This window comes from Drosophila sulfurigaster, chromosome X (genome assembly GCF_023558435.1).
Source record: "Drosophila sulfurigaster albostrigata strain 15112-1811.04 chromosome X, ASM2355843v2, whole genome shotgun sequence".
Lineage (NCBI taxonomy): Eukaryota > Metazoa > Arthropoda > Insecta > Diptera > Drosophilidae > Drosophila > Drosophila sulfurigaster.
In genome coordinates this window covers 2,498,553-3,035,904 of record NC_084885.1, presented here as the reverse complement: position 1 = coordinate 3,035,904, position 537,352 = coordinate 2,498,553, and the positions used below count along the sequence as shown (strand labels likewise).

Sequence of the window (537,352 nt, the reverse complement as noted above, 5' to 3'; positions counted from 1 at the left end):
TAGAGTCGATATGTATGCGATAGTAAGAATGGCTATTAGAGTCGCGTATTTATCAATATGTATAAAATAGTAAGGATAGCTGATATGTGAAATATTGTCGATGAAAGCTGTGTATTTATCGATATGTATGTGATAGTAAGGATAGAAAAGTTTGTAAGTCGTGTATTTATCGATATGTATGCAAGGGTAGGGATAGCTATTAGAGTCCTGTGTATATCTTTATGTGTGCAATATTAAGGATATAAAATATATAATATGTATACTATGTATCAGTAAAAGTCCTGTATTTATTGATAAGTATGCAATAGTAAAGATAGTTAAAATTTGATATTCTATCGATTAAAGCCTTGTATTTTTCGATTTGTTTTCAATAGTAAATATAGCAAAAACATGTAAAAGTCGTGAGCTTATCGATGAGCAAGCAATATAAATAAATAATGAAAAGTAATATTACAGTGCTATACAATAGATATGCATGCAATAGTAAGGTTAGTTATTTTTGCTAAACTTCATCCATAAAGTTTTGTTATGCCTGCAAAACTTTGGTAATATGTGCTAAAGAGTAATGTGTTTAACTGACTTACACTATTAAAGCATTTACCTTAACATTCAATTAACCTTATTCAATGAAATAAAATAATTACTGCAGACAAAACAGCCTAGACGATTCTGACATATTTAAATCGGCATCCTCGTTATATATTGCGTGCAGTTGCGTTTTATTGAACCACATTCACAGAAGACATATAAAGACACCTTTTCCCGATTATTTTTGTCATGTTCAGATGATAATGATTTCTATAACCTTCCGATCTAAATGATTCCAGTTATGTATTGTTTTAGATGTTTTCTCATTGAAGATAGCGTACCTTTTTGATACTAATTTTATAATTTTAATGTTTTGTTTTTAGAAATCGTTTTTCTCTGTTCCTTTAAGCAATAAGTAAGTAAATTGTATAATTCATATTAAATTAACATAAATAGGATTTTTCCAATAAGCCTTGCTTTTTAGACATGTACATATAATGAATGAATCGATTAATTATCTAAATTCCCTTATATGTATCGAAGTGTTATCGAAGGAAGTTGCTCAATGTATTCGCTGATTGCACAATGCACCCCATGGTTGGTGGCAAGCATTTTTTGGTTGCTTTGGGGGCTTCAGATTGCGGTCCAGCTACAGTACGAGTGCATTGCGTGCTGCGTGTGAACTTGATGGATGCACTGCCTTCGCCTTCGCCTTCGCCTTCACCTTCGCCTTCACCTTCGCCTTCACCTTCTGCTGCATCGCCTCTTCTTTGCCATGTTGCACTGTTGCACTGCTGCAGACGCTGGGGGCACTTTGCTGGAATTAAAATGCAAACACATTCTTCGCACTCGCATTCACCAAAGAACAAAAAAAAAAACAACCAAGAAAAAAATGCAGAATTTTTCATCTGTTTCTTCTTGGATATTTTTGGAGGAGGAAAGAAATTTCAACTAACTGTCAATTCAATAAAAAATGTGACAGTTTCGCTTTATTTTTCACAGTACAGGGAAAAATACCTGCCTAATTTTAAATTTAATCAAAATAAATCGCAAAAAATGCTTAAATTATGTACTATTTGTTTTAGTTTAGCAGATTGTTAATCAAAATGAAAAAAAAACTATTATAAAATGAGTATAAAGAAGGTGGAATAATTGAGAGTAAGTAAGTTTTTAAACAAAATATAAATTTGGTTTTTTGATGAAAAACTTTATCGGGTTATTGAATTGTTGAGAGAGTTTTTTTTATCGGAATTTAGTTTACCGTTTTCATTGTTTTTATGCTCGTTACGCATAGAGTAGATGGGTTGACAATATATTTTGTCCTCTATGGTATATTTTGAATGTTATATCGATATACAAAATATAACCTTCCACATTTTCAGTATTCAGTATTTTTTCGGTATATAAATGTTAAAAATTATATGCAAATTTTGAATGTTATATCAATATACCAAATATAGCCTTCGGTATTTTTTCATTTTATATTTTTTGTATATTTTAAGAAAAATACCGCACTGTTTTAACTTTTATTAAAAAAATGATCAGATATCTCACAGCTTTCTAACTCGTTTTTTTAAAAATATTTTTCTCGTTTTACTTAAAATTTTTAATATGAGAGAAAAATTCCATGTTGATGACGTTTTTGCAGAAAGCTAAATAAAAGATTTGTTATTCTGTTTTGGGTTGGGATTAAAAACACTGCTTGCGATAAAAATATATAGTAAATTTTATTGATAGGCTCGGAGAATAGTTTCTTCAGCGCCATTTAATCGTAGGCCTGCCTCCACGCTTCAAAGTGACTAATTCGATGCAAGAAAAAAAAACCTTATATTAATATTAAATATAGTTCTGTTGACGATGTTTTTGCTATGTGCCGAGCAAGGATTCAATGCTGAAAGAGGAATTGTAGTGTCCTTTGTGCTGTGACGGAGGCTTGGAAATTTCAGCGGGTGATTCCAGCGGCTCCACTTTTATCACAGCATCCTCAATCTCATTCCCATTCCCGTTGCCATCGCAGCTATCTTCGTGACAGCTTCTTTGGTTTGTCTGCGGCGTCAATGTGGCAAACGTGGAGCTAAGCGAGTGCGAGTTGTCCAAGCTGTCGCTGCACTCGCCCACTACATCGATGGGCAACTCATCGTCGTCTCTGCACCCAGCACTCAGCTGATCCACATCCTTGTGCGTCGCCAGATAGTCAGCCTGAAGCTGCGTCATGTCCACCTCGATGCCCTTCAGACGCAGTTTGCGTGCCTGCCGATCGATGGCTTTGGCAATGCGTTTGCTGCGCTGTGCCCTGTGCTCGAGAGAGGATTACGATTAGCTTAGTAACAGCTTGAGGTTCGCTCACTTACTGCTCCCGGGCTCGCAGTTCGGGCAGCGGAATCGGTGCTCCGCTGCAGCTCTGCGGCTGAGCGTTGTGCGCCGGCCGGCCAGGACCCTTTTTTGTGTGCTCCTTCTTGCGCCACTTGGCCCGACGATTTTGGAACCAGACCTGCGAGCGAATCGATTATGATATGCAAAACATATTATATTTATTTCATTTAATTTGAAGGTAACTAAAACTAAGTAAAAGGAATTCGGTTTTTGTAGTTGTAAAGTGTGAAATATTAAAATTTAAAACAAAAAAATATATTAAAATGTTGCTAAGATGAGTCGAATAAACGGTAATTTAAATTTACATAGATAATTATATAATAGATCGCACCTTATAATAGAAAATTGTGAAACGATAAAGATATAATCTTTTTAGTTAAGTTAGTATAGTTAATGATATTTTTTCTTATCCAAGTATTAGCTCGAAGTCAATAGCGAAATCATTCCTCGTTAAATTCGATGTTTAATTTCGATACTAGCCAATTGAACCCGAATTAATATTGTATTATAAGGTTGCTTCTAAACTGCAATTATCTCTATCATTACACCATTGACAAATTCAAATAAAAATTAAAATAAAAAAGTATGTTTATTGTATTCAAAAGTTTATTTTCTTGTGTGCGCAAAATAGAGAAGCAACCAAATCTAATATGAACGGCATATTCCAAATGGAATATATCCATCGATTATCCCAATTGGGTTTTACAAGCATACAATCACCAAAAAAAAACACAGGTCATGACAAAATTCGTAAATTTCTTTCTGGACAATGAGTTTGAGTGCGAGCGAGTGCGCGATAGTCTATTGCCAAAGCTAGCATTCGTTGATCCTTTCTGTCACACACACTCATTCACATATTGCAGTAAGATGTTCCATCTGCATTTGCAAAAAGAAAGAGCAAATCTCAACAACAACTATGTTTGTGAGTGCAAGCGAGTGAGCGATAGTCGATTGCCAAAGCAAACGCTCGCTGATCGTTTCTAACACGCACATGCATTTGCATTTGCATATGTATTGAAGTGCAAGAAAATAGCAAATCTCAACCAAAACTTGCCTGTTGGTGACAGTAGGGGAGTGAATGCGATAGAGCTATATTCTTACTAATCGCACACTTAACGGTGTAAGTGTTTGCATATTTGTGTATGTATTGTGTGTGAGCTCTTAAGTGTTGTTTTTTGTTGCGTAGGTTTAATTAATCGACATTTAACCATAATTAGATAGATAAACACTTGTAGATAGAATTCTGTAAAATGAACTTATGGAACTCTTTTCAATTTATTGCAAAGGAATTAATTTAGGTGAAAGAATTTTATTTATATTTAGATTCTTATAAGCAAAAGCTATAAATGCGAATGAATAATCATATCTTTTGATAAAATACAAAATGCCAATGTTTGAATATCCAATTGATAGATTGTAAAGTAATTTAATTGATTCATGCATGATGCTTTCTTATCTTTTTAAACATTAATTTGTAATTATATATATAGAAACTGAAATGAATAAATTATTAAAGCAAAGAAATAAAATTTGTTCGTAAATTTCTGTTAAGAGCGCTGAGTATCTATCTGAGTTTATCTATCTGTATTTCGTTTGCTCTCATTCAATTTGCATGCGGCTGTGCTGTGATTCGTTTGGCTGGAGCTGAAGCCAAGGTTGATTGGGCAACTTGAGCTCAGCTCATCATGAGCTGAATAATAATCGTAATTATAATATCGTTATCGGCAGTTAAATATGATTGACGGACGTGGCGCTCTTGTTATTGTTATTGTTATTGCTGTTCCAAGTGGAGTGGGAGGATTATTCATTCGTATGAGTATGAGTATTCGAACTCGTATTCGATATGCACTCGTTGTTATTCATGGGGTTAGACTGGAGAGACGCGCACCGTAAACAAAATGGCGTCTCTAATTGAGGGCCAGTTTGTTGAGCGACTCAAGCGCAACGCAACGCAACGCAACACAACACAACGCATTTCGCGTGGGCGTCACTGTGACACTGTACAACACTGTAAACGTGTCTGTGTGTGTGTGAGTGTGTGAGTATGTCGGTGTGTCACTTCAATTTGAAGTCATTTGCATGCATTGTGCATTTTTTAATGTACAGCAAATTGTTTTTGAGTAGCTGCATGCGATGTTCGTTTGCAATGCCTGCGCTTTGACTCCTCCTCCCTCCCTCTCCCCCTCTACCTTTACCCTTTACCTTTACCTCCCCCCCTCCACCACTCCACCACTCCACCCATCACAGACAGCTGTCTCTCTGTCTGTTTCTGTCTCAGCAGTGTGCTGCATTCACCTCAGCTCGGTCTGGTTTTTGCATTGACAAATTGATATGTCATGTCAAGAAACAATTTCAGGCAAAAGCGTAGACGAATTGTCCCAGAGAGTTGCCAGTTGCCAAACTTGCAGCACACAACACACAGCACAAACACAACAAAACACAGCACAGCAGAGCACAGTAAAAACCGACGACGATAATCACACGCCTGACATGCAAGTCAATGGCCAATGGCAGCGCCATCGTCGGTGTTGTTGTTGTTGGGCACAAAGGGGTTAAGTCAAGTCTTTTGGATGCAATTGAAATCATTACAACAACAAGCGACACGAAATGCAATTGGAAATGAAATAAAATGAATTATAATGAATAAAAATAGTCAGGTAATTGGTTTTATTGAGTAATTGAGTTGCAGTTGCCGTCAAATTGTTTTACAATGTATCGCACGCAAATGCTGCAGTCCGCACATTAGTACGGCGATATCAATAACGATAACGATGACGATGACGACGACGACGATGACGACGCTTACAGCTGCAACTGCAACTGCAACTGCAGATTCGGTTATGAATAGCTCAATTGCTTAAATGGATTGATTAGTGTTCCAATTACAATTGCGTGCGGTTAATTTACTATCGACACATATATCGATCACACAATTGATCGATAACGGTTTATGAAGATAGAACATTCTGCAACTGCAGAATTGGTTTCAGGTAAATCAATTGCTCAACTGAATGCATGTTGTTAATCAACTATCGATATATCTATCGAATATAAAATTGATCGATAACGGTTCATGTAAATAGAATATAAGCTAAAATATGTTCTAGCTGCAGATTGGCTTTCAAGTAAAACAATTGCTTATATGGATCGATTAGTATTACAATTTTGAATGCCTGTCGCTAATTTACAATCGATATACATATCTATCGAAATATGAAATTGATCGAGACCGTTTTATAGCGATTGTAAACTAGCTTAAATATAGTGCAAAGAATATCGATGGACAACTTTTTTATTTAAATAATTAATTACGCTCTAAAAATAAGCTATATTGCGAACTATCGATAGTACGCGTTGGACGATAAATGATTATATGAAATGAATAAGCTGCATTGCAATTTATTCTTTAATTATTTCGAGTACTTTACATGCAATATATTCCAATATCAACTTAACCAAAACAATTGTACTGTGTCATTTTGTTATCGATAGTGATTGGGAGGTAACAACGCGATTCGTAAGGTGAGTTGGTAGCGCAATGTGCTAATCAATAATCGATAGGAGTGTTGAGTGGTTGGTTATACTCGTATATCAATATCAAGCGCACATTTCGCATGTCACTTAACATGTTTTGCAATTAATTGCATACTATCGATAACAATCGATAATTGTGTCGGCTAATGAACTTACCGCAATGCGCCCCTCCTTCAGCTCCAGTCGCATGGCCAGCGCCTCGCGCATAAACACATCCGGATAGTGGCTGCCAAGAAACGCTCGCTCCAGCTCCTCCAGCTGCCAGGTGTTGAAATTGGTGCGTCTGCGTCGATGCTTTGCAGCGGCAGCTGAGGCAGTTGAGGCAGCGCCGCTCTCGCTGGCCGTTGTGCCATCATCGTCGTGGGCGGAGGCTTCGACGTCGGGTGAGGAGACTGCAAAAAGTCGATAAGTCGTTGGCATTAGTTGGGCTCCACTGTAGCCAACAAGCGAGCATAATTAACTGTGTGCTAGTGTGTGTGTGTGTGTGTGTGTGTGTGTGTGATATGGGATCTGTTGTCTGCCTGTCTGCCTGTCTATGCCTTTTGGTTTCGTTTACGCTCGCCTCGCATTATAATTGCAAACAATTAAAGTCTATTTATGTAAATTTCCAAGATATGCAAACGGCAGGCAGGCAGGCAGGAACACAGGAGCCCAGGAGCACAACCAGACCAGACCAGACCGTGCCACGCCCAACATTCAGTTGCATAGTTGCAGAGAGTCCTCAAAGCCCCGTCGAGTCGGTGCCCTTGTTGTTGTTGTTGCCTGCCTTCGCTTACGCTGCCGTCGTTTGTCTTTCTAATTTATAGCAGCGCAAATTGGTTTTCACAATTAGGAAGTGGTGGGTGTTGCCTGGGCCTGGTGCCTCGGATATGTTTAAAACGCCGCTGCGGAAGTAAATTACATTGTAACGCAGCCCCAATTCCAAGTTGCGCCTTGCGCCTAATCCCTCGCCTCGCCTCTCCCCCTTTTCTCCGTCACTCTCCGTGTTTAGTTGCAGTTTTAAGTGAAATTTAATTGCAGAATTTGCTGGCTAACCAATTAGAAGTGGCGCGGCCATGGGGCAAGCATTTAACAAGCCCTTAGTCGCAGTCACTAAACACTAAAACCACCGCACGAAGTGAAAGAGAGTGAGAGAGAGAGAGAGAGCAACAGGGAAAGAAAGAAAGAATCATTCAGTGAGGATTTTTATTTGATTTGCACGCAGCTTCACGTAATGATGACAATGATGCGGCAGACCCCAAAAGAAATATCTGTGTATACCTCTGGTACACACTCCTCTTCCCCCACCACCGTTGGATTGGGTGCTACGTGATTTTCATATGTTCAAATGCACACAGATTTCAACAATTTATAAACACATCTGCTACCAAATCGAAGGAGTGTCTCGAGGCCCGCTTCAACCCTCACTTGCCGGCAGGACCAAGAGCCATTCAGACCTTGGCAGACACTTCATACTAGAGTTCATGTTGAACAACAACAGCAACAACTACTATATAACAAAAGGGGGCAGATCCTTGGCAGGTCTCAGCATGTCCATTTGAGTTGAGTTCAGTTGAGTCGAGTCGAGTCGAGTTGAGTCGAGTCTCGGCTCAGCGGCCTCATCATCACACTTGAAAGAGTAAATAAAATATAATTCCTCAAGGGTGTTATAAATAAAATTATCTGAATTATGGTTTTTGTTGACTTTCTGACTTGTTGTTTCCCCCTTTCTATCCCGCTCTCTCTCTCTCTATCTTTTTTTGCTCTTTGGGTTGTGGCAAGTTGTTGTGGCATAGTTTTGCTGCCGCTGCTGGGGATTTTTGTGCCCCTAATTTGCTACAAGGCGACGCACGAAAGCGCCTTCATATGTTAACTGAAATCGATATACACAATGTGTGTTTGCGGGCGGCGAGGCGTGGCAGCAACAACAACAACAGCAACAACGAAAATCCAACGAAACAAAAAGGAGGCTGGCACTAAATCAGATAATAGCCAGCCATTTGATAAGCACATAAAGAGCACAAGAGGCCACCGATATAATATTATGACAGCTTATGAGGAAACCAGCGAAAGATTCAACGAAACCAAACGCTAATCCGACATGAGAATCTTGAAGAAATAATTATAAAAAATTGATTATAAAGACGTTGATTTCGAATTGATAATTACGGAGGGAGCCTCAGCCTGAGCCTGATAATATTATAAGGAAACCAAAATATCCAGCAAACATTTTGGAAATAAATTAATCTGGCAATTGTGCGAATTGTTATTGGCCCTAATCTCCATAAATAAAATGTTTCAACTGAAAATTGAAATCATGTTTATATTAGTTGTTTGTAAGTTTTTATTTTTATTATTTATTATTATAAATATTATAACTACTATTATTATTATTATTATTATTATTATTATTATTATTATTATTATTATTATTATTATTATTATTATTATTATTATTATTATTATTATTATTATTATTATTATTATTATTATTATTTTTTTTTTTTTTTTCGATATCTCATATTGTACATTATTAATTGGATTCTTCTATCTTCTATATATTTCAATATTTTCTTTGATTTCTAATACTTTCTTAAAGTATTTGGAGTATTGGAATATTCATCTGGGTATGTTTTCAGATTCAACTTCCCTTTTTGAAACATTTTTAACAATTTCAATAATTACATACTCATTTATTCATGTAGTTGTTTATCTATTCATTTAATTATTTTTTTCTACATCAACTCTCAGAGTTTTCCCCCTTCTCTAGACCTGTGTCGTTCCCTGTGTTCTGTGTTTAGGCTAATTAAAAACGGTAGCCCAATTTTAATTAGGCCAGGCAAATGCTGCACAGACATGTTTTGGCCCAAGGGGGTGAGGTGGACGGGTAGCGGGGTTCGCTGCTTGGCTGGGCAAAATTTGCATATAAACAGTATAAATTGTTATTATTGTTGGCTGCTTCGGCTCGAGACTCCGAGACCCTGTGGACAGTGTCTAATCTACGGGCTGCTGCATTGGGTCAACATCCACATTCACATCCACATTCACATTCACATCCTCAGCGTCAGCCTCAGTTTCAAACTCAGCCTCAACCTTCATTCTCAACCTCATCCTCATCCTCATTCGCGTCTAACGCCTATTGCCCCTTAGTTTTGCCTAATTTCAAAGGTCGTTAAGCAAACAAACTCAAGTGGAACAAAATGCAGCGAGACTGAGAGAAAGAGAGAGATACCCAGACCCAGACCCAGAGAAAGGTAGAGAACAGAGAATCTAAGGCTGGAATTGGGCTGCTTTTGGGCCCGCCGGGAAAAGGCTCGTGACCATAACGATGAGCGGACCAAAACTACCCGCCCGAAGCATTTGAATGCGAATCAAATCTGCAGCATCCCAAGATCACACAGCATCGGAGCATCGTCCCAACGGTGGCCCACCCAACAAAAATAGCCCAAAAAATCACCATAAAAATCTATAAAAAAAATTAACTGGCAAACTGAAAAAAAAAAGAAATGTAGGTTAAAAGTACGAAAGTAACCAAAAAAATGAGGAGTATAAACGTTGAGCTCATTAGCATTTATAGGCCACACAAATGCCAGACGGTGACGATGATGACGATGATGAGGATGACGATGGCTGGGTTGGTTGTTAAAGTCTGAGTCTGAGTCAGAGTCAGAGTCAGAGTCGTGGCACCTTTTGAGGTTCATTAGAAACTTGTCACATGATTTGATTTGCCTCGTTTTCGTTTTTTTTTTTGTGTGTTTTGTGTTGACCCAAAATACACCAAAAAAATTGCGTCGAGTCAGCAAAATAAAAAAAAAAAAAAAAATCAAGTCAAATACGTATAAAAAATCAACGTCAGCTATTAGGGTTTAGGGCTGCTAATTATATGTGACTTTCAATCACAACCCCCAGAATGCACCCAAAAACAGAAAAAAAAACAGAGGAACTAAAAAACAAGGCGTTAAGTCTGACACGCGCCCTTTGATGCAGCGACTGCTGCTCCTTTTTTTTTCTTCTTGTTTTGCCGAGTTAGTTTTTCTTTTTTCCCTGTTTGTTTTTTTGTTTTTGTTTTTTATTTTGAACCCCTTTCCCTCGACACTTTTCATTGCCTGTCAAAGTCGTTTAGCTGCTTGTTTCTGTTGGTGTTGTTGCTGCTGTCTCGACGATTTGATGAATTGTTGTCCGACTGAGTGTCCAATTGCGTCCTGTGACTTTGTTGGAGTGTGTTAAATCGTTAGTGAACCGCACGCTAAACGTTCTCGAACCTCATGAGAATCATTGTAGAAACGTGGGAATTTCTCTGGGTAGTTCTTTGATCTGATCGAAAAAGAATAGGAGCTACAATTTACTCTTTGTTAACTCTAAGCTTTCTTTCTTCTTTCAAATCTATATAATAAGTGCACAAAATATTTAATATATTTATCTCGAGAATCGAGAATTCCTTTTCAGTCACTTGTAATTTCTAAAATTATAATTTTTGCACTATTCATAAATGCTTTTCTTAAACAATTACTGTTTATAGATTTGAAGACGCGAATCTGAAGAACTCTCAAATTTGTGCAAAGATTTTTTTTTAAAGAAACGATAAAATATTTTTAAGTTCCTTGAACTGATTCATAATTGATTGATTGTAGCTAAAACTAATGCTATCTAACTCTAATTCTCATTCTTTTAAAATCATACTTTCTTCTTATAGATCTAAGTCAATGGCTATTAATATTATTAAATTGTTATTAAAATTTTTCTTAATATCAATGAATTTCATTTTAGTCACTTATAACATTTATATTTGTGTGCTTTTCTGATCGAATACTTTTCAAAAGAGAGTTGAAAACCCAAAGCCGACATTTTTGTTATTTTTTAAAGAAATGCTAATTCTCATTATCCTATAAACAGCATTCATTAATCTTTTAGATCCATGTAAATGAGCTCTGGATTGCTGTCAGTGTAAACTTAAGAATTTCTAGATAGCTCCTTGAACATTGGAGCTACTACTAACACTGGAAATAGAGTTAAAGTATAGTATAGGATTTTAGCTTGTTTTTTTTAAATAATTAGTTTATTATATTATTCTTTAAATCACCGAATTACTTCTCAGTTTTCTTTCTTTTGCTTTTCCGAAACGTTCTTGTTAATCGAATTCGTTTTGATTTTGGTGATTCTCAAAAAGTTTCTCTGCCCTGTTTTGCTTGTTATACTCATTCTTCGGTGAAATTTGCCAGCAGCTTTTTAGTTTTACTTATTCCGCTTTAGGCGATATTCGTAAACGTTTTGTGCTCACATTAGTGCACTGGTATTAGTATGCAACACTAAAGCGTAAACGAAGCTGTAATTAAACCAAGACTAGCTTGTAATTTGCCAAGTTAAACAAGCATTGCAAGTGCTTATGAGGGGTGTTGCAATCCACTCGAAAAGACAAACGATTGCGTTGCGCTGCGTTCCGTTGCGCCTAAGCCAAGGGCCTCCGCATCACCATCAGCAGGAAGAAGGGTCTAAGAGGCCGCTCAATGGGCTACAAATGTGTGGCACTTAAATTAATGAATTTCTTTGCACTTTGCACGACGGTAATTGGAGAGGCCGACCGAATTGAGTGACTGACCTGAGACTGACTGACTATACGTCTATACATATCTACAGACATACATATGTATGTGTATGTTATGTATCTGGGTAATGGGCATAAAACCGCATTCAGGGCACTCTTCAATCTGCCGATCTGACGACGATCTGTCGATCTGGCGTCGAGTTGAGGTTGAGTTTGCCAATTGAACGCTGCTGTCTGCTGCCAACTTTGCACATGAATTTATATGAGTTGTTTGCATTAAAATGAATTGATCGACACGACGAGCAACGGCTGCAATAGCCCCCCTCTGTCCCTCTCCTTTTCTGGAGAGTGAAGCTGATCGGGTGCCGGGTCATTGCTCATCTGCAACGCCAGGCACGTCAACGCAGCAAATTACTTGCCGCTGTTGCGATGCAAAATTGAAAATATTCAAGTGGTTAACTTGGCAACATGTTGCCCGTTTGTTCCTTGTCCGTTGTTACCAACGGCAGCAGTTCTTTTCTCTCTCTCTCTCTCTCTCTCGCTCGCTGCTCTCGTGCTGCATGTTATGATTAAATTTTGATAGCCAACAACAATCAAGTCAGGGAAAATCAATAATTTTTACGCATCTTGTTACGTTGTGCTGGCCACAACAGAACAAGCCCGAGCCAGGCCTTAGGAGCTGGAGTCCAGCTTCAGAGTCCAGAGTCAGAGCCAGAGTCAGAGTCTGTGGAATCTTTCTTTCTTTTTTTGTCTGGTCTCTTTGGCCCATGACGAAAAGCTCTCAAACGCGATCGTTGCCTGCGATCGACATCGACATCGACTTCGACGGCGACGTCGAGTTGCCAAAGCGGCGCATAAATGTTTTGTTGTTTTAATGAAGACGTCCGACTGCAGCCCGAAGAACTTGCGAAGAAGACATCAAGGCGTTGCATGCCAGCAAAAATGTTTCTTTCCTCTTTGCCTTTTTTTTTTGCCTTCTTATTTTTTTCTTTGCGCTCTCGCTCTCTGCGCTTTGTTTCGTTTTGCGAACGAGGGGCGCGTCAGCGTCAGCGTCAGCGTCTACGTCGTCTGCACGCCATGACGATATCGCTCTCTTGCTCACTCTCCTTCTGTGGCGTTGCAGCCTTTGCGGCTGCATTACGAATAGGGTCTAATTATTGTGGCAAGCCCCTGAGCTATAATTTGCCTGATTGATTTACATAACGATCGAAAATGATCAAGACATTAATTTCTTATTAACGTCGTTCGTCCGTTCGTTCGTTCGCTCGCTCGCTCGCTCGCTTGTTCAATCGTTCGCCTCGTTCGCCTCGTTCGCCTCGTTCGTTCGTTTTGCTGCTCGGCTCCACTCGAGCCCCATTCGGCCTACCACCAGTTGCAGTTCGTATGCCAATTCCAACATTGTTGCTCTCTCTCGCCTGAAGCTGTGCGCTGCTGTGGAATTTGTTGCGCCTGTGCGCAATGCGCATCTTGCCCGAGACTGTGGGGCGTAACTCTGTAGCAACATTTGCTTACTGCGCGCACTGTGCACTTTAGAAACGTCAAGTTTCGAACTGAACTGGACAGAGCTGAGCTGAGCTGAGCTGCCTGCCATCTTGTTGGCCCTTTACTTTTCAATTTCTTCATTTTACTGCCCATTTGACTTTTGGGTGCATCAGTGCTGGCCAATTTAAGCGATAGAGGGCGCCACATACAAATGCACTAGGCAAATTAACAGTGACAATTGTTATCCCGTTCTCTCGCTCTCTCACTCTTTGCTCCCTTAAAAGCTTTGTTGCTGGGCCGCGGCAGTTTTTTGTTGTTTTGGGCAATTTGACTTGCTTTCGTTTGCGCCGTGTTTTTGCGTCTTTGTCTTTGTCTGCTCTCTTCGCTGATCGTTTTGTTCGTTTCGGACATAATTAATGTTAGTTTTAGCGCTGCTTGAAAATGTTATTTCCCTTGATTATAGCAGGGCACATCGGACAACGGCTGCCGTAGCGGCTGTTGTTGCTGTTGTTGTTGCTGTTTACTGCCGCTGATTGTTGGGTCTTGGTGTTTGGCCAGTTGCTCCCTTGCCATGGCCTGCCTTGCCTGGTTTGCTGTAGGCAGTCATGGGGAAACATTTTATGACGATTACTGTAATTCGTTGCCGCAAACAATAATTACTTTCCATTACGAAAATGGCGGGCATATTATCACCTGAATATCACACACACACACATACACACACACACACACATAGATGGCGACAGCGCAGCAACAACGAACACAGGTGTTAAGCGTATGTGCCGATTGTGTGCAGTCAACGTCTCTGCGCTTGCGCCTGCGCCGTCAGCAGCGGCGTCAGCAGCGAGCAGCGAGCAGCGTCGTCGCCGACAATCGCAATTCGCCACGGCAAATGAAACGTTTCGCTGCGGTTGCGAGTCAAAGTCGTTGTGGCGTTGTCTAAAATTTTCGGTAATAAAATATGACAACTCAATCAAGGCCCATAAAAGCCAAGGTATACGGCAACAACAGCAACAGCAACAACAACAACAACAACGACTGATGATCTGGGCGGGTCTCGGCTCTTGGGTCTTGGGCAAAAGCTCAGTAATTTGCAGAGGATGCAAAGACGATCAAAATTTACGATCATTTTGTTTTCAAAATCAATTTAGAAAGGAAGCGCGGCAAAGATCAGCAAGCGCACGACAGATGCTCAACACCAGAGAGGCGAAAGAGGAAAGACGCTAGTGAGAGAGAGAGAGAGAGAGACAGAGCGAGAGCGAGAGCTTTAAGCTTTGGCTGTGAAGCAGACAGAGTCTTCAAATTGAGTTCTTAACTCTTGACTGCGTTTCGTGTTCGCTTCGCTTTGCTTTGCTTTGCCTTTGCTTCGCTTTGTCTCCTTTCACTGCACAAAACAGATCGCACGATCAGTTCTGCATTTCAGGTTCGAGGTTGCGCAGATCGAGTTCGAGTGAGAGATAGAGAGAGAGGGAGCGATAGCGATGGCGAACGAGGGTTAAGCGAGTATATGGAACTTTTGCTTTTCGGCAGTTATTAGCCTGGAAAAACACGAGTCTTGCACATTTGAGAGCTTGTAATTTACTTAATTTGATTACGAACGACGTCCTCCTCGACGTGGGCGTGTCCCAAGTCCAACTCCAACTTCAAATCTCTCTCTCACCTCTCCACTTCTTCTCCTCAACCCCTCAAATGAATCTCAGCTTCAATCGGTTTTGCGCATTTTGTGAAACAGCTGCAGGTGCAATGCAAAGTTGAGCTTAGGCAAATATGCAATTTTAGTGGGTGGATGCTATTTGATTGGATCCAAGTTCGATAGGACTTCGATATATGAATCTACCACTGAGAATGCAGTTTAAGGAAGCTACGAATTTTTTAATCTTTTCTGTTTTTTAGCCATAGACAATTTGATATTATTATTGTAAATAGTAAGTAATTTTAATTTTATTAGCTATCATTACAAGCTCGCAAATTAAAATTTTTCGATATAAGAAATAAGTATTAAAGATTTGGTTTTATGATGTCATATGGGTAATTCTCTGGTAAATGTCGCGTGCGAAAAACATAAACTAAAACAATTTTAAAAATAAGTGAAGTTTATTCCTAAAGCCTTGGATTAGCACTATTTTTAGAGCTAAGATTGATTTTAGAAACTTGTTCTGTTTTACGATAAAATATATAAATTTGTTAATTTTTTGGTTTTGCGTACGAATTTGTTAATTTTTGCAATTATCAGAACAGAAAACAAAACAGAAAAAAAATTTAAAACCATTCCATTAATGTATTAATCTAGAGCTATAAAAATTACCTTTTCTTATTTTTAAAATTTAATCAGATTATGTTTTTTTGGCCAAAGTAAAGATGGCCGCACGCGATATCCCTCAGAGAATCACCCATATACATAACATTATAAAAAAAGTAAATATTTAGATAACTGTATCGGAATAGCTTTATTTAAAACAAATAAAATAATAAAAGACATTTTTTTGTTAAGTTATTTTTTTCAAGTTTTATTCATACGAGCGAAAATATGCGCGCATAAATTTTTATTTTTCAGAAAATATTTTTCTATCAAATAAATAATAATAATAAAATAAAATAATAATGAAATATGTACATAATTCAGTTCACAAAATGGAATTCATGTTTTCGTTCGAAGCCTAAACATTTTCTATTTTATTTAGAAATTTAATTTCAATTATTCTAACTATATAAAATTATTTTCAATAACTTGAATTGTAACCTTGAATGTAACCTTAGTGAATTTTGGATTATTTTTGTTCTTTTTGACAACAATTGATTCGTTTCAGTTCCAATAAAATAGTAACTAGTTCACTGAACTATTTTGTGCAGAGCTGAGAATAAATTGTCTATCATTTCGGTGGATTGTTTTTGTAGCGCTTTTTTTTTATTTTACATTTTAGTGTTTCACACATACAAGCTACACGAAATTAATTGTGCAAACAAATTTAATTTATGAGCAGCGTGCGAAGCGCAGCAACGAAAGTCTATTAATATAAACAATAGTTTATTAATTGAAAGTTATGTCTGGCTGCGGCTTATGATTTATGCTTAACCCCAACAACAAAGCGGGCAAAGCGACTGAAAGAGGAATAATAACAGGAACAACAACAACAACAACAAGAGCAGAAACAACAACTACAACGACAACAAATTCAAAGCAAAAGCGCAAAAATAAAGCTCAGCATAAAAATTGATTTCTGCTGCTGCTTTAATGAATTCTCAGTCGCCGTTGTTGTTGTTGTAGTTGTTGTTGTTGCTGTTGTTATTGGCCCGAGCCAGAGCCAAAGACAGAGCAACAACAAGAACAACAAGAACAACAAGAACAACAACAACACAATCTCAATCAATTTCAAGTCGCACATCACATCAAAACAAATTACCAAGGAATTAATTTGCCATCAGAATCACGCAAGCGCAGAGACTGAAACTGAAACTCAGACGGAAGCGACGTCAACGTCGACAGCGACTGCGACGCGACTGAGGACTTCGGACTGAGGAGAGCAGAGAGCTCAACGCAGATGAGAGATGCCAGGACGTTGTTGTTGTTGTTGTTGCTGTTCTTGTTTTTGGTGCGATGGCGATTAATAGAGCGTCATGAAGGTCCCACAGGGGAACTGTGGGAGCGGGAGCGGGAGCGGAAGAGAGGGGTGGGGGGAGGGGAGGTAGGTGCCGTGATTAATACATGAGGATTTAATTAACTTGCCATGATGCGCGCGTGCGCTGTCTCGCTCACACTTGCACACACCACCGCCCACTTTGCTCTCCCGCTCATTGTCCACGTCGCTCTCTCTCACTCACTCTCTCTCTCTCTCTCTCTCTTCGCTTTGCGTCGCTTGAGTGCACAAACTATGGCGACGCGTCACAACGTCAACGTTGACTGCGACGCTGCTGTCACTCTGTTTTAGCTTTTGCCTGGACACAGCGCAACAGAGAGAGAGAGAGAGAGAGCGAGAGCGAGATAGAGAGAGTGAAGAAAAGAGCTGGCAACTTGTTGTAAATAGCAAATACCCTGTATTTTTAATTGATTAATAGTCTAGATATGGCTTGTTAGAATTTCTAAATTTATATTGTATACTCTTGATTGGCATTTTATAATGTTGCAAATACAAAGCTCAAGCGAGGGAGCAACGCAACTGTATCTGTGTGTGTGTGTGTGTGTGTGTGCGTTTAATTGAAACGTGTTTTTGTTGCTGTTGTTGTTGTGGCTGCTGTTGAACGCCTGCAGCGCGAAAATCGGTGGCATGTATAATTTTTATCACCTTTAATTAACTTTTCAATTAATAAAAAAAAACGTAGCAGTAGCAGCAATAACAACAACAACAACAACAACAGTAACTCAAGAGTCGCAGCTGCCGTTGTTGTTCTACTCGTTGTTGTTGTTGTTGTTGCTCGTGACGTTGCTGGCCAATAAAATGCCGACGGCATCTGAATTACCTTTTTCAGTGTTCGCGCAAATTTATGCGGAAGCAGGCAAAATTTCAAAGAGGGGGAGGACGGTGGCGGGGGCGGGGGGCTATGGCGCATAACAAAAGCCTTGCAGACAACAAGGCGCTAAATATGATAACGGGAATGAAGCGTTCATCAACTACCGTTAAATTACCGCCAAGTTCGAGGTTATGTAATTGAGCTGTAAACTTGTGTATTTCATATTGAGACACTTGAATTATTTATCATTCATTTGCCCTCGCTTCATTAATTACTGAAATTAAAAACTATTTAAATTCCTAATGAACCAATATTGTATGAGTAAAAATATTATCTGTCTCTCTCTCTCTCTCTCTCTTCTGTAAACATAAATTTTAAAACCAATAATTTGTATGACAAATAGTGAAGTAGTAACTTATATTTTATTATTATTTTTTAAAATAATTTAAAAGAAGTTGATAACTAAATTAATAATTTTGCCACAACAAATAGCATTATATCGAAGATTTGATCAACAAGTTATCGATAGTAAAGACAAAAATGAATTTAATAATACAAAAAATTGTTCATATGGAACTTTATGATACATTTTCATTATTTATTCGAGGATAAGAATTAAGTTCAGTCTGAATTTGCCACACAAACTGATTTTAAATCGAAATTTTGATCAACATGTTATCGATAGTAAATAAAAACTTAATTAAACAACAATTAAATTCATGCATATGGAATTTCCTAATCAGTTTTCATTATTTGAATCGAAATTGACAAACCTAAGATAAGGTATTTAACTTCCGTCCGGCTCAATAAATAGTATTTTATCGATAGTGATAATTTAATGATGTTATCGATAGTGAAAAGACTGATTAATAAACAATTATTTAATATTTCCTAATTAGCACTTCATCATAAATATATAAGCATATGAAGTTATCGATAAATAAGCTAACACAAATCGATAATGCAAAAAAATTCACAAAGTCTTCGATAGTAATGAAAATATTAGTGAAATATTAATGCAATAATGCAATAAATTTTCATTAGTCGCTAATTAAATTTAGCAGAAATAATTAAGCTTCGTCTGACACAATAAATAGTATTATATCGATAATGATAATTTGATTATGTTATCGATAATAAGAATAGCGATTAATTAAATATCATTAAATATAATACACAATGTGCAGTTTATCAAAAATATTGCACATATACAGTTATCGATAACTCAAGGAATACTAATCGATAATGCAAAAAAGAAATGTCAATTCAATTTGTGGTGCTCAAATTAGGAAAACATATTTACACTCGAAATGTAAATGTCAGAAATGTTTGAGAACAATTGATTAAAACCCGCAAGCAGCGAACGACACAACACAACACAACACAACACAACACAAAGAATGTGCCACAAAGAACAGAACAATATTCAATGGCAACGGAAACGGAAATGGGAGTGAGATTGAGAGAGTGAAAGAGTGAGACGGCAAGCAAAATGGCTACAAAGTCAGCTAAAAGTGTCATTACAACTCACAAAAATCCAACAAAAGTTCAGCCAAAAAACAAAGCTCAACAAAAGTTTCAGGGACGTCTGAGTTGCTGTTGTTGTTGTTGCTGCTGTTGTTGTTGTTGCTGTTGCTGTTGTTGCTGTTGTTGCTGGGGCATACGGCTCAATTCAATTTTATCGTTTCAATATTAACCCAAAACAACCCCACAATATTGCCTTCATTTAAGGTTTATTAGATACAACGACGACGAAGACGACGACGACGACGACGACGACGTGGAGAGAAGGGGAGGCGTGGCGGGGGAGCGATGTCGGGCGCAACGAGCGGAACGCCAAGCGTTGGATATAAGAAATATGTAGCAACAACAACGACAACAACAACAAAAGCAGCAAGCAAAAGCAAAAATTTTCCAATTTACAAACGTCGCCAAAAGCCAACGAGGCAAGCTTTTTGTTGTGCTTCTTCTTCTTGCTCAAGTGTGCAGGATGTGTGTGTGTGTGTGTATGTGTGTGTGTGTGTATGTGTGTGTGTGTGTGTGTGTGTGTGCATGTGTGTGTGGGTCGTGTAACAAGGATAAATGCCGCGCCGTGATTGTGTGCGTGTGTAAGGGCATAAACATTGATCCAACCGTAAAACTGGCTGACAATCGCGACCGCTTCACCGCCCCAGCCCCAGCCCCGCCACGCCCCCTTCCCCCCTTGGCTTGCCACCCCGCTTGTCTCGACTGCCGCCACAGGAAAGGAGAGAGACTCCAGCAGTCCAGGCGTGGCACTGAGCCAAACCGAAACGACGCCAAGCCAAGTGTATAAATTGTATTAGCCCCGAAGTGTCGTGCGGCATTTTGATGGGGCATGCGGCATGTGGCAAGCACCAAAAATGGGGAGGCACAGTCCGGGCACACATAGGCAATTGCTGTGGGGCGAGTGTGTGTGTGTTGTTGTTGTTTGTCCTGCTGCTTTGGTGGTTGCTGCGCATCGCACGCACAACGAACGCATGAAGAGGCCCAACATGGCCGCCACCTTGGACAGCGAGTGCAAGAGCGAGAGCGAGCTAGAGTGAAAGAGAGAGAGAGCGAGAGAGAGCGCAGAGGAGAGACCCGAACACTCACAACAAGTGTCATTTGCAGCAAATTGCAAACCGCAACAATTTCACAAAGGACACAACACACAGCAGACAACGACAACGACGACGACAACAACGAGAGCGAGAACAAGCAGCGAGTGAAGAGAGGGAGAGAAGATTGAGAGGGAAGATATAGAGAGGAGAGGTGGGGAGGGGGTGGCTCTGGTGGAGCAATCTGTTTCAATATAAACGCACATGAGGCATTTACGAGCGCCAACAAGCTCTCTGCTCTCGTGGGCGGATGGCTGCCTCGATAGCAAAAGGACATGCTTCGTTGCTTGCGTGTGTGTGTGTGTGTGTGTGTGTATGTGTGTGTGTGGGATGCCACTTAAATGCCTCATGATGTAGTTTTAGTTTAGATTTGATTTCTGCTGCGCATACCCTGCACTCATAAAATGTCCACGCAGGGAATGCTCGATTGAGTCAAAGCAAAAGCTGCAGCTTCGATAATAAACATAGTTGAATTCAAATGATCACAACTAGCGAGTAGCCAACTTACTCGTTACTTTAGCGATTACTTTATCCCTTTGTAGAGTATCTCTTTGCTTATCCATGGTTTAACTCGACTTGAATTTACCGAGTTTGGGGACTTCTGGTTGCGGCAAACATTCGACTATATTCGGGTATTCCCATTATGAGCGAGTTACAACTAAAATTGCATTTCCTTCAGGAATTGTGCTTGAAATTAATATTTTCATATTTACATTTTATGTTTCAATAGTCGCTTGTTTCTGCTTTTATTTACTTTTTGTATTTTGTATTACTTTTTGTGTGGATCTGATTGAATTCTTTACTTTTATTACACACAGTTTAGGTAGTTAATTCGTTACTCGCTACTCGTTATGAATTTTTTTTTTGTGCGCTCCTTGTTAATCGCAATTTTTAAGGCATTTCAATGGTGGTTCAATTATCATTAGTTACACTTTCTAATTCACTTTCACTCGTTACTCGTCGTCTTCCACTCGTTTTGACTTACTCGATAGATTTTTAGCTTTTCTGACAAGCTTCTTTTTGTTAGAATATTTATTGTTGGTCATTCGAAAATTGTTACTCGTTTCAATTCGATTTTTTATCTCGTTACTCGCTACTCGTTACAGGAAAATGACTGCATTCCATTCGTAATCAGTAACTCTTCCCCTTTCTCAGTATTGCTTATTACTTATTAATTGCCTTTTGTAAAAGTGTTTATAGGTGGTAATTCGTTACTCGCTACTCGTTACAGGAAAATTGCTGAATTACCCTCGTGATGACAAGCTCGTTACGTTTTTTTAGTATTGCTTTTTTAACGCCTATTTATTGCATTATGTAAAAGTGTTTATTACTCGTTAGTCGCTACTCTTTACACATAAATTGCAACTTTCCATTCGTTACTCGTTACATTTTGTAGCACATATTCTATACTTACTACAAAAGCGATTTAAAGAATTAATTGTTAATTCTTAATATTTCGTTACTTTTTCATTATAGATTATTTTATTCGTTTCTCGCTACACTTGCTTTCCACTCGTTGTTAGTCACTTACAAGCACTTTTATAGAGCACTCAGTATTCGCTTAACCTTAACACGTTGGCTATTTATATGGCTTTTTGCATTTTTTCCAGGGTTGTTTGCCCAGCAACAGAAAACAACAACGACAAGTAGTGAGTCCTGTATATCCTGTACTGTTGCTGTTACTGCGATTGTTGTTGTTGTGATGTTTGCTTGTTTTATTCACTGTTGCGCTTTACACACATCTTCGTCCCTTGGGTGTCATAATTCTTGACGAGCTCATCTTTTACTTAAGTTTTACATAATTTTCATGTCGTTGCCCGCTCTGAGGCTGATTCTGAAGCTGTGGGTGGCAAAGTGGGAGGGAGGGTGGTGGCAGAGAAGTAGGGGGATGGGGATGGGGATGGAGATGGAGATGGGGAGGTTTGCTTGTTCTGAGTTGAGGCGTATCACTTGGTAAATCCCATGGAGATAACATAAAATCGAAACGTGTGCGGTTCTACCAGCCACAACCAAAAGGACGACATAACGATTGGAGCTGCAAAAGCAAAAGCCGAAGCAGAAACAGACCAAGGACAGAGGGAGTTGGCTTTCGGAGAGAGAGAGAGGGGGGAAGGGCGGTTTTGTGGTAAAACGTTCAACTCTACGTGTCTGCGGCTTTTTGCTTGGCTTTTCCTTGGCTTCGACTTCACGTATCGAAGGAGCACAGGACTCTGAGGTTTGGGTGGAGAAACAGTTTTGTATTCAGTTCACTTTAAGTGCTCAGAAATCGACAATATCGAGCAGCCTCCTCTATAAGTTGTTGATTAATGTGTGCAGTCTATGTACATAAGCGGTAATATATTTCGTAAGTATCTTGCAGATACTTTTAAATACGCCAACGGAGAACATATTTCAACACATTGAAAGCAAAATCATATTGCTAGTTTTCACCAATCTTATGTTCGCTATCATACTACATATATCATTTATTTAGAGACGAGTTTTAATTTGTTGTTCTCTTTTAATTCAATTAACTTTTATCGCTTAAACATCTGTTACAATATATGAAAGCTTCTGTTGTGTTGTGAAGCAAATATTTTTACACAAGGAATAAAATATTTGAAATATAATTATTTGAGCTTGAATTTATATGTTGGAATAAAATATTTGAAATATAATTATTTGAGCTTGAATTTATATGTTTGAATAAAATATTTTTTAATGTTAAATTTAAAGAAATAATAGAATTTACTTATTATCTTTATATAGATTGATTGAAAATAAATAAAGAATATACAAAAAATATATATATTTAATGAAATATTTTGCTACGTCGTTGCGAACAATATTTTTTTATAAATATTATATTTAGTCCAAATAAAAATAAAATATTTAAGGTATTATACCAAAATGAATTTCGATAAATATTCTCCACATTTAATATAATCTAGCAAATTATTTAGGTTATTAATTAAAGCACTTGGAAATTGAATAAAGGAAAACGATAAAAATCTATTTAGACATCTCTTCATTACTTTTTTTTGTTGTATGCCAAAAGTCGTTTCTCTAATTAAGTTTTGAGGTTATGTTGACGTTAATATAGAAGAAGAAGAAGATGGAGCAGACGAAGAGCAAAAAAGACAATTTGCTTGGCATTAGAGCCAACAACAAGCACTTTTGCCTTCTCCCCTTAGATTAAAGTTTCCACTTCTGTGCACTCGCCAAGCAAATTATGGAAAACACCAAAAAGACAAAAAAAACAAATACCAAACTGACAACAAGGAAAGCACAAAAGACAACGAGTGGGAGTGGGGGAGAGAGAGAAATAGGGGCAGGAAAAATGGGTGAGAAATTCAGTGAATTCATTTGCAATCCTTCTGCTTAATGGCACTTCTAAACGGCTAATCTCAAATGGCCTGGCCAATTTAGCTGCCAACTTATTGGCCATTTGTTAAGTGGAGAGTGAAGTGGTCGCGCATAGCGCGAGGGGGTAACATTGGGGTGGCATGGGCGTGGCTGTTTAAGAAAAAATTACGCCTCAAAAGTGTAACTGCAAATGGGCAACAACAACGCGACGAGAAATAGAAACAAAAGCACAAAAAGCTTTGAGTGCCATCCTCACCTCACCTCACCCCTTCCCCCACCCCTCACCACCCCTCGCAGACTTCATCGCTTGTGCTGAAAGGCCGCCAAATATTTGGCTGCTGTTGTTGTTGTTTTTATTTTCGGCAAATTTCATTATCTAGAGCCGCCATCTTTGTGCTAAAAGGCACAACACACACACACACACACACATAGAGGCAGACAGACAGACACTATGAGAGCGGCTGATGTAGATAGCAAAGAGAGAGCGACTGACTAAGAGAGCGGGGCAGTAAGTAAAGCAGTCGTGAAAGAGCATAATAGAAGGGGGAGTGGGAGGGGGAGGCGGCGGCGGACTTATTTGGGGCTGTATTTTACCTAAGCCAAATCCGCCCCTTGAAGTGTTTATCCTTTTTTTTTGTCGTTGTTGCTGTTGTTGTTTTCGCTCAAGTGTTTTCAATTTAAGTTTAGCGAACAAAACGCCTTTTGATTTTTATTAGCCGCATTGCTTCACACGCCTCTTCTCTTCTTCTTCTTGTGGTGTGTGTGTGTGTGTGTGGGTGGGAGGGAGAGAGCAAATGGTGAATGGATTAGTCAAGTGGCCAAAGAGCGGGTGTGGGAGGGAGATGGGCGATTGCTGCTGCTTTGCCAAAAATAAAAGAATGGACACAAAAAAAATACCAAATTGCACTTGGCTAATGTCCAAGTGAATTTATGGGCCTCAGCCAGGGTTGTCGCCCTCGTAAATTATGCAAAATGATTTCAGCTCCACTTTGCAGCTGTTTCAATGTTGTTTTTAGCTTGTTTTCATCGGTTCTTCATGTGTTTTTTTTTTTTTTTTGTATTTGTTTTTTTGAGAGCTAAATGAGAGTCACTTAAATAATTATCATTTCCCGAGGCAAAACGCTCGTCAAAAGCTCATTTGGAGCGAATACGAAGACGAAGACGATCGACCAATTAGCCAACGAGACGAATGACGTCCAAGCTGATGTTTCACTCTCTGCTCAGCGGTTTATTAATTAGGGGAAAATCAGTGGAAATCGGACCAAACCAAGATCTCTTAACTCATCTCATCTCATCTCGCATTAGTCGTTGATGTTGATGGCTCCGCGTGCTTCCAGTCTTGTTTTTGGGCTACTCTGGTTACCCTAAAACCAAAGAGTTGCCTCACAACATCATCGAGTTGAACTGCATCAATTAAATGGGCATTTCATTAATTGCTTACATTTGTGAAGCTTTTCAAATTGCTGTGCAATCAAAGGCAGTAAAACGTTAAAGTGTGCTGAGAAATCAAATGGGAGAACAACAATTGGCAAATCTATTTTATTTGAATAGCTTTCATTTCAATTGTGAGTTAAGCAAAGCTTAAGTTTATTAAGAAAAGCCAAACCAATTGTAAGACAATATTTCTTTAAGTCACAGTCAGGTGAGAAACCTGTGAAACGTTTACGAATATCATGGACTGCTGAAAGTTCTTCTATTCCATTTAACACAGCCAGTGAAACGTTTAAGTTTACAAACTTCTTTTAGAGGATAGAGCAAAGAACAAGTCTTAAAAAAGAGTCTCTCAATAAGCCTTTTTTTGAAGCTAAGCAAAGCCAGGGAAACGTTTAAGTTTACTAAAGAATACAAAAAGTTGAGTATACCAATCAACTATTAAGTCCGACTGCGGAACATTGAAAATGTATATAATCAAATTCCATTTCAAAAGTTTTACTCCAGTGAAACGTTTAAGTTTAGTAATGAGAGCAAAATCAACTAATAAAGCAAAGTTGAATGTCTGTTAAACGTTTATGTATGTCAAACAACGCTTAGAGCTCTCTTAAATTGAATTTGCTCTCATGTGAGAGTTAAATTGTAAAATGAGGAGTTCTCTTAAATTAAATTCAGTTGAAATATGAAAGTGTATTTGATCGTCGCTGTGCCAAGTATCGGATTTCAGACCGCAGTAACGTTCTCAACGCATCAATCCAATTGAGTTAGGTGCCTTCCCCTGCTCCACTGCTCCTTTGCCTCCTCGCTGCCTACTCCACTTGGCGCAGAGTTCAGTTTACATCACTACACACAATTAATCTATGGTCTAGGTAGCGTCCATAGAATAGAAATGATGGCAATTACCAGACGCGCTCGCGGTCGGCCGAGGCTAATGAGCAGTAGGAGATCAGCTCAATTCATTCATCACTGATGATCACTGATGATGATCAGAGCAACAGCATGAGCAGTGAGAGGTGAGCAGCAAGTAACTTTGCAACAAGATGTGGAATAGTTATAAAATAGGGTTTCGTTGTTTTCTTTTGGGGCAAGGGGCAAGGGCAACTCTGGCTCGTCGAGTTTGAACTCGAAGCGAAGCGTTTTCGGGGCGTGCCAATGGCGTTCTTATTAATTTGCTCAATTGCCAAGCGAGAGAGAGAGAGAGAGAGAGAGAGAGAGAGAAGGGAAAGGCCAAAGTCAAAAGGAAAAACAAAACGAAATGAAAAGAAAAACTTAATTAAAATGTCGTAAACGAAAATTGTATGTTTGTTGTCGACTCTCGGCTTGTCGATTGCTGGTTTTGTTGTTGTGGTTGGGCACTGGCAGAGGCGGGGCAGAGACAGGGGCAGGGGAGGGGCAGAAGGCGATTAGCTCCCAAAATAATTAAGACATTTCACTTCGGACCTTCGGCCAAATGGAAAAATTGTTAATACAAATTGTTTGTTGCCCAATTTCGGTTGTAGCATGTTTTTCCTCATCCATTGTTGATGTTGCTGCTGCCGCTACTTGTTGTGTTGCCCCTTGTTGCCTCTTGTTTACCGCGCCGCACAACCGAAAACAATAAAAAATGACTAATGGCAGCTAATTTCCCGTCGTCAGTGGCAAGAATGGTGAAGGAGACGAAGGCGAAAACGAAGACCAAGACGAAGACGAGGGCGGAGAAGAAGTCACAGACCCAGAGTACAGTTCACTTTTCACAATTTGGGCCACTTGCTGCCCCGTTTACCCAACAGCAACAGCAACAAGAGCAACAATTTGTAGGCGGCTCGTTCGCTGCTGACTTTGCGGGGGCGTTGCCTAATGGCCGTCACATGAGCCGTACTGTGGGTTGCTCTTAGCTCTCTTCCTGTGCTTCAGTTCCTTTCACCTGCCAGATGTTAGATGTTGTTGCTGCTCTTATTCCAAATTACCACGCTCCACTCTTAATTAAGTGGCAAGATTTCGAAATTGATGCGCACTACAAATTCATAACAAAATATGCAAATGTAAATGCAAATGCAAAATAAAAAACAGCTGCTCCTCTCTTAGCAGCTGATCGCTCTCTTCAACTGCCCAAAATTCTGTTGCTTTGCACTTGTGCACACACAAATTTATGAGTACTTTAAATGCACAAGAAATATGCATATGAAAAATAAAAGAGAACACACATAATATAAAGTACATGCTCTTCACTTAGCACAACTTTCAGATCGCTCTCTTTAGCTGCCTAAAATTCATTTGCTTCGCAATTGTGTACAAATGCAAAGGGCATAAATTGATGCGAACTTCAAACGCACAAGAAATATGCATATGAAAAATAAAAGAGAACACACATAATACAACTTTCAGATCGCTCTCTTTAGCTGCCGAAATTCTTCTAATTTGCATTTGTGCACATGTAAATGCAAAGCGCATAAAGAGAGAGCAAGTGCGGGTGGATCACTCGCTCTTCAACTTTGTCACATTATTCTGTTCTCGCTCTCTCTCTATGCCACTCTTCATGTGTTTGTACTTTTCAATTGTCTGGCCACAAATACAACGCATAACATAGTTTTGCTAAATTTAATTACACATGTGCAAAAGCAACAACAAACACAACAGTTACAAACGCACCAAGAGAGAGGCAGCAATAGCAATAGCAATAGCAATAGCAACAACAACAACAACAACAAAAGCGATTGTCACAAATGGCCGCTGCAGGCGTAACAGCGACTGCGACATTGTTGTTGTTGATTAAAAATTGATCAAAAAACATAACAACACACAAATTATGCATGTCTGTGTGCGTGTCGCAGCGAATTGATTAAAAAGAGCAATGCGATTGAAATTTTATTGGTAAATTGAATAAAGTGCGCGCCAGGGCGCCAACAAAACTTGATTCGCTTTTTTGCTGCCGCCGCCACCGCTGCTGCTGCTGCTGCTGCTGCTGACGGCAGAGCAGAGCAGCAAAGCAGCGTTGGTTGTTTTTCGTTTTCGTTTTGGTTTTGTGTTTTTGCTTTTACTTTGGTGCTTTGCGTCGCCGGCGTCGACGGCGCTGCCAAAATGTTTGCTATAAATTAATGAGTCTGCATATTGCTCGTCTGCCTGCGTGCGCGTGAGTGCGAGTGAATAAGCATGCTTGCGATTGGTTTGTTGGGCAATTGACTTTTGCGAGAGCGAGATAATTCAATTAGCGACTGCATTTGCAACGCATGCAGAGTTCATGAATACGCATTTCATTTGCATTTACTAATGACTTATTTACTCGCACTTTAATTAATTAAGCAAAAAGCGAGTTCGCTTAAACTGTCAATTGATAAGAGTTGTAATTTGAATTGAGCTCTGTGCAATAAATGATTTTCGTCTTCTTCTTGCTTACCTCCGTTGACTTTGGTTTGTTCCAATTCTTCCACTTCCACTTCCAGTTCCTCGTCGTCTTGCTCTTCTTCCGCCTCTGCCTCTGCCTCCGCCACCAACTGCTGCTCTTTAACCTCCTGCTGCTCTCTGAAGCGCTGCAGCAGCGCCATGTGACGCAACATGTGGGCAGAGGCTGAGGCTGAGGCAGAGCGATAATTGGAGTTGGAGTTGCCAGCGGAGCTGTTGAGCGGATTTAACCCCAAAAATGGCGCCCAGCCTGCGGCAGCTGCATATAGATGCAGCGAGCCTGGCAACCCAGGCAACCCAGGCAACGTTGGTAACCCTGGCTGGCCCAACTGCTGTTGTGTGTGCGCCTGCGCAGCAGCCGCCAGCTGCTTGAGCAGTTGATCCATGTGAGGGCGGGCAGAGGGCGTATTGCATCACACAACAGAGAAACACAAAGAACACACACAAACAAACGAATGAGCGAACACACAGAACAAAAGAGAACAAAAAGGATATGCCAGACACTTGGGAGTCGCGACTGCAGCTTCAGCTTCAGCTTCAACTTCAGCTTGAGCTGAGAGACCCGTCGGATGGCGACCCACTGTGCGGCGGCCGCGGCGGCGACAAACAAATTGATTCGAATTAAAATGACGCTCAAAGCTCTGTGCGCTGATTTACGCGAGGTGCGAACGAGCGCGCAACACACACACACACACCGCACAATGATGAGAGAAAGAGTGAGAGAGTGAGAGTGAGAGCAGAGACAAAGCGACGATGCTTCAAAGTTGACGTCTAAATGAAAATGGCAAATGCGAGACCGCAGACGACGTTGACAACGACAAATGCTGCATGTGTGTGAGTGAGTGTGTGTGAGTGCGAGTATTTGCTTAATAATTGCACATAAAGCAACAACGAAAACTGTCACAGCTGCGCCAGTCTTTGCCTTGGTATTGGTTGCGTTTGTGTCCATGATCAAAAGTGAGATGGCTAGCGACACCTGCAAAGCGACAACAACAACAACAACAACAAAAGCAACTACAGCAATAAGAAAAAGCATTTTCAACACTTGCTTTTACTTCAAGTTGTTGTTGTTGTTGTTGTCGGTCGCATGCGCGACTGCAAGCAAAAATCATTAACGTTCAAATTTATGTGCGCCAAAGCGAGAAATAACAAAACGAATGCAGCGACAGCGACAGCGCTGCCAGCGACAACGACAACGACAGCGACGCAACGCTTCGCTGCTGCAATAAAAAGAAAAATGGTTTCACTTAACAAACACGCCAAGGCGCTGCTGCTGCTGTCTCCCCACTCTCTTTCTCACTCACTCGCGCGCACACTGCCCACACTCTCTTACGTGCTCACACAAGCACACACACACACACATAAGCACACATGCAGACGGGCACACGCAATGGCACATAATAATGGTATTTTTCTGGCTCAGTGCGCGCATGCCGAAGAAGAGAGCGCAAAGCAACAAGGCAAGGTGCGAGCAACATAGCAAGAGAGCGCCAGACCACGCATAGGCGCGACAGAGAGCGAGAGAGTGTGAGAGAGCGAGTGAGTTGTTAGCAGCGAGTCAGAGCGAGTGAGGCGCAACAGTCAACGACGACGACGTCGTGAAAATGAAATGAAAAACGCTAAAAAAATTGATTTAAAGTGAATTTGTGTGTGTTGCTGCCTCAGTATATATGTGTGTGTGTGTGTGTGTGTGTGTTTGCCATTGTGCCAGAGCAGCGCATGGCAGAGTGAGACAGCGCTATAGGCGAGCACAGGCGTGGCCAAGCGTCAAGCGAGAAAATACTGGGAAATTCTTCAAACCCACTGCTGCCGACGATGATGGCCAAGCAGCAGCAACAACGACATCGACGACGACGACAGCGACGTCGACTGCGCTGCCAGAAAACAACGCTGCCTTCGCCGCACACAGCCAACTGAAATTTTATTGATTGTTTTATGCGATTATAATGTAATAATGTCTTAAATATGCAGCGGCTGGGGCCAACACCCCCCACCAACTCCCCTCTCTACTCCACTCCCCAATGTGTTGCTTCTGCTGCTTTTGGTCCCAGCGCACTGCGCAGCTGCGACTTTTGCGTCTTTTAAATGAATTATGCACACTCACACACACAGAGAGAAGTGTGATAGGTGAGTAGGGGAAGGGGAAGGGGAGTGGAAAATTGCCGCCCTCGCTGCTGACCATTTGCTGGGCTGCAGCTGCTTTTGCGGCAGTCTTGTGATTGGCAAAAAAGAAAATACCATTCACATTTCATGCTGCACTCTTCACAATTTCCTTCTGTTCATCCTCTCTCTTTCTCTCTCTCTCGCTCGCTCTCTCTCCTTCGTTCTCCTGCTTCCACTTCCTTTCTCTTTCTGTGTTGCTGCTGCTTGTTGTTTTTATCGGCACGCAAAAATCTATAAACGGGCAGCGGCCGCCGCACTCAACTCAATTCAATTAATTTTCACTTGATTTTTCCACACACAAACAAATTTTCATTTAATTTGCTGCGGGGCGTTTTTCTTTGCCTTTTTCTCTTTCTCTGCTTCGTCTACTTTTCCTGCTTGGCGTCTTCCTTTATTTTTTTCGATGTTGTTGTTGTTGTTGCTGTTGTTTTGCTTATCGGACGCCATTTTCTTGCGCTTGATTTTCTATTAGGTTTCTCGCTTGTCTCCCCATTTCCTCATTTTCCTATTTCCCACTTCGCCCCCAAATTTGTGCACAAATCTCTTGTGACAGTTCTCTCTTTCTCTCTCTCTCTCTCTCTCTGTCTTTCTCTTTTGTTCGCATTCTCTCTCTCTTTCGCTAGCTGTCATTATATGTGATAAAATAATAGGTATTATCATTATTTTGTTTATTGTTATTCATTTATTTGGCTCTTATGATGAAATTTGCATTTGCATTTTCATTTCACTCTGCTCTCATTTCCCAATGTTTGTGTCAATGATAAGCGTAATTAAAAATAAATCAAAAATATATACATACATATATGAGCGAATATCTCCATAATTTCTCTTCATAATATTTATGAATACACAAAATCAATTCTGGAAATATTTCCAAAAACTATGCAGAAATCTTGCTAAAACATATTGATATGAAGACTTTAAGCAATGTGAACATTAATTCGATGTTAATATAAAATATGATATTGTCTTAAGGAAAACGAGCTAACTCTTTTATTTTGTTTATACTCTTTGTTCGTAAGAATTTAATTATTTATTGATGAAATCCATCACGTAAATTTGAAATAAATGCTGGAAACATTATTAAGTGAAATTATATTATTTTATGTATAAAATAATAATAATAATGAAATGAAGAATTTAAGCAAAATTACATTAATTTTGTGCTTATAAAAAATGTGATAAAACATTATATTATACTAAGGGAAAGGAACTATAAAAAGTATTCTCTTATTTGCAAAAATATATTATATTTCTTTTGTAAGAATTCAATATGTAAATTATGTTAATTAGCATTGAAATTGAAATTCTTCCAACAAACTTAATTTTATGTGAAAATCAATTAAAATATAATGAAGACGCTAACTTTGAGAATTCATTATTTCCGTATCACAAAATCAATGCTGGAAAAGTTCCAACAAACTTTGAAGAATTTTATGTAAAATTCAATTACAACACAAAATATACCTTAACATTGAAAGATCATTATTTTAGTGATTATAAAAAATGTGATATAAGGAACTATGAAAAATATTGTCAAAATTTCATTTACAAGAATTCAATGAATAAATTGTTTAGTATTGAAATTAACATTTAAATTTCACTTCACTGCATTGAAGTATTACATCATATGGCAAAGTTTAATATAGCATTAATGAATTTCAGATCGGGTTGATTAGTCTGCAGTAATTTGTATTGTCAGCTTGGAACATCGCCCCAAAGAGTGATAAACAAATGAATTACCATCGGAATGTGAACAATACTTGATAATAATGAACACGTAAGTTGAAGTTATATATATACTCAAATATATATATGTATCTATATATACAGATCCAGCAGATATATGGCTGAAGAGATAGGCGTAGTTAATGCGCTGGCGATTGAAGCTGGCGTCATTTGTGTTGTCCTTCAGTGGGTTCAGTTCATGTTTTCGTTTTCCATGTTTTCGTTTATCAAATTGCTGCAATCAGGAATCAATTATTATTAAAAGCGCATTAAAAACAATAAAAATCACATTAAAATAAAAGCGGACAAAACTAAATGAATGCACACAAGGGCGACGATGTGTGTGTAAATAAAAAAAAAAAACAATAACAACGAGTAAAGTTCTTAATCATTTTACATGCGAATCAAGTTGCGAGTTGCGCTCTTATCAACGATGGATCCATATCAAGCAGCCACCTACCTCCCTTCCCCCTCCCTCTCTGTCCAATTATGGCTGTGATTTTTATTACACTTTATTATTATTTACCTACTGTCGACTAATTTGTTTTTAATTTGTGCTGATAAAATTGATGAATAAATAAAACGCACGTCGAGCAAATAATGAAATTAATAAGTGACTCGTATCAATGCAGGGAGGGGAAGGGGAGACAACTAAAGCCTGGTAAATAAAACAACTAAACGATAAACATGCCACACAATAATAATTACAATAACAAATAACAAATAATGCCAGCCAAATAATGACATTGCTCGTCGTAGTTTTGTTTTGCTTTGCTTTGTTTGCTGCCTTTGCCCCTTGCGATTGATTTGTCACATCTGAATTATTCGAATTCGATTCGATTTGATTCGAATTGGAGCGCACTCTGATATGCCACTCCCCCCACCCCCCTCTCTCAGTTGATGGAGCTGCCATGGAGAGTGCGGAGTGGGAGAAGTAACAGAAGCCGCTTCGTAATGGGTTAGAACAATTGTTCCAGTCGGCTCTGACGACTCGCGAAAGACACTACCATTGAAGAACATTTTAATTATCGAGATAAATACAAAATAAATGAAATGAAATATAAATGAAAATAAAAATAAATTAGTATTATGAAAATATTATAAATTGATATAAAGAAGATACATTCATGAGCATAAATAAATATACATTTGCTTGTATTTATTTAAGCTCATTAATGTATCTTCTTTATATCAATTTATAATATTTATATTAATTAATGTATCTTCTTTATATCAATTTATAATATTTTCATAATATTATTATCATTTGGACAAAACTACGTAAATAAAATGTAAAGAAAAATGTATACACATGAAGGGATATTTATAAAGCAAAGAAAGCAAAAGAAAGCAGACAAATATGTCCATATTAAATGAATACAAATAAAAAGTAGAGAAGCGGCAGTTGAGTATGCTGGACTGTGAGATACCCGATCAACATACCGAAATGTTGATTTGGTACATCAATATACTATACATACATTAAAACTATAAGAATTAAATTATTTAGTATTTATATTTCACTTTGCCTTTGAAATAATATTATTCTATATATAACATAATAATTATAATGAAAGACTTCACTACGACAACATTCATTCTGTGTGTGTTTTTTTTTAATTATAATAGTATTTTAAGGAAAAGGAAATATAAGAAGTATTCTCTCATTTGCAATGTGATATTCTGTTACGTTTGTAAAAAAAAATATAGTATACTCTAGTAATATGCCAAAAAATACTGTAATATACCGTAGGCTATATTTTGTAGATCGATAGAGAAACATTGAAAATATATCATGAAGTACAAAATATACCAAAATTGTTATTTGGTATATCGATATACTTTTACATTTAATATACATCTCATAGAGCGACCGTTGAATATGCTCGGCTGTGAGATACCAGCTAATCATTTTTTATAGAGCAAATCGTAGCAGTATTAAAAAAATATACCTTCAAAAACATTACTACCGAAGGTTATATTTGGCAGATCGCTATCCCATCATTGAAAATATACCATAGAGTACAAAACATACTTATATACATAAATCATTGCATTAAAAATATACCATAAAGTATAAAATATACCAGATTGTTATCAAAACCAACTAAGACTGGACTTTTTCATATTCATTTTGTCTCGACTGTTGATGCTGTTCACAAATATATTTACTTAATGGGGCCCTTCTGCCTGTTAGATACATTTCCTGACAATACAAAGGTATTACACGCTTTTATATTTAAAATGAACTAAATTGATGCTATGCATAGTTTTATGTTATTATATTAAATCTAGTATTTAATACTACATTTAAAAGAGAAGAGAGTACTGTCTACTGCGGCCTTCGACTCGAAAAAAGTATTTGTACTTATTATACCTTAAATTTAGTTTTCATTATAAAATTGTACATATTCATATTCTATTATCATTTGAAGGGGTTTGTAAGTGGTGTGATGGCACCTGGGTACTAGTGCTGAAATGCCTCAAAAAACGGTATGAAATAAAACGATTGTAGGGTGCACATGAACTACTTCCAAATAATGAAATAATGCGTGTGTTTGCTATCATAGAAAAGTCTCTGCAATTGGCAGCGGTTGGGGAACATAATGACTTTATTAGCTAAGCACAACTCATAAATGTGACAGTGAGAGCAAATAGGAGATAGTTGTCAGGGGCGAGGAGTGGGAGAGAGAGGGAGAAGAAGGAAGGGGAAGAGGAAGAGGAAGAGGGGGGTTGCCAGACATTTGTCTGTGGCGAGATTTAGCTTTGGCGAAACCTCAAAAAAACAAAAAGGGAAGTCAGCTAGCGATCAGGTGTGTATGTGTGTATGTGTTAAGGTGTGTGTATGAAAAGGTATAAGTGTGTGTGCGCGTGCGGGGGGAGCAGTTCAGACAGCAGCGGAGGGGTTGGTTGATTTGTTGATTTGTTTTATGCGATAAGCACTTAAATTAAGTCTTAATTCCTAATGCCTCTTGTTGCACACGTGTCGCCTGCCACACAGTGTGGCAGGAGCGGAGGCAGCGGAAGAGGCAGAGACAGAGAGAGACAGAGAGAGAGAGAGAGAGAGAGAGAGAGAGAGAGAGATAGAGAGTGCTGGCGGTGTCGCCCTGTGAAATGGACATTTAATTATTTGCTGTGATTAAACACACACACATAAAGTGAGCAGTCGCTTCCCCCTCCTTCCGCCTTCATTCCGTTTGTGCCACACGACGTGTGTCAATTCTCTAGGAAGGGGGCAAGGGAATGGCAGGGAAGGGAGATTTGCGGGCACTGCCAGCTTCATATTCCAATTATTTATCTTATCAGCGTATCAAACAGTTTTGATTTTCCTGCAGTCCACACACACTTCCTCCTCCTCCTCCTCCTCCTTGTCCTCCTCATTCTTCCGCCCCTCGCATCCCTTTGCTTAGCTGACAATCCCTTGTTGCACTGGACTTTTGACAGTTGACAGTTGCATCAACGCAGCTCGAGCTCGAGCTGCGGTATCTTTGGCATCTTTTTGGCAGCAGCGGCTCTAATTTTGTATCTGTGAGATACATTTGTATCTAGCGCACTCTTCCTCATTGTATTATGAAAATATTTATCTTTCCCAGCTGGGAAATTTGAGCGCCCCACTCCTCTCTCCCTCTCTGTCTAGTGTGCAAAGTGTGCGCTCAAGTGGTGTGCGGTGTTGTGTGCGGTGTGCGCAACGCTTGTCAAATTAATGAGATTTCGAGTTTTGATTTCTGATCGATCGACTGCGATAAGAAATGCGACCACAAAATGGCTCTAAGTCGATGATTAAAGCACACACAAGGAAACTGGAAAATAGCCAAACTTCATAGACGAGCGAGCGAGGGAGAGAGATAGAGAGAGAGAGAGAAAGTAAGGGGGGGAAATGTAAAAAGGGAAATTAATCGGCTGAGGAATATGATCAGCTTTTGGTTTCGGCTTAAGATGATTTGCTCATTAACTTAATTGAGAGTTTAAGAGAGTTGAAATTTATTGCTGTATTTTGTATCTAGTCATTTATTTTAAATAATAAACTGAACAATAATACTACAAAATTCAACAGATGAACCTAAGTTAATGCTGAATTTTTAAGCATGTTGAATTTTGTTAAATTTACGCTTCGTGCTTTAAGCAACAGCATTTAAAATATTCCATAAAGAGCTAAAAAATGTTACTATTACATTCAAAATATGTATAATACATTTTACCTAATAAAAAATATATATATATACTTTTTATACCCGCTACCCATAGGGTAGAAGGGTATTATAACTTTGTGCCGGCAGGAAATGTATATAACAGGTAGAAGGAGGCATCTCCGACCCTATAAAGTATATATATTCTTGATCAGCGTCAACAGCCGAGACGATCTAGCCATGTCCATCTGTCCGTCTGTGTGTCTTGATTTATTGATTAAGAATACCATGGCAGCAGCCATTATTGCCCTATAAAATAAATTCTTACATAACTTATACGATTATCCGATCGCCACCAAACTCAAAATTCATAAGGACTGTCCAAAAATTGTGACTGTAGCTTTAAAATTGGCAATTTGCGATTGTAATTTATCATAAAAAAATATTTTTTTTATTATTCGCTATCTAGTAAATTTTTGCAATAAATATATTAAAATTATTATATAAGAAATAAATAATCCTACAATAATATACAAAACAAGCAAACTTCATATGAACTCAGTCTCCGGATAAACGATTTTCGTTGAAATTTTACCAGAACAATAAAAATTAATAATTAAAGAATTTAATTTTGTATGTAAACATAAAAAGGTATACATATGTAATTATGCATCGCTGACCTAGTTATCTGCAGGACTGTGATAATTAACCTGAGATCGAATATTATATTCAAGTATTTATATAAATACATAATAATTAACTATTCACTGCGTACATGGGAACTTGATGCATATCAATTAATATATATCATATCAATGAATTCTAAACGGAATTTTCTGTAAATAATTGCGACTAAATGAAACTACTAAGTGTTAACAATTGGATTCTGGTTCAATATCAAAACATCAGTCATCAGCCAGTGCAAATTTTATAGCTAATAGGAATGGTGATACAACTTTTATTTAAACTTGTTTTGTATACTGCTCCTCGATTTACTATTTAAATTTCACTTATCTTTACAAAATGTGTTAATCAAGTAGTCAGGCTGAAAGTCAAGTCAAACTTACATTTGTATTATATTTTAGTGTCTTTACTAAACTCATAAGCATAACATTCAGATTTCATTATGGACATCTTCGGAACACCCACCGAAATCAAGATTAGTGTTATGAAGGCGATCGCTGAACTACAGAACCCAGCTTCTGATATTTTTGTGTACGATAAGAAGATCTGCGATCATGTGGAGTACGACGAAACTGATAAAAAGTTACTTGTTAAGCAGACTCTATTTGATTTAACTTTTTTGGGAGTATTAGCGCGAACTGGATCGTCGTTTGCCTTGCGTCAAAATTTAATCGTACAAGTTCCATCGGAGGCAAGTGCAATTCCATGGATTGACCCTCGAAACCAAAATGAGGTAAGTGTAAAAGATTCGTCCATAAATCCACTACATTTACATCCATTTACAACTTAGAATCTTAAACGTGCCTTTGAACTGAAACAAAAGAAAAAAGTTTTGGGAAATGTGAACTCAAAGGTTAAATACACAAATCACAAAAAGAAACAAAATTTTGAAGATAAAGAGAAAATAGAAACAGAAATAGATTCGCTATTTGCCTTCTATTTTGAAGAATTTAAGAACATCAAAACTATAAATAATCCAGAGAGCTCTAAAGCAAGAACTCCTTCGAGACTTGGGTCGACAGGACTGGACGATGATAACATTATTTTACATGTCAGTGCACCTATCAATGATCAGACCTCTAAACCAATGGAGAATGTGGTAGAAAATGTGCAATCAAAGCGTAAAATTACAATGGCTAAAGAGATAGGTAATTTTAAAGCCATGAAAAAAAGTTATTCCTGTCCAGAACTCAATTTTTTGTTTGCTTTGAAAAATATAGGAGATAATCCAAATGTGTATGTATCAAAACGTGGATCGATACTCGCTCCATCGGGACCGATTGCAATACCATCGATCGACCGTCGAAACCAAAATAAGGTAAGTGTAAAAGATTCGTCCATAAATCCACAACATTTACATCCATTTACAACTTAGAATCTTAAACGTCGCCTTGAACTGAATCAATATTATGCAGCTAAAAAGAAAAGATATGCCGAAATTCCTGAAAACCCTGAAATAAATACAGGACCGGAGGATACAACCAAAATGTTGCCACCTAATGCTCTTCTTGAGGAGCAAGTTTTGGGAAATGTGAAATCAAAGGTCAAATACACAAATCACAAAAAGAAACGAAATTTTGAAGATAAAAAGAAAACATATTCCCCCGAAAAAATAGATTCGCTTTTTGCCTACTATTTTGAAAAATATAAGAACATCAAAACTATAAATAATCCAGAGAACTCTGAAGAAAGAACTCTTGAGTCGACAGGACTGGACGATGATAACATTATTTTACATGTCAGTGCACCTATCAATGATCAGACCTCTAAACCAATGGAGAATGTGGTAAAAAATGTGCAATCAAAGCGTAAAATTAGAATGGCTAAAGAGATAGGTAATTTTAAAGCCATGAAAAAAAGTTATTCCTGTCCAGAACTCAATTTTTTGTATATATAGGAGGTAATCCAAACGTGTATGTATCAAAAGGTGGATCGATATTAGGATCACTTGGACTGAAAAAAGCAAACAATATTATGTCAATAAATGCCCTTAAGGATCAAGAGTACTCCAGTCGTTGGAAATTTACAGATCCATTAGTTATTTAATAAATTTTCTTTATTGTTTACAGTTTTTATTTGGTTCAATGCTTGTTAATAAATTTTAATTTAAGTGAACTCTTCTATATTATAATTGAGTGTCGAGTAATTCGATATATTATTACTGATTTTTGTAACTCCAATTTAAGCATTGGATTTGTATTTTTATATAAGGAGCATAAAGATTTTACTTTTGATTTCTGCGATGCAAAGTCGAATGGGTGATGAAAAAACTGACAGAAAAGGCTGCAAATAAATTTTAAATATTACCAAATGATTTTATATGCAAGTTTAGTTAAACTCAGTTTAGCCCTTTTTAGGAATTCGACTTAATAAAAGAAATTTCTCTTCTATATACAATTAATACAATTTTGAAAATTTTTCTCAATCTTGAAAATTTATGTTTTATAGTTAACAAAAATAAATCATTTATAAAACTTAAAGTATGGAAATAATGTAATAAGAAAGTTGGAGAAATGGGGGAAGAATTCCTTAACTAAATCTTGATGATGTCGAGAATACCAATGAGAGAACATTGGATAACCCTTAGCAAAATGCTGACACTGTCCCAATTAGTAAAGAGACATTCTAATAACCCCTTTACAATATATATTGCTATATTTGCTACGAACAAATAAAGAAACTGCGAATCAAGACGATGTCGAATGATGCAGCTGCTGGCCCAGAAAATGGCCCCCAAAGGTAATTACCAGAATGAATCCACTTAAGCGACAACCAAGGAGACCTCAACTGAACCCCTTCGCGATGTCAACTCAGCTCGCCTTCGAAAAGAGTGGAGAAGGGAAGGGCAAGGGGAAGGGGAAGGGGGTGGCGGTGGTGGCAACTTGTAAATATGCAAATGCATATGTTAAATAGATGACCTTTTATTGTATTGTTTTTGGCGTAAGCAAGAGAGACAATCATAACAAAAGTGTAAAAGTTGCCACATAGTCCAAAGAAGCCCCCGCAAGGGCCTGTCGGGGGGAGTGGGGGGCAACTCAAATTGACTTCTAAAAGCAGCAAAATCAGCAAAAAATTTGCATTTCAATAAACGATTATCGTAACTTTGCGTACGGTTTTTGGTTACGGTTTACGGTTTACGCTTTTCGCTTTACGGCGCCTTTTCCCCTTTCCCCCCACTGTCTGGGGGTTGGGGGTGGCTTAGGGGTCGCCATTTTGTGCGAGTGTGTGGGTTAGGGGTCGCAAAAAGGTTGCCATAGGCAGAAAAATCGGTTAGGTTCGTTTGCTGACGAGGGTGCTCAAATATGCTGATGATGGTGGGCGAGGGGGAGCTCTAGATGACGGGGAAGGGGGTGAGTAGGGGGTGCCGTCGGTTTACGACAGTCAACGGGCAAATTGTCGTTGTAAAAGTCAAATGTGGAAAATTTATTTTATATTTTTAGCTTTTAAATTAAATAAAGTTTTTGTCGCCGTCGTTTTATTTGCATTGGCATTTTGTCACCTTTGAACCGCCGCACCGCACCGCACCGCATCGCATCGCACCTCTCCCCCTCGCCTAGATATAAACCTGCTCCCAATTTCCACTCACGTTCTAAGCCAAAGCTTTAACTTCTCCCCGCATCGCTTTGCGTTGTTCTCTTCCTATGTGTGTTTATTGTTTAGGCTTTTTACGCTTTGTTTCGGTTTTTGTGTGTTTCGACTTCTGAGCGGGGGTGTTTGCTTTGAGGGGATCGAGAAGGGGATGGAGAAGGGTAGGGGAAGGGGAGCCTTTCAGGATGGCATCACCACAAATCACAGCTCACGTACGACGCTTAAATATGGCGCTCGTTTCATGTCCGTGTCCGGCAAAGCACAAAAATAACAATAATAATAACAGCAGCAACACACACACACACACACACGCACACACACTTACTGAGTGCAACAAAGACAGCAACAATGACTGAGAAAGGGAGAGCAAGAGCAAGAGAAATGACCAGTGTAACCCATTCCGTCCAAGCTGTCCATTCTGCATGCAAACGCAATTTGATAACGAGCGAACGTATTAATATCATTGAGCTCCATTATTTCACTACCAGCTACCCCCACCTTTTCCCCTCTTTGCCTCTTTGCCAAGCATTCCCAGTGGCTTCGCCCCAAAAAAAATGATGCTCATTTTGCTGGCGCAACAAAACAACTCAGTAAACATGACAAGCGAGCAGCGATGAAGAACATTGGGAGGAAGAACGGTGAACGGGAGGGGGTGGTCGAGGGGAGAGGGTGGTGGAAAATTGCTGTCAGAATGCGCTTCTGTCGGCAATATTACGGACGGATGATATATCAGGGGGATATTGCCAATTTGTACTCAATAAAGTGGGCAGAGTACTGGCAGCAAAGCAAACAAATTCCAAAAATGTCGAATATAAAAGTTAACGCTGCAAGTAGTTAATGCTTTCATCACAAGTTCGGGATAATACCAAATTAATATACCAGAAAATACATACTACTATATACTTAATAAAAGTTAACGCTGCAAGTAGTAAATGCTTTCATCACAAGTTCGGGATTATACCAAATTAATATACCTGAAAAATACTAAAATACTACTATATTCTTTATAAAAGTTAACGCTGCAAGTAGTTAATGCTTTCATCACAAGTTCGGGATTATACCAAATTAATATACCTGAAAAATACTAAAATACTACTATATTCTTTATAAAAGTTAACGCTGCAAGTAGTTAATGCTTTCATCACAAGTTCGGGATAATACCAAATTAATATACCAGAAAATACATACTACTATATACTTAATAAAAGTTAACGCTGCAAGTAGTAAATGCTTTCTTCACAAGTTCGGGATTATACAAAATTAATATACCTGAAAAATACTAAAATACTACTATATACTTAATAAAAGTTAACGCTGCAAGTAGTTAATGCTTTCTTCCATGATACAAGTTATTTACAATAAAAGTAAACCATTCCAATATTATATAAAATAAACATAAACAAAAAATACTAAAATATATTGATAGTATATTAAAATACTACTATATTCGAAGTATTTTATGGTAGTACAAAATATGCCAGATTGCCAACAACAACAACTAAGCCCCGATAGCACCAGCACTTTTTATAGCCGCTACCCATAAGGTAGAAGGGTACTATAACTTTGTGCTGGTAGGAAATGTATGTACCAGGCATAAGGAGGCATCTTCGACTCAATAAAGTATATATATATATTCTTGATCAGCGTCAACAGCCGAGACGATCGAGCCATGTCCGTCTGTCCGTATGACCACCTAGATCTCAGAGACTATACGAGATAAAGCTTTTCGATAGCATTTGTTATGTTTGCACGCAGATCAAGTCCGTTTAACATTTTTGAAACGCCCGCTAATTGACAAAACAAACGTAATTTTAAAGCTAGCTCCGAACATTGGTATATACAATAATGAATATATTAATTGTGACTCCCGAAAATTTGGTGGCGATCAGATAAAAATTGTCAAAGTTATTAAAGAAATACTTTTGTATGGGCAAAAACGCCTACTCACTATGTAACATATGTTAGTTACTTGGTTGCTTTGGCTGACAATCTGGTATATTTTGCACTCTATAGTATATATTGAGTGTAGTACCATATCAATATACCAAATATACAATTTATTATAATTTTGGTATTTTTGTGGTATATTATTTTAGTATATTTAAAAAAAAACATAACGAAATATTTTGCTTTTATTCAAAATGGGTAGCGGGTATCTCACAGTCGAGTGTGCTCGACTAGCTCGATAGCTTTTTTACTTGTTTGCCATTTATTTTTTAAAATTTTAAATTTCGCTTGATATTCCATTTTTCGTTAGTATTTGCAAGTATTCAATTTTTTTTGTTAAATCGAAAACAAGTAAGAGTATTGTAGAGTACTTGGTACCCATCTTCAATAAAGGCAGACCAGTGCTAATACCGCACTAAAAATATTCCAAATATACCACAAAAATACTAAAATATACCGGAGGTCATATTTGGTATATCGATGAAGTACTGCAAAGATATTATACCCTTCTACTCTATGAGTAGCTGGCACAATAAAGAACATTGTTTTGGATGGTAACATATATGTATATAAAAGAATTTATTCGTTATGCCTTTTTGGCAAAAAATGAGTTTACAATACAAATTAAGGCTTATATTCCTTTGATTGGCTAAACATGAAATTCATCGTTGTGTGTATTTCAATAACCCTCATTGATAGAAATTTTCCGTTCCTATTCGAAGTTATATTAAATTTAAGCCGATGGATAGTTGAAGAAGGTTAGTATTTATTATTCCCATTTATTATTCATAATGATTTCTCGGATTTTTTCACTTTTGGCGATATGAAATGAAAATCCCAAAGGCCATACACCATCTTTTTCTATATATCAATTAAAATACTTTTATCTAATTCGAATATCGACAACACATAGAATATAAAACATTATACGAGTAGTACTAAACAAAACGATAAATTTTTAAATTTTTTGTTAATTGAATTTTTGTTTTGGCTCCATGGACCTTTTTTTTTATTTGGCTATTAAAAAACTTCCATTATTAGCAAACAACTTTTAGAATGATCAAATACTCTCCTGAGTATAGCTCCATGCATTCAACTTGTGTGCAGAAAAAATGAAGATAGGCATATTAATTGCATTCATATTGCGATGTGCGGAATCAATTCGACGAATCGCGACGCAATCGACAAAGTTGACAATGTGTCAGCTTCATTTAAGTTTCGGCATTTTTGCACCTCACTTTTTGTTTTTTTTTGCGAGTTGACAGTTGATGGGCGAGTATTTCGGTTATGCGGAATGCTTGAAGCTGCTCGCGAGATAACTTGCAACGTGCAACCAAAATGCGGCATGTCTTCCATGCAAAAACACGTCACAAATTTTCAAGTGCGAGGTGAGAGATGCGAGTTGGCAGTTTGGCGTTTGGCGTTTGCTTATCGGCGCGGCGCCCGTGTGCAACATACGAGTATTGCCACAATTCGTTGCTGCCTGCCCCGTGTTGCAATTGTGACGGATGGCCAATAAATTTGTACATTCATGCACTGGACATGTTCGTTGGGGGCTTCTACAGATAGGCCCCAAAACGGACTCGGATTGGGGGTTGGCAGTAGGGTGCGTTACATGTCGATTTCTTTATGTGAATGCTGCTTATTAAATAAATCACACAAAAAACAAGCTGAACGCTTACGAGTAACAAGCGAGCTGCAGCATACCGAATACTCTACACACTTATAGTACAAAGTTAAGTTTCATTTCAATGTATATCAGCTAAAGAATGTGTTTTATTGATTTTTATTTATTTCAAAATTCATTTAAATGTAACAATATAGCCTTAAGTTTATTTAGGTTCTTATTTTATAAATTTGTTTAGTATAGAAATTTAATAATTGTTTTTATGGTAGCAGTAAGTTCTAACTAATTTTTCAATTTTATACATTTATTATAAAATAAATACAAAATAGGAACATAATTGAATTTTTTTAATTTTCAAGATAATAACAATAACAATTTTCCATATTGAAACCTTAAATTTCTTCATTCAAAACTAGTATATTTGTATGTAGTATATCATATATAATATCTTTGGTATATAGTACATAAAGTATACTACTACTATAGAAATACAGAAATGTAAGGTTCCCCTCTCTGGAAAATTGTACATATATGGTGCATATATATAGTATATATTTTTATATACTATATATATATAGTATATAGTATGAAACATGCTACTAATCTATACCGAAAAATACACCTTCGACTATATTTGGTATATCGATATACTATTACATTTCAAATATTGTGCCTACAAAATAATCGACTTGAAACGTTGCTTAAACTGTGTGATATTTAAAGTGCTCTTCAAAAGAGTATAAAGTGGCAGCAGATATGCAGGGAGGAGCAGAGGCAGGGATAGGATCAGAGGCAGGGGCAATGGGTTACCATGGTGGCCACTTGTCACTGCCAGCGCATGGCGCAGCGCTCCATAAATTCATGTACCCAATTATCTCATTTGTCTACGCACAACGGAAATGTGAGCCAGTAACTGATAGGAAGAGAGCAGAGGAGGAGAGGGAATCGCATGGAATTCAGTCGATGCGACGATCTCTCGATGCTCTCGATCCTCACAGACAAATTCATTTGATTGCGTTTGGCATTTCAATTTCTCAGTTGGCAGTTGGCAGTCAGCAGCCAGCAGCAAGGTTAGAGTTCAACTCGATCCCCAGGGGGGAGTTGAGATGTCAGAGGAAGCAAAAGCAGAAGCAGAAGCAGCAGAGCCCAAGACAAGGCAACAACAGAAAGCAGCGCTTGTTTCCAGCTCCAGCTCCAGCTCCATTTTCATTTGGCTTTCGATTTCCATCTCTCCTCCCGCGCTGCTATCAGCATCGCGTTCTCTTATCAACGAAACTGCCAGCAAGGCATAAAATATACTCGACAAACGTTCAAGGAAATGGAGAAGGAGGAGGCGGAGGCGGAGGCAGAGTAAGGTCAGACAGTCAGCGAGTCGCGATAGAAATTCTCAGTTCTCTTTCGACGGCCGACAATAATAATTTGGCCATGACTAATTGGATTTATTGGAATCGAATTTATTATGTTATGCTTATTTAATATTAAATTTATGCGCTGTTTATTTTTTGTCTCTGCCATTCGATTCGATTCGATTCAATGGGAACTACGAGAGGCAGGATGGGGAAGGGGTGTGGCAAGTGTTTATAAGAGTCGTTGGTATAAACTATTAGCTAATCATTGTCAAGCAGTAGCAGCTGCAAAGTGTATTTTGTTGTCAGACAGTTCACAACTTGCAATTCAATGCAGAACTCATTCATCAAGCCACATTGATATACGATTTAATAATCATTTTTTTTAAAGGGGCAATTAAAATGGTCATCGAGCTGAGTGAACTGAAAAAAAAAAATATACTTATAACAATAAATAATACAATTATTTTGCATTATGCGAATACATTTCTTTCCATATACTCGTATGTATTTTTTCTTTATCAATTTCAATGAATACAATTTCACTTTTTTTGAGCGGTTTTTCAAATGAACTATTTTTTTTTTAAGTGGATGGCTTATGGTATTTTTGTAGAATTATAATAAGTATTTTAGTATCAAAAATTATACTATTATAATATATATACTAATGTAATTATAGCATCAGATAGCGATAGTGTCATGCGAACTTTTTCTCCATTGACAGAGTAAGCTGATGGTAATTATTTGGTCATCGATTCGTTTGACTGCCCAAGCTCTGCTCAAACTGTAAATATTTCAGGCTTTGAAAAGTTATAAAACATTGAGAAAATCAAATTATTTCGTGCTGTGTAAAAAATGAATTATTAATTTACTCTACTAGTTTATAGTTATATTAAATTTTTTGATTCAATAACTGAACTCTCAATGCAAAGAAGGCAATTTGTTCACAATTTCAATCGAAGCATTCCAAAAGAACAACTTCAAAGATCTATTTTAATATTTGTATGTATGTAAATTGCGAGAACTGTTAGAGAAACTTTATTAAATATAATCAAACTAAGGAACATAACTGTTGAGAAATTTATATCTAAGGAAAAATATTTTCAATTTCGGACTATTAAAATATTTACAAATTTTAGAACATTATAAGAAAAATTATTAGTTTTGTAAATTAATGTATATTTGAAAATCGCAGCTATAAAAAATTCTTCAAATTAAATATATAAATTTGGAATTTCGATTGTATAACTTCACTACATTATCACTCTGCGATTTGTTAATAAAAAACATTTATCTTCAAAGCTACTTTAAATATTTGTAAAATGTAGAACATTATAAGAAATATAATAATTTTGCATTTCCGTATAGTTTTGTAAAAAAAACTTTTTATGTCGGCTGCTTAAAATATTATAATTACTCAGTGACGTATAGCTCTTTAATTTTGTATATCTATATTCATCTATCAAAACTGTAATAACTCCTCCAAATTAAAGTCAATTGTTTGGCCCTTAAAGTAAATAACAATTTAAATGGCAATATTAAAGTGCTTAAGCAACCTATTTAGCTGCTTGCTTGCGATATCTGCATGTTGAATCGTTGAATCATGCCCCATGCGAATGATGATGATCTATTAGCGTATTCTGATATGATAAAGTTGCCTTTTACGCTCCCTAATATTGCCTGTGCTCCTTCCTCCATCCGGCTTCCTCCTCCTCGTCATTGACTGACAACTTCAGTCACGCCCCTGAAAAAGGAAAAGAGGCCTCAACTCCATTTGTGGCAAGTGTGGCAGTAGTGAAGGGAATGGGGATGGGGAAGGGGAAGGGAGGGTGTCAGCAGGCACCTGTCAGTGTTGGTCAGGCACATCCTTGGGCTCCATTTACAGTTACACTTACACTTACGCTTACACTTACACTTACACTTACAGTTGCAGGTTCTATTATTCGCGGCAAGTGCTGGCCGAAAAAGGAAATGGCAAATGGGAAAATGCTAAAATGGTGAAATGGGAAAATGCTAAAATGGGCCGTGGCAGCAACAGCAGCGTCTGAGGCGCCGCTAATGACCCTAATAAACAGTTTTGTGGGCGCTACGCATACTAATGAGCATCCGGACTGGAGGCAGTTACACATCCACATCCACAACACAACAGAGCACCGCAAGGAGCAACATCCAAAACAACAACAATGCAAAGTGCAGAACGTCAACACCTTGCACAGCTCTCGTTCTTCTAGTCTGTCTCTTTCTCCAGTGCTCTCTCTCTCTCTCTCTCTCTCTCCTATCTGTTTCTCTCGCGTTCTCTTGCCACCCGGCAGCATAATGAGCAATCCATCTGCACAACACCCGCACGTAGTTTAGTGAAATTTGTTGATTTACATGACTCAAACTACACCCACACACACACACACACACACACACACACACACACACACACACACACACACACATCGCACCCTCCACTTCCTCTTCCACCTCCTTCTCCTCCTCCCGGTGCTGCCTTCTCCTCTATCTATCTCCTCTGGCCATCCCTCCATCCCTTTGCTTATTGCCCGAGCATGTGTGAGTCGTCCTCGCAGCTTAATAAATTGTTTGCCATTAATAACAATAAAAATAGATAATCTCCGTATAACAAATTAATGATGTGCGCACCAAACGGACACAAATGCAAAAGACCCCAAGAGAGCGCGAGAGAGAGCGACACAATGACAGGAGCAATAGCAATAGAGAGCGAGCGAGAGAGAGATAGATATAGAGATAGCAATAGAGGGAGAAAATAGCACAGCAGAGTGCAAGCAAGATGCAGACAGCTTTAGAGTGGGAGGAAGTATGTTTTAGGAAATATGAAAACTTCAGCAGCTTATTACACACACCAACAAAACTCAGTTATCAATATAAAATATAGTATGTCGATTTATCCTTCAATGCAAGATTAAAAGATCTCTAAATTCTATAAACAACAAAATAAAAATCTTGGAATTTCGAACACAATTCAATCATAGTTAGTTTAGAATTTACGACTATATAAATTGGATTTTGTTTTTGGAAAACTAATATAATTAGTATATAATAATAATATAAGCATAAATATATGAAATAATTAAAACGATGAACATATCAATGATATAGAAAGAAAGATAATAATAATAATAATAATAATAATAATAATAATAATAATAATAATAATAATAATAATAATAATAATAATAATAATAATAATAATAATAATAATAATAATAATAATAATAATAATAATAATAATAATAATAATAATAATAATAATATATAATAATAATAATAATAATAATAATAATAATAATAATAATAATAATAAAAATAATAACAGCAAACAGCAAAAATGGCAAAGCGTTATCGAAATATCAAGAAAAAACACAAGAAATAATTACTTTCATAATAATAATAATTTCAATATTTCCAAATATTTTCAAACAAATCTTTTCACCAAAAACTCTAGAAATAATAATATGAAAGTTTTTTTTCTAAAATCTAATTAAAAAAATGTATAAATATTAAAAAAAAGAGTGTAAAAATTTACGGATTATCAAAATTAAGCAACAAAATGAATTGGCAATTAGCTTGAAGCAAGTGCAGATATTGAAATGTTGTTGACTAGTGTAGTTTTGGGCTGACAGAACATGTTGGTGGTTGCAGCGACGGCCGCGCGAAAGTCAAAAGTCGTCAGGCAAACGTCGAGGACAAGCAAGCGGCAGAGATAGCGGTAGAGACTGTGGCAGAGCGAGGTGGTATGTATGTATGTACATATGTATGTGGCAGCATGCAGCATGTACTTGTATGAACGTGCCACTTGCCACAGGAACAACTCCCCCGGGGGCCATGTAGTTGAGTACGGATTTGAAGTAAATTAAAAGTCACTCACACCCGGCAGGGGCAAGGCGCAAGGGGTCGAGGAGGGTTGTACTTCACCCCCCTGCTTCTCTGCCTCATCCTTCCCCCGGTGGCTGTCCGCATCGCTGTTGTCATCCTGCGTCCTGCGCTGCGTACGCACTTGAGTTCATTATTATGATATTTGGTGTCAGCGCCATCTCCCCGCAACCGTCCCCGCAACCGTCTCCGCCCCCTCCAACGTTCTCTGTGGCTGCTCTGCGGCTGCTTAGGGGCGTGGCAGCATGTGGGCTGAAACTCAATTATAACAATATGCTCAGATTTTCAAGTTGCCCAAGCTGCTTGGGCTTTCGGTTATGGGTTATTCAATTTGTTCGCGCTACCTGCACACACACAACACAACAACACAACAACACAACAACACCAAAAATAGCCGACGAGCCATAAAAATTGTGAGTCCATAAACTATGCTGACTACTCGTTTGGCCATAACTATGCAGCTAATAAGCAGCGGACGCATCGGACGCTAACAAAACTATAAAAATCCGACAAAATCAAAATCAAAATCAAATTCCAAAACTCAAAACAAAGAAAGTGGAGCAAAAGCAGCTGCAGCTCCATCTTCAGCTCCAATTCGAATTCGAATTCAAGCTCAGAGTTCGCTAAAGAAATGCCTGCTAATCATCGTACAATGAAATAAATTACAAACATTGTTCGGAACAGCGATCGCTGATCATGATGGGAGCCAGCTCCCATGCCCCATTCTCGAACCCGCTGTGAAAATTGAAAAGCGCTCGAAAGTAAATAGAAAACGCTCGACTCTGAAAAGGGAGGAAGAGAAAAAAAAAACACTGAGGCGCAAAGATTAACACTCCACACTCCAGCTTCATCTCCAGCTCCAGCTCCAGGGCCAGTTTGAAGCTTCAATTTCTCGCAGAGTGTGAATAAATTAAGGCATCAAGATCATAATACAAACGATCTTCCACGATAAACACTTTGATTAGCAATCTGTTGTGTGTCTACGATTCTTTCTCTGTGTTTGTGTCTGTGTGTGTGTGAGTGGCAACTCCCGCTGCGAAATTGAAATGGAAGCAGCAGCAAAACGAGCCAGCAACAACAGCAACAACAACAAAAGGAACCTCAACTCACAGCGATCTCAAGTCGAAGTCAAAGACGAAATCGAAGTCCGAGCTCGAGTCCAAGTCAAAGTTGGTTAAGAGAGCGGCAAACACCAAAATGCCCATAATTATGACAATCAGTTGTTATCGTTATTGTTGTTGTTGTTCTCGTTGTTGTTGGCCGTGTTGCTGTTGATGTTGCTGTTGCTGTTGCTATTGTTGTTGCCATGTTTATGATGAAGCGTTAATCCGCATTGTTGCTACGTTATTATTCAGTTGTTGGCTTAAGAATCTGTTACAGAAAACTTAAAAGCGTCGCTTTAATAACTTTATTGATTTCGATTAAGCGCTATAACGTAGGGTACAACATCGAGCATATCGATGTCGCATATCAACTTGAGACAGCACTTTACTATCCCCAATTCTACTACATTTTTTTACAAACTCTTGAAGAGTGGATTGTCAATGAAATCATGCAATTAATTTAAGTTCAAGTAATTTGTAAACATTTTTATAGATACAACATTTTTGCATCCGCTACTCGCTATGGCAAAAAAATACGGCTGTCGCTGTCGGGACTTATTTGCTGTGGTCGACCATTTGGTATATTTTGCACTATGTGGTATATTTTAGTATCTTGATAAGCAAAATATTATATATAGTCTGGTATATTTTTTTGCATTTTAATGCGTTGCTTTCATTCAAAAGACTTGATATACTTTGCACATTATGGTATATTTTAATATATTAATATACCAAAATTACAGTTTGGTATATTTTTTGTATGTTTTTTTCTTTTTGTATAATTTTTTGCTTATATTCAAAATGGATAAAGGTCCATCGAGCACACTCGACTTTCTAACTGAATTCTATAATTGTTTTTAGATTTATAATAGCGTATTAATAACAATTAATATAATCATTACAATGTTTTAATAAAGAAACTACCGAATTAATTTGAATTTTTTATAATTAATGTAAATCTTAATTTTTAAATGGTATTCATATTTAATGTAGGATTTTGGATTACTTTGTAAATTTCTAAAATTAAATTTAAAGATTTGTGAATTCGATCATTTCATTTTTAGATTTATAATTACAATTATAAGATTAATACATTAAATTTAAAGTTGAAAAAATATAAATATAGATAAACATTATTTTAATTTAAACTTATATCTTTGATATACTATGTCTATATTGCTATAGAAGTTTTTTTGTTTTGTGTGATTCAAAAATAAGTCAACAATGTTTAGTGTTAGTAAAATCTTCTATTCAGAACAAATGTTTTTTTTTTTTGCTATGAAACAGATTTGAGTGTCGTGTTTGCCGATTGTAGGGCACAGCCAATAAACAATAATTCATGAACAATAAGGCAAACAAAAATATATTTTGAGCTCTATAAAAAGTCATTTACAATGCCCAAACTCAGGCTCACACACACACACACACACACACACACACACACATACAAATACAGATACAGATACTGAAAGATGCAGATAGAGGAAGAGTTCGAGATACAGATACAAATACACGAGACGAAGACGAAGACGAAGCTGAAAAGGTGAATCCGTAAAATTATGAGCCAAAGCAGAGTCTGTTCTTTGTTGTTGCTGCTGTTGCTGTTGTTGCTGTATGGTCAAGAGACTTAAAGAGGCAATCGAAAAGGCAAGAGAAAAAAGAAGAAGGAAAATAATAATAATAATTTAATGAAAAACGTGTGAAGAATAGTTAAAAGCGACCAATTTGATTTGCATCGAAAAGTAATTGAGCCACAAAAGTTATGGACGCGCGACGGGGGCACACGACCACGAAGCGAATGGGCGAATGAAGAGCACAACAACTGTAAGTGAGGAGGATAGAGAGAGAGAGGGAGTGGAGAAGAAGTGGAGCGAGAGCGAGAGGCAAATGCGAGCCACAACAACAAAAAGGGGCAGCTGAAACTGAAGGCAGCTGAAAGCTGCTCGAGAAACCTACAAATACACGCACATTCGTTCCCTCTATCTCCCTTCCACTATGTGTCTTTCTCTCTCTCTCTCTCTCTCTCTCTCTGCGAGACGCAGAGAAAATCTTTCAAATCATGCACAATTATTAAAATACATAAACGTAATAATCATATCAACAGGGCAGCATCGACACAGCCACAAAAGGGGGGCAGCAAACACGCGGAATCATTAACAGCATGCAGCAGCGGCACAAACAATAACAACACCAACAGCAACAACAACAACAACAATGAGAGCACGAACAACAACAAAAGCAACAACAACAACAATAGCAGCGACAGCAACAAGCAAAGCGCGAACACTGAAAAATTAATAAGCAATAAAATTGCCATGAAATGAACTCCACAAATTCCCATGAAAGCGCTTGCCGCAGTCAACGTCAGCGTCGACGTCGCAGTCGCAGTCGCAGTCGCTGTCGACGTCACGCTGTGTAGCAGCAAAGGCAACAGCAACAACACCAACGACAACCAGTTAAACTAACCGGGCTTAAAGTTTAAACGGTTAATTGTGCCATACCGCAACCTGGGCCCAAAACTGTATGCAAATTCAATTGCCACTCTTTTGTGTGACGTTGTCGCTGTCGTTGTCGCTGTAGCTGTTGTGTTTGTTGCATGCCACATTCATTGAGTGGCACCTTTAGCCAAAGCCGCAAAGCGGCTTCGCTCAGCCTGCCGATCAGCTGCGATTTACGATTCAGACAGCACGCGCGCCTATTCTAAGCAGTTAAGCTCACAACTCTCGCTGGCATTGATCTCCTAACTACTCGCAATTTTCTCCTTTTTGGCGAAAAATATATACATATATATATAATTAGATTATAAAAATAGGAAAGATAAAAAAAAATAATATATGTTGGATAGCGGAAAGCATTATTATCGAGTCAATTAAGAGAAGTTCTCGTGCTGTTCTCCAATGAGTTTTTGTAAATTTCATAAATATATTCAAATATTTGTTAATCCAGATTCTTTGGATTCTTTACTTTAAAGATTATCTGACAAGACACCACAGAATCTGCCATCCAAAATCAATTCAAAAAATATAGCAATTATAATAAGCTAATATGTTCAATTCCTGTTTTTTTTTTTTTATGATATGGCAATAGTTTTAGTCTTCAATATAAATGTTGTAAATATATAATTAGTAAATGTTGATAATACATAGATTCTAATTTGCTTCACGATATAACAAGTGAGTATTAATTAAAAATCATTACCTAAGGCTGTATTTGGTATATCGATATACTTTTACATTTCAAATATACCAAAATATACATCCCAAAAATCGTGACTCTAGCTTCACAATTCGTGTATTTTTTCGATTCACAGGAAAGGGGCATTGCAAACATCTTCAACAAACTTAATTTGCGCACAATTACAATTACAATAGCTACCGCATGGGTAACCCATATAAAAAAAAGTTGCAGAATTTGCTGTAAATTTAATAGTTTTAAAGAATGTAGAATATGTTTCCAGTTTAGACTGATATAAATATTGATAGTTTGCAAGCGACTTAAAACTAAATCCATAAAATAATATTTTAAAAAACTACTTCAAATATATTGAAGGCAATATTTCGAATTTTGATGAAGTACTACGTTCGAAATATACTATAGAGGTCAAAATATACCAGATTTCAAACCAAACCAGCTAAGACCTGATTGCAGTAGACGTAATTTGCCATACAGAGTGATTTCTTAAATAACTTCTACCATTTTTTATCCAATCACAATAACGTTATAAAGGAATCATAATCTTGAAGCTTGAGTCGCGAATATAGTAAAGTAAGTATGTTACTATATTCGATCCTTGTAGTATTTCGGGAGCGGAAATAGGCGTCCAAATATTCGAAATAAACTTAATTTGCGTGCAAATATTACAATTGCTGTCAAATAACAATTATTGCTCTATCTCTGAGATTTAATTGTTCTTACGGACAGACGGACATGACGTGATCGTCTCGGCTGATAACGTCGATCAAGAATATATTCACTTTAGAGGGTCGGAGATGCCTCCTTATGCCTGGTACATACATTTCCTGCCAGAACAATGTTATAATACCCTTCTACCCTATGGGTAGCGGGTATAAAAATACAAAATAATGCTACAATAATCAATAGTAATATATCGAATTAATCGAAGCTCAATTATAATAAAGAAGAGTGCACTTAAATTAAAATTTATTAAAATGCATTGAAGCAAATAAAAACAGTCGAAAATGTATTAAATAACTAATGGATCTGTAAATTGCCAACGACTGAAGTACTCTTGATCCTTAAGGCCATTTATTGACAAAATATTGTTTGCTTTTTTCAGTCCAAGTGATCCTAAAATCGATCCACGTTTTGATACATACACGTTTGGATTATCTCTTATATTTTTCAAAGCAAACAAAAAATTGAGTTCTGGACAGGAATAACTTTTTTTCATGGCTTTAAAATTACCTATCTCTTTAGCCATTCTAATTTTACGCTTTGATTGCACATTTTCTACCACATTCTCCATTGGTTTAGAGGTCTGATCATTGATAGGTGCACTGACTTGTAAAATAATGTTATCAACGTCGAGTCCTGTCGACTCAAGAGTTCTTTCTTCAGAGTTCTCTGGATTATTTATAGTTTTGATGTTCTTATATTTTTCAAAATAGAATGCAAAAAGCGAATCTATTATTTCGGGGGAATATGTTTTCTTTTTATCTTCAAAATTTCGTTTCTTTTTGTGATTTGTGTATTTAACCTTTGAGTTCACATTTCCCAAAACTTGCTCCTCAAGAAGAGCATTAGGTGGCAACATTTTGGTTGTATCCTCCGGTCCTGTATTTATTTCAGGGTTTTCAGGAATTTCGGCATATCTTTTTTTTTTAGCTGCATAATATTGATTCAGTTCAAGGCGACGTTTAAGATTCTAAGTTGTAAATGGATGTAAATGTTGTGGATTTATGGACGAATCTTTTACACTTACCTTATTTTGGTTTCGACGGTCGATCGATGGTATTGCAATCGGTCCCGATGGAGCGAGTATCGATCCACGTTTTGATACATACACATTTGGATTATCTCCTATATTTTTCAAAGCAAACAAAAAATTGAGTTCTGGACAGGAATAACTTTTTTTCATGGCTTTAAAATTACCTATCTCTTTAGCCATTGTAATTTTACGCTTTGATTGCACATTTTCAAGAGTTCTTTCTTTAGAGTTCTCTGGATTATTTATAGTTTTGATGTTCTTATATTTTTCAAAATAGTAGGCAAAAAGCGAATCTATTATTTCGGGGGAATATGTTTTCTTTTTATCTTCAAAATTTCGTTTCTTTTTGTGATTTGTGTATTTAACCTTTGAGTTCACATTTCCTAAAACTTGCTCCTCAAGAAGAGCATTAGGTGGCAACATATCGGTTGTATCCTCCGGTCCTGTATTTATTTCAGGGGTTTCAGGAATTTCGTTGGCTTTCATGTTTTTGTAGATTTCAAAATATTTGGTAAAATACGAATCTATTTTTGCGGCATATTTTTTCTTTTTAGCTGCTGAACGTCGTTTCATTTCAGCGACACGTTTATGATTCTAAATTGTAAATGGATGTTAATGTATGGATGTAAATGTATGGCTGTAAATGTATGGAAGTATGGACGAATCTTTTACACTTACCTTATTTTGGTTTCGAGGGTCGATCCATGGTATTGCACTCGCTCCCGATGGAAATCGTAGATTTTGTCGCAAGGCAAATGACGATCCACATCGCACCAATACTTCCAAAAAAGTTAAATTATTTAGAGACTGACTAACAAGCCAATCCTTATCAGTTTCGTTGTACACCACATGATCGCAGATCTTTTTTTCGGACACAAAACCATCAGGTGCTGTGTTCTCTAGTTCAGCGATCGCCTTCATAACACCTACGTTGATCTCTGTGGGTATTCCGAAGTTGTCCATAATGAAATCTGAATGTGAATTTTTGAATGTGTGCTTATGAGTTTAGTGACGACACTAAAATATAATACAAATGTAACTTTGACTTGGCTTTCAGCTTGACTACTTGATTAATACATTTTGTAAAGAGAAGTGAAATTTTTAATAGTAAATCGAGGAGCAGTATAAAAACAAGTAAGAAAGTTATAGTCGAATGTGGTCGACTGTGAGATACCCACTATCCATTTTAAATAAAAGCAAAATAGTGCGGTATTATTCTTAAAATATATCAAACTAATGTACCGTAAAAGTACTAAAAGAAATGTACCAAAGGCCACATTTGGCTATATTTTTTTTTGTTAATTTGCGGGGGCGGCAGCGTGAGTTAAAAAAATTGTAAACTAACTTGATATCTGTGCAAACATAGCAAGTGCTATCGAAAAAAAACTTTTGTTTTATTTTGTATAGTCTCTGAGATCTAGGTACTCATACAGTCAGACGGACAGACAGACAGATGCACATGGCTAGATCGTCTCGGCTGTTGACGCTGATCAAGAATATATATATTTTATAGGGTCGAAGATGCCTCCCTATGCCTGGTACATACAATTCCTGCCGGCACAAATTTATAATAGCCTTCCCTATCGGAAGCGGGTATAAAAATATAACGATTCTATAAAAAAATAAATTAAAAATAGAATACAAATCTTAAAATAATATATCATATCGTACATATCATAATTTACATTGTAGTCTTTTTCGCTAAGATAATAATTTTCCAATATTCCAATATGTAAATATTTCAATTTACAATAAAATAAGTTAGTACAAAAAAGTAAGTCGAAAGGTCAATAAAGTAAATTCATTAAATTTTAAGTGAATTTAAACTTACCATATTTTTGTAACCACAACTCTGGATGTATAATAAATAAATAAATGGATCGAACAAATCTGAATGTTGCTGAAATAAATATAATACTATCAAAATATATAAATGGCCTGAACAGACAATCATTAAAATATCATCAAGTGCAGATAAATTTTTTTGTTTATGGTGTAAACTGCTTTAAAGAAGCACATTAAATTGTTAAGTGTATTTTTTCAGGGTTTCCGCTAAACAAAAAAGCTTTAAAAATAAAGAGCAATTATGTTGGAGATATTTTGAAGATTTCTATTTTGATTTCGTCCGCTTGATGTGTTCGTCAAATTGATGCCAAACACTTTTGATTTCCGTTTTTACAGCTGGCAATTGATTTGTTTATCCATATTTTTATGATCTATGCGAAATCGCATTCGCACACGATTTTTTTGAATAGCACGCATAAAAATCTCCAAATAAAGTCAGCCCATTAACGCGGCATTTGGACGAGAGTTCGCAAACCCATTCTCGAGGCCCTAAAGAGCAGCTCAAAAGAGACTCATTTATGCGTGATATTATTTTTTGATGCCATTTAAATTGTTGTTTATTGAACGCCACAAAAAATGTTGTTGGCCATTTTATTTGAACCAAATAAAAACAAACAAGTTGAGAGTATTTTGCTGTTTACATTTCGTTTTTATTTTTGTTGGACAATATTTTGCTTTATTTTTGTTTTTGTTTTTTTTCATAATTTGTTTTTGTTTTTTAAATACAATATATGTTCTTTGCATTCTATTTGTAATATTTTTTCCGTGTGTCGCATATTTATGCGTTATATGTTATATGTTTCTTCTTTATCGTCTCCGTCGCCGACAATTTCTTTCACAAGACCAAAAAAAAATAGCTTAAGTTTGTAATTTTTGTTATTCTGCTTCTGCTGTTTTTACTTTTTTGCTCTTTTTTTGCTAGTTTAAATTACATTTTTACACTCACTCACAAACACACACACACACACACTCGCACACTCAGTCATACGGCACAAAAAAAAACTTATATCGTATTTTTTATATTTATTATTATATTTATCGTAAGTTTTACCATTTCTTATAAGCATTGCTTTGCGTTTAAAAATTATACGTCTAAAAAAAAAACCAAAAAAAAAATCCATATAATAGGTGCTTAAAAATAGAAAAAAAAAATGCAAAACTACGGGCTAATTTTAGTCTCTCTTGGAACAATAAAAATTACAAAAAAAAATACACTGGAATAAATAAAATCACTTAGCTATAATTAAGCTCGGAGCCGATAAGAATAAAGAAAATACAAAAATGGGAAAAGGGAAAACAAATGCTTACAATAGATTGATTATATTTTGAGATAAGTACAGTTTAAGGAAAAGGAACCCGAACAAAATAAACACGAATTGAGCAAAAAACATTTAGGAACTCATAATTCAAATGACAAGGAAATAAGAGACGATCCGGATCCGGATCTAAGGAATTAAGCTGAGCTGATCAACTGGAGATGGGGGCTGCCTCACGTATTGTTGAACAGCAGCGACTCGATGCTGAACGGATTGCTGCGTCGCATGCTGATCGGCGAGGTCTGATGCACAAGGTTCGCAGCAGCTGCCACAGCGGCAGCCGTTGCCGTCGCTGCCACCGCGCTGTGATGCTGTGTGTTCTGCAGGTTGAGTTGATGGAACGCCTTGGCCGGAAAGAGCAGCGCCTTGGGTGATCCCGACTCGCCGCGCATTCCAACCGCCGCCGCCTCTCGCACATCATCCGCCTCACCGCCATCGCTTGGCTCGCCGCCGTGCATATAACCCCCGGGACCGCCGTTGCCCCCACCCACTCCGCCAGCCCCATTGCTGGCGCTGGTGTGGAGCGTCGAGGGTGGCACCGTCGAGCTGGGGCTGCCCAGACTGCCGCCGCCGCCAATGTAGCTGCCGGCTCTAGAGCTGTCGCCATCGCCATCGAGTCCGCCGCAGTGCTGGAGGCCATGATGACCACCTCCACCGCCGCCACCGGCGCCGAGGCGAGCGGGACTCACGGCATCGCTGTCGAGCTCGTCGTCGCTGTCGGTGCCGCCGACGACATCGATCTGTATGCCATCGTCCTCCAGGTCGGAGTCGGAGAACGTCCCATTCGCCTTGTGCTGTGATATGTACTCGGCCTTGAGGGCCTCCAGGTCAACGGTGATGCCCTTGGCCTGCAGCTTGCGCGCCTGCCGATCGATCGCCTTGGCCAGCTTCTTGCGTCGTCGCGCCCTGCAAAGGAGCCAAGAGCAAATGGAATATGCCAAGCACATGTTTAATACGAGTAGTGTGCCAATTAAAGGGGAAGCCTCTCTTTTCCTATACCTTGTTTTGAAACTTTGAACTATTTCAATGCTACCAACTTATTGAAAATGGAAGTGGAACTTATAGCTCTTTATTTTGTTTTGCAAATTATTCCTTAATCATTATCATATTATTATCATAATTTCAAATAAATAAAAAGGGTTTTTTTTTTCATTTTTTGAAATAATTGATTTTCACTCTCATTTCCAATATAAAATTTCGGAACTTGTCAATACATAAATATTTTTTTGTATTTTTGAAGTAATTCCGGAAAATAAGACAATCATATAATATTGTATTGTGAAATATGCTTTACAGCGATGTATATATAGGTGTAAGACTTTACAAATATTTCCAACAGACAATTAAAAAAAATAGCACCACTTTATTGCATTAAATTTAATACAATACTAATAATATATTGTATAAAATATAATGAAAATAAAATTAGACATATATCTTATGTAGGAAACTGTTTTATTTTATGATATAGTTTTTTAAAGAAAGAATTTGAAACGGAGCTTGCTGATTATTAATTATTTACTCCCATTTTGATACTAATACTTTCTTAGGTTCAACACTGTCAATAAATAAAAAAGAGCAACCAACTTGCTAATTTTCTTTATTTCCATTTATATACTAACATGAATTAAGTTTGTATAAAACCGAGCAGTCAATTTGTTAGATACAAATTCTTCCCTCCAATTTGAATACCAACATAAATTAACTTTGTCTAAATTCAAAACTGTTAAACATAAATAGTCTTCACTTTCATTTTAATATGATGCTCACAAAAAATAACTTTTTTAGAAATTCAAATGGCTGATTACTTATTGCCATTACTTATCTATTTGACCCACATAACAAAATCTATCGCGAGTGCTGCCAACTTATTTGTATCAATTGACAAATGTGAAGCTGTCAACTTACCGTTCCTTGGCTTTGAGCTCGTTGGGAGGAATCGGTTCGCCGCTGCACGTCTGCGGCTGGGCATTGTGAGCTGGCCGACCGGGACCCTTTTTGGTGTGCTCACGCTTCCGCACCTTGGCACGTCGATTCTGGAACCATACCTATCTGGAACAAAGCGTATAATCTCAGCAAAGGTGCCAAAAGAGGGGCGACAAGGAAAGTGCTAGCCAAAGGCAAATGATTGCAACTAAACTCACCGCAACTCGCGATTCCTTGAGATCGAGACGCATGGCAAGCGCCTCGCGCATGAAGATATCCGGATAATGGCTGGCGGAGAAGGCGCGCTCCAGCTCCTCCAGCTGCCACGAGTTGAAGTTGGTGCGCGAGCGACGTCGCTTGGCCGCGCTGCTGTCGTCGTCACCATCGCCGGGAAACCCTGAGAATGAAATCAAAAAATAGTTTTTTTTTTAATTAAAACAAATGAGGGTTAAGCAAAGGGAGCTAACTAACTACAACTAACAATCTCCCAAAGGACTCGAGATACGAACTGGAATTATACATACATATTATTATGCCTAATGACAAACGCTTTGTTAGCACACCAAAAGAGCCTTCATAATTAAGTGTTGGAGTGTAATTAAAATTAGGCAAAACAATGCACACACTCAGAACTCAGTGAGTGTTTGAAAACACTCGTGTAAAATACATTCGTGAAATGCATAAATATTCATAATCATATATTTCAATTACAACGCCCCCCCAACAGACGTGGCTAATGTTCGATGCCAACCCCCTGCCAGTTACCCCTCTGCCCACCCCTGTCTCTCCACTTCTCTACACACACTGCTCGCTTGGTTCAAGCCAAATCCAATGGCCATATCCTGGCCTGCAGTTTTGCCGACGGCCAACAATAAAAACCAAAACAATTTAATTACGTTTCGACTATTTTGTGTGTTGTGTTGTTGTTTGTTGGTTGTTGGGCAGGCAGGCTGGCTGACTGGCTGGCTGGCTGGGAGGGGGCGTGGCAGTTGCTCCGAAACGCATGCAAAAGCTTTGCAATTTATCAAATTAACTGCGATCGGGCCAAAGAGGAGAATCGCCGAGAAATGCCGACAAAAGGCCAAAAAAGGTGTTTTTGCGCTCGACTACGACTTCAACTCCGACTCCGACACAGTGCTGGCCATGCAAATAGAGTATCTTTGGGATAAATCATCTCAAGACAGAGAGTGAGAAGCGGAGGTAAGGTAAGGTAATAAATATTGATTAGCAGCTGTTAAATGCACGCACTATTCATACGAATGAGTGCATTCACTTGATGAATACCTTGGCCATGCATTTGCATATATGCGAACTCTAACTGTATTATAAATACCCGTAAATACATTCATTATGATATTCACTTTTGAGTCTGCCGTCGTCGCGCAAATGTGAATACGCTCTCTCATACATATTATTCATGCAACGATGAATACACCTCATGTGCATGCCGCATATTACCACTTTGTAAACACGAGTATCCTTTTCTATGCGGCACCTGAAGTTAAACCTGGCCCAAAAGTCCCGCCTCCTCTCATCCCTCCTCAGCTGAACTGGAGCACGCCCCTAATGAATGGTTAGTGCTGTTTGCTGTTAAGTGTATCTAATTATGCGGCAGGCGCTGTTTTGTTACGTTTCTTCCCGCTGCCGCCGCCGCCGCCGCCGCTGCTGCGAAAAGCGACAAAAAACTCGTTTGTTTTAAACGACGCGACGTCGCCTCAACGGTCAGTGAATGAGTGTGAGAGTGTGTGAGTGTTTTAATAACTCAATAACAACGTCAAATACACAAGAATAATAGAGACATTAAGAGCAAAGCGACAAACAAAACGCTTTGGCCAGAGACCGAAGCCAAAAGGGCAGCGCATTGTTGCCACATTTCAGTGCGTATGCTTGTGTGTGTGTGTGTGTGTGTGTGAGTGCGTTTCATAGGGCGTTCTTGCATGCACACAAAGTGCATTCAAATGACTTAATAATAACAGTCCACATTGAATGTGCGAGTATGAGTGCCAAAGCCACATAATTCATGCTATTCACTTGCCTTCCTTTTCACTCCCACTCTTGCTCTCTCTCTCTCTCTGTCGCACTCGCACAGTCGCTGCAAGGCGGTCTTTGGGATTTGTGATTTGTGCTGTGGCACAAAATGCAAACGATAATTGAAATTTATTATGATTATTGCGCCCACCGTGTGCCAAGTGCCATGTGCCATGTGCAGCAAGCAATGTGCAGCAAACGCTAGGTGGCAGCCCCCATCTGCAATTTGGCAACAGTGCAAAACGTTGCCCTAACCTCAAACGCAAGCCAAAGGCAAAAGCAAAGGCAAATCAAAGAAAAACGAGTTGTGTGCATGCCACAATCACATTCCGTGGCATGTTATGTTTCGTTTAGAGCGCGCGTCAGCTAAGCAATATAACAGTTATGGTTATTCTCCCTTTACCAAACGCCCCCAACCGCACCCTCTCTCTCTCTCTCTCTCTCTTACTTTCTTTCTCTCGCCACACTTAAGTCATAAAAATCGAGTCAAAGAAATGGCGAAAACAAGCGAGAACTCTTTTTGACCCGTCCAGGTTCAACTGAAATCCATGTTCTTGCCTCCTTTTATTACTATATTTTTTTTTTCTTCTTGTGTTTGTTGTGTTTTTTCGTAGGTGTGTTTTGCCAGTTGTGGGGGTGGCTCAGGAATTGGTTAGGGGGTTCACAAATTGCCTTTTTTATGGGGCTAAAAACTTAATTGCAGGCAATTGCGAATTGTGTAGAACGAAACTTGAATCATGTTAATCAAAGCACGCCAATTGATTCGGGTATTCACATGCATTCACTTAAATCAGTTGAATAACGCACGTCCAGATTAAATCATTTCATGTTGGAGTTGTTAGTTCATAGCCCATTCATGGTGTTTATTCACTTTACTGTGTCCATATATTCACTTTACACTCGATTTTGGCAGTTATATTCAATTGGCATTTACTTGATTGATTTAAATAGCTAGATTCTAGGCTTTAGGCTTTAACAACTCTATTTTATTACGCCTTACATTTTTTTTTAAGTTTTTTGCAGCATAAATATTTTAAACATTAAAAACAAAAATATAAATAAGAAGAATTTTTGTTCAATTTTAATGTTTAATTATTTTTAAATACGAACAAATGACGGCTAGTTGTTTCGTACATTTAGTTTTTGAAAACATGATTTGAATATATTATATTTTTTCACACTTTTAATATAATATGAACTCTATTGGATAATCCTTCAAATTCCTGTAGATATATGTATGTAGTTTGTAATTTAAAAGAACAACATTTTAAATAAGAATGAAGAAGAATGTAATATTTGAGTTTAAAGCTATTTTCGTAAACTTGAAATATTAATTTCAAACTATTAGTTGAAATATTTTCTTAGTTTTGTTCGAATTACAAATTTATATGTTGTTTATTTTTAAATCAATACAAAGTAAATATATATCATTTATCTTGTTAATTTTTGCATTATGTAAATTCACGTTTAATTAGCGTTATTCAATATATATGTATATATTTACATTTGGTTATCACTTTGTGTTAATCACTTTGCTAATTCAATTAGTGAAATCAATTTGAATCAGAGCTACAATATAGTATGTATACTATATTTTTGCTATTTTCTAGAACTACTTTTGCGTTCTTGTCAATCATGTAATATTAAGATTAGAATCATACATTTTAAAGTGAATTTTCTATGACTATTGCGCCATAATTAGAAATCTGCTCTTTTCCTGCTTGTTCCCTTTCATGCTTTATTCTTTTTCTTGTCCATCAACCTAAGCTGGAAAATTAAGCGATTCTATGATGATGTGGGTGTTGCGATTGCAATTTTTGGGGTCGTGGCAACCCTTTTGCTTGACACAAAATTTCATTATGAGACGGAAATGCTTAAAGAATTGAAATCAAATCTATTTGGCCAAAAAACGATTCATCATCATCTCATATCGGATCCGGGTTCTGGTTCTGGTTGGTGTTCGTGTTCGTGTTCGTGTGTCGGGACGTGTCACGACCTGCACGAACACGTATCGTATGTCAGTTGTCAGATGGACCTGCTCTTTACAAGGCGGAAGTGCTGTTCTGTGTTGTGTTCCTTTACCTCATTTCAAATTCATTACGAGAAACAAATAGAACAACACTCACACACACTCTCACTCACACACACACGAGCAAAGAGAAACAAAATGGCGGGCGGCAAGTAAAAATCGCATGATAAATGATTTCGATCGTTTTATGACAGTTTCTTCATTTCCGGCGTGAAATGAGCAAAAAAGCTAAAAGAAAACGGAGCATGGCCATGTGACTGATGGCGATGCCCCCGTTAGCCCTTCCCACTTCCCCTCCTCCCCTTTGCGAGTTCTACACCCCCGCACACCCCGCTTCGACGCTGCTTACAAGACTCTTTTTCGTTTCGTTTCTTTTTTTTTCTTTTTTTTCAGTCTCTGTGACGCGCCGCAAAATGATTAATGAGCATTGGCAACGACACAAGCGAGCACTGGCAACTTATGCTTTCTCCCCTCCTCCCCTCCTCACGCTCTTCTCTATGTACAGCTATGACGAGCCCAAAACACCCACCAGCGGCAGCCACGCCCACACGAGAAGTGGGCGCCTACATTTGGGGACTTACAGCAACTGCAACTTGCAACTTGCAACAGAGCGGCGACTATCTGCCATCGCGCGTTGGCTAATCAAATTGAATCAAATCAAATTAATAATTACTTTTTAAAATGGCGACGCAGGAAGTGGGCGCCCCCCCCCCCCCTCTCCACACTCTCCGTTTCCCTCTCTCACAGCTCTCTCCCTATGGAGCTGGCAATTAATTAAACGTTTCCCTCGTTGCAACTTCAACTTTCAGCGTTGTCTTTGGCTGCGACTGCGACTGCGGTTGCGGTTGCTGTTGCTTCTGCCGCGCGCCTTTTTAGCCACGCCCTGCACCAACGCCCCCAGTGCTGTGTGTCTGTGTGTGTGTGTGAGAGTGTTGCACACTCGAGTCGGGTATCAGCGCATTGGATATATGCATTATGGCCATAATTACACCAACTAGCCATCATTTGTTAATGCTAATTGGCCAATGAGTCGTCGTTGCCGTTGCAGGAACGTGAGCGTGAGCGGGAATGGGAATGGGAATGGAATCGAGTCTTGGCCAAGCATTATTGGCCCGCTTTAGCCGCAATCAAAAAGCGCAGCTAACACAATTGTCTCGAATGAGCTCATCAATTTACGGGGGCCCAATGATTGCGGGCCAACAAATGCCATGGGCCAAGAAAGTGCCAGCCAGAGAGACAGCAATGGCTAAAACTGATCCAATTGGAGCTGGGCAAATAGAGCGGCAATTATCGATAATAATAGTTATCGATTAATATGACGTCTACTTTAGCCAGAGTTTAATCAAATTTCCATAGAAAACGCCAACTAATGTCCCTGCATTTATCGACAAAAGGCAATAATACTATTTGTAGTAAACAATCGAGAGATGGAGAGAGAAAGTAGCAATTATCGATAGTAAGTATTAGATATTTGATTTGGAGAATTTGTTAACACGCCGCAAAGGCAATAAAGTATTTGATTTCAGAAATTTGTATACATAACTCAAAGGCATAATAAATGTATTTATAAATTTATTATGTGCATTTATGCTACTCATCTGTACTTTAATTTTCAATATTTTCGTGTGTTACTATCGATATCAACAGAAAAACGTTAGGTCTTTCTATGTGTAGTTATTTACTACAAGAAAATCAAACTGAAGTATGGATACTAAAATAAATCTCATTATAGAGCAATATGTTAATCACAATATGTGGATAATTTTTCGGTTAGTAAATTAACAAATTGAATTGTGATCGATAAGTGAAATTAATAGAACTTATCGAAAATACATGTGCCAAGGCGTAGCTGTACTTTTTGAAAAGTTTGTGGCACCAACAAATGAAGATTCAAATATACACTTTTATGATATCATATATGTATGTTATATCGATATAGTGAGGAACGTTTTATGGCTATAAAATATGTGGAAATCGCACACGCCATATAAGTAAGTGTTAAACAATAATTGCAACAATAACACCAACATATTTATTATATGGTGTACAATATAATGCAAAGCTGCTTCAAAGCGTTGGCTTAATCCACACAAATTCGAGTTAAGATTAAACACGAACGAGCAACGAATGTATAACAATAGAAATATTCGAGATTCTTTTCAATGGAAATGAGACGTGGCCTAATGATGATCATGAATTTATTAGTTATGACGACTACTGTCATTCAGCTAGAGGGTTTGAGGCTTGAGCCTGAGATTCATATTCACATATTTACGCATTCACATGCTTATCAAGTGAATAGCGAGCGAAGTTCGATTATGATGCGACCTTCGTTGAGCTCACAGCTCACAGCAGGCAACTGTTTAGGTTCCCGGAATGATACCCCGAAAAAGGGAGCGAGAGGGGAAGCAGCTACTTTGTATGCAAAAATCAATCGAACTTTACATAATAAACGATCGCTGATTAGCTAAATCAATAAATATGCTTTGTAGGTAGCAAAAGTCAAATGCGACTGGCAAAACTGACTGACAATCCGAAAGCATTTAGCACACGGCTAATTGAATGAATTAACATATTCACTCTATATACTCTCTCTCTGTCTCTCTTTCGTTCTCTGATTATAAGCTTCTAGTTCTCTAGCTGGCTGGCGCTTTTAAGACTGACCTCTATGCAGTCAAATGCATTGAATGATAGCTCATTAGGCATGTGAATCTGATGTGAATGATGATGATCATTCAATTCCAATTTGCACAGCCCAAAAATTAATACTGCCGATGACCAAACAAATTGATTTCTGGGTCTTTCCAATCTTTAAAATGGCTCAAATTTCAAAGCGATGCGAATAGCAGATTCACAAGTTTGACATTAATGAATATATGAATATATATCGAGATATTCATTTCAATGGTAGCTAAGTGAATGAAGGTGTTAACTAAGAGTTTAGCATTCATTTCAAATCTACATGGTTGGGAACCTTTTTTTTCTTTCTTAACATTTTAATCTGTGAACGATACAATTTCATGGAGCTCTCGAAATTATTGAATATCGCTGAATAGATAAATTATTAAGCAATTTGTATTTGATGAAGCCTTTAATAAATTTATTTCCTTGAAGTGTGACAATAGGCTATCGCATAAATAGTTGAAAGTATTTTCGATTTGAACGTAAAACTTAACGGGTTCTCATCCATTTGATTTGTTGCAATTGTTTTTAATTCATAGGTCGATTTTTATAAGTCATATAAACACAAACTTAAAGGCAATTGATTATATTTTAAACTGCTTCTTCCTGTATTTTCTTGCCATCCTTTCATTTCAAAATATTCCTTGAGTTATTAAGAAGATTATTAATTATAACTTTTTTATGAGTATCACAAGTTTCAATTATTGCAGTTAGCATTGCATTAAGAAAGCCTAATAAAAGCTACTCTTTAGCTTGCATAATACATAGTTTTAGCTTTATAACTATTGTTACTCAGTGTCTGAATAACAATGTGACGAAATATTTAAAAAAGTATAATTATGCTTTATTTCTACCTCTATAATCCATGTACTACGATATTTTTCTCTACCAGTTAAAGCAAAAATAAGTTTTCTTAGTAAGAAACTTACATTATTTTGAATTCATTTTTAAAGTCAACTCCAACTAAACTTTTCCATGTAGCGAATATCTAATATACATACAATTACAAGTATGCTTAATAAAGATCTCTTATCTTTTTCTACTTTTTTCTCCAACTATTTTTTTAGTGAATTAAGGCAAGTAAAAAATTGTATGCTCTAAATTGTAAAAAAATCGAACTATATTTTTTTCTGGGATGTGCTCTAGATAAAGATCTCTTATATTGACTATACTATATTTTTGGAGGCATTATTATTCCAAATATAAAATATATTATATATTACAAATGTAGATCTTCTGATATACTGTGCAAAAAATGCCTTCTTTCAAATATAAGTTATACTAATGAGTATAGAATTTACACTGAAATATAAAACCAACTTCTGAATCCCTTAACAATTGTGTTCTGCGTTCTTAAAATAAGAAGAACCAATTCTTAAAATTAAGAACACTGCCTAAAAATGCCAAATTTTCAAAACAGGACCAAAAACACCAGATTCAAGTTGCAAATTTTTGTAATCCATCGAAATTTCTATCAAGTTTTTTCTAGCTTTGAGTGTTTTCGTTCATTGCAGTCTAAGAGATGAGATCCTGGTCTCAAATTTTTCATGTTCTTGATGCAATTTTTACACGAAAATTCTTAGTATTAGGACAAAAATCTTGATTTTGGAAAAAAATTGTATTTCGATTATGTTTATCCAAATAGAAATATGCTTTATGAAAATTTATATAATGTATATTTATATATGTATATATATATATGTACATATATCTTACTATATTTTGATGTGAAAATATTCTTGCAATAACTCTTTTTAAATATGTATCACAGATCTGCATCTATATTTTTTTTTGTGACATTAAAATAGGAGTTGCTTGTTATAGATCTCTGGGATGAAAATATTCTTGCTATAAAAGTCCACCACTTTTATGGGGTATTATAAAATGTGAAGTATATGATACATATCCAACTATTACTTGAAGCCATTCTACTATAGAAGAACACCCTGTCATCGTTTCTTTTTAGTCATATGCCTCACACTTCGTTAGTTATATCTTCTAATCTTTAAATCTTCAAATCTGTTCCTAATGTGAAGTATATTATACATATCCAGCTATTACTTAAAGTCATTTAACTAACACAGAAGTACGTTTAATATAGAATATCTCCAACACCTTTTCATCATGTCTTTTTATTCGTATGTCTCACATTTCGTTAGTTATATCTTCTAATCTCCGAATCTGTCCCTCATTTAGAGCAATTGCTGACACTTACCGCCATCCTCGTTGGATCCCTCGCTCGGTGGTCCCGCCGGCGGCAAACTCTGTCGGTTGCCAATCATGAGGCGATGCTGTATGGTTGCCACGGTGCTGGCAACGGCAGCGACGGCCGTCGTCTGGGCGGCACTCACATTGCGCAGCGCCGCAGCGCTGAGGCCGGTGAGATTGGCGAAGGCATTGCTGACATTGACCGCCGCCATTTGAGTGGCGGCCGCAGCCGCTGCCGCTGTGGTGGGATGTCCGCCGGCCGTCGCCTCGAAGCGCGGTCTGCCGAGGAAGGGGCCATTGGGGCCAAAGACGCCGGGCACGCCGAACTGCAAAAAGGGTCCCCAAGGCGGGACACGAACGCCGCCGGGCGCCAATTGGGCGGCTGCCGCATACAGCTGAAGTGCAGCCGTCGGATGCAATCCCTCCGACGGCATGTTGTTGCCGCTGCTGCAGTTGCTGTTGCTATTGCTGTTGCTGTTGCTATTGCTAGCGGTCGCTGTGGCTGTGGCTGCCGCGGCTGCTGCTGCTGCTGCTGCGGCGGCGGCGGCTGCACTCAAACGTTGTTGTTGCTGCTGCAGTTGAGGCGGCGTGGCTGCCAAATGGCTATGCAGATGAGCGTGATTGTGATTGAGAGCGTGACTGTGAGCGTGATTATGATTGTGAGCGTGACTCTGACTGTGACTGTGACTCTGACTGTGACTGTGACTCGAACTGGAGCTGTGAGTTGTCCTTTGACGCTTGATGTCTGTCGTCGTCTCTTGAATCTCTTGAGTCTCCTGCTTGAAGCTGAAGTTGTTGATGCTGTTGATGCTGTTGTTGTTGTTGTTGAGATTGATGAGCTTCTTGCTCTCGCCAAGTGTGAGTGTTGCTGCGGTTGTTGATGTTGTGCTTGTTGTTGTCAGTGTTGTGGTAGTTTGTTGTTGTTGTTGCTGTTGTTGCTCCAGTACCATTATGGCCCACTGTGCTGCTGTTGTTGCTGCTCAGGCCATGGAACGCCTTAGAGTTCTCAATCATATACGATTTATATAAGTTATAAGTTATGTAGATGTTTGTTTATCGAGGATCACTTTATACACTCGCGCACTTTTGAACAGCACTCGACTGGTGGGGGGTTGGTTGGTTGGGTGGTGTTGATAGTGTTGGTGGTGGGGGGGCGTTGTTTGTTTCGGGGGCGGGGGCGTGACACACACGAATTTGCACACAGTGCCGCTTTTAGTTTTAACGTGCTCAAAAAAAATATTTGGATAGATATAAAGTTGTTGCTTTGCCGTCGGCCGGCAAAATGCACAATGCACAATGCACAATGCACAGTGGCAAAAAGAAAACACACACTGCACACACCACAAAATTGTACACTGCACAAAAAGCACAGAGCGCGAACTTCACTTTTCACGCTTTCTATGTAACTGTGTGTGTGTGTGTGTCTGTCTGTATATATGTATTTATGTATATATATGTGTGTGTGTGTGCGACAGGCAGCAACAGCAGACAGACGCAGACAACGCAAGCGCTCGCAATGAAAATTCAATTTGAACTGAGCGCCGATGACGACGCGCCAAGCGAGGAAACCAAAAGTCCCAATAAAACAAACCCAAACAGAACGGCAGCAAAAAGCAACAACAACGTAGACGAAAACGTAGCAACAGCGCAGCGACGTCAACGTCAACGTCGTCCAACCTGACTGCGCCCAACCAGAGAGCGAGAGCGCGCTCTCACCCCGCATAGCACAAGAAGAGAGCGAACGAACGAAGGAGCGAACAAGCGAGCGAGTGAGCGAGTGAGCGAGAACGAGAGACTGGCAAGCAAGCCAGACAGTTTGTTCGGCTTCGGTTCGGCTCATGGCTTGAACCACCGCACCAATACCAATGCGCAGCAACGACAGCGACGTCGCACAGATTGTTGCCATGTTGTTGCGGTCGCCCTGCGTGTGTATGTGTGTGTGTGTGTGTACGTGTGCGTGCGAGCGAGCTGGAAATTCATCAAAAAGCAACAACCACTTAATTTTTATATGCGCAGCGTCGCCTGTTTCAATTTTGATCAACTTGCTGCCGCCGCTGTCGACGTCGACGTCGTCCCAGGGTAATTCATTTAAAAGAAATGTGTTCGTCTCTCTGTCCACGTGTGTGTGTCTGTTTGTGTGTGTGTGCGAGTGTGGCCATTTTCAATATGGAGTCGCCTGGCCTGACTTGCCGCAGAAGAGCGAGCGAGACAAACAGCTAGCGTCTGGGCACTTTCATTGGCTGTCTGCAGCTTTATGAATACTGGGAATTTTGTGCAGCGACTTTTCGCTGAGGCGCCATTGCCAAAAACGACTTGAAGAGTTTTCAATTTTCTTTGCTGTGTATGTATGTTTGTGTGTGTGTGTGTGTGTGCAACTTTTCCAAGGGCGGAGTTATGCAGCATTTTTCAATTTGCGCCACATCAAATTATTATGCTCCACTCCTGCTGCTGCTGCTGCCAGCGCCGACGCAGCGTCAACGCGACGCGACGCAACGCAACGCAACGCAGCTGCTTCAGCTCTCAACGCATTTATCCATTCTGCCTCGCCCAATAACCATAAATGGCAATTTCGCCAGCGCCAAATAGAAAATGAAAATTCGTTAACAATTAATTAGCAAACGATTGAGCACTCTCCACTCTTCACTATCCCCCTCAAATCCCAATTCCCCTAACTCTCCACTCCACAGCTAGCGGGCGAGAAATGCCAGAGAAACGCGTTCGTTTTGTGAGCGTTTTTCTTCTATGTATGCTTGCGCGTTTCTTTGCGCTCTCTCAGTGTGTGCGTGTGTCTCAGTGTTTTTTATTTTCTGTTTTCAATTAAAATATCGACGCTGCAACCTGTGAGTGTGAGAGAGATGGCACTAGCTCAACAGCAGACACAACGGCGACCAATTTGCTTTTAATTTGTTAACATAAACGCCTCGTCCTGCTGCTGCTGCTGTTGCTGTTGCTGTTGCTGCTTCGACTCCAACTTCGGCAGCAGCTTCAAGTCATGTGTGTGTGTGTGTTGGTGTGTGTGGAATGCGCATGAATCATTCATTTTATTAGTGTTGTTTGCTGCGACGCCAACTGCAGCAGCAGCAGCAGCGGCAGCATCCAAAGCGCCACTCCACTTAACCCAATTGGCCCCCACTTCAGCTTCCCGCTCTCTCTCCCGCGCCCACCTCTAAGGCTCTCTCTTTCTCGTTCTCGCTCTCGCTCTCGCTGCGGTCAGTCAACCAGCCAGGCAAGCAAAGCTGACTAAAAGCTGAGCAATCAATGTCATTGTTGCGGAGGCGTCTATAAAGCATGTTTTTTCGTCATCCCCCTCCCCACAGGAATTGCCACACCCCCTCGGACCTCCACCTCCCACTCCACCATCAGTGCAGTTCCCTACCTCACCCCTCGTTGTGCAGTGTCAACTGTTTTGTTGGCAGCTTACTTAATTGCTCTGCTCTCTGCCATTTCCCTTCTTCTCCCACTCCCACTCCCTCTCCCTTAACCTCCCCCCTCTTCACCATCCCTCCCTTGGGGTCACATGTGCGTCGTTGTTGCTCGGTGTTAATTTTATTAATGACATACAGCGCCAGTGGCCGACAATCTACACAAACCTGCCACGGCCCCTCCCCCCTATCCCCCCTCTGGCAGCGAGCAAATGACGAGCGTTGTTAATAAAATTTTCATGCGTACGAAAACTTAATTAATTCTGCTTCAGTTTGTTGCAAAAAAGTTTTCCTTTTTTCCCCTCTTGTTTTTGTATTACGTTTTCCCTTTTGCTTTGCTTTGCCTCCAACAACAAAAATGGCCGTCAGTTGCGGAGCGGGAGTAGGAGGAGGTGGAGGAGGAGGAGGAGTAGGTGGGGAAAAGCTTGGCTTAGCAAAGCGGAAGTTTTACCTTGTCAACCCGGCACTCCACTCTCTCCTCCCCTGTTGAGATTTCCAGCGCCTTCAGCAAATCAAATGAATGAATTTTAATTATTTTTGTGGTAGCCCTCCCCCTCAGACCCGTACCTCATTGCTCGCCCCCACAAAGCTCATCCAACTGCATACCAAAAAGAGATAGAGAGAAAGAGAGAGAGAGAAGAAAGAGAAGAGGAGAAGCACACACACGGAAACAGCAGCTAGAGAGATGAAGAAAAGTTTTTGGTAAAGCGAAAAGTTTTTGGAGCAGGTAGCTTGAAAAGTTTTGCAGACAAGCCCGGAAACAGGAACACAAGCCCCCGAGAGAGAGAGAGACTTTCCTGCATGCCACAAAAGCGGAAATAATATGAAAAATAATCGCAAACAACAACAACAAACATAGGCAAGAGCAACAACACAAAATAGGAAAACAGCAAAAAGGAAAGCACAATTGGGAATCATATCATACTTGGACTATTGGATCAGATATACTGATAGATGAAAGCATAGAAGTTTATCACTATCACTACTAAAGTAAAAGAATAATAATAATAATAATAATAATAATAATAATAATAATAATAATAATAATAATAATAATAATAATAATAATAATAATAATAATAATAATAATAATAATAATAATAATAATAATAATAATAATAATAATAATAATAATAATAATAATAATAATAATAATAATAATAATAATAATATATTTTTATTTAATTTTTTCTAATTAGCTTCTTTATTTAAGTATCGAAATAATAATAATAACTTTAATTTTAAAAACCAATTTACTACAGCTATTGCAGTCATTAAAATTTAATTTGGATTCAAGTTTGTTAAATTAAGAAATGCTTCATAAATAATATAGAAATATTTTCAATAAAAAAAAATTTAGAAGCAACTATTGAAATTGGAAATTTCATTTTAATATTATTTATGATTAAGTGAATTATCACAACATTTGTAGTTTCCTTCGAATTGTGTATTATGTATAAACCAAATAAATATAGTTTGACAACATTTTTATTGAATATTCAATTCTAAGCTCAATGCACAAAAAATAAGTTATTAATTTTATTGATAATGCAATATAGAAAACCAATAAAATCGTTTAGTAAACATTCAAGCATTAACGATGTATTTTAGACATAAAGCGGCACATTGCACTCGAAGTATTTCAGCAATACAGGGAAATTTTCGTGAGATGAAATACTGGGTAATTCGACGGCTTAGCCTGAAATTATTATTTGATTGTCACTTCACGTGTGCCAAAGGAACGACAATTAAATATTTATGTTTTATTGAACATCAATGAAGGATTGACATATAAAATGAAATGTGAAGTAAATTCCAGTTTTAATAACTAAGAGGATATATGATATTTCATATATATACATATATTTGAAATATATTTATTTCAAATTTTTGATGTACGATTTTTCTCAAGCTTTGTTGAGAATCTATTATTTTTAATTTAAAGGATTGATATTAGAATTTAAGATTTAGGAACTAGGATGAAATGATAAATCATTTTTATATTATTTAGGTTTAAGATTGAATACATATTTTGGAACTCTCCTAATTAACGTGTTTTTTCTTAAAATTTAACAACTAAAATACAATATATAATACATTTCAGAATTATAGTATAAAATATAATTTGGATGATTGAACAACTAAAATGAAATATATAAGAAATTCTAGATTTACGTTTCAATATATAGTTTGGAACATATTAATAATCTGTATAATCTTGAATTTAAAAAAAATGATATTTGAATTTAAGATTTGGGAACTAAGATGAAATGTGGAATAAATTTGGGTTATTTTCGATTTAAAATTGAATATATATTTTTCCCAATTAACTCATATTTTATTTAAGATTCCAGACTTACAATTTAATATATTATTACTAAACTAAATATATAATAAATTTCAGATAAAAAATATATATATTTAAAAGGATTGATATTTAAATTAAAGATCGAACAACTAAATACATTTCAGATCTTAGATTTAAGGGTCAGTGATTTAATTTGGAATATATTTTGCTCTCCACAATTAGCTCATCTCTGCTATCTTCCCGCCTTTCTCCCCCTCACCACTTTCTCTCTGTCTCTTTGTGGGCGACAATTGTAACAGTTGGACTTTCAATTAAAGATTAGACCTAATCGCCGTGTTAATTGCTTGTCAACGGAGCAGGGAACAGATAAAGCATAACCATAACTATAATGTAACCGCACGCAGGCCATCAAAAGTCAACTGCCACGCCCACTTGACACACTTGGCATGCCACACATCAACATCAACAGATGCAGCGCAACATTTTCGCTCGCTGCTGCTTCTTCGCATTGTTATGATTATTATTGTTAGAGGCATTTATTCATTTTTATTTATCATATATATGTATGAATATATTCTTTTTTTTTTTTGGCCACACAGTGCAAAACAAAACACATGTGTTGCTAATTTGAAGCGGATTCTGTGGCACGCCCACTTTGCTTGCCTTTTACACAGCATCAAGGGGCAGCAAGTTGCAGCAATCAGTCGTAAAAAATCGTTTGTCGTTTGACTGCAAGCCAGGACAACCCTCGGCTCAACTCTGCCCCCTGCAACGTGCCCCGCGCCTCGTGCCACGTATTGTTGCTGTTGTTGCTGCTGTTGTTTGCGGTCTCATTGCTGCAGCCACAGCCACAGCCACAGCCAGAGCAAAGCCAAAGTCAAGTCACACGAAATTATGGCAATTACGTTAAGCAGCCATTTATTTTTATGAGCCCACGAATTATGAATAATTGCGCCTCATGCGGCAACAACAACAACAGCAACAACACACACAGTTAGTTGCCGCAACTAGAAAGTGTGATTTTTGGCCAACAAGGCGAAGCCAAAGGGCAGCGGGTAGCGGGTAGCGGGTAGCGAGCAGATGCGGGGGGAGTATGTATGATGTTGAATGGGGGAGGGGGGCAAAGCCAATGCCAATGCATGTCAACAATATCGTTAGCACACAAGTTCGAAAATCCATTTGACACTTGATTGTCACATAATGAACATGTCCGCTGTGCATTAATCAAGTGCACAACACCACAGATACCCTGTAAAGGCATTCAAGTCAAATAGTAGTCCATATTATGCCGGCTTATGCTGTGCAGGAAGGAGTATTCCAAAATCATTTTAAGCAGATAATCTAGCAAATGCTTCAAACTATTTATAAAGACTAACTAACCGAACTACACTGAAAACAAAATCAAATAGTGAGAAATGCTACATTTAAGAAATTTCTTAAAGTCTTGCCTAATTTTAATTAGTTATTTTCAATTATATACTTCTTTATTTAAAAATGCTGGTCTAATTATAAAAAATAAATTACAAAAATGTATACTTTTTCTTAAGAAAACAAATTGTATTGCTTTTTTATGAGCATACAAATAAATTTTTAAAATGGTAAATGCAAGGAAGTTGCAATTTTTTATGGAATATACTCTGCATCATTTGATGCAATAAGGCTTAAGAACTTAAAACTCAAGTTAAGACGAAAATTTATTTTCAATTATATTTTAAATTGTTTCATGGCACTTTGTTCAAAGTGTGTTGTGTAATGTGTAATTATAGCATACAATTCGCTGCAACTGCATAAATAATTTACAATATTATTTTACAAGTATAAATGACAGTAAAATATGCCTTTTAAAAATAATATTTAAAATCAATAACTGATATTTAGTTCATAATTCAGCTTTAAAATTATACAAAATGAGGCATTTTTAAGCTTAATTGTGTTTCTAACTAAATTGCATATTTTGATTTTCGGTAATATTTTTAAAAAGTAAAAGTAATTAAAGAAATATGGGTTGCTCTGAAGTTTATTCAGTTTTTATATTTGTTTATTCTTTCATGCATTTATCTTTCATTTGCTTATTTATTAGTTCTTTTCATCTTTCATTATTTTTTATGGGTGTTTTTATATATTCATTTTATGCATTCATTGTTTCATTTATTTATACCCTAACACTATAATATAAAGCATTAATATTATCTATGTTTTAATGTATTTATTTTTAATTCACTTTTATTTGATTTTTGTTTTTTCATTATTTGCTGTCACTACAATACAAATCGTTAAATTGACTAATTTTTAATTTACTTCCTCTTTCTCTTTATTTTCTTTCATTGTGCAATGTATATCCTTTATGTAATTACTAATTTATTGCTTAATTTACCTTTATTTGTTTCTAGAACTACAATGCAAACCTTTTTAATTATGATGTCAATTACTAACTTTTTATTTTACAATTTATAAAATGCAATATTTTTTCAAAATGTTCTATATTTTATTTATAATAATGAATCCTATAATATAATTGAATTTATTATTATTTATTAATATTCATGCTCACACTTGCCTCACTAATATACCTCTTAGAATTTTCCCCGCAAGTTGCGTCTCACATTACTTTTGTTAGGGAAATCGAAGGGGGAAGGAGAACGGGAATAGAACATAGAGGGATAGAAAATGGTCATGAACGAGATGTCAAACTGTTCAGACGCTCTGCTCTCATCATCAAAGCGACATCCTGTCCGATCCGAGGGTGTGAATGGATATTCGTCATTAGGCTCATAAAATTGCAATGATTCCGGCACAGAGAATCAAAAAAGTAAAGTATCTAAACCAAAATAGAAGAGAAAAACTTCAAAGAACAGGAATCTAAATACAGCTAGTGAATACACTACACCAAATGCTGTGAACGAAATGAATGAGTTTCGTGGTCAGGCTCGATTTGTTTGTTAGGGCAGAAAGCAAAGCATCGTAAGATGGTTTTCTGCTTGGGCGCAGACAACGATGACAACAATTGACATTCATTGGCCAGTTTGATGGTCCAGGCCAAACGACTTTGCCTCTCCCTTCCTCCCTCTCTGCCTCTCTCTCTCTCTATCTCTCTCTCTGCCTTGGCTAAAACTTTCGCGCCATTGTCTCAGTTCTCAGTTTCGCAGTCTCATTTTCATCGTTGTCTTCTCTCTGTCGCTGTCGCAGTCGCTGTCGCGATTGATTTTCTCTAACGCCGAATAACTTTGGGGGTATCCTTTGTGCTCGTCCTCGTCCTCAGCTTCATCCTTGACTGCGTCTCTATATAGCATCTATGGCTGAAATTTCTCGTACTCGCGACGCTGGCGGCAAATAAATTACATTGTAATTTGTGTGTCCCCATCGCTGTCGTTGCCGTTGTCGTTGTCGTTATTATTGCTGTTGTTGTCCTGGCTAGACCGCGTCCAACCCTCAAAATGGGGGGCGTCGACTACAACGACGACAACGACGACGATGAGGAGTCCTTGTAGCTGTTGCTGTTTGCTCTTCTGGCTTTAGTGTGGGCTCGTAATTTGATTTCGAGTGCCTTTTGCCCATCCGCCCATCCGCCCACCGTTTTGGCATTGCTCATTTTTAGCTTGGCGACGTGCCCAGCAGCCCTCTGGCTGCGAGTCCTGGCGAGTCCTTCCGACTCACCCATCACCACCCTGCACTCTGCTCTGCTCTGCTCTGCTGTGAGCTCATTTAAAGTTGATGGTGTGTGAAAAAAATGTGAACAGATTGTTATGTAATTGAGTTTTTAGGCAGCCGTTTTGAGGTCGCCTTTTGTGGCTGACTCGTTGGCTGCCTGCCCGATGTCCTTGCTGCTCTTTCCTCTTTCCTTCCTTGTCTTGGGTTGTGTTCTGTTCTGTTGTGTTGTTGTCGTATTTGTTACATTTATTTGTCGCTTGATTTGATTTCGTTTCCTGCACTCCCCGCCTCCCTTGGCACATCCTTCCTTCCTTCTCAGCCCCTTTGCGGTTTATTTGGCATCAGCACACTTGGCTCACAGCATTAGCTGCCCAATTTGTGGGTCGTATTTTAAGTTGTACAATGTACATGGTTAAGTGATTGTATATTAAGCATGCCTACAATCCTAACTGACTGATAAAACCCAATTAGGCTGCTGATAATTATAAACAGCCCAGCGAAAAACAAATCTATACTTGAAAGACGAATGCAAATCTTCATTTTAAGAGCTCTTCCATCTTAATAATAAATTCTTGAAACAAGAATTCTTACTTGAAAAATTCTTAAGACAAGATTTCATTCTTTCTCGTTTTAAGATAGAATAGTTCCCAACTAGTAGAGACTCATTGTGTAGGCGTGGTCGTTGATCAATAAAAATTTAACAAACGACAAAGCTATAGTTGAGTGTGCTCATCGGTGAAATACCCGTTACGCATTTTCCATGAAAGCAAAACATTGTGGCACTCTTGTTAAAATATACCAAACCTCTCGAAATTATCCTTATTATTCGATTTATATCGATATGCGGGGGCGAAAGTGGGAGTGGCAAAAATTTGAAACTAATTTCATCGGCGTGAAAACATAACAAGGGCTGTCGAAAAATTAAAATTTCGATCTCTTATAGTCTCTAAGATCTAGGTGTTCATAGTGACGGACGGACGGACAGACAGACAGATAGACGAATATGGCTACATCGTCTCGGCTGTAGATGATCGAGAATATATATGCTTTATAGGGTCGGAGATGCCTCCTTCTACCTGTTAGATACATTTGATGGGGACACAAAGATATAATACTCCTATACTCCTATGGGTAGCGGATATAAAAACAATACTTCATATTAACCAATCAAGAAATAATAACATTTCACCTTGATTTCCGATTTTGCTTTCTTGTTTGAATGTTGAAAATTTTGAATTCTTTAATTAGAAATTGATTCTTGAGTTTCAAGAACTTTGTCGAGTTCAAGTATATTTTCTGGTATATTTTGCACTCTAATGGTATACCGAGGATATCGAATATTGCTTTCAGTATATTTTAGAACTTTGTCAATGTATTAATATGGTATATTTTAGAAAAGAAACCCAAAATAGTGCAGTATTATTATTCTTAGGTGTTATTCTTGATTTTAGCATTGTTTTCTTTCAGTGTATATGCATGTATTGAATTAATATGTTAAACGCTGCAAATTCGATTAATTCCAAGCTTAGCTTTAATGAAGTGAATGCATAATCACAAGGCATATGCTTTATTTATACGATTAGCTGATTGAACATAAGTTTTTCAGCTGCTACAAATGTGTTTCCACACCCTGAGCTCATTAAGCGTCTGAAGAAGACATCTCTGAAGAAGCTCTCAAAGTTGCAGCACAACATGTGTCCATGTCCATCCATCCATCCATCCAACCATCTGAGATTGTGAAAGATAGCATTTGGTATTATGTTTAATAGACGCAGTTTAAGGCTGCTTTACATTCTCAATGTCGCGCCCACTTCCACTTCCCATGCAATGCATTAAGAAACTAAATTAAAAATCCAAATAATTAATCGCTGTTCGGCGTGTGCACATTTTATTAAGATCTCTCTCTTTCTCTCGCTCTCGCTCTCGCCATTATGATGGCTTAATTAACAAGGAAGCTAAGGAAGATGCAACGGCAATTAGTATAAAATAGTCAGAATGTGAAACGATAATCTTAATGTCGATATCAGTTGAGCTGAAAGTTAAATTGAAAGTCAAATAAAACTGTTTTGCAGTTCGATTATATCAATAAAAGATGCAACACTTAAATTTATTATTGTTATTGCTGTTTTTGTTGTTGTTGTTGTTATTATTTCTGTTGTTGTTGCATTCAGCATTTAACAATGCCAATATGAATATTCACATTGTGTTCAGCGTTTTCTTTTGTGTCGAATTTCGGAACCAGCCATAAAAAAAAACATAAATGAAAGAAAAGGAAAAAGAATGCAACGCTGCACGCAGAATTCGACATGGTTGTCTCGTCGATTGTCGGTTGTTGGTTGTCGGTTGCATGCAACGATCACGCATAACACCCCGAGATGTGGGACTCTCGTTTATGTGCGCAGGTTGCATGCCCCATCTACCAGAGAGCATTCCCTGCTGCCTTTGCCGTTCCCGTTCTTATTAGCTTGCATTTAAAACCCAGCAGGGTTTTCACACCTTTTGCGCCCCACTGCGTCTGTCTAGCTATCTCACTCTCGCACTCCAGCTCTCCGTCTCCGTCTCTCACTTGCAAAGTGCCGACAATGCGGCAAGAGGATCGGACTGTGGCTGCAACACAGCGCACGCGCGGCACAATCAAATTCAAATCACTTTGCATCTTTGAGATCTCAATAAAAATCTCGTTCTTGTTGCTGTTGCTGTTGCTTTTGCTGTTGGAGTTGGAGTTGCTGTGGTTTTGTTGTTGCCGTTGACTTTAATTGTTGCCGCAGGAGCATTGCTCAAATATTAATTGGTTTTGTCGGAGGATTTCTGGCTAAAGATGCTGACGCCTCTGCTGACGTCGCAGTCGCAGTCGCCGTCTCTGCTTCGGTTTCGGTTTCGGTTTCTGCCTCATGTCGGTTTGCCTTTTGAGTTTTCAGTTTTGAGTTTGTGTTGCGGCTGCAAAAATTAATTACGATATCATGATTTACAAAATTAGCCGCAAATGGCGCGGCCTTTTTTTCCTCTGTCTGTCTTTCAGTCCCTTGCTCTCCCTCTCTCTCTCTCTCTCTCTTTCTTTTCTTTGTGGCCAATTCGAGACAGAGGCGTCACATTGAGGGCATGGTCTTGCTTATGTTTTGCTACCCTTTAAACGTTAACCCACCGAATAGTTGATATCTTTAACTTCGACTCATATTTGCCAGTCATACTTAAGAGGCGTCAATTTCACACTACGAGTAGTCAACATGCATATTTAAAAGAATTGATGTTACTCTTAATCCTATTCGTGAACTTGTAAAAAACAAATAACATAATATAAAAACATTCAGCGAAAAAATCATTTTGAATTGTACGAATTCTGCACATGAATAAATACGTAAATAAACACAACAAGCAAAAAGTGCTAAAATGAAGAATAAAATCTTGAATCAAAATTATTTGATGTCCAAGTTGAAATAAGAAAGTTTAATCTTAAATCATGATGAAAATTCTTTAAAAAAATTCTAGATTGCTCATTCTTGAAATTGAAGATTTTAATATTGTTTTAAGAATAGAAAAATCTCAAAATTGATTCTTAAATTGAAATCAAACTTTCTAAAATTTTGATTGTTTAAATTTTATAGAAAGAGAAATTCTTAAATTTGAAAGCATATCGATCTCAAAATAAGATTTTTTAATTTTAATGATTGAAGAGCAAAATCTTAATTTAAGACTTTTTTTTAACCCAAGACTCTTGTTTCGAGATTTTTTTTTGTGATGGAAAAAGTTTTAAATCAAGATTTGCAATTTACTTTTCAATCTTGATTTTATTTGTATAACGTACATAACATATATAAGACAAATTCAATACGTTCTCATTATATAAGTTAGAGATTTGTCACGAATAATATAACTCAGGTATTATGTTACTGTTCTACTTGTTCAATTACATCATAAATCTTTAGATAAATTCATAATTCTTTAAATAAAAAATATACAATGAACGTTAAAAAACATTGCTCTACACAAATTCTGAGCAGCGGAAAATCACTTGGTCATCATTTGAATTAAGTTAATTCAGAGAAATACTGTTTAATTGCAGGCAATGAACGTAATTCAATAAAGACAAAAAAAAAACAAGCAACCAAAAATTGAAGGTAATGAAATTAAAATATAATTTCCATAATAATTTATTTTATTTTGACAATTTTGCGGGTAAACGGCGAAGACTTCTTTCAGGTAAATTGATAACGATAATATCAATCAATCAGAAAGCAAAGAGAAGTTCAAGGCCATTATAAATATGGTGGTAATTAGGTGAAATTGATTAAAAATGCTATATATACATATGTCTATTGTATTTCTGTGAGAGAATGAAAAATGTGTCTTTCAAAATGAGGATTTAATAGGTTCGGTAAAATGGGAATCACGAAACAATATGGCATATGTATGTCGAAATTTTTTATCAAGTTAGAAACCTACAGATATGTCTACTGTAAAGATATAACAAAATTCTAAAATAAAGAAACAAAGAAAGTACATTTTGTATGATCCATGTAAACAATGAGGTATGTAGTTATTTATATGAAATAGAAATTAACATCCTAAGAGTAATTAATTTATTCAATAATAATATGAATTCAAACTGGTAAGATAGCAACTATCGAGTGTGCTCGACTATGAGATACACGGTACCCATTTTGTATAAAAATAAAACAGTACGGTGTTATTCTTATAAATGTACCAAATAATATATAGCATAAATACATATTTGATATATCGATGAAGCACTACATTAGAAATATGTATATCATAGAGGTGAAGATATACGAGATTGTCAGCCAAATCAATTAAGACCCGTTGTGAGTAGGCGTAATTTAGTATTCATTAAATAACTTAAAAATAATGTAGTTATTATTGTTTGTATCAAAATTCAAGACTCCAGCCTCAAAATTATGTTTGTTAATTGATTTTCGTGGCAACAATTTTCAACAAACTTGATCAACGTGCAAGCATATCATCTACATCTGAGAGTCTCAAGGACGGACAGACTAATAGACGGGCATGACTATATCGGCTATTGTATGTTGACTCTGATCAACAATATATAATATACTCATTTTATTCATTTTGCCTGTTACATACATTTCCTGCAAGCACAATGTTATAATACCCATATGGCGGGTATAACAAATATCTAATCGTAGATAATCGTATTAGTAAACAGTATTGTCAGATATATTACTGTATACGCTGTCTAATTGTCGAAGATATTCCTACTGAATTCCAAAATTAGTGATCATGATTACTGATCAGTATGTGCACAAAGTCTACAGCTTTCATAGTTGCTTAGATCTAAGTGGCGATACTGGACACACGGACATCGATTCGGCTATTGATGTTTTAGTATATTTTAGTTTTTTATCAGAATATTCATTTAATATATTCGCGGAGTTATACCGCAATGTTTTGCTTTTATTGAAGGTGAGCAGCGATTGTAAATTTCTTACTTGTTTTAAAAGGCTGACGCCAACAAATTATTAGAACATTGAATCGTAAATAGGTATAAATGGTAAATATGTTACATCTAGCCTTTGAACTGTTAACGCGGCTGCGAAGAACTAACTCAAAAGTTTATTGTTACATAATAGGAGCAAAGATTTTATATCTCGCCAAGTTAATAAGTTAAACAATAAAATGTTTTTCCTCGCTATCTACAAGCTTGTGAAGCCAAGACTCGTGATTGAAAGCGTGTCTTGTGCATAATTCGGAAAGCACACAAATCGAGGGCAATCTAAGCAACAGCATCGCTGGCAAACGCTCAAGTTGTGAGCTTGTGCCAACTAACGCCCACAATTCAAAGCGTTTGCCAAATGATTGCGCTATTTTTATACCCGGTTCCCATGGGGAAGAAGAATATTATAATATTGTGCCTACACGAAATGTATGTAACATTCATCTCCATCTCTATAGAATATATATTCTTCAACATTCTAGATTTTGCATGACAGTCGGATCTTGGGTATACCAAATATAGGTTTTGGTATAATATAGTATTTTTCATGCATTTACTCGTACACTTCTTGTTTGCCTTAGACAATAACGTAATAGTAAGAGAATGTATAAATATATCGATGTACCAAATTCAGCGCTTGTTATAATTTAGTATTTATTTTGGTATTTTTATATTTTGTAGCAGGTATCTTACCTAGGAAAAGAACATAATAGTATATCTATGTACCAAATATATTCCTTGGTATAATTTAGTTTTTTTTTTATGGTATATTTCAATTACTTTTTGGCTTTGATAAAAAATGTGTAGCAGGTATCCCACAGTCGAGCACACTCTATGAATAGAACGTAATGGTATATCTATGTACCAAATACATATAATAATTGGTATAATTTATTTTTATTTTTTTTTTTTGACTTCGATAAAAAAAATGGGCAGCGGGTATCCCAGAGTCGAGCACACTCGACTGTAGCTTTCTCGCTTGTTTTGTTTTCAAAGGAGGGGACTCAAATCATTTGGCAGTCGGCCTACGCAAAGGACACGTTATTGCCATAGCAAACCAGTCGTCCGTCATTCCTGCTCTCAGTCAGTCAGTCAGTTAGTCAGCCTGGCAGTCTGGCAGTTAGTCAGTCTGGCAGCCACATTGATGGACGACACGTAGAAGTCATCAGTGGCGTTCATTAGGTTAGCGAGAGGAGGGGAAAGGAAAATCTCTGTGGCATGCCACAAATTGTGGCCTCATTCATTTTCATAAGCACTAAGCTGCATCGGGAAAGAGAAGAATTTGCTTCTCAGCTTCTCAGCCATTCGCTCAGCTCAGCTCAGCTCAGCTTCCCAGCCGGCAGAAGGGCAATTAATGCGCCCAGAGTGTCCCAGTGAGTAGTTAGTTCACCTGATCGGCCTTGGGCCGTTTCCGCGTGATGCTCCACATACGGCGGCAGTGGCAACTTATTCTTCTTGTGGCTGCAACTTCAAGTGCCGCCATGCAGCTGCCCCGAAAGATTTGTGCACACGCCCCCCCGTGCTGAAAATGGGGGGCCGCAGGCGTTGCCACTGTTACAATTTTGTCGCTTTTGCGCTTTGGTAATTAACATTGTTGCACGACGATGTTGTTGCACGTTGCACAGTTGCACGTTGCATTTGCTCCGCTTTTTGTTTTTGTTTTTTTCTTTTTTGTTTTTTTGTTGTCTTGCGTGCGCGCGCGCGTTTTTATTTCATTTTTGCATATGCCCTTTTTGCGTTTATTAATGTCATCAACGCCTCGAGACACGCCCCGCCCCTGTCCGTCCGTCCGTCCGTCCGTCCGTCCGTCCGTCCGTCCGCCTTTCCGTCCGTCTGACCGCCAGTTGACAACTCAATTGTTTGGGGCCGTCGTCATTAAAATGATTTCTGCAATCGCCTCGACAAAAACACAAAAACAAGTCACCTAACAGCAGCAGCCAAGGGCCAAAAGCAGCAGTAAAAAAATTGGAGCTAATTTGATTAATATGCAACGCACAGAGAGCTTAACCCATCGCCCTCCTCTCTCTCTCTCTCTCTCTCCCTCTCTATTGGTGGCTCCCTAATGATGGGAAGTGCGAATGCGTTTTGGCTCCCAAGCTACTTCTGTTGCCTTTGCTGTTGCTGTTGCTGTTGCGGACGCGGAACCCGCAATTCGCACGACGCGTAATTGCAATTGTAATTAGTGCAAGTGTTCAATGCGGCAACTCGAGCAATCACAAACGTTGCCCTCACCTCCTCTCTCCTCTCTCTTCCCTCTTCATCCTCCTTATTCTGCTGCTGTTGCACGCTGTGGTCTATATCCTGGGCTAGCTTATAGCTGCCACATCCTGTATCCTCAGCCACTTTTCACTCGCTCTCTGCCTCACTCTATAATCTGCAACAGCCTTTGCTCTACGCCCATATCCCATTCACTGCTCCACATCCTCGCAGCACCCAGCACCCAGCACCCAATACCCTACACTCTACTCTCCAGACAGCACACGCTTCACTACTCTACATTGCAATCGCACTCTTCCTGAGCTTGTCTTAACTCTTTGACCTTTTCTACACGATTTATAAATTAAAAATAATTAATTTGACATTTTTCAGCCTAGTGTTCATAGTTTTAGGAATTCGTTTTGTAACGTGATCTTATTTTAAGAACAACATTTTTAAGACGTATGTTCTTGATCTTAGAAACTTTATTCTTAAACTAATTCTTAAAACTATGAACATTGGTCTTAAAAATTGAAAAATTTCGAAAATAAGACCAAAACCACAAAGAAAACTGAAGTCCAGTGTGTTCGATTGTGAGATACCCGCTACCTATTTTGAATAAAAGCAAAACAGCGCAACATTATTCTTAAAATATAGCAAAAATATATTAGAAAAATAGTGAAAATATACATAATGATTTATTAGAATATGCCTAAAATATATCACAAAATACTAAAAATATAGCGGATGGTATATTTGGTATATTAGTATGGTACATCAGTCAATATATATATATCAATACATAGAGTACTAAAGTATACCAGATTGCCAGCCAGGGCAACTGAAATCCCTAGTAAGTAGACGTTTTTATCCATACAAAATAAATAAACTTCTAAAATTTGTATCTCATCGTAACCAAATTTTCAGGAATCATAAAGATAATAGTTATTTATTGTATTTAGAAAAAATTTCGATTCGAAATTTACGATTGTTATTCGTTTTTAATAATTTTGCAGGGGAAGTGAGTGTAGGAAAAATTTGAAACAAACTTGATCAGCGTGCAAGCATGTCGTCGAAAAATTAATATGTCTCTATCTCTTATAGTCTCTGAGATCTTGATGTTCATACTGACGGACGGACGGACAGACAGACAGAAGGACGTGGCTATATCGTCTTCACTGTTGACGCTATTCAAGAATATATGTATGTATATACTTTATAGTGTCAGATATGTCTCATTCTGCCTGTTATATTACCCTTCTTACCTACCTTAAGTCAAAATTGATGCTAAAATGCTAACTAAAGCTTCAGCGATTAGCACAGGGAATGGGAATTAAGAACAATAGATATGTAAGTGCCATACACTAATAGAATTATTACATTTCTGTATTATTCTACATAAATGAGCCTCGACTCTGCTCACGCTATACTCTCCAAGCTGCACTTAGAAGTCTTTACTACGTTTCGTATTTATAAGTAAACATTCTTTGGCACACAGACCTTTAGCTAACTTAAGAATTATTAAAAGAAACACTTAGACTCTCAGTTTTTGAATTACTAAATTAATCGCAATTAATCGATATGTTCTCTAAATGTTTGTCTGTTTTATCTCAACGTTAAGACTAAGCAAGGATTTTGCTCTCTTCACCCAGAGAGAATCTAACGCAATACCTTAACTCTGCATTGAGCCTAGCACCTAATTCGAAAGCTCTAAAATATGTGAGTAGACTGACCCATTCTCCATTCTCCAATCGCAGCAATCGCAGCAATCCCAGCCAGCATCCTTTCACCCTAGACCACATGCGATGCGTGTAAGCCTCAAACAAATCGAGTCTGCTCAAAATTTGCCTAATCCTGGCCACATGCACGGCATCGATTTCACGGCAAAACAACCGCAGGCAAAGCAGAGCAGAGCAGAGCAGAGTCTAGTGCTCCACAGGGACTTGGGAGCTGGTTGCCGGGTTGCTCGGTTACTCGGTTGCATGCAACCAGCTAAGCAGCCCACAAGCTGCTGCAGGTCACAAAGCGACGCGCGCGTCGAGGCTTTGCCACTTCGACACGGACAAATTTCACGCCTCCTTTTTGGCGAAATATGTTTGGGAAAACTGAGAACTGAATGGGAAATCGAAATGCGAAATGGTGGAAGCAACCACCAAACCGAACGAACTGGGCCCAGATTAGGATATGACAAATTTCACGCACCTTCGCAAAGGACTAAGGTGGACGTCGCCAGCGGCTTAGCTTTTGCTCTTGCTCTCTATCTCTCTGAGAGAACGTTGGCCAAAAAAATGTCGAAAAGCCGATAATGAAGTCAAGATTGCAATCGAGCAAAGCGGTTGGTGGTTGAACCAACAACCAACAACCAACAACAGCGGCAGCGGCAGGACGCACTTTAATCAATCGCAACCGATTTGTCGGCTTAACATGTACAACATGACGTAAATAGTGGCAATGTAGCAAAAGGGAATCTTTTTGAGAATGCGAATGGGAATGGCATTGGTTATGGCCTGTGGATGTGGATGTGGATGTGGGCTCGACAAGGACAAGGACACGGCACAAAGCCTTGCAGGGTGTCGGGCATTAAAGTGAGCAATCGACAAGGATTTGTCCCGTCTCTGGAGGCGGCCACAAAGCGCCCTCGTCGTCGAATGAGTAGCGCATTTGTGTTGTTGTGTTTGTGTTTGTGTTTGTGTTTTTGTTATGTTCGGCGGCTTCTTCGGGATTAGCGCCCAGTTTTGTCTGTCTAAAGTGGCCAACTAATAGTTGTTGCTCTTGCTGTTGTCGCGGACAGAGCGTGAGAAGCTGAGGCGGACTTAACAGAGCGTAAAATATAGAAAATAGATGGGAAAAAGCAGCTAGAGAGTTGGGAAATTTGAATAGCATATAGCGAAAGATTGAGAAATACTAAATGAGATGCGTAATAGATAAAAATTGAGTTGAGCAGCTTTTATTATGAAAAAAAAGAACGTAGAAATAATTTTGAGATACAACAGTAATTATTGAAAACTATTTCAAAAGTAGAGAACAATGTATTTTAAAGGTAAACAAATTAATTGTATTTTATTTATACTCGTAATTGATGGTAAATTCTAACACAAAATAAACTAATATATGGAAATAAAATGGAATTTAAATTACTGTAACACAGAAGAGAAATAAATGAAATATCTTAAAATATTTATAGATAAGTATACATTTTATGGAAAATACAATTTTAATTTTAATTTTAATTGAAAATAAAATATATAGAAAGAAAAAAAAACTTATTTAAATAATAAAAGTAATAAATAAATTGATTTTTTAGAATAATTAAAATAAAAATGAATTGTAACTTGACTTAATAATTATTAATTAAGTGGAAAGAATATTATACCGCAAATTAAATTAAATATTAATTTTTCTTTGAGAAAGCTACATAAAAATAAATAGATTGAAAGAAATGTTAATTTAATATTACTTAAACGGAAAAAGAAAAAATGTCATAAAAAATGATAAAAAATGTATTTAAATACAATTTGAAATTACTTAATTAATTGTACATAATTCCCCTCAATTGAATTCCAATGCAATGAATATATAAAAAAAAAAACAAATATATAGTTTAAATTTATAAACAAGTAAGAAAGCTACATACAGTCGAGTGTGCCCAACTATAAAATACTCGATACTCGTTTTCAATAAAACCACATTCTAAAAATGTACCAAATTAGTATATCGGAAAAACATTAATATACACTGAAAACTATATTTGGTATATTGATTTATATTACATTCAAAATATACCATAGAATATAAAATATACCAGAAATCAATACAAATTCTTGAGTTGAGCAGTTTCAAAGAAGATACTGAACATAGCAGATAGCTTTATAAAATAGATGCTTAATCTATGCTAAGCACAACAATTCCAAGCAATATAGCAAAAATATGATATGTGAAAATGAAATAAACATAAATATGGCAAGTCAAATGAATTTCAGTGAGACTGAGATGAAGATAACATGATAAAGATACTGTTATTAAAATATTAACAAATGAAATGGCTGCAGATAAATGCGAGACCAAGTCTGATATGAAGATAAATTCAAGAAAATATGAACTTGGTTGGGCTTATTAAGAGGCAAAGGATGGACACATGAAGATGGACATAAATGCAGATGAAGATATAATGGTTTAAATGCGACTATTATAACTAATCGGAAGTTAGGATCAATTGGCATCGAGAAGAGCAGAGCAGAGCAGAGGAGAGGAGAGGAGAAAGAGCCAACACAACACAACACAACTGACAACCCCTCTTCAATACGCCCCCCTCTCAGAGATGGACCCTTGACAATGGCTCAATTTTTATGCGATTTAGTTGTTGTGATAAGACATTCATCGTCATCGTCGTCGTCGTCGTCTCGTCTCGTGTCGTGTCGTGTCAAACGACACCCTGGACAAGTCGAAATCAAAATGCGAAATCAAATTCCATTGGCAACCCCGAAAGAGCTGAGCTGCTGGAAAGAGCTGGAAATAATTTGAAAATTACTTTTGTGCCAAAGAGGGCAACATTTTTATGAAGGTCGCGTGCGGTTTTTGCGTTCCTCCGATCGTTTGTCGCTGATAAGCCGAAAGAGTGTATAAATCATTCAAATCTCCATATTGTGTTAGTAGTAGAAAAGTCCTTCCTAACCCCCGTAATACGTAATACGCGACACCCTTGAGGGTCTGTCTGTATTTGTATTTGTTGTCTTTGTTCTTGTTCTTGTTCTCTATAAACTTGGGTTTTGCTTTATTGTTTGATAAGTATTTTGATAATATTTTGAGTGCTGTGCGAAAACAATGGGAGTGTATGGAGCGTTTAACACCCCGCTGCGGCTGCAGCCAAACAGGTTTCTCATTATTAAATTGAGATTTATGACAAGACTTGGCCACACTATCTACCCCTCTCTCTCTCACTCTCTCTCTCTCTCTCTCTCACGGGTTGTCCTCCCATTTTAGCCAGCTGGCATTTGGCAGGAAGGCACAGGAAGAGGCAAGAAGGTAAAGGACAGGTAATGAGCACCTTGGCGTGCCAAAATGACAACCTGCGCGCAAATTGGATTACTTCATTGCAACGCGGTCAGATAAGAGACGAGACGTGGCAGCCACAGCAGCAGCCACAGCCAAAGCCACAGCCAAAGCCACAGCAACGGACACAGCAACGGACACAGCAACAGACACAGCAGCAGCAACGTCGGCTAAGATCAAGCCAGCGGCCAAGTTAAAGTCCAACTTAAAGTCCAAGTCGAAAAGGATCTCTCTGCGAAATAAATAAATAAATACAATTTTGCAACCAGGCATTTGGCCGATTGATTTCTCCAGCACGAAAAATGGCAACTGGCAGCAGCAGGAGAAGAAAGGGAGAGAGGGGAGATGAGGAGCGAAGGAGCAGGCAACTCGCTTCGCAGCTCGCAAATTGCCGCATATTTGTTGAGTAATTACGCTTTAACTTGTAATAAAGAAGACAAACAATAAAACGAGGACCTGGCCATGGATCCCAAGCTAAGGATGGAGTTAAGCCATCGCAAAGCAGTGAATCCGAGGCAGAGAGGGGAGCAAGAGGGAAGAGGTGAGGGGCAGACATCTGGCGGCGCGTTCTCAATTGAAAAGCGTGAATAACAAACGTGAACGGGCCGCAAACGCGCAAATTGGCTAAGAAGAAGTCAGTCAGAAGACACGTCTCATCCCAGTGTTGAGCAACTAATTCGATTCGTTTATGCGTAAACGCATATTGTGATTAGACTGAAACTGAAACTGGAACTGAATCCGAAGAGTTTCGTTAATAAGCATTAATATTTGAATTCAAGATTGTTCTAAAGTTAGATACACATAACATGGTATAATCATATTGATATGTATGGTATATAGATGAAATACTCTACAAGTATGTATATAGATTAAGAATAATATGAATTTGAAAACAATGTCGCAATTTATAATTCGTTGTTTACAACATAGTTTAACTATAATGCGACAATATCTTTATCTACTTGCATATTTTTTTCATTACAGCTTCAAGTTTTATGTCAATCTCTAGGCTCTTTTAGATCATATATACATACTATATGCATATATCTATTTCTATATATATCTTCTTGATTCGAACTGATCCATACTTTTGTGTATTTTTTCCTCGATCATTTGCATTTGATCTGCATCGATCTTCGTCTCATGCTGTAGCTTCTTTCATACATTATCTTCCTGTCCTAACACACTTTCGAATTTCCTTCCTCAACCTTTTTTGTAGTTTATATACATTCAATTCTTCCTATTCTTTTCATCTTTTTGGTTTTGTTTACTATTATTGTTGACAACTTTTTCTTATTTTGTATTTTCTGTTTGTCTTTTTCTTTGCCCTCGCTCATCTCTTAAATATTTCATTACCTTCATCAACCAAAGCTTATAAAGATTTCTTTATTTTAACTTGAACTGACGATGATAATACTCGATTACATACTCGATTTATTTTCAGTTCATACCGTTTTTTATTTCTTATTTTACATTTTTTATTTATATTTTCTGTTATATTGTATTTTCAGCTATACTCGTTCAATCTTTTATTTATTTTTTTGTTAGTTCATAGTTTTTTTTAAAGGTTAGAGCTAATTTAATGTATAATAATAATAATCTTAAATAGTATAATATATTATTTATTTTCTCACATAATAATATTTTATTTTCTAGCAACTTTTTCTTCATCTTGTGTTTGCTTCTCATTTTTCTTAATCTCTATTTATTTTCCGATTTATGTTTTTCTTCATCCTTTTTGCCTGCTTTGCTGTAGCTTCTTTTCTCTGTCATCGATTGTTCGCAATAAGGTTGCACGCATGAACCTCATCAGTTTTGTCGACTCTCACAGCTTTGATTCATCAGTTGCTCTCTCGTTCGGTCGCTTTCTCTGTTGCTCTCGCGACTTGCGACTTGCGACTTGCGATTTGCGATTTGCTCTCTTCGCGGTTAAGCACAAAACAAATCTTTGCACTAAGCAGGCAGTGAAGCAAGCCAAAGAGGGAAACGTAGCAACGCTTAATTTGCTGTTGAGGATTGTGAGACGGAAACGGCAAAGGAGTCACTCAGTCCGGCAACGGGCAACGGGCAACGGACAATGGGAGATGAAAGATGGAAGGCTGAAGACTGAAGACTGAAGATGCAAGATGGGAGACCCAACTGGCCGAGAGTCAAAGTCGAACTCGAAGTCGAAACTTGAGAGCTGGCAGATTGGGAGACTGGTTGCTTGGTTGGTTACTTCGACTGGCAAACCATAAAATGCATTATTATGCTAAATGACTATAAAAATCACGTTTACAATCCATTTATGCCTGGGATAATAACCCATCTCTTTTGAGCAGCGGCAGCGGCAGCGGCGGCGGCGCAAGGAAGAAGCTGCTACGATGCATCGTAGCCATATACACTTTTGGGCCAGTTCTCAGTGCTCGATAGTTGTCCAAAGAGCGGAGAGCAGAGAAGCGCAGAGAAGAGAGAGTGAAACCCTGAAAGGCAGCATTTGTTTACGCCGCGAATAATTGAGTTATCTGATCCCTGCTAGCCACAAGACAGACACGAAACATGGCAACAGAACACAACTCAGAACAGAGCTCGGAATGAAAGAGACAGCCTCTAAATGGGGGCCCAGAGCAAACGAGACTCTAGCCCAACTCTAGCTGGGAGGAGGATGTTGCAATGCAATGCAATGCAATGCAATGCAATGCGACCGCGACTGCGACCGCGGCGGCGGCGGCAGCGTTGCATGCGGCATGCTGCATGTTGCATGTTTGGCAGCAGGTAGGTGTGGCCGGCCTACGTAGCAAATTGCTGGGGCGCATTAGAAGGCAACAACGCCCAGTTGAAGTCGCAAGTTGCCTGTCCAAGACTTTGGCTCGCTCCCAGTTGGTAATGACTTTATTTGGTTGCTGCGTTAATGGGGCCCTGCTTCGGTCGCTGTCGCTGTCGACGCTGACGCTGACGTCAACGCAGGCAGCGCAAATTGAAAGCGCATTTCAAAATTTTTCACACCTGAAAATTGTTTCGTTTCAAGATGTTTTTTTTTTTTGACAGACGCTCGCTCGCCACAGGGAAGGGAAGGGAAGGTAAGGGAAAGAGGAAGGGGAAGGGGAAGGGGGCGGGGTGAGCTGGGCAAGTGGCAAGTGCAGCGAATTTCATGCGGCCTGGAAACACTTTTCACGTAGCGCCGCTGACGTCGCTGCAGCCAAAGCCAAAAGGTGCCGACCGTCGGCTGCAATTAATCAAAATTTAATTTCAAAAAAGCGACGTCGACAGCGGCAGCGACGGCGACGGCGACGGCCACGGCGACTGCGAAGGCGACTGTTGACTGCACTTGAAGCAGCCGAAAAAATTGAAAAGGCTAAAGAGAAAACTGGCAAAAGAAAATGTAATTAATCACCAGGCGTTTGTTGTAGCTGCTCAAGTTGTTGTTGTTGTTGTGCAAGTTGTTGTTGTTATTCGCCGCTTCTTGTCTCGTTGTTGGGAACAAAATGAAAAGCCGCAGAAGCAACAAAAGCATCGAGACAAATAACGCCAGCCACATCATTGAAAAGGCGCTCCCCCTCCCAACTCCTAACTCCCCTCCCTTTTCCCCTTTCCCCTTTCCCACCTTCGCTTTTATCGAGTGAGTGGAAACCGTTAGCAGAGCATAATACTTTATTGACTTGATATGCGTTCGCTCGCATCGAAAGCCAAAATAATCATAATCACATAATTCAGAGCAGCAAACAAAGGCAATTAAATACGTACTTATGACTGCATCTGATTCGATTATTCCAATAATGATACTCTTCATAAAATATCCATTTCTATTATGCAGTTGTTTTTTCCTTCTCCTTTCTTCTCTTCTCTTCTCTTTTCTTTCTTTTGTTAAGTTCGTGATGCATTCCTCACTTATTATTATGCAAATTCTGTTGTTCTTCCGTTTGCTGCATGTTTGTTTCATTTCAGCTGAGAAATTTCACTTATTCTGAACAAAAACAAGAATATTATATTATTTCGATATTAATGTACGTATTACCATATTAACTTCTTTTTTCCCATATACGTGTATTTTGAACCTTCAGATGCATTTTTTATTATTGTTTTGTTGCTGCCATTTAAATTAAATATTATATACAATTTAATGATTTGTAGAAAAACTTTGTAAAATATATAGGATAATAAAAAATATGTTCACGTGGAGTACATTTAAAAAATAAGAAACCCCAAAAATACTCACTTTATTTTCAAAAAAGAAATAAAACAATCATCACTCCTAGATGGCGCTGTTGTCCGTTTTATGAAGTTGCAAGACACGCAACAATTACAACAGATGGCGCTGTCAACGCAACAGCAATTGCTAATCCAACGTATAAGATCAAACTCTTATACGCTGCCATTACGTGTAGAAGACGAATAAAACATAAGCGTAGCAACAATTTCGTTTAATTTTTATTATTAAAAATTTGTTATATTGCCTTTCCATTGCTCATTTGCTGTGACCATTCATTATTTTTTATTTTTTTTTTTAATTTTTCTGGTCATTTTGTTATTGTTTTTATTGTATTTTGTTTCTGTTTTTATAATTAATTTTGTATTTTGTTCTATTGCTTTATTCATTTCCATAGACAGGGAAACACACTATGCATCGCGTAGAATGTAACAAAATTGAAAGGGTTTCTCAAATTTGTTGCACAGTGTATTTTATTTTGCATTTGTTGTGTATTTCGCTGTTTTGTTTGTTTGTTGTTTGGCTTAAAAAGGAAACATGATTCGGTTTTTGCTTGTTGTTCACATTTGCATGTATGACAGACAGACATATATATATATTAATTATAAATTTATCAAAATAAATATTTACAACATTTTTGGGATAGTTCAATACAATACAAAATAAAATTAAAAACAAGTATGAAAAATAAAATGTGGGATACAAAAAAAAAAGTCGAAATGAGCCTAAAACATAAATAACAAATAAGTACAAAACAAATATGGTTTAACAATCGATCCGTAAATTAATTAATTCATAAAAATCAATGTACATATTGCGTTTGGCAAGCGAATTCTCGTCGTTTGCAACAGCCATCCACATTCCGCTCCTAATTCTTCAACTAATTAAATACATAATAATTATATTTCATATATAATTCATAAATACCATCAACATTTATGCTTTTGCTATCTGATCTTTCACATTGTTTTTACTTCTTTTCAATATCAATATGCATATTGCGCAAACACTTCGTTTCCTGTCGATTTCATTAACTTAACTTGTTTTTATAAGTTTTATGGGTTTTTTTGCTGCCAAGACTTTCCACTCTGAGCACGATTTTCTGTATTTATATTGAGAGCGATGTATCGATGAAGATTGTAATTACAACACAAAAATTCAATATCAATTTGTGTGAACAAGGAGCGACAAATATTTGTTGAGCAATTTCTGTTTGTTCTTGAGTATTTCTCATCATCATCATCATCTTCATGATCAGACCATAATTTGCAAAAGATTCATAAATTACATAAACTAACAGTATATGTGTAGATAGACAATTATGTTTCATGTTATGTGTTGCTTCGTTGTATCGTTGATTATTCCTTGAGCAAATTGAAAACTTTTAACAAACCGCTTAACATACAAAATTGAAGCATTTGCAAATTCAGAAAAACACTCTCTACAATCTTAAACTTATCTTATAATAATACATCCATCTCGTTCTTTTTCATGTTCTCCTTGTTTCTCTTTCTCTCTCTCTCTTCCTATCTGCACATTAGATTTTTGTTTTTTTTCGTATGTGGGGAAATCACAGCTAAAAGGCAAGCATTAAAGTTATACAATTCTAGAATTTCATCTCGCTCAAAATGTCGTGCACAAAGTGTAGAGCTGGCTGTGTGTTTGTTGTCATTTGTTATCTATTAGATTTCGTTATTAGTTATGCATAATTATATACATCTATTGTTTATTTGTGTTGTGTTGCTATTGTTTGTTGTTGGTTTTGTCGTTGTTTTTACTTGACTACGCATAATCCATATCAATTTATATAATATTTTCTTTTGTTTTTCGTTTTCGTTTACGTTTTTGTGTTTTGTTTTTTTTTTTTTTTTTTGCGTTTACTTTTCATTAATTAGTTAATATTTATAGTATAGCACCGAGTACAAAAAATTATCAATAAACAGAGTTTTGAATTTTGTTTTTTCTTTTTCTTTGTCGTGTTTGTTTTTGGTTTTTTTTTTTTCTTAACAACTCTTTGCTGCATTGCTTTGCATTCTTGTTCTTTCCGCGAACGTTTTAAATGCCATTGCTCTTGCTGTTTGCTGTATCATTTGTTTATCTGTTTTTGTTTGTTTTAAATTCTACTACTTATATAATGTAATAATTTCTGTTTGCTTTCGCTTATGTCGACGCAGCATACTGTTCCTGTTCGTGTCCCAAATTAATTATCATCCTCCATTCATTCACCGAATTTTACATGGATCCATCGCCAGAAATCTATCAAGAGATACGAGTATTAGTTTAAAGTAGTTTACGTGGATAAGCAGCTTGCCACTGCACACTCACCTGCGAGTGAGAACTATCGCTCTCCACCTGCTCGGAGTAGCAATGCTTATAGTTAAGATAGTCTAGAAGTCTTCTGGGTAATGGCAATGTCTGTATTAGATCTTTTCGTATAACCGCCTTTAGTATAACAAATCTGGAAGCAGAAAATATATATGAGTTTCAACATATTCTGAGCTGCACTTCACTTCATTCAACTCACCTGCACATATGCTGCAAGCTTTGTACATGCTTAAATCTAGATACGGGATTGGTTAATTGCACACGCATTGGTCCATGCTCTGGCCGACGATGCAGAAAGAATAAATATCTGCAAAAAGAGTTGTTCCCAATATCAATTCAATTCGATGCGAACCAAGAAGTTCAGCTTTTAATTCGTTTACCTGCCGCTACGCGAATGCTCGACGGCCTTCTCAATGAACTCGGTTATAGTTTGGGATTTGAACTTGGCATACGAACCAAACGAGAATGTGCCTGTGGAACGAAAGGAAGAGAAAGCAAGGTCAATAAGTTAGCCAGACACAAGACAAGACTGATCACTATCAAAGAAATCTTTACAAAGCTATGTCAGAAGAAGTTGAGCTACACATTTGGTAGCTATTCTCTTTCTCTTTGCACTCTTATCAAATTAGTTTCTCGATTTTGAATCTATTCTCAATAAAAAATACAGAAATACAGAATGTACGAATATTACGAATAGTCTAACGTATATTACTAACAAATTAGGTTCATAATTTCGGTTTAAGCATATACATGAAGACATACCGTTTTAGCCTAAAACTATCTCCTTAAATTCGGAAATTATTTATAGATCATAAAACCGCATCTACACGGGCAAAATTTGAAATATCGTTATTCTGTCATTATTGCTTTTTGTCCTCATTCATGGTTTTTCCAAGTCAGAGACCCAAAAATGTTTTTCGATGCGTTTGTAATAGATATCCGAGCTTTTTCATCTCTGTCGTTTGCAGTCAAAAATTGTGCAATTAGAAAATAATAATTTTGGCAAAAACGCAATCTAAACATATTGTTTTAATATTTGAAGAAGCTTGTTGATCGAAACAAAATTACTGTCATGTTGCGGAAAGTCTCTAGGACCCAAAACATGAAACCCACACCAAAAAAAAAGTTTTTGTTAGCTTCTTGTTGCTTTTATAAGGTCTAGGCTGTCCAAGATTTTTGTCCTATAAATCTCAATCCCAGCAAACGAGATAAGGAAAGCAAAAGAGATTAATTTGTTTTATAATTGGGCACTAGAGGGTTAAATCTGCGTAAATGCACTGCGTTGAACCGTGTGACAAAAAAATAACCCATTAAATATTGTAGAAGATATGGAAATTAATCGTATTTAGATATTAAAAGATGCCCTCTACACCACAAGAGAGAGTCCATTCAATACTAAATTTGAAGGGTTCCTCTAAAATTGGGAGTTCCGTGAAAGACAATAAATGTTGATAAGCTAGGTCTTAGGATTTTAAGGAATAAACGTCAGTTGTCGAACAGAATGCACCCGAGTCGTTGTGTCTATACAACTCAGTTAATTTGTCAATTATTTATGTTCACAACTTTTCATTCCGTAGACAGATGATTACGACTCACCCTGGTCCTGTTCGATGCGCACATGGCGCACGCAGTTGTTTAGCTTGAAGCTCAACGAGAATATGTAATGATCATCGGAGCTGTCGCGCACTATGAACGATCCATCCGGCTCATTGGAGAGCACCTTCTCGGCCGCCTCACTGGACAGTGGACCCCAGTACCAGCCATACTGAAAATGGGAGAAGTGAAGAGTTTAACAACGAGTAACGAGTAACGAGTGACAAATTATCGAATTGCAAACTTACGTCCTTGACCTTCTCAATACTGGAGGTAAACTGCAGCGCACGCGGCTCTTGGGCAACGTTGCTTTTCTTTGGATCCTCAGTCTCCGTTTCGGCGGCATCAATGGCATAAGCTGCAAATGTTATTGCAAAATATAGAATTAGTTTCCGATGCATGGATGGATATGGATTTGCATGCACTCACCCTTTTTTGGCAATGGCGGCAAGGCGCGCGATTGAAACTTTTTGCGCAGATCGGCATTCGTTTCGTTGCGCTGCTCTGCATCGACATCTGTGGCATTTGCCGCACAACCGGCGGGCGTTGACGACGACGTCGACGATGAGGCAGCTGCCAATGCTGCTGCTGACGCGGCAGCTGCTGTCACATTGGCTGCTGCAGTTGTCGCACTGCTCGCATTGCTGCGATTGCAATTGCGATTGTGATTGCTGCTGCGGCGAAAGCGAAAAATGCTGCAAAACTTTTGCTTCAGATTCAGCGAGAACTGCGATTTCTTCTCCGTGTGCAGCACGTGCTTGTTGTTCGTCTGCTGCTCGCTTGGGGCAAGCAGCTTGTCCGATGAGGTGGGCAATGCGGCTGCAGGCGTCTGTTGTTGTTGCTGCTGCTGCTGTTGTTGGGCGTAATTGTTGCTGCTGCTGCTGCTGTTGTTGATGTTATTGATGTTGTTGTTGTTGTTATTGTTGAGCTTATCATTGTCAATGTTGTGCTGTTTGTTCTGCTTGCTCAGATATTTGGCGCTGCTCTCGCCACTATTTGCCCCACCACCGACACCGCCACCTGCTCCGCTGGTTCGTGTGGTGCCGATGCTGCTGCGCGTGCGTGCCGTCGTTGTGGTCGTGTTTGTTGTGCTTGTCGCACTCGTCGACACGCTCCAGATCGTCTCGTTGCTCGACTTGACGCCCATCCCCTTTGTTGCCTTTGTTGTTGTCGCTCCTCCACCTCCACCTCCACCTCCTCCTCCGCCGACGCCACCGCCACTTGCAGCACCACTGCACCAAGAGGATTTGCCAGCATCCGAGTAGAGTGTGTGATAGAACTGCTTCACCTCGTCCAGCGTCATGTGCAGCGGTTCCGTCTCACTCTGCATCACAGGCGTACGATATTTGCCATGCTTGCCACCGCCACCGCCGCCTCCTCCTCCTCCTCCTCCACCGCCACCGCCACCGCAATCGTCGCTCGTCTCGGCCGCCGTCGTCGTGGTCGCCGCACCCGAAGCATAGCGTTGCTTGCGTTTATTGCGCTTGTTGCGTCTACTCGCTGCCTTGTGGTAAGCCGGCTGCTGTTTGCTTCCAACTCCATTCAACTCCAGTTGCTGCTGCTGCTGCTGCTGCTGTTCGAGCTTCTGCTTGTCGAGCAACTGCTGCTTCTCGAGCAGCTGCTGCTGCTGCTCAATCATGTCGACGGGAAAGGCATAGATATCCGAATCGATGGGCACATTATAGAAATCGGAGATCTCACGCGTGAATAGCGCATCGTGCGACATCGCTTGCGTTATAAAGATCGAATCATCCGGCTTATTGGCCGACGACACGTTCAGCGAATTGTGCGAACTGCTCAGGCGACTGTTGAGCGAGTTGCGCGAATTGGGACGCTGGCCATGATGATGCTGATGATGGTGATGATGGTGGTGGCCATAGTGCTGATGCGGATGGTGATTGTAGTGCGAATGATAGTGACAGTGGCTCGTGTGACCCAGCGGACTGTAAAGCAGCTGTCTCCGCTGCAAGCTGCTGTTGTTATCCGTTTGTTGTTGCTGCTGCTGCTGCTGCTGAGTCTGCGTCTGAGTCTGAGTCTGGGATTGCCGACTGCGCGCTCCGTAGTACAGATCGTAGTCGTGAATCTCCGAGAGACCAGCGCTGTTGAAACGCTGCTGTGCAGCCGCCGCCTTCGCACTGGCAATGCTATCCTGCTCCGTGGGTATGGCCTTAAAGTAGCGCGTGTGATCCTGATAGTAGGGACACAGCGTCTGCTTAATCTTAATGATCGAAACGGGCGGCGGCGGTGATGGCAACGATGGCGAACAACTGCTCTGCTCCGAGGCCTCGGCCTCCTCCTCCTCTTCCTCCTCATCCTCGTCATCGTCTTCGTCCTCATCGAGCAGATCAATGCTGTTGCCCAGCGAGCTGCTTATGATATTATTGGGCTCATCGTAAATGTTATCCGTATGGCTATTGAGTATCGAATCACTTGAGTACAGATGCTTATTGAGGGCATACGATTCCTTGAGCGTACGCTCAGCGCCGCACAGCAATTGTGTGGTTGCCGCATTGCTGCTGCCGCCGCCGCCTCCGCCGTGGTTGCTGCTGCTGTTGCCACCTGGCAACATTGTTGCTGCTGTTGTTGTTGCTGCTCCTGCTGCTGTCGCTGTGATTGTGCTGTGGTTGTGGTTGCTGTTGTAGTTGCTGTTGTGGTTGCTACTGCTGCCGCCGTTGTCTTGACAGCTGGGCTTGGCCAGCAACAGCATCAGCTCCTGGCTGTTGGCCGCCGCAGCAGCACCACTGACCATGGTCACATCATCCTTCAGATGCTCGAACGATGATTGCGACGATGTCCAACGGCGCAGGCTATTCACAATGTTCTTCGAGATGGAACGCACCAGCGTGGTCTGTGGCGAATCCTGGAATTCGGGCGGCGGATCAATGGGTGCCAAAGGACCCTTTTTCAGTGTGTTAAAGTTCTCGGCACTCATGCCGCCCTCCGAGCAATTGTCCAGTGAATCGAATTGCGACACCTCGCCATCGCTTTCCACCATCTAGAATAAGTTGGTGAATAATTAGTTAGTTAGAGGAATAAGGATCAACAAACAGAGTCGCTCACCTCGATTTCAAACTTGCACATGCCAATGCGATAGGAGTCGCCGCTGGAAATGGAACTGTTGGTGGTCAAAGGGACGCCGCTGTCATCGCTCAGCGATGCCGCCGCATTCAGTTCGATGCTGTTGGCGCTGACGAGTTCGTGGTCACGTGGCGTTGCAGCTGCAGCTCCCGTTGCTGCCCCCGTTGGTGGCATCATGCTGCTAAAGCTATCGCTGCTGCAAATGCCAACTGCAGTTGTGCTGCTTGAACCCGTTGAACCATTGCAGCAGAGTTGGATCGCATTTTGATTCCCATTCGAGTTGTTGCTGTTGCTGTTGCTGTTACTGTTGCTCTCCTTAAGCTTAATGGACGATTCCATGTTCTGTATCTAGATGTGTGTGTGTGTGTGTGTGTGTGTGTGCTGCAAATTGAAAACGTATCGCAAATTAATTGATGGATCACATGCACAAAACCGGTTTGCAAGCGAACCGGTTCAAATGGCAAAGTGTGTGTTATGAATGATAAGTTGATTAATTGATTGATTAATTGATGACACACATCGACATTGCAACGCAGTGTGTGCGGCACACATCACATGACCTTTGGGTGCGGCGAAGTTGCCACTACTGCTGCTGCTGCTGCTGTTGCAAAGACGATTGCAAGCGAATGCAACGAATTGAAGGTCAATGACAGTTGCGTGCGCCTCAATTTACCACCCCACCCTCCTCCTCCACCTCCTCATCCGCCCACACTCAGCACAAGAGCCCCAAAAACCGAACCACAACGAAGCGAACCGAACTGAACTGAAGTGAACCGTTTCGTTCAGCATTTTGCTTGTGCGCAGAAATTGCTTGGCGAATTTTTTAGTAGTAGATTTTGGGCGTAGATTTTTTGCTACATTTTTAACCAACAAAAAAAGGTAAAGCAAAGAATGCGCTGAAAATGCACACATATAAAACACACACACACACACACTTGCACGCACACTGTCATGCACCCACACACTCTCACCTGCATACACCCACACAGTTACACACAGTAGCGTATACCAACACAAGACCAAAACATTTGAGTGCGTAAAAAATGCTGCGCTGTTGTGTAGTACGCTAACTCACACATACACACGGGACAACACACACACGCACACACACACACTTATACACATGCAGCACCGCCCCAAAAGGAGTAGCCGGGAAATGCGACGCTGCTGCGCTGCTCGCTGCCACTGCCGACGTCGCAGTCATCATAGCTTTCGTAGTAAGTCGTGCGCCTGTAGTAATTTTTTTTTTGATGCCGCTGCCGCTATTTTAATGCGAATACGACGTCGACTGCGAATGCAATTCGCTTTATGTATGTATGTGTGTGGAAGCGAGAAGGCACGATAGTGATAACAAATATTCTTATTAGAATTTTTGTCACTTTGTATATACACAACTTGGGCACCCATATACTTGCATACACACACACACACTTACGAAGGGGGGCTTATGTGTATGTTGGAAGCGACGCAGCGGCCGCGGGATAGAGGCAGCGACAGTAGCTGACATGCACGTAACACCTTTGCTTAATTTAATTATTGCTCTCCTGGCTCTCGCGTACTCACTGCCAGACACTAATACACACGCACTCATGCACCACACATATATGTATGTACATTTTTACATTTCTACGTGTGTCGCACACTTTTACACACAAACACACACACATACGCACACTATCAAACACACAGTCGTACAGATAAAATGCATTAGCATTCATTACAATTCCACGGCGCATACAATTTTCATTGCACTTGCCTTGCTCTTCTGGCTTGTGGCTCTCTTTTGAGCCTCGGCTGGCTGACTGGTTGGTGTTTTCTCTCTCTCTCTCTCACACCCAACGCCTACAGATCGCACTTTTTGCTTAACACACGCACTTTGTTAATAACACACATATTGATTATTGCTTGCATTTGCACACATTGCAATTGTTTTTCGGCTGCTGCTTTCAATTTCAGCATTATATTTTATTTGTCCAAAAACTCCCGACGTCGTTTCAGCGTCGTTTCCAGCAGCGTGACCGCAAACTGAAAATTTTCTACTTGCTATTTAATACCACAAAATATACCATTCATATACCACTGCCCTAACTATTGAGCTGGCTACACTTTATATGCAGTCACAAAAGCTGAATTATTTTAAAAGCTTTTTTGATGCTTCTTTTGTAAAAACCATAAATAAAATAATTAGCAACAAGATTTTTAAATTAAAATAACAATCTCTGTGTACAATTACCTATTATTTTGCAAGGACTGTAAATAATAATTAACTTATAGCATTATAATATAAAGTAAAAAAGCTTTTAATTATAGATCGAGTAGATACCTCAATGTATTATTTTGTATAACCTATTCTATTTTATTATTGTATTAATTTATAAGCTAAAAATAGTACAAAATTAAATATAAAGTAATAGCAAAAATACCATTAATGGAGGCTCTAGTACCAGTGTTACCCCAATTGCTAGTGATCGATAACATTTGTTTTGAAGATGTAATTTTAAAAAGTTTATTCTGAACATTTCAATTTGTTTAATGCAAACACAATCAACTTATTTACTACAAGCCCATGGCTCCTATTTTCTTCTCTCATTTAAATGCAATCCTGATTCTGAGCGAGTGAGGAAAGGAATCCCAACGATTCAACATTCTAGGGCATCATACGCAAGGCACCATCCAGGCGAATAACTTCGCCATTGAGTAGCGGATTCTCGTAGATGGCCTGCACCAGCTGAGCATACTCGCTGGGCTCGCCCAGACGCTGTGGGAACGGTATCGACTTGGCCAGGAACGTGCGCACCTTCTCTGGCAACGCAGCCAACATGGGAGTGTTGAACAGACCCGGCGCAATCGTGCAAATGCGAATGCCCTGAGTGCTCAGATCCCGAGCAATGGGCAGCGTCATGCCCACCACAGCAGCCTTGGAGGCGGAGTAGGCAGCTTGGCCAATCTGTCCATCGAAAGCAGCAACGGAGGCGGTGTTAACGATGACACCACGTTGACCATCCTGATTGGGGGCATTGGCGCCCATCAGACCAGCGGACAGGCGAATCACATTGAATGTGCCCACGGTATTAATGTTGATCACACGCTGGAAATCCTCCAGTTTATGGGCGACATTCTTGTTGAAGTTAAATGTCTTGACAGCCGTTGCTGTGCCGGCACAATTCACCGTCAAATCGAGGCGACCAAACTTATCCTTGGCCGTCTGCAGCGCTGCACTCACATCCTGCTCAGAGGTGACGTCAACGGGCACAAAGACTACTTTGTCTCCCAGTTCCTTGGCCACTTCGTTGCCCTTGGATGAGGGAAGATCGGCGAGCACAACGCTGGCTCCTTGCTTCGCCAGACGCTCAGCTGTGGCACGGCCCAGGCCTGAGGCACCGCCAGTCACAAGAGAGACAACGTTCTGGGGGGTGAGAGAGAGGGGGAAGGTTGTGTAATAACAATAATTTTGCATGTACGGTACAAGGTACAAAGACAGAGAGAGAGACAAACAAGACACAGTTATTCTTAGCAGACATTCCAATTGGACTTTGTACCCCCAACGAATTGTCCACAATTATTATCAGCACTCGTAGTAAAAACAAACAATGCTTCAGCCAGTTCAATGTACTATGTACTTACTTTGATCATAATGCTGCTTGTGGGTTAAATCAAATAAAATGAAATGACTAAAAACAACTGATTGAACAACTGTGAACTGGAAGAAAGCTGCAAGAGACTGCACGAAAACACCGGTTGCTGTTTTTGCCGCTAGAGTGACGACTTGCTGTAACGCGGCTGGTCATACTGCTGGCGTCGAGGGCTACAGCACAGTAAATAATAAGCCGTTACGTTACGCAGCATTACGACGCCACGTAACTACTGCACGTCACATGTATTTTTATTTAAATCTGTCATAAGCCTACAATATAAGCCCTTCAGCAAAGCTGAGTATCATATGAAGTATATATTTTAGGTACTCTACTTAAAAAAATGATAGCTTCTTAATACCAAGTCAATTGGCAATAACTAATAAATAAATAGTAGTAGTTGTCGAAAAGTAAATTGATAAATCACTGTTACAATAACTTTAAGTGAGAATTACCGAGTTTTAAGTAAAATTCGTATATATGCCAGTGTTTTCATTTTATTAATATTTATTTTTAAGATAACGACCGCTCAAAGCAAATTATGACAGTAGCTGACTTTAGTATATTTTTACATATAAATCTAAAATTATGCATGCGGTCACACTGGCTGCAGTAAACAGCTGTGAATTGATCCTATTCGCAGTGTTATTTATCCGAAATTTTACCGTTGTTCATTAATATAGTTTTTGGTTCTATGAGACGCAAGAGGAAACGCTTTAAATTGGAAAAATGGAAAGAAAATTACAAGCTAACGCTAATGACGTGAAAAGAACATCAGATAAAGCCAGTGATGATGATAAAATTCAAAATCTTATAATCATCAATATGCGTCAACGTCAATGTAAGTGAAGTCGTTAAGAAAACAAACAATTCCATTAGTTAAACATCATGTTTTTAGCACGTCGCTTCGAAGCACCAGCTCAGGAACGTCTCGAGCGTCTGCAGTTGAAGCTCAAAAGTGGTCGCATCACTAAGGAGAAACATGTCCCCAAAAGACCCACAAGAAGCGCCACTAGCTCCGGATCCAGCAACCACATGGAACGCAATACTGGCAAGTCCAGTTCATCGCTGCGTAATTTATTGTTAAGCGAAAGTTTGCAATGCGCTGTTGCTACATCACCTTCCCCAAGCAGCAGCTCCAATTCTCGTCGCTCGTTGCCAACGAATCCATTTGCCAAGTCAACTGAGAGCAACAGAATCACCGAAAGCAGCGGCGGCATAAGAAGTGCATGGGCCAAGCCCAAGGCGCTGATTGATGCCAGCAATAGGCTGCACCACAATCGTCCTCTTATAAGCGGTAAATACCCGATTTAATAATCAAATACACGAAGGGAAAAATAAGATTACAAGTCCCTATAGCCATCGCAGTCTAACCATTTTCTTTTAAATTTGCACATATGTAGTTAAATTTTCTTTTTAGAAATTAAGATCTTAGTGCTGTGTTTTATACATTATTAGCGATAATATTAATTCTGAAAATGTTCTTGCAATCGGTTAAGAAACTAAAAAAGCTTTAGACTGCAGTTGCAGTGTATTATTTGTTAATGTATTCTTAACAGTCTTAGATATTCTGCTCATTTTTTGAATATTATCTTCACCATAATTTTTTTCGAGCACTCCGAATAATCACCTGGTAACAATTGTTTTTTTGTGTATTCTTATGCCACAGCCAACTGCCGTCTAGCTTTGCTACGATCATCGCTACAGGAGACGCAACGCAACGATAACGACAATAATAATAACAATGTGCTGCCAAATAACGCAATGACCGATGATGATGAACCCATGGAAATTGAATCCATGGATATAGATCCAGAGCCGGAGGAGGAGCAGTCAGCAGTCGTTGATGATAATTATGAGGTTAGATTTAACTAGCTTCCTCGATTTTACCACTTAACTAATCACTCTATTTTTGGCACTTTAGAAACCCAAACTGGATAATGCGGTTGCGGATGTTGTGGACAAGAAAGCTAGTGAAGAGCTGCCCAAGCGAATGGTTGATCACATGTACTACGTGCTGGACACTAATATACTTATGGAGAATCTATCGTTTGTCGACGATCTCAGTCATTTGGCGTTGGGCGATAGCAAAGGCAGCATGCTCTTTATACCGTATGTTGTCATTAAGGAGCTGGACAGGATCAAGGATAGACGTAGCGAGGATGACGCAAGCAAGCGTTCGGCTGCCAGAAAAGCTATACGTTATCTCAACGATAAGTTCGACAAAAGTCTAAGAATTCAGGGTATATAGCTCAGTTATACATATGTAGATATCAAGTAATCAAGTAACATCTTTATTATTTTGTCTTTCATCTAGGTCAATCTGCGGTGGAGGATGCAGAGCACCTGATTGAGGTTGATGGTGGAGATGATAGCGTTGTGAATTGCTGCGTCCAGCTAAGCGCTCAAGTGCCGAAGTTGACGCTGCTCACCAACGATGCCAATTTGCGACTCAAAGCAAAGACATCGTCAATCGCAGTTGCCTCGAGCTCAGATTTATTAAGTCGATATCACAAGGACTTTGGCGGCTTGCAGTCATAACAAATAATGTGCTATTGTTTGAGACTAAGACTGCATCTGTGATACGATGTTTTTTTCAGATGGAAGTTGAGAGTGAGACAGGCAGACAGAGAGAGAGAGAGAGTGTAGATACAGACAGAAAGAGAGAGATGGAGTGAATAAACCATTGCACCGCGGCCAATATGAAGTACAATCGCATCTGATCAAACAGCATACATACATAGAGTATATGTTATATAGAAATGTATTTTGAAAGACATCACTCTAAATTGTATATAAAAGTTTACTATTATCATAGTTACCCTCCCTTACCCAAATGTAAATACACACTTACATTTCCATAAAGATCAAGCAGTCAAATCGTAGGCTGAATTATAAGCTACGACGTTTATATTGTACATAATATAATACGATACATATTTGCATTTTGATAAGCCACCAAATGCCCAACTTTTCTAGGGTCCCAGAAGATTGTTAACATTGTTGCGGTGGCAAATTAATTGTAACAAAAATAAAGCAATATAAATATGTTATTAAGCGAATTACTGTATAGAAATGGAGGCTTATTTGTTGTCCAGATATTTAAGCAGTTTATTCTACAAGACGAATGGACATAGTTTTGTCTCTACGATTCAAGTAGAGTATTTGCAGTGCGTTGTGCTTGCTACGCTGTGAAATCTTTGTCATTTCTTTTGTATTTCCTATTGTTTAATTTTAATTAAGAGCAAACCGGAGACGCCGCATACTGCCAGCGACTTTGGCAGCCTTATCGAAGGGTAAATAACATTTTTGGGAAACGTTTTGGTGCCGCTTCCTCTGGCCAACTCTGGATGCAGTTCGTCGCCATTCAAAGCGCACTGAACGCTCGTGTGGTGCGGTGGTGTTTTCAATTCAAACGATAGTATAAAATAAAGTTAAGAGGAAAGCGAGTTTCTTTCTGGGTGACAGCGACAACTTTATTGCCTGGCACAATCGACTTAAGCTATATAAAAATTGTATGTATATGAACTAGTAGATGTATATATATGATTTATATATAGATAAGTATTAATATTATTATGTCTCTATATAGTATATATATGCCAAACTGGCGAGTTGAAGTTTTAAAGTGATTATTATGATTCTGCTGTTTTTTTCTGTTTCTGTTTTGTTTGTTTTATACACATTGCAATTGCAAACTGATATCGGTCCATTTATCGTTGTGACGCTCCCACTGCTGCAGCTGTTGCTGCCACAACAGTGCCGCCCGATGCAGCGCCATTAATTGACGCCAGCTCCAGGCCAAGCTCCTGTCCTACAACTTGCCATCGACGCCGGCGCCTCCAGCGCCCAAGAGCTGCATGCGCTCCAGCTGTTCGGCAAGCGAACGCTGCTCGTTGGTTAGCCGCAATATCTCCTGCTTCTCCTCGCTGGTGTGTCCCTTGCGCTTCGCACGGTACTGCAGCATCCGCTTGTAGCACTCGAGGATCTCTTGATCAATCGTGTCCAGCTTACGCTTCAGTTCAATGCGTTTGATCTCCTCGCTGGCAGCGGCACGCAAACGCTTCAACTCTTCGCTGTTGAATTGCGCCACTGTGCTTATTTCCGCCGTGACCCGTTTGATCTCCAGCATCACTTCGTCCACATCGTCGTGGGCAGCAGCGGCAGCGGCCAGCTCATTGGCATCCAACAGTCCGCTGTCGACGAGCTCCTTTTTCAGGCGCTGCTCAATGCCCACGCCATGCTTGAGCAGCGCCAGCGAACGGAAATTGCTCGAGCTGTGGGTGTTCTCATTGCTGCTGCTGTTGCTGCTGTGCTCACCAATGGCCGCCTGTTCGCTGGGCAGCGATTCATCCATCAGCGCTGAGACCAAACGTTGTGTCAACGGTCCCGTGATGCTCTCCTGCAGCATGCCATCGGCCTTCTTCAACATGCCTGCCGCATTCGCTGTCTTCTGACGTGCGCCGCCCGGTTGCAAGGATTTCATGTCCTCCTGCGCCCAAACGGTGGCGTAGTGCGGTCCCAGCGTGGGCACCGGCGGCACAAGGGGGCCGCGATACTGCTCGAGCAGATCGTCAATCAGACGGAGATCCTCGTTGGTCAGTGGCATGCAATATGGCTCAATCGATAGCCAAAACTTGTTCGGCATATCGTTTTTGGGCATGCTTACTTTCGGCAGTTGTTGCTGTTGCTGGTGTGCATGTTGCTGTTGTGCGTGTTGCTGCTGGGCGTGCTGTTGCTGTGGGTGCTGCTGCAGCGTGGTGGGCAGTGAAATGTAATCCATGCTGTCATCCGTGTGCACAGCCATCGGACTGTTCTTGTTCAGCTGCTTGGCAACGCCGCCTTGGAGTTGCTGCTGCTGCTTCAGTATCGTCATCGACGAATGCTTCTTGCGCACTCCAGTTGGTTCATCGCGCAACTTCCTTTTTGAGGAATTGCCCGCTCCATGCGCTGGACTGCCGATTCCGCTGCCCAGATTGCCAGCAGCGCCAGCGTTGCCCGCTCCAGCCAAGCCACCAACACCAGCGACATTGCCAGCTAGAATGCCATTGAGCAGGCCGTGATTAACAGGCGGCGAGCCGGGCGGCAACCGATCGAGCTTTCGACGATCCTGACGCTTCTCATCCTTGTCCAGGCTGTCGTATTCGGCTTTGAGCACACGCGCACGTAAGGCCACATTGGAGAGCATTAGCTCGAGTTCCAGCTGCACGGCGTCCAAGTCTTCGGCGGCTAAATAATCGTCGGCGGGATGCTGCAGCGCTGCTGCCAATGTGGGCAGCTGTTTAGCAACATCGCGACTGCGTATTAACGGTATTATGGCGCCACTTAGCATCGCCAGCACATCGTTGTCCGCTGTCGACGCTTGCTGTTGTTGCTGTTTGTTATTGTTATTGCTGCTGCCTGCAGCTCCTGTCGTGCTGCCTGCTCCGCCACCGGTGCCTGCGGCGCTGCTGCTGCCATTAGTGTTGCTGTTGTTTGTCAGCAGTTTACCAGCTGAGATGCCAAAGCCAGCGCCACCGCCACCACCAAAGTGGTTCATTTTAACATTCTTTAGATTTGTACTCATCTCCCAGCCAGTAGCAGCAACTACGCAGTTATGCGTCTTGCTGTTTTTCGCGTTTTTCTTTTTTTTTCTTTGTGTGTGCAAACAAATACACAATATATATTTGCAAGAAAAATGAACGAGCGTCGTTTGCTTTACTTGCGATTACCACGATAGCAGCGAGACCGCAAAATAGAGGTGACACTATCGATGTATCGATATTTTCACGCATTTATACATATGTAGATTGGGTAAATTGAAAAATTCATTTAATAGAGATAAGATAATAGTAAAACATATCCACATATTAATTACTTTTACGACATCTATTTTTTTTTTTTGTAAACTTTTCCGGAAAATACATCTATTTATAAGACTTCTTTTTTTTTATGCATTGCTTGCAAAATTGGCGACACTTAATTCGTGCCATCTTTAAATATGGTAATACGTAGTTATAACCTTTAACTCTATTTATCTGCTAGAAATGAGCATTTCAACAGGCATTTATTAACTTTGATTACAAAAACAAAAAGCATTTTTCAAAGTGAGCTCGTTTTTTTCTTAAAATACGCAGTTGGCAGCACTGTTTATATACCGAATGCTTATCGATAATTGTGCTTAGCGATAGCTGCGCCAGGGCACTGTTTTGTAATTAAATTAGCCCAAACAAAGAACGGATGCGCGCAGTAATTGTTTTCAAATTGTTGATACTGTTTCGTTATTATTTACCAGCTGTAAACATGAAATAAATATTAAATATTGACAGTACTGATAAGGCGATAAGAACAAAAACTTGCGATCGGTTTTAAGCGCGCATTTACCAATACTGTTCTCTCGATAAGTAGAGCGCAGTGTACAATGGTAGCCCTGGTATTTTGTTTCGTTTGCATTTTCGGTTCTTTGTTGTCCCGTGTGCGCGGCGATATATTCTGTGATAAAGCGTACTTAACCAATTCGTTAATGTTATCAATTTAGTAATGCTTGGGTGGTGGGCTAACCGCATACCTGTTAACGTGTGCGCGTAACACAATATTATAAACGTGCCACCAAACAAACGACAACAAACATCATCAACATAACAACACCAATAGAAAGAAAACAACACAAGAAGATAGCAGCGGACACAGACAACAAAAACAGAACAAGGAAGGAGGAGAGGAGCAGCGCTGCAGTCAGCTTTTGTATGTCGTCGATGAGAGCGAGAGAGAGGGAGATGTGTAATTTTATGTAATTGAAAAGCAATTTCAAATCAAGCAAGCAGCAGCGAGTCAGTTAAACTTTAATCTCGTGATGCCTTCAATTAATTGGGCTATCCAATCACAAGACGCAGTCGCAGTCGCAGTCGCAATCATTACAATCACAATCGCAATTGATTGACAGCAGCTTAACAACAAAAGCAACAGCAACACCAAGAATAAGAACTTATCTGTCGCCTTCTGCAGTTTTGCTGCTGCTTTCATTTCGCCAGAATTTTTACTCTGAGTCAGAAGAACAAACAGCAGCGACCAAAGGCGCGCTTTGCATTTCTTTGGCTCTTTGGCAGCTTTATTGATCAAATATTTAACATACATACATATGTATGTATGTATGTACATGTGAGTGTGTATTGGTATTTGTCGAAAGTGTTGTTTAGTTTGTTATTGTTACTGTTGCTGTGTTAGTTGTTGTCAGTTAGTTGCTTTATCAGCTGCTTATTTAAGCCCAGCAGACAAAATCACGACACACTGAGCGACGCAGAGCAATTGTGACTGCACTGATAAGAGCAACAACGCAGGCAACAAGTGTTTTACTGCTGCTACTGTTGCTGTCGCTGCTGCAGCAACGAAACACAGTCGATCAATTATTTATGTATGTTCAGTTTGAGTGGCAACAATCCATCAAACTGGCAGACGGACGGACGGACGGCTGAAAAGATGGATGACGAATAGAGACGGGCAGACAGACGATTAGTTGGAGGTATAGAGGTACGAAAAATATATGGATAGACGAAAGGACTGATCGAGAAAAGTACGGATAAATACGCGTTTAGACGGAAAGATAATTGACTAGACGGTTAAACAAGTGTACAGGCGGATTGAAGTACGTCAAAATAAACAGCCAGACGATTAGATGAACTGTAGAACGGACAGAAATGAAAAAAAAATATGAATATGAACGGACAGACAGACGGATTTGCAAAGGACGGACAAATGAAGGGATGAACGGAAGAACTGATGAAAAAGAAGGTTAACACAAAGAAGCACGGACGGATAGACAGTCGATATGGCGGAGTGGCAGATGGAATGAAGGATCAATGAATGACAGAAATACGAACAAACAGACAGACAGATGTCTAAGAGATGACAAACAAGTAAACAAACAGACAAGTGATTAGGGAGACAGACATACTATAGGGATGGTGGATGGATTATCGGACAGACTGATATACGAGTATGTACATACGATAAGCCTATAGCAATACAAGCAGTCAGACGGACGGACATTCGATTGAACAGGTTTAAGGTCTATATTTAGGCTCTATAATGCTGACGTTAATTGAATGAACGATTTCATTTGACATATTGACGCTGAATCAATTATCACCTGTGGGTGTCTGCTCTCTCCCTCGGGGTGTGTGTTTATGACTGTGTTGTATCTATGTTATATGTGCAAGGTCTATGCCTATTTATAGCGCATTTATATCCTGAGAACGGAAGTCAGGCAAGGGTAAAAAGCGACTCAAGAGTTTGTTGGCAAGTTAGTAATTGTAGCTGCTGTTGCTACTGCCACCGTCTTTGGAATTGTGTGTCGTGCGTCTTGGTAAATATTTGTGCAATTAATTGATTAAAAATGCCAATGGTTTTGTTTACACAGCGCACGACAACGACAACGAAAACGACGACAAAATTTTCCAATTTGCTTAGCTTATTATGCGAAACGCGCTAATGAAAATAAACAAAATTCAAAGTAAAGGCCAAGAAAAAAAAAAGAAACGAACAACAAAAAAAGAAACTCATTTCATGGCCTTCTTATCAGCGACGCGCCTACAAGTGTTGTAACTGCCCTCTCCACCCACAGCTTGTTTAGCGAGGGGATCGGTTCAGATCGGTGGTGGGTGGGAAATTAGCTAAAGCAGCCATGCATTAAATTGACCAAACTCAATTTACTCATTTGCGCACTTCCGATGTCGAATAATTCCAGTCAAAACACCTAAGAAGCGAGCCAGGGGCACAGCTATAACGACGACGACAACGACGGCGACGAGGAGGAGGAAGAGCACTTCGACTTCGACTTCGAATTCGACGATAGCAACGTCACGATGAAGTTCGCCGAGCATCTGTCGGCGCACATAACGCCCGAGTGGCGCAAGCAGTATATCAACTATGAGGTAAGACAGTTCCTGTCACTGTTGTAATCCCCCAAAACCTGAAGATCATATCAGTTCCCACACCTCCAAAGCAGATACATACATATGTATGTATGTTTGTCTGTATGTCTTTGAGATGCTAGCGATGACACTTGGTCACGATTTGAATTAATTCGTTGTGCTCGACTTTTTGTATTTTATTTGATCAATCAATTTAACCTAAAATCACATTACGACAAGTGCTATTTATAAATCGTTGTGAATATCGCACAGTAATACGATAAGCTTACAATCAATATTAGAGATGGGAGTTTGTCACGAAAATTATTGCAAATAATTGTGAATATTTCCTATCATAAACATTTGTCGTAAAAAGTTTAATTTTGCGACAGTAATAATATAAAATAACATCTTTGTTGCTATATTCAATTTTAGAAATAGGAGTTTCTCCCAAATTCTCCCGTATTGATCGTGTGAAGTTCAAAGATCAAAAATCTTACAAATTATATTTGATTTTTTATACACTCGATGTTCATTAGTTTCATTATTTTTGTGTATATTTTATTTGGTACACATTCAAAGAAAGACAGCTGGTCACGAGATTGACAATAAAACTGTTTGAATAGCGTGAAATTTGACAATATTCTTAAATTAAATAGGTCTGATTAGAAATATAATTAATGAGTAAATCGTGTTTTTTTCGGTTGACCTACAGATAAGAACTAATCACGTGCCTAGTTCAGACATTTATAATTGTCGTCTGAGTATTTTGTTGGACTTGCAGACTATAGCGACTATAGTATTTGCCTTGATATGCCGATCTTTCTGATAAAAGAAATCAATAGGCCACGCTAAAAATAAATCAAATAAACCAATTGAAATGATCCAAAGAATAGTTTTAAGACTTTGATCTTCACAATATGTATTTCGATATTAAATCTCTGACAAACTTTGTAGGAAATGAAAGCAATGCTCTATTTGGCCGTTGAGGAGGCACCTTCGGTGGACAGCGTGGAGGATGAGGTGCTAAAGCGACACTTTGCCAACTTTGATGAGAATTTCTTTCACTATTGCGACAAAGAGCTGAAGAAGATCAATACGTTCTACTCTGAAAAGTTGGCAGAGGCAACGCGTAAATTTGCCACGCTCAATGCAGAGCTCAAGTCGAGCATTGAGGAATCGGAGAGGACGGCGAAAAAGTCCAAGGGGCAAAAGCGGCATGCAGCGTTGCCCGATCGCAAAGCACGCGAATTGAAATTGGCCTTCAGTGAGTTCTACTTGAGTCTGATTCTCTTGCAGAACTATCAGAATCTGAATCATACGGGTTTTCGCAAAATACTCAAGAAACACGATAAGGTAAACAAAACACAATCGAATAATTTGTAATTGAAATTGCGTTTGAAAATGTTTTAATTAATGCCAATCATTATCAATGAATTTTGCTTTTTTAGTTGCTGCGAGTGGACAGCGGTGCAAAGTGGCGGCAAGAATATGTGGAGGCATCGCATTTCTTTATCAACAAAGATATTGACAACATTATCAATGAGACCGAAACGACGGTAACCGGTGAGCTGGAGGGCGGCGATCGACAGCGGGCAATGAAAAGATTGCGTGTCCCTCCGCTGGGTGAACAGCAGAGCCCGTGGACAACATTCAAAGTGGGCCTCTTCTCGGGCAGCTTTATTGTGCTCGGCATCGTTGTGGTGCTCTCGGCGATATTCCATGATATAAGCGGCGAGAATCTAAAGGTCGCATTTCGTTTATATCGCGGCCCATTGCTGATCATTGAGTTCATCTTTTTGATTGGCGTCAACATCTACGGCTGGCGTTCGTCGGGCGTCAATCATGTGCTAATCTTTGAACTGGACCCGCGGAATCATCTCTCCGAACAGCATCTCATGGAGCTGGCGGCCATTTTCGGTGTCGTGTGGACACTGAGCATGCTCAGCTTCCTCTACCACACCAGCCTTAGCATACCGCCGTTTATCAATCCGCTAACACTCACGCTGATTATGGTACTATTCCTGGCCAATCCGTTTCATGTGCTGCATCACGATGCACGTTTTTGGTTGATGCGCATCACCGGCCGTTGCTTGGCAGCGCCATTCTTTCATGTGGGCTTCGCGGATTTCTGGCTGGGCGATCAATTGAATTCGCTGGCCACCGCCATACTGGACTTTGAGTATCTCATCTGCTTTTATTTCACCAATGGCAATTGGTCACAGGCAACGGATGCATCAATCTGCATGGAAAAGGATTTCATAGTCCGACCCATTGTCAATTGTCTGCCAGCCTGGTTTCGTTTTGCGCAATGTCTGCGACGTTATCGTGACTCGCGAGAGGCTTTTCCCCATCTCGTCAACGCGGGCAAATATTCCACGACCTTTATGGTGGTCATCTTTGCCACACTCAAGAATTTCAACAGTCGTAAGTTGTGTGTCTCTCTTGCTCGCCATCGCAAAAGCATACTCATCTCTCTTTCTCTTTTGTGACGACCAAAGCCAATTATGCGAGCACTTTTGATAATCCCTATACTTGGTTGTGGATAATTGCATCTATTGTGTCGTCCTGCTACTCCTACACCTGGGACATCAAGATGGATTGGGGTCTCTTCGACAAGAATGCCGGCGAGAACACATTCCTACGCGAGGAGGTCGTCTACTCATCCACGGTGCGTGTTTGCCATCACAATATCAAATAATTTCCTTATAATTATCATTTTTGTTTCTTTGAGCAGGGCTTCTACTACTTTGCCATACTCGAAGATTTGGCATTGCGGTTCATTTGGGCCTTGTCCTTCTATCTGACCGAAATGAAGATTGTCAGCGGCGACATTATGACATCCATCACTGGCATCCTGGAAGTCTTTCGGTAAATTTATCATCATTCTCGTGTTCTCGTGTGGTCAAGGTCAAATTGTAATTGTAATTGCCTTTTTAGTCGGTTCGTTTGGAACTTCTTTCGGCTGGAGAACGAGCATCTCAACAATTGCGGCAAGTTCCGTGCCGTGCGCGATATTTCTATAGCGCCGCTCGACTCGTCCGATCAGACACTGATACTGCGCATGATGGATGAAACGGATGGCGTAATTAATCGCTATACGAAAACGAATCGACCCAAGCCCAAGAAGGTCAAGGATCCCGAGAAGCGCAGTCTGCTGCATACGCGTGGTTCGCTGCAGGATCTGAGCATTGATATCGATGGCAGCAAAAAGCTTTAAGACTCGCAACAAACTCCGAAACCGAATCCGAAACTGTAAACTGTAAAACCCTTAATCCATTCCTCAATTTGTTCTCTCAGCAAGCTTCCTAGCAAACAGATTTGGTTTATTATTATTATTTTTTTTGTCGAACGCGTTTAAAAATTAATTTTGTTCTTGTCACGATTATTAAGAATAATTGTAGGGTTTTTTTTCGCGTGTTTAGTTAATGTTTACAACTAGTTACTTAAGTACTTAAAAACACATTTTTTTTTGAAATGCCAGCCCCCGATTCCAGCAATAATTATAACTTAAGTTTTGAATACATACTAAATTAGCATTCCATTAGCGCATCTAACAAAAGGAATTGGACCGAAAGGAACCTCCCCTCTTTCCTCCCTAAGTCAAAATAATTCTTAGAGCGGCAGTATTACTTAGAAAGGCAAAAACCAAAACCCCATCCCATAGATAGAGACTTGAAAAGAGACCGAACGAAACATTGGCAATACCCTATAGCAAAAAACAACAAAATAATCACATTCCTCTTGATAGCTAAACATAATGAAACCTTAATTAAGCATTAGTCAATTAGGTGAATTGCCTTCTCTTTTATTTTTGTAAATGTTTGCAATTTTTGTACAACACTGTACTTAGCATATTATTATAGAGTTGTGCTGTTTAGTTCAATTTATTTATGTGTGTGTGTGAGTGCCTGATTCTCAGATATCGTAGAAGATTGACAGCACGTATTTCGTCGTTTCGTTTGTTTTTGAGCAATTTCAATGTAATCGAACAGACTTTGAACGTCTAACGTTAGCAATGTACCAAGTATAAAAAGTAGAAAGTTTAATGAGTAGCAAGATTGTAGAGAGCGGCCTTGTCTTGTCAACCCTTCACCCCACCCCAAATCCCTTACGATTTTTTTTGTTTGTTATACAATTTTGTACATAATACGATTCATACAATACTTATATACAAAAAATATATATGCGATATATACATCTATACTTGTAATCGATCAGAACTGAATCAAGGACTGTCACAGAACTCTAGGAACAACTCTATATATATACATATATATACGATATACCATATACCATATACGATATACAGATATGTAACTATATGCTTTATGAACAGAAGAACCGATCGATATGATTAACATAAATAACATAAATTATACACACCTATATACCATACATACATATATTACGATTAAATTGTCTTAGCGGCGTAGCCCCGACACAGAATTGAAACGAATTGTACGAAAATAAATATTAACTACCAAACATGCAACCTTTTTTTCGAGATGTTCTCTGAAGTCTAGGAGACATTCTCGAGCACCGCACAAACGAGCGCCGTGCCACGCATAATCCAGAATTCAGGATCGTTCTTGCTGCGCAACAGAATCGAGAGCACAAAGTTCGTCGAGTGTCCCGTGGTAGAGAGAACGCCCGAGCGTTGTTGCGTCTTATAGAGCGGCGCCTCGTAGCGTAAAATGGGACTGACCTCCAGGCAGGGCATGAAGCGGACGACAGGCATGCGTGTGTAGAGCTCACCGAACTTGGCGTCGCAGAGACCGCCTTTGGTGAGATCCCAGCGAGCAGCCTCCACAAAAATGCCATGCACATTAATCAGGGCATCGGTGCACTCCTCCAAATTGCCATAGAGACGTTGATCCTGCATGAAAAAATATTGCAATAGCAAGTGATGGACTGGAGGAGAAGGGAAATTTAACTACTTACACTGTGATTGGCATTGTGCAGCTCAAAGAAATCCTGTTGCGTTAGCTCCATTTCGATGACCTGGAAGTCGATTTTCAACGAGTCAATGGGCAGCACACGACGTCGCGCGTATGTTTGCAGCACGCCGGTGAGAAAGGATTGCGGAAAGAAGAAGCCACTGATCCAATACGATCGTGGTGCGCCATTCTCGGCCCAGTGTTGAATGAAATCGATGCGTCGTTGAAAGTCCACAATGTAGTTGGGCAGCGGCTTGATGGAGAGGAAACTGCGCTTCGCCCACATTGCAGGCACCAGATTGGCAAGGAGAGCGCGAAATACCATCTCTAGATCCTCCGACATAACAACGAGACCCTTGATGGCCTTGGCCAGATTGCCGAGACTGTCGTGAATGATGCCCAATGCAATGTTGAAGCGATCGATCTCCTGCACCAGCACAGTGGTCAACGAAGGCATCTGTCCCTTGCTGTCCAGCTGGCAAGCGAGATTAGATTACATTAATAACTAGGACTCAAGTTATACTCTTGCATTTAACTTACCACTGTGAGTGTGTCGTGGATGGGCTCTCGTTGGATTTTGTAGGTAAGCACCGATTGAATGCGCTCAATTATTTGCTGGCACAGCTCGTTCTCCATCGCCTGACCTTCGTCCGCCGAGGAACGCGGCTGGCCTAGCAGCAGTGTGCTAATAAAGAACTCAGTTTCCTTGGTCTGGAACACAATGTTTGCATTCTGATTCATGCCAAAGATTTCGGGATCCTCGAGCACTGGGAAACCTTGGACAAATGTCGCATACTCCTTAAGCGTGGCGCCCTGTGGATCACGATAGTACGAGTCCCCACGACAATATTTGTAATCCGGTTGAATGATCCGTTCCGACGAGAAGATCGTTAGGATTGTGCGCAGACAGCGCAGATCCCAATAGTCGGTGACTCGACCTCCCCAAGTGATCTCGCCATTGATATAGAGTATGGCCTCCCAGGGTATTGACTCCATCACCTGACGATTGATAAAGAAATCGAGTGTCTTCAGGCCGCACTCACGATCACTCTCATTGAACTCGTACGTAATGTTCCAGCCCAGTGGACCGAACTTGCGACGCTCCAGGAGGACGGCATGAAACATACAGAGGCCAAAGACAATCGCACGCCATTTGTTGGTCTGAATGTGCTCCTCGAAGAATTCGACTTTCAGGTCACTCAGCGCACCAATCACATTCGCCTTGATGCCCTTGGGCGGTTCGTTTGTGATCTTCACCGAATTCTGCAGCACGCTGATGGGAAATGATTGCGTAGGCATCGATGACAGATACAATCGGAACTCGGGATTCGCTTTGGTTATTCCCAGTGTCAAATTGCGCACAATTGTTTCGAGCACTCGCATCCAGGAGGTGGCCAAGTGACAGTTTTGCAAAAACACCCAGTGACCCATGCGCAGACTCTTGTCGATCAAGCTTTCGGCTAGCGGTCCCTGGCCCTGACCCAACGATATCGAGTAGTACTTGTCCGTGAACTTCATTTCGTTGGTGAACTTGAGGAAACCCGACATGGGATCGGATCCCGTGGATAGCACAAAGATCAGCGGCGTCACAGCCGAAGTGTCCAGATAGCTGAAGAGTTATTTTATTTTAATTTTCAATAAAATTGTTAGTGATAAAATGATTGTTACTGAAGATGCGATACAAAGAATTTAAATAAGAATTGAAAATAAAAAATCACTTTAACTTAAACTTAATAAATATTTGAATATTCTCAGAACCACATTTAAATATTATTATAAATACGAAATTTATGAAACAAAAACATAATTTAATTTGTTTTTAATAAATTATTAAATTACTAAATAAATTGAGAAATTATAAAAGCTCAAGAGAGAAAATAAATCATTATAAGTAAATAGTTGAACATAGGAAAATTTTCGATATGAAACAAAATATAAATTAAAATAATTAATTTAGAAGTTATTAAAACTGAATACAGACGAGTGTGTTGGACTGTGAGATACCCGCTACCTATTTTGAAGCAGTGCAGTGCGACATATTCTTAAAATATACCAAATTAATATACCACAAAAATATTTAAATATACCAAAGTATATTGATATAGCCTTTGCGGATAACAGGAGATGCCTCCTTGTGCCTGTGACAAACATTTCATGCAGAGGCAACTTTAAAGTACACTTCAACCCTGTGTTACGGGTATAAAAAAAGAAATGAAATAAATAATAATACAAATTATTATATTTATTGACAGCGGAATCTATTCCCCTTGACACTCCTGAATTATTAGTAAGTATTAGAACAAAGGGAAATTATTAATATGGTCATACACTTTGATACTATATGTTAGAAAATGCAAGAAATTTGAGTAAGGTGTTCATGGGCATGGTATGTATACTTAATATGAAGTATACGACACGTGCTTTTTTTGTAAGTCTTATAAATACATTGGTCGTATTATTAAAATAAAAAAATTAAAATAATTTAGAAATCTAAAGTTTAAAAAGAAAGACGACTAAGACTAATACGCTACTCTGCCCACAATAATAAAATGTTAATAGGAGGACTAACAGTAATTATATGTTATACATAGTTCTACTTACACTGTGCTCAGTTGTGTGCCACCAGCAGATGCCTCGGTGAAATACTTGCCCACAGTGGCATGCAGATAGCTGACCACATTGAGCAGGAAACGTGGCTTGCGGAAAGTGGCAATAAACATGAGTTTGTGGAAGATGCGCAATCGCTTGTCCCATTTGTCGGTGGGCTCCGCTTTCGTTCGGGCAAAGTCAAAGATCTCCTTGTTGTCTTGTAACTGAAGGAAGAAGGGCTTGTCCATTTCATTGGTGAAGCCCGCAAAGGTGTCCTTAAAATTGTCCTCCAAAAAGATGGCAGCATCCCATTCCATTTGGCTGAGCTTGAGATTCGTAGGCATCGCCTTTGCACGCACTGTGCCGACAGCGCCGCGGGTGAGAAAACCAAATTCTTCGGCTGAGACGCGTCCCTCCTGACGCTCCACCGACAGCGCCAGCAGAAAGCTAAAGATGAGTTTGTGATTCTCGAAGAGACCACGCGAAATATTATCGTAGATGGCCTTCAGTTCGTCCACCATTAGTGTGGAGATGCGCACCTCAACGGCCATGGCCGGATGATCGAGTCGCAGGACATTGCAAAAGACCTGTGTGAAATACTTGAGACTGTACTGATACATGGGATCAATCTCCGCGAGGCCGGCGACGACAAAGTAGAGAATTGCACCACGTGACGACAGAATTCGATAACGTTCTCGCGACGCTGTAATTATCTTCTCCGTCTCCTCGGTGTCAATCAGACGAGCGGCAATGATCAGAGAAGTTTCCTAGGCAGAGAAGAATTAAAAAGGGATGAACTTACTTTCAGTTGAACTCACCTTGGCATCATTTAACGTTTCAACGAGCTCCTCATCGTCCAGTATATTGCCCTCGGAGTTGAAGAGCAACTTCAGCACCTTATCCTCCAGCGACAGCAACTGCTGCTTGTCCGCGTTTATTTTGACAACCAGATCATTGCGTTGCGCCTCCATGGCGGGTAGCTCAATAGCAACAATATCGCTGCAAAAATAAAACAAAATCAATTAAGATTTCAATAAAAAACAGTTCGGTAATTTCGATTAAGTATACCAAAACAATATACCATAAAATGCTACATCGTTAGACTACATTCAAACCACCATATTATCAACCAATCAATTAAGTTGCGACAGAAACAGTTTTTTTTTCTTGAATAACTTCTAAGATCTACAACTGATCGCAAACACATATACAGAAATCTAAAAGACCTGTAGGTTTTATGATGTGTATCAAAAAGCGTGGGCGAAAATGTTCGTGACAGAAATCTAAATCAAACTTAATCCGTGGGCAGCAATAACTATTGTAAACTAAGTGTTCCAACTGTGAGATACCTATTTTTGATGAACGCGAAACAGTGCGGTATTGGTGTATTGATATAGTAGTATATGCAAAATATACCAACGTGCGCAAAATCTATCAGATTGTTAGCCGATTGCAACCGAATTTTCAGGCATCGCGCTTGTTATTACATTTTTATCGATTGCGGAGAAAGAAGCGGCCATGAACAAATTTTATGTGCAAACATATCAAGTGCTCTCGAAGAAGATTATATCTCTATCGCTTATAGTTTCTGAGATCTAGATGTTCATACGGACAGACGGACATATCTATGTATTATATATCGTTTTGGATGTTGAATCTGATTAAAAAATGTATACTTTATGGAGTCAGAAAAGGCTCTAAGTTATAATACCCTACTGTCAGCGGTTATAAACAATAAAAATTCGCATTGCTGTAGCAAGTTATCTACTGGAAGAGAAGAAACTTACGCCAACAGCTGATCCTCTAGGCCACTTTCGGTGACTAGGAAATTGACGAGTGTTACATTGATGCACACCTCGGGCAAATAATGCGGATTGGGTAACTTGGTTGTCATGTAGAGCTTAAAGTTATTATCATAATCGATGACCTGATCGCCCAACTTCAAATAGATGCGACCCTCCGATTTGTACGTCTCCCGCTGCAGAATGGGACGTAGCGAGGGATCGATGGTCTCATCTAGCTCTTCGAGCAATACGGGATAGCCCTGACGCACACTGTTCTCGAGGATACGCATCATCGATGAGTCTGTCATTTTGATCACTTGCAAATTGTTGGCCTTCTCCATGTTGCGTATCCAACGATTCGCCTGCTCCTGCGGATCGATCATGAGAGCCCAGCGCAGGGCGCGTGTGGCATAAATGCCATTCTCAATCGATATGTTATCCTTGGGCAGGCCATCGACATTCCATTGTCGCATCTCATACGCATCGCCCAGCACCTTGAGCAGATTGAACTCCTTGCTCGATGGTATGTTGTATTCGCGGCACTTGTCGACCCAATGCTGACTCATATCGCGACGATATTCATTGGAGAATGCGCCCAAGTAGGCGACACAGGCAGCTGCCACAAGGACATCGCCTGGCACACAGGCCAAGTCAGCGGTCAGCGATTTAACAGTATCGCGCCAACGAATCTGTTCATCGGCCAGCGCAGAAGTTAATCGACCAGCTCGATTGATGCGCCCATATGTGAGATCCACATTGTCCTGTATCACCTGGAATTCACGTTGCTTCTCCTCGAGGCTGTCGCGCAACGATTGAATTTTTGCCTCGACCGCAGCAAGTTCCTTTTGCTTTTGCCGCAGCACCTTCATCACATCCTTGAGCTCCGCCTCGGCGGCTTCCTTGCGCTTGATCTTTGGCTCTACAACTTTGTAGACCTTGGAAAATTTGTCCATGGCAATCACCCACATGCTCACTGATTTGGCTACCTTGGAGACTTTCTCGAATTTCTGCGAATTTTATAAGACGATAAAGTTTTTAGTATACGGGTGTTTTTGTGGGTATTTTAAATATCAAATAAGTAGAATTCATACAAAAGAAAAAACAATTTGTTATAAATTAAACGCATTTCTGAAACATATCGGAATTAACTCAATCTAAACAGTCGATTGATTATTCTTAAAATATATCATATAAACATATTAACGAAAAATACTAATATATACCGAAAGCTTTGTTTCGAAATTCGTTTATATATATATATATATATTTATATCGTTTCTAATAGTTTTCTTAAATCTAATGAGTTTGTATATTTACTTAATCAGCATTTAACAAATCTCAATTAATTGCTTTTAAATTCCTTTTTAGGAGAGACATTTTAATAATTATATTTAATGCATATAAACGATCTTCAGTGTATTTTAAACTTTATACTTACAGCTGGCACAAAGTCCTTGTGGTCAATGTATTTCTTGACCTTCTTAAGCACGTCTTCCTTCATGTGCTCCTTGTCGTATTCAAAGAGTCGCTTAATGAAATTGATGTCAGCCATAATGGCTTTGGCTGACGCCCATGTGGGTCTATAGATTATAATGATCAATCGTGATACTTTCATTAAATTCACTTATGGTTACTCACTTGGCACCCAGCAGAATGCAAACGGCCTCCATGCAGAACTGTACTAAAGCTGGCGGCGTGGTAAAGGATTTTAGCTCGTTGATATCTGCCTTGGTGAGACCTTTGAGCGCTTCCTCGGATTCGCGTAGTGCTGGCATTGCGATCTCGAGATCTTTGCTGGCATCTTCGGAGATGGCCTGAGCAATGGCTGCCTTCTCCTTGGCATTCGCCTCGTCCTCCATGACGCCTTGCTTGACAGCATCGGCCTGTTTCGTTTCCTTTGTCAGATTATCCACGAGCGCCTTCATCATGGCCGATTTTTCATCCAGCTGTGGCACCATTACCTCCAATTCTTTCTGCATGACTGCAATCTATAATGTGAGTTTAGCAAAAAATAGTGTCCAGTTTTCACATTAAATTTACAAATAAAATAGAAATTAATCAAAAAACGTAATTTTTATAGATAGATAGATATAGATATAAACGAAAACAATGTTGAACTAAAAACGGAATATCAAATTTGAATCTTAAGCAAAAATAAATAAATAAATAATTTACAATTATATGTGAACTAAATTATAATTAATACATTTTGTATGTTTGCAGATGCAACAAAATTAATTATAAATAATTAGAAGTAAAAACAAGTAATAAAAGCTACAGTTGAGTGTGATCGGCTGTGAAATACCCGCTACCTATTTTTAATAAAAGTAAAACAGTTAAAATATACAAAATATATGGTATATAAACATAAATATATAATGAAATATAATACTAATATACCAAAAAAAAAAGATATATTGATATACTATTGCATTCAAAAGATACCAACGGGTAAAAAAAAATATACCAGATTGTCAACAACAACTTAAACGGCTTATTAAGTTAATCTAAGCTAGTTAAGTTATTTCTTACCACTTCATTGGTCTCCAGCAGCTTATTTAGACCGCTGGCAATGCGCTTACGCTTGGCAATAATCTCCTGAGTCTTGACCTTCAACAGACTCTGATAGAGCTTCAGCAGCTCCAGATAACTGCTGGGCGTGGTATAGTAATGCCGCTTCATCTCCTTGTAGAAACGCACCGAGGCATCCTCAACAGTCTGAAATTTGCATATCAAGTTGTGCTGTTTAAGAAATTGAAGGAATTCATACCTTGTGCATAAAGACTGTGGTGCTGGCCAGCGAGACGCGTTCGTTCATGTTGGGGGCAATCTTCGTGAGCAGTCCAAGGGCAACGGAGTAAAGGGCCTCGGTGGGCCAGCTGGTGAACCAATCGATGGTGGTGCAATTGACCAGAGAGGGGAACATGCGACAACGCCGGCGGAAGGCATCGCCCACGGGACTCATCGACATGACTACGTGCAGATTGTTGCGCACACGATTGATGAAGAACTTATAGATATCATCGCGTTGACAACCCTGAGGAGAGCAGAATTTAATCTAATTTAACCATACTAAAGCAAAGCAAGTAAGCTTACCCCATCTTTTTTGCTGGCATTACAGGCATCGCGAGCGTCAAGAATAACCTTCTCGTACTCGTCGCCCTCGAAGAGATTGGGCACTTCGCCCGAGTTCAAAATATTGTTAATATCCTCGAGAAACTCCTCCTCCACAATCTGGCTGTCGATAAGCAGAAATGTCACTGGCTGGTTATCAATCTACACAAGAAAATAAAGGATTAGATATAGCCCGAACAAAGCAGAGTATTGTCTACTAACCCCGCCGATGCGATAGAGCACTCGCAAATCCTCGTGGAAGGCATTCAGATCGTAGTTGCGTCGCATTTCGATTTGCCAGCAATTGTACTCGTTGACATGGGACGCCAGTCGGGTCAGGGACTGTTTACCCATGCCGGCCACGCCCACTAGCAGACCATTGCCACGATCGCTGCGCAGGAGGCGGGCTAAACGTACCGTATGCTCCATGGCATCTTGGAATAAAATCAATTTCATTTGCTTGCCCACGGCCATCGAATTGTAATCGACAATGTAATCGTTGAGCACGCTTTCCAGCTTACTCTGATCCCTGATCTCGTCGTACACACGCTCGTTCTTCGGCTTGCCAAATATCATGAAGTCACCGAAGAGCACTTCGGGCTCGTCGGGCTGCACAACATCGCGATTGAAGTGATCGCGACATACATCGTTCATCAACGTCTTGAAGATCACCTTGTCCTCCGCATTGATGAGGCGATCGTGAAAGACGCGTGTTGTCTCGTGATAGAACAAACGCAATATCTGATTCTCCATGTTGTAGTACATGTTGTTGGCCTGCAATATGCCCTGAATGCACTTGGACAGATCGCGCAAATTGAATATGTAATGCGATCGATCCGGCGTGGGCAGCATTACCTTGGCCACACGCATATAGACATCGACACAGGCGTGCACCATGGGCTCGGAGAGCGATCGAATGGCCGAGGAGAATGTCTCTAGAAAGCCGAAGAGAATGCCGTTGAAGATCTGTGTGAGCGTCTCCTCATTGGGCTTGGGCAGCGAGAAGAGCGCAAAGTGGCGCACAAAGCGCGGCGTGAGTGGATTGCGACCACCTCCTGGAGGTGCACATGCGCAGCCCAGTACCACATCGAGGATGTCCTTCCAGAAGAGTTTCTCGCGATCATAGAAGCCCTTAAAGTCCAGGAATTGTCTACAAGTACGTTGCAAAGGGTCAAGTACAATATATTATGTATACGTCTGGTGTATCACAAACCTGAGCAGCTCGATTGCCGGTTGACTGCCGTATGTGTCCAATTTGGGCATGTTCACGTCATCAATGAATATGATGACGGTCTTGCCCACTGGGGCACCGAGTTGGGTCCGCTTGCGCTTCTCCAGCGGTCCCTCAATCATCTCCTGGGTGCGCAAGCTGCTCGTTTGGGCCGAAAAGTTCAGCACAATCGGAATTACTTTGCCTTCGGACAGACGTTTCATGCAGCTGACGGCGAGCACGGTTTTGCCCACGCCTGTTTCACCTGTGAACATGACCGGAAAATCGCGCTTGAAGAGCAAATCTGCTACATAACTGCAAGCAAGACAACAAAAATCAGAATGGGGTATATTTTTAATTTAAAATGTAATTAATTTAAATAATGCTACCATATTCTTAAAGTAGTCTCAGTTTAATATTTTTAAATTTAATTTCAGATAATTTTTAAACATTGACCTTTCAAATAGTAAGAATCAATGTTAAGATACTCGTTAAGTATTTCTAGATGCATTATGCATTATGTTAGCATCTTTTAAATAGTGAGAATTGAGAATGATCGAATGCGGAGAGAGTCGCAAAACGTTTTTTGTATCATTTAATTTAACTTAGCATATTGTCGAAAAAGGTAGAATGGAATTTGGGATATAATTAATTTATGTTTTATAAATTTAATTTTATGTTAGTTATTTTTAAACATTCAGTTCATTCAAAAAGATAGAATCGAATTTCTATAATATATTCGAGATAATCTTGGCATATTTTAAATAGTCTGATTCGAATGTGAGATAAATGATAAATTAAAGTGTTCAGTAATGGCATTTTTTTTTAAATAGTCAGTAATGATAACATTTAAATTATTATTATTTCAGTCAAGATTTTCATCTTTAAATTAGTATCGTTGGAACTTCAGAGAACTTGCAATATTAACAGTCGAATGTTATACTTTTAGCTGTTAATAACTGTACTACACACTAATGTAACGACACATTAAAAGTACTTCATGATATCGTAGTTACATCACCCTGTTGGAGCATTCCATTGACTTTTTCATTAATTTTATGATGAAATGAAAGTCTGATCTAAATTGTATCTTACCCATATTTAGTGGTATCCACGGTGGGCACCTGCATATCGTAGTAGGACACCTCGGAGCTATAGATAAACTTTGGCATAATTTCGTTCCAGTTGCCCCAATCGTTGGTATCCAGGTTCACGCGATAATTCCACATGGATCGCTCCGGCATGCTATACAAAAAATTAACACAAAATCAAATCAAAAGCTGAGAGTTTGCTGAATACTTTAAGCACTTACTCCATATTTGGATGCACGGCCATGGCTCGGCCCCAAAAGTCCTCAAAGGATAGTTTCTCCGCATCTCGCAAATTTGAGGCAAGTGCCCAGAGCACACACCATGTAAATATTTTGGTTAGCAAATTCTTGGCCTCCTCTTCAGGCAAGGTCGACCAGCGTGTCACCTCCAACTGTGATGAGATGAGAGCACAGCACAAACGCACCTTGGAGCCCAACACTTGATGTATTGTGTAGGAGGCACGTTTGCGTTCGATCTTCAATGCCTTCTCAAAGTAACCAATGAACAATTGATAGAGAAATTCAGCCAACTTTGGCGGCAATTTGTGTGACATGTCCAGCTCCCGCCACGTATCCACCAAAGGTATCCAGCCAAGGTCCCCGGGATCCACATAGACCATGCCGCAACGTGAGACGGTGGCCGGAGAGGCTTGCAGCAGATCCTGCACCTCGAAGAGCATGTGTATCCAGGCGGTTAGCTTGATGCGCTCCGAGTTGGCCAGACAAAGCATCTTGTTATCGTCGAGCACCGTGTTCAAGTTCTCAATCCACACGGCATCCACAGGACCATCGCACATAATCCACTGATGAATCTCATCTGACCAGAAACGGAAATATTTTCTTTTTAAGTTACCTGCTGATTGCCCCCCCGGAACTTACCCTCTACATTGACCGCAGTGCGCACTGCCAGACCGAGCAGTCCGTCCTGCCACTCCAGCGTCTTGGGGTCCACATAGCCGTACAGTTCATTCATATTGACTGCCTTTGGATTCATGGTCTGTATGACAACAGGACGGAAATTAGGATCCTGTACCTCGCTTTCAAAAAGATGCGCCAAGGCAAATTCTAACGCATGCAGAACGACCGACTTGCCACCGCCTGTGGGACCCACAGTCATGACACCCCAACGCACACACATTGTCTCGTAGAGCTGCAGACACTTGCGTATCGTTGTCGGCACCGGTTGAAGACTCTTTTGCCGCAGACCCAAGCGCAGACTTGCCTCCAGGTGGGGATGCTGCGAATCCGGCAGATCGACGCCCGGAAACAGATCGCTGAGTATACCGCGAAAGAGTATCGCATCGTCGGCCAAGAATTTTGGTATATTCGAGTCACGTAGTGCAGCAATCAGGGTGATATCCTCGCGTTGTTTGGGCGACGCACGCTTCAGGGCACCGGCCATGACCAGCACCGATTTGACGGCACGCATACCGAAATCATAATGATTCTGTTGGCTTAGCTGTTGACTGCACAACTGATACATTTGCACCATTTTGCGTGCCAAGATCTTGGGATCCTCGAAGCCCTCTGAGTAAAGAATCACCTCGGAGATGAGCGCATAATCGGGGACCATCATCGAGATGGGTCGAAACAGTGCCTTCAGATTGTCGGGCAGCTCGGTTCGACCTGCATATCCTGGATTCATTGTGATAAATACACAGCACGAATGGTTGATCTTAATTTCGCGACCCTCAAAGACAAACCTAAGAGAATATTTTCGATAAAAACAAACGTTCATTTGATTTAAATGCTTTCGCTCTCACCTCTTCACCTTCATCACCTTAGCTGTGCGTATGGTGATCAGTTGTTGGGCAATCACAGACAGCACCTCGATGTCAATGCGATTGAACTCATCGAAACAGCACCAGGCACCGCATTGTGCCAAACCCGAAAAGAAACGTCCCATCATCTTATAGTCGAGCCCATCTGAGCAATTAAACACAACACATTGTTTGGCCAACGCCTTAGCCAAATCCTTGGTGGTCTCTGTTTTGCCCGTCCCCGCAGGTCCAGCAGGTGCTCCACCCAAGTCCATCTGGAAGGCGCCCATCAGGCAGAGGTAACAGCGATCAGTCAGAGGCGTAAGCACCAGCACTCCACCAGCTCCCAGATATTCGTAGTAATACGGTATGTTGGCAGCGGCCATGCGGGAATAGACCGTCTCCGATTCGATGGCCCAATAGAAGCGCAGCATCTTTAGCCAGTTGAAGTCGGTGCTGAAATTAAAGCAGTATTTTAGTGCAAATTCAACATAGTTCGAAAGAGCTTTTAGATAAAAACTTAGCTGTGTCTAAGCTAAGCAAAACTTAATCCCTTAATCGAGAGAGGCCGTAGCCTGAAACAGAAATTTAGCTTTGCCTTGACAGATCTGCATATAAGGTTAGATAGAAAAATTATTATTATTTCTACTAAGCGAGGAAAAACAAGTAAGAAAGTTACAGTCGAGTGTGCTCGACTGTGAGATACCCGCTACCCATTTTGTAATAAAGGCAAAATATCTCGGTATTATTTTCAAAATATACCGAAAATACTAAAAATACCAGATGGTATTTTTGGTATATCGATATGGTACCGCATTCAAAATATACCATAGACAGCACAATATATCAGATTGTCAGCCAAAGCAACTAAGATCCCTAGTAAGTAGGCGTTTTTGCCCATATAAAAGTATTTCTTCAATAACTTCCACAATTTTTATCTGATCGCAACCACATTTTGCCAAAATTCGAAACTAGCTTTAAAATTACGCTTATTATTCGATTTTTTTGGATTTGCGGGGGCGGAAGTGGGCGTGGCAAAAATTTGAAACAAACTTGATCTGCGTGCAAACATAACAAATGCTGTCAAAAAAATTATAGCTCTATCTCTTATAGTCTCGGAGATCCAGTGCTTCATACGGACAGACGGACAGACGGACATGGCTAGATCGTCTCGGCTGTTGACGCTGATCAAGAATATATATACTTTATAGGGTCGGTGATGCCTCGTTCCACCTGTTACATACATTCCATGCCGGCACAAAGTTATAATACCCTTCTACCCTATGGGTAGCGGGTATAAAAACAGATATACGTTTTAGGCTGTTGCAGAAATTCACCATAGTTCAAGACAAATTTGAAGTGGAAGCCCAGTTTAACTTAGACAGAAATTCGTCTTAGTCGATGCGTGAATTCAGCTAAGCGAGGGTAAAAGCTTGTCTTAGGGTGTTGCATAAATTCGGTAAATCGGTGCTCAAAATAGATCGAGGATAAAAACTCAGTTTACCGTCAGCCTGAAACAAAACAAATTAGGTTTGACAGATCTGTGTATAAGCGAAAATATAACATCTCCCATTATTTCAGCTAAACGAGGATAACTTTCTGTCTTAGGCTGTTGCAGAAATTCACTAAAGCTTGAGAAAAATATGGAAATTTCGCTTAGATTGGACAGATCTTTGGCTAAGCTGTGGTAGAAATTTCCCTTAGCAAAGACAAAAGCTTGCGGATGCGGAAACTGAATTTATCCTAGTCAGAAAGTCATAAGCGAGGGTAAAAAAATTTAAATGCATAACCAAATTTCAAAGCCTTTTCGAGGTAGAAACTTAGCTTAGCCTAGACGGATCAGTGGTGGGGATACACCTTAGCCAAGACAAATGTCTTCTTGAGCCGATAGGGAAGTTCCTATATGAAGAATTTAGCTTGGGTACTTACGAGTTGTAGACACCCTTCTCGATGAGCATGTGCACCGAATCCTTAGCATGCACATCGATGGTAATCAGAGCACAAAGTATTTTTCTTAGCAGTGAGCTAATATTTTTTCGTGTTAGCGCCGCAAGTGCGCCCAAATCTTGCAGGCATTTCGCCTCGAACTTGGTCATCTTCTCGACAACGCCCATTTGGGTCTTCTCCTTGACGTCGAAGATGCGATGAATATCGGTTGCCCAATACACCTGCGATACGGTAATTACGACCTGATTGGGATGATCCTGGAACCATTCGTCACGTTCCTTGGCCGCATAGCATTGATAGCCAAAGCGCATGTATCGCTTGCAGGATACAAACATGGCATCCTCCACTTTGCTGAGCCATTCCTCGACTGCACCGCGTGCTTTGAGCCCTTTGCCAAATTGCAATTTTTCTCCCTCAGGCGATAGGAAGGCAATGATATCATTGGTAGGTATCATTTTGCCATCACCGCCCTCTTTCTGGCCAAACTCAAGGCGATAGATGGCATCGAAGCATTTGCGCAGATGCGGCTGCACAGCCTGAGGCACACGTGTTTGTGCCAATATCTCCAGCAACTCATCATTGGATAGAAAGTAGAATCTAGCAAAGAAGTTGTTGTTATCTATATATCACTAATGATGCAAGTTAGAAGAACTGTACCTGGGGAAAACCACACGCTTGACTTCCAAATAAGCTTCGAGGCCGCGTGATATCAAATCTAACAATCGGTTGTCTTCCTTGAGCATATCGTAGACCTCCACGCTGGACATGGTGGGCAAAGCCAGAGCGACTTTTTTCGCCTGTCGCACAATCTCTTTGAAGTTCTTGTCTACCTGATTGAACATCTTTGCCTCGTGGGGCAGCTGACGCTGTATGTCCGCCGAGGCAAAGATCGCCTCCAGATAGATCCAGGCGCCCTGGCAATCCATCCATGCCTCTTTTTAAACATATAAAGAATATATATTTCCATCGTATTTGTCGCAGTCAAACTTACCAAAGGTCTTGCCGAATTGATCTAGTGCCGCAATCCATTCATCTACGCGCGTCTTTATGGGTCCCACAAACTTGGATGCGGCTATGGTGTTGATATTGACATTAGCATCGTCCAGCACGGCCTGCAACTCTTCGGTGCCGGCCAGTATGAAGACGTCCTTCTGATCGTGATGCATTGCAATGGCCAGTTCGGTCTCCTTCCATATGGTTTCTATGCCCTTGAGCATATTTTCCAGCTGTGTTTCGCCTGTTGCCTGGGAGGATATTTGCATTAGAGCTTCCGCATTGCTCTCGTCATCGAAGGCATGCGACTCTTCGTAGGTGTTAATCCTTATGTCCTTCTCTTGGAAGAATTTTCTAGCCAACAACTCCTCAATCTCGCTCCAGTGACGCTGTCAAGCAAAGCAAAGTGTCACGAAGGAATTAGGGCTCGGAAATTCTGTAGCTTACCGCACGCAAATTCGGATTCCGTAAATATCCAAGAACGGGCAGTTTGTCTTTGAATTCCTCAGCAGATTTGTGCAGCACTGGCACAATATCATTGTCGGGCAAATATTTCTGGAACTGCAAGCAATTCTTTATGGTCCTGGCATTCAAATCGATCATATCGGCCACAACAAGCGTATTAAAGTCCGCGGCCAACCAGCTCGACAATGCTTCCTCCCAATCGATGAGGGTTTTGTAAAGATTCTGTCGCATGCGTATGTCGTAGAATCCCGAGGACATTTCGTCGTACATGGTCAGATCGATTCTAAACTCCTTTTGATAGCCAATCAGCTCGTCGGCTCTTTCACGGCATACATTCATGCGGTTCAAGAGCTCATCTAGCTTGTCATTCACTGCATTGCGATCGGAATTGCTCTAAAGGAAATGGAAAAGGCAAAAGCAGCTGATAGAGTGAACGAATCGAAGGATGCAGTACTCACCATCAGCAGCCAATTCTCGAGGGCTTCAACGGCTACTTCGTGTATATCCTCCTTGAGCCCCAGTATATCCTCCTGCATGGCCTCGTCCAACTGATTGACAAATTCTTGTCGCTTCTCCATAATCTCTGCGAGACTTTCCTTTGTGCGATTCAGATAATCCTCTGTATCCATGTAATCCTCTTTGCGTTCATCGTCGATGGGTATGTTAAAGTCCTTGATGATAAGCAACAGATCGTGCACATAGTCAACCGTTTTGAATAGCTCATCCAGTTCCTCGTGACAGTTATCCAGGAATCGTATGTGCTCAACCAACGGCAGTGTCGCTGTGGGCTCATAACCGATGCGTCCATAGAAATCCTGCGCGTCCTCATACAACTTGGTGGTCTCCTCCTCGGCCAGCTGTGGCAGATAGATGGCCAACACATTCTGCAGGCGCTGACACACCGGCGTAACTGCATCTTTAAAACCGCTCTGACCCAGCTTTAAAAGCCCAAGGAAAACGTGATCAAGAATGCCGTCCAAGGCGCGCAAATTGTTGCAGTAGCGATCGCAGTAGTTCCGCAAGGCAGTGAGGTCTAAGGGAGAATTAAGACAAAGATAAAGAATGGAAAGAAATAAGCAGAAGTTCAGAGAGAGAGAGAGAGATAGAGAGAAAGAGCGCGATATTTTGGCAATTAAATAGGGAAAGTAAGCTAGAAAATTCAAGTCTTTTTTTTTTCATAAATCCTTTTTTGTATATATATATAAGTTTCAATATTTTCTAGTATGTTATTTTTCCAGTTTTATATTAAAGAAAGTTATATTGTATTATATAATATTTATATATCAGAAATATGAAGATTAAGACACATCAACATGATTTAATTCTTTAATAAAAAAAATAAACCATTATCTACTGTATTGTAACATCTTACAATTGTCTTAATGCAATAATTTGGTTTATTTTGGGAATTTAGGGACTGGAACCATATTATTAATCTAATGTCTTGACTTACCTCTCTCGCTGCTGAGATCTTCGGGGTCTGTTGTCGCATCAATCTCGTAGTTCTCGCGAATGGCTCGAAAACGTGCCGTATACAAATGCGCCATCTCGTAGGCGCTATGCAGCAGGACAAAGATGTTCTTTCTGCAAGTGGAATCTAAATGAAATGTGTTCAAATAAAGTCACAACACACACACGTACCTATTGAAATTGAAGGAGGCATCCTGTTTCAGCAGAAAAGTCAAATCAGGTGCACTTTGATACAAGCACTCTTCTTGACGTCCCATGATCGAAGGTCTAACAATAGGTCAAAATTGAAATAAAGCATAGGAATGGAAATTCCAGTATATTTTTTGTCTTACTGAGTGAACTGCGTATACTCCGCATCTGTAGTAAAGGCTGGAATATCGAGCACAGTCTCCAGTATCAAGCCAGTGATGCGCTGAAAAATCAACTTGAGTACATCCTCCAGCGGCTCAACTTCAATGCGATCGGGCAGCAGACGCAAAGAGGCAAGGAAAAATGGTGACTGCGGTGCATTCGATGGGCGTGTCTTCTCTACTTTGGCATCCAAACGATCGTGACGGTTGATTTCCGCCTCTGTTGGTGCAACAATATGATGCTCGTTAAACGCATGATTGAGATCCTCGTAGCTCTGAATGGTGACGCGATAGAGCGCCTGGTAGAGCATCATGTCGCAGTAGCTCAAAAAGCTGGACAAGTAAGGAAAAGCCAAATGTATATAAGGAAATTGCATATGGATTGAAAAGAAAAAGAAAGGAAAGGAAGGGAAAGAAAATTAAAGGAAAGCAAAGCTAAACAACGAAAAGGTTGGGACGGGAAAGAACGGTACAAGAAACGACAAGAAGAGAAACGAAAGGAAAGCAAAGCAAAACAGGGTAAGGAAGGGACAGGAAGGAACAAGGCAAGAAACGACAGAGAAGGAAAGCAAAGTAGAAAAATCTTACTTAGTGAGCGTTTTGCAGAAGGCACGTTTGCGCGCACGATCCATAAAACTGTGCGCCTCCCGCATTTTCTTCACCGACGGATAGTAATTGATCTCATCATCGGGATAGAAGCCACGTGCCATAATAGCTTCCGTGCACGAACGATCTAAGGCGGGTTTAAAAGAAATTAGAATAACTTAATAATATCAAAGAATATAACTTACAGAGAGCTCTGCCCACATAGGAGCGGAATTCGTGAAAGACAAAATTGAGCTGCTCGTAAATGCGCATATGCAACTCAAGGAAATAAAACGGATGCCATTCCTCAATGTTTTCGATATTCACAAAGCTCAGACGTTCCAGGACAACGATATCGGAGCGCATACGCAATATCGCCTTGGCCAATTGCGGTATCGCAATGAAGAGATTGTTCTGCAGATGATTGCGAGCTGCATTCAATTTGCGCCACTTGATGGTCATCTCCCACACCTTGAAGCCCTTCCACAGCCGAAAGATGGAGAACGTTCGTATCTGTATGATGCTGAGGAACTGCTGGAATTCCTGTTGCCACTGATTGAGGGGTGTGAAAAAGTTCTCGGACACCCGCCAATAGGTAACGCCATGCCGTGTGACCGTGTAATATGGCTTATGAATATTCAGCTGGGCGAATTGAATTTCACGCAGACTGTAGGGTGTAAAGAATTCGCTGTCCTTGGGCAGCATATAGTCCAGATACACATAGCTATCGTCCTTCATGTTGCGCATACGATTGATAATCAGGTTCAAGTCCGGTATTAGCGATGCTCCAGTTTTGATCTGCAGCGTATTGTCGGCGCCCAGTTTATCGGGTCGTTCCTTAAATCCCGTTCGCACACTCTTCTTCGTGCTCGTCTTCCGGCTCGAACGACTCATCAAGGTGCTGCCCCCTTGAGCTGGTCTGTTGCTATCGCTGCCCCCATCCATGTTGGCCATCTCGTTCCCACTGTGCCGGTCCATGGACCCCTGACTGGTGGGCATCCTTAGGCTGTTGGGCTTCAGCTGTTGTGCTCCGCATACAACTTTGTCAATACCGGTCGAAATCTATCAAAATATATGGATAGGTGCTGAGTGAATCAATTTTGATGGACTTTGCTTGGCAACTGTTGATTTTATTTACTTCTCGATTTGCCAAGTAACCGTTACAAGCAAACCAGCTGGTGTCATAGCAGCCAACACAATTCGTCGAGAGCTTTTCAACTCCTCAGCTTTTGGGCTTTTCACAAAAGCTCCAATTAGAGTTAAAAAAATATAAAGTGCCATGAATGAAATTGATTTTGTTTCTTTATTTTTTATACATTCCTAAATTAAATTGAAAGAAGTAACACAAAATATATTTTTGTGCTACTACAAGAAAAATAATTAATATTTTTATTAAATTTAATTCATAATTGTAGTACCAAAATATAAAAATTTATATTGGTTAAATTCGAAAAGTTCGATTGGAAAAATTCGGTTATACCAAAAATAGTTATTTTCACCTTTGATAATTATTTTATTATTTTATCCTTTTTATTATTAAAATTTGATAATATTATAGTATTTTTAGAATAATTTAAATTGGAAGAGGTAACAGAATATGTATAATATTTTTATGCTAGTACAAGAAAAATAATTAAATTTTTTAATATTTATTAGTATTACAATATTTATTTAAAAATTCTAATTTTTTATTTTCTACTTGAATATTATACATAACAGTATTACAATATTTATTTAAAAATTCTAATTTTTTATTTTCTACTTGAATATTATACATATGTTATTTCAATTTATCATAATTTTTACTTAAACAAAAAATTGATAATTTTATATTGTATTTGAAAGAATTATTCATTTATTTTTAGATTGATTTACTGGTAATGCATTATTTTAAAAAATATACTATAAGTGTTAATTGTTATTTGTTTTTCATATGGGACTAAGACATTATATGACGATCTGGCTAATTTCTGTAAAAGTAAAAAGAATTTATTTAATTTCTCATAATTATTTGACAATTGTTAAAAATCATGTCGTACTAAAAAGCAATAGTTATATTTTTTATTCGTTTATTCTTTTATTGGTAAAAGTTCTCCATTCAACTCTTTGGCTGCTACTGCACATAGCTTTCAACTTGCGCTGCGCTGCAGCTTTTGCAGCAAGCTTTTCGCTTCAAATTTGTTGTGAATGGAATTGGAATTTCGAAATTGCGCTGCAGTCCGTTGCCGCGTTGCGTTGCCCCATTTATACAATACATAGAGTATGTAGTACTTCCCGTCCTTTTCGACACGCTGAAAGCTCGGCCGGCATTTTGGCACACTCTCGGTTGCTGCCATACTTCGCACACACTTGCAGCAGCGGCAACAGCTGGATTGTTGTGCTTTTCTAGCTCGAAAGCACACAGCACACAGAACAGCACAGTTGACCTTCAATTTGCGCTGTTGATTTTTTTATACCCTGGCACGCTGCGACGCGAGAGCTTTTTGGCGCCATAGGCATCGAAGCTTTCGAAGTCGAAAATGTACGACGACGACGAAAACGAAGAGAAGATGATGATGACGATGATGCTGCTAATCATGAAGCTGTAAATTCGCATTTGGATAAAAGTAAAAAAGCTCAAGGTGAAAGCATCATCATCAGCTGCGTCGTAGCGCTGCGACTGCGACATCAACAGCAACGTCGCGACAGCGACAGCGTCGTCGACGTCGACAGCGTTTGGCGACTGCGACTGCATTCGGATAACGAGTTCGGATGCCAATTTTGTCGGTTTCGGATTCGCTCAGCGTCCGTCGTGCGTTTGCCGAACCTGCAGCGCGGTCTCCAGCGTGTCCGCTGCGTCAGTGGCCAAATAGTCGTTGGGTATACGCCGCGATGTTCAGAGCCGCGAACGCGCAACGCAACGTAACGCAACGCAACGCCGCAACGCCAACGCAACGCAACGCCACGCAAAACACAGCAGCAGCAAATCGCAACCACAGCAACAGCAACAGCAACAGCAGCAGCAGCGAGCAGCATCGAGCAGCAGCCAGCTCTGAGCTGTCGAGCCGTTGAGCTTGAGCCGCAGTGCCGTCGAGCCTGAGCCTTAAAGCCTGTCGAGCCAATTGAGCCCATCAAGCCGTGCTCTCGCATCCGTTTTCTCTGCGTGTGTGTCTGTGTGTGTGTGTTTTATATTTTTTTTTCGTATGTTGTAGGTAGAGCTCACAGCAGCCAATCGCCGCCAAACACCGTCGCCGTTGCCGTCGCCGCGAGTCGCTCTTTTCCGCCTAACGCCGTCGCCATCGCCATCGCCATCGCGGTAGTCGTCGTCGTCGTCGTTGCCGTTGCTGCCCGTGGTCATTATCGTCGTGCAACAGAGCTTGCAACGCATGAGAAGCAAAGCTCATTTGCATAGCGCCTAACAGTTCATAAGAAAACTAACTAAAAGAGGAATCGAAAAAAAACCGAACCAAAAAAAAAAGAAAAATACAAAACAGAATCTTCTTTCTTTTCGATTTCCTCAATTTATGCGCATCTTTTTTTTCGGTGTATCTACAAAGATTTTAACTTTATGCTGCACTCAAGTCTATATCGCGCGCATCCTTAAACAATAGTTTTTTTTGTCATTTTTTGTTGAGAACGTCTGCTTGCTGTGCTCTATGAGGTAGGTGCCACAATCGAGTATTTATAAGCTATAATCTCGCCCCCAATATCATCTATTTTTTTTATTTGTGTATGTTTTTTTTTTTTTTTTTTGGCGGTCACACATTGGAATCACCGAAATCTGTTGTGTATTTCGATTTGCCTTTAATTAGTATTTAAAGAGCGATAAAACTTTTGTGACGTAAATCCAAAAATTCAAAAATTTTCAATGATTTTCGAAGGTGTCGTCGTCGTCGTCGCATCGTTAAAAGCTAATGTTTGTCATATTGAGGAACAATCTATATAGATTATGGACGTATAAAACATAGGCATAGTTCACAGTGTGTTTATGAGTGTTTCGATTTTATGACAATCAGATGTGAAATATTATAAAACAATTTTTTGTTTTTTTTTTGTTATTGTTTTTTTTTTATTTTCTGGTTTGGTCTATGAAGAAATTGCTGGCGTTTTGCGCAAAGCCATTTTGAAATGTCCTTGAAATTTGCTTATACTTACATGTGCGAACGTATGTGTGTGTGTGTGTGTATGTGAGTGTGTGTTTATGTTGGTGTTGGTGTTGGTGTGTGGCAAGCATCAGTCAAGTTCGCCATTTTGTTGCAGAGAGGCAATTATGAGACAAAAGGCAGGCGCAGATTTAATTTTAAATAATATATACGTATGTGTGTGATGCATTCGTATACATATGTATAATTTTTAAATTTTAAATTTGAGGTATGAGAACAAGGTCTTAAGATGCTGCAAGTAGTACATAGAGGAAGCAGAGGCAAGCAGAGACAAAAGTCAAGCTGAAGCTGAAGCTAAAGTCAAAGGCGTCTTTCCACCGCGGGGCTCCAGTTGAAATTTCACTTAAATTACGATACGAATTCTCAACCCGAGACAAAGAGAGGGAGAGCAATGCGAGAGATATTCGTTGAGTGTGCAAATTCGGCACAGTACTGATAACTGAGTATGGCTATAAGGAATGGGAGAAGGAAGAGGGGAAGGGGAGTACGCGGTGGTTGCTTTTGCTAGAATGTGCTGACAGTGTCAAGCCCGCAGGGCGAATTCAACTTACTTATATCAATATGCATGACAAGTTTAAAAGCCTTGTGAAGAACATTAAGCAAAAGAGCCAAGCTTCAGCAGGGGTAACTACAACAAGAAGAAGGGGAAGCAAAGAGAGCGATAGAGAAAGGAATAGCGAGAAATGTAGAAAAAGAGAGATGGAAGATGCTAAGCAAATGGAAAGTTCAACTACGACTGTTACTTAGGCAAAGGGCAAGCAAGTAAATTGGCTACACAAAAAAAAACGAAAATAAAATGAAAAACTATGCAAGAGAATGGTAAAAAGGATGCTCAAGGATCAGAACATGCTGTACATTTAATGCTTAACAAGGAACGAGACAAAACGAAATTGCAATAAAAAAGTAAAGAAAGTATGCACTCCAATCAAAGTCAATCTTAGCTAATGCAAATTAGCTGGCGTAATGCAAAAAATATTAAAAGAGTAAATAGTTTTAAATAACAGATGTGAATCGGGGAAATGGAAACAAAAGCCTCAGCTTTAGCTTCAGATTTAAATAAGAACAACAAACGGAAAACTGGCAAGAAAGTTGCAGCAAGAAGCAAAAAGTACAGCGAAAGTTTTAATGGCGAAAAGAGGGTAAACGAATATGGAAGAATAGGTAGAACAAATTGATAAGAAAAAGAGAATAGAAAAACAGAGAATTAAAGACCAAAAGTTATGCTAAATTGCTTAGAATGTGATTCGCAAGAGAAACAGAAGAACGAAGATATAAAAGTTTAGGAAACTTAGAAAGTTGGGAAGAACGAAGCTATACAAGTAAAGGATAGCGACAGAGAGATAGAGAAATAAAAAGAAGAAGGAAGCTTTAATAGTTAAGGATATCGAGGAAAAGGAAACAGAAGAACCAAGGTATAAAAGTTGAGGATAGCGAGAGAAACAGAAAGAGAAAGAAAAGAGATATCGAAGATATAAAAGTTGAGGATAGCGAGTGAAAAAGAAATTGAAAGAAACGGAAGAACGATGATATAAAAGGTAAGGATATCGAAAGAACGGAAAAAAATAAAAAATATATAAAAGATTGCGAGGAAAAGAAATAGAAAGAAACTGAAGAACGAAGCTATATAAGTTGAGGATAACGAGAGCGAGAGAGAGATAGAAAGCAAAGGAAAATTAAGCTATCAAATTTAAGAATGGCGAAAGAAAAGGAGTGAGAGAGACAGATTGTTCAAGAAGTGATGAGGAGTACCAAAAAGCAGCGTATGAAAATATTGAAAGAGAATTTAAAAAGCTTTTACAATCGGCACGACAACTCCGAGAAAAAAGGGGTTACATTTCTAAGCCAATTCGAAGCAATTTCGTATTCAGTTAAAAGGAATACAAAATTGAAAATGCGAACTTGAGAGGAACACAAAACAGCAACAAAGAAACCAAACCAAACGAAACGAAACGAAAAGGAGCTGGCGAATGCTTGAAAAGTTCTAATTAAAAAAGATACTTAAATTCAATTAAAAATGTGTACCTGAGGTGGGAGCCAGCAAGAAAGCGTCCTAGTCAAGGCCAGGAGGGGAGCTTGCTAAATGGGCAATTACTTACTTAGAATATCTATTTAAAAAAGAAATGTACATAGAACACAACTCTCACAAACATGTACAGCGAGAAGGAAGAGAGAGAGAGAGAGAGAGAGTGTGAGCGAATGTGTGAGATGAGAGAGTGTGAGAGAGGGAGAAATTATATCCGCGTGCACAATTTGCCTCATTTTGTTGCAAATTTATTGAAAAACCGATAAAACAAAAATTTCCGTTTTCCTTTTTTTCTACTCTCCGTTTGCCATTGCAGCATTTTGAAAACCACAAACGCGGCCCAGAGACAACTGAAAAAACGCTGATATCAAAGGCAAAGTCAAAGCCAAAGCCAAAGCCAGACGGAGCACAGTTTTTTGGGGTAAATGAGCTGGAAGAGCTGTCCGAGATAAGGATGAGGATGAGGACATTCACAGACAGGACAATCGCGATTAGCCAGCAAATGTAATTTGCAAATAAATAGTTGCAAATGATGATTAACGTCGCAGCAGCAGCAGCAGCAACAGCAACAACAACAAAAATCACATGATAATTGAGGAAAATATAATCGTAATCACCGCGAGTCTCGAATGCAATTCGATTACGTTTCCCAAATCAAATCGAATTCTAACGCAACAATTTCAAATTAAATATCGTGAACGCGAACGCGAACTCGCGCATGTCTTTGTATTGGTGTTCTCTGCGTGTGTGTGTGTGTGTGTGCCTTAAAGTGTGTGTGTGTGTGAATGAGTGAGCACCAATACATAGCCATAAGTATTTTTTTCAACATTTTTTTTACGTTGTTATTTGTGACGTGCAGCCAAAGAAATAATTGGAATAATCTGAATGCAAATGCAAATAATGCCGATGAAAATGATAATGAAGATGCTAATCTCGCCCACATCACAACAACAAGCAAAAGTCAAAGTGAAAACTAACTAATATCAAAGGAAAAGCACGACCCCTTCCCCTCAACAAAAAAGAAGAGAGCGCGCATCAAGATATATCGTGTATATAATATGATCTATAGATTCGCAATCGAAACTCTCTGTATACAATTTCCGTTTTCGTTCTTTATGCTATTCGAATCGAAACTTACTATATGCATACATATATAATTGATAACAGCTGGTAATACTTACCTAACACATACACACAAATAGCAATCTCTATATTATAGTAATATATTATTATATAACAAGCTACGAACGTCAACTACGTCACAACAATGCACTAAGGTGAGTACAAAGCTAACAAAGCTATTATTACTGGCTTTAATTTAGTTTAGAAATCGAACATTGTAACTTGAAATTAAATTTATTTCTTTTTCGCCATAAAATTGGCAAATTGCAGTTGTTATTTAAATGCGGCAATCATGAAGGTTAATTTAGTTTATAAATGCTTATCTCACTTAAGAAATCGAAAATCGTATCTTGAAATGAAAATCAAAACTCAATTAAGATTAAAGAACAGTTCAACAGTTATTATAGCTATTTTTATATTTCGTTTATTTTATATAAGTTAAGTAATAATATAAATTTATTAACTTAACTTTAGAGTAAAGTAAAGTACCGCTGACATCATGCACTGAAAAAAAAACCAGTTTCTAAAATCAAGAACATTCATCTTAAAAATGGTGTTACCTAAATAAGACCAATTTAAGATTAAATTCTTAAAGCTAAAAAAAAATAATCTCAAAAAAGACGTAATATACTAGATTTACATTACAGCATTTTCAAATCCATCGAAATTCTTATAAAGTATTTATATTTTGTTGTTCATAGCTCAGATAGCCAAGCTGAATACTGCGTTCAAAATAAACCAGAACGTAGTACTATACCGATATACTTTTTTAATATACCAAATATAGTCTTTGGTATATTATAAGTATTTGTCATATTTATATGTACATATATATATATATATATTATATATCACTTCGGTATATTTTACAAATGAATATCACGCTATATTGCATTTATTCAAAATGAGTATTATTAAATGAGTATTTCACAGTTGAACACACTCGACTGTAGATTTCTTAATTTTATCTTCTAATAAGATTTGTGGTCTTAAAAGTTTTTGATTTGGTTTTCTTATTAACAGGAACTAAGTTGTATATTAAATGTTCTTGAAATAAAGATATTGTTGCTGCAAAAAGGTTTCATGATTTTGTAGAGCACTAAAACACAAACTCTTCTTTTATTTTTATACAAAGTTCATAAATTGTTCTTATGTATATTATATAGTATATAAACTAGCCAGAGAGAAAGAAAGAGAGGGAGAGAGAGAGCTTAAAATACTGCGTGTTCTTCAGCGACGCCTAATATTCAATCGATCTATCGTTGGTTAACATAAAATACAGAAATAATTCTGTTGCATTACAGACGCTTACGATGTTGTACTCCATTTAATATTTGAAACTTTGATTAAGTATTTTTTAAAATATAAGAACATTTTTGGCGGCAACAAATATCTTTTTTTAACTTGAAGATGAAAATGCGAAATACTAAAACCAAAATCTTGATTTTAGAGCAATTGTTTTTTAGTGCGGGTCTCTGGCTAGATTGAAGTTATATAATAAGATTGAAGTTATATAATAATAATAATATAATGTGGAAGAAAGTGTACAGAATACGGATATTTCCCACTAAGAAATCGAACATCGTAACTAGAAATGAAGTCGAATTCTATTTATTCTTTCCTCTTCGATATAAGCTATTTAAATGTGGAAATTATATAGAATATGCTCATAATTGAGGCATCATCATCGTTGGCTAGTTTAATGTTGGGCTGCGGTACACCTTGTTGTATGCGTAATGTGTATAACATAATTAAGCATACGTCACGTGCTCGAAAGCGAAAAAGGAACGACAACAACAATGACAAAAAAATTCAATTTGCTTGCATTTTATGAGCCCAAAAGCAAATCATTGACAATAATAAAGAAGCAAAAGCCCCGGAGGCAATGTCGCTGCTTGGCCCATGGCCAACAAGAGGCGGATTGGATCTGTTTGGCGGTATCTGCTTGCCAGTTTGCCAGCTTGCTTTTCGGGGGCGGGGCGTGGAGGGCGTGCCTTAACGGGCGCGCACATTGTAGAAGCAACAGCCGCTCTGACTCCAGCTTCAGTCTCGAGCTCTCTCTCTCTCTGTCTTTGCTCTTCGCTCTTCGTTGCCGTCGTAAATGTGAATGATGTTGATGATGGGCGGACGGGGACCGCACAACAACGGACAGTGGCCAGCTAAAGTGCTCATAAACATTTTGTGTGTCCAGTTCACACACACACACACACACACACACACAGAGTGAGAGAGAGAGAGATACACTCACAGACAGAGACAGAAACTGGAATTCACATGTGAACAGTGGCTTTGCTTATGTTTTATGAAAGTCTCTTTGTGTGCAAATTTGTTGGGGCTACAAACATTGAAAGGAAAAAAAAAAGAAACCGACCTCCCCCCCCAAATCCATCCGTCGCAAAAGGAAGAAAACTGCAACAACATTTGGAAAATGTTTCCCTTTCTGTATTTTATTTTTCGGTTGTTTTGTTTTGGGGCTCGTTTCAAATTGTGCGAATTCTCTGAACAGTTGTGTCCTTTGCGCATTTCTTTTCTATTATTATATGTTATTTTGCTGCTGCCGCTCTCCTTGTTGTTGTTGTTATTGTTGTTGTCTTCGTTCGCCTTTATGCGCCTTCGCAAACTTCCTGTATTTAATTTGCCCCAACGCTCGTCGAGCTGTACGCTGCGCGCAGCTGGAGCCAGCCACCATCAGACAAGCTCCAGCTCCAGCTCCAGCTCCATTTACATCCTCAGATATAGCAACCAGCATCAACAGCCAGCAGCTAGCAGCCAGGCGAATCCAAAATACGACTCCAAAATCCCATTCCAATGCTATGTCAGTCTTGCCTTGCCTTGCCTTGCCTTAGCTGCTGCTGGCTCTACTCCTTCTCCCTTTACAGCTGCTGTTGCTTCCCTTTTCCCATTCCCATTCCCATTCAGCGACAAAGAGCAACAATAATAAGTTAGTAAAGTGTATTCAAGCGAGCACAACTCGACACGAAGATACGCTGGAAGGCAAGAAGAATAATAATCAAGAATCATTTTCTGCAGTTTGGGAATATTTATTTTGAGGCTCTCTAAATTTAAATTTACGGAAATGGTTTATTTGCCACTTAAGCAATATTTAATAATTTCAACACTTCTCACTTTCTTTTTAAAATTATGGTTTATCTAAATAGTAAGGCACATCTATTAAGATTTCTGTTTTGAACTCAATATCGTGTTATTTTGGAATAATCTTGAGATTTTATAGCACGTGTTTGCTTGAGATTAATGCTAATAATGTTAGACTATAGTTTTATGTGTAAAATACTATAATTTGTATTTATTTATTTATTTGCTCTACTATATTTCTATTTTGTATTCTATTCACTTGTTTTATTTATTTCATATTTTTTATTGTATTTTGATCATTTTCGTTTTTATTTGGTTTTAGTTCTTTTTTTATTTTCAATTGGTTTCCTTTTTTTTAAATATTATATTTATTTTCTTTCGATTTATTTCACATCATTTCATTTCAGTTCGTTTAATTTTAAATTATTTTAATTTCATGTTTTTGACTAATTTTTTTTTATAGTAATATTGAAATAATTTATTTCATTTCATTCCATTCTCTTTCATTTGATTTCATTTTATTTTATGTTGTTTTTATTTTATTTTGTTGTTTAGTTTTATTTTAATTTAGTTTATATAATTTTATATGTTTAATGTATTCTTTTTGATTACATTTTCTTGTATTTTATTTCATTTTGAAGTCTGTTGCAAGCGTGGCATATCCGTTCTTAGCAACATGTTTTTCTGTGGGGTATAACAAGCCCCGCTCGCACAGTTTTATGACCCGCTGGAGTCTTGCTGTCTCTCGGTCTTACGGTATTTCAGTGTTTCACTGTTTGGTTCTCATCGACATCGCCTGGCATCCTGCTGCCTGCTCCCTGCCTGCCTGCCTGCCTGGCTGCCAACTGCTTATTGTGTGTATGTGCCTGGAATTTTAGAGTAAGCATCCCAATGGCTGTGACTGTCAGTAGTAGTGTTCACGTCCCCACTCCAAGGCACTCCACTCCACTTCACTCCATTCTACTCCACTCCACTCCGTACACCCGCACACATGGAGAGGCAGCAGACGCACACACACACACACACACACACACACACACACACGCATATACACACACTTCTTCACAGAAGCGTTTCTACGCAGAGTTGCATGGAAGCTGCTTCGCATTGCTTAAACTCATCCTGTTCGAGTCATGTCGACAAGTGCCGACTGTTTCTTTTGCTAATAGCATTCGCGGTTGTTGCTGTTGTTGTTGTTGTTGTTATTACTGCTGCTGCTGCTGTTACTTCAGTTGTTGTTGTTGTTGTTGTTAGCTATGTCAATGGCAAAGACAACGACAAGTTGTTTGACTGTTGTGGCTTCAGTTGCTTACAGCGAAAAATATATGAACCAAACTCGGCTCGGCTCGTCTCACTCTCTCTCTCTCTCTCTCTCTCTCTTTCTCTTTCTGTGTGTGTTTGCTGTATGCTTTGTTAACTGGTTAAACAGTTAACCAGGTTAACAGCTAGCCAGTTGAGCATTTGACCCCAACTTGAAGTTCTCTGCATCTATTTCAATTTGGATTTTCGATATGGCTGCAAAAGAGTTGCAGAGTGGTTAAAATGCACTATTCAACTTGTTATTGTTGTCGCAGTCGTTGTTGTTGTCGTGGTTGTCCAAAAATAAAAAAACATTTTGGGAGCACTACGACATAATGACAGCCAATGCTGCCGTTTCTGTTGCCGCCGCCGCTTCTAAATTTATGTAAGTTTTATTTTTAATTTTATGGTTGTTGCTGCAGTTTCTGATGTTGCTGATGTTGCTGCCACGAAGTCACATCGCCAGCTGCATTCATTTCACTGCCTGCATTTTACACTATTTTCTATTTTTATTTGCATTCGAGTTTTTTATGTGCGAGAGTCGCGTTGTTTTTTGTCGTTTCGCATGCTTTCAATTTTCTTTTGCATACCCTGGCCCCATCAAATGGCACAAACTGGCTCTGATGAACCCATTGCAATCAATCTGCCAAGCTGGCGGAATAAATAAACTGGTGCGCATGACGTATACGCAATGTGCAGAGGGCATCCGCCAGTCGTGATGACTGCTGCTCTTGCTGCTGTGCACTTTTACTTGCTTTTGTGCATTTCGGTTAAAACAGCTAATTTATTTAACATAAAAACACAGAAAAAGGGGGAAGATACGAGTATATGCACAGATTTCGAGTGAAAGAGAAACAGAATCAGAAACAGAAACAGAAGCAGAAACAGAGGGTGAGAGATATAGGGCAAAGTAGGGTAAATAACATCAAAGATACATAACATGCATAAAAAAAGGTTGTCTAGGTGAGTCTAGTACATGTCTAGGGCATGTTAAGCAATGATCTTAGCATTTTCTATTTCAACTTAATTTTATTTCATTTACCGCATATTCAATTAAAATCAACGATTGACAAACTATCGATCTCAGATTGTATAAGATGCATTTGGCACTCAGACATGAGGTCGTTGATAAGGTTGAAGGTGAAACTCGAAGTAAACACGGCGATGTGGAAATAGATTATATACTATATGTTATATATTCACTAATTAATCAAGAATACATATTTGTACTAATTGCTGGCTAAACTTTAAAATCTAAAATGTTCCATTGCAAATTTCTATAAACACACACACACTTGCACACCTTTGCAAATTAAACAAACTTCTTCTGTTAGTTTGGCAACTGTTTTCTCTTCTTGCCATCGAGTATGTCTGCTACTGCACTCTACTATAAGTGATAACTAACAATAACTGCAGCTTGTCATATTTTGAACTGGAATTTCTTTCTGCTTAAAGTCTCTAGCGTCTCCTTGTAATCGATCAACGTCTTCTGCTATTATTTTAACATATGTACTAGCAACGTCTGTTAGTGATTACTATCCACTTATTCTATTATATGTACAAAATAATTCCATAGTAATTCAACGCCTTCTCTTAATGATGATTTACAACTACGTAGGATCAGAGTAAGGTTTTCTATTTTATAAAATCGAACCTAGCATTATTTTCTGTTATATGTACTTTGATGAGTAACTGCTTCGTTTGTAACTTAATCAGTAGCAAATTCTTCAGCTATACTCATATCGCTAAATAGCATCTGCTTCTGTCTTAAACTAGCATCGTCTTCCGTATAACATTACTCTGTCATACTTTAAACATATGTACATATGTATGTAAGCAACGTATGAGATTAACAGCAATTTTTTCTCTCTTATGTCTACTCCTATTGTAGCAATGTTTTCGAGCTTAGAACTTACAACAGCAGAAGTTAATAGCAATTTCATCTGTCTTATAATATCAAAACTAGCATCCTTTTCCGTTATATTTTTAGTAGTAATGCTTTGTTATACTATAAGTAGTAGCAACTTCTTCCGCTATACTCATATCGCTAAATAGCAACTGCATCTGCTTTACATCATCTCTAAACTCGCATTCTCTTTTATTTCACACTTCGAGCAACGTCTTCTGCTATACTTTTACTTGGGAAGCTTAACATACGCTGAACTAGCATCGTTTTCCGTTTAAGCAACTTCTTCCCTTATTCTTTAAACGGGACCACGAAGTGCAGCGCTATGTTATTGTGCGAGTGCAAGCGAGTGGGCGATAGTTGGTTGCCAAAGCAAGTGTTCGCTGATCGTGTCTATCGCATAGAGGCACTTGCTTATTTGTTAGAGTAGATGTTCCGATGTCTCAATGCGTTTGAATTTGTTGGGGTGGTTTGTGTACTTTTCTGTCGTTGTGTTGCCAAAGTGGGAGAGCGAGAAAGAATAAAATAAAATTGCAGTAAAACAACAACATGTATTTGAGAACAGAAGAAATTAAATTTAAACTTACTCAAATTGTGTGTGAATTTAATGCGCAATTCAATTAAAAGTCATAATTAAGTGCAATAGCAGATAACATTGAACTTTATTTTTATTGTGATATTCCATTGCAAATGACAAGTGTGGTAAATATGTTCAAAGTTTTTTTTTTGGCATTTCTCATCTGGGTATTGTAGCAGCAGCTGTTGGAAGTGGGCGTGGCAAAAATTTGAAACAAACTTGATCTGCGTGCAAACATAACAAATGCTGTCGAAAAAAAACTATAGCTCTATCTCTTATAGTCTCTGAGATCCTGTGTTTCATACGGACAGACGGACAGATCGTATCGCCTGTTGATACTGATCAATAATATACTTTACAGGGTCGGAGATGCCTCCTTCTACCTGTTACATACAAAGTTATTACACCCTTCTACCCTATGGGTAGCGTGTATGAAAAGGAAAAAAATAAAACGGTTAGTGTATTATTTTCGTATTGAGCAGCGAAGCATAAGCATAAATCATAATGAAGCAGGAAGGCAGAAATAACATATGAATTTATTTTATTTACTATTTATTTACCCACTGTGAAAATATGGAATGTGATTCAGCTGTTGATCAGAATCGCCAGCAAGCTGGACAATCTTTGTGAAGCTTTTCTGCTTCGCCATGTCAACTGAGCACATCCGACTACTTTAATTATAAGATCCTCCTAAACACATTCTTACACAACCACTTCGTAGATGATAATTATAGAAGAAGGCATCTCCAACTTCATAAACTATAGACATATATTATCGTCTGTCTGTCTGTCTATCAATCTGGTATGCTTTATACTCTATGGTAGCTTTCTTACTTTTTAGTAGCTTACTTTGTCAATCTTCACTTTAAAAGCTAAGACAAAAAATACTTTTATTTACAAATGTTTAAATTGTCAATGAATTCAATTAATTTGCGAATTCAAAAATAGACAATAAACATACACTAAACTTGAATGTACAAAGCTGTGTTAACTACTAACAAATCGACTAACAGTTCTTAATTTGTATTATGAATAATGGAATTACTAATTGGCATCTGTATTGTTGTAAATGCAATCATCAGAAATATGCTTGACGCTGCACTATTCAAATGCAATTAAATGATGTTGGAAGATTATTTACATTATTCACTTCGATGCTTGTTTTACTTTGAGCAGGGCAGATGTAAACACACAAATTGTTTTAGAGATTTCCAATTAAAATAGTTTTCAATTTATCATACCCAAATCATGTTTACTTAGTATTTATGCAATTTAATCAAAATAAGTGTTCAACGCTGTAGTTGGGGAATTTCTCACTATTCGATTCATTGGCTTTATGATCCGTTTTATTTGAATTTAAGGCGTATGACCGCAATTGTTGTCTTTTTGTGAATCATCAATATTACGCCCCCGCTGCGCAGCCGGCAGCTACCAGGTCGTATACTTTATGCTGAATTGTGCGGTTGTGTGTGGTTTTTAAACTGTGGCAACTCTGCATATTTAATAATTCGACGCTGCGGCAATGCGGCGATGCATAAAATGTCAGCAAGGCCCTACAAAAGCACACACACACACACACACACACTGAGGGGGAGTGTGTGTGGGGCGGAGGTTGTGATGTGCTTTAGTTTGGTGAAATCAAATTAACACACACCCACACACACACACGTCAGCATGTGTTTGTGTGCGCAAATGAAATGAAAATATTGCACTCTGCTTTCAGCATTCGAGTACGAGTATTTGCCAAGAGAATCAAACGAATGGGGCAAATGGAAAGAAGGAAGGCAGGGGAAAGTGACACTTTTTTTGTAATTCGTTTGCGGCTGCCATAGCAGCAGCATCAGTAGCAGCATGTTATCTCAAGCGGTGAGAGGATAAAACCATTAAGTATTATTTTTTTCATCATATTATTCGATTAATCCTATTAAAAGGCTTGCTCGCCAATTCCCAGCGAACAGATGCAATTTATATTGCTTTTACAAGTGCTGAACCTAGTTCGTTTTTTTAGATGCAAATTTCATTATACTTTGTCACTTGTGGCACGAGTTTTTTATTCTCAGTCAAATGACGATCATTTTATTTTATTGCTAGTGCGCTTAAATGCTTCAAATGCATACTAAATAAATACAGATTCAGCATAAATCGGAAATATTACTAAGGATAAACTTTATAAATAATATCATAGACTACTAAAAAAAGTTTATAAATAAACATAAAAATGTAGCCAAGTAACTGAAAGTTAATCAAAAAGCTGGTTCGCTTTTGTTTGCATTCATCGATTATGAAATATTAAATAAATACTGACTTGGCATAAATCAGAAAAAGTATAAAGAGTAAATAATTTCATAGACTAAAAAATTGTACAAATATATATCTAGAAATATAGTCAAGTATCTGACAATTGATGAAAAAAGATTTAAATACTAATTCAGCATAAATCAGAAATATTGTTAATGCTGAATTTTGGAAATATGAATTTTTAAGGTATATACATATATTTGGTATAAATGGTATATAAATATAAGTCAAAGAAGCCTATAAAATTTCGTTTCCATTCGTCCACATTTTTAATTACTAAATAAGTACTGATTCAGCATCAATCGAAAATATTTTAAATGGTAATTTGTGTAAATATAAATGGTATATATTAGGTATAAATCTAATATAAATATAAATCAAAGATGCCTGTAAAATTTCGTTTACTTTCGTAAATATTTGGAAGCACTATCGATCGAGTATATAATCAAATGTCAAGAACTGCATTAAGACACTGGGAGTTATGTAAACTTCACCTTAAACAGTGATAACTATATATAGAGAAACTGCTTGTGGGGTTTTCCCAGTACCACAGAAAACTACAACAAAATGTCGCTGACACAGTTGGCACTGAGTTGAATCGAACACATGTTCTTGTGTCTGAATGTCTATTTGATTCCACGGATCAGTGCGATTCACGAGTTTAGTTGCTCGACGCGTCGATGATATTCGAGGGCTCATTAATAAATATGCTCACGACCAAAAAAATGGGGTGTGGAATGAATGGCGAGTGGGCATATTAGCTAACTTAGGTGACATGGCATAATAATGAATTCGAATGAGTATAAGAACAAGTCGAAAATTGGCAACCGAAATCAAACAAATTGAAAATGGGCCGACGCCGATGCCGACGATGATGATCAAGCGTCTGACTTTGGTGTGTGTTGTATCGTATCGTATCTTATAGATACTATTTTATAGGCCCACGCGCATTAGATACACACTCGCACACACGCACACATATCGGACAAAAGACATGTTGATAAATCGTCAACGATATTTATAGGAGTTTAGTCGTCGTCGTCGCGCCCAAAATGCGAAGGACACACACATTCAAAAGTGCCTCGAGGGCCCTAACTCAACCAACAGCAGCAGCAGCAAAACAAACAGTAAACAAACAGCAACAACAACTGCAAACAAACAAACAACGACCATCGAACATTTCGCGAGATACATTTTATAGTAGGCGCGTGTCAATTGATAAACAGCAGCTCAAACGCTGACCTCTCTCTCTCTCTCCTCCCTCTCCCCTGCGAAACATCATAAAACTGTCGCAATAAATCGCGAAGCAACCAAAATAATTGTTGACAACTTTACCAACCAGACGAATGACCCAAACGAATGACTCAAACCCAGCTCAAATTGCCGAATGTACTCAAAAGTCCAAAATCTATTTTCATCTGTGACAACAAAAATAATGCATTAAGTGCGAACAATTTTTGCACTTGCCCTTTTTTCATTTCATCCACTAAAAAGCATTTCGACACTTTGAAATCTTCGGCTTTGATAATAATGCTTTACAAATCCCAAACGAAAAGAAAATAAAATGGTCAATGTATCGATTTCGTATTAAGCAGTAAAGCATAAACATAAATCATAATGAGGCAGGAAGGCAGAAATAATATATGAAATTATTTTATTTTCTATTTATTTATAGACAATGAAATTATGGAATGTGAAAGAAATGCAGATAAGAGCTTAATAGACATCATGTGAATCATAAACTATTTTACAAAGACATTTAAAAGAGTTGAGCTAAAATAATACAAGTAAGAAGGCTAGAGTCGAGTGAGTTCGACTGTGAGACACTCGCAACCCATTTGCAATGAAAGCAATACCGTGCGGTATTACTCTAAAAATATACCAAATTAATATACTGAAATATATAATATGGGTTATATTCGATACATCGATGTACATTCGAAATATACCACTGAGTCCGAAATATACCAGATTATCAAGAAAAGTAACTAAGGTGGCTTGCATATAAATAACAAATTATTCAAACTAAGATTTTTAAAAAAGGCAACAAGTAAGAAACAACTGTGATACACTCACAATCCATTTTTAATGAAAGCGATACATTGCGGTATTATTCTTAAAATATACCAAATTGATATACTGAAATAAGCTGTAAGCTATATTCGGTGTTTTAATTTACATTGAGTGCGCATTATACCAGATACCAGAAAAAATACCGAAATATATAATAATCTATATTTAGTATATTAATGTTCAGTATATTACATTAAAATTATATCATTGAGACCGAAATATACCAGATTGCCAGAGAAAAGTAACTAAGAAGGCAGCATTTGAATCACAAATTATTCAACTTAAACCTTTAACAAAGATAAACTAAAATAAAAGAAGCTACAGTCAAATAAAGGCAAAACAGAGTGGTATTATTCTTAAAATATACCAAATTTATAGACTGAAATGTCAAAATATACCGACGTTTATATTTCGTAAATATTACTATTACATTCAAATTATGCTATTGAGTCCGAAATATTCCAAATTGCCAAGCAAAGTAACAAATTAGGCATCATGTGAATCACAAACTATTTAAGTCAAATAAAAAAATACTGATCGGTTTTCTCATATTATATTTTCGTCACTTCGCGTATTAAACAATTTAATATGTTATATTGCGTAGCTATAATTTTCGATTCTGAGGGCGCATTTATTTTGTATTATATTTGTTATTTATAGAGTTCGAATGAGACGAGGTGGGTAACAAAAGCAACGCTACGAAAGCAGCGAGAGAAATGTTGGCGTCGTTTTAGTTGAATTAGAAAACGAGCAACAACAAGCAACAAAACAAATAAAATAAGCATTGAGTGCAAATTGCGAAAAATCGCATTTTTGTTGTTTTTTGGCTGGGTGCAATGTTTTAATTGGGGGAGTTTTAAGGTCAGATACACAGACACGCACAATCAATAAATCAATTGAAATTGGCACAAAAGAAAACGAAAAATGTTCGGCGCACACAGCAAAAAAAAAGAGAGGAGAGGAGAGGAGAGAAAACGTTGCGGAAGCGATTTGAAAGCGCGTCGATTATTCGTGCAACAACAGCAACAACACCGACAAAATTGCTGCTAATCAAAAGCTGCACGAATGTTGTAAACAGGGCCAACAGCAGCAACAGCAGCAGCAACATTAGCAACAACTATAACTAATCAAAAGTGAGCATTGTGGGTGGCATCACTAGTGAGTGGCGGGTGATCAAGCGAAGGGAAGGGAAGGGAAGGGAAGGTTTCTCTCTCTCACACACACACAAACACACACACCCAACTGGCAGCTGCAACAGTTGTTGGTGTTGTTGCCAGAATTCATTTTAAATTGAGAAAAATCGCAGCTACTGGCACGAAATCACGAAAAGTTTTAATTATTTTCTAACAGGCAAACACACGCAAAGTCTGAGAGAGAGAGAGTGAGAGAGAGAGTGAGTGAGAGCGAGTGAGTATAAGAGCAAGAGACAGTCTGTTGTTGTTGTTATTGTTGTTAGGGTTTGCTGAACTTTTCTAGGCACGCCATCGTGCCGAGTTAAGAATCGAGCCGCTTGTTCGACTTCATGCCACAGCGCTATGTGTGTGTGTGCTAGAAATTAAATACGTTAAATCGTTCAGCGAGTATCTATCTATCTCTCTCCCTTTGTACGTGTGTGGGTGTGTGTGTGTGTGTGAGCGCACATTGCGACGTCAATTTGTGGTCATTTCCTTTTCATCAGCTTGTGAAATTTTTCTGTTTTATTGCTCTTGCTCCTGCAACTCGAGCTGCGTACGTGCAGATGCTCAAATTACTCACACTCACACCTATGTGTGTACACACATACATACATACATACATACATACATATGCTTTGTGCCCTGGAATGTTTAGATTACAACAGCAGCAGCATCACACACAAACACACAGAGAAAGAGACATTCATGTCAGGCTGGCATAAATATGTTTTTTTTTTCGTTGCTCGCTTTTAAGAAGTTGCTTTGTACAAATATTTTCGGTAAGCAGCCGCAGCTGCCATTGCTGTTCCTTTTGCCACACACTCTCTCTCTCTCCTTCTCTCTCTTTCTGAGGTCAAGCCACGCCTCATTGCCCCACATTTCGTCAGCAGGAGCAGGTGCTCGCCATTTAACAGAATCTGCTGGAACACGTTAAATATACGCCCAGGTGAGGTTCGGCAGTTAAAGCACGCTTGTTCGCTCGTTCGCTCTGCAATCTCGTGCAGTCAAAGTATTTAAAGCGCGACCGCAACTTTCATTTCAATTAGTTTGCCAAACTTTGAGCTACCATTGTTCGATAGTTTCCACTCGAAAAGTATTAAGCAAATAACTCAAGAGCCAAGCCGAGAGCAGAGAGTATCAATGAACTGCCGAAACCAAGTCAATTGATAGTTGAACAATTCAAGCATCTTAAATTTGTAATAGTAAAAGCATTTTAATTGAATTTCTAGTCAAACTTTATTTTAACTTTTTTCCACCAGATTAAAGTGTTATTAGCAAGTTTTATGCATTTTATATGTATATAAAGTTGAATGTGGTTCAAGAGCTACAATGCAGACAATGATTTGGGTTTTCAAAATAAATAATATCTCAAATAAGTTCTTTAAACTAACTAACTAAAAAAATACCTACCAAAAACGTCCAAAGGATAACATGACGTTGAAATTCAAAAGAAGTACGCAAGATCTGAGGGTATAGCGTTAAATTGCCAGCTGTAATTTTAGTATTATAAGTTAATACAAAATTGATTATATTTAACTAATAGCTTTCGCATAATCTAAACAAGAATTTTCTTCTCTTCAACACTTGGGTTCAAGCAAGATCTTCTGAATCAGTAGTTGCAACGTCTTTAGATATACTCTTAGCGTTTACTAATGATTTTTTTCGCTTGCTTTCCTCCAATTGTAACAACGATGCAACAATGATCGCTTAATAGAAATTTTCTTCCATTTTATTGAATCCAAACTAGCATCTATTTCCGTTATACTTTTACCAGCAACTACTTCGCTATACCATAAGTAGTAGCAACTTCTTCCGCTATACTCATATCGCTAAATAGCAACTGTGTCTGCTCTACATCATCTCTGAACTCGCATTCTCTTTTGTTATACATTTACTTGCGAAGTCTTACGTACTCTCAACTAGCATCGTTTTCCGTTTAAGCAACTTCTTCCGCTATACTTTTAACGGGAACTCGAATTGCTCGGCAATGTTATTGTGCGAGTGCAAGCGAGTGCGCGATAGTTGGTTGCCAAAGCAAGTGTTCGCTGATCGTGTCTATCGCACAGAGGCACTTGCTTATTAGTTAGAGTAGATGTTCCGATGTCTCAATGCGTTTGAACTTGTTGGGGTGGTTTCTGAACTCTTTTTGATGTTGTTACCAAAGTGAGAGAGCGAGACTAAGAAAGATTGAATCTTTTCAATGCGATAGCATTAACATTGACTCACTCCTCATGCCAAAAGGAGACAACTTGTAAAGAGCATTCTCTTCCATGTAAAAAGAAGTTTGTGTTAGTGCTTTAAATGTATTTTTCATATAAATTTAGCTTAATTGACTAAATTAAATATTCAAAAGCTTTTCAGTCTCTTGCCATTTCTATTTATTTATTATTTATTAAAATAAAATGCTGTGCCTTGATTGTTAGTACTTCAGTTGCTTAATAAATACTCTGGAAAAAATGTATAAATAACTCGACAAATTTTTGGGTACACGTGTGAATTTATTTCATTAAATCGCTTGCGATTGTTTCCATCGCTTCCTTCCTGTGGGAAGTCGCCAATCAGTCAGCGAATTGTTGTTTTTGTCTACACACACACATATGTACATATATGTAGGTATATTTATATGTATGTACATATATAATACTGCACATGTGTACTATATGTTGTCGTACTTATCCGAACTTTTGCTCTTGCAGCTGCTCTGAGGAAGCTGCTCCTCTCTCCGTGCAACGAAATTTACAATCGCAGAGCAAATAATTCAAATGCAATGCATAAATTGTGGAATGCAATTAATAAACACACACACATGCACATGCACATGCACATATATTTCGAGCTCTGCTGTGTGCGGTCGCTTCCAAAATGAATGACAAACTTTTTGCAGCCGCTTAAACCTCGTGTGGGCGTGGTGGCTTCGCTTCCTCTCTCTCTGTGCTCCATTTGCATAAATATTGCCACCAGCACAGTGCACAGAGAGTCGTCGCAACAATCTGCCCCCGCCCCCGCCCTCGCCCTCGCCCTTCACCCTCTTACAACGGACGTCGCGACCCGCTTGGCTCCGCTTAGCTGCGTGTGCGGTCGCTAGGTGGCGCTGTAATCAACTGTGTCAAAATGCCAGCGTAGAAAGTCAAAAGTCGTCGGCGTCATCGTCGTCAAGAGGCAACTGCGACAGCAACAGCAACAGCAACAGCGACAGCGACAGCAGCAACAACAGCTTTGAAGGCAAGTCAAATTTGAGAACACACACACACACACTAATACAAACACAAACACATATATATATATATAAACATACACATACACATACGCACTGGCTTAGACGACACAAATTTGAAGGCAGGTGGCTGGCAGCATCCTAGGCGCAAAAGTGGAGGTTAAAAGCGAGGCAAAAGCTAAGAAGAACAACTAAAGAAAAAGCAAAACGAAAGCAAAGCTAAAATAAATGTGACTCAAACGAGTCTTGCCCGACTAGCTGCCACCCTGTAATACCCAAGAGAAGTTCACTAAGACTTAATTTGATAGCCTGCATTTATTATCAATGAGCAATAGATATATTTTATTTAAACATTTTTTCCGTATTCCTATTCTATTAGATAATATTTGATTTAAATTGTACTTTTTCTTATATGTTACTTAAATCATATTCATATTCCAATTTTAATTCAAACAACAAATGTGCCCAATATATATAAATACATATATGTAGATATATATTTTTTTTAATTTAATTTAAAATGTTACTGGTTAGTTTATAGCGGAGTTTTATTCAGAGAACATATTCTTTTATTCGCATTCTTTTATTTTTTTTTGTACAATCAAATTATATTTTAAACTTATTTATATTTAAATTTTAAACTCAAAAGTTAAATCAATATACATTTTTTAAATTGTAGTTTAGTCAGATTATTTCGTTGGAATCAAAATGACTTTTAATTTTTAATTTAATTAAATATGTTGCTTTTTTGTGTTCGATAGTTTATATCTGATATATGTTTAAAAAAAAATGTATATTTAAGTTACATATTTATATATGTTGAATTGAAATTTTAAATAAGATTAAGTCTCTGTCTCTTTGTCAGTGAATTTATAGTGTTGTCATATTATGATGCATATTTTTTTGTTTTATTTTTGTTGAATCCATGAAAAGTTTGTGACACTAAGCTACCCCACTGAGCAGCTGCTGCCTGCTCCAGAGTATTATATAAAGCGAAACGGAACGAAACGAAACGAAATGAAATGAAAAGCCAAAGCTGACAGCTTGACGAACGCTGACAGCTTTGGAAGCAGAGCAGAGAAGAGCAGAGCAGAGTCGAACAGAGGGTAGCTATACACACATGTGCTTCATAAGGATGTGTGTGTGTGTGTGTGTGTGTGTGTGTGTGTGAGTATGAGTGTCAGACTGGTGTTAAAGCGCTCCAAAAACAGTAGCAACAGCAGCAGCAAACGGCAGCAGTCGAAAGTGTTCGCCTTGTTTTGCTTGTTGTAATTGACACTTAAACTCGAAATTTGACGCAAATTGCAACAGCAACAACAAGGCAGACAACAATCACACATACCACATGTTGCCATACACACACACTCACGAATACATATGATGCCAAGAGCCAGCGGCAGCAACAACAACAACAATGCATTTCAAGTGTCGCTTGCGAGGCGGAAGTTCTCAAGCTGCAGCTGCCAAGTTGAAAGAGACTGAGAGACTGAGAGAGAGGGAGAGAGAGAGAGAGAGCGGACGATTGAGACAGAGATAGAAGGTGTACACGCACACTTAGCGCTGGGCGCATAATGAATTGTAATTTGAATAGACTTGACTGAGGGAAACCAGCCTCAAAAGTCGCTTGCTATTAACTTAAATTACGTTGCATACTTTTGTGCGCGTCGCATACGAATTTTATGCCAACGGCAATGGCAACGGCAACGGCAACGGCAACGGCAACGGCAACAAAAGCCGCGCATTAAATTCACCTGCTTTACCCCACACACAAACACACATGCAGACAATGCGAGGAGAAGGAAAAGGAGAAAGAGGAGCAGCAGCAGCAGCGGTGGCAAAAATTTATTGTTTGCGCCAGGCAACATTTTTAGTGCGGCAGCTGCCTTTGCCTTGATTAAAGTAAAAATTCACTCTGGCACACACTGTGTCACACACATACACACTGACACACACATAGATACAATGGCTAGAGTATATGCATAGTTATGTTTGTCATTTAACACATGTAATACTTGGCAATGGCTTTTGTTGTTGGTCGCCTGCTGTGAAAACGCGCGAATGTTTAATGCCAACAACAGCAAACAGCAAACAGCAGCCAGAGCCGCAGCCAGAGCGACTGGCAGCTGTGTAGCACAAGCACAACAACACAAGATGCTGATGCTGCTGCTGCTGCTGCTGGCTGTGTGGCATAGCATGGCATGGTATTATGCAAGTCTTGGATGCCGAGCTCAAGCTTAAGCTCAGAGCAAAAATCAGCTCTTGCAGCTTCGGCGTTTAAGTGGATGTAGCGTTACTTTTATGGCACTCTGTGCTCGTGTATGCTAATGCCACACGGTTTCTAATGTCTTTGCCCATTGTACAACTGTGCAACACACACTTACACTTACACTTACACTAACAGTTACAGTCAACACACTCGCATTCGCACTCACACACACACGTGTCTTCCGCCTCCTGGACTATAAATAACCGATAGCTGACAAGCGATCCGACAGCTGAGATAGTCGAGACTCTTGCCAGAAGTTATGAGCCGATAATTCTTTTCTTCTTTTTGTTTTGTGGTGGCCAATTGGAATATGCTAATTGCAATTAGTAAACGGAAAAGAATGTGCTTAAGCAGATTAAAGCTGAGCGATAGTAAACGAGTGAACGTTAAGGGAAATGATTAATAGTTGATGTGCACTTTTATAGTAAAATGTATAGCAGTTAAAACAGCTTAGATTTCATATGTTAAATTAGCTATCAGTTAGATACAAGATTAAATATATTGACGAAGAGATAAATGAATTTAAATAGTTGTAGCGAAACTCAAGGGAAAAAAAGCTACAGTCTAGTGTGCGAGAATAATTAAAAGCAAAATATTGCGGCATTACCTTGTTAATATACAGAAAAAATACTAACATACATATGTTGAATGCTATATATGGTATATTATTATACTATCGATATTCCATGGAGTACAAAATATACCAAATCTTAAACAATACCTTATTAATATATAATAAAAAAAATAAAATAACAATTTATACTGAAAGCTATATTTGGTATATTAACATACCACTATACTCAAAATATACCATCTCTTAAAATATACCTAATAAATATTCTTAAACACTCTAAACTATACTGAGGCTATATTTGGTATATCAATCAATGTAACTATGATGAGGCAGCCATATACATGCAATTATTTCATAAATAAATTTTATGATTTTTATGTGATTGACAAAAATATTTCCTTTTGCGTATTACATGCGTTTCATACTGGCATAAAGTTATAATACCACTCTACCCATACCACAATAATTACAGAAATTAAATTTAATGTAATATATCTTAAATGAAAAACGAAAGTTTAAATAATATTATACAACTTTGTGTCTTGTTGCCACAACTTACTTACCTTAGGTTCCTCATTTGAGGAAACATTTGAATATATCATTACATTTTCGCAACTAATTTGATTTCATTCATCAACTATAAGCTGCAAATACATATTGAAATGTATATAGTACTGTATACATATATCTTATTTTTCGGAATCTGTGCTGATTTCTTTATTATAATAACATCTGTCAAGCATGTAGTTCAAAGGTCTGTGATCACTATGTCAAACGATAAATTTATCGCTTTATATGCAGATGAGGCACATTTTGCTTACAACTCTATTGACAGGCTGCACACACATACACACATACACGCACACGCACACCCACGCAATCGTATCGTACATGTTAAATGTTCTGACTGGTAAATTAACATATTCAGAGCGAGTTATCCCTTAATGCGGCGTCCCTACTTTCAATTTCTTTCACTCAGCCGCCGCCGTCGCTGCCGCACGCTGCGTATACGCAATCTAATGTGTGCGCGTGTTTTGTGTTTGTGTGTGTATGGGTGTATGGGTGTATGGGTGTGTGCGTGTGTGAAGGTCACCGGCAACGTCAACGTTGGCGCCCAGCTGTCTGTGGCTCGACAAGCCTGCCCCACCTCCGTTGTCCGCCTCGACACGCTTCCCCCGCTCCCGGCTTACCCGCTTTTACAATTTGCCCGCGGCGCCTGTTTGTCTGCCGCTTGGGCTGTCGTTTGTTTTGTTAATGAGCGACTGGCATCACTGGCCCGTACCCAACCTAACATCCGCCTGCCCACATCTGTTCTCTGTTCTCTCGCTCTCGTTGCTATATATGAATAAATAATTAGAAAGTGTTTGTTCTTCTGGTTGAGCTAAGCAGCCGCAGCGGCCTCTCAGCAAAATCCCCAAATTGAATTCAATGCTAAACGCAACGCAAAACCGAAACCAAAAACCAAAAACGAAAACGAGAACGCTGCGCAAAATGTGAACAAACTGAAACAAAACACAACAAGATTTAGCATGTTTGCACGTTTCGCTCGACGCTGACACATTTAGCACTTAATTTTGAAATATTTTTCTTCATTTTCTCCTCGCCTCCCAATCTCTCTTTCTCTCTCTCTCTCTCTTTCCCTCTCGTTCGTTTTTCTGGGCCTGTGTGGTTTTATCTTCTGTTTGCTCTCGCTACTGCTGCTGCTGTTGTTGTCGTTGTTGCTGCTGTCAATGAGCATGCCCCGAACCGCATAACACAGTTGTGTGGTTGCCTGTTAAGAGCAGGTGGCAGATAGCAGATGCCAGGTGGCAGGCAACTCGCTGTGGGGCTGCGGTTGATTTGCGGCATATACATTTTTGTTTGTTGGCGAAGTGCAAGCTACGTTTCCGTTTCCGTTTTTGACACTTGCACACCCGCAAGCCGCAAACAAAATGAGCCAACAGCATTTTCAACACTGCCGCAGTCAGAAAGCAGCCAAATCGTCATTGCGATGATTGCAACAGCAGCCAATAATAACAAGTAAGAATGCTACATTCGAGTGTGATCGAATGTGAGATACCCGCCACCACTTTTTTAATAAGCTTTCAAATGTACTTAATAAATATACTAGAATCAGATATACACTAATATATATCGAAGTATATACCGAAAACAGACCAACATATAACGAAAATATATCGAAATACTATTACACTGAAAATATACCATAGAATATACAAGCATAACAGCACGGTATTATCCATAAAACATATTAAATTATTATACCGAAAATATACTGAAATATGCTGAAGTCTGTATTTCATATATACTCGTACTTTAAAAATGTAAAGTAGAGAACGTAATATACCAGATTTTTAACCAAAGAATTTTCCGAAAATATCGTGTTAAATTTGGTATTACTTTTATCCCTAACGTGTAATATACAAAAAAAAAAAAACTGAATCTAATACCTTAAAAATGTACCATGGATAACATAATATACCAAAAAATACTAAAATATACCAAAGGCAATACTTGGTATATCGATATATTATATTTAAAATATATATCAGACTGTCAACAAAAAAATGTTCCGAAAATACTATATCAAAAAATACCAACATTTATATTTGGTATTTCTCTTCTCCCTAACAGGTAATATACCGAAAGAAATTTGAAATATACTGTCTGTATTTGATATACGCTAATACCGTAAAAAATACTAAAATATACCAACCACAATATTTCGTATAACGATATAATATTATATTTAAAATATATAACAGATTGTCAACCAAAGATACTTAATAACATCGGATGGATGGACATGGCTATGCCGTTTCAGCTGTTGTCTCTGATTCAGAATATAATTTAAGAGATCGGAGATGCTCAATTGTGCTTCATAAAAAGCATGTAATAAAACATACTTTTGTTGCCCCCAACACACTTCTTCTACCTAACAGATAGCGAGTACAATAATAATTATAATATACGGAGCTAATTATGAATCAATCAAGCAAATATTTGAAGTTGCCAAGTAGAGTGCTTAATTTGCAAATATTATTAACAAATTATTGTCTGACCGCAAAATTGATTTATTGGCCAAAAAAAGGAAAAAAAGAAAAAAAAGATGTGCAGCTTTTCCAGCTGTGCAAATGACAATAGCTGCTTTTCAATTTTCCGGCTCATTCATACATAATGAGCTTACATGCTGGCATTTTCCGCTGCATGTGTGTGCGTGAGAGTCTGCGTTGTAAGCGTGTGTATATGTGTGTGTGTGTGTGTTTGGTATTCAGTATGAAAGTGAATATTATTGCTGCTTTTTGGCTAGTTGAAGTTAAATTGCGAGCTAATTCAGTTTTTGCCTAGCGTTGAATAAAAGGCTGCTGCCACGCCCATTAAATAGTTGTACATTTGACCTACACACACACACACATACATATACACTATTTGTGCCATTTTGAGCATTTGGACAGCTGGTCAGTTGGTTTGAAAAAAAAAAGTTGAAGCCGCTTAGCTGTCGGAGCATAAATTTTGTTAGCAGCTCGCCAGCAAAAATGCAAAATCGGAAAATATAAAAAAAAATCACAGAACAGAGAAAGAGTCTTATGTGTGTGTGTGTGTATGTGGATTTGCCTGTGTTGAACTCTGTCTAACATTTGCTTGGCTTTCATTTCATTTTGCATAAATTGTCGAGAGGGCTAAAATACGAGGACTCGGCCAACATTTTTGCCCATGTTGCCATATTTATTTTTATGCTTTAATTGAAAAGCTCAGCGAGGGTGTACTTTCTTTGTGTGTGTGTGCCGAGTGTGAGTGTGAGTGTGTGTGTGTGTGTGTGTGTGTGTGCCAATTGACACTCACTGTTGCAATCAACTTACTGACTTGGGCCCTCGCTCGCTGTTCTCTGTTCGCTCAGCCAACGTGGTCAAGTGCGGAGCAACTGTTGTAAACTTGTTCACAGATTTTTGAGTACTTTCGAATGAATAATTTTAACTGCTGACCCTCTCCCTCTCCCTCTGCCCTGCGTCAAAGGGCAGGCAGAGCTGTGCAAATAGTATTTTTGTATGATGTGGTAATAGCTATAATCGAAAGCTGTAAAATAAAGAGCGTTTCAATAACGATTCCGCTGCAAGTGAAAATGTGCTCGAGCTGCAGCCAATCAATCTTTATTAAAATTGCAGTATTTATAGTCTACAGGGATATCTGTAGTAACCGAGTAGAAATGCACACACTCACACACATACACACGCACATTGTACTGCAGAATTACGTCTCAATTATTCTGATTGGTTTGCGGTAATATTTATCGATCAGCTTTGCAAGCAACCATTCAAATGATGCTCTCTAAAATCAAGCAGTTTAATTAGACGCGAGGTTCGAAGACAAAGTTGGTGATTCATCCATTACAACTTCCTTAACCAAAGAATTCAACAATATTTGCTTGTCAAGACGCTGATTAAATAGACGCTGATTAAAGACAACTGTCTTATATTTGAGTAAACACATGCTTAAACATTCATAATGGTTCAAATCAAAATGTATACATCGGTCAAATATACTGAATAAGTTCGTTTGTTCTTTCTGATCAGCAAACTATATCGCAAGACTATCGCACTTATCCAAACTTTATATTTATATCCTAATTTAAATGTATTTCGCAACCTTTTAATAATTTCATCCTAGTAACACATCCAATTCCAATAGAACAACTAAATCAAAAAGACAACTATTAATGTTAACTTATTAAGTTCTTTTACTTTTCTGAATAGATCATTTTAGTTCGTTCATTTGCGATCCGACAATATCGCTCTAATCCTACCTTTATATTGACTTATTTATTTCCTCATCAAAGTGCAATTCGCACGCTTTTCAACTAACACAAACTGAGTGGCCTGATGCCCTTCAGAATGCTGGCCACATTATCCCTGAGTATGGGACTCATCGTGCGTTGCTTTTCCAAGCTCACAGGCTGAGCATGAGCCTGCGAGAGCTGATAGAGATCGGCATAGTATTCCATGCCTGCAATGCCCACCGCATTGAAGCTCGCCGAGACCTCGGTGCAGTCAATGATCGAGGTCTTCAGCGGCGTGACGAGCAGAGTGGAATAGTATGGCACTTTTTTGCCCTCGAGCAGCTCTCGAATCAGCAGGACAGCAGTGCGTGAACCCGCCAAGAGGTTCCACCGTGACCAGCTGAAATTATGCGAGAGGGCGAGCGTGGAAATGCAGGCATACGTATGCATCTCCATCACATAGTTCTTCTCGCACGATCCCTCCGTATAGCAGAAGGCATCCTCGTCTGGGAAAATGTCCACAGCTGAGAGAATGAGGGTCGCCTTCAGCTCCGACAGCGAAAGCGTCTTGCCAATCATTTCGGTAATGCCTTGAGTGCTGCCGCCCTGGAAATTGTTGACCGTGTAGCCCGCCTCTGTGATGGTCATGTCCAGGCTGATTAGCGACGCCGTGAAGCTAAAGAGTATTGTGCCGAGGCTAAGTAAAGGTAAAGTAAAGGTCGAGGAATGCATTACGTTTTCGTCATCCATAAGAGTGTGGATAGAGAGATACTTGCTTTTTCATGTCCGGTCGCAGATCCCAGGTTTGATATGGCATGTTGCTATATTTGTTCAGTGCAAAGCCAAAGATGCCTAAGCGGGGAATAAAACAGATAATCGATTAGGACTTGATTATTATATTTAAAAACGGAGTAATTGACTATAAAATGTATGGAGATTTGCTATAAAATTAGTTTAAAATAATGTTAATATAGTAAAATGCTTCGAATTGTGTATTGCTATACAGTTATGTATTGGACCTGGATTGGAAATGTTTAATTTGTCCCAAAAATGAGATATATTTAACAATTATTGAAGAACATGTTGAAAAAATAAACAAGTTTTCAACTGTTTAAAAAGAAAACCATTGTAAATCTTGACTAAAACTGCAATAATTCATTTCGATTTTACAGCAAACAAAATGATCGATTCGTTTAAAAGTTATTGAAATTCATGTGGTTACTTGGATTAGATTAATATAAGCTTTTCGAATTAGTTAAAGCAGGTTTGATTAGGGATTTTAAAATCTATGCAGCAAATATTTCTAATTGAAGTTCTTGTGTTCTTAAGGAATAGTTTGATTACAAATTGTAGAGCCAATTAGTTAATGATATGCAGCTTATAGATTCACTCACCCAATCTTCCTGTACGGAACTGTATTGACAACTTGTCCTCATTGAATTTAGTGTCATGGACATCGCGGGTGCTCCACTTGCCCTGCGTGATGGCTGCCGTGCTGCTCATCTTCTGCCTGCGCCTAAAAGGGAAATCGAGAGATAGATATAGCCATTGATATATATATATATAGATACATAGATATATATATAGAAATGTAAATATAGATATAGATATAGATATAGAGATAGATATAGATATAGATATAGATATAGATATAGATATAGATATAGATATAGATATAGATATAGATATAGATATAGATATAGATATAGATATAGATATAGATATAGATATAGATATAGATATAGATATAGATATAGATATAGATATAGATATAGATATAGATATAGATATAGATATAGATATAGATATAGATATAGATATAGATATAGATATAGATATAGATATAGATATAGATATAGATATAGATATAGATATAGATATAGATATAGATATAGATATAGATATAGATATAGATATAGATATAGATATAGATATAGATATAGATATAGATATAGATATAGATATAGATATAGATATAGATATAGATATAGATATAGATATAGATATAGATATAGATATAGATATAGATATAGATATAGATATAGATATAGATATAGATATAGATATAGATATAGATATAGATATAGATATAGATATAGATATAGATATAGATATAGATATAGATATAGATATAGATATAGATATAGATGATATAGATATAGATATAGATGGATATAGATACATATACATATAAATATAGAGATATATATATATATAGAAAGAACTATTTCGATTCGTACGCTTCACTGTCGCAGCTATCGTTGTTGCTGTTGCTGTTGTGACTGAGTCCCTGCTGCAGTGTGGCACCCGCCGAAGAATCATTGCCGGCGCCACCATCGAGCAGCTGCAGAATGCTGTCATCGTCGTCATCATCATCGTCATCGTCGCTGCTCTCTTGGCTGCCAGCTGACTTTGATGTCGACTCCGGCCCGATTGTCCAGGCAGCTGCGAGTCACGCACAAACGAGATGCCAGTGTAGTAGGCAAAGGCGGCAACCGCTGTCGCTGGCTGGAGCACCTCTTGGAGCTCCTGGCTCAGCGGACGCATGTCCTCGGGCAGCTCCTCGGTGACGTCGTGCTGCGAACCGCTGGGCGAGAGTTGCTCGGAGATTTGCTGCAGCAACTCCTCCTGTTGTTCGCGTGGCAATTGCAAATGCCACAGACGATCCATGTCCTCGATCAGCTGCGAGAACAAGTAGCACGAGCTCGACGTTATCGGCGGCGGACGCGCCTGGCTGCGAAACTTGAGCAGCTTGTCAAAGCAGAGCGGCGGAAAGAGTTCCGCGGGTTCATTGGTGTCCAGGAATTCATCGCCAATGCCACGCTGGGAATCACTTTGTGCCGCACTCGATGTGGCCATCGCAGCTGCTGCAACTGCGGCTGCTGTCACCTGAGCCACGTTGCCCAGTCGCACGTGCGCTTGGCGAGCGAGGAACATCACTTGACGCTGCGGTTGGCCGCTGCTCGATTGTGGTGTCGTCTGCTCGAGGCGCACACAAAAGCCTTGCGGCAGTCGCGGCACCACAAAATCCTTCACCAGCCCATAGAGATCCACATTGCTGGGTATCGCGCGCAGATCAAAGTCGCCAATCTCGTATAGCTTCTGGGCGCCGCCTTGTGCGCCAGCCAATTCGGACTTTTGGGAGCGCAGCTTGGCCGGACCGCGTGGCGAGCTCTTCAGCGGACTGGGCTGTGCGTTTGTCGAGAGCGGTGTGGCCTCTGTGGGCGTGGCAGTTGTCTCTGCCACAGCGCCACTTGCGGCTGCTGCATCGGTTGCTGCTGCTCCAACTGAAGCTGGTTTGACGCCATCCGCCAGCTGTGATTCAAGCGTCTCGGTATGCGTCTCCCAGCGACAGGCGATGGGTGGCTCAAACCAAATGACAGAGTCAGGCAATCTGCAATTAAATTCGAGAATGGACAATTAAGATTACATCGAATTACAAATCTTGCCAAAATTTCATTTGAATAGCCAGGCTTGATTTCATTTTCGACAACATTTAATCTAAACATCACTTGAAAGTCGAACTTCGTTAAACTTCGTTAGCAGATAAAGAAGTTCAAAAACAAGACTACGAACTTAAGAATCGATTAATTGATAGCTCGGGTTTGCTTACACTTTTCTTTCGCAGAGTAAAACTAAAAGAAATCTTGAGCTTGAGAGCTTTGTGTTCTTAAAGACATGCTCGACATAAAATTGTAATCTAATAAAGTTGTTTCAACAACATTTCATTCTTTATTCAACTCTTTGACATTAAAACAAAACTCGTTTTAAGATACAAAATTTAATTTTCCTGACACTTTTCTTACACAGAGTGAAAACCGAAGTTCGAAAAATTGAAATAAAAATCTTGAGCTTAAGAATTTTGCGATCTTAAAAACAAACGCCTGATATAAGATTTGAATCTATTTAAGTTGTTGAAACAAGATCTCAATCTTCATTCAATGTTTTGACATGAAAAGAAATTTTGTTGTCAGATACAGATTCTTGATTTGAATATATTATAAATTAAAGAGTGTTTGATTTAAGATTTTTCGTTGTGGGTTCGACATTTTTCGAATTTCAAGCAAAGAAACATTTATAATCATGGCGGAAATTTAATCTTGATTCGGAAATGTGTCTCCCACATTCAATTTTGGCATGTTTTCAATACGATTCAATATTTGTTATCTCTATTTAAAGAGCGTTGTTTTTTATTCTGCACTTATATCAACTTGTTCTATGATCCTTACAACAGTCTTTTCAAAACTCCGCTCCTAGCTTTCTCTATACTTACTGGAGAGTAACCAATGCCAGCTTGTCCAGCGCCGCCTCAATCATGCGCATCTCGGCCTCAATTTCCTCGGGCAGACGCCGCACACCGGGCAGCACTGGAGGCGGAGGATGATAGGTCTGATAGTATTCCTTGTGCATCAGACTGTTTGCAGCCGCAACTGCAATAAGAGTAGAGCGTCAATCAATGCTCAGTCAGAGTTCATTCATTCATGCTTGCTTGCCACACACTGGTGCGTATAAAGGAGCGTGCGTTGAGCTGTTTATCCTGCTGCGGCGTCTCGAGGAAATCAATGCAATAGACGCCGCCAATGATGCGATATTTGCGCAGATTCACATCCGTCTCCAGCATGCCATAGGCCTCGGGTCCGATGGCTCGACGCCGCGCCTTGTTCAGCTCATCCTCGTATTGAGCGTAGAGTTTGTCCACATCGTAGCTGCGCTCCTTGGGCGGCAGCGAGCTCGCCGAGTGCTGCTCCTGGGTGAGCTGCTCCAGCTCCGACAATGGTATCTCTCGTGCGCACTCGTCCAGCATCGATTGGAGTATCTCTTTGCGTTTGCGCCACTCCCGCTTCGTTTGTCGCAGAATCGCTGTGGAATAGCAGAACAGAACAAAAGCGACAGTTTAAGAATTTTGTTAATAGAGTGATAAACAAGTTTGAATTTAACAAGTGATACACAATACCAAAAATATACAGAACGCTAGGTTTGGTATTTTGGTATACTAATACACTTAAAATATACATATGTACCATAGAGTACAAAACACATCAATTGAAGAAACTTAATAGCATCGTCATTCGTAACTCATTTAAAGGTTAAGTATGCCAAAAAAAAAAACTGCGAAACTAAAATTAGCACCAATTTTTCAACCTTTTCGTGGTATTCACAAAACTAAAGGTTCTTGTAATACATATTTCGAAAACAATTGTTTTTATATATAATTTAGGTATTTTTTAATGTAACAAATTTAAATTACATAATCCTAATTTAACTTTGTTACATTAAAATAGGGTGGTTTTATAGTGAATTTATTTAGCAGAATAGATATTGACAGTTATGCTATTTCTAATTTCAAAATCTGAATCTAAAACAAGCTAAATATATTAAATAATTTTTCTACAAAACAAAAAGCAAAACTGTTTAATGACTTACTATTGTAAAATTAAATTAAATTAAACATTTTTATAGGTAGCTTTTGTTGTTAATCATATAACTAGCGGTAAGTTGTTTTCCTTTTTATTTTTAATTCAACAATTATTCCGTATTTATATTATGTTGAACTGTTTAATTTAGTGAACTCTTTTTAGCGAAAGAAGTTTTGAGAGTGCTATTATTTGAATGTGTGCAGCTTCATTTATTAATGTAATAGTATAAAAAAGTTGTTAAATCGGTTGAATAAATTTGTACTATGTATTTTCCAAACATAGAAACTACCTCTTCAAATGTTGAAATTAAAATGCAGAATAGAAACTTTGTAAAATGTTGAAATTTCCAAAAATCATTAAAGTGCACATACAAAGTTTTTAGTTTGCTTTTAACTTGATGCCAAAAATGTTGTTGATTTCATCGTTGTTGTTGTTGTTATAAATAAGATGGCTAAACAAGTTGAGCAGCTAAAGTACTACGATAAGTACGAGTGTGTAGCAAATGTTTTTGGTGATGGAAAACTTACTGGCATTTTCGGGCGTGCATGGCGCAGCTGGAAGCTGCTGCAATAGTCGCTGAAGTGGTCGTAATTGAGCCAAAGACCACGCAGTGCCGAGCTCTGCAGGCGCACAGTGGGTGGCAGTGAGATGTTCATCTCGATGGTGGGAAAATCGATCTCATTGTGGGCCGATTGTTCGCCAATGCGCGCCTTGGGATTAACAGCACTGTTGTTGAGTGTCCGTGTGTGTGTGTGTGTGTGGCATAAAGAAGGGAAAATTAGTTAAAGGCGATTAGGCGATTAATTGGGTTTCGTTGCGCACATTTGGGCATCCTTGGAGAAGGTCCAGATGAAGCTCTGAAACACATCGGAGCTGTATATGTGCTTCGAGACGCCAGGCCTATCGATTCTGCAAAGCGAATAGAAATTGTGATTGAGGAGAAGATTGAGAAGAGGGAGGCATACACGATGAACTTACTCCATGTCACGTTCAATGTGCGACATTGTCTTGTGGGTGAACTCGTCGAGATGCTGTTTGAGAAACACACGCATCTCAGTCTTCAACTTGGCCAAATCAATGGCAATGTGTGCCGAACGCTCTTTGGTGTACAGCAGCGACTCGTCCAGCTCGTTAAGTATCTGAGTGTAAGAATCGAAAGTTCAAGTTAAACGCCGACTCGCTTATTGGCCTCAATAATGGCCGTTAAGTTGAACGCATTACGTTATGCTGTTAATTCTTTGAGAGTGGAAAGTTAAAGTTTAATAAATGCTAGCTCGTTGAGTATCTATAAGATATACAATTTAAGCGCCAACTCACATAGCTGGAACTTATTGCGGCTAAAAAGTAGATTTACGCTAAAGGGAGCGAAAACATTTTGCTCTAATTCTTTCGCTGTGATTTTAGAAGAAAGTATTGAGACAAGAGAATTGTGGAATGTTTACGTATTTAGATGCTATAAGTGTGGAAAGTTAAACGCTAACTCCCTTAACGGCATCAAGAAAAAATGTAATAAGAAAGACATTAAGTGAAGCGACATTTTGCTGTAGCTTCCATTTTTGCTAATTAAGTATATGAGTGCAAAGTTAAAGTTAAAGTGGCCACTATAAGTGGTGTTGTTAAGCGAGATATGAATGGATTCAGGTGCAGGTTTCATTTTAGACGAAATTCAATCATCAATACTGTGTGGCCGTAAGGTGTAAGTGTGGCAGTTAGGTGTAAGTGTGAGCGTTAAGCATGATATGAGTGAATCTAAGCATCAGGGTATGTGCTTACACATAACGGCCATACAGAATGAAGAGTTGTATGGCCGTTATGTGTAAGCGTGGCCATTAAGCGAGAATGCACTTACGCCTAGAACTTCCTTAATGCGCTGTGCATAGACATCGCCCAGGTTGCCCTGCTGCTGACGCAGCGACGCACGCGTCAGATCCGAGACGTGGGCATCCTGGGTGAGGAGTGTCCGCTCATCGGTGCGCAGCAGCCAATTGCGTGCTTCGCTCTGGCGCCGGGCGATGTCCGCATGCCATTGATGAATGTATTTGCGCAAATCGCTGGCACTTGCCGCATTTGGCAGCCCATTGCATCGCATAAACTTATCCCAATCGCGCTCGTGCCGTTCTCCAGCCTTGATGGCCTCGATGGTGGTGTGAACGGCGTCAAAGAAACGCATGCTATCCTTGAGCTGGCCACGACGAAAGCGATTCTCGGTCACCTCCTGTTGCTGACGATGCTTGGCCTGCTCCATTTCCAGTTTCTTGCGCTGACGCGCCTCCTCGAGCTTCTTTAGTCTGTGAGGCAATAAAGTGAATATGGTGCATTTTAGTTTTATTCACATATTTTTTATTGATTCACATTCACATTCACATTCACACTCACTTCTCCTTCTCCATTTCGATGCGCAGCATCTCGGCCTGTTCGGCCTCGAGGCGTGCCTTCTCCTTTTTGGAGAGCTTCTTCTTGGGTGGCTGCAAGTGAATTGCATTATTTATTTAAATACGATTTAATGACGCGTTCTTTTTGCAAACACTAACCATGCTGGTCGCGACTGTACTTCCGTCTCTGTTTCCGTTTCCGCTACCGCTTCAGTTTCCGTTGTTGCCAATTTGCCAATTGCCAATTGCCGTTTGGCTGCAACTTTCTCTGCACTTTCCAGTTGGCCATCTGGCTAACCGGGCCGAGCCACCTGGCATTTATTGATCCAACGCAAAGCGCGCAGCTATGGCTACAACTTGTCGTTCTTTCTTGTTATTCTAGTTCTCATTGCTGCCGTTGTTGTTGTTGCTAAGCTTTGGACAGTCGCCTGGCTCCAACTTTAATCCCTTTGCTAACGGTCTCCTGGGCACCACAAAACATCAGTTTCAGCTACAGCCTCGACGGACGCAGCGGCATCAGCTTTTGGCTCTGGTTGCCTGGCTGGCAACCTCGACAACCTGGACAGGACAGGACAGGACAGGACAACACGCCATGGCAGTGGCGTCCCATAATTAAATATTCCATGGAAGCTTAGCGCCCACCAAAAATTTTTCACTTGCTTTCAACTCCCCAGGGTGCGCCCGGGCAGCAGCATGGATAGGATGACAACGGGGGGCACGCAGGCAGGCGGGCAGCTATAACTTGTGGTTAGTCTGCTGGTCACGAGGCGTCGTTGTATTTTGCACCTTCTGCCCTTGCGGCCAATGCTGCTTCGGGGATCAACGTGAAAGCTTTCATAGTTTTTTTCTCTGTTTTCCTACTTCCTTTCGCTCACTCGTGCTCTCAGTCTTGCTTGTGTTGTTGTTGTTGTTGTCGTAGTCCCACTGCGACACCTCGAAGGTGTCATAGCCCCTTGCCACGCCCATGCTCACGTGTACGCCTACTTCAAGACACGAAATTCGAATGTTAAAGTTGTTTGTAGTGATGACAAAATAATGTCACTAATCGATTATTCAAGTTAACGATGAGCTTGAGCCGTTCGATTATTAATCGTATAATCGATTAATCAAATGATTTGATGATCAATCAGCAATTTTTGTAATTTTTAAAGAAATTATTAATATTAATATCAATAATTTGTAAATATTTATTAGTTTTGTATTTATTCAGTGATGGATCAAAGACTATAACATGTTCTCATATTTTCTTATTTGCCTTGTTTTCAGTAGAACTTATCTATGAAAAATATCGCTTTGTTGTCTGTTTAGAGTGGGTTGCATCATAGAAATTTCCGTTAAGTGGAATCTTCCGCCACATCATTCAATGTGTGTAAGAGAGGGATAGCTAATGGAGCCGCATCATTGATCGGCAATGATTCTTCAAGTGTGGCCGTATTTTAGCTAATATTTTTGTGTATATATATCGAAAAAAGTGTAAATCAGCTGAGTTATATTAGCTTATACTTTTTATATATATTTTGTTATATAATCGATTAATCATTCAATTAATAGAAGCTCCTTCTTCACATCACTAAATGTGCAGCATCCTAACAATATTTAAATGGCAACAGTGATTTAATCAGGCTACGTCAGTCAATTGTTACCTGTCATTAATTTACACAACGATTAAAGCTAACAAGGCGATAATTACAGTGCACTGCAATTCAAATTATTAACAATTAAAGGCAAATTGCTATTGCTATTGCTATTGCTTTTAAAAAATGTATGAGAGGTGGACAATGTGGCAACTCCAAATTAAGTTGCCAGCTCTGGCGCAACGAGTTGTCAGCCGTATGTATGTATGTATGTTTGTAGGTATATCAAATATTTAGCATGTCTCTCAATTTGAATATGCTTTGGGACTACAGATGATGTGTCGCTGTGATAGAGTGCCTGTTAAAGTGTCTGTTATATTTGACAGAAGCATGAAAGCAAATGAATTTTGCCATTAATCATTCTGTTTAACTAATAAATTGTTTGTCACTTATGGAATTTGCAATCACAAAATGTATTTTTAATGCTTTTTCACGCGATTTCAAGGCATTTTCGTTGCGGCACAAAACTTTGTTCATCGCCCCAGAGCCACCACGAAAAAACGGAAACGGAGTAGCTACTAGCTACCTCAGAGGCGAGGCGAGTTTTGCTATTTTACGCCTAATTTAAACTTTTCTGTTTGCCATCATGTTGTTGTGCCGCCTGCTTCCCACACACACGCACACACACACACACACACACACTCAGAGTTTGTTGCTGTTGCCATTTTAGGTATAATACGATACGAGAAGGAGCACACAAGAAGTCGCTCGGTCGGGTGAATGTTACCTTGGCAGCGCACAAGGTGACAACGACGGTTAATTACCTGGCAATTTAAATAGCAGCTCAGATTCGCGGCAGATTCACACAGCACTCTTTATTTTCTATCTCTCTTTTGCTTTCGCTTTATCTCTGTGCGCCCTTGTTGCGCAGTAGCTGGGCTAATTGCCACACTCGGTGGCAAACCGTGGCAGCTAGAGCCGAGGCTTATCAATTTAATGTGCAACCAATGCGACCGATTGCAGCTGCAACTCGAGAGCACATGGCATTATGCTATCGCAACGTAATTGTAATTCACAATTACCATATTTAAGCGCTGCTCTCTCTCTTGCTCTCTAAATATTAAAGTCGTATGTAATTACAACAAATGTTAGTCCGTTTATCTGCTGTTTATTTTTGAATATAAAAAGGTTTCACATTTAGTATAACATGTGGAATTTCAATTGGATAAAAGTGAACAAAAATGTTAGAGACTACTTTTAAAGTGATTTTAAGCACAATGTAATTCGAGGTAATATTTTCGCTGTAGAAATTTATTTGCCGCGCAGCAGCAGAGCAGAGGAGCAGCGAAAGCGGGAATGGAAAATTGTAAAAAATGTTGGCGCATGTTAAAAAATTGCGCATTGTGTGTGCATTGTGCTATTAATTTGAACAGGAAAATTGCAGGGAAAATTTTATTTATTGCAGTCAGAGCTTGAACTGGGCTGCTGAGCTGCTCTTGCTGTTGGTGTTGCTGTTGCTGCTGGTTATGTGATAAATAAGTGTAAGTTAGGTCAGAGGATGAGGAGAAGGTGAAGGCGAAGGCGAAGGAGCAAAGGCGCTGCAGAGAGTGCGCATAATCCTCGCTGTAAGCTGACTGGCAGGCGGGCAACCTCGAATATATTTCGTGCACACACACACACACACACACGTTGCCATCTTGTACAAGCTGTAAGCAGGGATTGTTGTTGTCATGACAATAAATGATAAAGCCGCATGCGTAATTAGCTGCGTTTGGCACTCGAGAGCGTTTTGCTTGCTCTCTGCAAGCATTTTCATTAAATATTATTTCAATATTTTCTTATACATGTATGTATTTATTTTGTTCGCTTGTGTGTGCTTGCCACAAAGATGAGAGCTGACGAAGCGTAAGCTGCTTGAGCAAAGGGCAGCAGCAGCCGCTGCACAATAAAAATTTATCATACGCACCGTTGACGTTGACAGATCGTTGAGCTGAGGCAACGGCGACAGGCGACAAGCGACAAGTGAGAAGTGAGAAGCGAGAAGCGACAGGCAATAGGCGACGAGTGTGGAGCAACAAACGACAAAGGACCCAAGGACAAACGACAGCAGTTATAGCCATGAGGACAGCTGCGCTCCTTAACTCCGCTCTGAATGTGTGTGCTTTCTTTCTTCCACATGCCACTCTCTTACTGTTACTGTTACTGCCGCCCATCCACCGCTTATTCGCTTGAATGCGCCACGCTTGAGTGCACTTTGCAATATGACAAAAATTTGTGAATATGAATACTGTCCTCAATGGCTCCATGCAACTCAACGGAGCTCAGCTCCACTCAGCTCAACGCAACGCAACTGAGATGAGATAAGTCTCAGTCTCTGTTTTAGTCCCGGGCTTTAACCCATTGTGCGTTTTCTTAATGCTGCAACCAGCTTATTGAAAAGCACTACGATATGTCAAATATTTAGCAGCATATCAACAATTAATTCCTCAAATCATCTTGTTCACAATATGTCTGAAGTGCACTAAGTTTGATCAGCTGATGATAAGATAAGATGATCAGCTGTTATGTTTTTAACTGAAAGCCATGCCAATTGTCACATTTTGTTCGTCGCGATAAATTTTTTCATCTTTCCAATCTGTATATCGCACTGTCATTTTCAAAAATTTAAATACGATTTCCAAATTGAACACAGAAGACAAACTCTTTAAATGTAAAAACAACTCTATATACGAGTAAATTGCAAATTGTTGTAAAAAGCAAAACTATTTTAGTGTTACCAGCTTGCGTTTGGAATTGGTATTTTATCCATAGCAATATTAAAACGTTACGTTGCGAAAATTGCGAGTGAACAGTGTTAAACGTGCAATGAGTTGATATTGAGCGTTATGACAACTCTGGAAGAGCTGAGCACTGCGAGACTTCGGCTGATTTTGAAATTCGAAGTTCGAGTGTAGCGCCGAAAGACGAACACGAGCGCATTTGTATGTACATACATACATATGGAACGTGTTTCTGTTCTTGTCATTGTAGCATCATACAAAAATATGTATGTACATATATACATACACATTTGTATGTATATGCAGCGCCGAAAGACGAGCACGTGCGCATTTGTATATATGTATGTACATATATACATATAGGTGTGTTTCTGTCTTTGCCATTGTTGCAGCATCATACTAAAATATGAATATGTGCAAATATGTATATATGTATGTCCATATGTAAAAATCTAACGCTCCTATCAAATTAAACTATTCTTGCAGAAGTTGTTGCAGGCCGGTCGAAAAAAAGCTTCGAATTTTATTCAACGTTTGACTAGTTGCCTGTTGTATGTGTTTGTTGTATAAAGTGTATGTATGTGTATGTGTATAGTTATTAATGTGTGTGTGTGTATGTGTATAGTTATTAATGTGTGTGTGTGTGTATAATTTGTAATAAAATGTAGAATTGTATTGCTTTCTTCAATCTTCTTCCGGTGGTGAACGTTGTAGCTGCACGCTCAGCTCGTGGGGTTCAAGTAGTTGTCCCCGCTGGCCGACGAGCTTAACCTTCTTTTCCCCTGCCATCTGCAATGCAGCGAACAGAAATTGCGAAATATCACCAGGTGGCTGATTCTCCATCAGTTGAGCCATTGTCGCCTGTCCCTCAGCTTCTTCGCAGCCCTGCACGATTGTCTCATTTAAAGCATCCATGTTCATTGTTCGCTCCTGCACAGAGTTCATTCGGGCCGTCAATTCATGGATATCGTCCTCCTCGGAAATTCCTTTGCGAGGACAGGCTTCTGCGATGCCATATTCTTCATTGCTCGGCGATGCAGAGTCGCCCAGCTTAGAATCATCGAGATTATTCATTTTGAAAAAAAAAAGTTGAAAAAAAACTGAACAAGAGGAGCAAAGTAAACTTGTCACGTTGGCGTTCGACAATTAAAGAAGGAGATGACAATTAGAGATGGTCAAAGTTAATGTTACGTCATCTGCTAGAGATGAACTAGAGTACAGCATTAGTTTCTATTCATATAAAATAACTGAATACCCAATTTCAGTGCTGTAAAGTGCAAATTATCTTTGACTTTTTAGAATGCTCCTCTCCACGGAAATATTTAGCAAAGTAAAATATATTGAAACCATTTTAAATATGTACATATGCATTTTAAATCTCACTGTGAGTGAAGTTGTTCGCACATTTAATTGAGTTCATTGAGTTGTCCCGTTCTAACACATTATGCGCCTGCATAATTATGAATACATCTTGCTCGCTCTGTCGCACACCTGCTTCACTTGTCTAATTGGAGTGGATTCTAGCCCATTATTATTTCGAAGAAGGCATCTCCTTATACATACATATATACATATATGTATTCCTGATAGGCGCCAACAGCCGAGATGATGCAGCCCAGTCTGACTGCCTGACTATAAGAGATAGAGGATCTGACGGCTCTTGTTATTGTTGCTCGCAGATCAAGTTTTTTTTTGCCATTCGCACTTTTGCCCCACAAAGCGATGAAACAAACGAAGCGAAATTTAAAAGTTCCTGAGAATTTGGTTGCAATCAGATAAAAATTGAAAATATATTTAAGAATCATCTGTCGGAGCTTAGATACTTTGTTGTTGCTTCTATCATAAGTTAGACACGGTAGTGTGCAATCTGAAATGAATATCTGTACATATATACATACATATTCATATTTTTGTATGATGCTGCAACAATGGCAAGGACAGAAACACACGTACGTAGATATATACATACATACAAATGTATCTGATCTGCGAGTAACAATAACAAGAGCCGTCAGAACCTCTATCTCTTATAGTTTTATAGAGGCAGGCAGTCACACTGGGCTGCATCGAAAATATATATGTATATGTACATACATATGTATACGGAGATGCCTTCTAAATAATAATGGGATAGAATCTACAGAGAGCTTTCTCCAATTAGACAAGTGAAGCAGTTGTGCGACAGAGCGAGCAAGATGTAGGCATGGCATAATTAGGCATGGCGCATGTGTTAGAACGAGACAACTCGATGAACTCAATTAAATGTGCGAACAACTTCACTCACAGTGAGATTTAAAATACATATGTACATATTTAAAATGGTTTCAATATATTTTACTTTGCTAAATATTTCCGTGGAGAGAGCATTCTAAAAGTCAAAGATAATTTGCACTTTACAGCACTGAAATTGGGTATTCAGTTATTTTATATGAATAGAAACTAATGCTGTACTCTAGTTCATCTCTAGCAGATGACGTAACATTAACTTTGACCATCTCTAATTGTCATCTCCTTCTTTAATTGTCGAACGCCAACGTGACAAGTTTACTTTGCTCCTCTTGTTCAGTTTTTTTTCAACTTTTTTTTTTCAAAATGAATAATCTCGATGATTCTAAGCTGGGCGACTCTGCATCGCCGAGCAATGAAGAATATGGCATCGCAGAAGCCTGTCCTCGCAAAGGAATTTCCGAGGAGGACGATATCCATGAATTGACGGCCCGAATGAACTCTGTGCAGGAGCGAACAATGAACATGGATGCTTTAAATGAGACAATCGTGCAGGGCTGCGAAGAAGCTGAGGGACAGGCGACAATGGCTCAACTGATGGAGAATCAGCCACCTGGTGATATTTCGCAATTTCTGTTCGCTGCATTGCAGATGGCAGGGAAAAGAAGGTTAAGCTCGTCGGCCAGCGGGGACAACTACTTGAACCCCACGAGCTGAGCGTGCAGCTACAACGTCCACCACCGGAAGAAGATTGAAGAAAGCAATACAATTCTACATTTTATTACAAATTATACACACACACACACATTAATAACTATACACATACACATACATACACTTTATACAACAAACACATACAACAGGCAACTAGTCAAACGTTGAATAAAATTCGAAGCTTTTTTTTCGACCGGCCTGCAACAACTTCTGCAAGAATAGTTTAATTTGATAGGAGCGTTAGATTTTTACATATGTATGTACATATATACATACATATTTGTACATATTCATATTTTAGTATGATGCTGCAACAATGGCAAAGACAGAGACACACCTATATGTATGTATATATATATGTACATACATATATAGAAATGCGCACGTGCTCGTCTTTCGACGCTGCACATACATACATATATGTATGTATACACATACACTAAGCAGAAAAAGTCTGCGTACAAACTTAACGCGCAACTTTGATGTTAAATAAAAATAGTTGTATTGAAGATATTGACTTCATTTTTTTTTTAAATTAACAACATATCTTTTATGAAAAAATATAACCAGTCTTCATTTATTTCCATCAGCAACTTTTTTAATTAAAATCAAAAAACAAAAAATACATCTGTTTTCGAATCAGAAAAAGTCTGCGTACAAACTTAAATTAGTTTAAAAAAAAAAAGCCATTTATTGATAAAACATTACAAAAATTAGTATGAGGTAGGATAAATAGGAAGGTTTATTGTGCCAATCAAGCGTTTTGGCATTGATTAAACCAATTTTGGTGAATTCTGGTGGTATTTCGATCCACTCATCCAAAATGGCTCCCGAGGGAGGAAACCGTTCGTCAAACTGGACCAAAAAGGGAAATCTCAGCGGGAAATTGTCGAATTTGTTTTTAAAACGCATTCTATGATTAAAAAAGTCCAAAAAAATTGGAATCAAACCGGCACAGTTCAATCAAAGCCACATTCTGGTAGGCCTCCAAAGCTGACTGATCCTCAATGGCTCCATGCAACTCAACGGAGCTCAGCTCCACTCAGCTCAGCGCAACGCAACTGAGAGGAGATAAGTCTCAGTCTCTGTTTTAGTCCCGGGCTTTAACCCATTGTGTGTTTTCTTAATGCTGCAACCAGCTTATTGAAAAGCACTACGATATGTCAAATATTTAGCAGCATATCAACAATTAATTCCTCAAATCATCTTGTTCACAATATGTCTGAAGTGCACTAAGTTTGATCAGCTGATGATAAGATAAGATGATCAGCTGTTATGTTTTTAACTGAAAGTCATGCCAATTGTCACATTTTGTTCGTCGCGATAAATTTTTTCATCTTTCCAATCTGTATATCGCACTGTCATTTTCAAAAATTTAAATACGATTTCCAAATTGAACACAGAAGACAAACTCTTTAAATGTAAAAACAACTCTATATACGAGTAAATTGCAAATTGTTGTAAAAAGCAAAACTATTTTAGTGTTACCAGCTTGCGTTTGGAATTGGTATTTTATCCATAGCAATATTAAAACGTTACGTTGCGAAAATTGCGAGTGAACAGTGTTAAACGTGCAATGAGTTGATATTGAGCGTTATGACAACTCTGGAAGAGCTGAGCACTGCGAGACTTCGGCTGATTTTGAAATTCGAAGTTCGAGTGTAGCGCCGAAAGACGAACACGAGCGCATTTGTATGTACATACATACATATGGAACGTGTTTCTGTTCTTGTCATTGTAGCATCATACAAAAATATGTATGTGTATACATACATATATGTATGTATGTGCAGCGTCGAAAGACGAGCACGTGCGCATTTCTATATATGTATGTACATATATACATACATATAGGTGTGTCTCTGTCTTTGCCATTGTTGCAGCATCATACTAAAATATGAATATGTACAAATATGTATGTATATATGTACATACATATGTAAAAATCTAACGCTCCTATCAAATTAAACTATTCTTGCAGAAGTTGTTGCAGGCCGGTCGAAAAAAAGCTTCGAATTTTATTCAACGTTTGACTAGTTGCCTGTTGTATGTGTTTGTTGTATAAAGTGTATGTATGTGTATGTGTATAGTTATTAATGTGTGTGTGTGTGTATAATTTGTAATAAAATGTAGAATTGTATTGCTTTCTTCAATCTTCTTCCGGTGGTGAACGTTGTAGCTGCACGCTCAGCTCGTGGGGTTCAAGTAGTTGTCCCCGCTGGCCGACGAGCTTAACCTTCTTTTCCCCTGCCATCTGCAATGCAGCGAACAGAAATTGCGAAATATCACCAGGTGGCTGATTCTCCATCAGTTGAGCCATTGTCGCCTGTCCCTCAGCTTCTTCGCAGCCCTGCACGATTGTCTCATTTAAAGCATCCATGTTCATTGTTCGCTCCTGCACAGAGTTCATTCGGGCCGTCAATTCATGGATATCGTCCTCCTCGGAAATTCCTTTGCGAGGACAGGCTTCTGCGATGCCATATTCTTCATTGCTCGGCGATGCAGAGTCGCCCAGCTTAGAATCATCGAGATTATTCATTTTGAAAAAAAAAAAAAGTTGAAAAAAAACTGAACAAGAGGAGCAAAGTAAACTTGTCACGTTGGCGTTCGACAATTAAAGAAGGAGATGACAATTAGAGATGGTCAAAGTTAATGTTACGTCATCTGCTAGAGATGAACTAGAGTACAGCATTAGTTTCTATTCATATAAAATAACTGAATACCCAATTTCAGTGCTGTAAAGTGCAAATTATCTTTGACTTTTTTAGAATGCTCCTCTCCACGGAAATATTTAGCAAAGTAAAATATATTGAAACCATTTTAAATATGTACATATGCATTTTAAATCTCACTGTGAGTGAAGTTGTTCGCACATTTAATTGAGTTCATTGAGTTGTCCCGAAGTATATACCGAAAACAGACCAACATATAACGAAAATATATCGAAATACTATTACACTGAAAATATACCATAGAATATACAAGCATAACAGCACGGTATTATCCATAAAACATATTAAATTATTATACCGAAAATATACTGAAATATGCTGAAGTCTGTATTTCATATATACTCGTACTTTAAAAATGTAAAGTAGAGAACGTAATATACCAGATTTTTAACCAAAGAATTTTCCGAAAATATCGTGTTAAATTTGGTATTACTTTTATCCCTAACGTGTAATATACAAAAAAAAAAACTGAATCTAATACCTTAAAAATGTACCATGGATAACATAATATACCAAAAAATACTAAAATATACCAAAGGCAATACTTGGTATATCGATATATTATATTTAAAATATATATCAGACTGTCAACAAAAAATGTTCCGAAAATACTATATCAAAAATACCAACATTTATATTTGGTATTTCTCTTCTCCCTAACAGGTAATATACCGAAAGAAATTTGAAATATACTGTCTGTATTTGATATACGCTAATACCGTAAAAAATACTAAAATATACCAACCACAATATTTCGTATAACGATATAATATTATATTTAAAATATATAACAGATTGTCAACCAAAGATACTTAATAACATCGGATGGATGGACATGGCTATGCCGTTTCAGCTGTTGTCTCTGATTCAGAATATAATTTAAGAGATCGGAGATGCTCAATTGTGCTTCATAAAAAGCATGTAATAAAACATACTTTTGTTGCCCCCAACACACTTCTTCTACCTAACAGATAGCGAGTACAATAATAATTATAATATACGGAGCTAATTATGAATCAATCAAGCAAATATTTGAAGTTGCCAAGTAGAGTGCTTAATTTGCAAATATTATTAACAAATTATTGTCTGACCGCAAAATTGATTTATTGGCCAAAAAAAAGAAAAAAAGAAAAAAAAAGATGTGGAGCTTTTCCAGCTGTGCAATTGACAATAGCTGCTTTTCAATTTTCTGGCTCATTCATACATAATGAGCTTACATGCTGGCATTTTCCGCTGCATGTGTGTGCGTGAGAGTCTGCGTTGTAAGCGTGTGTGTGTGTGTGTGTGTGTGTGTGTGTGTGTGTTTGGTATTCAGTATGAAAGTGAATACTATTGCTGCTTTTTTGGCTAGTTGAAGTTAAATTGCGAGCTAATTCAGTTTTTGCCTAGCGTTGAATAAAAGGCTGCTGCCACGCCCATTAAATAGTTGTACTTGACCTACACACACACACACATACATATACACTATTTGTGCCATTTTGAGCATTTGGACAGCTGGTCAGTTGGTTTGAAAAAAAAAAGTTGAAGCCGCTTAGCTGTCGGAGCATAAATTTTGTTAGCAGCTCGCCAGCAAAAATGCAAAATCGGAAAATATAAAAAAAAAAATCACAGAACAGAGAAAGAGTCTTATGTGTGTGTGTGTGTGTGTGGATTTGCCTGTGTTGAACTCTGTCTAACATTTGCTTGGCTTTCATTTCATTTTGCATAAATTGTCGAGAGGGCTAAAATACGAGGACTCGGCCAACATTTTTGCCCATGTTGCCATATTTATTTTTATGCTTTAATTGAAAAGCTCAGCGAGGGTGTACTTTCTTTGTGTGTGTGTGCCGAGTGTGAGTGTGTGTGTGTGTGTGTGTGTGTGCCAATTGACACTCACTGTTGCAATCAACTTACTGACTTGGGCCCTCGCTCGCTGTTCTCTGTTCGCTCAGCCAACGTGGTCAAGTGCGGAGCAACTGTTGTAAACTTGTTCACAGATTTTTGAGTACTTTCGAATGAATAATTTTAACTGCTGACCCTCTCCCTCTCCCTCTGCCCTGCGTCAAAGGGCAGGCAGAGCTGTGCAAATAGTATTTTTGTATGATGTGGTAATAGCTATAATCGAAAGCTGTAAAATAAAGAGCGTTTCAATAACGATTCCGCTGCAAGTGAAAATGTGCTCGAGCTGCAGCCAATCAATCTTTATTAAAATTGCAGTATTTATAGTCTACAGGGATATCTGTAGTAACCGAGTAGAAATGCACACACTCACACACATACACACGCACATTGTACTGTAGAATTACGTCTCAATTATTCTGATTGGTTTGCGGTAATATTTATCGATCAGCTTTGCAAGCAACCATTCAAATGATGCTCTCTAAAATCAAGCAGTTTAATTAGACGCGAGGTTCGAAGACAAAGTTGGTGATTCATCCATTACAACTTCCTTAACCAAAGAATTCAACAATATTTGCTTGTCAAGACGCTGATTAAATAGACGCTGATTAAAGACAACTGTCTTATATTTGAGTAAACACATGCTTAAACATTCATAATGGTTCAAATCAAAATGTATACATCGGTCAAATATACTGAATAAGTTCGTTTGTTCTTTCTGATCAGCAAACTATATCGCAAGACTATCGCACTTATCCAAACTTTATATTTATATCCTAATTTAAATGTATTTCGCAACCTTTTAATAATTTCATCCTAGTAACACATCCAATTCCAATAGAACAACTAAATCAAAAAGACAACTATTAATGTTAACTTATTAAGTTCTTTTACTTTTCTGAATAGATCATTTTAGTTCGTTCATTTGCGATCCGACAATATCGCTCTAATCCTACCTTTATATTGACTTATTTATTTCCTCATCAAAGTGCAATTCGCACGCTTTTCAACTAACACAAACTGAGTGGCCTGATGCCCTTCAGAATGCTGGCCACATTATCCCTGAGTATGGGACTCATCGTGCGTTGCTTTTCCAAGCTCACAGGCTGAGAGATCGGCATAGTATTCCATGCCTGCAATGCCCACCGCATTGAAGCTCGCCGAGACCTCGGTGCAGTCAATGATCGAGGTCTTCAGCGGCGTGACGAGCAGAGTGGAATAGTATGGCACTTTTTTGCCCTCGAGCAGCTCTCGAATCAGCAGGACAGCAGTGCGTGAACCCGCCAAGAGGTTCCACCGTGACCAGCTGAAATTATGCGAGAGGGCGAGCGTGGAAATGCAGGCATACGTATGCATCTCCATCACATAGTTCTTCTCGCACGATCCCTCCGTATAGCAGAAGGCATCCTCGTCTGGGAAAATGTCCACAGCTGAGAGAATGAGGGTCGCCTTCAGCTCCGACAGCGAAAGCGTCTTGCCAATCATTTCGGTAATGCCTTGAGTGCTGCCGCCCTGGAAATTGTTGACCGTGTAGCCCGCCTCTGTGATGGTCATGTCCAGGCTGATTAGCGACGCCGTGAAGCTAAAGAGTATTGTGCCGAGGCTAAGTAAAGGTAAAGTAAAGGTCGAGGAATGCATTACGTTTTCGTCATCCATAAGAGTGTGGATAGAGAGATACTTGCTTTTTCATGTCCGGTCGCAGATCCCAGGTTTGATATGGCATGTTGCTATATTTGTTCAGTGCAAAGCCAAAGATGCCTAAGCGGGGAATAAAACAGATAATCGATTAGGACTTGATTATTATATTTAAAAAAACGGAGTAATTGACTATAAAATGTATGGAGATTTGCTATAAAATTAGTTTAAAATAATGTTAATATAGTAAAATGCTTCGAATTGTGTATTGCTATACAGTTATGTATTGGACCTGGATTGGAAATGTTTAATTTGTCCCAAAAATGAGATATATTTAACAATTATTGAAGAACATGTTGAAAAAATAAACAAGTTTTCAACTGTTTAAAAAGAAAACCATTGTAAATCTTGACTAAAACTGCAATAATTCATTTCGATTTTACAGCAAACAAAATGATCGATTCGTTTAAAAGTTATTGAAATTCATGTGGTTACTTGGATTAGATTAATATAAGCTTTTCGAATTAGTTAAAGCAGGTTTGATTAGGGATTTTAAAATCTATGCAGCAAATATTTCTAATTGAAGTTCTTGTGTTCTTAAGGAATAGTTTGATTACAAATTGTAGAGCCAATTAGTTAATGATATGCAGCTTATAGATTCACTCACCCAATCTTCCTGTACGGAACTGTATTGACAACTTGTCCTCATTGAATTTAGTGTCATGGACATCGCGGGTGCTCCACTTGCCCTGCGTGATGGCTGCCGTGCTGCTCATCTTCTGCCTGCGCCTAAAAGGGAAATCGAGAGATAGATATAGCCATTGATATATATATATATAGATACATAGATATATATATAGAAATGTAAATATAGATATAGATATAGATATAGATATATATATATATATATATATATATATATATATATATATATATATATATATAGATATAGATATAGATATAGATATAGATATAGATATAGATATAGATATAGATATAGATATAGATATAGATATAGATATAGATATAGATATAGATATAGATATAGATATAGATATAGATATAGATATAGATATAGATATAGATATAGATATAGATATAGATATAGATATAGATATAGATATAGATATAGATATAGATATAGATATAGATATAGATATAGATATAGATATAGATATAGATATAGATATAGATATAGATATAGATATAGATATAGATATAGATATAGATATAGATATAGATATAGATATAGATATAGATATAGATATAGATGGATATAGATACATATACATATAAATATAGAGATATATATATATATAGAAAGAACTATTTCGATTCGTACGCTTCACTGTCGCAGCTATCGTTGTTGCTGTTGCTGTTGTGACTGAGTCCCTGCTGCAGTGTGGCACCCGCCGAAGAATCATTGCCGGCGCCACCATCGAGCAGCTCCAGAATGCTGTCATCGTCGTCATCATCATCGTCATCGTCGCTGCTCTCTTGGCTGCCAGCTGACTTTGATGTCGACTCCGGCTCCGATTGTCCAGGCAGCTGCGAGTCACGCACAAACGAGATGCCAGTGTAGTAGGCAAAGGCGGCAACCGCTGTCGCTGGCTGGAGCACCTCTTGGAGCTCCTGGCTCAGCGGACGCATGTCCTCGGGCAGCTCCTCGGTGACGTCGTGCTGCGAACCGCTGGGCGAGAGTTGCTCGGAGATTTGCTGCAGCAACTCCTCCTGTTGTTCGCGTGGCAATTGCAAATGCCACAGACGATCCATGTCCTCGATCAGCTGCGAGAACAAGTAGCACGAGCTCGACGTTATCGGCGGCGGACGCGCCTGGCTGCGAAACTTGAGCAGCTTGTCAAAGCAGAGCGGCGGAAAGAGTTCCGCGGGTTCATTGGTGTCCAGGAATTCATCGCCAATGCCACGCTGGGAATCACTTTGTGCCGCACTCGATGTGGCCATCGCAGCTGCTGCAACTGCGGCTGCTGTCACCTGAGCCACGTTGCCCAGTCGCACGTGCGCTTGGCGAGCGAGGAACATCACATGACGCTGCGGTTGGCCGCTGCTCGATTGTGGTGTCGTCTGCTCGAGGCGCACACAAAAGCCTTGCGGCAGTCGCGGCACCACAAAATCCTTCACCAGCCCATAGAGATCCACATTGCTGGGTATCGCGCGCAGATCAAAGTCGCCAATCTCGTATAGCTTCTGGGCGCCGCCTTGTGCGCCAGCCAATTCGGACTTTTGGGAGCGCAGCTTGGCCGGACCGCGTGGCGAGCTCTTCAGCGGACTGGGCTGTGCGTTTGTCGAGAGCGGTGTGGCCTCTGTGGGCGTGGCAGTTGTCTCTGCCACAGCGCCACTTGCGGCTGCTGCATCGGTTGCTGCTGCTCCAACTGAAGCTGGTTTGACGCCATCCGCCAGCTGTGATTCAAGCGTCTCGGTATGCGTCTCCCAGCGACAGGCGATGGGTGGCTCAAACCAAATGACAGAGTCAGGCAATCTGCAATTAAATTCGAGAATGGACAATTAAGATTACATCGAATTACAATTACTTTTCTTTCGCAGAGTAAAACTAAAAGAAATCTTGAGCTTGAGAGCTTTGTGTTCTTAAAGACATGCTCGACATAAAATTGTAATCTAATAAAGTTGTTTCAACAACATTTCATTCTTTATTCAACTCTTTGACATTAAAACAAAACTCGTTTTAAGATACAAAATTTAATTTTCCTGACACTTTTCTTACACAGAGTGAAAACCGAAGTTCGAAAAATTGAAATAAAAATCTTGAGCTTAAGAATTTTGCGATCTTAAAAACAAACGCCTGATATAAGATTTGAATCTATTTAAGTTGTTGAAACAAGATCTCAATCTTCATTCAATGTTTTGACATGAAAAGAAATTTTGTTGTCAGATACAGATTCTTGATTTGAATATATTATAAATTAAAGAGTGTTTGATTTAAGATTTTTCGTTGTGGGTTCGACATTTTTCGAATTTCAAGCAAAGAAACATTTATAATCATGGCGGAAATTTAATCTTGATTCGGAAATGTGTCTCCCACATTCAATTTTGGCATGTTTTCAATACGATTCAATATTTGTTATCTCTATTTAAAGAGCGTTGTTTTTTATTCTGCACTTATGTCAACTTGTTCTATGATCCTTACAACAGTCTTTTCAAAACTCCGCTCCTAGCTTTCTCTATACTTACTGGAGAGTAACCAATGCCAGCTTGTCCAGCGCCGCCTCAATCATGCGCATCTCGGCCTCAATTTCCTCGGGCAGACGCCGCACACCGGGCAGCACTGGAGGCGGAGGATGATAGGTCTGATAGTATTCCTTGTGCATCAGACTGTTTGCAGCCGCAACTGCAATAAGAGTAGAGCGTCAATCAATGCTCAGTCAGAGTTCATTCATTCATGCTTGCTTGCCACACACTGGTGCGTATAAAGGAGCGTGCGTTGAGCTGTTTATCCTGCTGCGGCGTCTCGAGGAAATCAATGCAATAGACGCCGCCAATGATGCGATATTTGCGCAGATTCACATCCGTCTCCAGCATGCCATAGGCCTCGGGTCCGATGGCTCGACGCCGCGCCTTGTTCAGCTCATCCTCGTATTGAGCGTAGAGTTTGTCCACATCGTAGCTGCGCTCCTTGGGCGGCAGCGAGCTCGCCGAGTGCTGCTCCTGGGTGAGCTGCTCCAGCTCCGACAATGGTATCTCTCGTGCGCACTCGTCCAGCATCGATTGGAGTATCTCTTTGCGTTTGCGCCACTCCCGCTTCGTTTGTCGCAGAATCGCTGTGGAATAGCAGAACAGAACAAAAAAGACAGTTTAAGAATTTTGTTAATAGAGTGATAAACAAGTTTGAATTTAACAAGTGAGAAAGCTGAGTCATCCGCTATCTATTTCCAATAAAATCATATTCTACAACAATACCAAAAATATACCGAACGCTAGGTTTGGTATTTCGGTATACTAATACATTTAAAATATACATATGTACCATAGAGTACAAAACACATCAGATAGTCAATTGAAGAAACTTAATAGCATCGTCATTCGTAACTCATTTAAAGGTTAAGTATGCCAAAAAAAACTGCGAAACTAAAATTAGCACCAATTTTTCAACCTTTTCGTGGTAATCACAAAACTAAAGGTTCTTGTAATACATATTTCAAAAACAATTGTTTTTATATATAATTTAGGTATTTTTTAATGTAACAAATTTAAATTACATAATCCTAATTTTACTTTGTTACATTAAAATAGGGTGGTTTTATAGTGAATTTATTTAGCAGAAGAGATATTGACAGTTATGCTATTTCTAATTTCAAAATCTGAATCTAAAACAAGCTAAATATATTAAATAATTTTTCTACAAAACAAAAAGCAAAACTGTTTAATGACTTACTATTGTAAAATTAAATTAAATTAAACATTTTTATAGGTAGCTTTTGTTGTTAATCATATAACTAGCGGTAAGTTGTTTTCCTTTTTATTTTTAATTCAACAATTATTCCGTATTTATATTATGTTGAACTGTTTAATTTAGTGAACTCTTTTTAGCGAAAGAAGTTTTGAGAGTGCTATTATTTGAATGTGTGCAGCTTCATTTATTAATGTAATAGTATAAAAAAGTTGTTAAATCGGTTGAATAAATTTGTACTATGTATTTTCCAAACATAGAAACTACCTCTTCAAATGTTGAAATTAAAATGCAGAATAGAAACTTTGTAAAATGTTGAAATTTCCAAAAATCATTAAAGTGCACATACAAAGTTTTTAGTTTGCTTTTAACTTGATGCCAAAAATGTTGTTGATTTCATCGTTGTTGTTGTTGTTATAAATAAGATGGCTAAACAAGTTGAGCAGCTAAAGTACTACGATAAGTACGAGTGTGTAGCAAATGTTTTTGGTGATGGACAACTTACTGGCATTTTCGGAGCGTGCATGGCGCAGCTGGAAGCTGCTGCAATAGTCGCTGAAGTGGTCGTAATTGAGCCAAAGACCACGCAGTGCCGAGCTCTGCAGGCGCACAGTGGGTGGCAGTGAGATGTTCATCTCGATGGTGGGAAAATCGATCTCATTGTGGGCCGATTGTTCGCCAATGCGCGCCTTGGGATTAACAGCACTGTTGTTGAGTGTCCGTGTGTGTGTGTGTGTGTGGCATAAAGAAGGGAAAATTAGTTAAAGGCGATTAGGCGATTAATTGGGTTTCGTTGCGCACATTTGGGCATCCTTGGAGAAGGTCCAGATGAAGCTCTGAAACACATCGGAGCTGTATATGTGCTTCGAGACGCCAGGCCTATCGATTCTGCAAAGCGAATAGAAATTGTGATTGAGGAGAAGATTGAGAAGAGGGAGGCATACACGATGAACTTACTCCATGTCACGTTCAATGTGCGACATTGTCTTGTGGGTGAACTCGTCGAGATGCTGTTTGAGAAACACACGCATCTCAGTCTTCAACTTGGCCAAATCAATGGCAATGTGTGCCGAACGCTCTTTGGTGTACAGCAGCGACTCGTCCAGCTCGTTAAGTATCTGAGTGTAAGAATCGAAAGTTCAAGTTAAACGCCGACTCGCTTATTGGCCTCAATAATGGCCGTTAAGTTGAACGTATTACGTTATGCTGTTAATTCTTTGAGAGTGGAAAGTTAAAGTTTAATAAATGCTAGCTCGTTGAGTATCTATAAGATATACAATTTAAGCGCCAACTCACATAGCTGGAACTTATTGCGGCTAAAAAGTAGATTTACGCTAAAGGGAGCGAAAACATTTTGCTCTAATTCTTTCGCTGTGATTTTAGAAGAAAGTATTGAGACAAGAGAATTGTGGAATGTTTACGTATTTAGATGCTATAAGTGTGGAAAGTTAAACGCTAACTCCCTTAACGGCATCAAGAAAAAATGTAATAAGAAAGACATTAAGTGAAGCGACATTTTGCTGTAGCTTCCATTTTTGCTAATTAAGTATATGAGTGCAAAGTTAAAGTTAAAGTGGCCACTATAAGTGGTGTTGTTAAGCGAGATATGAATGGATTCAGGTGCAGGTTTCATTTTAGACGAAATTCAATCATCAATACTGTGTGGCCGTAAGGTGTAAGTGTGGCAGTTAGGTGTAAGTGTGAGCGTTAAGCATGATATGAGTGAATCTAAGCATCAGGGTATGTGCTTACACATAACGGCCATACAGAATGAAGAGTTGTATGGCCGTTATGTGTAAGCGTGGCCATTAAGCGAGAATGCACTTACGCCTAGAACTTCCTTAATGCGCTGTGCATAGACATCGCCCAGGTTGCCCTGCTGCTGACGCAGCGACGCACGCGTCAGATCCGAGACGTGGGCATCCTGGGTGAGGAGTGTCCGCTCATCGGTGCGCAGCAGCCAATTGCGTGCTTCGCTCTGGCGCCGGGCGATGTCCGCATGCCATTGATGAATGTATTTGCGCAAATCGCTGGCACTTGCCGCATTTGGCAGCCCATTGCATCGCATAAACTTATCCCAATCGCGCTCGTGCCGTTCTCCAGCCTTGATGGCCTCGATGGTGGTGTGAACGGCGTCAAAGAAACGCATGCTATCCTTGAGCTGGCCACGACGAAAGCGATTCTCGGTCACCTCCTGTTGCTGACGATGCTTGGCCTGCTCCATTTCCAGTTTCTTGCGCTGACGCGCCTCCTCGAGCTTCTTTAGTCTGTGAGGCAATAAAGTGAATATGGTGCATTTTAGTTTTATTCACATATTTTTTATTGATTCACATTCACATTCACATTCACATTCACACTCACTTCTCCTTCTCCATTTCGATGCGCAGCATCTCGGCCTGTTCGGCCTCGAGGCGTGCCTTCTCCTTTTTGGAGAGCTTCTTCTTGGGTGGCTGCAAGTGAATTGCATTATTTATTTAAATACGATTTAATGACGCGTTCTTTTTGCAAACACTAACCATGCTGGTCGCGACTGTACTTCCGTCTCTGTTTCCGTTTCCGCTACCGCTTCAGTTTCCGTTGTTGCCAATTTGCCAATTGCCAATTGCCGTTTGGCTGCAACTTTCTCTGCACTTTCCAGTTGGCCATCTGGCTAACCGGGCCGAGCCACCTGGCATTTATTGATCCAACGCAAAGCGCGCAGCTATGGCTACAACTTGTCGTTCTTTCTTGTTATTCTAGTTCTCATTGCTGCCGTTGTTGTTGTTGCTAAGCTTTGGACAGTCGCCTGGCTCCAACTTTAATCCCTTTGCTAACGGTCTCCTGGGCACCACAAAACATCAGTTTCAGCTACAGCCTCGACGGACGCAGCGGCATCAGCTTTTGGCTCTGGTTGCCTGGCTGGCAACCTCGACAACCTGGACAGGACAGGACAGGACAGGACAACACGCCATGGCAGTGGCGTCCCATAACTAAATATTCCATGGAAGCTTAGCGCCCACCAAAAATTTTTCACTTGCTTTCAACTCCCCAGGGTGCGCCCGGGCAGCAGCATGGATAGGATGGCAACGGGGGCACGCAGGCAGGCGGGCAGCTATAACTTGTGGTTAGTCTGCTGGTCACGAGGCGTCGTTGTATTTTGCACCTTCTGCCCTTGCGGCCAATGCTGCTTCGGGGATCAACGTGAAAGCTTTCATAGTTTTTTCTCTGTTTTCCTACTTCCTTTCGCTCACTCGTGCTCTCAGTCTTGCTTGTGTTGTTGTTGTTGTTGTCGTAGTCCCACTGCGACACCTCGAAGGTGTCATAGCCCCTTGCCACGCCCATGCTCATGTGTACGCCTACTTCAAGACACGAAATTCGAATGTTAAAGTTGTTTGTAGTGATGACAAAATAATGTCACTAATCGATTATTCAAGTTAACGATGAGCTTGAGCCGTACGATTATTAATCGTATAATCGATTAATCAAATGATTTGATGATCAATCAGCAATTTTTGTAATTTTTAAAGAAATTATTAATATTAATATCAATAATTTGTAAATATTTATTAGTTTTGTATTTATTCAGTGATGGATCAAAGACTATACATGTTCTCATATTTTCTTATTTGCCTTGTTTTCAGTAGAACTTATCTATGAAAAATATCGCTTTGTTGTCTGTTTAGAGTGGGTTGCAGCATAGAAATTTCCGTTAAGTGGAATCTTCCGCCACATCATTCAATGTGTGTAAGAGAGGGATAGCTAATGGAGCCGCATCATTGATCGGCAATGATTCTTCAAGTGTGGCCGTATTTTAGCTAATATTTTTGTGTATATATATCGAAAAAAGTGTAAATCAGCTGAGTTATATTAGCTTATACTTTTTATATATATTTTGTTATATAATCGATTAATCATTCAATTAATAGAAGCTCCTTCTTCACATCACTAAATGTGCAGCATCCTAACAATATTTAAATGGCAACAGTGATTTAATCAGGCTACGTCAGTCAATTGTTACCTGTCATTAATTTACACAACGATTAAAGCTAACAAGGCGATAATTACAGTGCACTGCAATTCAAATTATTAACAATTATTGCTCTGCTATTGCTTTTAAAAAATGTATGAGAGGTGGACAATGTGGCAACTCCAAATTAAGTTGCCAGCTCTGGCGCAACGAGTTGTCAGCCGTATGTATGTATGTATGTTTGTAGGTATATCAAATATTTAGCATGTCTCTCAATTTGAATATGCTTTGGGACTACAGATGATGTGTCGCTGTGATAGAGTGCCTGTTAAAGTGTCTGTTATATTTGACAGAAGCATGAAAGCAAATGAATTTTGCCATTAATCATTCTGTTTAACTAATAAATTGTTTGTCACTTATGGAATTTGCAATCACAAAATGTATTTTTAATGCTTTTTCACGCGATTTCAAGGCATTTTCGTTGCGGCACAAAACTTTGTTCATCGCCCCAGAGCCACCACGAAAAAACGGAAACGGAGTAGCTACTAGCTACCTCAGAGGCGAGGCGAGTTTTGCTATTTTACGCCTAATTTAAACTTTTCTGTTTGCCATCATGTTGTTGTGCCGCCTGCTTCCCACACACACGCACACACACACACACACACACTCAGAGTTTGTTGCTGTTGCCATTTTAGGTATAATACGATACGAGAAGGAGCACACAAGAAGTCGCTCGGTCGGGTGAATGTTACCTTGGCAGCGCACAAGGTGACAACGACGGTTAATTACCTGGCAATTTAAATAGCAGCTCAGATTCGCGGCAGATTCACACAGCACTCTTTATTTTCTATCTCTCTTTTGCTTTCGCTTTATCTCTGTGCGCCCTTGTTGCGCAGTAGCTGGGCTAATTGCCACACTCGGTGGCAAACCGTGGCAGCTAGAGCCGAGGCTTATCAATTTAATGTGCAACCAATGCGACCGATTGCAGCTGCAACTCGAGAGCACATGGCATTATGCTATCGCAACGTAATTGTAATTCACAATTACCATATTTAAGCGCTGCTCTCTCTCTTGCTCTCTAAATATTAAAGTCGTATGTAATTACAACAAATGTTAGTCCGTTTATCTGCTGTTTATTTTTGAATATAAAAAGGTTTCACATTTAGTATAACATGTGGAATTTCAATTGGATAAAAGTGAACAAAAATGTTAGAGACTACTTTTAAAGTGATTTTAAGCACAATGTAATTCGAGGTAATATTTTCGCTGTAGAAATTTATTTGCCGCGCAGCAGCAGAGCAGAGGAGCAGCGAAAGCGGGAATGGAAAATTGTAAAAAATGTTGGCGCATGTTAAAAAATTGCGCATTGTGTGTGCATTGTGCTATTAATTTGAACAGGAAAATTGCAGGGAAAATTTTATTTATTGCAGTCAGAGCTTGAACTGGGCTGCTGAGCTGCTCTTGCTGTTGGTGTTGCTGTTGCTGCTGGTTATGTGATAAATAAGTGTAAGTTAGGTCAGAGGATGAGGAGAAGGTGAAGGCGAAGGCGAAGGAGCAAAGGCGCTGCAGAGAGTGCGCATAATCCTCGCTGTAAGCTGACTGGCAGGCGGGCAACCTCGAATATATTTCGTGCACACACACACACACACACACGTTGCCATCTTGTACAAGCTGTAAGCAGGGATTGTTGTTGTCATGACAATAAATGATAAAGCCGCATGCGTAATTAGCTGCGTTTGGCACTCGAGAGCGTTTTGCTTGCTCTCTGCAAGCATTTTCATTAAATATTATTTCAATATTTTCTTATACATGTATGTATTTATTTTGTTCGCTTGTGTGTGCTTGCCACAAAGATGAGAGCTGACGAAGCGTAAGCTACTTGAGCAAAGGGCAGCAGCAGGCGCTGCACAATAAAAATTTATCATACGCACCGTTGACGTTGACAGATCGTTGAGCTGAGGCAACGGCGACAGGCGACAAGCGACAAGTGAGAAGTGAGAAGCGAGAAGCGACAGGCAATAGGCGACGAGTGTGGAGCAACAAACGACAAAGGACCCAAGGACAAACGACAGCAGTTATAGCCATGAGGACAGCTGCGCTCCTTAACTCCGCTCTGAATGTTTGTGCTTTCTCTCTTCCACATGCCACTCTCTTACTGTTACTGTTACTGCCGCCCATCCACCGCTTATTCGCTTGAATGCGCCACGCTTGAGTGCACTTTGCAATATGACAAAAATTTGTGAATATGAATACTGTCCTCAATGGCTCCATGCAACTCAACGGAGCTCAGCTCCACTCAGCTCAACGCAACGCAACTGAGATGAGATAAGTCTCAGTCTCTGTTTTAGTCCCGGGCTTTAACCCATTGTGTGTTTTCTTAATGCTGCAACCAGCTTATTGAAAAGCACTACGATATGTCAAATATTTAGCAGCATATCAACAATTAATTCCTCAAATCATCTTGTTCACAATATGTCTGAAGTGCACTAAGTTTGATCAGCTGATGATAAGATAAGATGATCAGCTGTTATGTTTTTAACTGAAAGCCATGCCAATTGTCACATTTTGTTCGTCGCGATAAATTTTTTCATCTTTCCAATCTGTATATCGCACTGTCATTTTCAAAAATTTAAATACGATTTCCAAATTGAACACAGAAGACAAACTCTTTAAATGTAAAAACAACTCTATATACGAGTAAATTGCAAATTGTTGTAAAAAGCAAAACTATTTTAGTGTTACCAGCTTGCGTTTGGAATTGGTATTTTATCCATAGCAATATTAAAACGTTACGTTGCGAAAATTGCGAGTGAACAGTGTTAAACGTGCAATGAGTTGATATTGAGCGTTATGACAACTCTGGAAGAGCTGAGCACTGCGAGACTTCGGCTGATTTTGAAATTCGAAGTTCGAGTGTAGCGCCGAAAGACGAGCACGTGCGCATTTGTATATATGTATGTACATATATACATATAGGTGTGTTTCTGTCTTTGCCATTGTTGCAGCATCATACTAAAATATGAATATGTGCAAATATGTATATATGTATGTCCATATGTAAAAATCTAACGCTACTATCAAATTAAACTATTCTTGCAGAAGTTGTTGCAGGCAGGTCGAAAAAAAGCTTCGAATTTTATTCAACGTTTGACTAGTTGCCTGTTGTATGTGTTTGTTGTATAAAGTGTATGTATGTGTATGTGTATAGTTATTAATGTGTGTGTGTGTGTGTGTGTATAATTTGTAATAAAATGTAGAATTGTATTGCTTTCTTCAATCTTCTTCCGGTGGTGGACGTTGTAGCTGCACGCTCAGCTCGTGGGGTTCAAGTAGTTGTCCCCGCTGGCCGACGAGCTTAACCTTCTTTTCCCCTGCCATCTGCAATGCAGCGAACAGAAATTGCGAAATATCACCAGGTGGCTGATTCTCCATCAGTTGAGCCATTGTCGCCTGTCCCTCAGCTTCTTCGCAGCCCTGCACGATTGTCTCATTTAAAGCATCCATGTTCATTGTTCGCTCCTGCACAGAGTTCATTCGGGCCGTCAATTCATGGATATCGTCCTCCTCGGAAATTCCTTTGCGAGGACAGGCTTCTGCGATGCCATATTCTTCATTGCTCGGCGATGCAGAGTCGCCCAGCTTAGAATCATCGAGATTATTCATTTTGAAAAAAGTTGAAAAAAAACTGAACAAGAGGAGCAAAGTAAACTTGTCACGTTGGCGTTCGACAATTAAAGAAGGAGATGACAATTAGAGATGGTCAAAGTTAATGTTACGTCATCTGCTAGAGATGAACTAGAGTACAGCATTAGTTTCTATTCATATAAAATAACTGAATACCCAATTTCAGTGCTGTAAAGTGCAAATTATCTTTGACTTTTTAGAATGCTCCTCTCCACGGAAATATTTAGCAAAGTAAAATATATTGAAACCATTTTAAATATGTACATATGTATTTTAAATCTCACTGTGAGTGAAGTTGTTCGCACATTTAATTGAGTTCATCGAGTTGTCTCGTTCTAACACATGCGCCATGCCTAATTATGCCATGCCTAGATCTTGCTCGCTCTGTCGCACAACTGCTTCACTTGTCTAATTGGAGAAAGCTCTCTGTAGATTCTATCCCATTATTATTTAGAAGGCATCTCCGTATACATATGTATGTATGTACATACATATACATATATATTTTTGATGCAGCCCAGTGTGACTGCCTGCCTCTATAAATCTATAAGAGATAGAAGTTCTGACGGCTCTTGTTATTGTTACTCGCAGATCAGATACATTTGTATGTATGTATATATCTACGTACGTGTGTTTCTGTCCTTGCCATTGTTGCAGCATCATACAAAAATATGAATATGTATGTATATATGTACATATATTCATTTCAGATTGCACACTACCGTGTCTAACTTATGATAGAAGCAACAACAAAGTATCTAAGCTCCGACAGATGATTCTTAAATATATTTTCAATTTTTATCTGATTGCAACCAAATTCTCAGGAATCATAAAAACTTTTAAATTTCGCTTCGTTTGTTTCATCGCTTTGTGGGGGCAAAAGTGCGAATGGCAAAAAAACACAAACTTGATCTGCGAGCAACAATAACAAGAGCCATCAGATCCTCTATCTCTTATAGTCAGGCAGTCAGACTGGGCTGCATCATCTCGGCTGTTGGCGCCTATCAGGAATACATATATGTATATATGTATGTATAAGGAGATGCCTTCTTCGAAATAATAATGGGCTAGAATCCACTCCAATTAGACAAGTGAAGCAGTTGTGTGACAGAGCGAGCAAGATGTATTCATAATTATGCAGGCGCATAATGTGTTAGAACGGGACAACTCAATGAACTCAATTAAATGTGCGAACAACTTCACTCACAGTGAGATTTAAAATGCATACATATTTAAAATGGTTGCAATATATTATATTTGGTTTTACTAAAGATTTCCGTGGAGATGAAGATAATTTGCACTTTACAGCACTGAAATTGGGTATTCAGTTATTTTATATGAATAGAAACTAATGCTGTACTCTAGTTCATCTCTAGCAGATGACGTAACATTAACTTTGACCATCTCTAATTGTCATCTCCTTCTTTAATTGTCGAACGCCAACGTGACAAGTTTACTTTGCTCCTCTTGTTCAGTTTTTTTTCAACTTTTTTCAAAATGAATAATCTCGATGATTCTAAGCTGGGCGACTCTGCATCGCCGAGCAATGAAGAATATGGCATCGCAGAAGCCTGTCCTCGCAAAGGAATTTCCGAGGAGGACGATATCCATGAATTGACGGCCCGAATGAACTCTGTGCAGGAGCGAACAATGAACATGGATGCTTTAAATGAGACAATCGTGCAGGGCTGCGAAGAAGCTGAGGGACAGGCGACAATGGCTCAACTGATGGAGAATCAGCCACCTGGTGATATTTCGCAATTTCTGTTCGCTGCATTGCAGATGGCAGGGGAAAAGAAGGTTAAGCTCGTCGGCCAGCGGGGACAACTACTTGAACCCCACGAGCTGAGCGTGCAGCTACAACGTTCACCACCGGAAGAAGATTGAAGAAAGCAATACAATTCTACATTTTATTACAAATTATACACACACACACACACACATTAATAACTATACACATACACATACATACACTTTATACAACAAACACATACAACAGGCAACTAGTCAAACGTTGAATAAAATTCGAAGCTTTTTTTCGACCTGCCTGCAACAACTTCTGCAAGACTAGTTTAATTTGATAGTAGCGTTAGATTTTTACATATGGACATACATACATATGTACAAGGTGCGTTCCAAAGTAAACAGGACTTTTTGAATTTAGCGCCCTCTGGTGGCGCCATATTTATGTCAACTGGTGCGTTAGAATGTGCTATCCTTTATCGACTTCCAGTAAAAATTTCATGATATTTCATCTATTGGAAGTGAAGTTATTGCGTTTTAAGTGTCAGTATGTTTTTGTCATCGGTGCGAAAATGAGCTTCGAACAAAAAGCCAACATTAAATTTTGTTTTAAAACTTTTACCGAAACGTTTCAATGGATGAAAAAAGTTTATGGCGATGGTTGCCTATCCCGTAGCAGAGTGCACGAGTGGTTTCAACGTTTTTAAAGTGATCGTGAGGACATAAATGACGATGAACATGTGGGCCAACCAAAATCCTTGATCACAGAAAATTCCATCGAAACTCTGCGTGAATTCATAAAAAATCAGCGGAAATCATCATTGAAATTAATGGAAATAGAATTTAACATCTCCAAAACATCGATTTATCGCATTTTGACCGAACATTTGGGTGTGTGCACGGTTTGTTCCGCACAAATTGACTGACGTCCAAAAATTGCTCAGAATTAAACATTCGAAGGACCGACTATTTGACCAAAAATCACATTTTAACCATCAACCACTCCCCGTATTCACCTGATATTGCACCGTGCGACTTCTACCTTTTCGGAAAAATGCATTTGCCGATGAAAGGAAAGCGTTATGCAGACGTCGAGGCCATTCAAAAGGCTTGCACCGGCATACTGGAGGCCATACCGGGCAACGAGCTAAAACACTCATTCGACTTGCTTTTGGACCGTGCAAAAAGCAGTATTAAAGCAGAAGGAGACTATTTTGAATAATATAAATTGATTTTGCCGAAAAAACTATTTGTTCTGTCTTTTTGTTAAAAATCCTGTTTACTTTGGAACGCACCTTGTATATGTAAATAAATGAACGTTGGAACTAACATGTGAATATCAATAACTGTAGAAATTAGTTGATCATTGATTATTTCTTATCAGGCTAGTAGAATTAATTTCTATCTTTTAGCAGTAGATTCTTTGCTTTCCGATTCCAACCAGCAGCTGTTATTTTTGTTTTAAGGTCTTAGATCGTTTTGCTGCCTGTAAATTCATCAGTTGAATCATCACATTATGACGAAGTTTCGTCGTCTGCGTCATTCGCGTCATCACTTGAAGATTTTCCCTCAGTCTTGTATGCTACAGCTTCGGTAATCAAATACATCTCTAAAAAATTATCCGGGAATGTTCTCTTAAAGCATGTATGTATATGTCTATAATTAGGTGGGACGTAGCGATTCGTATTACAATCTAGAATATTAGTGACAGATAAGGTTTATCAATTTTGAATGGAATAGGAATTTAATGTACTTCGCAGAGGGAGAGAGAAATGCTGACATCGCAATCGCAATTCAGTGAAAGCAATTAAAACTCTGAAATTTGTTTTAAAGAACTTTGCGACTTGGCTCAACTTGGTTCCTTGCTCGACTCGTCGCAGTTAGCTGCGGGCTTCAAGCCCAAATGAATCACATTGCGGGAGGACAAAGAGAACGTCGAGTGCTCGCTCGTACACACATGCGTTTGCAGTTACCCAAGCCCGATACGTTTTCATTTTTATGTAATGTTGCCTTTTATTTTAATTTTATCCGTTTATTTCTCGTGTTTCTGTTGTTTTTGTCAGCTGCCTTGACAAATTGCTGCTTCGCATGGTGTCCAGATGCTTCAGCTTCGAGGCTGGAAAATTGCCAGCCAGTTAAGCGAGCAACTTGCTAGCGACAGTCATTGCAGTCAGTGCACTATGGAAAATTTGATCTCTTTCCTTGGCATAAAGTCATTTAACCCAAGTATGCAAAGTTATTATATTTTGATGTTAACATTAAGAATAGATCAAAGTGTTCAGTTAAATAACAGAAATGTTAACTTAACATAAAAATAATACATGAAAGTGTTAAGGGACTAAATAACAGAAATGTTAACTTAACATAATAATAATACATGAAAGTGTTAAGGGACTTAACAGATAAGTTAACTTAACCTACTAAGACTAGATCAAACAGTTAAGTTATATAACAGAAAAGTTAATTTTGCATATTAAGAATAAATGAAAGTGTTACAACAGCAAAGTTAACTTAATATACTAAGAATAGATAAAACTGTTCAGTTTCATAACAGAAATGTTAACTTAACATAATAAGAATAAATTAAAGTGTTAAGGTACATAGCAGATAAGTTAACTTAACATACTAAGAATAGATCAAACTATTAAGTTATATAACAGAAATGTTAACTTTACATATTAAGAATCGATGAAAGTGTTAAGTTACATAACAGCAAAGATTTAATTACATAACAGAAATGTTAACCTAACGGTCCTGTCTTAACATATTGACTGTTAAAGTCAGCTGTTCCACATGCCATCATTGATGTCCATTTTGCAGGGCTTTTTCAAGTTAGTTTTTTGAAAGAAACTCAAATTTTGAGTAGTGTTACAGAAAGCTGTACACATTATCTTAGCGGGTGTCTATATACTACATTTTATCGAGTATTTAATTCCTAATTTTGAAAAATTTCTTTTTGAGAAATTCGATTTCTTAGTAAGCAACTTCTTCATTATCAGTTCAACTTTAGATGTAATGTGCTGTATAGAAACGTGATGTTAATCAGTTGCGTAGAGTGAGTTATGTACATACATATGTATTTCGTTTGAGCTATCATAACTATTGAAAGTTTTGAATTATTGAACGATTAAAATGAAAAAGACAGATAAGTGATCAAGTTTGACCGAAGTTCCAGACCCCAAATTTGTTGCTTAAGGGATATGCAAATCTAAAATTTGAAAAGACTAAAGAATAATAATTAACAAATTAAAATGTAATATGCTTTTGAAAGATTTTAAATTTATGAACTTTATTTTATAAATAATAGCAGGTTAATCTAATACTTTCGAAAATGAAATAGGGAAATAAAATAACACTAGATAAACTTGAGACAGTTGGAGTTATTAATTATAGCCACTAAAGTAGGTAAAATTCTCCATTGTGCATTGCACAGCACCACACAAACACACACAAAATGAGTTGATGGCAGTCTGCAAGAGAATATAAGACAAGTGCAAGTGTAACGATTATTAATTACTGTCAATTCACATGAATATGTATACATACATATGTATGTGTGTATGTATGTGTGTAAGTACGTATGTATATGTGTGTGTGTGTGAGCGCGCTGTCATGTGTTGACGTTGCCATCGAGCTGACAAGAGCTCCGCAGCAGAAGCAGCAGCTCTTGGCCCGATTTTATAATTATGTATTCTGAGACTTTGGGCCATCAACTGCCCAAAGGAATGTCGCACTCTCTCTCTATCTCTCTCTCACTCTTACTCACTGGCTCAATTCGAATATTCGGACGGGGCAAAATATGTGTGTCTGTGGGTGTGTGTGCTTTTGAGAATGTGCTTACAGCGACGTTAATAGCATTGCAAATGTCCACACAGCACAGCACTTGGTGTGGCACAAGACACACACACACACACATACACTCACACACACACTGACAGCTCTCGTCGTTGTTTCTTGTACGCATCCGTGGTCACAGTTGTGTGCTGTGGTCTTGTCTTCCTTTGTCTCACTTTTTAATGGAACTGTCAGCTTCAATTACCGCTTTAAGCACTGGCCCAAAAAAAAAAACAAGTAAGAAAGTTCCAGTCGAGTGTGCTCGACTGTGAGATACCCGCTACCCATTTTGCATAAGGGCAAAATAGTGCATTATTATTCTTAAAATGTACCAAGTTAATATACCCCTATAATATACCAAATTTCACAAATGGTATATTGACTTAGTACTACATTCAAAATATACCATCGAACACAAAATATAGTATACCAGATTGTCAGACAAAAACAGCCAAAAACCGGTAGCAGTAGGCGTGAAAGTAAAATTAAAAGTATTTTTTAAATAACTTCTACAATTTACTATAGTTATTATTGTGCGCACCAAAATTCGCAACTCTAGCTTTTTAGAATTACGCTTGTTATTAGATTTGTCGTTCAAACGTTACAAGTGCTGTCGAAAAAAATTATAGCTCTAAGTTTTATAGACTCTGAGATCTCTAGATCTTATACGGACAGACAGATGGACATGGTTATATTGTCTCGGCTGTTGACACTGATCAAAAATATATATACTTTTTGAGGTGCCTCCTCCTTCTGCACTTGATTTTCCTGGGGCAGTGTGCGGAGACTGGCTTCAAATGTATTCTTTCCCTTTATCCACATGCGATATTCCTTTTTTCTCATTTTTTCATAGAAACAAAAGTTGCATCACTTAACATAATATTCTATAATTCGCAAACTCATGATCCGACAAGCGTAAAATTTCTACAAACGTCTTTTCAAGAATAGGACTAAGTAGAAATCATCAGGGTTTGATTACAGGAGCACCATTTATGTGTCTTGCCGGGGTCTTTTTAATTGGCCTGTTACATTTTCTGTCGGCACAAAGTTATAATACCCGTCTACCCTCTGAGTAGCGGGTATAAAAATACATTTATTTTAAAGTAGCATATTAAAAGTAAGATTTAATTTGTCACATTTCAGATTGTCAATTAGTCGATATACTATAATTGCTTTTCTCTTCCTATTTCTTTCGTTTCAGCTGCTATTTACACCGGATATCATATTCATATCGCCTCCTTAGCAAACACTGGAAAAGGAAAAGGACTATGCGTCGAGTTATCAGCGTTGCAGCCACAAAATATTTAATGAATTTTTTGATATATAAACGATGCTACTACATATATAAACAATAAAACAGCTGGTCGCAATTTAGCTAGAGACATATGAACCAATTGAATAAAATTAATTCAATGAATAAAACAAAAAAGCAAAAAAACAAAAAATAAATGGAATGGATGAGTGAATGAATGAAATGAATACAACATATACAAATATCTAAAGCAAGGCAATAATAATTCATAAATTCAATAATAATATTTAATAATTATTTAATAATAAACAATTAATTATATGCATAACATTAAAAATACAAATTAGTTGTTATTGCAAAAAAAAAAACAAAAACAATAAAAAATTTTAATTATACGAACAGCAACACACTCAATATAAACATTTAACAATAATTAGCATTAAACGGTTAACAATATAAAATACAAGAAATTCAGCAAATTTGATAATTCATTTGCATTACCAAATAACAAAGAAACCAAACAATTTACGCCATTGTGATTCTTAATTTTAGACAATTATGCGAACAAACGCAAATAAGGCTTAAACCAAACCAAACCAAACCAAAACAAAAAATGAAAATGCATCTAAAAATAAAGCTTTAAGTAAAGGTAACAAAAAAACAAAAGCCAACAAACACACGACAAGAAGAGCTGAAAGACGAGCAACTGAACGCAGCAGCAACCACAAATCGAGCCATAAACGACCAAAAGCCGCAAAAGTTGAGAAGAAATAACAAAGAAAATACGAAATTACATACATATACATATAGTAGGCAACAAGCACAACCCAAGCCAAGCCAAATAAAATCAAACAAAAATCCAGAAACCAAACAAAATAAATAATTTAATAAATAAACAAACAACAAGCAGAACGCAACGCCAGCCGCCCAAGAAGAAGAAGAACAGAAAAATTTATGAATTACATTACATTAGAACACAGAGAGCAACAAAAACCGCAATAAATTCTTAGTTCAAGTCCATCCAGAAGAAGAAAAATACAATTTTAATGAACCGCCTAAACGTATGCAACATAAATTTTTTGGTCAGCGCAACCGAAATTTTCGAATGAAGCTAACGTTGCTGTTTCCCTTTACGTTTACGTTTACGTTGCCACTGCTCCCTTTGAACAACTGATTGTGTTCTGTACTCTGTACTCTGTACTCTGCGCGTAAACTCTGCACAACTCTTCAATTCAACTTTTGAAAACGTGAAACGCTATAACTAGAGATTAACCAATACAAAGCAAACGACAAACCCTATGCAATTAACATCGGACGATCGAATCGGTCAGTTTTATAAGCAACTCGTTCGTTTTGGATAAGCTGCCACTGCCAGTGCCACTGCGACGCCCAAGCTGCCAAGATGACGATGTGGCAGAGTGGCGGCATGGGAGGCCATGGCTCCCAAAACAATCCATGGATGAAACTGATGGGCATTGTGCACAAGGAGCGTCGCCACACGGACAACGTGCAGAGCCAGAGCGGTTCCAACGAGCGCAACTTGAATCAGTAAGTACACTGAATACACATTTGCATAGATCAAACCAGATCAGATTAAGTCTAATGTGCGCAAATGTAATATCATATTTTTATATGTTCCTGATAGGGTAGAAGTGTATTATAGCATTGGCAGGGAGGCATTTCCGACACCGTAAAGTATATTTATTTCTGAAATGAAATACCCAAATCCGAATGTTTTCCTATATGAGTACAGATCTATATATTATATAAGAGCGAGAGCTACAGCTTTTGGACTACAATTATTTTTAAAAACGAATATCAACTGTAATTTCACAGTTAGAGATTTTTGTTACATGATTTAGGTTTCCTAAAGATTTAAGTGCTATCAAATACACATTTTAGAAGATATTTATGAAATATTTTGGCTGTCGGTTCTCAATTGCTTTAGCTTACTCTGTGGTATATTTTAAATGTCTTAGTATATCGAAGTGTTTTGGTTGACAATCTGTTATATTTTGTACTCTCTGGTATATTTTGAGTGACGTAGTGTATCAAATTCCTTAGGTTGACAATGTGGTATATTTTGTATATATTTTGTATGTATGTATAAATGTATATGATATATTTTGAATGACGTACATAGTACGTCAAATTGCTTTGGCTGACTATCAGGTATTTTTATATTCTATAGTGTATATTTTGTACTCTATATAGCGTATTCTGTATGTAGTAGTATATCGTTATACCATAAATATATTATATATATTTTAGAATTTTTTTTTGTCTATTTTGTATATTTTAATGATTATACCTCGCGGCTAGCGTGTATCTCACAGTCGAGCTGTCCTGCTTCTTTTGATCGAACGATAGAGTTGTGAAGCACGTTCACTATTTGAAATACTAAATTGTAATATTAGCTGCCACTGATAAGCAACATTTTGCATAACTGAATGCGTGTATTAAGTGCTTTAAAAGGGATACGTGCCAGCACGCGTCTGTTTGGCCAGCTTGCGCAGCAAAGTATGCAACGTTTTGTGTCTTGTGTGTGGGAGGAGAAAAAGGGAAACCATGGGAAGTCATGAATATGGTATACAAGTGAATACAGTGAGTACTCGTAAACCATGCGGCAATTGCGCAATTAAATGACAACCCCCCAACGGTAAAAGTGTACTCTATGCAGTATAGTTGTGTGTATATACGCGTATTGAATTGTAACTGCGCTTCGCTGCCTCCATATGCCGCACACACAAATCAGTGGCAGCTGTCCCGCCACCTGACCAAACGTTGGCCAAGAGTGCAGTGTAGCGCCTCTTTGGGCCTCTCAAAATTGGCTATAAATGCGCTGAAGCATAAATGGATTTACACACATGCAGCTTGTTGCTGCCATTCCATTACCATTCCGCATTCCCATTCCGCAATCCCATTCGCATTCGCATTCACATTCGCATTCGTATATCCATTTCCCATTGCCATGTTGCATGCAATAACAAGCAAAAGTTGTCCTTTCGTGCCACGCCCCACAGTCCACAGTCCACAGCCTACATTAAACATGGCACAACTCTGCAGTAGGCAGTAAACAGACAAAAATAGTGCACAGTACTCACCAGTCAGTCACTGAGTAGAAACATTTCGAAGTACACTGAGTACTCAGTAAATTATAAATTTCTGCCTACAGGAATTGCATATAGAAGGCAGAAGAAGGTATCTCTGACTCCATAAAGAATATGTATATTCTTGATCAGTGTCAACAGCCTAGACGATATAGTCATGTTCGTATAAAAACACTGAATATTAGAGACTATAAGAAAGAGAGAGAGAAACTTTCCGCAAATCGGAAAAAATGAAAAGCAAGCTTTATTTGGAGCTTAAAGTTGCGATTTTTGATGCTTACAATAATAACTACAGTATATATCATTTTTAAAAATGTTGTACCGACCAGATAATAAAAATAATAAAAAAATAAATCATTTTATCATATATGGATGTCAAAAAAGTCTGTTGCTCCCACGTCTTAGTTGCTTTTGTTGGTCTATTTTGTACTCAATAGTATATTTTCACTATCAATTCTAGTCTTCGGTATATATCAGTATTTTTTGCTATTATGATTTGGTATATTTTTAGAATATTACAGCACTATTTTGCTTTTATTGAAAATGAATAGCGGCATATATTGAATGTAGTACGTTATACCAAACAAAGCTTTCGGTATATTTGAGTTTAGAATATTACAGTGCTGTTTTTTGAAAATGGGTGGCGGGTATCTTACAGTCGAGCACACTCGACTTACTTGTTGTTCTCATTACTTACTGCTTGGAATGTGGCAGCCACAAACTTAGCAGCTACAAACTTAGCTTATGCCGCTCAATATTTTATATTAAATATATGGCGCTTATTAAAATTGTGTAAGCTCTGCTGTTGCCTGTGTATTTTGCAGCCCACTCGTTGTCTCAAGTGGCCAATGAAACTGGCAACATTTGCTTGCTGCACTTCACTGTGCTGTTGCACGTTCATGTTGTGGCAAGCCGCCAGCCGCCAGCTGTCTCCTCGACTCCTCGACTCACCGCTCCTTGCTTATCTGCACAATTGTGTTCTTCACTTTATGTTTTTGTGCTTGCAACAAGTCAAGCGGAATGAGTGGCACATCAAATGAAGTGCGTTTTGGCTTTGTAAAATCTAATGGCATATTTAATGTTATTTCTTTTATAAACAAAAATATATACATATAAATACATTTTTATTTTACTATATGAATGAAATATAACTTTAGAGCTAAAAAAGTCTTGAATTATGCTAGATGGTATTCGAAATTATTTATTTTATTATAATAATTCTATAAAACTACTTTAAATTGTTTTCACTGACTAGAATTTTAGAGCTCAACAAATTATGGAGCATGCTATTATTCACTATTTTGAAACATTTTTTCTACACGAATATACCTCGCTTTAATGGCGACAGTGCGGGAAATGCGGGAGTTATAATGAAAAGCGCTCGAAAGAGAATAGAATATAATAATTTCTTTTACTACTGAAGTGGCCGTAGAAGCATCATCATGGTTATCACTTGAAGTGGGATTGAGGAAATTGTTCTGAGCACTCACTGTTCACTGGTTCTCAGTACTCCCATTGGGTTACCACTAACTTATACGAGTGACAATCAGCAACAGCAGCAGCAGCAGCACGAGTTGCACAAATAAGAGCTGAAGTTGAAGTTGAAAATGCAGCTGAAGCAGCGCTTGTGTTGGATTTAGTTAAATTATACGAGTCCCTGGAAATGGATTTAGCTTAACCGCCTTAATGCCAAACCACAACGCACTAGACCAATTTTACAATTTGGAGTAGAAAATGTTTCACATTTGTTGTTTGTGGCAAAAGCAAAGCAAATGAATTTCTCATAGATAACTGTAAGATATATTTACGAGATATGCAGAAGACTCTGGGAAAAATATGCTCAACATTCAATGCACAGATTTTCGAAATTAAAAAATAGTTATAATGTGAAAATGATATTTTAGTTATTACCATAAAACGTAGTTGTTAGATTTGAAAAAAGAAAATGTATGATTTCAGTTATAACTGATAAACGTATGATATATGTATTTATGTGTCAGTTTTTGTTAAATAAATGAGAATATTCCTAGAAAATTGAGTTGTTGGAGTTAAAGTGTAAAATGTATTAAACATTTGTGTTTTTATTGCGAGCAAATTGCGAAAGTGTGTTTGTTAAATTTGAAAGTAAAAAAATAAGTAAATGTTACTTACATTTATCATTTGGTTGTAATTTGTCTTCTGCATACTTTTTGCTGGCCAGGGAAAATGTTTTTAAAAGGCAACCAGCAACAGAAACAGCAACAGCACCAACAACAACAACAACAACAACAACAATAGGATTGGACACATTTTATGCATAAGCACAACGAAGGTCAGAGAGGCTGACATAAAGGGTTAGGCAAGGGCCCAGGATAGAGCGAGAGAGAAGGGCTATGGGAAAACAAGAGGTTGCTTGTGGTGCGACCACTTAAAACATTGCGCAGTGGCTTGGGGGTCACTTTCTATACCCGCTACCAGTAGGGTAGAAGGGTATTATCAAATTGTGAGAATCTGGTATATTGATTACTCTGTGGGATACTTTGAATGTAGTGCTATATCGAGATACGAAATGTAGCATTCGGTATATTGTAGTATTCTTGGTTTTTTTTTTTTTTAGAATAATACCGCACTGTTGTGCTTTTGTTGAAAAAGTGTAGCGGTATATATTGAATGTTGTACTATATCGATAATCCAAATATAGTCTGGTTTCTGGTATATTTCAAGATTAATACCGTATTCTTTTGCTCCTATTGAAAATGGGTAGCGGTATATATTGAAGGTAGTACTCTATCGATATACCAAATATAGCTTTTGGTTTATTGTAGTATTTTTGGTATATTTTTGGGTTCCGGTATCTCACAGTCGAGCACATTCGATTGTTGCTGGATGGTTTAGGCTTTACTTGTGCTTTAGCTGCTCGCAGATCTTGCTTGCTTTCTTTCTGTAGGCTACACATAAAATTTCGTAGTTACTTACTGGAGTGTGTGTGTGTGTATAGTAGTGTGTGCAACAGTTGAACATTTTCGAAATTTGCATAAATTTTGTTACATTCCTGCGCTGACTATGACTGTGTGACTGTGACTACGACTACGACTGCGGCTGTGTGTTGTAGAGTAGGTAAACTTTGAATTTATAGAAATGTGCATGAAAGTTTTTCCATTTGCTTGGGCGTTGCCATTGCGAAGCGCCTTTTGCTTTCTGTGTTGTGTGTTGATAGCTTCAAAGGCACGAGACTGGCATGTGCATATGAATATTTTATAAGCCTCTCATATATAGTGGTGTGTGTGTATGCGTTGGTGTTATTTATGCAAAGGGTCACCCAGTGGATGTGGCAGACGCAAGCGGCAACAGCAGCAGCACAAGAACTTGACGTGGTCGTAATATTTAACGCCAACGCTACGAAATACTTTGGACATGAATGCCACAGATACACAACAAACACACACACACACACACACACACACACACACACACATACACACACGCACATACAAAGAGTCACACACATGCAACAGCCACACTCAGTCAACTATTTTGCATTGAAATTGAAATGTCCGCAGCTTTTGTGCCCAATCATTGCGCATTGGTGTTGGCTTGAAAAGTAACACCAAGGTGTTGTGTGTGTGCTGGAAGACCAGTCGGAGGGTCTTTTAATGACTCTGACTTTAAAATTTACATACAATATTCTTCGAAACTCGATCAGCGATTGGATTCGAGTCATATTAGTTTAAATTCGCCATGGGATAGCGAATACTTTAAACATTTCTTGTATGGAAAAGCAAACTATACTAATTAAGAACCGTTTAGTGTCTCCAGTAACTAGATTGAAAATTCTTTAAGGTTAACAATTAAACCTGCAACACGCTAAGACCATTGCAGCCAAACATAGTTAACATTTTCACTGTTGAAACACCTCGATAAAACATTACCCTGATTCCGATTACACACGAATGGTATGACGAAGACCCAAAGTATATAAGTACACAGGAAAAAAACTTACTGCAATAAAAGAAACCATTCTTGTATCATGCTGAAATGATAACATAAGAAGATTAAGTCTTTTATCAAAATGCTACAGTCTTGAAAGTTAAGAATATATTCTTATTTCAGGAGTGAAAAGATATTAAAATTGCACCCAAAATAGCATTAGACAATCATTAAGCATTCTCCAATTTGGATTGTTTAAAATAAATAAAAGTCATTGTTTGCATAGACTTTTTTGTATACTATACATTGTTTGATATTTACGAGTAGTTGCGTTTACACATTATGATATTAAATGGCATATAGTATTTCTATTGACCTTATACTTATTTCTAATGGTATTTTTTTATTAATTTTAAAAAGACTGAGAGTTGAATCGTAGAATCTTTAATGAATAATAATATTTTCTTAATGAGCTAACAGCGGTAATCCTAAAATTTAGAGAAAGGAATTACACAACATTAGCTCTGAGAAGATAGAAATATCTTGTTTTAAGAAGCAGAAACGAAATTCTTGAATTTGAGAGCTTTTTGAACTTTCTACGGTTATTAATGTAATAGTATATCGATATACTAAATACAACTATTGGTATTTTTGGTATATTTTAAGAATAATACCGCAATGTTTAAGTTCTTAATTTAAAAAGTTTTTATTCATGGCATTTTCGATTTGGAATTCTTGTTTTAAAAATGGTTCTTTGTAAGATCGAAAATTTCTCTCTTTTATTCTAGTTTATAGAACGTAATATTTTCTCTCTGTGTAGCATTTGCCTAGGTCTAGGGCTAGGGATCCCAGTGGGTTGGGTTTTGTTAAGAGATATGGTAAGCGAGCGATTCGTGCTTGGCCAATGCCATTTACATTCAGTTGCTGTTGTTAAGCATTTCACTTGTCTAATTGCCGGTCATTTGTTAGGGAGGCAAGTTGTGCTGACTCCGACTGCGACTGCGACTTCGTCTGCATCTCCATCTCCATCTCCATCTGCGCCTCTGACTACAACTCAGCTGGTTATTCCGGCTATGCTTATCGATGCTTGGAGGCGCAACACGCAAAGCGCAACGTTTTTTGGCGAGTTAGCAACGTTTCGTATCGTGGTAGCATTGTGGCAAATCATTTTTCATTTGCCTGTTGAAATTCGCAACACTTTGTCTGCGGCAGATAGCTAAAGCAGGGCATGGGGATGGGGATGTGGATGGTGAAGAGGGGGGTCGGTGTAGCGGGTGTTCCATTGAACTTCGCTCAAGCGAAATTAATGAGCGCATAAGCGCCTCAATGGCCATAACACGCGTCGAGGGGCGTCCACTGAAGTGCACTAAAGCGAACCACTGAGAAGCGAGAAAAGAGTGGTGGGAGGGGGGAGTGTGCTGAGTGCAGCGGAGTAAGGGCTGCTATATATATATATATCTCTGTATGTGTGTGTGTGCTGGTCATTTGGCATTTTAATGGCGGTCATAAAAAGCAAAGTGTCAATGCGAAGCGATTCAAAATGTCGCCAAAAAGCAAAACAAAAACAACAAAAGCCAGCAAAAAGAAACAACTTGGCTAACATTTCAATTGGCGCAGCCATAAAAAAATACAAAAAAAAAAATAAAACAAAATCAACAAAAAAATGTACAAAATACGAGAGAACTAGAAGCAGCAGCTGAACATTTCACTTTGATTTCGTGTGTGGGGTAACCAAGCAAAATGAATGAGGACCCACAGAAAACACAACCGAAATACATAGAAAACACACACACACACACACTGACGCACACATATACACACACACTCACACACACACACTCGAATATTCACAAAAGAAGCGCAAAAAATGTGAAGATGGAAAAAAAGGAAAAAATTGGCAGCACTCAATTAACGCATTTAAAAGTACAATGAAGGGCAGCAGCTGCTACCCATCCCTGCCACACCCCTCCCCCATACCGGCTCTTGCCTACCTCCTTGGCCATTGTGTAGGCTGCACTTGGCCGAGTGTTGAGACCAAACTGTTGGAGCAAGTTCCCGCTCTCGCTCTCACTCTCTCTGTCTAACTGTGTGTGTTTATTTTTGAGGCATGACAATCGTTGCTTCTGCTGTTTCTGCTTTTGTTGGTTGGCATTGTGCGCCTGCAGCTTTTGTTTGTGGCACGCAGCAAACGCCTGGCATCAGCATCAGCAACAGCAACAGCAGCAGCATCAACCTGCCCCATTGTCTGCCAAACAATGCAGCACCATGTGAATGACTATAACTACAACTACTACTACAACTACAACTACTATTACTATGACTGCGATTGCAACGACACTCGCAGTAAAGTTGCTACGTCAAATGGGGCAGCATGTGTGCATAAATACTGCAAGTGGCAGGGCCGCAACAGAAAAAAACCCCGCTTGGAACATTATAATCAATCAATCAATCAATCATTCAGTTTCGGACAACATCTGAAATGAGTGTGTATAAGTTGTATCTAAACTGATACACTGAAGTTCTAAAGTAAATCTTAAAATGAAGTCAACGCATTATTATTATTATTATTATTATTATTATTATTATTATTATTATTATTATTATTATTATTATTATTATTATTATTATTATTATTATTATTATTATTATTATTATTATTATTATTATTATTATTATTATTATTATTATTATTATTATTATTATTATTATTATTATTATTATTATTATTATTATTATTATTATTATTATTATTATTATTGAAGCTGCATTTACTTGGTTATAGAAATTGGTATTTTTCTCAGGGCCCAAATAAACTTTGAGCTTATTTCTTCAAGTAGTTTCAAGTATTGCAATGCAACTAAATCGTGCAGATTTGTGCTGAAAACTTTACTTTATTTTTGACACGAAATGCGATTGGTTTTCGTTTGAACGTGAAAGAGAATTTGTAATCGCAGTTTCGCAGCATTAATATTTGAGCAGCTTCGCTTCATGGTTCTTCTTCGGTTCGGAGGTGCCTAAAACACAAAAACCAAAAAACAAAAATCACAACAGAAAAAAAGAAGAAAAAGCGTCGCAACTCTGCTGAGAGACTTGCAGTCTGGCTGCCGCAATTTGCATAATAAAACCAATTGTCTCAACGTGGCTAAAAGTGCAAAAGCGTTTCTCACACAACACAGCAGTTGCCTTTTGCAATCTTTTTTGTGTCATTTAAATATGCTTTGCTGTAATTGCTGGCAGAGAACTGCCTTTGAAAGCCTCCGTTATGTAAATCGATATAACCTGCCACAGAGAAGGGAGAAGATTGTGGATGGAGGGTTACTTTTAAGTGAGCTGACACGCCCACGTGTTAGACTCTGTCAGCGCCTGCCGCCCACAAGCTGCGAGTGCAAAGTCGAGTCCATCATGGGAAATAATTTAACGCATCGACAGTTTGGCATATTTGCTATTTGCTGTGTGGTTGTCGTCCTCATTGTAATTGCTGTCGTTTTGTTTGCATGCCATTTACTTCTATTACTGCTACGAAACAGAGTCAAGTCAAGTTGTTGCTGTTCAAAATTTAAATAACACTTGCCAATGTTTTCTTTTTTTTTTCTTTTTTTGTCAAGTGCTCAACCCTTTCGGCAATTGAAACCGATAATTGAGCAAAAAGCTAAAGCGAAGTGGAGTGGAGTGGAATGGAGACTGTGGTCAGCTGGCAGCAGCTGAAGCATAACAATTGTTTGTTGAGTCGAACGGAGGATTGGTGGGGTGAAAGTAAAGTGAAAGTAACTGCCAAATATGCTTGGTGCTAAACAGCTGTTTCTGATCCCGTAACAACAACTCGGCTCCCTCCTTTCACCTCACTCCCAACTACTCGTCTGGCCTTTATATACTCCCTCTCTCACTCGCGCAGACTTTTGGCAATTTGACAACGGCGCATTATCCTTACAAATGGCTGTCCAACAGCAGCTGTGCCAGCCCTAACAACAACAACAACAACAACCGTTCGCACACTCTTTCTCTCTCTCTCTGTAAAAAAGATGAAAAATGATATGAAACGAACTTGAACGGGGACCAAAAGGCAGGTTCAAGGGGTTCGTGTCAAGCTGCTTTTGTTTGGCATTTTGCCAAATTTTCGTGTAATATTTAAAATGGCATAAATCAAAATAACACTAGCACATGAACGCTTCGCTTTCGCTTGCTCTCGCTCTTGCACACGGTAAATTCCAAATTAATTGCACCCAAAATGGACGCCAGATGGTGCTTAATTAGAATGTGATTGAACGCTGATTGACTACATAGTAATCTAAGGTGTGTCTGGTGTGAGTAGGGGGGTAGGAGGGGTAACTGTAAATTGCCAACGCAACTGTGAAAAATTGAAACTGTCACCTAAACTAAATTTTAATCGGTTTTTCTGTTTTTGCATTCTCGCAAATCGATATCATAATTACGATGAAGATTTATGAGATTTTCGGAAGGGTTCCGCGTTACTATTTATTTTCTATTAGGAGGGGTATTGGTAAAATAGATAATCGATGAGTTCGGAGCAGCTGGTGTGTGTGACACAAAAGGCCAAAGGTGGCCAAAGTGATGTTTTGAGAGATGGTACAATAATTACTATCTAAAGGAATAGAAAAGTACTGAAAGTATATATTATCTATTATCTATTATCTATTATCTATTATCTATTATCTATTATCTATTATCTATTATCTATTATCTATTATCTATTATCTATTATCTATTATCTATTATCTATTATCTATTATCTATTATCTATTATCTATTATCTATTATCTATTATCTATTATCTATTATCTATTATCTATTATCTATTATCTATTATCTATTATCTATTATCTATTATCTATTATCTATTATCTATTATCTATTATCTATTATCTATTATCTATTATCTATTATCTATTATCTATTATCTATTATCTATTATCTATTATCTATTATCTATTATCTATTATCTATTATCTATTATCTATTATCTATTATCTATTATCTATTATCTATTATCTATTATCTATTATCTATTATCTATTATCTATTATCTATTATCTATTATCTATTATCTATTATCTATTATCTATTATCTATTATCTATTATCTATTATCTATTATCTATTATCTATTATCTATTATCTATTATCTATTATCTATTATCTATTATCTATTATCTATTATCTATTATCTATTATCTATTATCTATTATCTATTATCTATTATCTATTATCTATTATCTATTATCTATTATCTATTATCTATTATCTATTATCTATTATCTATTATCTATTATCTATTATCTATTATCTATTATCTATTATCTATTATCTATTATCTATTATCTATTATCTATTATCTATTATCTATTATCTATTATCTATTATCTATTATCTATTATCTATTATCTATTATCTATTATCTATTATCTATTATCTATTATCTATTATCTATTATCTATTATCTATTATCTATTATCTATTATCTATTATCTATTATCTATTATCTATTATCTATTATCTATTATCTATTATCTATTATCTATTATCTATTATCTTTTGTCAACAATTTGCATTTGACTGTTGCATTCTGAATTCGTCAATTGGCAATGCGATCTGCATGTGCAGCATTGATTACCAAAAGCTGAATGGAATTTGCAAAAGAAAACATTTTGGCAGGCAAACGAGGAAAACAGTTTCGAAATTTCGCCGACAATTACAAAGGCAAACAAGTGGCATAGTTTCAACAGAGATCGGGGTGAAAACGGGAATAGGGTTGGGCAAAAAATGCAAATTGTCAAATATGCAATGCGAGAGGAAGAGCGCAGAGAGGGAGACGAAATCATCAAATGAAAGTAGCACACGCATGCAGCAAATGTCGAATGGAATTGAAATGTGACAGGACGGAACGGGATTTGCTAGGACAAGTGGAAGAGATGGGAAGGGAAGTGAGGGATGCAATCGTGCTGCGTGTGGGCGCAAAAGCACAAAGCAATCAAATGTGTCTAGCTGGAGGCATGGAAAAGAAGTCAGAGAGTCAGAGACAGAGTGAGAGTTCGAGGGTGACAATTCGCTGGTTGCCCATGGTGACTGTCAGAGACAACGAAATGCTTTTGATGCTGATGAGAGTATTGCATATTGATAGGCTGTCAATCAGTCAGTCAGTCAGTCAATCAGTTGGTCCAGCAGCCAGTCAGCCAACCAGAGAGCCAGTTAATCAGTCAGTCAGTGAGTCATTCAATTAGCCAGTCAGTTAGTCACGTTAGTCATAAGGCCAAAAAGCTTTTAGCACAGTTGCAGTTAGAATCCAAAAAGCCCAAAGCAGACTTCCTCCATCTGTCTCTCTTTCTCTTTTGCCCACTAATTCTCTCTCTGTGTCTGTTTCCGCTGGCTGCCACTAAGTGTTGCTGCAACTGAACTTGTTGCTGCCATTTTCCGCTCTCTCAGCTTCAGCAGCAGCAGCAGCCGTATACACATAATTGATGAAGCAGACGGGGATAATGTCAACATTATCGCAGCTAATTGCAGACAGCATCGCCAAGGAATACATTTTGAGAGACGGAAGCATCCGCTTCAGCTCATTAGGGTCAACTTTCGTTCGCTAACAGAATACGCAATGTTTTACATTTCCCTTTCTTTTTTTTTAATTTTTGGCACTGCTGCATTCCATCAAGTTTGGCAACAATTAACTTTTTTTTGCAGTTTGCCATTTCTAGGCAAACAATTAGCCAGGAATTTACGAGGGTTTTTTTTAAGCATTTTAATTAGATTTTACTAACCATTTAATCTCTAAAATTATTATGATAGCATTTTATGGCAGTTCAAGAAACTGTCATTTGTTAGCAGAGTTATTCTCCGACTTTTTTTACGACTGTCAAAAACTATTTTTAGTTTTTATTTTGGGTGCATGACAAAGTCAAAGTTAAATGATAAGCTGGAGGTTGTTTTCATTAAAATTTGAGAGCTGCTCCCAAAGAAATAAATAATTGCGACGTTTGTTATTTGTTATTTGCATTGGCAATTATGAGCCCTTCTTAAGTTGCGATATTTGTTATTTGTCTTTGGTGACCGCAGCTTGTTTGTTTGTTGTCACAAATTAATTGTTCGCACCTACGAATTTATTACGATTGCACTAACAATTATGATGCGCATAATAGAATCGGAAATTTGCTGCTAATATTTGAGCATGTGCCCAGTCCAAAGGCTAACTATGCGAATAGTAAATGCTTTAATAAAATGATTTAGTTTCTTTGTTGTGGTAAAAAAAAGAACAGTTTATATTTATATATTCATACTATAGATATGGTAAAACATTTCGTGTTTCTATTACATATTATCTGTAGCCAAACGATGTTCATTGTAGCGTATAGGATATGTGAGTGCATTGCCCTTGTCCCAAGAGTAAAGTTCCTGAAAAAAGCAAAGCAATTTCAATAAACAACTCCTTTTCATCATATAGTATGATGGAGAAATCAAACTTACCACTGTGAGAGGATTGTAGCCAACTGTTGTGGTATAGCTAAAGGGATTCGAGAAGGGTAAATTGGCATTGAGCAGTTTACCCTTGTACAGATCGACGACATATCGTATCTGGGTATTTTTATCGGTGCCCGAATCGATGGCATACAAATTGCCACAGACGATAAACATTTCTCCAAACTGCTTGTGATCGAGTGTGATATTGAAATTGAACTGCATGCGCAGTGTCTCTGAATCCAGCTGAAAGCAAGGATAGATTCGTTAGTAGACACATTAAAAGTGACTTATCAAACACTTACTTTGGCCACCAGAGTGTTGTTCGAGTCGTATGTACTGTAGATGACCCAGAGACCAACCTCGTCCACATTAAAGTCCATGTAATTGTGATCGGTGGCGTAGAGTCGATTGCCAGCAGCGACTCCAGCGTAGGGCAATTGAAAGGCTGTTTAAGAAAGTCAAATATACATACTATTTATTGTTGGGAAATATTTCGTATTTACTTGTCTTCTTGGAGGTTGTCAAATCCAGTTTGACAACCAAATCGGTGTTCTTCTGATGGTAATAGAAAGAACCATTGTACACCACATGCGCATTGCCCTGCAAAAAAAAAGATAAAATCAAATAGTATCAATTCATTACTGCGTAATGAGTTATATTGCTCACCTGAAATCCTTCGGTTATTTCGTACTTGTGCCTGGGCACACTGTTCATGCGATACTGTATGCGTGTGGAGAATTCAAACAGATTGTAGGCATCATTCTCATTGGTGACAAACGTTTTCTCTCGATCAATGTCTCGGGGGGCAGCATCGCGTAGCCACGAGCCAAACTTTTCGTTGACCACCTTATGGAATACTGGCTTGCCCACAGCATACAAATAGCAGTCTACACCGAGTGAGGGAGTCTTAGATTTTAATGGAATTCTATTCGAATTATCGACTTACTCTTCGCACGCTTTGGCAGTCCGGGATAGCTGAGATTGCCCGTCGGTTGTATCTCGAAATTGTTTAAAATAGAATCCTTGCACTGATACAAGCTAAATGAAATTAAATACTTTAGTTATTAAGTAAGGTTTGAATAGAGTCTAGTCTAGTCTATCTACCTTGGGTCGGGACACTGATCACAGACTGGACATTCGCTTTCGGGTGGTCGCTGGCCATAGACCTTGACATTGTTGCCCACATAGGGCGTCTCGCTGTTGGGATCCTGAGCTGTAAATGCAGCAGTCGTATAATACATATCACATTCATAAAGTATGTGACTTACGTGCAATCTCAAAGTTAACCATGGTAGCATTGAGCTCGTTGCGTGCCACACAGTGATAGTAGCCAAAGTCATCCTTGCGCAAATTGATGATGGTCAAACGCATCGAGGTCTTGAAACTGCTAAACGAACTTGCTGAGCATAGAGAGCGAGAATGTTTGAAGACTCTAGACTCACCCATCTGGATAGGATTCGATGCGATACTTGTCGCTGGGATCAAGTATCTTGCCATCGTAGGCACGCTCCCAGTAGCGTATGGCCTCGGGGAAGGCTTCCACCTGACACTCCAAGGTAGCGCTGCTCTGATACTCTGCATAGATCATTTGCCGATAAACCGAGATCATTGGCGCAACTGTCCAAAGAGCGGAATTAACTCAAGTCAGTCAAAAGATTGCATTTACTTACAGTGCACTTCGACCAGGAAAGTGGCATTGGCCACTGGAGGAATGCCGTTGTTGGCATGACACGTGTAGGCGGCCATTTGATGGCGCGTGATGTTCGTGAACTTGATGAACTGACCGCTAATCGAGCTCACTGTGAAACAGGAAAGTTGTCTTAAATAAATATTTTCTTGGCTTCTCTCACTCACTTTCAATGCCATTGACATTGATGGTGCGTCCATCGTCGCGTCGCCATTCGATCTGCGGCTGTGGATTGCCTGTTGCCGAGCAGCTCATGTTCAGGGTTTTACCCTCCTCAACGATGACGCTGCGTCGGAAGTTGGGTGACATCAAGTCTGAGAATATACAACAACAAACTAAATAATTGAACACACAACTCCTCGCATCACTCACTCACCTGTTATGGAGGGCGGTATAAGCAGGTCGCTGGTGGCGCTGCCATTGGGATACTGCATCTTCCAGGTATTGACGCCAGGTATGCCAGGTGTGCCATTGGTGCCTGGCTTGCCCGGACGTCCGCGTGGCCCAGCAATACCTACATAGAGAGGAGAATATTATTTTCGATTCGTAGAAGATCTTTTGAGTTTGCGGTCACTCACCCTTCAGTCCACGCTCGCCGGGCGGACCTTGTGCTCCCTTTGGCCCCGTTATGGACATGCCATCCTTGCCGTCCTTGCCATGCATACCATCCTTGCCATCACGTCCCGCCAGCCCGTTCTTGCCATCGGCACCCGCTCGTCCCGGCACACCGTCCAAGCCTGGTTCACCGGGCACACCGTCTCGCCCATCCAATCCGGCTCGCCCAATGCCGCCGGCGTCTCCCTTGGGTCCGCGCGGCCCGGTGGCACCCAGTTGACCCACACCATCGACCCCGGGTGCACCGGGTAGTCCCACATCACCGCGATTGCCCTTGGGACCGGGTATGCCGGGCAGACCCGGATTACCGGTGGGTCCTTTGGGACCGACGGCGCCCTGGGGACCTTGTGGTGCGGGCGGGCAATAGTCCTGGGTGCCCTTGCAGAAGCCGGTGATAATCTTCTCGGGCACACGGCAATAGGTGTTCAAATAGATCCATTCATCGCCGCCAGGCGCCGCGCCCTTGAGACCGGTTCGTTTGCGTATCTCGGTGTCCTGCTCCTCGAGCGCCTTGCGATGATTTGGATTGAAGAATTCAATCAGTGGATCTGCTGCAAGTGTAGGTGGCAAGGAGGTAAATCATTAGTTAAAGAGACTAACTTAGAGGCGCTGTGCTATGTGATGCTTGCCGTGCATGGAGGCGGGCGAGGAGGAGGCGATGTCCCTGCGGATGCGTTTCACATTCGGCAAATGACTCAGGAAATTGTCGTTCAATTTGCGCTCGTTGCGCACCACGCTCAGTCCCAAGCTGCTCGGCTGCACGGTGGTTGTGCTATGATGGCATACACAAAACAATTAATTAGCACTAGTTTGGTTTGGGAGGATTTTTGCGCCAAAGACTCAAACTCTTTTGCAAGGAAGTTATTTCAGTGGAAATAAATAATATTGAAGATAAGGTAAGAAATGTCTACAGGTAAGTTATTTCAATGGGTATTAAATTAACAGATATTGAGACTATAACAACGAAGTTGGGCTGCGCACTAAAGTATTACGGTATACACCTGACTACAAGGAAGTTATATCTGTGAAGTTTTAAAGGATATTGAGAAGTGTGAGTGTTATTCTCGTTCGTCAGATGGTCTCAATTTATTTTTGAGTATTGCCAATTTTTACTTTAAATGAGGTATAAAAAAAAAATACATTCTAATAGAAATATGAAAGTAATAAGCTTATTTAACTAAAACTACCATCAACTACTTTTTCGAATTGGATTAGGATCTGAAAAGATTTGAAGCTATTATGAATGGGACTTACGAACTTATACTTCGTTCAATTGAAACTCCACATAAGAACTATTTCACAGAAATTATCTACTTTATTTAAGTAGGTTTAAAATGATTTTTGAGAGATTCAAATTTATAATATATCTGCTCTTATAAAGTCGGTTAATAGTTGAGTACTAAGACCTAAGCTGTAACTGAGACTTGCAGTAGATTTAAAAAAAAAGAAAAGGTTGAATCTTAAAATGTTATGTTAGAGAAGGATATATGAAAGTTATTGCTTTGAATTGCTGCAACTAGTTGTGTAATTTGACATACTTTAGAAATTATACTAAATAAGTAAACTGTAAAATGAATATTTAGCATCTATAAACTACGACTTTTATAGTTCGAGCACTGAAACTGGAATTAGTTTCAAATTTAAATTAAAAGTCAGTAACTGAGAAATGAATCGAACTCGAAATAGCTTAGCAAATTTCAGTGAGACAGCAGAACGAACTTTTGTAGCTACTCTAACTAATGCTGTTAATTGTTCTAGGAGCTTGGAACTAGGATTTAGTTTCAAAGACATATTAAAAGATCGCAACTGATTTCAAAGTTAAGTTTTCTTTGAACCCCAAATTCGTCTTTGTAGCTACACCAACTAAACCTGTTAATTGTTGGGGAACTAAACACGGAACTAGTTTCACAAATGCGAGTATACAGTGAACTAGCTGCGGCTGACAGATCGAGGACTCGTGCTCACCTCATGTCCATGGGATAATCGCGCTCCATAATCTGGGTGACCATCGTGCGCAACACCTGCTCCGATCGAAGCAGTTCGCTGTGGAACTGTGCGTGAAAGGCGCGCTGATTGAGGAGCGTGGACAACGTCGGCGACTCCTGCGCGGCCTGACTGTGCGTATAGAAGAGCATGGCGAGGGTGGCCAGCATTAGTGTGAGGGCGCCCAGATAGATGTAGACGAGGACGAGGGAGGTGCGCACCATTGGCAATGCCATTGGCATTTGCATAGATGATGGCTTATTGATGCAGTTGCAGTCACAGCTGCAGGGCGGCTCATCGTTGCCTTGTTGTGGTTGTGGTTCTTGTTGTGGTTGTGGTTGTGCTTGTTGTATGTGCTGGCAACTCTCGCATTTATGCCCAAGAGATGTTGTTGTTGTTGTTGTGGCTGTCGCTGTCATATTGGCCACCAGCTGCGTTGTGGAATCTGTTCTCTCCGGGGATGGCCGCGAGCAGGCAGCTTGCTCATCGCGCCGCCTCTTTGAGTTGTGGAGACTTTGATTAACCGCCAGAAACATGCTTTGAAGGCGCAACACTCTGTGTGCCACCTGTTCGACAGCTCAATTGATCAAGCGCTCTTGATTTATGGCGCACAAGTGCAGGCGCAGCGAGCTACAAATGAAATGAAAGGGAAATCGAAAATGGAAATGGGAATGGGAATGCGAATGGAAATCGCGATATCAAAATCAAAATAAAGTGAGCTCTTATTTTTAGAAAATTCAAGTGGGCGCTCACGCTCGCTCGCTTGCTTTCTGTGCTTTCTGTGTGATGTGTGATGTGTGCGCTGTGTTCGCTTGACTCTTCGTGTGTTTGATGTTCGCACTAGTAATGATTAAATAAATATGCTTTATATTCCAGACGTCAAACCCGCCCCCTTTATATTCCCTTTATACACACACACACACACACACACACACACACACACACGAAAGTTGTGAAAGGAAAACAAACGCGAGTCAATAGAAGAAAAGTCATTTGCGTTGTTAATTTCCTCATCACGTTGTCAACAAGCTGTCTGAGATCTCAATTTCTACATCAAATTAATAATTTCTACATACGTGTTTTTTTTTGTTTGTTTGTTTATTTGTTGATTTCTACATCAATCCAAGCGATGCCGATGCGTTGCGTTGTGTTGCGATTCCGTTGCGATTTGCGATGCGTTCAACAACTTTTCCACACTCACTGGCCACACTGTGTGGACACAGAAAGTGAGAGCCAGAGAGAGCGGAGAGTGCGTGTGTGTGTGTGTGTGTGTGTGCGAGAGCGTGAGCGTGAGAGAGTGAGAGTGAGAGACTGTCAACCCGAACGCGTTGGCGTCTAATTTCCGACTAAACTTTGCTGTGCGACACTTTTCCATAGCGGCCGCTTCTTTCGCCGGCATTTTAAGTGTGCATGTGTGCGAGTGTGTGTGCCCGAGAGAGGAAGAGTGTGAGAGAGAGAGAGAGAGAGAGAGCGAACGAGAGCAACTTCAAAGAGCAAAAGGATATACTCAGCAGTCTACAACAACATAATTCATTTTTTACCAACAGTTTGACAGTTGAAATTTCAAGTTGGAAGTTGTAAACACCTGAGCGAGAAAGAGAGAGTGGGAGAGAGAGAGATAGAGAGAGCTGGTAGGTGCAAGTGTTGTTGCTCTGCTGGGTCCAACGCATGCGCCCAGCTGCCTCAAGTTATCCGCATTGTGGCAACCTCTAGCAGTGGGCAGAGGGAGGCGGAGGGCAGAGGGACTAACAAACACAACAAACGCACATGTTCCACCATGCGCCTCTTGCAGCAAATGTACTCTTCATTAGGCAGCAGCAGCAGCAATAACATAATCCATATCCATATCCACATCCCATTTTCCCATCTACGTATGTACACACACACACACACACACACACACACACACACACACACACACACACACACACACACACACACACAATACACGGCATTATTCGCTGAATGTGTGTGAGTGTGAATTCAAATGAATACGCCAATCACCCACTTATTCATTCCGCTTTCTTTTTTTTATTTCACACTTCTCTACATGCAGCTGCACGTGAAGAAATTTTCAATTCAACTTATTGTCCCCAGCACAAACAAATAGTTTTTATATTTGCAAATCAAATGCAGTTCAACTTCAATTGCAAAAAACTTGACATTTCACACATTTTCGAAATGCTATTTTTATCAACAGTTTCATTTTAAAAATCCTTCAACAAGTTAGAAGTATATATGCTTAATTCTTTTTGCATATCAACGAGAGAAGTTGAGATTATTGTTTCTATTATTAATTGCGATGAATATTTATCGTTCTATTTTATCTAAGAGCAACGAAAAAGCTTTAGAACTTCCAAAAAGTATACCCCTTACAGATTTCACTAAATAAAAAAGGGCTTTACTTTTTTTACATTAAAGGATAACTAAAGTACATATAAAAACACAGAAAGCTATAGAATATAGATTAATATAGCAAAATATGCCAAAGGCATTATTTGGTATATCGATATACTATTAAAATATTCAATAAAATATTTACAAATTAATATACAAAGAAAGAAAAGAAATATGTATATGATATATATACATATATATATATATCCAAATAAATAAATAAATATACTATTAAAATATTCAATAAAATATATTAAAATTCATAATTCGGAAAAATACAAAAATATACCAAACGCTCTATTTAGTATATCGATATATATATATCCCATAAATATAAGTTTTGGGAAGTATTCCTAAGGTAACTATCATTATGTATGATAAATTAATAAAACGTTAATAATAATGATAAAAAATTGGATTTATTTTGTAATTAACGTTGTGCACAAAGCATGGGGCGACAGTGTAAGTCTTTAATCAATAAAATAGTTGGCTATAGCCAAATTAAATTATTTACAAGCTACATTTTTAACATTACTATTTCAATGAACATCATAAAGATTTATTTTCTTTTGCCAATATTCGTTAAAATATTGAAGTTTCCAAAATAATAATATTGTCGAATTGTTCATGAATTAAGCTTTTATAATTAAATTTTGTCTCTTAGCAGAGTTTATAATAGAATTTTTCAATCGCAAACACTCAAAACTTACGCACTGCTATTTCAAAAATAATGCAAACTTTATTTGCTCTAATATGTTAAGCTCTAAACACATTTAACGATACACATAAAATAAGTGATGCTATATAAAACATTTGTCTGTTTATTATTACTTAAAAAAAATAATAGTAAAATTCGAATATATGTTAACATATATTTAAAACAGAATCATTTAGAGATTCAAATGAGTGCATATTTTGAAAAGATTGTTGAGTTAAGGAAGTAGAGATGGCATAAGAAACTTTCTTTTGTTCATTTCTTCAACTATTTTTCAGTCTCTACTTATAACAAAATGAGATATATAGATGACTTAAAATACATTTACATAGGAAATTATTGGAAACATAAATTTGTGCATATACATATGTATGTACATATGTATGAAAACAATATACATGCTTAAGACTGAGAAGGGGAAATACTTTAAATCAAGCAGAGATTATATTTAAAAGTTGTGTTTATACAAACAAATTTGGTAAAACAAAAAAGCACTTTAATTTTAATCTCTTTTTGCATAGACAACATAAAATTGATGGCTAATAATGAAGCTATAGTACTTAAAGAAGCTCATTCAAGACGCTAGCTGGCTGGTAAATTGAATGCATGTGAAAACAAAAGGAGCTGCTTACAATAGTTTTCCACATCATTTCCTTCGAGTAGATTTTCGCAAAGTCCCCGTGGCAAAATTTCATTATAGCCTCTGAGATTTGATCAAAACACCGGCTACCTGCTGATGCTGATGCTGATGGCTGTTGCTTGTGCTTTTGCTTTTCAAGTTGTGTTGTCGAGCAATGAATGCGTTCAAGCTTTTCCCTTCACAATTTTTGCTAAACAGTTGCTTGGTTTACCTCCGCTGTGGTTTACACTTCATTTGCATTTCTTGAAGCTAAGCGGTTCAACGAATTCAATTTCCATTAGCCGAAATGCTGGAGACGAAAAAGGTGGGCAAAGTCAATGAGACGTGAGAAGCTCGTTAACTGTGCAGCAGCAACAAATGTTGCAGCATTGGCAAACAATGCATTTCATTTGTTAGTTACATAAGCTGCAGGGGTGAAGCTGGCTAAGTCCTCTTCCGTCGTAAAAGTCAAAGCATATCAGGAGGCAACCAGCTAATCCAATGGACAAAGGCCAGCGTAGAGCAAAGGTAAACAGCAGCAGCAGCAGCAGCAGCAGAAGGAGATGGAGATGGAGAAGGAGATGCAGAAGCAGCAACAATTTGCTACTTACTGGACGCAATTTGGCAACAAAATCAGTTCGCAACTGGAGCCAAGTTCAGCAGTGGCATTGCCAATAAGCCGATTATGTTTATGCCAAGCAACAAGCCACAGCAGCAGCAGCAGAAGCAACAGCAGCAACAGTTTAGGCGCCAGTAAAGCAAATAAATCAAAATGTCAAGCTGCTGACCTTTTGAAGTGCCTCTTCAACAACATGTAGAGAGACAGATAGAGACAGAGGGAGCGAGATAGCGAGACACAAGCTGCGAGGAGGGTGAAAATGACAAATTAAATGAGTGACTGACGAGACTTTGCCTGGCCAAATGGCCGGCTTAAACTGAGACGCCTTAGTTTAGCATTAGCCAACGGCGACAATGTTGCGTATGAGTAATGCGACCGAGGCGAGCGACTCAAATTAACCAAGCAATTTTATAGCAGCTCCAGGCGCACTTTCAACTTGCTTTTATGACTCCAGCAGCAGCAACAACAATAAAACCCAGTTGCCACCTGAGCAGAAACTAGAAATGAAACTGAAATGTCACAAGCACATTTGTTTTTTGTCTCCTCCCCAAGTGGGAAGTGGGAAATGACCTAGTCAAGAAAAAACAGAAACGAACAGAAGCAACACGCTTCCTAAGTATTAACATTTCGAGAGATGAATATATAGTAAATAAGTCGCAGCTGCTGCTGCGAAATTTCTATTCCGCTGCGACAAAGTTGACTTAATTCTTCTGCATCGCAGTTGAGTTACAACGCGAGTTCTGCGCTCCGATTGAGTTGGTCGCAATTTAAAGTTCACAGTGAGACAGTTTTGGCTTTAAGGGTTGTTTTCCAGTTACTTATATTTGAATATAACACAAGCTTTAATGTGCTTTTCTCGCTAAAATGTGTATGAATTGCAGGAATGATTCTTTCGTGGAATTAGACAAAATATTTATTTAACGTGCCTTAGAATTTTATTTCAAAATTACAAATATCAAATTATATTATAAATATATTTATATGAATTTAGTACGTTGTCTGTCAGAAACTAGTGTTAAATAAAAATAATGTTCAATATGCTTTTATGAACAGTTCTTTTCATTTATTTTTATACTAAACCAATAAGTTTTAAGAAACTTACTTTTAGTTTTTTTTTTTAAGAAATAACTTTATTAAGCTTTATAAAGTAAAAGTATCCATGTGAAGAGCATAAGAATTATTATAGTTATTTTTTTGGCATTTCTTAAAATATACTAAATTAACAGACTATAAAAACTGAAATATACTCATGGCAACATATGGTATATCGCATTTAAAATATATCATAAAGCAGAGAATATACCACATTATTAACCAAACCAATCAAGAACCGCTATAACAATATACTAAATTAAAATACTTAAAAATACTAAGACATACCAAATGCTGTATGTATTTATTTTATCGCTATAGTACTTATTTAAAAAAAAATACCTTAGAGTTGAAAATATACTAGATTGTTAACATAAGCAACTTAGATCCACTACAACAATATACTAAAATAATATACTTAAAAATCTTGAAATATACCAAAGGTAGTATTTGGTATACCACTATAGTTCTACATTCAAAATATACCATAGAGTAGAAAAAATACTAGATTGTCGACGAAACCAACTGAAACCCGTTAAAACAATATACTAAATTAATATACTTAAAAATACCAAAATATAACTGAGACACGCTATAACAATTGCCACTAAAGTGTAATAATGCAGTATTTTCCTAATTGGCTTTCAACTTAAAGCTAAAGTTTTAATGTGATTTCTTCAAGTTCATCGCTAACTGCAGCAGGGCATAATTGGTATTAATCATGTCTTCTATTGAACTTGTGTAAATTGAAGCAAATGTTGATTTTGCGTTAATTGGAAGCAAAGTCCTTAATGTGCATTATTAAGCACTTCATTTCACCGGCAGGTTTCACTTGAAGTGCAGTAGCAGCGAAAGTATTGCAATCGATAAATGAGCAAACATCTTCTTGAGAGAGTGAGTGTGTGAGTGAGTGCACAGTTGGATAAATCTGAATAATAATCTATGCATTAGTTTGTTCAACTCATTGTAAAAAGAAGGCGCTTATGGCACTTTTCCTTTTTGTGTCTCATCTCATTTCGAAGTTCTTCTTATTGCTTAGTCCTTAGTCTTTGTCATGTTCTTGGACTTGTTCTCGTTAAATGCCTTGATTGGCGCTGTGGGCGTGGCAATTGAACAGTTTAAATATTCACACGCCCCAATGCCATCGTGCCTGGGCGTATTGAAAAAGCATCGTTGTCGTTGTCGTTGTCGTTGTCGCTCTCGTTGTTGTTGTTGTTGTTGCTGCTGTCGGCGGCATTGAGGAGGAAATTTCGACATCGCATCGTTTGTCGCTTCCTTTTCAGTTTTCTTTTTTTTTCCTTCTGCATTCTCTTCATATTTTCCTTCTTTTTTTGCTGTCGTTTTTTTGTTGTTTTTTTTTTTGGCTTGGCTCGTTTAGTTGGTTTGCAATTTCTTTGCATATTTATGAGGGCGACGTCGACGTCAAGTGGCGATGCTTCTCCGCTGCCGTTGCTGCCGCTGCTGCTGCTGCTGATGTTCAATAACCCACAGGAATGTGAAGTGCGGTGGTTCAGACTGTGACAGGTGGTGGGGTGGGTAGGGGAGGTGCAGTAGGTAGTAGGTATTAGGAGGGAGAGGGTCCTTTGACGGATCAAGAGTTTCGGCAGCGCGCAGACAATAAAATAAAAAGCAGCGGGGCGACAGCGAGAACTGTGCAAAGTTCCCAAGTATGGCACGTAGCAGCATCCTGAGCCGGCAGTGCAGCATTTTTTATTGCTAAACACACACACACACACATACACACACGCTTCCACACTCTCACACATACGCTGAGAGACACACAGCTACTGAGACGTGAAGCCCGTAAGCAGCTCATGAATGTCTGAAAGTGGGCGCAGCAGCAGCTGAGTGGGGAAGTTAGGTCAAAGCAAAAGCAAAAGCAAAAGCATAACCAACATCAACTGCCGCAGCCGCAGCCGCAGCCGAAACGAGCTGAGCCGAGTCCGAGGCCGAGCCGAAGCATTGCCGAAGCCGAAGCTGAAGCCGCAGCCACAGCCACTGCCGAAGTCAAAGTTAAAGCCGCAGCCGACAAACAGCACGTGCTCGCTGCTGCTGAGCAACAAATGCCGACGACGACGACGACGACGATTCGCAGTCAACGCTGGCGTCGCTGTCGCTGTTGCAGTCGACGCTGTCGTTGACGTTGCCTGCAGCATTCAAAACGAAACTTGTTGAAATTTCGAAAAAATTTAAGCACTGGAAGTTCGAAAAAACACACAGAAAAGCTCTTGCAGCAGCGCTTTCAATTGGCACAGCGCTTTCACTTGCCTATCAGTTGCTGAAGCTTCCGCATAGAGGGCGCTTTGGTTTTGCGGTGACGTCATTGGCAAGCTCTTGACCTCTGTCAAGCACATTGACGTCATTGAAAGCTAAACACTGCTGATCGACAAGCATTCACAACGCAGCTTTCACTTGGGCCAAAAGCTATGGACGTCACAGTTGCCCTAGCTCTCTCTCTCTCTATCTCCATCTTTTTTGCTCTCCCTTGCTCTGTCACACTTGATGGCATTGTGTCAATGTCCCTTGAACTTTGCCGCATTGAAGGAGGTCACGAGGTCAGGCACACTGCGTCGCTGTGACGTCAGCACTTAACCTCGCACACTTCATTTCATCAAGTTTATCATAAAAGAACCAGAACACACTTGATTAATGCCTTTTCTCTCTCTCTCTCTCTCTTTCCTTTTCTCATTGCAGGTGAGTTATAAACCAATCCAATTGAACCATCTCAAAGACCCTTATGTGCTCACATGACGAGGCAAATGTGACGAGAGGACAATGTGCATGCGGTTTGTGTCTCAGCTAAAACTAACACAAAAGTTCACAATAGTAAACAGCGCTATTGCGAATGACATTCTAATCCTAACATATTATATATAGCATACGCCTCGTATGCCTTTATTTTGAACGCCACTTCTCGATTTTAAAGCTCTTTTATTTATTTGGATTTCTTGATGAGCTTTTAATTGTGTTTAATTGGGTAAAGCTATTGTGGGTCGCCTTTATGATAATTGAAATGCATATAAAATGATTGTGGGGGACTTGCTTTAGTTGTTGGTCTAATTTTAGACTTTGTGAAGTGTTTTTAGAGATTTGATTGATAGATGCAACACAAAAGGAAAATATATGTTGAAGGAATACTATATATTCTTTATATAAGCATATATATGTATTCATTTTTGTCTTTAACTTTATTACCAATATATATCCAATTTATCAAAATGCAAAATAATGTAATGATATTTTAATATTGCCACACAATTCACCATTAAAAGCATATTAAAGAAGTGGAAACATGATAGGAACGATGAAATGTAACACGCAGTGAATAAATGATATGAAATAGAAATAGAAACGATGAAACGAAACAAAAGTCAGCATTGAAATGAGGCATCGGTGAATAAATACGACACGAAATCGAAATGGGAACAACCCCGAATATTGCTAGCAACATGTTGCAAAGGCATGTTGCAGCAACATGCTGCCTGACATGTTTCCGTCTCTGTTTTGGTTTCGTCACAGGCCGTGTCACTGGCACTGGGCGCACTTTTAAGGGGTTATTGTGTCAATTCTGACGTCACAATCCCCCCTCGAGGGATTGCGAGAGAGAGAGAGAGGGGAGGGAGAGGTAGATGGATGGGAGGATGGCAATGCACTGTGTAGCACCAAATGCAATATTGTTGCAGGATTGTTATTCGATCAATCAATCAATTGCACGCTTGGCGCGCACAAATAAATATAAATAAATGACTGACTAAATGCGCCGCAACATTTGCACAAACAATACAAAATCGTGTCGACCCCATAATCGCGTGACCTCTTCGCACACCTCTCCCCTCGCCCCCGCACATTCTTTTGGCCTCACCCTTGGCCCTCGGCTATCGTTTATCGTCTATCGGCTCTCGGCCATTTGAGCTGCGTAGTTAATTGTTGCCCCGTCGCTGCAAATGATCCATTCGCACCGCTTGTCCATTAACAACTCATTGCTCATACCTCATGTGAATCCCTCAGCCTCAGCCTCAGCCTCAGCGTCAGCGTCAGCCTCGGCCCTGACGTCCCTATGTTGTGGCCTATTCATTTTGGCTTCAAATATTGTTTGGTTAAAATCACTTTTCTGGCCAACAAAATCAACAGCAATCAATCGGCAATACTTAAGCATTGTGTGTTGTTTCTTTTTCTTTTGCGTTTCTCTGTTTTCTGTTTTTGTTTCATTTTCAAAATGAAAATGAAAATGCATTAAAATTATTCTTGGCATTTCTCAAAACAGTTGCCACACACAACCACACACACTTCCCCCTTCCCTGCGTCGCCCTTTTGGGCGAGTTGATTTGCCTTTTGCTTTTCAAACAAATAAAGAGGCACATTAAAAACGATATTGTCGACAATTGACGAAAACAAGGCAACAACTTGCGGTACATATTGAACAAAAAAGTATCTAAGTATCTGCTGCGTTATATCTAAGTATCTGCGTATCGCAAGTATCTCAGACGATGCCCGATGCCCGATGGCCGATGGTCGAGATGCTTTACGCAATCCTCTTGAGTGAAAAGCGAAAGAAAATGCGAGTGAAGGTCGCGCCTCAGGCTCTTCATATTGTTACTATTAGTTGTGGCTGATGTTGTTGTTGCTATTGTTGACGCTATAAAGCGCATTAATAACTAAGTAAGAGATGCTGAAAGATTTAGCTGGAAACAAGCACTTATTCAACTAGAACTCTCTCTCTCTCTCTCTCTCTCTCTCTCTCTCTGTCTCAACGTCATCATTAGCCTCATTACGATCAAAAATCCATTAAGCTATATATTCTTCATTCTTCTGACGTTGTTTGCATCGCCCCCAACACACGTACACGCACACACATGAAAACAGCAGTGAATTTATCATACTATAACAAAATAAATAGTGCAGAAATGCAGAGAAATGCATTTTGTGCAATTTCTATAATTGCATTTGCGTCGATTGCCGTCGCCCGCCTCTCTTTCTGTTTCTTCTCCACTCTTTGAGGTTTTTCGTTTTCTTTTTTTACTTTTGTTATTTTTGTGCTGCATTTACACAGTTCCTCATTCCATTGAAGGCCGAACATATGCCAAATTTCTTATCATAGCCAAAACAACTAGTTGCTAACTTTGTTTTTTTTGTACTTTCTTTCTTTCCTCTTTGTGGCAACAGCAGCAGCCGCTTAACTATTCAACTTTGACCTCTGTCTACCGCTTTGGCAGATGTTCAAAAACTTTGCTCGTTAGCGACATCTCGACTTATTTTGAATCGCAAAACCACTTTGTGTAATCGATAGTTTTTTGCTGCTTTTTCCTTTTCAGTATATCAAATTCCAATCAGTTAACAACATTTCACAACATTTCTGAGTGCTCGTTGAAAAAACAATCAATTTAATAGCTCTAAAGAGCTATTGGCTTTGGGCATCGGTTTAACCAGATTTTCAGTAGCTGTATTTTTCCCATTCTAAAGAATTTAATAAATAATGTTTTTGTTAATTTGTTTCTCATCAAATCGAAATATATTCTGCTTAGAAGTGCGAATCAATGAATTAATTTCAATAATGTTTATAATTACGATAAATCAATGAATTAATTTCTATAGTGTTTATAATTACAATAATATTATTCGTCTTAAAAAAATGTGTTGAACAATTTAAAATATTTCAATAAAAATTTAATACAAAAATTCATTTTTCATTCATGTCTTGAAATAATATTGTACGGAATGGAAGAATTACATTGGAAAATGTTTTTGTTAAATTGAAATGTATTGTGTGGAAAAGTGTGAATCAATTAATTCAATTCCATTGTGACTACAATTATGATAATATTATCGGTAGCAAAAGAATATTAAAAACATTATGTGTTAGACACATTCAAATTTTTTTCTAAATATTTCCAATTCAATTGACTTTTCTTTACTTAGTCAGTACAAAATGGGAATATATTTTGGTATATTATTAGTATTTTTGTGGTACCACCCTGTTTTGTTTCTTCTTACTGGTTTGCCGTTCATTTCTTGATATATTATGCTATGGATAAGAATGGAAGAATTGCATGAAAAACATTTCACTAAATCAAACTCAAGTTCTCCATAAAACAATCTCACTTAGTTCTTAAAATATTCCAATGAATGGAAAAATCTTCAAAAAGTTCTGACGAAATTATTTGAAAATAAAGATTTCATATCTTTTTGAATATTTCCGAGTTTGGTAAAGTTTATTATCATGGCACAAATTCGCATCGAATGTTGTACAAACGTTGCATAAGTGACAAGGCCGAGGCTGATCACTGAAAACTAAGCACTGAGGATGCAACAACTATTTATGTTAATGTGTGTGTTTACTGCTGCAATTCGAGACAGGTGGACAAGGCTGGCCACATTTTGCCGTTAAGGTTTATGCGTTTAGTCAGTTCATGATAAAAATTTGCAAAGTTGTTGACAACCTAATGTTTTGTTTGCTAAAATTAATAAAGTGAACTTTGTCAACTTTTTGTGTATGAAAAAGCCGCTAACGTTTATGCGTACAGTCAGTTCATGATTAATGACTTTAAAGTTGTTGAGTCGTAGTTGTAAACTTAGTGTAAAATGAAAATGAATAATAGAAAATTGTCAACATGTTTCTGTATAGTCACAAAATTGTTGATTCGAAGTTATCTAGTTAATGTTGAATTTTGAACACTGAAATTGATAAAGCGAAAGTGTGTCAACTTGTTGTTCGCTTAAACGCATGCGGCATAAACGCACAGTTGTCATTAACGTCAATGTTTATGCGTGAAGTCAGCTCATGATAAACAATTGCAAAGTTGCTGACTTGTTTGTTGCCAACTTAATGTTTGTGCTTTAATTAAAAGAACAATTTCAACTGGTTGTTTGTGAAAACGCAGACTGTATGAACACATTTTGCCTTTTACATTTCTGCGTGTAGTCAGATCATGATAAATATTTTTAAAGTTGATGAGTCGTATTTGTTTTGTTAATGTTTTGAGTTTTGAATACTGAATATGATTAGAGGAAAATTTATGCGTACCCTTAGTTCATGATCAATAATTTCAAAGTTGTTGAGTCGCTTGCGTTTATAAGGCAAAAATTATGTCAACTTGTTGTTCGTGTAAACGCTTGCGGTATGAACGCACAGTTCTTATTAACGTTTATGCGTACACTAAGTCCATGATCAATAGTTTCAAAATTGTTGATTCGTAGTCGTCAACTGAATGTTGCTCCTACAAACTGAAAATGAAAAGCAAAATTTGTCAACTTGTTGTTCGTGAAAACGCAAACCGCATGAACGCACTTCAAAGCGGTTTCAGCTGGTTTTTTGTTGGGCCGTTGGCCGTTGACGTTGCGGCTGCTGCAAAACAATTTGCGTGAAAAAGAATAAAAAAAAAATAGCAGACACACATACACACAGACGCTGGGGCAAACTTGCAGAGAGTAGAACAAACTGAGTAGAGCGACATGCGCTGGATTTGCTCAGAAACGTCGCAGTCGCAGTCGCTGCCCCATCCACGTTCTCCTCCTTCTCCTTCCCCCTTCTCCTGCCTCTTGCCAACCACTGGCCGCAGTCCACAGTCATCATCATCATCAACAGCAGCAGCAGCAGCAGCAGCGGGAGCCATCGTCGTCGTCGTCGTCGTCGCCGTCGTCAGCTGAGGCGATCTTCAGTAACGCGCTCGCTGGTGAACGCTTCGCACTTGCCCCACAATCGCAATCGGCCAAATATATTAATTTTCCAGTGCGTTTTTTCGCTTCCCTCCAATTCATTTTCTTTTCTTTTTTTTTTCGTTTCCACGTTATTGTAATTTCCTTTTTTTTTGGTTTTGTGTCGCGCGAAAAATTCTGTGTTAAACTGATGTGTGAAGTGCTTCGTGATTCACGCTGAATTTCAATTGCAGCGTCAACGGCGGCAATTAAGCCAAGCAAAATGATGTGAAAAGTGTCGCCCGATGTGTCGATGTCGATGACGTTGTCGTTGTCTCCGTCTATGTGATCCGTTTAAGTTTACGTTTTAGTTTTCGTTTTCGTTTCCATCGCGTTCTCTTCAACAACATCTTCATCGTCTTGTCTTCTGTGGAATTCATGAGTTTCTTTTTTTTCCATTTTTTGTTCGTTCGTTGTTGTTGTTGGTGATATTTTCAAAGTTTTCATTCTTCGGTTGCTGTTGTTGTTGCTGTTGTTGTTGAATATGTGAAAAATGTGTGCGACAAATGTTGGCTCCCCCTGCCACCTGCGTTTCATAGGCGCGCCCCACGCGTTCACAAAGAAACAGACAAGAAAAAAAAAAACAGAAAAAAAGTCACAGAGACCAACAGAAATTGTTTCGTTTCGTTTCATTTCTTTTGTCATTTGAATTTGAATATAAATAAATATATATCTAGACTTTAGTCTGTCTGTCTATTCGTTGTCTCCTCCATAAATACGCCTAGAATAGAGAATAGAGGAGCAGCAGCAGCAGCAGCAGCAACAACAAGAGCAACAACAACAACAACAACAACAACAGCAGCAACCGCAACAGCAATAACAATATTACGTATACGTAACATATAAATACATATATTTATTGTACAGCTCAGCGACTTTGTGTGTCTCTGTGTCTCTAGCTGTATTTGTACATGTACGCAAGAAAGAAAAACAACAAAACCAGATTATAAAATAGAAAACAAGTACGAAAGCCTCTCAAGAAAAAAAAACAAAAACAAAAAAAAAAATATTTATTCTCCACACTTCTACCCCATCGAAATTTTGGCTGTTACACTGTAAATACAGAAGTGAGTGCTTGGTGCATCTTGATTTGTAAGAGCAAGTGTTAACCCAAGCGGAGCCAAGAGTGGGCGTTGGAGTAAGTTAATGGATCGCCTGCATGGCCCACATCACGACGACGCACGGCAGCTTAAGCCAAGCGCCAAGGTAAGCATCGACTCATTGACTTACTATATTCGACTCATTCGACTCATTGACTTATTCGACTCATCGTTTCATATCGTTCTTACGTCGTTGCCTCGTTACGCGTTACGTTCATGCGTTGCTACGTTGTTTCGTTGCCCGCCCTGCGCCGCCCACTTTTCGTCTACTGAATCGTTTCTTCTTCGCTTTCTTCTCCTTTCTCTTTCCCACCTCTCTCTCTCTCTCTTCAGCTCTTTAGCTCTGTCGCTTTCGCCCTCGCCCTCGCCCCAGCTTCTGCCTCTCGCTTCTCTTGCCACTGCCCGAGCTCTAGCTGTTAGCTGTTGTTTTAGTGCATTATAATTTCGTTTTATTATTTTGTAAATATTTGCTTAGGAACGCAAAATACCAAAATTCCACATTTACGACTCGCAATGCGTCTCGACTCGACTCGACTCGACTCGCGACTTGTTTCAGGTAGCCTCCAAAGAATTTCGTGTTCGCAATTCTTTTCGCTTATCTTTGGGAGACGCGTCTGAAGCTGCTAGTTTGTTCGACTATTTCAAATGATTCTTCAATATTGAATTGCTCTTCACTTTATTGCGTATTCACTTCTCTCTCTCTCTCTCGATCTATGGAAATGTTTGAACATAAAACTGCTGTCTACAAAAGCAAAACAAAAGCATAATTTATGTGCATCTAAACACTTTCGATATCGTTTCATTTCGTCTTAAACACTTTTATCGCTTATGGCTTAATTGCGGTTGCCTGTGGTTGTGCTCGGCTCTCAATTAACTTGCTGCAATCCGTGGGAAAACACATAAAGAAACAAAAGTTCTGCAGCAATTGCGATTAGCTTAATCAAATTGATAGCAAATATATAAATTTAATTGGAATAGACAGCAATGAAATAAAACAATTTGAATTAAAAAAAAATATAAAAAAAGATTAATTCGAATTAAAAATAAATAAAGCAAAATAAATAAATAATAAAATATAACAAACTACAAAATTAGACTAATGTAAAACAAATAAAATAAAATACAAATTTAATAAAATAAATATAATAAAAAAAGGAAATATAAATAAGATAAATATAATTAATAAAGTAAATGAAATAAGATGCATGAATAAAATAAATAAAACAAATAGAATAAATTATTCAAAAATCTGAAGATTATTTAATTATATAATTACAAAATTATTTTAATTTAATTATGTAAAAAAGAGTCAAAATTTCAAAATTAATAAAATAAAATATATCAAAAATTTATCACAAAATAAAATAAATATGATAAAATTTAAAAAATAAAAATAAAAAAATATAACAAAATAAATAAAATAAAAGAATTAGAAAGTTAAGCAATTACAAAATTAATTAGTGTTTAAAATAAAATGTAATACAATTAAAAATAAAATAAAATCAACGCTAGAAATAAATGAAAATAAAAGAAAATAAAATTAAAATAATTAAATATAAAATAAAAAAAATATAATAAGCTAAAAAAGCAAATAAAATAAAAAAAATATATAACAAAATTAAGTAAAATAAGGTTGAATAAATTAAATATGAATAAAATAAAATAAAATGTATATTAAAGTGAAATAAATAAAGTAAATTTAGTATATAAAAGATGAAAGAAATAAATATGTATAAAGCGAAAAAATTCAAGAAAGAAGAAAATACATAAAAAAAATATAAAAATATTTAAGATTCCTCTTTACTGATGTGGTTAGTTTCAAAGAAACAAATATTACTATATATATATATATATATATAATATACTTAATGCTGTTATAACTAAATTTTATCTGTAAGTTGTGTCTATAACAGTATTTTTATACCCGCTACCCATAGGGTAGAAGGGTATTATAACTTTGTGCCGGCAGGAAATGTATGTAACAGGTAGAAGAAGGCATCTTCGACCCTATAAAGTATATATATTCTTGATCAGCGTCAACAGCCGAGACTATAAGAGATAGAGCTATAATTTTTGACAGCATTTGTTATGTTTGCACGCAGATCAAGTTTGTTTCAAATTTTTGCCACGCCCCTTCCGCCCCCGCAAATCAAAAAAATCGAGTCACAAGCGTAATCTTAAAGCTAGAGTTACGAATTTTGGTAGATACTGTACAATAATAACTATATTAGTTATGATTCCTAAAAATTTGTTTACGAATTGTCGAAGTTATTAAAAAAATACTTTTGTATGGGCAAAAACGCCTACTTACTAGGGGTCTTAGTTGCTTTGGCTGACAATCTGGTATATTGTTCCATATACGGTATATTTTGAATGCGGTACTATATCGATATACCACATATACCATTTGGTATATTTTTTTTTATTATTTTTGTAGTATATTTGGTATATTTTGAGAATAATACCGCAAAATATATTGCTTTTATTCAAAATGGGTAGCGGGTATATCACAGTCGAGTACACTCGACTGTAGCTTTCTTACTTGTTCAATTTTAAACGCACATATCGCTAACACTGCTATTTCAAAGTTCACAGCTGTATATGTACTTACTTTTGCATACGCAATAAATATGATTTTTAGTTCAATAGACAGAAGTTATTCAGTATTTGGTATGAAGAAGCTAATGATGAAAAAATTATTCATATAATGTGGTAAAGTAGAAATATCTATGACAGCAATTTGAGATGTTCTCTCTTTTACATAGTTATGTTTATAAAGAAGCCTTCCTCTACAGGCATAAAAATAAATAAATCGCTCGCTTATCTTGACGTACATTTTGTTAGTCTGTTTTTATTGGGCATAATCATTGCTGGCATCTGATACTCAAGCTGAAATTAAAGAGCTGTAACAAAGCTGTGTGGAAAATATTTATGAGCGAAGTGATGAAAGAGCGCTTTTCTTTCATTTTCCTAAAGAATGTTAAAGCTGACCTTCTCATCCCTTTGTCAGCATATTTCTTGTGTTGTATCCAAGTCGAGGGTTGCCTTTACAATTTGTTTTGAGTCAATTGTGGCACTTGCCACTTGCCACTTGCCATGAACTGACCTCCACAGCTCTTGACCAATGAACTTTGCCGATGTATGTATGTGTGTGTGTGTGTGTGTGTGTGTGTGTGTGTGCTTGGTTGTGTTTTACAGTTATGCTTTTCACTTGTCATCATCGATTGTCGCCTGCAGCTAATTAACGCTGCATATGCATAAGATGTGTTTGGGGGTTAAAAGCGGAACTAACCGAGGCACTGCAAATGGGTTGGAAGGGGTAGGGGGTAGCGGGGAGAAGAAGAAGGGCGCATATTGTGGCCGATTATTAAGCACGGACAGCGCGGTCGACGAGTGCTTTTGGCCTTGAGTGTAGCTTAAAATGCGCCAACAAGCAAGCGTTAGCGCGTGTGCTGTTCTCATTCTCGGTTTTCGGTTCTCGGTTCTCGTTTCTCTTTCATGTTGAGCCCTGTTTACCCCCCGTTCCCTTCGATACCCCGCAGAACTATTTCCTCCATTGTTTTGCATAGTTTGCTCTGTGATTTTCATCGCACTTCGATTATGAAAGACGCCACTTGGTCAGCTGCTCGCTCAAGACTATGCCACTTTCTATCGTTCACTCTTTCACTCTTTCCCTCTCTCTCGCTTTCTCCTCTTGCTCTATGCTTTGTGTATTTCCGGTTGTGTGCAAAGCCAAGGTTTCAAAATTAAATTAGAGCAAAACAACACACAACCAGCCGACGACGATCGCTGTCGGAGAATCGGCAAACGAAACCAAGAAGCCGATTCCAAGCGCGATTTCCATTCCCATTCCCATTCCCAATCCGATTCCGATTGCGATTGCGATTCCCAGTCGAGTCCGGGGGAAACTGCACTTGAAAGTGGCGCGCGCGCCCGTTCACATCACAGCGTGCTCTGAATGTGTCATTTCATTTTTGTTTTATTATTATTGTTGTTGCGGTGCGAGGCGAGGAGAATAAACTACAAAGCTGGTGTCGGGAATTATGCACGCGGCGCCCGCGGTGCGTTCGCCAGCTGAGATGCGCCACAAGAAGAAGAGGTAGAGGATGAATGATGTGAACCACTCAAACCAAAGCAAAGCAAACCAAACCAAACCAAACCAGTTGCCAGTTGCCAGTTTGCAGTTACCAGTTCAACTCCACTCCACCCGAGGCATGCAAATCCAAAAAAAAAACCAAAATACAAATAATATATATTTCAAAATATAGAAAACTTCGCGAGAGACTGTGCGCAATCTAGTTGACACATCGCAATGGTGTCTTCTTCACTCGCTCTTTTTTTCCCAAATCTCTAAAGTTATTTTCTTCACCTTCTTTATTTTTTTTTCTCTTGCTTTTACCCTTTTTTTTTACATGTGCTTGTGTCGCCGTTTCGTTTGTGCTTCGTGTGTTGTGTGCTTTGGCTTCACAAACCAAAAAATAAAAAAAATAAAAAAAAATTAAAACAAAAAACAACGTGCAGGCAGAAGCAGTTCGTCATGCAGGATAACTTTAAGATGATGTAACTATACTCGTATATCGATTAATACCTTTTTTTATCTTCATAAGTGTAAGCTCGACTCAATTGCAGCGCTCTTCGCACAGAATTAACACATTTGAAAAGATGTTGGGAACAATAGCCAATACTTTTCATATAGTTTATTCAATCTAATGCAGATTCCGATTATCGTTAACCAAGTTATCGATAACGCCAAACTTTTTATAGCTTAAATTATCGAAATTATTTTGTATATATAGTTAAAGTTTATAATGTTTATTGGAATAAAAATATAGAGCATATAATAAAATGCAGCTTTTCGATGACGATCGATAAACAAGTTATCGATAACGACAAACATACAATATTGGATATATATTTATTTTATATTATAATCTTTGATAAAGTATACTAAAATTTCGATATATATAAATTATGTATTGTGATAAATAGATCATAAAATTTTGAGCATATTTGTACGATGATCGATAAAGAGGTTATCGATAACGATAAACATAAAATTATCGAGGTATATATTTTTTATTATGATGTTTGATAAAATATATGTACATACATGCAGACTATGAAATCAAATGCAGTTTTTTGATAAGCGATAAAAAATGTATCGATAACGACAGCACATAAAATTATCGCTATATGGAATCGATAATTTAGTTCATATGGGGATAGATTCCTAGCGAAATTGTTTTTTATTGTTATATACATTTTTGATTATTATGTTTCACAAAATAAAAATAGAATGCAGAATATATCTTTTCATTTATTTTGTATAGAATGTTATGTAAATGACTGATATTGTTAACTTTATGAATAACACATTACTTATCGATGTTGATTATTAATATTATAGCCATTAAATTTATTTTAATTGAACAGCATTTGAATCAACCTTGAATTGAACGATAAATGAAAAGTTTTAAAAGTGACAAAAAGTTGTTTCACATTTTTATTTAAATTCTTTGATTACCTTTGAATACAAAAATATACAAATTTTTTAAATTGAATAATTTTGTAACTCAAAGCAATATTTATTGAGTCTTCGTACTACAGCAAAAGCAAAACTGAAAAATATTTTTATTTTTGAAATTAAATAAATAAAGAATTACGAGTAAATTTGAATGAGCGCATTTATACAAACATTTTGTATTTTTGGGATTAACAATAATATGAAAATATATACATTTGCTTTTAAAATTCTAAATTGAATGCATAAAGATTAATGAATAATGACGTCTTAACTATAGTTTTGTGATATATGAACAACTTTTAATGTATTGTACAAATTTTTAATGGCATCGTCATAAATTTTCTTTACACTTGGTTGTTGATATTTTGATAGCATTGTTAATAAAGCAAACAGATGTTGATCCATTACTTGTAAATATCTGAAATTTCAAATAATATCGATATAGAAATTTCGTCAGTTTTTCATAGTGTTGAATTAAGAATATTTTTTACGCATAACAATATCAAACATCAGTTGAAAGTTGATATTTGTCTATGCACTGATTAAATATATGTTTGACGTTGTGCAACACTGTAAGCACTGCAAGTACTGGCAAGTATTCCAACTATTTGCAGTGTCAGACAAGTGCAGAAGGAAAACTGCAATCTCAGACACAGTGCGAAGAGCGCTGCATGAATGTAGCACACACAATTTGCTAGAGACTTTCGCTTTAACTGTAATCGTAATAAAGCTAGTTTTGTACTTGGCTACGACACGTACTTCAGCTGCTCCCCACTGCGAGGGAGTGTGGGGAAAGCGGGAGGGGAAGCGGGAGCGGGCACAATGACTCGACCGCAATTGAAGTCGCTGCCGGAAATGTCAGGCGGCACGAAAGAATTCCATCAAGTGGCGCGCAGTGAGGGCAAAATACCAAACACGTTGGTTGAGTATGGGTTTAGAAGAGGGAGAGGGGTAGGGGGAGTGGGTGAGAGTGTTTTGAAAGGAATCTTTCGGGAGGGAGAGAGAGGGGGGGTGGGAGGTGCAAGCACAAAATATTTTGTAGTCCAGCCAAGCGACGTCGACAGGTCTTTGTTTTGCTTTTGCTTAACGAACAATTTTTAATTGATTTGCTTGTTTTTCGCCTTCACCGTGGCCATGACCAGCTAGCCGACAACCTGCTGCCGCTGCCGCTGCCCTGACTCCTTCCCCCCCCTCCCCTTCCCGACCCACTCATAGAATACCCAGCAATCAAAAATGCCCGCTAACCGTTTCAGCCGCCGCCTGACGTCTTCGTCTTCGTCTTCGTCTTCGTCTTCGTCTTGGTCTTCGTTGCTTGTTTTATGGCACACACACGCACACACAGTCACAGCTCAGGAGGATGACGAGGAGGAGGAGGAGGGGGGAGAGGGAAAGAGGGGCTAAAAGACGCCATCAATTTTGTTATTTTTAGCACGAAAATCGTTTTGCCATTGTGTGTGCTGCCTTATGACAGAGCACCCAAGACAGTCTGAGGCGGAGGAGGAGGAGGAGGAGGAGACGGCTAAGGAGGAGGAGAAGAGCGCTGTGTTTGTGCATATGTCAAATGCAAAGCGTTCTTCTCCAGCCTTGCAGCAGCAGCCACCGCACAGCAGGAGAGCACAAAGAGAGAGGCAGAGGGAGGGAGATTGAGGAACAGTCTGTCAGATTGGATTTGATAGTCGCTAGATGATGATGATCCATTACAGAGCGCGGCTGGGCATTGAGAAATTTATTTGTTTGTTTGTTTGCGCGACATTTCTTTGTAGGCGGACAAGCGGCAGATGAGAGGGGCAGTGGGGGAAAGTAAGGGAAGGGAACTGCTGTTAAGTTTAGCGATTTATTTGTCCCGTGTTGCTCTGCTGTTGTGGCAACGCTGACAAACAAAAATTTGATCAATATTTTCGCTCTCTCTCGCTCGCTCGCTCGCTTGCTCTCTCTCTCTCTCTGTCCTTCCCCTCGACTGGAGTAAGAGTGACCCATGGAAAATGGCCCCAAAAAAGAACAGAAAGAAAAACAGGTCGTATATTCCACGTGCCGTGACTGCTGCCAGCCTGCTTATTAGCCATGAAGGTTGCCTGCTTTCTGCTGTTTTTTTTTTTGTGCTCTGTTCTGTTCTGTTGTCGCAAATGCAAATCGAAAGCAGCAACAACAATAAAAACAGGCAATGCATATTCGCTATGACACTGGGCGCAATTTGCATGGCATATGCTAGCCGTGATCTGACCATGCTTTGGCCCACGTTGCGTATGCGTCATATGACGCCGTCAGATTGCGCATGCGACGCGTTGTGCATGCAAACCAGCTGCTGACCTCCATGTTTCTGTGTGTGTGTGTGTTTTGTCGCTGCTGCTGCTGCTGCTGATAATCGCGCGCGTCATTAGAGTCACAATCAATGTGACCATGGACGAAACACACACACAAACACACAAACAAATGACAGTCTAACACAACACAAACAGAAAATGATTTGTGTTTGTGTCTGGGAGGTAACAAAATAACACAGAAAAAAGGGTGTTAATGAAATCAGTTACAAGTAATGTGACCATGGAGGATATGAAATGACAGGCTGGCATGCCAACTGCTTTAGCCAAATAAACCGATTGCCAAGGAAGCAGTTGTTGCATTGTTTGTGCTCGCAACAAATGCAAATGCAAAAGCGAAAGCGAACGAATTTGTGTGTGTGTGTATGTGTGTGTGTGTGTGTGCAGCTGTTAAGCGAAATTAGCATGGCGAACAAATGACATAATTATGGTATCAAATTAAAGTGACTCGCCAGACGAACAATCCAATCGTTGCTTATATACAGTTTATAGAATTTGCATTTTATTATATTAACCATCAAATTAAACCGGCTTGACAGTTCAGTAATGGGAATATAAACCAGAAGGATGTAAAAAAAGATTAATTGTAAAAATGCTGTAGTTGTCTATGCGGTATTGTTCTTGGAATATACCAAATTAGTACTAAATAAATATATACCGAACATATCAGAGTTTAATAAAATATGAATTTAATATTACTTTTAGAATATACTTTAGTGTACGAAGTGAAAAAGCTTCACTTGACTGTGCGGTATTTTTCATAAAATATACCAAAAACTAATACAATATAACAAATTGCATATGCGATATATGAATATAGTATTATTAGAAAACTGGTTAAAAACTAGTTGACTAAGCGGTATTATTCTTTAAAATATCAAACTAACACCAAAAATAATAAAATATATTTAATTTCTTACTTGGTATATATGTATGTACAAGTATATATATATTATTCAAGTATATACATACATAGACTGCAGCAATCTAGAATTTCCATATTTCTTAAATAAAAGTATTTCTTAAATAATATAGTTGTCCTCTTATGCAATAAGATTTATGTTGGGATGTTATGCAAAGCTGAAAAGCAAAATAACTACTTTTGAATTATCAAATTAAAGTGACTTGGATAATGACAATGCATAACTCTGTGATTATATAAAGCAGTTAATTTTCTGATAAATTGATGGAAATGTATTAAATATGTTGCAATATAATTATAATTATTGTATGTTGCCATTAAAAATAGAAAATGGAGTGTATTGGGAGAGAGAGAGAGAGAGTTTAGAAGTATTTTAGTTCAATCGAATGTTTTATCTTTTCTGTTTTAATTTGGGAAATATTTGAAAGTACAAGATAGTATTAAAAATTATATTTATTTATATATGGTATCAAAACATTTCCTGAAATATGAAAGATTATAGATTCTAATGTTAATTTGAAAAGTTTTCAATTATGTATTCCATCAAATTTCCCCAAAAAAGCAACAAAACTATCTTTAAATATAATATTTTAAAATACGTAGTTATTAAAATAATTACAAATTTGTATGCATATTGCAGTTGAGCACGCTCTACTAAAAAGTTTTTGAATCGTTCTAATTTTGTATTTTTATCTAAGTTATGATAAAAATGATATGTACATTTTTATAATTAAATAAAATTCGAACAATTTGCAAAATGCAGGGCAAGTGTGGCATATTAAAAGTTCTCAATTGCAATTGCAGTTTATTAGCCGAGGCAGCGAATATCTGTTATGATTGTCGGTACTGATTCATAAGGGGTTAAAGTATTATTGCTGCTGTCGCTGTCAGCAACGACAACAGCAACAACAGCAACAACAACAACAACAACAACAACAACGAGAGAAACGACAACAACCAGGAGGCATGTTGTTGACAATGAAGCGACGCCGCGTGTTGCAGATGTTGTTGATTTCAAGCTGCGGCAATTGAACGAGCAACCAACTGCAGCAGCAAATGCAGAACAGAAAGAACGAGCGAGAGAGAGAAGGAGTAAAAGAGAGGGAGAGAGAGAGAGCGAGGCACATTTATATTAATCGCCACACAGACACAGTGGGAAAACTGTTACGAAATCAGGCAAAAAGCAAGCATGAGCAAAAGAGCAACGACAATGAGGACGCGATGAGGAACGAGAACTAAAAAAGCGCCAGCCACGAATCGTTAAATCCGAATTGAAATGTTGGCTTCTCGGTAGTCAGGCAGGCAGGCAGGCAGGCAGGGAGGCAGGGAGACAGGCAGCAACAACCACAGCAACGACAACAGCAACAACCACAGCAGCAACAACAATAATACATTAGTTACAGTTACAGTTTTTGTCAGAGTTCACGAGTTGCCAGCCGATGAGTAGCCGAGTTGAGTTAAACTTGCCGCTGAGTGTGTTAGTATGTGTGTGTGTGTGTGTGTGTTTGTGTGTCTGCTGCAGCAGCGCGGCATTTAGTTAAGTTAGCCATGAAGTGAACTCAACTGAACCGAAACAGTCCCGAAATTCAGCCCGAACACCACAACAACTATGACTAACTGCCTCTGTGTGTGTGTGTGTGTGTGTATGTGTGTGTGCTTCAAGTGGTTTGTCTGTGCTGCTTTTGGCTTAGATTTCTGGCCAATTGTTTGGCATTTTTTGAAGAAGTCGCGACGCTGGCAGACAGCAACGCGCGCTCGTCCAGGACTCAAACTCTCGACGTTCTCGACGTTCTCGACTCTCGACGCTCGACGCTCGACACTCGACACTCGAGTCGCAGTTCGAGTTAGCCAACTCGTCGGCCCAGTTAACAGCCAGCAGCAGCGCCTTCGTGCGTGTGCGTTCTCCATCTCGTTCTCACTCGTATTTCCCTGTCTGTGTGTGTTCTGACTTCGTCGTCGTCGTTGCTGCTGCTGCTGCTGCTGCTGTTGGTTGACTGCTGGCGCTTTGTCAACGTCGAGTTCATACAATTGTGGCACGCGGCGCGTTAAGCACGTGGCTCTGACTGATAACACACAGTGTGTGTTAGCCAAGGCTCAGACTAAGTGTGCGACAGAGATAGCGGCGTCAGCCTACCAGCAAGACCAAGAGCAAGAGCGAGAGAAAGAGAGAAAGAGCAAGCTAAACGCGATCCGTGCATATTTTTTGCAATTTTTTTCGTGTGCAAAACCAAACTACTTAAACAACGTCTGTGTATGTGCGTGAGTGCGTGTGTGTGTGTGTGTGTCTAGCCTTATCAATGCACTTAACAACACTGTGATAAACAAGTGGCCTACCACAACAACATCAGCAACTAATTTTTTTTGTCCTTGCAAAGTGCAGTGAAAAAAAAAAACGAAAAGTTTAAACAAAGCTTCAGCAAATCCGCAAACGAAATAAATACTTAATTAATCAATACGTAAAGGCACAATTTTAAACACTTTTATAGCAAACTTTCAATTAATAAATAATAATACTAACCAAAAAAAAATCAAATATAATTATTCAAATTTATAATTATTATAATTGCACAATTTAACAAAGAATTTGATAAGAATTTTTGCAAAACGTAATACACAAAATATATCTGCCAGCAAACAAATATATCAATAATTGGTTTCAACAATGAGTGCACCGAATGGCAACAGCAACACCAACACCAACAACAATGGCAATGGTAATGGTAATGGCAATGGCAATGGCAACGAGCAACAGCCACGTGCAACAACTAGCAACAGCAGCAGCAGCAGCAGTCGTCAAGTTGTTGACATTTCGACAGCAACAGCAACAGCTGCTGTCACACAGCCACGCCCAGCCACGGCTCCAGCTCGCAGCAGCAACAACAACAACAACAACAATAACTACAGCAGCAGCAGCAACAGCCACACCAGCAACAACAACAACCATGTGCCGCAGCCCAGCAGCAGCAACTTTAACAACAACAACAGCCAGAGCCAGAGCCAGAGCAGCAGCAGCAGCAACAACAACAACGAGAGTAGCCACAGCAGCAGCCTGGTTGTCAGCGGCATTACAGCGGCAGCCACACACGCCAGCAGCAGCAGCCAGAGTCAAAGTCAGAGTCAGAGCAGCAACAATAATCACATCTATGTAAATCCGCATAGCTACGACAGCAGCAGCAGCACCGCAGGCAGCGGCAACATTAGCGGCTCGACGGCAGTGATGTTGCCGTCATCAACGACAGCAACATTACCGCTGCCATCAACAACGCTGCCGCTGACGCTGCAACTGTTGCCCGCGGACAGCGCACAGAACAGCAGCAGCAACAGCAATGGCCTGAGTCTGGGGGCGATCAGTCGACCGGCAACATCGACCACGCTAAGCACTTTGAACACATATCTTTTTCCCTGTGGCGCCGATTCGGCGGGCACAATTGGTGGCGGGACTTTCAACGGCAGCGCCAGCTGCGATCTCGACAGCAACTTCAGCCAGATGGTGGCCAACGGTGGCAGCGAGGCGGGCAGCAGCTCAGCGGCGCAGAGCCCAGCCTTTGGCGGAGGCGGAGGCGGAGGAGGAGGAGGAGGCAACTTGGGATTGGGACTTGCTGTGAACTTTGGTGGCTTTATCAACAAGCGACGCATTCGCAAGCTGTTTGGCGTTGGCGCCAGCAATGTCAGCGATAGCCTGGGACCTTACGGAGGTGGCGGAGCGTTGCGCAGACGCAGCTCGCATCTGGTGCAGTTCCACAAGAAGAAGCAGGAGCAGCTGGAGCAGCAGCAGCGGATTGCCACCGTTGCCTCGGCGAACGCAGCGTTTTTGGAACGCAAGGAGCAACAGCAACAGTTGCTGCAACAGCAACAGCAGCAGCAACACCTGCAACAGTTGCCGCCACAGTTGATGTTGCCACAGCCGGAGCAGAAGAAGAAGAAGAAGCCACCGGGACCGCCAGCTCAAGTGCGTCAGCAGGCATCGCGAACCATGGACGATCCGCTGATGAATCGGCCGCGGAAGAACACGCCAGCTGTGAGCAAGAAGAAGGACAAGGAGAAGGACAAATTCAAGGACTATGGCTATGAGAAGTACCCAAAACAAAAACCCAAAAACAAAAACAAAAGCACAGTTCTCTTACACAAAAATACACATACAAATTCAGGCCAATTAATTTTGTTTTCTTTTAGTAATTTGTTTTTAGTATTTTAGCGTAGTAATTGAGTATTTTAATTGCTGTTTCGTTGCGTTAAGAATAAAAAAAAAAAAATTGAATTTTTGAAAAATAAAATCTACAACTCAAACTTTGCTGTTTTCTTTGCTGCTTTCCTCACCCGACTTTGCGACTTTTGCGGCTTCGGCTTCAGCTTCAGCTTTAGCTTTATCTTCGAATTTTGAAAACCACAGTTTACAGCTTCCTATTTTTTTTTCGCTTTCAACTTCTTTCGGCACACACACAGCTTTTACCACACACAGCGAATTGCGTATACCCTACGTTAATGTTAGGGTATCTTTACTAAACTAAATTTGGTAAGCAATATTTTTCAATTTTCTCAATTGCGATTTTAGCTATGTATTTAATGCTTGAAATTTATAAGTAATGAGTGAATTATCCTGAACAAACAACTCTTTAGGGAATTACAATTTTTGGTGTTTTCATTTTTTGTTGGCTGCTCAACATGGCGTATGCGTAATGGCTGGCGTCTGGCAACGGGCAACGGGCAACGGGCAACGGGCGACGGGTTCAAAGCAAGCCAGCCAAGCAAAGTCCAAGTCCAAGTCATTGCCCCGTCGCATCGAGACAACGACTCCAAAAATGGCGTTCACTTCCGCCTCTTTGGCTTTGCCTTTGGCTTTTAGCTTGTTATTGTTATATCTTTGGCCAGATTTTTTTTCTGCTTTCTGCTAGCCGCCGGCGCCGTTGTCTGTCCGCGAGTCGTGTTGTCGCCGTTTGTCGCCAATCGTCGCAGCCAAAAATATATTTCGATTCCAGAAGCAACGAATGTGCGTAGTCATCTGTGCGACTAACTGGAGCCGGCATAACTCAACTCAACTCAACTCCACTCACACACACACACACACACACACACTCACGCACTCACAGACTTGGTTGCTGCTGACTGGCTCATTACGCATACGTCATGTTGCCATGTTGCATAAGAGAAGTTGCTGTAATTAATGTATTTTCGTGTGCGTGCACGTGCTCCACATACACACGCACACTCACATATGTGTGTATGTGTGTGTGTGTGTGTGTGTGTGTGTGTGCGTGTATGTGTGTTGAGCCAAGGTCAAAGGCAAATGTTTGCTCCAAACAGGTGCAGAAAAGAAATTCGTGCCAAATTTCGCAATTTGTTATGCAACAGATTTTTTGTGTTTCTCTTTGCCGAGTTTATCAAACAAATTCGCGAGCTGCAATTAGCTTCAGCACATCAATTTTATTGGGACTTGAATGTATTTTAAAATATCGTCAATAAAATAAATCAACGATTGAAATGCGTTGATTTCTTATTTTGAATGTGTGTGTTTAAATGTGTGAGTAAAAAATATTATTTTAATATACAAATCCTATCGCTAATCAACTTTATATTGCTAGAGCTACAAATAGTGAAAAGAATTTACTATTTACGATTTACTGATGCAGTGTTTTATCTGATCTTTCTTAAACCATGAAGCGATACATTTTTGTACTCTACCATATAATTTTTATACCCGCTACCCATATGGTAGAAGGGTATTATAACTTTGTGCCGGCAGGAAATGTATGTATCAGGCAGAAGGAGGCATCTCCGACCCTATAAAGTATATATATTCTTGATCAGCGTCAACAGCCGAGACGATCTAGCCATGTCCGTCTGTCCGTCTGTCCGTCTGTGTGTCTGTCCGTATGAAACACTGGATCTCAGAGACTATAAGAGATAGAGCTTTAATTTTTGACAGCATTTGTTATGTTTGCACGCAGATCAAGTTTGTTTCAAATTTTTGCCACGCCCACTTCCGCCCCCGCAAATCAAAAAAATCGAATAACAAGCCTAATTTTAAAGCTAGAGTTGCGAATTTTGGTATATATAATAACTACTATAGTAGTTATGATTCCTGAAAATTTGGTTACGATTAGATACAAATTGTGGAAGTTATTAAAGAAATCCTTTGTATGGGCAAAAGCGCCTACTTATGTTACTAGGGTCTGAGTTGCTTTGTCCGACAATCTGGTACATTGTGCCGTCTATGGTATATTTTGAATGGTGTACTATATCGATATACCAAATATACCATTTGGTATATTTTTAGTATTTTTGCAGTATATTCGGTATATTTTGCCTTTATTAAAAATGGGTAGCGGGTATCTCACAGTCGAGCACACTCGACTTACTTGTTAAATAAGTTTTTTTGGTTACTTTTAAATATTTAAAAACTGTTGATATTAATTACATAGCCCAAAACATTGTGAAAGTTAAGTTCAAAACAAATAATGGGTGTCCCGACCGATATTTACGGTCTTGTGGTAAACGGTTTACTTAATGTTATTCAAATTCAAATATGTTTGCTCTCACTTAGCATAGACATATCAAAGCATCTTCTTACATAACAATTGGGGGGATACAAATAAAATAAACTGTCATTGGAAAACCGACGTTACACACAACCAACGTTGGGGTCAAAAGGGTTACAAAATAGACAATGTCGAGAAAATTTTGTTGGCCTGAGCAAGCGGGAATAGAATTGACTATTTATCATAAATTAATACAGAGTTAAACATGTTTTAAATGACTTTTTAAGTTAAACCCATTAAGCAACAAATTTATTTAAATTAACAGAATATGGCAATGGAATAATTGAAGCAAATAATATAACGTATTAAATTCATGCTCTTGCATTTCATATTTAAATGTTTTAAATGCGAAAATATTCAATCGAAAAATACAATTATTTTCAACTATACAGAAAATGTCGAGGAATATTTTAAATCAACTTATCGTCGATTTTTGGCATAATTTACAAAAAAATTGCAATAATTGAATTTGCAGTTTCTACGCCTTCATGCAAAATCACAATTATTTCTTTTGCAAGCAATGTCAAATGAACTTTCTAAAGTTTAAGTCCAAGTTACACAGAGTAGATAGAATTAATACAGTCTTCTAAGTTTGTCATATAAAATGTTTTATCTGTTGAAGAATATGTAAAGAGATTATTTCTTAAATTGTTTGCACGAAAAATTATTATGTATAATAATGAATTAATAATTATGTATTTATTGTAATACTTCAACACTCGCAGATATGTCTAAACTTTAAAAGCCTTCACTTTGAGAATTTTTAAATGCCAATTGATGTAGTTTTCTTACATCTAATGAACACTTTACTCTCATTAAAAGAAACCCAATAACAACTACAGTATAAAAATTGTAGAAGTTATTGAGGAACACTTTTTGTATGAAAAAAAAAACTGCTGCTGATGTTGTGTTTTAGTTATTTTGGTTGGCAATAGTTTATTTTTGAGCTCTATGGTATATTTTGAATTTAATGGTATATCTACATACCAAATAAAGCCTTGGGTAGAATTTAGTTGACAATCTGGTATAATATATGCAATATATGGTATATTTTAAAATAATAAGTTGAGCAATATACAATATATACAATTTACTAAATATAGCATTGGGTGTATTTTAGTTCACAATCTTGTATTTTGTGAACTCCAAGTATATTTTGAATTTTATATAGTATATCTACATATCAGAGATAGCCCTGCGTATATTTGGGTATACATGTATATACATATATTTAAGTATATTTTTGGTATATTAATTTGATATTACCGCACCGGTATGTTATTTTTAAAAATGGTAACAATATACCAATTATATAGTATAAATATATATCAAATATAGCCTTTGGTATATTTTAGTATCTTTCGGTATATAAATTTAGTACATTTTAAGAATATTGCCCTAGCTCGCTCTTTTTGAAAATGGGTAGCGGGTATCTCACAGTCGAGCATACTCGATAGTAGTACACTTACTGGTTTAGTTTTTATATAAGTCAACTCTCGACTTAATATCTACAATTGTTTACATTAAATACAATAAATTTGTAAATTTATTAAGTGTGTCATTACTCACATTGCTCATTGTAATATTCGATATATTGTTCTATTTGGTCTTAAATGAATTTCGTATTTTTTTATACGTTGTAAAATTCTCAATGCTTTATTTGACATATTTCTGCGATTTACTTGAATACTTTAAGCGCCTTCGCCTTGAGGTTAAGTCGAAACTTCCTTAAGACTCTCGCTCACTCTATTATGGAGCGAGGAGCAGTTGGCTTGCTTTTTCATTTCTCAAGCTTGTGTGACAGATAGTCAAGCATTGCATTTGGTGCATTGCGAAAGCGAGCAAATCGAATATTCGATTTTGCCGTTAGCCTTTCGTTCATCTCAGTGAAACGGCATTTTCTTGGGTTTTATTTTCCTGCGCTTTTCATCGCATTTCTCTATACTACGCTGTGTAGCTTATTTCGCATTTATGTAATGTGTCACAAGCACAGCAACAGCAACAGCAACGGCAACAACAACAACAACAATAATAACAATAACAAAATTGCAGAAATGGGTAACAACAACAACAGCTCATAATAAAAAGCAAACAGAAAAAATGTTGCGAGAAAATTGCTTTAATGTGCCTTGCGTGTGTGTTGCCTTCAATGTGTAAGTGTGTGTGTGTGTGTGTGTGTGTGTGTGTGTGTGTGTGTGTGTGTGTGTGTGTCGCGTGTGTTGTGTTTGCCCTTTGCATTGCGGTTGTTATTGTTGGTGTTGTTGTTATTATTTGCGCGCTTTTTAGCTGCTTCCGTCGCTGCCATTTCATTTGGCCAACCGAAATTTATGTCAATGCCACAGCAACAACAGCAACAGAAACAACAGCCGGCAACAGCCACACAACAATAACTTAAATAATAAACACAAAGCAGGTGTGCATGTTGATGTGTGTGTGTGTGCGGGGGTGTCTAATGTGTGTGTGTGTGTGTGTTTTGCTTTTTTGTGCCGACATGCAAAACAAAGTCAAACTTGTGACTGAGTTTCGCGCCTGGCAAACATTACTCTGCAGTTTCAGTTAATTGGCAACAGCAACAACAACACAGCCACGCCCACTCACACACACACATATGCTGCTGTCGCCCCGGCAACTTCAGGCGACAAAAAAGCACAGAAAAGAAATGAAAGAGCGAAAAAAACAGAAACTGAAACAGAAACAGAAACGAACATGCGACGTCGCGGCGACTTGTAGCCGCCATTTGAATTACCATTGCCCGGCAAACTTGGCCGCCCACAGCGACCTCGCCCACTTGCTCGCCATGCCCCCACCCACTGCAGAGGGTGGAAGGGAGGGTAAGTAGGCAGGCAGGCAGGCAGGCGGGGTAACATGGGCCAAGTGCCCTTGATTTGTGTGCACGGCATGTGGCGGCGTGTTGACTATTTGCATTGCATGTCAGCGTCGCATGTGTGTGTGTGTGTGTAGTATTGTGTAGTGACTGCGTGAATATGTATGTGTGTATGTGTATGTGTGTGTGTGTCCAATAATTTCGTAACATGGCCTTTGTGGCGATCTTTGTGGTGCGATAAGTGAAAGCTAAAAAAAAAAACAACACACAAGCCAAAGCGTTTCAAACGTCGCAAAATGCTCGACTGCAACATACGCTATAGAATAATAGCAGGCGAAATATTATTGTGTATATCCTATTGATATTTTGATGTTCCATTTAAATTGTTGATTTCATGTAAATAAATTAACAGAGAATGTCAAAAGAATAAACAGAATAGACATTTTCAATTTCTGTCTTTCTTAAAGACAATTTATTTTTTATATTTCAATTCTCTCTCGAAGACAGAATTTAAATTTACAATTTAATATTTCTTTTTCAATTTATTAATTTATTTTAAAAATACTCGACTGACGAATTAGCATGAATTGTCTTACTGCTATTTTGATTGTTTTTGTTGGCTTATTTTAACTAAAAAGCAGCAAAAATTAACAAAGAATGTGAGGAGAACTTTTGAAGTGTTTGGAATAAACAGAATTATAATTTTCAATTTAATATTTACATTGAAATTTGTACTTCGAAATAAATATTAAAATTCATATAATTATCTATCTTGTAGATTTCATTTATTAATTAACAGAGAATGTCGAATGTATCTGATGATTGATGAATTACAAATTTCAATCAAATATGCTCATTAAAAGTATCTCAGGGCAATGCATATACCTCACCGTTGCAGGGTATAAATAATGGCATACAAAATTTCGACGCCCAGTCGCAACTTTATTTTGCACTTTGTAACTGAAGCTAATTACGAAAAAATCAAGGAATGCAAGGGGGAAGGGAAACGGAGAGGGAAAACGAAAGGGGAACTGTTGGGGCAGCCCATTGACGAGGTCAGAAGCGAGAGTGTGGCTTGCAGGTGGGCGTGGCAGGGTTGCAAGCAATCGCGTATGCATTATATATAGACTGAGTACTGCAGTTGGCAACTGATTTGCATTCCTCAACGCCTCAGGCTGTTCGCATCGATAACACACAATCGATGCAATCTACGACTCGTATCGATAAGTTGACTTTGGGCTTGCTTTTTATTTCTTTCTTCTGGGTCAAGCAAATGTTAAATTATATAATAACATGAATTCAAAGAATTCGAAAAAGATGTGACAAAGTTTTAAAAAAACTATGAAATAATTCTAGCATTAAATTACAAAAAGAAAGAAAACTACAGTCGAGTGTACTCAACCTGCTTCTATTTTGAAAATATGGAAAAGAATTCGGTATTATTTTTAAAGTATATAAAATAAATGTAAATTTGGCCATATTTGGTATTTAAATATACCATTGCAATCAAATATTTTAGATGCCTATATTTAAAAAACGATATATTTTTTCAAACATACCAAATTAATACTTATATATAAATTGAAGTCTATATTTGGTTTCTTAATTAAATTTTTTATTAATTATGGCATAGAGTAAACTAAATATACCAGAATTAAAAGCAAGAAACAGCAGCCATTGTTATAATGCACTTAAAGGAATTATTAATAATGATAATAATAATAAAAAAAATCTTTTATTTGAAATAAAATATTTTGGTAGTTAGTAAATGTAAATATTATGTAAATAAGAATAAAACAGCAGTTCAATTTAAGAGATAACAATAGTATAGATAGAATAGAAGAACGTAAAACATGATATCAATTAAAAAAAAAAAAATACAGTCTATTTTGAAAGTCGATGTTTCCATTTTTACAGTCACAATTGAAGCTTTTAAACGTTAATCATCTATATTAAATCGAGCAAGCACAACCCATCATTTTTTGCTTTTTGTTTGTGCTAGGAAAGAGAATGAAGAGGAGGAGAAGGAGAAGGAAAGGAGACAAAAGCCACGCGAGGCAAAAGACTTTGGCTTATAGCCAAACTTCAGGCAAGGCGGCAGTCGGCAACCTTGATTCATTCAGATATTTTGTGTATGAAAGGCGAAAGCTTGAAGACATCGAGAGAGTCGCTGCTGCTGTTGGTATTGGACAAATGTGAGCACGAATATTCACGAATCTACTTACGAATATTCAAGTAGATTGTGCGCGCGACGCTGAAAAGTATGCTATGAAAAGTTGTGCCAGGCACTGCAGCAACTCGTGTGACAGAGTGTGTAGAAAACTTTAGTTCAAGTGCCGCCAATTAGCTGCCGCTGTTAACGAACCAAATCTGCCCACAGCCACGCCCATAATGTGTGTCTATATGTGTGTGTGTGTGTATGTGTGTGTGTGTTTGGGGGGCACTCACTTGGCCTTGAACTCACGCCGGCAAATTGAACACGAAACAACAGAAGGCGAATAGTGAAAGTGAAAGTGCAACTTGCCTTGCCTTGCCTTGCCACTTGCGGCAGCTGCATGAATAATGTGCAACCTGAGTGTGAGTCCATGTATGTGTGTGTGTGTGTGTGTGGCATCCGCATGCTGCAGCAGACCCGACGAAGGTCGAAGGGACTGCGACGACGGCGCCACACTGCAGCGCTCCCATTAGCCAAATGCTCCTCGCCACATGCCGCATGCCACATGCCACACGCCAGCTGCCACCCCTTCGCTTAGCTTCGCTGAGCGCAGTTGATGAACTCGCTGACGTCATAGCGTCTAGTCGCTGCACTCTCTCTCGTCTGTGCAACTCACCTGTGCCACCTGCTGTGGCAGCTTTGTCTTATGACCTGCTGCAGCTGCTTCAGCTGCTGCTCCTTCTCTCTCTCTCTCTCTCTCTCTCTCTTCGGGCTGCTTCATTTATTTATTGGCCGCTGCGACAAAGTTGCCAAAGTTTGCTGCCAATTGCTGTCAGTTGCCAGAGTTGCCCCGTGGCGGCGATGACAACAACGAAGACGAAGATGACGACGACGACGACGACGACGTCAGCAGCGATTTATTTGCTGCCGGCCTGTCTGTCTGTCGTTCATCTTTTTTTATTGCCTGACGCTGACTTTTAGCTGTTGTCATTTGGCTGCTGCTGTCTTCCACTTCCTCTTCCTCTTCCACTTTGTCTTCTTCTTCCTATTGTTGCTGCTGCTGTTGTCATTTATTTGCAGTCATAAACTTTTCGCTCGCATCACGCGAGCAACTCTTGGATTTCACTAGATCGCCCGCCTGCTGATTGCTTTTATTACACACGCAGACTCTCACACACACACTCTCTCACACACACACATTCAAGCTGTGCGACACTGAAAAGTTGCTCCGATTGTGTTAACTGCTGCTGCTGCTGCTGCTGGCAGCAACAACAGCAACTTTTCGGTCTTTGCTTGTTTATCGCTTATGCTGTTCCGAGTGCCATCTAAGCAACACAAATATGTCCTACACACACACACACACACACACACACACACTCACAGAAGCTATATACTATATACTTCACACACATCTATTCGAAATCTCTTTGTTGCTGCGCTCAAGTCAAATTTCGTAATATGATTCCCATTGTTGTCGCTTGTCAGCAAATCAGCCCCAGAAATTAAACAGCAAAGCCGTCGCTCGACTACCAAATACCCTAGATTTGTGCTATATATTTTATTTGGGGATAAACCAGAAGTCAAACAGCAACACTGCCGCTGGACTAGCAAAATATTGTACACTTTATTACTACAATAAAGCAGGGCAGTTTTTTTACTAATTTGAGTGCTCTCCTTGCAACTTTGAGTTTGGCGCACTGTTGTAGTCGCCTCGATGATACCCTGTATACGCATGCTCTTTAAGTTTCAAAGAAAAGAAAATCCATGTCAAACTCCTGTTAGATTATTTATATCTACGCATGGATTATAATAACAACAAGAGCTTTGGGTCAATGCTTGCAAGCAAGTGGCTGAGCAACGCAGCAGATACCCTGTAACTGCGTGTACATTTTAAACTGAAATGATGTATGTATATGTTCCTTACTTTAAATACTTTGATCAGCTGGCAATTATTTCAACTAGCTGATATTCACGATATTGCGTATACGCAGATTTGTATATACTTTTAGTATATTTAAATACTGTTCAAGAAATCGATGTGAAGATCCGCTGTAATGATATAAGCTGCTAGAATAACATCAAATTGCTGATATCCACGATATTACGTATACGCGGTTTTTTCGATTGAAATGTAGATTTAGTATATTTAAATACTGTTTAATAAATCGTTATACTAATTCTCTGTATTTGCAAAGGAACTTAAGTTTAGCTTAGAGGGAAATCAATGAACTGATATCCACGATACTACTTATACGCTGTATACTAAGTACTTATGGTATATTAAAATACTGTGCAATCAATAGATATACAGATACGCTGTATTTGTGTAACAAACCGCAATGATTAACGCTGCTACGTTGCTTACTTTAAGTATTTATTTAGCTAAGAAGCTCATTAACTAGCCGATATTCACGATGTTACCTTCATATACCGAGTGGACTAAGTATTTATGGTATATTTAAATACTGTGCAATAAATCAATATACAGAAACATGGAATGTGAGTTTTAAATTACACAGTAACATATCAGCTAGCTTATATCCACGTTAATGCGCATTCGCAGTTCTCTACTTTTTATTGTACATTTATACTTATAGTATATTAAAATACTGTACAATAAATCGATATGCAGATCAGAAGTTATCTGTGCTCAAACGTTGCTTACTTTAAATACTTGTTTAGCTAGTTGATATCTACGATTTGGAAATCAATTTATACTTAGTATATTTAAATACTGTGCAATAAATCGATATACAGATACGCGGTATGTGAGTTTCAAGTTACAAAGGTTTATAAATTATATCAACTTGCTGATATCGACGTTAATGCGTATTCGCAGTTCTCTACTTTTTATTGTTCATTTATATATTTATAGTATATTAAAATACTGTGCAATAAATCGATATACCCAGTTGCATTTGAAATGAAAACAAACAACAATATATGTAGAGTCAAATGCCAACAAGCGAACAATAAGCGCATTGACTAAAGGGCGTCCAACAACAGCAGCAACAACAAACGGGAGCAGCAGCAGCAGCAGCAGCAGCAGCAGCAGCGACAGCAACGACAGCAGCAACACACTTGGCTGGCCTGTATAAATAACATTTCTGTTGAGGCGCCTCGTATGACAAAGTGTCCGCTTAAATGTGCGCGACAAACACACACAAACACATAGACCTATTGCGCACTTAAGTGGCTGCATTTATTGCTGCTGTTACTGTGGATGTTGTTGTTGTTGTTGTTGCTGCCGCTGCTGTTGCTGGCGTATAGTTCAAACGCCAAAAGCTGCAGCAGCAACTGCAAAATTGACGCTATCGTCGCTGTCGCTGCTCTGCGTTTTATGTCTTAGAATATTGCTGCTGTTGTTGTTGTAGTTGTTGCTGTTGCTGTTGCTCTAGATGTTGCTATTGCTGTTGATGGTGTTGCTGCTGTTGCTGGAGGCCGACGCCTTTCGTCAATTGATGAGCGCCTAGGCAGCTGCGTCGCTGTTAGCGTCGCCTGTTGTAACTGTTGTTGTAGTGGTTGCTGCTGCTGTTGTTGTTGCTGTTTTAATTTTGTGCTGTTGTTAGTTGACATTTTTACAAGCGTTTGTTGTTATTGGTGCTGCCACTGCTGCTGTTACTACTGCTGCTGCTGCTGTTGCTGTTGCTGCTGCTGTTGCTGCTGGTGTTGGTGACAAACATGTTGTTGCTGCTGTCCCTTATGATTTTCTCACTGTTGTTGTTGTTGCAGGAGCGTGTGCGAGCCGCCTTTCAGCTGTCAGCCCTTTTGCACTAGATTGTTGTTGCTATTTTGTGTGTATGTGTGTGTGTGTGTGTGTGTGTGTTTTTTTTTTCGGCAGTCAGGCAAACATTTTCGGTTGTCGGCTGCTATTTTTTGATATTCTGGCCGTTTTGTTGTTGTTTTTCTTTTTTTTTTTTGTGTGCCCTGATGTTGCTGGCGGTTGGCAGTTGCCGTTGCCGTTGCCGTTGCAGTTGCAGTTGCAATCGGCGCGGCGCACAAATAAAAGCGGAAGTGTCGCCTGTGCAAAGCATTTGCCATTTTTTTGGCTCACAGTGTTCCGTGTTTTGAGACTTCAATTTCGTTTTCTTCGCGTTGGAGTTCGTTCCTGCGGGTTGTGTGCTTCCTTCGTTTCGTTTTCCCTCCGACCTCTTCTATATTCCTCTCTCTTTCGTGCCACGTGAAAATGGCAGCCGCGTGCAGCGCCCGCAAAGCGTTGGAAAAGCCTGCGGTTTGTTTTGTTTTCCTTTTTGTTCAAGTGGCAGCAACATTTCTGTGACTGTGACCAGCATCAGGAGTAGCTGGATTAGCATCTGGAGTAGCGCCAGAAGTAGGAGTAGCAGCAGCCTTCTAAGGATCTACCACGCCTTCGAGGATGTCCTGCACAAAATGTAAATATTCCATAAGTCTTCTTCTCAGTCTCTCTCTCTCTCTCTCTCTCTTGAGAGAGACCATCACCAGCTTCTTCCATATCTTTCCATCTGGTTTACATGAGCTAAAAAAAATTCATGCGTTTGAGAATTTGCACAAAAAGCGTTGCGAATGCCCGAAAATCAATAGGTACGCAAATTAAATTTTCCATTCTCTTTCTCTTCATATATGTATGTATGTGTGTGTGTGTGTGTGTGTGTGTGTGTGTGTGTGTTTGTGTGTGTCTATCTGGTTGACCCAGTCTAAAATAAAATGTTTGCTTTATTGACCGCTTTCCTTTCACAACAACAGCAGCAGCAGCGATGTCCTAGTAGCAACAACATTATCGAATGCACTTTTACACTGCAAAAAAATGGAGTGAATATAGAACTTATGGATATATTTGTTATAGAAACGATAGATATCCATTTCATAGATACTATATTACAAATTATAGTTAATTATCACAATATTATTTAAAATATCTTAATAATATTGCAGCATCTTCACAAACTATTTTTCTCTCACTTTTACTTGAACCAATCCTAACTTTATTCGGGATAAACTTTGCCTATATATATATCGCATTGTGCACTGGGAAAACAATCAAGAACTTGAATGAGTCCGAAAATTATTGATTCAACTACAAACATCTACACTCAAGAACGTTCGTAAAATTCATGACTTGTGAACTTCGCAACTGCATTTGCGTATTGTTAGCTCTTAAATTATGAAATTAAGATATATCAATGACTACAATAAAAAAATACAACTCGCCATTTATTGTTGTTAAGATTACATTAATACTATATATTGTAATTATTTTCATATTCAATAATATTTTGAATATGACTTCCACAATTTTTTACTCCTCAAAATGTTAAATAATCTTCTACAACGAATATTGTCCAATTAATTATAATTTATCTTTCATTTTTGCTCAATTCGCGCAGTGTCGATGTTCTGATTAAGTTCATTTGATATTCAATAAATTAAGTGAACTGTGGCAACTGCATGTAACAACAGCAGAAATGAGAAAAAGGATACGAGAATAACTGATGTTTCGCCCTCTAGTTGCCAGCTTCTGTTTTCCATGTTATGGGAAAATCGTATTAGTTTCATTATGCCATTAATCACCATTGATTAATACTTAATAGTGAAGCGTTAACGATAACTCGTTTCACACTCGGGATAATGGCTAATTGCAGTGCACTTAACTGGGGTTATCGATACGCTCTGTGTCTATCGGCACATCTCTAGGAGGAGAAAGAGGGCAGCAGTCAGCTATTTAGAGACAAAGCATGGATGGAAAGAAGATGACACTATAGAATTAATTGCTTTACTTTTTTAATTTGAATAGAAAAGTGAAGTGAACTTAACTTGAATGTGGTTCGATTCGAAGATTGAACATTTATGCTTGCATTTGCTCAGCAATTTATCGATATATTTATCGCACATTCAACAACAGACAGACAAAAGTATTATTTGTTTACTTATTTAATTTGAAAAGAAAAGTGAAGTAAACAACTTAATAAAAATTTAGATTTGGAATCGATGATTGAACGTTTTTGCATGCGAATGCTGAGCAATTTATCGATATATTTAACGCTCATTCAGCGAGAGACCGAAAGAGCGTAAAGAGAGCTAACTAGATACAATGCATAGATGGAAGGAATATGACATAAGAGAATTAATTGCTATACATATTATATTGGAAAATAAAAGTCGAAAAATGAACATTTGGATTTTCTTTCTTTTGCTATGTAATTTATCGATATATTTATCGCCAATTTAGCGAGAGACAGGCAGACACATATGAATTATTTGTTTAACTTATTTAATTTGAATAAAAAAGTGAAGTGAAGTCATCTTGAATTCGGTTTCAATGATTGAATACTTATGTTTGCATTTGATGAGCAATTTATCGATATATTTATCGCCCATTCAACGACAGACAGACAGACAGACAGACAGACAACAGGCAGACAGAGATAAACAATTGAGCACAATAACCACAAATGCTCAGACAATCGCATCACTCATTTAGTCAAACTCATCAAAGTCAGCCACAACACGCCGATTATTCCGGCAGTTTCTTTTGTTGTAATTGTAATTGTGTTAGTGTTTAAACTGACGGACAGACGGACGGATGGACTGACTGACAGACTGAGAGACTGACGAACTGGCAGCTAAAGCGTCATTAGAGCGAACACTTTGCGTGTTTTGTTTGCGCTGTCGCTTGCTGTTTGTTGTCTAAGCCCCAAGACGGTCTGCAATGCACACACACACACACACACACACACACACACATGAACATACATATGCAATTACACATGCATATGCGAGTAGAGTATGCTATGTGGAGCAGCTGTCTATAATTACACATGTATGTGCCTATGTCTCAGTGTGTGTGTGTGTGTGCCATTGTATGTGTGTGTTTTGGTCTGTTTATAGAGTATTGTGTAACCAACACACACGGCAATAAAATTCAAAGTAAAAATAAAAGAGAAACAAAAATTGACGCCCCTCTCTGTTGCGCCCACATCCGCTCCTGCGCCCCCCCTCCACTACACCGCTCCTGTGCACACGCTCTCTCTGTCTCGCTTGCACTTGCACAATGGTGCTTGCACTTTCGAGCAAATTACAAGCATAAAATGCTGGCTTGCTAAAGTGCAAGTGACGATGAGGAAATGAGCAAGAAGAAGCAGAGCAAACACATAGCAAACACACACAAGCAGACGATAGCTATGTATGGTGAAGCGTGCGGGTGGGGGTGTAGGTAGGAGGTAGGAGGTAGGAAGGGACTAGCCAGCTGATGGCGCCAAAGAAAACGTTAAACGTTATTTTCATTCGCCATTTTCATTTTCATTGCATTTTCATTGCATTGTTTTGTGAGTCCTTCAGCGTTTAGCAATCAATTTTTGCTGTTGTTGTTGTTGTTGTTGTTCCTGTTCTTGTTTTTTTCGGCTTGCCGTTATTCTTGTTCTTGTTCTTGCCATTTCAATTTCTAAAGCAGCCGAAACTCATCGAGGTGTGTGTGTGTGTGTATGTGTGTGTGTGTGTTTGTCGCTGCAATGGTGAAATTGTTCTGTGCCATCGCCAGTTGCATAAACGGCGCACGCGGACGCGCATGAAACGAGCGAAAATTTTAATGAAAATTACATAAATGAATTGGTAAAAAACAAGAAAACAAATACCTTAAAGACAACAGAGCAGAGTAGCTACTGCATCAGCAGCAGGAGCAGCAGCAGCAGCAGCAGCAGCAACAAGGCGCCATGCGGTCCAGCTGAGTGAAGCAGAGCGAGAGCAAGTGCAAGAGCAAGAGCAAGAACGAGAGTGACGACGACTCCAAGAGTCAAAAGTTCAAATCGGCCTTCGTCTTTGTTTGTTGTCTCATTACGCGCACACAGCCAAGCATCAACGGCAGCAACAACACGAACAACAAGAATTGCAAGAACAAGAACGAAAACAAGTAGGAAAAAAAAGAAAGCGAAGCATAGGAATAATATAAACGTAAACGGCATGCTTAACTTCTGTTAAGACAATAACAAAAACAAAAACAGTAATGAGAGCAACGGCTGCCGCATGCTGCACACCATCTCGCTCTCACACAAAGCGCATCGGCAAGGCATCAATGGCAAAGCCAAATGCAAACCGAAATGCGCTCTCTCGCTCACTCACTCACTCACTGTTGCCGCTCTCCCATCGCTCTCAATGACTTGCTCTCCCAACATACAGCCTTGCTTGCTCTCTCTCACTCTCTCTCTCTCGGCAGCAAAGGCATCTTCTCAGTGAAGCTGGAAACGTATTGGCAAAAAACGTGAAACAGACATGCGACTGTATTTGTATTTGTTGTTGCGCAGCATTATCCGTTTACCGTTTAGCGTTTACCGTTTGTCGTTTGTCGTTACTTCTTTTGACAATTTGCGTCGTCGTTCGCTCTTTGTTTACAACTTTCATCAAATTGCAAGCATACAAGTGGCGTTGTACTTTTTTTCTTCTTTTTTTTTTTTGTTTTTAGTTGTTAAGTTGAAGCGCAAAGTGTTGGATCATATTTTTGTTCGCCTGCGCGTAACGTGACAAAACGAGCAAGTGCGTGTGCCAAACATACACACACACACGCATGTATGTGTGCGGTGCGGTGCGGTTCGAGAGTGTGTGTGTTGTCTGTTTGGAACTTGGCCAAACTGTGTTTCGGTGTAATTGCATTTGCAAACCGCAAAACAATTGACTAAAATGCAAATCAAGTTGAAATGTGCACTACAAAAGTTCCTGGCACAGAACATTAAGTACCTGTCCCTTCCCCTTACCCTTCTCCCATTCCTTTCCTTTCCTTGTCACATTCACACAATACACTCTGCGAGTGTGCCTGTGTATGTGTGTGTGCGTGTGCGTGTGCGTGTGTGTTTGTCTATGTCAGTGTGTCAGTGTTACATTGCCAAAGCCGGCGCTAGAGTTTGTTCCACTGCCAAAACGTTCCTTAGTTGGGCCCCCTTGGCCATTGCCCGCCGGTCGTCTGTGTGTCTCAGCTGCTCAAAACGGAACGTGCTGGCAAATTGAAACAGAGCCCGCAAATAGAATTGTTGTACTAGTTTCTGTTGTCGTTTGCCGTGTTTGTTGTTGCTGTAGCTATTGCTGCTGCTGCTGCTTCTGCTTCTGCTGCTGCTGCTGCTACTGTTTACTTCATTGCGTTTGGCATCAACGCGCGCGCGGCATTTACGTTACGTATACGCAATGTGTGCCGCGAATGCGGATGTAAATCGCTCAGTGTGTGTTCAATTTTTTTCACCTATTTTTTGCGCGAATCGTGTTTGTGTTTGTTGCGAAATGCGTTCCTAAATTACCTCAAATTGCGTTTAATCTTATTAACAATGCAACACGAAAAAAAAAACATATCGTAAGGTGAATGAAAAGTCTCAGCAGCAGCAGCATTAACAGTGCCTCTTGTATGTACTCGACTACATAGCCACTTTCTCTGTGTGAGTGTGTGTTTGTGTGTTTCGCGTCTTACTGCAGCGTTAACAGTTTTTTTTTTGTTTCTGTGCCCGGTTCTATTTTTTGCGAATGTAAACAAATTTTTTGATGGCGACAAAAAAAAACGCTAAGGAAAAAAAAACTGATGAGACCGCGTTTTTCTCACAGACTTTGTGTATATATATATATATATACATATAGTATTCGATGTGTATGTGTGTGTGTGTGTGTATGTGCCTTGACTTGGCGCATGCTTATCCTACAACTTCCTAAGCCACCCGCCGCGAACCCGCTCGCTGCCCAAATATCCATAACAATGACACATTTGCCGCAACTGTCGTCGTTTATTTACGTTTATTTAACGCCAGCCAACTAACTGTTTTATTGTCTGTGTCTGTGTCTGCCGTCCCTAACTACGTGTGTGTGTGTGTGTGTGTGCGAAAGAGCGGCGACTTCGCTGCAGCCTCAGGGGAATTGCTGGCGCCTTGTGGCGTATACTTAATATTTAGTTTTGTAATTATATGAGCGACCCCGTCACATAAACGAAATTGTGCTTAATTAATTAATTAAAACAGCAGCAGAAGCAGCAGCAACAACAGTATTTTGTGTAGTTGCTGCCGTTGCCACCGTTGCTGGCCTGGCGTCGTTGTCAGTTGGCCGCGTGGCGCCAAGTTGAGCGCAACTCAATTGCAGTTAATGCCGTCGGTTAACCGCACAACAAACTTAAACTGAAACAGAAACAGAAACTGAAACTGAAAGACATTGGCCTTTCCCCCTGTCCTCCTCTACCCCCGACTCTAAAGAACAGCTGCTTGCAAGAGCGGCAGCGGCGGTGGCATAAACCGACGACAGATGTGGCAAACAGCTGTGCGCGTGTGAGAGCGAGATGGCAATATGTCGTCGACCTTGTGAAACGCACTGAAATGAAACGAAACGCATCGCATCGAACAACGGGCAACGGAATGCAACGAACTGAAATGAAACGAAACAAAACGAAACGAAACAAAATGAATCAAATCAAATGAGCTACAAATTCAAATTCGAATTCACATTCAAATTCCATTCAAAGTCAAAATCAAATGAAATTCATACAGAAATAAAAACCAAACAAAATTCATTTAAAAATGGATTAATTTCTTTTCTGCGTTTTTTTTTTTTTTTGTTTATGTTTGGTGGATAGCCCACAAAAGTAGGCTATGCTAAAGTGCGAGTGTAGAGCAAATACAACAAGAACAACAATTATGATAACAACAACAGCAACATGTGGCTAAGCACAAGCCGCGAAAACAACGCCAGCAACAACTAACAACAATAACAACAGTAGCAACAACAACAACAACAGCATTGACAGTGCTTATGATAAGTATGCAGCGCAACGCATTTGCTGTGTGCTTAGCTCTCGGTTGTCAAGTTTAAGTGGAAGCGAAATGCTACAAAGTAACGTGAAAGTGTCAAGCAACTTATGTGCAACACTGTCAAGTGTACATGAGAATAGTTTTAGTCAAAAAGTTTTCCAACAAAACTTTCCTCTAGTAATGCCAGCCACAACTTTTCGCTCACTCTTACACACACACACACCCTCACACACACGCGAATGTAAATAAATAAAGAATAGAATACAGCAAATGCTTGATGCAAAACAGTTTTCTGTCAAATGATACGAAGCAGCAACTCAGGATAATGTAGTAGAGACAGTGATCACTCGCTAGAACGAACATTTGTGATTGACAACACTGTGTATTCAATATACCGAATAAGTTCACTTGGTATATTTTTGATCTGTGAGCTAGTTCGTTCGTTTTCTTTCCTTCCTTGTATCGATCGTTGTTATTGCTTTTCGTTCAGTATTATGCAGTTATAGATTTTTCTCTCACATTCAAAGTTTTAAGTGATACTAAATACTAAAATAAGTTCATTTGCTACATTTTTGATTAGTGAACTAGTTCGCTCTGTTCGTTCCTTCAATGATGTTTTAATCGTTTCGTTCAATTTTATTCAGTTTTAGATTTTTTTCTAACATTCAAGGTTTTACCTAATACTATTTAAATAATATAATATGTTACAAAACATTTTCATTACTATACTATACTATAAAATTGAATTAAAGAAATGAACGATGAAAGTGAACATATTTAGTTCGTTCATAAGCGACTCAACACAAATCATTGCGCAATGACACGAGCTGCGCTGCTAAGCGAACATTCTTTAGAGTAATTAAACAGCCTTTTAATTAGGCAATAAATAGCAAATTATGAAAATAATCTACAATAATAGATAAAAAAAATGTTCATACACAGCGAGATAACAATATTGATGGAAAAGTAGATTGCAAATCTTAATTTAGGAAAATATCTTGATATTTTGTAAGAAAATTTTAGAACGATTGATCATGATTTCAGATATTGCCTACTTGGCTTAATTTTGAGATTTGTTAATTTTTGAAACAAGATTAAAATCTTGACTTTCAAGATTGAGCAATCAAGAATTTTTGTAGATCATGCTTTAAGGAAAAAAATTCTAGGTTTAATTTTAACATCATATAATCTTGATTCAAGATTTTATTCTTGATTTCAGCACATTTTTTCTTTCTGTATATTGTTATCTATTAGTCTAGCTTCATAAGTTTCAGTTTTTTTTTTGTTCCAATTGTATTTTAAAAGTAATTACAGACTATAATTATGTTTATATAGAATAACAGTAAGCAGCAGGAAGTAAATTTAACAAAGAAGAACCAGAAATATATTCTTTAGTATTACAAAATTCATTTTCGTTCAACCTAGCTTTAATTAGTTTTAAAACATAACAAGCACGCTGTAAAGGGACCATTTATTTATATTCTTTAAAAATGTACAGGAAAAAAACACAGATTTTTGAATATGAAAGTTTCGTTTGACCTGCTTCAACTTAAATTTATAGTAAGAGACACCCAATATTTAATAATTATATTCGATACCTTTTATCGGTATATATAATAAACTTACATTTTCGTCACGAATTGCGCAGATAAAGATACAATTAAGATGAAGTGTGACCATACAGCAAAGTGAAGGATATTTAAAACCAAATACGGTCAGGTTTATTCTGCTAATTCTGACTTATATAATGCGGGCACACTAACAACAATAATTTCTAATTCTTAATTGTTGAATTTGAATTCAAACATAAACAGTTATTGGTAGTTAATACTGTAGTCAAAGATAACTTTATCGCTTGATCCGTGCATTTGCAACAGTTGTGTTTGTCGACTAGTGTCATTGGACAATTGCACGATTGCAAATTGAGAATTCAGTTTCAATTTAGAGCAGTGGCATTGAAAGCAGCTCGAGCTTGATTATTGCCAACGTCTGATTGAATCTTCGGCTCGGATTCATTTCAAGCTGTTATTATGTGCTTTGAGAGAGGGCCAAATGAAAATGATACGTTATCGTTGTCGTTGTCGTTGTTGTTGTTGTTATTGTTATTGTTGTTCGTTTCTTGTTCATCGTTTCCATTCACTCTCGCTTATGCGCGCGTGTTTCTCTCTCTATTTGTGTGTGTGTATGTGTGTGTGTGTGTGTGTGTGTGCAGTGGTAAACTAGAGTAAGCAAATGTGCTGTGCAGCAATTGGGAAATTGCCGGAGGAGAAGGCAGTGACAGTGACAGTGAAACAAGTCGAAGCACCAACGACCAAATAAAAAAAAAACAAACAAACAAAACAACAAAACAAAAAGAAAGAAAAAAACCAAACAACAAAACTCGACAATAAGATAAGATAATAATCGTAAGAAGAGAGGGAGAGGCCAAGAGCAGCGGCCGCCAATCATCATGCAGTTGCAGTTGCAGTTGCAAGCGTTGTTGCAGTTGCAGCCAACCTTGTGGCCAGGAGACAGAGCTGATCAGGAGCCAACAACAGCAACCAGAACAACCAGAACAACAAGCAGAACAACTGACAACAACAACATCAGCAGCTGCAGCAGCACGTCGCGTCCCATTGCTGTGTGTATGCGTGTGTGAGTGCAGACAGGGATTTAAGTACGCACACTTCACTCACACTCACACACACGCATACGCTAACGCTGACGCTAACGCTGACGCTGACACACACGCACACCAACGCGCACGCGACGCCAGAAAAGGCCAGAAAAGTGCAACATGCAGATGATACTTGTTGCTGGCGGGTAAGTGGACTCAAACTCTCTGTCTCTGTGTGATGCACAAATCCAAATCGATCCCTTTTTGAGGGATCCTAACTGTCTCCTCCTCCCCCTCTATCTGTCTCTCTCTGTGTTTTTGGGTGTGTTGGTTTATGTGTATGTGTGAGCTGCTGTATATAAAACTCGTTGTCTAACTCAAAACTTAATTTCAACCTCAACTCGTAACATTGACAGCTTTATCTCTAACATTAACATCAACTTTATTATATCGGCTGCCTGTGCTTTTGGGCTTTTTATATATGTACTTTGTACTATATACCACATATATATGTATATATCTGTAGCTTCTAAGCACTTTGCACATTGCTTCTCGTTGCCTTTGCCTTTGCCTCTGCCTCTGCTTTATGCTCGATTGCAAATTGGCATTGTTATCGTGTATCAATGACCTGCCTCTGTCCTTCTCATCTCTGCCTCTGGCTCTGGCTCTGCCTCTGCCTCCACTTGCCATTGATTTTACTAATCTTGAACTATTTCTTCTCCTTCTTTCCATTACAATTACTACTTGAATGTGGCTGCCTCTTCTACATCCTCCAGGTAAGTGAAACTCAATAATCTTGCAATCAATTACAATTGTTATCTCTATTACAAATGATGATTGGTTTAAGGACAGTCCCCAAAAGTGGGACAAATGTTTTGCGTAAATACTCATGATAATTTATTGTTTGAATTGTAAATATGTTAAGGCTTAACAAATGGAAATTAGTATTCTACTTTAGTCTATGCAAAATATTTTCATATTCAACAGGCCTCACCAGCTATTATAAAGATATTCGATTTCATCAACTTTAGTCAATGGTTATTCATTTTCTATACGATTAATTCGATCATTTTTGCCAAGTATTTACTATCTATTTGATGATTAAAATTGATATATTACATTATTGGCCTACAAATGTTCGTCAAATTATGGAATGCAATCATAAAAATATATTTAAAAAATTCAATTTCATTAACTTAAGTCAATGGTTTGAATTTTTCCGATAGCAAACTTCTTATATGCTCTCTGCAATTTAAATCATGCAAATGGAGCTTTATTTGTTGTGTACAATTTTTTGGGGAACAATTACAAGTAGCGATAAAAATGATGAATAAAATATAATAGTGTTTACTAGTAGAAAACAATACTACTTTATTATGATTCTTAGAAATAACTAGCCAGATTTAAAAGACATTTTTCACGATGAAGTCAAATATGACTTCCGTTTTTCGTCACGTTTGCGATGCGGTGTTTTTAGTTTCAAACTCGTAACCCAAATGTTCTTTTCAAAGCTAGTCTTTATAAAAAAATGTCCACTGTCCATTGGTCTGTGTGTCTGTCCGTTCGTCCGTTAGATCACATAGATCTCAGAGACTAAAGGAGACAGAGATATAATAGTATTTTTCGGGCAGCATTTGTAATAATTGCACAATCAAGTTTGTTTCAAATTTTCACTAAGCCCACATCCGTCCTGTAATATAACAAAATTTGTTAATTTAAAGCTAGAGTCACAAATTTTGTTACATACGATAATAACTATTGTTTCTATAATTCCTGAAATTTAAGTCTCGATCAGATAAAAATTGTAGATCTTTTACTTTTGTATGGGAAAGCCGACTTACTACGGGTCTTTTTTGCTTTGGCTGACAATTTGATATATTTTTCACTTTATGCTATATGTATTTGGTATATTTTTTTTGCAGTATAAATTAGGTATGGTTTAAGAATAATACCGCAATCTATTGATTTTTTTTCATAATGAGTATTCGGTATATTATTCGGTATATTATTCGGTATATTTTGAGAATAATACCCTACATATGAGTGGTGGTGGTATCTTATAGTCGAACACACTCGACTTTCTTACTTTTCGCCATCTTCAACTCGAAAACGAAATATTTTGAAAGAGAGTCGTTTATAAAAAAATAATTTTAACAACGTCCTGAGGAAAGATGTACGAATGTGACGTTTGTCGTCCTGGAAATATGCATATGTAAAAAAGCTTTGAAAGCAAATAATTTTTGGAAAATTTTCAAAAAAGAAAAACAAAAAAGAGTACATGACAATTTTTACTTCAAAAATCTAAATTAATCAAGAACATAATATAAAAACACACAATATAGAAATTTAGCTGAAAATAAAGTATTTTCCAAAACCTACAATGTATTGAAATTGAATGCAACTCTTGAAATATGTGATACGGCGGAGCTTGTAATTCCATCAACTGGCTAAAAAGCTCTTCAGTCTTTTATTTTTTGCTTAAAAAGCATAAATGATTGAAAAAATGGCAAGAAATGTAGTTTAAATAAAAAATATTTGATATAACATTTCTTCCAGTTATTTCAACTGGCTAAAAAAGCTTATCAGTCTGTATTTTTCACAAAACTTTTAAGTTGAAAGCTTGTTCAACAGCTTTTCTGGTTTTGTTTTGCCGAAACACCCTGTATGCAAAAGCTAAGTCATTGCCAAGCTTTTGGTAGTTGTCCTGCCGCAGCTTAAAGCTCGCTATAAAAGCTGAGCGTGAAAGCTTTGTCGGGGTAGACCAAAGCTTCGACTGGCAGAAGCACAGAAGCACGGAGAATGAAGCATCGAGGGGCTTACAAATGCATGTGTGTTTACTTATTAATAATTGCATTACACATACGCAGCGTGGGCGCATAGGCTTTGCGCGTTGTTCTTGTTGTTGTCATCGTTGCAGTTGTTGTTGTTGTTGCTGTTGTTGTTGTTGTTTTTATTGGTGTTTGGTGCGGCCTTTGTGGCGCCTGTGGCTTACAGTTGGCGCGTTCAAGTGCACACGTGACACAAAGCGCAGCGACAAACACACACGATGCCCCAGAGAGTGAGAGAAAGAGAGCGAATGAGAGCGGAGTGAAAGAGTTGTGGTTGCATTATATTAATCATATGCCTGAGCCTGGGCCGCTTTAAAAGGTTTCAAAATCAGCGCCCGAAGCGTGTAAATAATTCAATATAGTTTCTCACTCTCGCTCTCCCTCTCTCTCTCTCTCTCTCTCTCTCGCTCTTCGTTGTTAGCCATCGAATGCCTTTCACAATTCGATTTTCACTTTGTTGTGTGTTGCCTTGTTTTCTACTATTTTCGTTTTTCTTTTTCTTTTTTGTATATTTTCATTTACACTTTTCACCTACTTTTGTTTTGGGCGCTTCAAAGCCAAAGGCATTTGTTTGCCTTCACATATGGCCATCTCTTTCTTTCTTTCACCCTTCACTCTCTCTCTCTCTCTCTCTCTCTCTGCCTCGCTTTGTCTCGCTCTGTTGTTCGTGCCACACGCTTCACTGAACGCTGACCGGTCTGAGTGTCGCCTGTGTTCGTCCCGTTTTTCGCCCAGTTCGCGGCAGCGGCGACCGCGGACTTTGGTCAGCTTCGAATGTGCCATGTTCATGGCTTTTAGCGTTGTTATCCTGGCGCCCCCTTTCTCCCATCCTCTGGCTACGACTGACTGACTGACTGACTGACTGACTGACTGACTGCTTTGCTCGTTCGTTGCCCATTCTTGTGCTCAGGCAATGTTCAGTCATCGCTTTGTTTTCGACTACTACTTAAGCCGTGTCCGACGCCAACTCCGACTCCGACTCCAACTTTAACTCTGAGTTCGAGTCCGCTTTTTCCTACATATACATATATATATTTCACTGCTATTTTGTTGTTGTTGTTGTTGGTGTTCTTTTACATGTTCGTGCCAAGTGGCACTAAAACTATTTGCCTTTGCTTTTGGCAGTTGTTGTTGCGAGCAGCGAACAGCGAGCAGCTAGCAGCAAGCAGCAAGCAGCGGCAGCACCTGCCGGGCACACGCAACACGCAGAGTGCAGCAGCAGCAGCAGCAGCAGCAGCAGCGTCGAGCCGAGTCACTGCAGTAGGAATCGCACGTGCTTTGGTTCGGCTGCGTTGTTGAAGCCGAAGCTTGAGTCGAGTCCGAATCCAAAACCGAGTTCGAGTCGCAATACGATTGCGGCTTCGGGGACTGCGACAGCTCGGTTTACGGCTCGGCTCGCTTGCGGGGCCAGCTTTCATTTCGCAGCTACGTCGCTCAGTCGTCGCAGTCGCAGTCACGTCGTCACAACGTACCGCGTTTCCAACGTAGCGCGTTTTGGCCCAGGCCGCGGCTGTCGTCGTTTACGTCGTCGTCAAACAGTCAGTTAGTCAGTCAGTCAGTCAGTCAGTTAGTTAGTCGGTCGGTTGGTCAGTCAAACAGTCGCTCAATCATTGTGTGAGTTAATCAATCAGTCAATCGGACAGTCACTCGGTCAGTCAGTCAGTCAGTCAGTCAGTCAGTCAGTCAGTCATTCGGCTCGACTTGACCGCCTCTGGGCCCGGCTGATGCGTGCAACATTCTGTTTCCCGCGCGTGTGAATTCTATATACATAAAGTATTTCCTTTTTTTTTTGTTGTTTTTTTCCATACTAATATAATGTTTTTTTTTTTCTGAAATGCCATTGTATTTTTCACTCTGTTTGTTTACCGAACGGTGAACGGTGTTGGTCAAGTCAACGCAAGCCAAGTCAAGTCAAGTGAAGTGAAGTGAAGTCCGTGTGCGTGTCACGTTAACTTCCAACTTCAAAAAGGTGTTTAAAGCGTCGTCGCCAACTCTCGAAACTTTAGCTCACAGCTTGAAACTTGAACTCAAGCTCCAACTTCAACTCCGATTGCAACTCCAACTCTAACTCCAAGTCGAGTCAACAAGAACAACAGCAAAGAAAAAAACAACAACAACAACAACAGCGAGCGACAACAACGAGCGACAACAATAAAATAATGAAGCAAATGTGGCGGAATTTAAGTCTCAGTTACATTTGTCCTGCCACCCACTCAATTCCCTTTCTCAGCTTTTGAGCTATCTGCATCTCTCTCTTTTGTTTGTTTACCTTAATTAATGCACTGGCAACACAGCAGCAACAGCAGCAACAGCAGCAGCGGCAGCAGCAGCAGCAGCGACAGCGGCAGCAAATGGGGCAACGTGCAGCATAATTTGCCTAGGCAACGTCTCCCAGCCACAGGCCTATTCAAGGCTCAGGCTCAGGCTCTGGCTCAGCTTGCCTCAAGCCACTTGCAACTTGGCAACTCGGCAACTCGTCCCGGGGCGCCGTTAGTTTCTACTGCTGCTGCTGCTGCCGGGGGCGCAGTTAATGAATATTTTAGCCAAGTTAATTTCCATTCTCTCCATACGAATTGGCATCGACAGCAAAGTTGCGAGGCAACCAAATACGTTGCCGGCTGCCAGCGACACATTTTCTCCTTCTTCTGTTTCGTGTGTGAATTACATAAGCCAGTCGATTATCGAGTGTAAAACCAAAATAATCATATCAAAATATTACGCATACGTCGCATTGCACATTCCAAACACAACTAAAATCAACGCTAGATGGCGCTATTTTCCAAAATATACGTACATACATACATATATATAACATTTTTTTACAGCATTTTTCACATTTCATTTGGCAAGTTTTTTTTTTGTTTTTGGTGTTTTTTTTTTGGTGAGGATTGGGGAAAAGTTGCCGTGACGGCGCCGCTTGCTTAGCCTTGGCTTAAGCAATGCTTCTTAACTTTGATTGAACTTTGAACATGCAACCAGGCAGCCAAGCAGCCAGGCAGTCAGCCAAAGCAAGAACAACCACAACAACAACAACAACAACAATTGGCTGTTGAGGGCAGTTGAAGAACTGCGAACAATTCGCACGCACATTTTCGCTCTTTCTTCCTACTATTTTTTTGTTGGTTTTTTGTGGCCAGGCAGCGAAGTGGGTGGAGTGGTGCTTATAGCCAGTTGTCGAGTGGTGCGTGCTACTCCACTATATATGTGTGTGTGTGTGTGTGTGTGTGTGTGCAATGCTAATGAATGCCCCATGAAAATAGGCTCAAAGCCACTTGCAATTTTTGCGCTTTGCTTCGCCAACTCCATTAAAATTTGAATTTTCCCTTTACGTTTTTCTTTCTCTCTGTGTGTGTTCCATTTACGTTTCAACTGTTTTAAATTCGAAATTGATTTTCTCTTCTGTTTTCTGTTTTCAGTTTTTTTCGTTTTTTTTTTTTTTTTTTTGGTTTGTTGGCCGTTATTGTGCATATATTTGGAAATTTAAATAATTGAATACATTTCCCTCGTGTTTCGTTTTGGATTTCTTTACTTTATTCTATTTTATTTTTATTATCCACTTCGTTGTTTTTTTATGCTGTTTAAATGAATTTTAAATGGGGGCAAACTCAAAAAATATTCCCTAAACACAAGTACATAAAACTAAATGGGATATCTGCTAACCGCTTAATGACATTCCAAAATAAATCTAATTTAGCAATAATACGAGAGTAACGAGTAAAGTTTCTTTCTTTCGCTTTCACAAAACAAAAAGGGTATTCTTGCGTCATACAAAAAAACGCGAATGCAAATGCGAAGTTATTTAAATTAATTCAATCATATTTTAACTTTGACAGCGCGCAAAAATTGCTGAATTCGTTATGAAATGTAATTTAAAAACTCAATAAAAATATGTCGCGTGCAATTCGAATTCGATTCGATTAAATCAAATTTGTCAAAAATATATACAAACGTATTTTTGTGCACGGTTTATTTTGTGCAGAATGCAAATATTTATTCATGAGTTAATCAGTTTGATTGCGCAAAACTTTCTGCATTAAAAATGGAGTTGAGTTTAGCTTTGTGTTTTCTCTTTCATTCGCTCTGTTTTCTTCACTTCAAGTGGTCACACTTTTATGGCCAGCACTGTATGTGTGTGTGTGTGTGTGTGTGTGCTGAACGAATCGAGTTTCGTTCGTTCATAGATCAACTTCTTCTTCAATCTTCTTCTTGCCAAAGTTGCTCATACTTTATTGTGCCAAATTGGCAGAAATTTATGCAATGTGCAGCCAGCAGCCTCTGTCTCTGCTTCTCTTTCTCTCTCTCTCTCTATGTCACTCGCCGGATCGTCTGTCTCTTTCTCTGGCGCTGAGCAAGATACATCGCTGCGCCCTTGCACATATATTTGAGGAACATTTTGATTTGCTTTAAAGTTAAATTTTCTCTAAAACTACTTTACTGCTTGTCCTAGTTCTCCTAGTTGCTGCTCTCTCTCTCTCTCTCTCTCTCTCTCCCTCTCTCTATCTCTCTTGCTCTCGCTCTCTCTCTCTCTCGCTCCATTTCTCTCTGTGTTATTCTTGCTTGTCCATTAACTTTGCATTTGTCTCTGCGCTGTGCTTCATTTCAACTGCTGACTAGGCGCTATGTGCCACATATTTTTGGCAGTAGTACAGTGTATGTGTGTGTGTGTGTGTGTGTGTGTGGAGCACGTGAGTGTGTGTGATGTGTGTATTTGTGTAGAGGAAACAGCTTAAGGCCTGGCCAAAAGTTACGCACTGCGGCGAGTTTTGTTTTTAATATGCCGTGACCCAGAGATGTGTGTGTATGAGTGTGTGTGTGTGAGTGTTGGTGTATGTGTATTTCACGTGCGCTGCGTGATTTTAATTTGAAATAAACACACACAAACACACACACACACACATAGGAACACTGAAACACCGCACACCTCAGCCGGACTCTTTGCATTTTGTGGTTTATTTATTTTTATTTATTTTCTGTTTCTGTTCTTTTTTTTGGCTTTTCTCATTTTATTTGCGTCCCATTTTTACACTTGGCCTTTGCGTAATTCTTTTTACGACTCAACAAGCAGTAGAAAAAAATACAAAACAGCAAAAAAAAAAAAAACTAAAAAAAAATACAGAAAGCTGAAATGAAATGAAACGAAATGAAGAAGGAAATACAAGAACTTATTGATCGGCCGCTTGAAGCCAATTTGAAGGTCAAGCATACGCACCGTAGGCCGCTGGGTAGCATAGCCACCACACCAAAAGGGGCATCAGATGCCTAACAGGGTTGTGCTTGTATATGTGTGTGTGTGCTTGAGTGCCCCTTCTGCATTGTTATATAAACATAACATTTATGCAGGCAAGCGAGCTGTCGCTGTCGCTGTGTCGCCCCTGGCTAAAGCTGATGCGGAAGCTGAAGCTGAAGCTGTAGCTGTAGCTGGAAGCGAAGCCGAAACTGTAGCTGAAAGCAATAGCTGACTGTGGTTGGAGCTGTCTTCTGCCACATGCCACATGCCACATGCCACATGCTATGATGACGTCATTTTAAATTATTTTCAAATTTTGCGCCAAAGGCCAAGCAGCTGACACAGCTGCTGCTGGCTCTGCGGAAACGGAAGCAGCGACAAGACAGTCCACAGCGCGGCATACACAATACACAAACACATACCAACAAACACACACTAACAAACACACACACACACACACACACACACACAGTGGGCTAACTGACTGCACTTTGCTTTTATCCGTGTCAAACATTTTCATCCACTTGTTCGCATTATTCTCGCACAGCGGGCGCATTTCTCCATCTTCCACCTTCCACCTTCCTCCGCCTGACTTCAAAAGAAGCCGCCACTGGCAGCCCCAAGTTGCAAGCACAGAGCACAAAGCTCGAAAAAACCCAAATTCAAATCCCAAACAAAAAAAAAGCAAAAAATACTGTACGAAGCGAAGAAAGAAAAACGAAACGAATAAGGAGAAATGAAAGAGATTTTGTTAAAGGCGAAAAGGAGCAAAACTCTTGCTCGTTCGTTCGTTCGCCTCAAATCATGCAGATAATCGCAACAAGTTCAAACGGGAGGCGGAAGACCGAAGGCGTGGCAGGCCCGCCTTTCGATTTGTTGCGAAATTTTATTAATGCTTAAATAGAAATTCGATTTAGTTGCGTTTCGCTGCATTTCGATTTGATTTTGCCTGCAATTGCAGTGAAGCACAGCTGAGTTCACATCGCTCTCTCTCTCTCTCTGTCTCTCTTTCTTTCTCTCGCCATTCCGAAATGCCTTAAGCCCTTGTTAAATCTTCTTTTCGTAATCCAGGCCAGGCCAGACAAGAAGAACTCTTTAACCCCAGCCATTCCATTTCGGCAAAACTTTTCGACGCGGAGCAGCTGCAACAGCCGCCAGCCAATCAATTGATGTCGAGGCTTGGCTTTAATTATGCAAGCAATAGCCTGCTGCAACTGTTGTTGCAACTGTTTTCCTCGAAAGTCAACATCTCGCACTCAGCGGAATCACTTTGCACAGATTATATTGATTACATTCGCTGCTACACTTGCACTTATGTTCTGCGAACCGGTTCGCTAAGTGGACCTTAAGAGCACATTATAATTGACCATATTTCAACATTCAAAAAATTGTAAAAACCTTTTTGTATAAAGGTAACTTCAAGTGCTTAAGTGTTTCGAATCGATTACATTCACTTTTCATTATACTAATCGAACCGGTTCAGTAGTAAAAGGGATCAAATTTTGGCTGATATTTTGACTTGTCGAATTGGTTCAGTAAGTAATCGTACTGTGATCCTGACTCACAAGATTTAATCGGTGCGTTAAATGCTACCAAAGTGATTTATAGATGAGCATACTTAACATTAAAACATATTGGTAATTTATCAGTTTTATCTTTTACTTCAAGAACCGGTTCAGTGTGTAATCTTGCTTGTGGTTCAGATCTATATTTCAACATTCCTACACAGAAAAAGATATTTCATTAAAGCTTTAATTTGAATGTTTATGATTTTATTTCGAACCGGTTCTTTATATGGTATAATCTTAAAAGTGGTTCAGAGCCATAATTAAGTACTCCGAAAATACTTAATAACATTTAGTATAATATAACTTTGAGTGTTCAATTGCTTTGGATTGTTAATATTTCGTTTTTCTGTGACACGGCAAACCGGTTCAATAGATAATGTAAAAGTGGAACAGAGAACCGTAATATTAAGCTGTTTGGAATTAGTTTGCTAAGTACGGCCAAAGTGGTTCGCATATTTAAACATCGGAGAATATGATATTTTATTAAAATTGAAACTTTCAGTGCTTATGATGACATTTTATATTTCATTGGCAATGCGAACCGGTTCAGTATATAATCCTGTAAGTGGTTCAGAGACATAATTTAGCACTGCAAAAAACATTTTATTAAAAATGCGACATTGAGTGCTCATAATTTAATTTCGTTTTCTTTGACACGTCGAACCGGTTCAGTAGATAATCTAAAAATGGTACAGATAGCAATAAGATTGAGCTGGCATATTGTGCCCGCATTTTGCTGAAGTGTTGTCAGCGCAGAGTGTCGAAAATCAGTGAAATCAAACAATGGCAGCATATAAAATGTAAACAATAGCAGAAAAAGGAAGCAAATTGATTCTGAAGCTCTCTGGTAAATTTCGCCAAACAAATTCCCGATCGCATTATGCATAGAGAACATTTCGCAGCCTTACACAAAAAGCGAGTTGCCAATTGGAATGCGCATTGAATGAAATGCGAAAGGGAATGAGAATAGAAATGGGAAATGGGAAGCGGGAAGCGGGAAGTGGGGAGAAGCGATGGGTACAAGCTCCACTCGAAGCCTAACCTCAAGCCAGAAAGAGGATTCCGCGGTTCGCTGCGGCTGGCTTTATTCAGGCAACCAAACAAAGCAAAAAAAAAAAAGCAGAAAAAAGGACAACGAAAAGCTTTGCGTGTATTTAGGCGGATTGTCTATAATTGTTTGCGCTGGTATGAGTAAGGGTTTTCCCCTCTCTAAGTGTGTGTGTGTGTGTGTGAAAAATTTTGGAATTTTCGCTGCTAAAGAGAACGAATTTAACAGGAAGCACAACAACAACAGCAACAACAAGCGCCACGTCAAATTAAGCAAAAGTAAATAAACAACACAACAACACAAAACAAAAATGAGACGAGCGAGAAAAAAAAAGAAACCCAAAAATAAATAAAATTAATTCAAATGGCAAGAACAACAACTAAAGCAGCATATTGCAAAGCAAACAAGCCACAGAAATTAAACAGCAACAGCAACAGCAATAACAACACGAACAAGAACAAGAATAATAAAAATCAGCAACCAGCGAGCAATAAAAATTAACATAAAATACGCCAATGCCAAACAAGCGACTCTTCTGAGCTCTGAGCTCTGAGCTGTTGCTGCCTGTTGTGTCGCGCTCTCTCTTACTCCCACATCCCTGTCTCTGTCTCCCCTCCCTCTATCTCTCTCACACTCTGCCTGTGTGTGCGTGCTGGCCATAAAAAAGAACGAAAGAAAAAAAACAGAAAACTGCGTTGTGCCGCCTGCGGCTTCAGCCTGTGAGGCAGGTGCAACATTTCGTCGACCAGTCGGCACAAAACTTAATTTAGACGCGCTTTAAATTCCAAAAACACACAGATTTCATAGCTTAATAAACAGTTGTTTTCTCTCTCTTTTACCTTTTTTTTGGCGGTAAACTAACAAATAGTGCTGAGTAAATTAAAGAAAACACTTTGATATGCATTTTGAATTCCGCTCGAAGTTTAGCGTCGCGTCTAAATGTTTATTGATATTTCTGCATCAATTGTTGGCCGAAGCGAAAGTAAGCAAATTGATACGGCTACACTGAAAAAAAAATACAGACACGATTTCTAAAATCAAATACATTCAAAAGACCTCTTGCAAAATTTCAAGATTAAGCCAAAATATGCCAAGTCGATAGAGCGGCAAAAATCGTAGAAGATATTTAAGATACGAGTATAATTTAATATAAAATTATAACTGCTTTACGAGTATATACCAAAGAATATATACTTGGTATATCTATATACTATTGCGTGCAAAATATACCAGATTGTCACACAGTTTCTGGTATGTTTTGAACTTCATGGTATACCGATATACTAAGTTAGTCTTCGGTATATTTAGGTAGATTTTGGTATATTATTTCAGTATATTTTTAGAATAGTACCACATTATATTGCCTTTAATAGAAATGTGTAGAGGGTATCTCACAGTCGATCACACCCGACTGTAGCTTTCTTACTAATTTTTGAACTAGTTTCATTAGTAAAGCTGTCGCCAATCATGTCCTGGTTAAATGATAATGAAAAATAATAAATGGCATAATTTCCATATTCAGTAAAGAATACAAATTTTCGAATAAGGTCTTTTCTTTCTTGAAGATTTCACTTAATAGTTTTAAATTCTCAGGGCTGAAACTAAAATCTGGATTTGAGAACATTTATTTGATCAGTGTAAACCGATTTTTAGTCTTAAGACTAACATTTCTGCTTAGAGCATTTTATTTGATCAGTGTAAAAAATTTGCATTTTACAAGTTTTGCCAGAGCTGCAATGATATTTATGGTTAGAAAGAAATATGTATACCTATAATTGACCTAAGTGGCTTATGCAACATTTTAGTGTATACAACATTTCTGCTATTACAAGTACCTTAAATGCATTTGCTGCATTCAGAGAACTTCTAATTGATTTGGATTGTACGTGTGTATGAGTGTGTTTGTGTGTGTTTCCACCCTCTTTGGAAAATAACTTAATAAAAAGTGAACATGTGATATTAATTGGAACAACTGTAGTTTGCAGTTTGGGGCATGTTGCATGCTCAGCGTGTTTACATTGTTACAACTCGACTCGACTTGAGTTGGACTTAGCTGCTGCTTAGAATACAATTGGGACTATGTTTTGGGCTTCATTGATTTTGGTTTGCACTTAGTTTAATTAAATGTTGCCAGAGAGCTGCACAAACAGGTGCAACTTTGTGTATGTGTTTGTGTGTGCAACAATGCAAATCGAAACTTTGAATGTCATCCGCAGTTTCAGTGCCACTGCCACAGACAGTTTACATAAACCGCACACAACTCAACTCGACTCAAAAACTCGAAGTTAGGCGCAACTTAGTCACAATTCTAGTCGACTCGACTCGACTCGACTCGACTCGGTTCGACTCGACACGACACTATAAATGTTAATAACAAGCAACATTGTTAGCAGTTTTTGCCTTTGTTTAGCTACTGCCCATGGGCTCATCCCCCATTCTGCCACGCCCCATGTGCAACATTGTTGTTCTCTTTCTCTTTCTTTCTCGTTCTCTCTCTCTCTCTCTCTCTCTATAGCCTTGTTGTTGTTTTCGGTTTCGGTCTGTTAGACAAAAAGTTTTAATGGTATTAAGCAAGCCAAAAATAACACACAAAATAATAGAAGCAAGCAACAATAACAACAACAACAACAACAACAGCTAAATGTGAAATTAGAAACATACACATACACACACACACACACACACACACACACACACGTGGAGAGTTGCTCTGTCACGTTGTGCAATTTAGCGTGCAAAACGTAGAGCGAAAGAGGGAATGAAAAAAATGGTTGCATACTTTTTGGGGCCGACGCTGTAATTGCAGCTGCTTTTGCCGTTGCTGTTATTGTAGCTGGGGATACCGTTATAAAATATGCACTTAAATTTAAATTGTCGTAAATTAATTGTAAAACTGTGCAACAACCACTTTCCTCTCATTTTCCTACGGTTTTTTTTTTTTTTGCACTTTTACCACAAAATGTAAGTTGAAAAATTTGCCATGGGTTTTTTTTTGCTGTTGCCGCTTGCAGCGGAAGTCGGTGAGGCATGGCCAGTCGCCAGTAACTGTGACTGTGGTTAGGTATGCGAGTGTGTGTGTGTGTGTGCCAATTATCTGTGCCCACCCAATAGCAACCACGTGGCAAGCCGCAGAAAAAAAAAAACAACAAAAAAAGTGGAAAAACAAGGCACAAGCAATAACCAAAAGTTGCGTGCGAGACATACCACAAAAACAGCAACTACGACAGCAGCAACAACAGCAAATACTAACAACAACAACAACAACATCAACAACGACGGCAACTACAAACAAGCGAACAACAACAACAACTGGACTGGCAGCGGCAACAAAGTGTAAAGGCAACTTTGTAACCTTTGCACTTTTATGAATTTCAATCTCTTTTTGACCCAAACACACACACACACACACTTGCAATCTAACAATCTAACACACATACACACTTGTGAGGTCGTGGACAATTAGTTGAAAATTTCGTAGAAAGTGTGCGGCGAGCAAAGCCCCGAAAAAAAAAAATAAAATAAAAATGGAGAACCAACTTTGTTTTTGGTTGATCGCTTAAAAACTAACTTTTTTGATATGTTGTTGTTGCTGCTGCTGTTGCTGCTGCTGCTGCAATACTCCTTGCTCTTGCCTGCGTCGCAAACTGGCCATATTGGCCGTGAGGAAAAACCCTGAAGCCAGCGGGTCTCAGACCCAGGCCCATAAACATAACATTTTTAACTGCCTGTGCGCCGAGTGGAAGATAGCGACTTGTGACACCGAGTTTATTACTCACATTTTGATATATGAGCAGTATATTAATTCAACTAGTTGTAGTTATACAACTACAACTTCAACTTTAACTCGAGGCATATATACGTGATTAGTGCAGTTCAACCGCATGAATAAATGTTTTTTGCGCATTTAAATTAATCAAGTGCACAATTTGTAAGTTTTCGTTTTTGAAAAACTTCTGCTCCAACTTTTGTTTTGCAAGCGCTTTTCTAGGGCATCTCCTAATCAACAACTACTCGCTTCCTATCTCCCCTCTCTTGCCCTGCCTTTAGCTTTTATACCCGCTACCCATAGGGTAGAAGGGTATTATAACTTTGTGGCAGCAGAAAGTGCAGTTTGGTCTTAATCACTTTGGTTGACAAACTGGTTTATTTCGTGCTTTATGCTATATTCAGAGTGTTGTAGTATACTGATATACCAAATATGGTATATCTGGTATATCTATACATACTTCATTAAACATACTCTATTATATATGTATACTCTATTTTGATAGTAGTAGATAGTTTTTTTTAAGGGTATGATAACTTTGTGGCAGCAGAAAGTGCAGTTGGGTCTTAGTTACTTTAGTTGAAAGTCCGGTATATTTCGTGTATTATTGTAATTTGTTAGTGATGAAATATATTGATATAGTATACCAAATATGGCATATCTGGTATATCTTTATTTCTACCGCATTTCGATAGTATTACCAAAAATATAGCCATCGGTATATTTTAATATTTTGTTGCAGACTATTTTGGTATATTGTAGGAATAATACCGTAATGATTATATTAAAAATAGGGTAGCGGGTATCTCATAGACGCACACATTTGACTGCAGTTTCCTTAGTTGTTATTTTTTCTCGTCTGTGATGTTGTTGTTGTTGTTGTTCAAATTAGTTCCGGGAGCTAGATATGTGGATGCCTAAGCTTTTTTTTGTTTTTCTTTTGCCGAAGCAATTTCCTCATTTCGAAGCAACATTTTGCACATTTCACAGCGGTCTGGCCCAAAGAACGGAAGTTGGTGAAAATGCTTCACAACACCAAAACGCAAAAGTCCGTAACTTATTCCTTGGCCATTTCTATGAATTCAAAGCGCAAAACCATTAAAAACTCAACTAAATAATGTGCATATTAATTAGAGACGAGAGTCCGAGCCAAAGAGAGAGAGAGAGAGAGAGAAAGAGTGAGTGAGAGAGTATATGAAACAAATTTTTTGCTGTGGGTCTTCAACAACAAGAACAACAACAACAACTAAAAAAGTATGCCAACTTAATTTTAAAGCGAATGAATGCCAAACTTTAAAATAGAAAGTTTTCGTAAAATAAATTCTAGCAAACGGATTAATGTTGATCATCTCGTAGGGAGCTTGTCAATTGTGCTTTGACAGCAGCAGCTTGAGCATTATTTATTCAGTGAGAATTGCCTAGACTCCAAACTGCTGACTGAGGGCTATTCAAATATGCATTGTGTTGATTTCTGATGCATAATCCTCTCTCTCTCTCTCTCTTTCCCTTTCTCTATCTGGGAAATGCATTTTCTGTGCTTCATCTGCCTTTGCCTTTACTATTTTGTTTTGTTTTGAAGAATTGGCATTACCATTAGCAATTATGCATATACTCGTTGCTCGTTGCTCTGCAGCTGTGTGTATATAACATATTTATTTGCATTTATTTTCATGCAATAACTATGCAAATTTTGACGTATTCAATTTCATTTCTGTCTGCCTCACTCTCTTTCTCTATCTTTCTCTATCCACCTGCTTACGTTTTAATTGAAAAGAGCGCATATATTGCGTTTTTGCATTAATTGCGTATACGCAGTGTGCGCCTTTACGTCTTTTCTTAAATATGCAAACAATTATTGAACGTATTTCCTGTTCCTGTTGTTAAAGCGTTGTCTAAAATCTCAAAACCTCGAAATTATCTTTTTGCCATAAATAATCAGCTATCTTCCTCTTCGTCGGGTCTAGTGGGTGTTGCTTTTGCAGGTGTCTGTGTTTGGTTTATGCAACCCACACACACACACACACACACACACACACACACACACACACACACACACACACACACACACACACACACACACACACACACACACACACACACACACACACACACACACACACACACACACACACACACACACACACACACACACACACACACACACACACACACACACACACACACACACACACACACACACACACACACACACACACACACACACACACACACACACACACACACACACACACACACACACACACACACACACACACACACACACACACACACACACACACACACACACACACACACACACACACACACACACACACACACACACACATCTATGAACTATGGCATAGAATTTTCCAATGCTTTCTTTTTTTTTCCATTTGTATTTTCTCTTTGCTTTTTCATTCGTGTATGGAGCTGGAGTCGGTAGCTGCGTGTAATGAAGTTTACCTGCTCAACACAGACACACACATACACATACACATACACGTAGCCACAACCACAACACACACACACACGAAGAGCTGTGATATTTGTCGGCGCTAGTCTGTCAATTCCAATTTGTTGTCCGTGCCCGTTGGCATTTCTCTGTCATTTACTAATCGATAAATTTGTTGTGTTTTCTGTAAATGCTTTTCGTTTAGAAGTCGTTGCATGCAAATGGCCAAAGAGCAGACACACACGCAATCCACCGAGAGAGAGAGAGAGAGCGAAAAATAGAGAGAGAGAGCGAGTTTAGTCTGTGTTAACTTGTAGAGATTTGCACTTTGCTGCATCTTTAGTACTCAATCAAGCCATCAATCAATCAGCACCCCGAACTGGACACGCCCACTTAAAGACAGCCCTTTTTGGCCACATATATATATATATATATATACATATATGTATATATAGAGCAAAATGTTTATAAATAATAGCGACGACCCTCAGAAGTTTTGCCGCTGTGCATCGGAACAATAAATTTCTGCATAGAGCGAAACGCTGACGCTGAACGCGCCGCTCTTGCTGGCGTTCTTTATGGCACCTCTGGGAATCGGGAGGCAGTCGGCAGTGGGCTATATTTAAGCGCCAGATTGGGCTTCCCACTCTCCCCTCGCTCACCCCCCTCTCTCACTCTCTTCTCTATATATAGAGAAAGGCCAAAGCGCCGCATCAGAGTCCTTTTATAATGCGTATAAATTATGCATATGTTTTGTTTGTTGTTTCAAAGCATTTCGCGGAAAATGCGCTGCATATTAGAAGCTAGACAGAGACACAAAAATACCTAGAGAGCGAGAGAGAGAGAGAGAGAGAGATACAGACAGAGAGTGGAGAGTGAAGAGAAGAAATCAAAGGGATAAGGGAGCTACATAGTGTGAAGCCATGGAAAACATAGCCATTTGCATTAGACTCTGTCACAGCATAAATTACACAAATAATCGAGAATTTTTGGCCTTTGTGAGCTTTGTTCTCAAACAGAGAAAACCAAAGAGACGCCGAGAGAGAGTGAAAGGGAGGGAAAGATAGAAATGGTCATTTTTAGTTGGTTGCTGGTTATTAAAGCATATGATAAATTAAGTCCATGCTCTAATGCTTCCATTAGCAGCGAGTTACGGCCAACAAATGGAAACACATTGACCGCGTTTCATACAAATACTACATATAAACGAAAAAAAAAAAACGGGGTGACAAAGTGCCCATAAAGGCATGACAATGACCATATATATATATCTCGCATATATATTGTACATATGTGTTCATAAGTGTATATATTGTGAATGTTTTAGTGAAAGCTGGGCAATCATTTTTACATTTTTAGTTGCCCGAAAAACTTCACTTTAATGCCGAATTCGGCGCAAAGCTTATTCACAAGAGTTTGAAAAGTATTTCTACACCCGATATCCATAGGGTGGAAGGGTATTAGAACATTGTGCCAGGCAGAAGAAGTCATCTCCGACTCGATAAAGTATATATATCCTTGATCTACGTCAACAGCCGAGACGACATAGCCAGGTCCGCCTGTCTGTCCGTCCCATCTGTATGAACACCTAGATCTCAGAAACTATAAAAAAAAAGATATACATTTTTTCGAAAGATTTTTTTATGTTTGCACTCAGATCAAGAATATTTCAAGTTTTGTGCCACGTCCACTTCCACCTCTGCAAATCGATGAAAATCAAATCACCAATGATATTTTGATGTCGCGATATTTAGTATATACAATAATAACTATAGTATTTATGATTCCCGAAAGTTTGGTTTCGATCAGACCAAAATTGTCGAAATTATTAAATAAATACTTATGTATGGGAAAATTTGCCCACTTACTAGAGGTTTTAGTTCCTTTGGCTAACAATCTGGTATATTTTAGAACCCTATGGTATATTTTCAATGTACTATATTACTATGTATATCAATATACCAAATGTACGACTAGGTATATTTTTAATAGTTGTTCGTTATATTGTTTTGGTATATTTTAAGAATAATGCCGCACGGTTTTCATTTTATTTAAAATGGGTACCGAGTACACTCGACTATAGCTCTCTTACTTGTTCTCTCTGATTCAAGCTTCGCTTTAATATGAAACATCGACTCTATTTTCATTCATGGGAATTTGATTAAAAGAATATGTCGAAATGTACTTTTTTTCTTATTTCAATTACACCTTAAGATAAATTTGGTGGGAAGATGCGACCTTCAGTTATAATTTGAAATAAGTTAATAAGTTATTCATTTTTGTTTTCTTACTTTACTATTCACAAAAGTATTTTTTAATACTTAATCATTTAAATAAAATTAAAATAAAAAAAATAATAGTAAAAATAGCATTTCAATTCAATTCAACAATATGCTTAGACACAAAAGTTTAATGGAAAATACGTGAAAAAAATGTTTTTTTATATAATCTTCACTTTAAAGCGAATTTTAAACACATTGCTCAGTCAGGGAAATCTGTGTTTGAAAAGACATTCTTAATACTCATTTATAATTTCGTAAATAAGAAGTCTTTCATTTAATATTCTTAACTATACATTTAATGAAAGTTTGTTGCTTATAGACGACTATAAACAAAATAAAGCCAACTTGATAAGAAAGATTTAAACTTCACTTTAACACAATGCCAAGTCAAGGAGATTTGACTGAAATATAGGTTAAAAAGTATTTTTGTGCTGTTGCCATTAATTAAGCCGAAAAGCTCTTTGCCACTTGCCACTTGCCATAAGATGGCCACACGTTCCACTTCATTTGGCCAGTTGAACATGTTGAGCTAATGAAAAAGCATTTGGCAAAAAATGTTTATCAATGAGTTGTTTTGTTTGCATTTGCGTTTGCGTTTCACATTTTGCATTTGACTGGCAAAACTGCTGACGAGAGGAAGGCTTCTCACTTCAGATGCATTTAGCCTTTGGCAGCTGACAGATTTATGGCACACAAACATTAATTACTCGTCCCCCTCATAGATGCTTGTTGGCGGTGATGGCTGCTGTGGTGGTTTTACCTGTTGGGCTGGCCGCAATGATGATGACGACGACGACGACGCTGCTAAAAGCGCATTAAATACGCATTATGCGAACTCTAACACGCCCCCACATAAAACTCTTCTCACAAGCAGCCACCCCTTTCGCCTCCCAGCTCTTCTCCTCTCTTTCTCACTCTTTTGGAGTCGTGTCGCGTCGTTGCTTTCAAATTAGCGCACAGCTCAATTAAATGCTCTTTCACTGGCGAAGTGCTGCTGCTGCTGCTGTTGACGAGTTGGAAAGGGGAAAGGGGAAAAAGGTTGATGGGGGAGGGAGGGTTGACTGCTCGTTGCTTGCCTGGATGCGCTTCGACGCGCATTTTATGCTTCGACACTCACACCCACACACCGCATATGCATATGCTGGTAGCACACACACACACACTCACACACAGTCTCATTTCATTTAGTTGATTCTAATTTAATAACGAGGTGACTAAATTCAGATGCAGGCAGCCAACAGCAACGATAACCGCAGCATAACATATTAATGTTAATGATAACGCTGATGTTGATGCTGATGTGCATTGAACGATGCCAGAGATGCAGCACATGCAGCGTTAGTGATGGAAAAGACAGCTAAAAAGCCAAAAGAAATTTTCTATTAGTATTCTACACCGATTAATTCAATGATATTTGTAGATAGACTATCGATATACATATCTACTATCGAATAAAGCTTATTAAAGTATTAAATTTTTTTAATATGCTGATTGAATTCAAGAGTCTGATGAGAACGACGACTAAAAAATGTTTGGGGAAGTTAAATACAATTAATACTTTACGAAAGTAGTTGAATGTGTAGTGGAACTTTGAAATCATATATTTCTTACTATCGATATACATATATACTATCGAAGTTCATTGAAACATTCTTACTATCAATATATCGATATATATCTACTATCGAATAAAGTTTATTAAAGTATTCGTTTTTGTATTATGCTGATTGAATTCAAGAGTGTGATGGGAATGAAAGCTTAACACTATTGGGAGAAGTGATCACAAGAAAGAAATATGCATTACTGATTCATTTTACTATCGTATACAATTGTCTTGTAAAACGTTAAGCTATTGTTTGCCTTCTATTAATCATTTCATTTATTTGAGCATTCTTTTTTTTTTATTAATTGTATTCAAGACTGATATCAAAAGGTAAAAAATGTTTGAGGAAATGAAATGTTTGTCAAAAACAACAATTAACACTTAACGGCAACAATAGATTGCGCAGCACAGGTTTTATTTTACTATCGATATATCTACTATCGAATTTAATTAGCTTGCATGTTCCTTTTTTTTGAAGCGATTACATGAAAAAGTGACGAGAAGGTAGCTAAAGTGTATTAGGGAATGTAAAAACAAGAACGTCATATAAATGACAGATGTTTCGATAGATTGTTTAGATTGTACATGCTCCTGTTGATATAACTAATATTAAATATTGCTTTGAGTAAATGCAATTATTCATTTACATGCATATGTATGTATATATTACAATTAAAACTAAAATTACGCAAACAAGAATAAATGCTCCTCTAAATAATCAATAGGAAGTATATCGATAGTAGATAAGTTTAGCCTAAGTTTAGTAACGCTGCTAGAACTCACAACTATTTGAGCATTCCTTTTGTTTTTATATTGACGGAATGTTATATATGTTTTTTAACCGTCGTTTTAAGTCTAACTGTGTAATCAATAGTAGGTATGTCGAAAGAAAGTGCTACGATTAAATATGTCGCAATAATAGTAATAGGTTTGAACTTTATCGATAGTAAGATAGAATGAACTATAATATATACTATATAGAACTATAACATTATTCATCTAATGAGTATAATCTATAATAGCTATATCGATAGGTGAAGGTAAAGTTAAAGAGTATAAATACTAATACTAAATAACTTTATCGATAGTAACATGCCTAAAACACCGTCGAGAGACAAATCAGAGTTAAGCCACCGCAAGATTCACACACAGTGCAACCACAAAGCAAACACACACATAGGCACACACATAGGCACACACATAGGCACACACAAGTGCACATATACACACGCACTCTCATTAATTGAGTGACCGCCTCTTTAATGGATTACTCGCAATGTCTTTAACTCGGGCTGCGTCCGCTTTCTCTCTCTCTCTCTCTATCTCTCTCTCTCTTTCCCCATGTGTTCTTTCACGCTCTTTGTGCGCTTCTCCTTCAGTGTCGCATTTGACATTGGCTTTAGCCCTGACCTTGGTGAGGCCTATATGACCACGCCCCCCTCCTCCCGCGTCATGCTTAAGCTGTTCTTTGTGTGTGTGCCTGACCGCGGTTGTGGTGCTTGCTTGGTCTTGCTCTTGCTCTTGAAATTGAAATGTCGGTGGTGGAGGTGGAGGTGGAGGAGTATGAGGATGGGGAATCGGTTTTGGTTTGCAACTAAATACGCTTACGTTGACGCTGATGCAAGTGTTTCGCATTGCATTTTAAGCTGTGCACTTAATGACCCAGTCGTTCGGTCAGATTAGTGCAACAGTGTCACATGCGGCAATGCCACAAACGACAAGCAACAAGCAATGGCAACAGCCACAGCAACAGCAACAGCAACGGTAGCTGTAGCAGCTGCTATAATCATACAACACGTCGTATACGTGACGTGTGAGGGCGCATAAATCAATATAACAGCTCATGACATGGCAAATGCTAGCAATTCCACTTGTGTTCCACCATCGACACACTTGCAACCAACCACCCAACCACCCACCATATGTGGCATGCCCCCGCCTATCACTTGCAACCTGGCAGAGCCGAGCAGCCAGCCGAGCATTGTTAACTCAATTTCGACACGGAAGCAATTTTCAAAGTGGCAGCAAAGCCAGCGCGACAAGTGGCAACTACTACCTCGGTAACCCTACTCTACTCCTCCCCGCCCGCCCTCGCCCTTGTCTCTACCACCCCCCTGATTTACCATCGACCCTCATCTGCCGGTTCAATTTCACTCTACACGACTTTGCTCGTTCTGCTGCGGTCTATTAAATGCTACCCGCACTCCACACACAACACAACAAAAAGAACAGAAAACCCCTCGTTTTGTCTGCTGTGGAAATCGTTCGGTTGCTATAACATATAATATATATACTATACGTTGTAGTCGCGGCTTGAGAAAGCAATTAGTGACAGATCAGTACGTGATTCGCCATTTAATCAGGGCAGCAGCTTAATAAACGAATAGTTGTAGCCATGCGGAACTATGAAAGTGGCGCACAAGATGCAATTATAATATGCACTGATTGCGCTTCGCATTCATTCATTGCATTTTTATTATTATTGGGCAGTATCAATATTTTCATTGTTGGTCGGCTTTAAGAGATTCTTTCAGCTATCTTAAGCTTCAATTAAAAAGTCAAATTTAAAACTATAACTTTAAGTGATTATATATAGATCTTTACTTATATAAGTGTCAGTTTAAGTGTAAATTTCATATAGAAAAGGAAGAACATATTTTAACGAAGTATTTGAGAAATAATAATTCATTTATAAAAGGCATATAAATTCTTTTAATTATCGTATATAGAGCTTCATTTATATTTCACTTTATGTTCCAGTTGAAATCAACCTGGTTTGTATGAATATTTTTCTTGATCAGCTCAAATAGCAATTGGCATTTTTTGTTTAACACTCGTTCAATTAACTAAATTGACATAAATTTAAAGTAGTGGTTCAGAAATTAATTATTTCTATGGCAGATATAGCATAAGCAAAGGTTTTGGTCTTTTTGCAGCAGGCCACAAATGTGAAATGAGAAACTAAACTTAGGAAAGGAAAAATCTAAAAGAGGTTGAAGATATTGTAAAGATCTTTTGTTTTCTTTTTACACATGTTTTCTTCACTTTAAGCACAATCTGTGAATAGTGGCATATTTTACTAGCTGGCTTCGCTCGCGTTGATTTTGGGTATATTATAATCGATTTTAATTAATGAAGTTACTTAATACTCATAATAAAAAAAAAAATTGAAAGTTGATGTATACATGATCGGATTTATTCCTTTGTTAAAATTTCTATTTTCTTAAACGTAAATGCAATTAATTGAAATTGATAATGTTAATTAATGTGACTGGCAGTTCGAATTACAAAATTCAAATTCCTTTTATCATGTTTTTGGTTTGCTACCGTTTAGACTGTAGATTGTTAACCAGTCAACAGTAAGGACAAATAATCTTATTTTACACATATATGTTAGATTTTCCTTACTTTAGCAAGTTAAACATTTCACTGCTTCAAACTACTCTTAACGAAGCCTTTTTTGAAATTTTAAATTTACCAAATGAATACAATAGAGTGCCAAATATACCAGATTGTCAGCCAAAGCAACTGAGACCTGTAGGAAGTTGGCGTTTTTGTCCTGCAAGCTGTGAATATCTGCTTGCATTTATAGATATAACATATTTCGCTGAGTTTCAGAAACTTTCGAGACTTCGTTAATAACTTCAATCATAATTCTTAATTCGCTTTATCTATCCAGTTTCTCATGTGCAGTTTAAGCACATGTGCATTCATTTCCAACCACTGTGCAGCTCTTTGACGTCGCTCTGTCTCTGCTGTGTAGTGCCTCCTCTCGTCTCTCGTCTCTCGCCTCTTACCACTCGCCCCTCGCTTTTCCCTTTTCGTACTCATTTCGTCGTGATGACAAATACTATTAGATGCCATTGATAGGTTACGAGATAATGTGTGTTCATGCCATATGCATAGCCGAGTGTGCGTGTGTTGTGCGTGTCTATCCAAGCGTGCTTCTCTCTGTCTGTGACTCTATGTGTGTGTGTGTGTGTGTGTGTTGTTTACTCTGTGTGTGTGTGTTTGCCATGCGATGCGATGCGATTCGATTTGATTTCCTGAGGTTTGTTTATGTGGCTTTTGATTGGTATGGAAATTGTGGCGATATGCTTAAAATTATTGCAATTACCGAGCGTGTGACTGTATTGGTATCTCTCACACACACAAACACACACGGACACAGAGAGAGAGAGAGTTATAGTAGAGGACATTAACATGCACATTAACCTTAACAACAGTTGCCATTTACGTTACGCTCGGGCGTTACGTTACGCAATCGATGGCTGCACCTTTTACGTAACGACGAAACTAAGAGAATAAGGCTTTCATAATCAGGCCATAAATGTGAGCCAATTGTGAGAGAGTGGTGGGAGCGAGGGGGGCGCAGACTGGGGGGAGACTGTTGCTAATTGATTTCTGCACAATACACGAGAGCACACACACAACAAGGGAAAAAAGAAGAGAGAAAACGAGGGTTAAAGAAAAACAAGTTTTGCTTTGGCGCCGCAAGGTATGCAACGATTTTTGCAGCTGCCTTTCAGACAGCAGCAATTGATATGACAAACGGCAACGGCAGCGGCAACGGCAGCGGCAACGGCAGCGGCAACGGCAGCGGCAACGGCAGCAACGATGGTTGCAAGAACCACTCAAGTTTTTCTTTGCTTGCCACTTTTTGTTTTTTGTTTTCAGTGTTTTTTTTTTTGTCTGCACGAAAAACAAAGCGTAAATCACAAGAGGCGACAGCGAAAGCGAAAGTCGTCCGACTGTCGCCTGCGTTTGTTTTCCCGTTGTTGGTTTTGGTTATCTGCAGAGGCAGACGCAGAAAGCGAAAGTCAGTGTGCGAAGGAGTTGAGGTTGGATTATGCGACTTTTCGAACTATGAGAGTTGGCGTCGGGCGCTGTGCAAAGTGTGCTAATGAAATGCGCGTTGCAGTTGCAGTGTGTGTGTTGCATGCAAGTGGCCCCCAAATGAAATGTGAATACCTAAATCAAATGCAAAAATGGCTGCGGCCCAAGCAACAACAGCCACAACGACCACAATAACAACAACAGTAGCAGCAGCAGCAGCCGCAGCTGCAGCAGCAGCAACAGCAATAACAACAACCACAAAAACAACAGCAACAACAATAATTAAAGCAACAATTCAATGCCCCAAAAGGCGACTGCAGTGCTAAGTGACCAGCGGCGTCATTGGCTTTGTTGGTGTCCAGATCATCATCAGCAGCAGCAGCAGCATTAAGAGCAGCAAACATTTGTTGTGCCTGTAGTTTGAGCTGAGAGATGGCCGCCGTTGCCGGCCTTTATGGCCTCGGCGAGGATCGACAGCATCGAAAGAAACAGCAGCAACAGCAGCAGCATCAGAAGGAGCAGCTCGAGCAGAAGGAGGAGCAGAAGAAAATTGCCGAGCGCAAGTTGCAGCTTAGAGAGCAGCAACAACAGCGCAATTCACTCGATGGCTATGGGTATGCAAGCTATTAATCTTCTATACACATACATACTATATATACATATATTTTTACTTATGCAAATTATGGAATTTCATTCAAGAATTGCAAAACTTTCATTTGTCAAACGGAAATTCCTTTTGTGTGTCTGGCACTTTTATTCCCATGAAATTGTATCTTTATCCATTTTGGCTCTATATTTAGCAGCACGTTCTGCATTTGACTTGACTGCCACTCGTAATAATTTTAACCTAAGTAGTGTTGTAACTTATGAACTACAGCTACCGCATCTATGCTGTCTCTCTTTCTGTCTGTCTGTCTGTCCACCTATTTGACTTCGTAAAACTGTATGTAAACATTTTGTTTAGATGTTAAAGCTGCTTCAAGTTGGAAGCACATAACATAAATATTAAATAGCTGCATCACATAAAAAGATACAGCTGCACATGAATTAAGTAACAGATATGGAAGCAGATGCGGATACAGATACAGATACAGAGAAGTGTGTGTTGATATATATTTGAAAGTGCTGATGTGATTACAGATAAACCTAAATTTATCTTTAGCGAAAATAAAAATTACACAAATAAATATAGTAATATAACTAGGAATATAAATACGAATAGCGATGCTAATAAATACTGCTGCGATAAAGATAAAAGATAAATAAATACATAAAAGATACGGATAGTTAAAGGGTATATACAGATGTAGAAACATGTGTTGATATATTTCAAGGTAGTATAAGTATGAACTTTAAGAAATTAATATTCAGCAAAAATTACGAAATATACCAAAAGCCATGTTTGGTATAACGATATACTGCTGCATTGAAAATATACCATACCACCAAATATAAAATTAATATTCCAAAAAATACTGAAATATACCGATAGCTACATTTGATGGTATACTACTACATTGAAAATATACCATGTAGAACTAAATATGCCACCAAATACAAAATGAGTATTCCAAAAAATATTGAAATATACAGATAGCTATGTATATTTGGTATACTGACTCACTATTGTATTGAAAACAGACCATAGGGTACTAAAAATACTGACAAGTACAAAATGAAATATACCGCCAAATGTATTGTGTATTGAAAATATACCAAAGAGATCTAAATACACCTTGGAGTACTAAATATACCACGGACGGATACGTCGTGGGTGGGTGGTATTATAATTATACTAAGTGCAAACATAAACAGAACAAATAGAGATAGAAGAGAGACAAATAAAAGCTGCGACAAATAAAGATAAAGGAACAAACAAAGTACAATAAAGATGCGTATCGCGTTGCCAAGCGATTAATTGTTATAGATACAGCTATCGACAGAAATGCAGATGCAATTGAAGAGAACGATATAAATGCTGTAGATGAGATTGACAACAATGACACAAAGGCAGTTCATCTCTACAAATGCAGTGCATCTATAGTTACAGTCACAGTGTTGCAGTTGCAGTTGCAGTTGCAGCTGCAGCAGTTACAGATACAAGCATTATAGATACAGCTACAGCTGCAGATAGAGATACAGATACAGATACAGATACATTTATATGGTGCAATCGTAAATGCATTTATCTCGTGGCAAAGCCAAACACAACGATAACAACAAAAACGAGAGCAACAAAAACATTTCATTCCATTTTTTTTTTTAACTTTCGGTATTTTCTCTGACTGTTGTGTATATATAGTATATATACTATATTTTGCCACATGCCCCCGTGAGTGGCAAGTGCAACAACGACGGAGACAGCGACGCTGACAGCGCTGCCCCTTTTGGCGCCGAGTCGTCGAGTGCGCCTGAATCTATGCAATGTATTTTTCAAAGCCTCTACAAAAATTGTTCTACAACAGCATCAACTGTGAGTGTGAGTGTGTATGTATGGGTGTGTGCGCCTGTTGTGTGTATTTCTGTGTGTGTGTGTGTGTGTGTGTGTGTGTGTGTTTTTGTTGTGTGTGCACATTTCGAAGTTTCTTATTGGACTTTGGCTTGTGCTTAAACTCGTATTTTATAGAATGATATTTTGGCATTCAGCCAAGCAAAACCAAACTCGCTTTGTCCATCAATGTATGTGTGAGTGTGAGTGTGTGGAGTATGTGTGTGTGTGTGCTGAGAGTGACGCTGACTTTAATGCTCGTGTGCATTGAAAGTCTTTTGGTAATTACATTAAACATGCCCAAAACGCAGCAGCAATTTACACACTTCTCTCCTTTCTCTCCCCCTTTTCTTCATCTTCTTCTTCTTCGTTTTTTGTTGTGTTGTTGGCTGCTTTCATCAGAAATGCTTTGAGCTGCGGGTCTTCATGTGTGTATGTTTGTGTGTGTGTGTGTGTGTGACGTTACGTGCTGCTGCTGCTGCAACGGCAGTTGCCAAAAACTGCAACACAAACTCCTGTGGCCATAAAAAGCAAACACACACACATCAACATACATACTTTCACACACACACACACACACAGAGGCAAGCACAAGCGGCAAGAGAAGCCGCAAAAAACATGAGGCAGCGAGTGAGAGTGAGAGACAGAGAGAGAGAGAGAGAAAGCTGTAGAGAAGGGCTGAAAAAAAGGACTTTGCCTTTGGGCAACGGTTAAGCAGCGGCATATGTGCGATGCAGTTGTATGCGTGCATGTGCATGCATGTGTGTGTGGCGACTGCAGCATCAACATCACAGCAACGGCAGCGGCATCGTTGCCTCAAGGACATTTCCACTTGCATCTACTTCAATTTTGCTGCATTAGTGTCAGTGCCGGAGTTGCTGCCTCAGTCGCAGTCGCAGTCGCAGTCGCTGCTGGGTGATGGGCGTATGGTGGGCGGCTTGTGTTTTCTATGGGCGTGGCAAACCAGCTGGCCATAATGGCGCGACAACGAGGCATCGCAAATTGCCAGGCACCAAGCAGGCTCGGGTCATGCACGTGTCACACACACACACACACTTACTTATTACACACACACACACACACACACTCCGCATATTCAGCACTCATTGAGTCATTTGAATGAGAACAAACAATTGTTAAAACTGCCTTAGGTTGAGTTGAGCCAATAAAAAGTGTGCAATTAGCTCAACCTGAATCAACAAAATGATGGATCAATTATCCAGCCATTAGGCTGCCAAAAAAAACTATTATTTTATTTCTAATGAAAGGAAATTTATAATGTGATGTGTTTAGAGGTGGGAAAAGAACAGTAAGAAAGAGTTGGAGAAAGCAAGTTAGAAGGCTGAAGTCGAGTGTGCTTGACTGTGGGATAGCAACTACCCTGTTTTAATAAAAGCAAACAGTCAAAAAATTCTAAAATATACCGATGGATATATTTGGTAAATCAATATTATATAAGCTACAAAATATACCAGATTATAGACTGAAGCAACTAAGACCCCACCTCTCCAAATATACTGAATGAATATACCAATAAATACTGAAATATGCAGATGGACATATTAGGTATATCAATATACTATTACATTTCATTAAAAGCTACAAAATAAACCAGATTATAGACCGAAGCAACTAAGACTCCACTCCTTAAAATATATCATATACCGAAAAAATACTAAAATATACCGATTACCACATTTGCAATTTCGACTTACTATTATAAACTACTAAATATACTAGATTATCAGCCGTAGAAACATAGACTCCAATGCAACAGCTGACTTTTATCACAGGAAATTATTATTAAATAACTTTTCCAACAACTTCTATCCTAATTGTGAAGTGGGTACAAAAATAATAATGTAGCATATGGAACATTAAATACGAATTGTATGAAAAGTGGTATTAATCGGAATTTTCGATTTACATATTTTACTCGTATTTGAAAAGGAATTCTTTAAACCAACAGTTGGAATTGAAGATAAACTTGAGATTGGATATGTATTTAATATTAAATGACAGTTGATTGCCAATTGGTCAGTCAGTAAACCCAAAGAAGTTAATATAGAAAGTTTGTGTTAGAGAATAGAGTAAGTTTCTGGTAATTGAGTTGTGTGAATTGGCTTTATTTCTTTGTATTTTAGAATTTTCGCCTTACATATTGTATTTGAAATGAATAAAGATGAAACAGTGATATGCTGTAAACATTGAATGGCAGTCAAGACATAGAATTTAGTATACTATGCATACAAATATGAAGAGCAGAAAGTAAGCGGTTGGTAATCGAGTTTTATAAGTGCATGTATCTTAGAGCTCATCTCGTCTACATAAAAGTGCCTAGGATGGAATAAAACAGATTGAGGAGTGTGCTAAGGAAAAGAAGATTTGTCTATATATGAAAGATAAGTGACACAATTGTTGGTAAAAAAATAAAGAAAATAAAATAATAATCTAAATAATATAGTATGATAACTGAAAATGTAAAATAAATATAACTAAAAATCAAAATACATTTCGCAATACTCCAAACAGATTGCATTATTAGTTTATTTGAATTCCGATTGAGTTATTTAAATAACTAAGACTAAGAGTTGCTAATAAGACACAGAAACAAGCAGGAATCAATTTAAATTGACTTTTGTTTCATTTTGCAATTTGCTCGTTAAACATTTTCAAGAAATCCATAGAAATGCAATACACACATTTTGTGTTATATACCTTTTTGCTCAAGCAAATCCAAGACGGGAATGCAATTAAATTTGTTTACGCATTTGATTCACTGGCGGAAGCAAATGATTCGCATTCAAGGCGATACGAATTCAATTGTTGTTAATCCTGAAGTCGAGCTTAATTTCTATAAAATTGATCACAGCAGCAATGCAAAATAATTGAAATTGCTTTGAATTTTCTTTACTAAATATTGAGCTTAATTTAAATTGCATGAAAAAGTTAGTAGATTTAATTTCTTGGTTTTAATTGTAACAATTGCAAAAGGTTGAAATGCAATTTTAATTTAAATGTTGCTTTCCTTGAAGTGATAGAAATTTTGCCAAATGCAATTAGCAGCAAATTATGAGATATTCATTCAATGTGGCAATGAGCAAAGCAGCTCATGGCAACTATAATAAAAATAATAATAATAATAATGTTTTAGGCAGTGTTTTTTCTGGCAGCCAAAAAGCATATCAAATGGCAGTGCCAACTGCAAAATGCAGCTGTCAATGAAGCGGCACTTGCTGCAATTTCAATCGAAGTTAGGAGTCGGAGAGAAAAGAAAAAGCAGACTAGCTGACGACTGAGGATGATGCTGAAGCTGTTTGCAGTCAGCTCGACGCCAGCGTCTGCAGATTTCCCAGTCCAGTTGCAGACTGGATGGTTGGATGGATGGATAGATGGATGGATGGATGGATGCTTGCTTGGCGCGTCTGTAGCCGGCGGTGCGATGCAAATTAACAACAGATGACACACATTTAAATGCAGGTGCAAGGTGGAAGGAAAGAAGGGAAGGGAAAATAGACTTGGAGGCAAACACGCAATTGCAGACGGGACGCAGCCAAATTGAGGTTATGTGCCTGGCCGCACAGACAACACGTTGTACGTTGCACGTTGCACGTGTGTGTGTGTGTGTGTGTGTGTGTGTGTGTGTGTGTGGAGTTGAGAGTGGAAAGTGGAAAGGAGTGGATTGGAGTGGACTGCAACATCATCCATCAGGCAGCATCTAGAGCGAGCGCAGAGCTAAATCAGTTGGTAATTGCATTGAAAGAAATCTGGCACAAGACCTTTCTTCGCTTCGCTTTGCTTTGCCTACTTCAATCTCCCCTCTCCTCTTTCTCTCTCTCTCTCCCATTTGCTTTCTCTTTACCCGCCAGTTTTATTCCAGTTGTGCCAAGCATCAATCATATTAAGTAGTCGCAACTTTTCGGCAACTTCGCGATGTGCTTCAGCGAAACCATATGCGAAACTTGCAGCCACTTGCACATGCCGCATGCAAAATGGGATGTGTGTGTGTGTGGCAACATGGAGACTGCGGCTGCTGCAGCACACACAAATCGAAGGCCAAGTTTAGCGTGGAGCGAAAGTGAGACAGGATATGAAATGTATACGAAGAAGAAGAAACTGTGCAAGATACTACACCGACTGACGGCGGGAAGTGACAAGCAATTTAAAAGGCAAAAGATGCAAACGCCAAACGTAATACCCAAGAGTCAGCGAAGCAAAGGGAACGCCTGTCGGGAAGTGGAAGAGAGAGATAGAGTGAGAGAGAGAGAGAGGGAGAGAAGTAAAGGAAGCCAGACAGCATGCCTTTGCCTTCAATACAGTTGTGCTTCATAGTTCATTTTGGTGAAGTAGTTCAGCAGTTCAATTGAACGAACTGTTATTTGCTATTGTTGAGCTAGTTCGATTGAATTTGAATTTGAACTGAACTAACTATTATTTTCCATTGTTTAGGTCGTTCATTCATTTAGTTCGATCAAGAAGTTCCGTAGTTCCATTTAAACTGAATAAACTACTCCATCTATTTGAGGAAGTAATTCAGTAGTACCATTTGTAGTTCAATTCAATCTGAACGAACTATTCTTTTCTATTGTTTAGCTTGCTCATTCCTGTAATTCGAGAAAGAAGTTCAGTAGTTACATTTGAAACTAATAGACTTCTCTATCCTATAATTCCTTTATTTCGTTCATTCGTTTGAGGAAGGAGTTCAATAGTGCAAATTTAAATGGAACGAACAATTCGTTTCAATAGTTCATTTATGTAGTTCGTTGATTCGTTAAGTTCTAAGAGTTCATTTTGGTGAAGTATTTCAAAAGTTCAACTAAACGAACTATTCTTCTTCAATTGTTCAGTTAGATTGTTCATTCGATGAGTTCATCTTAGTATGAAAGTTCAGTATTTCAATTCAAGTTGATGAAACTAATCCTTCCTACATTTTATGTAATTCATTCACACACTTAGTTCGATGAGTTTCATTCGAGTCTAACAGAACTTTTCAGTTTCGTTCAAATCTGGTTAGTTCTTTTCAAAACTAATTGAATTCTTACATCTTCTCGTAAACGCTTTATTGCATCTATTAGGGAATCATAATGGTATATAAATTTTCCAGTATCGGCATTTAGTTGCGATCGAATAAAAATATAAAAAAGCTACTTGAGAAATAAATTAATATAACAAGCAAGTACTCGACTGTGAAATACCCGCTACCCATTCTAAATAAAAGAAATATATTTTGCGGTATTTTTCTCAAACTATACACAATATACTGCGAAATACTGAAAATATAGTAAATGGTATAATTGGTATATCGATTCATAATATACCATAGACGTCACAATATACCAGATTGTCAACCAAAGCAACTAAGACCCCTAGTAAGTAGGCGCCTATACAAAACTATTTCTTTAATAACATCCACAATTTTTATCTGATGTCAACTAAATTTCAAAAATCAGGTATCATAACTACTATAGTAATTATTGTATATACCAAAACTCACAACTCTAGCTTCAACGCTTGTTATTCGATTTTTTTAATTTGCGGATGCGGAAGTGGGCGTGGCAAAAATGTGAAATAAACTTGATCTGCGTGCAAACATAACAAATGCTGTCGGAAACAAATTATAGCTCTATCTCTTATAGTCTCTGAGATCCAGTGTTTTATACGGACGGACGGACAGACGGACAGACGGATATGGCTAGATCGTCTCGGCTGTTGACGCTGATCAAGAATATATATATACATTATAGGGTCGGAGATGCCTCCTTCTTCCTGTTACATACATTTCCTGCCGGCACAAAGTTATAATACCCTTCTACCCTATGGGTAGCGGGTATAAAAACGGTTGCAGCTGCAGGCTCCTACTTGCTTTGATATAAAATCTGGTGTATTTCTTACTCTAAGGAATATTTTTTGGATGTATATTGGTATACCAACAATAGACTTCGGTATATTTTACTATTTTTTGCGATTATTGTTGGTATATTTGTAGAATATAGCTTTATTGATTGACTTGACTGTAGCTTTCTTACTTGTTTTTGAATGCAGTAATATATCATTATACCAAATATACTTAATATACTTTAATATTTTAAAGAATTATTAAAAATATTCATAAAATTGGATTATCTCACAGTCAAGTATACTCGACAGTAGAATTCTTACTCATTTTGCTTTTGAAAAATGTTTACTGGTATACAAATTTAATTATAGTGATTTTGAATTTAAATTTTAAACTTAATTGAAATCCGAATGGGACTCAAAGTAACTAAAATAATTAACGATTTAATTGAATGACAAACTGGACTCAAATATGTTGAGCTTAATGAACCATCTTTTCAGTGAACTAGTTTGTTCGAATAGTTTAAGTGAACTAGTTCGGAACGATGCGTCACAACTCTGCCTGCCATATGCATATCTAGCTGCCACGCTGCATCCTGCATGCTGCAGACTCTCTGGTTACTCTGGCTGCTGGCTGCTGGCTGCTGGCTGTTGGGAGCTTGTTGGTGGCTAGCTGGTCGGTCGCTGTGGCGCCAATTGTGCTGTGCCTGCCACACTCTGCAACTCGAAGGAATTGCCATAAATTGTGCACGTTGTTTTGCGGCGCTGCACACAATTTTTTGGCGTTTGCTTCGCTGTCCTTTTACTCTCTCCCGCTACACAAACACATGCACATACATACATACATACATACATACATACATATATATGTATATCTTGATTTTATTTTTTCGACTTTTATAATATTTTCATTTTCATTTCTCCCCCTTTCCTCAGGTTGCTTTTTTTGCATTTTTATTGCCAGTTCTTTTGCTTTTGGCTGCCTTTGGGCGCCTGCATACTTTATGCAGCTCTCAGTTGTCAGAATACACTTGCTCTTGCCTCCTTTACTCTCGCCCCTGTTCAACCACAGTCACAGCCTGAATGTCGGCCAAGCTAGCATAAAAGAGAGAGAGAGGGGGAGCGGGTGTAAGTTTAGCGGCTGCTTTTAATTTATTTTTACCATTCATTGACTTGACTTTGTCGTAATTAAACTTGCACCAGTGTCAGGATATTTTAAATGCTTTCACTGCTAATTGCCCGACATGACAGCAGCGCCATCAGCAGCTGCAGTCACAGCTGCCACCGCTGCCACCGCTGCCGCTGCCACTTGCCCCTTGACTTGCCCCCCTTGGTCTTGCCCCTTCTTACTGTCAGGTTACGACCTGCTCCACTTAGATTTTACAAGCCATATCCCTTGGTGTCGTGTCAGGCTATAAATTTGCAGCTTAACCGCCAGCACCTTGCCCCCAAATGTATGCAACGTACTCGTATCGCCTGCAACACTTGCAACGCGTCACAGTTGCGTCTTTGGGATTCGAAATTCGTATTTCGTATTTCGTATTTTTGGAATTGATTTTTAAAGGCAAACCCAAACGCAAATGCAAATGCAAATCGCATCACATTGCACTTTGCCTTTGCTGTTGCCTTTGCGTTTGCGTTTAACGAGCAGCAGCAGCAGCTGAAACCATATTTCCATTTTGCATTTTGTGGCTGCATCCTAAAAATTCGAGTTATAACGAGGCGGTCAAGCAATAAACTTTCAACTAATTGATGCATGCAACAACATAACATATTTGCAATGATATGCACTTTCACATTTCTATTCACATATTATTTGGATTTGCTTAGTGTCTGAGTGTTGAGTGTTGAGTGTTGAGTAATTGGCTTTCAAAGAAAATGGATGAATTGCCAAAATTCCTCAAATATTTGTGTCTTAATTATGTTGCGCTTCGTTTGCAATTGCAGTTAGTCAACATTATTTGCCATAGTAGGTAAATATCTGAATGCCAATAAATGCACTCAGTTAGCTGTGAATTCCTTAACTTGTTTTTGGCTTTCATCAAACTTGCCAGCATATCAGTTACATTGCAACGAACGAGCTTGCTATCGATAACAGGCAATTGAATTTATTAACATGTTACGACTTGGCATAGTTTTCACTTCAAAAGTTATGCACACAAATCCAACAAGGTTGAGAAGATTTCACAGAAAGTTGCAGCTATTAAGATAACGATGCAATAACTATGAAACCCGATTGAAGTTTTAGTAAATGATATAAATTTGTTAAACAATTTCAATTGATTGCTGATAATACTTGTTCGCAGTTTATAATTATGCGTTTGTGAAAGGGTTTTAAACTTCAATTATTCCCAATACTTATTCTGGACTTCACGATGAACACTTAAAGACATTAGAAACAAATCTACAGAAATTGAGTTATTTTGTAAAACGGCTGAAAAGTTAAAGCATTATAAATATGCATTTCAATATATGTACATATGTACATTCCTTAGAATGTATATTAAATAGATTCGATTTAATTTTGCTTGAAGCTAAGATAGAACATAGAAGTCAATAATGCTCTTTATAAGATGTTTGTTCTGCCTGAAAGTTTAGTAAAATCAAATAATTTGATAATACTCAGGTCAACATAAAAAAAAAAACAAATCTAAATTGATATGAATTACAATACGTATTCTTTAAGATGTGTGTCAAAACAAAAGTAGGTTTGACTGTGAGACTCTGGAGGTATTCTTCTTAAAACATACCAAAACCAATATACCGGAAAAACCCTAAAAATGTTTGAGTATTTTTCGGTAGATTCATTCAGTATATTTTCGTTTTTATTGACAATGTGGAATATCAAGTATTTGTATGGTATATTTTTAATTTAAAATACTATTAAATACCAATATACCAAATATATAAAATATTAAGATACTTCTAATTTTATATGCCAAAAATTGACTATATTTTTGATGTTATTGATAATATGGTATATTAGGTACTTTGTATGGTACATTTCAATTCTACTAAATTAAAAAAGATATTATACAAAATACTTAATATATCAGATTGTCAATAAAACGAAAATATAGCAAATAAATATACCGAAATAATACTCAAACATTCCGGAAATTAAATATGAATTACGATAATCAGATTCTTTCAAATGTGCATCAAATTGAGAGCATAGAAATCTACAATAATCAGCTTAATTCACATTTTCTTTAGGTTGACTGTCCTATTCTTGAGTTTATAAATTGATGGGTTTAGGCTACGCTTGGAAATGAACCAAGTGCCAGAGCCGGCGGCCGCTGAGTCAACGACCCATTAAACATCAAACACATAATAACAGGATGAAGCAAAGCTTTGCAGGATTTGAAAAAAGAGGCGCGCTTCCATCTGTGAGTGAGCATTTCCGGCTGCAGCTGCAAGTGGCGCCCTCTGTGCGTGGCAAGGTGGCAGTTTTGCCACAGCAGCTTGGCAACAGCTTTGCATTGAAGCTGCGCACAGCTTCCGGCTTTCCGGTTTCGTTTTCGATTTCGTTTTCGATTTCGTTTTCGATATCGTTTTCGATTTGCCACAAAGTTCTCGTGTTCCAGCGAAAGCTCCTAGCGATGACAATTGTGTGACAGTGTTTCAGCAATTTCCATTGCATTCCTCCAATGACAGTTGCAAGGATTTGGTTCCTCTCGATACGCGGAGCGTGCGCGCCATGCAATAATAATAACACACAGAGATGCGATGTGTACGAGTAGTGTGTAGGAATGCCGGCAATGGAACACACGCACACACAGAACACGTGCCGATGCGACGGCGTCTGCGTCGGCAATGGCAACGCTCTCCCGCTGAGTGGCAACGCAACGCAACGCAACGCAACACAACTCCCAAAAAACGGTGGCCCCTTTAAAAAGCTTTTTTCATTGAGAAAAGCGCCAAAGCGCGTCTCTAGGTGGGAAAAGCTTGAAGCTGGAAAACAGGCTGCGCCAGCTGACTGGCGAATAACTTCCAGTTGTGTCGCGACTCAGCTGTCGGTCTCTGTGCTCAGTGCTCTGTGCTCAGTGCTCTGTGCTCTGTGCAGCATCAACAGCACAACAGCAGTGACAGTGACATCGGAACGTTGTGGCAAATGGAACGGGCAAAGGCAAAGGTACGCAGTCGATTGATGTTTAGTTGCGCGCCGCCAGCAGCCGACAACAGATGCCGAGAGTCGACGACGACGACGACATTGAGACGACGAGAACCAAAGACGCGAATGCGAATGTGAATGTGAAGCAGACGAAACTGAGAACTGTAAACTGTGAACTGTGAACTGTGAACTGCGAGCTGTAATAGTAACAGTAACAGTCAAAAAGTAACAGCAACAGAAATCGGGTTCGAGTCTTTGAGAACCGCAATCGGAATACAACAAACACACAGCAAAGCGAGAAGAGAAGTGAGCACAAAAAAGAAGAAGCAAAGGCAAAATCAAAAAGAAAAATGAAAAAAGTGCGTCGTCGTCGTGTGTGTTTCAGTTCCGTTTCGTAACGTCAAACGGCTGCCATTTCGTTGCGTTGCGTGCGAATAACAAAAAGAGCGAAAGCAAAGCAAACACAAAGCCAAACTGCCGCGGGCAACAAAAGCAGCAGCAGCAGCAGCAGCAGCTACTGCACGACGAATAAAAAAAAGAAATAAACGCGTGAAAAAACAAGAAGAGCAAAATACAAAAAACAACAAAAAAAAAAACATTTTGTAAAATTACTACAGGCACTAAACTAATTTTTTTGAATTCAATTGAAATTATTCGCAATTCAATTGGCAACGCGGAAAGTGTGCGGAACGAAAGAAAAAAAAAACAAGTGTGAAAGACAATTAAATTCGTGTCGCTCCTTTATTTATTTTTTTTTTCTTGTTGTTCATCATTTTTTTTGCGTGTTGTTGGCTGTGTTGTTGTGTGTACTATTTTGTTGGCGATAAAAAAGCAAATATAATTGCCACAAAAAATAATATGTATATGCATTAAAGTGTAAGCTGCAAACAAGTGCGAAAATCGGAAAAGATACGAAATCGGAAAAAGCTGAAATATGTTTTGTTGCAAAGTGCATGGATTTTAGTAGCTAAAGATCAGATCGAAATGTCTTTTTAACCTTGACATAATACAATGCAACACACACACACACACACACACACAAATGTGTTGCAAGGAAAACTAAATAAATAAAAGTGTCGCTGTTATTGTGGTTGTTGTTGTTGTTGTTGTGGCGTGCAACGTTCTCAATGAATTGTGGCATGCCAAACATTTCAATAATCAAACGAATCGTCAATGCATTTTATTTATAAGCAACAACATACGAAAAAAAAAAACAAGTGGTCGAATGGTCAAATGAACTGAAGAGAAAGGGGAGGATAACTGGGGACTGTGCTATGAATAGCAAGCACTTCAACATAATATAACATATTGTTAACCACTCACACACACACACATACATACGTACATACACACACGCAGAGTGTGTGACCCAACCAATGGCCAAACAGCTGAGCCACAGGCAACGTCTTCATTTTCTGCGCCTTCGTCTTCTTCTTCTCCATCTTCTTCTTCAGGTGCTGCTGCTTCTTCTTCTCCTTCATTTTAATTTTGCGCTTGTTGTGTTGTTGTTCTTGTTGTTGTTGTTGCTGTTGTTGCTGTTGAGGCTGCTACTGTTTCTTCTTCAAGCACACCTGCGCGACAACAGCAACAACAACATCAGCAGCAACAACAACCGCTTATGCCTGTACAATAATAACAACGCCAACGGCGGCCATAAGCAACGTTTTCGAGCATATCCTTCTTAAGGACGTTCCAAAGGCAATTTGCTGGCTGCTGCAGCCATCGCCATCGCCATCGCTGCGGTGTCTCTGTGTGTTTCTACCTACGTGCGAATATCTCTATGTGTGTGTCGGTGTGTGTCGATGTGTGTGTGTGTCTCTTGTTCTCATGCTGTCGCTCTCTCTTTCTTTCTCTCTCTCTCTCTCTCTCTCTCTCTCTCTCGCTATGCTTCTCCCAGTCTCTCTCGTTCTCGCTCTGTCGCGCTTGCTTTTGCTTTTCCCTTCACACTCACAACAAGATGAAAACGAAATGCACGACCAAAAAAAAAAAAAGAAATAGCAAAAGAAAAAGTAAAAGCAACAAAAAAGCACAAGAAAACAAGCAAAGCAAAGTAACAAAAACGAAAACGAAAAGAAACCCCAAATTCGTGAAAATCGCTGAAATCGAAAACCGCTTAAAAAGTTCGCGTCAATCTAATAATATCAAATCTTATTAAAATCAGATAGCAGGACGTAAAGATAACACACACACACACACACACACACACGCACAAACACACACATACAGGCACGAATGCTGTGATTGATTTGTTTGAATGCTTATCGCGAATTCATGTCAAATAACAAACATATAACACACTTATCTGCGCTTTGGCTTGTGCATTGAAGTCCTTTATGGGTCTTATGCCAGAGTTTAACGGCGCATAAGCTAGATGAAAGTGGGAAGTGGAAAGTGGGAAGTGGAAAGCGAAATGGGAAACGGGAAGCGGTAAAAAGTTTAGCCAAACACCAAAGTACGAAAATTATAAAGCCCAAAGTGAGAGAAGAAGTTGCGTATATTAAAAAATATGTGTGAGATGAAGAGTTAGCAGAATTATTATGAAGCTAAGAAACTATTCAAAAGACAAGACAATAACCAATTGAGGAAGCTTTATATAAAAAACAAAGCTCAGATGTAAACAGAGATTATTAATGGCAAAGAAGAGTCCGATTTGGGAGCAAGAAATTAAGATGCAAACAAGGATTAGTTGCTAAAAAGGAGTAAGACACGAAAGTATAGAAAAATGAGAGAAACAATCAAAGTTAAAACTGATGAATAGATGTACGATGTATAGAAAATGTAGCAGTTGTTGAAGCGATGATGAATGCAGAATGTAATACAAACTCAGCGAATCGAGATTATGAGATTATGAGATATTCGCTATTCATTTTAAAATAAACAGTGCGGTATTTTTTTCAAAGTATATCAAATTAATATAATATAGAAATACTTAAGTATGCCATATGATACATTTGGTATATCGATATACTGAATAAAACAGTGTGGCATTATTTTTTAAATATACCCAACTAATATACTTCAAAATAAAAAAATATACCGAACTATATAATATAAAATGGTCCAGTATTATTTTCAAAATATTTTTAAATGATTATATTGAATAATATGCTGAGAATATATCAAATACTATTTTAGGTATATAGATATACCATTACATTCAGAATATACCATTTTTAATAAACAAAATATTAAAGGGCGGTATTGTATATAATATATACCAAGTGTTATACCATTTTTAGTAAAAGCAAAGCAGTGCTTTATTCTTTTTAAAACATGTACAAAAATATACTGAATGATGTATTTTGTATATAGATATACCATAGCGTACCAAATTTGCCAGATTATCAGCTAAAGCAACTAAGATCCTTTTATGGGTAGAGAGTTTAGAGAGATTTATATATTTCCCATCAATCACTCCGTTCATTTCGTTCTCTGTAACTTGATATTTTTCTGCAATCAATCGTTTAGTTGCCTGTCATTGCAACTGATGTAAGTTTAAATAGATCTATTGATATTTTGGCAATCTGAAAACTTGGCATTCGCCTTGTGCATTGATTGCAAGCTTTCATGCCAAGTAATAAGCTGCTGCTGCTGCTGCTGCAGATTTTTCTCGTAGCTTCTCGCTTTCAACTTTAAACCTTGTCGCTGGACGTTTGACGCTGCAGCTGCAGCTGCAGCTGCGTTGCAATTAAAGGCAAACACAGAGATGCCATTTTCTAGCTTCGATTTGCCATTCAATTAAATGTCGCAATGAAAGGTGAAAAATATGTGGAACTATTGACCTTTGAGCAATGCCAAACACTCACTCACAGCTCGAGCTCAAATTGATGGATGACATTATGCGATATTTGCTGCTCTCGCGCGAATGTGTTAACGTCAAACTGTTGCACTAAACACACACGGTTAGGGAACATCCACTACCACACACACACACACACACACAGCCCCTAAACTAATCGAAATTGATTAAGAGCAGAATGCAGTAAGTGAATCAATCAATTTACTGCAGCATTAGATAGTCAACGTGCTGCACTCTACTCATCAGAGACGTCTCCACCTGCCACCTCAGTTGATTGTGGCGAACCAATTTAGTTTCTAGAATATTTATAACGACTTCCAATTGCAATATGAACGCCAACACCCCAGCAGAACTGACTTGCGATTCATCAGTAACTTTCGACGAGTTGTATGTATATTTTTAGTTTATTTTTTATTTGTTTCATTTTATTTTTGTTGTGAATAACACATTGTTTTTTTCTTTTTTTCTATTTTCTTCGTTTCTTTCTGTTTCTTTCTAATGTTGAATTCTTTAATTGGAATTTTAAATTCAAAACCCTTCAAAATATTATACATCAAATATTTTATAGTTAGTTTTCTTTAAGCATTTATGTACGTATACTTTTCTAATTATTTCTACTCTCTTTAACTTCGATCGTTTAAACTTAATTCATTTAAAAATTTGGATCAACATTCTCGAATAGTTTTAAATAAGTCAGAGAACTACTTAGTGAGCATTGTCAAAGATATTCGTCGGCACTCAATCGCATTGCTCAACACGAGCAAAAGACGAAGTGATTCTCTTGTTCATAGCGATGACAGCTGATTGCTTCTTGTTCCTCGACCAAACTCCGGCTTGTTACGTATACGTTATGCGGAATTCATACATGTGCGTTATATCGCGTATACGCAACTTACGTATTTTTTTTAATACGCAATTGTAAGTTTAAGTTGCGTATACGTATACGTAATACGACGATCACATTATGTTACGTATACGCAAACGAATACGTAATTTGAGTGGACCTAATATAACATATGCACATGTAATGAGCATAGAAACAATATTACGTATACGTAAATTGAGTATACTCAATATAACGTATACGTAATAATCGCGAATACGTAATATAATGAATGTCCAAATTACGTATACGTTAAAATCACTTTAATGCTATATTACTTATGTTGGGGAAAGTATTACGTATACGTACATACACGCATAAATCACTCATACGACCATTTTAGCAACTATTCAATATTACGTATACGCAAAATTATGGCGAAAATATTGAGTTTTCGCTAGTTTCTTGGGATAAATTTACTTTTATAATTGCCTATTATTACCTTTGCACTTAAGTTTGCACCTGTTGGTCGTATACGTGATATTTGATTTACAAATTATGTTTTTTTCTAAAATTATGTCATTATTTATTTACAGATATGTGTTAGTATGTACATATAATTTGGTTTGCTATTTGCATAATTAAATTTTTTCTTTTTGTATTATTTAATTCCAAAGAGTGAAATTAGGATGTGAGAAATGCAAAGGAATTGCAATGTTTTTCAAAAGTATATAGTCTACTATGAGGTCGCCCCATTAAAGATGAAATACTTGAATACCATTAGATGAATTATTGCTGCTTTCGTAGTCGCGTAAATTTATGATTCTTTTCCGTTGTTCTCTCTTTATGACATTGCATGTGGCACATTTTTGCCACCATCTCTCGCTTTAAGCTGAGCAGAGTGTTTTTTGCCTTAAATGCTGCAGCAAGAATCGCAATGTTAAACCGAAGATAGAAGAACTTGATTAGTATAATGCTGGCAACTGTCTGTTCAGCTGTCGTTTTATCTCAATTTATGAGAAGATTTATATTTATATTCATTTTATTCAGATACATTCATTCAGTCATTCATTCATTCGCTTCGTTTTTTTTGCATTTTTTTTGGTTTTTATGCGAGTTATTCCTTTCAGAATGCGAAATTCCAGTGCGAATTTCATTTAAGGCGGCATTTGCTTATATCTCTTCTACACAGTATCCATATGTACTATATGTGTTAGTGTGTGTGTGTGTGTGTGTGTGTGTGTGTGTAGAATCTGACACTGTTGTAAAGGACGAGCAACTCGCTGCTGGCATAGGCCATAAAAACGCGTGACAGGACAAAAAGCAACTGAGAGGCGTTAGACTCTGGGTGGATTTCACTTCGCTAGGTGGTTGCTTTCATTCAGCCCCTCTTCGAGTCTGTGTGGCGAGAGGCGAGAGGCGAGGCGCGAGCAAGGTGTTGAAGTAGACAAAGTATTTGCTACTGCTGTTGCTGCTGCTACCAAAAAGGAAGCGAAATTCCGAATGCAGAAATGGAGACAAAGTAGAGAATGGTTCCCCAATGGGAGACCGAGACACAAAGCAGCAGCCAGCAAGGGAGGCGAGCCAGAAGCAGCAAAAGCAGAAGCAGCAGCAGTTGCAGCAGCTGTAACAACAGCAATGTGTTAGCAGAAAACTGCGGCAAAAGCTACAAAAAAAAAAAATATACATATAAAGGAAAAAAATAAATGAAAACGAAAATGAAAATGAAACGAAACGAGACGAGATGAAACGTAACACAAAAACAGGCAGCTGCTAAATGCTGGCAGTTTAAAAGAATCACGTTGCTGCTGCTGTTGTTGTTGTTGTTGCTTTAAGATGCCACACTTTCGCATTTAACTGTACATACAGCAGCGAAGCAGCGTGCGAATAGCAATGGACGCCAATAAACGTTGGCACAAAAGCCAATGCCAGTGTGAAACGGTAAACGCACACGCACTCACGCATACACACACGCACACACACACACACGCACTCACGCACACAGGGCGCGACTTTTGGGCCATGTGCGTTGTCGTGTCCTTTCGTGTCGCTTCGCTGCTGCTGCGACTCTCTCTCTCTCTCTCTGTGTGTGCTGTGTGTGCTGCATAAATCCGCCAACAAGTTTCCCATTGTGCATGGCCAGCCACTGCCACCTGCCACTCCCACAGCGCTGCCGCTGCCGCAGTCGACGTCAACGTCAACGTCGCCGCCTACTCAGCAGCCTTTTTGCCGTCGCTTTGTTGTGGCTGTTGTTTAGCTTACGCTTTACGCTCTCGCTCACTCTCTCTCTTTCATTCTTTCTTTCGCCCTCTTCACTCACGCAGTACACACTCACTTACACCCACACACACACACACACACCTAGATGTGTGTGCGTGTCTCTTACAACGGCAGTTAAGCGCTTACACGCTTCAATTTCTCGCTACCAACTTTGGCCACAATTTTCGTTCGTCTCGTCTCGATTTTCGTTTCATTTCGTTTCGCCTCTCGTTTGTTATCGCTGCGTTGCCATTGCCAGCGTTTTCGCTGCTGCTGCTGCTGCTGCTACGCCTTGCTGCCTTTGCTCTTCCTCTTCTTCTCATAGCCCTTACAGGCTGCGTTTAAGCTCGTGTCTCGCTTTCGCTTCGTCGTCGACGTCGACGTCGTCATCGTCGCGTCGTGTCCTGTTCGTTCGCTCGTTCGTGTGCTTGGCCCAACAATACAACACACGCTGCTTCTGCTTCTTCTTCTTCTTCTTCTTCTTCTACTACCACCTCTTCTACTGCTGCTGCTGCTTCTTCTTCTGCTTCGTAATTTTCTACTTCTGCTGCTTCTAGTTTTCTACTTTACTGTGTGGCGCACTTGGCATTTTTTTTCATTGTCGTTGTTGTTGTTGTTGTTTTTGCCCCTGCTTCTTCTTCGTCTTCGTGCGTGCGTGTTCCATTACATTTCATTCCATTTCGCCTGCTTTATTTTGTTGTGCTTGCTGTTGTTGTTGCAATTGTAATTGTGTTATTTTTATTGTGAACAGCTTCCAGCTGAAATCCCATTTTAAAGCTCAGCAATTACAGCGCAAGCAGCAAGCAGCAGACATATAAATAAAATGTTATAATTAAATATCTGCACATAAAAAATAAATAGCAAGCGCTTCCTCCGTCCGTCTGTCCGTCCGTCTGTCCCTCTGGTTGCCTTTCATTTCACGCAAATAAAATAAATATATATGAAAATAACATTTTATGCGGATATTTATAACAAGGCAAAGCTGTCGGTCTCACTCTCTGTGTGTGTGTGTGTGTGTCCTTACCTGTGCGCTAGCTTTCTGTCTCTGTCTCGCTTTCTCTTTTTTTGACTGCCTGCACTATCTCTGTCTAACTCTGTGTATGTGTGTGTGTGGCAGCAGCAAAAGGTTCAAGGTTGTTCAGTTCAGTGCATGAAATGGAGCAACGGCAAAGCGCCAACAACAACAACAACAAGACAAAGATGAACATGTAAAGCGCGCCAAAAAAAAAAAAAACAGCAACACTGTAACAACAACATTTCTTTGCCTCTTGGAAGAGAGAAAAAGAGAGTGAGAAAAAAATAGAAAGTAGCAGCAGTTAAGCAACTTCAAATCAATTGCAATAATTAAACGGCAAATCAGGCACACCGAAAGAGAGAGCGAGAGAGAGAGAGAGAGAGCGAGAGCGCGCGCAAGTGCGTCTGTGTGTGTGAGCGTGTGTATGTGTGGGGCAAAAAGGACACAGCACGAAGTCTCTGAAAATCAATAGGCAAAGAACATGTGTAGAGGTCTTCTCGCTTGCACAACAACAGCCAACAACAGCAGCAGCGAATTCATTGCGCCTATTTTAACAGCAACAACTTCAAAACAACAACAATTGCAAGAGCATATGTGTGTGTGTGTGTGTGTGTGTGTGTGAGCTGCGCCTAAAAGCGGAAATTAACATTTTCACTTGCTGTTTCCGGTTGCCAGAACACAACACAGCAGAGTAGAGCTGAATAAAACGCGACAAGACAAGACACGACACGACAGGACAGGACTCGACACGAATGAACACGAATCGCATCGAATTGCCGACCTCGTCAAATTGGCCCTTTTATTGCGACCTCTATACATATACGCGCGCGCGTCTGTGTTTGTGTGTGTGTGTTTGTGTGTGTGTGTGTGTGTGTGTGTGTGTGAATTGTATTGTGCTCATTATAACCAAAAATTCCACGCTCAATAATCGAAAATCTGTTAATTACAAAATCAATGAAAACAGCAGCAACAACAACAACAACAACAAATAAATAAGTAATGCAATCAAGTGACAGCAAAGCGAAAACAAAAAAAGAAAACAAACAACGTGTGATAAAAGTGCAACCAAACATATAAAAGAAACCGCAAACAACAACAACAACAACAAGAAAATGCGTCGCACAAGTCAGCAGAAACAGCGCCAAGAAAAGCAGCAGCAACAACAGCAACAACAACGCAAACAACAAATGCAACAACAGCAATAACAAAAATAAATCAACTTTACTAAGTCTACTGCAACTTTAAGCTTAAATAAATAAATAACAAAACGAAACGAAACGAAACGAAACGAAAAGTAAAAGGAATGAAAAGAAAACATAATTAAGAATCAAAGTCAAACTGAAACTCAACTTGAAGTCTGCACACACACACACACAACTTAAACTTCAGTCAGCTTTACGACAACAATGCAACAATTGGCAACCAAACAGCGCCAGCAACATCAACAACAACAACAACAACAACAGCAACAATATCAACTACAACAATAGCATTGCAAGCAATTAGTGAAAGAACTTCGACAACAAGGAACGCAAGGAAGAGGAGCGCTTTAATGGCAACGCCCAAAAGTATGCAACGCTTTGTTGGCCAGCTAAAATTGTACAGAAAATAGCAGCAGCAGAAGCAGCAGCAGCAAACATAATAAGCGGCAGCAGCAGAACGCACAACGAAAACAACAACCAGAAAACAACAACCAGAAGGCAGAAGCAGCAAGAGGCAACAAAACGTGTGCCACACGTGGGCCGCGAGGCAGTGCGTCGAAGTCGCAGTCGAAGTCGAAGTCGCAGTCGCAGTCACAGTCACCGTCACTGTTGCAGTTGTCGCGGTGCTGGCTAGTGTTGGTGTTGCTGTTGGTGTTGGTGGTGGCGAGTGTCGTTGGTTGCAGAAGCTGCTGCTGCCAGCTGCTTCTGGCAGTTGTGGCTGGTGGCCAGGCCAGGTGATAGTAGCATATAGGTAACAAGGAGCGCCGCTACGTACGTTGGCGCATTTACAAATTCCAACAACTTGCTCGTCCTCAACCATTTCCCGCATCGATTTCATCGAGAGATGGGGCCTAACGCCGGTTCTGCGACCGCGACAGGAGCAACCCTTGAGCGGTGAAAACCTATCAAACGCTTCGCCCCCTCTTCTGCGTGATAGGTAAACAAACAACCATTAACAACAATTTACCGAAAAACCTAAATATAAAAAGAAATAATCTACAATCAATCAATTTGCCTCTTTTATACAATTAAGTATCTATTGCACAGCGATAATTCTGCCACAAAAATGAAAATTAAGATACAAGGGCGTGTTTTTATCTTCATTTTCACTTCACTTTTTAATCCCCAATCAATAGTTTAATGAGTCAACTAATAAAGAACTTAATTACGCGGTCAAACATAAGCAATATTTTTATCCCAAGCTGAAGAGACGTGGAAACATGTTTGTTCGAGAGAAAATAGAGTATAAGACACGAGTATTGAACTTTTTTACTAGTAACATTAAAGGCAATTTTTAGACGACCAAGCAATTATAAAGCCCTTAAAGATAGAAAAAAAGTAAGAAGGGAACAGAGTGTGCTCGACTATGAGATATCCACTTGAGGTAAAAGCGAAAGGGTTCGGTATTATAGGTATGAAAGATAAAAGATATAATAAATATACCAAAAGGATATATAATATTTGGTATATCTATATACTATTAGATTCAAAATAAATCTTAATATGTATTTACCAAAGTAATATAACAAAAGATACTAAAATATGCCGAAGAATATGTTTGGTATATCAATATACTATTGCATTCAAAGTGTATCTTAAGATATACTAAACTAATATACCAAATATATATATATTATGTGGTATATATATATATTAGTATAAAATTGGTATATCAATATTATATTACATTGAAAATATATCTTAATATTATATATACCAAAAATATACAAAAAAAATACTAATATATAATATACTACAGTGGCGTGCAAGTGTGAGTACATGTTTGCAACTACTGACTTTGGGTTCGCATAAAAAAGTTATTAGTAAAGTAAATGAGTCCAAATTTTTTGTGTTTATTCTTTGAATATTTATTAACAAAATCTTATACAAAATATACCAAAAAAATCTAATTGGTTTATTTACGAAATAAAAACCAAAAAAAACTCGCATGTACTCAGTTATGCTCATTTTGAACACTTTTCAACAAACGTTTTTTTAATACTTGGTCCAAAGATCGATATTTGTAATTGTGATATTTATTCATTCTGGTATATTTTCTACCAAATTTGGTATTATTTATTTTAGAATAGCTCTCCATTCTTACTGGACTCGGCGCTGCATCTCGCGCTAGCTTGCTGGTACTGATTCGTAGAGTCCCAATCGATTTTCATTATCGACCAAAAATTTTCGATCGGATTGAGATCAGGACTCTGTGCTGGCCACTCCTTTCACTTAAAATGTTGTTTTGCGATCCATATTTTGAAGATTTTGGACGTGTGTTTTGGATCTCCGTTTTGTTGAAATGTGATGTCTCTCTCCTTATATGCACATTTGTCAGCAAATCGCAAATATGGGTTTGCAAAATATCTAGAAAGTCTTCCTTTTGCATAGTATCATCTATTTTCACAATTGGTCCAACGCTCTACCAAGTAGAACAGCTCCAGGCCATGACATTTCCACCTCAGTGTTTCGCAGTTCCTTGTACGTGGCCTATCTGCAACGACTTTTCAGGCTTCTTCCATAAAACTTGGGAACTGGACGACTGGAAAATACTTATATGGTCTGATGAAACGAAATTGAATCGATTCCAGTCGGATTGTAAACAATATTGTTGGAAGAAGTCTGAAGAGTCGTTGCAGATAGGCCACGTACAAGGAACTGCGAAACACTGAGGTGGAAATGTCATGGCCTGGAGCTGTTCTACTTGGTAGAGCGTTGGACCAATTGTGAAAATAGATGATACTATGCAAAAGGAAGACTTTCTAGATATTTTGCAAACCCATATTTGCGATTTGGTTGACAAATGTGCATATAAGGAGAGAGACATCACATTTCAACAAAACGGAGATCCAAAACACACGTCCAAAATCTTCAAAATATGGATCGCAAAACAACATTTTAAGTGAAAGGAGTGGCCAGCACAGAGTCCTGATCTCAATCCGATCGAAAATTTTTTGGTCGATAATGAAAAATCGATTGGGACTCTACGAATCAGTACCAGCAAGCTAGCGCGAGATGCAGCGCCGAGTCCAGTAAGAATGGAGAGCTATTCTAAAATAAATAATACCAAATTTGGTAGAAAATATACCAGAATGAATAAATATCACAATTACAAATATCGATCTTTCGACCAAGTATTAAAAAAAAACGTTTGTTGAAAAGTGTTCAAAATGAGCATAACTGAGTACATGCGAGTTATTTTTGTTTTTTATTTCGTAAATAAACCAATTAGATTTTTTTGGTATATTTTGTATAAGATTTTGTTAATAAATATTCAAAGAATAAACACAAAAAATTTGGACTCATTTGCTTTACTAATAACTTTTTTATGCGAACCCAAAGTCAGTAGTTGCAAACATGTACTCACACTTGCACGCCACTGTATATACCATGTCGATATACTATTACATTCAAAATATATCTTATGACATACCCAACAAATATATAAAACAAAAAATTATACAAATTTCTAAGGCTATATTTGGTATATCTATGTAGTATTACATTCAAAATATACCATAAAGGACAAAATATACCAAATTGTCCTACAATCTAACTGAGAATCAACTATAGCAGCCGTAATTATTCCGATTTTCGGCATTCATTTAGAAACAACAAATAGCTAATGTATAAAATGTATATACATATGTATGTATATATTATATATACTGTAAATGTGTGTATATACATATGTATATATACACAAAAAAAAAAAATATATTATTATTATATTAGTATACTTAATTTACGAATGATTTTAAAAGTGTATGAAACATGAAACATTAAAATAGTTTATTTTCAGAAGTTTAGCATTTAATTCGTACTTGTTTAGCAGCGAATATTCTTCTCACTTCTTTATTATATTTTTTATTCTTTTAGCTATAAGGGATAACGGAATTTACAAATTTACAAATTACTTTTAAAGGGCGGGAAATATGAAGTTGATGTTTAACTTATACATATTTGTTTCGAGAGAACATTCTGAGCAGCAAATGATCGCTTTAATGCGATGGGAATTTAATTACAACTTCAATTGGAATTACTTCAACATTAAGCAAATAAGTTTAGCCAGAACATTTGAAAATTTAAAGCAAACACTGGAGCTCTCGTAATCGCATGGATGAGCGAATGAGTGAGTTAGTGGTTTCTGGAAAATTTCTGTATTTTCGTATGGTTGGCAATGGGTTTTTCTTTTTTGTACTTTTTGTTGGCCTTTAGCAGGTTGGTTGGTTACTTGGACTGTGCGCAAATTGCATAGCTCTGGACGCTCTCCTCTCCCTCTCTCCCTCTCTCTCTCTCTCTCTCACTTATTCTCTCTGTCATTCTCTTTTCTCTATGACTGTGGCTGTGGCTGTGATGATGACTGTGGCTTTAGCGGTGGCTGTGTAACTGTGCAGCTGTGACTGTGGCTCTGGCATTTTTCGTGCCCTCTGCAATTTACTCTATAAATGTGTGACCTGCAGTTGCCAGGGCGCGAAATAAATGGTTGGACATAGAGGATAAAATAGGGATATGTCAACTTCATGCTAGAGATAGAGAGATAGAATTAGAAGGCAACAATGACAATGGAATATGCAGATGCAGAGCAGAGTCCGTTGCTCAATTGGCCAGCATTAACATTGAGGATACACACGCACATAATGTACTATACAGAGTGAAAGAGAGAGAGAGAGAGAGAGAGACTTGTACATGGCCAATTTGATGGCTGACAATGTGGCGTATGCGTAATGTGCCATCAATGACATTGACAGCAGTCACAGGCAGAGCAACAGCCAAAGAAACAGCAGCTGTTAACACCAGCAAAAGCAACAGCAACAACAACCACAAGAGACAACAAGAACATCATCGTCATCATCATAAACATTTTTCGGTCTGGATTGAGACATAACAATATCCTTTGACAATATGCCCCATAATCATCTCAATGAAAATTGACATCCGTTTGACATTGATAATGAGATGTGTGGCATGTGAATTGCGACAGTATGTGTGTGTGTGTGTCCGTGTGTGTGTGTGTGTGTGTGTGTGTGTGTGTGTGTGGCAAGAGCACTTAGCTCGAGTGCAAATAAACTATTGAACCCAAAAGCCCCGACGCTCTGATTGAGGCACCCGCTAAAATGCTTCGACTTTCACTTTGTCCTCTCGTTGCCCCGTTGTGTGTCCGTCCGTTCGTCCGTCCGCCTGTCTGTCTGCCTGGCTGTCTGTCTGTCTGGCTGTCTGGCTGACTGGCAAGTCGAACAATTGCCGCATATTTCAACTTGCAACTTGACTTTTCAACCTTTTTCGCCATACCCTCGACTCAGACGACGCGACTCAAGCGAGGCAGTTGCAACTTGCAGTTGAATAGACATTCGTTTGCTTATTTTTTCATCCTATGCAGGATATCTTCTAGTTTATCATATGCCTCGAATTGACGTGTTCTTACATGTTTCTGTTTTGTTGTGCTTTGCTTTGTTTTGTTTTGCTTTGCTTTGTATCGCAGCTGCTGTCATTGTTCTTGACTTTTGATCCTTGCTGGCAGCGACAGGCGACAAGCGACAAGCGACGTCAACGTCAGCAACATGAGCAACAAAAGCCCCCAAACAATGGCGAACAGTAACACACACACACACACACACACACACACACACACACACACACACACACACACACACAGACAAACACACACATACGCACACCCACACACACATGTGCTTGTGTTTTGTGTTGTGTCTCGTTGACTGTCTGCTGCGCTTTGTGTTCGCTTTCACTCGCTTAACTCTGTCGCCTTTTGTTGTTTACATTCTTGTTACTTTTATTATGCTCACATGTGAGACAGAGAGGTAGCGAGAGAGAACAAGAGACAGAGGCAAGCATTTACTATCATTCTCTCCCTCCTTCCGTCTTGTTCATTTTATTATTATTGCTGTTGCTGTTGCTTATGCTTATGCCGTTGTTGTGCAAGCATCAAAATTAACACCGCATGTCAGGCGATAATGAGACTTGTCTGCTTCTCTCACTCTCTCACTCCTCTCTCGCTCACTGGCTATCTCTGTCTCTGCAAATGTCAGTCCAATAGCCCAAAATGGCCGATGGCCAAGTAGGCAAATGACAATTGCTGAATTCCAATTGACAATGCTTAGAAAATCAGCAGGGCAATTTCTTCATTATGTACATATATCTAATTCTATTAACTCAACCATTGCTGACACTGCAAATTAAGCAATGAAAAACTGTTTCAACTCTCATATTATAACGAACAAAAAAACAAGGTGGAAAGTTATAGTCTAGTGTGCTCGACTGTGAAATTCGCATTATTCCTTTTTTTATAATAGAAAATCAGTACCGAAAATATACTAAAAATAAAACTATTTCTATATTTGGTATATCGACACAATATTACATTCGAAATACAGTATTATTTTACAAACACCCATTTACAATACATAAAAATACTGAAAATATACCTAATGCTATAATATTTGGTATATCGATGTAGTATTAAACTTAAAATATACCACATTGTGGTAGTATTCTAAAATTATACTGAGTTAATATACTAAATAAATACTGAAAATATACATAAGGTTTTATTTAGTATATCGATATGGTATTACACTCAAAATATACCGCAGATATACTATATTCTAAAATAATTTCTACAAATTGTATCTGATCGTAACGACAGACGGACGACGAACATATTGTCTCGTCTGTTGACGCAGATCAAGAATATAACATATAAACTTAATGGGGTCGGAGATGCCTCTTTCTGCCTGTTACATGAATATTACCTAGCCGCACAAATTTATAATACCTCACTACGGGTAGAAAAAGTGGAATCCATAAAAGAATTCAGTTCTCTCAATGCCATTTAGATAAATGTGAAATTAAACGGAAGAATGCAATTGACAATAAGCTCTTTATGCAGCTCAACTTCCACACGAATTCACCATAAACCTTTGCGAATGCGATATGTAGAAGAGGATGCCAATAATTGGTTATGAAGCGAGACAAAAGCATAAAACGAACATTGACTTGCTTCAGTGTAAAAAAAAAAACAACTGTTGAGGAGCACAGAAATGGTTATTGGACTGAATACTTTGACATTTATCGATCACAATAGAGCAATTGGAATGCATTCATTCAAATTCGTCTTGTTGCTAACAATGCGCATTGACGGTTAAATAACTAAATACATAAATACGATGCTTACATATTGAGGCAATTATTAAGATTTTATATTTATTATATGATGTAATTTCAAAAATCAAATGTCTAACCGTTACAAATTTTTATTTCAAAGCGAAATTAAATTTTATATTAATACATAAAAATTTTTAAAATTGTATACAATGCATTTATGCAAAAACAGATATTTTACATCACTTTTCAATTATTATTTTTCACTTCCAGGGCAGTCAATAAATTTTATTCATTATTTTATTTATTTCAAAAACTTAAGCATAAATAAGTTAAATAATTGAATACTTAGCTACAATGTGTAAATAAAAGAACTAAGTGATTTTTATATCTTGCATTTCTGCAAATCGAATGTCTCGATAATGCCTTGTAATTAGTCATTAAATGGCTATTCGAAAGCTGACCAAATGAGTTAATTAATTATAAAGTCCGAAGTATGTCTTGTCTGTATGAAATACATTTATTTATTTCAAAAGTTTAATGATTAATAAGTTAAATAAATGAATAGCTACATATTATATAATATATAAATATTAGGCGAATTGGTCAGTTTCTATAAATTGTATTTCTGCAAATGAAGTCAACTTTGTTATTATATTACAAATTTAAAGCCTCGATAACCTTTAAATCAATTATTTTAAACTTGTTTTTATAAAAATATATTCATTTACTTTTAAAAACTTTAGTATAAATGTGGGAATACGTAAAGCACGAATCGATATAAACTGGAAATGAAAAATATCAACAACAATATTAACTTTTGCTTAAACGATAAATCATAAAATGAAACATTGATCGATAATAGAGTGAAGAGAAGAGTAGATTTGAGGTTGTTGAGCCGTTTTATTAAAAACTTAATAACATATGTAATTATTCATTAATCTAAATTACAATTGTGATTCTTAAAGACTTAAAGAGACTTACATAAATATGTCAATCACATTTTGCTGTTCATAGTTTCGTTAACTTTTTGGTGGTTGTTCAAACGTTTTTGTCAGCACTTGCAACTGTTGCCTTGAGATTCATCACGAATCGCTAAATTATGGATAGGTTCATTAATGGATTTATCAAGTTGTTGGCAGTTGTAAGCCGAAGTAATTTCGCAGACACATACACAGACAGAGGTAGAGATAGGGATAGAGATAGAGAGAGAATATTGAACTAGGTATCCAATTAGCTTGGCATATTTATGCCAGCGCACTGCAATCACGCGCTGCCCTTAAGTGCAGGCAAAAGACGAGCGAGCAGCAGTTACATCACTTGAGTGAATCGCTGAAGTTGCCAAAATGATAAAATAACTAAAAGAACTGTAGTATAAGATGATTGCAAAGGAGAGAAGAGGGCGAAGGCAAAAGCCGACACTTGGACACGCTTCAGACTGTTCAGATAGTATTTTCCTTTTCCTTTCCTCTTTTTTTTATTTTGGTCAGTCATGCTCGTTGTTGTTGTCATTATTTGAACTCCTCCTCCGCTGTGTGTGTATGTGTGTGTGTGTATGTGTGCACTTGCCTTCAGCTGAGTTGAAACTTCAATTTACTGTTTGGATAATAAACGAGCTGTGCTAAAGTTTCAACAAGGCGGCATAGCGGAACACATTTAAAATGCCTGGCGTGCTCTGGCGCTAACTCTGCCCCCTCTCTTTCTCTCTCTCTCTCTCTCTCTCTCTCTCTCTCTCACTCTCTGTCGCTGTCTCTCGGTACGTGTGCCGCACAAGAGTTGCAACAGCAACAAGCGAGCGACGCTTGCATGTTGCCACCGCACACAATTTGAAAATGGCTGCCAAAAATAACAGGCCAACACAAATTGTGCACGCAAACTTGCGCTGGCCAAGGTCAGCTTCAAACTAAAGGACTCAAGGAAGAGAGGGAGAGAGAGGAAGAGAGCGACGTTCGAAATATTGCCAGCAGTTGGCAGTTGGCTTTAAACCACATTTGCATAATTCGTTCGCCTTCGTCTATTTTATTTTTTTGGCCGTGATTCCAGCTGACTCACAGATTGATTGCAACGCTATCTTCAGCACCTCCCATGTGACTTCCACCTGCTTCTATCTACTATCTACTATCTTCCATCTCCCCAACTCCCTTTCCTGTCTTTCTGCCTTGCATTTCTCGTTGCCTCGCCAAGTTTGTATTTTCCTTTTCTTGTGAATCCAAATTGCATGCCACACGTACGAGTTTGCCGAATGAATTTGGGAACTCAACACGAGCATCACACTGCAAGAAAACTCTTTGTGGCAAAACGAAATACCAAATTAACTTGCCAACTATTCGCAAAAGTAATATCGAAAAATGTCATTTACAGCTAAACCAATTTCCATCCATTTCTTTTAACTTTATTCAAAAAAGAATCTCTTTGAAATTAATCTGAAATAAAGTTTATATTCTATTTGTCTATGAGATTGAAACAAAATTATTTTCATCTTTTATTTAAATTAACATAATAATAAATCTTAACAAAAATTAATATAAATTATTATATTCTATTAAAAATTCGCCCAACTTTGATAATAAATTGTTTTTCAAAAGCTACGTTTTATATATTATTCTATGCCTAGCTTGAGTTTTAGTAGTAAATTGCGATTAGATTACAAACTTTTGCTTAAGAATATCCCACATATAAATATTTTGGTGGCTTTAATAAATAAACAGCCAACAATGCCTTTTACCTCATTCTTAAATATTTTCTTAAGCTCATTGTTTTCTGCTTTTGTTTTTTGCCTGTTGTGTGCTCTCAGCGTAGCACGAAAGCGATTTGCTGCAGCTGGTTGAATGCCACACGTGACGTCAGCTCACGTTACGATGCGGCTTCGCCACAAAACGACAATAGCTTTAACATTTAATGGACTCGACTCGACTTGGTCTCAACTGTCTGCCCAACATTTCGTGCACTTTCCATTTAAGCTGAAAGCTGAAAGTCAAAACTTAAATTTGCAACTTGCCCCAACTTTCTCGTTGACTATGCAAAAGTTTACTTGATAACACTTGAAATAAAAGTAAAAATAAATGAAATTAATACTGAGTATTGCAAGTGCAAATCTATGCGAGTTTGATTTAAAGAGTCAGCAATAAAGTAGAGAAATCTTGTGATTGGCCCCCAAAAGTGTGCTATAAAAATTAGTAGACAGCTCAGCTGAGTTGGCCCCCATAAGCATGCTATTAAAATTAGTAGACAGCTGAACTGTGAACTAAACGCCTTGGGGTAAGCATTGAAATCGTATTTGTTACCATTTTGTGTCAATTTAAATGCTGATTAAGAACGAGAGAAAAAGAGAGAGAGATGAAGAGTGGAGCGAGAGGGAGATGGAGATGGAGATGGACAAACTCATTGAGACAGCTGACAAGCAGTTCAAGGCTCTTGAGGCAAGTTGGTCAATTGATGTCACGTTGTTTGGCGTTGCTGCTGCTTCTGTTGTTGCTGCTGCTGCAGTTGCAGCTGCATTTGCATTTAATTTTAAGCCATTAATTGGCCCCAGAGCTGAAAAAGTGTCGCAGCAGCAACATTGCTTGCGAAAGGATGCTTTGACGCTAGCCTAAAAATAGTCGAAGCGTCGAACGTGGCACGAGGCAGTTGAAGCCGGCGGCGGGGGCTAGGCTGGGCTGGGCTGGGCTGAGGGGGTTAGAGGACTGGGTCGTTGCTTTGATTTTGCCGAGTGCGAGTGCGAGTGCGAATGCGAGAATACGAATGCGAGAGGCAAACTGCCTCGTTGCGTTGCCTTGACCGGCATGTATACAGACAAGAGCAGCGAACAAGATGTGTACAGAACGAAAGAAGGAAAGAAAGAGCGACAGTCAGAGAAAGAGAAAGAGAAAGAGAGAGAGAGACGCACATGGCATGAAAAAACGATGAGTAAGAGATGGAAAGAGAGGCCAAGATGCGGCCCCATAAGATTTATGAGCTGATTTGCAGTTGAAGCGGCGACCTGCTTTGATTTGGATTTGAATTTGAATTTGGATTTGGATTTGAATTTGAGTTTGAATCTGAATTTGAATTTGAATTGTGGCTTTGGCATTGCATTGAACTTCAGGCCCGAAGAGTCTTATGCAACAAACGCCTGCAGCAATGCAGCAGCAACTACCGGAAGTCCAACAACAAATACAAATACCACTAGAATGAATGAGTGTGTATGTGTGTGTGTGTGTGTGTGTGTGTGTGTGTGTGTGTGTGTGTATGTCTGTGTGAGTGAATGGAAGCCGGGCTTGTAAATAGGTCGCGTTTGCTGGCTTCACTGCAAAAGTTGCCTGCAACTGGCAAATGGCGCTGGATCTGGCACACAATGACGTCACGCGCACTCAGTTTCAGTTTGTGTGGTGCCGCTGACCTATATACACACACACACACACGCACACACATAAAAGTAGGTGCAGCGAGTGCGAGAGAGAGCGAGAGCCCAACAGCTGCATTGAGTCAGCGGTTGGTTGAGTGTGTGACATTTACATAGATAAACAGCACGCACACACACATCCGAAAAGCAGGCCGCCTTGTCTCTGTCTCCGTGAATGTGTGTTTTTCATTGACACACACACACACACACACTCACACACGTTCAGTTATGTACAGAGAGAAAGAGAAAGCGAGAGAGAGATAGAGATAGAGAGAGAGGCACAGTCAAGTGCTTGTTGTGTTGGCGTTTTGCATAAAACTTCAATTGTTTGTTGACATTTCGATGCAAATGCGGTGCAAGTGTATGCACACATACATGCACATAGTATGGTATATAAATATACCATATGTACATATGCCTGACCATTTGCCGGATATGGATAATTATCCATATGCCCAGATGCTGCACATAAAAGCGCATTTCTATGCCAGTTTTCGATGCTGACGTCATGCGATAAAAAAAAAAAACAGAAGGGAAACGAGAGCATGAAAACGCGAATGGAGATACACGTATGTATGTGTGAAAGGAATGCAACATATAGTAATCTGCAAACTAACTAAGTTTCGCTTTTGACAAACAATTTGTCTCGCTTGGCATTTCAATTATGCACAAATGCATTTCGTTGCCCCGAGCCGGGCCTTCAATTATTTGGCAGTGTCTGCTAGTGCCAGGCTCACTTGTCCAGACCACACCAGACCAGAACAGAACAGAGCAGAGCAGAGAAGAGCAGATACGATAGCTCACCGTGTATCTGTGCGAGTCATCAAATATGCAATTATGTGGCCAAATATTAAGCCAGCCACGAGCGAGCGAGCGAGCGAGCGAAAGAGAGAGAGAGAGCGATTGCTAGTAGATTGCCTGAATTGCCCTGGCTTGCCTGTCGTCCACTTACACGCTTAATTAAATGCCATGGCGCCAAAAACTAGGCAACATGCCATACCACAAAATATGGACGACAACAGCAATAAAAAAACATCTAGCGGGGGCGGCGATGCATCGAGAATAACAGCTGCACATTGTTGGCAACATCAGCGATAAGGGCAACACACACACTCACACACTCACACACACACACACACACACACACACAGACACACAGAGAAAATGGTTTTTGGGCACATTGCCAGGCAGCGAGCGAGCAAGCGAGCGACGCCTTGCTCTATGGAATGCCGCCTTTTAATATATGTCTATGTGATTGTAATACAATTTCAATTACATGTGTAAACATATATTGCCTTCCTGTGGGTGGCCGACCTCCGCCCTCCACCCTCCTCTCTCGCATTGTGTGTGTGTGTGGCTGAGGCCAAAAACCATTTCAACTTTCAATGCGCATTTAATGGCTGAGCAAGGGAAAGGGGCTCTCATTGGTTTGGTTGGTTTGCCAAGAAATATAAAAATACCACACACTATTGAAATACTAAATACCACAACATATACTATATATATACACATACATATACACTAAATAGAAAATATCAAATATCAATTACAGCTCAGCTGAGCATTTGATTTGATTGCTGCATTATGCATCGCATGCATTTTGTATTGCATATAAAATTGATTTGAATAAAATCAAATTTATGGCAATCCAATTTAATGCAGCACACGTTCGCTCGCTGCTGTGCAATGCTGTGCACTTCCCCTCACCTCTTTTAGCTTACCTCATCTGGCTGTCTTCATGACTTCTTAAAGCTGATGCTGTAGTTGCTTTGTATGTCAGTTGCGATTGCGATTGCGATTGCTTCGATTACGTTATTGTGATTAATTTGGCAGTGTTCTACGCTAAAAACACTTGAACTTACATTCAAAAAGCATGAAAGCATTAGAAATATTATACAATTAGAATTGCAAATATAGCATTAAGTATAAATAATTGCAAAAAATGAATGTCAAATTACGATAAATGAACATATTGATGGGACTATCGTAATAATTTCAATGTAGAAAGGTACAATCGAGTGTGCTCGACTACGAAATACTCGCAGTCCAGTTTCCTTAAAACCAAAACAGAGCGGTATTATTCTTAAAATATACACAATAAATATGCTCAAAAAGAAAACACAAATGTACCCAATGCTGTATTTAGTATTTCGATATACCATAGAGAAAAAATATACCAGGTTATCATACCGAACAATATTAAAATATATCAAGATCTATACTTGGTATATCAATATACTATTACATTCAAAATATGCCATAGAGGAAAATAGTCTATAAGTCTATATCTTGAAAAACTTTATCTGCGAACAACAAAAAGAAGTGCTGACAAAAACATTTTTAGCTCTATCTCTTTTAATTCCTGAGATTTAAGTGTTCATAATACTAAATAAATATACCCAAATTACAAAAATATACCGAAGGCTATATTTGATATGTCTATATACTATTACATTCGTAATATACAATACATTAGAGAGAAAATATACCAGATTGCGAACCTAAGCAAATAACACTCGGATGCAGCAGGCGTTTTTTTTATCATATAAATATATTTCTTGAATAACTTAATTTGTGGATAACAATAAAAAGTGCTGCCAAATACATCTTGCAGCATTTGAAATCTAAGTGCTCATAATACCGTTCTACGTATTCTATGGAAGATGGTAGAATACAATAAATGAACTGAAGAGTGGCAGTTAATTTTCATATTATTTAAAAATCTATACACAACATTCATTGTCCAGACAATCATTGTCTTGTCTTAACGTTCTGTCTTTAATGTTTTTTAAGAAACTATTCTACTATAGTTGATTGTTCGTATATGTCTTACAACTTCTTCTTCAGCATTTATACAGCTCCCTTTTCAATAAATACGAATTTCCCAACCAACTATTTTCTAATCGTTTTAATCTTCAACGTTATATTTTATGTCCATTTGAAGCATCAACGTATTAACGAATGAAAATCATTTTTATTTGCAGGTCTTTGCCCAAATTGAGCAGTCAAGACGAAGAAGGGGGGGCTGGTCATGGCTTTGGTGGCGGACCACAACACTTTGAACCCATTCCTCACGATCATGATTTCTGCGAGAGAGTCGTTATAAATGTAAGTTTACAAAATGCACACTCACACACACGATTTAGGATCTACTTTGGAATGAATTTTAATTTGTAGGTAAGCGGGTTAAGGTTTGAGACACAACTACGTACGCTAAATCAATTCCCGGACACACTGCTTGGGGATCCAGCTCGGAGATTACGGTACTTTGACCCGCTTAGAAATGAATATTTTTTTGACCGTAGTCGTCCGAGCTTCGATGCGATTTTATACTATTATCAGAGTGGTAAGTGTCGCCGACTCCGCGCATTCGATCGAATATACATATACTATATGAAAATGAATAACTTGCTAATCTCTATAATGTTTCTCTTCTATTTTTCTATCCCCCCAAATATCCCCCGAACAAAACATTCCCGTCAATGCCCTCCTCAACCACATCAAAAAACCGAAAACGAAAACGAACAACTATAACTCTTGAACCGCTTATTGTATATTCAATTTACATACTATCAAACACACACACACACACACACACACACACACACACACACACACACACACACACACACACACACACACACACACACACACACACACACACTTTCTCTATCTCTCTCACTCACTCACTCACTCACCTGCTAATCTGGCACCACAACAACAACAATTTTGACACCTCTAATTCACAGGTGGCCGACTACGGAGACCGGTCAATGTCCCTTTAGACGTATTTAGTGAAGAAATAAAATTTTATGAATTAGGTGATCAAGCAATTAATAAATTCAGGTAAGCCTGTTGCCCACAATAAAACCTCCCAAAAACCAAACAAATTAAAAACGAAAAGAAATAACAACTCACAAAAATAATAACAAAAATAAACAAGAAAATACTACAAAACCAAAATACCGAAAACTAAATATTAACAAATGAAAACAAGTGAGAAAGCTACAATCGAATGTGCTCGACTGTGGCATACCCGCTACCCATTCTTCAAATATACCAAATTAATATACCAAAAATATGCGTAAATATACCAAATTATATGTCTGGTAAATATACCAAAGAATATATATGTGGTATATTTACATACTTAGTGTAATATACATAAAAATACCAAATGATATGTTTGGTAAATATACCAAATGCTATATTTGGTATATTAACATACAAGTTTATTCCAAATATACCATTGAATACGAACGTTCAGGTAGCGGGTATAAAAAGTGCAGCAAGAGGCAAATTGGTTTTGCTTATTGGCAGCAGCGAATTATTTACATGAGGCATGCAACACGGCACGGACATTTGACCAGCGACTTGCACTCAGACACACACACACACTCACACATATAGTTACGCAGACTAACAGTAACAAACAAATAATTGAATTAACTCCAAAGTCGCAATAACTGCGATTTTTTTTTTTTACAACAAGTTTTATCAACTTGGGTCCAAAAGGATTCACTACAAAAAGGTTTTTAATTTCGAATTAAACTTCAAACCATAAGTTGAACTCTTTCAACTTTATTTTTTATTTAGAAACGGAATCATGTTTTTAATTAAGATTTCAAAGTTTTTTTTTCGATTTAAATATAATATACAAAAAAAAATAGACAAAAATTGATTAACAATTAACAATGAAATACCTCCTAAATATTTTGATAAAAGCAAAAGTGTGGTATTACATTTATAATATACCAAATTAATAAAACCGCGAAGAAATATGAAAATATACCAAGTCATATAATTGGTATATTGATACAGTAAAACTATAAAATATAGAAATTTGTCAACAAAAGGTAAAACATAGAACTATTTCTTAAATTACTTTTTATTTTTTTATTTGATCGCAACCAATTAACAATATCAATATGAGAGTGAAGGCAGAATATTGTTAATCTTTCGGACTACAAACTGAGATATAAACAGCAAATAACAATGAAATGCGCAATAATTTTGTGTTCGATGCGACTTTAAAAAGTTAAATTTGCCAAACTAGAATGCGATTGGAATGCACATTGTTGGAAAAACAAATATGAACAACATAGACGCCAGCCAGTTTATTATTATCCTTTGTCCAGCGGTCGTAAAAGCGCCATTCAGCTTGACAATTTCTGGCATTTATTGAGCGTGTTGAGCATTGAGCGCATTTTGTGGCTTTTCCCGGAAATGCAGTTGCATTCTTTGCATTCGTTTTCAAATAAAATGGGACAGAAGAGACAGACACGGACTCGGATACGGATACGGACACGGACTGTTGTTGTTGGACTTGTAACTCGCATCAATTGTTAATCACTTGACCACCAGCTTAAAATTTTGTTGGTACGGCAAATAAATGGGGGCACTGTGGCCGGCCGGAACCGTTCAAGCCAAAGATGTGGTGGTCACCCTTAAAGAGTTTGGAGTTCACGAGCCAACAAGACTTGGCCAACATATATTTGCATTTCATTTTGATTCAATCTCAATCTCAATCTCAATCTGAATTTCAATTTATAAACTTTCAAATTTGCAACTACGAAATCACAAAACAATTTTTTTCCTCTTTAACACAATTCTGCAAATTATCGATTTTTTGTGTTGCATTTATCGATTACATGAATAATTCGATTATATAGCTTGTTCGCTTTGATACTATTCTCGGGCTGCCAAAATCGCTGCTTAGGGCTAAAAACAACAACAAATTAACCAAAATCAAAATCAAAACTTAATGCTTAAACACACACACACACACACACACACACACACACACACACACACACACACACACACACACACACACACACACACACACACACACACACACACACACACACACACACACACACACACACACACACACACACACACACACACACACACACACACACACACACACACACATAAACAAACACACATATTTAGACACACAGATTCACACGCTATCACAATAATGATTTAATTAACTATTTTGAATACGTTGCTCAGCCGTTGAACTTTATGCTTGCTCTTTTATTCCAACAGAGAGGATGAAGGCTTTATTAAAGAGGAAGAAAGACCATTACCGGATAATGAGAAACAAAGAAAAGTCTGGCTGCTCTTTGAGTACCCAGAGAGCTCGCAAGCCGCCAGAGTTGTAGCCATAATTAGTGTATTTGTTATATTGCTATCAATTGTTATATTTTGTCTAGAAACATTACCCGAATTTAAGCATTACAAGGTGCGTAATTTCTTTATTCTATATTAATTTCACTTTTCCCCTTTTTGACTCGCAAAACGTGACTCGCATTCGTTTTCGAATTTCTCTTTGGCTTTCACATTTTACAGGTGTTCAATACAACAACAAATGGCACAAAAATCGAGGAAGACGAGGTGCCTGACATCACAGATCCTTTCTTCCTTATAGAAACGTTATGTATTATTTGGTTTACATTTGAACTAACTGTCAGGTATGTGAACAATCCAAACTCTTCTTTTGAAACTATTCTACTGTAGTATCTAGGTTAACGAACGTTTTAGAAAGCCTTTCTATCGACCGCCAGGAGACGATGTAAGGCTGTAAACATTACATTTCCGATAGCTCATTATTTCTCAATTCCATAGTCGATGAATTTTCGACTATGAATATATATAAACTTATGACTTGCTTAGCTTAAAATATATATAGTATCATAATTATTGTTATATTGATAGAATATTTGTATATTTTCTTTTTTTTCTGTACCTTTCTTTTCTTTCTCTCTCCATCTCTTTCTCTCTTCCTCTCTTTGAATTTACGTTTCTCGTCTCTCTCTCTCTCTCTCTCTTTTCTGTCTTTCTGTATTCTACTCTAACTATCATGTCGCGATATTTTTTGTGTTGCGCCCGCGCAGGTTCCTCGCATGTCCGAACAAATTAAATTTCTGCAGGGATGTCATGAATGTTATCGACATAATCGCCATCATTCCGTACTTTATAACACTAGCGACTGTCGTTGCCGAAGAGGAGGATACGTTAAATCTTCCAAAAGCGCCAGTCAGTCCACAGGTATGAACTTTTTGTTTGGCCAAAACTGTAATGCTAATCACACGCACACACTCACACTCACACACAAACACACACACACACACATTCCATTAACCTAACAACACACCTACGAATATACTGTAAGAAAATAGAACAAGTATCATGAAAAAAATTAACAAATACAAATAATACACAAAACAAATTTTGTAGTCGAGTGTGATCGACTGTGAGATACCCGGCACGCGGCACGGGTACAACAAAAGCCCAGTTTTTTATCCGATTGAACAAATTTCGAATATTAAAATGCATGCAAATGACAAAAAATATCATTACCAACCTATTGCCATCGCTGGGGCCTTTTGAATTAAAGATAATGAACTCGACTTACGGACTCTTTAAAAGATTATTTCGTACTGTTTTATATTGTTACCAAAACACCCTTGTGCCCTTTTGGGTACCGGGTATAATTACAGAATAACGTCGGCGCGATGTTTCTTTTTTTTTGTTTTTGTTTTTTGTCTAAGTAACCAAATATGCCTGCTTTGAGTTTTTGATAATCATGATTTTTTGATGGATGTGGTTCCTCGATTTGAGACTGAACATTGAGAGCTTTTGATTTATGATAGAGCAATGCTTTTGCCTATATACATATACATATCTATATAAATATATACTTGATACTTGATCAACTTGATTTAAACGCTATCCTTAGTGCCTTTTCGTACTACTATCGTAACATCGTACTAAACACCTGCTACGAATCATTGTTGTATATTAACTAACCAACACACACACACACCAAGCATACACACACACACACAGTCAAAATAAATACATATATAAATATGAACCTAAATATACAAGTATATTCAAAACAATACTCTACTACTATATATATAAAAATACACACGAACTAAATTAAAAGAAAAACACAAAAAAAAAAAAAAAAAAAAGACACTACATAAGTTGCATACATCAATCAATATACATAAAAATATATATATATAAATAATTATAAATTTTTAGGACAAGTCATCGAATCAGGCTATGTCCTTGGCAATATTACGAGTGATACGATTAGTTCGAGTATTTCGAATATTTAAGTTATCTAGGCATTCGAAGGGTTTACAAATATTAGGACGAACTCTGAAAGCCTCAATGCGGGAATTAGGTTTACTTATATTTTTCTTATTTATAGGTAAGTTACAACAACAAAACAGCCAACAACAACAACAAAAGAAACAATACAAAAGCAAAAACCAAGAATCCCACCCAAAAAAAAAAAAAAAAAAAAAAATCAAAGCACATCCCCAACACAATATATTTACACCCACTCCCAGTTTCTCTCTCTGTATTTATCTAACTATCCAATTTACTTATGACCAACGAACTATCTACGACCAAAACGGACCTTCCAACTAATACTTTCCCCAACCCCCGTAACTCTGACAGACTGTCACACAGTTCCAAAATTCAATACTCGTACCTCTACTCACAACGTTAGCCAAGGAAGAAGAAAGAAAGACTTCTGCTTAAACTAAAACAAACAACTACTGCTAAAATGTAGATATACATTATATAATTTAAGTACATTTACAGCCAGCACATTATTAAACGCTCACCATTTGTTTTACAAAACAACAACAACAACAATAACAACACTTTCCCGATATAAAAAAAAAGAATACTATATACTATATCCAATCCCCAAGCAAACAGAAAGTATTTCAAAAGTATTAAAGAACTACTACGTCAATTAAATGCTTTTTAACAATTATCATTTGTCATTTCAATTACCAAAACAAAAACAAAACAAAAATACTCAATACTCAAGATCGTAATGATCCAAGACAGCAAAAGATCGTGAGCTAGGCCACAAGTATTAGCTAAAAATAACCGTAACCGTAACCGTAACCGTATACGTATTTAATGATAGTTATACAGAGTCTTTTACGTCTACATAATACTCAGAAGGAGAAGACGAATATCAATTTAACATATATTACTAAAACTATAAACTATATACTATACTTATACTATACCAACTACTACTTTAGTTACATAATACCGAGTAGCTTAGCTAGTTAAAAAAACGAGATGCAGCCACACACTTAGAGGCGCCTCTAGAGCGTATAATCCTACCTACTAGACTACCTTATATGTGTATACTTAAACAACCAAAACCAAAAAAAAAAATCAGTACGTATCAATACTACTCTTTTCATATATACATATATATATGATGTTATTGTCGTCTATACTAATTAGAGATTAAGTAATACTACCTCTACTACTTACTACTTACCAAAAGAAAACCTGCCTCTAATTACAATACAAAAAAAAAAAGAAAGAAAAAACAGCCACAGTATTTTTGTTGGTACTCTTATAACTTTTTCGTTCTATTGTTTTTCCTCTTTTATAATTTTTTTTTTTGTGTTTATCTTTGTTTTTCTTTTGGTGGGTTCCCCGTTTGCGTCGGGAAAGAAGCAGAGATTTTTTTTAGCTAGTCGGTAAATGAAGTAAACGTAAACGTAAACGTAAACAGTATAAAATATATATACATCTATATGTGTGTATATATCGTACAAATATATAATATATATAGAGATATTTTTTAAACATTTTTGATCGTCTTTGGCTAGAGAACAAAATCAATGTCAATGTACTCGAATTTTAGTCTATTACTCCTGATATACTTTCGACAGTGTAAAAACACGTATAACAATGGTTTTTATAAACGCCCCTCGCTAAAGTCGTTGGCAATTTTAAGGTCCAAACGTATTTTGTTGCAGTACGCTAGACACACACTATCTATCTCTCTCTTTCTCTGTCTCTTTTTTTTATCAACTATATCTTTATATTCACAAAGTATTCTATCATTTTACACTTTTCACATTATCTTTATATTTTCCCAGTACTTTAATCTGTTCATATGACTTTTCACAACTTTCTTTGGCGTCTTTGCACACAACTTACGCACAAAATGCCTTAAAATTGGCAAGCTTCTTTGCGTTGAATTGTCCAAAACAACAACTACAACAACAACCAAAAAAAAAAATACTCGATAAAAATAATAATAATGAAAATAGTAATGTAGTGAAAAATAAACAGAAATGAAAATAGTACAAAGTTTTTGAAAAGCTTTAAAATACAAAAAAAAAATACATATACTTTTAATATAAATACTTACCTATATATATATATATATACATATTTTGTATTGTTGTTCAAGTTTTACCATAATCAAGTTGTTCGCATTACGTAACCGTAATCGTAACCGTAATCGTACTCGTATTTGTTATCGTAATTATCGTAAACGTAACTTCATCTACGTTGTTTTTGATGTCGTTTCTTTGGCTTTTAGTTTTTAGTTTGTTGTTATATCTGTTGAACTAATTACCTCTAACCAACAAAAATATACATATATGTATATATGATATATAACTACTTAATCGAATCGAATCAACGGTTTCTGAGTTCCATTCCGTTCCGTTCCGTTGCGTTGCATTGCGTTCAATTGAGTTTTGTGTTTCATTGTGTTGCGTTAAAAATATTCTTGGGCTTTCCAAAAAAAAAAAAAAAAAAACGCAGGAGGATGATAGTTAGTTAAGTTAACTAGCGCCTGCTAATGAACATACTAATACTATATACGTTGTATATTGGTCGTAATGCACCAGCAAATAAATAATCGATACATGTAATTACCTAACTACTTATCAACTAAACTCATCTAGCCTAACTTTACAGAACCCCAAAAAAGGTGATCGTACAATCTAATCTATACTATATATTCTATTGTTTTTATGTGTATTATCGAGTGGAGATCTTTCTCGCCGGAAGAACTTGTTTCATTCCATTTCATTACGTTTCGATTTTGTTTCCATCAATACATATTATTTGCCTTGCTGTAGTGTAGTATATATATGTACATATATATGTATGTGTATATCTATATACGTATATATCAACTATATATCAACTACTAATACTATATATGAATAACGTATGTATATCGTATTGTACAAAGTATACTCAAAACTAGTTAGTTTCTGTTTATATCTTAACAAAACAACAACAATAAACAATAACTCGTATATAAAACGAATAACAAAATGTCATTTAGTTAGTTTGCAACAACAATCTAGATACTAGAAGCATTACTAACCCCCTACTACTTTTACACATGTGTATTCGAGAGAACTTCTTGGCAGACCAAAGCGAATCGATCAAGTCTGCCAAACTAATGCCGCACAAATGTTGAAAGAGAGATTTATACAGAGCTCAGCTCAGCTCAGATCAGCTCAGCTCAGCATTTGTGGGGCCCAAGAACACTTCGGTTTGTGGCCGAAGACTTTCGTTGTGAGCATATTTATCCTTTATTTCGATTTGTAATATTTTGCGAACCAATTATTGTGATACACTTACCCAACACACCAACACACCCAGACACGAACACACACTCGCACACCACTGAAAGAGGAACAACACTTGTTTATTTCTTTACTATTTACTGATAATGTGATTTCAACTAAGTTTTTGCCACTTGAAACTATTCTACTATATTTTGTAACACTGTTTTCTTTATAGTTTCTGCACAGATTAATAACAAAATAAATACGTAGCAAAATAAAAAAGGCGAATTGAACTAGAGATTGAAACTCTTTCAATTCGTCAATTATTGTATGTATATCTCTTGTAGTTGTTTTTTAACGAGAATCAAAACATAAACAATACACAGTCGAAATATATTTAGATATTTCGACATACACACACACACACACACTTACAATTATTCATAATTGTAACACACGAATTATTCATAAAATTTCTCTTGACATTTTGGATGGTTTTTCCCGATCGACGACCCAAGCAGAAACTGAAAATGAAATGGATGTGATATATGAATCTATATACATTTCTCACTCACTTAATTACTAACAAATTAATGTGTACATTTAATCGCCGACGAATTTCATAGAACTAATCGATCGATCTTTGTTTAAAATTATACGCCCAGGCGTTGTACTATTTTCGTCGGCGGTTTATTTCGCGGAGGCTGGCAGCGAAAGTTCGTTTTTCAAGTCCATACCCGACGGATTCTGGTGGGCTGTGGTGACCATGACTACGGTGGGATATGGTGATATGAGGTATAACTTACATTTACATCTATTCCATCTATCAATCCAACTTAACCAACCAAATAACAATTGCAACTTCGTCCTTGTACATTTTATATCCACCTGCTAAACTGTAACAAAGCGCTACTCTCTCTTTCTGTCTCTTTGTGTGTCTCTTCCTCTCTTTCTTTTCTTGTCACTAACAATTTCTGTGTATTTTTTTTCTCTCTTTCATTTCCCTCAAAGTCTAAAACATATCGAAAACAGACACTTTGTCTGTCATTCCTTTTTTTAACCCTTTCTCTCTCTCTCTATCTGTGCGTTTACTTTGCTTTAGCATTTGAGAGCTCTTCTCATCCAAGAAGTTGCCCAGATCTGTCTTCAGTATCCTTTCCTAGTGAAGTTTTCCTCGTGTACAGTTACATCAGAAATACATAGATATGTTATGTACATATATGTATAAAAATACCTCTCTGTGTTTTGAACTACTTACAACTTATCCTATTCTTTAACCATATGTAACAATACGCTCTTCCACATATCCATCTATATTCGTATATATACATATATATTAAGTCGTATCTTGTATATAAGCTAGCTCCCTTCATCTGCCATCATCATCATCAGCATCATTGTTGCATCATCGTCTTCGTTTCGTCTTCGTCGTCGCTGTCGTTGTCGTCTTCGTTTTCGTCTTCGTTGTTTGATTGTCGTAATCGCTCGCTGTAACTCCTCAAAAGTTTCCTTCTCCGACCATCCCAGCTACTCAACTTGATCTATAACTTTGAATCACGATATTGATGTTGCTGTTGTTGTTCACTTGCTTTTCAACTACTTGAGTAATCTAACAAAGTGCGCTTTATCTACTTTTATTTTTATTTTTTTGTTTAATCAAAAATGGTTTTCATTTAATTTCAGTTTTCTTTTTGTTTGTTCTATTTTTCTTGAATATTTGAGAATTTTTCAGCATGATCTGCATTTGGGAGACTTCTGCTCCTGATTTTTTATGTTTCGTCTAGTTCTTGAGTTTCCAAATATACCCCAAGCAGAATATAATTCACAACTCAAAATCGAATATCACATACTACAAAACAATTCGAAAACATCATACAAAAACATTTGTCGTCGTCTTTGTTTTCGTCTTCGTCTTCGTTCTCGTCTTCGTCTCTTTTCATCCACGTATTCGTCTTCATTTTCGTTTTCGTCTTCGTTTTGCATCATCGTCAACGTTGAATTAATGATTTAGGATTGAGGATACGAGTATCACCATATTTATAGGCCAAACAGAGCACACCAGAAACCGATTGCTCTCGGATCCCATTCTCTCTCTCTCTCTCTCTCTCTCTCTCTCTCTCTTTCTTTTTTTATCTCTTAATCGTCCAATCGCTGGTCAGCGTTTTCTGCTTGGGAATGCCGCGGCTCTGTTTTGCCATTGTCATGATACAGAAACTGAATTGAAATCCAAAAACTACTCATCTACTAGTTACTCTATGACTGAAAAACGTGTTACACAATGCCCAACAAAACGAGAATCACGAGAAACAACAAAAACCCTATATCTTCCCAAAGCGAGGAATCGCAGCAATGCGAAAGAGATCCGGTTGCAGTTCCAGTTCCAGTTCCGGTGCAGATTCCGCTTTGTCCGCAAAAGTTCCGGCGCGTCACAAAAAAAAGAAGAAAAGAATGCCACGCATTGTGTGACACGTTTAAGCTCGACACACACACACACACACACACACACGCACACGCACACACACTTACATTTACACGTAGAGAGTTGAACATGCGGACCGTTACAACGAATCTAGCCAAAGACCAAAACCAACAACAGACAACAGAACTTGCGGACACCCCGCCAAATCGGCACCATGCAACAACCAAAAACTCTTTTCGTTTCAATTGACTTTTTTAGTTCACAAAAAAACCAAAAAAAAAAAATAAAAATAAACTAAAAAAAATACATTATTATATATTAAAAGTAAATGAATTTATATATCAAAAAAAAAAAGAAACAAAAATTTTTATAAATATGTTTTATATCGAGCCGGAACCAATGCAAAGCAATTTCTCCCATCAATTTTTTTTAGGCGTCGTACTCTTCTCATCAGCGGTTTATTTTGCGGAAGCTGGAAGCGAAAATTCCTTCTTCAAGTCCATACCCGATGCATTTTGGTGGGCTGTGGTCACCATGACCACCGTTGGATATGGTGACATGACGTATGCAAATCTATACAATTACAATTCTAACTTTTCTGATTATTATTATTATTATTATTATTGCGATTATCATTTCAACATTTATGCGTTATCGTTTCCGTTTCCGTTACTGTTATCGTTATCGTTCTTGTTTTTCGTTTCTCAGTTTTTTGTTGTTCATTTTGTTTGTGTGTCGACGCCTTTTGCTGCGTCAACGCGTTGTAGTTTATTTATACGGAAATGTCGCAAAATGTGTTTATCATTATTTCTTAAACCCCATACTAACCATAAACTATATATACTACTACTAAGTCGTAAGCCAAAGAAATAATGTATTCTCGCTTCGATTTAAGTTGAAACTACTTACAATATTTCTATTCTTATACCCAATATGCAAACCTAATTGTTGTTGTCACTTACTTTGACTCGCTGAGCTGTTTATTATCTATCTATATATATATATATATATATATTATCTAAATATATATGTGTATTCGTTTCGATTTCCTATTTTCAGTTTTGTTTTGATTTCTTTTTCCATTGCGTTGCATTTTGTTTCTCCGTTGGCTATAAACTAAGCGTAAATTATACCTACCATCTATATATTCTGCTATTGATCTTAATCATTTCTCTGATTTAACCGCCTTTTTATCTAACTGTCTATAACTTGTGCCACTGTGTTCTGTTGCCGTTCCGTTCCATTACATTCCGTTCTGGTTCTGTTCCCCCCAAAAAACATTTAAAATTCAAAACCAAAACCAAAACAAATTAACCAAAAGCAAAAAAGAAAAACAAACTTTGCCTTTGCTTAATGTGAGAAAATGCTATTGAAAAATATGCAAAGAAAAGCTCTATGAAATTAACCAGTTTTTCTATCATTATCAATGTAACGTTGTGTCGTTGTTTAGTTCACATAAACCAACAAAGATACAAATGATGCCAGAAACTCGAAACAAACACACAAATCTCATGCGCTGCACTGCGTCACACTGTACAGTGTGCACTCCAGTTCCATCAATAAGCTCATCAACACACACACACACACACACACACACACATACACAGACACTTATACTAGAATTTACTATTGCAGCATGCCACGTGGCGTGGCAATATCGATAGCGATACCGATACCGATAACAACTACCGATAACACGAATTTAACGCAATTTTGTTAGCTGCTCTTATCGAACGCATGCTGCATGTCCATTCCAAAAGAAATAAGTAAACTCCAGTTACCCAATACAGACTTAATACTTAATACAACAATCACACACATACAGAGATACACGCTCACACTTACACACCTGTACCCACACACACACACACACACACACACACACACACGCACTCACACTAACATGCAAAGTTGTTCAGCCGTGGCTCAATCATCACCCTCCAAAACCTTACCCGAGCCCCCAACCCCCCAACCCCAACCCGCTACCCCCTTATCCAACACTGCCTTGCCCCGCCCCGCCCTGCATCGCCTCGCCTTGCCTTACCCGTGCTCAAGTCGCGCATAACTTTGAGTAGTTCTGTCACTAAAACTTTTGTTATACGCAAACTTTCTTCCCCTCTATATTTCACTCACTCTCTTTCTCTCTGTCTCTGTCTCTGTTTCGTACTCACATTATTTCACTAACTCACTCGTTCTCTGCCGTGCACCTGACTTACTCTCTTGCTCGCACTTGTGCAATACTTGTTACTATGTCTGCATATGTATATAAAAAAAGTAAAAACACGCAACACATACGCTTACTATTTTCCACATACCTATGAGGAAATCAAGAATAACGAACCTTAACCAAAACCAAAACCCGAACCTGAACCCGAACCCGAACCCGTACCCGAAGCAAATGAAAAGAGAACACAAACCACTTGTAAACTCGTTACTCGTTACTCGTAACTCGTTACACGTAACGCTACTCGTTCTAAGTGTTGTGTGCTTAATTTCGAGTACTCTTTGCTAAACTATTATTTCGTTTTACTATTTCTACCGCTATTGCCTTTATGTATACTCAACTCTATAAATATATATATACTTATATCTACTCATATCTGTATACGTACATATCGTATAAGTTTGCTATCACTGCCAGCCAATTTATATATATATATTATATCTCTATATACAAACCTATAAACTATAATTACAAAATTAAAAAAAAAAAAAAAAAAACCAAATAATTTATATATAAAAAAAAATACCAAAACGAGAATTACTCTTACTTTACATTTCTTATATATTTGTATTTTCATTTTATTTATCGTTCGTTCGTTAACATCGCTCGCTTCATCCAAACAAACAAACCAAAAATCCAAATACAAAAAAATTATATATCTCTATAAATATATATATATACCCATGTATATATCTATATATCAAATCAATTTAATTGCAACAACAACAACCTAATCAAAAACGAAACTCGTTAAACCAATTTAAAAAAAAAAAAACCAAAAACATAACAAAAACGCACCGAAAACTCCATAAAAATAAAATATATCACGAAAAATTCAACAAAAATCCAAAACGCCACAATCTATATAAAAATGCCAAATGATATTTAATTGGAAATTGAATTGCATTGAAATTCGTTTGATACACGATATGCAAAAACAAAAAAAAAATCAATTAAATCTAAAAACACAAATCCAAAACCAAATCGAACCAAAAACGATAACGAAACGAAATGAAAATGAATTTCAATTATATGTATCGATAAACGATAAAACGATAAACAGACCCGTCGGCGTTTGGGGCAAAATTGTGGGATCATTGTGTGCGATTGCTGGTGTGCTGACAATCGCACTGCCGGTACCGGTTATCGTCAGTAATTTCAATTACTTCTATCACCGCGAAACGGATCAGGAGGAGATGCAGAGCCAAAACTTTAATCATGTTACTAGTTGTCCATATTTGCCAGGTACATTAGGTAAGTTGAAATGTGCACTGCGCCTCTCTCGTTACCTACTACTTCTCTACTCGCATCGCATACACAATCACAAATACCGACTGGACGGACGGCCTCAAAAAATTGAGATAATCATACTTGACACACACACACACACACACACACATACGTACACACACATAGACACCTACCTTACACACACATACACACACATAGACACTCAGTCTTACACTCGATAACAAAAGAACCCGAGTCGAATAAAAATAGAAACATTTACGAAGAAAGAAACGAAATCCGTAGGCATGAAAAAAGTTTGATGCCGCAGCGTTGCCGTATCGTTGGCAGCTTCTGACCACGCATCAGCAGAGTCGCATCAGTGGCAGCGGCAAACGGCAAACAGTGGCAACTCTGGCCCCAATTGCACTCCATTGCATGCGACTGTGCTAGAGATGGACCTACAAAAAAAAAAAAAAAAAAAAAAAAAATGAACGTACTTACACGTACTGTGTGTTTTGTGTGTAACAAGAACTACAAACAAAAAACATTTTTGTAATTAATACATTACAACTGTATGTGTGATCTCCTCTTTCTCTCTTCTCTCTCTCTTCTTTTTGTTTCTCTCTTTATTCCGCCAATCAATGAATGAATCAATCAATCAATGAATCGATCAATTGTATTGCCAATTGATCTATCGACTAATATATATCTGTATAAACCAATTATGCTGTAACCCACAAAAAAAAAAACAATCCCACAATCCGAACCCGAAAATGAATCCCAACAAAATGAATGAACAACTACTTCCTCCGCCTCCTCCACGATGGTATTCCCACAATCACCACCGTCAATCACACCACACACACACTTACACACAATATTGTTAATACTAACTACAACAACACTGCGACAACTACAAACAACAACAAACAATATAAATCGATCGATAACGTTCGACAACAAAAAAAAAACAAAATACAACCACACTAAACAAATGCATAAAACTACAAGTAGGTCAACACTTGAAGAAATCATCGTTGTCTGAGTCCTCATCGGATATGATGGATTTGGATGATGGTGTTGAATCGACGCCGGGATTAACTGAAACGCATCCTGGACGTAGTGCAGCAGCTCCATTTTTGGGAGCATCACAGGCGCAGCTGCAACCGCCGCAGGCAACGCAGCAGCAGCAGCAACAACAACAGCAGCAGCAGCAGCAGCTTCTGCAGCAGCAGCTACAGCAGCAGCAGCAGCAACAGCAGCAGCAGCAGCAACAGTTGCAATTGCAGCAACAAAATGGCTTCAAGCAACAACAGTCAACAATAAGCGTCAGTGCGGCAACCGGCAGCGCTGGCAGCAGCCTCACAATGAGGCACAACAATGCGCTGGCTGTTAGCATCGAGACCGACGTTTGACTACTGGGTAAGTGTTCGCTCTTACTCTGACCCTTCCCCCCACCCCACCTCACCCCCCTAAGTTCCCACCCCCTTCTAAGTCTCGCAATATAGTATGTATCTCTGTCTCTGTGTCTGTGTCCATCTTTCTGTAAACACACACACACAACAATAACCCCACTGTCTTCCTCCAGTCAATCCAATTTTGAACAGTTTCAGTTAGGCAAATCTGAGACGTAACGTCTTCCTTCTTTCTCTCTTACTCTTTCTCTTTCTCCAATTTCAATTTCAATTCCAATTCCGATTTTTTTTTTCGAGCACCTGTCTTGATTCCCCATTTCTAATGCACCAGCACACAAAAAGAAATCTGCATAGAAAGCGCCAATCGCAGCAGCAGAAAATGAAGTAAACTTTAAAGTTTAGCATAAAATTAATTTGATAATGTAGTCAGCACTACTCTACCCAAAAGTTAAGTCACTAATTTGGTATTATTACTTAACAATATACATAAATAATTAAGCAAAGAAAAGAAATTTAATGTGTAGCCAAATTTTTAAACAGAAAATCCACTTTCGACTGCTGCAATTGAAACTTGATAAAGCAGCTCTATATTGTCATGCCAAATACTTAAACATTTATTATTCGAATACAGTCAGTTTATCAAAAGCATTTAACTATTTTCTCTTTTTTTTTCTATCCACTTGGCGCGCGCTCTCTTTCTCCTTACCACGCGATTTGTCCATATGTATGTCTCATTATATTGCTATATATACAATCTATCTATATAATATAATTATGTATCCATCTACTATGTATGTATCGATTCGTATGTATTTCAAACTCTGTGCAATCCATCGCACCACTTGTAGTAAAAAAGATGTTAAGTGGTATAATATTGGCCTTGTCAAGTGTTACGTTGGATGCCAGAAACGACTACAAAAGCTGTTTAAGTTTAATTTAAGTAGAACAAATAACAAACAAATTTAATCTATTGCTAAATTTAATTAAATTTAATTAATACTTAACAATTAATAACAACACAAAATTACAGAAAAATACAAAAAAAAACAACAACAACAAAGAAAAAAGAAAGAAAGAATGAGGTAAAAGTAAATAATACATTTAAAATATATAATTTAAATAATTTAATGCGTAAAGTAAACAATTAACTAAATTGAACATTACAAAATGAATAACAACATCGAATAAACGAAAGGAAAACAAATCCCAAAATAAACTGAATATAATAATAACAATAATTAATAATATGTCATTATTATAATTATTATTATACATAAATGAATGCAAGCCGATGAAACCCTTAATCACACATTTCAAATTAAATTGAATCACACACACACACAACCCAGAATCTTCATCCGTGAAAATGCAGTTAACGAGTCAAGCAAAAGTTCAAGTGCATAGAATTAGGCAAAATATCCGTTTACCACAATCAAACACACAAACACACACACACAAATGCACAGCATATGCAAAGAAGCCTTAACTCAAAAATATATTCGCAGTCTTGCTCAATAGATCACTTAACGATTGCACAGTGGTTCCGCCTAAGGCCAAAATCAAAACTAATTAGTAATTACATGCATATGCAAACATTTTGTCGCTCCAATGTCCACTCTTCTTATTTGCAAACCGGTTTTCGCTGGAAATCTAACGGGACTTTCTAAAAATAACATAGAACTGAAAGCATGAACACGTGTTCACTTGTGAAGCGTTGTCGATTCGATTGTTAAGTTGAATACTTTTACAGTGTTGTTTTTCCGTTATCTGAAACTCTCCAAAGTCGACCAGCAATTCTCTCCATCTGCAAGGCTATAATTGTCTCCAAAAAAATTCTTTGGGCCTGCATCCAGCTCAACTCTACAAAAAAATACACATTCTGTACGAAGCATTTTACACACTCACTCATACTCATACACAAAACAGAGAGAGAGAGAGAGAGAGAGAGAGATAGAGAAAAGTATTCAAAAGAAGCATAGTAAAAAAAAAACTGCCGTAATATTAATAAATACAATTTGTATAGTATTTAACAATGAAAATAATTGATATAGCAAATATGTATATGCTTTTTAACTATGACAGATGAAATACTCACTCAGCATAGCCACAATAATACTCTAATACACATCACATACGAGTCACTATAGAGGGACACAACACTGTAGCCAATCGATAGACTTGAACAGATGATCTCCTGCTAGGCATTGTTCAAACTCTTACGAATTTCCGCACAGACAAAAGAACTCGCTTAAAATTATTAAAAACAACCCACCCAACTGCCCAAATACCTAACCAAACACACCCACACATAATGAAAAACTGTATAAAATAAAATAATAAAAAAAAAAAACACAGAACAAAAACAAAAGAGAGGAACCTGCTAACTTTCTGCTTAAATCTCCCCCCGAATAAAAACGAAATAAAAAGTACAAATATTCATAAAACACAAGATGAAAATAAAAAAAACAGGAAAATGCAACTAAAACCAAAGCAAAAATCACAACAAATTATTTTAAAGACAACAATATGAAGAACTTCAACAACAAAAATGAATATAATTAAATAATCCTTAAATAAAACGACTGCAATTAAATAAAACTAATACTAACTTAAAGTCACAGATAATTTTGAGATAAATACAAAACAAGGCAAATCAAATATTTATAAAAAAAAAACCTAAAAAAAAATCCACAAAAATTAAGAAAATTATTATGAGTAATCAGAGGAAAAGAAAGCTGAAGGAGAGAAGCAACAAAAACAAAACAAAAATGAAAGATAGAAAACGCTCTTATGATTTTATAAAATAAAGCATAATAATACTTATGTGAGAGATATGAGATGTACATATGTACACGCGAGTGTGTGTGTATGTACATATATGTGTGAGTGTAGAGCTGATATCAATGTGGAGGAGAGCTCTATAAATAACCAGATGGAGGCGTATTTGAACCCAAACAATACACTAATGTTGCTTGCCGCAGGAATAGCCCCAGGGATGATATTCTGTTCTGCATAGTTCAAATACTTTCTGCCAAATATATATGTATGTGTGCGAGTGCGTGTATGTGTGTGTGACTGTTGACATTGTGACACGCCTCCCCACACACTCCCTAGCTACATGAAATTTCGGATGCCGTCTACCAGAAACCAAAGAATAACTACGAATACGAATACGAAGACGAAAAAAGGAAAACAGAAAACAAAAAACAAAAAACAAGTCGACTGAAACTATGCAAATACGCTTTTGCATGGCTGTATTTATAAATAAATATCAACAAATACCCACAAAAACAAAAACAAAAAAAAACAAAAAAAATTATATATATACATACTTACAAATAGCTGTATACAATGACAGATAGTATTTGCAATATATGTGTATGTAGAAAGCAAACTGATTAAAAATAATCATAAATAAGTATTATTATTGATTATAATAATTTATGTACTCTATGTTCGGTCTGCCGAATGTCGAATACCTTTCTAGAGGAAAACTTTGTGATCGTTGCCAGGAAATAAATCGATTATGAAATGAAATCGGTGAACTATACATACCATAAATCCGATAGAGTCTTGCCTTTTTTAATAGCCTGCAATCTGTGGAACAATGTAGAGCGAGCGATATTAATGGGTATAGCGATGAGATGATAATATCCTCTGCAAGGGTAGATAATAAGACACATTGAAAATGATTATGTGTTGAGCGATGAGGGTAAGATGTAGAAGCATTGAAGCGTAAATATTAAAGCTTTGAAAACCGTCCACACACATACACATACACGAAGACAAAGACAAAGAGTCACACACATACACATACATAGGAACACACACATGTCAAATACCATGAAATAATGTATACAGACGAATGAGCAGCAGCCTCCGCTCCCGCCTCCCCCGTCACTGCCCTAACACGCAGCTGCAAGGCAATGTCAACACACCCACACACACATACACACACACACACACACATACATGTACATTTTGGCATATTTGTATGAGCTTCTTAAGAATGCTGAATGTTTTGGAGACAAGAAACAAAAAACGAAAAACGAAAAACTCAAACGAAAACGAAATAAGAGAAACGTAAAGTAAAAGCAGCGAGAGCAAAGCAAAGCAAAGAATCAGCGATAAGTATTAAAAGAGATAGGGAGAGATAGAAAGAGAGACAGAAAGAAAGAAATAAAGAAGGATAGAGAGAGAGAGAGAGAGTAAAAAAGTGCAAGTGCAAGTGCAAGTGCCTTAAGGAACCCAACACATACTCGTCATGCGCCGGGTCATGCCCTTCTCTGCGCATCTCACTGAGACTAGATGCCAACTGAGCTCCTGGTTGGAAGACGGCAAGCAACCGATATTGGTAATATGCATTAATAACTACTATCTGAGTAAAGTAACTATGACTAAAAGAAGATAAAGGAGAAGAAGAAAAACACTTGACTACAACTTCAACTGCGCTACAGTAAACGCTCGCTAATACTCCCCGACCGAAGCACGACAGATACATACATAAGTATGTTAGATGGACACACACGGCATAGTAGTTAGCAAGGGAGCTGGAAAGTAGATTCATATCAACCAAACAAAATATAATGCAAAGATTCTGTAGTATTAGACACGCAGGTGCATATCAACTGGGTCAGTCAGGCTTCACTGTAGCGTATCTATTACTCTGCTGTAAATACACTTAAAGCACTTTCAACTTTCGATGCAACAGCAAATTAGGTGAATAGTTAATTGGTATTTTGTACAAACAAATGGGAAATAAACAAATCGGTAAACAATTAAAAATCATTAATACAATTTAAACCGAAAATAAATAAATAAATAAATAATACACATCATAAACGAAATTATAAAAAAGCAAATAGAATTATCATCTAATGTACTATATATGTTATATATAATATTGTATTGTATCTAGTCATACCAAAGTCCTGTATCTATAAAATAGAACTAAATGCAACCAAGCAAAAAACAACCTCCAGACATTTTAAGGCAAAACACCAACAAAAAAAAGAAACAAAAAAAAAACAAATTCAAACATTTTTATTATTTACATATAAAGAAAAGAATTCGCTTATTTAAACTTAAGTTTTATGATTTAGCGTGAAGAATTCTAGCATAAGGTAAAACCAAAAAACAAAAAGAAAGCAAAATGGACTCGTTCGAGTTTCGAGATTAAAATAAGGTTGTTTTTTTTTATAGGCATTAAACTAGGCAATTGACTAAATGAAAAGTGACAGCTAGCATGAATAACAACTTACTTATTGTGTATAGATCGAAGTACGAAAATGTCGTGGATTCATAGCGGGCATTAAGTTATTCATTTTGGACCCATTAAACAACAATATTCGTTATTCAAGAGCAAGAACAAGACGAGCCATTTCAATTGACTACTCTTAACACTAGCAAAGAATACCGAAAAACAAAAATACAAATATTAAGAAAATTTGGAATAAATGTGTTCAGCGACAAAATGTTATTATATGTTTAAATGAATAAAATTAAAAACCCCAAATTGAATGGAAATTAGAAAGGTAGAGACAGCGATAGTACGATAGCAAGATGAAATGAAACAACACAAAAATTTAATTTAATTAAATTTAATTAAGTACATTAATAAAATTCTAAACAATTCAAAATTGTATATAAGTACATGTAATGAATGGTAAACTACAAATCCAGGCTTACCCTCCCAAACAAATATATCAATAATATCACATTGTATATTTCAAAAAAAAAAAAAAAAAAAAAAAAGAAAATCACAAAAAAAAAAACAAATAGCTCATAAACCAAAAAGAAAAAAAATTAAAAAGTAAACCAACAAAAAAAAAATGAAAAATTGAAATTGAAACTCATAAGAACAACAACCAAGAAAAGAAAACCCAAAAGCTGATCATTGAAATAAAAAAACACGCTATGAAAATATGCGGAAAAAATGAAAATCACATGAATTTTTTTGTATTTTAGATTGAGAACCAACAAAAAAAAAGAACAAAAGTCAACATACTTTTGCCGTATATATAAAGCTGTGTAACAGTTGCAATCCGACCTGTAAATATGTAATTGTAATTGGTTTTTGTATGTGTGCAGAGAACTTTCTTCGTACTTAGCCATTTGTCAGTTCGAATCATGTACAATTTGTTGTAGTCTAAACTGAATCCTTAGTTTTATTATCGAACAAGTAAACTACGCTCAAATCGAACACGACACACGAAACACAAACACTAAAACACAAACACTAAAAACGATTGTATATAATCGCAATTCTTTCCAACTTACCTGAACTCAAGCTTCGGCTACTCTCTATACGTACGTTTTATGTTTTTAAATGATATCATAGTGCAACGCATATAGTACAGCTAATTATTAACTTAAAATACTACAAATCACTTAGTCTCTATACTAGTAAGTATTGCCTACGAAAGTCCACTTCCAAGTACTATCGTGTACTTTCAAAGTTCATTTGCAAGCTCTCAAGAAGCTTGCAAGCTCATTGCAGGCACTCATTTTCGAGCTTTCAGCTTCCATGCATTTCAGAACCGAAGATTGAGTGAAATGACTGTAGTATATGTGTGTTTTTTTGGTAGGTCAAAGATCCGCGTACTGTAGAACCAAGAAAACATTTCTAGGCACCAGCTGAGACACATACTCTACACATACTACACATATACAATACAATGTATGTAGAATATGTTACACATAGACACTTACACACACCAACACACAACAGCGAACTAGATGCAATTAGAGCTAAAAGCATTTCATTGGTTTTCATATTAGTATTTCGTTTAGAACTATGTATTTATCCACAAACAAAAAACAAAAATCTTTTTATGCTTGACCTACGAGTACTTCGGATACTCAGCTGCCTGCATTTAAAGAGCTATTCGAAAGACGAGACTACTTATCAAAATAATACAATAAAAAACAAAGCAAACGAGAAAACGAAATGCGAAATTCGAAATGAGTAAGAAGCAAACATATCGTTGTTAATCAACTACGTACCATAAACAAGCTAAATTGATAAACTCGTAATACAACAACAACAACACAACAAGTAATAATAAAAACAATAAGACACTAACTAAACGTTTACAAACTTAATACGAAACACACACATAAGAACTGTACTTAAAAGCAAAAATAATCTAACAAAATACCCAAAATGAAAAAAAAATTAAAATTGAAAATTGAAAAGTATAGATGAGATGAGAAAAATTGAAATAATACTAATGAATGAAACGTAAAAGGCAACAAACACTCTATTTTAATTCTCGATTTCAATCCAAAACAATCTTTTCAAGTTTTCCATTAACTTTAATTACATAATTAAAATAAAAAACCGAAATCCATTTAACGTAAATAATTATTGTACAAGGTATACAAATACAAAATACGAATACTTATCTACCTACCTACTTACTACAAGCATATTTACTACGAGAACATACTGAATACGATACGAGATACCAAATCAAAAAAAAAAAAAAAAAAACCAGAAATACAAAACTCCAACAAAATACAACATAAACAAGCAACTCAAAACACTCTTCTAAAATGCTTCAAGAAAGAATAATGCTAGCAAACAAAAACCAAAAACCAAAAACGAAACAAACAAATTTCTATTAAGGACAAAGACTGCAAATAGAGATTTAAAAATATTAAAAGAAAATTAAAGTAATAATAAACATAATACTACAAATAAATAAAGCATATTAACAAGCTAAATAAATAATTCAATTCAATTCAATTCAATTCAATTCAGATTGAAAACGATTTCGTTTGTTGTTCCTTTCAAGCATTTACCGCAATTAATTAGTTTGTCATATTTTTTACGAATAATAATTTTTGAATATATAGTCATATGTATTGTGCGAGTGTGTATATCCATTCATTTTTGTATTACGAGTATTAGTAAATTTAAAATTAGTTTAGTTTAGTTAGCCGCCCAAGAAGACAACAGCAACAATACTTCATTACAGCCAGTAGTACTTTAATATGAAATGCCGCAAACAAAAAAGGAGATTTTTTTTGCAATCAACCAAAAGAGTAAAGTAATTTTCTCAACCAGGTGCAGCTAATCAATAGTAAATTTACATTTATAACAATAAATGAGTAAATCAATAAAACACAAAAATAGCTATACGAATTCCAAATGCAGCAAACGCATAAACCAAAAACAATAAAACAAAAAACAAATAAAACAAAAACCAAAAACAATTAATAAATGAACAATTTAGTATTACGCATAATAACATATTGTGACTACAATTAAAAGGCAAAAACGTATAAAACACTTTGACACACAACAAGAAACAAACCAAAAACAAAAAAAAAACCAAAAAAAAAAATAATAAATAAAAAAAAAATGGAGAAAAAAACGTAAAATGAAACCAAGAGAAATGTTGTTAAGATTAAAAATGAAATGTTTTATAATCGTTATTCAATAAAAATAAAAATACATTAAAAAAAACAAAGAACACAACTAATATCAAATAATAATCTAGTAAAGCAAAGCATAAGCCCAAAACCCGATACAATGATCATTGCAATTTGTTATCTAGTTATTCGCTAAGTATATTCGATATATTTTTCTTTATATATTATCAAAATAGTTAAGTAATCTCAAGTAGCGTATTATCCTAGTGTCTTAGACTATATTTAAAAGTAGCTTTTCTTCCATTTTAAACATTTTTTACCCCATTTTGAACGCATGTCAAAACATTTACTTAGTTCGGATTTGGACTGGGAATCGTAATCGTAACCGGAATCAGGTTTTGCCCTTTGGCTTTTCAAATGGTTTAGTTGGTATTCCTAAGCTTTTAAGGTTGATCTAATATATTAAGTTGTACATAAGAACAAAAGTAATTTTGTAGCAATGACAACAACTCAGCATCAGCATCAGCATTAATCATGCCTTAGCAACAACACAAATTGCCAATTGGATTGTCCTTCTATCATCCATGTAAACTACTATTACTTACTCATATGTATATCATAGTCTAGTGCAGTTGAGTCGCATCATTTAGTGTTCGATTGAACATCAAAGACATCTTTTTAAACGTCCCTTTTAAAAAGCCCTTTAAAAATAATCATCGATGCGACGTTTGCTGCAATCACTGAGCATTGAGATCAGAGGCGTGCTCTCTCTCACTCTCTCTCTGTCTTCCCCCTTCATAAACGGTGAGTGTGCCCAGTTGATCTGGTTGTGTAACGAAAAAACAAAACAATGTGACCAGTCATGTGTATAATGCCTGATATCGTCGTTGTCGTTATCGTTATCGTATCGTAATCGTAATCGTATCCTTTAATTGTCTTTGGTTCTTATCATACATTGTGCACTGTGGAAACGCGCACCAAAACTTTGATTTTGTTTTTAATATAACATACACATATGCATATGTAACATACATATGACTATGTGTGATCGATCATATTGTTTGTGCGCTTCTCGGTCAAGCAGTGTTTTTTTTTTGTTATTTATGTTTAACCTACCCATAATATTTCTACTATATACATACTAATCTATGTATGTACATATGTATGTATACATATATGAAGCTCTATAATCTAATATTCTATATACTTATCGAACTGTACAGATATATGAATATATATATGTTTATTCTTTATGCTTTCGACATTTTGATATTTTGTTTTGATGCGTTTTTGGTCTATTGTACGGTTTTGTCTTTCTTTTTTGGTTTTCAATTCTCTTTTCGGTTCTGTTGTGGTAACTGTAAGAATCGCTTCAGCGCTGCCTGCTGCACCCGCCGACAACAAAATATATATATATATATATCCTGCTACAGCTACTACATCAACAGTAACCGTAACAGTAACAGTGACAGAACAAGTAACAGTAACAGTAACCGTAACAGTAACAGTAACAGTAACAGTAAACGTAACAGTAGATGCTACAGTAAACAGTAACAGTAACAGTAACAAGGCCAGAGCTACCCAGCAACAGCAGCCGCAGCAAATCTCCAAAACGAATGCAAACGAATGAAACGAAAGAATGTACAACAACAACACCAGCAAAAAAATATATAATACGAGTATTAATAATACTATGAAAATAGAAAAGCGCCTGCTCTGGCTACGGCTACAGCTATGGCTGAGGCTTTCGACGGCTCCTGCTTCTGCTCCTAAGTCCCGTTTCCCTGTGCTTCCCGATTCCGGTGCATGTGCGTTAAGTTGCTATAATCGAATATAACTTGAATCGAGCAATCGATCAATCAGAATCACAATAAATAAACGAGCAAATCAATGCAAAATGCAATTAAACAAGGCAATCAAAACCAGAAATAAAAAAACATACAATAAGCAAAAAACAAAGAAGTCGATAAGATAAACTGATTAAAAAAAAACAACAAACAAAAACAAAAACCAACGCTCGCTCGCTCGCTCGAACGCCCGCCCGCCCGCTCGCTAAAGCAAAGACAACCACCACAAACAAAACAAACAACACTTGGCGCACGCTTAGCACATTTGCATCCACACACACACACACACATAAACCTTCCACACACATACACACACACACACACACGAAGATACAAAGAAACACACACACACTAAGATTAATTACTCGTACTTGATCACGTAATAACACACAGAATTTCTTGGCTTTGTTTTATGATATCGTTTTTGCGCTTACTTTTACCAAATACTCGAATGAGCATTATTCAACTACTAATACTACTTGCCTACTACTTCAAATCGCTTAACTATACTTATATTTATATATATAGTTATATAAACTTATTAACAAAAGCAGCAGCTACAATTACAACTATCAATTACAATTACAATTACAATCACCGAAAAAAAAATACACCAAACCCGATACTCACCAAAAATCTCACAGTTTTCTTCTTAACTTGACACAACGAACAGTGCTGTGCGCTGTTAAAGGCAACAGCGCAACACTGTTAATGGCAACAGCGCAGCACTGTTAATGTTAAGAGCTCGATCTTAACTTTGACAGAGCACCTGTTAATTTGGCACATTACAAGCACCTCAAATTTTGTTGAAAGCACACAAACACACAAACGAATTTACCACAGAATCAATTCAAACAGACAGTCAATCAATCAATCAGTCAGTCAGTCACACACACGCACACACATACACATACAAGCGAACATACACAGAGATATAACATACACATACACACCGTATCTATCTCTGTCTATCTATCTGTATCATGCCAGTTACTAACTCTCTTTTCTTCAACGTACGTCGCTCTCTGCCGAAGACACACTGGAGTGCGTGCTTGATTGATCAGTACTGTTTTGATTTGAAGATGACAATGTTGATGATGATGATGATGATGATGATGATGATGTGCGAGTAGTACTGATTAATCGGCAGCAAGAAAAAGAAAACTGATCAGATCTGATCCGATCGGATCTGGTTTGGTACCGTTTCGGTTCGGTTCGATTTGCTTTGGTTTTTCTATATATGTTCATTTTTATGTCAAGTTTAACAGCGACGACGCCAAACGCCGGCACATTTTGTTTATTCCATTTTGGCAATACGCTTTCGGTTTTTTGTTAGCCAACTCTATATACAACATATATATAGCCAACTTTTCTGTTCTATGTTCAAAGCGGTTCAGACGCAAGCGCAATTTAATAACAACAGCAATTTGCTTTCGATGTGTACATACCAAATATATACCAATATCAATATATCAATACCAAATATACCAAATATCAATATATCTCACAAATACACACACACACATACACTGTGTCACACTCACACACACACACACCTACACTTATTAATATTAATATACTTGGAGTTAACAACACGACAACAACAACAACAACAAAAATAATACATTCTTTTGGGTTTGCTTTCTTCTGTGTTCCGTGTACTAATTTCTTACAACTTGTATCGTTTCTAACAGTTTGATTTTGTGTTTGACATCTGACTACGCATCAGCGTATATCGGATATTGATATATATATAACACATGGGCTGAAAAGTCCCGGGCCTGACAAAGAAAACTTGCTTTTTTTGGATCAAAATTGGCGTTACTCATCAACTTTATCTTTATCAAGAGCATCGCAATCATTCCAGAGCCGCTATAACATTTCAATATAAATTTTTTAGAACGATTTATTTTTTGCCTCAAAATAGGCTTCAATTTCAGTGATAATCTCTTCAATCGTGCGAAATTTTTTATCGGCGAGCATTTTTCCAGGACTGCTGATCTCCAGAAGTCGCTGGGAGCCTAATCTGGCAAATTAGTGGATGTGGGAGCAATTCGAAGTTAAATTCAAGTAGTTTTGTCACTGTCATTGAATCATGAACACATTCTTGTTGTTGGTCAAAAGTGAGCAAACGCGGCAGCCATTTTGAAGAGATTTTCTTATAGTCAAATGCTCATGCAATATTAAGCCAACATGTTTTTTTGATATCTTTACGATGTTAGCTAACTGACTCAAATTTAATTTTCGATCATTCAAAACGATTTTGTGGATTTTTTTTATATTTTCTGGTGTGACCTCCCCATTTGGACGTCCACTGGGTTCTGCATCATCGGTGTCTCTACGACCACGTTTAATGTCAGCAAACCAACGTTTAATTGTTGTTTCTGATAGAGAGGAGTCCCCATAACACTTTTCAAGCCAAAGCTTTGCTTGAACGGTATTTTTTATATTCAAGAAGCATTGTAAGATTAGAAGACAAAATTGCATTTAATCCATTGTTGCGAAAATAGAAAAAGTAGTGTCACTTTTGGCTCAATAACTTACAAACTAATGAATAGAATATCATGAAATTTTAGCAGCTGTCTTCTGAAGGATTGTATTAACTGAAAAAAAGGTGACTGCAATAAAACTAGCACAATCTATGTGTAAGGCCCGGGACTTTTCAGCCCACGTGTTATATATATCGATGACTGTGTTATTATTAATTAACTCATTTCATTTTCTTTACATTCTTTTTTTCCTTATATACTTATAAATATATATAAATACTACCTTATTTACACACTGCGTTCGTTCTTCTTCTACGTTCTTCTTCATACCAAATCGACAACAACAACAAAAAATAAAAATAAAAAAAAACTATAAAAAAATAATATTAAACTAAATATATATATTTTTTTACAATGAATACAAAAAAATATATATCTTTATACCAAATTGAATCGAAAACAAATTTGCATATTTAAAAAAAAAACTAAATATTTTAAATATACAAAAACAAAACTAAATTAAAAACCAAAAAAATTTCCAAAAAAAAAATATAAAAAAAAATTGAAAAAAAAATCGAATACTCGAATATTGCCATATGAAAAATGCAAATAAAAAATGCAAAACCAAAAATCAAAATGATAAATAGGCCCGTCGGCTTCTGGGGCAAAATTGTCGGCTCTTTGTGCGTGATCGCTGGTGTGCTGACAATCGCACTGCCGGTACCGGTTATCGTCAGTAATTTCAATTACTTCTATCACCGCGAAACGGATCAGGAGGAGATGCAGAGCCAAAATTTCAACCACGTTACAAGTTGTTCATATTTACCTGGTGCACTAGGTACATATATATAACTACATTAAAAAAAAACTCGTTTGCCAAATGCCACGCCCATTCGATCATACCATGTCAAAGCAATGCTAATCGATTCCTTTTCTATATCATCCCCTTTCCCCAACAACAACAACAACAACAACAACAAAAAACGAAAACCGTAATTTTCTCCACAAACACAAAAAAAAAAAAATACCGAACCCAAACATATTTAGGTCAACATTTGAAAAAATCCTCACTCTCCGAGTCGTCATCGGACATTATGGATTTGGATGATGGCATTGATGCAACCACACCAGGTCTGACTGATCATACGGGCCGCCACATGGTGCCATTTCTGAGAACACAGCAATCGTTTGAGAAGCAACAGCTGCAGCTCCAGCTGCAGCAGCAACAGCAGGAGCAACAGCTGCAGGGACAGCAGCAGCCAGGACATCTGCAGGGCCAGAACGGCTTGAGGAGCACAAACAGCTTACAGTTAAGGCACAACAACGCAATGGCCGTCAGTATTGAAACCGACGTCTGACTACTAGGTTAGTAAACGGTCTCACTTTACGACTTGCATTTCATTATATACCCACTGCCCATAGGGTTCAAGGGTATTATAACTTAGTGCTTAATATAATATATAAACTTAAAGTTTATATAATATAATTGATCAGCGTCAACACCCGACACATTATAGCCATGTTCGTCTTTCTGTCTGTCCGTCTGTCCATATGAAACACTAGTTCTCAGCGACTACAAGATGTTGAGCTGTAATATTGTCTGTGTGATTGCCTTATACTTGATTGTGATCAGATACAAATTGTATATGCTACTTAAGAAAAGGCTACTGAAGTCAGCGTTTTGTTCCTTTGGTTCACCATCAGGTATATTGTGTACTCTATGGTGTATAATGAGAGTGTAATAGTATATCGATATACCATATAAAACCAATGGTATATGTTAGTATTTTTTTTTATAAACTAGTATATTGTGTAGTATATGATATTTTCTGAGTGTATTAATATATCGGTATACCAAATATATTTTCTATTTATTTTTGTCAATCTAGTATATAGTGTACTCTTTAGTATATTTTGAGTGTAATAGTATATCGATATACCATTGCCGACGGTATATGTGAGTATTTTTCATTATTTTTTTGATAATCTAGTATATTGTGTAGTCTATCATATGTCCTGAGTGTATCAATATATCGATATACCAAGCTCACGTTATTATTTTCGTCCTTTTTTACAATACTCGTACTATATATTATATTGTGTAATCTATGGTATAATCTGGTGTATTAGTGTATCGATATACGAAATATAGCCAACGGTGTATTTAGTATTTTTCATTAATATTTGACACTCCAGTATATTGTGTATTCTTTGGTATATTTTTAGTGTAATAGTATATCGATAGCCTACTGTATATGTTAGTATATTCTATATATTGAAATGGTATATGAAAAATACCGAAAATATCGAAATGGGTATGGGGTATCTCAGAGTCGAGCACACTCGACTGTAGCTTTCGTACTTGTTACTCATTTTCCAATTTATTCGCAGTCAAACAAATGGAAAACGGACGAAACTTGCGCAGTGAAATGTTACGTTGGATGCCAGAAACGTCATCAAAAGCAGTCTAATCTAGAATTTTATTAATAAATAAATATTAAAGTAATAATAACTAGTAAGCAGCGTAGTTGTAAATTAAACAGCAAATGTAAAACAAACCTACACACACACACACACACACATACAGACACAACACATACAACACACATATACACACACACACACACACACACACATATATACACACACATAGACAAACAGCCAGCTCAGCAGGCTTGATAAAGTAGCTAAAAGTCAAGCTAGCGATAGTTTTTTTTTTAATATTCAAATTCGGCAGCCACAATTTACACAGCTGCTCAACGAACACACACGTACACAGACACACACTCACACTTACACAAGGATAAACAAAAGATGAAGAAAATGATAACTCAACTTGATACCTATGTTCAAATTTAGCAATTAACTACTAACAATCGTTATAGTCACACACAAAACACACAAAAAAAGAAAACAAAAGCAAAAAAAAAAAAAAAAAAAAAAAAAAACCATCATAAAAATTAAAAGAAGAAAAAAAAAACAAAACAAAACAAAAAAAGAGAATTATCTTAGTAGTCTAATCTAATTGGAGTTTCTTCCTTTCTTTAGAAGCTAGCTACAAAAACAAAAAAACAAAAACGAAAACAGAGAACAAGAAAGCAACAATACATACAAACATACAATATCTTCTAATTTTATTTTCAACTTTAAATTATGCTCTATTATTAAATATTAGTCAAATATTAGTAAAATCAAAAAAACAAAAAAGCAAAAAAAAAAATACAAAATAAATGAAAGATCAACAACAACAAGAACTAAGGCAAGGCAAAAGCAACTAAAAATATAAATGAGGGATAATAAATAACAAAGAATGAAACGCGATTGTGATTAACAACGAACTCATCCTTACTGATCCAAAAATAAAATGTCCATATTTCGGTTTTTTAATCTTTGAAACTTATTGAAAATTGGCAGATTTTTGCATAGTAAAGTATTTATTTACAATTTGTAGCGCTGCCAGCGATACGTTGCAGAAAGTGCGCACAAAGAAGAATTGAGGAAAAACAAAAAGAGAGCAAAAAAGTTTACGCTCTTGAGAGCGTAAATCGTTTCGTAGTGAATTGAAATAGAGAAGAAAACAACTTAAACGTCCGTCTCAATGATAGAGGTATCACTGTACTCATAGAGTACATATAATTATGTATAAATATGTAACTAGAATTTAAGTAGCGCCCCAATTGGCTGATAAATCTAGAAGAAAAAACTATGCTTAAGATTTTGTGCCGTGGGGATGGGAGCGTTGTTAATTCATAGTCGTTGTCACACACACACACACACACACACACACACACACACACACACACACACACACACACACACACACACACACACACACACACACACACACACAACATTTATACATACACACACACTGACACATACACAAATAGACACTCACACATGAAAATGCTAAAACATCAAACTGCCGTTAAGTTTAAAATAATGAGTAAAAGAAAGGATTATATATACAAGTAAAAACTTAAAGAAGAATATATATATAACATATATATATATTTGAATATATGTATATGATATTGTGTTGATGTGTGTGTATATACATATATTTATTGAGATGAATATATGCATGTACATATATGGATATCTAGTATATCTATATGAAATAAATATACATAACAAAACTAAACTGCTATTTTGTAAATAAATAAGTCGGAGCTGAAGCTGAACATATATAGACATAAACATAAAACGAACCCCAAAGAAACGTTTACAAGAACAACAACAACAACAACAACAAACAACAACAAAAAGCTGCTAACGATACAAAAACAATAATTAAACTTAGCAAATTGCTATACAACAAATAAAATGAAAATGCTATAAACGAACCACAACAACAACAACAACTACTCATAAATGGCCGTTAATCTTCCAGAAAAAGGCCGAACCCCAAAGAGAAAAAAAACAAAAACAGAAAAGGAAACGAAACACTGCTGCTTATAGCAAAAAAAAAAAAAAAAAGAAATTGAAAAAGAAAAAGAAAAACCAAAAATGTATGCCATCAACTATCCACGTTAAGGTCGAAATCAAATTTCTTAGAAGTTGCTTCAGTTTTTCGGTAGTTTGTATCTCTGCATACTATAAATATGCATTATATAGGTAAATGTACATATGTGTTTCTTTTATGTCTCACACACTTAAGAACCTGTTAACTGTTTTATCATTTTCAACTTATGTGTACTTTGTCTTTGTCTTCCTTTTAATCGTATCAAATGCATCTTTGTGCATCGTTTATTTGAACGTTCAATCTAGCGACTTCAACTTTTGTCCAAAATGCTCGATCAAATTTTGGGAGGAAACCGAACAACTTGTAGGGCACCTTTTATGATTATTATTACACGGTAACACACACACACACACACACACACACATATTTCTCGAAAGAAAGAGAAAAAAACAAATGACATTCGTATGCTTCCATATCTAGTGAGGACTATTAACTGAGAGGGACTGTTAAATTGCTGTTTCTTGTTTCATTTCCAATATTCCAATTACGCGCGCGCTTTGCTTAACATGAACATAACCTCAATTACTTTGGACCACGGTAAACACACATCTCACGAACAAACCAAGAAACCAAATCGGAAAATAACTAAGCTGAAACATACGCGTACACATACATTGAGATAATATACATATACAAATATACATATATATATTTAGACGAGTATATCTATGTATGTACATAATTATGATATGATATATATGTAGATATGCATCTAGTATGTATCTAGTATGTTTCCGATAAAATATGCGACTGAATAAAAAGTTTTTAATTGATTTGCTGCTTGTTGTAATTAAGAAGAATTTAAACAAAATACAAAACAAACAAACAAAATAATATTTATACCGACAAATACTGTAAATATGTAAAAACAAAAAAAAAACCAAAACAAAAAAAACAAAAAAAAACGAAAAAGAGTAAAATAAATCAAATCAATTTACAGCTTTGAATACCGTCCACACGCACACAGTAAACGATTAAAGCAAATACATAGATGAGGATCTCTGACGATCAAAATAATGAAAAGAAAAAAAACAAAAAGCAAAAAAAAAAAACATTTTTAATTATTATGGATACAGCAACAACAAAATAAGGGATAACGAAATAGCGAACAGATGAAATGGAGATGAACATTTTTAAGTATACTTGATTTGGCCTTAAGCATTAACAATGATAATGATGTCGCTGTCGATGATGATGACGATGACGATGACGATGACGATGACGATGTGCAAAATTTAGTTATAAACAAAAGTTGAAGTAATCGTTTGGGCGCCCATACGTGTATTTTTTGTATATTGGATATTAAACTTATATATAGTTTGTATGTACTACGTAAGTGCATATATATACACATTATATATATACATATAGTATATATATTATACTATATATATATGAAATTATTATATATATTTTATATTTTGAAATATTTGATTTCTTGAGTTTTCTAGTTCTTTGGTTCGGTTCCTGAGATGAGGAGGTAAGAGTACAGTACAGCCAATTAATTAGACAAACAACAACATGAGAGCAATAAAATTGAAATATGAATTATGAGAGAAACATATATAAATGATACGTATAACAAGAATTATTATTATGAAAATATATATATTTACATATATATTTGAAAGCAAACACAAAACAAAGAGAAAAAAAAAAAAAAAAAAAAAAAAAAAATATATATTATTATTATAAATATCGTAATACAATATACATAACAAACAAAAATAAAAACATATCGTCTTCAAGTCATGCAAGAAAGTTTTTTTTTTTTTTTTACAAGTATTCTAATGCTAGACAAGGCTTACTAAGTAGTTACAAAAGACATAGAAAGCTAGATGAATGAAAGAGCGAAACGCGGTATATAGGAAGTAGGACATCAGTGTGAGAGTGAGACAGCACTATGGTAGCGTATAACGGCAATTCAGAGAGAGACAGATAGCAAGAGCAAGCGAAAGAGAGCGAGAGAGAGATATGGCGTGGTGTTTGTCTGGGCCAAGCTTTTGGCCAGGTCAGACTAAAAAGTGATATAAAACATACATATAAAAACAAAATAACTTGCCAAAATAATTAAGTTTAAACATAATACATAATAACAACAACACCAAAACCAAAACCAAAACAAAAGAGAAATGAAATGAAAACAACTATGCTCTCTCAAAAACTGAGAAAGCGTTTAGTCTATGCCTAAAATACAAAGAAAAACGAAAAAACAAAATACAAAAAAGAAAGAAAAAGAAAAAGAAAAAGTTCAGCCAGCAGCAGCAGCAAAAATCTAGTTTAATAGACATTTTAATATAGGCAATCTTATTATAATAATAATAATACTAAATACTAATACTAAATACTAAATGCTAATACTGATACTAATGCTAACACTAATACTAATACTAATGCTAATACTAATACCAACACTAATAATAATCATTATGGAATCTAATACTACAACCTTCAAGCTGAGCTTTGCTATCAAGAAACAATTTCCAAACCGAACTAAACAAAAACAACAACAACAGCAACAATCGAAACCAAAAAGCAAACCACAACAAAACGAAACAAAATTAACAATGAAATTCTTATCAATAAATATTATCGCATAAATGAGAAATCTTACCAATAAAGTTGTCAATTTGCGTTGCCTATTTTCAAATTTGGTTTAGAAAATTCATTAATAAAGAAGACTGGAATAAAAGCAAAAAAAAACAACAACAAAAGAACATAAATATATAAATATATACCATACATACATATATTAATGAGAAAACAAGGTCAATACAAATACATATGCGTAGCGTTCGAAATGCGTTCGAATTATAAGCAAAACCAAAAAACTAAAACAGAAAAAAGCAGAAAAACAGAAAGAGGAATAATAACAATATCAAAATAACAACTTACTTATAATGCACACATACATACACACACACACACACACACACACACACATATATATAGACACATGCTCATAGGTCCACACATTGTTTAAGTCGAAGCCAGTTATAACCTTGATTTTGATAAAGCAAATCGAACATCCAGAACAGCAGCTATAGAAATTAGTGAACGCAAGAATACGCTACAATTGGCAAGCACGGCATGCCGTTGGCTTAAATACCCTTGCTTAAAAGCTTAACTTACTTACAATACAGTCGGTCCGCAATGCGCTCAACTGCTTTACAGTTCGTTCCCTTCTCAGCGATGTCCTCGCCAAACAAGCGGCAAAAAATGTAGCATACTTTTTTGCAGCTATGCAAATTTGTCTATCTTCGTTTTTCCTTCATCACAGATTCATGACAAATATTGCAGGGGTATAAATCAAAATTAAATCAATTATTATGAACAAGCATAGTTATATTATTAACTAAATACTTGCAGAAACACACACAAACACACACACATACACACACTCAGAAATACACTCAACACACATAGAATAACAGAAAAGTATTAGTACATGTGCAATTTGAATTTGGTTTAAAGAAATTATTTGAATAGTTTTAAAACAGAAATCAACAGCAAATAGAAGACAAGAATATGAATGAAAGCTGCATGCAAACTAGCAGCGAAAAGAATTCATGTAAAATATGCGTACAACAATAAACAAAACAAAAAAAAAGTCAAATGAAAAACAAAAACAAAAACAAAGAACTACTTATTAAAATAATGCTAAATAAATATAAATAAATTAATATATATAAATATATATGTATGTATATATTATATATATATAATATATATATATATATAAATATGATAAAAGTAAATACGCCGCAGCAATTAAAGAAAAAAGTTGTTAAGATTCTAAAAGTGAAATGTTTTATAAATAGTTAAACCAAAACAAAAAAGCAAAAAGAAACAAAAAATTGACAAAAAAAAATTAAAAAAACAAAACAAAAAATTATTATGTATTAAATATGAGAAATGAAAAAACAAAACAAAACACAACAGCTAAAATACAAGCATACACAGAACAAGAACAACAAAAAACAACAACATTAACACAAAAACAAACAGATGAGCAAGCACAAAAATTACCGTTTGACTTTCAAAATTAACTTCAATTAAAATTTTTACCAGCCGAAAATATATTCATAAGACGAATTGGATTCCCAAATTGCGCAGCTTCAATTGAGATGTTAGAATGATGCTAGATAAATTTAATACTCAGTCATTTGAATGAAGATGGGCAGCAGATCTATTTTACACACTCAAACATACACACACATACACACACACACACACACAGATACATACACAGACAGAGGCAGACACACGTTACTTTATGAACACAAAAGCAAATTAAATGACAAAAGTATATAAAAATAAATTATGCTAAAAAGAACAACTTATAAAATACAACTCAAATCGCAATCAAGTGTACTTCTTTTGGGGTGTCTTTTCATCAATAAAAATTTAAGGAGGAGTCTTTATAAAGTGTGGTGGTAAGTATAAAATCATGGCTGATTTTTCAATCGGATGCTGCATAAATATGAACAGAAATTGCATTACTCCTGTCGAAAGAAGAAAATGAAAAAGTCAGTGCAACAAAATGTTAGTTTCGTCGATCACATCTAAGCGCAGGACGCCAGGAAAAATGTTCATCAGAGCAGAAATAATGAATGGTCTCCAATAGTTCGGATTATTTAAAATATACACCATTTAAAACTAGTTTAATCCTTATCCTTTGGTGGACCTTGCCTTATTAACGGCTTAAAAGTAACGAGCAACAAACTAGGTAACGGCTAAAATACCAGAAGAACATAAGCAAGCAAGCAGCAAGTAGAGTCACCTACTATAAGTATACATCTTGTAAAAATCTTAGAGCCATTAACGTGTCAAATTATCTGCTGAAATACCAGGCGATCGTAAATCAGGAGCAAGCAAGATAGACAAAAAGTTCACCACGTATTTAGTAGCGCCATCTATTATTTACATTCGTACTAACCAATAAACAACTCAGCCTAAAAGTATGCTTCAAAAATTATAAGATGCAAATTCACGTATTTGCAAATTAACCACTTCCTAAAAGTATGTTACATGAAATATTTCGTTGCCCATTACCAGTGCAGTGGTAATTTACTACTAATCACAAAGAACTTTGATAACGATAAGATATTTTTCAATCCATACAATTTGGCTTATCGTAGTATATGTGCCATATTGTTGTGTAATTCTTGGAAGAAGTAAATTTAAAGCAACTAGCATTTAGTTGTTCTAGTAGTACATATGTAGTTCTACCCAATAATGATTCACAGTTGTGATACTTGTGTTTACGAGTATGTACTTAACACTCTATTAATTTATTTAATTGTCACATTATAAACTTAATCGCTATCTTAACTGTAGTAATTTAAGATGATGTTCAATACGAATTTGAAATTCCATAAACGGTTATTTACACAGTGTGAAAAGTAGTGAAATTCTTGTTTGTTTGTTTGTCTGTAGGTAGTAGGACGAGCAGCAGCCCGAAAGAATACACACGAAAGATAGAAGAAGAAGAAAATATAAATGGAGCTGCGGCGGCGGATGTCTTATCAGCTTGTCATATCACATAGTGTTTACAAAAAAATATAATTATAGCGATTGCATTGACCTGTCCATCACAGTGGACATCAGGTCAGCTGCTGGACGCGACCGCGTCGCAACGCCTTGGCTTTCGCCTTGGATGCCAAGGGCGGTCGATATGTGGGTAGATCAATGAAAACGGGACGATAATTCGGCGATTCAGGTCGCATTGAGCGCGACTCGGTTAGCTGCATATTCGTATAGTAGTTGATCTCGTTTCCTGGTTGATCACTGTTCCCCACTGTTGGCAGCGTTGCAACCGTTGGCTCCTGACGCTGTCGCTGCTGCTGCCTCTGGGATCGTGCACCATCCGATCGCAGCAGTCTAAAGAGATTACGTCGGGCCACCTGATCCTTGTCCTCTGTTGCCGACTGACGTCGATTGCCATTGCTTGAGCTCGAGCTGGTATTGAGGAAGGCTGCCTCCTCGTAGCGTGGAATGTAGCGCGGCTTGCGAGACTCGCCGAGGCGCGACTGATCGCGATCGTGAGGCGTCACATTGAAGCCAAAGAAGCGCGGTGCTTGCACCGAGATCAGTGGCAACAGTGTTTCGCGTGCATAGCGCTCGGCACGTTGCAGCAGTTCCCCGAGTCGGAAGGGCAGCAGCTGCACCGTCTGCAGCGGCTCCTCTTGCCCGCTGGCCAGTTGTGCCATCATCTTGGGCGGTGTTGCCGCGCCACTATCCGGACTATTGTTGCTTCTTTTACTGCCTGTGCTGCCTGTGGCAGAAGACTCTATGTCCGGCAGCTGTAGATCCTTGCCGTGCTTGGCACGTGGCGTCGTTGCTTTCAGGACGGGCTCCACGATCTCCTCGGTTGTCGTTTGCTCGTGCAGATTGCGTCCACGATTGAGCGAGAGTCGGCGATCCTTGAGCACGGGTTCAAATATCTCGTTGGTCGGCTGTTGGCCAGGTGCCAAATTATCGGAGAGACTGCGACTGGACTCGGCTGCCTCGGCCTCATTGGCATCCTTGTCTAGGGAATTTCCCACGAGTATGGGCTGCCAGGGCAACTCATCGGTTTGATCCAGTGGATAGGTTTGATTCTGTGCCAACTTAAAACTGGTGCCCAAATTAAAGATGTCCTTTCGCTGCTTCACGCTCTCAACGCCATCGACACTCATCGCACTCAAGCCCGACTCCTGCACACTCGAGTCGAGAGCCGGCGCATCTGTGCTCGACGGCAGCGAGGCAACCGGCGGCTGTGTCGTATACGCCCCATAGTCATCCTGATTGTCCAGCTCGCAGTTGCCCGCCTGCAGACGCATGCGCACCGGACTTCCACTGCTGAGCTTTGTGCTGGGGCGGCACAGCGAATGGCTGCGGCCGAAGCTGTCCGTCAGCACCACCTTGTCGATGTCCCAGTGGGGCAGACCCTTGGACAGCCAACCGCTGTAGGACTTGTAGTGCAGACTAAGTGTGGTGGGAAAGCCCAGCGCCGGATGTGGCACAATGATCTTGGACACTATGTCGCCAGCAAAGAACTCGGCATCGTCCTTTCTGCAATCAAACAAAGCAATCACCGTTGTCAATTTAAAACTCACTCTTGTTCGTTCAATTTATATTAATTGTATGTTTTATAGCAGTCTCTTACTCCAAAAAAAGAGAAATACTATAGTAAACAAAATATAAATGTCAGTATTGATTGGGCTAACTATTCTGTCTGTTGCAAGCTATCTTATTTAATAACCTGATTGATTGATGTAAACAACAGGAAAGCTTTTGATACTCACTCGAATTTTTCAAAGATATGATTATAGATACTTTAGACATACAAATAGTTTACTCCAAGTAAAGAAATACTTAGGAAATAACAGTAGTCAATCAAGCAACTATGATTGATACTCTAATTAGCCCAATAAACTGAACAAAAGATCTAACACTTTTCATTTGGAATATATCAAATAGAATTTTCTTATTCTAAATAGGTAAATAATTAAGTAATGACAGTATTCATTCAATCAACCATGATTAATATCCTACTTAATCTCGCGAACTAAATAAAAGCCTGTTGCTTTACCCCTCGGACTCCTTCAAGTAGGTACTAAGAAATTGAGTAAGTAATTAAATAATACTTGTATTGATACTTTTATGTTGCTTTACTCCGTCTGATTTCTCAATGGTTCATTGTAGTTTAGTTTCAATAGAAAACTCTTTTCCCAAGTAGGTAAGTAGTAGGAAAGTAATTAGGTAATTATATAATAGTTGTATTGAATCAATCACTTGTGATTGATATTTTACTGTTGCTTTACTTACTCGGATATCTCAAAGGTCTCATTGAGGCCGCCATCACCCTCGAGTATGGCCTCGAGGCGGCCAATTGTGCGCAGCGGCAGATCGTTGAACGAGTTGAAGATCTGCAGCTGGAACTGATGGGCACAAAAGGGTTCCTCCTCTCGGGTCAACAGATACAGCTGACCGCGTCCTGTCGATCTGTCCGCATAGTAGCCCATGTTGCCACAACGTGGCACGCCCTCGGCAAGATCCTCGTCATCCTGTGCGCAGGGAAAGCACTTTCCCTTAAGGAAATCGTCGTAGTTGGCACAGGGGAATGCGGGAAACATGCAGCGCGGTGCCACTGAGTCAATGAAGAACTTGTAGGCGCGTCTATGGTTGCACAGTGAACGTCCTTCCTCATCCTCCGCCGCCTGGGCAGCTGTACAAAAAGGAAAGAAATTAGCATTCAATTGAAATACAATTCTACAAATCTGTAACTAACACCAGATAAAGTCCGTGACGGCGCCCACAAAGAGATTGGAGCAACCCGTCTGCACACGACCGCCATTTGGATAGTAATCAACATGTCCCATTGGCTGCCACGATCCCAGGCCACCCAATATCAGATTCTCGCCATTCGAATGTATCACATCGACGAATTCGGCATCGCTGCTGTCCAGTCGCACCTTCGGATGCTGTGCCTCAAAGAGCGGTCCGGCCGGATCCAGGCCGGTGATGCGCGACAGTCCGGGCAACTCGGCGCCGGCAAATCCTGAGACATGGGCGCCAAGGCTGAAGCCAATCACATGGGTGCGCATCAAATTAAGGCCCTTGTGCTGCTCCAGATGGCGCAACAACATGGCCAACTGTTTGCCCACCAGACGCGTGTTGGCCGCAGCCCTCACATAATTCGGAAACGTGGCGCCATTCTCCCAGTCTACACAGATGACAATGCAATCCTCCTGCGGGAACACACAAGAATTTAGCTGGCTACATATTTGGGCTGCAGATGCAAGCTTACCACTGCCATCAGAGCGGTCTTCATCTCATAGATCCAGACATGGGGACAGGCAGAGCCAAAGCCGTGGACAATGACGCGCACGGAGAGTTCATCGAAACCCTCGAGATCATCGATGGACGGTGGCAGGGATTTCTTTGGACTCGAGCTGCTGCTGCTGCTGCTCGGCCTGTCGGTGACTGTTGCATTGTTACCAGTGGCAGCTGTGGAGCTAGGTGAGCTGGTGGTGTCCGTTGCCGTCTCGGATTCGCGTTTTGCTTTGGCCTTGGCCTTGGCGAAGGCCGCGGTCATATTGAGGAACGACAATTCCATCAGCGGCTGATCGGAGCGCTGGCGAGTCGAGTAGAAGAAGAACTTGGTGTTGATCTCCTCGGGCGATGACGGCAGCATCTCCAGATAGGCAAACGGACCCGAGTCCTCGAAACAGCCCAACTCATTGTAGCAGACACGCTTCACCGCTCGCTTGCTGCGTCCGTGTTGCAGCTGACGCTGTTGCTGCCACCGCTCGTGTGACTGCAGTGAGGCATGCACCGCCTCAGATAGTTCCGTAAAGTTAGCATAGCGTTGCTCTCGCAATGTGGGCGTGGCATCCGCAGCCGCAGTCGCAGCCGCAGCCACAGCCGCACTCAGGCCACTCACTTCCTTGCCACGAGCTGTAAAATGCGATGAGTAAGCGAAATGTGAATTGACGTATCGCAATTTCAATTTCAAATTTCAAATTGTAATTTGTTGTTTATGTGGCGGAACAATTGAGCACTTTGCAAGCAACTCACGCACATTCTTCAAGCCCCATAGACATTTGAAAATCAAATATGATATTTGGATGGGCACATAACTATATGATACATCTAGAGTCTGATCACACTATTGTGAGTTCATCAGGTACAGTCACTTCCTCTTTTTCTAGTCTCTATTGAAATTATTTTTATAATTAGCGCTTAAACATATTATATAAAGATAAACACAAAACAAGATTTAATAATATAAAATGTACTTATACAGATACCCGCTACCGCTAATGAAAGCAAAAAAGTACAATTAATCTTAAAATATATCAAATTAATATACCATACAAATACTAAAATATACCATAGAGTACTAAAATATACCAGATTATCATTCAAAGTTTAAAGACCCGTAGTAAGTAGGCGTCTTTTTCCCATACAAAAATGTTTCTTAAATAACTTCTACACTTTTTAAATCGTCTTCAATACACTAACATTTAAACACGTTATATTGCTTAAAATCAAGGACTGACCTATGTAAATGGCGATGATTCAACTTCAGAGACTCGCTAGACACCGATGTCAACAGTTTTATAATTGCATTAAAAGAGTATACATTTGTATAAATGTAGTATAAAAATAAAATGAAGATCATCTTTTTTGTAGATTAAATTATAAGATGCTCAATTAAGCTAAGTGCAATAGACTGTGAACTTCATAAAGCAAACTTGCTGCGGTATTTTATTTTAAAATATACCAACTATAGCGATGATAATATTTGATTTAAAGAAAGACAATTACATTCAAAATATATCAGATTCTTCACTACTACCTGACAACAAATCAGAGTTTTTGTACAATATAAAATAATTTCTTAATTCTGAACTTTAAATTCAGGCATCATATCAGTGTTTGCTATATAACATTAATATTTTCTAAAAACTTTTGTTTTTTCGACAAATTTTGTCATAGTCTCTAAATATTTTGCTTTCAGCGTATCATCACTGAGATTCTAAGCTCTCTGTAGTTTTCAAAATATTGCAAAAAGTATTAAATAAATAAAAAAAATAATGTATATATTCTAAATAAGGTAAAGTAAAGTAAAGTATATAAACTAAATACAAAATAAATAAAATTAATTCATATTTATTTTAAAAATTATTTTGAAATGATTATTTTAATTTGTGAAATGTTTGATTTCATATTCCGCAATTTATATTGGATTTTGCATTGACCAAGAAATCTTTGGTACTTTCAGGAATATAATCTATAAATAGAATGTTTTAATTTTTTTGTGTAAGATTACTGTTTAAATATTTGAGCCCACTTGAAACTTTCCTAAGTTGATTTCAAAACATCAACTGGATTTAATGTATTTGAAAGAATACAAGTTGGGCATTAAATACTGTTCATATAGTATAAACCCGGAAGTTGTTTAGCATATATAGCTTATGAGTGCGCTCATTCAAGTTGAACTCAGCAGAGGAGAGATAACAGAGTAGGAAGAAGGCTTCGCGGAAAATTTATGAAATTTTGTGAGACGTCGAGATATGTTTATAATATAACATGTGTGTGATGATTGTCATAGGCAATTAAAACTAATCAAATCTAGTTGGAATCTCATTAATGGCAACGCGTAAAATATTTTCATTTGGCGCTTTCGAACGTGCCGATGACATAACCCCCATCCACATGGATGTCTGGGTCTCTCAGTCTCCCCACAAATATGGCTCCGTTAGCTGAAAGCGATGATAAATTACCGAGGCGTGATTGCGTTTCCAAAGCGAACTAAAAAAACTAAAAACAAACCACGCTTCGCCACACACGTCGCCGTCGCCAAGTGGCAAATAATTATAATGATATGTATTATCATGATCATCTATGCGAAAATCAAAAGAAATTACATATCTTGGGTGACGAAGTCAGATGGCAAGATGTCCACTTCGGATAAGATTGCAATTAGATACAGTGGTAGTCACTTTTATACGAGCATATAACAGGCAGTAGGAGGCATCTCCGACCACATATGTTATATTCTTTATAAGCATTAACAGCAGGGATGCCACTCTATTTATATTCAAAATACACCAACTACAGCTATCGGTATATTTTAGTAATTTTTGGGTATATGAATTCGATATAGTTTAGCGGCAAAACCGTTGGTATATTTTGTATTCCATAGTTTGTAGTAATCGCTACACCACATATAGTCGGTATATTTTTGTATTTTTGATATATGATTTCGGTATATATTACATGTAATACAATTGGTATATTTTGTAAATTCTGATAAAATGTATGTTCCATGCTATGTGGTTTATAACTACACCGTATACAGATTTTGGTATATTTTAGTAGTTTTTGGTATAATAATTCAGTATATTTTAGAAGTAATACTGTTAAATACTCTTATATTCTTTATACCTCATGGTATATAGTATATCGCTATACCATATGTAGCTTTCAGTATATGTATTTTGGTATTTTTGATATATGATTTCAGTATAGTTTAGTGATAGTACCGTCGGTATATGTTGTACATTATTTGGTATATTTCGTACTCTATCGTGTCATACCCTACATCATATCACGGCATATTTCGGTATATTTTAGTATTTTTGGTTATATCATTTTGGCATATTTTAGCGGTATCACCATTGGTATATTTTGTACATTCTAGTATATTTTACATTCTAGTATATTTTGAGTAATTTTTAATTTATAATTTCGGTATATTTTAACGGTAATACCGCATAGTTAAGTTTTCATTGAAAATGAGTAGCGGACATTTCACAACCGTACACACTCGACTGTAGCTTTCTTACTAGTTGTAGTTGTTATTGCTGTCGTCTGCCTGATTCACCCATTTGTATCATTAGCAACATCGAAATGTGCTTGGGCAAGTGCCCTCCATTAATCAACACGACGTGACTTTACTATATGTCCCTTATGCAACCAAATGCATCCAAGTTTTTTTTTTGTGTGTTTTTAATTTTTTAAAGTTTTTTTTTTTTTTTTACTGCTGCACAGACAATGGGAAGCGCTTTACGCTTTAGGCCCATAAAAGTAACGGCCATTTATAAATAATAACTGCACTTTTCTCGAGCTTATGAGCCAAAACCCAACTAAAATTACACCCAGCCTTGTAATTGCGATCCGCTTCTATAACGTTGCAGAGAATTTCCCTCTTACAAAAAAAAATGATCTCGGCTAATTGAGTCTTGCAACAGCAAAAGATTGTTGTGGACTGTGGGAATTCGTCAAGCGAATGGTATCGAGATCTTAAAATATGACTAATTTAGTTTATTAAATGAAATTCTCAGTATTAATACAATTATAAAAATAATGAGTATTTGGCAAAATTTTAAATATGAAAAAGACTCTTAAAAGATTTTTGAAGAAAATTCTTGGTATTAATTAAAAATAAAAATAAATATATTAAACCAATTTTGGGAAATTTTAAAATAAGTAGCATTGACATAGCAAAAGACTATTAGTGAATAGAATTCATAGTATTAATACAAATAAAACAAGTAAGAAGCCCGAGTGTGCTCGACAGTAAAGTGCCCGCTATCCATTTTCAATAAAACTATATTTTGCAAAAAAAAAACCAAAACATACCGAAAAATACAAAAATATACCGAGGGCAATATTTGCATTCAAAATAAACCATAAAGTAAAAAATCTATCAGATTGTCAATCAAAGCAACTAAGGTCCGATTGCTTTAGGCGTTGAATAACGAGTTTCAAGAAATTTTATGTTTAATGATAACGAGATCTTTCAATTTAGGAAAAGATAAATATTAAGCAAATTTCTTAGTATTAATTTAAAATGGAATTTTAAAGTTTGTGGTAAGAGCTCAGTTTTACATATTTCGCTTTAGCATAATTAATAATTCATTGCGGAGTTTCCGAACTGAAATGATTCATAAAGTTAATACGAATTTAACTATTTTAATCATTGTGAATGAGTTGCAATAAAGTGTTATGAATTGAGATATTAAATTAGTTTCTAATAAACTGTAAACTGTAAACTGTAAACTTTAACATTTTGTGTTTCCCACAATGAAAAGTAATACAACACTAAAGCATTTGCAAATGGGACTGTCGAATCGATACGAATAACATGTAGATAACATATACGAGCTACAAGCGTTGGGTCTCTAATTACCAGCCAGTTATTGGGAGTATTTTTTAATGGATATGTCAGGGGTGTTGCCATTGTAGTTGTCAGCTTCGTGTTTTCATTTGCGTTTAACACTTTGAACATACATTTATTTTTGTCTTTTTTTTTTTTTTTTTGGCATTGCAGTCGCTTCTTTCGCTTTGTCGACTGTTTCCGATTACATGTGTCTATCTGCCGGTATCTGTGTGTGTGTACGTGTGTGTATGTGCGTGTGTATGTGCGAGTAGTTGTGGTATTTATGACGATTGTGCAATCCGTGAAGTGTTTCACTTGTCGAGCGTCAATGGCGAAAAAATTGTCAAGTGAAACTCGTCAGGGGCCAAATAAATTGAAAGACACCCACAAACCCCCGACGGCCTTGCAGAGCAGAGCCAGCAGAGGAAAGCGGAGGGGAGGGCGGCACTCAAAAAAAAAAATATATATATATATATATGTATATATATAGTAAACGCAATTTTAAAGCGGAAAGCATCCTCAGTAGGTTTAACAATTTAGCACACAATAAATCAATTAGAGTGAGCTGAGAGGGGAAGGGAGGGGAAGACAAAGTCCAAGTGTCGAGTCAATTAGTTAATGGAGCGAGTGCCAAGTACCGCTACTTACCGCTAGAGTGTGTGCTGAGCAGCAGCAACGAGAGGGCGAGGCAAATGTGCAGCATTGTTTTCCTTGTTGTTGTTGTTGTTGTTGTTGTTCCGGTTGTTGCAACAGTTTATCCAATCAAGCTGATAACACCGAAGTAGTACTCATAGAGAGTTGTATCGCCGAATTGACCCTAGAGCGGGTTCACGCGCTCTCTATCTCTATCTCTATCTGTATCTGTATCTGTATCTTTGTTTCGTTTTTTTCTCTCTCGCTGTTGCTCAGCTTCGTTGAGTCGCTGGCATTGCACTTGCTGAGTGAGCTTTTTTGTTTAATAATATTATTAATGTTATTTCTTGTGACGTCGCAGTGAGTGTGCGTGTGTGTGTGTGTGTATGTGTGTGTGTGCTGGGCTTTATACTTTGTTTGTTTGCAATGCTTTCGGTATTATGCGCTTGTGTCTCTTTCGCTTTGGTAATAGCAATAAACCATAAACAAATTCACTTTCACTTATTTGTGAACCTGCCGGCCAAGTCGTGACTGGTTCCTGGCCACGGCCAATGGCTGCTGGCTGGTGGCTGCTGGCTGGTGGCTGCTGTCTGCCGTCTGCCGTCTGTTGGCTGACTCACTGACTGACTGACTAAAGCAGAAGCAGATGCAGAGATGGACAGAGAGCCACACACACGAACTACGCTTGGTTTGCTCTATGAACCAAGCTGGGCGTTGGTGTTGGCAGTTAACTTTGCGCTTGATTGAATTATGCGGCAGACGCTTCACCAGCTGAGCTTTCACTTGACCAACAACAGCAGCAGCGTCAGCTCCAATTTGTGACAGATGCTTGAGCTCTGATTGATGGTGATTGCCGTTGATTGATTGTTTATGAACTCCGTGTGGTCTGCAATTCAAAAGAAACAAAATCCATTTACAATTGCAACCAACTGTTGCAGCAGCAACTGTTGTCGCTATTGCTATTGCTACTGCTGCCGTTGTTATCGGACTGTCTGCATATTGTATAATAAGCCGGTTGACAGACAGACAGGATGTCGGCTAAGTGACGGGTTCATTGACCATTCATCGTCTTATGCCTCTCTGATTCTCTAGCCACACGACAGAAATAACTACAATGCTAACAACAGCAACAGCAACAGCAACAACAACAACAACAGCAGCAACATTAACAACTATAGTTCAAATATAAACATTGTTAATAAGCACAAGCATACGCATACATTACACTATGCAACAAATTCAATAAACAACAAGTGAGAAAGCTAAAGTAGAGTATGTTCGACTGAGGCATACCCTGTACCCATTTCTCAGAAATTCAAAAGAGTACGAAAGAGGTATTAAGAGAAAGATGTGTTAAAATATACTGCACATAAATACTGAAAAAATACCGAATATACCAACAACTCAATTTCGTATATCAGTATACTGTTTTTATAAACAAATACAAATATACCAAAAACTCATTTCAGTATTAATATACTGTTTTGATAACCCGATTTTTTATTTTTATTTTGAATAAATGTAAAACAGTTCAAAGATATACTAAATTGGAATATTAAAATAATACTGAAATATACCGAAAATTAGGTTTCGTTTGTAAATATACTATTGTGGGAAGACTAATTATTGTTAAAATAAACTGCACAGAAATACTATAAATACCAAATATACCAAAAATGCAATAATTGTATATCAGTATACTGTTGTGATAAAGTCGATGCGCACTTTGAATAAATGCCAAAATGTTCGAAGGTATACTAAATTGAATTACTGATATAATACTGAAATATACCAACAATTTAATTTGTATTGTAAATATAATATTGTGAGATGACTTATTAGTGTTAAAATTTACTTCACACAAATACTAAAAAATTCCAAAAATAAAAAAAACTCCATTTCGTTTATCAATGTTCTGTTTTTATATACACGATGCGTTTTTTTAAATAAATGCAAAACAATGCGAAAATATACTGAATTGAAATACTAAAAGAATATACCAACAATTATATTTAGTTTCTAAATATACTATTGTGACCAAAATCGGTGAAAAATACTAAAATATACCAAAAGCTATATTTCCTTTACCAAAAAGATCAAGTTGTCATCTTGATAATTGCAAAATTTTTCCTATAATACGGATATACGCGGGTACAAAACGGGTATTAAAATGTTTAGATTGACAACGCTTCTACTTGATATTAATTTATAAGCAATTTTTGTAATGCATCATTGCACGTATTCATATAATAACAAAAAGATGAACAAAGTTTTAATAAATAACTTCCGTTTTTACACTATATTTAAAAGTGCGAGTCCACAGACAATTTACCAATATAATTAAATGCATTACTTTATTTCCTAAAGTAAGTAATAATGAAATAAGTATTATTGTTTATTATCGTCTATAATTTTGTATTGTTGCTATCGACATTTAATTAGATAATTCCGCATATTTAATTACAAGTAATCAAAGCTTGGCAATAGATTGTTTGTAAGTCGATTACAACTAAAGAAATACGTTATGAATAATGGATAAATTGGATTTGATAAGATTGCCATTTAATACCAATTCTTTGGTAATTTTAATGTAACATCAAATTATTTGTAAAAAGTACTTGAAATGTAAAAAGAAAAGCAAAGTTTGGGAATTAAACAAATATATTCTATATAGCAGTCAACAGAATTAAAAATACTGATCCCAAAAATAAAGCGATGTCTTGTTGCACAGTGTTGTAGCATTGAGTTGAACGTTGAACGCTGAGCATTGTTAGCTTGAATGTGGACATTTGGGTCAACAGCGGCAACAGCAGCAACAGCAGCAGCTGAGAGTCGTCGCATAGTCGAGAGTTGAGAGTCGAAAGACAAAAGAGACAAGAGTTTGTCATCGCTTTTTAGCTTTTGTTGACTATGATTTTTTTTTGTTTTTGTTTTTGGCCAATTTTCAAAGAAACTCCATGTGTTAATTGCGCGGGAGAGTCGCGCAAAGCAGACGCGGCATCTAATAGGTTAATGCTGTTAAAAGCCCGCAACGAAAGTGAAAACTTTAAACACCCAAGGAAAGGGGCCAAGATAAGAAATCGAAACATCAACATCAACAGCAACTGAAACTGAAACTGAAACTGAAACTGAAACTGAAACTGACATATTGAGAGCGTGTGTGTGCAACTGTAGCTTTGATCGATTGATTTATTGTTGTTATTGACTTAATATCGATTGTTCATTGAGCTTCACTTTCGTTGGTTATCGCCATGCGACTTTTCAATTAGCACCTCGCCACTCAAGTCGAGTCGAGTGTTAGGCAAGTATTTATTATTTGTCGTATCTTTTTTTCGCTCTCTCAAATCTTCAACTCTACACCTGATTGCAACATCTCTAACGAATTGCCCAATTGAGCCCTCAAGGAGCTCTTGTTTTCACTTAATTGATGTTGATTAACAAGCCGAACTGCAAAAACGGTTTTACCCAAAAACGATTGTCAAAGTGAATCATAGTTGTGAATCAAAAATTGTTGAATCTAGTTCGAGTTCGAAGATTTCCCTTCTGGTTAGCTTATCGATTAAGCGAAACTCTCTCAATGTCCCCTGCAAGTTCATTCACAGCGAGGCGCATCGCCGGATCATCAATCAGCTGTGATTCGATGGGGTCTGTGACCACCCGCAAAATGAAGCGTTGAAAGGCGGAACCAAAGCATCGAGGGGCAACGAAGCGTGGAGCAGCGCAAAGGGTAAACCGCTTGTGGCTTGTGGCTTGTGGCATCAATCGGGGGCATCAGAGCCAAATGGCCAATTTCTCAGCTCTGCTGATGACAGATGAAACTGTCGCAAGTTGCCGGGAAAGCAACAAATAATAAAGAAGAAGAAGAAGAGCGAAAAACCAAAAAATGGAAAGTAAACTGGCAAAAAAATAACGCTTCTAAACGTGGCTTTCGCATGGCTTCTTCTACGCTCAGAGCTCAGAGCTCAGAGCTTAGCGCTCAGCGGCAACTTCAGTTTTGGAGTTTAATTGTTGCCACAGCGCCGCTGTGTGGCACGGCGTTGGTGTCAGTTGTCGCCGGCATTCGTCAGCCACTTTCAAATAGATTAACCCAATTTGGGTTGCTGGGTCCGCTTTCAGTTGGAAGTTTGACTTCATTTTCGCATTTGCAGCTAATTTGGCTCATTAGATAAATGGCAGACGGACGCCGCTGTTCGCTGTCCGCTGTCCGCTGTGCGCTGTCTGCTGTCCGCTGTGTGCATGTTGCAAGCACATGTTGCTGCCAGACTCGACTCAAGAACTGGCTTCGCGCATCCAGTGCATTGGGAAAGCAAGAGCTGCGAAATCGAACCATGCCAATGAAAAGCGCAACTAACTGACTAACTGACTGACTGACATAAATTGGGGCCCACACATAGACACATACACTTACTCTCTCAATTGGCCAACATCGAATCGTTGGTTGGTTGGAATTGTTCAATCGTTCGCTCCTCCACTTGCCGCGCCAAACAATGCTGCAGCATTGTGGCAACATTTTGGGCAATCGCTTTGATTGATTTGCAAACTAAAAACAGCTTTATCTCTCTACCTCCCTCTCTCTCTCTCTCTCTCTCTCTCTCTCTCTCTCTCTCTCTCTCTATCTCTCGCTCCCTCTGTCGCTCTGCTCTGGTCTATGTGTGCCATTTAATGCCTGTTTTTGTTTTCATCATTTTTATGGCCATACAAAAGACTTAGGCAACGAACTTGCCAACGAAAAGATTTGAAATTTCCTTGGCCAATTTTCGCATGTCAGGCAAGTCGCATAAATAGTTTCCTGTTTGTTACGACGGACACGAGGAACCAGCAACTCAGCTCAACTCAACTGAAGGGAGGCAGCCAACGCTGCGCTGGACAGCAACAACAACAACAACAGCAAGAAAATTTATGAAAAATCAGTAGCGCATAAAATTTCCGCCGTTATTTGTTGATTTGTTGGCTGTCGCGGTTGCTGTTGTTGTTGCTGCGTCTGTTGTTGAGTTGTTTCTGATATGACTGTCGTTGTTGTTGTTGTTGTAGTTGTTGTTGCATTGACTTTTCACAAGAATTTCCAGCAGCGGCAATCTCATTGTGCATGCATTGCATGCAGCCAAGAAGCCAAGAAGCCGAAAAGACAATGCGCCATAAATCAACAGACGGCAAAGTCAGCCAACGGTAAAATGCATAGCCAGAAGTTACACCAACAACAATAACAATAACAATGTGACAGCACCAACAACAATAACAATTACATACATGCAATAACGAACGTGTGTGACACACATTTTTGGCTCTGGGCTCTGGGCTTTGGGCTTTGGGCTTTGTGCCATATCTAGTCGTAATCCAGGCTCCCAAGCTCAACCAGTTCTGCTGGGGGAAAAAGCACTTGACTGTGTAGAAAAGCCACAAAGAAAGAAGGCATAGTCAAAGGGGGGAATGGAAAGGTAAGGCGGCGAAGAGTTCAAGTGGGCGTGATGATAGCGTGGGCTGAAACCCAAGCACTTGTATCGGATGACCCAATTGGAGAATTGAAGAACTTGCCAAAATATGTCTTCAATTATACAGAGAGACCAAAAAATATAAATTAAATTAAATGAGATTTCGACTAAATACTAAACATATACCGAAAACTATATTTATATATTAATATACTACTACATTGAAAATACAACATATAGTAGTATATTTTAAATGTAGTAGTAGTAAAATATACCAAAGAATAGTATATTTTGAATGTAGAAGTAGTAAAATAGAGCAAAGAATTTAAAACCAAACAGCTGCAGCCGATTGAATTAAGAAACCACATAAAAAGAAGGCAAAGAAGAAGGGAAAGGGGAAGGGAAGACTGTGAAGAGTTCAAGTGGGCGTGATGAAAGCGTGGGCTGAAACCCAAGCACTTGTATCGGATGACCCAATTGAAGAATTTAAGAACTTGCCAAAATATGTCTTCAATTATACAGAGAGACCAAAAAATATAAATTAAATTAAATGAGATTTCGACTAAATACTAAACATATACCGAAAAATATATTTATATATTAATATACTACTACATTGAAAATACAACATATAGTAGTATATTTTGAATGTAGTTGTAGTAAAATATACCAAAGAATTTAAGACACGTCTGCTATAGCACAACCACTAAAATATACCCCAATTAAATGCTGTACAAAATTTAAAATATACCAAAAGCTATATTTATTATATCACTTTAATACCACATTCAAAATATACCAAAACTGTTGAGACCCGACAACTCCAACCGATTCATAGATAGAAATAGGGGAAAAACGAAGGCAAAGGGAAGACGGTGAAGAGTTAAAGTGGGCGTGATGAAAGCGTTGGCAGAAACCCAATTGAAGGCAAACTTGCCAAAATGTGTCTTCAATTAGACAGAGAGAACAAAAAAGTATAAATTAAATAAAATTAGATTTCGACTAAATACTAAACATATACCGAAAACTATATTTATATATTAATATACTACTACATTGAAAATACAACATAGAGTAGTATATTTTAAATGTAGTAGTAGTAAAATATACCAAAGAATAGTATATTTTGAATGTAGAAGTCGTAAAATAGAGCAAAGAATTTAAAACCAAACAGCTGCAGCCGATTGAATTAAGAAACCACATAAAAAGAAGGCAAAGAAGAAGGGAAAGGGAAAGGGGAAGGGAAGACTGTGAAGAGTCCAAGTGGGCGTGATGAAAGCGTGGGCTGAAACCCAAGCAGTTGTATCGGATGACCCAATTGAAGAATTTAAGAACTTGCCAAAATATGTCTTCAATTATACAGAGAGAACAAGGGCACAAAAAGAACTGCAAATGGGGAGATTGAGAGCATCCAAAGAGAGATGATCAAAGCAACAATTAATTGGCGTAAAAATAAAGCAAAAACCTGCAAGCAAGAAATCAACCTATTTTTTAAAGAAATATCTAACTACAAAAAGCGTCAGCAAATAAGATTATTTATTGAAAAGATTCTCAGAAGTAAAAAAGAAAAATAGAATGTGATGATTAAAATGGGTCAAAGTTAATAATAGAAACTTATAATAAAAATATACAAAATAAACTCGTTAAAGTTAGAAATAACAACTTGCCAATTACTTAAAAAAAGATACAAAATGTAATAGAAAAAAATCAATCAATGCGATGATTTTAAACGATAAAAGTTAACAGCAGCGAAAAAAAAAATTTCAATAGTAAAAATCAATTCCATGCTTAAAAATAATAAATAAATAATAATAAGAACAGAAACACAATTTATGATTGAAAAGAACATTTTAACTAAAATTAGACTTTATTCCATTATTGTTTTACAATAAAAATGGAGAGGATATGGAACTTATGACAAAAATACACAAATGTCAATATAACAAAATATTATTTATTTATTATTTTACTTAAGTAAGTTAGGAAAAGCAACTAAAAAGAAAAGATACAAAATTCACTCTAGAAGGAAAAACAATTGGATAAAAAAAAACGATTAAAGTAAGGAAATGAAATTGATTCAACTTTTACATATACTTATGATAAAAATATTCAAATTTTAGTATTAACAAAGAATCTACTCGCAAGAAACAAAAATTAAAAATATATAATAAACAAGTAATAAAACTACAGTCGAGAGTGATCAATTTTGAGATAACTTTATGTAATATTTGGCGGTATTATTTTTGAAATATTCCGAATGAATATACCAAAAAATACGAAAATATACCAAAGACTATATTTGGTATACATATATACTATACAATTCAAAATAAATCACTTAATTGCATCAAAAGAATCAAGTCGAAGATTGAAGTCTAGAAAATCTATGAACCTGAACTGCGGGTTAGTTAAACACAACAAATCGTGGAACACAGCTAAGAAGCTGTTGGCAACCACCTCAACACAACACAGCAGAACACAACACATAATAAATCAACAACCGGAAGAGCAGACAGTGAAGAGTGAAGAGTGAAAGAGAGAACTCGGAGTGAAGTGGGGTCAATTGGGAAAGCGTAGGAAGCTAGCTCACATGACCCAATTCATGAGACAAGCACACAGTTATGACACTTGGAATAGAGAATAGAAGCCTCCAATTACTACAGAGTATCATCGTATAAGTATCTAGCATTTATGTTATCTCAAGTAACTCGCATAACTCTCATTTTATACGACACAATTAAATGTGTTTTGTCTAGACTGCCAGATGAAACGGTTTAGACCGCAATTGTAGTGGGGATCACTTAACTAACCCGCAGGTAATGCCGATAACACTGTGCCACTGGATCACCATCTGCCCCAGAGACCCAAATACACTACACACCACACAATGCAATAAGATACAACTTCCCCACCGAATGCCATGCAACATTGTTGACACCTTAAGAGCGTTGATAATTGTGGCCAAGTGATAAATTATCTTTGTCCTCATTGTCGCAACTAGAAAGTGGAAAGAATCTGCAGAAAACCAGCTGAAAACCACACATAACGATAGTTCTCTATCGCAAATACTATCGGCATTTTGAAAAGAAATTTAAAGTCTCTGATAATTTGATAATACTACAAGAATAAATAAAACAAAGAAAGTCTTTATAGTTAACTCTTAAATAACTTATTTTAATGGTAAATCATAATTTCAAAGTGGAAGGAGTTTTTAGCTTAGCGACTGAAAAGCACACATAACGATAACAATTACTATCGGCATTCTTAAAAACAGCTCAAACGCCTTGATAAATTGATAATTCTACAAGAATATATAGAACGAAGTAAGACTTCAGTTAACTCTTAAACAATTTATTATATTTTAATGCAAAATCATAACTTGAAAGAGGAAGGAATTTTAAGCTTAGCACATATAGCGATAGTTCTCTATCGCAATTACTATCGGCATTATTAAGAATAGCTCCAATTTCTACATTAGTTCAGTTATTTCTTGAATAACTTGCTTTAATTGTAAATCTATGCAGAACTAATTAAATTATCATTAGATCTTGTTTATCAAATATTGCCCGTTTTAAATACAACTTTTTTAATTACATAGTTATCTATATATAAACATCGCTCATTTGAGTTAATAAAAAATACCTTTATTTTATAGATAAATTCAGAATTAATTTTGAAGACTCATTCACTGCATTTTCATAATTTGAAAGCTTGTGGATTTTGATTTAAGTTTTCCACTTGTTGAGCTCAATTGACTCGTGACCTTGCGGATGTCAACAACCACAGCAGCGCCAACAGCAATCAAACTAACAACATCAACAACATCAACTCGAGCTAGTCTCAATCATTGGCTGTTAACTGCAGGTGAATTATGTTAACTCAAAAGCGACAATCACAACAATAAAGTGTTTAACTAAATTTAAATTTGTTGTCGTTGTCGTTATAGTTGTTGTTTTTTTTGCTGTTGCTGTTGCTGTTGTTATGCATGGCATTGAAGGAATTTATGCAGTTTAATTGAAAACAATTTTCGTCATAGGAGAGTGCTTCAACATGAGATGCTCATATGCAAAATACCCTATACATTATCTCGGAATAGTAAAGCAAGTTACTAAAATTGAAATAAAAAATTACACTTGCATTTAATTGAAATCTTACAAATTGAGAGATCAATCAATCAATCTCATTTTCACTTTTTACAGGGTATTAACAGCTACTGGTCTTTGGGACTTTAGTTTGCACTTTTGTTGATTTAGACTTTACACCATGAATTTGTTTGTTGCTATCAAAATTGGCTGCCTTTTGTTTGGTCTCTGCAATTCGTGTCAATGTCAGCATGATTTTTTTTCTTAATATTTTTTTTGTTCAGCTGTTTTTTTTGTATACATATGTCCAATGCTTTATGAAGCTGCAGGGGAAGGGGGTAGAAGAAGGTGCCTTGTAATGCGCTGCAAACGAGTTTCAGCAAAGAAGCAAAAAAAAGGCATGCATAATAGCAAGCAGTGCAAGCAGTGCAAGCAGTGCCTAAAAGACTTAAGCGACAAACTTGAAATGCAACAGGTGCAAAAGAAAAAAGACTGCACAAAATGGACACGAAGTAGGTGAGAACATTATGCGAAAAATGTCTGCCTAATGCATACAACTAAATAAAAACAAAAACAATATGTTAAACTGCTCATTTGTGATAAGCAACAATAGCAAATCCCAGCAAAACAACAACAACACAATCATCGCCATCATCATCATCATCATCATGATCTGCGGCTGCTGGTTTTGGGGCCCAGCTCACAGTTTCACTTGAGGCGCGTGAAAGTTGCGCTTCATAACAAAAAACAAAAATCAAAAAATCAAAAACAAAATAAAATACGAAAAAAATAAAACACACACACACACAAACACTCACACATGCACAGTGGCACAATTGAAAGACAGTTTACAATAAAAAAGGGCGGGCGCACTCCAAAGCCAAAGCCAAAGGCAAAGGCAAATGCAAAGCCAAAGACAAACAACAAACGCACACTGCCTGCAATTAATATACGCACATTTTTGTGTTGTGTTGTCCGTTTGTAGTATTTGATATTATAGTATTATGATTGTTGTTGTCGTTAAATATCAATGCTCGCAACACACAAAAAAAAAACAACAACAATAATAACTTGCGCAAAGCGGCGGCGACCGGACAAAAACAAAAACAAAAAAAAAACCTGAAGATGCAACGCACGAAGCCGACGGCAGCGACGTCAAGCTGCAGCAGCGATCAACGATAAACGGAATAAAAGTAAAATGAAGAAAACAGTGGCCGAACGAACAGGCGACGAAACACGAACCGCAGACCGTCGCGGCTGTAGATCAACTGAACGCACAATGCAAGAGCAGCAAGCAAGCACGAGCTCGGCTCGGCTCGGCTGGGCACGTCGTTTATCATCGGCTGCTGTCGGCAAAAGCTCGGCTTCTTGGCACTGCCAGACTGTCATCGGGTCGACTGATCCACTGGTGGCCTGGCCATTGGCACCGTCGTCACAAGTCGCGACACGTACGATTGCCAAAAGCCACCACCACCAACAACAACAACAGCAGCGACAAGAAACTACAGAAAAACCAGCAAATTGCCAAAGCAATGCGAATGTTGTTGGAGTGGGAGCGAGAAAGGGAAACTGCTGGATGCATTACTAGGGCCGTCGATTGGCCGCCGATATCGATGTGCACTGGCAATAAGCCAAAAGAGAGCAAAGCAAAGCACGCGCGCTGCTCGGCTGCCCACAGAAAGTTCTTCTCATTTGACCCAGTTAAATGGCTCGCAAATCTGAACACGCTCCAAAAAATGCCACCGCTACAAATACCGCTTAAGTGCTTACTAAAACGGGGTATGACAAACCAACGCTATCTTCACTTTGCAATATGAAGTCTACTCTTCGCAACTGTAGCATACTTTTGGGCATCAACTCTTATTTTTGCCTTATCTTTGCTGTGCAGGGTATCTTTTCGTCCAGCAATCGGAGTCAAAGCACTTAACAACTTCACGTTAGTCAGCAGTGACCTGTTATCGCATTAATCATCATGCTGGCTATACATATATGTATGTACATATAGAAAGTACTATAGTATGGAAGTCCCCCATCGAGGCTAATAGCTCAACTTCATATCATTATCGAATCGAACCACAATTCACAATTTCTGTCGCTCTTTTTAATTACGTGCCATACAAATATAGTTAACCAGCACAAATCTTGGAGAATTGCCCTATTTATGCTAATCGTTACAAAGTAATCGACCAATTAAACAATTGTGTTGAAATACTCAAAGTCTATTGAATTACATCTTTTTAGTTTATTACTCTTATTCATTTTAAAAATATATATATATTCATAAAACGAACACTAATAAAAGAAATAAAATAACAAAAAAAAAAACAAAATTTTATTTTTAACTTCAGTTATAATTTGGTAGTAAAGTTACCGACTAATTAAATTTTAATTGTGTTGAAATGCTAAAAAGTTTGTATTTATGACTGTAATTATTAAATAAAAAAAAAACGAAAAAAATAATGGACATACATCTAATGAAGCGACCAACAAAATACTACATAAAAGAATATTAAAGCGTGAGCGAACTTTAGTTGTGTTGAAATGTTAGAGATTGTATAAAGAACTGCAATTAAAAATAAAATAATAAATATTAATAAAGTAATGAAAAGTTTGCTATAATAAGAGTCCTAAATTTTTAGCGTAAAACAAAAGATATTCAGAAGAAAAAAACTGTTGCAATATTGGAGTTATATTTATCATGATTTGGTGATTCTTAAACTAAAGTTGAGTTTAAATGCTATAATTGATCCAAAGAGATTATATTTAAATTAATATTTTGGATTTCTTGCTAGCAATAGGAAAAAAAGAACAAAAATATCATTAAAACGACTACTGATAAAGTATATAAAAGTATATTAATAAAAAGTAAATCGATTTTCCTTAAAATAAAAAAAAAAATAAATTCAAAATAGAAATACAATAAAAATTAAATCGTAAACCTAAATTCATATGGTACAAAACTTAATTTGGGGTCAAAAAATATTACACAATGAATTAAAATCCGAATGGCGTTATCGGAATTAAAAAAAAAAATAATAATATTTCACTCCTGAAAACCAATACTCTGTAAAATTATATTTCACTTCTTATACTGAAAACAATATACTATAAATAACTCTGTAAAATTTGCCCGCTGTTGAAATAAAGTTACATTTTTCTTTTGATAATGATTATTCGATTAGATTCATAATAAGTTTATTTAACAATTTAAAATATATATATTTTTTGTTTGATGCCAAATCGAAGAAAAATTGAGAAGCCAATTCGAGACCGACAGTCTCTACAGGGTATCTGTGAGTCGCGTTGCAGTTTTGTTTCAATCTCAAGCAGTTTTGCCCATACGAGTTTATAAATTTGATATCGTTTATTTGTTGTTTCTCGATAGTTTACAATTAAAATTAAGATTGGTTTTGCTGGTTGTGTCTCGCTGTTTGATTAACTGGCTAACTTGGCTAACTGGCCAGCAGGCCAACTGGCTATTTGACCAGTCTTGGTGTACCAGGAGTGAAGGCAATCGAATGTGGCGCCACACAGAGGCACACATACACAAGCAGGCACACACACACACACACACACACACACACACTCACACACGTAGAGACACACTATATCGATCTGTATATAACATTCGGCTCCATTTCGGGTTTACGACTTAACAATAAGAGTATAAAAAATACATCAACATCTTTTACAATTTGTTTCTTCTTTTTTCATTTTCAGTTTGCCAGCTGCTGCAAGACTTTTAGTTGTGTGTGAGGAGGAGGTTGTGGTGGTTTTTTGGAGGCGTGGCTGTGGTGGTGTTGTTGTTGTTGTTGTAACTGGAGCAGCATTACGACAAAAGCTTGCAATCATAATAAACTAATTAACTCACAGAACACATTCGACGACGAAAGGAGAAAGAAACGAGTTTAGAAACTATACAAGATATATAAGATGTTTATATATAGTTGTATGTATGTGTATGTAAATCTTGATCTGTTTGCAGATCCATCTCTATATAGAGCCAGGGCTGATCTTGTTGGTTTTCTTTTTCTTTTTCGATTTCGATTTATGCAATAGGCAACAATTAGAATTAGCTGATGGTGTTGTTTTGGTTCGCTGGTGTTCCATGTTCATGTTGGCTGGCTTTCTCCCTCTCTCCCTCTCTCTCTCTCGCTCTCTCTTTCTTTGTGAATCCTACAGCTGTGTTTAACCCTCCTGACCAAAGTCCTCTGTGAATTTGCGCAGCTTCGTTAAATCATCCTCGTTGACCGTGGGTTTCGTGCGTGACAATGACTTCAGCATGTCGCGCTGCAAATCAATCGTAATGTAAATATGAACCACGAGAAGAATTCAAATTCCAAATCTCACCATGGTGACGGGCGGTTCGAAGAGCTTGTCGCTGGGCACATCCATCCAGTTCATTTCAACGGCGCCGGCATCGCCCGGCGAGCAAGGCACCAGCAGATCATCGACAATCAGATCCTTGTTGGTTGGACTCGGTCCCGAGACGTGCTTGAAATGCGTGGCTGTCTGCACTTTGCGCACTGGCTCCATCAACGCATCCCGCACCACAATCGATATATCAGCGCCAGAGTAGCTGTTTATATATATAGAAAGAGAGAGAGAGAGAGAGAGTAAGAGTGTGTCTGCGAGTAGAATAGTCCAGTGGGTTTACCCTTCGGTCTTGCCAGCCAACTCCTTGAGATCCTGTTCGGTCAGCACGTGTGTCGTATTGCCCAAATGTATCTTGAACATAACGAGACGCGCATGCGCCTCCGGCAGCGGAATGTAGATACGCTTCTCGAAACGCCTGCGAATCGCAGAGTCCAACACCCATGGGATATTGGTGGCGCCCAGCACAAGAATGCCATCGGTATCGTTGCCCACGCCCTGCATCTGCACCAGAAACTCCGTTTTGATGCGACGCACACTGTCGTTCTCGTTATCCGAACGGGCCGAGCACATCGAATCGATTTCATCGATGAATATAATCGACGGCTTGTGCTGACGGGCCAGTTCAAAGAGATTCTTCACCAGTTTCTCGGATTCACCCAGCCATTTGGACATCAGATCCGAACTGGATACCGAAAAGAATGTGGAACGATTCGCCTCGGTTGCCACAGCTTTGGCCAAATACGATTTACCCGTACCGGGTGGACCAAACAACAGAATGCCCTTCCAGGGGATGCGTTTGCCCGTGAACAGCTGGGGAAACTTGATCGGCAAGATGACAGCCTCCTTGAGGGCCTCTTTGGCGGCATCGAGACCAGCGACATCGGACCATTGCACTTTCGGTTTCTCAATCACAATGGCATCGGCGATTTTGCTTTGCAATTTCTTTTTCTCTGGATCATCGCCGTCTTCATCGTCACTGTCGCTCTTTTTGTCCTTGTCATCCTTGGAGCTGCTGCTGTCGCTGCCGCCCTCCTTCAGTGGTTTCTTCTTGCCCTTCTTCAGATACTCCTTCAGCTTCTCGGCCCGATCCAAATACTGTAGGCATTTGGCGCGTATCGAGTCCTTGGCCTTCTCGCCCTGTGCCTCATCTAAACGAGAGAACGCGATTAGCGATTAGCTGGATTTCTTTATATGTGGGCAAGAAGAAAAGGGGGCGTTGCTTTCCCCGAAACTCACATTTGATGGTGTGGAGGAAATACTCGACGCCGTGCTCGTAAAGACGCAATGCCTCCGCATAGTTCTTGTTGCGATCCTCCTCGGTGGCCTTTGTCACCAGATCGATGGCCTTCTGCAGTGTGGTGCCGGCTGCCATTATTGCTGTCTCTGTCTCTTTATTTGGCTGCAAGAGGAACAGACACAATTAACAAGTATCAATTGCCAGTGACGTCACGGGCACGAGCGCGAGAGTGAGAGAGAAGCGAGAAAGAAGGTGAACGAGAGCAAGCGAGAGCATGAGAGTCAGGCGTGGACCATTTGTTGTTTATCGATTTTGGCATTGACAAATTAGCTAACCAACTGCCATTATTGTTATCCTTCTTCTCGTGCATACACAATATTGCTTTATTCACGAACAACGAATTTTGTGTGTATGACTAAGCGGCAACAACACCAACCAACATTGGCAAAAACAAAGTGCTGATGGACCCACACAAACACCAAACGCACACACACACACACACATGCACAAGGAATGTTTGTCGATGTGTGGTGACGTTAGATGAGCAAAACTGAAATCGCCTGCTATTTGATTTTTGTTTTTTCTATTGCACGTTTCAATTGATTTCAATGCGCACTTACAATTTGTTCCTCGAGTGTTGTTGTTTGTTTGGCAGCACTTTAATTTGATCGGGTTTGTTGTTAATATGCCGTATGCGTCAGTCGAACAAAAAAAAATAAATAAGGAATTGAGGAATTTCAACGGCGAATGACGATGTCGTCGTCCAATATCAGTTTGTGTGTGTGTGGGTGTTAGGTTGCTTATAAATGCGCAACAGTGGCGGTATAACGATACATATCGATTCCGATAAGTCGTGGCAGTCGGTCGATAGCAATGCAACATATGATTTTGATATTATTAAAATAACAAACAATAAAATATATATCACGACTTTCTTAAAACAAATTAGTGGTGATTTTTGATAGATCAATTTACAATACAATACAATACAGCAAAATACAATTAATATAAACAAGATTTTTTGTGCTGCATGAGTTAAAAGTAAACAGAGTGAGATTACAGAGTGTGAACGCACGTTTGCCGCTGTTAACGCAAATTGCTGCTCGCTACTCTGTTGACGCAGTAAATATGTTGCTTAGCAGAAGTTTGCGCTTTAAGCTTGCGCCCTCTAGCGGAAATAATAGAAACTAGGTTCGTGTTTTCCAAAAGCTTTCAAAAGCTTAACAACAAATCTTGGCGCAAAATTTGAATAGTAATATATAAAAATGATCGTGAACTACAATTATTTATACTTATAGTTAGACTAATGTTTAACAATTACCTAACTAAATAAAGTAGTTTTCAAGCAAGGAACTGTTGTGTATGAGGAATATTTATTGTGATTTGCATATTTGCAACAAAACACGAAAACTAGACAAAATCCACAATAAAAGAAATCAGGCATCTAAAATTACTTTGTTGTTGTTGTTGACGAGTAGCCTGTCCCTGCATTAGCATGACAGTGAAGCAGTCAAGTACACACACGCACATACACACACACACACACACACACACCCTTAGACAGACATCTCACATGCTCGCACTCACACATGCACAGAGAACAATCGTCACACGCATTTCGGGAGAGTTATTTAAAGCGAGTGGCTGCGTCTCGCTCGCACTTGCTGCCCATAAGCAAGCAGTCTCTCATGCAGGACTTGTAGGCCACGCCCACATTTGTGTGCCATGTACGTATGTGCGTGTGTGTGACTGTGTGCGTGTTTATAGTCGTGAAACTCGTTTCACCCCTATACACGCAGACATACAAACACATGTGTGACGTGAGTTTTTGGACTCGCACACAAGCGAGTGTTACATGTGCATGGCTGTGTGTGTGTGTGTGTGTGTGTGTTTTTGCAGGGATGTGTGGCCGTTTATGTATTGCAGGACTCACAGGACTCGCGCAGCAGTCATTCTATATACTTGACTACGCATCTATGTATGCATGTTTGTATATGTGTGCGTGTGTGGTACGTATGGGTAGCAAAGATACACACACACACACACACACACAGAGAAGAAACACACATCCTTTTGCCTGTTAATACAACTGGCAACTGTTAACTAATTACGAAAGCCAAATGAAAGTTTTGTGTTTTCTCTTCTCCGTTTTCTGTTTTCCGTCTTGCGTCAATTACAGCGCGTGCAAGAGCGAGATAGCCTATCACATATGAACACACATACACCTGTGTATGTGTGTGTGTGTGTGTGTGTGTGTGAATTCATTAACATTTGCAGTATTTTACAGTTTCGTATTTGTCGTTAATTTCAATTTGGCATTTTTAAATGAAGAATTTACAATTCACCGTTAACTGATTTATCTTTATCTTTGCTTTGTCCTCCGTCTTTGCGTGTGTTTGTTTTTGTGTCATTTTTGCAATTCTCCGCTTTTCTTGATTCTCTTTCTGCACTTTCGCTTTCGTCATGTCGTCGACGTCGTCATCGCCGTCTGCCGCCTTCTCAACAGATTTAGAACAATTCCTGCATTTTTATTCTTTCAAATTGCGTTTTTTTTCTCTCTCTCTCTCTCTCTCTTCCCTTCACTTCTTCTTCTACTCTTTGCCAAGAGATGCATTTCAAAACTGGCGGCTGCCAGCGGTGTGAAAGAGACGGCACATGTAATAAACGGCGTGGGAAAGTCACTGTCGAAAAAAAAATAAAAGGAAAGAAAAAGAAATGAAAATAAAAACGTGAAGCGCATCACATTTACCGCCATCGCGAACAATGCAGAGCGCATATTTAGGAGCACTTGAAAACACTTTTAAGAAAAGCCAAATACAACATTTTCCTTTTTTCTCAAATAATAGTCTAAAATAATATATTTTATTGGAAATAAATTGCAAATTTTATTCGTCTTGCATAATATAAATTTGAAGTATTTCACAGATAAAATAAAATAGAATAAAATAAATAAATTAATGTTTAATAATAGTATTTTAAGTATTTTACCTACAAAATTATAACATTTTCAAATGCAACTTAATATTTACAACATTTCTATATAAGAGAATACAAATTTTAGGATTTTGTAACATTTAGCTTTGAATTTTTTTTTTAGAACAAATTAGTTATTTATTTTATTATTATGTTAAATTCATTGTACTATGCAGATTTACCATCATAACTATGGTAATTTATTATTATTATTTTTTTTTTGTATTTAAATAATGTCCATACAATTTCTTTACGAAGAAAACTTTGAAATATAAAAGCAGGAACTGAATTTATATACATATATTCTTTTTAATGTTTTTATACTATCATTATTGTTATTAAACGACATTTTTACAATAATATAAAAATATAATAAAAATAATAATCATACAGTAATCACAAAAAAAGTGGTATAAACGTTCCATTTTTGAGTTGCGCTTTATAAGAAAGTTTATTTGATATGTTAATATATTAATTCTGTTGTAATTAAACAAATATTTAATTTTTAAGCAGTTACTGATTTTATGTAATTAATGTTAATTTTTATGAAATATTCTCTATTAAAAATGTCTTACTATGGCATAATTAAATAAGGAGCACAAAACAATGGAAGCTGATGTTAATTATTTAAGAAGTGCTGTATAAGGCGGATGGGACTGGAAGACTTTTCCTTCGGCATGCACAACTGGGTGGCGCGTGCAGAGTGAATCTTTTTTTTTATAAGAGTCGTGGAATAAGCCAAGAGACGGGCCAAGGGGGAAGGCAGACTGGCAAAGGGAAGAGCTAGGTGTTTGGGGTAAAAAGAGAGCGAACGCGTTGGAGCACAAAACATTTGCTGCGTGGTGTAAACTTGACTTTGAAATTTGCCTCATTTGCACCTGCTGCATTTGCACTTGCCACCTGGAGGCGCTGCTCTAGCCGCATTATGTTTATTATTTATTTTTTTCTTCTCTTTCTGCTGATTTAGTTAAACATGGGAAATACTTTCGACACAATGAAAACAAGTGGCGAGAAAAAGAAAGCAAAAGAAAAAAACACTGTTGCATTCTTTTGGGCGTCTCTCGTCAATCAAATCGCGAAGAAGGGGCAAAAACTTTTAAGCCCCGAACTGGTTTCGTGCGAATGGATAACTGGCTACGTTTTATTTGAATTTATCAGAAATACAATCAACTTGTTAATGAAATTGCGTTTCAGTTTCAATGTGCGTGAGATCGCGATAAATAACAACCGGTTCCTTAGATTAGAGCCAAGAACTGAGCTTCGGTATAATTTTATCATATTATAGGCATGTCTTTGAAATATTTAGCATTCGTAGCCCACTTTTTTTGGAAAGGGTGCTAAAGACTTGAAAAAAATAACTTTCATAAGAGACATTATCTACTAAAATGTAAACGATCCTATACTATCAACACGAAACAATTTTATTTTATGTTGAAAACAAAAGATTAAAATCACTTCGTAACAATAATTGTCTGCTAAAGAATTGGTGAATATTGCAATTTAGCTTTGAATAACTGACATATATGTATATATATGTATATAATAAATAAAATTTAAATTATTTTTTCCAAAAACAATTTAATGAAAGTATATATTATTATTAATATATATAAATTAAAAGAATACAAAATTATAGTTTTCACAAATTTGTTAACAATATATTCTTTATCAATATTAATATATAGTTTTAAAAAGATTGTAAATAAAAGCAAAACTGTGCGGTATTCATTTTAAAATATACAAAATTAATATACCCGAAATAAGAAAAATATGCAAAAGGTTGCATTTGGTATATTGAAGTAGTAGTAAGTTCAAAATATATTATAAGCTGCAAAATATACCAGATTGTATGCGAAAGACAAAGCCAATACAAAAGTATTTTTGAATATCTTCTACACTTTTTGTCTGTTCACAACCAAATCAGGAATCATAAAACTTATAGTTATTATTGTATGTACCAAAAATCGCGACTCTTGCTTAAAAATTACGCTGGGTTTTCGATTTCTATCGAAACTTCAAACTTGATCTGAGTGCAAACATAACAAACGCTGACAACAAATTATATCTCTATCTTATATAGTCTCTGAGATCTATATATTCATACAAACGGACGGACAGACAGACAGACAGACATGGCTATATCGTCTTGAATGTTGACTCTGATAAGGAGTATATACATATACTTTATGGGCTAGGAGATGCCTCCTTCTGCCTGTTACATACATTTCCAAAGTGCACAAAGTTATTATACCCTTCTACCCTATGAGTAACGGGTATAAAAATGCTTTGTTAAGTTGCTATTCCAATTTAAGAGACACACTTTTGCATGTTGTAAGTATTTACATTTGATTTTTAAAGTCTGTTATTATATTGTGCACCTCAACAAGTATTTGTTTGTGTGTGTACAATATATAAGATTGCACTTTTCTTTGCACTTGCCGCATTTGTGTAAGCAATAAAAAAGAAAAGAAGTAAGGCAATAAAAAAGGGATGCCGCGTTTGCCATAAAAGAGGCGCTTGAAGGAGGGTCCAATAAGCCCTGCAGCATGATTTGGGGTTGTGTAGCTAGTTACCAGTTGTATATTACGTAACTAGTGATTTCGCCAGTTACCAGCAGAGGGAATACTTCTTTGTGAGTGCCTGTACAAATATTAAAAGCCAATTTTTAGTTGCATACAAATAAATATGTTAATTTTCTTCATTCAAATTGTTTGCCGAAATTCTTTGAAATAATTCGAAACTGATAAAATTAACGTAATACGTGCATTACAATTTTCTTTTGGTCGTTAATCTGTGCGTTTAACAAATAAATATAAACCAATAAAATTAAAATAATAGTAAAAAACATTTTGAAATTGTTTTATTAATTCATTAAATGCCAAACAAATTATAGAAGTTGTTTAATACATTTAAAAAATATTATAAAACATTGTAAGATTCCTATTAACAATATATATTAAATTATAATGCTCATTTATGTAGACCTGAAAATTTCTTAAAAATACATAACAAACCTATTAAAATCAGGAAAATCTCTATGCCATAAAGCGAACTGATCATTGTCTAATAAGTAATTGAAAATAAAGCATATTTTCGATATAGAATATTTTTCAGACTTTAAAAGATAATGAAGTAGTCTGTTCAGCAAACTGCTTACTATTCATGTAATTCAACAATATACAATATACTAACAGTATAGTTGTTGATTGCCATATGAACATTTTTAGCATAAAATATATAATATAAATGCAATGAAAACAATTGCAAATGTTATACTATATAGGTAATTCTATATTCAAGACAATTTAGTAACATGTCTGAAAAGCAATTGGAATTTTTTTTTAATTAAATATATAAATAACAGGTAAAAGAGCAATTTTAAATAAATGTGTTAAAAGAATAGAAGAAAAAAGTACAGTTCTAGTTTTCTTTATCTACAGAAAGTTAAGCTTAATGAAAAAAAAATGTAATGTAATGTATTATACAATTTATATAGAAATGAAAGTTAAACTTAATGAAAACTATAATGTATTATACAATTTATATAGAAATGAAAGTTAAACTTAATGAAAAATATAATGTATTATACAATTTATATAGAAAAAAGTTAAAGTATATACAAAATATTCACAAAACTTAAAACCTTTCAACAGGGATTGAATTATTATTTTTTTTTTAAGAAAAAATAATTTTTAATTATTACTGTTCTGATACATAAATAAGAGTAAAAATAATAATAAAACCAAATATCGCCTTCGGTATATTTGAGTATTCTTCGGTATATCATTTTTGGTATATTTTTAGAATAATATAGTAAATTGGTGTCTATCTTATAGTCAAGTACTCTGGGCTGTTTTTGTTTAAAAATATGAAAATAATCATGCGGTCTGTGCTGATAAACAAAAAATTAGCTGCGTTGCTTATTCATTTTGAATTTGGCTTGAATTTGCGGTGCGATTAATCAACTGCAATTGCGCGGCACATAAATCAAAGGGCCAAATGATGTTTGGCCAGCTCATTGAGCATGCGTCGACAGCTAGTGACCCAAAAGTTCCGGTTGCCCGCTCCGTATTTTTCTCATTTTTTTTTACGATGGGCACGAACTGAACGCACGCGTAACCTTTGCCACTGCCTCGTACCACGAACATGTTCCACAGTCGTTGTCGCCGTTGTTGTTGTTCTCGTTGTTCTCGTTGTTGTTGTTGTTGCAATCGCAGTTGTCATATTTCACAACCCGATTTGCAGCTTAGGCTTCGCTTCGCTTCGCATCGCTTCGAGTTGAGTTGAGTTGCCTCCCCGCTTTTCAGTTTTGTGTATTTTGACCAGTTGGTCGTGCCATCCCAGTGGTGGACAGGGGTCACTTGTGGTATTAAATATTTTGAAGAGGGTCGCTCGACTCGATTCCTCAACTTGATTTATACACACACATATGTATGTATATACGTACCAATGGCATCTCCCTATATCCTATATCCTGTCACGCCCAGCACTTGAAGCGCTGCCCATCAACATGGCAACAGACTCAAACGCAGAAGTTCGAGGCGATCAGTCATTCGTCTGTCTGTCTGTCTGTCCGTCTGGCTGTCTGACTGTCTGTCCTTTCACTCCCTGGACTTGTTTGCTCTCTGGCTTTTGTCGAGGATATCATGGTTAAAAGTACCCAAAATATGTACATATCCCAAGAGTGTCGAGGTTAATGCTTGGTCAATTAAAATGGCAAATTAAATTCACAGATATTTGTTGGGAAATACGACTTATAAATTGAGCAACAACTTTATTAGATCACCTTGCACTTTCTTAAGGGTATTTTTTAAGGGTTGCATTGAAAAGTGCTAAAAAAAAGAAGAATTTTTCGCTTATTATTATGAGAATGGTAAACGATTTAACAGTAATTTTATGTAAACTGAACATCTAAGAAATTTTCTAGAATTGTTTAAATATTATAATGCGAATCACTAAAGTATTTTGTACTTATTTTTATTTAACTTTTATTAACAGATTTTTTAACAACTTTATATAGACTTAATATTCATGGTAACTGAAAGAATTTGGAGACACTTTGAAGAGTTGTCTAAGAATTATTGTGTAATTTTACTTTTAGTAACAGATTTTTTAATAAAACCTCGACGTCAACTCAATTTTTGTGGTAGCTGAAAATATTGTGAGAACTTTTCTAAAATTGTCTGAATATTATTTTGCGAATCACTTAAGTATTTAGTGCTTTTACAATTATTAAATGATTTTTTAATAGTAGTTAATTTGTGGAAACTGAAAGTTTTATTAGAAATTAATAGAAATGAATGAATTCAGTTTTTTAATAGAAATGTTTAATTTTACCTTACTTTATTTGTTTCTATTTTAATTTATAAACAACAAATATCTTCAACAGATTTTACAAAGTGTTTTAAATCAAATTCTAATTTTTAAATGCCACAAGCACTTGGAAACTTGTTATCTCAAGTATTTATCGCTAACATACATTGAACATTATAATAATTTTGTATTGATGGCCAAAATAGGGAATCGAAAAGTCACTGAAGGGCAAGAATGTTGGATTTTTGATTATGTTTTGCATTTATTATGGCAAGTTCTTATTGTTGTTGTTGTTGCTGTTGTTTCACCTGTTCACCTGTTCGGCTGCTCGGCATCAATTTCGAATGCGTAGCAGAAGAATCAAAGTGCCTTTCGAGTTTTCCATCGATAAGTATGAAAATTGCGCCAACTTCAGTGCCAAAACATCAGCATAATTTTATCGGGTCATCGAAGCGTGCAATGAATGCCTGCCAGGCTCGCTTCCTTTCCCTCCTGCCCTCCATCCATCCCGGTATCCCAGTATCCATTCATTTGAATCCATTCCATTCCATTCTATCCATCTATCTATCTATCTATCCATCTATACATCCATCCAACCATTCGGGGCAAGTGTTTCGCACAGTTGCGAGTCGCGACCCGCTGACGAACGCACATCAATCTGCGCATAATGGCGCCAGGATAATAGTGTTTGTTTTCAGTATGCAAAGGTATGCAAAATACATTCACAATTTCCACAGACACATACATAAACCATGTGCTGTTATCTCTGCATGTGCCATACTCTATCCCATGCTCTCTAAACATCGTGGTGCCATCAGCTAGCCCATCGAGTGCACTTGAATTATTTCTCTTAAATTGTAGTTATTGATAGTTGGCAATTCTGCGCAGTTACAGTTATTTATCAAATACACTTGCGGAGATATGTCACTACACCACTTTTGAACCGGTTCAGTGAGCCACGAAGTTTAAATCTGATATATACTAATTTGTTTGGCATCTAAAACCCTTATTTTGTTAAACCATAAGAGTGAACCATTTGGTTGCAGCTACTTGGAATATATCTTTGAACCGTTTTTGAACCGGTTCAGTGAGCAATGTTGTTCAAATCAAAGAATCCCAGATATCTAGCTATTTGTTTAGGAGCATCATATATTAAGCCGCGAGCGTGAACCATTTTCTTGCAGCTCTTTAAAAATTATTTCTGCCTGGATATGTCGTTGAATCACTTTCGAGCCGGTTCACTGAGCCACGAAGTTAAAATCTGAGAATCCGTGATACTAATTTGTCTCCCATAGAAAACCTTCATTTGTTAAACCATAATAATGAACCATTTGTATATGTCGTTGAACCACTTTCGAACTGGTTCTCTGAGCCACAATCTGAAAATCCGAGATACTAATTTGTCTCCCATAGAAAACCTTCATTTGTTAAACGATAAGAGTGAACCATTTGTTTGCAGCTATTTGGCGTATACATATCGAACTATATCGTTGAACCATTTTTGAACCGGTTCAGTGAGCAATTTAGTTAAATCTGGGAATCCCGAATATCTAGCTATTTATTTGAATCACTGAGGAGCATTATTTGTGTCGCCATTTTGTTGCATCTATTTAGCAATTATACTTCAAAAATATGCTAAAAAAAACACTTTCGAATCTCTTTAGTGAGCAACGTGGTTTAAATCCAAGAGTCCAAGGTACTATCTAGCTATTTATTTAAGATCATAAAAGCCGCTCAAATCTAAGTTTCAAGAAAATGTATCTATTCTCACCTGACACTTTGATTTTCAGCTAGAGTCTTTGAACATTTGTCGAGATATGCAGTAGACCCACTTTTGAACCGGTTAAGTGATCAATATTTTGTCATTATTCGTCAATCAAAGGCGTGAACCATATTAAAAGCCGGTTCACAAAACGCTTTGTTCTATTTGTAAGCTTAGTGCGATAAGACTTAGAAACAATTTTAAACAGGTTCAAAGTTCAAATTAAGTGCCTATCAAGGGTCAAAGAAATCTATTTATTTATTTCGCATGAACCAATTCTAAAAAGCGGTGCACACATAATTTCGCTTTGCAGTTAGAGTATTTGCAAATTCAGCGCTCGCCCATTCGAAATCAATTCAATTTTTGGGAGCAACACGGCGTATGCGCGATGATGGCAATCTGTTATGCAGTCCCAGCATCAACATCAACGTCGCTGTCGGCGTCGGCGTCGGAGTCGGCGTCGACGTCGCTGCCGACATCTCAGTCGCAGTCGAGGTGAGCGCAGCGGCAGCATTGGTATATTTTATGCGTGATTGTTATTGTTTGCAGTTTGTTGGAATAAGGTTTTTGAGTTATCCGTTGCGCCTCATGTGCCACAGCGACTGCTACACAATATTCGGCCGCAATTATGGAGTGTACTATATACACATAGCTACCGTGCCCGGCCATCAGTTACGCACACACAAACACACACACACACATACATCTGTATACATATATAATACGTACGCATAATGTTACTTATAAATAAGCGCGCCCATCTAATTTGCATAGAATACGACGAGGACGCATAACCTGGAGGCTCAAGGCAGATGTTTTTGCGTTCACGCCGAAAAACTGAACCCGAACACGAACCTGATTCTGATTCTGACTCTGACTCTGAATTGGAATCCTTCCCCATGCTTCGTCCTTCACCTGGCTATGGTTATGCTTGCTATTGTTGCCAAAATAAGAGCGTAGCTGCGGCAAACTGTTTAGTGGCAAGTGTGTGGCAAGTGTGTCGACAACTCACACAACTGAAACACAACTAAACACATATGTCATAAGTCTGATTAGTTGCAAGTTTGGAGCTGCAAGTTTTGATTGCATTGCTATGCCATCGCGAGGATTTGCGTAAATGAAGCAAGTCCTTTTAATTAAAATAGATGACTTGCACAATCTACGACATTGCGTCAGCTCAACAATTTACCTGAGCACTCAAGCTGACAAATAATCCAACGCACCTTCAAATGCCAGAGAATTTAGGTGCAAAAGGGTTCGTTATGTTTTTTGAAGAAAAAATTCAGTTTATAGCTTATAGTAGTATGCTTAGATTACAATTTGAATTGCTACGATATTTCATATACTATATAATATTACATTCAAAATATGCCATAGAGCATAAAATATACCAGATTGGCTTTTAGTTGGAAGAAATTTAGTTCATTGACATTTTAAATAAATCATCCTCGAACTATTTTCTGGTGATTATGATCACGATTTGACTTGTTACATTGCTGACACATTCAAAATATGGAAGAACAAATTCAATTAATATAATATATCGATATATAGAAAAATCATCTTAGAACTATTTTTCATACAATTATGATTAAAATTTGTCTCGTTACTATACTATGTATACTATATACTATTACATGTAGAATATGCTATAGAGTTAAAAATATACTAGATTGGCATTTTGCTTGGAACAAATTCAGATAAATCATCAATAAACTATGTACTTCATGATTATGATTATAATTCGATTTCTGTATTTTGAATTATTTATTATTATTATTATTATGTATTACCATATTATTTGCTTATATGAAATATGTCAAACTTAGTCAAAGTTACTTTATTTTTAAGAAAGTGACATTGAGATACATTTAAGATGGGAAAACAAATTTATTTTAGAAAATTTGACTAGTTCTCTCCACTATACTGAATAAAAATTGTGTTCCTAAAATAAGACTACTTTAAGAACAAAATCTAAAAACTAATAACATTATTCTGTATAATGCCAAATTCTCAAGATAAGACCTAAAATACTAGATTTTGTTACAAAACTCTGTAATCCATCAAAATTCCTATAAAGTTTTTATCTTGTTTCCGTTGTTTTCTTTCAGAGCTTTTAGCACTTTTTTGACCAAAGTTTTTAGACTAAAATCTTGATTCTAAAACTTTTTCTAGTGTATTGAAATTCTTTTATTTTTACTGTATTTAAAGAAAACATTTATTTAATATTATTTTATTATATTATATATTTTATATATATAAGATAGCACTAGTTCATTTTCAATTAATTTAAGCTCAGCATAACAAAAGAAATAGCTCATTTTATTGAAAGTCACATGAAACTAGTAAATATTTATTTTGACGTATTTATAATAGTGATAGTTCATTTTCAATCAACTTAAACTCAAGCTGCAAAAAGAACTAGTTCATTTTATTGAAAGTCACATTGAACTAGTTCACACTAGCAAAGCAATATTTATTTTGACATATTTATGATTCATTTTTTATCAATTTAAAAGAGCTAGAGCAATATTTATTTTGACGTATTCATAATAGTGCTAGTTCATTTGCAATCAATTTTAACTCAAGCTGGAAAAAGAACCAGTTCATTTTATTTAAAGTCACATTGAACTAGTTCACACTGATAATCAATATTTATTTTGGCATATTTTTGATAGTGCTAGTTAGTTGAAATACATTTAAAAGAGTAAGAGCAATACTTATTTTGATGTATTCTTGATAGTTCATTTGCAATCAACTTGAACTCAAGCTGACAAAAGAACTAGTTCGTTCCATTTGCAAATTGTAAGCTTTTTGGTTGTCTCTCCCTTTCCCTCGACTTTATCTAGTGCAACAGGACTCTGGGCCGTTCTTTGGAACCAGTCAAATGTGCGTTCAATGCGCTGGGCGTGGAGACGACGCGTTGCCATGTTTTCTCTTTGCTTCATGTCTGTGTGTGTGTATAGGTGAGGGTGGTGGAGGTGGTGGTGTGTGTGTGTGTCCTCTTTGTGCTCTGCTTTGGTCTGGCAATGGCAATGGCTGCTGCCCAGGATACACACACGAGCGTTGCGAGGATGCACACACGATGCCAATACACATACAAATGAGCAGAGTCTCATATACACATGAGCACAAAGAGCGGGCGAAGTGGATGTGGGAGGGGGGTGGCAGCTTATACGTGTGTATATATGTACCTACACATGTGTGTGGGTGTGTGTGTGTGTGTGTGTGTATAATTGAGTATCAGTTTAGTGTCTGTGCGAGGACGAGGACGAGGACGAAGACGAGGATGAGGACAAGACGACGATGACTGCGACTGCGACTGCGACTGAAGGCAGCCAAAGTTTTATTAATGTGGGTGGCAGCTCTCGCCCTCTCTTGTTGGTGGGGTTGCTTTTCGTTGATTTAGCTGCCAAAGTGAGTTGAGAGGGGGGAGGTTGGGTTGCTGTAGCCAACGGCTCCTTTGGTGGCTCTCCTCGCGCATTGTCTCATTTATCATGTGCACACACACGTCCTGGACAGACTAAGTGTCAGACAGAGACAGAGACAGCGACAGCGACTGAAGACGAAGCTGCTCAAATGGGGGAGAGCGTGAGGGAGGGGAGCGTGTGGAGAGAGGAGTAGAAAAGGTAGAGAGCTCGGGGTGGGAGGGTAGTAAATGTTATCAGTGCCATTTGCAAAAACCCAAGTGGAACCCATGCGTTGCCACTGGGAGCCGATTGCCAACATCAATACATACGAGAAGCATATACGAGAGTGTGTGAATGTGTGAGTGTGTGTGTAGGCAGCAGGTGAGGAGGACTTGGGGGGAAAGGAGGAAATGTGGGGAGAGCTGGGAATCTGGGTTTGGGTCGGCAAAGTTTATCTTTTCAATTTGGTGCCTTTTGCATGTGGCTGTGGCAGCTCTGCCTTCAAACTTGATGTGTGTATGCGTATGTATATGTGTATGTGTATGTGTGTGTGTGTGTGTGTGTGTGTGTGCATGTGTGGGCTAATGTATTTGTGTACTAGTTGGATTAGGGTTGCTCCTGAGTACATTTGTTTGCTGCTCTGCTGCTTTGGTGCTGCCGATGTCGATGTCGCTGTCACTGTCATTGGCTCAACCTCTGCTTCTGTTCTCAGTCGCTGCCTCAGTCAGCGTCGCAGTCGCTGTGCAGGTCGGACAACGTCCATATCAATCATTCTGAGGCTTGGCAGCCTTTTTAGGTGCTAAACGAGGGGGCGGAGTGGTTGAAGCGATTTTGATTTGAATCGAATTGCAATCGACAAAGCGCAAACAAATCAACTCTGATGCTATTGAAAACTGTTGCCAACTTGGCAGAGTTCTTATCGAACTTAATCTAAATATGCATTGATTCACCTATTGCTGAATAATTTTATTTATTTTTTTTGCCGAATTTGTCTTTGACTTATCGATAAGGTAATTAATTATATAAATATAAAATAAATTGAAGTAGTCTTAAGTTGTTGTAAATGTAATTCATACTATAAACTAAGAATTTTGTGTTCATAAAAACAGTTTTTCAAAATAGTGAGGAAGTCACAATGTGATCGATAAATTGCACACATGATCGATTATCTTGTTTTCATTTTTGACTAAAATTTTTCTTATACTGCTGCAAATAAAAATGTAATGAAAATATTAATTTGATTTAGAAATTTTGGAATATCAAGTTGTCTAAAAATGTTCGCTAACTTATCAATCCATCTGTATGTATTGATAATATATAAACGATAACAAAGTTCAGAAAGAAAATGTTTGCTTATTCTTAAAACTAATTAAATTACAACTAATAAAGAATAACAAACTTTATATACACGAAATAGTGTTTGATAAATTGTGCACATGATCGATTTTGTTGTCTTCATCTTTAAGTGAAGTAATTGTTATACTGCTGAAAATAAGAAAGTTTGGAAAATACTGTAAATACTAAGCCGATTAAATGGGATAACTTTTAAATATAAAATTATCTAAAACTTATCGATAAGTTATCCATCTATGCGTTTTTATTGCCAATACATAAACTTTAATAAATCTCAATTACAAATTTGTTGTATAATTATTCATAAATCGTCTAATAAAAGGAAATATATGACAATAAAAAATTTGCTTTATGTACATGAAATAGTAATCGATCAATTGCACTTTTGATCGATTAATGCAATAATCGTTAATGCATAATGAATTCGATAAATATGATCAATTAATATCTGAACTATGTGGAAAATAAAATAAATTGTCAGTATTGAAAGCAAATAAATGAATTAAATGCGAAAATAACATTTAGCATGCTGCCAAGTGGCAATTATCGATGCAACAGCGTTCGCAGCGTGGTAAATAAAGTTGTAAATTGTGCAGAGAATGAAAGGAGATAAATGCAACGCGCGTTGCATGGTATTTATGTAATCCCCCAATATGTTATTTACACGTGCAACATGTTGCAATAACAACTCCAGCAAGTAGCGAACGCTTTGTCTCTGGCAATCATTGTGTGCGGCGCTAGCAGCGATTGGACGCCATTGTGGAAGTACTTGCAACTGCCACATGCAACATACAACATACAACATACATACATATGCATATATGAGAGTGTTTGGTGAGAGGGGGAGGGGGAGGGGGAGGGGGATAAATTTAAATGAACGGCGACTAGTTTTAGAGGGCGACCAACGGCAGCAGCAATTCAACACACTTGCCGCATGCCACATGCTGCATGCCACACACCATTCCTTTGCGCCCGCGGCGCATTCATTAGCGCATATGAATACGGATGCGGATGCGGATGAGGATTTGGCCTCGTTCTCGCTTCGTTGTTTCGCTTAATATCTATACAAGCCCCTCTCGAAGCACACTTCTTTAGCAACTCCTTCCCCCGCTCCTGCTCCCGCTCCCGCTCCACCTACCCGCCAAAGGAAAACATTACGCTCGTTGTTCAAGTTTTTGGTTCGGCAATTTATGGTTAGAAATTTTGCATATGGGCCGCCTCATCCTGCAAATCCAGCAGCAGGAGCATCAGCATCCTTTAGCACTACTCCGGCACTCCTCCTTTCCTGGCCACTCGCTCGCTCTCTCTCTGTGCTCTCTCTTTCGCTCTCGTAGTGGAATTTTTGGTGGCTCTCAAGTGCGCTTCTTGCATACACATACTCACATACTCACATACTCACATACTCACATACTCACATGAGCACATCAAGGAAGCAGGAGTCGTGGAGGAGACGGAGCAGAAGCTTCGCTAATGCCGCTTTTAATTGGCGCACACAAACAGTGGCCGCATCAGGATGAGGCATAGAGATGGTAGATGCTAGATGGAACGCACACACACATAGAGAGAGGGGGCGGGGCATGTGTGTGTGTGGTAATTTAACTGTTAGCTGCGTCGCTGGCGACCAAAGTTTATGGCTAAGTACGAATACGACGAGCACGACGAATATAGAACTGCCAAAGTCCTGTCAGCCAGCTACGTGTGTGTGTGCGTGTGTATGTGTTGGTGGGGAGGACATCGGAGTATATAGACGCGGCTACGATTGCAACGTTATGTGCACACACATTGCTTAGGATGTCCTCGTTGTTGTCCTCATCGTCCTCGCCATCGCCATCGCCATCGCCATCGCCATCGCCATCGCCATCGCCATCGCCATCGCCATCGTCAGCATCAGCATCAGCGTCGTAGCTCCTCCTAATTGCAAAGCCGCAGCCCGTTCGCCTCCTAGCAATTGTGGCTACCAGACTTGGGCTGGCAATTCTGCTGTGTATGCGGTGGGTGGAAAGGGTGAATGGGTGAAGCGGAGGGGGGACAAGGAGTGGCATCGTGTCGTGTGTGTTCAATAATGCGAGCTTCGTGCTTAAACAAAGGGTGTGGCCATTATTATGCGAAATTACTGCATTTACTGTGGTAAATGTATTTATCGATAAATCGATTTATTGAATGAATCGAAAAACAAAATAGATCAATAATTTGAGATTAAATTAAATGAATATATGACTTGTGTGATGTATTGCATGTCTTTTATATCTCTAAATTTTTTAATTATAATTAATTTGCTTATCGATAAATCGATTTATCAAATCGATGAGACGGTAAACATTATGATATATCTGGAAATCAAATTTAATTTAGATAATATCGCAATAATTTCATGTTAGAATGATTTCAATTTGTTTATCGATAAATCGATCAATTTTTATTGAACAATAAGCATTCTGATATATTTATGTACGATTCCAATTATCTATGTATAGGTTAAAAAAGTTCTGATTAAGGTCACAAATAAAAATTTCCGCATATCGATAGATCGATACATTCTTGATAGATCGAAAAGCATGATAATGTATCAATAAATATACATATTTGCCATTATGTATGATGTATGATTTATGATTTCAGAAATTACTTCTTACATACATAAATGGTTCTATGTAAGCTTTTTAAATATGTTCATAATTTTATACATATAACCACTTATCGATGAATCGGAGATGGATTAAAATGTATCGGAATATGTAAATTACATCTTTCTTAATAACCAAACGGTTATAAAAAAAAGTATTACGTCTGTTATTTGCTTTAGATGGAAGTTTATCGATAAATCGCTAGTCAGTGGATTTCTTCAGTAGATTAAGTAGAGCAACAGCTAACTGAGTGATAAGAAAAAGCGTTAATTTGTTGGAATTGAACTCGGCTAAAGTAATAATACTATCGATATTACAATTTTATCGATACAAAATTTAAGTTTAAAAATGTATGTGGACTATAAATATTTAGCTGATTCATTTGATACCAATGAAAAACTCTAGCAGTCAATTATGCAGTATATTATTATAAATACTTTTCGTGACAGAAAATCAAAAACTGCTATTTCAGTGAACAGATAAAAGCGCGTGTGCAAAAATATCAATATACCCGCTTCCTCTTATAATTAATATCAAAGCAGTGCGGTCTAATTCTTAGAATATACCGAATTAATATACCAAGCAAATACTTAAGTATATCAAAAGCTATATCAAAGGTATATCGGCATACGATTACAATAACAACTGTCAAAAGTTCATAGCTATATACATATGTATATTCCAGTCTCTGTGATATAGTTTTTCATATGACGCTGATCAAGAATATACATAAGTATACTTTATGCCTGTAATATACATTTCCTGTAGGTTCAAAGTAATATATACTCAGGTATAAAGACTGCTCTAAATATTTCTTCTTATTTATGATACATAGTAATAGTATAAGAAAGCTTCCACCTTAGAAATTAATTCGTTTACTAACATCATATATAAAGATATCATTAGAATATTAGTTCAGATATCGATGACAACTCAGTCAGTAACAGTTTTCAATTGTCTTGATACATTTGAAGAAAATGAAAACTTACTCAAAGAACTTACTATATAAAGTGTTTCATGTGCCTTAAACAAAATTTGTTGTCGGGTGTTGCCTTAATAGAGATGTCAAGTTTGAGCTGCGGTTGCGCTGTGGCTGATAACGATAACGATAACAGGGCGAAAATTGGCAATTGGCAATTGGCAGTAGTCGAGTTTGGCTCGGTGTGAAATTGAAATTTCACAACGGTGACATTTATTGACAAAGCCTTGATTAATGATAAGAATCTTTTCGGCAACATCCTTTTGGCAAGCACAAAAGGATGCGCTCGCACATGACTGAGTGCGAATGCGAGCACAAGGATGAGTATATGTGTGTGAGTGTGAGTGTGTGTGTGTGTAAGTGTGTGTGTGTGTCTGCTCGTATTAAAATGAGCACTTGGAAAAGAAACAACAAAAAAGGAGTAGCTCGTTAGAATTTTGACATAAATCAAATAGCAGCATGCTCATCCATCCATCCAGTTAACCAAGCTACACACACACACACACACAGACACAGACACAGACGCACATATCCTGTCGCATATCCTGCGCATTCACGCGTTCGTATTCACCATTCGACATTCAAATGCGCGTGTGCAGCATTATGGAAGGAACCGCGAAATATCTATTGACAGTTGGGTGTCATGTTTATCCGAGGTTGTTATCCCATTTTGGCAACATTGCGATTTATGGATTCGTTCCCGAAAACGCCGAACAGGCGGGCCAGCAAACAAAAAAAGATACAACCATCCCATCTATAGATAGATAGATAGATAGACATTGAATAGATACAATGCGCATTTTGCATTTCGACGTTTTTTGTTTTATGAGATTTGTGTGTCAAATTTCCATTAGGCATTTCACATTTACCCCCTCTTTACCGCTTTCACTCGATCACTGCATGCAAATGCCAGGAGCGCTGATTGCACGAAGGGTTAACAACGCAGAGCAGAGCAGAGCAGGCCAGGGTAACCCAATCTCTCTTCTGTGCCGTGCTGATTTTTTTTCCATTCCTGGGTTGTTGCAGCATTTTCCCCTTCGCCTTGAAGCTCTGCAGAGAGTGTTTGATAATTTATTATTTTGTAAGCATTGAAATGTGATTTTTGTTGTATTTCAATGCCAAACGCGTTGTTTAAGTCGAACAATGAAAGTTGATTTACATACCAAAAAAAAAAATAACCTACGTCTGATAGAATGTTCTTCGTTCTCGCTGTTGTTGTTGTTACCCTTTTTTTTTTTTGCACATACTGCGGTGAGTCGAGGCACCCCCATGGACTCGATCACTGCCAACGAGGAACAAGCAAAAGTAAAAAAAAAAAAGGACGCGCCGCTGTGTGGTGTTTTTTACGGTCATGTCGCGGCACAGCAGAAAAGGGGTTGGGGGCAAAGGTTATGGACTTGCCACAGCCAATATTTATTGTGAATTTTTGTATTTTTATTTTTTTGCATATCGCACATACTCGTAATCGTAAAAGTCAGGGCAGAAGAAGAGCGAATCGTTGCGATTTTTATGCGTCACCATTCGCACTTGATTAGAATTATTGATTGCGTATCGAAATTGCACAGCTATCTATTCACATTCACACTCACACTCACACTCACTCTTGTATTCACACACAATCAGGCTGCAGCTGTATATGGAAATAGAACTCTTATCTATAACTCTTTCGTGGCAGTTGCAGTTTGGCAAATTCAAATTTGTTGCAGCTATTCACACAATATGTCAACGATTCAGCTGCCAATGCTGGATATAAGAGCTTAGTTTATATTTATGAGTCCTAGAAATATGCGGAACACATTGTTCAAGTTAATTTGCTGTAATTATTATTAAACCTTTCCTATACCAATCAAAGAGAACTTTAATCTGTTTGTTTTCTGCTACAGTCGAGTGTGCTTGACTGTGAGATACTCGCTACCTATTTTGAATAAAAGCAAAATATAGTATGTCAAATAATATACTGCAACTATACCAACATATACTAAAGGATTTATTTGGTATATTGATAAATTGCTACATTGAAAATATTATATTATTAAAATATACCAAATTAATATACCATAAAATACTAAAATATACCAAAGACTATTTGGTATATTGATGTAGTACTAATATTATATTATTAAATTATACCAAATTAATATACCGTAAAAATACTAAAATATGCCATAGGCATATATTGGGTATATTGATATAGTACTGCATTTAACTATAGAGTGCTACTATATAGAGTGCAAAATATACCAGATTGACCGCCAAAGCAACTAAGACCCTTAGGGCTATATCGTGTGAGCCGTTGATGCTGATCAAGAATATATATCCTTTATGGGGTTAGGATGCATTCCTCTGGGTAATTCCATGGGCGAAATTTGTCCCGTGCGAGACTTTTTACTGATCTCAAGAGCTACTTAGGCGGTGGGAATTCGATTAGCAAGCAAAACAAGTCAAAATTGGCAACAAAGTGAACGTAATGCGCACAAATGGAACAAAACACGCAGCCAAAGCATAGAGAACACTAACAACAATAACAACAACAACATCAACAGTAATAATAATAACAAGGACAACAACAACAACAACAACAACTAGAGAAAACCCCGATTGTTGCAAAGGAAATAATGATAAGAAGAGTGAACCCTTCCGACCCTTCGAGACTGATGAGCCTTTCCACCTCGATCCCCTAACTGACTCACGGACTGACTGATGAGCCACTCTCTGTGCATGCGTGTGTGTGTATATATGTATGTGTGTGTTTGTTGTTTGCATACCCTCTGTTGTTGCAAGTATCTGTCGGATACTGCGGATGCAGCTCTCGAATTTTGATTGTGAATATGCGGATTAAGGTATTTGCGCACGTATAATTAATTGAACTGCACGACGCTACCGTTCTGCTCTTCTACGTGCCAGCCTCATAAAAAAAAGGTCCCCGTGTGCATTTGTCTCTCTTTCTCTCTCTCTGTGTGTGTCTCTCTCGGTTGCAGCCACGAACATTTTGCGGTTTTGTCCTGCACTGCGGGAGATGTGCAGCATAGCAGCCTCTGACAATATCCACAGAGCACAGTCTGTTGATAAAATTTGCATGGCAATGCAAATCTGCCCAACTGAGCGTTAAGAACGCGACACTATGGATTATTAGCTTGTCGCTTCTCGGCTGTTGGTTGTTGGTTGTTGGTTGTCGGTAGCACAACGCTGATTGATGCCGAATCACGAACTTCACGCTCCTCTAACAATGAACTCCGTTCGAGACTTGAAGAGCATCGCCAAAAAATCAGCAGCGAACTGCAAACTGTAAAACAAAGAATTTCAAATACCACCAACAGCAGATTAAGGATTTCAAATAGGTTGCACAGTTTAAATCTTAAAATAAATATATAGAAAATGGCAGGCGATCGATCTTATAAGGTAAAACTAATTCTTTTTTTTTTTTGTTAAATTGAAATGAAAGTTCCATGTAAGAACATTGTAAAATCGACTGTTAGTGACTTGCACCAACACTTATAACTTTTTTGCTCGTGGAAATGAAAATAATATAATAATTAAATCAAAGCTCCAAGCAGTTTCACCTAGCTAATCACACAATATGAAAATCGAGAATGTTATCAACATTTAAACTTTTCTTTTTTAATTAGAGTGTGCTCACAACATTTTATTAGGTAGACAGCAAAGTGTTAAAATCTGGAATAAAAATTAAAACTAAAATTATTTGAAGTCGAAATTAAACAACGAAGGTTTATTCTTAAATCAAGATCCCACTTTTACAAAAATTCTAGGTTGCTCAATCTTTAAATTCAAATTCTTTTAAAAATTCAAAAATCTCAAAATTGAAACCAGAAGACAAAATCGTATTTCATGATCAATCCTTTTAAAATTAAAATTTTATAAAATAAATTTTTTTTTCAAATTTTTATATAAAGTTCCACACATTTACAATGTATGTTGCCTAACAGCAGCAACCCAAACATTATTAAAAAAAATAACAATATTTATGAATTTAAGATCTTTTTGATAATAAGATTTGTTAATCTTAAAACAATGATTGAAGGACGAATTCTTGATTAAGGATTTTTTTAAAATTCATGTTGCAAGTTTTTTTTTTTATCGAAAAGTTTTTCTACTAGATTTGTTTCTCTCTGTAAATATATTTATACTGTAGTACGAGTATGGACATTACCAAAATATCGATGTATATACACATATGTGGGTAATTTTAGCTGACTCAATGATTCAAAGTATTATAAAACTCCAAGCTAGCAAATTTGAGTGATATCGCAAATCTATATTTCTTGTATAAATTTACATAACTAAATTAAGGCTAATGGCATTAGAAGCTAATATTCTTTTGTGATTAAAAGCCAATTAGTAGGTACATACATATAGCATATACTTTAATTATTATTAATGTTGAAATCAATAAAGATTTTGAAATAATTGTGACCTAAAATGATTCCATTTATTTGTTTTGATATTTCTTAAGAATAAAGCGCAATTTATTTGTCATATTTCAAATATATAAAAATAGTTTAGATTTGTATGAATTGAAATTGTTCTATAAAATTATAACTCTAAAGTGAAGTGGATGAACTAAACATTTGTCTTATGCACAATATTTTATTGCCATCATTATAATACATATTTCCGAAGTCTTGGCAGCTAACTTGCAATAACTTTGCATTGTTGGCAATTTGCTCAGGTGTAAAATTTGAAAACTCTATTGATTTGTTGAGCATGTCACATGATCAATTGAGAGAGAGAGAGAGAAAAAGTAGAGAGAATATTGTTGTTGTTGTTGTTGTTGTTGCTGCTTCAGTTCTTGAGTCACGTTGAGATTTATTGCCTTTAACATTTGGCGAGCTAACAAGTTTCACCAAAAAAACAAGGAAAACAAAAACAAGCCACAGCGATGAAGAGGCAAAAGAAAAGCAAAATGTGGTAGAGAGAAGAGAAGGCGGGAGAAGTGCGCATACAAAGGAGTGCATAAATGCTAACGAACTAACTAACTCAGGTAACTCTCTTGCTATAAGTGTGTGTTAGTGTGTGTATTTGTGTTAGTGTGTGTGTGTGTGTGTGTGTCGTTGCATATAAACGTCGTCCTCAATCACATGTCATGGCACACGCTTTGCGGTGTTTCATTTTTGTGCGGTTTGCTTCTCTTTTGGGGCCAGTCACATGCAAATACATGTGAAGTGGAGCCATGTACTTAATGCAAACACACACACATGTACACACATGTACACACATATACACACACAGTCGCAGCAGAGACGAGTCATGTGCTGAATAGTATTGCTCTTTTGTCCTAGTTGGGTCCTTGCTTACCGCAGCATTCAACCAAACCAGCTGAGCACAGACACGAACCGCCAAATCGAGTGGCATGGAGGGTTGGGTAAAGGGGGACGAAGTGGGGGGAGGGTGTGTGTACTTGCTACACACTGAGGATTCCTGTCGCTGTCACTCAGGCAGTCCAAAGCCCAGACGACGCCACCTGGACGACCAGCAGCCTTTTGCTTGCCAGCGAAAGAGATGGAGAGATGTAGATAGAGAGAGCGAGAGAGAGAGAGACAGTGAGTGTGTGTGTCAGTCATATAAAGCGAGCTAGAGCGAGAGGGAGAGGGAGAGAGCGAGAAAGCTCGGCCAAGCGATGTTCCTGCTGCCCCACAGCTCCAATACACACCCCAACACACACACACACACATACATACACTGATACTCGCATGGGGACAACTTTTGAGTGCCAGACAGCGCAACAAAGCAGCAAGCAGAGGCAGAGGCGAAGGCAGCGGGGGAAGAACGACAGCAGCAAATTGAGTGGGCGAGGAATTAAAATTTCAACATGACTGCTGCCATTGCCGCCAACATGGCGCTCGCTGGGCGATGGCCACACACACGCACACACACACACACATGTGGCACTCATATGTTAGACTGTGTGTGTGCGTGTGCTCTTATGTGGCAGGTCCATGGACGCTGCTGCTTCAGTCGTTTGGGGGTGGGTGGGTTTGATGTTCGGTCTGCGGGTGGGTTTTGGCATTTGCTGTCACACACACACACACACACACACATGGGGATTATGTGTGCGTGTGTGTGTATTTGAATGGGTCTACTTTCACAGTAAGTATCCAGTGAAGCGTTAGGACGCTGCCTTGCCTCGACAGCAGCAGCCATGCTGTCTTTTGTGGCCATCAGCAATGCTCGTCCTCCTTTTCCTTTTCCCCCCTCTCTCCCGACGAATGTTGCCATGTGTACGTGTGTGTGTGTGTGTGTGTGTTTGCTTCTCCTTCCCCTTACCCTCTCACTGCTCCTCGGGGAGCTCCTGTTGCTGATGCTGCTCATGATGGGCAATGTCGATAGGTGAATGTGTGCGTGTATTTGTGTGTGTGTGTGTGTGTGTTTACTCCCCTTTTCTTGGGAGATTGGGTTGGGGGGTGAGACATGTGTGACGTGATGGAGGCTGAAGCAGCATTTGGGGTTGACGTCGCCATGACTATACACATACACATACACATATATTCCTATATATATGTATATGTATATGCTAGGGGAGGGGAGCGGGTGGGCAAACCTCGATATGCCAAAAATTTAACTTGAAATTGATTGCATTTCTCTGTGTAGCTGCTGCCACAGTTGCTGCTACTGCTGCTGCTGCTGCTTCGCACTGAGTTCATTTTATTTATTACCGCCGGGCACTTGCAACACATTTTCCAAATGCCACACTGTACGTGAGGAGGCGGGGATTGCGAGGGGGTGAGTGGGAGAGGGGGAGAGGGGGACACCAGAAAAAGGCAGTCGCTTTTTGCCAAACTATTCGCACGCTTTGTGTTGGATCAAACACATTCCGCAGAGCTCAAATATTTTTGGATTAACTGTAGCATAGCATGAACTTGCCACACGAGTCGCAGAGCAGCGCAGCGGCTGCGCCTTTTGCAAAACTTTCGCTTTGCTTTCGAAAACTATTCGCCAAATACTTTGGTTAACATGACAGTCGATGGCTTCTCTAAGGCAACTAACTCTCTGCTTAGCCAAAGCCAATTAGATGGCTTTGCTTTATGCCCAAGAGAGGGAGAGGGATGGAGAGAGAGAAAGAGAACGAGAGAGAATGAAACATAAGAAGAATGAAAGCTAAAGTCGAATGGGCTCGACTGTGAGATACCGGCTACCCATTGTGAATAAAAGCAAAACAGTCCGGTATTAATTTAATAATATACCAAATCAATATACCGCAAATATACTAAAAATATACCGAAAACTATATGTGGTGTATTGCTATAGTACTACATTCAAAATATACCATAAAGTGCAAAATATACTGAAGTGTTTTCCACAGCATATACCAAAAAAATACAAAAAATATCCCGAAATCTATATCGTCTTGGCTGTTGACGCTGATAAAGAATATATATATATACTTTATGGGGTCGGAGATGCCTACTTCCGCCTGTTACATACGTTTTGTAGAGGCACAACGTTATAATACTCTTCTACCTTATGGCTAGCGGGTATAATAATAGTGCTGCTGGGAATTGTCAGCTCAAAAAACAGGGAGTTCTTCTTTATTGCTCGAATGATTCACAAAAGAGTTGGGCTCGACACTGGGGAAGGGGATCTTAAAAGCTCTTTGAATGGTGAAAGAAATATGTCCAAAAGGGAAATAAATGGCATAGAATTAATTAATCAAATTAGAGCCAAGTCGTAGTTACTTTACACATGTTATAACTCAACTCGATTTAAGAACAAAGTAGTATTTACACAATTTAATATAAATTTTTATGAAATTTCGATATAAATTAAACTATGTCAAAGTTAATGTGATTTGCTTAAATATTAATATTGTAATATGGTTATAAATATTGAGTTACATATATTTTGAATGAATATTTTTTTTTTATTTTTATTCCTTATTTATTATCTAGAGATAATGAGCAAATTCTATACCAAATAAAGGCTTTGGTATAATTTATTATTTTTTAGTTTATTAGTGCTTTATAGTTTAGTATTTTCAGTATATTATTTTTGGTAATTTTAGTAATTGCTACATATTATGCCGGAATATTTTATTGTTTTAGTTTATCATGTTGGTATATTGTTTAATTTTGAAAATTAATTTGGATTAAATACGTGTACGAAATATTTTTTATATATTTTTAGTAAGAACTAATATTTTGTTTTTATGTATGAGAAAATGTGAATAATTAACTTTCGAATATAAGTATTTAATTTGATCATCTAGAAATGTTCTCAGAATGCAAATTATATAACTTATTTTAGTAAGCACAAATAATTAAGTATTGTATAAATATTTGAACAGATTGCAATCCATTTCAAAGATAAGTATTTTGAGCTGTTTTTTCCTTTTTTGAAGTCTTCATATGTTTCAAACTCTATAGATGTAATTGTGTTATTGCATTACATAAATCCTTCCCCCTTCCCTCGTCCGTTCCGTTCCGTTCCGTTGTCTTGTTTTGCCCTTTCGTCTTGAGCGGGACCAAAGAACGCATTCTCCCAACTTGGCTTTTGACTAATGTGCCATGTCGTGTTGTGGAGCATCGGCAACTTTTTCACCTTGCCAGCTTTCATGCTCTTATCGGCGCACTCCTTAATCCAGGCCTTCAAATCAAATGGAGGAGGACACACGCTAGCCAACAAGCGGGGGCTCGGAGGGGGAAGGGGGAGTTTGTCAGTGCCACATGCCACATCTTGCTACTGCCAGATTTAGAAGCTGCCGATGATGCCGATGCCACAGTCGCATTGGCATTGGCAGTCGCAGTCGCAGTCGCAGTCGCAGTTGCTTCGGCTGCTGGTGCAGATGAGCATGATGATGAGGTCGATGATGAGATTCGTTTCAAAGAGACACGATAGGTAGTAGCTAGCCCAATGGCAGGCCAGGTGATAATACTCTTGCCATTGGCATACAAACTATGTCAACAAATTGGTAACACCTTTTTTTTTAAATGCACTTCATTTGAGAACAAGTTATTATGTTGAATGGGTTGGTTTTTTAATACCAATTTTCAAAGAATTTCAAGTATATCATTTTTTTTATTTATATTAAATTTATCATAGGAAACACACTTGATTTATGATACAAATTGTTTGAGAGCAAAAATATTGCATGTAAACTGTTGCCATGAATATTTGCAAGTGTCATTAATGATTGATATAAGAAGGAGAAAAATGCTTTTATTCATTTATAACATATTTTTAATATAATAGTATATTTATATACCAAATATAGCATGTGGTATATTTGATTATTATTATTTTTTTTTTATTTTTAATGAAGCATTGTGATATTTAAATTTAAGAATATTTTAGCTATAAATAATTATTAGCGATATAAATTCAATTTCAATTATTTAATTGAAACTATCTGATTATTTCAATTTATTTTGTATACACAAAATTATTTGCTTCTTGGTACTGTACTCAAAAAGTTTTGTACATCCTTCGAATTTATTATTATGATCTTTTATTTATTTAATAGAATACATATATTTTTATATATATTATTTCTTATAGAGGTAGTTGTTCATTTATTGAATATATCATATCTAAGTCTTAGTAGATACATTTTGCATTCAAAGAATTTGTTAATATATTCTCAGTTTTTTATTTTGTATTGAGGAAATTCGATCATGTAATTATAAATTTATTTATTTATTCCCTTCGTCACTAATATGATATTATTGTTTATATGAAACAAAAAGCTGTCATTATTTTAATACATTATTGGTTGATTCAATTTAATTTATTCAATTACCATAATTTATTTTTCATTTTTGGTTAATATTTTATATGAAATTAAAAGTTGTCATTATTATGATAATTTATTACATTATTGGTTGATGAAATTTAATTTATTCCATTAGAGCATTTTCTATTTCATCTTTTAATTGTTAGTTTATTTCCATTCTTTCTGTATTTATTGTTTGCTTACATTCCGGAAAGAGTATTGAAAGTGCGTGGATGTTGTTGCGATGATGTTGTAGCATGTTTTGGGTTTGGTGGTTGCCAAGCTGAAAGTAAAAACACATCAATTGGCATGTGCATGGATGGAAATGACACCAGAGAATTGTGCAAAAATGTTATCTTTGGCTTCCGCACCAAGTCCTTTGGATTTACAGCGTCCCCCGCACACACACCCCCCTCTCTATCCCACTCTCCCTCTCACCCCACCTTTGCCATGCCACAGTTCGTTTCGCCAAGCGTAACGGTTACAAGAACAGCAACAACAACAACGCAAAAACATTGGCAAAAAAAAAAAAACGGAACCCATTTTAAATAACGGGCAAAGAGGGTGTGCAAAATGGGCCGTGGACCGTCGCTCCCCTCTGCCCATGCTCCTTTGCAAAATTGCCATAAGATAACTCGACAGGCGGTGCAGACACCAACACCAATACACACCAACACACCAACACACACACACATACACAGCATATAGAAAATTGGCAGTTGGATAAGCGAAAAAACCAATTCACGAGTACTTTGCATATATAATATATTCAAAATTTACTGGGGCGCTGCCCAGGCAACCAACCAGGCAGACCACCCCTCCCCTCCTCCTCATCTCCTTCCCTCCCATCTGTGGCAATGCCATTTAACCACCCAACTCAATCCACCCACGAAGCAGGCACACGCGTTAAAGGTAAACATCCTTTCAAATGCTAAACAACATAGGACGTAGGTCAAATGGCGTTGCGAACGCTTTAGGCTATTGCCAGCAGAGGAAGGAATGGGAAGGGGAGATGGAAAGATGGCAAGTGGGTGGGGGGAAGTACTGATGTGCATACAATGTTATGCTATAACATATAAAGTAGATCGATAGATGTGCAAATTTTTTGGCACTCTGACAAGTCGCTGGTTTCGCTAAGCAAACACATTTTAACCACATCGCAGCCAGACACACAGATTATTAGCTGAAGCTGTAGCTGAAGCTGAAGCTGAAGCATCGACAAAACATAAATTCCACAACAAAAATGTAATTTCCTATATTCAGATTAATAAAAAACATAGCAAGGAAAAATTGAAGATTATGTGGAGCCTATTTATGCATGTTTGTAGCGTCTAGAGTTTAGAATGATTATTATAGCATCTCAAATTTATTTATTGATATTTAGAATATATGTATATAGTAAAATTATGTTAGATATTTCAAATTTGCATTGAAATGATCATAAGATCAGTTTATAATAATTAATTGAATAACATAGTAAATATATGTAACCTATGTACTTGAAATTTTTATCTGATTGCAACCAAATTTTCAGGAATCATAACTACTATAGTTATTATTATATATACCAAAGCTCTAGCTTTAAAATTACGCTTGTTATTCGATTTTTTGATTTGCGGAGGCGGAAGTGGGCGTGGCAAAAATTTGAAACAAACTTGCTCTGCATGCAAACATAACAAATGCTGTCAAAAAAACAAAAATTATAGCTCTATCTCTTATAGTCTCTGAGATCCAGTGATTCATACGGACGGACGGACAGACGGACGGACAGACGGACGGACGGACATGGCTATATCGTCTCGGCTGTTGACGCTGATCAAGAATATATATACTTTATAGGGTCGGAGATGCCTCCTTCTATAATCCTTCCTCCTTCTTATAATACCCTTCTACCCTATGGGTAGCGGGTATAATTATAAACAAGTAAGAAAGCTACAGTCGAGTGTACTCGACTGTGAGATACCAGCTACCCATTTTGAATAAAAGCAATATATTTTGCGGTATTATTCTCAAAATATACCAAATATACTGCAAAAATACTAAAAATATACCAAATGGTATATGTGGTATATCGATATAGTACCGCATTCAAAATATACCATAGACGGCACAATATACCAGATTGTCGGTCAAAGCAACTCAGACCCATAGTAAGTAGGCGTTTTTGCCCATACAAAAGTATTTCTTTAATTACTTCCACAATTTTTTTCCGATCGAAACCAAATTTTCAGGGATCATAACTACTATAGCTATTACTGTATATAAATTCGTAACTCTAGCTTTAAAATTACGCTTGTTATTCGATTTTTTTGATTTGCAGGGGCGGAAGTGGGCGTGGCAAAAATTTGAAACAAACTTGATCTGCGTGCAAACATATCAAATGCTGTCGAAAAAAAATTATAGCTCTATCTCTTATAGTCTCTGAGATCTAGGTGTTCATACGGACAGACGGACAGACGGACAGACGGACAGACGGACGGACGGACAGACGGACATGGCTATATCGTCTCGGCTGTTGACGCTGATCAAGAATATATATACTTTATAGGGTCGGAGATGCCTCCTTCTACCTGTTACATACATTTCCTGCCGGCACAAAGTTATAATACCCTTCTACCCTATGGGTAGCGGGTATAAAAATGCTGACACCCAAATAATTGTGTCGAAATGAATATCAAATTGATCTACATTAGAAACTTTAATAATGTAAAATTGATTTCTTTGTAAGAAATTCAAAATTAGTAAGCAAATGAAGTGTTAAAAAGTAAAAACTTATAAGGTTGAATACTAAGATATAAATAGTTTAAATATTATATTGTCGGATCAATATTTCAAATGCAGAATACATAATTAAAAAATATAAATATAAAGAGAATATACTATACTTAAATTTAGAGTTAATAATTATTTGGCAATGAATGTAAGAAATACTATAAATGGGTAATTCCATGACGGATATATTAGGTTGGCCAAAAAGTCTTGCGGTATTTTTATTGAATTTTCAATTGTTCATAAAATTGGTTAGAATAATGCGATTTAAGTCAAATATGCGCCGTTTTGTTCGATGACGAGTTCCCAACGAGATGCCAACTTCATAATGCCCCTCTTATAGAAGCTCGCTTTTCTATTGACAAAAAACTCGGAGAGCCAATTTTCACAGGACTCTCTTGTGGCCAATTTCCGACTACCAAGGTCGTTCGCCATGGACAGAAATAGGTGGTGATCACTTGGTGCGAGATCCGGACTATACGGTGGATGCAATAGAACCTCCCATCCGAACTCCCGGAGCTTCTGGCGCGTCACCAAAGATGTGTGTGGCCTGGCGTTGTCCTGATGGAAGACAATTCGGCCTCTGTTGACCAAAGATGGCCTCTTCTGCTTGAGTGCTGCATTCAAGCGGTCCAGTTGTTGGCAGTACAGGTCCGAATTGAGCGTTTGGCCATAGGAGAGCAGCTCATAGTGGATGATTCCTGCCAATCCCACCAAACACACAGAAGAACCTTCCTGGCCGTCAATCCAAGCTTGGCCACCGTCTGGGCAGCTTCACCGCTTTTCGACCACGACCGTTTGCGCTTCACGTTATCGTAAGTGATCCACTTTTCATCGCCAGTCACCATCCGCTTCAAAAACGGGTCGATTTTGTTGCGATTCAGAAGCGATTCGCATGCATCCATACGGCCAAAAATGTTTTTTTGCGTCAAGTCGTGTGGCACCCATACATCTAGCTTTTTTTTTAATCCAAGCTTCTTCAAATGGTTTAAAACGGTTTGATGACTCATGCCAAGCTCTTGGCCGATGCTACGGGTGCTACTATGCCGATCTCTTTCGATCAATTCGGCGATTTTATCGCAATTTTCGACGACAGGCCTTCCGGACCGTGGCGCATCTTCGACCACCTCCGCACCAGAACGAAAACGTTGAAACCATCGTTGTGCGGTGGAAATGGAAACTGTATCGGGTCCATAAACTGCACAAATTTTATTGGCAGCATGAGTTGCATTTTTGCCTTTATCGTAGTGGTACTGTAAAATATGCCGTATTTTCTCTTTATTTTGCTCCAAAAAGGTATCGCATGAACCGATTCGATAAATAGAACTAGAACTACGCGCTTGCAAAGACACCTATCGGAAATACCGCAAGACTTTTTGGCCAACCAATATATACTATATAACATACATATTTTTTAAGATCAGTTCGATAATTCGTATGTCAGATATATACTCAATAGTGAAAACTTTCCAAATGATTGGATCGCTTTATAGAGTGTCTATCGTCTGTCAATTTGAAAGCGTCATTTGTTGTGCAGACGCTCTAGAAGATGCTCTAAAAGCGACTGAACGACACACAAAGAAAAAGAGAGAGTGAAAGGGAGAGAGAGTGGATAGAGGAGAGTGGAGAGTGAGGAAGCGCCGCAAACAGTAAAGCAGCGATTCTCGTTTCATTCTGGCATACTTATTTTTTTTTATTATTTGTTGTTGTTGTTATTTTTTTGCACGCTGCCGCGAAATTCGCTTATGATAAAAAATGTTTATATCCTTGGCGGCAGGCAGCGGGGCATCAGTAAACTTGACAGTACATGGTTCTATAGCGTGTATCTGGCCCCCAGTCTGTCTCTGGAGGAGTACGGGCGCATTCTGGATGAACTCGCAGCAGATGCTATAGGCCGCTCCCCATTAATTGTCGGCGGCGACTTCAATGCATGGGCAATGGAATGGGGTAGTCCCTGCACAAATGCGAGAGGCTCGATTGTGACGGAAACGTTCCAAATGCTGGATCTAATCCTCTTGAACGAGGGCACGCAACAGACTTTCTGTAGAGCTGGCGTGGGGTCCATAGTCGACCTGACTTATGTGTGCAGCGCGCTGTCGCCTTCGGCACGTTGGCGCTTGAGCGACGGCTACACAGCTAGCGACCACCGTGCTATTCTGTGCGAAGTTGGCGGGCGGCGCCCCAGCAATACAGGTGACCCATCAAGATGGGTTAACTTCAACGCGGATAAGATGGACGTGCTGCGCTTCAGCGCTCGCATCCAGTGTATGGAAGCGGCAGGAAGCGCCGAGCAGATGGCTACGATAGCATTGCATGCGTTAGCGCAAGCATGCAAAGACTCGATGCCCCCCAGAAGATCTTCCACCCACCACCATCTGCCAGTGTACTGGTGGAATGAGGATATCGCCACCGCCAGGCGGGAATGCAACCGCGTGAGAAGATGCTATCAGCGATCGCGAGGCAGACCGTCCTACACATCATGGCAGCGCGAATACAAAGAGAGGCGGAAAGCTCTGAAACATGCCATCAAGGCGAGCAAACGCAAATGCTTCATCGAGCTTTGTGAGACTTTGGAGAGCGACCCATGGGGGAAGGCGTACCAACTGGTCACTAAAAGATCTCGGCACACAAAGCGTCTATGCCACCGGATGATGTGATGCACTGCGTTGTCCGTGAGCTGTTTCCGACTACAGCTGGTGAGACGGTGCGAAATCTTGATGTCGCCACATCCAATAACAGCGCGGCAATTGAGTTGGTTACCAGTGCCGAGATAAGTACTATCGCTGGAAGCATGAAGCTGGGAAAGGCGCCTGGGCCGGATGGCATTCCACTGAGAGCTCTTCGGCTCGCCTGTGCTCTGAGGCCGGAAATCTTCGTTGATATGTTCAACAGGTGTCTACAGGAGGCTGTCTTTCCAGATATCTGGAAATCGCAGAGACTGGTTCTGCTCCTAAACCAGGCAAGAATCCGGGCGAACCTGCTGCATATCGGCCAATCTGCCTCATTGACAATGCGGGAAAAATGCTGGAGAAAATCGTATGCACCCGGCTGGAGCGCGCTATTGCCGCAGGAGGTGACCTATCGCCAAATCAATTTGGCTTTCGCAAGGCCAGATCGACAGTCGACGCAGCGACTAGAGTTGTGGAGATCGCCTCACACGCCATAGCGGGCAGCAGATGGAAGGGAGGAGCCAAGGAGTATTGCTTGATGGTCACGCTGGACATCAAGAATGCCTTTAACTCGGCTCGTTGGGACTGCATTCTCAAGGCTCTGGCAGCGTTCCAAGTGCCGAGATATCTTCTGGAAATCGTGCGTAGCTACCTATCCTGCAGGCGGCTATTGTACGAGACAAGCGCTGGTACAGAGGAGTACGTCGTGACTGCAGGTGTCCCACAAGGCTCGGTCTTGGGCCCTCTTCTGTGGAATGCCATGTATGATGGCATCCTGAGACTAACCCTCCCCCCGGGCACGCACATGGTTGGCTTCGCAGACGACATCGCTGTCCTTGTCGTGAGGAAGGAGCTGATGCAGGCCGAGTGTGTGCAACCAAGCAATTGCGACCATCCAGCAGTGGCTTGGCTCAGTTGGGCTGGCACTTGCGCCGCATAAAACTGAAGCCGTGCTGATAAGCAGCAGAAAACATGTAGAGGTAGCGCAAATTTCGGTTGGCTGTACAACTATTTCGTCCAAAAGAGCGATCAAGTATCTGGGAGTTTGGATCGATACAAGGCTCAGCTTTCGAGAGCACCTGGAAGCGACGAGCAATAAAGCTGCAGGCATGAACCGGCTACTGTCAAGGCTCATGGCGAATGTTGGAGGCCCAAAACAATTGCGACGATCGCTAATCGCGGGTGCCATGCGATCCATCGCACTGTTCGCGGCACCAGTATGGGTTCGAGCATTGGACACCAGAAGCTACTGCCAAGGGCTGGAGGCAGCGTTCAGGAAGAGTGCCATCCGCATCATTAGTGGATTCCGCACAATCTCTGAGGACGCAGCGTTCGTCATCGCTGGTGTACCTCCGTTTGTGGAAATGGCCAGAGAGCGAGCTGCTACCTATCGGCAGCTGCGATCCCGGCACCACAGCAACGCCGAAACGCGAACCGTTCGGACAGCAGGACGGCAAGAATGCCTAGAGAGGTGGCAGCGACGTTGGGATATGTCTCCAAAAGGCCGTTGGACGCATCGGCTTATCCCGAACATCGGGGAATGGACCAGCAGGAAGCACGGCCAAGTCAACTTCCACTTGACTCAGGTTCTAAGTGGCCATGGATGCTTCAGAAGCTATCTGCACCGATTTGGTCATGAAGCTTCTGGCAACTGCTCTGAGTGTGGAACACTGGAGGATGCTGAGCATACTATCTTCGCCTGCAAGCTATATGGATCACTACGCAACGACTTGGAAAGGGCACTGGGCGTATCGATTGCGGTGGGAAACTTGGTCCCGCTTATGCTGCAATCAGTGGACAACTGGGTTGCGATTTGTGAGTTTGTGTCAACTGTGATGCAGACCCAAAGAAGCATGGAGAGAGCCAGGAGAGAGTCGATGGAATAGGTGGCGCTATGTCTCTTGTGAAGCAATGCTTCACGGCCGTACCACAGGAGATCGCACTGCCCTTTACCCATCATAATTTATTTATATCATGTATCTCGTTATCATACTAACATTAGTAATAGTAGAGCAAAGTCGAAATAAAAAAAACACTTACAAACACACACACACTTGCCGTTGGCCGAGTTTGGGTGTCATGTGCTACCGTTTGGTTCCGTTGTTGTTGTTGTTGTTGTTGTTGTTTTCCACATTTGGTTGCCGGGGCTCAGCAGGAAAATAAAAAATGATGATCCACTCTCACCCAGCTCCCACTCCCACTCCCAGTCCCAGTCCCACATTCATCTCCCTCGCCTTTCCCTCATGTGTAACGCACCGTTGCGCACATCCTCCCAAAATAAAGAGAAGAGAAGGGAAGGAAAGGGAAAGGGAATGGAGAGGGGGACGCCATCAGCCACCTCTATCACGTTATTACCCTACCCAAGACGCGCTCGCTCCTTGCTTGCCTTCGTCTTCGTCTTCGTCTTCGCCCTTGCCCTTGCCAGTGTTTATCCTGGGCGCTGTGGTCCTGCGCGTCCTTGTGTCCGGGTCCTGCCATGAATTCATCGAATAACCGTAGGCTTTTTACCATTTTGCAAAACGGCATCGGAAGTCTTCTTCTTCTTCTGCTTCTTCGCCAGGCCAGGGCCATGTCTGATGAACAGTGGCCTTAAGTGTGTGCCCTGTGTGTGTGTGTGTGTGTGTGTGTGTGTGTGTGTGTGTGTGTGTGTGTGTGTGGACGGGTGTGTGTCGACGACTCTTGGTAAGCAAGTGAAGTGTAAAGAGCTCTTTCCTTTATTGGTTTTGTATTTTATTATCACATTTCGTTTATTCCTTCGCTTTACTCTACATAACCAACCGCCTTGTCCCTCTCCCCCCACCCCTCTACAAGTGTGTGTGTGGGGTCCATCTAGTATATATGTATACCTATTCTATATACACGTATGTATATAGAACACACACACACATTTAGTTGTACAACTGGCATTTTTGATGGCATCCTTGGAGCGCCCTAGACTTTGATGACACTTTCGTATACCCCGTCCCCGACCCCCACCCCCGCTCCCCCTCCTACACGCCTTGTGCTTCGGGTAACGGGCCATATGGGACTTTGATATGACAACGCAAATATCCGTTATGGGCCGACAAGCACGCACCATCGCGAATCCCAGCGAGAAATGAGAATGGGAATGGGAATGGGAATGGGACAGAGAGCTGCTGTCATGGGTTTCAGCTTATAGATATATGGTTAGGGGTGGGGTTGGGTGGTGGAAGGAGGGTGGCTAGGTTGGGTTGGGTTGGCTCTTTTCTGTTGCCACGTAACGTCCGCCTCGCATTTAATGTACACATTTTACCCAATGATTTTTCAAATACAACAGAGAACAACAACTTTACCTCCACATCCTGTTCAATCCCCTTTTTTCCTAAACCCCCCCCGCCCGCACTTTTTTCTTAGAAGACATCGTGGAAAATCACTTAGTTGAACAACAATTTTAATGTATGCCATTTTCTCATATCATTGGGCATTTTAAGTAATTAAATTAAGCAAACACACACGCACAAACACACACACACACACACACACACACACACACGGCGGTCTGTTGCATTGTTTTTCTTCTTCGGGTGGGGAGGGATTTGACAAGGGAAATACATTTGCAATCAAACATCAAGTAGATGGATTTGCTGCCTGACAAATTGAGTGTGAAATTCTTACGAAATCTCAGCTAAAAATACAAATAGATTTGCAGTTTGACTCTTAAGCAATAATTAAATAAAACAATGTCTGTCAGGTTGAACAGAAAATAACAATGAAAAGTTACCAAATATCAAATTTGGTTTATTTTAGTATTTTTTTTTTAGTACATCTTTTAATTACGTATATCTCATGAATAACACCGCAAATCGAAAGAATCTAGACTTTTGTACAAAATGGTGTATTTTGAACGTAATAGTATATCATCATCCTCAAAACTTGCTGGCTCGGGTCTTGACCTGATATTAACTGTACATAAGATTCTCGTATATCCTTAGATTCAATTTATATAATCTTTATTTACTTTATATTTATTATGTGCTGCTGACATCATTAATTTTCTGTTTATAATTTCTGATTTGCTTAAGTTGCCCAGTTTGATAACAGTGCAGCTATCTTTGATATCATTTCGTTACTATAATAATAATAAAAAAAAATAGTATATCGATATACATACTACATAGATATTTTTGGTGTATTTTAAGTGTAATATTGCACAGCTTTGCTTTTATTGATAGGGGATATCTTACTTGTTATTTTTTTTCTTCTCTCAGTTCACTCTTTTGTCTGCATTAAGCCATTGCGAAAGTGTCGAGTGATATTAGTATTCGATTTGTGTTTGTATTATTAGTATTTTATTATATGACATTATTGTCACGACATATTAATTTGGCTAATACATCAATAACCATTTATAATACTCAATTTAACAATTATTTCAAAGGCTGATATGTTTTCAGAAGAAATTTTAAAGAAGTAGGAAGTCGGTATTATTATTATAATATACCACAAAATTATACCTATGGCTATATTTAATATATTGATATATTATGTGTATATCTATTATAGGCTCTGAGATCTAGATATTCATACGGATAGACGGTCGGACAGTTATACGGATACAATGAAAACAGTGCGATACAATACACAAAATATTCAAAAAATATACTAAAATCGATATACTATTACATTAAAAATATACCATGGTCAAAAATTCTAGATTCTTTCGATTTGCATGGCCAGCGACCTAAAAATTATTTAACGAATTCAATCTTTACCTCTTTTAGATAAAGAAGACTCAATTAATGAGATATTTAAAAAAATATAATATTTTAATTCGCACAACAATCCATAGTATTTATTTACCTAACTTAATTCTTTTTGGTTTATATTCAGATTATTTCAGAGTTCAATTAATTTGCTCAACAATGTCAGCTTTTTATTTGTGATATTTTTATGGCTGTCTGATAGCAAAGTGAACAGTCATCAGTCGAGACAATAGTTTTCTTCAAATATTTGTATTCCCTTTGCCAATTTGGTGTGAGAAATACTCAGTAATTATTGAAAAAATCACTTTTTTGTGAAATTCCATTGGGTGTTGTTCGCTTGAAGCGAATGAGTCCATTGCTGCCACGGAACGTGCCTCGCTAATGGCAATGACAGACAGCGGGGGAAGCGGAAGAGGAGGGGGAGGGGAATTGTATGAATGCAATTCAACATTTTGGGCGTTTTTAATTACTCAATTTAGAAACGCAGTCGCGAGGCGAGAAGTCCCCAAAGCAAAAGACACACGGCGGCAGTCTAATTCCCCCATCCCCCCTTTCTCCCTTTACCAAGAGAAGAGAAAAAATAAACGTCGCACGTTTCAAAGCCGAAACAAAGTCATATGAAATACTTAAACATATGTAATGGGTAGACATACATATATACATATGTATATGAAGAGGATGGAAGAGGAGAAGAGGCAGGACTTTCTCTAGTTAAATGACTTGTGGACGCTTGTCTATGTGTGTGTGTGTGTGTGTGTGTGTGTCACTTTAATTTACACATATGGCTCAAAGAAGTTGCCACGAAATTGTTTGGCCCTCAGCACGACAACAACTATTGTGAATTTGCCACCCCCTCAGCAGCAACAGCAACAGCAACAGCGAAATTAAAACAAATCCTTTCGTTCCATATTAATGGTCGCCATCTTTGCTGCAAATGACATTCGAAAACATTTATTGCGCTCACATGTGTGTGTGTGTGTGTGAGTGAGTGTGTGTGTATATACACACATGAGCACATATGACCAGCAACCCAGGCAGTCGCCCAACCACCCAATAAGCAGCCACCCACCCATCAAGTTGAGGACAACAAGAGCAGAAGCAACCCCTTCCAACCAATTCCCACCGCCATTATACATGAGCTCATATGTGTGCGAGTGGGTGGGTGGGTATGTAGTGAACCCTACAGGATACAGGACACATTCCTCACCGTCGAAGAAAGGGGTGAGCTTCGGGTTTACATTCCCTTCCCCCACCACACACACACACACACACACACACACACTCGCTCTCTCTTCTCTATCGCTTTCTCCCTCCACATTTCGCACACAGAACAAAGGCAAACAACACACATGAGCTTCGACTTGCCTGCATGGGTGTGAAGACCATGTACAGTTATTTCACTTTACATTATTTACCATTTCACCAAACGACTGTACCACACATCTTCCCCCCTCACCCCCTCACCACCGCACCATCTCAAGTTTCTCCCTTTGACGCTACTGCGTAAAACTTTCATTTAGTTTTCTAATTACTTTTTTAATCAAGAAACCAAAATTTCTTGCTATCGCATGGCATCTCTCTTCCTTCCCTCCACCTTCCCCCCCCCACCCCCTGCAGAACCCTATAGATAGATACGCGTCTTTGCCAATATCAATTCGTAATTCGGGAACTTTTATCTGTGGATTTTGAGGGATTTGCCACCGAATTTACTACAGCACTCAAATTCATTAACTATAAATAGTGTTGTACTCGTATCGAGATACTTATGTAAAAGTGTTTTCTTCTTGCGGTTTTGTAGTAAATTCTAGAATGTATATTTGACATTCTCTAAAAAGAAAAAGGGAATAAATTCATATTTATTATTTACTTATTAAGAATGACAAGTTTGGCCAGCAACTTTGTCTGCTTTTTTATATGAACTTTGTCTCGGAATGAGCAGATTTTAGTTAACATTTTTAAGTGCTTAGAGTCAGTAAAGTCCATAAGTTGAACATTGCGTGAAACTTTACACATCGGACAGTTCAATTAAGCGAACGCTTCTTCAGTAAGACACTTTTTGCTCATTGTGGTTGATGTATTGTTGACCATTTTGAAAACTCCATTTAGAGAACGTTTGTCGACAAAAATCAATGCAATATTCGTTTAAAGTATGGGTTTGAAGTTTTTAAAAGTCTAAAGAATTTAGAAACGAAACTCCATGAATAAAGTATAGCTTAGAACAAGTAAAAACAATACAGTCGAGTGTGCTCGATTGTGAGAGACTCGCTAGCCATTTTGAATAAAACGGTGTTCCTAAAATATGCCAAATTAATGTACCACAAAAATAGTAAAAATATAACAAAGACATACAAAAGTTTTTCTTAAATAACTTCTACAACTTTTATCTGATCGTTGGCTAACTAGGGAATTAGGAATTATAAATAATGTAGGTATTATTGTATGTACCAAATATCGATTATATCTTTAAAATTACTCTTGTTTTTGAACTTTTTCCATTTGCTGTGGCGGAAGTGGATTATCGAAACAAAATTATATCTCTAACTATTATAGTCAATGAGATCTATGTTTGTGTTCATACGGACGGACAGACGAACATGGCTATATCGTTTCGGCTGTTGACATTAGTGTCAAGAATATATATATATTATATACTATATTAGGTCGAAGATACCTCTTTCTAGCAATATTTATTTCTTATTTTCCAAATTTTTCATATGAATCTTGTTTTTCATAATTTCGTTATTATTGTTTGAATCTGTTGTTTGATCAGCATCTTTAATAAGTAATTTAAACATTTGTTGATCACTTCCAGAAAAAAAAAGAGTTTATTTTTTGTTGTTAATAATAGAAGGATACATTTGTTTTAATCTCTTTTTTTGTAATAAATTATTCATTTTGAATATTGGATAACTTGATTGTAATATTTCATTGTCATACTCGAATTTGATGTAAATTACTTCAACAATTCACTATTTCCATTTATTATGATTATATACCGGTTTATTTTCCTTTGACAGTCGTCCCTTAAGGACTTTCTAATATTTCCCATCAATTTATTCGTTCGATTGCAGACTATATTTATTTTGAATTCTTGCTTTACGTTTACATTTTCTTGCCAACTCTTACTATTCAGCTGCGAGCGTCAATAGGAATTTCAATCAAATATCACAGCGATTGTCCAGTTGATTCCGTGCACAGGATAATGGTTAGGTGGGGATAGACACTTTGGTCCACCCATGGCAGCCATTTTGAATAAACAGTGTGTGTGTGTGTGTGTGTGTGTGTGTTGTGTAGGTGTAGGTGTGCCATCGCCTGGTACTATTAAGCGTGGGTCTGCATCTCTGCATTTGTGTTTGCTGGCTCTGGGTTTATTTCCATGTCCCGTCTGGCTGCCGTAAGTAACTGCTTGCCTCCTTTCCTCCTTCCCCTTCCCTGCCCTTTGCTTAGGGCCAACTCAGTGAGTGTCGCGTCTGGAGCAACCCCCTTTGGGGCGATTTCAGCCCTCAGCTTCCTCCCGAGATGTCTCGGGCAGTTCAATTCCCTGGCCGGCTGTCAGTCAACGCGCGGCTGCCCCGTGGCCAAGGCGGAAACGCAAGAGGAACAAGCAGCAGCCCAGCTTCTTCTTCTTCTTCTACTGCTACTGCTACTGCTACTTCTACTGCTGCTCCACCAAAAGTTTCGTTCGCATTCGATTCGTTGTTTTGTCGTAGACGTTGATAGTTATTGAGTTGCCCGAGGTACAGCGAAATAGCGGAAAGGGGGACAGACGTAAGTATTTCCAATTTCGACCGCCGCCTTGGGAGGCAGACTCTTTCTCCCCTTCTCCCCTCCCCTCTCAAGGATGAGGAGGAGGAGGAGGTGGAGGAGTTGGGCAGGCAATGACAGGAAGGCAGCTGGGCAATGTAATGTCAATTTGTTTAAAATTGAAATGATTCAAGGGCAAATTTGAGCGTCGAGTTGCGGCTTGACGTCTTTCCACTCTCCACGTTATTTCTGGCCAGTTCCAAGGCCTGCAGACGTCACTGGCCACCAGCAGGCGGCAGGACCAAGCAGGAGTTGCCACTGCCAGAGTCAAAGGCAGAGTCAGAGGCAGAGTCAGAGCTAGAGCCGTGTATTTATTGTTACCGCTTTCTGTGGTCGCGTCACAAAAACTCAACACGCGAAAAGTTTTGCTTGTGTTTTGTCGGAAGTGTTGGACGCGCTCAAGGGGCGGACAGCCGCCCTTTACCCCGCCCTCTCTTCCTCTCTTCCTCTCTATCTCTCTCTCTCTCTCTATCTCTGTGCTCACATTGAACGTGCCTCGTGATCCGGGCCGGCTGACGTAAAATATTTATTACTTATCCCCAGCATCGCATCGGACAACGACAACGACGACCATCGTAAGGGTAAAAATATGAACTCTCGCATTCGCCTCGCCTCGCATTTTCCTCCCACTTTTCGCTTTTCGCTTTTTACTTTCCACTTTTCCACCTCCGCCCGCAATGTCCAGTCGCCGCTTTGCAGCCAGCAAGAAGTTGTTTATGCGTCTGGATTCGACTTTGCCTACGCTGAATCAGCATTTTCCACCGTCCACCATTTTGTTTTCGTGCTGACCACTGCGACGTTCGTTATTACAGCAGGGGGATGGGGATGAGGAAGGGGAAGGCGAAGGGACAAAAAGGGGGCGGGAGACCAGTAAAGGTAAATTGCTGTCGGGTAATTATTGATTTCTTCGTGGCACAAACTTTGCGCACTCGTCGGAATATTTGTATTTTTGCCTTTGTCCGAAATTCAAGTGAATTGAGATTTATCATTCAATTTTGATTAATATAAAACGTGGCTTTGATTCCCCTAAAAAGTTTACAATCACTTTTCGTTCTCAATGCGCAAATGATGAACATGCTGATTGAGAAATTCATAACTTGTGACTTATTCAATTATGCAAACCTGTATAGTGAGGTTTCAAATTATGGAAAATCGACAATGAAATATTTGTTGCAACTTGACCATGTAATCAACGAACTCTGGACTAAATAAGTTTTTTTTGCTTATATTTTCGCCCCTCTTTCATGTAACATTCAGCAATGGGTTCAGTATGTGAATATGTACATATTATTCTCAAATTGTTTATTACCTCGTAGTATAAGATTCTAATCATAATGTAGTTGACTACCGTAATATCTAGGAAATTTCAAAATTAGCAATGAAACAAGTAAGAAAATACCGCAAAATATTGCTGTATTTTTTCCAAATATACCAAAAATAATAAAAATATACCAAATGGCATATTTGGTATATCGATATAGTACCACATTCAAAAAATACCATACTGCACATAATACCAGATTGTCAGCCAAAGCAACTAAGACCCCTACTAAGTAGGCGTAAAAGACGCAAAAGTATTTCTTTAATAATTTCTACAATTTTTATCTGATCGCAACCAAATTTTCAGAAATCATAATTACTATAGTTATTATTGTACATACCAGCTCTACCTCTAAAGTTAAGCTTGTTATTCGATTTTATTGATTTGCGGGGGCGGAAGTGGGCGTGGCAAACATTTGAAACAAACTTGATCTGCGTACAAACATAACAACTGCTGTCGAAAATTATTTTAGCTCTATCTCTTATAGTCTCTGAGATCCAGTGTTTCATACGGACAGACGGACAGACGGACATGGCTAAATCGACTCGTCTGTTGATGTTGATCAAGAATATAAATACTTTATAGGGTCGGAGATGCCTCCTTCTACCTGTTACATACATTTCCTGCCGGCACAAAATTATAATACCCTTTTACCCTATGGGTAGCGGGTATAAAAAGTTACAGACCTTTGAAGTTGCAACAATGAACTCGTGTTACAGTTTTGCTCGTCAGTGTATATGTATGTATATAGAAATTTCGAAATGCGTTCTATATCTAATTTGCATAAATCTTTGAATACGTTATATTGAAACTATGGTCATCTATTTTAATAAAATATATTTTGGACGGAAGTATATAAATATTAGAATACTTCACAGTAGTTAGTTAATTAGTTAGATAGTTAATAATTTGTATAGATTTTGCTTGCTAGTTCGTCACTCGTTGGAGATATTTCATTAATACAATAAAAATATGTTAAAGTACTTTCTATGATATATTTTATACTATACTATATATGTATCTACTTTATATGGACTGTGCTATTCAAGTCTTGTAGACTAGTTTTCCACTCAGAGCCACGAGGAGTTTCTCAACTAATGGGCACTTTTCGAAGAATTAAGCTGCAAGCAAAAGACCCAATGAAACACAGAGAGAGTCTGAGTTTGAATGGGGCGAATTCGAGAGTGGAAAGTGGGTGTGAGTGGGGGTGTGTGTGTGTGTGAGTGGGGGACATGGCCGACATGCGTCTGTGTGTCGCATTAAGCCCAAAGCGTGTGTTCAAAATAAACAAAATGAATGTTCAAATGTCGCGGGCAGACCACAAGCTGTCACAGGCTCTTCTTTGCCACATGCCCAACTCTCTCACACATACACTGATACATACTATGCTATGTATGCACACAGACAGACACATGTGCCACACACACACACACACACTCACATATATGTATACATACATATATGGTACATGCTTGGCTAACAACAACAACAGCAACAACAATAACAAAGCTTTGACGCAAACTTCCAAAAGTAGAAAAGCAAAACGTAATGGAAGAGCAGCGTGTGTGTGGGTAAAAAGGATGTCAGGCAGTGGCCAGGGGCGCAGCAGCAACGAAGAAGAGAAGAGGGGGAAACAACGTTAGTAACCATGGAGAGAAAACGTTTCTCTGTCAGCCCACCTCCCCACGTTCCCCCCTCTTTCCCACTCTGTTAACGGCTCAAGCCTTTTGTTGTCTGCAGTAAAATTTTCCATGCTCTGGCGCTGCGAGCGCCTGACGCTCTTTCTCTCTGTGTATGTGTGTGTGTGTGTGTGTGCGTGTGTAAGTTCCAAAGTTTAATTCAAATCACAAAAACACACACACATGCAGATGAAAATTCAAGGAGTGTGTGTGTGTGTGTGTGAAAAGTTTGAAATTCGTGCGGTGGCAAACCAACTGACGTACTCCATGTGAAAATAAAGGTCTCAAATCCTTTTTGGTAGCATGCATGTGAGCTTGTCCCCCTCCCCACTCCTCCTTCTCCCCATCTGTCTCCCCCTCAATGCTGCCTTTGCTTTACCTTGCTCCGTCTCCTTCTCACTCTCGCACTTTCGTGCCGTCTTTGTCGCACTCTGTGTTCTATGTTCTCTACTCACACATCGTGCATCTCACTTTGAATTCGCCCAAAAACTAAAATACACACACACACACACACACACACACACATACACAAATTCAAATGAAAATAATAATAAATACAAAAAATCATCTAATTTCTAACTAGTTTGCAAAAATTTTCGTAATTTAAAAATATTTTCTTTGTAGGCGAATATTTATTGTAGTCCAATCGAATGAATTCATATTAATTGGGTTCGACTCTTTAAGTTTTTGAGGCTCATTTTAGAGACAAAGCTGATGATCGATTACAACAAAGATATATAATTAGTTGCAGTTTTTACATACTCACTTAAAAGTTATAAAATTATAAATTCATGAAGGAAATGAATGTAGGTTATAATCTTTACTTTTCTAATTTTGTTATTTTTATTTGAACGGATTTTTTTTTCCACTTTTTAAAATACTTTTCTGATAATTCTGACAGAGTAAAGTTATTACTATCGGCTGATTTAGTAAGGAAACAAAGGAAAGTATTCGAAAAGCTAAAGTCGATTGTCTAACTACAGTCTTTATGATTCCAGAAAATATGGTTGTGAACGGATAGAAATTGTAGAAGTAAGAAACAATTTTATACAGCAAAAAATGTCTTAGTTGCTTTGGTTGACAATTTGGTATATTTTGTACTCTACGGTATATTTTACTATGAAATAGTATATCAAACAAAGTATTATTTTTGATTTAATAAAGCATTTTTAGTATATTAATGTGGTATACTTTAAGAATAATACCGCACTGTTCTTTCATTTAATTAAAAATATGAAGCGAGTATCTTTGAGTCGAGCACACTCGAATGTATTTGTTATTTAATGTATACATATGTTATATATATACAAGTGGATTTATAAATTTAAGTAAAGAGTAGAAGACAATTGTACATTTTTACTTAAATAAATTAATATAATTAATTAATCAATAATGAGTATAATTGAATTGGCCAAAAACCGTTTTAAAAGTTGAATTATTGCAATTAGAATGAATAGTGAATTTACATATATATTATTTGGTAGATCATATTTAAAAACTTCCAAAACAAAATAAATTAATTCTGAATGTTCTAAATGTGATAGTTGAGTATTGGTCTATATGATGTGTTAAAGGTAACAAACAGCAAATGAAACAGCAGCAGTAACATTCGCAACGTTCTGCACACAATGTGAGTAAAATTTTCGGTGGGTTTCAAATTTTCACATGTGTGTGAGGGTGAGTTTGATATGAAAATGTGTGCGAAGTGTGGAGTGTGGAGAGGGAAGAGAACTTTGGTCGCAAAGTCTTGGTCTTCGGGCATCGGTAACTATGTCGTACGGATGCGGATTTCGACGAGCGCGAACTGTTGTCCTGGCATCTGAGAGGCAGGAGCGTGGGAGGAAGAAGCTGGGTGTTGGGTGTTGGCTGGGGGGGGGATGGGGAGGGTCGTCAGCAGACGCCGCAGCCTTTCACTAAAAAGTTTGAGCCTGACATGTGTAGCCAGAGAGCTGAACCCACTCTGCTTTCACCGCACCTCCCCGCCCCATCCCACATTCTCCATAGCAATCCCAAGTTGAAACCCCACCGAAAAAGTCTTTTCAAAGCGACCCACACACACACAGACACACACACGATGCTTGTGTATATACAACTGGATATGAGTGTGTGACAGCATGTGCGAGTGTGTGTGTGTGTGTGGGTACATGTGTATACATATTTATCGACTTTGTGAGCTCGTGAAAACATCAAGTGAACGGAAGCAAAGCAAAAGGGAGGAGTGCAGTGGAGAGCTGCGAGTGGAGACGAGTGGAACGAAGAGTGGAGTGGTAAAAGAGTGGAGCCAAGCCAAGTGGTTTGAGTAGCAAAGCAACGGGCGACGACGAGGACGAGGACGAGGATGAGGATGAGGACGAGGATGAGCGCCATTGCCAGTGTGCAACGACGATGGCAGAGGCAGAGGCAGAGGGAGAGGGAGAGGCAGAGGCGAATGTTGTCGTCCTTCTGTTATGCTTACCAATGTGTTATGGAAAATGTTCCATTAGTACTGATGAGACGACAAGGACGAGGCTGAGAGCCAAGACGAGCAGCGACCGAAGCACCGAAGACGACAGCTTGGACGGCAAAAAGTTTCGGTGCCTCCCTCCTCCACCACCTCCACCCATCACGTTCGCCTCATATTCCTAGGCAACCCTTTTCTTTGCCGCTTTCCAAATCCCATTGCACTTACACATGGCAAATGCATTGGCAACTCGCGAATCCTCAAGTTGACTGCGTTGCCATGATTTCGTTTTCTTTTTTCTCGTTCTCTCTTCTTTTTATTTACATTTACTATATTCTGTTGCTGCTGGTGAAATAATTGGACTTGGACTGCAATACAATTTGTGGCTGTGCATCAAGTTGTTCTTGCTACAAATTGCCATGCACATATCATCGATATTGTATATTCTGCTTTTGACTTCTTATTTCCTGTCTGTTATTCAAAGAACTCTGTTCTTGAAGTCGCCGTTCAGCTTCAAATAATATTCGATTGGATTATCAAACCAATGTGTATGATTTATTGTAGCAAGCATGAATAAATCACAATATGAGTGAATATTCTATTCTTAAAGCAAAGTTTGTACATCTTTATAACTTTGGATTGTTTTTACTTATTGCTATCATTGGAATTATAAATTCACAGTAAGGTCAGTGCAAAGACATTGTTATCTTATTCCACCTGATTAGCTCTTTAATTTATGCAAACGTTGATTCTTTGCAATTGTTAGATTCTGAGATAATCAGTGATTATTAAACACAAATAATGACGGCGATCGCATGCGACAAAAAGAGAATTCACATACGAAATGGATTTCATACAGGAATATTTTAGTTTTATAAGTGATTGTACTTAAATAATGATTTTAATTTGATTCATAAATGTTGAGTCTGTAATTTTGAATTTAAATTTAAGCTTAGTCGCATGCGACATATCTCATTGCACTTAAGCTTTATCGCGACATTAGGCACAAATTTATGGAAAGTTGTGTGTATTGTTTTTTTGTTGGTTGTAAGAAAGCGGAGATTATAGAACAAAAAATATTTCGAAAATTGTGTAAATCTAGCTTTAAAAAGATAAAGGCCGAATCTAATTGCTGTGTAATAATTACTGAAACAAATTATACTATATATACTATAGTCACAAAGAAATTCAAGATATATATAACTTATTGCATTTGACTTTTCCATAACGATGCTAATGTACTGTAAGATTCTGTTTACATATTAAAAGAAGTACGAAATTTATAATTAAGTGTGCTCGACTGTGAAATACCAAAAATAGTGTAGTATTATTATTAAAATATACCAATCAAATATACCGGAATATACCAATGTTTGTATTTGTCGATATACTACATATTATGCTAAAAATATACCGTTATAATACAAAATATACCAAATTGTCAACCAAGAAAATAAGACCGCTTTTAGCGTTGTAGGTATAAAGATTCATAGTATAAATGTTTAGTTATTTTCTCACTTTATTTAACTTGCTTACTTTACAACTATTTTAACAAAGTTGTACTTTTAAAGTGCTCACACTAGTTTCAAAGGCCACAACAGACAGCACTCTCTTTTCTTTAAATGAATAGTAGTATTTAATATAATAAATAAATAAATAAAGTGGTCACATACAAGTTTAATAAGTAAGAAAGCTACAGTCGAGTGTACTCGACTGTGAGATACCAGCTACCCATTTTAAATAAAAGCGATATATTTTGCAGTTCTATACTACAAAAATACTAAAAAATACCAAATGGTAAATGTGGTATATTGATATAGTACCGCATTCAAAATATACCATAGACGGCACAATATACCAGATTGTCAGTCAAAGCAACTAAGACCCCTAGTAAGTAGGCGTTCTTGCCCATACAAAAGTATTTCTTTAATAACTTCAAAAATTTTTATCTGATCGCTACCAAATTCTCAGGAATCATAACTACTGTTGTTATTATTGTATATACTAAAACTCTAGCTTTTAAATTACGCTTGTTATTCGGTTTTTTATGATTTGCGGGGGCGGAAGTAGGCGTGGCAATAATTTGAAACAAACTTTATCTGCGTGCAAACATAACAAACGCTGTCGAAAAAAAATGATAGCTCTAAATCTTATAGTCTCTGAGATCCAGTGTTTCATACGGACAGACAGACAGACGGACAGACGGACCTGGCTAGATTGACTCGGCTGTTGACCCTGATCAAGAATATATATACTTTATAGGGTCGGAGATGCCTCCTTCTACCTGTTACATACATTTCCTGCCGGCACAAAGTTATTACACCCTTCTACCCTATGGGTAGCGGGTATAAAAATGATTAGCTTGGTATGTGAATAAATGAATTTTGTTTAGATTCATTTAAATTGAATATTAAATAAGAATACATTCTAATCATTTTCTCCAAACTCCGTTTGACCAATATTTTTTAAATATTTATGCTAAACTAATCCTAATAGTCGGTGATGCATTTCGACTTAGTTTAGTTAGCTGAGCCAGGCTTCTTCTTATCCTCTTGCAGTAATTCCCCTCCTAATTCAGTCGGTGATCTGTCATTGTTTTCTATTAGTAGCAGCATGTGGCTCTGATGCGATGCCTGGCGAAGCACATCCGTGATAAGCATTGCGAGAGAACTTAGTTTTCAGATGCCTCTCCCTCTCCCTCTCCCTCATCCATTTGTTAAGTATATCAATCCCGCCGAACAGAGAACGGAAACAAGAACTGAAAACAGTCGGAGCTTTAGCAGCATATCCCCAAACAAGGAAAACGCCCAACAACTAAGCCAAGTCTCGGTTGACATGTGAGCAGAAGACTGCGTATGTGTGTGTGAGTGTGTTTGCATATGTGATTAAGTATCTATTTATTGTTATACCCTACAGTCGGGCATTTTAGTTTTGATTGATCAATCAGCCACTTGGCAACTTTATTTAGTTTATTTTATTGTTCTTTTCTACTGCTCATCTTTTTTAGTATTCGTAATACTTTTAGGTGTTTAAAATATGCTCCATAATGTAGGGTACTCAACTGCTTACGCACACACACACACACATAAGCACACACACTTGCAGCTCATACATTCGTTTGTACATCAACAAGTCTGCTCAGAAATACAATTTACTTTACGTTGGGATTACAGTTTCTCTGCCTCTCCTCTTTCTCCATCTCCATCTCCATCTCCATCTCACTCTCGCACACTCGCTTCTTCGCATTTCCTTGCTGCTATCTCCTTCTCAGTGTATGCCGTTTTCTTCTTGTTCTTCTTCTTGCCACGCTTGTTTGCCATTCGCCTTGGTAAATAAAAGCTGCTTCAACGGAGGCCGTAAGGTGGCTAACATGGCTTTTGGAGGCTGTGGATTGAGAGGGGGGAAGGAGGGGGCTCGGTTACTAGGTAGGACCCTCGATTCTTGCCGCAAGCAGTTCAGCTAGCTGAGGCGGAAAGTACTATAAGCTCTGTCAGTGGCATAGTTTCCGTTTTAAGCATCTGGCTGGGGATTATTATTTGCCATATTATAAGAAAACGGTTTTAGTTCAAATGTCAACAGCATTTATCATGCCACAAACACACACACACACACACACATACATATGTAAGTGTAGATGGGGAGGTGGGGAACGGGCTTTGCAGTCCAAATGCTGAACTCGCATAATCATAGTATAAGAAACTGCTAGTTCTTGCGGCATGTCGAGAAAGGCAAACAGATTATACAGATTATAGAGTTATATTTCGAAGGTATTAAATTATTGCGCAATGCATACGAACTGATGTTGGGGAGCTCTGTCTAGCTTAATATATGTATTTAGAATATATGCTCCTTGAAATTGTAAAAATGAATTATAAAATTATATTTGGGAAATTAATTTAATTTTATGTGCAAGTATTTACCAAAGTATTGATATTACTTTGTCATTTAAATAAATGCATTCAAATAATATATGTATTAATTAATTTATTTAATATATATCAAATAACTTTAATTAACAATTTATAATTCAGATTTCCTTCTTTATTTTTGAGTTTACTTCAAATAGTCAACAAATTGTTACTGAAAGTTATTTTATAATATGATTGAAATTTATTAACATTAAAAATTGCTGCTATAAGCCGTCTTTTTCATATTAATTAAAATATTTTGTTGGCCATACCATTTTCAACTATCTAAGTTCTAAGGAGTTTTTTGAGTTTTCAAAACATTCAAGCCTTGAAATGAAATTTCAATATAACATAAATTCATAAATGTATGCAAATGATTTCTGGTACTTTGACATAGTACATACAATAATAACTAAAGTATTTATGATTTTTGAAAATTTGTAGCGATCAGATACAAATTGTAGAATATATTAAAGAATTACTTATGTATGGTCAAAATCGCCTTCTAACTATGGGCCTTCGTTGATTTGGCTGAAAATCTAGTATATTTTGCTCTCTATGGTATGTTTTGAATGTAGTATATTTTAAAATTAATACCGCACTGTTTTGCTTTTATTCAATATGGGTGACGATAATTTCAAAGTGAACAAATTTCAGTATAGCTTTCTTACTTCATTTAATAAAATTTTCATGAAGCACTTATTAAAAATTAATTGTTAAATGTTTTCAAATAATTTCTTTCCGCCAATATAATTCTGCATATATTATTCAATCAGTGTTCTAAGCATTAAAAACTTAAAAATCAAACGAATATAATTACGCATTCTTAATAGAATTTGTTAAGAATTTTAATCCTCTATAAAAGTAAAATTAAACAAAGTTTTTAAAGGAATAAATACAATATTTTTTGTAGAATCCTTTCTTATCAAAAATATAATTCTCTATATTCATGGTATTTCCCAATTAAAATTATGAAATGGACATTTTAAAGAGATTTCATACAAAATACATATTTTCAAATGATTTCATTTAAATATCTTTTTGTTTTTAGTTTTCTAAATATTTTAGATTTATTTATTGACAAGAGATTTAATGCAATAGAAATTCGAGGTGGCAATTAAACCTTCTTGTATCCATATATCAAGGTATTAAGCAGACAATATCATATTATTATTAAGTATTTGCTGTTGTTATTAGTCGTTAAGCCGTGACGCAATATTTTGTGTGTAATCACAGCCACAGAGGAGAGAGAGGAGGAGAGAGGCCGAGAGCAAATCACATGGGACCAATCGCATCTCGGCACCCTTCTGCAAAAGCAATTCGATAATAATTCATTCGTCGGCGGGCATCACGTCACGTTGCAGTGTAAGCAGTAAGTCAAATATTTTCATGTTTTGATCGTGTGCCCAGCCCACTTGGCCAGCCGACTGACCAAATGACCAAATGACCGACACTGAGTGACTCGACTCCCCTGTTTAAATGGTCAATGCTTGTTTCAATTTGTTGGGTCGTGTCCAGGGGCTGTTTTTCAGTTTTTTTCATTTTTTGTTCTTCTCCATTAATGCTGTGATTTATGTTCTGTTTAATGTGAAAAATGCAATGTTTTTACCAAAGAGATCACTCCCCACGAGAGATGGCGACGATGCGACCTTCTCCCGGGGCCTGGTCACTAATCAAGTTGACCGCTGGTCGTCGCCTTGTTCACCCCGCCAACTGGACCTAGGACCTGAACTCTAACTCGAACCCGAACCCGAACCCGAACCTGAACCTGAAACCGATTTTGTGGACCGTGCTGGAACCGGTACAAATTCATTAAACGCACAACGATCAAGGGAGTTTTATTTTTAATTTGCATACCAATTGCTTGGACTGATTTGCTCAGCGAGCAGCAACGACAACAACCCCTAAATTAAGGGCAGCTGCCGTAGAGAAGTAGAGAAGTAGAGAAGGGTTGTGACCCGTGGTTGCGCTACCCTTCGACCGTTGGTCAGTCTGTGTGTGCCTCTTTATAAGCGTGATAATGATGATGGCTGACCTTTCGAGTTCGCTCCACGTTCCTCGTTTCTCGCTCTCGAATCGAGCTCTTGCCGAGCAGCCGTGTTGAGGCGTGCACGGCAAAATGGCCGACAATGCGTTTGCTTGGCTTCCTGCGACTTAACTTTTGACCATTGGTCAGTCGCAGCACGCGCTGCAAGACCCTCCAGAGACAATCTCGAGACGCAACGTTGCCAGCAAAAAGATGTTGGTCGCAAATCGCATTAGACAGAGCCCATTGACATGGCAGGCAGGGGGTCTGCCACGTCCCCGTCCCCGTCCCCGTCCCCGTCCCCGTGGTGGTGGTCAGCGCTTGTCAACATTATTTCTCAATTAATTTTTCATTTTTCATAAAATTAACCCAGAATTTCGTGCCCAGTGACCTTCGCACTTTGCATGTTGTCGGGGATTTGTTGTTGTGCGCTCGGCACGTGTTGGTCATTTGCTCATTGGGAATTGAGAGTTAGGAGTGGAGGAGAATCGAGAACGAAGAATTGGCATTGGACGCAAGTCAATTAAGTTAGGGAACTGGTTTGCCAGGCACAACGTGTGCCACTTGTCTGTCTGAACGATGTGCAACGCACTTATTATATTCACTGTTATTACATTTATTTTGCCGCCATTTACGTCTGTCCGCCTCTGTCCGTCTGTCCGTCTAAGCCGCAGTCGAGGCTAGTCCTTAAATGAAATTAAGTCCGTGCCGGCATGCGCTGCTGCGTCGGGCCAGGAAGTGATAGAATGAATGGCTGCCATTGCACTCAACCTCCACCTCCACCTCCACCACCATCCTCCATCCTCAGCCCCAAACCAACCTTCGCCTGTCACTGCTGCCTCCCACAGCAGCGAAAAAAACAGCGAGAATAACAGGGCAAAGCAAAGCGAAAAAAAAAGAAAATGCACAGACAGACTTCCTGAGGATTTTCCGGAATTTAATTTATTAAAACAACGAGCGACAAGTGCTTTAGTTGCGTACAGTGCAACAGAGATAGCAACAGGAGATTCTCTCAACATTCTGCCTTTAAGTGATCACGTTTTTATTCTGGCTCATTCTATTTGTTTTATTTATTGATTAACTACATACAAATACTATTGAAAATTATTACGAAAACATATTGCAAAATGCGTTTTATTCAATCTAATTTAGGATGCTAAGTGGTCAAAGAAGAAGTTATTTGAGAATTCATTTTGTTTGGTATATATTACTCTATGGTATATTATAAATGTAGTTCCGCATTGATATGTATACCCAATATACCCTTGGGTACATTTTAGTATTTTTTGGTCCATTAATTAGGTATTTTAAAAGTACCTCATTTCAATAAATTTTTGTTTATAATATTTTCTTCTCTGTGGTATATTTTGAAATGATAGATCAAATAAAGCCTTCAATATATTTTAGTATTTTGTGGTACATTCATTTAGTATTTTTAAATTATAATACCGCACTCTTAAGCTTTTATTCACAATGGGTAGCGGGTATCTCACAGTCGAGCACATTCGACAGTAGCTTTCTAACTTACAATTCGGTATATTTTGGTGCTCTGAAGTATATTTTGAATGTAATACTACATCAATATACCAAATGTAGATTTTTCGTATATTTTAGTATTTGTGCGGTATATTATTTTGGTAATGATTTTCTTTTATTGAATATGAGAAGCGGTTGTCTTACAGTCGAGCATACTCGCTCTCTTACATTTTTATATGGGCATTGAAAGCGCATTTAACATGTTTATTTAAAGGATCGTAAACAACGTTTATTCGATTTTATTTAATTTAGATATGATGCCATCAACTACACTAATATAACCTTGCATATTCTTCTTGATTTTAAAATGTCGGATAATTGTATTCATTCTCCTTAATTTAAAGCAATTATTTTTATAATTAATTTTCTTTAAATTATATATTCTTTTTGCACAAAAACACTCCAAACGATATGTCTATATATAAAGAAAATCAAAAACAAGACCTAGCAATATGGGATATTCAACGAATGATTTCTTGATAGATTTATTTATTTATTGTTAAACTTTAGGTAATTGAAAATGTAGTTTTCTTTTGACTAATGAAATATTAGCAATGAAATGAAATTGCACTTACCAATAATTTAATTGAAAAATATAGACACAAATCTCGCATGGTTCTTCCTTTCTTTTAAAAGATTCAATGATTAAATTTGTATATTCGACAATTCGAAATGAAATATTAATGTGAAAAATAAAGCCTGCCTTATTCGCCTCTCTCACTTGATTCGCAGCGGTTCAATGAGCAATGTTTAATGCTCACGAATTTCTCGTTTCGCTCTAAATCAAATTTCAGCTCTAATATTATTTACATATATTAAAACAATTCAACAGCAGGGGACAGTTTAACGGTCTCAGGGCAATGCATTGTGTCGCGTTGCGCGTAAAACAATCTCATTGAAGGATCGCAACGGGATCCAGGTCGAGAACCAGGTCGAGAATCGGGCACTAGCCTCAACTGACCCGGATAGGGATCGTGGAAATGGAATTGAAAGTGGGAAGTGGAAAGTGGATGGGGAAGTGGAAGTGGAAGTGGAAGTTCCACAACTTGCGACTACCGCTGCGGACTGTCAACGTGTCAATCAAGCGTCGCTCACGCTCATTAATTCAGGACGTGTCCTCATTTCTTGATGTCCTTGACGCTAAAAATTACCACAGTGCCACGCCATGCCGCACCGCACCGCACCGCACCGAGATTGCACCCTTTCACCCGACCAGAGAACCCTTCCGTCGGGGTTGGAGCTTGAAGACGTCGGCCGTCGAGGTCGCTCGATCGGAAACCTTGCTTGCTTCCTTCGCTCATGTGAGTTCTGAACGCTCTCTATGACGTCTCGAGCAACATCGTTCTTTTATGTGCGGCGACACATGACAACAATTGTGATAGTGATATGTGTGTATAATCCGGAAGGTTTCTTGGATACACATTCTCACAATTTGCCACTCGCGAGTTTAAGACTGTATTCGGGTACATTTCAAATATCTGCTGTATTCTAAAAACTTCAGCTCACTAAAGTAATAACTCATTAACTATTTGAGACTAGTTTAAATTGTTTTCTATAATAAAAGAAATATCAAAATATATATAATTGTAATATACTCCAAAAACTTCAGCTCACTAAAGTACTATCTCATTAACTATAGTTAATGAGAAGTCAAACTGTTTTCTAGAATTGTAGATAAATTAAAATAAATAGGATTATTAAATTGCCATGTACAAAATCCAGACAGTTTGCTAGATACACATTCTTCCCATTTGAGATTTAGATTGTATCTGCGATTATTTCAGAGTTAGTCGGAAATATCAACTGTATTTAAACAACCTTGGGTTAGGTTTATAAAATTATAACTACTCTTACATTTTCCTTTTTTTGTTCCAATAACAATGATTATGGTTTTATTTGTATCTTTAAGCAAGAAAATAAAATATCATAAAATAATGATTGATATTTTAGGTTTCTTTTGCTTAAATATATAAAATATCGTACAACCAATTACTACTAATTATATTTAATCGTATAAATGTAAAGAAATCACGATATTTTAGAAGTACTATAATCGAATGATCATTTCATAATAGATATGCATAAATGCTTTAGATCACTAACATCATTATGGAGCATTGACATAATAAATAATACGGTTGAAAGATAAAATACATTTTTGTAGAGACAATAATAACTATAGCTCTTAAAATTCGTGAAAATTTGGTTACGATCGGATAACAACTGTAAAAGTTATTTATCTGGTGTATTTTGCACTCTTTGGAATATATTACTATCAATATACCAAATATTTTTTTTTTGGTATTTTGTGGCTTATAAATTCGGTATATTTTAATACTTGTTCAGTTAAGTTTAGAGTGCAGTTTGAATGCTATGAAAACAGATCGTGAAACTGAAATAAAAGTGGATGATAATTCCTCACCTGTTTCTCCCTTTGAACAAATTTTTGCTGTTCGTGCTGCTGTGAAAATTCTTGGGATGCGGTATCCTGAGCTGTTCGTAGGCAACTGCGTGATTCTAGGCAGAAACAATCTAGGATCTCTCTCAGTCACTGTTCTTTCGTTCTCTCTGCCGTGTTGAAACATCTGTTGTTCTGGGACTTATACATTCTATTCTATTCCATTTTTTTTGTTATTTCAATTTTTCAATATCACATCTACGCGTTCGCGCAAAACTTATGCAAATTTCGATTGTTGCTTGGGGATTAAAATAAACCAACAAAAAAAAACACTACAACAACAGCAATTCTTTCAGTTTCTGTTTCATTCTCGGATTCTATGCCAACCCTGAATATAGAATAAAAAATAGTATAAGGAATAAAAGATTATAATGATGCAGCGGAAGCACATTAGATCGTCCACATTGTAATTTAAATTTCGCCTAAGAGCAAGAGAGAGAGAGAGAGAGAGAGAGAGAGAAGGCGAGAATGAGAAAGCGTGACAGAGGGAGTGAGAGGTGATTGAGGTGAAATGAAAATGCACTGTCATTAAACCTTTTATGCCGCTTCCTTCCTGCCCCGCTCGCCCCTTTCCATTCAAATCAATAAATATGCAAATGCAAAATACCATTGTTGTTGTTGTAGTTGTTGTTATCCTTTTTGGCAACATGTGATTTTGGGAACGCAATTCCGGGGTGCTTGCAACACCATTTCATTACATTGCACTGCATCCTAATTTTCATCATTTTTGCAAATAATTGATTTGAGCTCAACATTCGACATTTCTCGATTTTAGAAATTTGAAATTTGAATATTCAAATTACAGGCTAGAGAGAAGCTTACACATCCGGTCCATTTGCCTACCTAAGCATTTGCATATGCTGAGCCTCGATCCCCTCCCATTTTGCCACGATCCCGTCGCCATTGTCGTTACCCCTACCCGATTGCCCTCAACTCAATCCAATTTTCAATTTCATTGCATTCGCGTGCTGCACAGTCACGGCTTCGAATTTAGTTTCAGACTTAACTCGTTCAACTCTGTGACAGAGCATTGGCCTTTTTCCATTTTTTCTAGGTGTGAATTACACTTATGTAATGTCTACGATAAAACAGAAATCACATTGAAGCGTCAGATTGCTGATATTTTTATAATTTACTGTGGTTTCTACTGAGCTTCTTCTTTTAATTTACTTTTAACTAATATTCATACAAAAAAAATTTAATTTATTCATTTTGAAGTGATTCAGACAAAACAGAATATTAAATTTCAATAAAATCAAAATACTAAAATATGTTGAAGGCTATATTTGAAATATACTAGACTAGATATACTATTACATTCAAAATATACTATAAATTAAAATATATATATATCATAATGTTAAAAATATACCACACATTACAAAATATTGCAGATTATTAAAAATAATAAATTAAAATAGAATATTAACTTTAAATAAAATCAAAACAATTTGATATTATTCTAATTTATACAAAATTAGTATACCGGAAAAGTACCAAAATGTTTGAGAGACTATATTTGATATATACTTTTTAAATAAACTATTACATTTAAAATATATACCACAAGGTGCAAAATATACCATATTATTGAACACAATTAATTAAAATAGAATATTAATTTTCTATGAAACCCAAACAGTGCAATATTATCCTGAAATTATATAAAATTAGTATACCGAAAATAATACTAAAATATGATGTAGGCTTTATTTGGTATATACTACACAGATATACTATTACATTCAAAATATATTATAGAGTAAAATATATACCACAAAACAAAATATTTATAAAATATTACAAAATATTCTGGATTTCTGAAATTTTAATAAAAACAAGTATGAAAGCTACAGTCGAGTGTACTCGACTGTGAGATACCAGCTACCCATTTTGAATAAAAGAAATATATTTTGCGGTATTTATCTCAAAATACACCGAATATACTGCAGAAATACCAAAAATATACCAGATGGTATATTTGGTATATAGATATAGTACCGCATTCAAAATATACCATAGACGGCACAATATACCAGATTGTCAGTCAAAACAACTAAGACCCCCAGTAACTAGGGGTAAGGAAAATTTTTATCTGATCGCAACCAAATTTTCAGGAATCATAACTACTATAGTAGTTATTGTATATACCAAAATTCTAGCTTTAAAATTACGTTTGTTATTCGATTTTTTTTTATTTGAGGGGGCGGAAGTGGGCGTGGCAAAAATTTGAAATAAACTTGATCTGCGTGCAAACATAAGAAATGCTGTCGAAAAAAATTATAGCTCTATCTCTTATAGTCTCTGAGTTCCAGTGTTTTATACGGACGGAAGGACAGACGGACATGGCTAGATCGTCACATACATTTCCTGTAGGCACAAAGTTATAACTTATAACTTAGTACTTCTACCCTTTGGGTACCGGGTATAAAACTTTTCTGAAGTCATGAAAAATTGTTTTATTTATATGAAAACAAAGAAATGTTGTAGAGACACTATCATAAAACAAATATCATTGAAATTTATGCAAAACAAGAGATTAATTCGATTAAATAATTTGTAATCCGTTTAAAAAATATTTTTCCAAGCTCTTGTTTATTTTTTTATTATATTATAAATCTAGTATTAAATACTAAATTTAATTTACAGAAAAGAGAGTGCTGGCTCCTGGGACCTTCGACTCATATTTTCAAGTTTTTTGAAATGTAATCCTTTATTAATATATTTAATCTTATTCAAGTTTCAATTAATTGCAAATCAGAGGAGATTTTTGTAATCATTATTATAATAATTGAAATCATTTGCGTATCGAAGAACTTATGTAAGTAACTTTCCCGGCTAACCAAAATATGGCGAAAACACAAAAATACAAATAACATAAAACAAAAAAAAAAGTGTAGGAAAACAGACAAGAGAAAAGAAAAGAAAACCTTTTGAGCGAGCCGTCATGAAAAATCGAATATGAAAGTTCTGCCTCATGTGCCACACACATACACGTATGTCTGCATACATATGTATATGTATACACATAATATGTGTGTGTGTGTGTGTGTGTGGCACATAAATATCGCGCATTGTGTATGTATTGGCTTACATAAGCTTTTCGCTGGCCTCTCCGTGAGTTTTGGACCGTCTCTTGCTCTTACTCTGTGCTTATTCTGCTCTGCTCTGCTCTGTTCGCTCGCTCTCTGCCTGTCTCTGTCTCGCTCGCAGCCTCAAGCCTGTCTGTCTTGCTCAGTCACGCGCTCTCTATTGCACTCATGTGGCCGTCGCTGATAGCACGAAATGTGCATATGCTTAAGAGTGCTCCCACACACACACACATACACTCGTACGTTCGTGGAGATTTGCACATATGTGTGTATGTGGAGAGTCTGTCATGTGTGTGTGTGGGAGCAGCAGCCGCAGGACATACATAGAGAGAGGGAGCGGGAAAGAGGATGCACTGGAGACAATATGAAGTGGGCGTGGGACACACAGTAGTCAAAGGGCTACTCAGCAGCAGCAGAGCAGAGCAGAGCAGCGCAGCGCAGTCGCTGCCAGCGTCGCAGTCAGCGCTAGCTGGCTTTGTTTTTACGTGCGCGTCGTGATGTTTCCCCTTCCCCTCCTTCTGGCATCCCCACCAGAGTCGAGTTGTCGTTGTCGTCTGCCCGGGCAATGCCCATTATAAGCATGAGATATTCATTTGCTCTCCATTCTTCACATAGCCACTGCCATGGACCACTTCAAGTGAAGATGGGAAGTGGAGAGTGGAGAATGGAGATGGAACTGTAGCTGAAGCGACAGAGCGAGCTAGCGAATGAGTTAGTGCTGGAGAGAAGTGAAGAGGGAGAAGCGAAGAGGGAGAATGAATGGGAGGCTATGTATGTGTGTGTGTGTGTGAGCTGCGCAAAGTCCTTCAATTAAAGATGCGGCGATATGGCGAGCAAACGAGATGGAGCAAACGAAAGTTCAAAATGTGCGAAAAAAGCAAAGCGCACACACACACTCACACATGCACACATACTCGTTTGCTCTCATGTGTGTGAAGTTTCGGCTGCCTGCGACTAATATTCGATGTGTGTGTGTGTGTGTTCGCATTCGAATAGTACGCAGGTCGAGTAATAAAACACGAAGCGCCATGTGAGACAACATGTGTGGGCCACACACACACACACACGCACACACACACACACACACACACACACACACACACACATGCACACATGGAGAGGCACGCATACACAACAAAATGGACAACGACAACGCAACATGTTCGGCCAGCAGCGGCAGCAGCGATGTTGCTGCTGCCATTGTTAAGCAGCAGCAGCAACAACAACAACAATAATAACAACGAGGTAAATCGCACACAACACGAAGCGAGCCGAACGAACCAACGACGACGACGACGACGACGACGACGACCACACACATTCGATAGCCTTCGATGAGCAATACATTTTGCTTCCCTTAAAAGCGATGGGGGTAGCACACACACACACACACACGCATACACACGCACACATACATACATAGAGAGACAGACAGTCCACCCACAAGCATGTGTGAGCAGGACATGCATATACATATGTATGTGTAGGCAGCACATGAGTGTGTGAGCGTGTGTGTGTGTGTGTATGTGTGTGTTTTCGCTGCCATTGCTGTCAGCGCTCTACACGTCCAACCACTCAATGACCTGACCAAAAACCCCTTCCCCCTTCCCTCTTCCCCTTCCCTATTGCTCTCCCACAAGCGCTGCCCAAAAAGGGTGCAGTCGACGTCACAGTCGCTGCTGGCGTCGACGTCGCAGCTACTGTGATGGTGATGGGGCAGCGGGGTGGGGTGAGAAGATGTTTAGGCCTGGACCTCTCGACCAGAGAGGTCCCCTCCTCTCTCTTCACCCAACGCACCCCTAACCAAGTCGAGTTGTTGTTTTCGGTGGTGTGCGCTTGCTCTTAAATTGATGGCGACCACACACACCCACACACCCACACACACACACACACACTCACACACACAAACATACACACATGTGAGATGGCGGCCAAGCTGATTAGGCTCCCGCACAGCCGTCTTCACCCTTTCCCACACCGCCACCACCCCCTAATAGTGCGGCTGAACTACCCCCAAAAGGCGCCTATACACATACATATGTATGTGTGTGTGTGTGTGTGTGTGTGTGTGTGTGTGTGTGCAGAGCATCGCGGTCGCATATCATGCGCATAAATTAGTTTTGTTGCTGGCAAATGAGGAGCGTGCGGCCATTTTGCACACACACCCTCGCATACACACCCTTGCACACACACACACACACATGAGTGTGACCAAAGGATCTCTGCTGCAAGCGAGCAAAAATATATTTATATACACAGACACACACACACACACATGCACACATTTATTTATTTATGTACATTGCGAGTCGGTTCCTAATTAAGTTCGCACACACACTAACATACATCCTTCACCCCCCCCCCCACACTCACACACACACATTAGTATGCTATGTACACTGCTTGGTGCAAATCGATTTCAATATGTTAATGGCGCTGGCTGCCAACTCTGAACAAATGAAGTGAAATTCGCTGGCTCAACAACTCTCACATGTCTCTCACTGTGTGCGTATGTGTATGTGTACGTGTCTGTGTGTGTGTGTGTGTGTGTGTCTGTGTGTGTGTGACCATTCTCACGAGTCGCGAGGCCGCTGCCATTTGGGCCAATACTCGGTCTGCTCGTATGCCGAACTTAAATTCTCTGTGGAGCCTCTGACACTTCAGCCTGGACCCCAGCCACCTCTTTCCCCCTTTCCCCCTCCCTCACTAACCCGCTTACTCCCCATTCAGCCCCTTTTTACATTTGCTGCTGCTGCTCGTTTATCTTTGCTGCTGCTGCTGCTGCGCTTCGTTCGCTACAACAACTGGCATTAAGCTGTGGGCGGCTTTTTTTGGGGTTGGGTTCGAGTTCCAGTTCGACTTTGAGTTCGGTGTATGTGGATGTGTGTGTGTGTGTGTGAGTGTGTGTGGAAGGGGTTGCCAAGTTAAAAGTCAATACATTTTGCTGACGTGTGGCTGAGCATGTGTGTATGTGTGTGTGTGTGTGTGTGTGTGTGTGTGTATCTATGCGAAGGTACAGTTTTCAATTACGGCAGCAGTTCACAACTTTTGACAGCGCCCAATTTTTGGTGGGAAACATTTTCGCACACGCTTCTTCTTTACTCTCGGTTCCCCCCTCTTTTCCTTTGCCATGCTTGAAAAACTAGTTGGTATACATAGCTGTATCTGCAATATTAACAGTTAACTGCGTTTTAAACACATCTACGTATTCAACTTTATATAGATATAATGTAAATATATCTTCCGATAATCTTTCAACACGTTTTTATAAATCACAATGTCAACTTCTTTTGCCTTGTCCATCCGTCTATATGAACACTCAGATCTCGAAAACTATATATAAGAGAAAGAGATATAACACAGATATGATGACAGCATCTGTTATGTTTACAGGCAGATCAAGATTGATTCAAATTTTATCCTCCTCCATAAATCAATAAAAATCGAATAACAAGCGTAATTTTGAAGCTACAGCGATTTTTGGTACATAAAATAATAATTACATTTTTTATGATTCCTCAAAATTTGGTTGCAAACAGATACAAATTGTCAAAGTTATTAAAGAAACAATTTTGTATGGGCAAAAACACCTACTTACTATGGGTCTGAGTTTCTTTGGCTGACAATCTGGTCCATTGTGCCGTCTATGGTATATTTTGAATGGTGTACTATATCAATATATCAAACGGTAGGTATATTTTTAGTATTTTTGTAGTATAATTGGAATATTTTTAGAAAACTTCAGCAAAATATATTTCTTTTATTCAAAATGGGCAGCGGGTATCTCAGCTTTCTTACATGTTTATTAATAATTTATCAATTAATGCTTAGTATTCTTATATTTTTAATTTAATGCATATATATGTTCAATTGTATATTTTATTTACAATAAATATATTGCACAAAAGTATATTTAAATAAAAATTTCATTCCAGGTTTATGCTAATCTTTTTAAGATAATAAGTACTATAAAATTGACTTCAAGTTTTATATTATTTTTTTCTTTTGCTTCATTCAATATTTTTTATTAATAACTTATATTTTTTCAAATATTTTATTATTTTCTATTTTTATTAATTTCATTTTATTTTAATTTTGTTTTATTGATTGTTAATTAATTTTTTTATTAAAAATTTTAGTTTATTCGTAATTTTGATTTATTTTCTGATGGGTGAAAAACTTTAATTAATAAAATAGTGAACAATTTGCTGACTTTTCTAAGTAAGAATAGTTTTGACCGCATTTATTAAACTTTAATTATTTTGAATTTTTTTTTTTTTTTTGTATAATGATTTTTTTCCAAAATATAAAAATTTTCTTAAATCGAGAATTTATAAACTTAGGAAATTCAACTTAATATGGGTAAACTTGGTTAATACACAGTTGAAAAAAATTAGAAAGAGAAGTTTTTGTTTTTGCTTCGATTCATTGAAGGGATCTTTTACCCTTAGCATCTTCTAAATTTTCTTCCTATATTTATAATCGATTGTGGATCATATAAAATTATTTTTAATCTCTCCTTTTTCTCGTCTTTCAATGCTGCAGCTGTCTTAATCTGCGAATGGGATGCAACGGCAATGCAAATTATCGTGCGAATTTTCTTCAAGGAAAAGATTTCAGTTGTTGCAGAAAGTCATCGCACCCCTTTTTTACGTTTTTCATTTTTCATTTGGCATTTGGCATTTGGCATTCGAGATTTTGCATTAATTGCATGGCGATGGCGAGTACTTTGCATGCGACAGGATATGCAGGATGTAGGCTGCAGTTGAGTTGAGCCTGGGAAACAAACGTGTGTCGTGTGTGTCGAGGAGGTTCTTTTCTTCTTCTTATTGTTGTTGTTGCTGTTGTTGCCTGTGGGGTTATAACCTGACTGCTTGCCTGCCTGCTTGCCAGTCGGTCGGTCCTTCAATGTCTTTTCGGGTCGCGCTCAGCGTCTTGGTCGTAATCAAATTACAAGCTCAATACAGAAACCCCAGGGCAAAAGAGGGTAAGAGGGTTGAGGGTAGGGGTAGGGGTAGGGGTAGGGGCAAGGGTTGAGAGAGGGGCGCATGTAAATTTCGGCATCGGCATCGCTCGACTTCAATTATCTCGGTCTTGTGATGGATATGCAAACTGAAACTGAAGACCAATCCCTCAATGCATCACCCAAAAGTATTACAGCCAAGAAGCGACTGTGTGTGTGTGTGTGTGTGCGAGTGTGTGTGTGTGTGAGGAAAACCCTTCGCTACATGTGCGCCGCAATTAGAGGAAAGGCGCGCTTTTCACATTCGTCCCCGGAGTCGACACAAAAAAATTGCAATATGCAAACAGGCGACAGACAGCGAGACGGCGAAAGAGACGGACGGACAGACAGACGGACGGACGGACGGACGGATCGACAGACCGTCGACAGACGATGCCATTTAATTAAAATTCGAAAAAAAGGTATAAATTTCCCTTTGACAGAGAGACGCGATGTAACGGTTAACTGTAGCGATGCATCTAACAAAATTATTACCCATGCAAATTGGGCAGCGATGAGGAGTTTCCTTTTCCTTTCTCTACCATGGGGTGAGTCTAGACGAGTGTGTCTATGCGTGTGTGTGTGTGCGAGTGTGCGAGTGGTTGCGTAGAGTTATGTAACATGACACACGCACCATAAACACCGTGAAAATTATTACTTCTGCCGCATCGCATAGCCCGTATCCCATACTCTACATACATATGAATGTATCCCACCCATATTCGAAAGCCCCTTAGCTCATCTCCGTTATCCCATATCCCATATCCCATATCCCAAATCCCGTATCGTCGTCACGTCTCATCTAATTTATGCCATTTGCTGCAATCTTCACTTGTTTTTTTTTTACATTGAATGCAAACGATTGTCAAGCTACAAAAATAATCAATAGTATTGCAAACTTTGTAAATGAGTATTGGAAAGTGGTTACAAGCAGTTGAGGAACATTAGAATATTTATTATTTTCCAAATTTAATTTTTATACCCATTACTCAGTGTATAAGTTATTTAAGAACAACTTTTGGATGGACAAAACACCAACTTACTACGAGTCTTAGTAACTTTGGCTGTGTCTATGGTATATATTATGGTATATATTATATATTAATCAATATACCAATTATAGCCGTTGGTATATTTCATTATATTTGCGGTATAGTATATGGCATATTTTAAGAATAATACTGCACACTTTGAATGTATTTAAAATGGGTAGCGGTTATCTTACAGTTGAACAAAGTTGAATGTAGCTTTCTTATTTGTTTAGCTTATTTTTAACAACTTCGATAATTGAATTACAAGTTAATGAAAATATTTCCATTGCTAGGAAGTTTGTATATAGCGAAATATGTATAACGAATTATCTTATAAATTTAATTTAAAGCTATTTAAGCTATTTAAGATTGCCAATTATTCAAACGAATATCAAAAGTTTTTTAGCTTGGATAGTAAAATAATGCATTATGTACATATATTAGAGAATATGAACCATTTTATAATTTTGTAATTTCAATTTTTAACATGTTTGTTTTTCATATTTCGAGTGAAAATATTTGTTATTTAATTTATTAATAAATATATTTTTTAGTTTTAATAATATTGCCTATGATTTAGGTGAATGAAATGCAATGAAAATAGTTTTGAATTAAACAAATAAATTAAGTAATTAATTATTTTCGTTTTTAAATTTTGAACTTTTTGATTAAACAATTGAATGAGTTTAGAACTTCGCCAGCAACTTACATATTGTTTTCCTAATTTAATATAGAACGTATTTTCCTATGTTTGATAATTTGAATATAAGCGATACAAATATATAATATATGAAAAATTGTTGTGAATTCAGAAAAACTGTGGCGATTTCATTTTTATTTTGTTATAACCATTTTCAGAGGAGCTTTGATAAGAGGACGTTTAATCCAGTTGCAAATATTGCCAGTCTGAATTAGAGATATAATCACTTAAAATGATTTAAATACATTATTTTATATAAAACTAAATAAGAAAACAGTTTTAGTCATAATTTCAATTATAACTAACTTTTAAATAATAATAAAACAAGTAAGAAAGCTACAGGTGAGCGTACTCGACTGTGAGATACCCGCTACCCAATTTGATTAAAGCCAATATATTTTGAGGTATTATTCTCAAAATATAGTGTAAATATACTAAAAATATACCAAATGGTATATGTGGTATATCGATATATTACCGCGTTCAAAATATACCATGGACGGCTCAATATACCAGATTGTCAGCCAAAGCAACTCAGACCCCTAGTAAGTAGGCATTTTTGCCCATACAAAAGTATTTCTTTAATAACTTCGACAATTTTTATCTGATCGCAACCAAATTTTCAGAAATCATAACTACTATAGTTATTATTATACTATATACCAAAATTCACAACCTTGGCTTTAAAATTACGCTTGTTATTCGATTTTGATTTTGATTTGCGGGGGCGGAAGTGGGCGTGGCAAAAATTTGAAACAAACTTGATCTGCGTGCAAACATATCAAATGCTGTCGAAAAAAAAAATATAGCTCTATCTCTTATAGTCTCTGAGATCTAGGTGTTCATACGGACAGACGGACAGACACACAGACGGCCAGACGGACATGGCTAGATCGTCTCGGCTGTTGACGCTGATCAAGAATATATATACTTTATAGGGTCGGAGATGCCTCCTTCTACCTGTTACATACATTTCCTGTCGGCACAAAGTTATAATACCCTTCTACCCTATGGGTAGCTGGTATAAAAAACGAGCAAAATATACTGTGAGAAACCCGCTCCATATTTTGAATAATATCAAAACAGTGCGGTATTACTCTTAAAATATACCAAATTAGAATACCTAAAAGTACTAAAATATAGCGAAGCCTTTTTTGTATATAGATTTAATACTACATTAGAAATATTCCATAGAGTACAATAGATTACCAGCCAAAGCAACTCAAACGGAATCCCAGTAGCCTTTTTTCATACAAAAGTATTGCTTAAATAACTTCGACAACTCTTATCCGGTCAATACAAAAAATCGCAACTTGCTTAAAAATAATGCTTGTTATTCGATTTTTGTTGATTTGCGGGGGCGGAAGTAGGCGTGAACAAATTTGAATTACACTTGATCTGAGTGCAAACTTAACAAGTGCTGTCAGTAAAAAAATGTATAGCTCTATCTCTATCTATCTCTTATGGTCTCTGAAATCTAGGTGTTCATACGTAGAGACAAACAGAAGGACAAGGCTATATCGTCTTTGCTGTTGATACTGATTTAGTATATTTACACTTTATGGGGTCGAAGATGTCTCCTTCTGCCTCTTTCATACATTTCCAGCAGGAACAATGTTTTAATAATCTTTTTCCCTATAGGGAGAGATTAAACTAACATATTATAACATTAAAATGATTATTTTTATTTGAATTAAAATTTCTGTAAATTTATGAGCAATGAAATACATTTTTCTAGTAATTAAAAGTAGATCGAATTTAGTTGTACAGAATTTGCATAAGCTATTGCTAGACATTAATATTTTATGGTTATGGTTTTAGTTAGTGAATAACTAAATTCAGTTCAACTGAGTTCAATCAGCTTGTTTTCTGAATTCAGTCCAATTATTCATGAAGTTAATGGGAAAATTGCTGAACTGGTTGTTCGTTCGAGGGTTCGAGGCTAACAAACTGTTGGCTTATCACGACGCTGCGATCAGAGGTTGAAATGAGGTGATGAGGTTGTGATCCGGTTAGATGGTTAGCTGATGAGGTTGGTGATCAAATCACAGCGTGGCTAAAAGTGAAGAGCGCTACTCAAGGACTTCTTCACACACTGTCGCCTGGCAGGATCGATAACGATAACGAAAGCCAAAGCGAACAACGGGCGAATCGCAAAGAGAGAGAGAGAGAGAGAGCCAACAGCTGGTAGAGTCTAGAGGATGATGATGAGATGAACGACTCAATGAACTTTTCGATGCTGTTGTTGTTGCTGTTGGGCATTCACCACCAACGAAAGGAATGCCTTCGAAAATGTAAATTATTCAAGTGGTCTTTCACGCCATTGCAAAGAAATCGGGTAAATCATCACACGCACACATAAAATAATAAAACTATTTCACAAAAGTGATGCTGCAACCCCGTGGAAAGGTGCCGTCCTGGTGCGTGTCGAGTGTCCTCATCGTCCTGGGGCAAACACTTGGCACTTGCCACTTGGCATAAATTACAAACAGCAAATGATTGAATGCAACTGCCGCGTTTTCACAGCAAAAGGGGGCGTGGCCCGCCACAATTGAAGGTCGTCGTCGTCGTCGTCGTCGACGCTTCGCTTAAAGCAGCAACAGTTGCCAACAGCCAAACCCAGCAACAGTTGGTGCGACTTTAGTATTTAAAAAAATAGAAAAAAAAATATAAAAAATATGCGACCTGGAAAAACTGCGCCATAATAAAAAAAAGCGAAGAGCATTTTTGTATAAAAGAAAAGCGAAATGCAAATAGAAAAGTGCTGCCAGCTTCGGCTTTCCCTCGCTCAACAGCCGCTGCCGCGTCTGCCACTGTTGCTGCTGCTGTTGTTGTTGCTGTTGGTGTTGGTGTTGCTCGGGGTTCAGTCTGGTCTGGCGTGGCTGTGGCACGTCCTTGCCAGTCAAGTCTCAATTTGAATTTTAATTTTAAATGCCACAATTTTCCATCTATTTACGGCCATTGGCACAGTGGTGCCCAACTCACTGGAAATTGTTCTGAAATCATTTTAATTAAGCGTTAATTGAGTTCATTTGAGGGAAATTCACTTTATCAAGCAAACTTGGGCTAGATTCGATTGCAAATTACACTCATAATTGAGTGTTTAGCTCTTCGTGTGCTCCCGGGTTGTCGAACTCGACTCGCGAAATTTGCAGTCTAGAGATGAGCAGAGCTCGAATGCATTTCATTCCTTTTCAACTGAAATGTTTTGCCAAAGAAAAGGAAACTATAACTAAATGAATATGTCTAATAATAAGAAATAAAAATGAAAATCGTAATGAATATAAAAAAATAGAGAAAAAAGGAAAAAAAGGCAAATAATAGAGAGTTACTTAAAAACAAAATAGACATGATTTGAAAATATGGTAAGAGTAAAAAGAAAAATTATATTTAAAATAATAAAAATAATGGAAGAAAAGAGAGAATATAAAAAAAACTAAAAGACAGGTCATGCAGACAAAAATAATAGCGATAACTTATTATTCATTTATATTCCAAATTAAGTGCAAAGGAAAATTAATATATAATATAAAAAGAGGATTATAAAAACAGAAAGAGAATTAGTTCAGAGTAAGACCTTGAGAGCTCGATATATATTTTCTTCATAATCATTATAGTTGATATTATTTATATATCCAATTTTCAATAGTGCTGGGAGTTCCCAATTACATATTTATCCATTAGAATGAAGGGTATTATATGTAACTCAATATTAAGTCTTCTTCATATTCCTTATTGTTTATGTTATTCAAAACAAGATAATACACTAAAAAGGGCACACATGATAATCCCTAAAATACCTTGATACATAGTATCTAATAGGTACACATTGGGAAGAAGGATATTGTATCTTTGTGCCGATGAGAAATGTTTGTAGAAGGCAACATGAGGCGTCTATAGTCTGAGTATTTATATTCTTAATCAAGATTAACAACTGAGACTATTTCGATATGTTCGTCTGACCGTCTGTCCGTCTGTCCACATGAACACCTAGATTCCAGAGACTATATGATATAGAGATATTATTTATTATTTATTCCTCAGCACTTCTTTATTTTGCACGCAGGTCATAGTAGCTTTAGATTTTTGCCACACCCACTTCTTCATCTTGCAGGTTCCAATTCTTTGTAAGTACAATAATAACTACAGTGTTTATGATTTGGTAACGATCGGATAGAAATTATTGAAGCTATTTAGGAAACGGATTTTAGTTGCTTTGTTTGACAATCTGGTATATTTTGTACTCTATGGTATATTTAAAACGTAGTAGTATATCGATCTACCAAATTTGGTTGTAATGAGGTATATTTTAGGAATAATACCGCACTGGTTTGTTATGTATTATTAAAAATGGCGGGTATCACAACTGTAGCTTTTTTACATGTTTAATCAGAGATTGTTATTGAAAACTAATGAATAAGTTGGAACCAAGTTGGAAGATAATGTAATTATATGTATATATAAAACTGTCAGCAAGAGCGCAGATTTGAATTAACTTTAAGCAGCTTCACATGGTTTTTGGGCTGCATTTCGTTAGATAAATGCAGATACTATCTGCAGATACTATCTACTTTAAATGCTTGCATTGTGAAGAGGACACTGTGCAGTGCTTTAGACTTAACTACAAGCACTTGTGCGATAACTGGTGGGCGTGGCAGGGAGGGGCGGTGTGGTGTGAAGTGGGTTGGGTTGGGGTGGCGCGTTTACAAGGAATAGCAAAGGGGGCTCGGCTGCCAGAAACACCAAAAGTTGTCCAAGTTCTACTCACTTTACGCTTTTCTTTTCATGAATGAATTTTTCTAAAATAATAAAAGATGCGAGCGAGACAGAGATGGAGACACCAAGAGAAAGAGAGGAGAACAGAACGCACGTTGCGAGCAGCGAAAAGAAACAATAAAAGAATGCAGGACGAAGCGCGCAAGGACCAAGGACGAACGACGTTTCAAAGCGTAGCTGAAACAAGCACAACAACAACAATAACAACAGCAACAAAATTATACAAAAAAAGGTGGGAGAAAAAAATGGAAAAGCGGGAACAAAATAAAAGAAGCAGAAAAATGTCTGCGAGTATATATATATATATATATACATATATATAGCATACATATTTATATGAAGTCTGCCCGCCGTCTGCAATGAGAGAGCGAGCGCGTAATGAGTCTCTAATTGACGACATTGAGCCGACGACGACCCCCGTTCCTCTCTCCCTTCCTCTTGCCCATAGAGCACCCGCACTTTAGCGTAAGCAACCCCCATGTTTCCGTAGTATTTTTCTTTTCGCTTTTTTTCCTTCTTCTTCTTCTCTTCTTTGCATTTTGTTGTCGTTGTTCTTGTTGTTAGAAATTACGCTATGGATAATGTAAGCGGTGTTGCAGCCTCTCTCTCTCTCTCCTTCTCTCTCTCTCGCCGCGTGACCTTTAATGGAGCGGGGGACAGACTCTCCCCCTCTTTCCCCCTCTCCATCCAGCACTTGTGTGTGACTGCAGACTGATTTATTTTCAGGCTCTTTCTGCCATTTTTTATTATTATTATGATTATTTCGTTGTTGCTTTTGCCTTATTCCATTCATTTTCCTCAGTTCTTCGTTCTTTTTTTCTGCCTTTTTTTCAAGGTCGCCGCGCGTCGCGAGTTCTTTAATGCGGAAATGGGAAATGTAATGAAAAAGTTTTTATTTTGTCTTGTCGCGTGCGTTGAATGCCAAGAGTGGGCGAGGAGGGAAGCGAGGGAAGAGAAGGCGTGAGGGAGACGCCATTTATATCCGCGACGTTTTGTTTTGCCTGGTTTCTTCCTTTTACCCCCCGCCACCCACCGCTTTCTCCGCGTCTGTGTGTTTGCCATTAAAGCAAATAATTTCAAATGAGATAAGAAGTAGCAGCAGAAAAAAAAATGTATAAAAAAACATGGAGAGGAAATATAAAGAAGGCAGTGGAAAAAAAATTGACTGTGCAACAAGTTGCAAGTTTGCTGCCAAGGCAAGCAAGTGAAAGTGGCGCCTTCGCATTGCCAAGGAGTGCAGAGAGGGGTGGGAGGGGGGTTCAGAGAGGTTCACTGGAAGGGGCCGTGTAAGATGAAGTCATGAAATTTGCACAGTTACTCAGCTGCTGCATAATTTATTAGCTGGTTTTACTCTTGACTTTCTCTCTGTCTCTGTGTCTTCTCTCGTCTTTCTCTTTAGTCGTGTGTGCGCAAATTCTTTTGCCCCAGCCTCTGATTGTCTGTCTATCAAAAGTGCTGGCAAGTGGCAAGAGTGGCATGCGGCAAGTTGGCAACTGTCAAGTGGCAACTGTTAAATTGGCAACTGGCAACTGGCAACTGGCAAAGTGGCAACTGCTGCTATAATGGTCTAAAACAAGCGGAAACAATGTTCAAAACGAGCCACTCAAATTTGCAACTAATTAGTGGTATTTAGATGCTTGAATTAAATCAAAGAACTGAGCGACAAAGAGTGAGAGACGGTTAAAAACTGGGCAAAGCAAATGAATAAATTGCAATATCATTACATTCAATTACGCCACAATTTTAATGATTCTTGAAATACTGCCAAATTGAGCTCAATAATAACATTCGACTTGCACATTTTGAGCACAACTTGGAATATTATTCATACTTTCAAACATGATGTTATAGTAATGTATTTGACAATCAATCAACAATTAATATACCAAAACCATTTTTAAATAAAAGTTAAACTTTGTTCATATTTATATTTTCTAATAAGTAGAGTTGTGAAATTACTAAAAAAAAAGATATAAAAGCTATAGTCGAGTATATTCACAACCCACTTTGAATAAAAGCGTGGTATTATTTGTAAAATACATATACCAAAATATACCGAAAGCTATATTTGATATAACGCTTATATAATATTCCCATTTAATATACCGCGCAAATGCCAAAATATACCCAAAGCTATATTTGGTGTTCCGATATACTAGCATTTTAAAAAGTATGCCAGATTGTCAACACAAGCAACTTAAATAAATTTTAATCCGATTTAGATTTGGTAAACAATTTTTTTTTTAACGAAAGTCTTTTATTTTTTGCAGCAATATGTAGTTTTTATATTTTCCATCATCTATGGCATTTATTAAAATCAGCATTTATACCTTAATAGTTCGTGATGTATTGACTTTATATAATATATATACGTAGTAGAATTTAAAATAAATATATCAAATAGATATGAATTATAATCACATATTTTAAGAAATCAAGATTTTTAAGATTTTTTTATGAAGAGAAATGTATACATATTAATTGATTAAATTTCGGTTCATTCTACTGCTAAAAAAAAACTTCAATATATCAATATACCATCCTACTAAAAATATACTAGATTGTCAACAAAAGCTACTTAAATAACTTTTGCAAAATCCAAAAGATATTAAACAGAACTTTACTGATTTGCACACATGCGACGCCATCGCCTACAAGCTGAATGCAGCCAGCACATTGGTCAATTCAACCACACACGCATACGCACATGCACACGCACAGACACATACTCACACTCATTCAAACACACACATACAGACACAGTCATGTGCACATAGGGCAAAAGTATAGAAACAACCCACATGACATAGGGAAATAGGCTCGTGTCCACGAGTCCTTCAGGCTTCGCCTGTAGACAAGCATGAATAGGCGGACGGACAGACAGACAGACGGACAGACGGGCGGAAGTACAGACAGGATAGAAGGAAGGGAGTGAGCATGTGTGAGTGCGGCACACTAAAAGGGAGGGTGTGGTCAATGGCAATTGCATTCTGTGGACGTGAAATGCCGTTTGTTTAATGCCGCATTTTCCTTCATTTTCGGGGTGGAATTTCAGGGAATTCGTAACGAATTCTAAAACGTATTGGCAGAAAATGTTTGGCGATCTACAAAATGGAAGCAATCACTTAAGGGAAACGGCAGCGGGGGTGTTCGAAAAAACGATTGCACAAATAAAAGCAATCCTGAATTAAAGATGAAGTGAATGAGTATATCAATATAGCCTTTGCTACATTTTTAGTATTTTTATGGTATATTAATTCGTTATACTGTATGTATACCGCACTGTTTTGCTTTTATTCAATATTTAGCACACTCGACTTACTTGTTATTATTATTACAATCGAAATAATATTTGAAAACATCATATATTTTCCTTTACAGCACTTATCTCAAAATTAAATTAACTATTAATTTTAGAATACTATATTTACTATAGAAATTGCAAAAACTAGACCAATTTTTGTCTTTCTCATTGCTATTATTATTATTATACTTAATAATAAAGTAATAGCTAGAAATCAAAACTTTCAACTTTGCATTAATATTTGTGTATTGAATTTATATATTACTTGATTAATTTCTACTTTTTCAACAAATTATTGCATTAATATTTTTATTATTTATATAAAAGTATCTATATTTAGTACCATCCAGCTTAAATAGCTGCTTCGACTGCGTTGCATTAAAATCGTTTATTTTAATAAATCTTTTTTTAACAGCATTAGTCTAACTACAGATTTGAGAAACACAAGTTAAGTTCGGCGTTATTCAAAATATAAATTTTATGTAATGCCAATTTAGAAACTAAAATTTTCAATTATGATTGAGTTAAGATGTTACTACTTGTAGTTTTGGCATTATTCATATTTCAATGAGCGAATTAAGAAAATTTGAGTAGAAATTTTACTTCATCACTTCAAGTTGTTCAAACTGTATTGTGTGAAGCATTCAAGCTCTTACCATTTGGATTAATGGCAAAAGAGTTAATCAAAATAAATTAATTATAAACTTAGTATAGTTAGTATAAAAGTTTAGTAGATTAGTAATGCACGAATTAAGAAAATTAAGCTATAAATATTACTATATTATTTCAAAATTATATTACTACAAAATATTCAAACAGACCTGGGTTAAAAGTGCAGCCTCCTAGCTCTTACAGCTTGGACTGTACTCTGATGTTTGTGTCATTCAAGAAAATAGTAATAGTTATATAGTAGTAATAAGGGAGTTAATATAATGAGCGACGAAAGCTTATTGCATTATTATTTCAAAAGTGTAGCCTCCTAGCTCTTACCATCAGTCAATAATTGGCTCACTTATAACTTTTTATATACGTATATAGAGAGAGATTAGTAAGACGCGAATTAAGATAATTATAGTAGAAGTATTACTTCATTACCAAAAGACATTCAAAGTGATTTGCGTAAAAAGTGCAGCCTCCTAGCTCTTACATCTTGGACTGTTTTGTAATAATTGTGTCAGCCAGTCAATAAGAGAGTCAATGAAAATAGTAACAGTAATAGTAATACAGTAGTAATAGCGAATAAATATATTTAGAGTAGAAATATTACTGCATTATTTCAAAAGTGCAGCCTCGTAGCTCTTACTGTCAGTCAATAATTCACTTACTAATAGCTTTTAATATTTATATAGATGGTAGTTTAGCGATAATCTAAGATTTTCCTTTGTCACAATCGCATTTCTATATTTGGTTTCGATTTACAGTCGCTTATAGATACCGTATATGATATCAATAGAGTCAACATTGTGCCTTTCATTGTGATTATCATCGGCACTCTCATTGCAATTATCATGTGCATCGATATGACGACGACGATGATGATATGAGTAAATGACAATAAGATGAAGAAGCTCTGTTTTGTGCAATGGCAGAAGCTCTTCAAGTTTTCTTGTTCAGTTCATTTCAATTGGTGTCGTTTGCTTCGATTTGTTGACCTTTCGACAAGACAATTTCTTAAGCATGCCATCTCGTTCGCTCCCACTCGCTCGCTCCAGCTCTAAGCATCTCTCTCTCTATCTGCATCTCTGTCTGTGACTCTATCTCGCTTTTGCTTTTTCAATGCTGTACTCTGCTCTCTCGCTCTTTCGCTCACATTCAGTCTTATGCTGCTCCTTAGGTTCCTCGTATGTGTGTGGGGATATGTGTGTGTGGGTGTGCGCATGTACCACATACAATGGCCATATATACACACATACACACACATGTGTGTCTCTCTCTCTCTCTATCTCACTCTCTCTCTCTCTCTCTCACTCTGAGTGTATACTACAAAAATGCCATTTTCATACTCAACTGTACTGCTTCGGAATTCGAATGCTAAACCAAAAACATTTGAGCAAAAAGTGTTCAAACTGTGGCTGATGATGCTGCTGCCACAAAATGCTGCGGGGTGGTTTGGCCAACAGTAAAACCCAACAAAAAAAAAAAAAAAAAAACAAAATCGCAAAATACAAATAAATAGCGCAAAAAAGAAAGTTTGCGGACTCCGGTCTTCAGGCAGCACCAAGTGGCTGTCCTGGCAAACAAGTGAATGCGGCTCCAACTCCAGTCCGACTCTGCATCTGGCTCTGACTGTGGTTGTTGCCACTGCCACTGCCACTGCCTCAGCCACATCCACATCCACAGCAATGGCAACGAGCTGTCGAATTCCAAATAAAACCCACACACACACACACACACACATACACACACAGCTAAAGGGAAGCGCAGAAAAAATTGCAAAAAGATGGCAAAGGGAAAAAAATTGCAAATCGAAACGATACGAAACGAAACGAGTGCAGGAGCAGAGGCCAACCATTCATCTAAGCATTCATGTAGCCCCAGGTCCATTGGCAATAGCTAAGCTAAGCTGAGGGGTGGACAGAGAGGGGGAGAGGGAAGGGGGAATGCTTGCGCTGGTCTTACGCCAAGTGATTTATATTTTTGATATGCAAAACATCTCGTACACATCGTCTCAGGGGCGTGGACAAGACCGCGTCGCATTTGCATACACACAACCACACACACACACACATACACACATACAGAGATATATATATTTATATATACATGTACAATTTTGCTCTGGATTTGTGCAAAAATCGGGAATCTGCAAACGCTCCGACATCGCCATCGCCATCGCCATCCAAATGACAAATATGCAAAGGACATAAGCATAAGCAATGTATAAGGACAACCGCACACACACACACACATACACAGACACACACACAGTGCCACAGTGCCTCAGCCACAAGCGTAACCACAACCACAGTCGCAGTCAGAGTCGGAGGAGCCTTGACGAGGACATGGAGGAGGACAACGAAGCCGGCAACGACGACGGCGACGAAGTCGAGGCTGAAGCTTTTGTGTGCCGGATGTGGTCGTTAGATTAATGCGCTTTGGAAGCTTGCCAGTACATAAAATCTATGTATGAATGATCCAGCTAACACATACACACACATACACACACACACACATACATACACACATACTTGGCACACACATTCGCAGTCCCGTGACAATCCCCCTTTGGGAACGCCAACTGAACGCTTGGCCACCATCAGTGTCCTTTAACTTGAGTGTGTGTGCAAAGTGTGTGTCGAGTGTGTGTGTGTGTGTGTGTGTGTGTGTGTGTGCATGTGTTGGCTATGTGTGCTCTGCCATGCTCTGCTTGGCCAGCTTTTGAGATTGAGCACATCAAGGCCAATAAAAGACTCAAGCAAAAGTCGACTATGAAATGCTCTAAAGTCTTCCAAATTTGGTTTCAAAATTGAAACTAGTATTAAAGTAATACCCCTTTTTGGTATTTTTTTCTCAATCTTCATCTTTTTTATTATCTCTACATAATCGCCATTCATTTTAATACATTTCTTCAGTCCATAAATTCTCTATTAAAAACAATCTTCAAAATAAATAAGTAAGAAAGCTACAGTGCTGTATTAATTTTAAAATATACCAAATGCATTGCAAAAATATTGAAAATACACCAAATGCTACACTTGGTATATTTATATAGTACTACATTTAAAATATACCAGATTGTCAGTCAACGCATTTAAGATCCGTTGTAAGTATAATGGGATATTTTTTATATCTTTTCATTGAATTTTTGTATTTCTATGATCTTGATCTTATATCAAATGCTACTGTAGCTTTCCAAGTTAAGCATCAATAACCTTCTGATTGATGCTAAGTACAACGGGCAACATTTTAAAAATAGAAAGTATGTAAAACTCGAAAATTTTAATTTTTAAAACAAATGGAGATTCCGTCGAAATTTCGAAATAAAAAAATTGTGAAAATCGAAAAGATTATAAACATTAAAAAAATTCCCTTTCAAATTTGCGCTTTATTTTTGGAAATAACCAAAAATTACTGAAAGCAAAATCCGAAGAATATGGCGCTGAGTGTATTTCATCGATGCCATAAATCGCAATACAGTTGCTTGGAATTATTTGTAACAATAGCCACAAAGTTTCAATGAGAAGAATTTTCTTTTAAATAAAATCAAATAAAATAAAGTCTATTTTGTAATTCTTTATATGTGGAACTCAATTCATTTTATTTCTATTAGATTTTTCGGTCTTCCTTGCTTATATTCGAAAACATTTAAGTTTGGTTGTCATATCCAACATACATATATAGTAAGGAAAATTGACTTATTTTACCCAAGTATTTATAGCATAAAGAAAGTTTTTTAACAACTATAACAAAATATTATCACTTGAGCATTTTATACAAAATATAATTTTAGAACAAGCTTGTGCCTGGTATCGCTGGAGCAAAAATAAAAAATTAATAAATAAGGAAATAAGTAAATAAACTCATTTCAGATAACTTTTTAGCTAGTAAAATATATATAAAAATAAACTAATTAAATTGCCCTTTGTGTCTATTTTTTTTTTTTGGATATAGAATCGTAGAGCTAAATTTTACTTCAGAAATTTGTAATATTGATGTCAGAGCTTTTTTTGTATTCAGTACTATATTATAGTGTTTTTGGTTTCTCAATAAACTAATCCGCGTTTAAAGTTCAACAATCAAATTCGCAATTGTATTATTCAATATATTTTGAATATTTATTTTCCGTTCTATATATTTATTTTTTATTTTACTTTAATCAATGGGATTTTTGTGTTTATTTTAATGTTGTTTTAGTTTTATTTTACAGTTATACTAATAAATTTAATTTTATATTATTTTTAATGCAACATCATACATTGTTTGAATCATTTCAATGGGTTACAAATTTGATGCTCAGTAGAGTTTGTTTCTGCAGATCTTTGACTACAGTTAACTTGATAAAGAGTATCATCTCTTCTGCAGATCATTGCCCAGCTTGACTTATAGTCTTTATATTTAAATTCTCTCTGTGTTTTTCTACATTGCTCTATCTCCGTTTGGCTCTCTATCTCCCAGTTGCATCCCCTGCTCTTTCTTAGCCTCATTTATTGAGTTTCCGCTGCATTACGAGCACTTTATGCGCATCTGTTTAGAATGTTTGATTGATAATCTCTCTCTCTTTCTCTCTCTCTCTCTCTCTCTCTCTATCTCTCTCTGTATCTCTGTCTATCGCTCGCTCCATGAAGCAATTGCATTTAGATTGTTTTCCTTGTGTGTCGTTAGAGTTGCCATATACATGCTTGCTGCAGGCGAGTACGAAAAGGCAACCCCAGCTGGGCAGTAGAAGTAGTTCAATATCCTGAACTGCTCTCGCAGTTTATTGGATTTGAATGTGAAATTGCCCAACTATGTGTATTGATGGCTTCTGCGAAAATTTTACATCATACTTTCGAACGCTCGAAGCGCGCGACTCAAGCTCATTTGCATATGCCGTTGTCGCTTTGCTTTTGAGCATTGAGGGTGGACAAACACACACACACACACACAGAGACACACACACACACAGGCACACACTAAGCGGGCGAGGACATAACGAGCGATAATGCTAATGCCTTTATGGCGCACATATAAAATGTCCTTTTTGCGAACATTGTTGCGCTGATGATGCAGCCGGAAGAGCTGTCGTTTGGGGAAGGGGGAGAGAGAGGAGGTTAAGGTAACCCGCGCGCAAAAAAATTGAAGGAAAATAAGGAGCTGTGGAGCACAGAAAAGTAAAAGGGGGTTGCTTCGCTGTGCGCGTTTTTGGTCCTCGGCCTGGCTGCCATTATATGGCCATAACATACAACACAGAACGACAAACGAAGCCAGGGGGCGGGTTGAGGTTTCTTTTTTTTTTGTTGGGTGGTGCCTGGACTGGCAAACATTTGCGAAATGAAAATAGAAACCACCACTGGCCCGTGTGACCAGTGCGACCAACAACACCAACATCAACTGCAACACCACCATCAACAGCAACAGCAACAACAACAACAACAACAATAGAAGCAATACTTGCGAAATAAATTCAGCATGTAGAGAGGACGCCATGTGTCCCAAGTTTTGCCAAGCACCCTTCCCGTGCCTCAAGTCTTTGCCCTTACCCTTACCCCTTAACCATTCCCACTCCAATTCGGCCCATTGGCGAAAACCACCCGGACACGTCTTGCGCTTTATCACGGACGTCAACTTTTTGGCCATATATGTATGCTATATGTAAGCGAGGGTGGCTTACGGTCTCTCTGTGTCCACATATATGTCTCTCTGCATGTGTGTGAGTGTGTGTGGCAAAACGAGTCCGGGCGGACGTTGCCAGCATCCCAAATGTGTATGTATTCCCCCCACATTTGCACATTTGTGTATGTAGCTGCTTATGTGCACACTCACACACACTCACATGTGTGTGTGTGGTCTCCCCTTTGTTGTTAGGGGATGGACTAGGACATTGAGCCACCCTCACCCAATGCCAATCGATTCACCTAAAACGTTTACTTACTTTTACTCTACTTCACCGAACCTACTCCAAATTGATCTCACTTGCAGATCGTGTTCCCGCTGGTTTGTGTCTCCACTGCAGTTTATAGCACTGTTTTATGACAACGATCTTGTGTTGCCTACTTTTAGGCGACGCCTCATAACTACTTCAGTCAGCAAAACATTTGCTACTCAAATGGCATTTTCACAATTTCAATTTCAGTATAGATGATAGATAGATGATTTGCCACTCATATTCTAATAGTTTCTTCATTTAATATTAATGTTTTTTTTTATGAATTTGTCCACTTTAGTGGCCAGCTTTGGCTTGCTTAAAGCGCCACCTGTTGGCCGCCACAGTTTCGGCGCTTGGTTAACAGATGGCGCTAGCAAACTGATTGGACACGCGCACATGTAAATGCCAATTGGAAGGCTCGAATTGGTCCACTTCAGGGTGGTTTTTATGGTCACACATGAAGTAGATACACACATGCTCACGCACACACATGAACAGTTTCTCATGAAGATAAACTCATATGTAGTATAGAGATTTGGTCAAGGAGTCGTTCGATTAAGAATGGAATATTGCTACTTTAAAATTCATAGAATGAAATTTTGCCATTTCTTTATAAATATGTGTATACATTCATTGTAAACATTATAATTTTCGATCAACCTAGAATTGATTGTTAAAAATATATATCGAATTAAAATGTACAATACAATAATATCATACAAAAGTTGATTTCTTTGCGAATCTCGTTCCATATTTTATTCCCTCTTAAAACGTCAGAGCTTCTTCTTAAAAACCAAATACAATGGAGCCAATGATCCACATCTTGAAAAAAAGAATCTCAGAGTTCAGCGCACAACCTGCATAACTGTACATTTGAATGCGGATCCTTGAAACGACCAGCAAAACGGACAAACGGAAAGCAAAGAAAAGGTAATGGCACACAGAAGTAGAGAAACGAGCGATGAATGAATGCGGTCGCTGGCGGCCTTTAAAGGTCGCTTTTGGATGCCTAAACATAACGGAGCCACTTTGCACCGAGACAGCCGAGATCCAAATGTGCCTCCTGCTCCTTTTTTTTTCGCCTGTCCCTGTTTACTGCCTTTGCCTCTGTCTCCTGTCGCCTGTCTTGTAGCTTAAGATGCCATAAATAAAATGCTCGAGCTCGGGCATTTGTTTGGAGTACAGGCAACAACAGTGATTGCAAGAGCGAGTGCGAGTGCGAGTGTGAGTGCGAAAGTAACCGACAGAGTCTGAGGCTGTTTATAACACGACATAGATGTTTGTATGTGTGTGTGTGCGAGTGTGTGTGTGTGTGTGTGTGTTACACCCCCGCGAACAGTGGACGATGCTGATGCAACTCGGGGGAAGAAACAGAAGACAACTTGAGATTCAAGTGACAATGATAAACATCCTGCAGTTGGCCGTGTCCATCAACGCTGGCGCTTCGACCTCGAGAGTACACCGCACCCCGCACCCCGCACTCCGCACCGAACCGCATTCCGCACCGCCCGATCACACAAAACAATGCCGCGTTTTCAAGTGTCTTTCAACGTAATCATAATATAGACGCATCTCCAAAAGAAACCGAATCCCCGAACCAATTACACGTGCAGAGTTGCCTCACAGAACGGGTTGTCAATGAGAATATGCTCTGATGCAACTTCCTTTGCTGCATTTTCCAATTGTTCAACTAAATGAACACATGTTTGCAATACAAACTGTACTTTTTGAAATTTATTCAAAATACGTACAGCATCTTCAAAGTAATTTATTTATATAAAAATTAAAAAATACTTTCTACAATTTTCAAATAAGATTATAATAAAAACTTCAATTTTATGGATACAAATATTAAATTGAAGAATGAGAAAGAATTACAAAAATAAGTAAGAAAGTACAGTATTATTCTTAAAATATACCAAATTATTATACTGAAAAAATATTAAAATTTACAGAAGACTACAATTGGTATATCGATAAACTATTGCATTCGAAATATGTTATCAGATATACCAAGATATACCAAATTGTCAACAGGAATATAATAAAATATTAATAATTATAAGTGGTTAATTCAAAGTAAAACTTACGAGTTAATGGATTCTGGAAATATTTAAATAATAGCCTTTTAATCTATTCTCTGTGGGGATATTGAAAAACTCAAAAAGTGACCCAATCAAATTAGATGAAAAATAGGTTGGTTACATATTTTGTTTTAGTTGTAGTTTTCTTCAAGGTTTACTATTATATCAAATTGAAATGCATTTGTAGGTTATAAAATATAGCTAGAGCATTTACTTAATATCCACCAATAATTATAAACATTCATAAGAGATAAAATGTAATAGTTTATGTATATATAGAATATTGTGATATTATTAATTTGGTATATTTTTAGAATAATACTGCTATCTTATGTATAAGTTAAAAAGTCTTTGTTTAAAAAAATGGAATTATAAAGAATAGGATTAAGGTTTAGAGACGTATGCAAAACAAAAACACTTAGCTTATTAATCCATTGGAAAATAAAGAAAATAAAAAGTCGTTTACAATAAGTTCCACGATGGCACAATATAACTTCTGTTGTGAACTCTTAGGGGGTGCTTTCAATCGACTAATGTCAGAGCTCTTCATTAAGGAAGTGGCATTTTTATGATGGAATCGACTCGATGCGTGACAGCGACAAATGCCAGATTGAAGGATCTGTTGATGATGGTCTGACGAACCGCTATGGAAAATGCAAATGCATAAAGTATTTTCGGGGCCCCGCGAATCGAATCGTTTGACAAGTGTGATGCTCGTTGCTGGACAATTTGCATACGAGTCGATAAAAACAATAGAGTGCATTGATTGTGGGAAGTGGGAATGAGGATGAGTTGCAAGGGGGCGGTGTGGCATGCTGTGGTGGTGCTGCCAATTAGCGGCGCTGCAGTTCGTGTCGAATGCAGACAACAAAGGCAACGCAGCGACTCTCAGCTGATTGATTTTGATGATGTTGCATCCACGTCATGATGTGGCATAAGGGCGGCTCAGAGATGCCGCAGCGTGTGTGGAACGTGTTGACTGTGGACCACCCAATGCAGGCAAAAATTTTGACAGCTCGACAGAGGCCAACAACACAGAGGAAAAAGAGGAGGACGAGGAAGAGGAGGAGCATATTGAAACCAATACGTCAAACGTGAGATTACATAAAAAACCGCAAAAATATGCGAAACAAAAGGCAAACAACAACAACAACAACAGCAACAACAATCGAGAGCTGACCTTTTGGGTTGGGCATTGTCCTGAGGCAAATACTCGTAAAAAACAACAACATATGAATCGAAGGCCCAGCATGCATATGGATGGGTCTATAAGGATATTAAGGATATTGCCAGCATTCGCCTCAACGCACGTACACACACACCAGAGAGAACGTTGTTGCATTGATTGTTGTTTGCTTCTTTTTATCCTCATCGTTGCTGGACAAAGAGCCTTGCTCCGCATGCTCTTCACTCTGCTCTGCTCTTTGCTGTTCTCTGTTCTGTGTTCTGTGTTCTGCTGGCCACCCATTAACAATGGAATGGGTTAGCAAAAACTCCTTAGAATATGATCTCGTTGAGGGCAGCTGAGGCAGCGTTCAATCGTTCAATACACCAATTCTCAATCAATCTCAGCACTGAGCTGAGCTGAGCTTCAATAAAAGCAGCTGACGCACACGATTTTCATTTCCATAAACTGCAACTAATCTTGCCCATACACATTTACTATAATGTCTTGATTCAAATACAACGTTAGCTACTATATTTAATGACATTTGTAAGCCATCTATTTTATTGAAATTTCTTTGATTTCATTATAGCATAACATGCATAACTTAACAAGAAATCTATATGCCCAATATTGAAATTCAAGATTATAATTTTGTTTTAAAGACGCAAAAATCTCAAAACTTATCCAAGAAGGAAAAATCTTAAATCAAGATCAAACAATTTAAAATAAAGATGGTTTAAAATAAATAAAAAAAAAATAGATTGCGTGTTTTTTTACACATTTTTGTAGCTTGTCTTATTTTTTTATTTAATATTAGCTACAACTATGACACCAACCACTTTTTTATATTGGGTTTGAATCAAATTTCTTAATTATTAAACTAACAGCAACAGCATCAGAAACTAGATTGCAAATTAAAGGAAGGGAATTCCAAAATTTTAAGAAACAATAAAAAATTGTTTTCTAAGTTTTTAAGCCATGATTTGCAATATTTTTTGAATCTATAAAAATATTCTTGAAGCAGGATTTTAATTTTAAAAAAATTATGTTTTTAATCAGATTTCGCTTACAAATTTTGTTTTATTTTTTTAACATACAAATCTTATTACAAGATTTTTTTTGTTAAGCTGGAAAAAATCATAAATGAAGATTTACAATATACTTTTCAATCGATATTTTGTTTCTCTTTGTGTACAATGCTATAATACTTATTTGTAATGCAAAAATAAGTCGAATTTATATGAATATTCATTTATTAAATACAAAAATAATAAATAAAAATAATGAAATAGGAATTTGTAGTACCAAAAATAATTTAATTTGCCTGAATTAAGCATTTTACTACCAAATATGCCTTTTCATTTTCAGATTACATTGCATTAATGGCTATTTTTGTAAAAATAAGAAACAAAATCTATTCGCCATATCTCAACTAAAACTTGAAGTTATTCACGGCTTTGTAAAGTAAAAGATTTAATGTTGTGAATTGTCGTAGGCAAGTTTCTATTTGGTTTGATGTCATACTGCTACCTGGAATGCTTAAAAAAAATCAAAGCTGATAAGAGAGGGAGAGAGAGTGAAGTGGAAACGATCCAAAAATAGGCAAGTATTTGCAATGGCATCGCAGCAGATCGCAGCTCCATTATCTAATCGAGTGTGTCTACGCAATAACACCTACCTCAACCTCCACCTCTGCCTCTGCTTCTGCTTCGGTTTCTGCTTCTGACTTCATCTTTGCTCATCCTCTGCTTTGCTTTTTAAGTAAACAATGAAAAGAATTTCGAAATTTGCACAATGTTTCAATGTATTTGCACAATTTGCAAACCTGGCTAGACTTTCTCTCCCTCTCTCTCTCTTTCTCTCTCTCTCTCTCTCTCTTTGCGAGGGCTGTTAATTTTTTGGCATTCAATAAAAATAAATCAGAACCGCAAACAAATGCAGCAGCAGCATCAACTGGACTCGATTCGAGGGCTACTCTTAGCGGGGAAGGGCAGGGGAAGGGACAGACAGGGGTCCGAGTTGAGGTCTATTGTCCGAAATTTGAATATGGATTAGATAAATCGTGCGTGCGGCAGACGCAAGGCAACAATTTGCAATTTTGCATACGCAAAAACCTCACGCCTCGCTGATAGTCAGTCAACCGACTGTTCAGACTCAGATGGACGGCTAGACAGACAGACAGGCGGACGGACGGACGGACGGACAGACGGAGGCGCATAGTCATCGAGATTTTTGGGCAGCGTTTTGAGCGGGCATTAAATTGATTTTATCGCCGCAGCAAATGCGGCAACTGCCAATAAAACAATTTGCCGGCCCGTTGTTCTCCTTTGTTCGGCAAACACAAACACTCACACACACACACACACACACACACACACACACACGATGGTTGTGTTCTTTTGATTGTTATGAGCATTTTGCTACAGAAGGCAACTTCGGTCGCGAGCAGCGTTCAAAGTCAAATTTCTGTTGATCCTGCAGGTTCGCTTCGACTGGCAAATGACACAGCTTAGTGAAGTTGGTCAGCATTTGGTATTGTTCAGTTAAGTGGAGGACAGGACAGGATAGCAGTAAACACAGCTGGAGATCGGTCACTACAAAACACAAAAATAGCAGTTCAATTAGAAATGTATCTACTGCTTTTTGAGACATTTGAGGTGCATTAAAATCACTTTGAATAAAAAGTATACATTGCTAAATTCCTTCTCAATTTAAAAACTTTTGATTTTCAATGTTTGATGACATTTTAAATTTATTTCATTCAATCAGAAGTTGGAATAATTCATGTGACAATTTAAAAAAAGCTCAAGAGTTAAATAAACAAGAGAAAAAAATAGTAGCTAATTTGAACTTTTCCACTTAAATAACATATATTGAATTTTTAAATAGAATAATGCAAACAGCATAATAAACAATCTTTAGAAGAAATATACACTGCTGATCTTGTGTTAGATACACGCTTAATTGCGTTAAAGTCTTTTGTTTTAATGAGGATTGAATTGAAGTTGATATGCAAAAGTATTTGGTATTAAATGATAATAATATTTAAATAATTATACAAATTTAACAAAATTGTGTTTTTTTTAAAGATTTTCATAAAATTGCTAAAAAAAAAAACAAGGTGAATTATTCTTCTTTTTTTAATTGAAATTTTTAGTTGGTGTTTATATTTGGTTTATGGGGAGTATAAAAAATAATTTCAGTTACATTTCAGTAACTTCTATATCCGGTCCTTTATAGATGCAGAGAATCTATGTATGTAGCTTAAGGAAATCTCATTCCAAGCATTCCAAACATTCACACTAAAGCTTCAGATAATGTTTCCTTATATTCGTATTTCATTTTTACTTCATTGTTAATATAATACTCTAGAATTTTGATCTTTATTTGAAATAAAGCCTTCTGGGTTAAGTTTTGACATTTGTGCATTCTTCACATAAAAATATATTCTTAAACTTCAAAATGGAATTATTGTTCAAATTGGATTTAACTTCTTAACTTTTGGCTTAAATACTTACTTATTGATTTGAGGACTTTATTAATACTTTTTTTAGTGCTCGCATAGTTGTTATTTGTAACAGTTCAGATCTAATAAATATTTTTGAATATCAATTTAGAACATTCTGCTGCAAAAGTTGACAATGTTTTTCATAGATGCATTTTTCATGTGAAAACTGTGGAGTGGAGAAAATGAAGAAGCAAAAGAAGAAGAAACATTAAACAGCGACAAATTCGATCGCCGTTGAACTTGACTTTGACTTTGAGTTTGGGATGAAGAAGGAGAGAGAAGGAACTCGAAGTCGAAGACACAAGATGTGCGTTTTTAGTTGTTCAAAAATAGACAATATTTGTGGGACTAGGCAACAGAGAGAGATAGAGAGAGAGAAGCGGGGGAGTTGAGGGGCATATGGGATGGGGAGAGAGAGCGGCATAACCGTTTCGGTACTGCACACACACACACACACACACACACACACAGCTAAAGCGAGTGTCTAAAATAAACATGCGCATCCGTTGGATACGAAATAAATGTTGTGCCTGTTGCAGATGAACGGTGAACGGTGACCGTGAGGATGCCGCTCTGGCGACACTGAGAGATGCGTAACACACACACACACACACACGCACACACATGTGTGTATGTGTGTGTGTGTGTGGTACTTACACAAGACACCGATGCACTATGTTGAATTTGACCCGTTTTTGTGGCCAAAATTAAAATTTTTGAAATTAACAAGATTTTTGAATGCAGGTTTCTTGTATAATGAAGGTTATTACTATAGAAAGGTATTTTAAAAAAGTGGGCGTGTCAACGCCCACAGAAATCGAAAAAAAGCGAATATCTAAAGTAATTAAGTTAGAGACCCCAATTTTGGAACACAGGATGAATGTCCTATTTCAAATACGTCCTGCAAATTTGGTCCAGATCGGATAAACAATATGGAAGTTATTCAAGAAAAAAAAATCTCAAAGGCTTGACCAAGGGCTTGTTTATCATTTTGCGAAAAGTGACGATTTTTTCAGGGTTTAACGCAAGTAATCTTAATAGGACAGCAAGATCAACAAGTTATGAAAGTGTATATGGCATTTTGTTTCTCGCAAAAGCTCCTTGCTTACGCCACACTTCTAGCAGCTCTGCAATTCTGATCAAAAAGTTGCTCCCTAATAATTCAAATTATGCAAAAAACCGCAAAAAACGCATAATGAGCTTACATATTATGAATTCAGAATTGACAAATCTACGACATGTATATACACACTCATTGAACAAATTTGAACATTTTAGTTAAAACCTTTTGGAAAGTTCAACTTTTTTTCGAAAAGTGACAAGGGGACAACACTTGCTAAATATACAAATTATTAGAAAAATACGAACAAAACACGCAACATATTAGTATCAACACATAGTAATAACTTGAAGAAGTAATATTCTTTTTGAATTTTATTATTTAATGTTATTTTGTGGAAGATATGTCAATTTGAAATTGCACCGCAAATTTAACATTTAACACTGCACGTGGTGTCTGCTTGCAACAGCTTACTTTAACAGCTGTTATTTTAACATTAAACTGTTAAGTTAACATTTTATGTATACAATATCGCGATTTGATCATTTCTTAACATGGTAACATTAAAAAAACGGAATTTTGAATACTTGCGAAAAATGAGTTTTGGCCACGAAAACGGGTCAAATTCAACATAGTGCGATGCAAGCGCGAGTGATGCGCGTCCTGCTTTTGGTGTCCAAAAAAAAAACGTATCTCGAACAACATTATCCGTTACATCGTCGCACACATGTGGCGCACTCAATGCGTATGTGCGTGTATGCATGTGTGTGTGTGTGTGTGTGATGCTGCTGCGATCCATTGCGCCCATGTGGCGAGTGCGTTTGACATTGACATGGTTGCTAGTCTGTTTACTTAATGTCATTACGAATGTGTGTTTCACTTATTCAACCGTCCGAGTCCGAGCCACCAGCAGAAGCAGCAGCATCACTTCTCTTCCCCTTCCCCTTCTCCGGCTCCCTCTTAGTCTCAGTCTCAGCCTCACCCCTCACTCTCCGTTTCTCATGCTCGCCCAAGTATTGATGCGCCCCAGCCGTCGCCCTTTAGCAAGCAAAGCGACCCAAGCGACCAAACCAAGCGACCAAGCGGAGGGTGGCTATTTTTAGTGTCCGTTTCAATTTGTGTTACTGTACTTTGTGTCCGCTTTGCTCCAACTACAGCAGCTACAGCTACACAAAGAGATACACGCTCTCCACTCGGATACAATTCATACAACATTTCCAAATTTATGCTAGCTTATTGACGTGAGCAGAAGTCCAACTCAAGTTGATGACACGCCACAAAATTTCGATTGCCTTTCGATGGAGTACAATGTTTGTATATTCAATTTGAAATTACATAATAATACAGATACAACTTTGTATTTTTATTTTATTGTATTAAATCTAGTATTCCATTCTACATTTAATAGAGATACATCGATTCAAAGATACAACTTTAAACTAGCTATATGAAAGCTAAAACATTTTATAAATTATCAAACGATCAAACAATTTGTAAATTCATAAAAAATTCAGGAGTTTAAGAATTAAAGTATTTGAGCAACAACTCAGGACAATAACCCGCAATAAAATTGCATATTATATTTTATCATCATATCTATTTCAAATTAAATTAAAATCACAGTTTTAATAGCTTAATGTCTAATGCAATTATGAAGAAGTACGAAAGCTACAGTGGAGTTTGTACAACTGTGAGATACACACTAACAATTTTCAATAAAACAATAGCAAATCATAAATACTGTATTAGTCTATGTACAAAAAACGCGACTCACGTTTCAAATTTACACTTGTTATTCGATTTGAGGATCCGGAATGCTTAATGCTTTATGTTAATAATTTTACAATTATCCGTGTTTTATTACTGATCTATCTTGCTTTTCATTTAGTATAAAGTGTACTAAAATATTTATTTAAAAAGGCACTTATCCAAATGCACATATTTAATGTCTTAAGAGATATATTTTTAAGCAGTAGACTAACAAGAAAAACTGATCTAATTGAAAATAATGCATATTTAAGATTCCATATACAGTTCTTTGTATAAAAGGGTGTAATTTATACTATATAGTAAAGTGTAACAAAATTTAAGAATCAATCGTACGAAATTAATTCTAGAGCACAACGCAATAGATTTAGGAATTTTATTTTGTAGTACGTATTATACTTTTTGTTTCTGTGTGTTATTAATATATATGTATTAAAGAAATGTTGTCCCATGAAGCGCATTTATAAATAAAGTTGAAGAAGTTGCAATAATTAAAGGCAATTAATTTGTAAACTTATTCAGTAGTAAATAAACAGATGTTCTTCAATATTTGTTTACATTTTCAAACTCTATACAAACCTTTTTATCTTAAAAGCTTGCATTTAATTGTTATATATTATTGATATAGATATCTTGTAGTATTTTATAAATCTTACTACTCGTTGTCAAAATCCGAAGAATTCAAAGTATCTATTATCCGCTATCCGAAGGACAGAAATTCTAGATGTTAATAAAGAAATAATTTCAAATGAAGTTAGGTCTTCGTTGCTTTGGGTGACATTCTGGTATATTTTGTACTCTGTGGGATACTTATAGTATATCAATATACCACATATAGCCTATACGGTATACTTTTTACTCTACAGTATATTTTGAATGTTTGTGGCATATCGAAGTACCAAATGTAGCCTTCGGTATATTTTTGTATTTTTTTTAATTATATTATTTTGGTATATTGGCGTCGCTTTTTTAGTTTTTTTTTTAGTTATCTTATATATCTTATAATTTGAAAAGATTCTATTTGACTTCAACTATTTGGTGAACGAGAACTCGCTCTATGATGGGAAAGCAAGTTATCACTGATGTTAAACATAATCCGAGATCAAGCGGTGGCAACTGCTCAGCAATTGGATTACAAGCAAATTGAGCAACACAAGAGATCGAGTGCGAGTGCGAGTGTTCGTTTAATGAGTTCAAGATACTTAAATGCCGCCCCAAAAAAATGACAGCTGAGATTGAGACTGTGTCGCAGTTGCAGTTGTAGTTGCAGTTGCTGTGATGGCGTGAGAGGGAGCCGCATACACACACGCACACACACACACACACATACAGGATGCGAGTGTGTTTTCCTGGTCGGCTGAAGGAGGAGCATGTGACACATGTGTGTCCGTGTCCATTTGGATGCAGCCGCTCCCCCTTGATGATAATTGCTCTTTTGGGCTCAGCTCAGCTCAGCTCAGAGTGTGGAGTGTGGAGCAGTGAGGCCTGCATCCGCTTGCTAATGATGCCACTTCGTTTGCCTCCAAGTCGCCACTGCAGTTGTGTATCTACATATATCTGTGTATCTGCGTCTGCGTCTGCATCTGTATCTGTATCTGTATCTGTTTCTGTGTCGCTAGTCTTGTGTTATTCTTGCTCTTGTTGTTGCACTTTGATTTATTTGGACGCTTTTCAATTCCCACGAAGACATCGAAACCGAAGCGATTGCAGTTGCAATGGGCACAAGCAGTATAGTATCTACATGCCACACTCATATGAGCTGCTCTTGTGTGTGTCTATATAAATATCTAAATATGCATATGCACTTCCTGCGGGACGGCGGCGTTACCCGCGAATATTGAATAACCAGAAGTCCGGAATGAGATAACTCTTCCTTCTTTTTTGTTCCCAAAAATATGCATAAACGTTTCGCCTCGTCCGAAATGGTGCAGTTAAAGGGCTGCGCAAAAAAAAAAAGAAAACAACATTTACCCCTAATAAACCGGAACTAATAGAAAATAGAAAAAAAAAACAACTCATACTGAACTCATACGCAGTTCCCAAAAAGGTCGTAGACAATTTTTTATAGGCATTTGACATGGATCACACGGGCATTTTTTTGTTTTGTATATTTTTGCTTGCTTGCTCTTTGCCATCTTCCGGTTACGTTATCGTTTTCTCTTTTCATTAGTTGACTATAATTTATTAATTTACATTCGTCCTTTGCATATGCGAATGCCACAAGGGTTACGCGCGGGGTAGCGGAGTAGCGGAGTAGCGGGGAAGCGGGGTTCGCTAGGGTCAGAGGGTTCGATCGCATCGCATCGCACCGCATCGCCGCATCTTCAGGGTAACTTCATTGGCAGACCTCGATGACCCAGAGAACGCGATTCCTCCGATTCCTCCGATTTCCGATTCAAATACCACGACATTGTCAACCAATTTCGCACCCCATGGCCAAAAATGCCACTCGCATCGCGTTTCGCGCTTCTGTTCATTTGTTTTTTTCTTTTGTATCCTATCCATCTATCTATCGAGAGTGGCTGCGGCTCATCAGGCAGGTCATGTAGGTAACCAACAAAAAATGAGAATGCATACAAATTATAAACTCTTGCATCGCGAGGGGTTGAGTGCTGTGATTTAAACAGTATTCAAATGTGCCACAGCATTTTCAATTTCATTTATGCTGGCGCAACGTTGGCTATAGATTTTCCTCAGCATCAATTAATTATTCTAGAGAGAGAGAGAGAGAGAGAGGCAAAAAGAGTTAAGCTAAGGATTTACATTTTGAACTTTAGCTGAGGAAAGGAAAGTTCTGGTACAGTAAGCTGAGGTAAACTATACAGAGAAAAGAGTTAAATCATCAAAATAGAGAAAACTATATAAGGATAATTTAATGTATATTATGAAAAATAATTCGTTTCTAGAAAATAATGTATACATTCTTTTTTTCATTAATTTAACATATTTAGGTACATAAAGCCAATTTCTTTTTCTTCACTTTTTTAGACACGCTCACTTAAAAACAACTATTATTTAATATTTTTCAAGTTCGTTCTAGTTTACAATTTTTTAAATATTCAAATTATATAGTTTGCTGAGAACCTTAAGTATTGTTTGATTCTAAAATTGAATACTCTCGAACTAACTATAAACATACGTTTTTATTGCAATTGCTATTGGATAGAATATCAAATTAATATCATTAAAGAATATTTTAGTTTTGATAATTTATAAATTTAACTTGTTTTGTTCTGACTGAAATGAGTAAATTTAATATATTTAAAATTTTTTCTTGCACCGCTCGAAAATATTATTATTATTATATTCAGTGTTGATTTTTGTAAAATATTTCCAATTCTATATTTTTTTTTATTATTTTTAAAATGTATAAGTTTATTTATTGTAACGCCTTTCAATATTATTATATACTTTATAATATATTCCTCCAGCAAATGTATGTAACAAGCAGAAGGAGGCATCTCTTACTCCATAAGTTAAATATATTCTTCATCAGAAATAATTTTATATGAAAACAAGTAAGAAAGCTACAGTCAAGTGTTTTCAACTTTGAGATACCTGACCGCTACCCATTTTAAATAAAAGCTAAACAGTGCGAAACAATTCTAAAATACTAAAATTCTAAAATACTAAAAAATTGGTATATTTATTTAGTACCACATTGAAAAGTATACTAACTTACGATGACAATTTAGTATATTTTATATTCTATGGAATATTTTGAATGTTGCAATATATCGATATACCAATTTTTGTATATTTTTGTATTTTGTTGGTACTAAGCTAAAGATAGAAAATTAGCACACTCTTTTGCTTTTATACCCATTTTTTATAAAATCAACACCGTGCGGTATTTCACAGTCGAGCACGCTCGATCGTCTCTTTCTTACTTTTTGTTTTGTTTTGTGTGATTTGCACTTCTTGGTTACAATCCAAATCTCAATACTTATTTTAATATCTGTTTGTTAATTTATAAATCCATCTTATTGAGCGACACATTTAAAGTTTAGTTTTTTGCATGGTCAATTAATATTATTGTACAATAAAACTAATTATACAACTGTTTATATCTCTTCTTTGTGTTGGCTAAGAAATGAATAATCTTTTTTAGAGCCAATTCTGAGCACAATCTGTGGCAATTTCGAATTCACTTTCATTAGATGTCATTAGGTGCAATCAGCTGCAGGTTTTGATCCGGCTTAGGATTGTCTGTTTTCTAACCGTATTTGTATCCTTTCTGGCAATTGGTTGGCAATGCACAAAATCGATTGACTCGAAGGATTTCATTGACTGCATAAATTGCTCTGCGGTTGGTTTCTTGTCCAGTTGGCAGCGCGCAATTAATGTGTAGATCCGCAAAAGGATCTTCTGGTTTTTGATTTTACCAGCAAATAATAATTAGAAGCGTATACCGACAAAGGACAATGAATGCAAGTTGAGGAAACCTAAGCAATTTGGCTCATCAACGCTCTTCATTCAGCCAAGCCCGCAAAATCCAATGAAAACACACGCAGATTAGTGACGGTCTCGGTCTCAGTCTTGGGATTGGATTTAGGACTCTCACTGCGACTGAGACTGAGACCGAAATGCAGGAAGTCCACTGACCGCAGTCACGACACACGGAAATGAATCGACTGCCAAGTGCAATCGAGTGACGGCCACAGACAAATCGACGATGATGATGACGACGATGACCCGATCACTGACCCGACCCAACTCCCGCTGTGCTGTGTGACCATGCCCTTTGTCTTGCCTTAACGGTACCAGATGCAGGACACGACAAGGCAAGGCAGAGCAGGTAGTCAGGTAGTCTCTGCTACAGAGTCCTTGGCTCTATGTGTCCTGGCGCTGCCTGGAGTTGTGATGTGTTTGTAAACACGCTGAAAATAGAATAATAGATCAAAGCCAGATACCAACGCGATCAGCATACACAATATGCAGGATCCCTTTGCACTTGCTGCTCTTGAGAAAGAGAGAGATAGAGAGAGAGAGAGCGAAAGTGAGATCGCTGCGTTGACCCTGATTAACATTTGCTGAACTGTGAGAACTACCGGAAATCGTTCTCCTACTGCTGCTGCTGCTCTCTCTGTTCTCTGTCCATTTTCATAATTTCCATGGCATTGGGAAATTTGTAACACACATGTTGCTCATCGCTCTTCGGTCTTCGCTCTGCGCCGCCTGGCGTTTCCTTTTCAATCACAGAGCACAAGGTGCACTCCCCCACGATACCACGATCACCCAGCACAATTCTCGAGTGTGATTATTGTGAATGTTTCGAGTCTCGAAAATTATCCCACGCTCTTGTTGCTCTGCCTTTTTAGCAGATTTAGAATTTAACACCTGAAATACGAATATGTGTAAAGTAGAGTAGGGGATATTCATCAATGTATTTAATATACTCTTATATTATTTATATATAATACATAGATCAGCAACAATTTGTTAAAGGATTAGAAGATTTTCAATAAATGTACTTATGTAGTTAATATATGTACATACATATGTATTAGAAATACTTTAAAATATTACGTTTCAGTATTGTATAGTATACTTAGATATCTTTTAAACAGATTTAGAATTTAACACCTGCAATACATAAATAGAGTAGAGTAGGGGATAAGGTATTCAATATATTTTTTAATATTTAATCTGTATTCATATATATTAGCAACAATTTGTTAAAGGATTTCAATAGATGTTCTTACTTAAGTATTATTAATATTCATCGACAATTAATATATGCATTTGAAATATTTTAAAATACAATGTTTCAGTATTGTATATTTACATATCTTTTAAACAGAAATACTATATATTGAATATTTGTCAATTTATTCAATATTTTTCTTATAATATATCCTTTAATTTATATAGATCAGTTCTACTTTGTTGAAAGATTAATAGATTTTTAATAGATTTTAGTAATATTATTTAGCTATACTTTTAGATGGTATTTTTTAGTACTATATAATGAAATATCTTTTAAATAGATTTATAATTTAACAACTGTACTAAGTAGTTTAGGGGAAGTTCAGTACATATTATTAAATATTTGTATAGTATTAAAAAATATAAAAATTATTATTATTAACCGAAAGTTTATACATACATATTTATTTTGCAATATTTCTTTCAATATATTTAAATATATTTGGAGTTGAACACTTAAACCGAAAAGTATTAAATCTATTCAATTTATGTATTTTCAAAATATTATTATATTTTAATTTTGTTAAATGATTTAAAGAACTTTAATATATTGTAGTATTATAACCATTCTTAAACAAATTCATTAGTTACACTGACGAGCAAAACTGTAACACGAGTTCGTTGTTGCAACTTCAAAGGTCTGTAACTTTTTTTCTAATGGACGGATTTTATAAATCTTAGTCTTGTTTTATTAGTTATATCATTTACTATTATTAAGCAAAATTTAAAGCCATTTGTTATCAGTTAAAGAAAATGACACGCCAAACTGTAAAAAAAGTCAAATGTTACAGTTTTGCACTCTGGTTATTTTTTTAACAAATATGTTATTTTTATTAATGATTTTTTAATAATGAGTCCACATCCCCTTGGACTTTTCCAACTCTTCTATGCGATCGGGCATACTTTGGGTATACCGTTGTACCAATTCCGGGGGAATAGCATACCATACATCCTGTGTCCGTTCCCACAACTCCTTCATTCCACTTGAGGGAACTGCATATTTCGCCAGCTGCGATTTTACGTGACTCCACAAGTTTTCAATCGGATTCATATCGGGAGATTGTGGTGGCCACTTCATAAATTGAAATTTCTGTTTTGAAATCCAATTTTTAACTTATATTGACGTGTGCTTCGGATCGTTGTCTTGCTGAAAAACGCATTTTTCGACAGAAAGACCCATATTCCCAATAACTTTCGGAAGATTTTCTTGCAATATTGCTAGATATTGCTCCTTTCGTATAATTCCATCGATTAGCACCAAGAGACCAACTCTATTTGAGTGAATGCACCCCCAAACCATGATGGAACCGCCACTGTGCTTGACGGTTTGTCGCACATTCCTTGGATCTCTAGTCCAATACCAGGAGCGTCCATCTGACTCGAACCGATTAATTTTGGTTTCATCCGACCATATAACCTTGGAAACAAAAATATTTTGGAATTTTTTGCTTTTTTAGACACTGGTAGCAATGACTTACAGTATCCCAATCCGCTAATGTCTAATTTGTGTATGTTGCGGCAAAGTTCTGAAGCAGCATTATGTGTCTTTTTGTAAGAAATTATTTTTTTTTTTCATTTCTTTAGCTTTTAGACCCAATTTGTTGAGGCTATGGCTAACTGTCCAAGCACTGGCACTCAAAGTAAGCCTTGACGCCGCTTTTATTGGTGTGATATCAGGATTGCCTGTTACCAAGTTAGCGACGTGGCGTGTGTCACGTTCACTCAAAACTCTGGGTCGGCCTCCTGGATTTATTGGAAAATTTCCTAGACTGTATTTTTTTTAGTCGCTGCACAGTCATATGGCTAACACCGAATTTTTTAGCCACTTTTCGAACAGATTCACCAGCTTCTAGTAAATCAAGAATGATCTTATTTTTTTCACTAGCCATTACAAATTCAATTACCATTAGGCTTTAAAATATCAAAACTCAGCGAGTAAAATGTAAACAAATAAACATTAACGGTTAACTTAGCTTTAGAGTTAAAAACCAAAGTTTTGCCATTGTGAGTGCAAAACTGTAACATTTGACTTTTCTTACAGTTTGGCGTGTCATTTTCTTTAACTGATAACAAATGGCTTTAAATTTTGCTTAATAATAGTAAATGATATAACCAATAAAACAAGACTAAGATTTTTAAAATCCGTTCATTAGAAAAAAAAGTTACAGACCTTTGAAGTTGCAACAACGAACTCGTGTTACAGTTTTGCTCGTCAGTGTATATTTTAAATATCATTCGTAAGTTTTTTTTCTTTAAAATCTGTTATATTGAACTTTCTTTGTTAAGCTGTATAGGTAAAAATCTAGAAATATCATTATATTTTATTATTTAGTTCATTTCGTTAGTTCCAATGTTACGTTGTTAAAATAGAAAATGTCTCATTAATCCGATCATCTGTTTATTAGAGCCTAATATATTTTATATAATCAATTTACATACAATATATAAAACTAAATTCGTATGATATACAAGAAGTATAATTCAACAAATGTATTTGAGAAACACTTCTATATTTATAAATCGAGAATTCAGTAATTTAATTTCACTTGCCTTTTATTCGGTGTTACCCCAAAGCAATTCAATTATTCAAACTGTAATATCTCTTTTTAATCGATTACTCTGCGATACAACGACACATCTTTTAAATACTCCCTGTCTCTGATCTTCATCCTTTGGCAATCGCAAATCTGCGATCTCCAGCTACTCAATTAACGAGCACTTAACAATGGCATTGACCTCTTTATAACATTACTCAACTCGTATCTCGAAGTACTCGCATAGTTTGTTTTCAATATTCAATGCTGCTAAAAAAAATAAAGATCCCGTTTTGCTGTTCGTTTTTTTGTTGTTGTGGAACTATTTAGGCTGGTGATCGAGGAGGAGTATCCACCTACGCAATGGACGGCAACCTTCTACGGTATCTGCTTACTGAGTTTTGTGCCCATTTGATACTCGCATACTGTGGACAAAAGCAAACCCAATCAAAAGAAATGGAAACTTAAGACGCCTCGACCGTTTTTATAGCGGTATCAACATCCTGCCCCATCTTCATCCTCCACACACACACACACGCACACACACTCAAAATAGCAAAATGGACCCGCGCCGGACGACGCCGAAAGACCTCGAGGGTCAGGGCAAAGGACACGGGAATGTGGGACGATGATGATCAAGTACTACTTGAAGAACAAATGCCTAGCGGTTTTTTCGGTTTTTTACAAATATCGCACAATGCTTCTGTCCCCTCCCCTCTTATTGGCTGCTTTCTCTCAGTCCTAGAGGATTCTATTCTTTTTCGCACGCTGTTGGTTTCCTCTAAAAAAGAACAGAGAAAGAAAGGACAAGCGCTAAGAAAAAACGCACACAAGAAAAGAAGGAAGCGAGTGAAAGAGAAAGAGAGAGAGAGAGAGAGAGAGAGAGAAAGAGAGGAGGAGTGAGTCCTTAATGGTGATGATGATCGCAAATGATGATGATCAATTTTCAATAGCTTATCTGCTTAGAGAGCTGCGCATGATTGATTTTAATTGGAAAGCAGCAGAACGAAGGATGCAGCAGGATAGCATCGAAAAGATGAGATGCCTGTGGCACTTTAAACATTCCGTTGCACGTTGCACAATATCAGGGGATATCTCGCTGTCTGTTTTGTCTGGCAGCATCTGTTGTCCTGCAAATTGCAAGACTGTCATAATGTGTGCAAAATCCATTAGATATGTGAGATCTACTCGATGGGATTATGCGACGACGAGACAGCCAGACGCCTTCGAGACTGAGATACTCGCTTCTGTATCCGTCAGATACGCAGATACACAGAGTGTATCTTTAGATAGCAGCAGCATGTGCACTCGCATTTTTACTATTGTCATCTTGTGCAACGGTGCAACGCCCAACTTACAGCTCATTAGGCAATCGATTTGTTTGTTTTCATTTTGCAACAGTACACAAAAGTTATGCATGGAACTATTCGTGTCATTAGGAAGCACTTAAAATTTGTTTTATTAAAGCCTTTTCGAAAATAATTTCATTGTTCGAATATTTTATATTAATATTCATTGAACTTACTTTTATTTGATGCTATTCTACTTTTTTTCAACATATTTTATCTTATTCTATTTAATTTAATTTATTTTTCGATACATTTCATTTTTATTTTTTATTACATTTTATTTTATTTTGTTTCATTGTATTTAAATTAAATTAAATTAAATTTAGCTCAATTTAATTTATTTTTCTTTTTTACTTAACCTTGTATTAATTTAATATAATTCGATCTTATTTTGATATTATATTTATATGTATATATTTATTTATATGTATATATTTTTGCTATATTATTATATTAAATATTATTTCAATTTACTTTATTTAATTTCATGTTTGTTTCATTTCATTTTATATTATTTCATTTGTTTTATTTCAATTTATTTTATTTTATCTTTTGATTATAATTTATCATTTGTTTTTTTGTCATTTAACATATGAATAATGCTTTTAAAAAATAAGAAAGCTACAGCCGAGTGTGATCGATTGTGATTTACTCGCAACCCATTGAGAATAAAAGCAAACAAGAATTGTAGTAATTTAAAAATATAGCAAAATAATATACCGCAAAAGTACTAAATATATGCCAACGGGTATATTTGATATATCGATATAGTATTACGTTCATAAAGTTTTAAAATATTTATAAAATATATCTAATGCAATTTACATCGTTTTTTCCCATACTAAAGTATTTCTTAAATAAATCCTGAAATTTTAATCTGTTCGCAACCCAAATTTCGGGAATCTTTAACAATCGATTTGCGGAGGCGGAAAAGGGCGTGAAAAAAAAACTTGATCTGCGTGCAAGCATAACAATTACTGACGAAAACAATTATATCTCTATCTTTAATAGTCTGTGAGATTTAGGTGTTCATACAGATGGACGGACAGATAGACGGCTATATCGTCTCGACTGTTAACGCTGATCACGAAAATATTATATATAAAGTTATTGGATCGGAGATGGTTCCTTCTGCCTGTTACATACATTTCCTGGATGCACAAAGTTATTATACTGTTTTACCCTATGAGTGGCGAGTATAAAAAATATGTCTTAAATATAATACGAATTGAAAGAATTATTTAAAAAAGTTGAAATTTGATGCAACAACACATTTTGCTGCTATTTCTCATCTGATTTCTAATGCGACGTGAACTCTGAACGCTGACATGAGTAAAAATCTTGAACTTGGTGAGATTTTTCAGTTGCATCTCTGTGGATGGATAATTTACATGATATATTGGCGCTGATGGTGACTGTATTCAAATGCATCAACGACAAGCAAACTCGATGTATGCATAATATGAAGATAGATAGAGAGAGACAGCTATCCTAATTATAATTATTGATCATGGAATTGTTAAGAATGTGAATTAGAAATCGCTTTATGGCAAACGTTGTAGTTCTCGAGCCCTAAAACTCTCCACAGAAGAGAACAGTGAAGAAAAAAGCATATCTTGTTCTCAGCCACAAACGAAGTAGACGAAGTAATGTGACTGCTGCTGTGAAATTCACGATTCAGCAGTTTCGGCTGCCGCTTGCGGCTTGTTGCTTGGCTGCTGGCTGCTTGCTGCTTGCTGCTTACCACTTTGCCGCATGTTGCTTGTCGCGTTGCCGTGAGCAATGAGATTTCCATGGTTTTTGGCCAAAAAGTTCAAATTGCTTGAACTTTATGGTGTTCCAAATAGACCAGACCAGACTTGTGAGCCTCAACTGGACTGCAGGTTGTCCCTTTTTTGGACAGCTCTCTCTCTCTTTCTCTGTCTCTGTCTTTGTTGCTCTTTAGAGGTGACCAAGGGCCAGACGATGGACGATGGTCGATGGACGTTGAATGGTTTTGTTGCTTTTTTGTCGTTTGTGGCTGACTCAGCTTGGGATCTGTGCTGAGTTTAAGCGGCTCTTCTCTCAGCTCCTAATCAAAAGTCAAAATCTTTGGCTCGCTTAGCTTAGCCAACGAAAACGTGATGCAGTAGGAAACGCTGCTTGCTGACGATGACTTGTTGCCGTTGCCGTTGCCGTTGCTACCTCTCCCCTCTCTTTGGCACCCCCGCATCACATCATCATGGCATTTAGGTGAATGCATAAGCTTGGACAATCAACTAAGTGACTAACTGACGGACTCACTCACTCACCGACTGACTGACTAGGTGGCTGGTGACTAGAGGAGCGTCTAGTCTTAACATGGACCTTAGCCATTAGCCAAATGGCACAATTGCTTTTATTGGCGACTGCAGAAGCAGAAGCAGAAGCAGCCGCTGCATTGTGGCCGCTCCCGTTGACAACTTGAGAATTATGAACATTTATTTGGGCTTGCCTCTGCTTGCTTCTGCCTCTTCCTCTCTTCCTCTCTCTCTCTCTCTCTCTCTCCAACTCCAACTCCAACTCAACTCTCTGCTGCACCTCGTCTTGGCAATCGCCGCCTTTGGCCAGATGAGTCGTCGCAGTCTCAGCCTCAGCCTCAGTCTCAGTCGTCGTTGTCTTCATCTGTGTCTTTGGTGCGAGATCTCGCACAATGTGGCACAGTGGCAATGCCAAAGCTGTTGCTGTTGCCCAGCCCAGAAGCATTTCCTCAGTTGCAGCTCAGTCCATCGATTCGAAATAACGTAGATGGAGACATTTGAAATGATTAATTCACTACACACTGGTTGTGTTGCTATGTTATGGCTGCTGAAAGGAAAACTACTTTTACACTTTAGACCACAGCAATCAAAGAGTTGGACTGTTTTCTTTAATAAGATTAATAAATACCAAGACTTATGATTATCACTGATTGTGGGACGAATATGACAGATAAATGAATAGATCCAAGACACATTTGACAAAAATTGATTAATTCTATTAAAAGTCAACATTTTGGTTGAACTCCTTCAATGAATTATGTATTTCTCTAAATACGCACAAAAGTTCATCATATTTTAACAGCGAATTTGCAAGAAATAATATTAATTTGAGTGAACGTTTCTATTATCAATCTTTTATATTTTGTATATTGCGAATGTAGTACTAAAACGATATACCAAATATGGCCTTCGATATGTTTTTTGTATTTTTTGGTATATTTTATAAATTATACCACACTGTTTTGCTTTTATTCAAAATTGGAAGCGGGTATCTCAGAGTCGAGCACACTCGGCTCTAGCTTTCATACTTGCTATATCTAGATTGCTGTCTACTATGTCTAGTGAAATTGAGATTTGTTAAGTTCTACAAAGAAAAGTCCAGTAATTAATTCTATTTGATGTGTCCACCATTTCCAATTAGTAAATATTTTTTGTCAATTCTTATTTCTCTATAATATTTTTCACACTTATGGTTAATCATAGATATAATCAAGCTAATGGTAATTGTAATTTTGTATTTGAAAACAAATATCGTTTACTAGTTAATGTAATTATATTTTCAACTATCCCCATATTAATAAAGCTTTCTTTGTATCTAACTGGTATGATCTATACTTGGGTATGGATCATTTGTCGGAAATCCTCAACATTGGATTCATCATTTCATGTGTAGTCAGTGCAGAAACTATTACTGTTTCATTGCACTGCTCATTGTAGAGTAAAGTGGAAACCATAACATTAGATTACCTCCTTACCTTATTTCACTGTTATTACTAAACCTTTCTTCTCTTACTAACCGTAAAGCGATGAAATGTTTTATTCTTATACACAGACTAATTAATGTTGAAATTGATTTATCGGAGCTATTCAATCAAATTAGTTTGGTTGTTTCCAGTTAGGCCTACTAGGAATTTTTTTGCATTCCACATAGAACTACTAACTATGCTTCTCATAATCCATTTCATACTATAATCACTGTAGAAATGAAAATAACTTTAATAATTTTTGCATTAGTAAATCTATTCCTCAAATTACAACTTTAAGCTTGCAACGTTTATCTAGTACTTATCCAGTATTTAATATTATAAGTATTATTTATTTATTTTATGTCCAAGGTCTGATTTTTGATTGTTTCCGGTTTCCGATTAATGCATGCTGTTTCAAAAATTAACTAGCGGTTACATAACTCAACGTCCAAATTAGTAGTTGCTTTGGTTAACTATCTGGTATATTTTGTACTCTATGGTATATTTTGAATGTCATAGTATATCGATATACCACATATGGCCTTCGGCATATTATAGTATTTTGTTAGTATACTAATTCGGTATATTTTAAGAATTATCCCGCTTTGTTGTGCTTTTACTTAAAGTGGGTAGCGGGTATCTCACAGTCGTGCTCACTCGACTGTAGCTTTCTCACTAAAGATGCTTGTATGCTCTGGCCCACTTGCCGGTACTGGTGTTACTTGCGTCAACGTACAAAGTAATAGAGATAATGTTTGCTAATCAAAAACTGTTAAGAAATATTTCAAAAAAATGAATCAAAAATTATTCTATGATTAAGTCGATTAACTTACTCTATTACACAAATGAAAGCCAAGAAATTTAACAAACTTTTCGAAGTTAAATATTAAAATCCTGTGTGGTTTAGCTCTGGAATTTGAAATGCAAAATATGTCTCTAACTTTAGTTTAATCAGAATATGGAATGGAGATGTTCTTCTAGCCTGTTGTCTTTTTATTTTGCGTTGTTGTATGACGTTTAAGTAGGTCAAAGCGCTAAATGGCAATATGTGAACTCTGAAGAGCGTCTTCAAAAATTCCCCCATAAGTTTTTTGTCATAATTCAAACACACTCGCACACACTCACACTCACACACCTGTTGTGTGCCACATTTGTTGGATCTTCATGCTGTTTGTGTTTTACTGTGGTTCAATGCCGAAAGCCGAAAACCGCTTGCCGCAAGCCGAATGCCGCATGCCACATGCAAATGTGTCAATAGCATCAAACTGGACATTTATTGCATTTGGTTTGCCATTTAGCCAAGAGTCGAGTCGAGAGTATCGCGCAGAAAGCTTTGAGTATCGAGTACATTGAGTACTTGCCGCATAGAGCATCGATTGCAATCCGACATCGTCGTCGTCGTCGTCGTAGTTCGTTCGCTTGACTTTGGCCGCTCACTCGCCACAGTTTTGCTTTTGCCGATTTTGTATTTCTTTTTCTCTGTGGCATGGCCCATGACCGGAGCCGCAGTGCTGGGAAAACTGGCAAGTTGCAACTAGCAACTTGCAACGTCGTCGTGAGTGAATCTGGCATACAATATTTTGACAATTCAAAGGATTCTTCAGCAGCAGCAGCATCAGCAGCAGCGTTCACCTTTTGCATGCAACCAGAGCCACCGCTCGCTCCACTGACATGCTGCAGCTGTAGATCACCGCCCCCGCCAGCAGCAGCAGCAGCAGCATCAGCAGCAGCAACCGTTGCCTCCGCTCTCATCGTGCACTATGAGTTGTGAAACCGATTTGTAGCACGGTCTCTGGCGAGAGGTTGTCGATTTGTTGCACAGATTTGCGCACTCGTCGCGGTGACTGGCAAAAAGCAAAAAGCACAACAGAAAAATAAAACACACACAAATCCTTGCTTTTTCTATTTCTATTTTAAGAATTTGATTTTGAAAAACCATTTGGCAATAGCCGCAGAACCAAAAGTGAAGCCAACAGTCTCTTACCTTGGCACAATAAAGTCGCAACAACAGCAGAAGCAGCAGCAACAGTATCATCATCATCATCATGATGTTGATGATCAACGGAATCGTTGTCAGGCATTATCATTATCATATTCATATTCAAAAGGTTCAACACACATTCAGCATTCGACAGCTTGAACGTTTTCGCCTCATTGTGGCGCGCTCTTGAATCTTGCGGCGGCTCAAGACTCAGATCATTCGCAGCTTCAACAAACAAACAACAAACAACACAAAAAAAAAGTTCGGCAACAACTTGGGCAGTCATGATTATATCGTAGTTGTTATTGTTGTTGTTGTTGTTGTTGTTGTTGCAACAACCGCCTAAAACACTCATCATCATGTCGGACAAACAACCTTGTTGCCGTTTTGCCATTCGCCGTGGCCGGTGCTTGCGATGTTGCCTGTGTTGTTGCCACAGCCTGCTGCCTGCTGCTTACTGCTTGCCCCAGCTTCTCGCCTGTTGCTTGCGTCGTTGCGTTGTTTGTTGTTCTTCATTGTTGTTGTTGTTGTTGTTGTTATTGTTGTTACTGTCGTTTTACCCGCTACCCGAGGCTGTCATTGCTTCCTCGTGGCGCTAATGTGGCCGCCACGGCTGCTGCTGCTGCTGCTGCTGCTCCATTAAAGCCTGCTGCCGCTTATGACAGCAGATGCACGCTCGCCTCGACATGCAACCAGCCGATAGATGGTAGACGGGGGCAGCACCAACAGCAACGGCAACAGCAACGGCCACAACATGTCGAAGGAACCTTTGTGCTCCAAATTGTATGTGAATGCTCTCTGTTAAGCTTTATCTAACATTTCGTATATTTATTCACCATCAATTTGCAGCCATGTTCGCCAGCTGTTAAATTGCAATTTCAGCCACTTTTGGCATGCTGTTAACAATCGTTATGCGTAATTAAATGTAATTAAATCCATGTTGGACAGTTTTCAATTATTGGCTATTTAATTGTAATACTTAAGTTACTGATGACAATTTCTCATAGGATAACAATGAATTATTCCTTTCTGCCAACGAAAAATTTAAATAATCTGATCTGATCTACATTAAAGGTGATTAAAGAAATTATTTTATGTGAAGTTAAGTCTTTGTGGCTTTGGTTGACAATTTGGTACATTTTATACTCTGTGGTATATTTGTAGTATATCGATATTCCAAATATAGAATATCCGTTATATTTTGTATATTATTGTATATTTTGAATGTTTGTAGTATATTTACATTACATTTCATTAATTTGGTACTTTTTTGGAGTAATACCGCACCCTTTTGCTTTTAATAAAATGTGTAGCGGGTATCTCGCAGTTGAGTAATAGATTTCTTATTTGTTTTACTTTTATATATTTCACACTCTGAAGGTCTAAATTGTTCTAGCCATATTAATGATGCAATATGTGTCTATATAATATTTGTAGCTTAGAATTAAGACTTATAGAGCAGAGCAAATAAAATAAAAATAAAATATACCAATAGATTGTTCATAAAATGTAAAAAGTTTTGCACTAAGAAACACATTCAAATTTTTCTATTAACATTCGGTATTTTTTTTCTTTTATATTACTTAAATTTAAATTCAATTTCTATATTTCATAACTTTGTGGTTATTTATTGTTTTGACTGTTCAAATATACAGCTACAACTAAAAACTAAAAACTTTTTTTTTGTTTCTTATATGTATATTCTTCCAACACACATATAAATTCTTATTAAGTTTAATTTAATTATGTTTATTTCAATATATTTTGCATTTTATAAATTAGTAGTAGCATTTTAATATAATTTCTGTATTTACTTTTGTCTTGACTATTCAAATATGTTACAATATATTAAGCATGAAACTTCCAGATACATATATTTCTTTTATTAAATTTTGTCATACAGATTTAAAATTTATTGCTTAATAGATTTTGATACATTAGAAAAAAAACCCATTTCAAAATACACATTAGTTAATTAATAAAAATGTGTAATTAGCAATTTCCTTACTGTTCAAATATATTATAATGCAATTTTAATTGTTACTCAGAATTTAGTTCTAAAGTTGATATTAAACAAAGCTCTGTATTTGACTGGTTCACTTTTATTGAACGCAAAAGCAGATAGAATGTCAAGCTTTCAAATATTGATGGCATTGATATGAAGACAAATTCAAATTGTAGGGATTTGGTAAAAAATATGTTAAAAGATTTGAGCAAGTCTGTGTGTTGCATGCACTATATACATACATACATACATGCATATGTATTGTAGGATCAACGTAATGCGGCGTACAAAGTATATCGACATGAATACAATCTTTTAATGATCGTGTGTAATTTTCAAGCATGTCGGGACAGAAAAGTCAAGGCACGCCGCAGTTGCCGAAGCAGTTGCAGTTGCAGTTGCCGCAAGTAGTTGCAGTTGCAGTTGCAACGACGTCCGTCACCTGACCCTAGCTCAACTTGCTGGCAATCACTCACATTGCGAGCCCAGATGAGAGTAGACAACGACAACGACAATGGCACAGAGAGGCTGAGAGGGGAATGAGGAAGCTTTCGAGACATAGGCGTTGTTGCTGTTGCCCCAAACTGAAGCAGACTTTCGGTTGCATTGCACCTTGAATCCGAGTTCAGCGCCACCGCATCACTCACCCACTAACTGAGGACCAATGCATCGTGGTTTGCTCTGGTCGCATTTCGCAAGCAAGTCTAGCAACAACAACAACAACATCAACAACAACAACAACAGCAACAATGTTGTGACTCGTTCACATGCCACTCAAGAAGTCGTGGCACTGAATTCTTCGGTAGTTCGTCGCATGCCCAACGTACTTTGCATTGCTTTTTTCTCTCTTTAGCTTTATCTTTATTTTTGTTGATGGGCAAACGGGGAGCGAACACAGCGCGGGGCATTCAAGATGGATTTGAACGTTTTGGGCAATTACAATAGCTCAATTTGTTTGGCACTGTGCACTGGCAATCGTTTTGTCAATTGCCACCAACTAAAAGGAGCAACAGCAACAGAAACGGAGCCAGAGCCAGAGACAGAGACAGAGACAGAGACAAAGTCAGAGTCAGAGTCTAGAGCTGGCCTCATAACTGCTTTTGACTTCTTCAAAAAATATTCCGCTAGTCGCAGATACTTTTAGTTTTCAATTAGCTCTTGCGGCATTTAGCTGCTCATGCGAAGGGAAAGAGAAAGGCAAAGAGAATGGAGTCGCCACATTGGACCCACAAAATCCACGCGATTTGAATGGCAAGTTCTTTTAAGTTTAACTACCAAGTGTTGCTAAAATATTGAATTCGGCATTGCACAGTCAAAAATGTAAAAATGCATATTTTATAAAACCTTTAAAGTAACAGTAATTCATTTAGAACCAAAAGTAATTTAAATAAATGTAATGTAAGTAGTCAAAATAAAAATTACTTATGATAGTCAAAAAGCTGCTACCATTTCAGTGCTGTATTATTTTTCAAATATACAAAATTAATATACTGAAAAATACTAAAATATATCAAAATTTGGATTATACAATATTACATTTACAATATACCATAATGTAAATAATAATCAAAGAATATCTATTTAATATTCCAAAAAAATACTTAAGTACACCCATACTCGATATATTATAATCATTTGTATATTATAGTGTATAGTGTAAAGAACATACCAGAAATGCAAAATTAGTATATTAACAAAATACTAAAATATAAATTTAATTGATATATATACTTTTACATTTCAAATATACCATTGTTTTACAGTAATGCCAGAAATACTAAATTAATATATATAGAAAAAATTACTAAAATACTAATACTAATACTAATAATACTAAAATTACAAAAATATACAAATATTTGATAATTGATATACTATTACACTAAAAATTTACCATACTGCTAGAAATACCAAAATTAAAATACACCAATATTCGGTATATATAACATATATGTACACTATTATATTTAAAATAACAAAAGTGTAATAAAATACGCTAGAAGTACCAAATTAATATATTGTAAAAATACTGAATAATGCTAATATTCGGTATATACACTATTCGTTCCGAATATACCATTATACAAAAAAAGGACAAATTGTCAGTAGAAGCAACAGCAGACCTGACGTGGCTATTTATGGGGTCGAGGGCGACTCCTTCAGCCGGTCACATAAATTAACTAAATTAACAGGATTCTTGGAGATATGTACAATTGAGTTGAATGTAGTTTGGCATTATTAATTAGAAATATTCAGTCAGAAATATTCGAAATGCTAATACTCTTTTAAAGAAAAAATTTGAAATTATTATTATATTATATTATTATATAATATAATAAATATAATAATTATAATTATTGCTTAAATTTAAACGGTTTTAAAACTAAGATATTACTGCTGATGCATGCTTATTGACCAATTTATTCTGAATTATAATATACAACTTCATGCATTCAATATTTTTATTCAGCTTTCTAATTTCTACATATTTTGTGGCATTTAATAAAGTACAAATACTTATAGATAAACCCCAAATGCTTGTTTGTTTTGGGACTTGTATTAATTAGTAATAGATTTAAAATTTTTAAAAATTAATCTACTTTAATGATATGCTAATATAATATTCATCTTTGATTGAACATAATTTTACTTAACTCTATTTCTTGAGACCTACTCCACACTTCCACTTGCATCGTGATTTTCATTGATATACGAATATAACATTCTATTTATCTATTTTAATTTGAGCTAATGATTGCAATACAATTGATATATAGCTGATAGTTGAAAGCGTTTTGTGTTGAACACAAGCTGCATGGTCATTTAAGTGCTGCTCATTCTCAGGCTGAGAACAATTGTTGACTCACTGATCCAGATGCAAGCCGAGGCGAAGGCGAGGTTTAAGGGCTACAATAAAGATTAGTTAAGCTGAGAGTTATGCTTAACTTAGCGATACATTTAGTATGACCAATTGTGTATCTTTTGGGCTACTATTGCTGTATTTGTATCTATTTCTGTATCTGCGTTTGTATCTGTATCTGCATCTGTAGCTGCAACTGTAGCTGTATCTGTATCTGCTGTTGGTGTATCGTTTAATGTCTGGTGTTTAGCATTTTCAATTTACATATTACACGGCAGTCGAAACAAGATTTGTAGCCACAATCGCAGCCGTGGCCGTGGCTTCAGCTACAGCTACAGATACAGCTTCAACTTCGGCTCCTGCTCCAGCTTCAGCTGGAAAACAATTTATTGTGACACGAGGTAATTGCCTTGGGCAGCAGCAGCAGTAAAATTGTTGTTGTGGCCAAAACGGACACTTGAAAAAGAGACACAATACTGAATACTTCAGATCATATTGTTGAAGAGCTGAAAGAGCACAGCGAGTGACGGTCAGCTACATATATGTCTAGTATATAGTATAGAAGTAGTCATAGTAGAAGCTGCAGCTGATCGATCTTGATAGGAAAAGTCGAAGTCTCAGTCGGAGTCAAAATCTCGGTCCGCTCTGCTTGGCAGCGGCACGAAGATGCCACAAAATGTTGAAGAAGAACCAAACTTATTTGGTGTAACAATTATTTCGTGATTTAATTTCGACCTTTAGCGACCAATTTAATCGATCCACACACAGCTCCATTGTGTGCCACAGTCGAGTTGGCGAGTTGGACAACAGCGCTTCTCTCTCTTTCTCTCGTTCTGGGAGTGGGCAGCCCGAAGTGGCAGCAACAGCAGCAGCTACAACTGTACATTTCAAAGAGAGCGGGGGGCAAGTTGGCCGACTATTCGCTGCATTGTTTTGCCCTGCCAGTGGCTCCTCAATCGTGCGCGATATTCCGCCAAGCCTACAGCCTCAAGGCACCACAGCAGCAGCAACAGCAGCAAGTTGCAAGCAGCAGGCAGCGGTCGACAATCGGCAGCGATTGCCCAGCGTTTGCCAAGGGGCAGCTGCGGCTTCGACTTCGGCTTCGGCTGCTGCCTAGACACAAAGTTCCCACGTCCATGTCCGCTGCCGTCGACGTCGTTGTTGGCAAGTGGCATGCACCATGGTCGCTGGTCGTTGGTCGCTGCTGAAGCTGCTGCTGCTGCTGCTGGTCGAGAGTTGCTCCAGAGTTGTTGCAACAACAGCAGCAGCAGCAGCAGCCACAACGACAGCAGCAACGGCGACCGCGACAATGTCCCCAGAAGCGTTTCGAGCGAAAATTTAAATTTCGCACCGTGGCATTATCATCATCATCATCATCATCATCATCATGATCGGCTTGCTCATCATGATGTTGATCGTGGTTCGGGATCAATGCTGTCGTTTCTTTGTTTTGCGGCCTGCTGCTCCAAGTCGCCGGCGGCTGTTGCTGCCGTTTCTCTCTCCCTCTCTCCCTCTGTCGCTCTCTCGGTCTCTGTCTCTTCCTCTTCTCTCTTTGTTTTTGGGGCTTGGGCCAGGTCAGGTACGTCTTTGGCTTGGTCAGCAGCGACACGATTGCTGGCCAGCTAATAATTGCCATTGATTTCGATCAGACAGAAACAGAATGAGAGAGAGATAGAGAGAGAGAGATAGAGAGAGAGAGCGCGCGCAACTCTGCTCGCAATTTGTGAAATTACATAAATCAGCTTTTATTTATTTATACATTTGTTGAGTTGTTGCAACTTGTTGCAACAGTTGCTGCCGCAGTGTTGCTTTAGCGTTTGCCCTTTTTTTTTTCCCACTCCCATTCGCATTCCACTTTCCATTACCGCATTGATTACTTATTTTCCTAAAATAAATATGCATTGTAAATTGCGCTCTAAAATGAATTTGAGAGCCACTGTTGCTCAGCTTCGCTCTGTGCTCTGTGTTGGCTGCCTTGCGGTTATCAAGCAGCCATCGGACAGCGCCAGACCGGTGGCAATGGCAACTTGCAACTTGCAACTTGCAACTTTCAGCCTGCAGCCCACAGTTTGCACTGCGACGCGATAGCGTTGGCGATGGCAATGGCGCTGTTATCGTTAATCGATCAGCCTGCCTACGCGCTGAACTTGTAAAAATAGTTGCAATTTAATTGAAGCCACGTACGATGGCAACAACAACGCATGTAATCGAGAGCAATCGACTATCGATAAAAGAATATATGATAGAGACGCCATACTTGAATATTGACAGCTCATTCATCGATCATATTACCGATTTGTCAATTAGCTCATCTAATAGTGTTGTTCTTTAGAATCGCATTAACAATTGACAAGCCTACACTTTAGCAGTGAATAACTTGATAATTTATCGATTTTTAATCGCTTTAAATTGATCAACAATTGACATAGTACAACACCAATAAACTTAAGTCCTCGCTTTCTAATTTTGTTATTACGTAAAAATTCGCATATACTAACTTGATAAATTATCGATTCTTAATCGATTAAATTAATTAGCAATTATTATAAAAACTTAAAAACAATATTGTTTATTCTAGCTTAAGCGTTAATTTATATCTTTTCTGCAAGGCAAATTTATCATTTATTAACTTGATCATTTATCGATTAATAATCGCTTAATATTGTTCATCAAATAACTAATTGACAAGCCATCAAAAGTTCTCTATTATTTGTTTATATTAACCGCCAATTTATAATTTATCTTTTAAACAATATTATCATTTTTTAACTTGATCATTTATCGATTATTAATCGCTTACAATTGATCATTAATAAGCATAGCATAAAGCACCAACAAAGTACAGACATCTGTATATTTAGTTCGATATTTTAGTTAAAGCGGTAATTTATAATTTTGCTATAACGCAAAAATTTCATATTTTCATTTATCGATTTTTAATCGCTATCAATTGTTTATCAATTGATATATTAATTCGCAAACAAAGTTAAGTCTTCTCTTGCCACAATATTTTATTTTAGTTTCAGTGTTAAGTTGCAATTTGTTAAATAATAAAATTCAGCAATATTTCAATTTTACACAGTTTTTGTTCCCGTTCGATTATCGATCAATCAGTCGCAGCCTACTTAGTTTAATGTGTGAGAAGCGCTGGGAAAATGCGTTAAGCAAATGGCAAAATAATTTGCCAGGCTAGAAAGAGAAAGAGAGAAGATGCAGGAGTAAGCGAGATGGTGTATAGGAAGAAGAAGGAGCAGACAGAGAGATGCAGGCGATTTATGAACTTGTAGTCGGAAGTGATTAGAGAGTCCAACGGTCTGCAGCCACCCTCGACTCAAGATGTGGCCAAACTGCACTCAGTTCAAGTGTGTGTGTGTGTGTGTGTGAGTGTATAATACATGTGTGTGTGTGTGTGTGTGCGATTGACACGTTCCATGTGCTCGATTTCGACTGAAAGTTCAGATGATTGCAACTTGCGGCTTTGCAACGCGAATGCTGCGAATGCTGGCAATGCATGGACGCCAAATTCATTCATTCAACGGACTCCAAGGTAAATCCCAAAAGCAACACCACACTCCACACTCCACAGCACAGCACAGCACAGCACAGCACACCGCAGTGCAACATTGTCTGTTTGGCTGGAATCGTGTCTGCCATGGAAATTGAATGAGTTGTGCGCGTGAGCCACGATCAGCGCAAGCTTTGCGTAGAGAGGCACAGCTGTTGCAGCAGCAAGGGAGTGAGGGAGGTGGACGGAGAGTCTGCGTCCAGCGATCGCCTTGAGGCCAAGCCACAGAGTCTGAGTCTGAGTCTGAGTCTGCGTCTGAGGCAGAGTGGCAGCATCGTTGTTGAAGCACACTGTGCACTTGCAACTCGCTCGCTCGCTGGCTTACTCGGCTTTTGGGGGTAATGAAGAATTATTGTGGCTCATTGTAAATGTCTCTAATTATGGTTCATTAATCAATAAAATTGTTTAAGTTGTCCCCCCCGTACCCCTCCCCCATCTCCTCCATCTCTCTCTCTCTCCCTCTCTCTCTTAGCTGTCTCGAAGATTATGTTCAAAGTTGAGCACGCCGCAAAGTGCGCGATATATCGACATGTGTATGGCGTGTATTGCCAGATCGTGATATTTGTAGTGGACACACGTTTGTCTCAGCTCCAGACAGCTGCCCTCTGCCCCTTCCCCCATCTTTAACTCGACTACAACTTAAAACTAAAACTAAAACTAAAACTAAAACTAAAAAAAAAAACTAAAACTAAACTAAGCCTGAAATTGCGCGCTTCAGTTCCGCTGAACTTTCTTATCGCTCTTTTAATGGCCTAATATGAGTTCTCGTTTCTGCCTCCTCCCTCTCTTTCGCTCTCTTTCGCTCTCTCTGTCAGTCTCTGTCTTTGTTGTAGCTGCGACCAGTGACGCTTTTGATAATGTGGCCAAGTCAACGTTTGCGCTCCACTGACTGAATGAAAGTGCGCGACTTTGGTGGTTCCAAATGGCTTCAGACGTGGCCCAAAGATCAACGCGCGTTGGCGACACATATCACTCAGCTCGCTGTCTCTATCTTTAGCTATGTGTGCATGTGCATGTATGTGTGTGTGTGTGTGTATCTTTGTGTGTCCAAAAGTGTACGTCATGCACATTTAGCTGCCCCCTCTCTCTCACTGTCGATGTGTGTGTCTTGGCCAAGGTAGATGACACGAGAGAACCTTCTCAATGCTGTTGCCTCTAGGGTTGCAACGCTCTTGGCGCTTTACCGGCGTGAAATTGGTTTAACCCACTGGTCACAATTGCACACTCACACACACACTCACACACATACTAAGTAGAGCTTAGAAGTGGAGTGGGGAATACAAATAGTTTGAAGCACATTAACATTAACATTAACTGAGCCGCAAAACGCGACAAGGGCAGCCGACCAGAGCCCCAAAGACATAGCCACAACCAGAGACAGAGTCACAGTAATTGCAATAACGATAGCCATTGCCATAGTCTGAGCGAAGCTATAGTCATTGCTATAGTCATAGTCGGAGCTATACTCATTGCCATTGCCATAGTCAAAAGCTGCGCAGAACCAGAGCGAGACCCAGAACTAGACGCAATACCAGAACCAAGTACTGTCCTCTGCTTTGGCTCTTATCTTTGTCTCCATATCTATACATGTGTTTGTCTTTGCCTATGCGTGTGCGTGTGTGTGTGTTTATGTGTTATAGCCATGGCAATGTCCAAGCACATATTACATACAAGTTAATTTAAGTGCAGTCTAAAAGTCGTTGCACTTGGCACGACAATCATTTAGATACCATTCGTATGAATGTGACTACGAGTGTAAGTGTGAGTGTGAGTGTGAGTGTGGATGTGAGTACTCATTTGAGTAGTTCAACCATTCATAGCAACTGCAATTACCAGCGTGAGTTAATTGAGCTCAAGAACTAAATGTATCTGAAAGATCTCTTCTTATTGATATTCACAACATTCCGACTACAACTTGTCGACACTTTATTCCAATTCAAAAGTGTACAAAGAAAATTCAATGTAATAATAATATTATTTTTATTACTGTTATAAGTATTATAATTAGTATTATTACACAACTCATGCCTCAATATATTCATAACGTTAACTAAAAAATGGTTAAAATGACTCAGACAAATACCACAACTTTCATGAACTGCTAAGATTGTGATTATTTAAATAAATAAATGCTTCAAATAATTTCATAACTTCTGAATGCTATTATCTTAATACTACTATTGTTAGAAATTAGTGAAACTTTTCGCCACACCAAAAAATTTGTTATATGAAGCGATAAATAAATATTTTAATTCATTCGAAAGTTCTGTAAGTTTTCCAATAAAAATTCACTTATCAAATGAAATAAAACTTTGTTCATCACATTAGTCAATGCGAAACTTGTAATAAATACTATAAAATCGACAAAGTCGAATAAAAAGCGTAATTTTGAAACTATAGTATGTAATTTTTGGTTGCGATCAGATAAAAATTTTAGAATTTATTTAAGAAAAACTTTAGTATGCAAAAACGCATACTTCAGATCAGATCTTAGCTGATTGGGCTGACATTTTGGTAGATTTTGTACAATATTAATATATCAAATGTAACTTTCCAAATGTTTTAGTATTTTTGTGGTATATTTATTGTATACTTGTATAATATTGTTTTATTAAAAATAGGTATCGAACACTATCCACTGTTGCTTTCTTACTTGAATGAATTAATAGTTAGTTTTAATATCATAAAACTACGTGTTTGCTTAGTAATTTATTATTTTTTATATTCATTAATGTGGATAATATATATCTATAATGGTATCTGTAATGTGCAATATAATTTAAGGTTTCTTTCTATATATAAAATCTAAAGCAGTTAACTCTAGTAATAAACTAAAACTGAACCAAATTATCCTGGGACATAGGTTTGTGTAGTGAAAGGGAGGGAGACTTATCGCCCCGTGGGCATCTTAACGGTTATCCACTGCCTCTGAGAGATGCGGGAGGAAGACAACCCACACCAACACCCTTTCCCCAACCCCCCCTCCACCAACGATGGCTGTCCACACGTTGAGCAGTTGCGGTCTGCAGCGGTTAGATGCGCCTGGCCGGCGTTTAATTTCATTCGCCTGCCTGCGTCTTGAAGAAGATTTCGAGTGATTTTTAATAATCGTCGTCGTTGCTGTTTTTGTTGTTGTTGTTGTTGTTGTTGTTGTTGTCATCATCATCATGGGGCGATTAAACGAGGCAGCGGCAACTGTAGCAAGCGACATCGCAACGACACGAATAACGATGAATAATCACAATGGAAGTAAAAATAGCGGCAGCGTCACCTACAACCAACACAACAACAACAACGACAACGACAACAACAGCAGCAAGAGCAATAGTAATAGGAATAATACACGTAATAATAATAATAATAAATATTTCTAAACAGTTAGTTACATTAAGAGCCGCAATGAAAACAGTAACTCACTTGTAAAGAAATAATTTGACTCGCACTTGGACTTTAATTTGCCACGAAAATGCCGCTTGCTGCTTGCCGCTTTGCCGCCCTCTTCGCTCCCCGCCCCCCTTCCATCTTTGCCGCTTGCTGCACTCGTTTGTGCCACATGGAGTTGTGTGTGGCTACAGGGCATAACGCCGCCGACGCCGACGCCGCCGTTTCTGCTGCTTTTCACCAGACACCACTAACAACAACAAGAAGCTCAAAGTCTTGGCTATTTCAAACTGAAGTTTGAATACACTTTCCGCCAATTTTATATATTTATTCTGTTAAGTAAAAGTTATCAATATATCAATATAATATATGTTATTATATTATATTATAAATAAACCAAGTTATAAGATAAAAAAAAAAAAATTAAACAAAAATTTCTACGATTCATATGTTGTTTAAATCCATGTCTTTTTTTTTCTAAAGCTAGTTATTACATATTAAATCAACATATCTATGCCAAACTTAAAAATACAACAAATTTTTTATAAAACATTGACAAGTAAACATCTTTAATTTCTGCCAATAATATGTACATATATACATATATATTATATAAATATGTACACACAAAGAGGAAAAAATCTAGATTGAAAAGTAGATTGTCGATTTAAGATTTTTTCGATCTTAAAAAAAAAACAATGCTAAAATAAGATTTTTATTTTGAACAAAACCCTAAGTCAAGATTTTAATGATAAATTTGCATTTAAGGGTTAAAAAACATCTTATTTAAAGATTAAAATCTTCTTCTATATTGAAAAGAAGATAGAAAATTTTGATTTAATTCCATTTGTATACCCGCTACCCATAGGGTAGAAGGGTATTATAACTTTGTGCCGACAGGAAATGTATGTAACAGGTAGAAGGAGGCATCTCCGACCCTATAAAGTATATATATTCTTGATCAGCGTCAACAGCCGAGACGATATAGCCATGTCCGTCTGTCCGTCTGTGTGTCTGTGTGTCTGTCCGTCTGTCCGTCTGTCCGTATGAAACACTGGATCTCAGAGACTATAAGAGATAGAGCTATAATTTTTTTTCGACAGCATTTGCTATGTTTGCACGCAGATCAAGTTTGTTTCAAATTTTTGCCACGCCCACTTCCGCCCCCGCAAATCAAAAAAATCTAATAACAAGCGTAATTTTAAAGCTAGAATTTTGGTATATGTAATAACTACTATAGTAGTTATGATTTCTGAAAATTTGGTTGCGATCAGATAAAAATTGTCGAAGTTATTAAAGAAATACTTTTGTATGGGCAAAAACGCCTACTTACAAGGGGTCTGAGTTGCTTTGGCTGACAATCTGGTATATTGTGCCGTCTAGTGTATATTTTGAATGCGATACTATGTCGATATACCAAATATATCATTTGGTATATTTTTAGTATTTTTGTAGTATATTCGGTATATTTTGAGAAAATACCGCAAAATATATTTCTTTTATTCAAAATGGGTAGCGGGTATTTCACAGTCGATTACACTCGACTGTAGCTTTCTTGTTTATTCTCGATTTTGGCTCGTTTTTTCATGTTTTAAAATTAATTAAGATCCTCGGCAAGCTAATTAGACATATGTGTATTATATTATACTATATGAAAACTATTGCTATATCATATATATTTAATATTATATTAAAATTCATATTTTTAAACAAATTGTTGATTGTGTATATTTTTCAACAATAGTAATGTTTTTATATTATCATTGTATAGTATGTTTTATTAAACTATATAAATATACTTAGTATATTGTATAGTTTTATATTTAAATTCATTTAAATAAGCAAGTTGTTGAAAAGTAAATTTTTGAATTATATTTTATGTTATGGATGGAAAGTGTTGTCACACTTTGCTGATTAAAATGACTTTGCCCTTTTCATAGGGTATTGCAACGTGAACAATTGCTGGCTAAGCAAAAGTCAGGCAGGGAAGTTTAGCGTGGAGCCACATCGTAAAAGCGAGAGAAAGAGAGAGAGAGTGAGAGAGAGAGGAGCCTCCTCTTCGTTTGTCTTTGCAAGTTCCGATCTTTTGATGATAATCAGCAGCAGAAGCAGCAGCAGCAGCAGCAGTGGAAGAAGCTGCTGTCCCGCCGTTTGTTGTCGTTGTCGTCGTCTCTTTGTGGGCAGCGAGCGTGGAAACAGTTTGGGAAATCACATGCGACATTTGCTCAGCCGGCAGCAGCAACAGCAACAACAGCAGCAAACCGACCAGGGAGGTGGTAATCTTGAGCCAGATGCAGCTACTACACATTTGCCAAGAGCCCAACTGGCATTGGCATGCACGATTCACCGAAGCACCCAGCAAGCGTATTCCCTTGCACCTTTCTCCCACTCCGCACTCTGCACCGCACTCCGCACCGCACTCCCACTCCCACGGTGGTTTTATTCATTGGCCCCGTTACATGGAAGCCATTTGGCGACAGTTTTACCAGCCTCCTCTCTTTCAGCCTCTTTTGTGGCTGTGACTGTGGCTTCGCGACAATTTGCTTAAAAAAATAAATCACGAAAAAACCGCGAGACAGCCACAAGCACAAACCACCGACAACCGCCGACAGCCGCAGCCACCGCCAACTTGCACCACAATAAAATGCCCAGCAATATTAATAATGCCAATGGCAAAAAGGACCACAGACCCACACACACAAACACACACACACAAACACACACACACTCAAACTCAGAGCTCGTAACTGATCAGAGAAGGATCGCAATTGGCAAGTTTGTAAAGTTTGATGGCTTTCTGAGTGCACCAAGTGTTCTTCTTGTTCGTTCGCTTGCTTGCACAGTGGTGTGAATTCATTATACAAGTAGTGTAAAATTAACGAATCAGATCACATTTTACTGCATTTGGCATTTGAATTATTCTGCCAAAAGCACATATTGTTAAACTAAAGAAAAGTAACTAAAGTAACAAAAATAATATAATGCAAAAATTCAGAAATTTTATTTGCTCAGTTTAATTTTCGCAATTCCAGATGAGGCTGTTAAGCGAGGTATGAATGTAATAAGTTATTCATAATTTGCAATAAGAAAATTTTTACAATGTTCGTCAGTGCGCTTGGCTTAAATTGTATGGGAAAAATTCTTGTATATGTATATTTTTAATGAATAATTCTATTCGAATATTTTATCTCGCTTTACGGCCACATTGCATTATGACATGGAAATTATTTCCCGAATAGCAAAACTTGTTGAACTAAATCAAAGTAACAAAACTAACAAAAATAATGTAAGAAAAAAAATAAATAAATTTATTTTCAGTCACAATTGTGGCTGTTAAGCGAGGTATGAATATAATAAATTATTCATAATTTACATTAACAATTTTCCATAATATTCGATACTGAATTTGGCTTAATTTGCATGTGACAAATTCTTCATTTTCATAAGTCGATTTAACGTCCACATAGCATTTTGGCATGCAAATTATTATTCACTTATTTGCTTACTTAAATCAAAATCACTAAATTCAAAAAAAGTAGTAAATTTACTTATTTAATATTCTTAAGGCCAATTTTTTCGATTTCAACAGATATCCAAAAATTGTTATGATTATCCATAATTTGTGTTGAGAATATTATAGAAATTACTAAAATTACAATATTTGTATTATTTGATATAACACAAATTCTTGAAAAGTGATTTTAAATACTGTATTACATGTAAATTAAGTTTGTCAATAATTTCCGATCGATTTTCAAAACAAAGTTATCGACATTACCATTGATGTATGTATCGCATTAGTATCAAGTGGTTGCATTATTACAAATTATTAAAAATTATTGCAATGAAAGCATGAGATACAAATAAAATCTTTTCTTTTTAAAATGCCCAATTACTTTCTTAGGCATGTTGATCGATAACACACTACAGATCGATAACATCCATATGTCCATCAATGGCTGCAACTCTGTTGTACTCTCATTGACTGCCGTCGCATGTTGCCAGCCACCCACCCAGAGTTATGGTGGCTCTACCTACAGAGCTGAAACGGTGGCAACGACTGGGTTTGTGGAGACGAAGGAAGAAGAGGAGATGGATGGTGGATGGGGGATGGGGGAGTTGCGACAGCATTTGCGAAATTGTCAAATGATTTACATCCGACATATGTATGCTAAACTCACGAAATCTAACTGAGGCACGATTAGGACACAAGCGCGAAATTCGCCACGGTACAACGTGCTCGTGTGTTGTTGCACACACATGCACACACACTCATATACGTAAAGAGCAACACACACACACACACACACACCTGGAGAGTCAGACTCATTCACAGCATTGGGCATCATGTACATACAATCACCGTAGAGGTAATCGTAATCGTGGTTATGACAAATTTCAATGCATCACGTTGGCCAAGCGCAGGCTATGTTTAGAGAGGGGGGCAGTGAAGGAGGGGGTTGGGGAAATAACTGTGGGTGCACAGCGATCCTAATGCCACAAAATGCCGCTGCCTAGGCGTCGCAGTTGCCATCAAAGTAATTGGAACTTTTCTCACTTTCACGCGCACAAATTATACGACGACTGCGCAATTTTGAAGTCTGCCCGAAATAATCTACCAACTTTCTTATAGTTTTCCTTTTTTTTATTTGGGCTTTTGTGTTTTACATTTTTGTTGAGTTTGCTGTTGTTGTTGTTGTTGGGTTTTCGTTTTAGTTTTAGATTTAGCTGTTACTGTGATTGCTTTCTGTGACACGGCAGCTCATCTCATTGCTGCTTCGTGTTTGGCTAGTCATGACTTCCGCTCTGTCTCTCTCTCTATCTCTCTCGCATCCACTTCGACTAAATCCAGTTGCAACGTGTGCTTTGCCCCATTATGTGGCATGTGTGGTGCAATGTTCTGCTGCCCACACAAACAGCAAACCGCCAAATGAGCCAACAACCCCACTCAACAGTGGCTCGAGCTCAAGCTCGAGTGTCGATTGATCTGTTCAACGATGATCCATCGATCCATCGTCGCCGTCGTCGTCGTCGTCGTCGTCTTCATCTTCGTCCATCGTCTGACGTCGTCGACATCGTTGTCTCTTTTGATTGCACCCAAGTAACAGGAATTGTGACTGTCATGCTTAGTCAGAGCAAACCATGAATGTGCTTCTATTAGTTTGCTCTGCTTGCAGCGGGCTGTCAATCACAGATCAATCAAAGGTATCAGCTTTCGAATTTCGATTGACCAACAGCTAATTGATTACTTAGGTTCTCGAATGAATAGTTTGTTATAAATTAAACAGCAATTCAATAGCTTATCACTGAAAGGCTTTTGGAATCTTTTAAATAATTTTACTATATTAATGTAATGCAATTTAAATTATTGTTAACATAAAGCAGTCAATCAATAATATATATACATATATTTCATATACAGTTTGTGTACTTTTATTTTCTCTTTTTTCCAAATAGAACTTTCATTAAAAAACTTTTAAATAATTATAACAATATGAGACTTCAATCTTCTTCAATCACAATCACTAACAAAACTTGTCATAATTCTATTCTAATTCTAATTTCATAAGTTATCAGACAGATTTATACATACATATATGAATATATCAATCTATCAATCAATAATTAGTTCTGCCTGATACAAAGACTCTACTTTATTTTCGCAATCCACATATGCTGAAGATGAAATCAAAATTCTTATACATACTATATGCGAATATATATGCTGATCAATCATGGATCAATCATAATTATAGATTATTATATTCAGGCCTGATATAAAGATTATTATATTTTCTCTGAATTTCAAATCCCTCTTTTCAATATGTTTGTATTCTAATCAATCATGAGTCAATCGAAACAAAGTCTTTTCTATGTTCTGTCATTAGCAAATGTCATTTATTAGTTGCAATTGCTAAAGATGGAAATAGAAATCTTATGCGAATACACAAATTTACTTCTCAATCATAGATCAATCATAGTTATAGATGATTACATTAAGGCCTGATATAAAAACTTATATTTTTTCTCTCATTAGCAAATTCCATTTATGAGTTGCAGCTGCTGAAGATAAAATCGAAAAACTTGTATAAATCTGAGTAGACACTTATTTTAATCAATCACGGATCAATTAATGGAGTTTATTTACATACAAAGTCTTTTCTTTCTTCTTTCATTACCAAGTGCCATTTATGTGCAGCAACTGCTAAATATAAAATCAAAAATCTTATGCACACTATAAGAGTATATACAATTTGTTTATCAATCAGGAATCAATCATGACGTTAGATGAGTTCTTACATCTTCTCTTATTAGCAAATCTCATTTACTTTTTGCAACTCTTGAGCTGTCACGTTCAAATCGCTGGCTTCTTCTGAGTCGCAGTCAAGCAAGTTGCCCACATCTTTATACCAACAGGCAGCACGAGACAACTGTCCGGCATAAATATTTGATTGAGGAAGAGGAAGAGGCCAGGCTGGCTTATCGCGTGCTTTTCACCTTTCAAAACTGGCCAACTTAAAAGTTTTCCAACCGAAGCGTGTGTGTGTGGGTTTCTGTGTGTGGAAAGTCTTTTCAAATGAGGCAGGGCTGTTGGGCTAACTAATTCAGGAAAAAAGTGTATCATGGCCTAGTCAAGTATTTGTTGTTGTTGTGGTGGAGTTCTGTTTCCGCCTTGCCCTCGCTTGCCATTCAATTTGCTTGCGTTTTAGCAAAACTTTTCAATTTTTTGTTGAGGCAGGGAGAAGAGTGCGGTGGCGGTGGCGATGACGGTGGCGGTGGCGGTGGCAAGGAGCTGGTCGACGAGTGAAAAGAATGCATGAAGACTTATCAGTTGGACATGCTGTATTTTAATTGTGGGCACTCGAGTGTGAAGCCGGGCCAGCAAAACAACATCGACAACAACAACAACGGCGATGACAACAATTTGCTGCCTTGTGCAGACCTCGCTTCAAATACAAGAACAAAAAAAAAAAACAAAGTTTGTTTAAGATGGGCCAAGGGGTCGGTCGTCAGGTACAACACACATTAGAGGCAGGCGCCCGCACAAATGGCCAGCAACTCCCCCGGAATTTTCTTTCTCTGACTCCCTGACTGCTCGCCCTTCCCCTTCCCCTTCCCCTTCCCCTTCCCCTACATACTCACATGCCTGATAAAGTGCTTCACGTGAATCCAAAGTTTTGTTGTTCCACATTTTTTGGTTATCGCCACCACATCGTGTGTAGTGTTGATAAACATCAAACCGGCAAAAGCAAACGCATTTTTCCAACAATACTCCAGGTCCTGCTTCGTCTTTAGCTCCTTTTCCTTCCCCTATTTCCATCTCCATCTCCAGTTGCTGCTGCAGCGATACTGCCAAAAGTTGGACAATACTTTGCCTTTGTTCTTTTGGCCGACGTCGTCCAAGCGTAGCCCGCAAAATTCGACTTACTTTTAAATCCAGTGTCAAAGTTTAATTGTCAGCGACACATGTGATGCGCCCTCTTCTAACTGGGTCAACGAGGTAGCAATCAAGTCCTAATGGAGTGCCAAGGAGTTCTCTTCAATCCACTCAATAATTGAACAACATGCCAAGCTACTAACACCAAATATTTAGAGAGTATCTCAAAGTTCGGCTTTGAATTAACTACCAGCAACAATTCTTTTTAGAGTTAATCGCTATTTCATATAACAGTTTTAAAATCAACAATCAACAATCAACAATCAATACCTTTATGTTTCAAACCTTTTTTGGTTGCAATTAGATATTGTAGAAGTTATTAAAGAAATAATGTCGTATGGCAAAAAAATGATAGCTTACTTTGGTTGACAATTTGAAATGTTTAATTTTGAAAGTATGCAAATCGATATACCAAATTTAGCTTTCGGTATGTTTTAGTATATTTCGGCATATTCATTTGGTATACTTAAAGACTTAACAAATAAAATTTTTGTATATTTGTATATTTAGATTTTGGTATATTAATTTGTTATTTTTTAAAATATACCGAATATATCTTTCATTATATTTTTGTATATTTCGGTATATTACTTTGGATCATTTTAAGATATACCAATTCTAACTTTCTGTATATTAATTTGGTATATTTAAAGTTACACAAAATACAACTTTCGTTATATTTCGAAATATACTCAATATAAGTTTTTATATATTTTAGTATATTTCGGCGTGTTTCTTTAGAATATTTTAAGAACAACAAAATCTTAAATAATCAGAGATTTATTTTATTGTTATACTCAAAATAAAAATTATTTATAAATTGTACGCTCTCTATGCAATTTTTCGTTAACTGAGCTGTTACTTTTAATACAAATAAAAAAGTCAAAGTCATTTTCAATCCTTTTAAGAATATTTGATTATGACTCAATTTCACAATAAACCCAAATGTAATTGGACGACAATTTGAGCAGAAAATCTTTCAAGCGCATCTAAAAGAAAAAACTTCTATGATAAATAAATTTAAAAAATTAGAATACGTAATATAAATTGAGTAGTTTTTTGTAAATACGTTAAACGTACTTATTATGATTAGCAATTTATTTAATTTTTTTTATTTATTCAAGCACTTCACTTACTTAATTTAGTTACATTCAAATAAAATTTATCAAATCTGTAAGTCAACATATTATTATATATAAATAAAATGAATAAAAATATTACAAAAAATTAAAGAAAAAGAACTAAGATTTCTGGTTGACTTGAAATAATGTTGGAGAAATTTGGGAAAGCTCAAAAAAAAAAATCACTACGTTCAATACACTGTTTTGCTGTAATTGCATTTATCTGTTCCAGTAGAAGTTTTCTGTAATTTTTAACATATTTATTCTCCTCCAATTGTGAAACGTTGTTCTTAAAATAAAAATAAAATATATGAACTGCAGCTTCTCAGCTATGATTGAAGTAAAGTTTCTCAAGGCATTTTCACAGCGTAATGTAAAGAGACAGAGAACTTAATTTGGTTGTAGGCATCGCTGGTTGGTTGCTTTTTGCTGGTTGCTGGTCGCATCATCTGTCAGATGTCATATGCATGTGTGTGTGTGTGTGTGTGCTTATGCATTTCATTAACCCCTTAACGCCGAGGCTACTCGCATTCAAGATTTACATCTCCATCTATACTGGGAAATCTTGGAGCGTCAATCTGTAACCGAAAGCTGCTCCCCAAAAGCGACGTTGACTGAGGTAGCGACAGCGATTGCGACTGCGACTGCAGCAATTTTTTGGGGGAGCGTCCAAGCAGCTTGCAACTGAGTTGCAAGTCGCTGCAGTCGCTGCCCACCCACTCACATTTGCATGTTGCAATTGCCAAGCCCTGCCACGCTGGTCAGCGCACAGATTGCAGTCGCAGTTGCAGTCGGCGTCGCTGTCGCTGTCTCTGTCGCTGTGGCTAGCCCATACGTTTTGTTTTTATTGATGGCTCTTAACAGCCAAGCCAACGTCGTTTAAATAATGAGCCATGCCATGCAGTTGCCTCCTCCTCCTCCTCCTCATCCTCTTCCTTCATTGCCATCTCCGAACACCTCCGCAACGCAGCAAAGTCATAGCAAAGTCATCGATCGGATTTGAGGCTGAGGCCCAGTTTGACTCTCTCTCTCTCTCTCTCTCTAGCAATCCGATCTACGAGTTGCGCGCTCTGGGCAGCTGCCTCTTTGGATCATCCGCTGTGTGTTTGTTGGGCAATGGCCATTTGGGCATTACCTAATGATGCGGCATGGCCAGCGGCATGACTAATTACAAAAAATCACTGCCTCAATGTAAAGTGCCAACTCATTCTCTCCCTCTCTCTCTCTTTCTCTCCTCTCTCCCTCTTTCATCCTCGTTCTTTGCCTTGTCTATTCTCACTTTCAATTTCTCTGCGAATTATGTGCGATTTCGCGCACTTTGACCTCGTGAATGAATGCAAAGTCAGCCAGCCAGCCAGCCAGCTAAACGTTTGTTGTCGTTGTCATCGCTGCTCAAGCGAGAAATTGCAAAGACAGCTGCTTACACACACACACACACACACACACACACACACACACACACACACACACTCTGCACACTGCACACTTGAAATTGACCGGCCAAAGATGCGACGGCGATCGTCAAATGCCAACTCAAGTCTGACATTTGTTCGCCGCTGACGATGACGATGACGATCACCGGGTGACGTTAACAGACCAAATATATACATATGTATATCAAAGAAAGTGATGGAAGCAAAGAATTTACCAAAGTTCTTTAAGGAACTTGAAGAAATGAGCTAACTTCACTTATGAAATTTTTCATTTATGAGTTTTGTTATTTATATCTCTCTGTTCAAGAACTACTAAATAAAATTGTTTTTAATTTAAGTATTTATAACTCCAAGTTAGCAAACTTCTTATTTATAAAAAAAAAATAGCCCATGTCATACTTACAATCTTTTATTTAAGTAATTTAGAATTAAATGAATATCATTGGTTGAGCAAATTTAGTTAGTACCAAGTATAAAACGTATACTTTAGTTTTCAAATGAAAACTAATTTGAATTTTATAAAATAAGCCAATTAATTATTTTGTTTTACATATTGTGTTAATTTAGCATTTCTTTCAATTTAATATTGCATATGTTATGCTCTTCTAGAAATAAAACATATACTCATAATAGTTGGATATAATTTAAATTAACACTAACTTATGTATATCTGAAGCACTGGCTGGAGAGGTCTTCTACTTATAGATATACAATACTACATATACAATACTATATTAGGTTCCCTACTTTCTTATTGCTAACCTAATCTGAGATTATAGAAGACTTTTTATTTCGACCTGACGCATATGCATTTGTAAGTATTTTTGAGTATCCCTTCACATATTCTAATAAATTGTTAAACAGTTACAAGTTCGCATGAACTAATATAGCATATGTTAAAGCAAAAGTTCCCATTCCAAAAAGAATAAAAGAAACTAGATATTATTTTTAATATTTTTATACCCGCTACGCATAGGGTATAAAGGTATAATAACTTTGTGCCGACAGGAAATCTATGTAACATGCAGAAAGAAGTTTCTCCGATCCTATATATATTACCGAATATATATATCAAATGTCCGTCTGTCCGTCCATCCGTATGAACACCTAGATCTCAGAGCCTATAAGAGATAGAGGTATAATTTTATTCGATACTACTTGTTATATTTGCACGCAGATCAAGTTTGTTTCATTTGACAACAAATACCAAGCCTAATTTTGAAGCTAGAGCCTAGTTTTGTGTGCATACAATAATAAGTTAAGTACTTATGTTAAGATTCCTAAATATTTGGTTAAGATCAGATTAAAATTGTAGAAATTATTTAAGAAATATGGGCAAAAGAGACTTACACATTATGAATATTAGTTGCTTTGGCTGACAATCTGTCATATTTTCTACTGTATGGTATATTTTAAATGTATGTTATCTATCATATATCAAATATTAATTTAATATATTATAAAAATACCGCACTGTTTTGGCCTTATTCAACATGGGTAGCGGGAATCTCACAGTCGAGCACGCTCAGATGTAGCTTTTTATACCCGCTACCCATAGGATAGAAGGGTATTACAACTTTGTGCCGGCAGGAAATTCATGTAACAGGTAGAAGGAGGCATCTCCGAAATATATTCTTGATCAGAGTCAAGTCTGTCTGTCCGTCTGTGTGTCTGTCCGTCCGTCCGCAAATCAAAAAAGTCGAAGAACAAGCGTAATTTTAAAGCTAGAGTTGGAATTTTGGTAAAAACATAACTATAGTATATATATAACTATTAGGGCGGGTCAATTTTTTTTTCGCAAAAATCGTCCCCCATAATCGGAATCTACGAAGAATTCTAAGAAAATTTCACCATGGAACCATGTGTCTAAAATGAATTCCTAGTCCGCGCCGTGAAGCTTAAAGATTGCACTATGAGGTACATAAGGTATTTCAAGGTATTTAAGGAATTTTAATGTATTTAAAAAAAATACGCATTTTCCAATTATGTTGGAGTCAATTCTGATTCATTTTTTTACAACAAATTTTATATATTTTTTTTAAATTTATTTAACTTATAATTTTTTTTTAATTCAACAAAATGAGCCAAACTAGCCATGTACTGAGCCTCATATAAGAAAGTAGGAGCAATGCGTCTGTAACTTTTTAACGAAGTAAGGTAACGGTCTGAAAACTGAAATATATATTCAAAGGCATTTTAAGCAAGTAAATAAAAGTAGGCGTGGCATGATAAAAGGCGGAATTTAATATTATTTTTTATTATAAAGTTTATTTGCTTGCAAAGAAATATATTATTACATTTAGAACCTTTTGTAAAGATAAGCAATTGGGAAATGCGTATTTTTTTTTTTTAAATACATTAAAGTTCCTTAAATACCTCGAAATACCTTATGTACCTCATAGTGCAATCTTTAAGCTTCACGGCGCGGACTAGGAATTCATTTTAGACACATGGTTCCATGGTGAAATTTTCTTAGAATTCTTCCTAGATTCCGATTATGGGGGACGATTTTCAGGATTTTTTGGACAGGAACAAATTGACCCGCCCTAATAACTATAGTAGTTATGATTCCTGAAAATTTGGTTGTGATCATATAAAAATTGTCGAAGTTATTAAAGAAATACTTTTGTATGGGCAAAAAACGCCTACTTACAAGGGGTCTGAGTTGCTTTGGCTGACAATCTGGTATATTGTGCCGTTTATGGTATATTTTGAATGCGGTACTATATCGATATACCAATTATACCATTTGGTATATTTCTAGAATTTTAGTAGTATATGCGGTATATTTTGAGAAAAATACCGCAAAATATATTTCTTTTATTCAAAATGTGTAGCGGGTATCTCATAGTCGAGTGCACTCGACTGTAGCTTTATTACTTGTTTAATTGTTAAAAAGTAAATTTCTAAGAATTTAACAAAAACTCAAACTTTTCGAACTTAAAAAAAAAAAAAAATTGTATTATGATTCAATAGTTTGGTTTTGAATTCAGAGTTTTTCATGTGTTGTTTATGGCGAACTCCTTAGATACTGAATAAGGTTCAATTGTACACAGAGAGAAAAAACTCTATATTGAAAAGTTCATTGTAAATCTTAATTGAAGACTTTTTCGATCTTAATAAAATATCTTGAACCAAGAATTTTATGTTACAAAAGCCTTTAAAAAAGATTTCGATATTAGAATTGCATTCTAAGATTAAAGACTAGAATGAAATTCTTAAGAGAAGAACTTTTTTTTAGTTTCATATTGACAATATATATTATGATTCAATATTTTATTCTTGATTTCAGAGTTTTTTCTGTGTATCTTATTCCTAACTTCTTAGATACTGCTCAAGGTTCAATTCTATACAGAGAGAGCAAAAAACTCCATATTGAAAAGTTAAGAACTTTTCGATCTTAATTAAAAAAATCATCATCATGATTTTTATGATAATTTGAATTTTAAGATTAAAAAATCTTATTTTCAGATTGAAATCTTGATACAAGAATGTTTTTTTATATAAAAAATAGTTTTCAGATCTTGATTTAACAACTTTTCGTATTAAAAAAAAAAATCCTATACCAAGATTGAAAAGTAATTTGTAAATCTTGATATAAAAACTTTTAGATTAAAAAAAAGGTCTTGAATCAAGAATTTTAGGTTAGATAAATTTTAAAGAAATATTTCGATTTTAAAATTTCGTTTTAAGATTGAAAACTAAAAAGAAATTCTTGAGTTTGAAACTTATCTTGGTTCTACTTTGACATTACATAATCAAGATTGAAGATTTTGTTTATGATTTCAGCAATTTTTTTTTTGTAGTATATTGTCAACTCCTTAGATACTGTGTACTTTTACCAAACTCAAAGCATTCCCTTCAAGAACTTGCCCGTGCAGGGTATGCGAACAAGCAGACTTTAAGCTGCCCAAGTTGTGGACGCTGTGACTGAAGCTGGCTGTGTGTGAGTGTGTGAGTGTGTGTGTGTGTGTGTGTGGGGCATGCTGCTTGCGTCCAAGGCGGCGGCACACGCATATTGGTGCCATATGATTAGTTCGACGTTGTCGATGCATGACAACCCAACTGAAAATAGTACAGCGAGCAGAGCAAGCGATCGAGCGCCAGTGCCATTCTTTGATCCGCTGCTCTTTAAGCCTCGTTCTTCATTCTTGCTCCCCCGTCTTACCCTCGCTTTCTGTATTTTGTGTGTCTTCCATCAAGCGACGCGTCGTCGAGCTCCATCTGTGTGTCTCGATGTCTCGGTGTCTCGATGTCTCGGGCTTGCCAGCGCAATGAGCAACAAATATGATCATCATCTGTGCGCTCTGCCTGTGGTGCCATTGATGACCACAAAAACTGGGCGTGGTCCCGGCATGCCCCTCGATTCACCCAACTTTGGGCATGGGCGCGCACACCCAAAAAGCAAAAACAGAAACAAAATCGGAACAGCAAACAAGAGGAAAGAAACGAAAACGAAAAAACGAAAAAGCAAAATCAAAACCAAGTTGTAGACTCCTCCACCCATCCCCTCCCTCTCCGCTCCGCTCTGCTCTGCTGCTCCTCCTCTGACCAAGTGCGATCACTTACAAGTACAAAATTGTCCCAGCCTACGCTCAGTTGCACTCAAATACTGTTGTTGTTGTTGTTGTTGTTGCTGTTGGTGCCCCCAAAATGATATCTGGGCGCTGATTTCTCATCCGCTGTGTGGCGTGTGCGTGAGCCAGAGTTTAGAGCTTGCTGCTGATGCAGAGAGCGAGATAGGGCATAAAGAGTACTCGAATGGGAGCAAGACATATCGCAGGTACGCCTTAGCCTCAGCTTCAGTCTCAGCCTCAGCCTCAGCCTCAGATTCAGCTTCAGCATCAGCTCATTTCATATTCATTGATGTGGAGCAGCCCCAGCTGTCGCCCAGTTTTTTGGCCAGGGGCACGGCCACGTTGCATGCTGCAAGCTGCCTGCTGCATGATTGCGTGTGCGTGTGTGTTGCAAGTGCGATCCATGGGAGGACTCTCTTATGCTTGCTGCAATTGCAATTACCTCACCCACTAAATGCCCACCACAGGAAATGGCAAAGCAACAGAAAAAAGCAAAAGAAAAACAAAATCGAGGAAGATAAGATACGCGCTTGCGATTGAGATACAAAAGATGACAAGAACTACTTGAATATACTCAATTGAAATCGTAGTGAAATAGTTCTCTCGGTTTCCTCACATTCACATTCCAAACTTTGAAGCGATTTATCAGATCAATATTTTTGTTTTGTTTTTGTTTGGGGGGGCTTAATCTGGCTGGCTAACCGTTTAGCGTGGCTCAAATTGATCGTTTTAGCCCTCATTGTGATTGTGTGTGGTGTTGGTGTAGTGCTTGAGACTGGGACTGCGACTGGGCCTGGCCAACAACAACAACAGCGAAAACAACAACAATAATAACAACGACAGCAGCTTGGGCTTGACTAAATGCTGGCCTGCCAGTAGTAATTGTTGTTTGTCTTCAAGTTTTTTTCAGTTGTTGTTGCTTTCGGTGTCATGCGCCACCTTAACAACATTTTTGCCAGTCCCATTTGTCATTTAGCCAGTCAGTCAGTCAGTCACTCAGTCAGTCAGCCAGTCAGTCCGTCAGTCGCAGAGCCATCCAGCTAGCAATTCATTCATTATGCTCTCAGATTCAGCCCAGGCGAGTCATTCGATTCATAGGCAGACTGCGTGGGTTGTCATCGCTGTGGCTGTTGCTGTTGCTGTTGCTGTTGCTATTGCTGTGGCTGCTTAAGCTAAAGAGCAAACAAAACAAAAGAGACTTTGCTGCAAATAGTATTAAGAAAATACTTGTACGATGCTTAGGCATTCAACTTAAAATCATATTGAGTTCTGTATACACTAACAAATTAGCCAATTAAGCATCCCGAATCGAGAAGTGAACTGATCCAATCTTGTTAATTATTCATTCATTTTAACGAAACATATTTCAAAAACCATCAACACTAAGATTATTGCAATTCGATTAAAGGAAAACATTATCTTTTACTAATTTATAAACTAAATAATATTCTAGATTTTACCTAAGAAGATCGTCAGGATCAATCATAGGTTATTACTTTCTGAAACAATCCTAGTTATTTCTCAGGTTATTTCATAAATATTCTGATTCTTATTCTAAAAAATCATTATACATTATACATACATAAATAATAAAGTTTATTTTAAAAAAAACATTGAGGCGATTGCCATATTTTTACGAATTTTCCATCAACTTGAAGTTGAAAGGGATTAAAATACATCTAAATATGTATATTCGCCATAGAATTTTGATACATATAAGTTCTCATTCAATTTATCTGAAATATATGCACTTTTCACAAAATATGTATATTTCAACTTTTTATAAAACATTTTTCAATTTATTTGTATTCAATTTATAATAATCTAAGTTTTTAAATTTTAAAATAAATCACTAATCAAAAAAAAAACCCTATCCAAGTTTATATCATTAAAAAAAATTCGTCTAAATTAACATTTCGTCTAATAATACTTAACTAATATATTAAACCGATTAAAAAGGGCCCTCTACCTAACAATTGTTTATAACATGTCGTAAAAAATATTCATTTTCGCGTTTCATCAGAAATTTGTAAATGAGGAAGCAACATTTTCATTACTCTCAAGAATTTCAGGTTTTCAGCAATGTAAATTCTTCTAAAGAAATAATTGTTTGTTGTTCTTTTTCGAACTTCCTCCATCAGCCACATATTTTATTGAAAAATTTAAGAATTGCTATTTATTATTTAACATTAATTATTTAACATTAACACCTATTTTATTTGCTTTTTTTTAGCAATATCACATAAATATTTTTGGAACTGATATTTATTATATCACATTATTACTTGATCATTTTGTTTTATTTTACAATTTCATTAAATTTAGTATTGAAGTAGATATGTTTTCTTAACATTATTTTTGAAAAAGTTTAAAAAATATTTTTGAAATATTTTCTTTTAAATTAACTTTATTAAATAGTGCATCAAGAATGTTTTCCTGAGGGCTATCATAAATTAACTAACATTATTTATTGACACATTTTTGTATATTTATAATATATTTTAAATAAATATTAGAGTAAAGATGTGTTCTGCTTTTTTCAACAATATTTTTGAAATATCTTATTATTATTATTTCACTTATTTTATCGTAATATAATTTTGCATTGTTTTCCAAATGAATTTTTTTATGAAATATTGAATCAAGATATAGCAATATAGTATTATTTAAATATTTTCAGTACTGCTATTCATTATTATAGAGCATTATATTTTATATTTAAATTCATTAACTATTGACTCATGAATATTTTCTCGTTTTCTTTATTTCCCAATTCCAAATTAAAATGCACTAAACGTTGAATGAAAATGGTTTTCTCCAACTTTATCCCTCTCGTCCGCATTTCTCCACCTCCCGGTCTTTATGCTCCAAATCCGTTAACCCATTTGTAGTGCCCAAATCCCACATAGAGCATACACCACATGACAATGCTCGAATTGTCTCTACGTCTCCGTCTCCGACTGCGACTGCGACTGCGACTCCGCCTCATTGTTTGCTTTTTTCTTAAGTTTTTGTTTTTTGTTGGATCGCAATGCGCTTGGGAGAGCCACACTCACACACACACACACTCAAACACTCACACACACACACACTCTGGTTAGTTGTAGTCGTAAATCGCATGCCTAGCCAGAGATAAGTTCAGTTTTGTGCTCTATGATGCACCTCAGATTGCAATCAAGAGATATCCAGAGATATTGCAATTAAGATAAACCCACAAACGCCGTATGCGAGTATTTAGCCACAGATCAGAGCTCCCCTCTCCCCCCATCTGCCCCTTCCCATCTGTTCTTCCCCTTCTCCTCAGTTGGCATCTAGCCTCTAGTTAACCGTTCTATTATTATTGTTGTTGCTTTTGTCGTTGTCAACCGTTGCCCATTGCTTCCACCTTTGCGTCTCTCTCTCTCTCTCTCTCTCTCTCTCTCTCTCCTCGTTGCCCGTTGCATCGTGACTCTCCCCTTTGCTTCTCCCCCTTCAATCCGATGGAATCCACATGCTCACTTTTGCCATGCAAAGAAAGGCCAGCCGAACGGATTTTTAAATACCAAATAAAATTCCAAAAACAAAGAAAAAAAGTCGCCGAAAAAGTCAAACGACGATCGCTTCAATGGACTACAAAAATTCAAAATCAGCTACAGCCAAGAAAGATCGCAGTCAAGTGCAGATCAGAGATAGACAAAGAACAATATTGAAAATATAAATATATTCATTTTTTTTTTTATTTTCATTCCATTAGTTCTTATTCCATATTTAATTCCTAGGACAAATCAAGATTACAGTTTATATACTATATGTTATATATGCACCTAAGACATCTTGATGAGAAGTATATAAACATTTAAATGTATAAAAGTAATCCCTTAACCAAAAAATTAAATTAGTAATAACTAAGACGTTCTGAACAGTTAAAATAAAAAAGAAGCTAACAACATTTTTTCATAGGTTAATAATTCAGTTGCAATTTCTAAAAATAAATGTGCTATTAGTTTATACCCTTTTATACCCGATGTCCCAAAAAAGCCCTCAGTATATTTTTGTAAATTTATTGGGTATATTTAAAATAATATAATAATACCGCATAATACTTTCATTAAAAATGGAAAGCGGATACTATACTCTAAATATTCTAATAAGTGCAAAATACACTAGATTATCAGCCTAAGCAACTAAGATACGTTATAAGTAAGCGTTGTTGCTCGTTAACTTTAATTTACATTTTATTTTCTTATATAACTTCTACAATTTTTATTCAATCGCAGCCAAATTTTCAGGAATCGTAAAAACTATAGTTATTCTTGTCTGTACCAAACTCTTCTCTAACTTGCAAGGGCAGAAGTGAGCGTGGCAAAAATTTAAAACAAAATCTGCGTACAATCATAATAAGTGATGTCGAAAAAATTAGATCTCTATCTCTTATAGTCTCTGAGATCTAGGTGTTCCTAACGACGGACAGGCAGACAGACGGAAGAACGGACATGGCTATATTGTCTCGGAGTTTGTCCTTGATAAAGAATAAATGTATGTACTTTATGGGGTCCGAGTTATCTCATTTTGTCTGTTTCATAGATTTATAACAAAGTTATAATACCTATCCAACCTATGGGTAGAAGATATAACTATTAACAAGAATTAGATGACTTCCATAGTATTTAAGTCGATGCAGCAGAAAGACCCATTCAAGATTTGTAGCTACATTTGGAGCATCCTTGCTCTCTAGTTCTAAATAAATAAATAATGAAATAAAATTCACATAAGTTTAAATAGTTTTAAGATATCAAATGACTTTTATCAAGAATCAAAATACTCCTACTTCAATTATTTTATGAAAAAAGCCAATTGC

At 37.8% G+C, this 537,352-nt stretch overlaps 18 protein-coding genes across 52 annotated transcripts; 4 read left to right on the top strand and 14 right to left on the bottom strand.

Moving 5' to 3' along the window:
* Positions 1-2,253: 2,253 nt before the first annotated feature.
* LOC133849221 (homeobox protein unc-4) lies at positions 2,254-29,248 on the bottom strand. Of its 2 annotated transcripts, none has more exons than XM_062285137.1 (4): positions 28,652-29,248; positions 6,592-6,827; positions 2,880-3,019; positions 2,254-2,821 (listed from the first exon to the last, which is right to left on the bottom strand). In XM_062285137.1, exons 1-4 carry the CDS (start codon positions 29,040-29,042, stop codon positions 2,395-2,397), a joined length of 1,194 nt encoding a protein of 397 aa, XP_062141121.1. In that variant the 5' UTR covers positions 29,043-29,248; the 3' UTR covers positions 2,254-2,394. The 2 variants fall into 2 exon arrangements, with proteins under 2 accessions (XP_062141121.1, XP_062141122.1); XM_062285138.1 differs by lacking the exon at positions 28,652-29,248 and adding an exon at positions 21,011-21,143 and having other exon boundaries at positions 2,255-2,821.
* An 8,461-nt stretch (positions 29,249-37,709) lies between these two features.
* LOC133848915 (uncharacterized) lies at positions 37,710-39,473 on the top strand. 2 transcript variants are annotated; one of them, XM_062284658.1, is made up of 3 exons: positions 37,710-38,049; positions 38,149-38,676; positions 38,734-39,473. In XM_062284658.1, exons 1-3 carry the CDS (start codon positions 37,801-37,803, stop codon positions 39,253-39,255), a joined length of 1,299 nt encoding a protein of 432 aa, XP_062140642.1. In that variant the 5' UTR covers positions 37,710-37,800; the 3' UTR covers positions 39,256-39,473. The 2 variants fall into 2 exon arrangements, with proteins under 2 accessions (XP_062140642.1, XP_062140643.1); XM_062284659.1 differs by having other exon boundaries at positions 37,716-38,049; positions 38,149-38,608; positions 39,286-39,473.
* A 15,539-nt stretch (positions 39,474-55,012) lies between these two features.
* LOC133848910 (uncharacterized) lies at positions 55,013-56,867 on the bottom strand. Its single transcript, XM_062284653.1, has 3 exons — positions 56,493-56,867; positions 55,809-56,408; positions 55,013-55,751 (listed from the first exon to the last, which is right to left on the bottom strand). Exons 1-3 carry the CDS (start codon positions 56,775-56,777, stop codon positions 55,071-55,073), a joined length of 1,566 nt encoding a protein of 521 aa, XP_062140637.1. The 5' UTR covers positions 56,778-56,867; the 3' UTR covers positions 55,013-55,070.
* A 1,461-nt stretch (positions 56,868-58,328) lies between these two features.
* LOC133848598 (homeobox protein unc-4) lies at positions 58,329-71,362 on the bottom strand. Of its 3 annotated transcripts, none has more exons than XM_062284231.1 (4): positions 69,856-71,359; positions 61,120-61,298; positions 60,884-61,023; positions 58,329-59,881 (listed from the first exon to the last, which is right to left on the bottom strand). In XM_062284231.1, exons 1-4 carry the CDS (start codon positions 70,796-70,798, stop codon positions 59,149-59,151), a joined length of 1,995 nt encoding a protein of 664 aa, XP_062140215.1. In that variant the 5' UTR covers positions 70,799-71,359; the 3' UTR covers positions 58,329-59,148. The 3 variants fall into 3 exon arrangements, 2 of the variants coding, with proteins under 2 accessions (XP_062140215.1, XP_062140216.1); XR_009895279.1 differs by having other exon boundaries at positions 59,769-59,881; positions 60,884-61,027; positions 69,856-71,362; XM_062284232.1 differs by lacking the exon at positions 58,329-59,881 and having other exon boundaries at positions 60,852-61,027; positions 69,856-71,362.
* Positions 71,363-97,932: 26,570 nt separating this feature from the next.
* On the bottom strand, positions 97,933-105,156 carry LOC133848549 (myb-like protein A). Its single transcript, XM_062284167.1, has 9 exons — positions 104,879-105,156; positions 103,109-103,507; positions 100,478-103,043; positions 100,297-100,406; positions 100,052-100,220; positions 98,836-98,926; positions 98,655-98,762; positions 98,456-98,588; positions 97,933-98,386 (listed from the first exon to the last, which is right to left on the bottom strand). The coding sequence occupies exons 2-9, from the start codon at positions 103,463-103,465 to the stop codon at positions 98,363-98,365; spliced, it is 3,558 nt and encodes a 1,185-aa protein (XP_062140151.1). The 5' UTR covers positions 103,466-103,507; positions 104,879-105,156; the 3' UTR covers positions 97,933-98,362.
* Positions 105,157-105,618: 462 nt separating this feature from the next.
* On the bottom strand, positions 105,619-106,910 carry LOC133848553 (3-hydroxyacyl-CoA dehydrogenase type-2). Its single transcript, XM_062284174.1, has 2 exons — positions 106,751-106,910; positions 105,619-106,532 (listed from the first exon to the last, which is right to left on the bottom strand). The coding sequence occupies exons 1-2, from the start codon at positions 106,757-106,759 to the stop codon at positions 105,774-105,776; spliced, it is 768 nt and encodes a 255-aa protein (XP_062140158.1). The 5' UTR covers positions 106,760-106,910; the 3' UTR covers positions 105,619-105,773.
* A 459-nt stretch (positions 106,911-107,369) lies between these two features.
* Positions 107,370-109,820, top strand: LOC133848552 (transcriptional protein SWT1). Its single transcript, XM_062284173.1, has 5 exons — positions 107,370-107,599; positions 107,657-108,055; positions 108,428-108,618; positions 108,683-109,001; positions 109,076-109,820. Exons 1-5 carry the CDS (start codon positions 107,488-107,490, stop codon positions 109,297-109,299), a joined length of 1,245 nt encoding a protein of 414 aa, XP_062140157.1. The 5' UTR covers positions 107,370-107,487; the 3' UTR covers positions 109,300-109,820.
* A 330-nt stretch (positions 109,821-110,150) lies between these two features.
* On the top strand, positions 110,151-119,844 carry LOC133848550 (solute carrier family 53 member 1). Of its 3 annotated transcripts, none has more exons than XM_062284171.1 (7): positions 110,151-110,273; positions 115,481-115,667; positions 116,604-117,002; positions 117,098-118,073; positions 118,148-118,317; positions 118,384-118,517; positions 118,587-119,844. In XM_062284171.1, the coding sequence occupies exons 2-7, from the start codon at positions 115,599-115,601 to the stop codon at positions 118,864-118,866; spliced, it is 2,028 nt and encodes a 675-aa protein (XP_062140155.1). In that variant the 5' UTR covers positions 110,151-110,273; positions 115,481-115,598; the 3' UTR covers positions 118,867-119,844. The 3 variants fall into 3 exon arrangements, with proteins under 3 accessions (XP_062140155.1, XP_062140152.1, XP_062140153.1); XM_062284168.1 differs by lacking the exon at positions 110,151-110,273 and adding an exon at positions 113,177-113,481; XM_062284169.1 differs by lacking the exon at positions 110,151-110,273 and adding an exon at positions 113,177-113,527.
* Positions 110,372-112,490, bottom strand: LOC133848551 (transcriptional adapter 3-B). The gene has a single exon (XM_062284172.1). The coding sequence runs from the start codon at positions 112,322-112,324 to the stop codon at positions 110,573-110,575; it is 1,752 nt and encodes a 583-aa protein (XP_062140156.1). The 5' UTR covers positions 112,325-112,490; the 3' UTR covers positions 110,372-110,572.
* Positions 119,845-120,037: 193 nt separating the features above from the next.
* LOC133848547 (dynein axonemal heavy chain 6) lies at positions 120,038-139,046 on the bottom strand. Its single transcript, XM_062284166.1, has 27 exons — positions 138,150-139,046; positions 137,947-138,091; positions 137,341-137,691; positions 137,180-137,275; positions 136,992-137,122; positions 135,997-136,571; positions 135,521-135,931; positions 135,072-135,462; positions 134,738-135,014; positions 134,063-134,677; positions 132,137-132,589; positions 131,253-132,076; positions 130,596-131,190; positions 130,379-130,528; positions 129,287-129,598; positions 128,296-129,223; positions 128,056-128,235; positions 127,730-127,996; positions 127,492-127,677; positions 126,598-126,947; positions 126,398-126,539; positions 124,963-125,966; positions 123,994-124,174; positions 123,188-123,942; positions 121,127-122,195; positions 120,591-121,061; positions 120,038-120,525 (listed from the first exon to the last, which is right to left on the bottom strand). Exons 1-27 carry the CDS (start codon positions 138,940-138,942, stop codon positions 120,169-120,171), a joined length of 12,009 nt encoding a protein of 4,002 aa, XP_062140150.1. The 5' UTR covers positions 138,943-139,046; the 3' UTR covers positions 120,038-120,168.
* A 1,748-nt stretch (positions 139,047-140,794) lies between these two features.
* LOC133848465 (potassium voltage-gated channel protein Shaker) lies at positions 140,795-373,826 on the top strand. 23 transcript variants are annotated; one of them, XM_062284043.1, is made up of 15 exons: positions 140,795-141,583; positions 144,425-144,529; positions 144,968-145,385; positions 208,639-210,237; positions 336,940-337,063; positions 337,133-337,301; positions 337,705-337,801; positions 340,013-340,208; positions 340,316-340,437; positions 340,861-341,014; positions 342,020-342,191; positions 348,198-348,327; positions 351,052-351,242; positions 352,230-352,640; positions 353,482-358,630. In XM_062284043.1, the coding sequence occupies exons 4-14, from the start codon at positions 210,092-210,094 to the stop codon at positions 352,631-352,633; spliced, it is 1,905 nt and encodes a 634-aa protein (XP_062140027.1). In that variant the 5' UTR covers positions 140,795-141,583; positions 144,425-144,529; positions 144,968-145,385; positions 208,639-210,091; the 3' UTR covers positions 352,634-352,640; positions 353,482-358,630. The 23 variants fall into 23 exon arrangements, with proteins under 23 accessions (XP_062140027.1, XP_062140029.1, XP_062140026.1 ...); XM_062284045.1 differs by having other exon boundaries at positions 144,425-145,385; positions 352,233-352,640; XM_062284042.1 differs by having other exon boundaries at positions 144,425-145,385.
* Positions 168,437-177,271, bottom strand: LOC133848674 (dynein axonemal intermediate chain 7-like). The gene is given in 13 exon segments (XM_062284329.1): positions 168,437-169,176; positions 169,256-169,331; positions 169,874-169,995; positions 170,720-170,909; positions 170,912-171,873; positions 172,753-172,909; positions 172,980-173,339; positions 174,420-174,622; positions 174,719-174,805; positions 174,875-175,035; positions 175,746-176,184; positions 176,273-176,361; positions 176,428-177,271. Coding segments are annotated over 13 exon segments (3,465 nt in total). The 5' UTR covers positions 176,431-177,271; the 3' UTR covers positions 168,437-168,560.
* LOC133848024 (uncharacterized) lies at positions 181,112-181,787 on the bottom strand. 2 transcript variants are annotated; one of them, XR_009895206.1, is made up of 2 exons: positions 181,248-181,787; positions 181,112-181,205 (listed from the first exon to the last, which is right to left on the bottom strand). XR_009895206.1 is itself a non-coding variant. In XM_062283390.1 (2 exons), the coding sequence occupies exon 1, from the start codon at positions 181,694-181,696 to the stop codon at positions 181,307-181,309; it is 390 nt and encodes a 129-aa protein (XP_062139374.1). In that variant the 5' UTR covers positions 181,697-181,787; the 3' UTR covers positions 181,112-181,231; positions 181,270-181,306. The 2 variants fall into 2 exon arrangements, 1 of the variants encoding a protein (XP_062139374.1); XM_062283390.1 differs by having other exon boundaries at positions 181,112-181,231; positions 181,270-181,787.
* Positions 188,868-196,896, bottom strand: LOC133848676 (uncharacterized). 2 transcript variants are annotated; one of them, XR_009895285.1, is made up of 13 exons: positions 196,747-196,896; positions 196,592-196,680; positions 196,059-196,497; positions 195,188-195,348; positions 195,032-195,118; positions 194,736-194,935; positions 193,242-193,601; positions 193,015-193,171; positions 191,150-192,304; positions 190,475-190,596; positions 189,855-189,930; positions 189,129-189,775; positions 188,868-189,018 (listed from the first exon to the last, which is right to left on the bottom strand). XR_009895285.1 is itself a non-coding variant. In XM_062284331.1 (12 exons), the coding sequence occupies exons 1-12, from the start codon at positions 196,747-196,749 to the stop codon at positions 189,229-189,231; spliced, it is 3,396 nt and encodes a 1,131-aa protein (XP_062140315.1). In that variant the 5' UTR covers positions 196,750-196,896; the 3' UTR covers positions 189,069-189,228. The 2 variants fall into 2 exon arrangements, 1 of the variants encoding a protein (XP_062140315.1); XM_062284331.1 differs by lacking the exon at positions 188,868-189,018 and having other exon boundaries at positions 189,069-189,775.
* On the bottom strand, positions 222,931-228,807 carry LOC133848392 (uncharacterized). 4 transcript variants are annotated; one of them, XM_062283940.1, is made up of 16 exons: positions 228,533-228,807; positions 227,439-228,049; positions 226,103-226,245; positions 225,437-226,024; positions 225,235-225,372; positions 225,026-225,172; positions 224,842-224,970; positions 224,614-224,788; positions 224,440-224,558; positions 224,276-224,384; positions 224,118-224,209; positions 223,838-224,058; positions 223,675-223,771; positions 223,474-223,616; positions 223,178-223,414; positions 222,931-223,105 (listed from the first exon to the last, which is right to left on the bottom strand). In XM_062283940.1, the coding sequence occupies exons 2-16, from the start codon at positions 227,990-227,992 to the stop codon at positions 223,022-223,024; spliced, it is 2,976 nt and encodes a 991-aa protein (XP_062139924.1). In that variant the 5' UTR covers positions 227,993-228,049; positions 228,533-228,807; the 3' UTR covers positions 222,931-223,021. The 4 variants fall into 4 exon arrangements, with proteins under 4 accessions (XP_062139924.1, XP_062139926.1, XP_062139923.1 ...); XM_062283942.1 differs by lacking the exon at positions 228,533-228,807 and having other exon boundaries at positions 225,437-226,021; positions 227,439-228,135; XM_062283939.1 differs by lacking the exon at positions 228,533-228,807 and having other exon boundaries at positions 227,439-228,131.
* Positions 373,827-375,131: 1,305 nt separating the features above from the next.
* LOC133848466 (uncharacterized) lies at positions 375,132-394,944 on the bottom strand. 2 transcript variants are annotated; one of them, XM_062284056.1, is made up of 6 exons: positions 394,632-394,944; positions 384,179-385,049; positions 378,668-379,317; positions 378,149-378,608; positions 377,686-378,085; positions 375,132-376,929 (listed from the first exon to the last, which is right to left on the bottom strand). In XM_062284056.1, the coding sequence occupies exons 2-6, from the start codon at positions 384,231-384,233 to the stop codon at positions 375,480-375,482; spliced, it is 3,015 nt and encodes a 1,004-aa protein (XP_062140040.1). In that variant the 5' UTR covers positions 384,234-385,049; positions 394,632-394,944; the 3' UTR covers positions 375,132-375,479. The 2 variants fall into 2 exon arrangements, with proteins under 2 accessions (XP_062140040.1, XP_062140041.1); XM_062284057.1 differs by having other exon boundaries at positions 384,179-384,476.
* A 2,752-nt stretch (positions 394,945-397,696) lies between these two features.
* On the bottom strand, positions 397,697-400,078 carry LOC133848467 (vacuolar protein sorting-associated protein 4). The gene is made up of 5 exons (XM_062284058.1): positions 399,909-400,078; positions 399,288-399,450; positions 398,332-399,199; positions 398,025-398,253; positions 397,697-397,964 (listed from the first exon to the last, which is right to left on the bottom strand). The coding sequence occupies exons 2-5, from the start codon at positions 399,421-399,423 to the stop codon at positions 397,863-397,865; spliced, it is 1,335 nt and encodes a 444-aa protein (XP_062140042.1). The 5' UTR covers positions 399,424-399,450; positions 399,909-400,078; the 3' UTR covers positions 397,697-397,862.
* Positions 400,079-522,601: 122,523 nt separating this feature from the next.
* Positions 522,602-525,621, bottom strand: LOC133849024 (uncharacterized). Its single transcript, XM_062284836.1, has 2 exons — positions 525,090-525,621; positions 522,602-523,127 (listed from the first exon to the last, which is right to left on the bottom strand). Exons 1-2 carry the CDS (start codon positions 525,271-525,273, stop codon positions 522,895-522,897), a joined length of 417 nt encoding a protein of 138 aa, XP_062140820.1. The 5' UTR covers positions 525,274-525,621; the 3' UTR covers positions 522,602-522,894.
* Positions 525,622-537,352: the final 11,731 nt, after the last annotated feature.

What these genes read in the sequence shown, in the direction of transcription:
- LOC133848547 (XM_062284166.1), bottom strand. Translation starts at nt 138,942, where the DNA reads ATGCCCACCAGTCAGGGGTCCATGGACCGGCACAGTGGGAACGAGATG. An exon ending in GAGTATACGCAGTTCACTCA is followed by an intron (nt 137,276 to 137,340) that starts GTAAGACAAAAA and finishes ACCTATTGTTAG; the next exon opens with ACCTTCGATCATGGGACGTC. An exon ending in GGCACACAACTGAGCACAGT is followed by an intron (nt 122,196 to 123,187) that starts GTAAGTAGAACT and finishes ATAACTCTTCAG; the next exon opens with CTATCTGGACACTTCGGCTG.
- LOC133848392 (XM_062283940.1), bottom strand. Translation starts at nt 227,992, where the DNA reads ATGTTTCTGGCGGTTAATCAAAGTCTCCACAACTCAAAGAGGCGGCGC. An exon ending in CGGCGAGCGTGGACTGAAGG is followed by an intron (nt 225,373 to 225,436) that starts GTGAGTGACCGC and finishes CTCTCTATGTAG; the next exon opens with GTATTGCTGGGCCACGCGGA. An exon ending in GATCAGTGTCCCGACCCAAG is followed by an intron (nt 224,210 to 224,275) that starts GTAGATAGACTA and finishes AATTTCATTTAG; the next exon opens with CTTGTATCAGTGCAAGGATT.
- LOC133848910 (XM_062284653.1), bottom strand. Translation starts at nt 56,777, where the DNA reads ATGGACAACTTCGGAATACCCACAGAGATCAACGTAGGTGTTATGAAG. An exon ending in ACCCTCGAAACCAAAATAAG is followed by an intron (nt 56,409 to 56,492) that starts GTAAGTGTAAAA and finishes TTTACAATTTAG; the next exon opens with AATCATAAACGTGTCGCTGA. An exon ending in ACCGTCGAAACCAAAATAAG is followed by an intron (nt 55,752 to 55,808) that starts GTAAGTGTAAAA and finishes TTTACAACTTAG; the next exon opens with AATCTTAAACGTCGCCTTGA.
- LOC133848551 (XM_062284172.1), bottom strand. Translation starts at nt 112,324, where the DNA reads ATGAGTACAAATCTAAAGAATGTTAAAATGAACCACTTTGGTGGTGGC.
- LOC133848552 (XM_062284173.1), top strand. Translation starts at nt 107,488, where the DNA reads ATGGAAAGAAAATTACAAGCTAACGCTAATGACGTGAAAAGAACATCA. An exon ending in CAATCGTCCTCTTATAAGCG is followed by an intron (nt 108,056 to 108,427) that starts GTAAATACCCGA and finishes CTTATGCCACAG; the next exon opens with CCAACTGCCGTCTAGCTTTG. An exon ending in CAAAAGTCTAAGAATTCAGG is followed by an intron (nt 109,002 to 109,075) that starts GTATATAGCTCA and finishes TCTTTCATCTAG; the next exon opens with GTCAATCTGCGGTGGAGGAT.
- LOC133848466 (XM_062284056.1), bottom strand. Translation starts at nt 384,233, where the DNA reads ATGCTGCACATTTGCCTCGCCCTCTCGTTGCTGCTGCTCAGCACACAC. An exon ending in GCTCAGCACACACTCTAGCG is followed by an intron (nt 379,318 to 384,178) that starts GTAAGTAGCGGT and finishes CGCATTTTACAG; the next exon opens with CTCGTGGCAAGGAAGTGAGT. An exon ending in GAGACCTTTGAGATATCCGA is followed by an intron (nt 376,930 to 377,685) that starts GTAAGTAAAGCA and finishes GTTTGATTGCAG; the next exon opens with AAAGGACGATGCCGAGTTCT.
- LOC133848598 (XM_062284231.1), bottom strand. Translation starts at nt 70,798, where the DNA reads ATGGTACTGGAGCAACAACAGCAACAACAACAACAAACTACCACAACA. An exon ending in GGGATCCAACGAGGATGGCG is followed by an intron (nt 61,299 to 69,855) that starts GTAAGTGTCAGC and finishes TTTCATTCTCAG; the next exon opens with GGTTTCCCGGCGATGGTGAC. An exon ending in TCAAGGAATCGCGAGTTGCG is followed by an intron (nt 61,024 to 61,119) that starts GTGAGTTTAGTT and finishes TGTTCCAGATAG; the next exon opens with GTATGGTTCCAGAATCGACG.
- LOC133848024 (XM_062283390.1), bottom strand. Translation starts at nt 181,696, where the DNA reads ATGAATAATCTCGATGATTCTAAGCTGGGCGACTCTGCATCGCCGAGC.
- LOC133849221 (XM_062285137.1), bottom strand. Translation starts at nt 29,042, where the DNA reads ATGGATCAACTGCTCAAGCAGCTGGCGGCTGCTGCGCAGGCGCACACA. An exon ending in ACAAACCAAAGTCAACGGAG is followed by an intron (nt 6,828 to 28,651) that starts GTAAGCAAGAAG and finishes GACTTTTTGCAG; the next exon opens with TCTCCTCACCCGACGTCGAA. An exon ending in TGAAGGAGGGGCGCATTGCG is followed by an intron (nt 3,020 to 6,591) that starts GTAAGTTCATTA and finishes ATTCGCTCGCAG; the next exon opens with GTCTGGTTCCAAAATCGTCG.
- LOC133848549 (XM_062284167.1), bottom strand. Translation starts at nt 103,465, where the DNA reads ATGGAATCGTCCATTAAGCTTAAGGAGAGCAACAGTAACAGCAACAGC. An exon ending in GCGCATCGAACAGGACCAGG is followed by an intron (nt 98,927 to 100,051) that starts GTGAGTCGTAAT and finishes TTCGTTCCACAG; the next exon opens with GCACATTCTCGTTTGGTTCG. An exon ending in GAGCATTCGCGTAGCGGCAG is followed by an intron (nt 98,763 to 98,835) that starts GTAAACGAATTA and finishes CTCTTTTTGCAG; the next exon opens with ATATTTATTCTTTCTGCATC.
- LOC133848676 (XM_062284331.1), bottom strand. An exon ending in ATCGAAATGGAGAAGGAGAA is followed by an intron (nt 196,498 to 196,591) that starts GTGAGTGTGAAT and finishes ATTGCCTCACAG; the next exon opens with ACTAAAGAAGCTCGAGGAGG. An exon ending in GTTCCGTACAGGAAGATTGG is followed by an intron (nt 189,931 to 190,474) that starts GTGAGTGAATCT and finishes TTCCCCGCTTAG; the next exon opens with GCATCTTTGGCTTTGCACTG.
- LOC133848550 (XM_062284171.1), top strand. Translation starts at nt 115,599, where the DNA reads ATGAAGTTCGCCGAGCATCTGTCGGCGCACATAACGCCCGAGTGGCGC. An exon ending in TACTCAAGAAACACGATAAG is followed by an intron (nt 117,003 to 117,097) that starts GTAAACAAAACA and finishes TTGCTTTTTTAG; the next exon opens with TTGCTGCGAGTGGACAGCGG. An exon ending in ACTCAAGAATTTCAACAGTC is followed by an intron (nt 118,074 to 118,147) that starts GTAAGTTGTGTG and finishes TGACGACCAAAG; the next exon opens with CCAATTATGCGAGCACTTTT.
- LOC133848467 (XM_062284058.1), bottom strand. Translation starts at nt 399,423, where the DNA reads ATGGCAGCCGGCACCACACTGCAGAAGGCCATCGATCTGGTGACAAAG. An exon ending in TTGGCTGGCAAGACCGAAGG is followed by an intron (nt 398,254 to 398,331) that starts GTAAACCCACTG and finishes ATATATAAACAG; the next exon opens with CTACTCTGGCGCTGATATAT. An exon ending in TCGAACCGCCCGTCACCATG is followed by an intron (nt 397,965 to 398,024) that starts GTGAGATTTGGA and finishes ATTGATTTGCAG; the next exon opens with CGCGACATGCTGAAGTCATT.
- LOC133848915 (XM_062284658.1), top strand. Translation starts at nt 37,801, where the DNA reads ATGGACATCTTCGGAACACCCACCGAAATCAAGATTAGTGTTATGAAG. An exon ending in TCGTACAAGTTCCATCGGAG is followed by an intron (nt 38,050 to 38,148) that starts GCAAGTGCAATT and finishes TTTACAACTTAG; the next exon opens with AATCTTAAACGTGCCTTTGA. An exon ending in ACCGTCGAAACCAAAATAAG is followed by an intron (nt 38,677 to 38,733) that starts GTAAGTGTAAAA and finishes TTTACAACTTAG; the next exon opens with AATCTTAAACGTCGCCTTGA.
- LOC133849024 (XM_062284836.1), bottom strand. Translation starts at nt 525,273, where the DNA reads ATGGAGATGGAAATAGGGGAAGGAAAAGGAGCTAAAGACGAAGCAGGA. An exon ending in TGAAGCACTTTATCAGGCAT is followed by an intron (nt 523,128 to 525,089) that starts GTGAGTATGTAG and finishes TGTGATTGACAG; the next exon opens with CCCGCTGCAAGCAGAGCAAA.
- LOC133848465 (XM_062284033.1), top strand. Translation starts at nt 253,117, where the DNA reads ATGAGTGCACCGAATGGCAACAGCAACACCAACACCAACAACAATGGC. An exon ending in TTTATACTATTATCAGAGTG is followed by an intron (nt 337,302 to 337,704) that starts GTAAGTGTCGCC and finishes TCTAATTCACAG; the next exon opens with GTGGCCGACTACGGAGACCG. An exon ending in ACATTTGAACTAACTGTCAG is followed by an intron (nt 340,438 to 340,860) that starts GTATGTGAACAA and finishes GCGCCCGCGCAG; the next exon opens with GTTCCTCGCATGTCCGAACA.